This window comes from Temnothorax americanus, unplaced genomic scaffold, assembly GCF_048541705.1.
Source record: "Temnothorax americanus isolate GAGA-0224 unplaced genomic scaffold, ASM4854170v1 Scaffold54, whole genome shotgun sequence".
In the NCBI taxonomy this organism is placed as follows: Eukaryota; Metazoa; Arthropoda; class Insecta; order Hymenoptera; family Formicidae; genus Temnothorax; species Temnothorax americanus.
Window position 1 is genome coordinate 563923 of NW_027509696.1, and position 535958 is coordinate 1099880.

The window sequence follows — 535958 nt, forward strand, 5'->3', positions numbered from 1 at the left end:
CTCGCATGGAGCATATGACGTGTTTAAATCAGAGAAACTTGGAGAATCAGCTGATTTCATTCTTGAATCACGTATGTGAGATGCAGACATACGTCTTCTCTCATGTAAAAAATATATTAAATATATGAAATATATTAAAAGTATATATCAAATAATATATTTACTAATTTTTATATTAAATAATTTTTAACATAAAAATTATTTTATATAAAAATTAGTAGATATTATTTAAGTTGTTACACATTTAAGTTGTCATTATTAAAAATATAATAATAAATAATTATATTTATTATTATTATATTAAGTATAATGTACTTTTATTTTATCTTCAATTTTTTCTACATAATTTTTATATCCCCTTGTCCTTGCCTACCCGAATCCCTACCTACCTACCCGTATACCTATATACCTATACCCGTATTCCAATCTATAGTCCTACCTATCCATTTTCCTACCTATAATACCCGTGTTATAATCTATATTATACAGAGTTTTTTAATTAAGACCGCGACACGATTTTATAAGGGGTCTAATTTACTGGTTAATTCAGCGGGATATCTGAACGAGATGTCTCAAAGTGACACAATCACTTAATTGAGATGTGGGAAATGTGGAATTGGGGGGCTTCACGCGCGTGATTGAGATTTATTTGCGGTTTTTCCAATCTCGCACGTATGCGAGAAAATATAAAGAAAAAAGAAAATAGCCCTTTGGAACAAATAAAGAGATATATTAAACTATATTATGTTATCTTATTTTACCATAGTGGTCAGTGTTGACCACTTACCTTTATCGGATCGTATCAAATCTTCTTTCTTCGGGCCAGATTGGACTTACCTCTGTCGCTCCTGGCCATATACAATCTGGTCGCATTTTCGACCAGATTATAGGGAAGGAGAGAAATTTCTTCCATTTTCAGATCATGATCATCGCCGAAAGATAATATTACGTTCGATTCGAATTATGCGCGAGCATCGATTGTATCAAAAAATGTACAAGAAATTAACTTAAAAAAATATGTATATATATTAATTTATAAAAACTAACTACAACATTTTTAACCTTGAAAAATGTTTCTATCACTAATTTTGCGTTATTTATTTAAAAATATTGAATAACCGTTTCTTTTTGTGACCCGTTCTTTCAATTTAAAATCGTAATCAAGTACAAAAAAAATTTTACTTTGCGTTATATGAATATCTCAATTATATCCCGCGAAAAATTAAAATGTTGTAATGTAGACGAAATTAAAAAACTAATATAATTGAAAATTTCTTGATGCAAAAACCGACCGCGAAAACCCACCGCAAAAATATGAAGATGCGTGATTGTGCATGTTGTTCGTGCGGTACGCATCTTGAAAATGTATCGAGGCAAAATAAATGAGGTGAGATCCGAAAAAAAATTTCCACACAATTGATATTATAATTGGATATTATAATTAATCATTAATCGCGTATAGTTATAACTGAGTAATACAATACAATTGCAACGTTTTATAAATTCACATATAAATATAGCTCGTTTTATTTTTTATTTTTTTTTACCAAAATTATTTTTTATATAATATATTATATTATATTATATTATATATCTATATATTACTGTGTAAAATTGAATATATAATTGTACTTAACTATACGACCAACTCTAAAATAATTTTAAAAATTTCAGTGTTTCTCGGCAGAATATTTAGAATCTCACGTCATATATTATTTGACTAGCATAAAGCCAATTTCTCAATCAAAAATAGATGGATAGGTTACAAAAAATTAGGGTAAAATTGATGCTTCGTTAAAATAAATTTTGGCAATTGCATAATAAGATCAAAATATTTTTTACCCTTTTTATTCATGAATAATTTATACATATTGCCTTTCTTTATGCATACTAATATATTCTAAATATATCTATATATTGTTTCCTTGCATCAATTTATATTATATTTAATCTTGGATAAATTTAACATATGGAAAGAAATAAATGGGAATAAACAAAACATCCTAACTAATTAACAATTTTTTCCTATCTACGAGTACTTTTCTTAAACATCTAATATAATATCTCTTTTGCTTAAAAAAATTATTCTTTAAAAAAATCTAAATCAACATTTATTGACTACAATACATTTAAAAAAATCATGACTTTACTTATCAGAGCATTATTTTATTTCTTCTTTTTCTCTTTCTTGGTTTCTACTTTAACTGTAAAATAGAATTGATCTATATACAAGAAAATTTCAAAAATTCAATTTTTTATGTACTTAAAAATTTTATTCAAAAGTTATTTATAAAAAAACGCGGCAGTTCGTCAATATAACTCGATGAACGATTATGAACCCTTTGCGAGCTCCGTGCATGCGAAGTGTGCGAGTATTTCCTCAAGCACAATCGCACAATATATCGATAAATAAAATGATACCAAGATTAAATATATGCCATAATCAATTTTAACCCATCCATTTTAAGGCAACGGATCTACGAGATGTAATAATATTTTCATACTACAAATTATTGTAATTCGACATGTACCGAGATATATATTTTTGCTCTATATTTAATTATTCGTAGATTCGTTACCTCAATAAAAAAATTTTTCATTGACTCACCGATTCGATGCGCAACGGGCGGAGTTATTATGCAGCCACGTAACTACGGCGATACTGTAACATACAAACATAAGATTTAAATTTAAAAAGCGCTCAAAATTATTAACATTTAAAAAGTTAATTCTTACGCGTCTCTAATTCGTCTTTCCAATAAAATATTTCACAATACAATTATCTGTTTTATCGAAAAAGATCTTTACAAGAATAAAATTTTAGATTACTTTCCTTTCTTTAATTACTTTTAACTTATCGAAATTAAAATTAAACAATTCGAATAAATATAAACAAATTATTAATTTTATGTATAGCTATAAGAGATGATACTTACCCCAAGGTTGCTCCGCCGGGGCCCGATGTCTCTCCCAGACCTCCTCCTCCTCTCAGGACGTCAGGCCTCCTCCTTCTTCTCCTGGATCCTTTTCCTCCCACCGCACAGGACACTCGCGAGAAACACTCGCGGATAATAAGCTATACAATCGCGCGCGGACTAATTTCAATAAAAGTCTTTCTCACGCGATACTGTACGGCACTCCCGAAGCAAACGCGACGAACCGGCTACGGTTCGTTCATTCAATTAAATCGGCGGACGAGGGGTACGTTTAGCTTCCCCGTCTTTGAATTTTTATCCAAGCAGAACAAAAGTTTTGCTTGGGTAACATCCTCGGGGTACTGGGCCTTCCCACCTCGCCAAGGCCATCGTATACCCCAGGGGAAGGAAGTAAGTACATTTCTGTGAAATATTAAAAGTTGGTAGTATAAAATCAAGTCAATTTTTTACCATAGATTTTTCGTACAAATTTGAAAGAGTCGCGACGCCGATTGTCTCGATTCGTTCCGCGTTCATCACTCATCGTGCGTTGCGTGTTGCGTTAATGACGACGAAATGTTTGAAGATCTTGAGTCTCGATGACGCGAGATACTACGCGAATCAAAAGTGGACGGTTAGTATAAATAAGACACGCAGTTGATCAAACAAAAACACAATTAAAATTAAATATCGTGATTTCTGACGACTATACGCACAGTACGGTGCATGCGTATCGAGCACGTAAATCTCGCGAATGTAAAACTGGTATATATACTATTATTAATACTTTGCACAACGAGGAGAGTCGGCAACTGTGGGCAGAGATACTGTGGGCCGTTATAACTTACGCTTACGTGGCACGAAATATACGAAAATATACGAAATATAAATGAACGATCGCGTTGTATCACATCGTGCTATTACTTGAATCATTTCGACGATTTTCACGTTGTCACTCGGCCCTCCTCCCGCTCTTCGAAAAGAATCGGAGATAGTCGCACGACAATTCCGGCACAGCGTTCAAAGCACGACACGAGAATCACGAGATATATGCCACGTAAATAAATGCCACATTCGAGAGTCCATGAATCCAGACATATGGCGGGGCGGGACGAGCGATTATCGCCCGCGAATATCACGACGTAACTGCAAATCGTTCACAATTGCCGTACCTTCGCGATCTTCGCATCGACGTCGCTCCGTCTCGAGACTCTCGAGCGAGCGATTCGCGCGACACATTCGTTCACGACACTTGATACACTTGCGAAATTGTTGAGCCTCGTCGTCGATTATTCCCGCGGAACGAGGAGCAGGAGTGCCAATCGCACGAATATCACCAACAGCACGGAGCAAGGCGACGCGTGCGGATTCGAGCACAAACACTTGACACCTGTTCGAAATTTATCGGGAGAATGACTGAGTAATATCCGTAGACGGTACTCCGAGCGTCGACGAAATCAAGCATCAAGGCCGTCTCGCCGATAGAAACAACCGTCCGCGCCCCGACTTTGAACGTACGCTGCTCCGAAATTGACGGAGACGGATTTATTCAACGGTCGCGCGGCTAGTACGATTGGGTCGACTGGTAACGCCGCCGGGCGTCCGCGGCTACTGCGCCGACGGCGGCGCTGCGGCGGCAGCGGCGAGAACGGCCGAACGTGATTGGCCGGATTCGGGGGCTCGACTCGCGAGCCAATCGCGTTCGACGGCTCGCCTGACCGTGCGGCGGCGGCGGCGCGCGCCGCGCGCGCGCCGCAAGTAAAGCCCCTTGCACAATGCCAGGCAACAGGCAATAGTAACAGGAAATAACCAAAAAATCGTTAATTACAACCTAAAAAATTCGAATGCTATGATTGGTTGGCAATAGGCAATAGGCACATAATTTCCAACGTGACGGAAACTCTGTGTCTATTGCATTGTGTCACTGTTTATTCTGCATTTATACATGATTTCTGATTTCTATTCCCTGTTCCTATTCCCTGTTGCCTGGCATTGTGCAAGGGGCTTAATACGTACCCTTTCAACGTCGGTGTGAGACGTTGTCGCCGTTGTCGGTCGTGTAATTCTTTTCTCGTGAACGAAAAGAAATTCGGTTGCGGGGTGTTGCATGCTGAACGTACGCCGAATATATTCCGTTCCTTTTTCGTGTCTACCGAAACGAGTGAAATGCCGTCGCTAGAGACGAAATGAACGTCGAATGCCGTGCTGGACGTCGCGCCGTACACATCATCACCCTGCGGCTGTGATTTATGCCCGATCTACAATAGCTGTAGTAAGCTGTAGTAAGCCTCAAGATGTAAGAAATTGACCAATCACAGTCGATTATTCTCCTCACATTCGCCTGTAATTGGTCAATTTCTTACAGCTTGTGGCTTACTACAGCTATTGTAGATCGGGTTAGAGGGTGCAGTGCGCCGTGATTGAATGGTGAGTAAATTATATGTACGCATGCGAGAAAAAAAAAGTGATTCCTTTTCTCCCCCGAAGCGCGATACATCCGAATCTTAATGGAATCGTTGTCCCGCGTGTTGCAGTGAAACGATAACCTCGGAATTCACGTCTTCTGTCTCTCGTTTCGATTTTTTCGAATGAGTGAATCGCGCGGGAAGACGTTTCAATGAATAGCTTGCACTTCTCGTTAGTGCGGGAATTAATAATTAATTAAATGATTGAAGAGAACGATCGCGCGTTTGACGTTTCGCACTTTGCTCGTCGCGATCGCAAACGATCGCGAACGATTGAGGTCCGAGGAAGCCAAGGACGTCTTATGTCCCGAATTTGGACATTGTGCTGTCTGGGAATTAAGTGTGAAAGTGAAAGAAGAGAAAAAGAGAGAGAGGGAGAGAGAGGGAGAGAGAGAGAGAGAGAGAGGGCTGTTAGAGATATTTAACACATATAATATAAAATATAAATATATAAAATAAGTTAATATTTATCGATACACGTAAACCTTTAGATATATAAATATTAAACTGATCCTCCTCAACCATTTACCAATCAAGAATCCTCGAGAACGAATAAGACCGCCATTGTAAAACTCTCGATGATGATTGGTTGATTACGCTTCTTTGTGCGTGCATCGTCTTTAGCCTGCAATGTATATCGGATGAGAGAAGCTTGAGAGAGGCCATTTTCCGACACTGTCGATAAAACATCGTTTTGGTGCGCGTCCGCGCTACATCTGCAAATGTATTGGTGTTATACAGTTATTATAATATAACACTATTCATTTGCAAATGTAGCACGGACGCGCACCAAAATGATGTTTTATCGGCAATGTCGGAAAATGAACGTGGCTACGTAGTACCAATTTCGAAAATGTACTGGCGGTAGTGTACAGAGGCTTTCGACGCCTTCGATGGTCCCACCGTCTCGCGTCCTACGAAAAAGGCCGGGAACGGAATTGCCTCTCTCAGGCTTCTCTCTCATTCTCTCTGCGCACGTCGTGTCGCGAGTAAGGAATGAACACAAAAAATTAGAATCAGAAACGAGTCCTGCGCGGAACTTATTAGGTACGTTTTGAACTACTTTTCTTTTTTTATTATCGCAGAAAGATGACGAGACTTCGATGAGAGATCGATTTTGTTGCGCGAGTCTCAAGGAATCGCGAATAAATTAATGTTAACCAACAAAATTCGCGAAACTATATCGCGTTATAAAATGCATTATCGAGGAACGAACGATTTATTTATCATACAGTTTCTTAATATAAAACTATTAATGTTTAATTTCTACATATAGTACATAAAACTAAATATTCACGAAGCGGTTTTGTTGTAAGTAGCAAGCATCAAGTAAATTATGAAACAAATTATTTACTATAAGTTGGTTGTAGTTGTAAACACATTTATGTTCTTCCTTTTCTGAGAGAATGCAGGAAAGAGGAACTCTTTATTTTAAACGAATACAAAATAATTTGACATAAATTAGTGAAAGTTACAATGTACAATGTGAGAGAAATAGTAGTTGATGCATGGATTTTATATTATTACAAGGTAAAAATGGGCATAGAAAAATATCATTTATAAATTTTGTATTAACATTTTTATATGTATGATATACGAATATGGAAGTTCTGTTCTTGAAATAATTATACATTCTAGAATTTTTACATATTCGATAATTCTTTAATCCCAAAATTATTGAATTCTTTTATTGAATGATATGACAAAATTAAATGCCTCTGTAATTATTATAAAATGGCATTACTTGAAATTTGCAATAATTAGTACATTTATTTAGCAAAACATTGACTGAAACAACAAACATATATATTAGGCAATTTTTAATATAAGAATCGATATTTTTATTATAGAAATTCTTTAATAATATTAGTTTCGTATTACCTACTATTTTGATCATTTCTTTATATTAAAAGATTGCATCTCGTAAATATATATTTGGCGTTTGCAATGTTTTGCAATTATTATTTTAACAAACATAAGATGAATTGATAAATGATGCACGCATATAAATGGTGCTATGGTTACATCTGATACAAAATATACATATATTGTTTGGACATTAAAAAAAATATATATATATATCTTAATGCGCGGTAGTACAAAGTTACAAATATAATCTCGTAATATCACCTCTGTCATATATTTTTCCATCTTTTCGTTGTCACATATGAAACAAGCGTGAAATTTTTCCACTATACGCTTTTATCTTAATTCGGATAATATGAATAAAAGAGAACGGATGTATTGTCCGTTACAAGGATTTATTTTCAAAATACTTTTGCACTCTTAGCTTTTCAGCCCTTTATTTTGTTATTCGGCAAAGATGTGTCGTCTGTTGTGACGGACGTGTCGCCGTCGTTTTGTGCACGTGACGCAACAGTTTTCTCGCACGACCGATGATACATCGCACATACGTCTGTAGTTTGCACACGATGGAACCATGCTATCCCTGCAATCTGAAAAAGATAAAATTATGTACGAAGATGTACTGATATGCGAATGTGGTCTTTAATTCGCGAATTTACGCAAATATATTCTTATGAATGAACCTTGGGGAAATTTGCATATCTGACTAATTAATTTTTTACAATATTTATGTTTTTCTTTATAATGTAGAAAATATGAAAAAAAAAATTTTTTTCCAAACTTATTTATTTAATTTTGCAACACGACCACAGAATTGATTTATTATACATACGTTTATAAATTGAGAGAAAGATATAGTAGATAAAGTCTGGTTGTGTTGCAAACGAAGTTATAAATAAGTTTGAAAAAAACTTTTCTCATACATTGCAAAAGGAGAAATACCTGTTACTATAAGTGAAAAAATTAATTGATCCGAATTTGATGTACAAATCGTTAAGGCTCATTTAAGCCGCATTGTAAATGCTAATGATACACGTTCTTACGGGTTTTAGAGCACTTTACAAGCGCGCGCGCGCGTATTAGGTGCATCGCATCGTATGCGCATGCAAATCGAGCGACGTCGCGTGTGATCTCATAAAGCAAGTCGTTACGAACCCCGCGGTTTCCTCGTATAAATTCTAGTTTCCCGCCGCCTTTGGACAAGGGCGTATTCCACAAGTTTGGACAAGCCAAACCATCTGTAACGTAACTAGCATAACTTAGCATTACATGCGGCTACGCGTTCTAATTCTCTCCGTTATAACTCTGTTAGATTACCCCGAACTTCCATTCAACATCAGTTATAATGGCGTGACAAATATGAAGAGAGAAGAAGCAAAAGAGCTTAACTTTTAAAATTATATATAAATTTCAAATGTCACGTAGGAGGAACTGAATTATTAACGTGGTACGACAAAGTCTTTTCGCGAAGGTGCCTTTTTTTAAGAGAGAAAGAGATTATCTTTGTTTTTTAGATTTACCTTTTGTCGAGATCTCATCAGAGAAACGTTTCTTTATATATACTCTTTGTATGTACTGCAGCTACTTGAAAACAGCTTGTCGCATTAAAAACGACATTTTATAGAAGACGCGTAGAAGACTGTTCGAGAGTACGTTTTAATTATACGGATGAAATTACCATTTTTCTCGTTGGCGCATTGCCGTCGGTAATAACAACGCTTTACATCAAATGGTCTTCTGTCGAGATTGCACTCATTTGATAGCAAGTCCGTCGCGCGATCGCGACACTGTACTTCTCTATGTTTAACTCCAGACTTCACGAGGCAAGTCGCGTTGCAGCTTCCCCAATTTCCTGGAATTACAATTAATAAATAACTCACATAAGGATTTTTAATATCTAACAAAGATTGGCAGAAAAGATTGTCTGTAATATTCATAAATACTCATATTTTTCGGTCTTATCTTTATAATTACACGTCAGTTGGAAAATTTTGTAAATAATTTTAGTCAGAGAGAAAAGAAAGTTTCTAATTGTATAGGAAACAAAAATATTGTGTTGTAATAAAATCATACAAAGTATCGATTGGTAAATTACGGTAATTACCGGTAATCCATTTTCCGCTGTAACAGTCCTCGATATTGGGCGGCTTGTTATTCGGATTACAATCGCCCGGGACGGAGCAGGTGACCTTTCTACTCCTCTTGCCATTCGAACAATGACTCCACTTCGATACTGTCCACTTTGACTTGGTATTGTACATGGAATTGTCTGGGTTCTCGTCGACGACATTGTCGAATTCGAGGATCTCCGGCTCCTCGGTGGTGAGGCCGTCGACTATCGTAATACCGTCCTGCTCGTTCAGGCTGATGTTGTAGAACGACATGTCCTTGTTGTCGGCGTACACGATCAACGGTACCTCCGAGGTAGGCCCGCACGGCGGTAGATCGGGGCACGGCTCCATTTCTTCGGGCCGCATGTGCTTGTCGCAGTCGCGATCGGGCAAAGCCAAATCTGATCGATCGGTACCCGCGCCAGAGAACACACACATCACCGATCTCTTGCGCAGCGCACCGTCGCCGCATGTAACAGGGCACATTTGCCATGGGCCTACCCACCACCTAAAATGTTAAATAAGTTGAAAAAAGTGCAAACACACTCGCTAAAAATAAGATGTATTTGATATCTTTTCATTGTTTCATATTTCTTTTCGCAGTCTTTAATTATTTGTAACGTGAATGCGAAGCCAATATAGTTTCAATCGTAGAGTAAGAATGCATAAAAGATGGTAATCGAAAATCGAATAGAGTTTAGAATTCCGACCGTTTCGAATGTATTTTCGTTTACGTGGCAATGGTATTTCTCGAAGTTTGTTACAATCGCTTTATCGGATTCGAAGTTGGCTCACCTCGCCGGGCACGGATTCGAATTGCATTCGCGCGACTTCGGCTCCGGCTTTTCTATACCGTCGCAGAAGTGGTCTTCGACGCTGCCGCTTTTTCTTTCCTGACAGACCGCGTGCGAAGTTTGAGTGCCGCCACCACAGGTGACCGTGCAGAGAGTCCAATCGGAGGACACCCACGAGTACTCCGGGGCCGGATCAGGCTCTTTTTTCGGCACGGTATATTCATAACGTAGCCCGAAGTTGGGATATTGACCTCTAGAAATTAACTGAAACGATAAAGATAAATTATTAACAATTATTGAAATAAAAAGTAACTGTTGAAATTCACCGAAATTTACAAAATGCAAATTAGACTATGTACACGATGAAAATACAATCATGCGGAAATTTACAAAATAAACATGAAATTGTTCTAATTTTTTACTGTTAAATAATTATTGCATTTTGAATGCTATTTGTTCAAGAGAATGTACTCACATAAACCGCGATGTCTTCCTTAATAGGTCCTGGGATTCTGATCTTCTCTCTGTCTCGATCACGTTCATACAAAGCTGGTGTCCCGGCGACTTCGTACTCGCCCGCTAAAGTGATCTGCCTGTCCGATCAGAATCTCAGTTTAAGAGTTCAGCTATACTAATATCTCACAGAAGTTTTTCTTATCAAATGTAACAGCTTCAAATTGCGCGATATATAAATTTTTACACTGCTCCATAAACATATACATGCAATTTGAGCGAATAAGTGGCGCGAAACTTTCTAGCATAGATTATGTAGCCATGTTAGTTTTAAAATTAAAAGTTTTGCGATCAGTTAATTCGCGTATTGTTGCATAATTTACAATTTTTGCGATCTGAGATATACGCACCGTTTTCCATTCAGGAAATACTTGTCAGAATTCGGAACGCCGATGCCGATGTAATTCTTGCTATTACCGACCTCCTCGATTTTTATGTTTCGGGAGCCGGATGGTATGATAATAACTTCCTTGTATCCGGGACCGTCGTTTTTGTCGTAAACGCCGCTCGTAGTCTCGCATTGGGTACCGTTACCGTGACAAATACCACAGTTATCTTCCGTAGCATCGGAATCCACCATCCAATCACAACCAACTTTCTAAAAATTGGAGTTATTTAAACTTTAAAACTTTTTTTTTTCCAAATAAAAAATCGAAATTATATTTTAAGCTTCTAAAATTGTTACAGGTATAATGCTTTTGGAGGAGAACACTGACCCTGCATATACCAGCGATGCATATGTCCCTGGTACCGACGTTGCATGGAGTACCATCGAGAGCAGCCTCTCCCCAAGGTACGATTACGCTTTCATCTGTATCGGTGCAATAAAGCTCGCAAGGTTCCGCTAAATAGGACGATGCAAATCAAATCTCGCGTCGTATAATTAGTGTTTAAACCGCTGAATCAATAATAACATATGCAATTTTGGAAAATGGAGTTACGGAAATTACATACGCGATCGCGGCGGAGAGGAATTTCACGTGGCGCACAGGCGCTTAAGATTTTACTTACTTTGATCGAAATACGGCAGCCAGGTATAGTTCTTTCCCTTGTACTCTTTGTCGTCGTAGCTACTGCATTGCACGGCGCGGAAGCTCGGCGTGCCTTCCGGACAAGGTTGCGTGTTACAGATTTTGTAGCGTCGTCTCTCACCTATGCAGAACTTTCCGCCGTGTGCGGGCTCCGGATGGTCGCACTTCCTCTCGACAATCGAGACCCCGGCGCCGCAACTTCTCGAGCACTCGCTCCACGATCCCCACTCACCCCAACCGCCGTCGATTTGCCGCGGTCGGTCGACGATGGGCACGCATTCCTGATTTTGACACCACTACGCAAAGAGCGAACACATTAAACCACTAGAGAATCTAATGTCTTTGCTATTATTCGCTAAGATCACCCTCTTAGATAAATCAATTAATCTAATTAATAGCATTAATCTTATAAAAAGAATTCATTATTTTGAGAGAAGTTTTCGTTGTACCATGTGTTTCCCACAATGTGTTCCTGGAGCTGCCGGATGCAGCATGGTAGTGCAAGAGCCGTCCACGATGCACCACAGTTTCGAGCAGATCTGTAATCATGAGTGCCGCGATCATTTAAGTCAGATTGATCCTGGTTGCATTCAGACCGGCCATTTACTATCTCTACGGTCTTTGTTTACCTCCTGCAAAGGGGAGCAGACAAAGGCTTCTCTTACACCAAACTGCAGCCGGCATTGGTGCTCAGCGTTATACATCGCACCGGGTGGCAAATCCGGATACGCGTAATCGTTACCCGCCGGTTCGTCCTCCAAACAATCGCCTTTTCCTTGGCTGAAATTCGAGGATATGTATATCGTATATACTTGCTATACCTCTTATTTATACTACATAGAAAATAAGGCTGAATTATAGCTGAGATTATTAAACGTTTTTTTTTTATTTACTCTAAAAAATTCGTGATGTCTCTCCTGGAGCATCGAGACCATGCCACTCCAATAGCGTCTACTTCAAAGGTTGGCGTCATCACGTGCAGGGTGTCGCCCTCGCGTTTACTGCAGCCGATTTTTTCCGTGTCGTGGTACATTCCGAAACTGAACAGAATACGCGACAGAACAAAATTGACACATATAGACATATATCTCTTCACAAAATTTTATTATACATGTAAAAAACATCCGTCTTGATATTTCAGTTTTTGAAACGGAATCTTTTTCTTTCTTGGTTATTGATTTTGCTTACTTATGCCCCAATTCGTGCGTGATTGTATGCGCCAACGTGATTCCATTGTCCTCGTTGACGCTGCAGCTGTGATCCGGTTGACACATGCCGGCGACGTGCGCCACTCCCAGCGTGCTGCAAGGAGTATTCGCACGCGAACAAATGTCCTCTCTCGTCACCAGAATCGCCACGTCGTGGTGATTCGGGTGTGAATCGTTGCTGGGATTTAGCTTCTGCTGCCATTTGCAGAAATTGTATAGGGTCTTATCCGCGTTCACCGTGATGTCCAGTCCTTGCTGGGACAGAAACGGTTCAATCTCGAGTAATATCGTTCTATCTGTCGTGCTGCGCGAACGTAACATGCCGTCGCGTGTTTATCGCGTAATTGATCTGAAAGAGATATTCAACCGTAAATACCTCCGCGGCTTCCTCTTCGACGAGAATAATTCTGACCACCACGATGTTGATGAAATTGCCGATCGTCGGGTCGAGGTAGAGCGCGGACACCATGTTCATAATGGTCAGGAGATAGGTCTCCACGTCGCCGTCCTGGTGAAAAGCCATCATCGTCGTGTCAGCGACGACGAGAGCCTCGACATGGCGCGGCGTACTGATCGATCTTTTGGAACGATGCCATCGTTTCGCTTGATGATGTTTCCTTCGCCCACGGCCTTGAACTTGGACGAGGCCTGGTTGAGTTTGCCATTCGAGCCGCGTCTCTGTCAATCGACGCGGTTCTGTCGGATATTTCATGTGCTGTCATGATCAATATAGTAGTAGCTAATATCTCTTTCTTAATGGCTGTGCTTTTACCGTTACTATACTTGTAACCCTAATAATTTTTTGTATTGCTAGAAATGTAAGACTTGTAATAGTTGTAATCCTTGTCAATTAATCGAAGCGAGAAAGTAGCCATTACCATGTACTGCTACTATCGTACTGTGATGCGTTTTAACGTCGCGGTTGATTTACGTAGATTGGCAGATCGTAAGTCTGCAATTAAGATTTTATTTGAGTCCAGCCGATAGCTCGGCCGACTAACCGAAATGGATATTCATTGTAGTTAATTACGGGTTTGCCGGGTTTACGGCGAATATCGGATTATTCCCTCACGGGTAGCGCGCTTCCTTATATAGCGAAACGTATCAAGTATCAACCGTGCGATCTTACTTCTCTATATATCGACGCGCTCGTGCCTGTTTAATCCATCGAAATGTAGGATCATCGGAGAGGGTGTCTAGGTCGTAAAGCTAAAGTGCCAAAGACCACACAAAGCGGTAATTTCGGAATTTATACGGCGATCGAACTAGATTTGGTAAATCGACTCGATTCGCACTCTATCCTTTGAATCATCACGCGAATCGACGATGGATTGTCGAAATTCTCGCGCATGAATGTTTCACCCATGTGGGAAACTTTACGTGTCGAGTTGCGAAGTCATTATCGCGGCCGAAAGACATATTAGAAACGTTTGTTAGAATCGATTCTAATACCGCTGGTGAGTTCCAATATTCTCGCGCGAGACCAAACGCTTTGCACAACCCTTTCTCTCGCCCACCCTGCCTCCCTCCCCGCACACGGATATTATCGTCGGCGAAAAATAAAAGACAGACGAGGCGTCGATGACACGCCCACGTTCCATACCACGGCGCGTCCAATTACATTACACACGGCAGACACATAAATACATGCGATACATATTACAAGAGAGGGCGATGGAGCACGAGTGGTGTGGGACGGCGCGGCGGCGCGGGAGACTCGCGCGGGCGAAAGGCGAAAGAAGAACAAGAAAAAGGTGTCGGGGTTTGTGTTCTCACCGCGGGTGCCACAGTTTCTCTCCTGCTTCCTCTTCTTTTTACGCCGTCGCTTGCTACGGCCGCCGGCGCCGATCTCGAGCTGCCGCTGCCGCTGCTCGGCCGAGCGCCGGAAGACGAGATGAGGCCGGCCGGCCGTCGAGCCCTCGTAGACCGACGACGTGCGGGCACCGGCGCCTAAGTCGCCGCTCGTCGCTTCGTCGGTTGGCGACGTGCCGCGTTTTTCTTCCAGGGACACGGCGACTGGTTCCAGCCAGAACTCGCCGTGATCGCCGTGCAGCATACCTGCCTGAAACACAAAACCGGGTTCTCGTGTTATCCAAACACACAAGAGGCCGGCGAGGCCCCTCTCGTTGATGACGTCTCCCGGCGATGCCGAATACGAATGGACCGTTTAGCTTGAAAGTGGCGCGTAAGTCATCTTGAAAGGCTTGTTAACCCTTTGCGGTGTAAGGGCGAGATCGTTTTCTCGATATTTTTAAGTTTCACGCGTGTTATCTTACGTTCTCCAATTAACTTCGGGTAATAAAGGATTACGTTTAATGTCAAGACTTATTCATATAAATTTTATATGAAGTCTTGACATTAAATGTACTCCTCTATTAATAAAAAAAAACGGTTCAAGTATCATTTATAATATAAATCAATTTTGTGAGCTATAAACGATCGTAGCACTACGATTGGTAAAAAAAACTGTTCTAATATCATTTATATTATAAATAATACTTGATTTAAAAAACTGTTCAAGTATCATTTAATGATATATTTTATAGCTCACAAAATTGATTATACAAGATATACGTACCGTATATGTTTTAGAGAACATTTACTTCATTTGAAATGTCAACAGATCACTACGTCTAATTAAGCGTGGAAGTCACGTTTTACGTTAGAATGAAACAAATCATGATCTTCAACGTGGAAAGAACGGCGGGCGCGAGAAATGGTAGATCTGCGGGGGCGTATCTCTTCGCAATTTTGCGCGAACACCGCCGACGGCGACGATATGCGGGAATATTAATATGATATGTGAGATTATAACGAACTTATGAAAGCGAAGCGCGACTGAATTGGCAGTGGCGCGCATTCAGTATGAGATATTTCTCTCTCCCTTCCTCCTTCTCTCCTTCTCTCTCTCTCTCTCTCTCTCTCATATATATATATATATATATATATATACCTGGGTATTAATATTATATAAGTATGTTTACCTTAAGTACTTGGAAATTGAGTTTCTACCGAGTTAGTTTATATCAGCGTACGCTGCCGAGTATTATGCTCAGTTCCCATGAAATGTAAGCTCTTCAGCGTGGAAAGGACACCGCTCGATATCGCGAAAGCAGAGGCGACGTTAATGCAAAGCTTATTGGAACTTGCCGTTCATTATTTCAACCATCAATCGCTATTCTGACAAGAAACGGCGAGACCTGTCAGTGACCATGGTTGATTAATGCCGAAGCATAGCTATATACGAGCGTGCTAATCTGTAGCATGATCAACATCGGTTCGCATTATTCTGTTTCTTGTTACGAAGGTGTTAGAGTTCGGACCTCCGACGGCGCGTCAGGCGTCACGGAACAAGTATCCCGAAGGTCCATGCGATCGGAATAAAAAGAAGGCGGGCGGACGGTTTCGAAGGTAGAGAAGATGAAGGCTTTAGAAGCCGAGGCGGGATGACGTTTGCATATCCCGATTAGCTCTCGGAATGAAACAATGTAGAACTTTTTACGTGAACCACAGAAAAGAAGGCAAATAAATAAATGTAAACGAGCAAATACATTAGTTGTCTCAATGCTTATCTAAACATTGTAGTCAAATAATTTTTAACAATCAGTTGTTAGGCGATACTGAATAACCATCAGTATTTTAATTTTAATATTTATTAATATTTTAATATTAATTATATTTTACATATATTTGTTACGTTACATTAATATTAATAATACATAATAAAATATTAGCAAGAATGACATCGAGATACTAATAAATTTATAATTTGGTAATGTGGCGAAAACAGCATGATTGTACTTTTTTCGTTATTATTTTGATAGTATATAGTGATATAACGTTCATGTTAATACAAACGAAAATTATTAATAAAACGGTACACAGTATTTGGGGCAAACGTGAATAAACGGTAAAATTTCATAAACAATATATAGAAATTCTGTTTACGCTTGTATCACAAGTAGCATACATATTAAAAAATCTAATAATCTATAGATTATTTTACACTGTACTACCCCACCGAAACATCATATTATCGTCGTTGGTGGCACGAGACAGGTATTCTCGCGCTCTGGCAAAATAAAACGATTGACGATGTAGAGTGAGAGACGAGAAAGAAAGAGAGAGAGAGAGAGAGAGAGGCGGTAAAAGGGCTAAATATAGTCGAGCTGAGGTGGCGCTCACTATTTCGATTAGCCCTCGACGCAGACCGTGAAAAATCACGGCGCCAGACTTACAAAGGCAAGGAGAAGAGAAAGGGAAAGGCGGAGAAGGAGAAGAAAGAGGAGAAGGAGGAAGAAGAAGAAGAAGAAGAAGAAGAAGAAGAAGACGCGGGGCCTCGCCGTTGAAGGATCTCAAAGCGAACGAGATCCGGCCGTGACTTGGCTCGGCATGGGGCCTCGCGGCGTTTTCGCCTCCTCCATCTCTTTTTCCTCTCTCCCGGCCCTTTATCGATCATCTTCGTTTTGTTGTATGTCTCTCTTTCTCTTTCTCTCTTTCTTTCCCTCCCTCGCTTCTCTTTTTTTCTCTTTCTCTATTACATGCCCACTTGATTGGCTATATATAGAGTGATTTGTTACCGCGATCCACTTTGATGACGACGACGGGCAGGACATATCTCGTCATTGACCCTTCGTTAATCCTTCACGGTCCAAAAGAAGTTTGGAAAACGAATAGTCGTTAACTATCTTGTTTTTATTCGGATCGAGTAACATAGTCGCAATTGTTCACTGTTCCGAATATATTTGCAGAGAAATCTATCGTTTCAAGATTTTTAAAGGGTTAATAATCATGATTTCCGTTGATTCTTTTCGGAGGATATATTCACCGATTATACAGAGTACGCTCGACAAAGACAAATATGACAGCCGTAGATCGACCCGTGCGTTCTCAGCCGAAATGAAATAATTGGGAGTTATGGTGCATATATTACTTGCACTCGCGCGATATTTCATCTTTTAGTCGAGGAGATCTCCGATTCGCCGATATTCGCCGATCGGATTTAATTTAATAAATGCGACTCTCCATTCGCTATCGGATTCTGCATTTGGAATGTTTCATCATGTAGGTAAATCAACGTGCTAGTCTTCGGAAAAATTCAAGTTGTCGAAAAAAAAAATGTAATCCGTTATATATAACATAAAAGTACAAATAAAAATTTTACTTTTGCAATAAGATTCGAAAGGTTTTAGTAACATTAAAAAGCTCTCATCGTCGATGGGTGCATGATTAAATTGATCAGTCACGCGGACCGTTATTGAAGACTCCAGATTGCATATGAGGATACACTATCGATTCTGCGATCTATTACAAGTTTATCGTCGTTACTAGCTCGAGAATTTGCTACCCCGGTTGAATGTGGCTAATTGGCAAGTAAATATATCTATATATTTCCACGACAGTTATCAGGAAGCTACTCGAGTATTTCTACCTTTTTTATTGGTCCGTATTGTATTGGCTAACGAAGAATATATATATATATATATATATACGGTACATGCGTGTCGTATATTTGCGGGATTCGATTAATTCCGCATATCGATCGGTAATTTACGGGGGTTTACGTTACAAGCCACGTCCTCCTCGGCGAAGAAGGAATTTCTATCGCAACCGTGTACGTGTGTGCACGGCACAAATTTGTATTTGTTGCACCACCTTTAATTGTCGCGAGCACACCGGTGATGGTCCAACGACTTCGTTTCACATAAAATCGTATAAAACATTTTAGTTCGTACAAAGCACCGGTAAATTTTTAACGCGCCGTTATAATTACGTCGTTATAAACAAGTCCGCGCACGTTCCCCGCGCGCGCGACAGGATCGCGAGCGTTTGAATTATTAATTGGCGTGCAACTCGTTGCGAACGCGATCCGGTCGACATAAATTACCAGGTCGCTAATCGCGCGATGCACACCCGCACCGTCGACGCAACCGATCGTGACGATTGCATAAAAGCCGATCCGCGGGTAGGAGGAGCGCATGGTGGCCGCGCCGCGCTCGCACGAAGAAAAATCTACCGCGCGAAAGTCCCGTCCACGCGCGTTTCCCGAGAGTCGAGTCGTGGACGCGACAAGGCGAATTCGATTAGCATAAAATCGCCGGACAGCGCGTCGATCGCGGCCGCGATCGCGCCGATCCTGGTCGGTCAACGGTGGTATACCACGTCGTACACCTCGCCGCGTTTGCCCGGCTCGGCACGCCGCGGCGATCGTTAAAGGCGACTTTACCCTGCAAACGCGGACAATACGCCGCCGTTGTACGTATAAATTATTATTGAACGACCAACGGGGAATACCGATGGGCGGTCGCAACACCGAGACACGTCGACGCCCATGTTTAGCGGTCGACGAGGCCTACTGCCCAGGCTTTTACGACGCATATTTGCACCGACGTCTAAGCCGCGTATTGGCTCCCCCCGAATGGCGATTGTTGTTGCGCGCACGCGAATATCCGCCGCGCTTGTCGCGCGGCTTGGTCACCGCGGCTGACAACCGTAAAAGACGATTAGGCTTGCCTTGGTCGGTGACGTCGATACGATCTGCCGCCGTTATGGGGTTCGTTGATTATCGCACCACCGCGCACTAGCCGCGGTAATCGCCGAGGGAAATTAATTATCGGTATCCGTGGAAATGCTTGACCTCGGTGTCAAATGCGCGGCGTTAACTAGAATTCGCGGTGTCGCTGTTAATGATTTTATTGCTACGATGCATAATCCTGATTGAATTTTTATATATTTCTCTCTCTCTCTCTCTCTCTCTCTCTCTCTCTCTCTCTCACTCATGCAACGTGGGCTGATAAATATAAAACAGAACTCTCAGTAAATAATCTCTGAAAATAAATTTAGAAAATGTAAAGAAAATAAAGTATAATAAAAATTAAGTACTGTGAAAAAAAACAAAACGCATGCTACAGACTTGTTTTAGTTTTAGACACTAAAGTGACTAAGAGTAAATTATACAATTAAAAGTATCCGCCAATCGCGATCAATTAAATGGCAAATTTTGATTGCTTGCAAATTCTCTTTTCACGTTGCATTATCGTGAATATCGTAGCGATAATTTTGTTTTATTAATTTATGGAAATTAAAGTTTGTCCCGTTGTGTGTATGCGCTAGATATTCGTCCGCTTTATAACACACTTTAATTACAATATTGATAATTGTTATTTATACTGTTATTTGAAAAAGTTTTGTTATTAGCAAAATGCAAAATTTGATTAAATATTTATATTAATACTAACATTTGATTAAAATTTTTTACGCCACCAAATTTGTGAATGTTCCTTTTAAACGCCACGTTGCGTGTCTAATTCATGTAGATTGAATCACGTCCGAATATTATGACAGAAATTCCAATTCAATTATGGCAGTATTCCGTTAATTTATTCGGTTGCGATGCGTCCCGAGTATTCGAGTTTGTTTTGTAAATAGCAATTAATTCGGGGAAGTGCATCGCGCTTCACAGGATCCATGCAGGCTTTCGGTATATCGGTTCCAGAAATTTAAATGATTCCGCATAAACGGCGCGCGGTTGTGCGCGGTGGCTTGCTCAATATGCGCCTTGTTAGTACCGGGATTATATGCTCTTCTGCCGCAGCGGAGAATTTAATAATGCGCCAATAAATTATTGTAAATGTCAATCGCCGTCGCCGCGTTACGACCGTGTAACGAGTTATATGCGCACGATAATCGCGCGAGAGATCGCCAATGACATCAGATTTTGTATCCGGCGAGTTATCTCCGTACAATCGAATGGCGAGAGAGACGCATAAGCCCGTCATGGGTGCTGCAATGGTGTTGCGCTGTCACAGGCGCACCGTAATGGCGCGGGAGAGATGAGCGAGGATAAATCGAGGATACGAAGCCACGGACATTATGTCCGGCCGGAGCGATTCTTCTTTTCAGGTCTCTCAGGCCTTTAGGCGATCGCTATTCTCATGCCGATGAACGCGAATCGCCTCGGTTCCGCCAGAGTATGCGTGGAATCTGTTCCAAGGTGGACATTCGCGAGATTAACGGGATCGGGAAAGCTCATAGATCTTCGTGGAATCGGAGTTTCGTCTTTGTTCCACTTTTTACGTCTTCGTCCGATACTTCCTGTTCTGGTTGCATTTCACGTCGTGAAAATTCCATTGGACGACAACGGTAGTGACAACTACGAGAATATTTCCCGTGAGAATGTTTCAAACAGGATATACGCTTATAACAGTTTACACGCGCTAATAGTCGTACGCGTCAATTTAATGTTTTATGAGGGATGGCGGTGTGAAGATGATGCGTGGATAACGCGCGATCGCTATATGGACGTCGGGATTATTGCGGCACTTAGGCCCAGTTTCACAAGTGTCGGTTAACTTTTAATCTTAGATTAACTCACTCTTCGTCTCCTTCTAACGTCCCCCTTAGAAAGAGACAAAGAGTGAGTTAATCTAAGATTAAAAGTTAACCGACACTTGTGAAACTGGGCCTTAGCGCTCAGCATTGCTCAGCATCGCTCCTAGGATTAATCTTCTCGCGATGTGCTATTCTGATCGGCTTCTGGAATATTATACCGCGTTTTACGTGCGAACTGGGTGGTGCCGAAGTAACATCTCCCGTTATTATACAATCCCGCGTAGATCCGACAGTTCATCGCGGTGAGCGAGATAACGGATTTTCTTCCAGACAACCGAGAGTCGGGACGGAATATCGTGTTCTTCGACACGTTGAGGATGAAACCGGATGTCCGTCCGGGAGATAAGAAAAAGAATTCGGCCGAGAGAGGGAGAAAGACTATGATCCCGATGACGATAAATGCTTCCTGCAGGGGGAAGCGTGATTTATACCGTCATTAGAATAGTCGCCCCGGACTTTCCGTGTAGGTGGTGTATAATGATGACTACCGCGCGCGTGTGTGTTTGTGCGCCGGTTCTGGTCCGTTTTCCATGGCGGACAGGAGATGTCGGGCTACAAAAAAGGCGCCCGCGCCCGATGATTACAACGTCCATAAACACCCAGTTCCTAACGGTTATGGCGCATCTTGGCGAAACTTGGCTGAGTTTAAATGAGCTTACAATATACTCGCCGTATATATATGTCCCGCGTTAATTGGAATAGGAAAATGAAATGGCCGATCGTCGGACCTTAATAATCGTAACGTTGATCGTAGAAGGAAATCGACCTAAATATTTCGCGTGATTTGGCGCATTATAGGTATTTTCTTTATATCCGATTTTATATTTGAAAGATCGCTTGCGATCGACAGGCCGGTGATACTGGAGCGAAGTTGGAGTTCCATTATACCGGAAGTCCGTTCGGCTCTTCACGTGTATTCGGGAAAACAGGCTCTCGCGAAGTGATCGCATCATTTATCATGAGATCGAGCTTCTTACCAGCCCTTTACACGGGAGACGCTTCTCGAGTCTACGGGATGTTATCCGCAGATATTGCGGAGTATATACTTATCCCGCTCGCGTAATAAAACGCCCGCGACCTTAATCGTTTTATCATTTTTTTCCCTTCCCCCCCCCCCCACGTCTAAAAGACACAAAAACGAGTGGCCCATTAAACGCTAATTGTCGAAAGTAATAAGGGACCACCCATCGCCCCGCTTAGATCCGACGAAATAGATACGCATTAATTGGACGGAGGAGCAGAGGCTCGCCGTTGATTACCTATTACCAGTAATTATATGTTAACTGTGTATACGTGCGCTCGTATATACGCGGCGCGCTCATAGAGAGCCTGGAACCTGTTCCCCTACTGGACAGCACATTGATTCGAATCGCCCGCATATATGCTTTGCGCGCGGTGCCGACCATATTCACGCCTCCTAGCCTTTCGCTACCGGGGGAGAGACGTGGTCGTAAATATTTGCCGCGGTTTATACGGTATTGCGCATTATGTCGGACTCTCACGCGGCCATGATTCTTTTACCGGAGCACCAATCGTATTTCAATTTTCCATTCTACAGGACGTATTCTCGCGCGGCGCGCGGGCGCGCGCGAGAAAACGGCCGGCGCGGCGGCCTCTCGGATTGTATTCATTCGACGGCGCGCGGGCCCCGTTTGTATATAATACTATATAGATATAGTGAATAATACCGCGCGAAAACCGATATCTCTCGCAGTCGCCTGTCATTGGCGCCGCAATAACGATCATTCTCATTTTTTTTGCCCACGGTCCCCCACGGTGACAAATCGCTCTTTGTTGCGAAAGCGGAATTAATTGACCTATTGATTTATTATACGGCCCCCTTTTGTGCCGGGTTTCACTTCTACGCACCGCGGACTAGCCGCGGCGATATTTCGCTTTTTCGTAGAACACTTTACGCCTTCAGCTGACGGGGTTGATGATAAATCGACTAGGTGTGCTGATTGCTATCGGCCCAGGCGGCTCGGTACATATATGCATTAATTGCCGGTATTAATAACGATAGAATGACGAACGCGGGGAGAAAACTATTTTGACCTGATGAGGCGATGATTCGATCTCACCGGAGTTTATCCGCTATATACCTATATGTACATATTTTCGGGACGCGCGCGGCGAGCCGTTAAATTAAAGCGCGATGCCGATAATGAGAATGCCGCGTTGATCGTTTACTCACGGTGCACATGTTGCGTCTATAATACGTCGGCTGTAAAGAAGATATATGACGGCGATATATTACCGCCGCACGAATTATTGACACGATAGCTGTTACTGTTCCTGATATAGTAACCGTCTTGCTAAATGCGGTAACGGATGGCAATCGGTTATTGCAAGGGTATATCTCTATGCGAGCGATAAAACATTATTTGTAAGCGAAATCGACTCAAATGTATCTTTTCGTAGCAATAACACGTCGATGGGAATAATCCGCAGCTTTCACGAAAATTGATATAACTTCTTCGTCGGGAGGGGGGGGTGGTACCTGGTACCATTTCAATTATATTTGATGCTGCTCCGTCAGTTGATAAATTCGAACGGAAAGCACCGCGTCGTTGCAGACCGAGTTTGTAATGTTTTCACGATTACCGCTTGTATTTCAATTCCTCGTCCATTGGGACGCTTCTGGGTAACCGCGGAATAATTCATCGGGACAGTCTTCAAGGAGTTGTTTCAAACTCGGTCTCAACGGATCGTGAGTAATGTGCGGTAGGAGCCGATATTTCTTGCCGCCGGCTGTCGCGGTGCGCCTCGCAATAACAATTATTTTCAACGACTCTTTTTTTTTATACAGCTATACGACTTGGGAATTGGCGGGAGTGGAAAGCGCGGAAAAGCGGAATTGATGTATTGCCTGGGAATGCCAGCCGTGCGCGCCGCGATTTATTTTGTGCAACGGGCGGAAGATATTTGATGCTCATTACCCGAAAACGTTTCCGAATAGATAACATTGACATCACCTGATATCACCAATCGATCACGAGATTCATGCAAACATCTCGCGGAATATTGGGATCAAAAGCATATTCCTGAAGAACTTTTAAATATTACTTTATCCTATGAAAATCAACACTGTGCAGCATAATTATTTAAAATTGGAAAAATTCCAGGTTTCTTTTCAAATTTAAACGTAATTGGGGAAATAAAAATTGAATTTTTTCTTATTTAATTGCAAAATGTCAGAGTACGATTGAAGGTAAACTTCAAACTGGTTGTTATAAGAAAATATGAGAATATAATCTGCTAAAGCACATTATAATAAAGTAATAATACGATAACGATCTAAAGCTGGCGATACATTTAATTTTAATATCTGTTTACATAAAGATCAAATGGTGATGGCAATTACGAGTCTCGCGGGCAATCAATCGAGATGTAAAACGCGACGCCATTACGGCGTTCGTTTACGATATGGCGATTTGTGATGAAACTAATTGCGCAAGGAGCGAGACCGCTTCCTTCGCCCAAGTGGAATAATGACTTATACGTAAGTGCCATTCGTTGAAGAAGAGTCACGCGACAAGATGCATGTCTGCGGTGCATTTTGCAGTCGCCGTGACTGGAACCTATCGGTTCTCGCGATCGTTCTTGGAAATTTAATAGACAAGTCCCGACTAAGTATATATATCCTTGATACTCGCGCCCGATGATACCGGCTTGCGTTCCCGCGCCTGTAGAGAGTTCGTGCGCCTGAACTAAAGATAAGCGAACTAAAAGGATCCGCTTCTTGAAGGGTAAAGCCCACCCGGTTTGTCCCGCAGGCCGGAAATCCTCGTCCGTCGTCGGGAAAGAAAGATCGAATGTGCCCGATAAAATTTCCGTGCGGAAAACGATTTGGACGGTTTAGTTCGCGAGCGTATGGCTAGCGAGATTTATCAACAAGACCGCGGTGACATTCGCTCGCGATCATGGTAAAAGACCGGAGCTGGCGGAAGATAAAATTAATTGCGATACGCACGTTTTGCTCCCTCCGGTGGAAACGGTAACATAGTAGGCGAGATATGGCGAGAGAGCGCGATTGCTCTGTAGATAGCGTGGGTGTTAGATGGTGAATTTTAAACTCACACCATGAACTTAAATAAAATTTCAATTCCGCTCGCGTTGGAAAGTCAGATATTAATAATGGCAGTATAAAATAACAAAACTGTATCACCCTGGAAAAGCTAGTTAATTGTCGTATAAAACTTTTTTAAACTATCGAGTGGCATCAAATTTAAAAAAGAAGATTGTAAATTTTTAAATATTTTTAACAATTCTTTAGTTATTATTACAGAGATAGAAATCCATTGTTTATCGAATTATATTACTCAAGACAAATAATATGGTGCGATTTGAAATCATTTGGCCTGACTTTAGCAATCAGTGTTTGGAATGGCGAAAAGGATGATCATAGTTAGATTCAATTCTAATTCCACGTTACGTCGCCACAATGGAGGTTGCACTAGAGGATTGACCCAGGGGGATAAGAGGCCATTACAGCGGGCAAGCCTGGAATTACCGAACATTATGTATCGATGCCAATTACATTTGGCTTCTCGTATACATATGTGCGCGTGCAATCGTAACAATATACCGCGAGAGCCGAAGCAATTGCTTCGTTCGCACTGTGCACAAATTCGTGTGGAGATCCGTGAAGCAGGTGACACGGTATCCCGACCAGATCATCGCCAATTACAGCGACTGCTTGCGGTATTGCAAGGATGAATATTAAATGTTCTGCAATCAGAGCGACGAGAGAAATATCTACGCAACTATATCATTTACAGTATCATTTACCTCATAATAATTCATATCATTTACAGTAATCCGTTAATCGAATAATTCTATGGATGGGCGTGAGCGTGGGATTTACATTTTACATATTGTATCGAGAAATTTATCATAATCTATGTAATTTAAATCTTACTAATGCGTTTCTTAAAATATTATAGGATATACACTTGATGTGTCATATGTATAAAATATTATCCAGTCTTCCCTCGCGATGCAATATGTTAATTCTACATTCTCGCAGGAAAAGACATTCTCTCATAAGCTTGAAGCTGTTTATCTAAAGTTGATGATTCATTCACTATGAAAATTTAAGGGACATTTAATCTCGGATTTAAGTCAACGCGGCTTATATGATCCGCCGCTAAATAGGGTCTTAAGCCCCGCGTAAAAGTCGAACGTGAGTGGCACGAGTAGGCTCGAGTTTTATAGCGGTTACGCGTCGAAAACCTCCTCTCTTACGAGGGGGCATACTGCCTCTGTGCCTCTGTGGATTTTATGGCTCAATAAAAACGGAGTATTACCCGTGAGAGTTGTAGGTTGTAGGTACATACTATATGTAGGGCCACGCGGTAAACAGAGTTGCGCGTGTAAAATATCAAGTAGCTTGTACATGTTAAAAACAACCGTTCCGCCAGTCGAGACGACAATCAGAGCGTTTGTTATTATACGGAGATTTGTTCGTTATTACGCGGAGAGAATTTCTTGTCTCGAGCATTCGTCATATTTAGTGTATTTAGTTACGAGGCAGTGCCTCGGCTGTAGAATGGCGACTGTACTGCCGCGAATCTTTATCTTTTAAATGGAGAAAATCCGAGTTAATTTCCCTCAATGCGCGTACTTCCAGCGCTCTCTCAGCGTAGGAAAGCGGATTTGCCGTGCTACCCCCCCCCCCGCGCTCGGGCTGCAGAAATATCTTGTCTATACCGGCGCGCAGCCTAAGCCCACGCCACCACGGCATTGTTGCGAGAGAGGCGCCACGGTTTCGCGAAATTTCGTGTCTCTATAATATACACGCCCGATGGGGTCGATTACTGCGGCTGTTCGCTGCAGTTTCCCGGAGAAAATTGAGCAATTATACGGTATTGCGTGAGAACCGAGCGTCCATAAGGGCGAGCTCCGCCAATAGGTTCGCCGCTGTTCGGTCGATGGGACAAACCAGGACCGATGTCGGGGCAGCCTTACTTCACAAGTGTGTGCGTGAGGCTTGTCGTGCACGTATAATGCACTTGTGCATCCTGCATGTGCGCGTACGTGCGGACAACGACTAGGTTTGCCGTCATAAATCTGCCATGCCGTGGCAAATTAAATCATTATCTGGAAGCCATGAGCAAATTGCGCTGAATGCATGCCCTCGCAGGCCCTTACACGTCCCCTCGTTCCTTCACGCATTGTGCTGACGCTTCTTTTTCCCCGTCTTCGCATTCCTGCGTTCGCTCTTTATACGCCGTTACCGCGCGATTTTACGCGCGTTCGCGCGCAGGAAACTCCGCGAGTGTTTTCTCTTCTTGCGGCTCGCACGGCGGTTTGCAGCTATAGCGCGTAGACTAATACGCATAAATTTCAGCGGAGGATGATGATAAAGAGGCTGCGGCGGCGGCGGTCCGACGAGAGAGATCGCGCGTTATTCTGCGCCGAGCTTTTGCGTCGGAAAATTTTCAACTTTCCGCGGTGTAATCTTTGTTACATTTGGCGCCCTGCCTTCATTCCATCCCAAGTATTTTAGAAGCGTGCATTGCATATAATGAACGTATAATTATGCCTAGGGTCTCGTCCGGATGGATAGTAACTATGTAGTCGTGCATCCCTGCACGTCGAGCCAACAGAGTTTCAAAAAACCACTAAAAAGGGAAAAAAGGCGCCCTCCAAGGGGCGCTCCAATCGCTGCCGTGGGCCTGCGCATCTTCCTAGGCCCGCGCGCATCCGCCATATTTCTTCATTGTGTTTTCTGTTCGTCGAGCAACACACATCAGCACCTCGGTTTTTCCCGTTTTTTCAGCAGTTCTTCGTTTCTTCTCAGTCATTCGTTGGCCTAATTATGGGTAAATCCTCGCGCAGGAAACGCTCTAGATCTCCTAGAAGCCACAAAAGGCGCAAACGCGCTTCATCACGAGATTCTTCAGGCGAGGAAAGAGGATTTCGCAGACCGGTTAAGTATAGGTCACATTCTCGAGAAGTCTCCCGCTCAGATTCTCTAGATCGTATTCTAGAGCTCATAACCGAGCAGGGAAATCGGATCGCGAGGATCGAGGCGAATGCCCACGTTCCCCGGTCGGCCCCGGATAACACGAGTGCGTGCGCGCCGCCAGGAGGCCTGGACGCGCCCGGGGCTGTTGCCTCGCCTCGTAACGACAGTGGTCGTCCAGCGGATGTCTCAGCAGTGCAGGAGGATCAGGAGAACCAGCATTCCGTCCCGTCGCAACCGCATTCGGACCAGCCGGAGGAGGTTAGGTCGACGCTACCGGCCGACTCGGGGCTGCAAGCGGAAGGTAAGCGCTTAAAAGAGGTCTCGGACGGTTCTTCTTGAACCGGGGCGTCGTACCAGGTGCGTTCCCTTGTCGACCCTTTTTGTTGGCCCAGCCACAATTTGGCATAGAGGGAACGATTCCGATCGGGACCTCGAGAGCGTTTACTCATTTCAGCTTCCGCTTTTTTAGGCTCAGGCGTAGACGCGCGTAACTGCAGCGTATCCTTCGCCCCCCTCTCACCTCCTGACGAAAGTGGGAATAAGGCGAGTAAGAGGGCGTCCGAGCTCTTTGGCCCGTGTACGGATCCCCCCGTCGCCTCGACGTGGGATCAGACGGCACTCGCCTTTGCTCGTGATACTGTCCACAAAGGTCTTCCGGATGCTTTGAGGTCACAACTCCTCACCGAACATGAAGTTAAAGGGGATCTCTCGATTTTAGGACCACCGAAGTTAAATAAATTATTACTTCCGACCTTAAAAGGATCCACCTCCGCTCTCAAACGAGACGAAGCGCAAGCGACACATCAGTCACAGCTGGCAGCGGCTCTTAACGCCATAGGCTCAGGTGTCTCGAAATTCTTGTCAGAGGAAGTGGACCAAATGTTATCCGAAGAGGCAAGAAAGCCTTTGCAGCCTATTGCTGAAGGCATCCAGCTATTGGCTGATCTACAATACCGTCTCTCGTTGCAGAGACGGGCCTTTATTAAACCAGCTCTTAATTTTCTGGGCAAGAATACGGCGGACTCGGCGCCGATCGACGATTGGTTATTCGGTAGCTCTTTCGCCGAAGATATCAAAGAAGCCAAGGCCTGCGAGAAGGTAGCTAGGGAGCTAACCTACAAACCAAAACCGGCTATAAGCAAGGCGGCCGCTCATCAGCCGGCCCGAGCACAGCCGCAGCCTAAGTTACCCTCGACATCGGGAAACTCGAAGGGCCCCACTCGCCGGAACAACCCTCCACATCGAAGGAGTGGGGCATGGTCGAAGGACAGATCCCGGAGGTCATCGTCTCGCTCCCGACATCGTCGCTAAACGAGGTGAGAGTTGCAGGCAGATTAGCAAATTTCGTTTACGCCTGGAAAGGTATCACATCGGATCCTGAGGTTCTCAGCGCAATACGTGGATATAAGATTCCTTTCTCTTCTACACCAATAATGCGTCCGGTCCTCGCCGAACCAACTTTCACCTCTTCAGTCGAGTCTCAGTGCGATGCGGAAATTCAGCGCTTGCTTAACAAAGGGGCCATTACCCAGGTGGAGTCATCGGAAGATCAATTTCTATCCTCCTTCTTTCTGATTGAGAAATCTTCCGGAGGGATGCGTTTTATTTTAAATTTAAAAGATCTAAATTTATACATTTCCCCGCCGCATTTCAAGTTAGAGGATTGGCGTACAGTAGTTCGCCTCATGCTACCAGGATCACAGATGGCTTCACTCGACCTTGAAGATGCATATCTACTAGTGGCAATTCACCCGAAACACAGGAAATTTTTACGCTTCCAGTGGAGAGGGAAAACGTATCAATTTTTGGCCTTGCCCTTTGGGCTCGCTACTGCTCCTTACATCTTTACTAAGTTGCTTCGCCCCGTAGTTGCTTTTCTCCGTTCTCGGGGTTACGAATCAGTTGTGTATCTGGATGATTTTCTTCTGCTAGCTCCTTCCAAAGCCGCTTGCCGGCTTAACGTACAAGCTCACATCGACCTTCTCACCTCTTTAGGGTTTGTCATTAATTTTCGGAAATCGGAACTTGAACCGTCTCATGAGCGCAAGTATTTGGGTTTTGTTTTTAACTCTGTCCAGCAATCGGTTACTATTCCAGAGCAACGTCGACGTAGCCTTTATTCTCTCGTGTCTTCTTTGTCAAGAAGTGCTCATTGCACGATTCAAGTTTTTGCGTCTATGATTGGCTCTCTGGTATCGATTTGCCCAGCGGTCCAATATGGCCTTCTGTATACCAAATCGTTCGAGAGGGCGAAATATCTTGCTTTGCAGAAATACGAGAACAATTTTGCTGCGGTAATGGAACTCCCCTCCTCTATCAACGAGGATTTTCGCTGGTGGATGTCGATCCTATCAAATCGTCATCAAAGAAATTTTATTCGAGCAGGTACCTATACAGCGGAAATATTTTCTGATGCCTCACTTACCGGCTGGGGGGCCGCATGCGGTTCCAATAGTACTCATGGATGGTGGTCGGAGGAAGAGCGTCTTCTACATATCAACGTACTTGAATTAAAGGCGGCTTTTTACGCCCTTAAATCCTTTGCGGCCACATGTCGTGACTGCGACATCCTTTTGAGGCTGGACAACACGACGGCTTTATCATACATTAACCGTTTCGGATCTGTCAGATTTCCGGTTTTGTCTTCAATCGCCAAAGATATCTGGCAGTGGTGCGAGGAGAGAAACATTTTCCTCTTCGCTTCTCACATACCTTCGTCGGAGAACGTTGTCGCGGATAGTGAATCTCGCCGATTGGATACAAATACCGAATGGTCACTGTCCAAATCCGGTTTCAGAACAACTCTGCGACGGTTCGGTCCCTTCGAAATCGATCTTTTTGCTTCCGCTTTAAACGCGAAATGCGACACTTACGTCTCTTGGCTACCAGATCCCGGATCCTTTGCAGTGGATGCTTTTACGCTATCTTGGGAGGGATTTTTCTTCTACGCCTTCCCTCCTTTTATATTAGTTACCAGAGTATTACGCAAGATTATTGACGACAGAGCGGAAGGAGTGGTAGTGGTGCCTTGGTGGCCTTCGCAACCCTGGTTTCCCCTCTTTCAGCGCATGTTAATAGAAGAACCTCTGATTCTTCCTCCATCTAATAATCTTCTTTCCGCTCCTCTTAGGTCTCAACACCCGGCGGCGAACTCCCTTTCCCTGGCAGCAGGGAGATTATCTGGCAAGCTTTTGCAGCGCGACTAGTTCCTGACTCAGCATTGAACGTAATGTTGGCCTCGCTCGCCCCGGCTACAATCCAACAGTATTCGCGGCCTTTGCGATCATGGTGGTTCTTTTGCAAGAGTCGCCAGATCGATCTATTCTGTCCAAAAGCGGAAGACTTTCTCGCCTTTTTGTCAAAAGAGCTAGATAGTGCTGGCTCATACTCCGCTCTGAATACATCAAGATCGGCGATTTCCTTAATTTCTGCCAATAAAATAGGTGATCACCCATTAGTTCGGCGCTTCTGTAAGGGAGCGGGGATTTTGAAACCGCCGCATCCGAAATATGATTTCATTTGGGACCCGGCCCCGGTGATTTCTAAGCTAGGTTCTTGGTTTCCCCACCAAGATCTCTCTTTAGACACTCTTACGAGGAAACTCGTGTTAATGCTAGCATTGTGTTCAGGTCAGCGTTGTCAAACCTTGGCAGCAATTAAAGTCTCACAAATATCTCTAACTAGAAATAAGATCACTATTCGGATAGCGGATCGCTTGAAGACATCGGCGCCGGGTCGCTTTCAGCCATTACTTTCTTTTTCTCGCTTTACAGGCCACGATAACTTATGCATTACAGTGCTTATTTCGGATTATTTAGAGCGTACCGTCAATTTGCGCCCAATCGGTTGTGACTCTTTATTTATAACTTTAAAAAGGCCTTATAGACCTGCGGGAAGTCAGACCATCAGTCGGTGGATACGGAGTACTCTTGTGGCCTGTGGAGTCGATGAATCTTTTTCGGCGCATAGCACGCGTCATGCGTCTACCTCGTTAGCGGCCAAGAAAGGAGTCTCTCTGGACCTCATAAAAAGGGCCGCAGGTTGGTCCGGAGAATCTCGTATGTTTGCGAGATTTTATAATCGTCCGATCGTAGATTCAGACGCGTTTGCGAACTCGATTCTTTCTGCGGGCACCAACTCTATACTTCCTTAAACAACTTCTGTAAGAAAAAATTTTTTCTGGTTTTTGATTAAAAAAAAAAAAAAAAAAAAAACCGATGTGCATTCTCATTTTTGAGGGCCAGGTAATTCGCGTGGTGAACAGCTACATAGTTACTATCCATCCGGACGAGACCCTAGGCATAATTGACTGATTGAACGAACTCACCGAGTGAAGTTCGATCATAATTATGCTGAAGGGTCTCGTCCGGATGGACCTCCCTCCCCAGTAGCTCCTTTTGGATCTTACTTCTCCCACCCATTCACCTTAGATGGCGACTTACTGGCCTATACTTTTCCGAACTATGAAGAAATATGGCGGATGCGCGCGGGCCTAGGAAGATGCGCAGGCCCACGGCAGCGATTGGAGCGCCCCTTGGAGGGCGCCTTTTTTCCCTTTCTAGTGGTTTTTTGAAACTCTGTTGGCTCGACGTGCAGGGATGCACGACTACATAGTTACTATCCATCCGGACGAGACCCTTCAGCATAATTATGATCGAACTTCACTCGGTGAGTTCGTTCAATCAGTCAATTTCGCTTAAAATACGTCATATAGAAGCGGAGGAGCTGCCAAATAAAGTAGAAATTTAATTTGAGCTTTAGATGAATTTTGAATTATCGTTCTACTTATAATATCCTAAATTATACTGATCTCTATCATGCGATACGTTCGTGCATTTCACATTATACACGCACGGATGCCCCGTAATTCATCGATTCTCATCGAAATCGCATGCCATAGTAATGTAAGCACTGGAAACACTTTTTGAAAACAGCACGTTTACCACGAGAGAGAGAGAGAGAGAGAGAGAGAGAGAGAGAGAGAGCTCTTGTCCAATTGAATTCTCATTCCGATAGCTCCGGTTCACTTCGTCGCGACATTGACAAAAGAAGTGCATTTCAGATACGCGATAAATCACCCTTGAAAAATTGGCTGGTACGCCACAGTCAAGTTATACCTACGACCCGATTTCGTTCAAATCGCGCGAGCTGTTGGCCGTGAGTTGTCGACCAGACCAATTAATTAATCGACTGATTTTTAGAAAGCAAAAAGAAATGATAATCTTATCATCAACCGCAGCGAACGCGGTAGTACATTTTGATTTTTTTTTTTTTTTCATATATACTACCTTTGAGCCAACGCATAGCTCTCTGCAGCTCGTTGCAGATTTGCCGTTGTACGAAGAAGAAAAGAAGAGAGAGAGAGAGAGAGAGAGAGAGAGAGAGAGAGAGAGAGAAACAAACGCGGATAATATGATTGATTTAGAATCACCATGAAGAACGTAGTGAAAAGACCTAACGAGCCAAAACACGTTTCGTTGCCGCAGGATCTTAAGAGTGATATGTCGCAAATACTCGCGGTTGCTCGCAAGTGAAATAACGCGAGTTGATCATTTACTAGCTGTCGCTTACTTACGCTTCTGTGAGCGCTTGACGTTCACTTCGTGACTTTTAGAAACAAAAAAATGTTATCGAGTAGACTGAAACTTCGTGTCTGGTCATCGCGACGCGAACATAACGCGAGCAGATATACAATCTTGATTGCGACTCGCATGTCCAATAGTTTGTAATTTAACCGGCAGAAATCTCGCGTTCGATTTTCGTTTCTTACATGTCGAACGATCAAATGCATTGACAGTCGTTGACAGTATAGATTTGATCTCTCATTACGCTCGGATTCGCGACGAATAGTATATTAGCGCGTCGGGAGCAACAGAAAGCTTGATTTCTGTCTACAAATTGCAGCTGACAATTCAATCGTGTATGCCACGTTATGTCACGTTAGACTTTGCTTGCTTCGTTTAGCTTCTAATGCAATTGGACATCTTATATTAACGTGCAAATTAACGTGCAAATGATCCTCACGAGATTTACGACATAATCGACCACTTGCAAATGAGAAGTTTAAAGGAAAAAAAAAGCTAAAAAATTTACGTAATTTATGCTTTATATAATTTGTTGTCATTGTAGTCATTCCTCATCCTTTTTCTGTATTAAATTATAATAAATTATAATAAATTATAATAAATCACAATTGTATCAGAAAAAGAAACAATTACGTCAGAACAATCCGTCGTAAAAATTTCAGATTTTTTTTTAACGATTCCGCCGAATGCGACGCGAATATCGATTTGTGTAAACGCGACCTATCGGAAAATCGAAAGTGTAACTCACCAGACCGTCGCAGGCGGACAGGGCGACACGGGAATTCCGATGGCCCTTAATGAATCCTCGATAATGACATTTGCTGCCATGACTCTTTGCCGGGCTGCGGACGTGCAGGTCCCGCTTCTGTTTTTCCACGACCATCGCGCGGCCGATGAAGTTGTCGACCGCCGTCAGCTCGAGGTGGTACTCGTTACCGGCCACTGCCACTCGATAATGAACGACTGGCCCGTCTTCGTGATGATAATGCGTAACATTCTCCGAGATGAAATTGCCTCGGTGATTCACCTTTCGTGGTATCACGATCTCGTGATCGTGTAAGTGTTCCTGTAGGGTGTATACCCCTGAAAACGTAAAAGAGTCGATTAGAGGCAGAGAGAACCAGTGATCTGTCTTTCTGATTTTTCCTACGATGCTTTTAATGGCTAAATGTTTAATTAGCGAAATGATTTTCTATGCGATGGTGCACAGAAAAGAGTATACCGAATACAGCTACCATAAGATATCTTTTAACGCTATCCTTTACTTGTATCTGTGCGCAAAGCTTTTCACTCGATTTATCAGATAATATACCGTATTTATTGAGTGTTTATCGCTCTAGATTTCGCTGGAGCAATAAAGTGTAATGTTTATTATATTACGCGCAAGTGGGCAGACTCATAAAAGCTCGATCGCACGCAGGCAGGTATATACGAGGTGATGAAATCCGGAGAGGGCTGGAAAATGAAAAGCGGCTGAACCCTCGCGCTGAAACATGCGATAGTTACGCACCATAAACCCGCTGCAATAATTTGCGATTGATTTAGCGTGCGCTGGCACGCTTAGAAAGATGCCGCTTTACTACGTTCGATTAATGCCCTCGTTAAGCGCCGCCATCGCTGACGAGATAGATGAATACGAGTCGGCCGATCAGGTTTCTTCGACGTGCTTAATCTCTCATTGTGACGGTTCCGGGAGATCGTTTCGGAGGACGAATCCTTGAACTGAGGTAAGATCGTGTCTCTCGCTGATGTCTCAGAACGAACGGTCTTAAGCCTCTCGCGTAAATTACGAGACATTCGAGAATGTGTATTGAGGGGGAAGGGGGAATTAACCGCTGTAAAAGTGACAATGGCTATATCACTGTAGATGGAACGTATCCGCTCTCGGCAATTGCATTTCACCATAAAGTTTCCATTTTTTATCTTCCATTCTCGAGAAATTTACTCGCGAGGTCAAGTTGTGCTTTGAACGACGCGACAAATCATGGCACCAGCTTATCGATTCTATTCTTGACTATTGTTACCGATGATCTAACGCTTAATGGAATAATTGTAGTTAACCTCTGTATATAGTGAATGGAAAGAAAAGCGCGCAGTCGAGAACGCAGACGCGGTTCAACTGCGGCAATATGTCTTAATATAAAAGCCGTCTCCGACAGCGTCGTTACGGTCCCGTCTGCATGTCAATGACAGACATTGACTACGGAAAATGCCTGTGGCTGCTCAGTTTTTTATTTACAATATTTTACCTGCTAGACGTCAGTTTATGCTAATTGAACTCAGTTTCCAAAGATTAAAGATGTAAAATCTGGATGAAATAATATAATTTGTTTTTAGGATATTAAATAATCACATACGCGTTTCTCTATATAATATACAAAACAGAAATCGTAAAAGAGATAACTGTAAATTCAACATACAAATTGATTCGATCAAGTGATTGCGTAAGTGGAATAAATTAAAATCCAATAAAGTATACGTTCCTCGACCTTAGAGATATACGATTAACTTATTAAATATAACGAGGGGTAACGACTTCATCGGACGGTCGCAAACATTTCCACGCGTCTTACGTAATTACGCGATATTACGGCTGACGGGCTGAAACGTATAGGTGTACATCATTGGCATGCACTGTTCTCGGCAGTCTGCGCCTAATAGTTTCTGCGGTTAATGGTTTTCTCGTGATCGCTTTAGAGCCCCGGTTCTGTGCTCCGCGAAACGTCCACTGCGCCGCTGATGTTCCACGTGCAATGAATGCAATGCGATCGGAACGCGCGAGCTCCGGCAAAGCGCAGTGGGTGGTTCTCTACTTCGCGATGGCGATAGCTACCGCTGGGATGATTTACACCGTTTATCGGTTAATTTCACATCTCGACATTAATATTAAATAGTAATCGGCCTCGGTTAGCTCACTCCTCCCCGATGCAACCCCATCCGTTTGACACGCAGCCGCGAGAGAGCATCGTTCATCTAATCCGGCTTATTACTGGCATGGTCTGAAATATCTCTGAAATTCCGACGTTCGTTCAAGCAATAGATGCGATATATATTTGCGTCTCGACGATGACACATTGCTTTGCGATATAGAGCCGTCAAGGCGAGCAAAAGCATTAACGTTGCGATGAAACGCGCGTGCGTCGTTTCATTGCATTGCGATGTTGCACGTGAGTGAATGGTGCCTATGTATACATTTCATTTTGGAGAAACAGATAATTACCGGTTATCTCATTAAAATACGTACCCGCTAATTACTGCCTATATAATCGTGAATCTCCTATTTTATCTCGTTATATCGCGAAGTGTATCTCACGTTAACACTGACACACGAGGCTCTGAGTCGCCTTGACGAGATGCTGGGACCGATCCGATCTATCCGCTTTTCCACGGCTCGATGGTAATCGCTAAGAGGCGGATAGATAAGTAGATAAACAGGACGAGAGAGAGACAGGTGCCGTCTAGTACAGGTAGTTGAATGGTGTAATCATCATTATCCCATTATCATTAAAGACGGAAAAATGGCGGGGCGACCAATAGGCGCGCACCTCCAGGGAGTCGGGGTTAACTATGCAGGTGGGGACCGTCGGATGGAGATACTCGGACCTCCCATACAGGCTGTCCTATACTGTAAACGTCTCTACAGGCATGATCGCGGCCGTTCATACGCCGTACGTACGTATACTATGCCGCCACTACCACGGCTCGTCTAATTGCGTATAATTGATGACGCGCGCTGTCCCGGGTTAACGTAATTATACGCGACTTATGCACCGAGTTATTAATCGGCCTCTCTTACCTGCCGACAATTAACCTTCCGGCGGTCGCGTCCGTACAGAATGTACGGAATAATGAGAATGTACTTCTCGCTGGACCGTAGATAGTAATTTTATATCTCACTTAATAACGTAACTGTAACAAATATTTTCAAAATGCACTTAGCATCTCTCAATGCGCGCGCTTTCACCCGGAGAAAGAATATTTATTTGATACGTAAAATACCTACGTTTTTAATGACAGGATACCGCGAGAACTCTGAGATCGTAAAAAAAGTGGATCGTCGGATGATTAATCGACGTGCTATTTTTTACAGGTTTTTTTTTAATTCTCGGAAAAGGAACCGCGCGTTTCGCCGCGCGTATAAGAATTCTCGACAGATTTAGAGGTAGCCGAAAGATCGGCCCTCTCGCAGAATTTATGGATACCCGCGCATATGGAAATCCTGCATTGCAGATCGGCGCGATAATTCAGGAGCCGATCGTAAGGCCGATACCGCAAGGCATTTCGTACGTCTGATATAAACGTAATTTATCGTCGCACCGCTGTCCGCCTACCGTCGTCCGTCGATCGCGCCGCGGTGTTCTATACTTCGTCAGTGTCGTCGGCTTATTTCACGTGCACGCAAGGACTGACGTTGCTACGATCTAATCGATAAAACATTCGTCTTCCGCCGGTCTCCCTGTGGTCGCGATCAATAAGGAAGTATATGATCGACGCACGCGCGTTTGGTCCTCGTAACGCATTCCAAAATTTGGTTTTCCCTCGCCGGGGAAAGTGGAGCACGCGGGACGCAATCAAACATCCTCTTATCTGGATAAAATAATTATATCGCACGCTTGGGGGAAACTGTTTTCAAATTCTATCTACGTGGTACGGTCACACGAGTATTGTATCATTTGCAACGGAGATTTATCGTTGCGCCTCCGCCGCTTTCCCGTATATGCGGCGAGGGCGAGGGAGGACGACCGCAGGTTTCGATTCCGGTCTCACGGTTCCACGAGTTGTCACGGGCGAATCGCGGAGGCGCAGCAGCCAAAGTTATTAGGCGTCGGAATGATTCTTTATCGGCGATACCTGGGGTATTACGGTAGAAACCAGTTCCTTCAGATGACTCACTCCCCGGGCCCATCTCGCGCGCCCAGGCCATCGGCGGTCCCGCAAGAATGGGCCTCCTCCTCCCCTCTGCCGTCCTCTCGTCTGCCACCATTAGCATATTACCTACTTATCGAATTCATTAAAGCCGTAACGATATACCCGCGGAAATATAATCGAACTACGCAGCGAGACGTGGTCGTCCCTAGAAGACGAGTTTCTCGCTAATCATCGCCGACCTGAATCATCAGTCGCCGACTGGCCTCTAGCTTTTGCCGATGTAAACACCGATTTTACGACGCCGAAACTTGATACCGCTATCGATTTACCTTGTGACCTTTATCTAAAATTCGGTGTAAGTGATGGCTGAGTAAATTTACTTGTACGTCGAGAATGGATCGTCTTGCGTGAGAGATGCGGTCCTCGAGCTGATGGTAAATTATGCGATCTGTCGATGCCGTCAGTTAAAGATCTTTTTTGCAAAATACAGAGATAATTTTAGCTATTATTAGTTTTCGGTATAAGTCGAGAAAAAATCGAAAAACGCTCAACCATTTCACGAGTTAGTTAATTTATTGTTATTAAGTAACTTGAGACAGCCTCTTCCAGAATTACCGAAAAATAATTATAGTCTTATACGCTGTCACGTATATCTATAGAAAATATTTGGCGGAGCATGAAATTCCACGATGGGAATTTCAGATTTGGAAAGATACGATTATAAATGTATGAAACCTCTGCCAACTGCTGCGACATCGCTTCGCGGAAATCGAGGCACGCAATTAAGTAGACACGTTCATCAGGCCTGCAAAGTTTAACGTTCAACGTGTCTCACAGCTCAGAGCTCAGAGCTCGCTCGTCGGCGAATTATTCGAGGAGTTTGCGATACAGGCGTCTCACGCACGGCCAATCGAGATCGCTCGCGAACAATGGTGTATTCTCGAAAATCCGTTGGTGTACGTGTGTGTATAGTACACCGCTGTCCGATTTCATACAAACGTTGTACTGTGCGCCTCGAAACTCGCCGCGCGCGCCGTACTATCGAGCCCACAACAGCTGGTCTCGCTTTTACGGCGAACGAGATAACTTTGATTAAACAAGCCGCGCCCAAGGTTTCCCGCGGATGCGGTTAATGCGGCACTTGTGGTTTATCCTCGCGATCAAATGAGATCAATCATTGAGGAATTTACCTGAACCGACTGACAAATCGTCTGGATATTCTCTCTCATTCGATTTTCGTGGAAAACGCGATGAATGGACGGAATCTTTTTAAATTGGGACTGCCGGTGAAAGTTATACGATTATAATAGTCGTGCAGCATTTCGAGTCGACGGCAACGAAAATGTGTACGTGTGTGTGTTGGTGGATATATATTCTAATATCACCGCGATTAATTACTATACAGGAAAAAAATACGTGAGTCGATATTTTACTTATCGAGAAACAATTGTAACGAATAGCCGATAAAACGAAATAACGAGCAATAGGTACGCGTTCGTGCCGCGCGTACCGAGTGTATCTTTGTAATAAATACACGCCCGATACTAATTCGCGTAAAGTGCATAAAAAAAAGCGCGCCCGCCGCGGCCTGTAATACCGATCGTTACCATCGTAACGCGAGGTCGTTAGACGCAATATCCCGCAAAGCATATTTGCGGCGTAATCATTCGAAAAATGGCCACGTCGTTTGAGCGATGACCGCCCTCATCGCGTTCGTGACGACGTTTAATTTCCCCGATTGCCACGTGATGAAACACTCGCTCGCACGTGTGTACATACACACGAGACATATTACATATCGCGCGCGATGCGTACTCGTCGCCGCGGCCTGGCTCGGGATGGAATGGAGTTAGGTCGACCGGAGACGGAGAGATTAATCACCAACGGGTACAACTTAATTATTGTTCGTGCCCCCCTGCTAATCCGGCCCCGCGATTCCCGGTCGCGCTCGAACAGACACGCCGATGAATCTTCGGCGTGTCCGCTAATCGTATATACCGACTCCTTAATTAATCGAATTTCATTTTTGCCAATCGGTAGACGCCAGCAAATACCGGACGGGGCGAGCAGCCTGTATTGGTGCGTGCGTGTATCGTCGATCGGATTATTTCTCAATGTTGCCGTCACCACTGGACCGATTCTCCGCACGTGGGTGGATACAGATTAAGCGCGGCGCGATTACTCTCGATGTGCAGCCTTTCGTTAATTAGCTATGTATGACACGCTTGCCAGATGATGTTTGAATCGGGTAGAGACCGAGCTTTAACGAATGAATCTCATTCACACACGTACTTAAGTAATGTTAATAATTATCAAACCGGATTTGACTGAAGGCAATAATTGAAATCTTATTTGATGCAATTCGAAATGAAAATGTAACAAATATATCTTCAAACGATTTTTAAACGATAAATCGATAATGTTACAAATCTAAATGATATAATATAATAATAATAATAATAATAATAATAATGATCTCTAACTGATACGTGCGATGATTCTAAAGTAATTGGCTGGCAATCGCATTTGCGTTTTAATGTGCATTTTAATAGTTCAAGGCTTCGCTAAAAGAAGGCTGGCTTCCGGATGCCGGAGCTAGCATCTTGACGGTATTCCACCCCGGTTTCTCGAACGATATATATTTCCTCGTGATTTACTGCGAAGCCGCGAACACAGAAGACGACCTCCTCCCGCAGCCGCCGCTATTATTTCGCCACTTAACAGGAGTGGCGTTGTACGTTGTACGAGAAGAGTGACTGATTCGCACCTGCGGGGGCAGACAGGACGAAGATGCTGTCGAGAGCGTGGGCCGTAGCCGATCAGTAATAACGAATAAAACCCACGCGGCCGCTGCGGAGCATGCTGCGGGAGTGATCCTTTTCGAGAGACACCCGAGCTCCTCACCCACGGGTTATTTCGCACGTATATCCGCACGGGGTATTCCTTCGTAACGACGAAACTAAGCCGCTATTTTGATTCCCGTCTCGCGGCCAGCCGATCATTCGCATTCACGCGAATAAATGCGACGACTTGTCCGCAATTTATATATTCCCCCCGCGCGATATGATATATATTATACAAAATGTATCGAGGCGCACGGCGCGTACGCTTTCGTCTTCGAGGAGCTCTCGTGCGGAGGGCTTTATCGTTTCCATGGCACCGTGAGAGATATCGTAACTCGGTGGCCCCAGGGAAATCGGTGAAGTCCGTTATTGCACTGTCCCGGCTGGAAGACACAGTGGCAGGTATAATAGTTTACACGTTCGATAAGTGACGGCGACGTCGAGTGTCGGAACGGCGCGGCGTGGGGAAATTTCTCACGTGCCGATGGCGCGCTCGAGTTTGCTCGTCGACGACGATGTGTCCTCTTCCGCACACCTCGGGGAATAGACTGTACGGCGCGCGATTCCAGCTCGGCACCACTACAAACTGCCGACGTCGTATTTCGCCCTCGCGCAAGATATGCAAGGAGATGAATTAACAGTCACGCCCGCAATTTTATACGCATGGCGGATTTAATTTAAGACTTTAGACAGTGCGCGTACGTGACGCGAATGAATTTTCACCGGAAGCAAAGTGTTGATTGAGCTTAGCGTTCCTCGTCTTACTCTCTCTGTCTCTTCTTCTTCTTCTCTCTCTCTTTCTCTCTCTCTCTCTCTGAAGCGTGTTCGTTTCTATTTATGAGATCATCAAGTAGCGCGAGTGGATACTGCGCCCGGCGCGGAGTAAATCGTAAATCGATGCTTCCCGGCGGCCTTTAATCGGCCGTATAAAATTTTATTCCTTCGTAAACTAGATCTTTGTTATCGCGGAGCTGTCGCTCGCGGCTCGTGGATTTAGATAAAGGGCAACAAATACGGCAGATTACGGAAAATATCCGGATTCTTATACGATGCGCCATGCACTGTATATCAACGAAGCCGGTGTGGCGGTTCTTGAGAGAAATATATATCTCCTCGGAGTTCTTGTTCCGCAGAAATGGTTACTGAGATAAGGCGGCACGTCCGTGTAACATGCGGCCAACGGTGAATAAGCGTACTCAGGTAAATGGCTGGTCATGTTTACAATTTATTATCTCGCGGAGAGATAGATGCACCTAACGCATCTGGGCACAATATCGCGTTAAGTCGCAAGCGGAGTCGTCGCTGTACCTGTCACAATGGCCGGTTGGGAGGCAATGTTTGCGTTACGTATTGCCCATTGAATCGTTCTCTTGTTGGTATACATACACGATCCTTATATGATTTATAACGCAAACGTTTAACGGAGCTAAAAGGGGGGCACACGTGGGGTATTACGGCAAGGGATTCGACACGGCTGACCTTTTTCATATATTTACAACGGAGATATCGTAGATAAGAAACTGGTAAGAAAAAAAAGAACTGGTCGCGAAATTTATATCTAAAAAAAAAACCAATCGTTGTGCTGACCTTTAAATTCGATGTTAATGAAGCGCAATGTTTTTGGACTATTTTTATACTTTTATATCAATTCGAAAAAAGATTTTTAGTTTTACAAGTTTCAAGTTTATATCTGCTGCGAGCTAAAAACATCATTATCATAAACGTGCATGATAAAAGAAACAATATTTTCGTACTTCCACGTCTCTATTTGCGTGTTCTCTCTCGTTTCTCGTATTTGTTTTTATTTAGAATTTATTTCATTGCACGTATTATTATATGCTTCTTCTTCGACGCAAATTATGCAAATCTACGAATCGGCTATTAAAGATATTCGGGACGTCCGAATAGCCAGATCGACAACAACGCTGCAACATTCGAAACATCGAAGATAAATCGAAGGCGATATCGGGGATCGCCGTCATCGACGTGCCTACGCGACGCGGCGCGGCGTGGACTTACTTTGTAACGTTTTTTGGATTTTGCACATTTCTCGACGTGCCTACGCGGCTCGCCTTTCATTTCTCACGGTTGCAGCACTTTGGCGCGGCGTCCGGTCCAGACCTCAAAACCCGTCGAAGAGAAGAGAGGACGAGGGAAAAAGAAATCTCGCGCGCGGGAAAGGTGCCGGGGTCCATTGACAGCGTTTGCCCACGCGATCGCCCGCGCCCGTATGCGTGTCTCTCTGTGCGTGTATCTTTATGCAGGTGCGTGCGGATGCGATGCCGCTGTGCACTCTCCGCGTAGTGCTCTTGCGCGCGTATACCTACTATAATATGCCGCGCTACGGATATACGCGCGGAACGCCTACGCTGTTCGGCCGGGCCGTCGCGTATTTATGCGGGGAACGAACGGATGATTTTTCAGCGTGTTCGAGCCATGAATGGGCGACTCGTCGTGTTGGTTTTACGGACGCAACAAGCGCGTCTCCGGCTCCGCCACGCTCAGACGCTCCTCTCCGTCCCGTCATTGATTTTGCGGATGCTTGGCGCCATCGCAGATCCGTAATTGCCGCCGGAAGATAAAAAGGGTACAACGTTCTTGATTGCCACGCAAAATGTTTCGGGAACACGATATTTTCGCTTCGCTCACCGAGCGAATTTTGCTTTACGTACTGAAAATAGAAGATTTTTCCAATTGCCGCACGTTTATTTGTTTTCATTTTACTTACCAATTATCTATTTGACCAGGATATTATGTACCCGCATCCCGTTGGGTTATATTGCAATTTTTGATCTGGCAGAAATTCCTGTAGGTATCGCTCACCCAGTATCAAAAATGTTGGGCTGGGATTTGTAACGCGCGTAGCTGACATTTAAATTCGGTTATTCCGAACAATTATACATATTCCAATCGGTTTTGTCTAAACGATTTTGTGATGCCATTCAATCCCGAGGAAACCAATTTGAAACGGTAGCCCGTACTGCTCTAAATTGGTGGATATAGGGACGAGACCGATGTTTTCAATCGAAAAATTGATTGGCGATTGCATCCAGCGGCCACGACCTGACGTACACAGACAAAGACAGAAGCGGCAAGAAAACATACGTCATTTTCGCGAGTGATCTTTATATTAGGGTTGGCAAACACACTCGGGATACTTTGGGGGAACGCTCTCAAGTTGATTACGGGCGGCTCTACGACTCGCCGTGAAACACGGCTTTCCCGCTTTATTGCGGCAACGTTATGTCCGGCGCTTTACCTCGATTCGATAAATTTATCTCTCGCCGATTCCGGGACTCCTCGCTTCGTCGGAAACGATTACGGGCGAGATAATAATTTCTCTTGCGCCGCGGCCGTTAATTTCTCAAATTGAGAGAGAAAGAGAATCGGAAGAAAGGCAATCGGCGCGACAGGGCGCAAATCGCACCAATGTCTCGTCATTACGTTACCTCGGGCGAGTTAATAATTCCGCAATCACCAAAGAGAGACGCCGGTGGTTATCGCGAGCCGGATAAATTACCTGTGTCAGTTACCCAGGGCTCGGGGGTTTCGGGCCACGGCGCGGCGTTCGGTAAACAGGTCCCCCCGCGAGAGCGCGCGGTATGTAATTTTCCCCGATCATAATAACTATATACCCCCTAACGAGAGGGTAATTTCGAAACGGCTCGTCCGTCACGTCTCTCCCTTTCTCTCAGTCGCCGACAATTTGACGTCTCGCGCATTGTTTTCCTCTCGCCCACGGAACAAATAAATATTTACCAGCGGCCAGGCTCATTAAGAGCGCTACCGACGACGCGACGGCGATCTACATTGAAAAGGACGTCCCATGCGCGTCCTCCGCCTGTGAATGCGACGCCAACCCGCTCGTCGTGACGTCGAGTCCCCGAGACCGTTTCTCTTTACATTGTCTTCCGAAGCTCGCAGACGCTTTTTATATTTCGTTACTTCTTCGTCCATGAAATTTATCCTCTTTTATTTCACCGCTCGTCGTTTGTGAAATTCGTCTTCGTGCGTCGCTACAACGTGAGCGCCCGATGTTAACGAAGTGACTCGCGATGAAAGGGTTTTCTCCGTCGGTCGAATGTACATTCGAGACGAAGAACCGAAACCGAAGAAGAAGGATGCATCCATCACTCCGACTTGTCGTCCCTGGATGACACACAGTTGACAAACGATTTGAAATAAGTACAATAGCGTAAATGGCGCTTAAGATATTCCAGACGAAGGCCATCGATTGCTATCTGCGTGATTTGAAGTTAAAATACGTTTGATCCTCAACGCCGCGCCGTGGACACGAGAAGAGAAATTCATTTTGCGCCAATCATTGCGTTACCACTGTTGCGAATAAATGTGTATTCATTCGCGTGTATTTACAATAAAATCCAAGTCTGAGGACTCATCGATAATAATACTAATTTCTTTATACGCTCAGCAGTATGTGTGTAGTTTCGAATTGCCCGAAGGGCGCTGACAAACTCCGCGAGCATCACCGCGAGCATCCGACCGTGCAGTCTCGCGGGATCAGCATTTCTCGCCGCGGTACTGTACAGCACGTCAAAAGCAGCGCTAAAAGTTATGTCGATTGGCCGTACGCCAGCCGACGGATTCGCGCCGGCCGATATCCCCCGATAAGATCAGCGAAATCACTGCGGCGCGGCAACGTCGAAACCGGGTACAATATTCATGCCGTACCGCAGGCATGGCAGTTAGCGGATGACAGTCAATTACGATTCCAAGTAACTTGTCCGAGTCACTACTCTACCGCGCGCAACACACTCGAAATATTTATCGACATAATTAAAAATCAGCATGAGAGCCTCTTTAACAGCCACTAAGGTGTCCCGATGTATAAATAAGTCGCGAATTAGCATTTTACGACACATCCTGCGACGGTCTCACCCGGAGGAATTGCGCGTCCGCGCGCGATTCTTTCTGTGGATTCCTTTTGCCTCCTTCGCCGCTTGCAAAATCCGACGCCGCCGCGCCGCGCCTGCATTGTATGTACGCGACTCGTTCTTCTATTCGTGCTCTTAACAGGAGCGCGTCCCGCAATGGTAAGGCTTTTGCTCGAGAACCCGCCGCGGCCAGTTTTCATGCGAGTCGAAGAAACTCGAGAAAGTGGACGCGAGGTTACGCGCGAATGAAGTATACCCGATTTCGCGGTTTTAGAGGTCGCAAATTTCTTATCCGGACTAAAAACTCGCGGAAGGGATCTTCTCTCGATGGTGAGGAGAGGAGAATCTATATCGAGCTCAGCATCGTTTTTCTATTTCTATTTTTTTGTTTGCAATTAAATCAAAATAATCATATAATGTCATCCGTAAATTATATAATTAGTATGAGAAGTATTATATACGTTAGTACGAGAAATAGTATCAAATAACGTATTTGTATGAAACTTACCTCTGACGTTAGGCAGCCGTTGCCGAGCCTGGAGGTTGTGCTGCACCACGGCGATTAGAATCTGGAGCATGAATAGACACCGCATGATTGGCACTGAATCGAACGTGCTTCTCGCTAACGAAACGCGATCTCCTTGATGTCTGCCGATGTTTCCCCTTTATTCTAGAACACACACGTCGCGCAACCGCAACATGAGTTTCTCGTTAAATCCTCTCATCGCGCAGCAATTGGGTCACTTCCGCGATTTAAGATTACGAATTAAGGCTTTGTTGAGCCCGAAGTATGTTTCGCCGACGGCGCGAAGCGTAGAACGATAATTTACGAAAAGTACTTAAGCTCTCTCTTTTGACGGGTACGGGGGAAAAATTCTAAGGGTCGAAACGAGACTTTTCTCTCTTTGTCTCTCTCTCTCTCTCTCTCTCTCTCTCTCTCTCTCTCTCTCTCTCTCTCTCTCTCTTTCTTTCTGAAAGAATGAAAGGGGTGAAATATTTTCACCTGCGTCCGTTCCTCGGGATAAAAAGTTCCGTCAACGAGAGAATGGGATAGAAAATCAGTTTCGTCCTATATTTTTTACATGCCAAGCTTATGTTCGGATATAACGTGTCTCATACAATTTTCTCGTGCGCGTCGAGCTGTTTCAGGGCCGTTCCGTGGCGACGCGGCGACGGTCCGTAGTTACGATAATTGGAATTCGTTCAACCATATACCGTGCCGATGATCGAGCTCGACAAGCTACTGGATTCTTCTATCCAAGCTAAAGGCAGCGCTCGTCTCGGGAGATGACTCTTTCGCTGACAATAGAATCATAGCTCGCGGCGTCTCGCGGTAAGACAAACTGAACGATAACGCTGTCGATGAGCGTTTATCGAAAATTTTAAAATTATGCTAAATCGCGATTGTAATCTCGACCACGTGCGGAGAACGTCATTTGCATCGTGCGTCGTAGATTTATCCCTTTTTAAGAACTATAAACGTCGACGCATTCTAATTTTCAATCGATATCTTTCACGCGAACATGACGCGTTCGGGAAGATTATTTCGCGGCAATATAAAATAGTTTTTTCAATAACTGGTTAATTAATATCAACTACTCCGGGCTTCGTAATATATTCTCGGCGAGGTACACGAATGTTGTGATATCGCATAAGCTGCACGCGTCGGTTTAATCCGCACGAGTAGCTTGTGTTCTTCTCAAGTACTTCCACATAGAAACCAGACCCGATGCTCTATGAAAGCTCAGGAGAGGTTCGTAGCCGGGATGATAAGTCGGGTGGGAGAAAGTCAAAAACGAGTTCATTAATGCGACGCGGAATTGGTAATTAGTTCCGCGCGTATCTGTCGTAGAACGCAAATAAGCTTTGCGTGTATAAGCGAGCGTGGAAGTTGACGGAAATGTCGATAAATATTTGTCGATATCGTTTTTAATCCATCGATATTGGGTGGAATAAGGAAATCAAAATACATTTTAACAATTGAGTCGTTGAATGGAGCAGCGATGAAAGTTACGTCAAATTTATTTTGAGAAGCGAGAGAATATTCGTGAATGTGTTTAAATCCACATCTTCTATAATGATATTCTATCACATTATGAAAAATAAAAAAAATATATCGAGTTTTATAGTGTTATCTTAAAATTAGTATGCGCAACGAAATTGTACCATCGCCGGTCCGTAAAAATACAAGAGAATTATGATGACAAACAGATATGACGCTGTATAAATAACATTACAACTCGTGTCTCGGAGTTATATACGAGCGCAAGGCATTTAAAGTGTTAATTGACGCCGTTTCGAATTCGCCCCTATTTTCGAAGTAAGCGCACACGTTTGCGATGTGCAAATTACAAGCATCCGCGTTACAGCCGTATATATTGCTCGACTCGATTGTATGCCGTGTCAGTAACAGATGTAACCACTTACGGTACCACCGCGGAATATTAATAAGCAGGGCGTAGGTTTTAAAGCGTCTCGCGTCATCTCGATTGAGTTGTCGCACCTGTAATACGCCGGGATGAGAACATCGGTGTAGATTAACGGCACGAGTGTCATTAGAGGACGATGTGAATCTATGACGAGAGTAAACACGCATTCCGCGCGCGGCCCTTACATATATGTCTCTAATTGATGCTCAGGCAGAAGTGGGCGGCTTCATTGCATCTTGGATAAACATTTTATTTCCTCGTAGGAAAGGGGAAAGGGGAAAAAACTCAACTATACGAAAATAAACGAAGTGAGAGGCATCTCGGTAGCTGTTGGAACACATATAGGTAATCGCACGTGAAGATATCGAAGCTCGCGAAAAGGCAACGAGAAAGCGAATAAATAAATTCTGAAGTTGCTCGAGTGGGATTAATTCCTACAGGCGTATATATCGACGTTTACTGCCGTCGAAATTTTAAACCTCGACATAATTAAATATGACAACCCACGCTTAGTGAGCGACTTCGAATTACGTGAAGCCGAATAATCTCACGATTGTTATATGAGTTCGTGTAAATACTTTTTTTTTTAGACATGAACAGTTTTCCAGTTTGTGCTGCAAAAAATGCCGCCGACTATGAGACTCATTAATCTTACGCTTTTCAAGTGCTTTGCGCTTGTCGATTCTCGAATTACATGCGTTTACATTAACCGCTCTCTCGTTTATAACAATAAACGAAGAAAGCTTAATTAATATATCGATTAGCTGGAAGAAAGTTCTGTTGCACAAAATCTTCTCGCCGTTACCACATGGATAATATTAAAATCATCATAATGTTATCACGATCCATTTTCGTAATCCAATTATTTAAGAAAAATCTTTCTTGCTTATAGATACTATCATAATTATGTTTACGTATTCCGAGTTATCTAGTTATTAAATCCGCAATACATTTTTTTTGTAAGCCTCAAGCTCGGGTAATAAATTAAGCGGCCACATAATAAATTTCTATCCGTGCGACAGCTATCGCGTACGCTTCGCATTGCAATATTTTTTTACTCGTATTTTACAGAATAAGAATGCGCGCGGAGATATTTATGGTAATACCACAATCCAACGGTTTCGCGTGAATGTGCGATTTATGTCATTAAAGTTTTCTAACAATATATCGATCAACATAAATGGATTGTCAATGAAGGTATCGCCGGTATGTAAAATATTTATACATGACTTACTCGGCTTAAGTACTCGGAAAACAAAGCTGCGCTCGTAAAAAGATACGTTTCTTGTTTGCCGAGTAATGGATCGGAATACTGTAAGAGAATTTTGTATTTATTCCTCTAAATTAATCCTGTACATTCATTGGATTTCACATTACGCGGGCTTTCATAATATTACTATATTTTTTATAGGAAAAGTAGATCGTATTCACAAAACTGAAAGAATTAAGAAATTTGGATCATTGAAGTATTACAGGTGCTTTTCAATGTATGATAATAATAACTGTCCATAATACGCTTTGCAATAATGGGACAATCTGAGAGTACTGTATTATACATTTAATTTCCAAAGCACGGCAATTTATGAAAGAAAAATTGTTAAGTTAAATAAAGGAAGTTAATTTTGAAGTTTTTCACACAGAACGTAATCTTGTACTATTTACACAATGAAATTATGAAAAGATTTCTATGTTAGTTTATTTATAAAATAAAATCGGTCTATGTAAACTGCAAATATGCTCGAATAATACACGACATAGGTAAAATTAATGCGCGCGTGACTCTTAATTAAGAGCGCAAATGCGACGATCGAGATAAAAATGTAGGAAATACGAAAAATTCATGGTACTGTAACTTTACATTAGCTTATTTAAACGAGATGCTTTTACAGTAAGTACAGGAAGTTTTTACAGTAATGTCTTTTGCGTAAGTTAAGTAAAAGTAATTATAAATAAAATGACATAATCACATATTATCGCGCTGCATTTTTCAACGTTATGAGGTACATGATTTATTTATACAAAGGATGTGATTTAACTTTTTTATCCGTTATATTTTTATTCATACTTTCATTCATACGACAGCGATAAAAATATTTTCTGAATCTGTATTATCGCTTTGAAGCTCAAATAGCATGTAAAAGCATGTAAAGAGTTTTTTGTTAGATACTCATATAAAATTGAATAACATTATTTTGTAATCTCTCTCACAGAATATTTAAATTAATAACTTATATATATTTATAGAAATATTTTATCCGAAGAATGCCGTAAACAATTATCCAAATGTATAAATGTAAATGTAAGAATTATCTGTCAACTGAATTTTTTGAAAAATCTCGTCTGCAAGTAATTTCTAAATAATTTTTTATGATTAAAAACTACGAAGTTTTAATAAAAAGCATTGCGAAACACGAGCTCGACGCCCTCGGCGCTAACGATATAACTTAAAGCATCAGCGAATCATCCTCGTGCGATCGTGAGAAGCGATGTACCTGTCCGTGTATATAGTATACAGCCCTCCTTAACGATTTAATAATTACATGGTTCTCTTCGGAGAGTCGAAACAAGTCTCTCATTAACTGCAGCGTAATTTGTTGACTTTCGATTTGATATGCAACTCTCCTCGAATGCGCTGACGTACCGCATCGGGTTATCATTATCGTGATACGTGTAACAACATAATGACGTAAGAGTGAGTCAATTTTTCTGCATCCGGCACTTTGTAAGAAAGGTATACGATGCGTAAATAGCGGGCTTTCATTCGGCAAATAATGCTGACCCATTTCGATTAATTAATACGCGTTCTCCGCGCCGTTTTGGGAGATTGAGAATTACGTATGCGCGCGGTTTTAATTGGATCATGAGTAGCTACGAGGTTTTTAATTCGCGGGATCAGTTTATTTAAGAACAAACCGGACGATTTTCAGAACGGTCGTTACGTGATAAAAATGCTCGTTGATTTATACGGTGATCACCGATTCGGTCTCGAAACTTATATTGATTATGTGTCATTTGCAGCGCTGCTATATATATACGATTTGTAGCTACGATCGATTGAGAACGCGTGATTATCCGACGCGCGGGCGTGTCGATGCGTGCGTGTTAATGTAAAATCGCAGATGAGATCCATAAACGCGCGACACGTTTCCTCCGGCGACGCTTTCTGTCGCATATGAAAAACAAGTCGGGCAACTTTGCGAATAACCGCGTCAACGATATACACGTCGTTGTTGTCATTCGCAGAAAATTATTAATTTGTCCGATGACAAATGGAAGTTGACAGACATGAGGCGTGCAAGTCGAATCGGATCGCAATGTATGGAAATTAAACGCCCGGCAGCCTTTCCGACGATAACGTATTGCGCCTCGCGTATCTAATTATTAGCGATTTTTCTAATAACATTTGTGCGTTTTATTTTCTATGAAACACGGTCACGGAAAAAACTTGAAACGTTATCGTGAAAAAGCGTTACCAGCTGCAAAAATTAATCGGATGAATCGCAGACACATATATACGTCGGTATATATTTTATGCTTCGTATAAAAAGCTGAAAATGTTCACACGTATCGTAAGTGAATCGGCATTCGAGCTTGAAACGTCGTTCGATGGAGGTCCTATATCGCCCGCGGATTCCCCCGTCGGCGTCGGAAAATTCACAGCCGCTCATTACGGAGCCGGCGCGGCCGGGCCGCGGTTTTAAGACTGACGTCGTTTTACGTATAATCCCGCGCCGAGATTTATGGACAGCATTATTTTTTCGCGCGGTACTTCGGCGCGCCGCGGCACGGAGAGGACCATCCGCCCGACTACCGGCGCCGCGCAATTTTTATCCTCTCGTCTGACGCGAGATAAACGAGGCCGTTGACGGCGCCGCGCCGGAGATTTTTCCGCGCGGCGAATCAGCCTGGCCTGGGAACCTGTTAAGTTTCCGAGCGAATCCGCTCGATCATCCGCGTCCGCGGTTAACCGTTACCGAACCTTTTAGTCGCGTTTATCTTTAGACGCGAAGCGAGGGAGACAGGGAGAATCGATTTTTCGCCACGAATTTTTCGCGATACCGTCACTGGCGCCGCGCGTGACGACGCTAAATGTTAATTTCTCATTTAAAATCATCGCAAACGATATCATATCCCATATGGTTCACGATATATCATCAATTCGCGTTTTTCACGAGAGGAGGAATATCAGAATGAAACAAATATATTTCGAGAGCAAAAAACACTCTTCTCTCTTTGATAAATTTTCCAGTAAAATTCGGAGAACATACAAAAAACGTGTAGCGTAAAAAAACAGCGAGATGCGATTTAACTAGAATCGAAGGCGTCAGTCTGACACCTCTATCGGCGGCTCATGTTTCCGCGCTGACGATCCGCGACAACGCGTTCTGGATGTGACACGAGTCGCGGCGATAAACTTAGGGATTCCGCACGCAAGGCGGATGCAGCGCGAGCACGTGGCTGCTGTAACTCGACGCGTCACGGCGGCGGCGGCGGCGGCGGCGGCGGCGCGGGCGGCGTCGGTCTCCGAAGTCGTAAGGTCTAGATAATGCGTCGTTTCGCGGGCGAGATTTCGCATCGTAGGACGCGTTTAACCGCGAACAAGTCTGCCGGTCTCGTAAAGAGGCGAGCAATCTCGCTATATATACTGCGATGCAAATCGCATACGTACCTAGGCCGTTAACGATGACGTCGTCGCGACAGCACGTGGCGCGCATTTCCGGAACACCTGTACTCGCACGCGCGTATATAGTTACCGGATCTGATCGCGCACACACTTTATCGACGACATCCTTCGGTAAATGTCAAAATGGTAAACTGGCTCGCCTCCGAGGCGACAACTCGTCACTTTAGGAATCCCCTTTTCGCCCGGAAGTAAGGACGCTTATCGCACCGAAGGTAGGGAAGAGAAAGGAAGCGAGGCAAGAAACTTCTCAGGAAAAGAAGCGAGAGAGGCTCGGAGGCTCGGAGGAGGATAGGAGGGTAGGATAGTCCCTCCCCGACGAGGAAGAAAACACCACAAAGGCTCCCGAGAAGAGACGGAGGGAATCCGACACGAGATGCCAAAGACCAGGGCGGGGGGAGGGGCGCGACGGAAAGGAAGAAATGGAAGAATAGACGAGACGGATAGAACGCGGATGCCGGCCCGCCGGAGAAGTCGTGGGCACGATCGCCGTCACAACACTAGTAGCCTGGTACACTCTTCTGGTGGTACATACACACGATCCGTCTCCCTGTCTCCCTCGCCTTCCTCCTTTCTCTCTCCGTCACTCCGTCTTTGTCTCTCTCTGCCCGAGGCTCTCTCGATTCCTTCTGCCGCACGTACGTGCGTTTCCTCCCGGTGCAAACACGCACCGTGCAACGTTCGCGTGAACGCATACGCACGCACACCCGCGGCCGCCACGCGCGCGCGTTTCTCGCGTACGTGTGCGTGCTCTCTCGCCTCTCTTTTTTATATCCGCCTCCTCTCTCGCGTCGCGTAGAAGGGAAACCTCCAACGTTCTCTCCTCCTACTCTTGTTCGCGTCTCTCAACCGCCCGCGAAAGCACACACCGCGACAGGGCGATCTACTAGGTGAGACTAGTTCCTCCACCCAGCCGTGGACCCGTTTTCTGTACGCCTCTCTCCTTCAGTCGCCTTCCGTCTCCCTCGTCGTCGTCCGCGTCCGCGTCCGCGTCCGCCTCGCCGTCTCCCTCTACTTCTCTCTCAATCGTTCTGGCGGCTAGTGCGGCTACTTCGCCGTTTCGCGATTCTTCTCGCGTGCCTCCGAGAGGATTCTTCCCGATTTTACGAGCGCCTACGGAGCGATACGTTTTTGCTCCCCGCTCTCTCTCGCTCCGTGCTAGTCATGGAATAGACCGCGCGCGATGGAAATTAAGCTAATCTCTTCGGCAAGCGAGAAAAGGGAATTGCAACATTATTATTGAACTAACGCCTTACGTTCCGCAGCGTTCACGAACGCGTCTTTTTTCATCGTTATGACTCAAATACAGAATTTGCATGAGCTTTAGTTCCTCGAGATTAATTAATCTCAAAGTAATGGTCTAACACACACACACACACAGCGCGATTTCCATCTCGTATCTCTTTTATTATTGCTTCGTCGTTGCGTGAGGGGACACGCGAAAGGATGCTTCCTGGGTTTATGAGCTCTTATGACACGCTCTGCCGACCCTTTCGGATTAATTGCGCGATATACCGTTTTATCCTCTCGACGGAACCATTAAGCCGATACAGCCGGTAATACCTTTCCCAGACGTCGACGATAAAAAAAAAAAGCGCAGCAACGGGAGCACGCATCTGTGGAAGATAAAGATCTCAGCGAAATTAATTTCACCATCGGCTCACAAATCCAACTTTACTGCAGTCTTCGTAAGAAAAATGTACGGATTAATTCTTTTTCCCCCCCAATGAAAACCGATCTAACAAAGGAATTAATGGACCAGAAAGATAGGGAATATGTAATATGGATAATCGATATATCAATAAGAAAATGTTCAACGTCTGCAAGAAAGAGAGATTTTCCGTTTTCATCTCTTTTTTGATAATACCGTTTGTCTAAATCCTTCTCAAATATCGGGAGTTTCTTTCCCATATCCTAATTTCATATTCTTACACATTCTACGTATATATTTAATCTCTCGAGATCGAAGCAAAGCGCTAAGAAAAGGCACGAATGATATCGCAAAATCGCGTCTATCTTATTTGACACGCCGCGCCGTTTCCACTGCCGAGATCCGATACTCCAATATGTATGCAGCGTCGGCTACTCCTTTCTTCCTCAGACAGTGATAAATTTATCGTTACGTTCATTCTTAATCCTTTCGATCCACCATTCCCTCTTCGTACTCCCGTCTCGTTTTCGCGGAGAGATTCACTCCGATTTCGCAAGCGGTCCCGAGATACTCCGGGCGGCGCTCACTCTCGCGGCGGATTGTATCTCTCTCTCTCTCTTTCTCCTCTCTCTCATTGAGTTCGCTCGACCGAAATCGAGCCCATCGGCATCCCACGCGCAAAGGAGCTCCGGCGTGTAAATGCCGAAATGGGAAGCGAGGTGGGATCCGCGCGTGTACGGCATCGAAGAGAGGTCGGAGATGTCGGGATTATATACGAAAGCGATGCCAAAGAGCAATCGCCCGCTAAGGAAGCCAAAACGCCCAACAAATCGTATATATACCTGCCTTCAAAAAGATAGTTCCTTTACATGTTACGTTAAAGACACAATTGTTGCAACTGCAACTGTCGAAAAATAAAGTTTTTTCAGTTCGACAAAGCACATTTTATACATTTCAATGGATTGAAAAATATACAACATGAATTATTTAAACGTAGATATTTTATATCACTATTTGAACATGTAATGCCGAGGATATCTTAAATAACCGACGTAGCAGAACACGCGTACCTCTTATAAAAGAAGAAGAAGAAGAAGAAGAAGAAGAGGCGGCGCATAGGATATTGCGAAAATCGCTCTCGAGAAGCCTTATCTTTTCCTTTGAAGTCGTCTAATGTAGCCACGACGCGGCGGTGGATGGAAAGTACTTTTACCACTTTTAACAGCGGTTTTATGCGCGCTTGGCACGATTATCAATTTACGCGCACAGATACCGCATTATCGTGCCCAACAGTCGGCGGCGCGGCGCGGCGCGGCGCGGCGGCTGCGGTCGAAGGTCGTATCGATTCTAAAATCGACTTATGACCGGCCCACGCGAGCGCGAGGTTCGTAGGACGTGCGAATAGCTACCAGGCTACCTGTTTATTATCAAGAAAGTCGTTGCCGAAGTCGTATATCTTCCGTGGACAATTAATTCTCCGCCTGGTCTCGAAAACGAGGACGGGATATACTCCGCGGGCTTGTGCTGGCTCGTTGTCGCCGTCGTCGCGTAATCGTGTCACGGATTTTCAGCGATACACCAACGGGTGGATTCGATGAAATTGCGGCGACCTTACGCTGTCGCGTCGAGACAGGCGATAAATCGTACGATCAAAACGGGATTGATCGATGGTGAAATATTTAGGCTAGTATAAAGAAAGAAGGAAAGAGAGAGAAAAAAGAACGACGTCTACGCGGCGCACTGCGTGCTATCTGTGAAGCGCAACCTCGACGATAACGCCGGTCTAATAATGAATATGCGATCGCCGCGTCGAAATCGATCGACAATCCGCAAGCAAAGCGGTAATTCAACTCCGCGGATGAGCGATAAATTCGGCCGCCGCCGCCGCCGCCGCCGCCGCGCCGTTGCGCCCGATTAGTTAGCACCGTCGCTGTGTTTGCGACTTCTACGGCGCTTATACCCGGTGGCCCAATGGTATCGCGGCTTCATCGTATTATTCATGAGTTTATAGTCTCGAGAGAGGCAGGAGAGGGCTTGACAGGGTATAGGGCGGTGCTCCGCCGCGGTACTGATTTTATTACTCGTCGCAGGTGCTATCTCTGGCAAAGCGGCGGTGTCTCGATATCGCTCGCGAGCACCGAGAGAGCCGTCGAGACGCGGGACCACCCACTCTACTCGCAGCGGACGTCCGACGTCGTTTTTGCGCCGCTCCGGGTAAAACTCAACCCCGCGCGCGCGCGCGCGCGCGCACTCCGAGGACGAGGACTCTGTCCTTCGTGTATGACAAACGATCGGCCGTAGCGTTGAATTAACTCTTGTCCGGCCGGTGTACGTTTGATTAAGTCTACCGGAGCGTATCCGCGCCAATATGCATTGAGTCTCGTCCATTCATGTGCATGACAGGCCGGGATACTCGCAACGGTATTCAGCAACGTGTATAAAGCGGCTGCATGGGCGGTCGATAATACTAATTTGAATTTGACGCGGCTTTCGAGGAAGGTCGAAGACGTGAACGGCCATCGACAGTTTTCACGAGTTAAGTCAACCGTCGCCATAGCACTGACGGAAACTCAATCGAGACCACGATTGAATAAGTAAACAGTAAGACACTTTTCGCACCGGTGTTTTCTCCGCCGTGACCATCATTTGTAATCCGACAAGATTGCAAAAACAACGAACGCCAACGCCGATTTCCTTTTTCGCGCGAAATGTCATTTAAATCGCCCACAAAGAAGGGCTAGATCGATTCACCGACCTCCGACTCCCTGCTTTCCGTGTCGCGCTCGCCGCGGCCGCGCCCCGGTGTCATATAAACAGGAATTAGGCGGGATCTTGATGAAGGAAGCCCGCGTCGAGACACCCTAATCTCTCTTTCTCGCTCAACGAGCCGCTTATGCAAAATCCGCGAGTTACAACCGTAAATATAACGGTGAGACAGCTTCGCCTTCCTTCCAGCGCGCGCTCGTCCGTTTGTCGTCGACCGTTTAACGCCGCTAATACGCTGTTTACGGCTCGCGAAAACGAATAACCGGTCATAGGCTCTCGACACATGCTGATGCGCGTTTTCCGTCCTGCCACCATCGACGACGACGTCGCGTCGCGTCGACGAGGCCCGTTTTGCACCGCCTCGGGGTGCCTTCGCTGTACGCGCAGCGTCATCCCTATAGACCCCGGACCCCGGCAATTTAGCACGTTCTTTTTCCCTCGGCGGCGCGCTCGCAGGTAGGTAGATCCTTAATTATCCAACCGGCCAACGACCGGTTGTCACCGACAGCCGGAGTGACGAGCGCGAAAAAGACCACCCGTAGCCTTCCCATCCACGCCTTTCGTCCGCGGATGGATATATCCGCAGGGTTGACACAGCGAAACGATGCGGACGAGGCGGATGGAAGAAGGAGAGGGACACTATATATATTTACATATCGGGACTTGGTGCATGGCTCTTAGAGCGTACGCGACGATAAGATACCCGTGCATTAACAGATAATAACGAAAAATAGAGAAAGAGTAAAGAGATATGGCCATAACGATTAGAAATGAACACACAAAAACCTGATATTATGATACTTCAATATAGCCGTGTATACAATGTAAGCCTCAGATACATCGCGTCGAGAATCCCTAATGCAAAGAATAAATTATGGATCTAGATCCTAATGAGAGCTCATCGTGTGCTGTACTTTGGAACGAAAAGAAGCAATAAGCTGGCTTTAGCGTGAGTAACGTGTTTATTTTGCAAGCGGCCGTTGTATATACGGACCGGTTGGTCCAACGAATTTTTAGCGCCCTCGTTAATGGATCCTGCCGATTGTAGGATATCATCCCGTAATTTATTCATTGTCCTCAATGGAAAGCCGTTGCGATCGTTGATCGATGGCGCCGCTGATTCGTGCGCTGGTCGGCCGGCGTTGTTTAATTTATTCATCGAACTCTCTCTCTCTCTCTCTCTCTCTCTCTCTCTTTGGCCTGGAAATTTATAACGTTATTATTATGTTTTATATGCAAAGTCATCGATTACCTATGCACCATTCTTGCCGGCGTTCTCGCGCAGGTAAAAGAAGCAGCCGTCCGTGGAAGCGATTCTGATTTATACTGCAGGCTTCGGGTTTTAACGGATAACAAAGCATCGATTGTGTTCTTGCTCGCTTGACGCGGCTAAAAAATAAACTAAGATTAAACTATCAGACCCGTTCCGGAGGCCGATTCGGCCCATATTTGGCCTGATTCGGACATAGTCGTACGCAGTTTGCACACACGCATTCGTTATACGAGCTGAGAAATAACATATATAGTTTTTATAGTATAAGTGTGCTGGTCCGTATTTTTGAAGCTATTGAAACCGCGCAAATCGTTTTTTTGTCGAAAAATTGTAATATTTATTTGTAATAATATTTTAATTTCGAAATAACAATTTTTCAATTTTAAAATTACTCTATGTAGAACTAATATATACTAAGATAATATTAAATAATGTAATGTAATATTAAAAAATATAACGCGCGTGCATCTTTTCTCGAGTATTTACATTAAATCGATATTTTTTATTTTTACTTTTGTAGAGCAAGAACGACCGCAGGTTTCGATCATTATCTTTACTTTTTGTTTTATATGATCCTTTGAAAGGACCATAAAGCCATTTCTCTTGACAACGGCATTTTTTTCTTTCTACCATTGGCATTAAACCAGGTGCAACAAGTGTATGCAAAATGCCGTTACTGCAAGCTAAGCGTAAAATTGGATGAAATTTTATCGCGTCGTAGTCGATAATGCGAATGATAATATTCACGTGCTACCGCACTATACGTAGTTCCTAACTCTTAAACGCGGTTCATCCTTCCGTGAAATCTAAATGTCGTATCGAGTCGTTCGCACGACGGCACGAATTTTTAGTTTTCAATTCGTCTGTTGCTTTCCGTCGTTCCCCGTTTTCCGATAACGCGGTCATGTACGAGGGAGGTTCGCTGAATAAGAGCCTGGATGGGCGACGTAACGAGCATGCAATATCGAATATCGTAATACCGTAAAATTGAGGATCGCTTTCACGATGCCCGATCGGAAAATAATTTCGTAACGAGCGAAATTTGCACGCTGGTAAAAATTTAATTTTTGTATTAGTCTTTTTCTATCTTTATCAATTCCGTGTCTGCGCAAAATGGGCAATATAAATACCAATATGATCGTGATATTCGTAAATTAAAAGATTCTATTAATAAAGATAAAATATGTTACTCATAATAACAACAATGAGTTAATTGTTACATGAAGATATTCTCAACAGGTAATAACCAGCGTACGTTATTTTTATATAGACATCTTATACAGAAATTACAATGGTTGGTTACAATGGTTGGAAATTATATAATGGATAGAAAATAAATTGGCATAGGTACATACAATCATTTTTTATCTTGACAAAAGTCAATATAAATTCCAATAAAAGCATCTTAATAATTTCTGCAATTTAAAACAAGAATTTTGAATCCTTTATTTTGATGGGGTTGTTCTAGTGTTAACGATACTTTTTATTATTCTATATTTCTGATTCGTACAAATTTGTAATGTAAATTAAAATATGATATATATATATATATATATATATATATATATATTTGGTTTATTTTGATAAATATCTCTCAAATGACTATCTACTTTATTTTAATTAATAATTTGTTTAGTGTCTCTTTCTCTTTTTTTCTCTCTCACGAGCGCAGATCGCCTCATTGCAATAACAGCTATATACACGACAATATTCCGTCAAAATACGAAATACTTATGGATATACATCGGTATACATATATTATATATCCACAGTTGTTGCATTTTAATTGGATTATCGATGTCATTAGTCAGATCGATGGATAAATAAAGCGCTCGTATTTCCGGTCATTGTATACGCGATATAACCGGATATGCTCGCGCGAAACAACTTCGTTCCTTCGGCTGTTCACCGACATCCGGCAACTTCAGGCACGTATTCGGGCTGATTTAGCGCGAGCCAGTCATAATGATCGTATTCCTGGCACTTCTAACGCTTTTCGCCGCGACTGTTGATGGCGGTCTACTCGAAAAATACGCCAACGCGCCCGGAAACGTATATCACGGTAGGTGAGTGCATTCGCATTTCGCAATCGCCGTTAATTTCTCGCCGTGACGGAATCTGTAACCGATGCTCGTCGGATCTCATATAAAATGACAATTATGACGAAGGGCGTGCAACACAAGTTACGACTAAAAGATGTTTAACTGCAATCTTTTAAGTTTGACGGGATACTTATGCAGTCATAGAGAATTAAAAAATTTATAAAGTGCCGTTGTGTGTGTATTCGCGACATCGTTGTCGACGTCATCGGTGATGTAATTGTGTCCCTTTCAAACGAATTGACCCAGGTATACCCGAGACATCCACGAGCCGGAGCTCTTGGTACCGAAGCGTGTGCTCGCGGACGGTAGCTTCAGCACGTATTCCCTGCCGAATTTCTATAACCGCCGAGAGATCAGCGAGCGCGGCAAGCGATCCCTCGGGTCGGCCAATAAACTGCACCTGGTGTTACCCTTCAACGGGATCGATCATCACGTGGAGCTCAGCCCGTATCATGAATTTATCTCGCCCGACATGGTGGTGGAGACACGAGGCGCCGGGATCAGCACTAATCTCAACGAGGGCCTGAGCTTCAGGAAGGCATCCGATCGACAGTGTCACTATCGCGGTACCGTTCGGGGACACGCCAATTCCAGGGCGGCTCTGTCTTTGTGCGATGGCGTGGTTAGTACAATATAATACACGTTGCACATTCTATATATAGCTCACCCCAAGAATCTCGGTGTTAACGAACCGAAAAAAGAATCTCAGGCGCGACAAAGTACGCCTTTCACCCTAGACGGATATTCTTCGATAGAGGAATTAATCGTTAATTGATCTTTATGGATATTTGCCTACTTACTTATATAATATATTAATTATCTCGTTAAAGATAACATTATAATTGATCGTTCGTGCATTTAAAGGTAAATTAATTAATATGATTGCGTGACTCGACGATCTTATTTGCTTCTTCGTGAGGAAAGTTAATTAATTCAGCCAGATTGAGATAAACATCGATTGATGTAACACTCGGTAGCGTTCGCGAGCCGGATTTTAATCTTCGCTCGTATGGTTCGTATGGTTTGTTATTAATTTTGATGAGAGTTGCGAGCTGGAGAGATAGAACAGAATTTCGAAGTGGCTACGAGCGTGGTTGGTGCACATAATGCGTTCCACGGATTCCTTCGGGAGATTAACGTTAACGAAGCAAGAGGAGAATTGCAAGCGCAGTCGGACGGATATTGCAGAAAGGTTGTGCTGGAACATTCCCTAAATCCCGTCGAAATTCGATGCGAATGTTGTGACATGTTTCGCGATACGATATATTCTCTTGCATTTTTATTACATTTTATCCGTCACCGAGCTCGACGCAATAATATTGGACAGAACGCGGTGCGAGATGTTCAAGAGCTTGTGATGTAATTGCAATTTATAACAAAGCACCCCGGTAGACGATGTGCTGAAAGTTATTTCAGTAGCACACCACATTTTCAGGCGTCTATATGCAGACTCTAGACGTCTATACAGAGATAAACATCGATGCTATTTTGGCTGGTCTAGATTTGTATCATTATAATAAGATTTGTTATCGCTTGCTAATTTCATCTGTTTACACCATTTTCTCCGTCATGCGATTTTTGCGTCTGTGATCATCACGAAAATAGAAACGGATCGACAAACACTGTACAATACAATCGATGACATTGCGGGACAATACGCATCGATCCACATGCAAATGCACCGTATTAACATGCACGTTTCTAAGTGCGTAATAAAAGCGTCGATCCTGGGTAAACTGGGAGCGCGCTGCGAAACACGTGTGTCACGCAGCGGCATTTAATCGTGGCGTTATAGCGACGCAATATTCATTGTTGCAAGCTGCACTTGCATATCGTCGGTTTGATTACGCGACAGCTTTTTCCGAAAAATAGAACGAACGATAGTAAGAATCGGGTCACAACACACCTATACGAGCGCGCTGTCGATACTTTTACAAAGTATACTTTTTTTATTCGACAATAGCTTGACTGCGACATTAGAGAAAATTGAGTTTTTTTTCGATTGCGTTGCGTACGAACTCGATATTTGCGTTTCGAATATACGAAGCGATAGTTGTATTACAGTGTGATACCCTCAACAGCCTCGAAAGTAGTTTTCCGCCGCGCGGCTCGTTATTTTCAGAGTACAAGGCGAACGATTACGCGTGCAGATAAACCTGCAAACTGCGCGAAACGCGGGTGGAATATGCCTAGTTGATTCTATTAAACGTAAAGTCGCGACGCATGTCGAGAGCGCGATTACCATCTACGATTTTCCGCCGCGGTCACGCAAATTTGCGGCGAAACGAATCAACGAACGACATTCGCGTCCGTAACAGGTGACCCGTTAAATGCAGGGTTTGTAAACGTTTCTAAATGACGGAGCGGCGCGAATCGACCGAAATGTCACGTGGAATGGTCGACGCGTTTGGCCTTTTCCACTCTGTGACGTCTAATCGATGAATATCATCGGGCTCTATCAGTTTCTACACGGCTTTTTCGACGTATAATAATATATTTATATCACACTAATTTTAAAGATATCTCAGGCATGAACGCGCAGTCTGCCATGACTTATCTGATATCTATCGAAATGCCGAAACTAATAACCATCAGATAGAATCCTGGCAGAATTAATTCGACTGTTCATAAATCTTAATATATATGTTATACGGCGAGAAAGAAATAGCGTTTACGATATTTAATATACGTAATTTCACACCCTAATTGTAACGCTGATCTTTAACGCGATCAAAATCTTGCAACACAGCGACTTTACGTCAGCTAACCAATGTGCCACGTCGTAAATATGAAAATGTCAATATTTTATTTCATATTATTATCGGCAACGTGACACACCTCTCGCGCGCAGGCTGGTTACGTGCAAACTAATCACGGACGGTACTTCATCGAGCCAGTGTATCAGGCGGAACCCGAGCCCGACGGGCAACACATTCACGTGGCTTACAAACGAGATGCGCCGCACGAGAAGAAAGGGCAAACCGATACCGTATCGAAAAGACACTGCGGGACCGACGGTTAGTTACCACCTCAGATATTTTAGCCTGTGTGTATATTCCTATCCTTTTGTTTCCCTCCTTCTCAAAAGTAATTTTGAACGGGGCGTTGAACGGGGCCATATTCCACCATTTATTACTTTAACATTTCACTTTAGCTCGAGACGATATAGTTCCCCGGTCCGTGTCGCGAATATTTATTATGTACCGTAACGCGAGAGGATTCCGCATAGTTACGAGCAAGTGACAAATAATGGCGCGTAAGTTTGTGGAAGCTCATTCCCGCTTTAACAGACAACTGGGAGTCGGCGTGGGCGGAGCAGCTGACCAAAAGGCAAATGCAACTAATGGAAAATAATTCTCCCGGCGCGAGGCGCGATACCGCGGTATCTACGGGAACGCACAGTATACATCGTTACATTGAAATTGGACTGATCGCCGATCGGAGATTTCTCGACTTCCACAACAAGACGGATTACGAGCAGTACCTCTTGACGGTCATGAACATGGTGTCCGATTTTTATCACGACAATTCCGTGGGGAATCAGATAGACGTCGTCTTGGTGCGCGTGATATATTTGGAGAAAGAGAAAGAGGAGGTAACGTGCGATCATAATATAAAAAACATAGGACACGTTCAACAAGAAAAAGAAAAAGGCCGCAATAAACGTTGTTGATACCTCATTTACCTGAAATAAATAAAAATTGGTTTAATTAATAAATGTTATATAGATATCAAATGTAGTATTACCTCCAATTCTTTGGAAAAAAAAATAGTTTTTACTAATTATATTAGAAAAGCAATATTTGCGTGTGACATTAATGTCCGATTTATTGGATCTTGATGTGCTCGTAGATAGATTTGCTCATCAGTCCGGCAGCCGAGAATACGTTGGAGAGTTTCGCGAAGTGGGCAGAGAAAATGAATCCGAAGGATGACATGCATCCAAATCATTATGATATCGCGGTATTGGTTACCAGGTAATTTTCCCGGGCATCCGAGACCTAATCGTCGTGTACATCGCATTGCTATTGGCATATGTATCCTCAGGTATGACATTTGCTCGGAGGGAACCAATTGCGACCTAATGGGTCTGGCTCATGTCGCTGCGGCCTGCGACTCGGCGAAGGCTGCATGCATTAATGAAGACAACGGACTTCTGCTCGGCATCGTGATTGCTCACGAAGTTGGTCACGTGTACTGTCCATGTATCTCAATCGTAAACAAATTTGTTCGAAATGTCTTTAAAAAGCGATACAAGTTTTGAATTCTTAGAAAGCAGAAATAACTTTTAGTGTAAAATTAACTATTTTTTTAAACGTTTATTAAATCATCAATTTCTTATAACCACTTTACGCACATATTGCAATAATACAATTAATCAAAGATGCAAAATTCCAATGCTCTTTTCAATGTTGTGTTTTAACACAAGAAAGAAAAAACTTTTAAACAAAGGCCATTCTGCTTTCTTACAAAAATGCTATCTTATAGAATGGGTTGTTCTCATGACGAGCCCGAAGTCAGTGGATGTCCATCGAAGGACACGGACGATAGCTACTTTATTATGTCCCCTATCGTCTTCTTATATACCATCCGATGGTCGAGTTGCAGCAGGAAATTTATAACAGCGTTTCTCGAGTAAAACCGAGTTGCATAAGTAATGACGGTGCATAAATAATGGCCGTTTTTAATTGCGCAATGATGCACGACTTTATGCGAATATATAACACACTCAACACACATAGTTCTATGAAAATATTATTCCAGTAAAGATATTTAGGATTATGTCTGATCGATCAATATTGTTCCTTTTACTATTATAGATATTTGTACAATACATTTGTCACATAAATTTCATCTATTAATTATTTTGTAATATTGTGTCAAACTCTAGCAGAATTAATTGACGTTATAATCTGTTTGATAAATCTATATAATGATATATTTTATTTTTAAAGCGAGAATTCCATGTCGTGCTGTTTACTGAAAATATCTATCAAAAACGGTCATTCTTTAATATTTATTATATTGAAATATTTAATTGTTCAATTATAATTAATTATATGATAACTTATCTGTGAATAAGGAGCGGATTGGGCGATTGTTTGAACGACAATCCAAGAAGTCCCCCGGAAAAACTGAGATATCCTAACATGTTGCCGGGTGCGATGTATGACGCTGCCTTCCAATGTGACATGCAGTTTCCTGGCTCGAAAGTGTGCCCGCAGCCTCAAGTAAAGTTTCGATCGACTTTGCATGCGATTTTAATTGCATTTTAGTGTCTTTGGTCCGATTATCACGAATCGCAAATTACTACTTAGCGAAATTCAATGTTCTTCTCATCAATCGTCGATAAATTCTTCTATTATATACCAACTACCTGCATTTCGTTTACATTTTATCTATCATTTGCTCGTCGGAAATGAAATGGCTTTTTATTCATCACTTGTTATATTTTCTCGGACAAGGTATATTCGATTATCCTGATCGCGCTGACGGAATATTCACTCTCTGAATAAATTACTCAAAGTTATATTTGCCGCGTAACGTCCGCTTTTTTCTGTGTCAGTATCGGATTTCAAGATAGTGTTCACGAGGTGACAATTCGGTATCGTACAAGATCGCGTTTGACAAGTCGTGCTTTCTCTCTCTCTCTTTCTATTCCTTTAAAACTAATCTGATTAACCCGGGCTCTTTGCGACCGTGTGTATATTTCAGGCGAGCGGCTGCGAAAACCTGTGGTGCTTGACCAACACGAGCTGTTATTCCCTGGGGACGCCGAAGGCTGACGGTACCAAGTGCGGTGAGAATAAGGTGCGCGCAGCTTAGGTAGAGAACCTGTTTCCACCGGCAAAATATATTCCCGGCGCGGATTATTTAGCAGCCGCTTAGCGTCGTTGTTTATGCATCCGCAGATATTACCGGCGACGTAAATAATATGAGGTGACATCAATTATCAAACTAACGCGAGCGCAAATGGCTTTCGACGCGAATCGAAAGCCATTTACGAGGCGCGACCCCGCGTGTCCCGGAACGCCGCCGGAAACGTAGCGGAATAAAAGGGCGTTCCTCCCTCTTCTCTCTCTTTCTCCGGAGAGAGATTTATTAAACGACGCGCCTTCTCTCCCCGTGCGTCGGTCGGCTTCTCGCGCGGATGTAGATTTCGTCGCCTTCGGCGCGCTCGCGAGCGGCGGACGTAGATTTAATCGCGCCGGGGAAATAAATTGAAGTGTCAGGAAACTTCGCGCGCGACTCTCCGCGCGCTGGAAATTGGTATTCGCGCGAAGCACGGAGGCGCGGGGAGTAGCCCGCGAGACATATTGCATTCTTCTAACTCGCGGGACACACAAAGATAATATAAAAAAAAAAAGCGTTGCGCGCGAATTTTCTAGTGGTGCATCCACAAGAAGTGCGTGGACATGGGCACCCGACCGGCCGCGGTGCACGGCGGATGGGGCGATTGGGGTCCCATGGGTCCTTGCAGCAGGTCCTGCGGCGGTGGCCTTAAGTACTCCGAGAGAGAATGCGACCGGCCGGTGCCGGCGAATCGCGGCAGATACTGCCTTGGCGAGAGAAGAAGGCTCTTCACTTGCAACACTACGGTAAATCGCACATCTTCCGTCGCTTCTCGCGTACCAGCGAGTCTCAGTAATCGACTTTGGCCTTAATTTCTATACCACCCTATCGCGTTAATTTCTCCTGACGATTTTCACGGTTTTCAAACTGCTAGCCAAATTACACATTCCAAGGTATATACCGGCGATGGGCCGTGTCTCTGTCTTATTTTTATTACTACGGCGAAGAGGTAGTTGACAATATTGGTTCGTCACGCTTACGAGATTTTTACAGCGAGTATTTCAACAGCGAGATACCGCGCGTTACCATTTCATATTGCTACATAGCGACGACGCGAGCGGTACAACACGCTGTAACAAATTCAGTTAGAGAGGGAAGAGACGGGAAGAGAGAGAGAGAGAGAGAGAGAGAGAGAGAGAGAGAGAGAGAGAGAGAGAGAGAGAGAGAGAGAGAGAGAGAGAGAGATCGCTCTCAGCTAGTCGCAGCTATACTAGCCTCTCTCGACTCGCTTACCGATCGCTCTCTCTCTCTATTCTCTCGATCTCTCGTCAGCTCTTCTCGCGCTCCTACGCTCTATCTCTCTCTCCTCGCTCGCCCTCTCCTCTCTCCTTTCCGCCGCGAGCATCGCCGTGACGGAGCTCGGCAAAACGTTTTAATTCTTTTTAGTCGTATACGACGATTCTCTACGCTGTCGCAATTCTCCCGTATACCATCTCGCATGGAATTCCGTTACACATTCGCTGTAACGTTCCGCGTTAAATTGCACAGCCCTGCGACCCGACGAAACCGCCGTACCGTGCGGTACAGTGCTCGGAACACGACAACGAGGAGATCCTGACGGACGGGCTTCATCAATGGAAGCCATACATGGACCCGAAATTAGAGTCTTGCGCGCTCTACTGCATCAACGAGAAGCAAACCTACGTGAAGATCTCGCCGACGGCGAACGATTCGACACCCTGCAAGGCCGGGACCAACTACATGTGCATCTCCGGAACGTGCAGGGTGTGAAATTGTAACTTTTTGGAATAGAATCACGTCTTGTCGAGAAATCTCTACTATCCACGCTAGGATTGCCATATTGATCCAGTGAAATTCATTAGTTAAAACATCGAACTCTTTCCCAATATTTCTCATATCTACGTGAGAGATAAAACAACAAACTGAATATACAAACATATAAAAGATATAAAAATTTTAAAAAATATCTATATTGACATATGTATAATTTGTAAGTGTTAATTTAAAAATTCTCAAATTTATGATTGTTTTTCTGGATTTTCTACATCTTCGAATTTTATCGATTTTTTTTAAAGATGATTCAAAGGTTCAAAATTCTCTAACGGAAATTGTGCTCCGATATGTTCGAGGCACTTATTATATGTTTGTGATAAAGCATAAATGCATGCACATAATTAAATTAATATACATTCGAAATGATTAAAAGCGTTAAATACCAGTGCGTCTATGACACTTTTTGTGTTACTCTAGCGAGATAACAAAATTAAATTTAGTAGCAAAGTTTTGATATACGGGTTTGTAATTACTTTGTTCGTAGCTGGCTTTAACTATCTACCATTAATTAACGGAAAATTTACTGGAATTACACATAGTATTACTCAAATTATCAAAGACTTGACATAAAAGAAACAACAAATGGCAATAAAATTTACAGTTGCACTAACATATTTTATTACAAAAAAATGCTCTTTCGTTTTTCTTACAAATAAAATATCTTTTAAATTATTTTATTTTGTGATAATATTTTATTTTTGTGGCATTTATGATTTTTATCATGTTAAATATAGTGACACATGTTTCTCGCACTGTAGAAAGTTGGATGCGATTGGGTGATAGACTCGGACGCAATCGAAGATAAATGCGGCATATGTAAGGGCGATGGGACCAAATGCAGCCCGGTGGAGGGCAAGTTTACTGAAACAGTGTCGCAAAGCGGTAAAAATTCAGTAGATTGTGCTCACGACTTGTCAAATGAAATCGCACAGTTCCTTTATCCGCGTGATACATCGTTCCTCTCTCTCTTCGCAGCGTATGTGAAGATCGTGACAATTCCGAGGGGAGCTCGAAATGTGCTGGTTTCCGAGAGAAAACCCAGCGAGAACATGCTGGCCGTGAAACTCGAAAAAGATAAAACATACTGCATCAATGGAGACAAGTGAGCTTCTGCAAACTCTTGCGCGACTCTCGCTCTCCTCTTTTCTGTTCTCTTTTCTGTCTTTAATTTATAAATTGATACGCGCAGATGCTTTTCGTAACGATGATAAAGCGTGCAACGTATTTTTTTACGGTATATACTTTTATGACGTTGTCGTTCGCACAGCCGCGAGTTTAAGAGCGGAGATTACGAGTGTGCTGGAACGATGATTATCTACACGCATCCGGAGCCGGACAAGGAAGTAGTGGAAATGAAAGGTCCGATATCCGAAGATATCGAGATACAAGTAAACTATGTTCATTTTCCAACGATTATCTCGATGATATCGTACGACGTAATTATCGGTGCGATAATATAAACTCTATCTATTTTTGTGCGATATATATATATATATATATATAAACTTTATCGTATAAAAATCTAATATCGCGAATGTATCTTTTATTCGCAGTAAATTTTTGTATGATAACAAATGTATTTATAGCAAATTATCTTTTCGCAAAATCGTTACAAATATTTTATTCTTTCAATTGCTGTGAATTGATGATAAAATATGTCTATATAATTTTCAAATTATAGATTAAAAATGTTAATCTGTTTTTGGATAATTTAATTAAAGTTTTGTAATTTTTAGTGTATATACTGCATTATTATATCTATAAAATGCTAGAAAATGTTAAAAGTTTATCATATATGATTTTCGTTTACCCTTTTAGTACGTGTTCTTCAATCCCCAAGACAACCCTGGAATAGATTATAAATACTACGTGAGATCGACGAATGCATCGTACACGCCCAAGTATATGTGGGACTTCGTCGAGTGGTCAGAATGCAACGCTAAGTGCGACGGTGGCACGATGGTAATTTATGTGACAACGTTACACGCGCACGCGGGTGCCTAATGCAACCGCGAATGCGACCGCTTTTATGCGAAGGACGTGTCATCGATTTGCGCAGGTATCCGAGCCGTCCTGCATCGAGGAACAGGGTGGACGAGTGACGCCCAACTTCTGCAACGGTATACCGCGTCCGGAAGCGAAGAGCCGCATTTGCAGTCAGGCCCCTTGTCCTGCAAAGTAAGCCGCGTAGCTACAGACAGTCCGTAAGTTTCGCGTTGATGTAGACAATGCGTCGTAATTTCACGTGGTAAGATAATTCATTGGGCGGTGCAAAGTAGCATTTTTATACAGAAATTTAATAAAGTAGTAAAACCTGTTTTATAGAGAAATAATATAAATACGCAATTCTTATAACGTAATATAAAATTCGACATTTTTTTGCATCGATGCTTTTTTATTTCCAACAGCTAGATCGCGTTGCAATACGTAGTAACAAAAAAATTTTTCCTAGTAGAAAAAAATATATAACATCACTGTGTGTGTGTGTGTGTGTGGTGTGTGTTCCCGTCCAACAACAACAGTTCAAATAATACTTACGACGTTGAGATAAAAATCTCTGAGCGCTACTGGCTTCCGCTCCATCGATCTTAGTTCCTTCTTTAACGATGACGTAGTACTACGCACCTATGCCCGCATACGTTCGCCGATAAATAAGATGTTAACTCAGCATCGCATAAACATCGATCTAGCGTTTTGCGCGCACATTAGCGTCCGCTCGACGAATCCGATGTAAAGTAAATAAATCCATGTCCGTCGCCGGTCGCTCGTGTAGATGGAGAGTGAGTCAGTGGAGTAAATGCAGTGCCTGCGACGGGAAGAAGGGTATGAGACACCGCAAGGTTCAATGCGTGAGGCCAGGTGCCAGACCTGGGGAGGACGATGTGCAGGCAAATCTGGACGCGTGTAAAGGTCGCGTGCCGAGGCAGAAAGAAGAGTGTATAGGTACAATCGTGGCCTTGCGCGTTTGTAGTATTTTTCAAGTAAAAATTCAAGATTTGCGATAAATTCTGTCGAGAAAACGCTCATATTGCATTCGTTTCAGGTACAAGACCCTGCAGAACGATGTGTCCTAAGAAAACTCGACGATCCGACGAGCAGGAGCGCATGAATGTGAGAGAAAGAGCGGACTTATCGCCAGACGATCGACGGAGAATGATCGACAGATTCGTCGACCTCGGTCTGGTCCGTTACTTGGAAAGGACCCGCGACAAGTTGCGCGACGGCGACGAGCTCGAAGGGACGAGCGCCGCTCGAGACTTCCGGCAGGTCCTTCGCGACTGGGCGACGACAAACGAGGACAAGCGTAAGCGCACCTGCGACGCGGAGGAGAGATTTACTACGCTGAAACCGGGCTCCATCATCAAAGATTCGATACCCATCGGGAATGTTGTGCTGATGCAGGCACCGTACATGGACGAGTCCCTTCAGTCGAATCTGTCGGACAAGGCGTTTCAGGAAGCCGGCGATCGCGTTGGCGTTGGCATCGATACGAGCCAGGCGAAGGTGTACAGGGGCGCTCAGGCGGTCAAACTTATCGAACAGTTGGCCCATCATAATCTGACAGCGGGTCCGCGCGCTGTTTCCATTACCGAGAACGAGGCTCTCGATCCGTCTCAATCCATCGATACCGCGGAAAAAAGACGTTGAGCAAAAGAAAAAAAATTAAATGTTACGATAAATGTACGTTAGCTCCGTATATAATTATCGTCCGTGTATAAGTTTCAGAAATATATGAATACTCACAGTTATGGATCGAAAAGCTAGCTATTACATACTCCGTTTCAAGATCTGCTCTTTGCTGATTCATGTCGCACGTGATTGATTAGCTTGACGGGATGAAGGCCGTCAAGTCAAATAAAACGTACAGGTAATACGAAAAGTGCCGCGTGCGGCGGAACAGAAAATAACGTCCATCGATATGACGCTTGTCCGCGATGCTCGCTAGACAGACAAACAGACGTTCGTGTTACGGAACCTTGTTACGTAGAACGAATACGAACTCAAGATTAATGACTCGCGCGCGTTTTTTTTTTTAGCATTTAATCTTTATTGGTACAAGAAAATGTCGCGCGCTAGGCATTTTCCTGTGATGCCCCCTCAGGACACGGGTCATTAAGGGGGAGGCGAACGTCTGCAATCTCGGATCATTACAAAGTATCGCTCCCGCCATAAATAACATAGCGAACGACGAATCTGAAAGATCAATGTTCAACGGCGGGACTCGTTAGTGGGTCGCGGGAAATCATTCTCCTTGCGTCGTTCAAGCGTAATTTATGTCGCCCGTTGCCACATATATACCGCCGCATATTGAGAGATTATCTTCGGGCTCCGGCAGATCTATTGCCGTTTTATCGTCAATTATGGCCGTGTTAGCCGGACTTAAACAACGTCGCTGATTTAATCGGGCCGATTCATCTTGCGACTCACGGACTCCCGACAATCCGAGCCGAGTTTTCTGCTCTGTTCGATCGTTAAAATTCGATACGACCGTATAAAAATGCGCGCCGTACGTATAATTCGGTCGTATAACGTAACGATTGTTTTTGTCGCTTCGAAGCATCGGCGATCTGCACGCGCCGCGCGCGTTACACGCTCCGAGAGCAGCGCAGCATCGTGCAGCGTCGTACTATTCAACGACTCGTAAAAGTCTCTTTGATAGATCGCATAATTTGTCTCTTCGAATCGACGCAGATTCGTCTTTCAGACGCGCGTCGTCTCCACTCGTTTGCGCCGCGGATTCGCCGTTCCGAAAGAGCATACACTTCGCGCGAGAGTAATCGATGCGTTCACGTATGATAATAAATTCTTTTCTCTTTCACCGCGCCGAGGAGCGCTCGAATTCCTCCTCGCGCCATCATTTGCGCAATCGCATCGGTCTATTTCATCGCGTATTGCATGCACGTCGTTCGCGAAAAATCGAGATCTCGGAAGAGGCGCGCGCTTCTTCCTGAATTCTCTGTATGTATCTGAGAGCATCCATACCGACCAAGGTAAATTCCGTGCTATTCCCCGACGGTCGCGGCTCGAAATCCTTTGGGAAATTCGTTACGACGTTCTTTTCATCGCGCTCCAGAATAATCGTGAGCGTTAGGTTCTGAATGTCCTCTTTATCGATCACTATCTCGCTTTTCTTAATTTTATTCGCATCTATCTTCTCCGTATCGTTCGGTGCATTCCTCGATTTTTTATCTATCTGAGAACGATCTCGACGAGTCTTGGTCGAATTTCGAATCGCGTCCGCTGAAATTAAGCTCATTGTCTCGCTTGGAAGCGCCTTAACGTACCCGGTGCCGATCGAACAAGAACGATTGGACGCTCGTGTAGAGAAATCACCTGGATGTCGGTCCTCCGCGACGGCGCCGCTTAAAGCCGCTCTAATGAAGTCGTTTTGTCGCGTTAGCGCGCTCGAGCGAACGGAGGAGAGCTCGCGTTTGTCGTCGGCGGCACCTCTGTCCTCTCGTCTTCGCCGGCTGGCTTCGCAAGGCGCCGACTCCCTTGGCTTCGGTCCTTGGCAGTAGCTGTCCTCGACCACATCGAGATCCTGCTCGCCACGGCCGACGGGTCGTACACATTTGACAGCGCGCCTTCGCTTGCAGCCTGGCGTGCATGGTGTGCAGCCTTGCCATTCGCCAATGATCCACCTGGAATCGCGCGCGAAGATAAGAGCGAGGCTTTTAATTAGTTAGCGACGGTGGGGCGACGGCGATTATCGCGCGGTGTCATGTCCATTCGTTTCCTCAAGATAAAAGTGACAATTCCGTCCGACGCGTGGACGGTGATATGGACGCAATACAATGACGATATGAGGGCAATGTATATGTGCAAACGTTATTATTGCCTATAGAAATAATGAGGGCGGCGTAAATCCTTTGACACGTAATTGATTTCGTATCCACCATATTAAGCCTCGTTAAAGATCATTATAATTATTTTGCTTCCTCATAGAGGAAGCTTTGTTTTCGTAAAAAAAAATTTTTTTTAGTTGTTTTTGCCAATGTGTTCAGAATGTTCTAAAACGTCGAAAAATCGTTATTTTAAAAAATGTCGGTATGTGTGTATGTATGTATGTGTGTATGTGTGTATGTATGTGCCAAATTTATCGAAATTTCTATAACTCCAGAACTAATTAACCAAATCTTAACGAATTGTATATGAAATAGGGGTATAATTTTCCGGAGAGTACTATAGAGTGTATAGTTTTTCGTTATCTATTTTCTGGAAACCAATTTTTTTAATTCTTTTACTCAAGAATTAGAAAAATAAAAAAAACGGTTTCCAGAAAATCGGTAACAAAAAACTATACACTCTATAGTACTCCCCGGAAAATTCTACCCCTATTTCATATATAATTGGTTAAGATTTGGTTAATTAGTTCTGGAGTTATAGAAATTTCGGTAAATTTGGCACATACACACATCAGAGTTGAGAGACCTGTATTATGTAAGACCGTGATCTTAAGACATCACTTCCTCTATGAGGAAGCCAAGTGCAAATTTCTATATAATTTGCACTATTTTTTTACTTGTTTCTTATATGTTCTGATAACTTTAAAATATTTCAAGTGTGAAAAATTGTAAATATAGCAGTAAACTTGCCGCGGTATGCAGGGAGCTTGATTGCATGGTCTGACTTTTGCGTCTGGTTTACTGATGTTCCTGCAAAATTTATCGTCCACCAATCCACCGATTTTCTCGATGCAACGGGGTTTCGATATCTGCTCTCCCGGACCGCAACCTGCCGAGCATTTCTCCCAGTCAATGAAGTCCCAGGAGAACTCAGGTTTGCGGGGAGTACGCTGCTTCAATCCTAATGAGTATTTCAATGTGACGTTCTCCTTTGCTAAAACCTGCCAGATTAATTAGCTGTCAAAGAGAATACTGCGATAGGATAAAATTAAATTTCTCTTTAAAGCAGTTTCTACTCGAGTTTCTAAAATAACACGGTAATTACTTCGATATAAAAGCGGGAAAATGTGCACTGTATTTAAGATACGTCTTCAGAAATAAAAATTTAATTTTTAGCCGTTTTGTAAAACGTTGCAAATTTTATTCGCGTCGCGTCGGCAAGAGTTGGAAATTATATCTGAAAAAAAGAACTCGATTCGAAACCGCTTTCTTTAAAGATTATAGCAACTGATTATTATAGCAGTATACTATACGATTTTAATTGAACACGAAATGTTCTGAAAAACGTTTCTTCTTGCGCGTTCTTGCCGATAGCACATGTCCAAGTTCGAACACCTTGTTTGAGATACGTTATCCGATTTGCCGAGAGTAGCGACTAATTAGCGGAGTGCGCGTTCATTATGCTTACCAATATAATCAAGTCCTCAGTGACGGGTCCCAGTATGTTCAAAGCTTCCTGCCTCGGCCTTATCATTCCCAGCCACGCCTTAGAACCCGGCACATCGAACATTCCTAGACGGTTACTGAAATAATCACACCGCGTTGTTAATTATGGAGTAAGATTGGTATCGTTATTTGCGTGATATGTCATAAACGTGACAAGATTGATGAAGTGCAGGTTGAAGAAGAGCACCGAATTAGAGACGTTGACTCGCAATTCATTCGATCAGTTTTCTCGAGATTATTACGTGCATGCGCGTTACAGAAATAAAGGAGAAAATTTCACTTTACCCATCGATCAACACGGTTTTCGTACTTCTGGTGCGCACCACGATCCTGGATTTGGTCGGTTCTGCCTCCTCGACGCGAATATTTCTGGCACCGGCCGGCACATCTGTTATCTTCTTGAGTCCTTAACGCGAAAATTCGCGCGGAGGATTATTACAAAAAGCTACCACGCGCGATATTCGTCGAAATTTCAATTTCAGCCCAGCATCGCGTTGTGTTGCGTAGTGCGGATTTATTTGGCTGTCACAAGTCTCTCTCTCTCTCTCTCTCTCTCTCTCTCTCTCTCTCTCTTTCTTACACTTATACACACATAAATATTCTCAATGTGGCGCTCGGAATTCCTTTTAAAGAGCAAGACTGAACGCGCGCCTTATACTTCTGCTCCGGCGGAATTTTAATTCACGGAAGTTCTCGCGTTCGCGCACTTCCCATTCACCGTGCTGTAGCGACATTGAAGTTCTTCGGCATTTTTGTCAAATCGCGAAATTCGCTCGACGTGGAATAGTAAGCGAAAACGCCAAAAAAATTATTACGAGGAATTCAAAGTTGGGGTTGACAGAAAGAAAGGGAGAGAGAGAGACTGAATGTCTGTCGAAGGCGCTAATACAATATATATATATATATTCAGCCATCATTTTTTAAATATTGTAGAAGTATTTTTAATAATGTAGAAATTCACTTTAATGCTTGGCAAAGACTTTCACTTTGGAAATCTTGGCAAAAGTGGAATGGTATTATGTTTTCGAAAAACTAGGCAAAATAAAATCTTTATATTTGCATTTATATGTATTTTTTTTTTATTATAATATCAATACTACGTTCTTTCTTACGGGCTTGGGCCATAATCGACACTGTTCCTTGCTTCAAAGTACACGAGGTGCTGTCGCCTCGACAGACACCGCAAACGTCTTCGACGGCGGCGGATTCCATATCTAGGTCGCAAGGTATCTCCCTGCACACACCCCCGACGCAAATGTCTCGGATGCCTCTATAACACGTGGTACCGTCTACCACTTTCGGTCTCAACGAGGTCACCAGATTAGTTTCGCTCATGCAGTAAAGCGCGCAGGGGTTTTCGGACGCCTTCAAGTCTAGGGAAGATAAGTCACGAATTCGACGCGGGGCCGAAGATCGCTTATCGCTTATTACCTTCGGGGAGATTAAACGCCGTCCAACGATGAACCTTTCCGTCTTCCGGAAACACCCAGTCGTTGAATTCGGCGCATTGCACGTCGCGAAACGGCGGTGCGCCGATTTCACAGGGCTGTAAAGAACTCGAGCATTAATACCGTGCACGATAATTTTCCGCCTGCAACAGCTTTTACAACAACACAGCGCGTTCAAAGACTTTTCATTTTCATTTACCTGAACTTTATTGACATCGTAAACCTTGTTATTTTATTTCTTTAATTTAACGCTCAAAGTGTTGTACACTTTCGTGTGCGTCGCGTAAAATTCTCGTTATAAAAAAGCGTTTTCAATGTCTATCTCGCAGAAAATGCGATCGTCGCATAAATCGGATGTTTACTCAAGTAAGTTCGCGCTGCGCTTACTGGAAAGCTGTTTACGAGCACTCGCGAAACTAACGTCCGTGGCGCAGATTTTATGGCGCTTCCTGTCACCCACGCAATAAGAGCCGCCTTTGGACGGGGACGGCCGGTTGCATTTTCTCACGGAGTACGCCACGCCGGAGCCGCATGTCCGCGAACACCTGCTCCAGGACGACCAGGCACCCCAACCGCCGTTAGTGATTCCAGGTCGTTCTCCCACCATCAGGCACTTCATTTGGTAGCACCACTGTAACATTCGTTACACTCCGACGTCGCGGCACCTGGACTGACTTATGTCACGGGGAACGAGAGAAGGCACGGGGGATGTCCCGGGGAGGTGCATTATGAACGAGGCTAAATGATGCACTACGTCCTTTAGAAGCGCGACGTGGAAATTTATTATGTCCTGCAAGAAGATATTCTTGCGCTTCGAGAGACCTTCGTCTTGTTCCATTAGAATCGCTGATGCTATTTCAACGACGGGAATAATTATTGAGTCCCTTTATGACTTCTACCAGTTTTAAGCGTACTTAAAGTCGCTTAAATGTCTGCCAGGTGGAATAATATTTCCGCCTTTCACTTCGTCATCGCGCAACTATTTCAAAAATTAATTATTTATAACGATACGTGCTACTTTGCAAAGTTGCAAAAATAATATATTAATCCGTAGATGCATCTCTCATTCGAGGAAATATACTGACATTTATATGGCACTTTATGCCTCCAATTTCGCTCGTCATTTTATAAAAATTTTCGGGACTATCTCACCATTTTGCTGGAACGGCTACTTGAATTTAGCTATCTCGCGTTTCCATTTAAAACGTCCGCATTAAAGTATACGCTCGATTCCGCGATAACACGCAAACGCATCGGATCTGCCCTCGGCCAGCGACGAGATAATTGCTCTCCGTTTCACTGCAATTGCGCATCTATTTGTCTATTTCATTCCACCGATGATTGCATCGGGCTGTTGTGAATTTTTACGCACGTAGGCAGATCAATCTATTTTCGTAGTCGATATGTTATCGTTTCTGTTTCCAATTTTTTAAACTTCGCAATCCCCTGCACATCGTCCAATTTTACTCACTAAATTTCATCGCTCGGGAATTTGTTTTTCTTTTTACGTCGAGTTATTTAAATGAAATATCAAACGTTTCTCCTTTCCTATATAAATATCTGAATGGATCATGATTGGAATAACGCGCTTTAAAAAAAGACATGGATTTCGACTGGTATTATTTACATCTCTCAAAGATATTTTACTGTTTATAGCTGATATCCAATGAAAATTTTAATTTTTGTGAAAAAATATGTTCATAAGATCTGTAATTAAAAGTAAGAGTTATCGTCTGTTTCTGATGCCGGCCCGTTTATCACGCGCCAGTATCGACTTCGTTCAAGTTTGCTCGAGCAATTAGAGATTACTCGCCGGCCAGATTCACGAGCTTCAACGGTAATGTCCGACACCCCGAAGCGGGGTAGTCAGCCGCAACGCTAATGACTCTCGTCTACGCGCTTCAACGCGCTTCGGCACGCCCAGTTATTAACATTTTCACCCAAATCTGATATTTCGCTGATGTGTGATATTTGGACACCGCTCGTCTCCCGGCCATTACGGGTCTCGCGTGCGCCTACATTCTATCACGTTTTATCGAATCCCTTTTTGCAACGATCACGTAGCCGCGCATGCTTGACCGACCGCAAAAAACATTTCAGCCGACTTTTGCCTCGTTTCGATTTCCGAAATATCCGTGACTCGACTTGAAACAAGTTTTATCTGACAAGATACGTGAATTTTTATGCGGGATATATATACGTTTGCCTGATTCTCCGTATACAACTTCTTTTATATATCGAATTCGTTCAGCAAATTTGTAGCCGACCTTTAACGTTTCCTGGAACTACGAGCTTCTTGGATGTATTCAAGATAAATTCTTTTATTCTCGAAACGGATTTTGTATTAACTGTCCGTAAACTGCTTTGTAAGTTTTTTAACTTGTTATTCAGTTTCAGATAAATAATCTTTTAACTTTCAAAGTATAAATCAGCTTTCTAGGCTAATATAAATAAAATATAAAAGCTAAAAAGCTCCGCTTATTAAATCGGAGGAAAGTAAGAAACGCGATATAAAAATTGCATTTTTTTTACAAACTCGCAAACGTATTATTATGAAAGAATTTACAATGTGTCTAGGCGCAATGTTAGCATGACATACTTTGTAAGAATGCATCTGCGAATACCTGCTCCGCAATCTTTAACCATGCCGCGTGCTTTGTTGCCTTAAGGGCCAATGAAACTCAACTGAAGTCTGAAACTGGTTTTAATTCTGAAAGGGCGCGTGACTCACGTCACGGTCGATGGCGGATCCAGATAGCTTTTTTAGCTTTCTGCTATATACTCTCGTCGTATCTCTTTCATGAGATACTTATACTGTTCCGACATAATGGCTTCTCGGTGAAAGGTCTTCGAGGACCTTGATTAATTGATCAATATGTAATTTTTCTTCAAATCTGCGCTCTGTTACGCTTGTAAGGCTCTCTCGAAGGCGAATACTTATTTCGTGATAGTTATACTATCACGAACGAACATTTTGGTGAACAATGTATCGACCAAGACTTGCATAATTAATTATTATAAATTCTTAATGGATCGATAAAATGTTAATTAACTTTGAAATGAAGGAAGAATTGAACTTGAGGATCTTGTTTTAAAAATTGTTATAAAATTGTCAAAGCTCGAGAAAAAATTTTAAATTTGAAATTACAGTGTAGGGAAAACTAAATTGATGGACACTTCAATTAAATAATTATTTAAGAAGAGAAGAAAGTTAAAAAATTTTGCGGAACAGTTTCTGTCGTGAGAAATAGGCCCAAAATCAAAGAATCGTTACTTTTAGAAATTGTTCTATCACAATTCTCGTAATCTACGGGTCTTAGATCACCCTTCGTGCCTTATTTTACGCTCTTTATTCGTAAGCGGTAATTTACTCTCTTTTCGCCACACGGGGTACCCTCCGCGGGTGGTTTCCTGTCAGTCACGCAACCTCTGCCCGGAATGGCACATCTAAGGGTCTCGCAGGTCTGAAAATGGGAGCAAAATCGTCTCGTTATTTTTTTTCAACTTAAGGGATGTGAATATAGAATGAGCTCTTTAGCTTTCATTATTCTGCTTGATCTATATTAAACAGATATATAAGTCTTGTTTTTATTCTTCTTATTATTTTTAAATCGCATCTCGTTTCCACTTTTCCTTAAACGTTTATCGCCCATAAGTGTGTCTATATGGCTGTATGCGAGTGCCCGTAGTGCATTTAACTTGGATTCGCCAAGCCTAAATGACTATGAGGATCAGTCATCTCTGCGGGAGCCTCGTTTTACTTAGTCAAGTGCATGCCGATCGCGATATCGCGACTTCCCCGGCCTCTTATCTGACGCCGTGCACGGCTGGAGAACGTATTTTCCTAAACAGATAAGGTAGGCCGCAAAGGCATCGGTTTGTAGATGCGAACGGCAGATGGTGCCTGTTTACGGAGCGATGTGGATTCGAGCAAGCTACCGATGTGTTAACGAGCTATCAGAATCGCGTTAACAAACTGGCCGATATTGCGCTTTACACTTTCACCGGCAGAAAGTGATCGCCGCGACGTTTCTACTATGCCGCAATGTCGCGTCTCTGATCTACGCCCAACTTACGATTCCCATGTCACATTGCCGAGCATCTGGTCGATACCGTAAACGGCATTGATCGTCACCGTTGTACATCACGCCCGGCAGCATTTCCGCAGCTAGAAAATGATGATCTTGCGGCTCGTCTTCTAAGCAGAACCCGAGACCATGTCTGAAATCAATGACTATATTCTAGATTTCATATTTCTGAAATTCGAATAAATATCGCACATTATATGTTGCAATATATAAAGCAAGCTATCACTCATCTACTCAAACAATATAGTATTTCTAAGAAATTAATTTTTGTGTGGTTATCTTTTCTTTTTTCAGTCTTGTTTTGGAATTTTAGTATAATATATGTATAATGCTCTAATTCTTCTTCAAAATTTTTGACATCTTTTAAAAAAAATTTTGCTGATAAAATATGAGAAGAAAAGCACATAGATTTGAATATTAACAGTAACCTATGGCGATTGTTCAGTGTTTCATATCGCGAATCACCGTCGAGTTCTCCACGAGACAACGACCGGAAGCGCGGTTCTTAATTTAATTTGAAATTTACGGCCGTAGATCAGGCACTCCTCTATCTCTTCGCGTTTCTAGAAAACGCGCGAGAGTAAATGAGGAAAGCAGCTTTGTTGCCGGCAGACTTTAATAAAGCCGCCAGCAAAAGAGCAACAAGCATTAAGCTTACTCGATGTACGAGCGTAGGTAGCGCCGGGAGCACTCGGACCATTTTTTCGTGATGTACATGTCGCCGGGGTGCATAACGGTGGTTACCACGTATCCGTTCCCGTGATAAACTATACCGGGACAACCGTTCTCCCGCTGCACGTCGTGGGACATACCCAGGCTGGCCGTAATGAGAAAAAGAAAATCGGTTTTTCGGAGTGGAATATTTATTGGGGCACGCGCGCGCGTCGCGTCGCCCGGACTCGCTCTTAAAAGGTATCTCGGGGTACACGACAACAAGGAGCCAGCTTCATACATTAAACAAACGCTCTCGGCCGTGACTTATTTACGACGACGCCACGGTATACCATTATTTCCACTCTCGGGCAAAGAAACGGTCTTTAGGAATTTATTTCGAGGTTTTTTTTCCCCGCCGGCGGCACGAAGGGGTCAGTCGATTTGCGCGAGCAACCGTGGAGGAGCGGCTCTATCGGGATGAGAGAAATATTCGTTCTAGAAATATTTCTCCAGTTTCTTCGAAATAAGAGTATGCAAAATATATCGTGCATACAGAGTGTTACGTTAATATTATGAAGTTAATTTTGTTGCTCGGCCCGATCACTTGGTACAAGATCGATGAGATTGATGTTACACGTCCTGGAATATAGCCTGCGTTTATTCCATTTTTGCAGCGCGTAATTACACGACATTTTTCCCGCGTCTAATTAGGTCGGAGCGGGATAAAATTAATTACGGGCTTACGTGTGGCCTATCTGATGAGCTATATGATAACCGGTTGGCAAACCAGCATCTCTCACAATGGCTGCGCCTCTCAAAGGATCGCACGTACCGGCAATCGTGGATGTACCGGTGAAGCCACAGAGGTTCGTCGAGACACAGATATCTAATCTGATAAGTTATCGTCAAAAGGGCGAGCACCTGCAATCTCGGGATTAAATTGAATTTCCGACAGAATTGCCTGCGTCGCGTACTTGCTAATGAGAATCGCGCAATCGTGGTGATTTGGGTGGGAATCACCGCCGGGATTCATGGTGTACTGCCACTTTTGAAAGCGCCTTAACGTCGCATCCGCGTCTCGATTTATCGACAGATTCATCTGCATTGTATTCGAAAAAAAATATCAGGTTGGCACGAATTAAAAACGCTTGAAAAAAGATATCGTCTGAATTATAAATTATAAATCCGAATATTTTCCATTCGCAAAGAAGAGATATGATATTAATACAGAAGTGGAAGAGATCTATCGCGTACCTTCGATAAAATAACATTTTATTTTGAGAGACGGTTTCTGCCCCGTATACTTTACCTCATCTTCCTCCACCTCCAATCTTATAATTCTCACTATGGTCAGTTGCATGTGTACACCTAGACTGACGTCGTGAAACAATCCGGCAGCCTGAGAAAGAGAGGATATCTGAAGAATTCAGAAGCAAATATGCAAAATTTTGGAGGAGACTTTTAACTCGCCATATTGAAGAGTGTTAGTATGTAATTTTCGACATCGAGCTCTCTGCGATAGTCCAGCAGGGACTTGTCCAACACGACCAGCAGTTCTAGCGTGTACGACCTACTATCGATTGATCTTGCGGGCACTCTCTTCTGCGGATTCAAAGCACGCTTGGCAATGATCCTGGACGTTTCACCGATGACGTTGCAGAGATCCCGCACGGCAGCGGTTTGATACTCATCTGGACTCCTTTTATACACGATATGCGGTTGCTCCATTTCTTTGGTAAAGTCATGTCCAGCAACTGGTTCGATCATGTACCACGCGTGCTTCGTTTTAATGTATCCAACCTGAAGATTAAAATAATGAAATCTTGGATTTGGAGTCCTTAAAATTTGCGATCGATGTACTTTGATCGGAAAGAAACTAACGAGTTCTATCGAATTTTGTTTAAATTTTATCACTTTCATCCCGCATCTAAATATACCAAAAGTTGTAATGCTAGAAATGCTGGAATGGATTTAACCAATTAAATCAGCGTACACGATTACGTAACAGTAATTGTACGCGATCAATCGAATGAACAAACATTCAACTAACAAGTCCGTAACAGTTAGATAGAGCGCTGTCTTCCGATTGGTTGCGCACACGGGCTCGATAGTGGCATTGCATGTCTCGCAATCGTTTCAATTGCATGTTGTTCAAAAAATCCTGCGATCCCCGACGTTTCTCGATTATTGCACCTGGTCCAAGGAGTCGATGGTTCGGATAGAGCTCGACGTGGTGCTCCTCGTGATCAATACGCAGGCGATAGTGAACGGCATCGTCGCCTGTCGTCCGATTTCGATCGAAGGAGCGCTCGAAGTGATGAGGTATTCGATGAGATATAAAACTCCCGTCCGATCTGACCTTTCGCGGTATTACTACTTCGTGTCCGTCCGGTAGATCAACAGCGCGCGTATAACGGCCTTAAGAAAAAAAGCGAAATGCAATTTTTTTTCAATATAGACGATACTGATATTTTTATACACAATTTTTGTAATTACATACATAATTGTATAATTTGAAATAAATTTTTAGCAATATCATAATTAATAATTGAAATTTTTGTTTATGGTAAATCGATTCTAAAAACTAGAATGCAATAATAAATATATGTATAATTACTATTGTCTGAGTATTGTTAAACTAATTAAAAGTAAACTTAACGTTATTTGTTTCACCGCTACCACAATATTTAATATTTGCTTTTAGTACAATTTTATTAAGTTGTTTCACATATACAATATATCTCTCTACCTGTTATTGGCAAATTTATCGCAACAATGCATTATTTGAATATTATGCTCGAAATTCCGAGTGTACGTTTCACTCATCAATGCATTATATGCGTTTTAGTTTATTATGATGTTACACACATTTCCATTTCCACGAGAAATTTGCGTGGAAATTTAATAAACCAGAGGAACCTTTCTAAATAATAATTATGTATGCTCGAATGTACATCACCGATGATATCTCGTCATTGACCACACCCCATTATTTAACCTTCAACATTGCATAATGGCATTAATGTCGCTGCATCACGGAACATCTATTCAAATTTTAGCCTCCTATACGCGCTGCAGTTAATGCATCAACACTATAGTAGCGACTGATAGATCTACATTAATAGATCTGTGAATTAAATTCGCAAATTGCGACGAAAGCACAAAAAGTCGATTTTATTTTTCGAATTTGAACAAAATTTTACAAAAAAAAAGGTCGATCTATGAAGTTACACGGGCGAAACCGACATGGGAGAAGCCGAATGAAATCGGATGGACGCCGATATTATTGAGAGACGCGAATATTTTCACCAAGGGAATATTTCCGTTTCCGCCTTTCCGGACATCGCTCTGTTGCGAAAATACAAGCAGCTTTCTCGTGTAGGTGAAAATATTACAGAAGGTAAGGTCTCTCGATATCAGGTATCAATTTTGTCATTGTACGCCACGGGAGATCACGGTAAGAGACAGAAAAGATAGAGGGAGAAAGATAAAGAGAGAGGCAGAGGGAGAAAGAAAGGAATGAAGCCACGGCAAGCACGTACAATGGATCATCATTTCGTGGTATAAGCGCAGCAGTTTTCCCGCTTGGCAGTGCTATATCATAGAAAAATGTCACTCGCACACACAGAATTTTCTCTTAAAAAAAAATTACTCGCCCCATTTCAGACTATTGAACATTTAATTAATAATTGTTTCATTAAATTGTGATAAAACGCGTTTGAAAGTGAGAATTTTTTTTAAATTTTTAAAGCTATACAAGAATATTTAATATTTTACGATAAAAATATTTTTTTTAACATTTTCTTTTGTTTTACAAATATTTTTCCAAGATTCCGCGAGAGAAGCGTTATTACTTGGACAAGTGAAATGAGCGATAAGTTAAAGGATGCCAATGTCATCATGCCACGGCAACTGGAAGGATCCTCTTAAATCGAGCTCGTACAACGAAAAGAAAGCTTGCTTTCGTTTTCGGCATCCGCGGCTACGACTGCAATGCAGACAAGGAGGGGGGTGGCATAGAGATGTGATGTACAATGGGTCATCTTCTCGTACCGCGACCTACCACTACTTTTCTCTCTGCTGCTCGCGAAACCGCGAAAAATAGCTCTCGCGTGCGCGCTAGCTGTGCTCGACAAGAGGAAAGCTCTGCTCTGATAGATGGCAATGACTTTCTCGAAATAGGACAACCTGATAGGGTGCGGAAAAGCTCCGAAAGGGATCGACGTGGAAAATTTTTTTTTCCATAAGAAATTATGGAAACTGCCAACTATATATTTCTCAGCTTATAGAACATTATACAAACAGGTCCCTCATGGTTTATGTTATATTCGTGTGCGTTATATCATTTTATATTTTTCGCATTTTTGATATTCATATCTCGATAGATGTACATATTTTTCTCTATAAATTATTTCTACAGTTTCTTTCTACGTAGAAATTCCCGCGTGTAAATATTGCTGTTTTTAAAAAGAGAAAAAGGGAATAAAAATTTATTTGAACGAAACAATTGAGAGAGAGAGAGAGAGAGAGAGAGAATGCAGCGTTTTTTTTTTAAATCTCGATACTAAACTCTGGAACTTTAATTTTGATGTTGAGTATTAATGACGAAGCTGAATTGATTTCAGTCAAGATTTTTGTAAATTAAAAATAATGATAATTCAACAAGTGCAGAAAAACGTGATCGAGATTACATAGAAAATGTATGTATAATACATATGTACCTTGATAACCAGTATAAGCATGCTGACTATGAAGCGTTACGAGCACGAATAACCAAATAGACAGATAATGCGACAAGCGTTTCATCTTAAAATATCATACGATCCTATCGCGACGTGCATCAGGCTCTAACACAGACATTGGATCGGGAATGTCAATTCAGTTGATAAAATTAAGGAGGCTAACTTGTTTGACGTAGGGCGTGTTATACACACACGCTGCGAAGCGACATATCGATCTCGAAACAAAAGGGTCGACGACCACGTATTGCTTGTCAAACCAATCTATTTTCTCGTATATTTTTCCATGCAGTCTGAATGTTGTCGTATTTACGCTTCTTCTTGTAAAATTCCTCGATATCTCATGCAACGGGTTATGACGTCAATACCACCATTTGGAAATTCTAGTTTTTATAGTTTTAGTTTGAAGTAGGACTTTGAAGTAGGACGTACTCCTATTTGTTAAGTAAATCAATTTTATTTTTTTGCACAAAATTACGTAAACTTAAGATGCTCAGGAGAACGCGATATGATCATAAATATAAATTTAACACTAAACGAGCTGCTCAACGATATTTACTACGGTATTTACTACAAAATTTTAATTATATGTTTACCTTAATCGTCTGCAGTAAAGGCCATTCTCGGCCGTAGCGGTGACATATAACGGGTCGTTCGATGCAATCTCCTTATCGTAAAGTTCGGATTAAAACGAACAAAAAACACGGCCACGTTTGACCTGAAAACTTGGCCTTGCCGCGTAATTTTCAGGACGCGAAGTTTTTCCACGTGGGTTGTGAGTGATCTTGGAAAGGGACAGGATTACTCGGAGAAAAGTGTGCGATTAATTGAGCGAGCGAAAGCTCTCGATGGGAAGATTGCAGGTTGCTCGCTGTTTTGCGTCTTTGTAAAAAGAGCGTTCGTTTAAAGTACCGCACGCACGATTGACCTCGACTGTATGTTCACTTGATGTAAGACATAAATAAACTTATTACTGTAAACAATTGCATATGCAATGTCCATATGCATTCGTATGAGCGTGTTCGATTATAATGTACGTACATACCATTGTACCAGACTGTCCGCTTTGTTTCATCATATGAAGCTATTTTTTTACGTGAGACGTGAGCATTGCTGTTCACAAAAACTTTTTTGTCTTTTTTCAAACGTTATTTTTTCAACTATTGGATCGTTTTCCTATTCAATTTTTCGAAGATGTAGCGAATTAAAAAATCCTTTTAAGTATTTTTATATCAGTTTCTTATGTTTAATATTATACAAACGCATGTTGGACAAACGGTAAATTGGAATAAAAAAATAATAATTTTCAAGATGTATTTCTTATATTCTCAGAATAATTTAAGGCAATCGTCTGTTTTCTTAAGATATAAACAGATATACTTAACTTAAAATAAACTTGGTAGTGACTGTAGTGTGATCCCAGATCGCTCGCAACAATTTCAAATAATATTTTCAAAACAACATTTCTAAAAATATGAATGATATCGTGTGCGACTATTTTGAAACCCGCTCGCTGCTGGTTTTATTATTTTTACCTGCGGTACGGAAATACGAGCTCGCGCGCGAACGCTGAGCATGCGGGACGTGTGATCTTTTACGATTTTTTTTGAAATCCAGCCAGAGGAAGTGATGACGAGCGGGCGAAGGTGAAAGAAGAGACTGCGCGAGACGGGTATTTTGTGCGGAGACTCTTCTCGTTTCGCACAGACGTATAATGATCTTTTCGTGGGAAACAACCGCGAGTCGTTACGGACGGCACGGCGTAACCGTGTGGCGCCTTGTTACCTGCGATCGCATCGGGTATATACAATTGGTTGTTATCTTACAACGCGTTCGCTTTCGGTGTTCCCTTGATGTTCCCGTATTCTTCGATGAAGAAGGCACGGTTTCAAGGCGTGCGGCTGAAAGGACGTCTAACGTCGATTTTCCGGATCTACTGGCAAGAAAATGAAGCCGGCGAAACGCGATGCACGTCTCTGCCGTTTTGTCCCGAACTTTTTAGCCGACCGGTGCTGACGATGCTTTAACGACCCCGTTTCTTCAAGAACGATTCTTCACGAACGAGGTGTATCCTCGATTAGGATACGGTCACTTTCTTCCGAACACGGTGGTACTCGTAACACCGAGATGTCGGCCGGCGTACTACAGGTATATATTAAGCTATTTAAGCCAAATTATCAGAACACAAAAAACTTTATATGGAATTAATTTGCTAATTATTTGCTATATTTTTGCTTTTAAAAGTAATTTTTTTACTCACACTATCAAAAATTTACAAAGGACTGGGTAGTTTAAGATTAAGCTGCCACGCTATTGTAAAAAACAGCATATACATAAGTCAAAGTATTTAACTAAGACTTGGAAAATATAAATTTTTTAAGCTTATTTCGTGAAAAAAGAAATTCGGGACCTGGATATCTTGAGTACAAATAATTCACGGAACATTCTGATGCTATAATAGTGTGAGCAACTTCTATAATGCGCTTATTTACTCTTGAGCGCTGCATTTTGTTCTTCCGGTTCTTCGTGTCTTCTTAAAAGCTGGAGCAAAAAAATTACTTTTGCAAGTAAAAAATAGCAAAAAGTAGCAAATAGTTTTGGTATTATTAATTTATTGCTTTGACTTATATGTATATGTTTTTCTTATAATGGCTGGATAGCTTAAGATTAAGCTATCCAGCCCTTCGTAACTTTTTAATAGCTGAAGCAAAAAAATTACTTTTAAAAGCAAAAAATAGCAAATAATTATTAAGTTAATTCCATATAAAATTTTTTGTGTTAATAATTTGGGTTAGATAGCTTAAAATACCTGCGTACTGCGATGTCCGAGCTTTACTGCCCGGTCTATACAATGGATGTTGTAGGTCGTAAGTCGTAAGAATTGGCCAATCAAGGTTAATTATTTTTCGACCGCAAGAAGAATAATAGACTGTGATTGGTCAATTCTTACGACTCACGACTTACAACACCCATTGTATTAGACCAGACCTACGTGATCAGAGTTTTCGTAACATTTTTCAAAATAAGTTACCGCTGTGAGAAACAGAAGTACATCGCTCGCACTACATCAGATTTATGAGATTGTACGGTGTCTATTATAGTTTATTTTGTTCGCGGAGAACTGCAGTTTCTATAACAATGGTTCTTCAGTTTCTTCAGCTTCCGCTATAAAAGTATTTTCTAGGTACTCCGCAAGATAACCGCGCGTAACTGTTACAATCGTTTCTCTGATATTATATTTGCTTTGTACGATAGATATGTCGTGTGTTAAATAAAATTTTATAAAATTTATTTCATCTGCAATAACATAAATAATATCTACATTATTATTTTATATAATTATAGCGTGTTAAAATAAATCTGCATCATTATTTTGTATAATTATAAAACTGTTTATAACAAGTTAGAGCTGCAATTTTGTTCATTATTTAATTTCAAAGCTTGTAAAAAATCGTAAAAAGTTTGTCTTCGTAAGAAATTGTTTTTGTTTATAAAACTTCTATGGTAATACGTTTGTTTAAAATGCTGTTTTTTTTCTTCTTTTTAAAATATTTAGCGCGCATAAACTTTCGGACATAGCGCGAAGAAAAAGATTTGATTGCGCGCTCGAGTCATTCATGCAGCACCTTCTTTACTACTTTATCGTGGAAAGGTACGTCCTTCCTCGTGGTGATATCGAGAAAAAAGGAGCGCTATAACCCGCTCGAGATATTGCCAGCAATTCGTACCAAGTGCGCGAAGGCGCTCTTCTGCTTCGCATACAACTGCCCACGTCTCGTAAAAACTTTTCATCAGCTAAAATTTGAGCGCTTTTAACCGTTGAGACCGGACGACTCTGATTCCCTCGACTGTTACAAATTTTCATACGTTGATTCTTTGAAAGGAGTTTTGATAAACTGAGACATAAAAAGCAATGATTTTTCTGTGATCAGTTGTTATTTTAAAATTAAATCATATATAATGAAAAAATATCTACATTTATTGCAGTATTATATATTGATAAAATGGATGTAACAAATGTAATCCATGGTTAATAAATTATATACATTGTATACATTAATTTCGGTTATTTAATTTTAATTACACCGGGAAATAAAAATAGAATTAATTTTTCTTTACAGCTTTTGAGTAATGACCTCATTTTTATGTACAGATATTAAATTTCCCAGGTGTATACTCGTGCGTATTGTAATAAAAGAATATATATAATAAGATAACGGAGATGTGACTTAATCAGAAGAATTTTCATAAAGTAATAATTACGGCAGTTTAAAAGAGGCAAGGCATTTAAGAAAGATACATTTGTCACGGAAGATAGAGGTACCATCCCCGAGTCACTCCCCTTTTATACTTTCGACGCGAGTAATTCCGGACCGCCGCCGCCGCCGTTGCGGAATCGCGCAAAAGTCGCACTGACGTTCGTTCGTTGTCCGCCGTCACTCGAGTCGACGCGACTCCCGGAAATACGCCGTCGACTTTGTAACGTCGCATCGGAATTAGAGGCATATTTCGCCCGCGGGCGCTGGGCCGGCTGACGGCGTTTTAATTAAGAAGGGGAGCCCGGGCGAGCTGCGCGCGAGAGAGAATATTTCTTCACGAGCCATTGCAGTCGCTCTTCTCCGCCCTCGAGACTCGTAGAGGAGAGTACACGCGCGAGGGACTCCCTCGGCGAGATAAAATTGTCAAGCGCGGCGGCGGCGCGACTCCGGGCGAGGGAGAAAGAGCGAAAGGCACTTTAAACGCCCGTGGCGGTGTGCGGCAACGCGACTCGCCGTTGTATTTAGCGCACGTACAAACTCTTTGTTTCCTCGAGAGTTGGGTCATTCGTTTGTTCGTAACGCGCCTTGTAGCGCTCCGCCGCGCCGTGCACCGGTACGCGGTGCACCGACGGAAGCAGGCGAAATACCGCAGCGAAACGATCCTTTAATTCCGCACGTTCGGGCGATACGTATGCCGCGCTCTCTTCTTTTTCGTGCTATAAGCGCGCGCGCACGAACAAGAACTTGAGATGACCAGCGTGACGTGTGACCACTGCGGCTATTTAAATTCCGTTATGACGTCAGACGTCATAAAGTGTGTCAGTTTTATCGTCTTCCCACGTAACAGTGTCCGATATACTGCTTTACGTTAGAGCAAATTTTTTTTCAGCAAAAATATCACGAGAGACTATAATATCCGGAAATATTTTATGCTTAACATATGGATCTTATATTTTTAGAATCTCTCGCCCGTTTTCCTTTTCTCTATATAATTTAAAACTATAATATTTCTGCGAAGTCAATTCTTGTCCTTATTTTCTCTTTTTGTAAAATTTTATTTAAAAAATTTGCGACGCATTTTGCACATGTGTGACGCAACAGAGAACTTATAACTTAAGCTCGCAAAAATCCATTTTAAATGCTGAAGAATTTTCTTCGATAGCTGCGCCTTTCAAATGGCATAAAAAAGTAAAAGACGCGGAATGACGTTTGGATCGTATGCAAATATACCGGCCAGAATCAGCGGCCGTATCAACAGCCGACTTATTATATTCCGAATGATAATAAGGTTACGTTTCGTCCGCTTGACAACCGTCGCGCAAGTGCCTTTAGCAATTCAAACTATCGTTTAGATTTCGTTTAGTTTTCCCGGGGTTGCGAGCGGACTGGGAGAAGCGTCGCGGCGCGACGGGCTGGAATTTCGGTGGCGATCCGCATTGCCGCGAGCTCTCCGGTGACGTTTCATATTTAAAACATATTCGGGGCAAACTCCGCGACTGCCGGATGAACGCAAGTAGAAGGAGGCGCATCCGGAGGTATGGAGAATCGCGAGGGACACGGACGCGGAAAACATTTCTACAGCAGGAGTGAATTTAGGTTCCTCGCCGCTCTGGGGCATGCTGATTTTGCTGTTTTTCTCAATTTCACCGTGCATACCGGCGATACTAGCATAAAATACATAGGCTATCACATATTCAACATTTTTGTATTTTTGCGAAATTCGACTTCGAGACCTCAATGTTGCAAACTACCTTTTTTTTTTTTAATATCGAGTGGTGATCAATATTCAATTTATTTTACTTCATCGATATTTAACGTTTCTATTTATTTACTTTGTTTCTGTAAATGTGTGTGTGTGTGTGTGATTGTCAATAAATTAATTTCTATTTAAGTTTTATTCTCATTATTGCTCCGTTCTCCGAAAATTTGTTCACTAGACGGTAGCCGATAAGTAAATACGCCTCAGGCTTCTGTGGACGGAATATCTCGTTTTCTTCTTTTATTTCTTATTTCCCGCATTGCCGTTTCTCTGATTGAGTCGTAGACGTTGGCACTTGCGTCGTTATACTTTTAAAAAAGCGCGCGTTCCGTAAGATGCTGGATCTACCTGCTCTCTATATATGTAAGTCGTAGTACGTATAGTACGTATATTTATGATTTATACATTTCGTAACGTCGAAATTAATTTCTGTTTTAACATTTATGTATATAGGAAATATGATCAACGTAAGAAATTATCTTAGTTTTCACGAGTAAAGCTGCACCGTATTGCACAGTCGCGAAGGACCGACGGATATCTTGATTTAAATTCGGGAGACTCTAGAGATAGCACATTTTCCCATTCGTAACGACGCGAAGACAGAGAAGAAATTTCGCTATGTCAGATACCCGTCCGCCAAGAAAAGAATCGCGAGACCGCTGTTATTATCATAAACCGCGATTTCAGGTTGGATTCAGATTTTATGAAAATTGATATAAATCTCTCCCTCTTTAGAAAAAATGCGACAGGCGATAAGTTTCTTCTCTTTCGGAAGAAGAAATTACGGAGGATCTCCAGTTCTGCGACTTTTTCCGTTCGACATTCGCGAGAGAATTTATTGAAAATTGCATCGCCGGAAAGCGGCGTTATCGACGATCCAATGAATTTTCGGCGTTCCTCGAGTCGCATTACGTCCGGTCGTTACGCGGAATTAAACAAAACTAAACGAAACCGACGCTTGATAATTTCGCCGCGAACTTGCACAAGTTCTGCCGTTGTTCCGCATTTAATTTTATTTATTGTTGTCCTTTAATTTTATTTGTTCTGACGCGTGCAGAACCGCGAGGACAACGTTGTGGAAAATTTTAAGCCGTGACACGCAAAAGTCGGGAACTACCCACGATGGGATATCAAAGTCACAACGTCACATGTTAGAACTTATGAGCGTTGAGCTTGATTAATGACAGCGATATTTCACAGATCTTTCGAACAGATTATTAAGGTACGTGCTCAATTGAGGATTTTCCGTAATATACCTACCGTTCCTTTGCATATTTATATATCATGAAATTGTACACGCGTGCATGATTTTTGTTATTGCAAAATGTTATTTAAAATTCCCTTATTTTTACACAATTACAAAAGCGACACATTTTATTAACATTTTTCTTGTAAAATTACTTGATACTGCTCTATCTTTATTATTAAAAGATTTTAACTGTGGTTTGTGCTGACGGATCAAAATCTATATCAACCTTACAAAAAGGATTCTTCTTGAAATTATAATCAAATACTTTAAGAAGATTTATATGCATACGCACACGAACAGTACATTTGGCGCGGACGAAACAAAAGTGGCGTATAAAGAAGAAATAATTGCAGCAGCATTTGTCGCGAGATCAATTGGACTGAATCCAGTCGCTGGATCATCGTCTCGCTCATGGATCATCGACGGGCAAGTGCACGCGCTCGTCCAAATGCCATATGCAACGGGAGTCCGTCAAAATGCGGGGACAATCGCGGCCGATTGTTTGCAATAGCAGAGCTGCAGCTATATCGTAACGAACGGTACTCGCAAAAATTTATTATGAGAGCAAACATCTCGCATGGGGACGCGACAAATGTAAATCTGTGCCGTCAGCTGCAGACGCAATCCACCCGGCTGCGCATCCAGCCATCCCGGCCAATCATCGCGCCGTGTCTATGTGTCGGCTATAGAAGAGCGTATATCAAATGGCGAAGTTCACCAACTGCGATGCGCAACAACGGGTACGATTTAATATTGCATGCCGCCGTGAGCCCGTTCTCGATCGAGCGCGCACGTTTCATCTTGAATGCTTCTTTCATGCGGGGTCCGAATGCCGGCTTATGTTTCGTTATCCTCTCCGTAAGGCGATATTCGATATTAGAACAGTATATGAAGCTTTAAAAGCATATTTTAAAGCTTTAGAAGCATCTACGATAATGGTGGAAGTACTTGCAAGCAAACATCCATTTAACGCAATACCAAACGTACTGTAATTTTATATAAAAAAAAATACATACATTTTTATGCATAACGTACTAATGTTTTTGTTTTCTGGACAGTATAAACATTGAGAAAAATTTACATCTATATTTTGAATGATTACTTTAGACATACGGAGAAAAAAAATGTATATCAATTCTACCCTAAAGCGTTTGTTTTGAATAGCTTCCAATTAAATGATCCGAACACCGCGAGCTGTGTGTTATTGAAGTAAATATTCAGACTATTAAGGGCTCATTTGAAATCGTCGAGTTCGTCGGTATACACGCGCCAATGATATTATAACATGCATGACGATGAACCCCGGGTCGATCCCATCGAGTCGCTTTACGCGCATTTGCATTATGCGGTGCTTGGTGCGAAGTAAAGCCGCGCGAATAATTCGGTCGGATGCGAAAGCTCGTGCATGTTCCTGGGCGAATTAATTCGAGAACGATCGCGAACCACTTGCTGCAAAACGTCAATGATGTAATGCGCCGGGCTATTACTCATATCGCGCTTATTCATTATTAATGACAGCATCGATAACAGTCCAATTATGCAAGCTAGATAATCAGGTGACACGCTGCCACGCTGTTTATCGCGCGGTATATTGATAAAATAAATCCCCCTCGTTTTCGAGTATACGAAAAGTGTATATATTTAATCATGAGTCCATCTGAATATGTAGCTCACACTCAATTAATTCATAAATAAATATTTTTTTTTTATTAAAAAAGCTTAATGAAAACTGACCAAATTATATTTAATGTAACAATACATATCATTATATTGAATCAATGCTTAAATTGATTATCAAAGAAAGATGAGTATTGAATTAATATATAACATATATTAATTAATTTTATGTCATATTGCGGCGAAGCTTAATAACTTGTTTGTCTATAATAATTTATTATTATTTATTATATAAATATAGAATATATAATTAAACTGAACTCTCTAAAATCAGTTTTAATCTGTATTGCGAATTATTATAATATCAAAAATAGTCTTACAGCTGATTTAGTTCATTAGCTGACGCATTTTTTTTCAGCACGGAAAAACTGTGACCGCCACCGATGGTGTATACTCGCGTGCATTTTTGACGGTTTATTTGGACGCAACTATGCGGAAGGCATCCGATCGACTCCGCACAGCTCGCAAATTTTTAAACTTTGCCTTTGTACGATTGTTCCACGATCGAAAACTCGTCGTTGCACAGCACAGTTTCATTGTCCATCAAAGCGGACAATTAATTCCGTCATTCACTGCCAGTTGAAAGCAGTTATTCTAGTGGAAAAAAACATAAATGCAAAAAGAAGAGCACCATTGTGTCCGCTGTCATCATCGTGTGATTGTTTCTAATACAGTCATCACTTCGGAGATGTGGCCGCGATTTATATTCCGCTAGGGTAAAACAGTTTTAATTAATTATAATTTTAAGATGGAGTAGACTGTCAGCTCGCGCAGGGAGATTGCGATCTTCCTACATAATTAGGGCAATTAGTCGCCGAGTTTAAAAAAATATGTTGCTATTTGCTCTTTTTGCTCGGAAGTTTCGAGCTAGAAGTTAGCCGTGGGTAATCCCGAACGAATTTCTAATAAACTGCGGCGACTCCGCTAATTATCGCGTGCCTCATTCGACTTCGTTACCAGAGCGGAATGCGCGTATGTTACATCTGCAAAATTAGCAACGCGAAATGCGCGCCACGACCACAGCCTGCGTTTTTATTATTACGTTTTTTTTTCGTGCTCAACGCGCGCTTCATCAATTAGTCATTTTTCGCTAATTTCGCCCAAAACGAGTTTTTGGACGTCGAAACGGTTGTTCGCGACCGAATATTTTTTTCTGTACTTATCTTTTACGAATGGCAAATTATTCTTCCGTTGGAAATGTAATGTATTTCTGTTTCGATTACAGAATTAATTACAGCAAAAACGTTGGGTTAATCAGTATAATTATAGTACATGGAATATATTTTTTCCTTAAAATCGTTGCAATATTACAGTCTCCAATTTAAAATATATTTAGCGCAAAGTGCTGTGTATACTGCCTGTTGACCTACATTGGTATATTATGCATGAAAATTATAGTACGTATTACGAGCTGAGAAATAATAAATAGAGCAAAATTCCACGGCGTCGAATGACCCGAATTAGAAATAACGAAAAATTACTAAGCGTAAAAAAAAGAAAAAAAGAAAAAAAGAGACATTTCGCGAACGTTCCGCGATATCGAGTTGAGATATCGGATTAATCGAAGCGGTGGAAATTTAATTAGGTAAGAATTCCGGCGTTTCATCGTATTACATGGAATTTCGAGAGCGGGACTGTTCAAGGGATCGGAGCGATTCGAGTGTCTCCGCCGTAATGGAGAGACTCTCTTCCATTAGGCAAACCGGACGTTGATTCAAGTTGTTCTTTTTCTACACGGAACACGGGGGTTCTATCGTGGGTCGCCAAGCGATGAGAGGGACGGTCGAAGAGAGTCGCTCTCGGTCGGTGACGCGTACATGAGGGTGGACGAGGGTGGGCGACACAATTTCGCAGGAAATAGCTCCATTTCACTGAGATTTGTACCGCCATTAAAGTTTGTCCAACTCTCCGTAAGAAGTTCGAGTAGTGTTTCCGCGTCTACTTTTCGGCTAACCGAGAGTCAAGTTTTGTTCGCCACCGAGATCTAAACGGCATTCGATATGTCATGGGATAAATTTCATTGTTGTTATTATATGATAACACGAATAGCTTGCCTACCTAGTAAATACGTTTTGAATTCATCGATCTGATGTTTTAACGCCTCTATTATGTGTCTCTGTAAAAAATTTTACAACTCTCATTAAAGCGAAAACATTATTACACTTTTATGGAAAAAAAATATATGCTTATGGATCTATATGGATGATCACGAATATATATATCTCCGTTCGTAAAGAATTAATGTTCCTCTATTCTCTACATCTTCGAATTATGGTGCACCCTATACGTACTTATTATACATTTCTATGTGTATTTATATAAACTAATCTTCCGGAAATGTTATAGGCGCTATCGAATTTACCGCAATCGGCAATGCATGCAACACAGTTTTGGAAATAGCTCATTCACAATTGGGGGGGGGGGGGAGATATCGATTTCCTCAGTCAACCGAAACGAGCGCTCGGTAGGGATTACAAATACCGGTGGCGCATTAAATTCGTGTCGCAATGGTGCCGCAGTAAACTTGATTAGATTGTAATCCTGACGTTTCAACGCGCGATGCCCGCGCACGAGGCATTATTATACAATTTGCTACGTTATACATGTATACGGCACGCGGCATTAAAGCCATCATAAAAGAACGTAACGATCATCGATTAAACTCATTATCGCCCTCCGATATGTGCATCGCGTTATGAAATCGGTCGTAATCGGAAAATGAGGATTCTCAAGTTCCCTGTAAACACATCGTTTCGATCGCAAAACTTTTATCGGACGTAACGGAGTTACGGCCGTGTATTAATATTGTCATTCGTTCGCCAGGTACTCGCGCGATCGTACGAGCGAAATTATATTTATGGCATTGGGACGTAATAATACCGTTGCTGAATATCCTCATCTATCGAGCTTGATGAACTACAGCGGCGAATGGTCGAGATATTTTTTTGTTTAACCAGCAGCTTTTTGAGCCGCATCGCTTTTCATGTTTTTTGCATTGAAATATCTTTTTCCTGATTGGACCTGTGCATCCATCCGCAACCAGGTGGTCGATTCTGTATCTTGGGACGAGGTGAAAATTACAAAAGTGAGGAAATTCACTAGAGAATCTACAATTTCATTTGTCGAAATCTAGTAAATCTGTTCACTTTTGTAATTTTCACCTCGTCTCAAAATACAGAATCGACCCCCAGAGACGTACGCGTTCCAACACGTAAATGCGACATGCGCGAAATGACGCTTATAAATAAAAGAATCGCGTATCACATCTCACTCGCCGTTTCTCCTCAAATTCAATTCGCCTTGTCGTCCTACGTCGCCACATCGGAACGCGAGCGAGGAAAGCTCTCGTGTCTACTTCGCGGGATTCCTTTATCCTACATTCTGCGGAATACCAGACGCATTCGGTAAATCATATGACACCTGTAGACGTTCTTCATGTCTGTGCGGAGGCGTCGCAACTTTTTTGCGTGTGCAATATCTTATCTTATTTCTTATAAGAGATACAATTAGTTAAATTTTTTGCGAAATTATTATGAGATTTTTAGTTGTCGTATTTCTAGCGATCAATTTCTCATTTTATCTTGAATTAACTAAATTCGTGCCGGGGGCTAACTAATAATCCGAACGTATAGAAGAAACGTAATTAATCACGAGTAATCGCGCGACTCTCAGTGTTATTATCGGAAAATCTCTTATCGCAAACGGGAGCATTATTTTCAAGTGGCCAGCGCGACGTGAGATTCATCGGTGATGCAAACGATGATCTTGAAGCAGGGGTTTGCGTTTTTTCCACGTTGCAGAAAAACTCACCCTCTGAATGACACGCGGGACAGGTGCGTGCGGTGCATGCGGCGTGCGTCGCGCGTTCCGATTGTTGCGTCGTCCACTATTTCTTTTCATCGTGCGGGAGCTATTTGCGTGGCGGGCGACCGTAGAGTTCCGTATCGCAGTGGTAAATGATTAATGTTGAAGGCGTTTCGCACGGACTAGAAAGAAAGAGAAAGGGGGGGGTAAGAGAGCGAGACCACGAAGCATTGGTAATTATCTGGTCGGTAAACGCTGTGTAAACACTGGCCACCCCGTTTTCCCTCGCCTGTTTCGCGCTCTCCTCTTGCCCTCCTCTTCGCTCCCCAGTCTCCCTTTATCCATCTATCCATCTCCTTCACTGTCTCTATACGGCATGTGTGCACGTTCCTTGTGTACCCCCTCGGAAACTCGACGAATTTCACCGCCTGCATTTCGTTTACCTTGTCTGTTTGTTGCATTATGTCTCGAGATGCACGACGGAGAATGAAAGGCAATGGTTTCCTTCGACAAGAAGTGTAACTTGCAAGGTGGATAACCATATTTACTCCTGCACTCTTTAACTTACGTTGTTTTTAAGAATGTGCCTTATACAACGGACGATTTTTCTCATTTTAAGATTCTTTAAGATTCCTATTTCAAATACTTATTACATATTGCAAAAATGCTATATAATAATTATGTGAACGATTTTTCTTATTTTGAGGTCCTACATTCCTATCTCTCAAGTATTTTCTATATTGCTACAATAAAAGCTACATTAATTTTTTTTTGCATTAGCATATCAATTAATCTTCGCGCATCTTTAATTTTACTGGCTGTCGAATAATGTTTTATCTATACTATTCGTATGGCTGTATGAATAATGAATACGTTATAAAGCTCACGTGCTAACGATTGTTGTTGCGTTATTCGAGGTGCGAAATGACTCCGATAAAATCGAGTCGTGATGTTTTGTCGAGCTTTATACATCCCGCCAATCGCTTCTTTCACAAGTTCGACGCGTGTCACGCGTTGGATGGTCGCGGGCATACCAGCGTACCGTTGACGAGATACCCTGTTTCAAATAACTGACTTCAAAGTGATTCTCTTTGAGCATGCACCGAATTGCCGCCTCGCCCGCCGGTATTTCACAACGCCCTCCGTAACGCAAGTATCAATCGACGGGCGCATAATTGCGCCCCGAATGTCACTCGCCGGCTAACACGCAGCGTTCATTATAATGCCATAATGTCATCGATCGTATGCGCGACGACCAACGTGGAGTGTAGACTAGCTGAGCCGGGGACAGTCTCCGTATTTTAACCGGTCCCTTGTCGACACGTAACAACCGGGGCGCTTCGTAGGGCGGCTTTAAAGGGATTCGGTGGGCTTGCAGCGGGCGGTTAATCCTCGTACGGTGGTTGCGCGAATGCGAATTCAAATGCGTCCGTTAGTTATTACATATTAGCGATCGCTAGATTAACGGTCCGAATGACCAGCGGTGATCCATTCAATTAGCGCGTCCGTCGGCTCGTATATGATTAATAGCGTCGCGAATGTGTTTATAAGCGATCGCATCGGATATGCCGAAAGCATGAAACGACGTCGTTGAACCCGAGAAATATTGCGGCGCATGAGCGATGCGAGGGTGACACGATCGATCTACCGTTTTTTTTTTCCTAATACCGATCCCTGAAAAAGGCAATGAACTGCTCGCTGTACTTAGCTAATTTGTGCGGCATCAATTAAGTGAAAAATGTCGGATATGTCGCCGTAATAACCAAGATCAAATATCACATAATAAGTACCATGCAATTCACGAACATTGATTTTATCGTGTTCAAATGTGTATAATCAATAAATATCTTTTAATTATAATAATGGTAAAAAAGCTTAATGTCTTAGTGTAAACTTATTAATAATTATGATTATCTATATATTTTTAACGTTACGAAAGAATGTGAAAAGAAACGGAATGCAATAATTATCGAAAGATCCACGTCTTTACATTATTATCAATATTAGAAAAATAGCACAATTGCCAACGACATTTCGGGGGTGTAAATATAGAATAATTTTCACCTATGTAACCTATCACATCATGTTAACGTGAGTGATATTTTGTTTCCCCCCCCCCCCAAGATAAATTTGACACGTACCATCCTGCGAACAAACTTGCACGAGCACACGCGTATCCACACGTAAATATTGTGGCCACGCAGCACGAAGCGGCAATTAGTAAAACACATTTGTAAATCAGCTAAGTAAATCGCGACGCGGGCTGAATCGCAAACGCGAGCGGTGTATAATAATGCCAACCGGCATTTATTGCGGTCCCACGAAGCGGTATATACGCGACAACGCAAGAAGTTACGCACGAACAGGATTTTTAATTTGGTACCGGAAAGCGCTGAAAAAAAGAAAAAGATTAAAAAGTGTTACAGCGAGACGCGGGTCGGGCTATACGATATTATTCCATTTGCCGCGATGAGAGCAAGAATACTTGAGAGGTTTAATTATGTTCTCCCCCGGAGTTTTAAATCGAAATGAGCGTCGACAGGTGCGCCTGGCGTCACGCGTAACAAGATCTCGGCCCATTAATAATCCGCGGAACGAGTTCTCGGTCGCGGAATTGACGCGAGAGGATGATATAGGCGATTCTTTATCCGACGCAAACATACATCGATACTTATGATTCCTTTTATGATCCCTCGCATAATCGAATCGCCGTGCCGCGCTGTTGAACATCGAAAACAATAAATACTGAAAAAGCGTAAAACTACCTGGATTCCGCCGCTTTTCTTGTTCCACCCCGTATCGCGTAACGTCTCGTTTACCCGTGTGCGGGTTCACCGCGGTTTTCTTACCCTTTTATATATCCCACCCTCCCTTTTATTTTCTCTATCGATCCCGCCGACCTCGTAAAACTCCCGGTATATTACGGCGTCCATTTTGGTCTTCCTCAAAACACACTGTCCGTGAAATCGAGCGGGATATCCGGTCGCGTTTTACTTTACGTATATAATAGCCCATTTGGCGCATTTGCCAGAATTTGGCGCATTTGCAGCGCTTTGCCAGAAAACAAGCCATCTCCGTCGTCGACATTAAATATTTTAATTAAAACTTCAAAAAGTTTAATAACAATATTTTATCACATACAAGGCACTTATTATAATATGTTTTAACTGAGGAAACGGGCACATCTAATTTTCAACCATTTTCAACTAATTCCAAAGTTTACAATGACCAGGTACGGCATTGCAAACTAATTATTAATCTAGAGCAGGCAATATCGAATAAAATGGAAGATAACGTCACTATTCTATGTCTATGTTACGATATGCAACGGCAATACCCAGGCTCGATTGAAACGTAACGGAATATAACGGTAAAGAATAAAGATCAAATCGAATGTTTATTACGCCTGCGGTTACACACCGGCGTTGCAGATATATCTGAGGGATTGCTTTGCGTCGTTACTCGTCGTTATCATACGGATTCGGTCACAGCACACTGCTCTGAGCAGATTGCTCTGAGCGTCGATCTAAATTGAAGAGTCATTTTATCCGAGTTTTTTCTGGCGAGCGATTTTTTTTGCGCGAGCGTGTCTCTCGCGTTTTATTTTCGTTTCCGCAACTCCGCCGGCGATGAGGTTCGATCTTTCGTTCGCGTGAGCGCTCTTACGGCACGGAGGAATAATTAAATCCCCTTTGCATTTTCGGAGTGGCGCGTGTCCGGGCATACAGTAGGTATACTTGTGCCAGGCACGATGTATCTACCGCATAACGATAGCGCTCGAATATATCATACGGCGCGACGGGAGTTTGCCCGAATTTACACGAAGATGCCGAATTTACATAAAGCGCCAAGTTGGGCCCTTCCGCCCTTCGCAGTTTCTAGCCGTTTCCGCAATTGCACACCTAAATCACGATGCATTGTAACGACGAGTTGAAAGTAACGGCGCGGCGACTGCGTTAGCATTTTTATGCAGCTGTCCAAACATCTCTACGCATTATTATTCCTCCCATATAATCCCGAAAGGATCGTCACACCCTCCTGTGTAGACGGGAGAAGAAAAAGGCACACACCGTCGTCGTTTGCATGTAAATGCACCTGCGCGGCGCGACGCGGCGGCACGTTACCTTCGTTCACGCTGCGTGACTTGACGTTCCGGCAGCGACGCTCGTTTACATCGTTCAAGCTCGATTCGAGCAAGCCGTTTCTGTCAACACACGCCGCATATCGCGCATCATCGGGCGCGTAACGATATTCACCTCGGTCGCGTGTCGACCGATCGAATTTTTGAGTCGCTATACCGATCGTCGCGGAGCGGTCGTTTTCATTTGCGTGTGTGCCACCGCCGCCCCGCCGTCCGCGCCGCACCCGGAAAGGGAATAATTGAATCTCATGCACGCTATACGCCCGAAGCGTCGAATATTTGTCAAATTCGCGTAAAATGAATTACTTTGGCTGGACGATAGTGCAGTGTGTTTACATATAATGCATTTTCACGGTCCATCCCACAGCACTATAATTATGACAATGACATCGATTCGGTACTCGACAGCTATAATTATCACGTTACAAACCCTATCACAATTCTCTGTTTTGTCACGTGCATTGTGATATAAACTCTAATGTAAAATCTTTCATTGCGTGATCGAATTTTTTCCAGTGGAGAAGAATTGGAGCAGAGTAAGATTTTTTGATAAACTGATGTCATCGATGTAATTGGATGGTTGTATCAGATTCAAATCGTTGGCTAAAAGACCGCAATTACACTAGAATTACCGACAATTAATTTCTATTTAAGTATATCATATATGTATTTTTGAAAAAATTGAATAAAAGAGGAAAGTGTAAATTGATCAATTTAATCATTTGTATATTGCAACAAAAATCATGGGGAGTGAAAATCTCAGGAAATGCACCATTTTAAATTTGAGTAATTTTTTTTTTTTAATTGCGAACTAGTTATTTTGATTGTTTCGATAGTTTTAGTGCCGCGAAGCCGCTGCAATTTCCTATGGATTTTAAAATGCAGATACAAATATTTTCGTTACTCGAAATTGCTATTCGTCTACTGGGAGCACCATATACCGTCTACCGGCAGATCTCCTCGTGCGTTGTCAACAACGGATGCATCGAAGCAGCCTTCCAACTGTGGACGCTGAGTTTCGCGTTACATTACTCGCTCGGGACAGGGAGGGTGGATTCAGACGCTCCTTTGTACATCGGCTGGAAATACGGTCGTTGTATCAAAGCGGGTTTGCATTGCGAGAGCGAGCGGCTACGTGAGCAGGATGAAATCGCTGCGATGCACACCGCGCCAGTCGATGGCCGTCACGGATTCAGATTCAACGGTCCAAATCCGACGCCGACGAGGTGTGTGAACTGTAACAGCGCTGCGCGTTTCCGTTGTCATCGAATGGAAGACGATAGACGGTTGATGGTCGTTGATCGATGAGCATCGTGATCGACGCAAGACATCCGTAGTGTGTGTTCGATCGGGTATAAATTCTTGATAGCTGATTATACCTTTGGTCATTGACACGGTTATAACTCGCTAATCGTAATATTGGATCGTAAAAAGGGTAGCTTCAACACGGTACGTGGGACGATACCGTTTTACGTTCAGAAAACTCGCAATAAAACTCGTATCGCGCATAAAAGCTTGATTCCAGGTGTTACTAATGTAAGCTCGAGTCATAGATATCTCATTAAAATTCTTCAAGTTGGAAGTATTGTATTGTGTATTTTTTATTGTATCTATATTAATAAAAGACGTTTTTTATTTCAAATTGTACCTTTTTATCCGATTTCTTTTCAACTTAAGACAAATTGATTAATCATAAAACGCTAAATCGTAAAAGTTTACTGCAAGAATAATATCATTGTTGAATATTTCGTCCTAGCATTCAAACGATATCGTTGACGTTTAATATCCGGCGGCGATCATATGACACTTTCGCGAGATAGTTCGAACGACAGCTGATAGCCTTGGTCGCAATCTTTGATATCTTCATAGGAAATAGAACAAATCGTAAAAAAAGAACTTTTATGATAGAGAGTGCACATTTAAAACTCAAGTGCCACATGTGTGCAAAGATGTTTGCGATATGACATAGTACAGGATATCCTTTTCAAGCTGGCGTAATGATACGGTCCTCGTTTCAATATGGAAGAAAAATGATCTTTCATTTTGTTTAACCCCCATTACGTGGCTTCTGGGTGACCAGCTGATCTCCCTCTTTCGCGTCATCGTTCCCCTCGAACAATAAATTTCACGTAGCTTCATGCGTGACAAAATTTATTTCGAGACAAGCGGAGGGTGAGGCCTCACGCTGATAGCCAACTGATTTAAGTCTAGATAGTATAGGTGGTACCGCGCGGCAACAAGTGCCGAGACAAAAATACGGGACGGCCGTATTTTTATGTCCTTCTCTTCCGGAACCGTCATCCCCCGGTGGCGATTACAAAAGAGACATTTCCAAAGTTGCAGCGAAAAAAAAGAAGTCCACCAGAGTCTCGGCGCACTTTATTCCGCGTGGTTGACGAACGTGGCATGAAATATTCAGAATACAAACGGCACTCCTGAACAGTCTGAACCCGATCACGAATGCTCCGGTTAATAAGAAAGTTCCTAAACTCTAATGCATTTAAATTGACTCCGTCCCGCGACTTAAGCATTCAATTACGTACATCCCGCGCATCGACGATTGCGACGTTTTCCTTGCTCGCACTGCGAGGCGGCGAATCGCCGCGCCGCGTCGCAACTGCCACGAGTCATTACTATAAGAATTTCGTTCCGTTCAGATAAATTTAGACCGAAGAGAAATTGATCTCTTAAAGATTGGACATTTATTAAGACGGTTCATTTATTTTAATCTTAATTTAAAATTACGAACATGGATTTAACTTTAAATAACATTCGCTTATATATTAAAATAAATTCTTCCTACGAGAGAGAGAGAGAGAGAGAGAGAGAGAGAGAGAGAGAGAGAGAGATAGTGAAGAAAAATATAGCAAATTGGCAGCGAGCAGCTATGCGATGCTAGAGGCATTAGATTTGACTCGGACCTCGGCGGCGTAAGACATCTGAATAACGGATAAAGAACGGCACGGTAACCCGACATGCACGAATAATCGTGAAAATAGTTTCCCGACGTGAACGATTCCCTGGAACGGTGCTCATCGCTCGTCGCTCATCCCAACTCGTTCCCAAGAGCTCCCCTCGGGGGTCTCGAAGAATCGCTCGGGATTTTAACGAGCGTCGACCTACCGTGTTCGTAACGACGCGGCGACGGGGTTGAATAGATCGTATTTTCAAAGGGGCACGGGACAAACGGATCGCCCGTAACATTTTGCATCCGCGCCAGTGCCGATCGCACCGCGAATGAGTTCCGTCGGGTGGATGCAATTCGTTTCGCGAGTCTGGTCACGCGTCCGCGTTACGTGACGACTCCTCCTCTCTCGGTGCTCGATCGCCTCGGTGCCGCCGCCGCGCCGCCGCCTCTTCTATTCTCTCACGGTTTTCAGCCGGCGCGCGGGTAATGAAGACATGCGACCGGAAAAAGAACCGACCCTGATCCGCGACTGATTGCCACTCGATGCTCGGCGAATAACACTAAGTAGCTCCGTTACCCGGCACTCTCCCACACGTCGATTGTTAATTCATCCCCACGCTCGCGCCTCGTTTTTATAGATGTGCCAAGCCCGAGCGCCAACCTGATTTTTCTTCACCTCGTGCTCCAGTTTCCGCATTGTTCACGCGTCCTACAAAAAAAAAACCGCGAGCGATGTGTCGAGAAATTGATACGTCCTTTAAACGAACACGTTATTAGGAATACTTTGAAAGTCCTGCATTTTGCTACCTTAGATTGTTATCTCCTTAAACTAAATAATTAAATAAATAAAAGATAAATATATTGTAAATTTTACTAATAATATACACGTATAAACTAGTTAAAAATATCTGTGGTTAATTACACATATATGGTTTGCTGAATAATGTTGACACTCCCCAGTTTCGTGAACGGCATGAATGGTATTTTCGTCCACACCCTATGAAATTAGAACTATGCATTCATCTAACCCACAAGAGCATGCATGAGATTATCATGGCATAAACATATACATGTATACGGGTCGGCTCTTATGTACCAGGACGAGCGTATATACGAAATGTGATAAGGATCCTTCGCTCAGACCATGCAGGTGATATACACGCGGTTAACGAACGATACGGCCAAGGTAAAGGTACCGACGCTGCATCGCGCTTGCATCCCGATCGTTCTCCTGATGATGACGGATCGCCTTTGATCACTCGGCGCGATCTATCTCATCGCCTTCCGCCCGCATACGTCGCGCGAGCATATACAGCTAGGGTATCGAGACGGGCGCATCGCACCGACACGCGGGTAATTGCCTTTTGGGCAAGTTAGTGATCGGCTTTAACTAGAATAACGCTTATCGCGGCCTATCGTGGGTGTCCAACGCCGAGATTTTCGCCCTCTTTGATCGCCGCTGCATCTCGCGATGCACCCTCGTGTCCATCAGCTTTGTACTCTCTTGAAGCGCCTCTCGCGCGGTTTTCCTCATTTGTTTTTTATTTTCTAGCACTCCATTGCCTTTGCGTCCTTTCCCGGTTTTTCTTACACGCAATAACTTCGGCGTGCCGTTCTTGCGCACCTTTCCATGACGCCGACATTTAACACTTCAGTCCGACCGAGTTTTTTACGGCCTGCTAAATGGCTTCGTCTCCGTGCAAGAAATCGTCGTCGTTTCGACAGGATTTACATTTATTTCTAAGTTTCATGTGCCACCAATCGCGGCGCAAATTTAGCGGCGATTATTTAGCGCTGCCTATTTACATACGTGGACATTATCGCGGTAAATTAAAATTCTGTCACTGCGTTTTGATACGACGGTGGTCATTTAAATATGGGGTTTAATAACGCACGCGAGGTGTTTCCGTCGCAAACTGATTTTCGTATCGATGACAGAATGAAATGTAAAAGTTCCGGTATCTTGATGACATCGATTTCGTCTCGATCCCGCGTCTGTAAACCTGAGACTCGAGTTAAGTCCACGTCAGATATAGATTAATTCGTGAAGTCAGCGGCCGTCTGGACGCGGTCGAATTGCGAGGATTTAAAAAACAACGAGGGTATATTTAAATGCTCCTCGTGCGCCGATAAGATCCGCCTGTCGTTGACTTTGATTGCACTATTATTCTCTCGGCATAAACGGCCACCCCCGGCGCGAGGGAAAATGGTAATGAGCGACCTTATAATCGTTCTTATCTGCAGCGTATGCACGCGCGCGAGTATGCCCACACTCGGTAGGCAGATAGAACGACGGGCAGGAGGGATCGCAGGAAGAAGGGAATTATATCAGGAACGCGGACGGATCGAGCATGAGAATTTTAAATGCGCCGTGTTACCAGATCCTGGGGCATGAATGATTCATCGATTGGGAATCGACGTTCTACGTGTTCTCGTCTCGGCAAGTTTCCCTTGCGTAACACGTGGCGACCGATGACGCGTGTAATTGCATATTTAATGTAATACTTCGATACACTCGCGAACAAGAGCAGCAAACCTCGATATTATCCTTGTAACATGAAAATAAGCGAAACGGAGTAATGCGATGTTTTAATTGTTACAAATTTTATAAAGTTTTTTTGTCGGAAAAGTTACTATACGGATTATTTTGTTACGACGAAAGTGTGCATAAGCTGGGACAGACATCGCTCTAAAAAGCACTCCGCTACGTGCCCGTCTTCGAGGAAACTACTTCCGAGGTTCGTCTTTTAAGATGATCTCACTGTCGCGACGTGAAGCCCCGAGAGGTCAACGATATACTCGCTGAGCTATCTGGGCTTTTGATTGATCAAGAACGTCGGAGGAGCAGCGCGCGTCTACTTCCAGAAATGAAATATGGTTGAGCTATCTCTCGACTAATCTACCGAGTGCAAAACGATTTAATAATTATCACATTTATTTCAGAACAGTAATTTAGAGCTTAAGAATAGTGATATTGAAATTTAACAATTTTTCGAATTTTGAGCGCTATTTCAAAGTCGATTTGTCGATCGACGTTGGAATTTAAAAAAATCTATTGATTAAGAAGGTTTAGATTGCTTTAAATTCAATAATATTTGAGACACTCTGTCATATATTATATATATAAATACTTTTTAACAGAATATACGTGACGTATATGTTTTACAAATAGCAAATGCACTTTAATCTGATATATTATTAGAAAATACGTATACAAAAGTATTTCAGGAAAAGTTAATTTTGAAATGCTCGAAAATGTATAACAAACGTGTCGGCTGAAAAGAAAATTACGTCAGTCAACAATTGTACTCCTGATTCCGTTACGTCGCGCGATAGACGATCTCGTCTGATCAGCGACATTCTTATACTACTGCATAAAGCAAGAGCACAACACTGTCGGCATTCGATCTCGTTCGTTTTTATTTCTCCCATGTGAAATACGTTTATGGAATACATATATACGGATAGCGTTCTGCCTAGAGTGCGAGGCTCATCCATCGTCGTAAGTAACCGTAAACGAGTTTTCAGAAATACATGGACGTGCGCCATGGAGAAGTCGGCTCGATAGTTGGCACGTAATGGAATATCGAACAAGTTCGCAATAACAGCATCTAACACTTCGTCGATGCGTCGAGACAGTCGCCGGCGGGTTGCCCCGGAAAACATTATCCTTACGTAACCGTTAACGAGCTCACGATGTAATAGCAAAATTGCAAATTAAATTTATTACGCGAGAATAACACGAAGTAGACGGGCGAGTCGCGCGGCAACAAATCGCTCGCTTCTGATTATTACTTTTATCACGGGCAGTAATGAAATTACCGCATAGAGTATAATTTTTTAACGGTGTTTTAAAGTAACTAACTTTCGTCTCGTCTGTTATTCATAAGCAAGTCTCAATACATGATCAAAAAATGAGATAATAAAAATTTCAAAAACGAACTCCGAACAGAGATGTTAAGTGGAATTTCATTAAAAACATTAATCACGTTAATTTTCTAATTCGAGGAACACGCAAAATGATATGAGAATGCAGGACGATAAGAACATGAAGTGCCGACGAACCGCAATTTCAGTGTGGTTGTAATGATCTTTGGTGCACTAAAGCGTCATGAAGAATTCAGTGGAAACCAACGGATCCTGATGCAGCTGCTTAAATCCACACGAAAACGGCAACCGCTCGAGACAGTCTCATTCGAATCCGGGTACATCGTATGTTATTTAAATTTCAGGTCCTTCATGAAAATCCCTAACAACGCGAACGCTTTTACGATTTACGTCGCGTTTTTATTGCAGTAGTGTAACGCGCGAGTTTTACATCTTTCTTTTGCGATCGTTATACTATTTATCAGTAATTAATTAATCAGGCAGCTCAAAACCGCAGACTCGTTACATTGGCTTGAATGCGTTATCGGCATTCGAGGTGTTTATTAATGGGAAATGCTGATTACGAACTAGATCGCATTACTTTAAATTACAGCTGGACGCGTGTAGGTCAACATGATTGCAGCGGCCAGGCCAATTATGCGAATCTCCAGATAATTATGACCTATTGGTCGCTAGCTCGATTCGAATTGGTTTGCCGATCAATCATTGCAATGGTCTCGGCTCGTAACAATGTCTCTGAATTTTTATCACACACAATAATTTGTATCGTGGCACAGACATTTACAAAATACTAATTACAAGTTTTATTCAAAATAATTTCAAATTCCTAAATTTTTATTTTTATTTTATATGTGATACGTGACACCTCAGAAATGCGCACGATGAGAAATTGCAGATAGTTCTTTTTTAGTAAGTCTTACGGGCGTTTTATTTTTACTTATGAATATTGTTCCTCTTTCGCGAAAAATATACGCTTTAGCTCGAACAACACAAAATGATCTGTATTTGAAAGTGTACGATTGATTTAATAGTCGCGACCATCAAATAACGCGCCATTTATCAAATTGCTTCTTGCGAGTGATGTTCGCATTTCAAAATGATAAAAAGAAACTGAATCGAAAAATGCTATGTGTATCAAATAAAAATATTGATTCGGTCAAAGAACCTGAATCGCGCGCGTATTGAATCGAAGAAAAGCTATTGTATTCATTCAGTAGAAAGAAGTTTTAGTGTAGTATGGTATATTATACGTATGAAAGTATACTTATTGTTAGTATCGTACTCGAAATGTATTTCTTATTATTATTTGATATTTAATATCTTTGATTTTTGCGTTTAAATACCTTCACCGATAGTTTAATATTAAGCATCATTTTTATATATCCTGTAATATAATTATATAATTGAATGCATTAGTCGAACAATTACTGTGAACATTAATTGCCATTAGAACAACGAATGGCGATAAGTACAAAGTACAAGTTGCAAACTACTCGACGCGATCTTACGAACGTATTCCTCTTTATATAAAGTTCATTATAGCCATAATCAAGTTGCCAGAAATGACCAATTAAACGTAGTCTTTCAGTTTATCGACGCGTCACGTCGTTAAGGCTGTTATGAAAGAAAACGTAGCCGCGGCACTGCGTAAATGACTCTTAACGACGACTTTAATTAGTGCCGTGGCAAATACCTAGCGGGTGCAGAGCTCGCCACGTGTAACTTAAAACCTAAAACGGTGGATGTTAAACGTCTCCGCAGAGTTTTATGGTTGACTTCAACCTAATGCACCACACTTCGCTACGGCGTATGCCGCGCGTTAATGGAACCGCGGATTAAGAGGGTCGTAAATGTTGCCAGAGCAAGCTGCTGGTGCTGATAAATAGCTGGGAGAATGCTTCTTCTCCGCGGAACAACCACAGTTCAAACAGCATCGAGGAGTGCAAACACTCGTATCGATAATTCGCAAATAATTTATGAGGCATTGCGGGCGGAATAAACAAATAACAAAATAAAATTAATTTGAGCTCGATCAGTTAAAACATCTAATAATTATTATATTACGCGGATAATAACAGAAAAATGATAGCGACTTTATTAGGCTTCTATATAATGATACATATATGTATATCTTCAGTTCTTTTTTATTTACTGTATTAATATACTTATGTATAATAATGCTCTATATATATATAATTTATTAATTTATATTACTTGATAATAAATTAAAGATTTATCATGGTATATGAAAAAGATACTATTATATAAATCGATTTTATCCGTTTGATCTGTCATTATGCAGCGTCTTAGCTATGCCGAGATCTTTATTATGCCAAAATTTTTGTTATATGTACAATGTCGATTTGATATTCACAAGATATATACATAATACAATACATAACATTACTAAATGTCGTGAAAAGCGTACGGTGATATAGTGCGAATGTCGGGGACAGACAGCTATATGTCTCCGAGTTTTCTAGGATTCCTGTGGACAGGACGAGAGTGGGGTTCACCCGCAAATGCGATTAGCCGCGTCGGAAAGGAGCTTTAATGAAAGTTACCCGCGCTTGTTCTCTCTCGTATATAGCGGCCCCGATACTTGCGTGAATTTAATCTACGCCGGAACGTCTGATGAGTTCCCACCGGAAGTAACTCGACGAGGTGAGGAAAAAGAGAGCGCGAGAATGAGATATCGAGTAGCAAATAAGTAATTCACGGGACGCTTGAAAAAGTGCCTTGATGCTCGAATGGGTAAAGTCGAAGTGGCGCTGCGGAGAGTAAAATCCGGATCGAGGGTGAAGCGGATACATGTTCGGGATAAATGGACGGGTAAGAGTGAGGCACATTGCTGGAATGAAGATAACTCGGATATGCGCTGTACTTTCGAAGGACCGATGTCACCGAGTACAGCTATATATGTTGCTTTATGGGTTTCTTCCTTAACGGAGCGTCTTCCGATTCTTTCCTTGTGTAGGAAAGATATCGTGACTTTTTTAAGAGTTATTTTTTGAAGGAAATATATATTTTGTATACATATAAAAGAATAATGAAGCAGGTAGATAAAGATGAAAAGTCCATTTTTTTCAGTCTCTTCGATATTTTATCGTCTTTGGATAAAGTTAGATTTGGGAAAAAAAAGTATCGCGAGAACATAAATTTTAACAGAAAAATGTATCCGGTATTAATAAGTAATGCCCGCAGTGATTACTAGAGAAATATGTATTTATAGAAGCAATCGTAAAGAAAATTAATGAACGACGAACATACCTGTGTAATAAATGATGATTTATTATCATCCACGTACAAAATATATTACGTTGCAATAAATTGTTACATTTTAATAACTCGGCCATGTGCGCGCATGTTTAATAATTTATTTGGAAGGATTCTAAAAACGAATGCACGCTGATATTAATGAATATTCGAGTTCAATTTTTCTTTTAATTTGTTCGTCGCAACATCGTTTCGCACGCGATGGCGGAAACTGAAAGCTCGCCCAGAGATTTCATTGTTAATCCGTGGCCGTGCGCAAGCGTGTAATGCGATTGCGTGTAATGGATTTAATGTTATACGCTATCTGCTCAAACCACCTCTCTATCTCCGCTACATTTTTTACTAAATTTTTCATTCTCCGCACACCGCGGCTGAGAACGCGTTCACAGGCGTTAAATTACACGTACGTGCGCTACGATTATTTCTCACGGATATGTCTGTACCGAAGAGACTAACAATAGGCAATAGCGATAGCGATAGCGACAGCAACAAGGTTGCCGACAAAGCTATATCTTTGTCGGCAACTTTGTCGCTGTCGCTATCGCTATCGCTATCGCCTATTGTGCAAGGGGCTTAAAGGTATATATTAAACCTTGCACAATACTTTACTGTTGTGTGAAAAATAAGATGCAACGGAAGTAAGATCAGCTGCAATAGCCATCAACGAACGGCGGAACAAGTAGGTCGTGAGCGCTACGAAGAAAAACTAACGAAGAAATGTATAACGCATCGTCCTTCTCCACGGGAGAACGACTGCAATACGACGATTCAGAGTTAAGTGGATTAAGAAGAAGACATCAAGCTTTGACGATTATTTCTATCTAACTTTTTCGAGAATAAACGACTTTACTTAAATGACGGTCGGAACGGGTGCAACTCGATAAAACATTCTACACGAACAGTGATGTTTATTAGCTTCAACCGATGAAGATTAGTCGTTCATTTTTCATTCTTTTTTACCACTGACTGATAACGCCTGGGAGGGCTGGGAGAAAAATTCGTTCCGTTGTTACTGCCGCGCGAACGCGTAATGACGCCTACCGAAAGAACACAACGGGAGATCATTCCCTCGAGAGTCATTCAGCAAGCACATCCCGCAAATTTATTTCGGTGCGTTAGAAGCATGCCCCTCCGCTTCGATCGAATTGCCGATTAGTACAATCCTTTTTCTCCGACAACCGCTGACGGCGCAGTAATTAAACCTCGTTCAGATTATACGGTGACATCGTCGTCGAGGACTTGACGTCGGGATATCAGTTAATCTATAGCTTTTATAATGGGTATTTAATGTATCTTCTTGGAGGTCGTAGCTAATGGAAGCGATAAGCACTGTGCGCTGTGCGCTGTGTGCTGTTAATATTAATTTGATGTCGTTCTATTTCTTATAAAGATGCATCAGATATTACCGTTCATCATTTACGAATTATAACTGTTTCAACTATTTTGCTAACGTTTTTATGACGAAATTACGAACACGATGTGTCATGATTACGGTAATTATATAAAAGCGTATTTTTAATAAAAATGTGTCGTATTATTAATGTATCTGCATAAAAAAAAATGGAATTTTTTACACGATTGACGAAGGTATCTTTGTGATCGTGATCGCATAAGAAGCAAAAGTTTCTACTTCTGTACGTATCGCTCGTTAATTTAAAGTTTAACTGCAAAAAAGAATCGCTCGAGCTTTGGTATCCGCTCTTTTCGCAGTTAAGCGTTAAAGTAAAAAAAGAAAAAAATGTTTGGGAATGATAGGATTGAGAACTATTCGATCGTAATTAAACATTAATCGGAGCTTGCTTATTCGGGACCGTATTTGAGTTTTTGTCGCTTGATCGCAGCAACAGTGTGTGTCTGGTGAGAAAATAAATAATGTAGAGAACCGCGGGCGCGCGACTCCTCGGCACTCCTCGCAGGAGCCATATAAAATTAAACGTCTTAACGAACGGCGGTGTAGTTTCCTCTCCTTTCTCCCTCTCTTCCTCCCTCTACCGCCCACCTCTTGTTTCTCGGCAGTATATTTTCACTTGGAATCTTACGAGGCTCTTGATAAATGCGAATCGTAAAACGGCAAGAGCAGATCTGGAGACGTAATTAAGAAACGAGGAACAGTTTCGGCGTAAGAAGAGCGCGGCGTGGCACATAAATCTGCTTTTCAAATTAAATTTAGTTTTACAAATCCGCCGTGTCCGACGGTAAAAGTTACTCCGTGAAACGACGGATGTAAGATAAGCCCTTTTTCTATGCTAATCATGGCTGTATGAGAGTGGTTTTCGTGTCGTCGGCGAGAATATGAAATATGTAATTTCAGTCGGGATTTTCATAATTTATTTCGCATAAATCCATATTATTAGATCTAGTTTCGACACGCGGAGTTTAAACCTCCGCGAATATGTATCTAAAACGGAATATAAAAAATAGAAAAAACACTAAAGTTTCCTTGAAAATATTAGGATGTCCCGTAACCACCATATTATACTTTAATGCGGTATATATATTCATAAGAATTAATTGGATTAAAAAATCCTATTTAAATATTGTATATTCTTTTATTAAGAATATTAAGAAATAATTGAATAAATTGATTATATTATTATCTCTTTTGTTCAATAAAAAATAAATTATCTAAAAAATATATATATCAAAAATTATATTGTAAAAAAACTAGCGATATATGACATAATATAAATAATTTGCATATATTTTGTATCTTCCATTATTTTGGAGAAATAATTATTATTACGCTTTGTTTTTGTTAACAAAAATAATGCCTAAAATAATTTCCGTTTAGTTGGAAATTTTCATATTTTGAGAAAAATAGAATTTAACAATTTGCATATTGCACTTAAAATTCATTGTTAATAATTAACTTGTTAATGTCAACCGATTATTATACATATATTCCGCACGAGCGAAAGATATATTCTAGTAATGCTTCCATCATCGTGTTAGAGAAAACCATGCTAGCTATAATGGTCTCTTGATTTTTAGTCGACGTTCTAAGCGACTCTAATGTTTCATCAACGCTGATTACATCGTCCGAGTGCGGCGTCAAAGGACCGTCCGTTTTGACAAACTGCTATAGGCGAGTGCTTTTCGCCCGAAAAGTAATTAAACCGCGGTGCCTTATTTCGCAGTTAAATGAAATTTCGCTAAAGTGCTTTGTCCGTGAAGCTTGTGGCGAGATGAAACACTGTAACTCAGAATGCACCGGTGAATGAGGAAGATTGTTAATACTGATTTCAATGTCGGCATATACTCCAGCGTAGTAAAAGCATTATACTCTTGTAAGTCATATGATTCGCTGATAATTACCAAAAGCATTTCTCATTGGTCCAGATTGATCGCATCATAAAGCATAATACGCGTTGAACTGAGTGAGTGACGGGACGGAGATTGAATCATTTAACATATAAGTACTTACCAAAGTCTGCTCGTTACCTTCGTTGTAGGTGGCAAATTGAATTTGACGTTGCATTTAAGTATGTCAGACGATTAAACATAATTTGCATGCGCAGTTTGCATACTAAATTTTTATACAGCTTGGCAGTTTTATCGTATTAATACGAAAATATTGTTAACTCTGTTATCGTAATAATAATAATGTTAATAAATTTCACGTATTTTATTTTCCACGTTTATTCCCATGTTAACTTAATTATCAATTTTTGTCCAATTCAACAATTACATTCATAATATAACGATTACTAACATAATGTGATATTTTGTGACGGAAAGCCCAAGCTTTTATTCCTTTTTTCACGACCAACAAATGTTGAAACACACCACGAGAAGAACAAACATATTCCCTATTCAATTATTTCAGTATACCATGTTGATCTTTCTACCGTGTTTACGAGGGTAATTACTTTTGCTACGGTAGCCAAGCTAAAATTCGAAATGAATATGTAAGATGACAAGAGAGCGCTAATTGTTTGCTAGCCGCGTCTTGCGAATTATTTACATTTATATCGATTTTCCTTCTGGCGTTTGTCACGGTTTTCGTGGCTCGGATTAGGCGCCGCCACTAACTCCGGGACAAACATTTGCTTATCGTTATCCGCGGATGAGTTTCTCGAAATAACACGAAGTGAAACAACCACTGAGAGAGAAAGAGAGACTTTCGAAATATACTGTTCTCTTTACCCTCCTTCCCACTCCTCGCCGAAAGCTCCGCTGCTACGCATAGAATTCGAATGTCGGGTGAGCGAGGCCGTGAGTTATCTGCCGCTTTAGATATTAATTGGAGCAGTACAATTTCAACGCTCCTCTTCATTCCGGCTGATGCATTAGAGTCTGCTCGCTCGTACGGATACTTATGACAATGCGATATACGTGATTACTTCGACAATGCAACACACGTGCGTAGTTATGACCTGCCAACGTCAGTTACGCGTATACATATATAGATATAGGAATTTCGATATGTTTCGACTGGATTCAATATGTGTATGTGTATACGATTGAGCTATTGTATTAATCAAGTACTGACGGAATTACCGTGCTGTTTGTACGAGATATTCCAGATTAATATACGTTCCAAGCGCCGATAGCGGCACCGCCAATCGAACCTATGTTACCTCATCAAAACTATGGCGGGTGGCAGTGAAAGAGTTAAAATTGTACCGAATTTCTAAATCGATTTATTTTTAGCGATATAATTTTTAAATTTTGCTTTCAGTTTTTACGTCATTGTTAAGTCTCTCTATCGCGGTTTCCGCGCTTACATAGTTTCTATTTCATCGTAATTTCAGTTACGGTATTAATCCGGATTGTGACAAAATATTATACAAAATACGTTAAAAATATGATCTCCGCTAAAGTAAAAAATTTTAATCTGGCGTGACCTTATTTTACGGATAAATTGTTACGTTTATTAATCCATTGATTGAATGGCGATATCGATATCATGCATACACGCACACACCACATTCAGATTTAATACTCATTTTGATATATTTTTGATACTTTGATATTCGATCCACTGAACCGCCACTGCGTTACGTTGCACCACTGAACGTTTCTATTGTCGCTGAAATTTATGCTCAGTCATAAAAAATACGCATCGTGACTCAGAAATAAAATATGAAAAAACACCCGCATTGTATCTGGAGCTTGTGAAACGGAATGTACGATCGCGTGTCACGTAACAGAGTCTATCGACTTTCCAATTGGATGCGTGCCTCGTTGATGTAGCTACTATACTAATGCGTTGCTACTGGCTGCACCGCGATATGACGCACGCTGTGCGGAACTGTCATTAAATTTATTAATTCCCATATAATGAACGGCACCATATATGTATAATGGCCGACAGCGTTAATAATTACATTTGCGATGGAAATTATTGCCTGGTAACGGAAAGTTTCTTCCTAGCTCCGCTTTGTGTTATACGAAAAGATAATAATTATGGAAATAATTACACAGAATTGAACTTTATATATTATCGAATACACTGCGAATGTATACTATATGCGTAATAAGAATACCAACTTTAGATACTTTAAAGATACTTACACTTTTGCAGATTGTTGATTCTCCGATGTGCTGTGGAAGTTATTTTATTTTAAATTGTTTTCTCTGTGATTTTTATTTTAAATATTAATTCTTAATAATTATAATGTTTATTGAACAGTTAATTAATTTTTTTATTCAATCGTAGTCCTGCTTTAAAATAAACACAACAATATTATTAAATTATTAAATCATAAAGAGAGAGAGAGAACGTTAGACCATTACATTTCTGATTTCGTGGACAGAAACGCGAGAGGTAAACTCTTGGGGTTTGGAAAGTAAAAGAGATGCGGACGGGACAGGTGAAATTTAAGTAAGAGGTAACCGGCTCGTGTAACAAAGAAGCGAACAAAAAGGCGTGAAAGAGCCCTTTCTGCTAAAAGAGGGTATAATTAACGTCCATTAACTCAAGTATTAATTAAAATTGTTTCTTTAAAATGTGACAAAGTATTAAGAAAAATCGTGATTAACGAGTTATTGGGACAATATCCCAGATTCATACATCCGGTGTAAAAATGCATTTAACAAAAAAAAAATATGATTAATGCAGGTCGTTCATGCACGATCCGTCACTCGCTTCTGAGTGCTTCTTTTGTTCTTTTATTAATGCGTACAATATGGCAAATAAAATTTTTCGACACAATTCGCAACACTAATTCGGCGAAAATGTACAGACTTATGAAAAAGATATCTATAGAGAATGATAAATAACACTTAATCTAGTCCCTTTCAATCATTTTCTTTGTCTACTTAGCCGCGTACATATATATATATTAACATCTATAAAAACGTATCCCGTGTATGCATTATACGTGACATCCTCGAAGTATAATGAATTTCGGCGTCGTTACAAGCTAATTGAAAGACTGGCACCGAAATATTCTCTTAGAATCACGTTTTTATATAATATGTACAGCAACCGTAGGACCGTTTTCTTAAACGTGCACGCCGGGAATGAATTGCTAATGCGAATTATTCGCGATTGGACCGCAACGCGCGATTATATGGTCCCATTGATAGAAGAAACATTCGGTCTTGGGCGCTAATAGCGACAAGGATATCACCGAGGTTATCGAAGCCATACGTTTTCGTTGAATGGTCCTGAAAAAGCGAGGTACATGTCTGACGCACTGCAGAGGCACAATGCCAGTCCTCTTTTACGGCGGAGAACGAAACAATCTTGGGATCGTCCCGGCGCAACGTGTTCGAATCCCCGAGAGCTAATGCACTTTCGAACAATACGTTTTTACTGGTAACCGTATAACGAGGATAAAATCCGCTTCGAAGTCGGGCCATTATAAGTTCGGCGAATAAACCTGCTTTCTTCCTGTAGATACGTCGCGGCGTCGCCCCAGCCGCGAAGCCCGGAAGAGCTCCGTTATATTTACGTATCTGCATGAAAGTCATTGCTTTCTCGCGCGCAAAGTTTCCAAGTTTCAGATTCTATGCGTTTCGCAGGCCGTCAGCGCGTCTATCCTTACTTTCGAAGTTGAACGAGTTTTATCGCTCGATATGTAGAGAGACGCATGCTCATTCAAACACATTTACCATATAATTCGATACACGTGTCCTTAAAACATTCTTTCTCATATTAATTCTATTATCCGAGATTCATTTTTTCCTGATTTCTGAAGTATAACACGCTTTAATATAGCACAATTTTTTTTGTTTTAACGTTGTTGTGTTTTAATGTTTAAGATTATAAAATTATAGTTTTCGATAATTTATATTAGAAATTTTTTAGAAATAGAATACTAGCTAGATCTTGTTAGAGAAGATCAAAGCAAATAAAGGCAATTAATTCAATTTTCCAATAAATATTCTCGACATCTGTTATTTACGTTAAAGTCAATTTATATTATTTATTAATTTATTCGTTCTTATATATTGACGCGTTGCAGTTTTCACATCTAATTTCATAAAATTTCGCTATATCATAACGCCTGTCATCGTGACTTCTTTTTTTACGTATTTACAATTATTGAAATTCTGTTTTTTGAGAGCTTTCAATTTGTTTCCTGCGCGACAATCAATAATTCGACAACAAGATTACGTCGGAATATATACCCGAAATTCGTCACAGCCAAGACATTGTTGATAGTTGCAACGGGAATAGAGCGAACATTCGGGTCTATCGAACGCAATCAATAATTGAATGACTGCAATAATGAATACTGTGTTCATGTTCAAGCTTTTCTGCTGCAAACGATAGATGTCAGTTAATTTTACTAAAAATAAGGCCCTAATGTATCGAGAGTACATGTTTCTTCTATTTGATGTTTTGACAAATTTTGCATCTTATCTATACATAATTTTACGCAGCGTTGCGCTCGTCTAACTCTGCGAATCAATCTACTTTTTCGATTTTCGAAATTGTTCGAACATTATGCGAGGAGATGTTTTCTTTAAATTTACTTAATACCGGCCAATATTCACAAAGCGATTTTTTCGATTCTTACAATATATTCTTTATATATTGCTGTATCTTCTTTCATAAATACCTGAATAAATATAGAAATGTGTTTGTTGGATCGTTTTTAAGTCACGCGTTTTATTAGTATGGCATTTGCGAAAATCTTCTTTTTTCGCAGACGATTCTTATTTCGGAAAGTGAGGAAAGATTCCAGACGACGAAAACGGACTCGCGAGTTCTTTACCGGAACAGAAAAAGACTTCGTACTTGTTTCCGCAGTGGGGCAAGAACCTAGACGTTGTTCTTTTTCGCAAAATGACATCGACCTTGAAAGTGCCGTGAAAGTTCAGCGAGTTCACTCGACTAATCGTGTTAAAAATTATTATAGACAAGTTCTCTCGCACTTGTCTACATATTACTGCAGCAAAAATCGGTGATTAAATATCTTTGGATAATTTAACATTTCCTAATAAAAAATATTTTTTATTTGTATCAAATCTTTTGGCCATTAAGCTAAATTTTTGCTCTCTCTCTTTTTTTTGACAATATATTCACACAGAACTAAATATATATATATATTCAATAGTTGTTATCCGCAACTCATCTCTGTGGATACATCTAGCCTAATAAATATTTATTTTAACTCACGTTCTCCAGGCGGTGGCGACGGGACAATTGGATTTTCCGTAACGCGGATGCGTTCCAATCAGTCTAATGCTCTAACGACGTAATAGGAGACACGCGATGTCGCGGAGCAAACCCTTACGATGAGATTCCGTTACTTTCCGCGAGGCAAATGCGTCGAATGCGCGTCGCGTCGCAGCGAGTTGAATCTCCGAAGACAAAACCGCGAAACAGAATCTCCGCCCGATGGTTTCGTGGGAGTTAAGGCGACCGTGCTTAAGTTCGCGCGCATTCAACCTGGAGTGCATAACGTCGGCTAGAATATCATCCGAAGAAGTAGGACGACCGGAAGCAGCGTCGCGGCCATTCTGTCGCCTCTACCGTGATGCATTGCCGCTGGGTGTTCTTCTGAAACAAATGCCACGCTATAATGTCGTTTCGCTCGGTCGGCTCTCAGCAGGTGGTATATTTAGAGCGACATTTCCGCTGAGCTGAGAACGCGAGCTCTCGCTTTGAGCGAAGAGGCCCCCCCCCACTTGACGTTTACAAGCTAAGCAGTTTTGGCGAGACACCTTTCCCTATAGCTCAAGAAAGTATTTGGTACTCTAAAGACCGCTTTCGTTGAATAAGTTTATTATTTTCAAAAAGAGGAACTCCGATTGATTTCCTTAGACGCCCATAATTATTAATTAACTGAATGATATAATTTACGTGATCAAAATTTTACGTTTTTTTTTTGCGTAAAACGATGTATTTTTATATTACCTTGCAATAAAATGAAAATTATTACGAATTGTTATTAGATTTTCGAAATATCTATTTGTTCAACGCGCATCGCCGATTTTTTAGCGAGTCCGTTTTTTAAAAACACAACGTCTCACTCAAATTCAAACGAGTAACGTGCAGATGCTTGCACGTAAAACCCATTTTAAGCGAAATTGACACATTTTTCTTTTACCATTGACTATGTGGACCCGTACGCTGTTAGGATGAGTGTTATTTGGCGAGCACGTGTAAAGACCGGAGTCTCTCTCGATCGCCTTCTGAATGAGTAAACGGCTCGAAGTCACGGGTCCCTTTTCCGTTACCAGACTGATGCCACCCCTCGGCGAGTCGAAGTTAATCGCCTGCGGAAAAAGGATATAAAAAACACGTCGGGTTACTCGCCTAGCTCTGACGTGACCAAGTATACGGATGGGGCCACTCTGCGGGAAAGGAAGAACCAGGAAGTGTCGACAGAATGTGTTCCCTGCCATGACAGAAATCCGTTTTCCTAGGATTTTTTCTAGGCGCTACTTTCATTTCCGGACCTCGCTGTTCCGACGTAAAATGCGTATTTTTATCACGCGATCGTAATTATGAAAATATCAAAAACACTAATTAAGATTTATACAGTATACTTTAAATTGCGTATCTTTCTGAACATGTAAACGTTTAACAAACTTAAACATTTGTAACAATTATTCAAACAATAAGAAAGCAATTCATGCTGATTACAATGAATAGATCTCGTTTAAGCCTAAGAGACTGAGAGAGAAAACATATAACTTTTCAGGAATAAATCGCTGCTTTTTATATTTTCTATGTTCTCCAAAGAACAATGCATTATTGCAACAATTCTATTTTCAAATTTCATTTGTAATTTCATTATAACCACAAATGCTAAATTTTGCAATAATTGATAATTAATGATCCAAACGACTACGCAATATATTGTATATGTTTGTTTTATAAGTTTCATTAGGACAGAATTTATTGCACCTTTAAATTAATCATATTTGATCATATTTAATCGACACCGGCAGAAAATGCAGTCACGATTGTTCGATTTATGAATTCGTCCGCATATGTTGGTAAAAGAAAAATTAATAATAATTTTAACTAAAAAAAACTACAATATAAAGTTTTGAAATAAATATTAATAACGAATATTATATAACGAAAATTCAATTAAGAGAGACAAATTCAAATAAATGGAGGATTTCAATTAATCCTACGATATCACACTCATTTATCACAGGTATTTTATATAAATATCTATTTAATTGATAAGATAATTGCCGTGGATAATAGCGATATAAGCATGAGTAATTAACCGATCCAGAAGTAAATTGCTTTCACGCGGAAGACAGAAACAGATGTCATATATCGTCTGTCTGTGACGTGACTAGACGGGACTCAAGGCACTTTGTGGGAAGTGGAAGAGGTAAAAGTGTCGATTGTAGGTGTCTTCTTTGAATGGCTGAAAGCATTTCCTGACAAGTTTCCCGAAACTACAAGTTAAAGCGACGTCTGTACAACCATCTTGGTTACTCCTGTTGTATGCGCGTTCATAGAAATAAATGTGCAATCGTGAAATTCTTAAACTCAAATAAAACTGACGTAACGTAACGAGATTATTTGTCTGCTTATTATTAATAACGCGGCCGTCTGCCTATATGTTACACTCCCCGAGAAACTTTCACAATGTTCTTAAACAACTGAATCGTCTCGCGCCGGTATTGAGAAAGAAACTTTGATATATTTAATGGAGATGACAATTTGTATCATCACTGTAAATCTAAGTGTAAATCTACTTAGCTGAAGCTCTTCTTACACATTTCTTGCCATTTTAAATCACGTCATTTAACACGATTGAACGTATGAACTTTTAATTTAATACGATTAAACGTTAAATAATGTAACTTAACACATGAAGAAACATGTAAACAGAGTTTCAGTCAAAGGTGCCATTTTAAGACGTTTATGTGTATAAAAATAGCATACTCGGATTTGCAGTGTTCGTAGTACAATGAGAATATAGTTGCGTTATACTGCGGATAAAAAAAGCCGTGAACATGAGAATCTTTTAATTGTGGATTCTGCGGTGCTCGAACGGAAATACATCATTTTGTCGAGAAAACAAGTCGCTGTTGGCGTCTTCCATAAATATCGCACGCTCGAAGGAATGAAAGCAAGCTACCAGCGATAATCGATATACGCGCTACGCTGATAGAAACACGTACACAGCTGCAGGGTTTTTTTAACAGCCACGAGAAACATGAAAAATGTTTCCGTTTGTATCGGTATTTGCGGTGACGGTCCGTCCACAAAACCAGCGTCGGTTATAAAATTCAAATGGGTCTCGCGGGTTGAAAGCACCTTTCATAACTTGATGACAGCTGATTTTCAGCTGATGGTGGTAAGAAACCTCATTCGCGGATTGTAAGGCCGGCTTACCTGGTGGTTGTGACTCCAAATTATCGTCGACGGCGGTTCTGGCGCGTGTCTCACGTAGCATGTTAAATTTATCGTGCTGTCCTTGTTGATGAACAGATCGGGACCGCCGGCTATTTCCGTCACGGGCTCTGCAATGAGAAAGAGAATCGCATGCACAATATTTTCAATTTACGTCAATTTTTTTTACTTTTAAAAAACCCTTCATTTATGCTGCTTTATCTACGTCGCGAACGTAATTGTTTTAGTCGCAAACAAAATCTGCAATGGAGATTTAATACTGTTTTTTTTCTCTCGCAATTATAATAAGAAAGCCACAATAATTCCTCTATAATTTTCGTCGTTGTCTTCAATACGATTGTTCCCCATTCTTCGCCTCGTATTTTTCCGAACGATCGTTCAAAGGAGAGCAAAAAATCGGCAGCCGAAATGAAATGCAATAACCGCGCGCACAAGAAGGGTCGCTCGGCATTATACTCACATTATTTCGCGGAAAACAGGTTCGCCCGAAGGAAGTACCGACGGAATCAATTCCGGATGACTGGGAGTTTCCGTTCGAAAGATTCGCTTTGTATGCGATTGAGGATAAATCATTGAACCACAAGATATACGGAATTCTTTTGAAGTACCCCAACGCTAGAGAATCGAGAACCGCACACATATCGATATCTCCGCCCATATCGCGAGACGTTAAAAACCCGCTTAATTTTGTGAGGGCATTACCGCGCGACATGACGTGCCCGGAATTGTTGTCTCGCGCTCCGTGCTCGTAGGAATCAATGACCACGTAGAAAACGTATAGAACACGGGGCGGGAGGATGTTTCTTCACTCTCCTCCTTCTCGCCTTTCCATTAAATCTTGTTGCTGGAAATACCACCTCGGCAAATCTCCGAGTCCGCCGGTACACAGGATCGTTACAGTCCGTCGGCCGGGATTCTCCAAGTTTCTCGGATTCCCATTGGTGGATCTCAATTATCTGACAAACCAGTTTCGAGACTTCCACCGTCGTTTGCTGACCGACTTGCGAGCGGGAGGTCTACGGCAACACGGAGAAGATCTTCATTTCCACGCCAGGAATACCAAAAGCGAGCACGGCTATCGCAGAGCGGCAACAGCTTATTACTGTTTCATGAGGCTCGAGACCCTTTTGTGTGTTGTTCATTGCCAATTAACGTTTATTCCCATTCCCGCGGCGCGACCGAGTCTCCAACTTCGCGATAGAGTAAAATATGAACGGATTTAACGGTCGTATCGTGAAAAGACTCGGAATCTTCTTTTACCGTTATCGTTACGCGTTATTCCGCATAATAACGTTTTACAGCACGCATGCAATTTGATGGCTTACCGCGTTGCGCGCAATTTGTAAGCTTACGATCCAGGACGTCGTTAAATAAAATCGCTCGTACGACACCTATTTCGAAACCTTACGCGTTCGACAGACTACTTTCGTCCTTTCCGTTCATCCGTGTTACTTCTGAGGAAAATCTTAAATTCGTTATAGTTTAGAGCAAACTACCGCGTATATTTTTCGGTGTTTCCGAGATAGGATTTCAGTGGAGAGACTAGTTTTCTCATAAAACAAGATCATTTTTTGCGTCCCTTGATTTAAACAAATGTACTAAGTTTACTAACGATGATTTCGGGGCGAAATTCTCTTCAGCACATTGCTTGTGCAGGCCTTGGAAAAATATCACTGAACAAAATTGCGGGTCATAGAGAGCGCGTACTCTCCCCGGTTTCACCGCTTGAAAGTCAGAGAGAGCGCGAACATCGTTAAGATACGATGTTAATGAGAACACGAAGAGTTTGTCGTTAACTGCAAGTGAGGACGTTTTTGCAACGTTAACGATGTCACGCCGAAATTAAGATCCGACGATGTTCCGGAGTCCCCATCGACGCGTTGCTCAACTGTGCTGCAATTGAGACTTCCGTCAGTGGGCACTGCCCACTCTGGTCAACCTTCTAAAGCGAAGGAGCTTCATTTCCTACTCGGAGATCCCTGAACGACTGGACGAATACCCGCTCGCAAGCATCCCGCGAAGAGAGACGTATAAGACATCGTTCGTTTTACGACGTGCTGCAGGTATCTCAAAAATTCAATGACGTTCTTCGCGAACGGTAGTACCTATTAAGAGCAACGATCAATTATTTCGACAATTCGCGATCGTCTAATTGAATAGGCGCGGCGAGCCCACCGGGAATTCGTTCATCTTCATTTTTTGTCGCGTATCATCGAAATATTTCTGCGCGATGAAAAACTATGCAAATTATTTTTATTGGTATTTATTTATTTAATTGTCAATTTTTTAAATCTGTGACCGCAAATAACCGAGATGTTTTAATTGCGATAAAAATACTGTGAATGTGTAACGCAAATATATTTTGTAATATTTAATTAATATATAATATCAAATTTTTTAATATGTTATGATAATTACATTAATTCACAGCACAATTATCGGATGTTATTTTTCATCAACTTCGGTTTCTAGCCAGATGCAAGCAGTGTGCAGTTCAGCGCCGCGTCGGTTTATCGACGCAAATATATTCATAAACGCAGTTATGTAATAGAGATACCTACAGGTATCTTGTACTTGATGCTGAAAGTGCTCTCAATTAAGATCTTTGAAGTGTATTCGACACTCTTTATTCTTTTTGACCATGAGGCAAAGTATTCCTAAATTTCAGAGGGTGAGAATCGAACCGAGTGGTACGCCTTTAACCGAGCCATCGATCCCCTATCTTTGATCGATCACCGTGTTGCCGCTCCCCTGGGTGAAGGGCCGGTGAAATAAATCGAAGGAAGGTGGATCGCGTACGTAGCCCGACCGCGACTTCGTTCGCAATTGAATCACCACTTCGCTGTGTTGCCCACAAAAAAGTCTAACAAGTACGGAGGATAGTAAATCGACGCTACCTCTGCGAAATACGTTCGGGTGGAAGACGCGAACTTTCCCTCCCGAAAGAAAATTGCGTCGTTCGATAAAAAAGGATCGTACGATACTATACCGTCGCTTTTGTATCGTTACCAGACTTGTTACTCTTTGACATCCGTTCGAAGAAGAAGCTCCTCCAAAGACTTGAAAATCAACATGCGACTCTGCAAACCTTTCGATTCGATGTATGATATCTTAATTCAATTACCTATTCACTTTGACTGCATATTAAACATACGATCGCTTCAAGTAAATATCATTTAGTACACACGGACAGTGTAATCATACTCACGTCCATTTCCCTCAATATTAATCTTCTTAGTCAACGTAAAACAGGACCGCTCGATAAATCACGTCGTTACATCGAGGCAATTGCATTTCAGGAACGCAGTCACGGCTCATTTTTCGTAACGCCATTCGAAACCGGTGTCCATACGTTCGTAGTGATCAGGGACGTTAACTTGACAGACATACGCAGCTGACGGTATCGGGGATAAGTTAGCGGCGGGACAAGTCCAGTACGGTTGTGTGCAACCACTAAATGTATTACGCTCGGGGGCGTGACGGAGGGGAGGGGGAGGAGAGAGAGAGAGAGAGAGAGAGAGAGAGAGAGAGAATAGTAAGCGAGAGAAAGCCTGGTAGCGGACAATCGTAGTAACACGAACTATGGGCCCCATACGTTACGCGCCATATCGTCAGAAGCGAGAGTTACCATTGGGCCAGCCCGTGCACGGGAATTCCTGCGCCGATAATGATCTTCCATTCGCGCCATTGCCGATAGAAATTGATTGCGCCCGAATGCGTCGATCGATGGGGTCGTCTGCACGGACACCGAATTACTGTGTTAGGTACGCGCGTCACGCGTCTAGGATATACAGTATACTCTGGTGCGTGTTTAGACGGCATGCGTGCATATCCGACGTCGTGTCATACTGATTGTGCATCACTCGCCAGTACGCCAGCGACGTAATGTCGCATAGAGCATCACGGCTGATAGACGCGTTATTCACGGAAAGGTGAAACGACGATAAGAGAATAATATATCGCGGTTCGAACGCGGTGAAGTGAATAATCGCTCGGGAGATTATGCTACAGTAACGTTTTGTACAACTCCGTTGCATTTCCTTTATGCGTATATGTATTACCTTTATCATATCAATATTTTTAGTAGAACGGAATGTAATTCTTTATTTTTTTCTTTTCTTTCCCCTCTGTTTTTATTTCGAATCAGCTATGAAAAAAAATAGAATGTCGAGTATGTTAGCTTTATGCAGATTCCATGACATACATATGTTATCGAGCCATTCGATACGTACATATCGTTACACGGGTATGCATCCTTATTCAATATTCGTAACGGTCGACGTCTCGGCCGTTATCCTAAACACGCACATATTTTACGGATTAATGTCTTATCGGCGATGAGATAGCTCGGCACTTCCGCCTTAGCCGTTGGATACTAACGCGATCAGAACGCGTTCTCGAGCATGAACCAGGATGCCCACCTGGATTACGATACTCCTCGTGGCAAGCGATTCCGCCACGCCCATAAGGGAACTACGGCTGAACTACCGAACAAGAGCCATTTACACAAAAGGCGACGGTAATGGCGAGATTCTTAGCTAGAGTACCTACCCTAAGTTTCGGCCCCCGGAGAAAAGCTGCTCGAGTATCTATACTCTAATAATGCGTTGTTACTGGCACTTACTTAAGCGTACTTGCGACAATTAGGAATTCTAATTACTTTCGTAGCTGCCAATTCGACTCGAGAACGATCGTGTTATCTCGTGGCGAGAATGGAGCAATTCTAGTGGATCATTGCACTCTTTGAGAAAAAAAATATATCGTTTCAAAAAATAAGGTCTTAGTAATGATTTTCCTTCAATGAACTATTTTACTCGCTTTAAAATTGCTAAAAAAAAATTTACAATTTAATTCCGTTTTATCCTTCAGTTCCATTAGTTTACTTGCCGATACTAATACAGTTTGTTAAGACAGAATTTAAAATCACGATCCTGATGTTTATTTTTAGTGCAACATAACTCAATTTTATGAAGAAAAACTTCTATTGGACACATATTCGCTGAATAAAGAGACACGCGGCTGCAGAAATCGCATTTGTGCGGCGTAGTGTCCATAAACGGGTCTTTTTACGGATGTCTTTATCGACAATTTGCTCGAGCAAAACCAAACGAGCAGTGGAACTGAATCGAGCGATATGTTTCGCGGTACTTCGTCCCCTTCAACCGCGAAAACAATCCCGACGGAAATGTTCGATAAAAGCTCGCGCGGTTATTTTGAAACCGCGATCAGCTAACAAACTCGGGAAGCGTTATACCCCACCGCGAACGTACCGGTTTTATCGTCCGCGATAATCCTGCAAAATAGCATTTTCCAGGCCGCGGGCAGAAAGAGAAAGAGAGAGAGAGAGAGAGAGAGAGAGAGAGAGAGAGAGAGAGAGAGAGAGAGAGAGAGAGAGAGAGAGAGAGAGAGAGAGACTCCGGCAATCCGCGCGCGGCTTACAATGGTGTCCGGCATAGCCGGCCGGGCATTACTTTCTTCAAATTCTCAATATGACATCCTTTATTTCAGCTAAACCGACCGGAAGGAGCTTGGCCACCGGCCAGGATCGGAAATCATTCGGCGCCATATTGAGCTAACGAAACTTTATTCCGGCCGTACGGCACCATCTCCGTCCGCAACTGTTAATCCTGCTCGATTTTCTAGGAAACGTCTACCCGTCGACGGTATACGAGCGACGATGAGAGGATTATCGAAACTGGATTAAGCAATGCTTTCCTAGGAATCGCCTCGTTATACGCGTAAAGATAACCGACACGACCTGTTAAAAGCTCGTTATTGGGGATTGTGTCGAATTTATTTTATCGGTCCTCAAGAAACTGTAATCAGAATTGATTTAACCGCTAGATGAATTAAACAATCTTCTAACTCTTAAACGTTTAATTGACTAGATATTTCTATTTTAAAAGATACTTAAATCTTTCTAAATATATATAAATAATGATAATTGTTTTTTAAATGTATATAATCATAGTTAACTGAATTGTCTTATTAAATTCATCTCCAGTATTAAATAAGATTTTTCTCCTTCGATAAAGAAATGATCCAGTTTTTCCAGCGAAATCAAGTAACGGATACCGGAGTAAAAAATAACCATTGTCAGAGTATAGAGATTACGTTGCCGTTAGAATAGAAGTGTTATGGGCACTATCATAGCGCGGTCGCACATCGCTGCGAAATAGTTCTCGGGCTATATGATATATTTCCCTCCTCGGGATATTCGAAATAGTTCAACGCCGTTATTACGTGGAGATGAATTTTTCCCCCCGCACGGATGCGATTTACGATTTATAGATTCAACCGCGCTTATTTTATCATAATATATAAAGGTTCTTGAAAAATTGATATCGAATTGTATCGTTTCGCTTGCAGCTATACAGCGAGTATATTTAAAGTTTTAATACAGAAAAAATTAACATATTTTTAGAATATTATTTTTTTAAAGACTTTTTTTAAGACGTAAAACGTATGCATTAACGTAACGAATATATGGAAGAATTATCGAAGATCAGATTAAACTGTTCCAGAAAACTGTGCTCCGGTTTTATACCGATATAAAGGTAACATATATCTTCGATTCTTCTCGCTCATCGTAAGCTTGTATTGTTCCAGTGGTACGACATCTCGAGAGTTAAAAATCCGATATTTCATAAAAATGTCGAATAGAACATTTCGCGATAAAGACATTACGATAATTTTTAAACAACTTCACACTTAAAATATTAAAATCTATAAATTAGGTCATAGTCATATATATACAGTTTTACGTTTTAAAAAAAGACAAAAGCTCTGCAAAGTACGACAAAGCGTATTGTAGCAAATAAAAACTGGGCATAAGAAAAATCGAAAATAATATTCTAAGAATATATTTTTTTCTGTATTAAGACTTAATATAAAAAGTGCAACCATTTCTATGAACTAACCAGTTACTTTCGTTACCTGCAGTTTCAGAAATAAATTTTGCTTTTTCGTAAGTGTATCACTCATTCGTGTCTATATTGTCTTATAGATAGTTAACTATTTTTATTTCGAATATTCACATCCGTTTTCCCGCGGCCGCGCGTATAACATTCTCTTGCTGTATCCGTATCTGAATGTACGGTTTGAGACACAGAAATGCCGGAAACAAGATTAAACAATGTTTCCTGGAAATTGGTCTCTATCTATAAATGTATACATACGTAACGACTAGAGAATTTCCCTATATCACCCCACTGTGTTGTTAAAAGCTGTCATTATCGGCAATTCTGACTGTGGCCTCTAAAGAGTCTGGAAGTGAACATCGTGCGAGAACTTACGAGAACTAACTCGGTGAATGAATCTAACTGTCCGATAAAGGCGAAATTTGAGTTAACGAAATTGACTCGGGAAAACAAGCTGGGCTATGATTACGTTGCGTAATGATGAGGAAAAAAAATGCAGGATTAGTCACGAAAGTATAAGTGCGTAAATCGGCGCGAAAAATTACTACGGTCGACGGAATCACTAGCAGTCAACTTTTAATTAGTTTCGAACTTGCGGATCGAAAAAAAAAAAGAGTGATATTCAGGCGGTCGGCGACGCGAATGCCGATACCGCGATGCACGAGCAATTAAATCGCGGCTAATTCTTCCCCGACCCCGTGCCCACCTTTATTTCGCAATCACACACGTCGTCGCCGTTGTCGATTCGACTTCGCGAAAGCGCGACGTGTGGCCCCGCGCCGGGCGATTTATTAGTAAATATGCAGCACGAAACCGTCATCGTGACGAATTAACGAGGCGCCGCTGAAAATGCGAAACCTTTAATTTCAATGACTATAGGCCGGCCGCACTCTCGGCCGGCGAGAGCTCGTGCCGAGGGGCGTGTAATTACAAAGTACACGCCGACCCCGGATCATCGTGATAACAATACTTGGGCCTCGGCTCTTACCAGCATGGCGTTGTAATTACGGCCCGCTGTTTAAGTGCACTGATGTGCTATTTTTACGGGAGCGAAATACGACCGACATCGTGTTCGATGTGTGCGCGATACGGCCCGGCGCGGCGCGCGGCGCGCGGCGGTTCATAACGATTCTTTTAACCCCGTGAAACCACGGTGAATATTTTATAACGTTATACAGCGTAGGAAGGAGCGTATTTTTCATTGCGCATTAATTACCGCTTAAACATGCATTAACGCGACAAGCTGCCGCTCATTTGAAATTCTAACCGGAACAAAATATTTATTGACGTTAATCACGCTCTAACGCGGGTTTAATCGATAATAAAACGTAACTATGACGTTTTGCATTATAACGTCCTTTTCTGAAACGTATATTTAACTACGCCGGTATTCCATCGCAAAATTTGTGCCTGGCAACCTGTCAAGCCCCTTATTAATATTTATGAGAAAGTATAGCGATATCGCGGCTCCCTGCAGCAAAACGCTAAAGCGCTTTCAATCGCGCGGCATGGAGTGTCCGCGTGCGAAGCGCTGCAGCATCCCCAGGATTAAAGCGTTAAAGTTTGACATCGATGCGGAAGTAACGTAAACCGCAAACATTCAATAAACATGACTTTACTGTCGTGACAAAAATTACGTTACGCGCGCCAATCGATGCGCTCGCGTTTCCCAACGGCGAAATTGAGATAAATCGTACGCGCATCTCGCGGTAAGCCGTGTACGAAGACAATTCCGAACAAAATTGATATATCTTTTATCGGGGATAAACCGCGAAAACGCTGGCAAACAAGCAAAGTAGTACAAATGAGCACAAAGCTGACGACTATATTATCTCGTTGAAAGGAAAACGGAGCGACTATTCTTACAGAATGTTTCGAAAAATATGAATTTTGTCTCACCTCAAATAAGGTACATAATAACGCATTGTACATAACTAATTAAGATGCAACAACATCGATCCAGAAATTCAACATAAATAAGTATTGTATTCCCGCGCTGCACTAGCGTTCGTGTATTACTCAATGCTGTCTATTAAATTTTGGAAACGTCTGCTGTCCGCAATTTCAAGGCATGTCTTTCAGAACACATAGACAATTGATACACTCGCGATCGCCATCCATTCTCCGCGCAATGTCCGAATATAGATCTCCGTAGGATTATCTTGATCCAGTTTTCCCTAGGAACCATCCACTCATGTATTTCACTTCCTAATCCCGTCGTATGATTTGCACAAGGTTCTACCTTAGGGCCTGTGTGCACGAAGGATTTCTAGCAGTAGTTTGACCCACGAGCGGCGCTACGCGAACACTGCCAGAACGTCCCCAAAACTCTGACAAATTGAATACACTACGTCACGGGCAAGGTACCGGCCATATTTGCATTGCCGAGCGGCGTGGATGGCATTAATTCGCTAGTAGGTAGCGGAACGAAGTTTCTGAGACGCACTAAACTAAACCGAGTGCTCGCTTATCAAATTGAATACTTGACAAGATGTTATGTACATACGAGCTTTTGTTTAACCGCGGGTAAACTGCTCACGTTTATTACTAGCGTGAGTGATACCAATAATGAATCTTACTCTTGTCCAACGCGGTTGGCCGTTTGATCGTCTTTTTCGTTAACGAGTTTTCTTCGTCCGAGGCGCGTACCGTTCGTCAGAAATATGAACGCGCTACGGCACGGTGCGAGGGTGTACCTAACTGCATTTATTTCTGTACCAAGTTTCACGCGACAGCGCTTCATGATAATCTTGATAATCGCGTCTCTTAATGGACGTGGCGGATAAATTTGCGTTTAATGGATTCGCGGGTGCCTCTTTAATTTTCAAAGGGCCCACGCGCAATTTCTAGCACTTACCTCGCGCGATAAATGCACGAACGAGCGACGACGGTCTCTCGCCGTCCGAGAATCCGGTGGTTATACGGGCGGGAACTTAGTAGAGAAATATACTCGATTATTATTACGCGTTACAGTTATTAATACCACTTGCTGGAATTATGACGATAATGAGTTTAATACGCTTAATTTTTCATCCCACCAACGTGAGCGTACTCAGGCAAATGTTCCAAATTCCGCGTAACAAAGTATCGCTATCCTTGATTAATTTAAGCGCTGCACATTTGTTATCTTAAATATATTCAATATTTTTTATCATTAATTTATGATGCGATAGATACCATATTATATTTTTATCGGTTGGCTTATACTATATACATATACACAGTAAAAAATTTAATGTTAATGAAAGTCCACTCTAAATTTTGTGTTAAAATAACTCATTCATCGTGTTATTTTAACACAAAATTTAGAGTGGACTTTCATTGACGTAAAATTTTTTACAGTGTATGCATCTATTTAACGATATATAATATTTTCTTTCTATTTTTGCGATGTTATCGCGTCGCGATAGTGCGCGGCTTCGGCCGAAGGGACATTAGTTTGGGCATCCGTGCGAAAACTAATTAGTGAACGCTAATTAGCTGCCTAATGTCCCGGCTAGCCGGGCCACTCGGTAATGGTTAAGGAACTTCCGCACGCTGGAGGTAACGTAAATTCGTTATGCTGCATGTGCACAGTTTAACTTTCCACACACGTTTGCGACAAACGAAACTACGAACTGCCCATCCGTCTCGCGATGCCTCTCCCTTCACTTCCGCCGACTCTCCTCTTTCAAGATTTCTTTTTCTCTTACTACCGCTAACGTCAATGAGAAACGACTTGACCGAGTACGTGACGGCCGCGAAATTGATTCACGGGTGAAAAAGCTATATATTGCTTTACCGGTGCCGAGAGAGAAAGGACACAACATCGAAACTTGGATAACAGTCGAAATCGGGGACGGCGCTCAATATATCCGTTCGCGAAAAATTGTTTCGTGAAATTTTCGACATTTTGCTATTGCGGAAATTTTGAAGGAGTATCGTATCTCTCAATGTTATTTCAATTCCGCTCTCGACAACAATTGATTCCGCTTCGCGTTTCTTCTCACGTCTATGTATCTTCGTCTATTCATTTGAGTTATTTTCCTTTCTAGAGTAACGAGAGCTCAAAAATGTGCGGCAGTGGGTTGAGCTCAATGCAAAAAAACAGTGTCTTTAATTAAATTCAGACTCCGCAACGGGAGAAAGAATTACTTAAATGCAGACTTTACGATGTGGTGTGTGACTTTTGTGAGAATGGCTGTGGCTGCGGCTGGGAAAATGCTTCTGTAGAATAAATTAAATTATAAAAGAAGAAACGTAGTACATATTTCGTTTTTATAAATAATCGATTAAGGTAGTTCGATGCCGAAGTCAAAACAATGTTTATAATTTTTTTATTTTTATGATTATAAAAAAATAGAATAACGCATCGCAAAGCTTCGTAACGACGTAAAAAAACCATTAGTAAATAATTTTTACGTTGTAGAATAATATTTTGCCCGTTGCCTGAAATAGATTAAATAAAGTGTGTGTTAACGCGTCGCTTGACTAGTTTTCAACTTCAATTATTAATTTAAAAAAACTACGGTGGATCGTGTTCACCTTCAACTATAGGCTTCCTCACAGTGTCCTCTTTCCATCGATATATATTGTTCAAACATTTTTGGCAAAAGATATTTTTCGCAAACTTGTGTTATTCATAGGAAAATAATCTTTTTTCCTATTAGACCAATGTTAAAATCATTAAAATCACCTAATTTTAAAATTAAATATCTTGATAACGGGACGGTAAATTATCTTTTTTCTGGGCTTAATCGATTCAGGAGAGTTCCTTTTTTCGATATAAAAAAAACCTATCACTTTTGGCAAAAGTTGTTCATCATCGCGCGAACTACCTTAATACGTTTGATGATTCGCTCGTTGTACAAACTCAAATTATCGTACGATACGGTTTTCCCAATCGAGTAAGACCGATTGAGAACACTTGCCAATGCGAAAGAGAATGGAAACGATCGCGTTCCGGGCCAAAATGTGTCGACGGTAGACAAACGTCGTGGTGGTTTTCGATGCAAATGATTCATTCGAGGTAATGAAAACAAATTGCGAACAGGGCGATACCCGTTTCTCTTCTTTCGTGAAATGAACATCGCGATCCGTTTGAGCCGATACTCGACAACGGCTTAATAAAAACTAGACCGGATCCAGTTGTATAAATAACTCATTTATGGATCCAACGAATTATTTAAGCTGTTTTAACGAGAGCCTCCGGTACTTTGTGTCGGGCGTCTGTGTTTGGTTATCAAACGCCGGCGAATCTAGAAGAAAAAGTGGAGAGAAAAAGGAGAAAGAAGAAAATGAGAAGATAAAACTTTCATGTGCTTTATTGCTCTCCTAGATGGTAATGAAATGAAGTGGAAGATGGAGAAGAAGATAAAGAGGAGTGGCGAACGAACTCGAGATAAAAGGAATATTACCGCGAAAAAAAGTGGCTGCGGTAACAAAGACAACTTTTTGGTCATAACATCAGCAAATGGCACGATCCGCGCATTTGTTACGAATCATTTTCTGCTGCTATACAGATAGATGACAGAGCTTTTCCGCAGCGTACCGATCGTTACGCGAGCGATAACAAAAATGACGAAAGCGAATGCGCGTTGGATTAAAGAGATCATTAAAGTGAATAAGTGCCGTTTGCTCCTCGTACAATTAAGAAGAATTCCAATTAAAAACTGTTTCAATTTTTAAATGTCGATTTTTCAATATATTTTTAAAAACAATTTTAAAGAATAAAATACAAACAGAATAACAAAATATCTTTTATTTTTTTTAATATTAGAGCAAAGAATGATTTTTGTTATAACGAAAGAATAATATGCAAATTGATGAAAGAAATTCGCGAAACCATGATTCTATTGTTTTACGAGAAAATAACAGACACGATTTCGACCGCGTAATATCGATGTAAGCACTGCTCTGGAATTTCCTTGAATTTTCCGTAAGGTATATTCGCCAGATTTCGACGATCTTTACACATCGCTTCTCACAGTAAACGACGAATCGTTAAAAAATCGAGTCTTCAAGTCAGATGTAAGCGACGGCATCAATCGCGACAGCGAGAAGTATACAGGTCCGGAAGCGAAGAGGGAAAAGAAAGACGAAGAAGCGCTTAAAAGAAGTCTACAAAAATTGAGGCGAGATCGTTCCCTTTTCAGGCAGCCGATGCGGATCGCGATGGAAGGTGAAACGACGAAAGGGCGCAACATTGAGGAAGAATCTTTCGTTCCTGAGAAGGCTCAATTTGTCGTCACAATTTCACGGGCATCGCGCGCCAAGAATGCCGCTGAAAGGTCGACTATTGTTTTTCGATCCGCTTCGCGTCGCCTCCGTTCAGCGTCTTTATTAAATGGACGAAGATGGAGAGGGAGTTCTATCATCACGTCGATCAATTGCTCGGGCGCAATTTATTATTTATGTTATAGATCGTATGTATATAGTATATAGTATTATACCTATAGATCGCATTTTAACCGTAGGATATAAACACTTCGGTATTTCTAATTCTTTTTTTAAATAAAGATTTTGTTCAAGAAATTATTTCGCGTAACTACATTTCTGATTTGCGTACCTTAATAGAAAAATGTTTCTCTCAAAATTTATGTGTATCTTTAAACGTACATCCATTATTCTGTTGTAAATTGCGGAAGTTTCGCTTTTCCCGTATGTCACACAGAGTATTTCTCGACCTTATTATAGACTTGAGGACAATGTTCACATTCGCTTGCTACAACGCGTATAATTTTTTCTCGAACTTTCTCGCATTGATTCATAACTCTTTCGATTGTCTAGCGATTCCCACGAGACCTACTAGATTATAACTTTCGCAAAAGGTCTTTTACCCCTACTCAATACTTAAAATAACCAAACAAAGTTTTAAGGGAAAAGTTACGAGAATATTCTGCATCTCCCCCATCTCCCAACTTACACGCATTTTGAATTATTCAAGGGTAGTTGAGAATCTCGTTGAAAACTCGTAGCGATCCTGACGATGTGTTAGATGAATCGCGATAAATTTTAAGACTATATGCGCAAAATTAAACGTGGATTTCCGATTAAATTGTGACATTTAGATGACTATTTGTGGTTAAATAAATATCTTTATCGAGATAATATATATAAGTTAAATAATTTAATTTCTTTAACTCTTCCAGATCTTTATAAGGACATTTCTAATCGTATATATAATCTTCTGAATCATTTTATTTAAGAAAATTTTGGCCGTTCAACAAAAACAAGAATATCAATCTCCCAAATTATTTAAAGCAAATTAAATTGAATTTTATCCGCGAATAAAGGAGAAATATCAGAGATAAGTCAATAATCTTTCTTTATCCATAGAACTTTTTACTGTTGCAATGTCTGATATGGTCAATATTTAATCAACGTTCATCACGAGAAATATTTAATATGACTAGCAATTTCATGTAAACGAAACATCATTTAAAATTTACTCTGGCAATAAATGAATCGCTGTATTCACCGTGATAGAACGAATAACCGCTGAATTACGATGCAAATTCTCATGCATCTCTATTAAAGCTAAAATTATATCGCTCGTCCTCACGTTTTCTATGCAACAATTACGACTTACCAACTATAGTGAGACGAACAGGATGACCGATGGGTGGAGTCGTGGATATTTGGCACTCGTAGATACCAGAATCCTTTCGCTGCGGATAACGTATTCTCAGAATCCATTCTTCTGTATTATATTTGTGCATCGCCTCGAAACGTTGATCGCTCGTGTAAGTGTAACTGCCGACTGTCAGCAAGTGAATGTCACGATGCCTCACCCATGAAACCTAAGAGAGAAACAAACAACCAAATATCGACTTATTTACGTGTATAATTAACAACAAAAATAATTTATTTTTAAAATCAAATATTGTATCTCATATTCTTTTATAGCACTAATTGCAAACTAAATAAAAGACGAATTACAGTAGTTATGAGTGTTTTCACGTATAAATCCGTGGTTAACAACAGGCTGACAAAAATATGTCGGTTTCTGCAATCTGAATGCAGAAATCTTGAGTTACCGCGAGCTGCGCGTATTGCTAACTATCACTGCTCTCCTCGCGCCCTGTTGCTCGTAAGATTGGACGATAAAACTTTATACTCTCCCTTTTCCTAGCCCCGAGAAATTTACGAGTGCAGTAGATTCGCCGCAGCTGGAATACTTCATGTCTTTGTTTAATGCTGTATAACTCCGTGATGTATGACTACAATCTCGGTGCAACGACGACTCCCGTAATACTCTGCAATTATTTATAGGTCGAATAGACGCGGCAAATTTGTTCGTTTAACTTCTATTAGAAATTATGAAAACGAAAATGTAAACGAACAGGCCCGCATGACGCGAAATATATTAATCAAATAATTTTAATATAATTTTTAATAAAATATTGTTTAATTGTGTTAAACTACCTTAGTAAATTGTGTTAAAATATCTGAGTGTTGTGAACAAAGTATATTAAAATTATGTCGTTACATCAATATAATAGCATAATTTAATTTTGTATAAAGTGACATTCACTAAGTTTGAATGATGCAGAAAAGTTCTTGAAGCTATTAATTAGATCAGAATCCAACCGATAATTCGGAACTATTATAACATTCGTAACCTGTGCAATTTCCCCACGTGTCGGAAATTACGTCGTAACGACGAACCTAGCGCTTTAACAACTTCAATGATTTTTGCTACTTTATTAGATTACTTTAACAGATTACATTAAAGTCTGCAAACTGTGCGAAAAACGTGTTCGTTGATGATTCATATGCATCAATTTCGCAAGAATTGTATTCATTAAATCGTACCTTACTGTAACATATCTAATACAATGGCTAAACTAAAAACAATATCACTAACTGATTCTCATTTCATCGAATACCCAAGCATTTCTTTATGTAAAAATAACAATGGAAGAAGATAATTTCAGTTAATTACCTTCATGTCTGTAAACTCAGATATTGTATACCGATTCAACAGTGATTCATTTAATAATCCGCGTCTACCTTTATTTTAATGCCTGCATTGAAAGCGAAAATCTTGTATTTCATAGGATTGTTCTCATAAAAGTTAATTAATGTAAGCTGTGCGGTGCAAGTGAATAATCTCTTTGTTCCCTTTCTAAATGTAGAATAGAAATGGGGAATTTAGCTTTGTTATTTTATGAAAACGGTGGCACAATATTATTTTCCGCATTGCGCTGTAATATGTTGCGCATGTGTGCATATAATACATTGCACAAATCATCGCGGTGTTGATCGACTGCGGGGCAAAATTCACGATGCGCACTTGTACGCTTGAGTATTATCGGAAATATAAACTGCGAGAGAAAGAGAGAGAGAGAGAGAGAGAGAGCAGCTCCCCATTGTCGATCTAATGCGATTGCCGCTCGAATATGCCGGCGTCGCCGGTTAATATACTTTTCGCAAAAAGAAGGCATCGCCTATACCCCGGTATACTCCGGGGGAAACTTTTTCCGCGTAATAAAATTCACGATATGCGCGCGCGAGAGAAAAAGAACACGGTCGTGCACAGCTTCAGCAGAAATATGCGAGATAAAACCCAAGAACGCACTGTGACTGCCATAACGGCGATTGCTGCACTTCCTTTCTCGAATCTTTTTGCATGCGCGGGACCGACTTTCAGGGTTAATATCATCTCGAGAGTGACGCTTATTCTTATCCGCCGGGAGGCACAACTTTTTCACGTAACTTCATCGTTTTCGGCTTCTTCATATCCCAGCGTTCGCTCGCGAGTCAGAGACTGTGCGTAATTTCGTCCAACCGAGCAATTCCATTGACATTCTCTCGCAACACTAATGCGTACTCGTGTATATACTGGTATATACCCCCATATATAGTGACGAGATATTATGATATCGCATTGTCATTAGTGTCCGTTTTAATAGAGTGTTAATTACCGTGGCTTAAGCTTATATTATACTTTTCTATCGCACGTACTATAGGTAAATGCACGATGTCAACGGCAACATATTAGACGGTACATACGTAGCTGCGGCTGACATAAATGCGAAAACCAAGCTTTGCATAGAGATGAGACTCTGGGATTAAAACTGTGACCTCCCGACCGGAGTCTGCATGAAGACATAGTCTGACAAAGATCGTCCTTTTCTACTTAACCGCTACGATAATCCCCGAGTAGTGCCGTGAACCGTTAATACTAGAGATCGAGGACGCCCGAAGGTCCTAGAGTGGAAGATAAATTCCCCGAGGGCCGTGTCCGCCTTCGAGTTAATTTACCGACCTACTCGAAACAATGATTTAACTACGGAAGCGAAAAAATTCGTCTTACGGCCCGGTACGAGCGGAATCGATTTAACTTAATCAATGATGGAAGAAGTCTCTGAGTCGAGATTGAGATCTCGGGGTGGTCGCGGTATTGCAACAGTGGCGACGATATTTACATAATTGGAATAATAGTATGATATTTTCGTTCCTAGCTAATCTACGAGAGATATTCCGCTATTCCCTCTTCATGCTTTTCACCCCGACAAATTACGACGTAAACATTGCCGTGTGCGACATTCGTTTTACATTTTCATTCTATATAATTCACCAATCCCCGCAAACAAGAGAGTTACAGTTTCACGCAACATTTCGAAAATGTTGTCGACGCCGCGTGTCTCGGCTCCGTCGTTCCTGAATCTCGTGCATTATTCGGGCAAGCCTATCTCGCATGTTTGCGGCTTGTCGGTGGTTGTGTTCTCCTGTCAATACCCCGTGTGAAAATTTGAATTGCTACTTGTAAGGCTTAAGATTTGCTCGATAATTCTGCGATAAGCGAACCAGTAATTCTAACGTGACATACAATTTATCGAATCAACTTTGCGATTATTGGCGAGCGATAACATTTAATTTTATTTTTTCATATTATTTGCGTTTATAAAATATATATAAGTGCAAAAATTTTAACGCCCGTAAAATATAACTATTTTAAACTCACCGTTCTGTTTCCGAGATTCTTCACCCTGCACGCCAATTGAACAGTATCTCCTGCCAAACCAATGATATTGGATGGCACTGTGGTGTCGAAGTGTGGATCAATTTCCGGTGTTGTGCGTTCTTGAAAGGTATCCGCCGTGAGAACACGCGATTCATACGCGGTGCTCTCTGAAAAAACTATTTCAATTTTCTCTGTTAATAAAGACATTCTCACAAACATAAAAAAATTTTCATATTTTATATAAAAGAGATGAACACAGGAATAATTATCACGCGATTATATTCCTCAATTAGCTAAAACAATTAGTTAATAGTAGCATGTCGTATTTATGGCGTACTCGAATGTTATAAATAAGACTGTTAAAAATATTTCATCTAAATTTTTTCCACAACATCGATCGTTATTTCGCGAAATACATGACCTGATGCCAAACGATAAAGAAGAAAACTGATCATTATTGAGCACTGCAAGGAGTGCGTGCACACTCGACCGTTTATCTCGGTAATTTTAAATGGAGAAACACGACGAGACGTAGCCATCGGCACATCAGATCTATGCGAACGGCCTCGTGCAGGCTTCGAAAGTACGTATCGTCGAATAGGTCGTACGTATCCTGCCCCGCACTGCGGCAAATGCAATTTCGTCCGGGTGGCTATATCTCCCGTGTTCGCGGATCGTGTAAGAGCGCGATGTGCCGCGGAGACTCATACGTGCGTGGCGGAAAAGCGAAGTCATGTCTATTTGCATGGAAGACTTTAGTGACTTGCTGCGTCGGGTGATTACCATTCAAACTACAATCTTCCCCGATGGAAATAGTTCGATAGTATTGCGAACTGCTGCTCGTACCGATAGAAAACGCCTGGATTTGTGCCTTAAAGTGGATTCTAGCTGACTTCAACTCGATAAGAATCATACATGGCATATTCTTTCGACCTGCCCGGCTTCAAACTTCACACCCGAGATTTCGCGCTCCGATAATCCATATATATGATATGCAAATTATCGAGAAACTACCGACGTTGTATTGTCTGATGTTAGTTTTTATCATTGACATTTCAAAATCTCGGGTACTCGCAACTCGTGCGTTCGCATAAAAGAGTCACGGTGTGGTCTCGCTTCGCGCGTACTTGGCGCGAGACACTACAATTTTCTTTCTTTGATTGTATCACAATTTATATTGTACTAAAATATAAACCGATCTAATTGAGGATATATTAAGCCGATCAATATTATATTCTACATTAGTTATATGTAGAAACTTACAATTGTGCAATTGAACATAAGTAAGATGTCAAATTAAGAAACTATGTGAAGATAGTCCTTGTCCAACAAATTTATTGGAAGAAGAGAGAACAACGCTATAGAATTATTTCCACAAGAGTTTATTTCCAAACCATTTTTCGTCGTGTCCCTATACATCCCATTACCGCGATACGCTTTAAATATATGCCGTAGAAACAAGCATTTTTCGTTCGCGTGCGACGGAACGATCTTTTTTCGTCGGCACAGCAACAGTTTAATCGGCGCGGTGTCTCGTACTTTAATGCAATATACGTTGCGCGAAGCTGTTAAACCGTTAATAAACGATACGGTCGGTCGAAAGCACGGTCTTTCTCCTGTCGGTGCGAGCACCGCGCTCGACTTTGATAAAGTTGATAACGATTCCAACGGTCTGTATCCTTCAGATCGTAGACTAAAAGGGAGGGAGAGAATGAGATGAGTTTTGCGAGATGAAAGGCCCAACTGAACAAGAGAGGCCGAACGGGGCACCCTCACCTAAGCTATTTACTGATGTAATAAGCTTGGCGAACCCTCAAGAGAGAGAGGGTCCTATGAAACTCGCAAATTAACCTCTTCCATCCATAAGTTGCCTGGCAAAAGCCGAGGTTTAGCAACCAGTTAAATTATTAGTACTCCTCTTGCCATTTCGGGATGCTATAGAGGTATTTTCACTTGTATATCACTCTTTCGAAGTAAAATGGCTTTTCTGTACAAATGGCCCCTGTCAGCTAGCAAAAGTCTTTTAAACAGAAATTTTTTACTCAGAATAAGTTAAAATAAGTTAAAATTTTTTTAATAAAAAAATAATTTTATATATATGTATATATATAATATATATTCTTCGCCTATATTTATATAATGATCACACTTTATATTTTTAAAAATAGATAATTACAGTTATCAAAATTTAAATGTTAAAAGAAACATTAAAGTTTCAGCAAGAGAAGCACCCTGATGACGTTATTTAAAGCGAACTATACATTCTTGTAAATCGCTATATATTGATCTGCATTCTGTGCATTTCCATGAAACGTGACTCTTCGCGTTGCCAAGTCTTCCGCGCTATTGCGACAGAAGAAAATTTTGATCATATAGTTCATTGGAAAAAGCTGAAGAGTACTGTCGAATGAAAACGTCGGCACTCGAGAGAGCACCTCGCCCTGAAAAGTTTGGAAACGTCGTTCGTCGTTATACACGCTGTATATATCTATATCTGCAGAAGAAATATCGCCGGTAGGTGAACTGCGGTGAAAATCGCAGAGAGACTTTTCTAGCCGGAAAAGTCGCGCGTAATCGGCGGAATAATATTCGCGCCGTTGTTCAAACAACCGGGACTCCGGAACGGTTGAGGCGCGGTAGAAAGGAAATGAAAGAGAAAAATCGTCATGTGAGAAAATAAAGCGAAGTCGGGAAAGCCGAACGGTGTTCCGCGTGTACCTCAAAGGAGGAAGGGAAAGGGAGAAAGGGGGAAATCGTCGGAAGACATATGTCGCGAGAATTCCTGCGCGAGCCGGTATGCGGTTGAAAATTCCGCGGAAATGGATGTATCGGTGCCGGGCTGCCGGTCGCGACGTTGACGATCGGGGTCGACAGATGCGCGCGCGGCGCTCTCGTTTCTCTCGGATTTTCGATGCATGCGGAATGCACCGGAGGCGAAACATTATTTACATCTTATGCGAGCGTTGGCAACTCCACGGATTGGAACCCCCTCGATGCGCTTTGGCTGCAACGCTTCGTGAGAAACGCCTGCCGCCAGAAAGAGAGATCTAACACACGATCTCGCCGCCGAATATGGAGAACGTCTTCTATATGATGGCTCTTCCGTCGTGAAACGTATTCGCGCGGCCTCGTTATTCGAGCGAGGCAAGTCATTGTCCGCCCGAAACCGAATCGACCGACACAAGTCGAGAAATTTTTAATTTGAATTATACATGCGTAAGTATAACGCTTATAAATATAAACAATATGTCGCAATCAATGCATTTCGATCACAATAATCGAGTCGAGATGAAAGGATGACGTTTAACATTGCATAATTTCCATATTGTAAAGCAAAATTAGTAAAATTTTGTTGCAGCGAACTACTTCCGCTTTCTATGCATTATCTCAAATGTGATGAAGTAATATGTTTCGCAAAAAGGGAAATAGCTTCCTTAGCAATATTCTCATAATAATGGCTAACACAGCGCTGAAATAATATTCGCTTCGTCTTTAAAGCATGCTTGGCACGTTCGACTGGAAAATGTAATAAGGTAAAAAATTGAGCGATACAGCAAAGAAAGGCAAGAGAAATGTAAGTGTAAATAGGATGAAATATTTACTAATTACATATTTTTTACTCATAGCTGTTGCTTGAATCTGTTTTAGATGCGTTATTTGTATAAGCAAATGTATATGCTCTTTAAAGCTTATTTTTTCCAATATATTATAAACAGGTGCTGCTTTAATCATTAACGTTTATGTTATAACAGCAACTTACTTTAAACATAAAATATGCACGTCGTTTATAAATATAAATACGTGAAAATTTAACGTTCAAATTTAAAAATTTTTATACGAATATAAACCGGGCTAACTAAGAACCAGGGTGGTAAAAATATGATGCGCGAAAGTTTTTTAATTTATATATTTTTATTTTACATATTTTCCAAATTTTTAATTTCATTTTTAAAAAAGTTTTTAATACGTCATTTAAATTCTCGGTGAATATAATTTACAGTATTAAATATCGCAGAAAAGATTTCGCAAAAAGTATATATCTCGTACGCGCTTCGTTCTTGAAAAAGAGACTACCCTCGGAGGAAGTCGTAAGACGACTGGAAAGATCCCGTGGGAATAATATCCACCTCTCGCTGTTCAAACAACTGGGACGAGAGGTTGAGGCGAGAATAGAGGTGGTTGGAAAAAAGAGCAAGAAACGGAAGGCAAAATGGAGAAGTCAGAGACGTGCAGCTTCGGGTACAATAGAACGTCATCTACGAAGATGTTAGCAAAACATACATCGAATGTTCTGCGATGAAGTATGACATTCTGGGAAAAAAGAGAAATTCTTTCAAGACGTTTACGAAAAGATTATTAAGCTTATGGTAATTATAGGAGGGATGGTATAATAACATCTTACGTCATGGATTTACTATTTTCAATAACAATTAACATAAATGAAATTAATAAAGTTATTGCAGCATATATCACACACACACACACACACACATGTGTTGTTATATCAGCTTTATTGTAAGACCTTTTAACGTAATATGCCAAAGACTAAGCCTAGAATATTCAAAGAATTGGTTAAAAAATAATATGACGAAGATTTCGTTATTATAACGTATATGCGGTATTTAAGATACACATTTTAGAAACCGTTCTAAAGCACCAGTATTACTTTAGTATTGTTTGAAACTTAAACGGATTGCATTACAGTCGGCTAGCGAGGATCTGTGAACTACTTGGTGGGCTATATCATGAAAGATTATCGAGAAAGAAGAAACTGTCGTTGAAAGAAGTCGTTGAACGACTTGGCGGGCCGCTCGGGAATAACGTTCTCTCTTCTCCTGCGTCGGCAGGGAAAAGCGCGGCTATAGACAGAAAAGTCGTGGAAGGTCTCGAGGTACGGATACGAGGGAATGTCCGGGACGTATGTACGTACATACGTCGAAAACCTCGAAAAGTACAGCAGAAATTCTGTGAAAACAGACGTCGACGATCGAGGTTGATGGATGCACCGCTCCGCCCGCCCCGTGCATTTTAGGGCTCGCCGCGAGCCCGAAAGTCTGACTGCGCGAGAAGAATGCATCGCAAGCGAATGCCACTTGCGAGTCTCGCGCGTTTCTGCCTCAGTGACATGGTGAATATCGGCTCTTTTCCTCCGTAAAATACGCCCGAGTTACTCTCGCGATGGCGCAGTGCCGCATACGTGACAAACATAATAGAATTTTTGATTTCCGAAACGAGAGGAGGGATTTTTGTTAAAGTGCTCTGTCATAAATTTCCAAGTATTTTTTTTTTTTAAGTTAACGTTATGCATAGAATTCGCGAAGAATGGCTCGACCGGGTTCGACGTAAAATAATATGCAATGTTGTACAGGTTATTATACTCGCATTTCAAGCGATATAATTATCTTGCTCTATACGTGCGAACTTGCAATAGCTCCCGACGCGTTCTTTTATTCATTTAATTCGTAAGTAATGTTTGTATCGGTAACACGAATATCTTCGAGTGATGGATGAGGGGTGACATTATTGCGAAGAGACCGGTCTGTTGTCAATTAATGTGCGAAATTGCACTATGCCATTCCGCCATGCGGAATTTCATTAGACTTCCAGCAAGCTGAAGCTATGCGTAATATTGGCGCGAAAGACATATCGAAGAAATCATTTAGATATCTTCTGATTCTAAAGCGCTAAGACGCTCCACGCTTCTTCAAATAGAAATTACTTTTCGTTTAAATTAATTGATTAATTTATAAACATCCGTTGTGTTTGACGAAAATCACGTAAAAATATACGAAACTCTATTTTCTCAAAGTTGTTTTTTATCGACATACTGGTGGATACCTTGTTTCAATAGCAAGAAAAAAAACCCCTAAGATAAAGTATAGCGAAGCTATTTCAACCATTCTTCCCACGATTTCTCAAAATACAGTAGAGTTTCGATAAAGTTCCTCCAGAGCACCATCGAGAATCGATATGTTCTTTTCAGTGTCGAGCGCCAGTGGCGATCTAATTTCGTCCTCGTGCTACGACCGTTTTCGAATTCGAGCCTCGCGGATATTATCGTAATCCTTGCATCGGGATATCGTCCGATGTTTGGTCGCAGAGCATTGGAACACATCTAGACGTTTCTATTCGCATGTCCTTTTGCATGGTTGCTACAGTATCTACAAATATAAGCACTGCGATATTGAGATCGACCAAGCACCGGTAATGCACCGTCATCGTCGCCCGCCCTCCTTCTCGTCGTTGTCGTCTTCGTCTTCGTCCTCGCTCGCAACAACGTCCGAAGCAACCAACATCGTCCGCAACTTCTCGCTATTTCCTGCAGTCCGCTACCGCAGTACTAACAGTAAAATGCAAATAGTCTCGTGTAAATGTGCCGGAATAGGTTGCACATCAGCGCGTCGGCTGTTTACGAAACCGCGCACTTACCGTTCGGTTCTCCATGGCTAAAAATAACACCGACGGCAGGCTGATGGCCCGCGTTTTACACCGCGCGAACTTTTCTACATGGCCCGGCGAATTTTATCCAGCTGTTAAGGACACCCGAAATCGCGAGAGACGTGACGTGAGTGGCGCTTGGCAAAATTTCAAGCAGCAGTTCCGTTGCTCTCCCGCGACTTCTCGAACGCGATCAAGAAGGAACGTCGCAAAGTAAATAATTTCCGGCTATCAGACTATGTATAGATTAATATCATATAGCGTCGTATTCCTGCTATCTCGCAGTTTTCTCAAACGTGTCGCAAAACTTTATGCGCGAACGATCACCTAATATATCGATACAATAACTTATGCACTTCGTTATGCACAAAATAACGATAGCGTTATCCACAATATTGCAATGTTTTCTCGTTCGTTTACAATGAACGAGATAACCGTCCGAAATATTATCCTCCGCGCGTTTTTTTGCGGAGGAGGAAATAATACGCCGTGCAGAACAGATAAAAAGCAATGACCTGATAGAGCATGCAGATGCGCCGATTGCGTTGCGTTTTTACTCGGCCTCTTTGTTTTTTTATTCCAGCCAAACGCGGCATGGCCGTTTGGATTTAACCTAGTTCCTACGAGGAAAAGGGCAGTGCCCAGAGTCACTATATAGGGAATACTCGACGAGATAGGATATAGTTATGATAAAAGACACCCGGAAGAACGGGGTGGTTATAAAATAATTTCATTTCTCTCGCGTAACTTCAAACATTTACAGTAAGAATGTGCACATAAGATGCCCTATAGTTAAATGCGATTCTTCGATCAATTTGAGATATATGACTTTTCTCGAATAAAAAAATTTTTGAACATTAGCTATTCTTATTTCTCACAACTTTTTTCCATCATTAAAAACAATATCATATGCAAACATTATATCATTAAATACCTTATAATAATATTAGTTTGAAATTAATTTACTACCTAGACAAAATTTAGTTAAAATTAATTAAAGAAAAATTGATTATATATTCATGTGTCATTAATATGTCGTATTAAAGTGACGATAATAAGAAGACACTATCCTCTTGTTATTATATCCGCGCAGTAAATGCGCTTCTATCTGGTTATTAAACATGACATAATTAATCTGAGGTACCTTGTATATTTCTATCGAGTAAAATGAGAAACTTTATGAGAACAGCGAAAGAAAATTTGACGCATTTCCAGAGACACAAGGCGATACAGTTTTAACGACAGAACTTTATAACTTCATCATGGCAGTAACATACGTAGATACAGGAAATTGTGTAACGTAGAAATCGCAAAAGTTTTATCCCGCACATTTTTTTGAGCTCACGACAAACATAAAAAAAAAGTAACCTAATATCTTGCAGAGCGCAATGCGCCGCTGGGTAGATTGTCTCGAAAGAGTTAACGCGGTTTTGAAAGTTTCGCTCACGTCGCGGTCGGGCGTAATGCGGAACGAGCACGGACAAAAGGAAAAAGAAGGCGTCGATATCGATGGAAAAGCGATGAAGTACGCGAAGACATAAGAAAGAGAATATACGGTGTCGCGGGCGTGTGGAAAATCGTCGGGTGTTCTTGCGCGCTGATCGATATTTGCTTCACGTTTCGCCCCTTGGTACATGGTCTTTATCGGTGCCATTATCCATTGCATATATACGTATATGTACATTCTGCTCTCAGAATGATATATTGCTACATTGAGAACATTTGTCACGAATTTATGATATTAAGTATAATCAATAAAAGTCGATTAAGATATAATTTCAAATTACAGTTTCCATTTAACTTTTATAATATGAATGCGAAATAACTGAGAAATTTTTTTTCTCGAATAGGCTTTTTTATTGTTACTGAAATTTTCACTAGCGATGACAAATTTATTCGCGCACGCACGTTATTATTATTCCGCTAGAGTTAAATTCTATAAAATATTTTTTGAGTTATTTCAAATTTTGTTTTTTTATACATTTATATAATCGCGTGATCCGCATGAAGCGCTTTAAAATGGTTGAAAAATTATTTTTCAAAAAAAATGTCAGCGACATGCTAATGTTGTTTGTGTTGATTATGTCGTTGTTAACACACCGCGTTTCCGCACATAATTCACGTAGCCGTATTGGCGTTACGCTATTTTTGCAGGACAAAAAGGCGCGTGATGGATGAAGAGTGCGCGAAACGTCCTTACGCTGCAAAATTCATTTTATCCCCGCGTCTCGACTCGGCACGTGGGTGAGCCGCAATGGTGTAAAACATTATTCTACATTACACTTCACGAGGTGGAGAGCGCTTGGTGAATTATTCCGGTGACTTCTTCTTGCCGAGTCGGAGGCGGCGCGGCGCGGCGGTAGCGAAAGGGCGCTCCAACATACGCGTGCTGGAATTGCAGTCGGTGGTATTGCCGCGCGAGTGCATTATCCGCTTGAATTATCACGTGTTTAATGACCGGAGTTTTGGATAAAACAAGATTTCAGACAATTTCTCACGGCGCAAACAGCTTGTCGTGTTTCCGAACTAACATTGCAATCTCTGTCGCGCGGTTGACTTTTACTGTCAACGCAGCGAGATGAATTTTTAAGCGGCACGATTTGTCAAACGACAGCGCAAACGAAATTGCATATCTAAGAAAACTCTTTTATATCTTGTCTACATTTTAATAATATCGCACTGAAGCATGAAATTCATTATTGCGCTTAGCTTACACAGAGCTTTGCGTAAAATTTTTAGCTCGTCGCACCGAACAATATTATACTGATATTTACTCCATTTTTCAAGTCTACCGTCACACGTGTTATTCAACGTAAAGCTCTGTAACGCGATGTTAGATCGAAAACTCTTTGAGCCAGGTAAACACGTTAAAGGTAGACAAGACTTTACGAAAAATATGAACGACGTTTCTGAAATGCCGAAACGTCGTGTTGAGGTAGCCTAAAGCCGAGGGTTTCAACGAGGTAGAAGGAGGTGTAGCTTTCTATGAGAGAGCGAAAGAGAGAGCTTGTTGGTCAAAGATTATTGACCCAGAGCTCGTTCAGCGTGTCTGAAACGAGGGAGGTATGGCTTTTTGTACGGCCTAAAGCGGTAATCTAGAAAAGGGCCGCACCTGATTGAATCAAACCGACAGTGAAAGTGACATTGCTCGCCGAGACAGCCTCTGAAGACGAGAAGGGTTTGATATTAATATGAAATTGTTCCCGGTCCCTCCTTTACGTCTTGGGGATACCTTACGCTCAAAATTACCTAGAGTCAGGGTGGCAATAAGATATTTTCTCAACCGCTGATTCAATTAGGTCAGAAAAAAATTTATGGGATGTAACGACGCGATTAAATTCACTTCATAGAATTTGAATGAACATGTCTGCTGTCTAGTATAAGCGTGTTTCTTACAAATTTTATCACGCGTTTGCTTTATTGTCAATTAAGCGTGTATATCATTTCGTATAAAAATGATTGCGCGTGTACACGTTATTTTTATTTAAATAAAATATTTAGATATTCAGATATATATTCTCCATCCATTATTTAAACATAAACTTTTCATAATAATTAATGCTCATGGCACAAAAAATGATGGAAAAAAAACGTTTGATTTTTATAAGCAATTTATGTTTTACGTGTGAATTAAGATCATGAATTATTTTTACAAAAATGGATCTTTTAAATAAACGTACGATGCTCAATAATTAGGCTCGCTTTTTATTACGATTATTATATTATTGTTCGATTTTTGCATTTGTAAACGCGTCAAAGAGCCGCGATCAAGTTCCGGAGTTTTTAAAGACATCAAATGGAACTATTTCTGAGAAATAAAATGGGCACCCCCTCATTAAAAACTTTTCCTGCTTTTTCCATTCTTGAACAAAGAGACGCCTGGCGATCTTTACAATATACCTCTTTGATACTTATAGATCTATTGACCAGACTTGGCATATTCTCTTTCTTTCTACAGAATTTTTAAATATCTTTTGCGTCACAGCGACGTCTCTTGTTCATTTGCCCACAGTCATATTCAAATCTCATCTACTCTCGCCGCGTACTTTTTTTCTTTAAAATCTTTACCTTCAATGATACACGAGACATGAATATAATTACAATTTTAGACGCAATTAATATAAATAATTATTATTAAGATATTAGTCGCTTAAAAATGCAGTAAACGAATTTTATCTCTTCTACATTACAAATTAATTAAAAGTTATTCTATATATCATATGTATATATTCAATATTAATTTGTTTCTTTTTTTATACACACACACACACACACACACGCACGCACGCACGCACGCACGCACGCACGCACGCACGCACGCACGCACGCACGCACGCACGCACGCACGCACGCACGCACGCACGCACGCACGCACGCACGCACGCACGCACGCACGCACGCACGCACGCACGCACGCACGCACGCACGCACGCACGCACGCACGCACGCACGCACGCACGCACGCACGCACGCACGCACGCACGCACGCACGCACGCACGCACGCACGCACTGTATCTATTCATATTAAATAAATTATCGTATCATCAGACTTTCTTAACGAACATTATTTCAGCATCGTTGATTTATTGCATATATCGCATGCGTTAAGTGAAAATTAACAATTCTGCCGTTGTTGTTTTATTTTATTTTATGTATACGATGATTTACGATTTACGCTAAAAAACTGGGAACCGCCTCTGAGAGTCAAACGTAAAGCATGCATTTTCAGACGTTTGCGAAATGTAGCCGTTCTATTTTCCGCGGAAGGATGATTTTCTATATCGTTACATCGTTCACCGCTTCCGCCGTTACGAATGACGATGGTTAATTCGACAGAAAGGTCGAGGATGAGGGGTGAAGTGAAACTGCATCAATCGTTATTTCGCGAGGATATACGTTTCTACTCTCGTAAAGGGGGAATATGAGATGGAGTAGCGTCCTCGTGATCTCTTTATCGCGCCACGGTGACGTTACCACAATATTCTCGGAGAATAGCTGCAACAGACACGACTCCCATACTACTTCTTTCATCTCACGGAAGGAAATTTAATTTTGTTCGCTGATATTATCGCAAGCGGTTTTTACGTGATCAAAACAACGGATTATTCATCCTTAACAAAAATATATCACGAAAAATACTACCTCACTGTATCGCATGCATATTAAAAATTGTAATGTGTGCAGACTCGATCCGTGCGTGAATATCGTTTATTGAAACATAATGTATATATGCATATATATAATATTTGTATATTTGTATGTATAAAGAAAGATAAGGTAGTTTAATGTAAAAAATGTTATCCTTCTTTTTCAAGACCCGTATTTTATAAAAGTTTTAGTAAAGCGTTCCCACAGGAGTTGCATATTCATAGAAAAGATTGGATCGCAGTTCTGAGATTTTGTCTGCACTCGTTGGCACAGCTCCAATATTAATCTTACAAAAGCCGAGGGAACATGATGGAAAATTAATGTCTTTTCCGAAATATGTATTATATGAGGATGCGGGTTCTTCTTAAAACTGAACTTTTCTAAAAAATAAAACACGCGTCAAGTGAATTTCATTTTTCATTTTTATGATTCACATTCACACCAATATTATCAAAATATATTTTGAAGGATATTGTTTATGCGTATGCTGCGATATTCGCTGTTAGAAAGTCTCCATAAATTGCATATTACACAGACAATTATGCGTAACATATTTGAAAATCATATGCATATTGTACGTACGTCGCATATTGCTGTTTTCCCAACTATCGAGTTAATGATCGTAATTAACAGCGGTATACTACAAAAGCGAGAGAATATTCTGTATCGATCAGAATAAAACAGCGACATATGAAGATGACAACGAAAAAAACCCTAGAGAAAGAGGATTTTTTCGTTGTATACTGAGAGCGCGATGTGCAGTATTAGTAGCATTTTTGTCATCCCGATGACAGGCGTCGATCTATACATGGCATGGTAGCCGTTATAACGAGCTCGGTCCCAAGCGAGGCTCTCGTGCACTTGTCCAATGAATTCGTTTAATGGAAGCATTAGAGCATACCTTTCAGAACACGTTTTCCGGAGGAACGCCACGCCGCGCCGGTTACCACCGCGCCAGTTTTATGCCGGCGCCGCAACAATGCACCTGCACGGAGAGGAACTCATCTATGCTAACGACATTTTATGTACATGGAAACGGAATTGCCTTAACGTAAAAACCCCGTCGAGTTTCCGAAACCGATGTTGCCATGCTTTTAATCACGATCTTCCCTTTGTACATTCGAAGTAAGAGTTTTTTCTTTCCCTCAAGAGAGTTTTTTCTTTCTCTATATTGTTTAGTTTAGTATCCTGAGAAATTTTTTAGAAGATAGCATTATCATGGATGTTCCGCATTCACGCGAACAGATCATTGAAACTTCGCCTCTAATAAAAAGTATTAGTCTTGTGTTATGTACGATATATAAATAATTCGTATAACAGCGCACTCTCGTTATATATAGATTCGATTTAAACTTTGGTCCTATATATGGAATATACACATTTCTCAGTAAAAATATAATTTCGTAGGGCAGAACACAAGATTATTAAACGCTACAGTTAAAAACCTCGATATTTTTCGTATTATAAATCTCATGTATGCATCACATATCGATAATTTGGAGTGCATTCAAAAGAAGAATTGTTAATAAATGCAAGGCGTTATAATTATTACTCATATTCCCTTTAACTCCATTGTTCTTCTTTTTGTACCCGACAAGATGTACAATTGCAGTAGATGCTGTATAGATGTAGTCGATTTTTATTTTTTTTCTATTTCGAGAAAATCAACAAGAATAAGTGCGAAATTGAGAGTAAGAATGATTACCGATCTTCGTATCTATGAAACAGTGCACGCCCTTTTTCTGTTAAGTTAAAAAATAATTCTACTTCCACTGAAAGAGTGTTTCTCGCGATAGTAGCGTTCGACGAAAATTACCCTCTCTAACGGAATCCTCCCGTTTTTTTTTTTCGAGATATCCGCCATGTACTTTGAAATACCCAACTCATCATTGTCAGCGCGCGGTGCATGTTAGTCGGCGAACTCATCGATAAAACGAAGCATATTCGTCTTGCTCATCGATCTATTTTCATTTCGAACACCACCCCTTCGAATCAATGGAAGCTTACCCTGTGCCAAAAAAAGAAGGCGCAATCCATTTTCATTTTCCCCGCAACTTCCAACTCTCGCGTCACAACGACGATACAGCCGGAAGAGATTAAAAAAAAGTAATAATTGTGACGCTGCTTTTTCGCACACGCGTATACACGAATGAGATATGTCTTATGTGTCGTGTCGATTAATAAAGTTTTCAAAAATTGCGTTTCGTTACGGGTTACCATTGCGTCGCTGTTCCTTTTTAAGACTACGCGCATATTGAAATTTCAACTTTCTATTGATTCATGAATACTATGAAAAGAAACATCTCTTTTTCTAAATCTTACTTAATTGTATATAAAATATTTAAATAAATGGACGTTTAATATCGCACACATAAGCAAATACATAATATATAAATAATATTGCTCACCCTATGGCTGCTCCGCTGTCGTTTGATATATCTCAGGCCTCTTCCTCTCATTAGATTTCTTGGTTGCAGTCACACAATATAACACTCGCGAAAATACGATCAATTATAATCGCACGATACATTGGACGGCACTTCCGATGTTAACCATACGCGCAATCCCGCGATATTTTGATAACACTCTCAACATTAATCGTACGCGATGCCCACAAAACACGCACAATTTAATAAACAAATATTATTAATAAGCCATATCGATATATACTATATAACTTGATATTATTTGATCGAGCGATATGTGTGTTGCTCTAACAAACGATTCGGAAATAATAGTAGACTAATTATACATAAATTGGAAAATTCTGAGCGCGATATTTTATTCAAATCGTAACAATAATAAAAAAGTAATTAATGTAATTATCGGAGTATCGACGAATCACGGCTACATGCACGGAGCGACACGTGACACATCCAGATCGAGCCTCGGCATGCGAATGGTAACACAGCGATCTTTCTTGTATAAACAATAGCACGCTGTACGCAATAACAAATATTAAAGCCGCGTAAATATCCCACCGAATTCTTATTTCTTGAAAAAATACCTAGTGCGTGCTTTAGAATAAATTTGTGTTCACGAATCGTCACTTATATATACGATCTATATATCACAGCATTTCATTTTACTTGAATTATACAATCCAATGAATTCTATATTCTATATTATTCCGCGCTCTCTCTCTTAAATATGAAAAGATTAGGCAAATTACAATGGAAAATCTGAAGCGCGATATGAGAAATAGTACAATAGAAAGCATCGCTAAAGATATAATCGTAGCGGAACTATAATTTATAATTTCCGGCTTCTTTCTCTACAATTATTATTTTAAACGGATAAATCATGCAAAGTACTTGGATAAACGCGTGATAATTATTCACAGGATTCATGTTTTATATAAGATAATAATGCTACGATATATGAAATAGCTCTCTCCACATAGACTAGTAGCCGAGATATAGCATATATGTATATAGGGACTTTGTACAAATAATAGCGCGCTGTGCATCGAAATAACAGATTCCAAGACCACGCATCAACCGAATTGTTGTTTAAACCTTGAAATATTGACCGCACTGCAAAGTAAGTGACAATTTCTATTTCATGACCTTTAAATTAATTATTAAAACAACCGATATAATATATAATATATATCACAGCTTTCCGTTACTCTTAAATTGATCCAAAAATATTATCCATAATATCTCGTTTAATATAGAGCGCGATGTACTGAAATCATAATCGACGTAAATATCGACCGATCCGCGCATGTATATTGAAAGTAATGAGATAATTGTTGAAAGAAGAAAGGACATAAGTGTTTTCGAGCAAAGTCATCGTCCACAATAAAAACGATCGACAAGTCGCAAGTGAGCAACGATTATTCATTAGATAATAAAATGACAATAAAATAAAATGGCAATATTTTTTTTTTTTTATAAAATGACAATATAGTTACGACGGCTAGTATTCATTCAATCACAACAAGAGTAATAATAATTATCACGAATCAGAGTATATAAGTGAATTTTCCTCATCTTTTATATCTATATCTTTATATGAAAATATAATAATATAAAACGCAAAAAGATAGTAATATAAAACGTAAAAAAATATAAGATCATAAAAATCGTAATTCTTATAGTCTTTAAATTGTCAATTATATTCAAATATTATGCACTTTATTTTTTCTCATCTTCGACGATAATAAAAAAAACCAGATTTTTAATCGACGGAGTCTGATTATGGCCTACTGTTTTTATATAGGCTGCAAATTATATATATAATTATGTCATTTCAAAATATGTCATTATAATGGTATTCGTTTTTAAAATAGTGAGGGCTGTAATCTGGGTTCGTACAGCGAACCCGGCGTCGTCAAAGAACTAGGACACTAAATAACAGAAGCAAATGGTTCGAGGTAAAACTGGAAACGTTGTGCTTAAGACTCTCAAAGGAGCCCCGATTTAATTAAACGGAATAGCATGCAGGGACAGAGGCCGGGAGGCATGGTGAGAGGAAAGGGTCGGGAGGGAGCTAGAAGAGGAAGGGAGGAAGTTCCTTCGCGATCCTTTCCTCATCAGAAAGGTAAATGAATGGAGTGGTTCTTCGTCGGACGCAACAAAATGTGCACCTACATTTCCCTTTTAGCGTCTCTAATAGATATTGTCGGCACATTTCTGCACCATAACACAGTACTACAAAGTACTAATTAAGAACGTCAGTACTCATCTACCGTACGCTGCATAGGGGATCCTGGATAATTATTTGATTAGCTTTTTTATTCGAGATTTGATTTTCATTTATATTCTCAACCCCTAATATTATAGCAAAAAACTTTACAAGCCGATTAACAACATATTTGAACTGTTACGGTCAAATTCGTGTTTCTAAAGAAAAAATCCACACTCGAACGGAATTAATTGTAATCTTAGACGACGCTGACGAGTCGATAAAACGAGGTGCGATAGCTCATTCGACAAAGTCAATTATAACCTCGTGTTACGATTTTCAATTTTAATTAATTTGGTAGATTACGCTAATCGCGGGATATGGAAATATCCATTGTGGTCGCAGGGAAACTCGAATAACAGTATCGTATATTATTTTATCGTGTGCATGTGTGCGAAAATACATATGGCATACGTCACACGTAACGCATTTATTCCATAACACATACTTTTTACATACCATAGAGCGGACGGCATTTCGTTTTTTCTGCCGTGTACAGCGTTCCGTTTTACGGCGATCCCCTCGTTATTATTCGCGCGGCGAGACTCCGAGCAGACCAGTTTATTTCACAGCACATAAAATATTTTGAAGAAGCAAGAACTCGTCCACCGCGCGCGTCTCGATGTTTCTCGTCGCATCTCGTCGTTTCTTGCACGGTCAACACAGGCGCGTTGTAGCGCGAGGTCACAATATTTCGTCATTCGCACGTCGCACGTAGACGGGCCTCGATTCTTGATTTCATTCGCAAGAGAAACGTATGAAAAAATTTTGCTTTTACAGAAACGTTGCAAGTTGATCGGTTAAAAGCTATATGCGACAGCCAATCGACTCTTGCAACTTTTCTGTAGAAACAACATTTGCGCGTATACGCTGCTCTTGCGAATGATTTCAAGATTCAAGAATCAAGCCCGACGCGAGCCGCTCCGTATATCGTCTCTTGCGTGCGCGTCATTACCTCTCGAAACGCCACTGTGTCTTCTTCTTCTTCTTCTTCTTCTTCTGTGATTGGCCTTCAAGCAGTACTGCTCCGAAAACGGCCAGGACGAACCACTTGTCGAATTTGAGCCGTGAGGCGTGTCTTTTTTCAATTGCACTGACGCGAGTATGAGCCGTGAGGCGTGTCTTTTTTCAATTGCACTGACGCGAGTATGCGTAGTTGTGTGTGTATGTCCGCGGTGTCGGGAACTCGGGTTAATGCCGTGGGTTTGTTTAGGCCCAAGGAACTGCGCGGATCGCGGATCACTTCCCCCTGCGGCCAGAAACGCCACTGTGACATGACAAGCTACGCACGACGTCCAACGACCAGCGCCAGCGTGCGGGCAACGCGGGGGGTCGCGGGGATTAAGTAGGTAATAATAGGTATCGCAAGTCGCAAGATGTCTCCTGCCGCGCGTTGATTGGCTGAGAACGGAACGGCCGATTTCAATATGTTCGTTTCGCTTCGGTTGGCAGTAATGCCTCACACCCCTCCCCTCCCGATAATCGCTCCGACTTTTTGTCGCGTTTCGGCACTCTCGGCGTCTACGTCTATCGTCTATCGCGTAATGGCGATCACTGGCGATCAGGCGATGTGTTTCAAAGCTGTTATCAGGTATTTGCGCTTTGGGATCGATCGTTGATTGACACTTTGCCTTTTCGCGAGCACTTGTCGTTAGTGGCACCGGTATATCCGTCGCGTCGCGTCGCGTCAATCTGATTAAGACGGCGGTATTCGGAGTATAATCGTTCTTGAAAGAGGAGCTCGTCGCGAATCGTGAAATTGCGAGTTACCGTGGCCGATGCGAAACGTCATAAAGAATTTTTTCCTCGAACGGATGAGAACGTATTGCGAGCCGATTCGGACTCTGCATCTCATTTTCACGTTCCACAATCAAGTAATTACACATTGAATTTCGTAGGAAGAATTCTTTTAAGGAATCCTCCGCCACCGAGATTCACAATTCTACATTTAATTGGATATCTCGTGATTCTTACGATATTATTAGCCTACGCGATCGATCATCCTCGCGTGTTTATTAATTCGCAAATGTTAGATCGAAGCGATAACTACACATCTACAGGTATCTTGCGCGCGATGTAGTTAAAATAAGAACCGTTAGGTAACAATAGATAAAGAAAACAAGAATTGCGAATTATAATTTCGCTACGATATTCTCATCGAACAGTAATTATCTCTTTAGCGGCGCTTCTATTGTACTATTTCTCATATCGCGCTTCAAATTCCCCACTGTAATTTGCCTAATCCGTTCATATTACGAGCGCGATATAATATAGAATTTATCGCATTGAATAATTCAATATAGAATGCTGTGATGTGTATATACATATAGATCGTTTAAAAGTAACGGTTAAAAATAACGATTCGTGAAAATGATTCATACAAAATCTTAAGGGCCATTTACAATGAGTCGCGGTCGCAAGAGTCGTAAGAAATTGACCAATCACCAGTTCATTATTCTTCGACCGCAAGGAGAATAATGGACTGTGATTGGTCAATTTCTTACGACTCTTGCGACCGCGACTCATTGTAGATGGCCCTTTAAAGCGCGCGCTAGATACTTTCGGGAAGAGTAAACATTGGATTTTCGCGGCTCTGATATTTGTTACTGCGTACGGCACCCTTAGTGTTTATACAAGATCGCTGTGTCACGATTCGCATGTCGATGGGAAATGAATTCAAATGAATAAATAGAGCCGCCGGCCGCCGCCGCCGCGCGGCTTCTCGGCGCGACTCGCGCAGGTGGGGACAGAGTAGGAGTGGGGGTAGGATGATTAGGACGCGCTGTGCCTCGTCACTCGTCACCCCTATCCCCACTCGTGACGTGTTTCGGAAACGTTGCGTCGGTGTGCTCGCGTTTTGGAGTCGAATTGATCGTCGATCGTTGATAAAGGCACTTTGCCTTTTCGCGGACACTTGTTGTCACTGAGACGCGATGTCCGTCGATTTGGTCGAGACGGCGATGTTCGGAGTAATCGTTCTTCGACGAGAAGTTCGTCGCGAGTCGTGAAATCGCGAGTACGATGAAACGCCATATAAAGAATTTTGCCTCCCGGAACGAACGGGAGAACGTCGCGCGAGCCGATCAGACTCTGTGTATCTCGCGTTTTGTCGATCTACAATTTAAATATCACACACTGAATTTCGCGAGAAGAATTCTTTTAAGGAATCCTCCGCCACCGCGACTTTCCTGACATTCGAGTCAATCTTTTGTTAAAGTGGATCTTACGATATATTATTTGTTCGCGCGATCGATCATCTCGTTAATTCGCAAACGTATCTCGCAGCGATATTACCTACTCGTCTGCACAGGTTAGTCTTGCGCGATTTATTTAAAATAAGAATCGTTAGGTAAATAGAGAAAGAAAACGGGAGTTACAAACGATATAAAGTTTCGCTATACGAAAGTTATTCCCCGAGTAATAGTTTATCTCTCTTTTGTCGCTTCTATTTTACTTTTCGTATCGCGCTTCGAATTTTCCATTGCGTTGTAATATTTGTCAAAAATGTTTTCATATTAAGAGCGCGAAATAATATAGAATCTTTATCGGATTGTATAACTCGAGCGATGGAATGCTGTGACGTATAGATCGTTTAAAAGTAAACGATTCGTGAAAGTTTCCACGAATTTATTTTAAAGCACGCGCGCTAGATATTTTCAGGAAGTAAAAGAATTCGGTTGGATACTCGCGCGGCGGCTCTATTTGTTATTGCGTGCGCGGCGCGCTATTGTTTTGTGTAAGCTCGACGTGTTCCCATTCGCATGTTGACGCTCGATCGAACACGTACATACCACGACCCGCTCCCGCGTATTCGATGCTCCGACAACCAATTTCCTTATCCTCGTTAGGAATCGGATGTATATCGCGCTCGGAAATGTCCAATTTAAGTATAATTTGTCTATTAGCATTCCCGAATCGACAAGTGTCGAGTGATACCCGTGTGTGTGTGTATCGCCGGATCAAATAAATAGAATAAGCCACGATTTTATCGAGGCGGTTTATTTAACGGTGTAGTTTATTTAATTTCGCGTATAGTTGGGGTAGGATTGCGCGCCGCGTAATACGATTAACGTCGGGAGTGCCGTTCGAAGTATCACGCGATTGTAATCGGTCATACTCTTGCTTGAAAAGCAACGTTCAAAATTGACGATTCGTAAAAATTTGCGCATATTTATTTTAAAGCACGCGCTATATGTATTTCGAGGAATTGAGAATTCGGTTGGAGGCTTGCGCGGCTTTGATATTTGTTTTGCGTACAGCGCGCCATTGTTTATACAAGATCGCTGCGTAACCATTCACATATATATATGCCGACGCTCGACCAGACAATATGTGCCGCGTGTCGCTCCATTATTTCCTTATCATTGCTACGATTTGAATAAAATATCGCGCTCGGAATTTTCCAGTTTAGGTATTAAGTGGTCCACTACTATTTCCGCGAGATTCGATGGTTCAGAGTAACGCACATATCGCCTGAATCAAATAATAGAAAGTCATGATACATCGATATGGTTTATTAATTAATAATATCGTTTATTAAATTGTGCGTGCATCGCCGGATTGCGCATCGCGTACGGTTAATGTCGGAAGTGCCGTTAAAATATCGCGGGATTGTCCGTCGCATAAACAGTTAATGTCGGAAGTGCCGTCCAAAGTATCGTGCGATTGTAATTGATCGTATTTTCGCTGTGTTGTGTTGTGTAACTGCAACTGTGGGACTTAATCTGAGAGGAGGAGGAGGTCTGGGAGACATCGGGCGACGGCGGAGCAACCATGGGGTGAGTAATTTTATTTACATAATAATATTTTATTGCGTTACTTATGTTTGCGAGATTAGACTTATTTGCGTATACTTAAATGGTTTATTTACATAATTTATAGATAGGAATTGGAGAAAAAAGCATTTATTTTTATAAAATTTTATGAAAGGTTTATACTTATGAAAATTTTGGAACTCTTAACTTTTTTAAATGATATATAATCTTTTTGAAGGAAATATTTTTTAAAGAATGAATAAAAAGTTTAGTTTGCGTAGTAATAATTATTTGTTCAAATATTAATGCTTTGAATATATATTTCTGTTGCAGTTCAACGTAGTTTACAACTCCGCTGTTGCGTACTGCGAGTCGGTGAGTCAAATAATTTTTTACATTATTAAGGTAATGAATCTGTGAAAATTTCATCAGATATACATATATGTATGACAATATAAAGATAACAGCATAAAGATATTGCAGATAAATATGATAAATCACAGATTTGTTATTATGAAATGGGTGAGCTATAGAACAGATTAAGACCAATGTTTAATTCTGAAATACTTTGTACACAGAATTTTCAGGAAATGCATTTGAGAAATAATGATCTGACGTGTTAAGAATTTTAAAAAAATTATAATATCAAGTTTATTATAATTAGTTAAACTTTTGAGTAAAAAGTTTAAACAAATAGCGAGAAATGAGAAAAAAAGGAACGAAGTAAAATGAAAGTATAACAATTATGACAATTATAAAATATATTGATATTATTATGATATATATAAGGCTTAATTTTCGTTAATAGTATTGTCACGTTTCACGAAATATGAAGATCAGAACAAAATTTTTTTATATGCATTTCAATATAAGAAATAAAAATATAGATACTTATTTTTTTATTATTCTTCCAAAATAAAATATTATATAAGCTTATGTAAAAAATTTGAAGATACATTTGATATAAGGACAAAAGATATTTTACTGTTACGTTATACATTACAATTAATTTATACATATATTATATACTATACACTAACGGGGGGGGGATTATTGTATCTCTTCTATTACTGATTTGGTTTTAATTTATCATAGCTTGTCCATTCATATTTATTAACTTGAAACATTGTTTATTTTATTATTGATTAATTTCGTATCAGCACGTCAAGTGCTCGATTTTGAAATAATATTGAAAAATGTTTGAAATAATTTTGGTATGTTTTTTGAAAAACCGTGCGTATTCTCAACGCGAATTTCCACTGGAATGTTCGTGTTTTTTTAACCGAGAGATAGGGGCTTATTTTACCGACAATTCGATTGTCTGTTATATTTGCCATTTACCAAATTGCAAATATATCGAGGTGACTCGAACGAAATTTCGCGAGACGCGTTCGTGTCGATGACTTATCGTAGAATTTTCGTATAATAATAGCTATCTCGTACCATGCGATGCGGCACGAATAAATTATTCCTTCGACTTAGAAAGTTGAAAAAAGTTTTTATTATGGCGCGAAGCGGTTACGTACTCTGGATAGTAAGTGCCGAAGAAAATTGCTGACAACCGTGGACGTGTCGTCGTGATAGGGTGACGACAATCTTAACTTATAAGTCTCTTAAAAGCTTTGCCGTTTAATTAAATGGGCTAAGCGCACAGATATATAAGAAGATTCTTTTCCATTATTTTTTACATTCAACGTATTGCGGGGACGAACTTCGAGAAGTCGCCGTTGAAATGTAATTTGGCTCACCCACGGCTTTTCGCTTCTCTAACTCGGGAGCTCTTATTTTCGAGAATGGTTCATAAAGGGATCGCGTATAGTTATAGCGCTAAATGCGGTTTTATATCGGCCCCACTTCTCAGCAGAATTTCTAAGGAGTCGGGCTCGTTTCTGAATAACCATCCGTATATATATGTATATGCTCGTCGTCGATTTTCGTCGAACGACGGCGCGATCGACGGCACATAACGTTTTCCCCGGAAAATATTGCACCGGGCGGGCGTTCGTATTCCCAATGTAAACTCTTTGGGATGCAAATTTTCTTTTCCTACGTCTGCTCGTATCAGCTCCACGGCGTAATAAAGAAACGCATATCGAGATGAACTATCTTCTTCTCCTTCTACCCATCGATCGATTCGTTTTACTTTCCACATCGCCTGTTTCTCCGCCATCAAAAAATCCCTACGGAATAAGGCATATGGCAAAATGAAGCCTATTCGCATAGTTAATATTAGTAAATACATCGGCAAATTTACTTTATGCAAAATAGTGAACATTAGAGAAAGAGAACTTTCCAGACATTTGTGCTAATATTCCATTAAATTGTTCCTTTCCTCTCTTATGCGTCTGTTGAGTTTTTTTTATCGATCATATATTATTTCATGATTACTTTCGCTGTCAGTTCTTCAGGGTTTGTGCGAAGCATACTTATGCAAATAATTTTTATTCATTAATGCCTCGCTATTAGTTTTTTAAAAAGATAAAAAATATTTTTCAACTTATTTTATTTTATATCTTTATGTATAAAAAAAAAGATAAGGCATAGATAGCGCACGTATTAAATTACGTTCCGCTCAGGAAACGCCGTCTACGTGTAAATTATAAGAATATCGCGTTTCAGAGGAATAAAAGAGAGCTTTTTTTATAAGCCGGATGACTCTACGATGTTCTGAGGCAACGGAAAATATTGATAGCGAGAGGAAGGGAAGGGAACGATCGAGTCGAGAGAATCGACTTTCTTTCCTTTTCCTTCTAGAAGCGCGGTCTCATTATAGAGACTAATGGTACAGTAGTTCGCATACCGCATGAACGATGGGATCCCTTCCTTCCCTCGATATTTTTCATTCGTTACTTTGAAGCTAGTCAATTACCCGAAGTGCGAAACACACTTTTGCTAAAATACACGTCAAGTCAAAGTGACATTTTTTTTTCAACTGCTAATATCTCATGTCTCCACTTATCCGCTTGTATGAAATATTCGTACTGCGAGATTAACTTGTTAAATCATGTCTGTACATTCGTCTGTACATTCGCATTTATAATGCAATGCCCCACCTGCAACACATTTTCTCAGGCTTGTGAGTCAGTTACAATTATGGAAGCAATTTTTTCAAAAGTACGTAGAAATGCTTTATCACTTCACGGCACGGCGTTCTTTCACTTGTTGAGCGCGAAAAGCTCCGTACGATTTTAGACGTGAATTATTCACTTTTCTCTTAGCGAGAGCGTACATACACATACGCATCATACATTCTTGTTCGCCGGCGATCTTACCGCTTTTATATGCCCTCGATGAAGGATGTTACGATCAGAGACCGTCATCGGTTTGCACGGTTGATCCTGTTATAAATTTCGGATTCGTTGGCGGAGCGCAACCATATTTCCCAGTCCCCCGGCCGGAGAAGAGAGGAGAAAAGGCTCGTTTGTGATATTGGCGATGTAGCAGCGCCGTAATAAATTGCGCTTTGATATATCATGACGCGATCGGTGGATATTGCGCGTGCACAACCGTTATTCTCGGTCTGATCTATGTGAGCGCTCTCGCCCGCGCCGCCCGCGCCGGCGAGACTTTTTGAAAAACGCCTGACAAGGTGGAAACAAAAATATTTGCTCGGCGGATTGGCTAGTGATATCGCGTAACGGATATCGATCCGCGTTAACCGCGGCTATTGCGAATTGATGAATTTTCACTCTGACGCGGAAAATCTATTAGCCGTTCCATAAATCAAAGAACGTTTACTCGCTCGCGGGGTCTAGGAATTCCCTTTACCTTTCGGTTAACCGCTGTAAGCGGACGTATTACGTTGTAGTTATCCCTAGCTGCCGAGAGTTACTCACTGCAAACGTAAACCGTGCAAACGTGCCAAGTGCTCTCATCACGCTCCACAGTTTGCGAAATGATTAATGTAGGGCAAACGCGGTCGGTTTTCTGCGTGTCGAAGAAATTTAATTAATTCAGGCGTGAACGTGGGAGTCCAACTTTGTCTCAATAACGAACAATATAAGATGTGAGGCGCGAATTCTATATATATTCAATCGCAAGATCCATTTGAACATTCAGTATCGATAATTAAATATCTGCTCTATTTGAATATGGCGATTTAATTATTTGCAACTGGCAACTTTGATTCCCGTGAGATGATTAATTAGCGCATCGCCTTCGAGGTGATGTCCATGGGTCGGGTCATTTGCGGAAGGCGCGTGGCGGAACCAAGTTGGTACATTTAATTAACGAGCGGCACCAATTAATTAGGCACCTGAAAGCATAATCCGTCTTCTTAGCAGTCTCGTCCCTTTCCCTTTGCGCAATGCCGCAAAAATCTTATTAACGCGAAAATTTATAATTCTTTTATTCGCATCGTGGCCTTTCCGATTTCATAAACAATAGAATTTATTGTTAAAGCAATATAAATAATATTCTATATAAATAAATATTCTTTATTTAGGAAAATCTCGTAAACTCTTCTTTATTTATATAGGAAATTTATACGTACACGTGCTTGTGCTTGAATTAAAAGTCGAACAGCGAATTTTTAATGGACAACATTGCGGTTTGTCGATGAAAGTGGATCGGCGAGATCGTACACGAGCTAAATTACGGCATCGCATTTAAGGTGGCGTTTCTAATTAATTAAGTATCTCGGGAGAAAATTCGTCTTCCAACGCTTTGTAATGGGGTGCTTTGCGGGAACACTTAGAAAACTTAATAGCATAGGAAAAAGCGCTCTTTGTCCGCCCGACTCGTTTAGCATACAATGCAGCAAGTTTTCCTCGAGTTTATTCGCCATTAATCGCCAAGTTATATAGATTCCTACTGTTTGTATCGGTTGTAAAATCGCATACCGAATACTCGCGGATTTTACGAATATCTCGCAGATAAAAGTTTGCATTTCTGCAGAATACCAATACCGTCAGCGAAGGTTTTCTTCTTTCCTTCTTTTTCCGCTGCTTCTTTCTTACCGGAGCACCTACTTGTAAGAATCTTATCGAAGGCATTACTTCGAAATGAACTACCGATCGGATCGAGATTTCGGGAGAGGCAAAAAAAAGTACATCGAGCGGTTGTGGCGTCGGCCAACGAATCCCGGGGATTTCGTTCTTTTGCGATATGGGCGACGATGTCCGATAATCTCTTAGAGTAATGACTTTTTTTAGGATCAAATGATAACGATGGCTGATCGATGAGTGATAATCTCTTTGCGAGCTGTGGACAATAGGATTATTAATATTAGATTATTAATAATGATAATTCTAGACAGACTTATATATATACGGACATTTATTTATATACTTCTTTATAAATTTATTAAACTTTATTTGTTAGATTATTACTAGAAATGTTAGTCACGCCAGTTGTTAAAATGTCAATACTGTGCACTCGAAGTCAATTTGCTAGTTGGAAACTCGAGATTAACTTTATGATATATACAGATATATATAGTTAATCCAATATTAACTTAGAAATTACTAGACAATGTAAAGTTATAGCCGCTTCTTGTAAGAGGCACGATTCAATTGGCAGTTAATGTTGATTTATCTTCAATAGGATACTCGAGCACAGGTGTTTCAAGTAGAAGTTTCTTCCTTGATGGATACTTATTTAGAGATTGTAACGATTATTTTTTATTGCTCTATTATTTCTTTGTGATAGAAAATATCGCGTCGTTGTAGAAGTTTTGATGTATTTACCAGGCTGAAATTCAAGCCATGAGTCAATCTACTTTTCTCTATTTTCTTTCATGCTGTTGACGCTCCTAAACATAGCACGTGATGCTTATCAACCCTCCAATTTCGATGCCATTACGGATAACATTGATTCGCGAATGCATGTATGCAATTCCAAATCGGTTAGACGCGTTTGAACGTAACCGCCGTGTCTCGTGGAGTAAGCTCAAGCCCGTGTATCTGTGTGTATCGCGTCGCGTATAGCGTTTCTAAACTCGTATCAAAGAGAAATCGGAACGTTGCAAACTTGTTCGAGCGAGCATTTTATACACAGTGACGGAAATGCCGCGTCGTTAGCTAAACTTAATCCTGCGACGCAAATATTGAAGCCGAATACAAAATTACGGGCCACGACGAAGCGAGGCGGCTGTCGATCTTAAGCGACATCGTTTGAATAAAATATCAATCTCCGAGTAAAACGTGAGGGGTCGCGAGGTATCGAATTTTACAATTTATGTCCCGCATACTTAAACGCGGTCTCATGTATAAATTATGGGTTAATCGTATTAAGCGGAAGCCGAGTCAGCTCCTCGGAAGGAGCATCTCCGATCGTAATTAACGCCCGTAACGATGCGATGACGCGATAGACGCAAATCTCCTATAAGCCAAGTCGGAACGTGAATCATCTCACAATCAGTCTTGAAAGAGACTTTATCATTCTAGATGCGTCGGAAATCGATTTATGGAATCGGAAATAACAGAGGGAGATACCGACGCTTTCGAAATCGACGCAATAGTCAGAAAATTGCCATTTGATGTAGAAAATATTCTTCAATACAATATATATGAACTATTTTCATGGTGTATAGCATTGTACACGCGACTCACGCGCATGCGTGCGTGTGTACGTTCGCGTGCACGTCAATTTGCTCCGTCGCGTCGCGTCGGTCCTTTTTCTCATTTCGAGACGCGTGCCATCGGACTATATGATGTGGAACGTCTACGTTTTTCAATTTCCTAATGGATACGTGCGGTATAGTAGCTGTACGTTACTCAGCCGCGATCATTCAGCCGGGCTGATTGAAAATTGCGGGTGCAAGGCGTATCAAGGAATCGATAGGACCGATACGTTGACTGAGCCACTCAGTAACACATATATATATCCCCTTTCGTAGGCATTACTTCTTATATCGTATAGCTTATGACAATATTACAATACGGTACGTATATGATCACATCTCGAGAATTTATGAATTGGATTTGATGTTGCTGTTACGTGATAAGAGCCAATTTTTTTTACAATGATTAAATTTTTGAAATGTTATATAGAGAAAACTAGATCTGCAAAATGGAAGAGAAATACTAAAGACGTGTATGTTCATTTTATAAAAACGATACAAGCTAAAAGAGTCAATTTATCTGTAGGAATATTTAGATTCGTTTTTGACTGCCTATAAAACGTCACTTTATTTGCATAAAATAAGGATATGATGTTAGAGGAACGTCATATTATTGCACCCTCGTGTCATATCTGCGGAGCGAATATACGTGTCAGGCTACGCAAAGTATAATGTTATAGTAGATGATGCATGATAAAGCGTATAAACGCGAACAACACACAAAAGAATGTTGCGGGAGATGTGAATAGTGGCAATCGGAGTGATGGATGTAATACGCCGGTGTATTATTTAATGAGAAACGTTACAATCTGTTTTACAGAGGAGGCTTACAACTTCGAAATACACAAATACATTACGTATTATAATACCTGTGCGAGAAGATTGCAATTATTATATAACTATTTCCGCAACATTATTCCTTGCACGTTATTAAATTAATATTTATTAGCGAAGAAAAAAATATGTTAAAATCAGAATAACAATAATTCTCCAGCTGTATATTAATATGAGTATAGTGAAATTGTTTCTGAGACTCTATCTTAGTTTCTAAATGCTTCTCTGCATTTATGATGCAGTTGATGATAGCCTACTAAAAAGCAAATAATGCACCACGATAATTCTCTGCGCTGTACGCGATAATGAAATCGAATGCAATCGAAACGAGCTTAAGGTGGTCCTTTCGTATGAGAACAAGTATTAGATAAGTACCTAAATTTGATATATATTAAATATACAGTAATAAGGGACATGTGTACGAAAAATCAAGTGAGGTTACCGACACTTTACAAGAAATAAGTCATTCTAAATGTGCGTTCGCGGAGCGTGCTATTGTCATTCTATCCTTGTTTACATCTAATGAACGAGAAAGATAGAACGATGCAAATCGCCACGGCCGAGGTTTTCAACGAATAATACATGTGTACTTAGCGATCAGATGAATACATTATTCATGTCTTAAAATATTCCCTGAAGTTTCCGAATTTGGTACGTACCTTGAAAATAAGGGCTTGCCGAACGTTTTGCTCTGATATATGAGGTTAAATAAGTATAGTGGATCCACGCGCATATTGCTTTACTCGTACTGTCATGCCTGACCTAACCTAAATCGAGTCCAACCGCACTACTATTGTGATATTTTTTAAATTAGTAAATAATTAAATACGATTAAATCGTGCGTGTAAAATCACGTTATATTATTATAATTATTGGAATGCTGTGTAATGTTTGGTTTCAATTACCTCACGACGGACTGTTACTTGACTAGCTGGGTCCGCAAAAGGACCACCTTAACTGCACTCTTAATTGTGATTTAAACGACTTTCCAGATTTGTTTTAATAAAAGTAGCTTGGCTGCAAATGACGCGCCTTATAGTAAGTAAAATCAGTTGCGCGAGACTTTATGGGACTCGGGGAGAAACCATGCTGTGATGCGAGTTAGTTGCGGTCTGATGACAGTCAGACCGGAGAGCGCGGGTTGTAAAGGCGTCCTTTCGAACAGGTTGTCTCCGGCATGATATTACGTCGACGACACCGCTGCATCCGTGTTTATGACTTACGATTAAATAACACAGCTTGCACCTTAAAGCTGGGTTTGAAGATCTTGCGCTCGCGGCGCAAGATCTTCACTCTTTTTCGCGAGATATGACGATGCAGTATTTTTCTCAATTCATGAAGTCGCGCTCGTAAAATTCACGGTTTCATACACATTGTGTCGTAATCTTCGAAGCATTTATGAAATATTGGATGTAATTAGTACATGTAATAGCAATGAATTGATATATCAATAATAATGGAACACATAAGTAGTTTGCAAATTTGTATGAAAAACTGATTATTGAGAATATTGCATATAATTAATAATTAACTATTATTAACCTATCCAATTAGATTAGTCGAATTTATATAAATCAAATAATTGAATATCTTATAAACTTGTCCGTTATCGGACATTCGGTTTGTTATTACAAATCATCATGTTTTGTATAAATACAAAACGTCGAGCGGAAAATTTATGATAGGTATACTGGGTAGAACGTACATATGCATCGATCCGATCTCGCGCATCACCTTAACGTACAAAAATTTCTCCCAGTGTTATCGCAGCACCGCAACAACGTTCGCTGTGTTTGCCCAGCGGTGTTTATCGAATGGAAAAATATGCTCATGGCAATTCCGGTAATGGTCGCGGGCGGAATCGCGCGCGGCGCCGCATCGTAAAAGCTACTCCACGCGAACGAGCGCATGCCTGTCGAATGTACACTTTTTAAAGCGCTGTGCACATTTCACCCGACGTTGTTGTATCCCGCCGCAACAACATTCGCCAGGTCATTCTTTGCGTACATACTCCGCAGATTCGTATGTACGACCGTCGTTTGTCGATGGATGAATACATATATGCATACGTTACCTTTCAACTCTTACCTCGCACTTCGATTTTTTTACGATCCGTATTTTTTTTAACACGCGCACATACCTATTTACTCTTTGACAGACAGAATTTTTATTGAAATTATATATAATGGTGCATCTGCGTGATATATGTTACACGTCAGACATATTATTTATTCAGAATAGATTTTTCTGTTGCGGCAAAATATCATAATTAGATGTAGTAAAAGTTTAGTATTAATATATAATTTTATTTTATTTTATCGATGCTTATCTGATTTTTCTCAAGGAAATAATTTAATTAATAATATAAATAATTTTTCTGAGTATTCGATAATATCCTTACCGTGCAGCAGCATGAAGAGGGTGAAAATGTAGATCATTTTGAAAGGTTTGCATTGACCGGTCCCATTACCGCTATGTTGTAAATCCATTTCTAGTGCTTTCACAGTCCATTGTTTCTGATACATTTCACGTCGACCGCTTCTTCAAAGCTGCCAGCAATCGGCCGAGGGCGACGTGTTTTCCTGGTTGGCAATAAAAAGGAATTCACTTCGCTCACTGACTGTTGCAACACTCGGCCGCGTTACTTCCATCAGTCATTGATAATATCTTGCACTTTTGTATATTTAGCAAACCAAGAAGAAGATATTATGCTTAAGTCGAATAAAGTGTCTGCTCTTTTCTCGAGTTTTCGCAGAAATATCGATAACGATAAATTAACTGTATCGTGAAATTGAGGATAAAAGAAAAATTGTATATATTTTACATTTTCTCAGTAGAGTAATTAAACCCATGTGTATGTGTAAAAGAGATCTTTTTAAATATTATATGACTAGCACGAGCGTAGAAATTAATACGAGAAAACCATCATCGCTGTAATCAAGTTAATCTCATATCATATACAATGGTGCACTTAATATTTTCCCGAATTATGCAACGGACCATTATGAACGAGCGCGCGCCTGCGCGTGTGTGTGTACGTAATTATTCAGGAAAGTAATTACTTCTGCCGCGATTATACGATTTCAAGCACTGACGGAGCAAAAAGAGGGGCAAGAGTGTTTAATCGCGTTGCGCGTGATGTCGTTTCTATTCGCTGTTAAAAAAGTGTACGTGTTATTTGCTCTCGTGTGAACCACGCGAGCAGCGAGATCAACAATATGTGGACCAAATGCGCGACATATGTTACCGGTCCTTGGGTAAGTTTACATTAAGTGACGCGCTGCGGAATGGTCGATTGAAAACGAACGTGTGATACGGTTTCAATTGCATTCACGCATCTATTACCGGATCGGGTGTTACTGGCCGGCAAATCATAATCGACAGAACTAATTCGGTATGCACACAACACGGCTAGGGATATTAATTTCACTTGTCATTGGATTTCAGTGAATGCGTCCGTATATCCGCGCGTGCGAGGTAGATATTCTGCTATAAACTGATCTTGCTACAATGAGGATGGATATATAGTTTAATCGAAAATTTTGAGCCATATTGCCGGGCATTGAAGAATTGATCGTTTTAATCACAATATGACAATACGATTATGCATTGATCAGAAGCTGAATATTGGATTTTAATATGAACGTATTTCATGGTAAAGAATAAAGATATTTATTCAAACTGTGTAACTTGCTTTCAAACTTGTAATTGCTTATATATTGCATAAAATGTATGATATTAATAAATTTCAAAAACTCACACATATATGCGAAGGATTCTCTCTAAGGACGATCAATTATTTGAGAGCAAAAATACGCTTCACGGAAAATGTTGAATGGGACTTTTAAAATAGCGATTTATATGTACGCGCAGCATATATCCCACAAAATATTCATGAGACATTGACTACGTCGAAGCGGTCACGTGTTCGCTTTTTTGACGATTCATGCATGTTTTCGTTCTTCCGGCGCGTGGAAAATTCATGCGTGCGTCCAATAAAACACAGAAAACACTCATGATTAATATATCGCAATTTAACGACCGGTCTCACGTTAATTTAATTTATATACGACCACGTTTTCGCGTCTAATTTTCAAAATCGCTCGACATACTCGTTCGTCATTGTACCATCGAATGCACTGTCCGTTACCGAGAGGAAACGTTTCACAAATCTGTCTTCACGTGCAGCGGGCACACACCTTTTCGCCCTTATCACTTGTCATGAATGAACGACCGAGCGACAAGACCCGCGCAATCACGGAGAGAGAACCGGGGCGTCACTAAATCCTTCCAGCGCAGCTGGTGCGTACTTCCACGTGGGCGACTGCAGCTCTCGCGCGAGGTGCATCTTCGCGGGGATCCTGTGTCGCCGGTGGGTGACGTACGATCGTTGCGAAAGAGCTAGGTGGGACCGCGCGCCACTTCCGTCCTTCTAAAATGCCGTTCATTCATCATGCCGCACTAACACTAACGCGGCTCGTTACACCGCGCCACACCGCGCCGCGAATAACACCTTCACTCACAGACAGCGGAGGGACGCAGAGGGTGTTATGCACCCGGTGTCGAATATGCACCCCGTTCGCGAAAGGGGGCGATAGGTGGGAGGAGGAGGGGTACAACGAGAGGTCATGCGAAGAGGTCGCGGGGTAGACAGGGGACGATAAGGGGGTAGGGAGCGAGAGGGAGAGATAGGTGCGTAAAGAGATCGGTGGGCGAAATGCTGCCGTGGTGGAGACCGCGACCCAACTGCGCCAGCGCTTAGCTAGATATCAGCCCCCGACCACCGACGTCAACTCTTACCACCACCCCCCGCTGCGATACCCAACCATGCCGGCTTTCACCCACCCGCGTGCCACCCGTTGTGCGCGCCGTCGTAAGTCCCACCGTCGCGTTGTCGGCTGGTTCAGCCTGGTTGATTGTGAGTATTTGTGAGGACGGTTGGCGTTCGCGCGATGGCATTTCCATTACTGCCGCGGACATTGTCATCGATGACTTTTGTGTCGCGCTGGCCGTCGCCACGCGCCCGCTATTCTTGTGCCGCAAGGTTATTAAGGTTGTTAGCTGGGTAAAAGCGCGTATGTAGAGCTACAAACTGCTGTTATTGCCTGTCTCGAGCTTGCCAATGGCTGTCCGCGATATTTAACGCCGGCGCTAGAAAACGGTATGGTATTGACGGTGAAATAAAATTTATTGGCTTGGCTCGGAAATACTTCGGGCATCGCAATTTTTGGTGAACGTAACGCTTTTTTAGTGGTTTGTCATTTTGACCGGTCTGGCAGTTGCACTTAATCTACACCAATCGGTCATTTATATGTATTAAGTAATTTTTACTTTCAAAATCTTCAGATTGAGACATTTGATTTTTATTCTTATATATTTCAATAATAATCCCATTGTTGCGGTTGCGTATATAAAATATGACAAGTTTTTACAAAGCGTCATAAATTTCGATCTAGTGATATTACACCTAAAAAAATATAAGATTACACATACGATAAATTTTTTAAATTAATATCTGTATATTTATTACATTTTTTATTTATGAATATTTATTATTGTAAAAGGTATCGTCCAAACTTTTATTATTCAAATATTGTTGGCAATTTCCTCTATTATCGGAAATTGTTTAAACTCTGTATTACACAATGTTTAAGGTTTAAGCTTAAATTCTATTCTGAATATTAATACAGTATTACTATCAATTAGTGAAGTTACATCAAAATTATGATTAGAATTAAATCTCATTTACATGAAAAAGTGATAATACTTAGGCAATTCTGTAAATTTATGGCAGATCAACCGTTAATTTTTCCGGAAAATGTAATTTTATTATTGATATAATTACTAGTAAATTATAGGGAATCTTGCTTGTTATTATTTTTTAGCTTGCTTATATATAACAGCGGATAAAGTATCATTATAGTGGAGTTCTTTTTGGTGCTACAATTGCGATGAATACACATATTTTACCTTTCGAATAATGAAGCGGATTGTCTTTTTTTCTTATATACCGTATTCGCAATTTATATTGCTGGAAAATCGCAAACTCTTGCAAAGTCAGCGACTTAAAAGTTTTTCTCCGTAATTTTCTGAATACCAAATTCTTTCTCATCGATTATCCGCGTTTTATTCAACTTTATTTCCTTGTTGTTTTCACTGGATTTTTCTACAGTTGGACATTTGAAGATGTTCTTCGTGTAAAATGCGGAACGTTTTTCACTTGAATACTTCGAGGAAAGTAGCGTGTTAAAAAAGTATGTCTATCTCTTAGTATCGTATCGATCATCGACGACTTAGGAGGGTCTCGAGATCCAGCCGTCCTCGATTCGCGTTCACGGCGCAGTGCACAAGCCGTAAAAACTCGTAAATACCGAGATGTGGGTGAAAGCGTTCGAGCGGGGGCACGGAGCAATTTTCGCCGTATCTTGCAATTTTCATGCAGTTGCAAATGGTTGTGTACGGCCCGCCGAGAAGGTGAAGCACGCTTCGCAGGTGTTTGCAACTTGGGCGTGCCGCACGATGATGACCTCGTTAAAACGCTTTTTAATCCCGTATCAAAACCTTCAGCTAATAGCTCTCGCGTAAAACAGTTTTAAGACATATATTTTCCCTCTCTGTAATAAACGCAATGAAGTAGAACGCGGATTTTTGGATTTTTCAACAAACAAAACCAAGAGATTTCTGCATGAAAAATTCAATCATTTATAGTGTTCCATTAAGTGAATTTTTAATTATTTAGTTTCCTGTAGGATTTGCGTGTTTTTCAACAAGATTTTTTTTTAATTATACTGAAAATACATGACTTCCTATTTTAAAACAAACCACCACGGTTTCGATACACAAACATGATACTCCACTGACTTTTCCAAGAAATCTGATACTCGTCCTATCTACATGCAGTAACAATTAAGCGCATTAGTGTGGTCGGTGCAAATGTTATGGCGAAACTTCGCGGAAGGTATGTTGCCGTCGGAGTGGCCGTCGTCGCGGCGTTAGTTGGTAGTCTTTGTGGCAGTAACTATTTCTGTAGTTTACGCTGACATTCCACTTACGGCTTCAATCTGTGAGCGAGGATCAGAAGGCGGACTGCGCGTTAATGTTTGCGGCTGAAAAGGATACGGATCGCAGATTGCACTCTCTATGACTCGGCACTACACTATCGGCAAGCATTGGACGGTGCGATATCGTGCGATGCAAATTTGCCATCGCATCCCGTAACGCTATCGTTCCTACGGCTGCGAGCTTCGACATAATTTGTCTGTAATTTGCGAGAGTGCGATTATTTCGAGCCACGCTTATTCTTATTTGCATTCTTGACGATTGTTTAATGTAGATTTTGACCGCGTAATTTTGAGTAAATTATAATCCGAGCAGGGATAATTACAGTTGACATTTGTTTATTATTGTAATATAAGTTGGAATTTAAATTGGAATTTTTTTTTCTCCGTCTTTTGGGGTTACCTTGTGAAAATGTTGAATATTAGAAGAAACATCTATAATTTTTTCTATGTATACATATAAAGCACATGCAAATACACCATCATCAGTTTAACAATAAGTAATTAATTAATATTCTCACCGATACTGCGTGCTGTGCAGCAAATTGAAACTAATCACTGAGTCACGTACTCGCGGATTGATTAAGATCCCAGAGAATTATGTAGGTAGTGAATGGCTTGTAATCTCCCAAGATTATGCCGATATCCCTATCGAGAAACTACGATAGCGGCGCGGCGGCTCGCGTAAAGCGCAGACTTGTTTAAGATTCGATTTTGACAAACCGATGATTTGCTCCGAACATAATAAGCTTAACATTGTTATGCAAATGTTACACTGCACGAGCTCGCAAACAATTAAGTATTTTCGCGCGGTGCGTGAGACGCCTGTGTACCTGCCAATTACGATGCGATGTAATAAGTTTTACATAGTTCCCGCGTGTCGCCGACGTTTCTGACAAACAAGAACGGCGGTAGCGCGAGACTCGGATCAATATTAAATAATATACACGAAGACATTGTGCGTATTGTGTCCTGAAAGAAATTAGAGCAAGCTGTACAAAATGTTCTCACACAACAAAATTCCAATCGGTTTTCACGCTTTATTTCTAAAATACTATTGATAATTCATTCATTTTATGGCGCAACAGTCCGAGTCGGACCTAGATCTCTCCCCCAAAGTCATGTGCTTGTGGTGCGCACGCAGGTTGTACACAAGCACATGGGACCTAGAGTTTAACGCCGAATCCGAACGGCAAGGCTATTGATAATATCGATGCAAAGTTAATTTCAAATTTTATCGTCAAACTTTCTGTATATTTCTGTAATTCATATTAATTGTCGTATTCATAAACGTTATGATTAATATAGATTACGGAAAGATGATCTGTCGCAACAGTAAATTACGACCTTATATAAACAAAGAGTGGGCTTTGTTTAAGCTTCATATTTCATGATTGTCATTGCTTGAACCATATGAATTGTCATACTTTAGAGAGAAAAATGATTTTTGGTCAGAGTGAATTATCTTATGTCGCTTAATATTTGCTCGGAAAACGCCTTTTATATGATAGCGAAGAATATAATGCATTGCAGTTGCTATTCCGTCTCATCGGTTTACCCAAAAACGATGTAAAAATATCGCTCACGCGAGCAGGCTCATTAGCATTTAGAGTGGAGAGAGATTTATTCTCTGACTGTGACTGCTGGATCACGACACGGCATGCATAGGATTATCTTCGAGGACCTGGACAATAGTGACCTAATCTATTTACAAAGGAAACGAGGTACTTTCAAGGGGGCGCGATTCTGAATAGTAGTGTCGTTTCTCTCGCGTCGCGCCGCTTCGGGATTTTACGTTTCAGCGATCGTTTCCGTGCCTTCGGAGTCACGTAAGGGCAATGAGATAACGACAATCTTTTATCTCCGCGATCGGAACCCGATATAATTCCCGTGCGTTTTATTTTCCGCATGGACACGTGGTGGAATCACGGTTCGCAATTGAATCGCGCGTTGTTAAAAACTGATAACTGGAAACGCGTACAAATTACTGTCGTTAAGCTTCACGATACATTAAGCAATTCGCGGTAACTGAGCCGATTTATTGTCGAATAAAATTGCAGGGTCCTCTTTGACATTTCAGTTTTGAACATTATTATCGCGCATATTCGCAGTTTAGAACTGCCAAATGCAACGCGATTTGAGCTAATTATTATACTTTCAATATGCGAAAATGATTGTGTGATGCGTAAATAACCACGAGCGAACATTTATTACGTTTATTGCGGATACCAAAGTCAATATTATAGCAATAAAAGCATTTAATTTAGCCAGCATGATGATTGGCAATATCGTGTAATTTTACAACACATATCTAAATCATAAACTATCATATAATTTATATTTTGATTTATATTTTATCTTGAAAGGACGAAATATATTCAACTGTAGTCTAAAAAATAAAAACGTAACGTGTCTCATCAGAAAAATAAAAACAAATTATGAGATATTTCGGAACATTTAAAAGCATGAAAAGCATATCTAAAACCATCGATAAAACTCGAGCGCCTTATATAAGAATTGACAATTGCTTGTTAATTTTTACTTCGGAGCTCTCCGCGGCGTGGCAAACGCACGACTCACAATAAACGATGTCGCGATAAACGGACGCGCGCGCATTACGACGTCGAAGTTATTCACACCAATGTAACTGCTTTGTATTTGCAACGCGTAGTCGAGCGGGGGCGATTATATCACACCAGGTCGTGGAAATCCAGGCATTCTTGGTGAACGCCATATGTCGCCCAGACTAGCAATCTCGGAGGGCGTGCTTTGCGCACGGTACGCGAGAAGTTACAGCTTGCCGTTCAAAGCAGATTGTCGTTAGTAGTCGGTGTACATATGCGCTACTTGGCACCAGGTACTGGACCTGCAAAGCCATTTCCTTTCCTCCTCTGTGGCCACATCGCTAACTCTCTGTCGAAGATTCGCCAACCACGAATCCGTGTTCGTGAAAGAAGAGTAATGTATTTGAGCGACGTTTCTCTTTTGTGATGGAAATTTAATTATCATCTTGTTAATGTGTAACCATTTTCCCTTCTCTCTAAAGTCTGGCTGAATGCCAATGATTTCTTTGTTACGTATTCTGGTACAAGCATATAATAAAAGTTGCTTTATATACGGACGTACGTGTGCATATTTATTGAAATTATATATTTTGTACGCTATTATGCATTTATGAAATTATAAAAATTGATATATATGATGTTGACAGCATAATTGGAAGTACTTCTTTAATCTAAATAAAATACAGAATTATTTTTAATTTTGATTAGCTTTAAGTGATCTTTCATGAAATAAAGTATAAATACAGAAACAGAATATTTAATGCTTAAAATTAGAAGTTTAAAAAAAGGATGAAAAGATTGCTTCTGAAGAAAAATTAGCTTCAAATTTCTTTGCTTATTTTTTCTCTCTCGAGTAACTCTATTCGTATAAACACACTGTATACAGACACATACACATTTTATGAAATGCAATTAACATAAAATTATTCTCTTGTTACTTACTATCTCATTATTTTATACCGATACAATTTTTTTGAAATTTATGTGAAAATGTTTCCTTTTTTACTTTGATCGATACGATTTAATAAAAAGCGAACAAATGGCGACCGAACACATTTCTCGTTACTCTTGATAATGACATCGCCACAATCCGCGTGCAAAAGTCGCTCACATTCGAATGCTGGGGAAAAAATCCATCGATCCGAGATATAGACAAGTCGAACGGTGCGACGTTATACACGGTCACGTTTTCTGTGGGAAACTCTCTTATAGTGATTGTATTCGACAGAACGGCTCGTTAATCGTCGTTCACCGGGTTGAGCTTTCGGTTTTTTTTTTCACGGGTCTTTGAAACGCGGTGCCATTCACGTTCCCGATATCGACATACGCCCGCTGGCTAAAAAAAAAAGGAAAATGTGGAACGTACATCCTGTACGGTCGACAGTCGGAGAAAGAAAAAAAAAGAGAACGGCAGGAGAATCAAATGGGAGATTTTTGCGTGGAGTGCGAAGAGCGTTTGATTTCGAGGGAAGAAATCAATCGTTCCTAAAAGCGCGATAGATTTTCGGCGTGAAATCCAAGCCTTACCTATGCCGCGGTTGCTGACGATAATTTTTTTTTAACATCGGTGTATCTTTATATTTATCCGAGGCGAGTTTGATTGGTTGCATTGCAGCGTTCATACAGAAGGGGCCAGAAGTTTATATGTCATATAGAAGTAACGCTACAGTTACAGAAATTGTTACTTTTCTATATTTCTCTCGATTTGAATAACACGTTTCAGTTTACATATGCAGGAATTGCAGTTTCAAATTCATAAAGTCGGTGTGTTACGAGATTTATTATCCTTACCCGTCTCGCGATTAATTTTCTATCTTTTATTGGCACAGACTCTCCTGATGTTTATAAATTTTATGAACTAGCTGGATGTTTTCGTCGTTAAAATAATTGATGACTTAGAAAATTGTTTCCGCGCGTTAAACGCGTGGCAAAGCGTGCTCGATAAGCCGGCATATAGTTTCATAACTGTTTCCTGATGACGTTCCGAATGTATCACGAGTCAGGAAATTGGTGGACACTGGAGGATTTGGCGACTGTCCCGAAACGCGGTCGGGAATCGAGAGAATCGAAAATATCGCCACGTTCTTAACGAGCTGTACGTGCTTCGTGCTATCGCGTTCGTCCGCACTGAAAATAAATTTGCGAAATCGAATCAAACGCCGAAAGAGACGCGTAATGGAATCTATTAGAGCGAATTTTGCCGTTCGATTCTGTCCGCGCTCGCGGATGCTCTATAAGCGTAACACGCATCGTCGTAAAACTTTAACGGTCCGACCATGAGATTTAGTGGAACGAATGACATAAATCCCTTCGTCGTCATGACAAATATAATTACTTATTCGATAAAGAACGAGAATTTGTACATATTAAATTATAATTATTACATTTAGTATTTGAATATAAATTCTTTTCTAGACACTCTCTGTTATTTATGATTTACACATACAGTGACGTGATTTATTCAATAACAATGATTTTGTTGCTCATCGAAATGCGATTGAAAGCTTTGATTTTATTCTTAAATTTTTATCTTCGCGCACATATAATCTTTGCTTGTTACAGTCAAATGCAATATCAAAAATCCCTAATTTTACTTTGCTCGTGCATTCGTCAATTTTTAACCGTAAGCCGTACTTGAAATTGTTAAGAAACGAAGAAATTGGGCAACTCTGAGAACAACTGAGTATGTTTTTTGGAAAAACGGTGGAAGTGACTCGCGGAACAGGACGTAAGAGATGGAGGAAAGAGCGGAGAAAGATGAAGAGGTGTTACGAGATACAAGGACATGTTCGTCCGACGTCTTACTTTACTTTTCGGCCGCGCGTATTTGTAAAAGCGAGAAAAGGTGAAGCCATTGCGTAGCTTTGATGCAATTCGGAAGACTCGTAACTGACATTCAAAAGGGCAGCTAACGTCCGTATGATACCCACTTGGCTATCGTCCAACGTTCTCATCCGGTTAAACGAAGCGCGTCTTCTATCATGTCTATTTCTCTTCTTTTCATGTTATATGGTCGTCGTCCCATCGTCCGCCGCTTCCTATAGCACGGATACCAACTCGTTTTACTATCGTCATTCCTCGTCCTCGAACCGAAACATCGCGGACGTGATCCACGTATACACACGTGCGCCCTGGTAGCTCTATTTCTCCCTATATACACGTGCGCCGGGGCTGATTCGAAAGCAAATACTTTGAAAGTACGCGAGACGGTCGCCGTTTCTCGACATCGTCGATCTCTCGCAGCCCTGTTCTCTACCCTGTTTAGGAGGGTAGCCCTGGAGTAATTCTGTGTCGTCCATCCGTTTGTACCGGAAGCCCGGGGAATCTCCGACCGCCGAGGTCGGGCCACCGATAGAACAACCTTCTTCCACGTTCTATCGGCGTTTCCGTCCGGCGCTATATAGATAAAAGCGGCCGCTGGTAAATTGTTGTTTCGATTGGACCGCGAGCGCCTTCTGTTCCATTATTTTCGACGCTCTTCCACCGTCGGACCCGACGGATTTTAAGGCATTTTATCTCGAATTTTTCTATTCTGCCCGCTCGTCGACTTTTCGGTGGGCATTTTTCTTCTCGCGCGTCGTCGTTATTCGTTCTCACGGACGGTATCGGGAACGTGGAGAGCGTGATAAATTGCGCGGGGAATTGAGATAAATATTGCACGAATTAATTTGTTGCGCACGTCGGATTTCGCGCATCGAGAAATCGTTAGTGTTATTTCGAATCACCGCGTGATCCGATATTTTCGCACTTTGGATTAACTTTTCTCCTCTGGACGCTTACGTCTTCTTTAAAAATTCATTAGTGCCATTCTCTTATAATTTGTTGAGATAATTTAGAATTACTGTCATTCGCAAGTTGCGCTGCCGAAGTCATTTTCTTGGCGGAGAAGATATCAATGCGATCGATAAATCATCGGCGTCGCATTGTCGACGTTGCAAGCTGGCGCGAAATCGATGCTCGATCATTAACGAGATTTATACAGAAATCGACGCGTTTCTTTGCGCCCAGTCGAGCCCCACTCGGCCACTGTATTCAGCGCAATCCGCGGTCCTCCCTCGTGAAAAATTAAAGATCCCGGCGCGTCGCTCTTTTTTCCCCGAGCATTTATCAAGCCCACGGAGCCGTAGAAACTGCACGAGCTGCAGAACGTAATCTTGAACAATTCAAAGAATACCGGACGATTTCCTCGCCCCATTTCTGCCGCTTCAACGTTTTCGCCCGCTCGTCGCTCGCCGCTCCGAGGCCCCAGCCGTCATTATTATCTTTTTAAAACCTCCCGGTCCAATCTAATTTCCAATCCTTAATGTTATCGCTTGAAATTTTTGTCTCTGTCGCGTGCAACGCGACAAAAAATAAATAAAATATATTTTCACCACTGGAAAAACAGCAAAAACAAAGTATCTTATCGGTACTAATGGCTTTTTCAAGGTAGATATTTTGTTCTTGTTTTAAAAGTTTTGTTTTTCAATTATACTATATTTTATCTTAAAATGATGTGTGAAAAGACATAAAATATACAAATCTACTGTGCGAGAAAACTTTCACAGTCAGAGTTAATAAAATATAAACTAAGATAAAGTAATCCCAGACTACAGGTGTTCCGTTAAAATAATAAAATTGATCATAATGCGCCGCTTAATTATACAAGCATGTTTAAAATTCTAGTTAGATAACAAATTACTGTCGCTATACTGAATTTACGGAATAGAAGAATAAAGTAACTTTAACAAAACAATTTTACATAGTCGACACGCAAGTAAGCAAGTTGTACTTTACCGGAGAAAATACGCAAAGAGATGAAGAGTCAAAAGTACGCAACTTTAACGTGGTTACACCTGTAACAACACATAACGCACACCGTTTTATCCTCATTTGGACTTTAATAAACACTATATAGTTTTAATTACCTGGATTTCGTGTGCTTAACAGCGCCATTAAGACCGTACGCGGTGATTTTTCATCCGGCTTTGTTATTTTGTTTGCTTTTACGTGAATGTCATGATAATTAATCACATTTAATACCGTTGATGTTTAAAGAGGATTAGGGAAATCCTGGTAGCGCGGCTTGTTACGACAGAAATAATGGAGCGTCGTGCGCCTCGATCGAGTGTCGGCTGTGTGATAAGCAACTTTCCTTCACCTGGGAATATAGTTCGCAGGAAGTTGCGATAACCTTGGTTCCACTGGGATATCGAGCTAATTTGCTTAGGCAAGGTGTTTAAATATCTTCGGATATCAGAGTGATTTTCAATCAGAAGCAGGATCGTCACGGGAGATGATAATTTCACATTACGTCTCGTTATGTCAAGAGTGTTAACTAAACGCGGTAATTGCTCTATACTGAAACTGAAACAGTATACGTTAAATTACCCGCATATTACATTAATCCATTCTCAAAAGTGATGTAAACCGATATACGTTTTTGTTATTGTGCGACAGCATCGATTAGCAGCTGACATTCGCAACACGTTTTCGTAAATATTTAATCGTATAGTACATATATGTTTTAACAGTTTTAATACTTGGCCATCTAGAATAAAGCGGATTATCGTAATATGCTTTTATGCATTGCACGCTTATTAGGACATATATTTTTTGAGAAATTCTCGCTCTGTCGTCTGAATCGGAAGTTGTTAAGATAAAAGCCGTTATTATACCAGTAATTACAGAATTGTACGAAAAATTATGGGGAGCGCTCGGCAGAAACTTGGCACACGGTTGACAGGTTTACGATGACTATCGGGAAACAATGAAAACGATAAATTATATACGGCCAGGCATTGCGGCGTGCCACGTATTTTCCGCCGCGAGCGAACTCAATAATCCGCTTGTATCGGACGCGATATGACTCCGTCGAGCGATCATTTGCGACGATTGTTGTAACTGTTTGACTGCACGTGTAATTTTCAATGGATGGACCTTCTTCGCAAAATTGCGTCTGCACTTTCAATTAAGTTTTAAAAAAAACAAGGGAAAAGAAAACAATATACCTTTTTAATTTTTTCAATCAAAACATTAAAACGTTCAATTTTGCAGAAAATGTTTGGTTTTTAATATCGGACTTTTCTTGTGCTTTAGCTTCTAGGATAATTTAGATTTAATGGACGTTATATCAAGTGGCTTGTTACTCCGCTCAATTAATTTTCCACGTTTGCCTTGTCAAACGATTTCTGCACATTTGATTTTTGAATAATAGTTTGTAAAGTATGTTCTTTTCGCTCGCTATTTCGTAGCATGTTGTATTAAAGGGTCTTAGTACAGTAGGTACACGAGAGAGACGAAGCAACCGCGAATCGCAGTCTTGAGTTATACCGACGCAACGTCAACACTCCAAAGTTCGTGCATGCCGACTGTCACAATTACTCGCGCACGGAACAAACACGAGACAGACATTGAGTTGTGTGGCTCACCATTGATTGCATAGCTCTACCGATTGTGTGTATATATTCTAATACGGAGGAACGTACACGCATCTGTCTGTCGTAGCTACAGCAGTCCGGTGAAACCGTCGGTTTGTTTCATGTTCCGAATTGACATATATATCTAGCTTCTCTCTCTTCCGATACCAGCAGCAGCAGCAGCAGCAGCAGCGCAGCAGCAGCAGCAGCAGCGGTAGCGGTAGCAGCAGCTGCAGTTCAACCGCGAGTCCGAGTCGAGCACCTACTTACTTGAAACTATCAGTTCAACTGTCAAACTGGAGTTGATAATGTAGTCGACCACAATAGTAGCCCGCCTCGAGCAACTCTCGCGCGCGGCACGGAACAGAGAAGAGATCAGTAACTACCCGTAACTTCGCGAGAAGCTTAAGAATCGAAGAACTCGCGCGGGAGGAGCTTACACCCCCACAAGCTTATAAGAGCGTCCCGAAGTATGTACACCATATGAATTATGGACCAGGCGACGAGGGAGACGTATCTTCGAGTTATGCAAAACCTGGTTCTCGATGCACCCCACCTTCGATGACATGCTCGTGCATATACTGTCTCGGCGCATCCATAAAGTCAACACCAATATTTTTAGACTTATGCCGCCGTAGGATAAAATTACGCCTACTTCTTTATCCAGCTCGTAGACGCTTACGCAATTTTAGGAATGGCAAATTTAGAAAATTACACTAAAAAGACAATAAATAAATTTTGTTATATAAATTTTATATTATATAAATTTTATTATATAATTTGTTATAATAACTATTTAATAACAAAATTATATTTATTATCTTATTTATAGCATAATTTTCTAAATTTGCCATATATCTATAAATATAATGTGAGATATATATTTTTACTATCATATGACAGCTTTTAATTCTGCATATTTATACTTTGTTGACAAAATTTATATGTGATAAATCCATGACGTGATAAATTTACGACGTGAGGCAGCGAGACAAGCAAAAATTCAAATTCCATAGGAATTTGCATAATTGCGCTCTTAAGATGGCATAAGTTTGTCGCACATGCTAAATCTACTAAAGCATCGAGCTCGTACAGCATCGATAAGAAATTTAGGTCGTGCCCGGAACGAAATCAGTCTGTGGGTATCAAACTAGAGTCGATAATATAGTCAGTCGATGGAGCGCGATGGCATAACTTTCGTTCGAGGAGAGATCAGTAACAACTCGCAACTCCCCGGGAAAGCTTAAGAATTCGAGAAAGCCTCGGGCTTATAAGAGCCGCCTCTGCTTCGAAGTATGTACTTCGATGCATATGAATTATGCACCAGAAGACGTACGAGAGACATATCTTTGGGTTATGCAAAATTTGCTGTAGTCGGCTCAGTCTTTCTCGTTTTCTCTCTCTCTCTCTTTCTCTCTTTCTCTTTTTCTCCGCGTTTCCGCTTATTCTAGATGATATACATTCTTCGCATTTTGATAAAGATGCGCGTTTTTATTCGGCGCGCTATTCGATATTGACGACTAAAATTGGAATCCTCTCATCAAAAGATTATGCTATAGGAACCAACATTATAATATTTTCTTTTGATCATTCTTTTGAGCTCAGGATAAAAACCTTAAAAAGATAGTTTTGACCCTTATGATGTAAAACGCAAAAAGATATAGGTATTCCATATTTATATTTTGTGAAACGTGTAGAAACAATGCAGAAATTTCTTTATCGGATATCTTCGATTCGTAATAAAAAACTTGAATAAAGATTAGATCTGTGCACTCGATTTAGTAATAAAAGAAAATCTTTATACACATTTTTTGTGATACTTATAAAATATTATAAAATATACACATGAAAATAAATAATATAATATATAGTGTAACCCAAAATTATTAAATTTTAACATTTTGTTGACATTTAAATATAATACATGTAATTGTATATATGTATATATGAATGTAAAATTAAAAGTATTTTTGTAATTAATTTCATAATTCTTTATTAATTTAATTAATAAAAAAATTGCTTTATAGTTTTTCAATTAATTTACTATTTCGTAGAGAAAATATATTTGATAATGTGATATCGCATGTATTATAACAGCTATATTATACGTGTTATTGTATAAAATAATGAATCACACTTCAATCATTCATTAAAACACAATAATGAACATTGATTAAATTATTGCAGAAATATTTAGAAATTATATAATATTTATATTATGCAAAAATTTGAAAAAAGTAAACATTGTTAATTCTCTGCCAAAATTGTTAAGAGCTGTCCCTTCTGCGATAGGCGATAGGAACAAATTACGTTCGCTGGATCGCTTAATTTTTTTTTGCGAATTGATTCCGTGCAACTGGATATAGAAGCAAGGTTTGTAAGACTGTTCTCCCCTTTGAGGATCGTTCTTTCCAGTATCGGTTACTAATTAGCGTACTACCCAGTGAAGGAACTTTGATCTGTCAAAGTCAAATCGTTGGTTCTATTATCCTCCATAAAACGTCGTAATAATGTATAGTCTCGCGATTTTTAAACATTTGAAAAATGTATCTTTAATTTAACATAAATAAATTTTATATATACTTATAAATTTTTTATTACTTTTTATTTACTTAATTAAAAGTAAAATTTATTGTTGATTTGCTAATGTTGTATTAATTTTATTCTATTCAGAACGTAAAAATTTTATAAAAAGTGATGGCGTAACCTTTCATGTACAGAATAGTTCTAGCTAGACTTTGATCGATACACGTCGTTGATATTATAGACGCTGCAAACGTCACGGATACCAGAGACGTCATAGACGTCGGGTCACGTATCTAATGAGCAATCGTGGCGGCTAAGCGTTGCGATATCGATACCACCATTATCTAACTTGGGGCCAGGTTGTAACTTGCAGTATGGTCGTAAATCCAGTCGCGTAGTCGCGAGCAGAATTGACCGGTCTTCCCTCGGGTGAGAGAGAAGTACCTATTCTATTTCGTAATTGTCTCGAGTCAAACAAGACCTATACTTACGTCTTCAGCCGCGGACATGATTGAATCCCTAATGAACCAATAATTTCGCTAATGATGCACGATCAGGAACTGTTTGTTCACCACATGCGTCTATTTAGTATACCACTGTTTGGAAAATCAGTATAATTAATTGGCAATAGATCATAATTGTTATTGAAATATTTAAAAAATGCATGATATCTGAAATATATTATGATGGATATTAAAGAATAATTGTGTCATCTATTAATATTGAGTAATGAAATAATTAATTTAGAATTTCCATTCACGTTTTATTTCTCATATTGAAAAAATAAACTGCACGAAATGTCTGCTTTGGTGAATACCCTATTTTTATATAGTTGTGAATCATTAGTCAAGAGTTATCTAATTACAAGGACTTATAATTTTTATTACTACTTTTCAAATATCTGATATTATTTACAAACTATTATCTTTTGGATAACTATTTTTAATGATGAGAAAAACAACTTCGTTTTTTATATTACAAATGTATTTTTAATATATTTATTATAATGGTTTCTTTTTTTAGATCTTGTAATTTAGTATTTTTTTTCTTAACTCTTACACGTAATATACGTAAATGTCATGATAACAATTTACATATGTATCAAGATAGGCACGCGAAACGCAGAAGATTAGTTTTAGTCGCATGTCGATACGTCGATTTTTCGTCGAGTTATAATATTTTAAAAATCCGGCGCGCGTGTATCATTTATGAATGAATGTAACGCAGAAATGTGTGCATATACATGTGACAAGTATCTCTATTTTTAGACATTATCTAAAGTATTTGTATCGAGATTGCAGATTGATATAATTTTTGAAAAATTGTAGCGGTGTGATCTTAGTTTTGTTCGAAAGACTTTATCGCTTCCAATTAGCATGAGATCATTCATCTCAGATTAATTTACGAAATATAATTGGTTAATTAAAAAAATAAAATTGCTTTGCTCTGAAATTTTACTTAAAATTAAAAGTCACATTCATGTATTTGAATTAATTTATTATTATCATTCTCTATATCAGTTTTTCCCAAAGGGATTAAAATTATGAGTTTTTAATCAATTATTAAAATAGAATTATCAATGAATCATGTGCATATTAATCTCTTAATACGATGATTGCCCGGCTCATTTATTGTTTTCAATATTAATCGTACGTTAAACGCGTAATCCCACAAAAAATAAATAAAATCTTATTAATAAGTTATTAATAAGATTTTATTTATATTATAATATATCCTACTTGGCGTTTCAATATTTTAATCACTTGATTCGATTATTTGTTTAATTTTTTACATTTTCTATCCAGAAATATAGTAATGTATAAATGCATTTAAATCGACGAAAAGTTTAAAGTGCAATGCGAAATATATATTTAAATTTAAATATTGTTAATAAATACGCGTGTGATAATAGATTATATCCATTTAAATTAATTAAATTACTGTTTCAGAGACTTAAATTACTGCAGGTTCAAAGACCAAGATAACTCTGAAAATTCATTAGATTCTTCATTCTTAGAACTACGTTTTAAATGAATTTATTGTTAGAACAGAAAAAAAACCATTAATAACTGTTAAAGAAATTACTTAAAATGTACATCTTAGATTTGACACCACATTCCTTTTTTTATCGCGAAGTAGAATCGATCGAAAATTTTTGACGATGCTGCCTAACCGATATCACGGGAAATGGGCGCATCCCTCCACTGTTCTGAAATCTATCCACGCAAAGGGGTATGCGGGGTATGCCCTGTGTGGTGTACGGTTACTGCGCCCATTCTTGCTCCACTCGATGCAGAGACGAGTTTCTGCAAAGTTGAACAGGAGCGGCTAGTTGTGCACGTACGGGCACGCGATCGAGCGGGAGATTTTTGCACGCGATCGCGCGCCTCGCTGGCTGAATTCCCGAACGACGACGGCCCTCCCAAGCCCGAGGGAGCTGGTACGTGCGTTAACGCGACCGTAACCATCGGCCGTCGCGAATAAAAGTGTATTAAACGTAATGAAATCGTATTTGCGAGAATCATAGGAATATCGCGGCAACTGATAGCTGACATCGTTAACGTTGAACCGTAACGAGATGAGGCTTGTTTCGGGGAAAAAAATGATGAGAAAAAACTGGCTGGAAAATTCAGAATTCCTGACAAAATCGATTTGTAGCGAATATTAATTTGTCAGCATTTAAAGCTAATAATTTTTCAATGATCTATAATTATACTTTGTATTCAAAATCATTTATAATGAGCTCTTTTAAAAGTAAAATGCCTAAAGCTAAAATTTTTTATTAATTTCCGTATTGATCTGGTCTTGAATTCTACTTTTCTAAATTTTACATAGAATGTTGCTAAAAGTCGTCGATTGGAAATATCTTGTTTGACCGCGAGGCTTAATTATCTGGCTATTTACTGTAGAAAATTGAACGGCTATAAGCAATTAGAGCGGACGTGATACACGCGGATAAACGCAACGTCACAGAGCCGATACCTTGTAAGTGTATACTGAAGAGAGATGTGTTTGTTATATGCTTTATTCACCATGTTTTAGGCCTAATCGCCTTGCATTAGGCCTAATTGCATTTTCCTCGTTCATTTTCCACGCTAAACCGGGTTTTAATTAGATCACAAATTGAATTTTCGCTGCGAGAAGTCATTTGCAAATTATACGCGAGATAAAGTCATCGCATCGTATCGGCACTTTTCCAAAGTATAGTTCCTATATATGTCATATAAATCAAGTATTTACATGTTAACGTTAAAGCCAGATAATTTCAAATAACGATAAAATATAGAATGAGTAATTGGAAGGTAAATTATTACGTCTGCCTTTCGAAAGGCGCGGAGTTTTTTTTTCTCCTGACCGGACAAGTCGATCGTTGAAAGTGGTCGCTGACCAGATATGCGCGGTTATATACGAGCGAGTGATCGATAAGAGGGTGCTTCAACGATGATAAGAACGAACCAGTTCTGTGCTACCAATTGCTCCTTCGCCTTTAAATTGCAACCAACGAAAGGGATCAAAGGCTCTGCTCCCGTTCGCCCAGCCGAGCAACTTTACTGGCCGGTTTTTGCCCCAGATATTTCGCATGGTCCATTCTTTTTCTTTCTCTCTTTCTCTCTCTAATTTTAAAGGACGTTTATAAGATTTGAACGGAAGTCATAAATATATAAGAATATAGAATTTACCTGCATTTTAACAAATACATATTTAATATGCCTGAGCGTGCAATAACCAATTTGTTAGATATAATACTTCGCTTCGTGTTACTTATTCATTCGCAGTGAGCCGTGCGTTTAATCGCGTGTCGTATCGGTAGCGCAGAACGAAATACCGCATTAATTAAAGTGTGCCGTAGTAATTAGCCGGTAGTAATTACCTGTCGGTGTGTCTCGCAACCCGAAACTGCCGATCCTTTCTCGAGTTTTCGTACGAAATAGGAACACGCGTGCAACGAAGGGGTGTCGAGCAAACAGGCGAACGACACTGTCGTAATTAACTACATTTTCACGTTCGTATCAATGCGAGTCTCTGCAGTGAAAATCTACGAATACCTAGAAAGAAAATTCAGATGACACGATGATATCAGAGTTAGCGAGTACATTTATAAATTCCTGGATGATTAGATGGTATGTGCGTGTAATTATTTTTGCAGCCTGATAATAATAGCCAATGAATTTTAATTGTGAAATAAAAAACGGTATATTCCTCGAATATCATTAAAATAATATTGTATTCGTTCAAAAGACAGATCAAACGGGTGAGTCTTTATTCTAGAAAGATAATAGGTCTCAATGACGTTTATGTCTCTCATATAATAGTTGCGTCTATAACATTTTTTCATTGTTTCCCTATCTTGTCGTAGGACCAACTTCCTCTCGAACGCGCGACAAATCGCGAGTCGGTGATTTATCGGTATTGCCGGACCACTCAAACGTTCAAAATCGCACCGGCGATAAATTAAGCGTTTCCACAGGGCTGCAGCCCGTAAATGCGGGTGACACTCGATTTGCTCGCGTGGCTTTTAGAACACAGCCGGAGGTACGATCGAAGATATGACCCAAGATTCGGTTGAGAGTGTGTGCCGTTGTATCTATCGAAGGAGCGTGGTACTTTACGTGAGAGAATAAATGGTGTAATGATGGGGTCTCTTTAGGCTAGCTCGAATAGATTATTGATCAGAAAATCGATAATATCGTAAACCATTTCCTTGTAACACCTATATAGAAACATTTATCTTGAAGAAACAGACGTTAAATACCCATGCAATACATATATTTTCAAAAATTTTGTAAAGAGATAACATAAAATCACAAAATTGATTTGCAAATATAAATTTATTTTAATTATTTTAAATTATATAAATATACACTAATTAATTATGTCTTGCGATATGCAAACGGTAGCAAAACATCAATTTTCAGTTAGTTTTAAATGGACTTTATCACAATCTTACAATTGTGAAGATTTAATTAGAAAAGTTAACATTGAAATTTATAATTAACTACAAATGATAATACCCAGCTACGTTTTTGTTTGCGGAAGTATCTATCGCGAAATTCATTAGAGAATATGATCTTAAGTTTTGAAGGCATAAACCTCACGGGACATGCTGCACCGTGACTTTATATCGTTCAACTTATCTTTTATTATGAAACAAGGATAAATAACTTCTTTCAAGGCAGTTTTCTACGATATTTCTTCTACCGCTGTGCAATTTATCCTGCAGGCAGACGGCTATAGAGAATCGCTTGTACAAATCTGAGAGTGGTTTACCGCATGAGTTTACTCGGTGGGCTCTAGTCGTTGTTGCAAGAATACGTAACGAGTGTGACGCCCTAGCATTAAACCGACCACGCGCATAACATTAATCCGCATTACGCTGTTTTACGCGATCCCCGACGCTTGCTGGGAATAATGCGGGATTACGTTGTAAATAATTCCGCACGCTGTTACGCGAATTACGGGCGCGCGAGTAAAAGATCGCTTTCAACGCGTTTTTATCGATATAGTCTAAATCACCGCAAATATTTTAAATTCATTACATTTCTTTGGTCCATTTAAATGAGGTAATATGCTTACAAAGTACGCTGCGTAGTGCAAAAACTTTTTCGGTTAAAAACTGCAATATGTTATATAGAAGAGAGAAATGTAAAACTTCATACATCAAACATTTGCATAATATCTTGAACACACTTTTATATTTCATATATTGAAATCTTATTAAAATACTTTTCTATATTTTTTTTCTGTAAATCGTATTTTAATTAAATTAATTGATTTCAATGAACAAGCGACTATTGTCTGTTTTGTATATAAACTCAATGCCAAATAATTTTCTATAAGTTTTCTTCTTTCTGACTCTCTCTTTCAAAGCCTTTCAAACTCACTGAGAGCAATGATGATAATTGTTATTATTTCCCTTGGATTGCAATAAACATAACGTGAGACCTAATTATGTGTACAAGTCTTAATACCTGAATGAATCTTTCCACATGGCGCGGGCGGTACGATCGTTAACCATTTGAACGGATTCCCACGTTGGCTTTAGAAACGAGACAAGGTATAGCGAATGGCGCAGGAAGACGGTGTAACCTGGGGGGTGGAAATGGTTAGAGTTTCCCTAGTTTCGATATCTGCCTTCGCGAATGCTGTAGCGGGCCGCGCGTAGCGCTCAAATATTTATCGGACACGCCTTACATACCCAAACTAAAACTCCGGATTCCGGCAATTACGACGTTATTAATGGCCCACTACGAAATGCTCGTAAATTTCCCGGGAATTTAACGCCAATTCTCCTTTACACGATGCCGGAGGTCGATCCTTGCTGGAGTCGGCAGCAAATTGTTTACACCATACCGATTGTCCCACTTTCCCTAGGTCTATAATTGGTCATTCTCTGATGTGTATTGAAAAATAGATATATCAAACCCATTTTGTCTAATTCCAAATTAGGGATCTAAGTATAAGAGCAGTACAGGCCGGTATTTTTCTACGAGCGCGCGCATAATTAATAAATCATGCGCTGCTCGTAATACCTGCTAGTATCCTGCGCTTTCGCCGTGTCCTTCATCGATCCTACTACGTCGAGAACGATATACGAGCCTCTTATAAAGGGTCGAAGACACTGGTCCTATCTGCGTATAATGTAACGTACAAGATTTACGAAGCAGCTTGCTATATAGGCTTGCTTCGTGAAACTTTTAACGTTCCTGTAATGTGTAATAAAAAATTCATGGAGCAAGCAAATCCTATAAGTTTTCAAATTTGTATCGCGAAAAAGTACATATAATTTATAATAATTACACGTGATTTATATAAGATACACAATTAATTTATATGATATAATAATCACAATATATAATCTTCCGTTTATTATTTTATCTCGTTTATACTAAACTTCATACTTTGTTTCAAATGTAGTTTTATTTTTCTCATACATGCATATGAAAAGATAAGAAAGCGTTCGATCGTAGCACAACCAACGGAGAATAATCGACTTTTTTCTACATTTAATACGGGTATCTTTGCTTAGCGAGCGATAATACGCACGTTTTCATTATATATGTACGTTGAAGGATATTAAACGTGGTACAAAAGTCTCGCAGTCAGGATTTTTTTGTATCAAGCGCACTTTTCGTAACGGTATATTTCACGACGCGCTTTAAACCGAAGTATCTTAAAGGTCCTGGATAGTATATGGTCCGCTGCAAACGTACGGGGCTTTACGCTTCGCCTGCATATTCTGGAGTGTTTCCGAATATACGCCGATGTAAAAGCATCGAAGACGAGACGACGCAGGTTAAGCTCGTCTTTTCCTCTTGCAAATGAAAAGTCGCTCTTCCGAAAGACGAACGAGGTTGTAACCGCGAATCTACGGGTCCTCTCCCGGCGGTTTGCAGTGACGAATCGAAAGGGGAATCCTTGAAAGCCTTGGCTTGCCCTTTGAGAGAACGGTTAATTTGCGAATGTTTTACTGGTATATCTTTCGTATTTATTCCAAGGAGTATGAAGAACGTTTGATACAAAAAGAGCGAGTATATAGTGTTAATCCGAGCGAAACTAATCCTTTCGCATTTATTTCCTATATGCTTTCCTATTTGATTTTTTATTCCCATTGTATAATATTATCGAGACTACGATAAATTGAGTTATTAATCTTGATTAAAATCTTAATGGAAATTTTTCCGATGCACAAACGCTTTGCGCCCGCGAATGATTCTTGCGAACCGTATATATACACATGTATTATAAGAATAGCGAAGACGCTCGAAACTCTTTCTCGAGAGGAAACACTCGAGAGCTGAACCATTGACGTTTACCGCCGTTTTTCCCGTCTCTACTTCTCCTCTCCTGACGCTCTACCAAAAAATCCATTAATAAAATGGAGCAAGTGAGGCAGTATACGTCCGTATGCATTCGTATTCTCGTGTTTTCGTGTTCTCGTGTTTGCGCACGCGAGACTAGAGGTAGAGGGTAGGAAACTAGGAGGACAGAGGGAATATGGAAGAGAAGAGGATGTGTAGGTAGACGCGGCGAGCCGCGTAGCACGAAATGGAGTACATAGTGGATTGTGTAGCTGCTCCCCACGTAGAGGATATGAGCGCATGGCACGACGTATATACGCACGTTACGTGCGTATGTACGTACATTATACGCGCGGTGTAGGGTGCGATTCGCGCTATCGTGTTCTCGGCTCGGCGCGCGCGTCTCGCTTCTCCCCGTACTCCAATATCGAAAACAATACGATTTTACTGCTGCGAGCGCACAACCGAAATGCACACCGCGCGCGGCTCTCCTCCGCGCGAGTACACTCCGGAAAGCTACTAAAAAGCGTGCCTGAAACGCGGCCTCCATATTATCGTTACACGCGTATTCGCAAAGCACGGTCGAAGGAATTTTTGGCGGGGAATAATAGCGCGCGATACGCCGTGAGTGCCATGCGTCGTTAAGCTTAAGCGTTTCGCCCAGCAGTTTGCGTGCTCTTGCAGTCAAAAACGCGGCATCGCTTGCATCGCGATATTAGATACCGTAGGTGCTTGCCTGTGTGTATTGCCTGTGCGTTAAATTTCTGCCGAAATTAGATGTAATTAGGCGGGCGAGAGCGGTTTAAAAGGATGCCGTCCCTTTAATATTTTATCCGCTTTAATATTCGATGTATATATATGTCTGCGTATAATGGTTCCCGAGCTTATTATCCGAACGCATTACCCGAAATGGGGGAAGAAAATAATTATGGAAAAAAATGTGAGAAGATAAAAATTATATATATCTATTTTTGCGAGATATTTTCAATCGATAGACCTGCCGACCTCTTTTTGATTTCCACTCGTTGTATATCAACCTGAATTACAAATCATAAGGTTGCATGATTGCTGATTCGTTGGATATCGCCGAGAGCGATGCAGAAATGGCATTACATGCAGAAACGCGCATACACACGGAGCAATCTTGTCTGATTTTACGGAATTATATCTGATTATATCTGATCTGATTGCATGGAACAATATCGTTGATCGAAGATGATTGATATATTATTATTCTTAACGTGACGTGCATCTACAAACTGTCGCCGAGCACACAGTTACTCCATATATCAGTTTCATGGAAAAAGACTGAACCCGCTAAAATTACATTGGTTAAATCTTGTAGCAGATTCTATAAACGATCTGTCCGCAGTGTGTCTATAGTCGCGGTATCTGCCACGGCACACGGCGATCGACCCCATAAATTTTTCAAAGTATTCAACGATGCTTGAAATCTCGGTAAACGACGTCCGCTCGCTTGGGCCAAGCAACACGGTCTTTGTCTGCCCGATTTGGTTTAACCTCGATCGAGTGGATAAGATTGAAATACATGACATCGATAATACTGATATCGCGTTATATGCTTCGGCGCTACGGTTGGGTATATCGAATAATTCCGAAACCAGCGATGGATGCGAGCCATTAGATTAAAGACGTACTACCTCCGCGAAATTAGAGAGGCATGAACAGATCATTTTACGATTCGCGATTCGAATTTGATGAGAATTAATGCTAAGAGATGTATGTTTCACAATATAGATAATTTTCTGTACATGCGATTATACGTATGGAGCATTAATGAGATGAAAATTCTAATAGCTTAAAGAAAGACTTTGAAACGTCTTTTATATCAATTAAAAGAATTCAGGCAACTTACTCACTAATTTAGTCTTTTGCGTTCGTTTCGTACCTTTAGTTGTTTGCTCTATCGCGGAAACTTAACACGCGTACTTGAAACAAAGAGCGCGCCGTCGCGCGCGTCGCCGTTCTTCTGGCGGGTACAAAAAGGCACACTGCAAGTTTTTTCGACCCGACGCTCGCTATGCGAAACAAAAGCATCCGTTACACGGACTGCACTGATGACCGCGCGTGGTAATTTTTCTTCCACCGATCGCGGCGGACGCTTAATGATTAAAAGACCATTTCGTGGCACGAGGAGTTTTCCTAATGGAAAGTGCATGAGGTGACTCGTAATATCGGTTACTGCTGCCGTCCGTCGTTGCGATCTCCTATATACCGAGAATGTATAATTATTTCATCGACGTTAATAATATCGAGCAAGGAATAATGAAAGCATAATCGATTTGCTCGCGTTTATATAATACTCGCTCACGGTAATTATCATGTCAGAGGGAGTAGTATCGCGTATTATTAAAAGCGATGCGATAGAGGTGTAAAAATCTATCGCGGATTGTTCGGGTTCGTGTTAAATAAGTATCATGGTGAATTGCAGTGTATGAATTTACAGTGAGAACGCTAAACGCCCTGAATTTATGTGAAATCAAGCTCTCAATGTACGGATGAAATTGTCAGATTTGTTATTAAATTTTATCTGCTATCGGATTACGAGAAATCGGTAATCTGACCGGGTATTATAGAGGTTAATAACGGCATACATGGTACATACATATATGTATATATTGATTTAGGTAAATCTCGGTTGCAATAGCTGTAGTTTGTTTAGTTTGCACTTATCTACCTTACGCGTCATTAAACCCAAACTTTTATGTCTGCTGACACCAGTTGAAAATAAGCACTATCCAGTACAGGGAGAAGAAATGAATCTAGGAAACTTAATATCTTGAAATCTTTATTTTATACATTTTGTGCGCTATATATTTTTTACTCGAGACTCTCTTATATACCTATCGTACATTTTATGACTTAAAAAGTCCTAAAGTAACAAAATACGTTTCAACTTGTATTTCTATCAAGTTTTATCATTTTTCTTCTTCTTTAGTTTCTCATGTTTCTGTAGTTTCGAGACGAGACGATTCGCGACGATAATGTGCATCCAGCATGCGCGGTATTTAGGTGCAAGGAAATCCGGCTCGTCAATAACCACCGCGTAATCGTGATAACGCAGTAGCAAATGGTGATGACACTCCTCGTGGCCGTTAATTCGTCGTTCTCGTTAAAATGCGCTCAATCTGCGTTCTCTCGTCGGACCGACGGTGGACCGGCGGTGACGGCGCCGGCACGTACCGAGATGGGCGAAACTAATTTCCGCTCGGAGATGAAACAGCCACCGTCGTTTAATTCGTGCCTTAGTGTCAATGGGGCCATTAACGCTTCATGCATCGGGGTGTGGATATTTTGCGCGTCGTTCATCCGAGGAAAGTACCGCGCGGCTCTGAGGAGAGAGATTCGTTTTTAACGGATTCATTTCGTTTCATAACGCGCGGTAGCAGCGGTCGCATCGCGAGCTTTGCATTTTGATACCGTGATGCGCGTCGATTGCGCCTCGTTATTCCGCCGGTTAATGATTCACGGCGTAAAACACGACTTCGAAATTCGAACACGTCCGCAGCGTCGGCTTTGTGCAGTCTCTGCCAGCCTGGCAGTTAAATTACTCGATGCGTAATCACGAAATCACCTAATTTAAATTAATTTTTTTGCGAAATTTTTGACTGAATTTGCTGACTACTAAATCTACCGACTATTCACAATTTGTGCAACGGCCAACGTATTGATTGTTAACTGATTGTCAACTGATTAGCCTAATTTTTTATTTGCTATTATTATATATTGTCTATCCGCGTGATTTACATAATTTTGGAGTTGATGCGAAACGAGAATTGCTACAGAATATGTTTTTATTTTTAAATATATGTATGTCACGTAAAAAATTTGAATTGAGTATTATGATATTAACAATTATTAGTACAATATATATATATATATATCTATATATATATATATATTTATTTATTTATTTATTTATATATCGATTTATTTCGATAAGAAGTCTCCCTCATATTTTGAGATACGTCGAAGATATCATGTTCTAGTTAAAGCAAACAAAAGCATCACTCGTGCCATGCGAGAAAGTGCACGACAACGCTTTCGTCGACCGAAAGCGCAGCTTTTCTCGGCTGGCGCACCGCATAAATGATACATAAACACTGGCATCGCGTAAGAGTGTACATAAGCGGCGCGAAGCGTGAAGGCATGGCAGTCTTCGCCATCTACGTATAAACGAAGAAGCGATCCCCTCCGGTGCTGCGCAAACAAATGCAGAAATTGGAGTCTGATACTTATTGCCGTCGTCGCCATCGCCGCCGACGCTATCCCCCCGAGTGTTGCACAAGCCCCACGGTCAATAAACACCAACGCCTTTTCCCTTTCTTTCCTCGTATCATTCTCCTCTTCCGGAAGTTGCCGCTGCGAATGATGAATCGCCCTGAAATACGCGCGCGCGCGCGCGCTTTGCGTTCTCGTTGTGAATTCGCTGTAAGCGGATTTAACTCGGTAATTACGTTCGTTGCGTATATTTATTCCCGAGAGATGTTCCGCTACGGTGCGTCTTGCAATGCACTTTATTTATCGGGTTATTTGCAGCATTATTTTCTGAGACAGAGATGCAAATGCGTTTTACGTATTATACACTATCTGCACAACACACAGAGAACTATCGTCACAACTTTGTTTTATAATCTCCTGGATTTCGGTCTAAGCTGCAGCGGTATTTTGTTTGTCCATTAAAGTCATTGCTTTTGTTATACAACGCGCTTTCATATTCGTTACATTCGTATAAGATATCGCATAACTTTTCGAGAGAATTGCAATCGGTGCTTTTAATTTATGATGCCAATACTCATTTATCTTAACATGTCACTATATTTAAATATCGTCGAGTGCTAATTAAAAGAACTAATTAAAAATGTTTTTCTGCCGCGTTATCACGATGTTATCCGAGTTTCTCTAAATGAAAACTTTCTCAACGAACCAATATTTTTCACATTTTTTTTTATTTGTTCCCGTTGAATCTCGACGATGCGTTGATATCATTGAAGATAGAATCGATGAGATAGCGATATGCGCATAAATATAAAAAAGGATACGCACTTTTTATTTTTATGCACACATGAAATGAAGATATGAATGCTATCTCTGCCGACGTTTTTATATTTTTTGCCACAGGGAAAAGCGATACTGTGATGACTTTAATATTTGAATTCGTATTGGCTTTTCCGTAGTTGTTGCGATCGCAAAAAGGAGAGCGTTTTCTTATTAAAATAGTATAATAAAATATACATATATAGGTCTCATTAAAACATTTTGTAATTTATTTGTTTTAAATGCTTTCTCTGACGCTACAAATAGGTTAATGTAAAGGTTCGTAAAATTTACCGCGAGCTTGTGTCGGATGATAGCAAAGTTTTTGATTTGCAGTGTTCGAATTCCCCTTGAGCATCGACGACAGTTTCTACGACATTGCTCAAATGAGTTTCCAACTGTCTTTCGCGGTTACCGCGCGCGCGCGCGTATGACAGCGAGATCGTTTCTAAAATAAAGCGGATATTGGGAAATGTCACAGATAGATCGAATCATACTTCGCTCCGTCGATAGTTCTTCGGAATGTTCCGTTGTACTACTTTGCAACAGCACCCGGGTACTACTTCCTCACAAAGAAATCACTAACATCTGCCGCGTTCTTGCGGTCCTTTTTATCAAAACATTTCGCAATGTTCCGCTATTATACTTTTGTAATTACTTGTTCAGTATAAAGCTTTTGCTATTATATTTGTAACAATAATAAGAAGTATTCTCTTAGAGGTTTTGTAAGAGAGACATCTCAAAGAAGTTTAGCGAGTGAATTTGAATAATTAATGTATTATTGGATAACAATTAGCAGCTAGAATATTTTGAATATTTGGATTATTCAAGTAAAAATTAGCACAGCGGATTTGTTTTTCTATTTTAAATCGTGAAATAAGCTCGTTTGTTTCGATTTCAAGTTTCAGGATTTAGCTGTTGCGATTGTCCGCGCATCGCGTTCATTAAGATTCCTAGCGCATCAACGGTGCGTTTCTCTCGTGACTTTCTTAAGAACTACTCGTGGCGTTCGTCGCTCCTGCGGTTTCTACGTCTCCCGGCAAGGATAACACTGGATACAATAATGGCAATTATACGGCTCGGAGTGCTGTTAATTGCCAGACGTAACTCACGACTGCCGCGACTTTCGCCGCACGCACGAAGTTCGTGAGTGGGTTGCGGAAATTGCCTCATAATGCGCTTACATAAGATCGTCCCGAGTCACGGGGGGAGGATGAGATAGAAATAAATTAATTCTTGTCAAATGAGGAACGGGGGCGCGAATTACGCGAAACGGTGGAGCGCATCGCGGAAACGGCCGAAACAATGTTGAAAGGGGCCGCCGCGCCGTACTGCATAGTACAGCTTATAGCCATAGTAGTCGACTGTTAACCGAACGATAATACGGTAATGTATGATCTGTTTGTTTGACTTTTTTCGCAAACATTTGCGCGCAGACGTAATGGAAAGCAAAGAAACTTCAACTGATGCCTTGCATCATTATTGCACCACTCTTATTGCACCACCATTAAGGTCCACATAATTCTCGACGAGTTTTTTTGCAAAACCTCGTTTCTGAATCGCGGAGCACACTAATTGTAAGAGATATATGGTCGTAGTACATTGTTTGTAGTAATGCTCAGTCATTTTTAGCATATTAAGCATGCATTATTGCAATTTGCTTGCGACTAAATAATGCAATCTTAGCATCTTAACAATCGCGATAGAATGGACAAGCAAATCTATTGCATTATTTTCTGCAATTTTATGATTTCTTGGACAAGAACCGCATTTTACGTAGTAGGTCTCCAAGGCGTATCGGAGGAAGGTTTTCACTTCCTTGATAATTTCATCGCCGTTTGTGGAACTTTCGTTCTTGGATAGTATATACTTTTCATCGAGAATGTTTTTGCAAATGTTGGCGAATATTCTAGGTTATTTCTTTTGCAGTCATTATCGCAGGAAGGTCTCTGTGTTTACAAGTTCATTGTAATATTAATAAAGATTTATCACGTTGATGATGTACGGTGGTGCTCACTATGACTTTATTTTGTTGAATTTTATACGCTTTAAAAAACACTCACATTTTTTAATAATATAATAATTGGACCGACAAAAGACGCAAATCTATTTGATTAACACGTATCTCATATACATTGTTCAAATTTTATTTTTTATTTTATATACTAAGTGGTAGATTCCGGTTCATTTCTAGCTGATAATTTTGTGCTTTAAATTGTTGGAAATTGTTCTGGTCCAGCTAGATGTCGGCGAATCTCAGATTATTCGACGTATGTACACAGTATATCAACTGCTACTTAGAAAGTTCCGTCGAGGAGCTTGCGTCCCGCGTTTACTCTGCTAAGATCGCATATCCATCTACCGACACGGATATCCACCTGTTTTCGCCGTGCGAAGAAGTCACGCGAGTCGGGCGAATCTTAGAAGTTCTCATCAGTGATCGCAGTGTGTGTGTATTTACTTAGGAAAACGTCGATAGATCAGTTTTCACTTCGTTTGAGAAAAACTAAGGAAAGTACTTTCGATTCATCAAATTTTGTCAAAGATCCATCATAGAGGATCTGTTAGAATAAAATTACATCTCGCAGGAGAAAGCTCGGGGTCCGCCCATCGGGTGAAAAAGAATTTTTAATTAACACTCGGTAGGTTCCCAGGTTACTCGAGCGCCTGTCGAGAAACTGTCAGATGTTGCGTAACGAAAGAGGAAAAGAACGCTGAAAAGCTTAGCTTAACGTAGATGAAGCGCAACTACTTTATCGCAACACACTCATTCGTGAAAAGCTTCTCCCGTTAAAGAGTTATTCGCGAAATTTACGTTGGTTCGATGAAATGTAACACTGCTTGAATTCGGACAATCTACTTTGCACTGTGATTTTATTAGATTAAATTGAAATTTATACGATTGATATTACAATAGCATCTGCGTTGCAATAACAGACATTAAGACTTTTGATTTAACAAACGTTTCCAACAATATAAAAATCTGTAATATTATTAATAAAATTATTATGGATTTTCACATATTTTTGTCATAATTGCAATTTATTCTTTAATAATAATCATCTGTAATGTCTTAATTGCTCTACACTAAAACCGATTATTACGGTTTTTACAATAAGCAATCCGCAATTATACCAAGTTCAAGCGAGAGAAATAACTTCATATAAGAAAACACTCTTACCGTTTATAATTTTCATTTTTTTTATCGCGCTTGCGCTAACTCGTTTACGCATAGATATGGATGGTGGTTGCTGCTTGTATGTATAATACGTAAATCATTTCTCCGTCCTTCTTTTTCGCTGTTGTTACGAGAGAAAAACCATTTTTTTCCGTGTTCTTTTTACTGAATTCTCCGTATACTCGGCTATACCTCCATATTTTTCTCTCCATCGCGTACGCGTTTCTTTGTTCGAGACGTGCGTTTTCTTCGATATTCTTCCTCGTCGGTTGTGCTAACAGTTAGTTCTATGTATGATTCATGCCTAACACTTTTTCCGCGAGTTGTGGCTTGATTAAACGAAATCACGAGGAATTTACGGTCTTCCATAAAAATTTTGGGCTTGTTGAAATTTGCGTGAGAGACACTATTTAAGGAGCAGGAAGTCGTAGTCTGAAAACGGCAATGAAATTACCGCGCTTTGGATTATATCTATGTTCTTTAATCTGCTAGATTGGAAGATACTGAGAATGGTTGGGAGTGTACACTCATAAAGGAAAAGCTGTGCCACAACAACGGAGTTGTATCGCAACCTGTTCGTATCCTTATTCCAATTAACCGTCACATAAATTCTACAACCTCTTAACAATGTTGCGCTGCTGCGAACAAAGAAGATAACCAGATCGCTTTCCAGCAATAGCAAATGTTACTTGAACTGTTCAGTGTAATCTTCTAACTCCTTTTATGTTATTTTTTGAAGTCACAAAATAATTGTTACAATTTTCTACCGAATTACTTCAATCCTAAACTTAATTATTAGCTTATTAATTTGTTTTCTTATATTTGATATAAATCAAGAGTTTGTACTCTGACTCTTATTTCTTACCACAAGAATTCAGCTGTTCAGTATGTTAATATAGGAATTTCAAAACAGTGTTAGTAACCTAAGGACCTAATATTCACACTGGAGAGAAGATATCTTCTTCCATTACGTATCAAAGCGAACGAAGATTTCAAGAAAATTTTTCTTGATTCTTATATTCTTCGTGCTGCGAAAGTGGTCAGATTGTCATGGAACGGTTGCATTAGTTGCGAGTTTCGCAACTGCAACTATACACAAAACGTACGCGACTTTCGTTTCAACCGCGTATTATACACTTCCGCAATAAAACTCCTTGAAGAGCTACCGGATAGTCGTCATTATTGTCAAGGTTTTAAGAAGACAATGGTTGAGGGATAGTTTCGTGGTGAGGAAGACGTGCCAAGGACTAAAGTGACCAACGCAAGGAACGTAAGGTTAAGGAACATCAACTCTCGATGGCACATGGTTTCTGTCGTGGCCGCGACCACGCGACAAGTCTTTTCCATCCCCGCGAGAGTCTTATTTTGTCGCGGACGGTTAAGTCACGTCCGTGCATGCGAGTGCTATAAATACTATCAATTGAGGCCATTAATTGAACGTAAAGGAGAAAATAATGCGCCGTGACGGGAACCACTGAAACTACGTTTTCCTTATATTTCACTTGATTCTGGAACCATACACGACCATTGTATCTATCCGGCTGCTGTGGTCGAGCTTGCGAGTCCCGACGTTACCAAGGAAATAGAATGGCTGCAATTAATCTCGCCCGGTACAATCGAACCAAGAAGGTGCGCCCTACGTTTATTACTGCAATATCTCTCGCGCTGATGACGTTCGCCGCTCGAGTGCACGTTCGTCACGTAACGTATCCGCCGTATAACGTCATTACACACTCGTTGTACAGCTTGTTAGTAATATATTGCCGACGATTTCTTGGTCTAATTTTGATTAGCCGACAGCAACGTGAATCTAATAGAGATGATTACAAACGTCAATGTATATTTATATCGTAAATACGTTTTTATAAAATAATAGAGAAAGAACTTATAAATTTTACGAGTATTTCTTAATCTTTTTATGTTTGCAAATAACTATATTTATTGCCAGAAATATTACATAAGTTAGTATATATAACATGTAAAGAGAGAGAGAGAGAAGATGAGGAATATATTAAGTATATATGTATATTAACAATATTATATTAGATATATATTGTTAAAATTATTACTGCGTATATATATTAGCACGGCTCTTGTATCATTGAAGAAAAATAGTCGTTGAATCCGGAACTTCCGTTTATTTCAATCTCGCTTCATTACACGTGTACGCGTAAGAAATACGGCTTTTCAGTTTTCGGTGAAATTTCCGACGGAATTCGAGCGTGCGGACGGTGCACAGAAACACATCGGGTAACTGCCGCTTGAGAGTTTCAAGTACTTCTGCAAGCAAGAAAGATATCTGTTCTAGCTCGCGTAGCAGGTGAAGGCGAAATAAGATCGAGGAAGGGGGTGGGGTGCGCCCAGCAACAGCTGTTAGAAAACTTTACAGACCTTTGGGGTAAATAATCTCGAAATGGCGAGGCACTCGCTGGAAAGAGAGAGAGAGAGAGAGAGAGAGACTCTCGTTTCTCAGGACTGTCGAGTTATGATAATTCTTGCAGTTCGCTCGGTCGCGCGAATACAAGGAGACACGATGACAGAACCATTAGGAAATTTAGAAGTAGGTACTAGCAAAATTCACACTTTAATAAAGGGTGATATTTATAAAACCATCAAGAACGCTCCAATTTCCTTATAAAGTATTGATAGAAATTGTCTATTGAAATATGAGATAATACCTACACATATGTAATTGCTATTAATTCCTATAATTAATAATTATTTTGATATGCAAGGATAAGTAACAGACTTTTGTTGCTATATAGATGAAGGAATGTTATCAATTTATTACAACATTTCTCGCGTACACTTATCAACGTTGTCGCGAAAAAACTATTTTCATCTACACTTAATAGTTGCAGAGATTTTTGCAAAACGGTTCTACAGAAATAAGAAACGTTGGAGGAATTTACAAAGGGATCTTTGATGTTCTCTCCCTTGAATGTGCTATTCTATTGTTCCAGGCACGCCGGCATAACTCACTTTTGCAGAGAAGCAATCACATACATATTTACTCGGATATATACATCTTATTCATACCTGTTAGAGTTAAATTGAATATGTACACCCACCACGTTCTTCTTTTCGCTTTACGATTTCTCATTCTTTCCTGTGCTATATTTTTTCCCGTTATTTCATTCTTTTCATCCACTATCCTACTACCTGCGACTTCTTTTTTAACTTCTCAACCTTTCAGCGCCGGGCCTCTCACCGACAGCGAGAAACTTCGTCTCACGGAATAGACGTTGCCTATATTATTATTATGAAAGCACAATTCCACCTTTCACATCCAATTATATCTCGTGAAACTAATCCGCAACTTTCTTTGCTAAATTTCACGTAATAAAATTTTGAAAGCATAATTCGACTCAAACTCCCACGCTGCTGGTCACGCGAACGAAATTTTGCTGACAAGGAGGAGCGGAAAAAATGGGATGACGTACGTTACGTAGTGATGAGAATATCTCACCGTGAGATAGACGTTACTATTCTGATTGTATTACTACGGAAATGATAAAAGAATTTAATTTGCACGAGTTTAAAAATAACTGAAAGCTCTCAAGTAAATTATACACGGCAGCTTTTAATGTATAGTAGATAATATAAATTTTATAACATTATGTCTGGTTTAATACATGGTTTAATACGGATGAAATACAATGGAAGAAGCGAAAATAAGTTATGACAGGAAAAAAACTCTTTTATTATTTACAAAATACAATTTTATTTTTGTGTATATGTCTAACAGTAATAATTTATTACATATAAAATATATATCTTTTTCGCTGAAAGTGCTAACAACTATTCACAATTTAAAAATAATTGTGCATAAGTAGCAAAAAATAGATTTTTATACGCATTTTATTGTTGTTATAAACTATCGTTACTTAAAGTATTATCGCATCTTATCTTCGCATTCGGCCTTGAAGCAAGGCGATTCCCATATACCGCGTTATTGCATATACCGAGCAGCTTTCGCGAGAATTTTGCGCATTCCTATTCTCAAGAGGAAACATACAAAATCTGCAAATAATATTCCCTGTTTTTCCTGTATCCCTTTCGATAGGTGGAATGAGTGCAAGTCAGCACGGCGATATTGCGTATAGAGAGAACGTGCTGGAAATGTATCTTCGTTGATACTGCCGTGCCTAGAAACTTTCACCCAAACGGCATTTTCTCATGTAGGCGTCTCGTGCAACTCTCAGCGCACGAATATTTGCAAAGCGTTACGTATACGGTTCCAGCCGAGTATACCTTCAGAATCGACCTCGTGAATAGTCGAGGTATTTCCCTTACACCATCAGAAAAGAATTCGCGCTAGAATGACTTATAATAGAGTAAATATTGTGTTATTAATATTACTAACGTATATGTATATACTACCAATATAAAATCTAATATACTTTAATCTTATGTACTTATTCGATTGAATAAAGCTACACCTGACAAAAATGTAAGAAATAAAATTAAAATTTGGAGTATAAATTTAATTTAATGTAATTCTATATAATATAATTACGTAAACGTGTAATTATTAATTATAAAAGTATCTGCTCAGAGTATAGATATTTCAAAGATACAATATGTTGTTTCTTTTATATAAATTTTTGCAAAAAAGCCTTTTTGTGTACAAAAAAACATCATAATTGTTATTTAACTTTATACGCGTGACAACAATGTACGTGACGCAATATACGCGACGACAAGTATCACGGGCACGGATAAGAAGAACAGATAAATCATTCTTATGCTTTTAATATTGTCTTCGTTCACGCAGTACTTCCGGGTGGCAGCTGCGGCGCAGAGGACATAACTTTCAATGTCGATCTCCGGAACGATCGGAAATACATCCTGCTCCTCCTTTGTGAGACGTTCCTGCAGCAGGTACACGCGATTCCTTTCCGCTGGCCACGGCCTCGTTGAAATTGACTTCAAAGGTTGAAGTGCATTACGAACTCTGTCGTACTCCGCGAGAATCCTGGGGAGTAGTAAAGGTTTTGCCTTCAGAACCGATCATTTCTTTTTACCTCCTTCCTGCCATTAATGCCGTCTTGCCCAATCTTTTTGGCACTCGAACTCTTAACGATTTCGACTATTCCCATCTTTTTTTTTATTCTTTCTGTAGTATAGAGATCTTTTTCCAAATATTTAGACGAAATCGTAGTTTTCCTCGAATATGTATGGACGCGTATATGCGATAGAATGAAACGTTCTTGAGATTGATTTTTAAATAGCCATTTCAATCATAGTTGAGAAAAAAGATCGTAAAGTACCATTAAGTGTGCGAGCAGGGTAATAAAAAAACTTTCTCCGTCCGTCGCAAACTATATAATTTCCAATCCAACTTATTACGAAGGAATCGCGGAAAACTTGACGGGGGGAGTTTTCTTTCAAGAAGGAAGAAAGCCCGAGCTAAGTTAGTGCGCAAGATTTACTCTGCACGCGTCTGAGAGCAAACGAAAAAATCTGAAAAGTATTTGACAGGACGAATGCCGAAAGCGAATTAAAATATTTTCGTTCACAACTTGATCGGTGAAACGAATCGGTTTCTATAATCTTAAATTATTTTTCTTGTCCTTCCCTTTCCTTCTTATCGCGCATGGAAATGTATAAATAATATTAATTATTTATTTAATATTCTAATACTTTGCGCTAAAAAAATTTTTTTTGAGAAGGTTTGTTAAAAAGTTAATAGTCATTTGAATGAGAAATTTGTCGAATCACTGGTTTCTTGTTGTAATAAGTCGATACACCCTCTAAGAACATAAAAACGAATTACGATAGCCCGTTAAGATTTCCCGAAAGTTTTTTTTATTGTGATCACGGCAGACCTCACTTATTCTCAAAGCAATCAGATATCGGTGGCGCAATTTCTGCAACCGCGGAAACGAGTTTTTCCGTTCGAGGACGCAATTTTCCTTCTCGCAATATTCACGCACGCAATCGAAAGTCTGTTTACATCACTCTTGCGCCTAAATCGCAGTTCCAGATAACTTTTACTTTTACGATTTGCGGCGCGCGTTAACCGAGTGCGCCGCTGCAGGCCTTTCACGACGTCGGAAAGTTGAAGATGCCGAGTGTAAGCGTTCGCGCGATCAGGCGATCACGATCAAACTTTCGCGTGAAGTCTCGTCGAAACTTGCTCGCGAGATTTAGTTATCGGTAAAATTCGAAGCTTCATATATGAACGGTTTTAATCTTTTCTTAATGCTCGCGTATTTAACGAAGGATTATCTTTGAGGTGCATCGAAGTTTAATACTAAACGATTACATCCCGCGATCCTTAGAATTTATAATCGTCGTGTCATATTATTTAAGCGATAAAACGTACAGAAATTACAGACACTGTGTACATGAGTTTTGCTATTGTTGAATTTTAAGTTGTTAAATAATAACCTCGTGTCTCGTGTAATATTTTACGCAAACGGAAATAAATGCGTTAAAGAAAATTGACGGTTTCATCATAATTTAGTTAAAAAGTTACGTAGAATTTCTATCTTAATTTTTAAGCTGCATATTTTAACGCAACGTATAAACTATTTATAACTTATAAATTGAACCGTAATATCAACTAGTAAAAGCGTTACGCTCTTAGAAAATGACTTAGTACCTTTAATAGTGTTGCGTTCTCTGAACAAGTTAATATCGCGAGCAAATTTAATATTGCCAGCTGTTGCAGAAGAGCGTTGCGAAACCAACTTTAAACTTAGACAATACTCCGGTACAAGCAGAGCTTATCCGTGACCTCTCGATCAAGTATCTAATATAAAGAGTACGTAATACAAGAGTAAAGTGTAACATCTATATTTAAGCGATAGCTCCGCTAGCAATTTAAATGTGTCCTATTTACATAAAATATCAATAAATTATAAAATGGTGATTAAAAGTTAACGGAAAGGAACAACCTCGACACTTTCCAAAGGTATTAAATCATTTTTAAAGCAAAGTTAGTGACGGCGAAAAATGGCTGCGCTGAATTTTCCGTGAGACTAGGAAAGGGCCACGCCAACGAAGACGTTGACGAAGCTCTGACGATAAATTCGTGACTCGTGAAATTTCACGATAAATTTCGCGTCCGTATCGTACCTCTGTTTTCTGCCGATTAGACCGAAGACGATGTCGCAGAGTAAGGATGGCAGCCATTCGAGGAGCAGCACCAAAATCCAGTACAGCGGTTCAAAGGACGTCATTCCGCGGATACCGAAGGTTGGATAGGGAAATGTGCAGCCAGCCCGTTGACTTTTTTTAATCAGATTGTCCCACGTGCAGCCCAGCAGTGCCGCATTATAGACCACCGGTTTCGTAGCGTTGGTTCTGCGCGAAAAAACGAGAAAATGCATGAGAGAAAAAGAGAACACATCCATTCACCGCACATTTGATGATTATTTATTAAGCATCATGCGATAATTAATTAACTGTTCCATGACATATTTTGAGTACTTCGTTTCATTTAAAATCATATGTTTTATTTAATAATTTGTGCGAATACACGTATACGTATATACATCTGTATTAACACTTGTAAATTTTACAAGTTTTGAGTGTTATTATAATTTTTTTTTTATTATAATTTTTTTTATTATAATCAGATGACGAAAGATTGTATTACATTACAAAATTTGCTTAAATGTTAATTTTTTTGCACATGTAAAGGAAAGATAACTCAAACATTGTTAGACAGTTTATCCAAGTAATAGCTTAAGGTTATAACGTACACCTAATCTTTTTGTTAAAACTTACGTAAAGTTACTTTTAACAATTATCAATAATTAATCGTATTTCTAATTAGTAATTCCTCTCAAATATGAGAATAATCGGTAAAAGCAAAAGGAGAAGGCACAAGAAACAGATATAGCGTGCTTTGCTTCTTGCAAGGCGAATGCAATCAACTTAATCGCAGTTCAGTCGTTCGGAAATACTTCAGAGCGAATAAGAGATGCTTCTGGTTGAAACTAGAATCAAACGTAAGCTCTCCGGGTTTTCTAGGAAAAGCCCGGAAAAGCCTAGCTATAAGTTTCATTCGATTGGCCCGTTGTTGGCTGACTTAAGCTTGCGATTTAAAAAGTCCGACTTGATTCTCGTTGTGCGTATCGTCTAATTAAAACCTTAAAGCGGATAGAGACGGAAGTTTCGTAAAGGGTATCATTAACTGAGGATTTAAATTAGTTTTCTTATGATCTGATACGCGCGTCGATGTTCTCATTACAATATTATTTTAGATCTCAGATTTTTTTTACGCTCTGCGTGACATGCACTTTCGTCAATGCCTCTTACACGTGAAAATCAGAATGCACCACCTGTATTTTCGACTATTTTGTTTGATAAACTGATTTAATACAACTTAACTAACTGTTCCTGTTAAGAGCATGGGATACAATTTAATTTAACAATTTAACTATCGATTTCAATTATCGTCTCGTACACAATATCCGATAATCGCTTTCTTTGCTGGACACAAATCGCACAGCCGTTATACTCCCTATAAGAATCGAAATTGTACTTACATCGAAAAGATATCTTTTTTTTTTAATTAACGAGAAATGCAAAAGTTCTTAGCCGATACTGCCTAAAACTCAACAAGTTTGTCGCGGTCCTTGATTTAAATTAATACTTAAATTATTACTTCTTTAGGAGTATATATTGTGCATGATTTTAATACAATGCCACGCCACAATCATGTACGTCTGAAATTTTAAAAGTATTAGCAACAGCAAGAATTAATGAAAAGTTAGTCAGTTGGAAATTGAAATTAGTAATTGTACATATTTAGATAACGTTACAAGTCTTTAACGTTACAAGTCATGAACTGATGTTAAAACGATGAATAATAAAAATTTGATAGATATCTCCAATAAGAATATTTTATATTTTTAATATAGACAATATATATATTGTTGAATGCAAGAATTAGTCTTTCAAATTTTGGTTATTCAAGAGGACTAGCAGTTTTGTTCTGTCGATACAGTGAATGCCAATTTACAATACTGACAGTCTGTACTGATTGACAGTCATGTTACACATAGGTAACTGCGTTAGAGAAGTTGTCGAAATATTTGTTAGCTTTTTCAACACAAAGAATTTATGATTTCGTCAAGACGGGAGTAATCATGCTTTCAGCGGATTGAGAGGTGAATCTCGAACAAAAATCGAAAAGAACGAAATTCCGCTTTAGACAATTGGAGCGAAAGCGTAGAATGCGAGCAAACAGTAACAACCACGGAAATCGCGCGCACATGTAAAACGTGTTTGTCCGTATCCAATATTTCGCATTGGAAAACTAGATAAGCCGCGTCTGCAACGAATTCCGATTGCGATATGTTAAAACCTGCAACAGATAGAGAGAGAAAGATTTTATCCTTTTTTTTAAATTAATGATTTAATTTTTTTTAATCAAACAAATTTTGTTTTTCACAGATCCGTTAATCGATAAGTAATTAAATTTACGTACGTGGAATTTTCCACGGATTTTCACGTTTTTCCTTCCTCGAATGGATTGCCACCTTCGAGTGGTAGAGGGGTTTGCGGTCGCACTTCAGTTACACTCGCTCAAGAGTGTAACTGAATGTAATCTATCAAGAGGAACCTTTCCGCAAGCCAAGGTGTAAGCCACCGTGTCGACGGCTGCGTGGCGCAGAGGGAGCTACGTCGCCTCCCGGATATCGGTTTGCTTTCCGGGAGTACGGACCAAGCCCCGGGCATTCGCGGTTCTGCATTCGGTTGACATCGCGCGATCGTGGTACTCGTGGAACCAAAAATGTAACCAGATAATAATAATATAAATAATGTAGACAAAGTCCTCCAGGGCGTCTAGCAGAGAGATCCCTGATGGGAAGCGAACAATCGGAGAAGTTCTCAATTGCGGAGTCGGGTCCGACTAAGACTCGAGCTCATTATAACAGCGCTGCGAGACACCGTTATAAAATGCAGCTGCAGAGAGAGGGAAAAAGTTCACAGTCCTATCTCTGTGACTGCTTCGAATTCAAAGAATAAGGGAGGAGGAGAGGAGAGAGAGGTGTGATGTGGTCGGCATGCAAAAGCATGTCAGAGACCGGATTATAGTACTCTCAGTCTGTCGATCAGTTGCCTGAATAAGAGGCCCAAAATTACTAATTAAGGGTCACGCCCAAATGACTAGAGGTATAATCAGGCCTTTGTTCCTGAGAGCTACTCTGATAAGAAGCTACGTGTTATAATAGTGAGCAGGTATAGGAAACTGATCAGTGTGCGTATCATTGAACTTCCCGAGGATATGTTCCATTTTCATGGGCAGGTGGGGGAGGGATAACACAGTTATGTTTATAACTGCTCCAATGAACAATCGGCGGATTGGCTAATTAAAAAGCCAATTTGCCAAGATCAAAATCGGGGATACTCCTCTCTATGCGCTGCGGGCTCAGAGTTACTCAAACGTCATCGAGACGTAGTACACGTGGAAGAACCAGATTTGTCGAGAAGACTACTAAGTTTCTCGACAGACAGGTCTGGCGGCTAGAGTGAGTCATTGTAAGGGAAAATCAAAGCAGAGATGCCAAATGTACTCAATTTGCCCTGATCGGCGGCCCTTCGTAGAAAGCTTTGAAGAATTGTGGTTTCAAGTCCTGCGGACTGGGTCAGGCAATTGTAAAGTTGCTTAAGAAGAACGTGGAAGATATATGAAGGAGAACATTTGGGATAACAGACACCCCACGCTCTTTAATTTCTCGAAATTTTGCACTTTATGCTTTTGAAAAGCAGACAGGCAAGATTATCATGCTGACATTAATTATAGTAATATTATTTGTCGGAGAGAGTATAATAGTTTTTTTATTTACGCTTGAAATCACTTTAATATTTACTTGTAAAAAGATATTGAGCAATTCTCTCTCAGCACTTCTCGAGAGCTTTATTGAAACACAATAACGATAATTATTTTTCTGAACTGAATAAAAACTGTTACATGCTTTGAGAAAAAACAACGAGTTGCGCAATATGTATTTCTGAGAAGAGATAGCTATCACATCACTTTGTGATTCATATCTCGTAATTATAGATTACTGTTCCGTAACGTTGCATAACACCGTTGCATACACGTGAACGCCTTTAGCACCGGGTTTGACTTTCTCTCACTCTAATTAAACATTAAACGAACGTAATATTTAAGAGCAACTTGATATTCCTTACGTAAATATATTGTAAAGGTATATTGATAAATGGCTTTCTGTGTAGAAATTTAATTATTACAATGAGATGAGTTACGGCGTGTTAAGTTTGATTAATGCGAACACAGCCATAAAATTTCACAGCAACAAGAATTAAAAGCGCTTTAAATTTGAGCTGCTGGATTAATTTTTCCCTGGACAATCAAATATCCTTGTTATTCTTATTAATGAATGAAAACTTTTATAAATATAATGCAAAGTAAATAATATAAATTTTGCGTTTTATACGTACATGCCAATTTCCCACGCGGCCGCGATCATCGTGTTTACCGCTGTGTCTAGCGGGGTGACTTCGGCCGGCAATTCCGAATTGCCGAGCGCGAAGCCCGCGCCGATCATGAGGGCGGTGGGTGCTTTGAGGGTCTCAACGAAACCGGGCATAGGTTCCTTGTAAGCCGGGCCGATGCAAGGAAAACGCACCAGAGCGATAGGTAACTCGGGAATCTTTTCATTCTGTAGACACTCTTCTATCTTGCCGCGATGCTTGAAAATGGTGGACGCCACAGCGACGCTCTTGAGCTTCGGCAAATCCTGACAATATTCCAGGAAGAAGTCGTGCGGCCCGGCGGCATGGAAGGCCACGGTGATCTCTCTCAACGCGGTTTTGTCTTCGGTGCTTAGGGCAAGATCCTCGTAAAGCAGATTCCCCTCGAACGTTTTCACGCGCGAGATCGCGCCCGGCATCTCCTGCCTCAGTCGTTCGTACCTGCCGGGTGATAATAACGTTGGTGACGTAAATCGGCTTTGGAATTTACTCTCAGGAGGTTTCATCAAAATGGAGATGCGCCGCGGCAGGAAAAGATTGCGCGAAACGGACGTCGTTAAAAAAAATGTCAAAGAATTGCCGAATAATGCACCAGATTTAAATTACGCGACGCAAAGTCCCATCCCTGAGCTCATAGCCAGAATGCAGAATGACTATCGGAGACACCCAGAAATTAAGATGCACAGTGCAAAACTAACGAAAATATTTAATATTAATCACTGCGAAAAGAGAGTAACACGAATTTTATTCTATTAAAGGAGATGTATACGTATATAACAATTATTAAAATCCTTTCCGATTCTATGCACTTGCTGGGCTTTAGAAAAATTAAAATAAGAGCACAGCCCGCATATTTTGTCATTTCGAGTCTTGCCTAGAGATTTAGACAATTAACACCATGACTATTCTAAGCAGAACAAATTTAGGGGAGGGGTCGCAAATAGAGCGAAGAAAATTGGACAAGTCGCCACAGTCGAGAGCGATTTCGCCGAACGTAATAGCGTTGAAGCGGTTGCACCTTGAACGCTTGAGCTGCTCATCCATTTGCATTTTCTCATTTACGCGCGGGGCGATCCTCTTTTTCAAGCGGAAAAACGCAGCGATCCGGCGGTAACTACGATTTCCCGGGGGAAGACAATCTTTTCGCGGATTTTAATTTCGCGAAATTCAAAACACGCGGACGAATTTTCCGCGCGGTCGCGGATTTTGCAAGGACGAGGAAGAAAGAGAGAGAGAGAGAGAGAGAGAGAGAGAGAGAGAGAGAGAGAGAGAGAGAGAGAGAGGAAGAAAAAGCACCCCGGGCCGCGTATACTTCATAATCTTTCTAAAGGGGGCACGGAGGCGTGTGCTAATGAAAATAAATCTCTGTCTGCGAGCTTTAGCCGTACTCTCTCCGAAAAGGAAAAGGACCATCGCGCGACGCAACGGCGCTGAGTTTCATCTCGCGAGCATCTTTGCTATTCGGGCGATCGTTGAGACGAGCACGGGGTTTAACCCTTATGTCAATACCCGGAATGGTCGGAATGTGCGACGTTGTTCAATACCCGGGTACCCAGGTACCCACCTGTATACATATGGGTAAAATTTTTAATGTTTGCATGAAAATTTTGAACTTTTTACTATCGAAATATGCAATGAACTTTTTGTTTCAATACCCGGAAGTAAAAAAATTATTGTTTTGAAGTTTACCTACTTGATTCTAATACCCAGGGTACCCGGGTATCCACTTTTAAGAATATGAGTTTTATTATAGTTATTGATTAAATTAATTTATAAATAATTGTTTCGTATTAATTTACCATTAATACTATAACCATATTAATTATTTATAAATTAATTTAGTCTATAATTATAATAAAACTCATATTTTTAAAAGTGGGTACCCGCGGGTACCCTGGGTATTGATATAAGGGTTAACGAGGCAATCGGGTTTGCGCGACTAAATACGTGCCTAAACACGTGCGTTCGATCGTATCTAGCTTTCTCACTCTGAATTCCCTCTTTATTACCGTGCGATTTCGGACGGGCGATCGCCGAGCGTATCGAGTGCTGCTATCATTTTAATGGACATCGTTCGCGGTAAGTTTCCAATTGTCGAAATTGCAAAACTGTATAAATTTTTAGGAAAGATTCGACAAATTGTAAAAGAGATCGAATCAAAAGGTTCTAAATTACTTTATTTTTATTTTCGGATATTAACTTACATGTCAAATGTTGGATGGAGAAGTAAGATGTTACAAACAATAATTAACATAATATTGATGTAGAATTAAATTCTTATTGAGTAATACATGGAATCAATAAATCAAGAGAAAAATTCCTCTGTGTTGTGCAATATCACATTTTTTTATGAAAGAGTAATAAAAGTGATAACAACTTTATTTCGAAAAAATTTTTGGAATGTGTCGTTCTTCCCGTCACTGCGCGTGACTGCTCGCGAAACGAAAATCTAATTTTGCAATCGATTCTCAACGTAAGGTGGGGATCCTTCCACGTTCTCGGAATTCCCGCGGAAAACCACTAGGCGTGAAAAGAGAAAGAGAAAGAGGGAAAGAGAGAGAGAGAGAGAGAGAGAGAGAGAGAGAGGTGTCTTTTTCAGTTCGACGTCCTCTGGAATAAATTCGGCGCACGCGAGCACCCCGACCGGATTCGCGATCACAATTTAACGCTCACAAAGACGATATCGAGCGACCGGCGCGATATACAGGCACAAGATGAACGCGAGGAAGATACCGCTCGTACCCAGGCGACGCGAATATCTTCTTTAGCCGTTCCTCGGCGTTGAGACCATTTTGGGATCTGAGAACGACGTACACCCTGACGCCCGGTAAGCACCGTAGGATCTTCTCCAACAGAACGCGTCCCAATTCGCTGTTGACTCCCGTGAGGAGCACCACGCGGTTCGCGTACCACTCGCGCAGAGACATTCTCGATGACTGGGGCCTGCTTGAAAAGTGAACCGCAGTGAACGGCGCGAGGTGTCCGTTTCCACTTGGTGTGATAGTATACCTGGTGGAATATTACTTACGAGAAAGGAAAAGAGACATTTGCATTCTGGCTTAATGCAACGATCAACGTGCAAAATTTCGAGATTATGACAAACATTATTAGCCTTACGCATAATTTGCAATAAAATGCAATATCATATATACATACATATATTTAATAATAGCGTACCAAACAATATAAAAGAAAGATGTCTAATAAATGTAAAAGAAATATATGTAAATAAAAATTTAGAATGTTTTTTTAAAACACGTTTAATATGCTTTTCAAATATTTGCGAAATTATTCAGTTTTCTCACGCAATAATACATGTGCTAAAATGAAGTTTGTGTACACTGTATACACACACATGTGGGCTACTTTCTAAATGCATTTTTGTTACCGTAAGCATTTTTTTTAGCATTATAAGTGGTTTCGATTAAACGTTCCTGGCTAACGTGTGCATATTTGTGCATTTTTGGATGTTTCAAAAGACCAATATTAAAGATTGTACGTTTTGTTAAATTATTATTTTATATAATTTAGATTATTTTCTGTAGACTCATACAAATATTGGTTCTTTTGAAATTATTTGCAAATTACAGTAATATACAAACATCAAGCTTTAATTAAATAAATATTTAAAATTATGCATTAGGAAATAAATTTGGAAATAGTATATGACAATTAGACTGGACCACATAATCGATCCGTTTTGATGAGACCTTGTTGTCTCCATTGTTGCAAGTGTCGAATGATCAACCGGGACATAGGAATTGAATTGGCAAGGAATTGGTAGTGCAAGGAGCCCCATCGATGTCACTGGTATTTCGATGTAAATGAAAGCGACGTTTATGGTAGCTACGTTTACCAAGATTGCCAGTTACGTGGGCTTTACATTACCATAAAATCCGTAGCTTCGACTACGGTACTTCATTGCGTTTAGATCAAGCATCACGTGTACCTCTGATTTACGAGCAAATAAATTAATGAATAAAAACGCCCGTATAATTTTTTATCACATTGTTGATTTATAATTTACGCTTGTAGCGAAAACTGGTATTATATTTGTCTGATATGCAAAGGAAGTTAATATATCTCCATTAGTGATTTAATGAGATCTGTTATTTTTTATAAATGGGTATTTTTAGAACGCATGCATCACATTTAAATATTTGTATATTATGACTTTTTGTTATGACTAATTTAAAACGAAAATTACAACTGTGCTCTAAAGAATATAGACAGATTTATATTTAGATTCTAGATATTGATATGTTCGTTCTGTACATGCCTGTCTAAACAAAGGTGTTCTCACGACGTCGATAGCGAAATGACGCGCTACCCCACAGATGCAATTCCACAGGCCCGAAATTGATGTTAGGACGGTCAATTGGCACAAATAGATATGGCGCGGGAAATATTCGGATTTTGGATGTGGCCGGCTATTCGACGCGCAATTTCCCTGTAACACCGCGCCGCGCCCGGCCTCGTTTTTTCCCGCCGCGGTATTTCCATGTATGAATATGTGCATTTTTTTTGTTCCGGTGCATGTTTCGTTTCATACATGCCCGTCCACGCGCGCCTGTTGTTTTCAATGCCCAGGCCCGACAAATCGCGCCCGATGGCTCGCTGTTTACGAATAAAAAATCAAGCCAATTTGAAGCAAACCGTGGTTTCACACACGGATGAAAATCCGCGAGCTTTCCAGCGATGGCCGAGCGTCATAAAGGCCGGTCAATAACGATAATATGTGTAATGATACCATGCATGCAAAGCGCACCAGCGCGGCCTCACACTTTAATTACTTTTTCTGATGAGCTTTGCTGGTCATCCGATGTATTATTTGTATCAGAATTTTTTTCGGTATCATACATCTCGTTAGTATACGTAATAATAATAATAATATATGCTAATAACTAATGAAATATATACATCGATATATAATATTTTGACATGATGTTAATTGATTTAATGATAAAGAAATTGATAACATATCTTCATCCGTATTATTTTTCTCTCATCTATTTTTAATGTGGAGGTTTACATTGATTTTTTTAAATTTTAAGATAAGATACATATAAGCCGACAGATTTTAATAATGCATACACACAACGCGAGAACAATGCTGAGAGCATTTTCGGCAATCTTTCGAAAGTCTAATTTAGATTTATGTAATTACGTTTAAATTAGAAACTGCATAAGTGCTGTGTGTGTGCATAGTTGTAAAGTGTGGCTGAAAGTATACGACCATAATATCAGTCGCGTGAGTGCATGAAGATAGAACCGGTTTGGCGTGGCGTTGCATAACAAGGATTGAGATCGCACGAAAGTACGATATCGCGATTCTTAGAATCAGTGGCCGAGTTACGTAGCCTCGACGATTGTTTGTTTGTTTTTATTTCGTGTCGGCGTATTTTGCCTCGCGAGATAAGCAACAGAAAGAAAAGGAAAACCACAATTGATAGCACCGTTAACTGCTTCCCTTCCACCTATTTCTCTGCTACATTTCAATTTCTTATTTATTTAGTCTGCATCAGGGATGAGAGACTAAATCGCAAAGTCATTTGGGCTTAGCGAACTCACGGACTCGAGCTCATTACACTGTGGACATACATTTACACATTATATATATTCATCACACGCGTTTTTATGAGTGATACAATAAACATTTGAGGAAAAGTAAAAACAATTTAATGTTAAATAAGAAATATAAAAATTAGATTGAGAAATAAGAAAACGTATTTAATATCGAATAGAATAGCAAAAGTTTATTTTTTTATTTACATATTTTAATTAAGTAAAAATAAATAATAATGCAATCCATATATAAAAGTTCAAGATGCGCGGTCATCAATCTTCCCCGTCCAATAAATCGAGATAAACGATTACCAGGCGATCATACCTTGACGAATGATATTATACGTCAGAAATAAGGAAAACTGCCGTACTCTTTATGCATTTATGTATTACGTAGAGCACGGGGAGTTCTTTTGGCGGAAAGACGCCGCGGTTCTGCCATTCGAACGCGTCGATGAATAAAACAGCATCGCCGACCTCGCCAGACTCTTCGTTCGATCCACCTATATATTTTTTATTGTCCGACTCGGACGCGTTTCACGCATATATTCTGCATATGTGCAGATTTCTCTCCGCGTCGACGGTATTTTTTCATGTGAAATTTTACAATATAGCGGAAACAATGAAGGAGCGCATAACGCATGTCACTTGTCAGTTCATTCTGGATGCGTGTATCGCAAAAATTATATTGTTCACGTCGCAAACACAATAAAGCACGCCTAAGGTGATCCTAAAGCCGTGATCCTAACCGGTTTTTTATTTTCAGTTTTTTTCTTAGCACTAATCTTTTAATTGGCTTTAACTGTTAAATTAATCCGATATAAATTCACGAGGTGTATTTAATAAATCAATAGTTTCATTTTCATCGAGATTGACGATGACATAATTTCTACGTACGATAAAATTCGAGAAAATAAAGCAATATTAATATACATATGTATGTGCCACGTACAGTATGCATTCGTTTTTATTACTTGGCTCTTAAAAATTTGAAACATTTATATATCGTGTTCGTGCATGGATGTTTGGTATAATTCCTCCAAATATAGTGGTAATCTTGTTAAGTTCTTTAATTCTTCGTAGAAAACCGTAATACAATTTTAGAAAAGATTTTATCAGTAACATTAGCAAAGGTGACGCATCATTGGTCGTGTTAATGTAAAAGATAATTGGCTGTTTTGCGAGTTTTAATGTCTTTAAGAGTTCACGCCGGATGTTTCTTCCGAGCACTCAGCTCCGCGTCTGGACTTATTTTACCGTTATGCTAAATATAGGATATGGCATATACTCGAGAGCATTGTTTTTCCCTTAGCCAGACAAATAACAGTTAAGAGAGGAGTCGTTGTGTGATAGTGTACGAAACACACGGAATCGCGCTATTATGCGGGAAAGATTAAAATTTGAATTGTTACGGGTACAAATTTCTACGTTTGCGACGCATCCTAAGTGGCCGGATATTTCTAAACGGTAATAACGCAGTTTATATTGCTGATACAGATTATGGTGCATGTGTACTGTTATTAAACGATTCGTATTCGTATATAGCGTCCGTGTTAATCCGGTAATAGAAACTACGGTAATGTTGTCGACGAGCTTTTCGCAATTTATGCACTAATTTCATTAAATAAGACAACGATCGTAATATTGTTGCAAATTGTTTCTACCGACGAAAATGCATTATCGTGTAAATTATCACAGTATTGTAGCGTTATATTAATTCGCTACGAACTTCTTAATTGATATACAAAAATAATATTTTGCATAAAACCACACAAGAGATTCAATTAGATGAAACTTTCATCCAGTATATATTTGGCAATCATTCATTAATTACATATTAATGTGTTGACAAAAGAGATTTTTATTACAACCGATATGTATCTGTATTGATTATTATATTTTATCTATACATCCACATATCACACATATTATATTTTATATAACACAATTAAAAGATTATCTTGTCAACAAAGCATGTAAGAAACGTACTATTCATCTCTATAATAATAATCGTAAATTATCTCTAATTTACATATTTTTATGATATACCGTTCTTTGGACATAGGCCATTTATGAATGCATATGTATATAAGAAAAGTTGTTTTCTATGTATCGTGAGGAATTATATAATGATTATCTAGATATTACTCGCGTTTTTATATATTTAACAATATTTTATAACTACAATTGCCATAATTATTGCCTTGCGTTTACAAAAAATTCTAGATTATTAATTCAACAAATAAAACGATAAGTTTATATGACTCTGTAGATCGATGTAATTAAAATTAATGGAAAATTGACCCCGTGACTACGTACGTAGTCACTTGCGGCAGATCTAGTAATGGTTCGGACGATCTTAGCAAACAGACCTTTCGTTTTCGCGGCCTTCGATTTTTTCACGTAACCCTTTAATATCCTATCAATGTCCGGGCTGTGAATGCACTGTCTCGTTTCCGGATTGTAGATGTAACCAAGTCGGCAGATGCAGGCATAATGACCGGGCAGATTTAGGCAACTCTCGCTGTTCCGCGTGCAATTGTGCGTACCTCGGACGCACTCGTTCACGTCGACGCACAGCCCGAATCTGGAAGACCACTCGTAGCCGCGCTGATGACATTCGCAGCTCACGTTAATCTGATTCGTTCTGAGCGCCTGGAAGTCGCGATTCTCGTCCCGGTTCAGGGTGCATTTTCGATGCGCTACGAACACGACCAACGGTAGTTAGCTCGCTTGAGGGTAGAAAGACTTCAAGGGTGGTTAATTGCGCGCGCGGAGCACATGGAATGCAAACGAGCATGCAAAGCTCGACCGTAGTAAAGTGCCGGACTCGTTGTGTTTGTCGTAAGACAAAACGAGAATCCCATCTGTGGAATTACACGTTTTTGAAACTTGCGATAATACGGCTCTGATTTATTTACACAAATTTCAATTGTGTATGATGATTAGCAAGTCATGAAATTAAAATATTACTATTTCTTACAAGAAATTATTTTTGCACTAATTATATATTTTTTACAAGAATCGGCTGTATAAAAATAATAATAAAAAAAAAAAAAACGGGGAGAGAGAGGCTACATTTCCTATAGTATCATCAATTAAGAATGACATATCCATTACACTGTATAGCAGCGTTTTTCATCGATATGATTATACGCGCTTTACGTAGAGTTAGTTCAATCATTATGTTGGAAAATATAAATAAACCTTTCGCGCGATGTAGATATTTGTAACGGGTGTCTAATAGTCACCTGGTCGATTCTCAGCGTAGCAAGGGTTGCTTTGCGACTGGTAACAGTCTTTCATGTATCGGATGTGTTTCATAGGACAACAATGGTCCGGGCAGAAACTGTATAGGGCACAGGCGTACGGTTTGGTGTCGTCCGCTCGTGGATCCTTGTTATAAACACCGTATTCATCAAGACAATTGGCGTGATTGTCACAGGGCTCGCCGAAGGTAGCTAAGTCTGGGACGCCCAGCATCGTGTACCAGCACATATAATAGCTGACAGTGGTACGCCATTGGAAGCGTTCTGAAAATAGTATTCAACGATCTACGTCTGCGACTGAAATATTATAATATCTGATATTATCTCTGTTGCCTTTGTTAACTCATCGATTTACGTCACAGAATTAAACGATTTGGTTTTTATGTATTATTGTAGCCTGAAGACTTCGCGTGAAGGAATTATTCATAATTGTTGAACCGTGCTCGTTTCTATCGTTACTATTTCAAACGATGACTAATACAGTTAGCCAATTTATCTTTTTCTGACCTATTTTTTAAGAATTAATAATTTTATGTGAACCTAATGAATTATTTATGCATCACAATCATATTTGTAGCAGTAATCTTTAAGCAGAATCACTTTATAATTAAATCATTTTTTAACTGTTTGTGAGAACTTATGTATACTGGATTATTGTGAAAACCTTCGAGATTTATGTTTTTCCAGTTTATATAGCTCGCAGCGTTAAAAGTTTGATTATATTAGCACTTGGTTCTAATTTTGAGAGAGTAAATGATACACAATCAAGTCTATAACATATCAGTATGTGAATCTAATTTTGAGAAAGTAAACGATACAATGAAGTCTATCGCTTAGTTCGGTTAGAAACATTTTCAATCAGACAACGATTTAGCCGTTAGCATGTGCAAATCGAGCTTAATGTTCCGGCGTGATTAGATTGCTCGCGACGAATCGATGCACTTGCCGATTGGACCCTGAAACGGAACTGCGGCAAGATTGTCCCGCCTTTGGGCTATTTGGCAGTCCCTTTGAGCGGCCAAAATCTGTTCAGTATTGTTCACTGGATCCCACTTCTGTTCTCTCATGACCATGACGGTGTCGTCCTCGCGCCTGAGGGCCGTAAGCCTAATGATCCTCTCGAGATACTTGAGGCACTCGACAAAACTCGCCTCGCAGTGCTTACGCACCTCCCAGTGCAGGGATCTCAGACCGGGTTTCGGGAACTCTTCATACAGTCTGCCCGTAGCCTCCTCCGCACTCTTGTAGTACCGATGATCGTAGTCGTGGAATTTGTGGGCGCGAATAAAATACGCCGCGTCACGGATCACCCGGTTCCTGTCCAAGCTAGATTCTGGCACGTTCGTCGCCTCCGGGTCCACGTCGGGCACGTCGCTCACCCGTATGTTGTGGTCCATAACCTGCTCGGTCAGCGGCACCTTTGGCATTTCCACCTTGTCCTCGTCCTCTCGCGTACTCAAGTCGGTAACAGTGGACTCGACAGTAGATTCGATCATTGGCGGTAATGGCGTTGTGACGGCCGTTATTAGCGGCACGCGAAATATAATAAGAAAAATGTAAATAAGACGTAATGTACATTTGGTGAACTTCATCTTGAATGTGCAGCTTTTTGTGAAAAAAAATTTTTTTTTTTTTTTAAGACAATATATAAAATGTTTATTGATGACAATTTAATTTATGTTTTAATATGATATGTGTGTGCAATATTTTTTTTTTTTTTAGATACAATTATTCTTCCTGAAGTTTCTATTTCGAGAATTTTAAGAATAGAAACGTCACATATGTGTGCCGGATTTGAAATAAACATATTTTTTCCTTTTTGCGAATGAATGTGTCTCGGGTGAATTGACAAAATTTCTTTTCTGGTCGCGTTGCTCGGATGAGTATCGGGGGTGATCTCGGGAAGCGCGATGCATTCTATTATCTGGCACGCAGATGCACGTTCAAATTACTTGAATTGCGAGAGAGACCCCGCCGTTGTTCATCCGTCTCCTTGCTCGCGATGCTGAAAAGACGAGATGAGAAGCAGCGAAAGCGCGAGGAAAAAAAAGGGGGTACACGGGAAAAAGTTATATTAAGCCGTATTCCACTGCGTGCTCGAGAGTTATTCACCTCCCGCAACATCCGCCGGCTTACGATTTTACCATCACTGGCGAGTGTCTCACCAGCGAGGATAAGTACCCTTGTTATATCTCATTCAGTCGCGGCTTTATTCGCGCGGCCGGGTGACTTCGCGTTAAAGGCGACTTTGCCCTTGTCTGTGTCTTAGCGCGGGTTTACACACAGAAACTTCGTATAGCAACGCGTAATAAGACGCACCTTCGCGAAACGAGGTGAATCAACTTCGCCGGTTCTCTCGAGAGTGACTACATTAACCCTTTAAGAGTACTATCGACTTTACTTAAAGTGTATTCATAGCACTCATCTAAATGAAGTTAATCAGAAAATCATGTTGCCTCATATATAAATTACATAGGGTATAAAAAGAAGAACTTAATCTTTTCTTTTCTGTTTTCACTTATGAATATATAAAAACCAAAGTTATTTTAATATAGCTCGACTGGCATTCAGCTTAAAGTATATTTGAAAATTTAATTATAATTAAGTATATATTTACTCACAATTTCAATATTCAAGTAAATTTGTACGCTTTGTATATAAAGATAGATGTTAGTCATGCCGCGCTGTTGAGCTTTATATCAACGAAGCTTGCCGTTTGTATAAATAAAAGACCCCGCGCGAACAGCCGCGAGCGGATATCTCATCGAATTTCGGACCTGGTCCAGCGATCCCGAGAATTTCTGCCCGGCGTGGAAGAAAGAAGGGCCGCAGCTCTCCGAACTTTTCGCTCATCGCGTATTCCAGTCAGCACTTTCGAAAGACAGAGTAACGTCCAATCCGACGGTGAAACTGGGTCAACATTTGCTCGGTGATCTGAGAAAACGGCGAAATACACGCGCGCGGCCCCGTCAGGCGAGCAAGAAGCATCCGCCTCCGCAGAATTTCATCCGACGCAAGAGCGATTCGAAAGTTTTCCCTCTCCCATACCTATTCGCCGAGTGCCCCATCGCGTCGAGAGGCAATCGTTTGTCTTGGATAATGGCGAGCAAAAAGGTTCGGAGGCTTCGCAATGGTGCTTATTAATTCCTTGGCCAAGCTGACTGCAGAACTAGTTGGCGAATCACGAGCTGGCTTCTCGATTGTGATCCGTTTGAGTTCCGATTATTAGCGAGGCGTGTAAATTAGAGGAAAAACTTTGGAGAATCGCGAAAACATCTTCTCCGTTATATCAGAAAGATAAATGCGAATTTTATAAACGGTCTCGTAGTTCATTTTATGAAAATCAGAATCGATTTGCAAACATAATTTTGCTAATTTGTTAGTAGAATGTAAATCGTGATGGTAGCTGCCGTATATATGTCTGGCATAACTTCGATTAACGTATGTCACTGTTTCGTGAGGGGTATATGTTTCTGTAAATTAAACGTACTTGCAAAATTCACTAGAAGTACATGTATTTCAAACGGAACATGCAACGGCGCGAGTAGAGGGCATTGGGAAAAATCAAGTGGATCATATCTGTATTCAGTATTCGGGGAAATGGTAAAATTCGACGTGTACAATTTAGTACAACAATGGCTAGTGCCATTGATCGATATAGCACACGCGACCAATATCGTACCGTAAACTGCAATTCCGTCAGTATACTGAAATGATAAACCATAATGGAGCGATGCGATTTCATCTGCCCGTAACGAAAGCTGCTGTGTGCACGCTAAAATTGAAAACACGATCTGAAAAGATGAATTTAATTGAAATCTTATAAGGGCTTAAAGAAACGTCGATTGTAATGTATTTCTTTCAAAAATCCTTCTTTTATCGATCATAAATGAGGAGCTTTACAGCGAAAACTATATAAAACGCAGTATTTTTAGAATAGAATATCTTACTGATCAACAATGGATATATCCTATGGTCAGAATATAGAAAATATCGGAATATCTGTGGATCGATAAATCGACTATTTTACACATGCATTCTCGAATGTGCGCAGAAATCAATTAATAATAAAAATGACAGAATAAAATACATATCGTAAACCATGGGTAGTTTTGTAGTTTACCAACGATCGCGTGTAAACTTCTCTTTTCGTTTAAACAATATTAAAACTTTGCTCGATTGAGACTATGCGCAAGGAGATGCGGAAGAAACGTAACTCAAAACAAGCGCGCGAGTCAACATTTGCTCTGCGGTGCTGTAAAAGTAGAAAAATACATGTCCGCGATTCCAACTCGTCGCGGTATTGATCAATCGGGAAATTGTGCTGTATACCGCGTTTCGATCTGTGAAACGATAAACCATAATGGAGAAGCTCGTTTGTCGCGCACATGCTTGAGATTATGTATCTACGCTTTACTGCGGAATATTCCGAAGGCTTTCGTACATCTCTACGGATAATAGAAACTGGTTTTTTTTATACCAGCTTTAGTAGCTCTTGACTCCGCTGTGTGCGAATCCTTCCTCTCATCCAGCATCCCTCCGTCGAAATAAATTCGTGAAAAGCTAAAATGACTGTGTGCCACAAAATTATACTTGGAAAAAATAAAAGCAAATATATAATTAAATATTAAGTTGCGAGACTTAACATTATTTTTTAATTTTTGCTTTTGTATAGCAGTTATTTTAACTTAGAAAATATTAAGTATGATATGTATTGTAGAAAACAAAAATTAATTACTAGTGCTTTGAAAATTTAATTAAACAATTTTTTGGTTTTATATAAAAATTTAATTACATTCTACTTTTTTATAATTATAATTATTACAAAAGATTCTCAAAATGTATGATTATTTTAAAAAAATTTTTACGTTATTCGACTGTTGGAAACTTTTTCAGACTGCTTTTATATAGGCATGTTGAGAAATTTTAATACAGTTTTCATGCGAATCTTATAGAAACTTTAGAAACACAAGTTAGAAGGAATTTTTATTAAGGGAATGAGATATTCATTTTTATATACCACGTTATATAATGACACAATAAGGTTCAGTAATAACACATGGAATTTGTTAAAAAATTTGTTTTGAAATTACCATTTTATGCTTAAATTTAATTCATTTTGGGGAATAGCCAGCATTCTCTTCGTCGTCTTTTAAAACAGCGAGGAAGAACACGAGTAAACACATTTACTTTAACGTTCAAGCATTTACGTCGAAAGTTTTAAACATGCAAATAATTGGACCGTAAGGAACATACTATGGAATATTACAGTATGAACAAACAAAGTGCAGTAGAGAGATCCCGGCGTACGTCAATATGTGCGCGCACATGTGTATCTCTCGTACATATATTATCTCAATTTAAAACTTGGTTGCGTTACATTTAAAATCAACTATTATATAATCCCTTTATTTTGATAGAAAATTTATTTGCACATGATTTCTTTTTCGTTTATGTTACGAAAATTATCAACGCCGTGCCGTTGAAACAACAGATTTTTCTTAAATTAATCTCCGATTACGAGAAAGTGTACGAGTTCCGGGATACTATATGTACACAATTATCCAGAAGATGCCTGTTCCGCACGGCTACAGAGAGTCGCGCATAACGTGTTCTCGGCATAGCCTCATTTCTCCATATCGGATGGCGTTCACCCATTTTCTTTCTCCCTCTCGCTCTTTCTCTCTCTCTGGCGCGCGCGCGCTGCGGTTACGTGACAGTGCGTTGCAGTTTCCTGATAAGATCGCGACTAGCTACGCCGGATTAACAGTACAATCACCAGCAATGAAGACGATACTTGTCTCGCTTACTGCCACTTGTAATTTCTTTCCGGAGCTATCCGCGTGGAAGTTTGTAGACTTTACTTTATGTTAGACGTTGGAGAAGGAAACCGCGAGCTTCCTAAACTTTGCTAGATAATACAACGTTAATTAACTTCTCGTTTACCTACCCGACCGCTTAATGAAGCTGAACGTTCCTTATTGTTATCGTATATCTTCGATGTTTGTTGTTTGCTCGCTGTCACATATTAAGTTAGGTATTTTATTTAGAATTTTTTATACCTATAAATCTCACGCAAATAACACTTCCCGTAATATAAATAGATAACAAAGCGCTTGAGAAATTTTCGATATTAATATTAATAACTACCGCGATGTAATAGTAGTGACGATGGTGAAAGTATCGAAATGCCTGAAGAGATTAATAGGGTATAATGGTATTGAATTTCAACTTTATATATAAGAGGGATCCGATACTTGACAAATTCATAAGAGCTATTTAGGCTGGCATTAACATTAGCGTATGCATACGGACATTATTTTCTGGCTCAAAAAATTCTTTCGTGAGAGAGAATGAAGTGATTACGCGAAATCTGGCTTATCGGCTACGCTCCTTTACTTTCGTGCGAAAGTGGCTAAAATTAAGTACCTAAGGGGACCGTGGCTTAAACGAGATCTCCTCTCAAAGGATGGCTGACATTCTCGCGGAAAGAGAGAAGAACTTAAGGCATAACTAAAGAATGGACGGCGAAGGATAAGGGCGAACGGTTAAGTAAAAAAGTGGAATCCGCAGAAAGTTTAATTGCTTTTGAATATCGATGAGTGTTGTGAGGCGTCGTCTAATTTGGAAGTCAATTGATAGACGCGTTCCCATTGCGCGCCTCTCGTCCTGTCTCGTCTCACGCGCGATCTTATTTACTTCTCTTTCCTAAGCGAGAGGGAAACTCGCGGTAGTCGGGCATTAGCGTGATCGAATATCCGCAGACTGTCACCCAAGCGCATCGCCGCGATTGAACGGTAGGTAGAAGTAGAACGACGACGACGACGACGACGACGACGACGACGACGACGACGATCGAAGTCATTATCGGGAAAAGTTATCGCTCGTCGAACAATCCTTGGGCCATGCATTCGCGTCGCACTTATCGTTTTACGAACAGGACCTCGGCGTTATGTACCAGCATTACGCTCAGCACGTTCTTTCAAGATTGCTTAACGATATCACTGAGCTGACGATGCTTCCGGAATAATCAGCGTAATCGTCACTATTTTGATAAATATTTTTAACTGTTTCACACAGTAGAAACGTGTCGAATTAAACTTTTCTGACTTTAATCACAGGAGGAAACAATCTTTAGCCTGCAAAATCGATAGTATAAAAAAAAAAAAAAAACAGATTGCAGTTTATATAGGACGACATGTAACGAAAAGCATAGGGATAGGAATAGATTCGTTGTGGAATGCTAATGTGAAATGTAAGATTATAAGTAATAAAAAGTTTACATAAACGACTTCGTAAGAATCTCAATTATTAGATATATTTTTTATTTTAAATTGCATTCCGATATTCATTGCCAGTACTGAAGATCTATATTTTATGTTGCGTACAGATTTTCAGTACTGACAATGAATATCGGAACGCCTTAGTTTAAATTTAAGAAATCTTATATATATATTATTGATTATAAAAAAAACTATATAAAAAGGAATTAAAAGACGAATGAATCGATTTTTGCGAACGATATTACAGCCACAGGATATAAATACGCACTTCTCAATAAAATTAGAAAACTATTTTGAATCGGAATTATAAAAACAATTAAATATACAAATTCATTATCTCGCGGAAAATTATAGAGAGCTATTTTCAAAAAAGCATTAAGATGTAAAGTCTCAGCTTTCAAATCTCGTTGAGTTTTCCATCAACGATGCTTGTGGTTCTCAAATAGCGTCATTTTCAAGTTAAATTGATAAAAACATGAATTTCGAAATTACGCACATCAGAGTTGAAAAAAGATTGTTTCCAACTTTAGATTTTCTGAAAACTTAGTCTTCTCTTCAAAATACTTTTCTAGATATTCAGCTATGATGTTTTTTCGCCGAGTTATCACGATTTGAAAATATACTGATCGAATAATCAACTTGGAAATGACACTATTTTGAACAGAAGCATTATCAAAGAAAAAGCTTGATGAAATTAGAAAGCTTGATTTTTTAAGATTTTAAACCGGTTACTGAAAATCAGTTTGCAGTTGTTTTTTTTCGCAAATTTTTGTCACTGATTTGAAGAGACTTCGATTTTTATAAAGAATGTGAAATTCTTTATAAAGTTTATCAAGAACTGCAGAACTATGGAAAGTGCTATACTAGGACTCTTAGTATTTTTTGAAATTTGTATTATAGAATGTCGTGCCAACTTCATAGACGATTCTTTAATTTTGTCGTTGAATAGCATATTAAATTCATGCGAGTTGCGGGATTATACCTACCAGCAAAATGCTTAATGCATGCAACAAAGGCGAGCTGAATCTTCCGATGGAAATCACGTCGCAAACATCCGGCATATCGCGCGTTCGCACGTGGTACGCGCGCGAACTCGCGAGCGTCGGTGCGCGGCGCGGCGCGGCGTACGTGCGCGGCCGCGCGTGGAATTCTTTATCCTCGCTTCGTACGGACGTTCATGACTTCTATGGGATGTCGCGTCGCCGTGCTATTTTGTCGGATATTAATGGAAGTCGCGTTGATAAATGGGAGAACACGCGAAAAGACAGGGAAGACACTCTCCGGACTCTCTCTTCGTTCGGCGAATGACGCCTCCGGGCTTTAAAGAGAAAAGCCAGATTCAGACTACCGCGTGTATGGGATGATCAACGGCGTCTACCTAACGATAGATGGATGATATTTTCAGCGCGCGTCTGACATTGAATACGGCGTTTGAATACGCCATAGAAGTTACTTGAAATTCTATATATGAGAATTATTAGCGATTTTATTTAACGACTTTTATATATATTTATTCATTACTTTGTTATTAAAAATTACGATACATATTTGTTGAACGTACTGTCCCATGTATTCGCATATGTATTCATTTTTTATAAAAGTTCTGATACAATGAGAGACACGTACGTGTGTGTAACTCGACGTTCTCCATTTTTGAAAATTTCTCGAACATGATTGGATTTTTTAAAAGCGCGGTGCGTCCCGCAGTATCGGGCAGTGGCAATGCGACGTTCACTTAAAAAAAGGTCACAAGGTTTACGCGTTTGACATTGCGATTACGTAACGAAGTTGTCGCATACGTGGTACGACGAGCTCTTAATGCCAGGCACGTTGTGAGCTGTGCGCGCAAAAAGGATTAAGCTCGACTACCGCAAGGCTTTATTAGCCTCGCGCATGTGAAACGTTCATCTGTAAGTGCAATAGACGCATAATATACGATGGGTCAGGGTTTGCAATACCGAGACCACGTGTGTTCTCATTGGTCTCAGCCGCAATTACAACCTGCCAATCAGCCGGACAAATGTATTCGCCGGCCTAACCGCGTTTAGAGACCATGCCGCTATCATGAGTATTGCTGTGCCTTATAGCCTGTCACACACGCTTAACTAACGACGTATAGTTCTCTATCTCCCGAATAGCGTATGGTTAAAGTATTTATGAGGAAGACATTGAATGGTTGTGACAGTCGTGATGGAAATTTCATCTTAATATCTGTCCACATAATAATTTGTTTGCAGCGCAGTTTCTTATATAATTTTGACTTGAGTAAAATTATCGTACCAGCTTAATTTCGATTTAGATAGACGCGAAATATTCGGTTAAAGACATCTTTGAGTGAATTATTAGAAACTGAATGAATCGTTAATAATGCGGCCAGCAAATAGAATCGGCGACTTTAATTATCGCGCGGAAATTACTTCGCCATTGCTAACGTTATAGCATTAATACAGTCCGCAGCGTATCGTAATTGCAATACGCTTATACATACAAAAGCTCGATGTAAACTGCCTCGAATTCACGGGTAAAGCACAGCCGTCAGATTTTGTGCAATTTGCACAAAATCAGTATGTCCAATTATTATATAAATTTTTCAATAGTTGCAGCACGTAATCCAATTATGTAAACATTGCAACATCCATAAATTTACACGAATTTCAATTGCATCGGTCATATTTTATAGTCTCGTTAAATCACACAGTTATACGAGCATCGTTTTCAACATCGCGTTATTAAAAAAAAAATGGATGAAATAATTCAATATTCCGTTATTATCCACTCTCGTTGTTATCCGGCTGTCGTATTAATCAAAGGATACGTATGCATTCGATTGCTCATGGTAATGTCGAATTGCTCGCTATTTCTAACAGATTATTGGCATTAATTATTAGTTCATGACATTTCAAACAATCTACTGGAGAAACTATTAATCACGTTGTCGATTTTTAATGAATGGATTAAAATAAACCGCTAAACCAATAAAACGTGAATTTTTTTAAATTCTATTGGCAATCAGAGGATTAATGTGATGAATAAAGACTGTGCTCGTTTTCCTCGGATGTTTGTCAGTAAACGTCTAATGAGCATCGTGCGGAATACGACAAAAGGTGCAAAATAATGAACACTGATACGATATCATTGTTGTCCAAACAACGGATACGCCTGTCGTATCGGGGGATCGAGAATGTTAGGCATACAGTATTCCGTGGATATTAATTGGGGAGTTGGAATTAATTTCTCCCCTATTACGAACCGTCGGAAAACTTGATTAGTATTCCCCAACGAACGGCGCCGACACGCTGACGGCGGGTTTCGGCGAATAGTTGGGAATCGAAGTAGATATAGGGTCGCCATTCGCCATGCTATCCGTACCAAGTCGTTCATCGGCCCACGTGAATTCCTTTTCAACTTCCGTTTGTTACGGGTCGCGAGTAAATGACATGCACGAATAATTTCGCAAAACTGCTTCTATACATTCAGACAAGTAGGAAATTATATCTAAAATGGCGCATTTAATAGCTAAGCTTATTTTTTGCTTTAATTAAACACGATAAGGTATAGAATCTCAATCATTTTCGGTTTTTGAGCATCGTCATCGTTTTGCGAGGAAAGTTCAAATTTGCTGATCGAGACATATATAATTGTAACGTTGTTTACATTATAAAGAGATGTATAAAGGTTTATTAAAATATACGTTGAACGTGTCGTACGTCAATTAATATTTTTATTTAAAAACAAAAATGCAAAATAAAGTACACATACACACATATCAGATTATTTAAACTTTACACACTCGAGATGCGATAGGATTATATTCTCTTCTTAACTCTATCGGCGAGTTCGCGAAATTCTTGATTAACGGCGAGCAGTGAACCGGTCGAGTTCGAGCATCGGTCGAACGAAGGAAGCTCTTTCCCCTTGATCGAGGATCGCGACGTGAATCTACCGCCAATAATTCCAACACGCCATACGTTTTTCCTTTTCTAGACGAAAGCATCAATCGCAACGAAATAAATCGCGAAAAGTTGTGGGCTGTCTTGGCTACGTGGGGCACGAACGGTCCGGCGCTGGTCCGAGTTGAAGTTATCCGCGGCTATCAGTCCGAAAGAATTTTCACAGTCGCGTCGTGTCTTGCGCCCCAGGGACTGCCTTCTTCGAATCAAACTTCGACACCCGAGACGCCATTAGTACCCAACGAGTCTGCAAGTTTTCTCGCTCTGTCGACGTAGTCGAGGTTAAAGGAACGAGGAGAAGGGCTGCTGTGTGGCCTTTTCTCCCATTCTTTCCGAGGCTTTTCGGGAGTTAAAGAGGTGATCCCGCGCTACGCGCCCTCCCATTTCTTGCTGCCGGGCTTTCGAAGACCGTGCTACATACATTTGAGCAGTATTTCACGTGTTAACACAGAACCGAGAATTTTCTCCAATAATCCAGGATAATTGGACCTCTTAAAAAGAAAAGTCGACGTTGAATTTAATTTAAAAAAATTCACGCAATACTGTTAGGTACATTGCTTGGAGTCAGAAAATATTTCATTCGATTTAATTTTGAATTACGTCATATAGTTGAATAGGCGCGACACGCGCGATTTAAAAATCTAACGAGCTATTCTTTCAATTAAATGCATTTTTTCAAATGCGTTAAATATAGTTGGAAGCTCTATAAGATACAATGTTACTTCTCGGTACAAGCATCTTTCAACGTATCAGCAGTCGATTGACAGACCACTCTCGAACGTTTCTCGACGCGAACATCGCTGCGGTATCCACCAGCGCGCTATCAATCAATCGACGGACATCCTCATACCAGTCCCGAATTTGCGGGCCGGCGTTCAAGGATCATCGGGGCGTCTGTGATCCCTTAGAGTGCGCGCCGTCCTCTCGTCAAATCCTGTCAGCGTACAGGATTCTGTACACGTTCACCTCAGTCTCTTCCACTCGAGCATCACGAATGGGTGTAACTGCGGAGCCGATCGTCCTGAATAGGCTTTCTCGCCAATCGAATCCATACCTCTACTGGCGACCGCCGGGTTCTTGACGCCAATGAAGGAAGGAAGGAAGGATGGAAGAGAAGTAGCTTGTGAGCCGGCTGATGAAATTGAACACGGAAAGCACCGAAGACGTTTCCCTCGGAACGGCTGATGCCGAGCGAACCGGGGAGAATGTACGAGGATGAGGTAGGCGAGGTGTCATCCGAGGAACAGATCGAAATACGCAGAGAGAAGCTGGGGCGACGCAGACGGAGGAGATGTAAATGGCACGCTTCATTAACGTGAGTTACCGTCGCATCCATTATTCGCGGTAACCAGACTGACAAGCGCGATTCCGCCCTGTCCAGAGTATATTACCGTGCGGAAGGAGAGGACGGGATTCTCTCGTGCGCGTTACTTCTCGGACAGGAAGAGGACCGACGCCGACGGCGGTCAAATTGGAGTGAATTCCGTCATCGTTACCGAAACCGCCGTCGCCGTCGCCGTCGCCGTCGCCGTACGCTGCGGGCGTCGTCTTGGAAAAACGTTTCGCGTGGAAGCGGCGCGTAATCGCGCGATATCAGTAGAATAATGATCGCTCAGATCAGAATTCGAAAGGATTCTGCATGGCAAAGTGAGAGAGGACGATAGATCACGCGATCGAGGGCGAGGGTGCGCGCGACCGTTTCGCATACCCGGTCGGAGATTCCACGTTTCGGTGATTAAGATTTTCTTATTACCCGACGAGTGCGTCGTATGGCGCCGGCAGTTATAAGGTAGTGTCGCATTTTATTCCGCGTATCTGCTGCTGAATGGGGATATGATCGAGAGGCAGTCACGATACGCAAGCGGAATGATCGATCGACTGCAATGAAATCAGGAGTGATGGGGGTTCAGTAAAAGTTTTTTCGCGGTGATAAAAAACCGTACAAAATTACCTTTTTAAAAAAAAGGTAAAAAAAGGCGCCAAGTACACGTATAGTAGTGTATATGTTGTTACCTAAAAAAAAAAAAGAAAGTGGTAGTATTATACCTCGAAAAAACCTAAGTAACAAGTGGTAGATCTTTATATCTCGAAAAATCTCGAAAAAATCTAAGCAGTAGTATTTTTATTTCCGAAAAATTATAACCCAAGTGATACACGTCACAAAATTATGTTACCTTATCAAAAAGAAGAGTCGCGCTTCAAGTGATCTATTACAATTACAAAAAAGAAATGATATCTCTTTAAGTTAGAGCGCCAATTACAGAGAGAACATGTATATTGCCTCAAAAAATAATTGTTGCACTACATTGAAAAATCTTTACATTGTGTCAATTAGAAAAGAATGTATAATAACAATTTTAAAAGATTAAAAAATTTTATTTAAATTTAACAAGGGAATACAAGATATTTAAATACAAAGTTATTTACATGTGTATTTTTTAATGGCCACAAAGAATTACAGAAGTAACAGTACAAAATAAAAATATTTTATTAAAATACATAAATTTTTCTTGTAAAAAAACTTGGCGCTGCTAGACCTCGAAATTTTAAATAAATAAATAAACTTATTCTATACTTAATTATAAGCCGCATTATCCGCCGTCCGCGTAGTCACGCACACCCATATCACTCACTCCCACATCCACGCTGATAATCATTTAATATTACTCCCATTGTATTCTTCTCTGAATTATTTTTATTTATTGTTGTTTTTATTTATTTAAAAGGTCTAGCAGCGCCAAGTTTTTTTACAAGAAAAATTTATGTATTTTAATAAAATATTTTTATTTTGTACTGTTACTTCTGTAATTCTTTGTGGCCATTAAAAAATACACATGTAAATAACTTTGTATTTAAATATCTTGTATTCCCTTGTTAAATTTAAATAAAATTTTTTAATCTTTTAAAATTGTTATTATACATTCTTTTCTAATTGACACAATGTAAAGATTTTTCAATGTAGTGCAACAATTATTTTTTGAGGCAATCGTTCTCTCTGTAATTGGCGCTCTAACTTAAAGAGATATCATTTCTTTTTTGTAATTGTAATAGATCACTTGAAGCGCGACTCTTCTTTTTGATAAGGTAACATAATTTTGTGACGTGTATCACTTGGGTTATAATTTTTCGGAAATAAAAATACTACTGCTTAGATTTTTTCGAGATTTTTCGAGATATAAAGATCTACCACTTGTTACTTAGGTTTTTTCGAGGTATAATACTACCACTTTCTTTTTTTTTTTAGGTAACAACATATACACTACTATACGTGTACTTGGCGCCTTTTTTTACCTTTTTTTTAAAAAGGTAATTTTGTACGGATATCACGCCTTTTTGTAGTGTTACGCAACTTAATCTTATAAACAATATATCTTAAAATTTCATAAACCGTATATAATACAAGGTATGAAGCTAAAAGTGTTACGGACTATTATTTCTAAAGAAAACAACAATTTAATATTTTGCTCAGTTTTTTAAAAATAATAATCTGTAACCCTTTTAATTGTACACCTTGTATATATTTTTCAATTTCAACATAAAACATAATCGCAATAAAGCATGATTAATGTTAATAAGTCGTTAACTGTAAAATTCTTTATTTATTTTTATTTGCGTGTCTTACTGAATGTTGTTCGCAACTGTATATGTACCGATATCTTCAGGTATCGATATTTTTGATAATTATTTTTACGTCAGACATAATTTTAATTCATCCAATTTTTATTATGTCTAAACATAATTTTTGTCCAATTTTTATTATGTCTAGACATAATTTTAATTCAGCGATTTTTATTATGTCATGACATAATTTTAATTCTGCCGCTAGGGAAATTTTAAGTCGATTTTTATGAATCAAGCTTGAATTCAATGTTTAGGTGTCCCAGGTTGCTGATGACGAGGTCCACATAGCGCGCTCTATAGTTTTCGGTGTCCAGGTGTATTAATACCTTGAACTTGATGGCCACGTGTTCCAAGTTGCCGATGACGAGGTCCACATAGTGCGCTTCGTAGTTTTCGGTGTCTACATGTATTAATACCTCGAATTCGATATCTACGTGTCCTACATTGGGTGTGTTCAGCCGATACTTTGCTAGCCTAGCAATCGTGAGCAGTCGCTCGTTTTCGCTCGTTTCCTCTTTTTTGACTTACTGGATACCACTCCACAGAGTACATATAGCAACACACTTTTCCAAACAGACTACCTTTATTCAATAGAGCCATCATTTTCTTCACCTTAAGATGAAATACCCTTGCTATAATGTCGTGTCGATCGTGAGTTTTTTGCCCAGGCAATAATGCATCTGTTATATCCTTCCACTTTGGATTACAGGTAAAAGTGATAAACAAATCAGGACGGCCGTGGTAGCGAACGTATGTCATTGCGTCTTGTGTCCGCTCATGCATGTAGCGAGGTCCTCCAGTGAAAGATGACGGAAGCACCACCATTTTACCCAGCTGAGAAACGTCAGCATCCTGCCTTCCCACGGCATCCCTCAGGTGAATGTAGCTTTCTGCCCTAAGCTGCGCCTGGTTGTTCCTAATATAGTTCAACCTTTCTGTCTCTATTTTGGCGTACATGTCAACCAGAAACTGACTAAAAAGAGAACGGAAGTACACTAAGTGGTTAACTTCCCCTTCTCTAATCATAATTCGATATGAGTAAAAGCTCGCTGCGGAAACTAAATTCTTATGTTGCAACTTGGTCTGATGGTCTCGCTGAGGAATGGCAATCGAGTATCCATCCTCGCCACGGCAAAACATGAGCGGGTACTGCAAGGCGTCGTACGACCGGTGGACCTCGCTGATGCGCCGCAGTTTGTTATCGTGGCTCTGCAGCACGATGTCTCGCTTGTTGAATTCCTGACCCACAATCACCAGAGCTACCTCATTTGCTATTGGTGCGTTAAAGCAACCTCTATGAGCGTCATCTGGTTTTCTGTCTGCATGGATAACAACTTCAAACTTTTTGCAATTTGGAGATACCTTATCCAAAGTGGTTTTCAGGTCCTTTATATAGGTGTTGACGTCATGTAGCATTCTCTGTAGTTCTTTGACTAATCCCTGTTTGACATCTGAAAAATTGCTACATCTTAAACGCACTTCCCTGTCATCCTCTCCCACAAAATAAATTTGAAGAAATTGAGCTTCCTGTTCAGGTAATGGCAGCAGACTTCCTACCAAGTGATATACCTGCCCCTGAACTTTAAAGGTCGGTATAAAGCCATCTTGTAGAACCTGCTTACCGCCGAATGATGTCATACTAAAGCAACCATTGTACTTTCTAATATTGTTCATAAAGTGAACGTGCTCTGGATGTCTGCCCATTACCAAACTATATAGAGGCTCGGGCAGAGGTTCTAAGGGTGCAAGTTGCACCTTTCCAGCGCTGCAACACATGCCAGGGGATTCTTCCTGCCATTTAAGAGCATTGCAATATTTGCACTTGTGACTCATGGTTCCCAAAGCTATAGTGCTCTCTGTCTCATAAGCCACGTCTGGATCATATGCCATACCTGAATGAGCTTTAACCGTCCACGGAAGTATTCGCCTTTCTACTCTTCTTCCAGGATTACTTTGTTCATATCGAGACTCTGCCTCTCTGTGCACCTCAGGATTATTTTTTTGGTACCTAGTCACTGCTGTTCTGTGCATTTCTGGATTTTTTTGTTGGTACCTAGTCACTGCTATTCTGTGCATTTCTGGATTTTTTTGTTGGTACCTAGTCACTGCTGTTCTGTGCATTTCTGGATTTTTTTGTTGATACCTAGTCACTGCTGTTCTGTGCATTTCTGGATTTTTTTGTTGGTACCTAGTCACTGCTGTTCTGTGCATTTCTGGATTTTTTTGTTGATACCTAGTCACTGCTGTTCTGTGCATTTCTGGATTTTTTTGTTGGTACCTAGTCACTGCTGTTCTGTGCATTTCTGGATTTTTTTGTTGGTACCTAGTCACTGCTGTTCTGTGCATTTCTGGATTTTTTTGTTGATACCTAGTCACTGCTGTTCTGTGCATTTCTGGATTTTTTTGTTGGTACCTAGTCACTGCTGTTCTGTGCATTTCTGGATTTTTTTGTTGGTACCTAGTCACTGCTGTTCTGTGCATTTCTGGATTTTTTTGTTGATACCTAGTCACTGCTGTTCTGTGCATTTCTGGATTTTTTTGTTGATACCTAGTCACCGCTGTTCTGTGCATTTCTGGATTTTTTTGTTGGTACCTAGTCACTGCTGTTCTGTGCACCTCAGGGTTATTCTGTGCATATTTTTTGGACGCATTTATAAGTTGCTTCCTCCTTTTGACATTAGTGTATCTCTTTCGTCGTTTTACATGAGCCTCATTAGGAATAGGAATAAGTATATGCTTTGAGAGGTGTGAGTTTGAGTCAGGCTGAGAGAAGGACGGTTTGTTGTTCTCTTCATCAGGTTTACGTTGTTCGTACGCATCAAAATGTCCCTTAGAAATATCTTGTGTGAAACGTATTCTCCTAACAGGGTTACCTTCCTCACCGAAACTCTCATAGAGCTTACCATTACGGTAAACCTCAAAAACAAACCCGAAAAGTTGCCCAGCCGCCACCAACTCGCATAAACCACCATAAGTAAAGGGTTTCGACATTTCATCGAGATACTCGCTAGAACTATTGTAATTGTTCCCCAAGCTGTCGTGGGACATAATTGAAAATTCCTCCCAATTATCCACCACATGACTCACGATTATCTCACGCACATCCCTCGCCATTAACTGTGTGTTATACATGAGATAGGAGAGGGCCCGGAAAAGGCAAGCTCCATCCCCTATAATGGGGACAATAGTGTAAGGTACCATCTCCCCATTAACATTTAAAAAATCGATTGCCATCCCGATTTAATTAAAAGTGACAAAGCGCTCTCAAAAATTAAATAATTAAAAGTGACAAAAGCGCTCTCAAAAATTAAATTATTTTTCCTTAAATCTATATCTATAAAGAAAAGATATTTAACGGCAGGAAAAGGGTCAATAAATCTAAATCGATACTATTGCCTTTCCTTCTTTATTAGAAACTAACTAATTACCTGATTAACTGCAAACACGAAATTAACGTAAAAGATACTTTACAGTTTTCTCCTTCTCTCTCTTTCTCTTTCTCTTTCTCCCTCTCTCTCTCTCTCTCTCTCTCTCTCTCTCTCTCTCTCTGTCTTTCTCTCTTTCTTTTTCTGTCTGTCTAAATTAAACAGATAACGATTATTAAAACATAATAATTTCAGGAATGTAAATATTATGTTAAGCTATGACAACAATTCTAATAATTAAATATAGTATGTTGAATCATAATATTTACATAAATAAAAATTCACAAACGAAATACCCTCTAGGTGCACCAACCAGCAATGGCTAGGTATCAACAAAATAACCTTCTTATTAAAACGTAATAATTTCATGATTTTCAATATTATGTTGTTATGATAGTAAGTTACTGAATTAAATATAGTATGTTGAAACATAATAATTAAAGGAATAGAAATTCACAAATTAATCTATCTATATCTATATCCAGTTTCATTGCTTAAAATAATACAGATAATAATTTATGATTTCTTTAAAGTAAATTTTAAAATATATGTTATATTTATTTTATCGGTTTAGATTTATTGGCCCTTTTCCTGCCGTTAAATATCTTTGCTTTATAGATATAGATTTTTAAAAAAGTAATTTAAAAAAAAAAGTAATAACTCTTTCTCTCTCTCTCTCTCTGTTTATTTTTCTCTCTCTTTCTTTCTTTCATTAATTTTATTAATTATGCAAATCTATCTCAAATAAATATATTTTACTCTTTATTAAATGTATGCTTTTTTAATGGTTAACATTAATAAAAATGTCCCAAATTATTTAAGTTTTCATCTTTTAAATTTACCACGTATATAACTTTACCTGTTTAAAAAATTTTTCTCTTCGTCTTTCTCTTCTTCAAAAAATACAGTTCCTCTAATAGTTTTACTTTAAAAAATTATCTTTCAATCTCACTTTCGAATAATTTATTTCTTCTTCCTTCCTTCCAATTCGACTCTCAATATCTTTAAAGAATAAAGAAAACTATATAAAGGCTATAATAAACGTTCATACATACACACAAACACACACACACACTCTCTCTCTCTCTCTTTTTCTCTCTCTAACATTAATTACGTTTTTTTTATAAATTTCCTGTCTTTCAAAACATATTACCACTTACTCTGTTCTCTCCCTTCCTTTCGTCTTCTTCTTCTCCTTACAAAGACACTATCTCCCTCTCTTTCTCTCTCTCTCTCTCTCTCTCTCTCTCTCTCTCTCTCTCTCTCTCTCTCGAACTTTCTTCAGCAATGATTACGTTAAGTTTTTTAAATTTGTAGTGTTCGAGGCAAACCTCGCAAGATGATAAATATATTTGAAGCATGCCACATATAAAACAGAAGAATGAGTTATCAATTATTTCCATTTATATAAGTGAATACATTGCTTAATTAAATTCGAGATATTCAATTAAAAAGATTTTAAAGAAATGATATATTTTTATAAAATAAAATTTAATTTATTTAACTTTTGATATTAAATTTTTTTTCCTCAGAACTCTGGTGTAAATATTAAATTTTTTGAAATATTTTCTCCTGGAATTAATGTTGGACATATTGATCATTTTCTAAAATCAAAAAATATTTTCATAAAAAATAAAGTTTTTTCTGGACGTTGATGAGTCAGTCAGTCAGGACAGTCGTGAAAACACATTTTACCCCTTTTCACCCCCTTATTTCTTCAGTCAGTCAGGACAGTCATACTTTTGGTAAAAATTATTTGAAAAAATTTCGATACCGGCTTCCAAAAAATCGGTAACGAAAAATTATACATTTCACAGTACTCCTCGGAAAATAATTGAAAAAATTTTGATACCGGCTTCCAAAAGATCGGTAACGAAAAATTATACATTTCATAGTAGAAAAATTATACATTTCATAGTACTCCTCGGAAAATTCTATCCCTGTTTGATCTATAATTTGTTGAGATTTGATCAATTATTTTTCGAAAAATAGGAAAAATTAAAAAAATCGGTTTCCAGAAAATCGATAACAAAAAACTATACACATAGTGGCACTCCCCGGAAAATTCTACCCCTATTTCATATACTTTTGGTAAAAATTCGGTTCAGGGGTTTGGGCTGGGCGTTGATGAGTCAGTCAGTCAGTCAGTCAAAACAATCGTGAAAAAAACACATTTTACCTCTTTTCACCCCCTTAGGGGTGGAATTTCTAAAAATCCTTTCTTAGTGGATGCTTACGTCATGAGAGGAATACACCCTCCAAATTTCAAGTCTCTAGGTTCAGGGGTTTGGCCTGGGCGTTGATGAGTCAGTCAGTCAGTCAGTCAATCAGTCAGTCAGTCAGTCAGTCAGTCAGTCAGTCAGTCAGGACATCTTCCTTTATAGATATAGATTACCTAATTTACTTAAATAAAAATCTTCTTCCTGACCGATAAGTCAATCGACCTAATTTCGAAATACGCGCGCGATATCGAAACTGGCGATACCTGCGCCGCCAGCGGCGAAAAAGTGAAAGTGACGTTCTCTGTTTGTTACATGTATGTTATAATGAATGCGAGCGGTTGACGTAGAAGAAAGTATCTTAAAAATAAATTTTCACATTTGGACTTTGCGTCGCAATATCTCCGCTCGTAAGGCACGTAGCGGAATATTATGAGAGAAACCCCCCCCTAATTGGACCCCAAGCTATCGATCAAGCCTACTTAGAACTTGATCCGTTCACTCGTTATCGAGATCTCAACATCTCGGGTACTCGCAACCCGTCGCGTCGCGTAAAAGAGTCACGGTCGGTCTCGCTCCGCGTGTACTTGGCGCGAGACACTACCGTGTCTCTTGATATAATGGAAGAGCTCGTGAACAATTGAATTAGCTCATACAATCATTACGAAAACACGTAAAAACCGTTTATTATTATGTATTTTATTTTATTTGGTGTATATTTCCCTTGTTTGCGATTATTTTATCTATTACAATATTTCTCAATATTTCGTTGTATCTTAATATATGGGAAGAATGAAGCTCACAGAAATAACGATGCATAAAATATTTCGTTTATTCTATTATCTTCGCATCTATTATATATTATATACATTCTGCAAGGCTTGCGATTTGTATCAATGCGGAAAACGCAACGACATAGCACGGCATGAGTATTAACCAGCCCGGTTGAATTTACAGCTCCAGCTCGGCAATACAACACACACACGTTACGCGGCTATATTTAATAAAGACTTGCGCGCGCGTGAGCGCGCCGTTGTATTCCCAACTCCAAAGTTCCTATGATTAAGATTTTCATTAATCTTGTTATTCATCGGCGTGACACGTATCGTACTTCGCGTGCATTATAATAGCTTGATACAATGCCTGTGACATCAAACACAGACGCGATCTTTCATACCGTGCATAGCTCTCGCGAGCCGTAATGTCATATTACTTCGTCATAACGTCAACTTAGGCCAGGCATGCCGGCGTAATATCTATTTAAAATAAAAAGTATTAATTAGGCGAATACCAACGTGGAAAATAATATACTGTAGACGACGAAATGTGTGTTCCCGCGTCAAAAGCTTCGTATAAGTGCACTTATTTAACGGAGAATATACCGCTGTCGAGAGACATCCTGATCTCGATATTTGAAATATCTTCCGTCATTTCGTGGCATCCGAATGACAAAGTTCTGCCTAACATGCGTATGCGAATTTGTCCGATATTTCAAAAGTCTTACAGAAATATTAGATAGGACATTGTTATTCCGGCGCCGCGATTTGTCACCACCGTCGCTATACCGCCGTACTTTCGATAAGAATAAACGATATGTACTGTAGCTCGTAAATAAGTGAACCGCGGCTGACGCGTGAGAACTCGTGAGAAAAAGCCGCATGAAGACATAAATCGAGGAGTTATTACCTGATTTTCCGTACGACGAAATTCCTTACGGATTACTATTAGAACATTGATCACCATAAGATTTTTCTCCGATTCTATCGCGCTTTAGAGTGTTATACAGGTCCGGACTTTTTCTTGCCCGAAAATATCTACCGAGATAAGAGGCTGGGGACAAAGTTCGAGATCGTAAATCAGAAAACGGGTTGGTCAGTCGTGGTGCAGAGCTTCATTTCGTGTATGAGCGTGATTTATGCGGTCACCATATATACATACACACATTCATACATCAAATATACATACATATATATGTGTGTGTGTGTGTGTGTATATGTGTGTGTATATATATATATATATATTATATAGATATAGATATATGACAGGTGTTTGTGTGCGTATAGGCTGCACCACGGTCTTGAGCCGCCTTAGAAGCGATTTCTACCTGCCATTACATTAGGTATATATACTTATTTCGCGAATCAGACTACCGAAATTAACAACAATTTTTCACTACACAAGGATAAAAATTTCTATCGCAAGAAAATTAAAGAAAAAAATCAATGTTGCGACAATCGCGCGACGAGATTAAACGTTTACTAAGCTGCAAAGTAGCTCTGGTATCGATTTATCCTGCTCTCTTTAGATTTAATTAAAAATTTAGAACGGCAACTACGTTCAACGTGGGATAGCTTCGGAGTTAAATTTCCGCGAGCGTTTGCGCGAAATGTGGAAAGTGTCACGAACGCAACAATCACGCCGAAATGTCGACTCTCGGGCAAACTGGGTTCAAGCATTGAAGTGAATTTTTGTATTTTTTTTTTTTTTTTTTACGACGAATCCATTAAACAACCACGGACAGCCATTTCTGGATGGACTCGACAGCGCCGGGAGGGAAAGGCACGAAATGAAATTCTGATGCAATCGGGAGTGTGGAAAATCATAATGGAATTACATTACGGAACTATTAAACCGAAAGAGCGCCATCACTATCGGACGAAACGAAAAATGGACGTTCTTTATCAAATATTCCATATTTTAATCTCGACCGATTTACTTATTTCCATTATTAGCGCGATGGGTGGCCAGGATCGTAGTCACATTTTTTCGTAATTTTTTACACCCGAAGGTTTATATCTAATTATTCAACAATTTAATTACGATCGTAGAAGTGTTTTGGCGACATACTAGTTCGTTGACGCCAATATTTTGTTAGGTGTACGCATTTTATGTAAATATTTATGCAAATATTTATGCAAATATATGCCGTATTGTGTATTTTCTATATTATTCTGACGCTCGCTAGAGAGATTAAATTATGCACGTTCGAATGAGTTTCGTGACAGAGAGATTATTGTTGCAAGCATGGATTTTATTAAATAACGTCCACATAACATTTTGAAATGCTGATAACTCATGAATCGACCATGCGCATCATTATCGTTGTCCTACGTTTCTTCGTTCGTGAGAACGTTACTTTTGAATTCACATTTTATCGCGCAATGTGCACTTAATAAACTCGTAAACCGAATTACCATATTGTTCAAAGACGACCTTGTTATTTCGAGGATTAATAACAGCCGCCTCTCGCGCGAGAATTAACGCGCGCCATCATCGTTGTAATTAAACGAAACTGCGTCGCGCATCAACTGTGTCGGCTATGAATGCGTGAAATAAGAGCTACGCTTGGCTGCAGTATACTCGCCTTTCTCGGTGGTATCGAGCCAGCCCTTTTCTCATGGCGCGCACCCCGGTCTAATAGAATTCATTGGATTATGCATCGGAGGGCACTTAAATATAAGTGGTTAAACGAATTACTGCGCGGTACCCTTGGCCCACTCGAGCCCTTCTTCTCTTCTGTCCTTCACAATTCTGCACGAATATTATTATGCTAATCTATAAAGTTAAAACTTTTATGGCAGCCATGGTCGCGTAAACACTGCCAGCCGTTATTGCCCTCTGCGGCGTCAAGGGTGCTGAAACTTTAATTAGATTACGAATTAGCATGCACGCTTTATTCGACTTTTCGCAAGTACACTCCCCTCGTCTTGAAGTAGTATATATATCGTTGAGATATTTCGTCAGACAGTTGCTAACAATAAGATACATCATCAACGAGTAGCCAACGTATATCATAAACTGATTAAACCAATTTAATTGTATATTTTAATTTTATAAAAAATAATTAATTATTCTTTGTCCATTGAAAATGAATTTCTGTTCAACATTTAAAGCTGTTGTAAAATTTCAAAACGTGTTTTGCTCGCGGACGTGTAATTATTCGGGCACGGTTAAGAGGACGGGATGAAAAGGTCGGTGATTAGAAGCACGACACCGAGAAATGCATTCTTTTTACAACGAACTTTTTTATCTTTGTCATCTCGCTTTTCTACTGAGGATGAATTTTGTAGTACGTTTAATAATTCTGGCATCATGCTATAAATTCGTTGTCTCGTATAACGTTTCTGCGACATATATATCCATTAATTATCTCGGCATTCCGCTGCGAGTCATCAGTCGATAAATGACTGGGGTTTGCATTTTTAAATATGCATTTTTGCCACAGGGATGACTGATCCGCATAATCATCTGGGTTTAGCGTTCGAACTCACGGACCTAAGTTCAAACGAACCTTCACATACATTTATAGATGTACATACATACGTATATACATACGTTTTTGTGAGCGATAGGGCAATAAACATTTGTCGAATAAAGCAAGATACAATCTAGTTTAAAAATCATAAGAAGAATCAAAATAAGAATAAACTCCATATATGTATTTATATAGCCGAAGCTATTTTATATTTTTGTTTCTTAATTTAAAAAAGAGGATTTAATCAAATTGCAAGTAAACTTTTCCAAAATAAGTTTTATCTTACTCACAAACGAATTATATTAATTATGCAAAGAACGTTAATTTATATTGACAGTGATGAAATAACTATATTAATATATTTATATTTATATTATTATTTTTAATACAGTAATATATTATAGCATCACATTTTAGTGTCTTTACCATTTTAATGTTTTTTTTATATATGTGATGAGAAACTTTATATTGGTTTCACTTATTCGAGGTAATAAATAGTAATAATTTGCGCGAGTTACTAATCTGCAACTATAACTATATAATTATCATTTCCAACGTTCGTATACAATTTCGTACGTGGTGCGTTTCAATAATAAATTCCGAGATTTGCGAGTCCATTTTAAGCGGAATTATACATCATCCGCACGTTGTTTGACACGTTCGAAACGATGAGAAAAATGCCCGTTTGCAAATTCACTCATGGTTTGGCCCGATACCTTCATTAAACGGAAAAGCGAGAGCGCCGTAGAAGAAAAAAATTCACGGTAATGTTCGCAATTGCATTCACCCGATTAATCCAGGATATGCATATCGCTTAAATTTATTGAACGCGCGACAAATTTTGGCGAACAGATTTACGGATACTTCGCGAGTAAAAGGATCGGAGAAAGAGAAACGGAAAGAAGAGAAAATAGGGTCGCTAGACGAGCGAGACGCGACGCGACGCGATGAAGAAGAAGCGTTAAAATAAAAGAAAATAAAGAATGCGCATGACGGCGGGATAGTGGGACACGGTGTGACGAAGTCCGTCGCAATATCCTGCAACGAAAGCCAATAAATAAAGGACGGCTTGGCCGCGGAATTAAAACACATACATCACGATACTGGGGCTATGCGTCTCCGCGCGTGCCCGCACTTTCTAGTCTCGGCTGGCGCCTCGCCCATCTTTATCTCCCTTTCCTTTTTTTTATTCGATACTTGCACCTCGACGGGCCGATCTACGTGAGAGTTGAAATTAATCCCGGGCTCCACGGATTCTGATCGCGAAATAATTTTGCGATTGAGCCGCGGCCACGCGGCGATTTCCGGTCGTTACGATCGCTGAAAGGCGCGAACATGTTAGTGGAAACTTGGTTTTATTCTGGCTTTAAAAAGCTGCCCGATAACTCGCGGGTGTGTTTGAATGTCTCGACGCTCGCTCATCGCTTAGACGTAAAACGAAAGGTGACGGCTTGATCCGCGACACGGACGATCCGTCATTCGATGCGCATTATACATATTGAGATTTAAGCGCTTCGATGAGATGCAACCGAGCAGAGATATGGAAATTAGTTGGTGCGCGATTGCGAATGCAAAAACGTTAAACGCCCGCCGGCTCGGTGATAAATTTATCGAGCGGAATTTAATTGGCGCCGTTTCGTTAAACACTGCACTATCCACGAATATATTTTTCTTGCGGACTACTATTTACGTAGCATTTATTTCGTGTCTTCGCAAAACATCGTGAAGATTTTCTTTATTTATGTATATCGTACTCATATTTAATATTTATATATTAGAATGATAAAGATGGCTTTTTTTAATTTGATTGCGAGGTATTACGCGCGCGAGGAAAACTCATCGGAAGTTCTTTCAAGGCGGGAGGAAGAAGGTTGTTACATAAATAGAAAATTGCATCTCTAGAGTCGAGATGAAGCAACTCGTTACGCCGCCGATGGAATTACGAGGAATGGAAAGAAATAACCGCGAAAGAGTAAATGCACTATAGAACACTATAGTAGGTAGACTAAAATAAAAAGCCAGGAACTACGCAAGTTCAAAATTCCCATGCGTCTTACGAGTAGCTTGCTGCTTCCGGCTTCAACTTGTAGCATCGCGTTTTGAAATGCTCTTTTGGAAAAGGAATCCCGCGCAGAGATATTCGACAGAGCTCGCATGTGCTCGCGTGTGTTGCGTCGTAAGAGACTGAAAAATCTTCTCTCGTATATTATGTTTAGTAATTTCCGCGTATGTATCGTTAGAATGTTGATTACGTCATTTTCCTTTGCGAGTGCAAAAGAATCAATTTCCGTATGAATTTTCTTTGACGCGAAACGACGTGATTCGATCGGACGACGAGATTGACGCGAGATTGAAAGCGATGCAAGAGTTTGCTTGACAATTACGCGATATAGCTGAGCTGAGATACTGATGCGCCACCGAATACATAATAAAACGCGAAAGTTCCGGTTTCTTGAAGGAAAACGGCAAAGTTCAACACATCAGCGCGACTCCGTTGCATTCGTCTCTGGACTCCGATTCGAAGCGTAACGCTCGAAAGTGTTTCAGGCCGGGCTAAGGCAATAAAACTTTCGAAATCTCTTGAGGGTTTCGAGGACGATGCAGCGTTCCGCGCAGCGCCGCGCTGTGTAGAGAGCTCATGAATATTTAATTCCCGGTAGTGGCGATTCGAATGTTAACAGTGTGCGAAAATCGACGGCAGAGACTAGGAATAGAGAAATGCAGGGGAATACAGGAAGGGACGAGGATCATTGCTTGCACAGCGTTCTATAGTCGATACGTAAATAGTCGCTACGCGACTGTCGCGATCGACAGTTAAATGGCGCTGATCTCACCCTGACGACCCGTATAACGAAATTCGCGATATCGCTGTCTCGACAAAGCGCAAATTATTTCTATATCTCTTTTTCCCCGCCTCGAATCGCCAGGAAAGAAATTACAGAGAGAAATTCTCAACTCGATTTTCTACTCGGAGTTTGTATTAAGCAACACACAAATGTGAAAGAAAAGTTTAAAGAATTGAATTTTTACTCGATGTTTCACGTTTTTATAGAAGATAAAAAATCAGGAATTTAAAGTAGTTTAAAGAAAAAATTATTGCTTCCTCATAGAGGAAGCTTTGTTTTCGTAAAAAAAAATTTTTTTTAGTTGCTTTTGCCAATGTGTTCAAAATGTTCTAAAACGTCGAAAAATCGCTATTTCAAAAAATGTCGGTATGTGTGTATGTCTGTGTCAAATTTACCGAAATTTCTATAACTCCAGAACTGATCAACCAAATCTTAACGAATTGTATATGAAATAGGGGTAGAAAAGACTGAAGAATATAATAGAATTAATAAAAATTGCTAATAATCAAGGGGTTCTTTTTTAATAAAATTTTGAATTTTTGCAGAAATGTTTGTTTATGCTTTAATTTCCGCAAATTTGGAGATATCGATCTATTTCTAATTTTATTATATTTTTCAGTCTTTTTTTTCTACCTCTATTTCATATATAATTCTTTAAGATTTGGTTGATTAGACTCAGCTTTATACGTGATCAAAGGTCCTTAATTTTTAGAAAAATGTTTGTAATAGCTTTAACTTCTGTAAATTTTAAAAGATATCTGTTTATTTTTAATTTTGTTATATTCTTCAGTCTTTTCTATTTCTATTTTATATAGTTCTTTAATGCCGGTATTCATAGTCGGGTCTTACATTCAAGTTAAAAACGAGATGCAAGTACTAGTTGCTCTAACTTCCGCAAATATTGAGATATCGGGCTGTTCTCTCTCTCTCTCTCTCTCTCTCTCTCTCTTTCTCTCTTTTTTTTTCTTTTTTTATCAATAGAGTATCATTCAAGGAAGGTCGGTATTGAATTTGGCGATGATCGGTAAAGGGGTTTTTTGCAAGTAGAAACCTTCGCTCACAAAGCTTTCTCTATGAGGAAGCCAAAACAAATAGAGGAAGCTTTGTGAGCAAGGGTTTTTACTTGCACACTTAAAAACTATGAGGAAGCAATGTGCAGGTTTTTACTTGTTTTTATTGTTTAGTTCTTTGTATTATTGTTGCATTTTATGCGTTAATCTCAGTAATGTAATGAACTCTTTAGGAATTTGCGTGCATGTGAAAATCTACACTGATCTGATTAATGAAAATTTGACTCGATATATAGTCCAGAATCATGTTAGATCACGTGCAATTGGCAATAGTCTGATTAAGACGCTGCTCCTGCTTACATCGCATACATTCCATCACCAATCGCAAATCCGTGTTGTAATCACTAGTTGGTGGTCAACAAAATTAATCAGTGGTACCAAACATTTGTTCTGATAACGTAATCATATCCATGCTGTATTTGCAAGCGGCTTCGTCATTATAGTGAACATACAGTTAAGCCCACTGGAGGCTATCTATTTTTGTCTTAAAACTTAATTCGCATAAACTTTTATAATTTGGATTATTTATAATTCACACACTAATTCACATACACTTTTGATTAGCTTTAAATAATGTGTTTAATAAATCGTTAAGACTTAATATGACAACAGATATGACTTAATATGTCTTAATTAAGACTTTAATATGACAGCAGATGCAATATGTAAGAAGATTTGTATAATATGGCTGCGCGATAAAACCTGTCACCGAGTGAAATTTGGTTTCGACCTTGTAATGTTGATGCCTCCCTTTGACCTGATCTCTGTATCTCTGTCGAGATTGACCCGAATTGCACCAACAAACTTTTGCAGAGAACTTGCGACACGTTAGAGAAAGCAGCAGTAGATGATATAACCGACTACGATGACACACACACACACACACACACACACACACACACACACACACACACACACACACACACACACACACACACACACACACACACACACACACACACACACACACACACAGGTCTTAACTTTTGGCATGCTATGCTCTTAGATTATTAGATTGCAATGAAAGTCCACAATCGCCTCAATGAGAACTTTTTTGAATTTGAAAAATGGCCAATTGCGCTTAAATCTCTGGTGCTAACTTAAATTATCTTTCTTTGCTACATTAATGTAATTTATTCTTCTTTTTATTTTATAAAATATTCTAAAGTAACGTAAAAGTTTAATGAACACCTGTTACACGGTGGGCCGTAATTTAGAAAGGGATAGCAAATTGTTAAACCAAATTTACTTAACTCATAATCATATTCTTTACCCGGAGCTTATGTCACGCGCATACGCAAGTACACTAATTAGATCTCTCTATATTATTGTATTACATAGTCAGCCAAGGCGAAGGCTGTCACACGTACGTCGCTTTGCTTCTGTCTGTAATGTGGATTTGCAGACACTTAATGCCATTACGTATGTACGGAAGGAAGGAGACGAACGCGAAACGGTAAATTAATGTTTCGGTTTGCCGACGAGGTGACGGAATCGCGGCACAGCAGGCTTCCGAATGCAACGCATAGTTCCTCTAAGAACTAATTAACGAACAATTAAAATTAATTTCACGCCCGGGTGAACTGGAGTTATTCGCGCGATTGGCGGTTGCCTTGGCGTAGCGTTTCCTACAAGCCAGAGGAAACCGAACGGTTACGAAGGGATAGTTCCGAGCATAAATCAGACGGAAATGTGAAAGTTCCAGATACGTGGTTACTCTGCGAATGACCCAGCAGAGAGCTTCGCGTCACGTGTAGTACGTTTCAAAATTCGTTTTGCAAGATGTTATATTTTTATTACTTTCGCGTACTCCTAAAATATGGCTCTTTTTTAAATATTCTATTATCTGTGCGTTTAATATTTAAATAGAAATGAAATATTTTTATTGAAGAAAAATTTTCTTATTTAAAATAAAAGTTGTATAAGATATAATCCGAGAGAAGATGTGTGATTGCAGTATTCGTAGAGTTTTAAAAAAATTTTTGTCATTTAGTATCACTGGTTTTTCTTTAAAAAATAAAATAATGCGTACAAAAAGATTTCAATTGCCCTCGGAAGAAGAATTGCGCATAAAAATATCATTCATTTGTGTTAGCAAGATTCTATGTCTGGTAGATTAATATTTCGCATGACGATCGATGGCAGAGCGTTTTTTTGCATGCGACTGCTTGACGTTGGAAAGAAGAGGACGAGCTGGAAATTGGTATATTTTGAGAAATTGTCGGGATTACGAATGCGACGTCAGCTTCTTCGGCAATGTCTTAGGAACGAGGTGGAAAAAATGGTCGCCCAGTGTTCGACCATTTCTGGAGTGCTCCGAGCGGCAATGTCCCCGGGTTATGTTCCGTGGTACACGGAAAGAAGCTTATCCCGAAGATGCATATCCTGAGATGCAGCACGTCCCGGACACTTAACATATAAAATGGTATCTGTTTTTCAACTTTTTCGCGATAAACTCTGAATTATGGGCGCGAATACGAAACAGCTGGTCGATTTTAATGTGTCTTCTTTTCAAAGACCCCAAGAACGTTGCCGCGTTTTTTTCTTCATCATCCTCATTATTTTCTCTCATCTTTTTGCGGAGCAATGTTTGCCAAAAAGCTAGAACAAACAAATCGCGTATATTTACGTAAAAAAATCTATATTATCAGAAAATTTTTAGTCGACGCGGAGAGCCCGTATAATAAATTCCTAGAATTCGTCGAGTGGAGGAAACGACTTTGATGCCAAGGATTATCGAGCGGCGCATGCGAGATGATCTACCTCGTTTCCTGAAAGTATATACGCGGCACCGTATCGGCAGCTGCCTTAATCCGTAGTCCTAAATCTAGTAATGGCTATCCGCGTTGTAACTCTGCCACATGATCGTGTTGCTCTGCTATTAGCTTGAAGCCATCATTAATTATCTCTCGTGAAATAGCACGATCTGGTAACCGGGCTGACCCTTACTAAAGCTACATCGTCGGGTAATACATCCAGGTATTTGGCCATTTCGAATAATTTAGTGAGTTTCTATGCCGGCCACATTATACTGCTGATGGGGTTATCTAATTATGCGACTCATTTGTATATAGCGAAATACTAATAAGTGACAGGTCGCGAATGTCATTCGCAGATCGTTAGGAGCGTCTAGTATACAGCGGTTCCTCGTTACGGAATTAATCTTCCCGGGCATCAACTATCAAACAACATCCGAGTATATTTCAACGAACCTAGAAGCGAATAATTATACCTCGTCATTAACATTATTATTAATCCTTTATGACGCCATGCGGCTTAGAAGTTATATATATATATTTTTTTAATTTCAATAATTTAATTTCCTTTTACTGTGAGATTGTGTAATTTATTTTTCATAAACAAAAAGAGTCCGTTTATAGAGGTTTAAGAATAATAATCTCTGAAATTTTGTTGCGAATTTTTATTAATAATTCATGTAGGTACTAAAAATTAATTGAAAACCACTAGAATTTTGATAATTAAATATAAAATTATACTGTAGAAACAGAGGGATACCGTTAGTAAAACAATTATCGTTATAACAAGGTAATATTTCTTTTAGCGTTATAATAATACACATTAAATAATACACATTAAATTTTGCAAAAATATATTAATTGAAAGGAAATTTATTGTTTTTACCGTTACTCTTAAGCAGCTAGACAATCATTCATATTGCGATAAAACAAGTAAACAATGAAATAACATACACAATAAGCAGTTTTTATTACCTTGCTTTATATTTCTAAATACATGAAATGCAAACACTCGATAGAATTTATGTGTCAATATTAACACGAGCAGCCATGAAAATAGCGATGTTCTCTCGAGATGAAAAACGAATAAATGCCAATTTGCAAAAAAAAGCTGTCTGATAATTTTATTGTACGATTCAATAACTAATACCAATTTTGCATTCCAATCATTCGGGGAAAAAAATTCACACCATCAGCAAAATCTCATTGGATGCGAAACTATAGTGTGACTACTATACCGCGCGATCAAAATTCCACTCGCCTGAATTTTATTTACCAGTCGCAGTAGATGTTGATTCGATTACATAATAATAACTGTTACGAGGAAACTGTGGATTGAATTTCGTATACAGCCCGACACTTGCCCGAATGCTGATGTTTAACAACCATTTCGATTTTATGCAATAACAAAACGCGATTACGAAAATATATGTTGTGATAATTAAATTTGTCGTACTTTATACGTCACGATGGCTTCGTAGTGTGCACGCTAATACCGGATTAATTTATTGGCCGACTATAAATTATTATCGATATCAGGGAGTCAGAAGATGTTAATAGCATCCATCGGAATTTACTCACGTCGCAGAAATACGTGACGACGGTATTGCAAATAATTTTTGCACACAGCAATTATGCCAAAAATGCCGTTAAACGTTAAAACGTTATTGGTTTAAAATAACATTACACGAAACAATGACTCCCAGCGAGATGTACTGCAACGCAGTTCATAACGGAATTCCATTAGTTGTTGAATGTTTTTGCCTATTTGACCTACTGTCATCCGAGCTTTCAAATAATTACAAATTGTAATTACATTGTACAAATCTGCGCAAAATACGTGAATTTGATTGCTGCATAATAATCCCCTCATATCGCTATCAATTAACTCTTTAAATATGTATATAGATATGTATATGTATATGTATATGTATATGTATATGTATATGTATATGTATATGTATATGTATATGTATATGTATATGTATATGTATATGTATATGTATATGTATATGTATATGTATATGTATATGTATATGTATATGTATATGTATATGTATATGTATATGTATATGTATATGTATATGTATATGTATATGTATATGTATATTTACACAGCAAGTTATTAACATCCATTCGGCGTGGTACTTTTTAACATCTGTTTAAAGCCAGTGCTTTACATTTACATAAAAAGAAATTTGTTTGTGCGAGTACAAATATTTGCATTATTTCGCTAATAGATTATTTCTATCATAAGTCGTATATAACAAATAGTTTTTACGAATTCGAGTAGCTGCATTTTTTATATTTAATAGATTGGATGCATTTTTTTTTTATTTTTGGATATTTTATATGCCATTGAGATGTAACTGTCAGTACCTATCGTAGATGGAATCGATCGAGAAAACACTATATCGAAACCGACAGATAGACTAGCGCTGTAGAAGGGTACTTTTGCTATAGCCAGAAACTTTCGCCATAAGTTAGCCCTTAAAACTGCTTCTCTGCCGGGAAACTCAACACAAGAAATCGCGGGCCACCGTCGTTCTATCGATTACCCCAGCGGAAGTGAACACGCATGAATATTCAATATATCATGTTCGTTCTTGAACATGAGACGATATGATGTCAAATTATTACTAATTGGTATTATTATTGTTGTTTAAAGATTCTATCTGCAGGATACTTTTGTGTGTGGCAGGATCAAGTTTATTGCCATCTTGGGCAATTTGAGTCAGAGATACTCCAATTCTCATTGTATTTTCTATTTTCTCTCTTGCACGTGATCCCTTTAGGACTTCGGTGATAGTTATTTCCTTGATACCTATACACCTCGCGTATTTTTGAGATAGCACACGGGATACTCGTAAGTGAATCTAGAAAAGCCTTTATATACCGAATGTCATTGTCATCCGAAATCCCTATTTGACATTCGAGATACATGAGTCTTCTTCGGGTAACTTCCGATAAACAGGGATTGACCGAGAAACGATGGTGGAAGATTTCATGGAGAACACCGATCCGCCTACCTCAGCATGTGCGAGCATGGCGTATTTTCTTCCACATTTAAGTCACGCCACGCGGCTATATCGGTCTCGTAGGAATCGGAACTCGTCGGAACGGAGGATTTCCAATCCTTGACAGACGCTGAACTGGCTTGCGCCTGATGCTATCGACGCGCATAGTCGGGAATTAAAGAGGAAAAAGGAAAGAACGCGAAGAGTATATATAGGTCGCGAATCATAAAATGAAAATTCAATCCGCACCTCGACAGATTAAATTCAACGGTCAAAATATCGTTAAGATGACAAGACTTTAATTGAATATCGATAAGTTGTTTGTTAAAAATAACTTGACCACGTTAACCTTTATAATTTCTACGTATCTACATCATGTTATTATAAAATTTAAAATTGTTCAATAGAATCTATAATCTCGTCAATATATTACGAATTTATTAAGTCTATAATTTTCCGTAACAATCTCATCAAATATTGATCAAATCAGATCTTCATCTTCAGCCAGTATCGAGAGACATTCATTTAGTTCTTTCATTATTTCAGTTTTATTCTCTAATTTTTAAATTTATGTTTTTCGCGTCAAGCACATTTATTTGCCGCAATTGTTAGTTTTGATATCTGGCTCACTGTAGCAGCGGCTTTAATATTTTACCGATACATCGACGTGGATATAGCCTCTCTTTTGCTTTTACGAACTGAACTAATGCGTAATCACGGATACACGTCGGATATCTCCGCACGCCTTCCGACTCGACGATACGAAAAGCATCTCGAAATACGTCAGTAGCCAACGAGATTTCCCGTTCGTTCCTTCTTGTAATGTTAAGATTCCATATTGCGCGATATCGACGATATCATGAAAACTGTCAGAATACAGAAAAATCGACATTTTATCGATACATCGACGTACTTGGATTTTTCCTTAGATAAATTTACGCGATCACTGCATGATCAACTGATGTAATACTTAATATAAATATTTATGGAAATTTGAAGGCTGGTGTATATTGTGGAACATGTAAACATGTTGCATATCGAAGATTACAAGATAGTTTCTATCAATAACGTTTCTGTATTTATATCCGTCAATATCGTGATCGGCACCATTCGCTGGACTATATACCAAGATTTTTCCGCGCGAAATGCAGCAACGCGCATAACGCAGTAATAAATCCGTCGAAAACATAGTCGAAAGTTCTCTTTTGGCGTAAGATGTAAGGTAACGTGAATCATCGTTTAGACTTCGTTAACGGGTAGGTAGATACGTAATTCTTTCACGGGTCGAGAGGAAATAAAGCCCGGCGCGGCGTTCGCAGTCGTTGATAAATTGAAGCGGTGCGAAGCATCCGGTAGACTGGGTCTTGCCGGCAACTTCTATTTATGCAACCTTCAGCATCCGAGATATATTATTTCGCGACAACGTTAACCATCGGCCCCCCCCTCTCTCTCTCTCTCTCTCTCTCTCTGTTTCTTTTTTTCTTTTCTCGTTCCGCTTACCGTCTTCCTCGCCGCGCGATTTATTTCACCGTCAGCGTTAAGAAGCTTGCGACGCGCGCGACATTGCTGGCGGATTCTTCGCGGCGCGAGAATTCCGCTTTATTGTAAAACGCCCGAAGATTTCGGCGGAAACGAGAAACCAGCAGACATACACGTCGCAGTTCCCGACAGTTCCCTAGCTGACGGAAAAATCTATATAGGTATCGGGAAATTATCCAGGTTTTTCTCAGGATATTGTAACAACATCGCGCGTTTATCACCTCGAATTTTTTCACTCGGGAATTTCGCACACTCGCTGCTTCCATTTCAGATTATATAATTTCCTGTTGCGGATGGTTTTCAAATCGGAATTTGATAAAAAATTTTCAGACGAATTTTGTTTATCCTGATGAGGAAAATATTACACATATTGCACCAAATGATTCAGTTATATATAAATGTCGTACAACAGTGTTTATAAAATTGAGAGATGAATATTTGAGTTTCTGCATGATATGATTCATATATGACAAAAGGTACATTGTATAATTGTGTAATTATTGTAGAATATATATTCTGAAAAAGGTCAACATTCAATTGTCGAAGTGTTTAAGGTTTGTTGTTCTCTCTTCCTCCTTTTGTAAGTCGTGAAAGATTTCTCCAAGTCAAATATCGTCATTGTAATTATCGAAAATGTCAGAGTGCAGTTTTAGATTGCGAATGACTGCAATGTCTCGCCGTTAAAAATTTCAGGTTGGCCTTAAATTTAGATTTCGATCCATCGTTGTTTTTGATCCTATACACCAAGTTACGCGTTAGACCCCACTTAAACTTTAAGCAAGGAAACTTTGGTCCTGTCTCAGACGTGTGATAAATTTTTTATAACATTTACTCAGGAGATTGAGGAGATGAATGAAGACAAGAAAATCTTAATGTTGCCTGTTACGATTTATTTGCTGTTAACAAGATAATAAATAAAAATACAGAATGTTATTCAAAACTTAGAATTTTTGCGTTCAATATTTGTGTTATTTTTCATGGTTTTAAATAAACAACCGAGAACAATTGTTTGTTGCGGTAGGAATCTCCTGTCGGAATTCATCACTCCAGAATAATTGTTCTCTTTGTCGGGTTGTAAAAATAAATAACCACAACAAAATTGGGAGATTGGATCTGTGAAATTCTAAGAGTTAAGCACATATGGAAACGTTTTCATCGTATTTAAAACCTTATAAGGTTTTTCCAATAAAAAAAAATACATTTAAAAATCGATTTTTGAAATAGCAGAAATGCCCCATTCTCAATTCTCTATAATGTTAATCAAAAACAGAGAGAGAGACGAAACCCTTGCGGCAGCAAGAGGCGAACCCGACGAGTCGACGTTCATCCTGACGCGTATTGACAGCTTCCCGCTCGGGATTGTGATCCTCTTCGATTCCGCGTCTGGAGTTATTCAGCCTTTAAATTGGAATCAGTAAACGCGCGACCGCGCGAAATCAGCGAAGCGCCGCCTGATTCGAACAGGAACAAAAGAACACGACAAATATATATTCTAAAGAAACAAAGAGGAATTAATGCTTTCTCTCTCGTTATTGCCAGTGCGAGAGAATTATCCGCGCGCGGATCGACGATAAATCTCAGCAATGCGATATCCCGCGCTCGTTTGACGCGCCGCGCCGTGCTGAGCCGAAAGAACGTTTCTTTTCCGCCCATTGTGGGTACCCTTATTCTTCCCGCTCGAGCGATCATGCTCTGAGTAAGCAAGCCATTAATAAACGCATCGCATTAATTTACGAAGCGGACCGTACCGCGCAGCGTGGAGCGCCGGTATTTTTCTCGGCAATTAATTCGCTCGTTACCCTCCATCCTCGCCTCGCCCGCATTACGTTTCTCGAAACAATCGATCGCGTCTTCGGACGATTAATCCTCGATGTGGATTCGTGCGAAAATGAATAGCTTTTTTCGCGCGTCATTATGCAAACGAAAATATAGCTTGCGAGGTGGCGCGGCGGACGTTATTCGGCACGGACCCAGTCCGATGAACAGTTTGCTCTTATTTTTATATCGATCGTAGGTAGTACCTATCGCGGTTGTGGTGTAAACCAACGACTCATCCCTATTATGTGGTGCGGCAATAAAGGTGTGTTTCGATAAAGCGTAATCATTTTAGGAGCACACATTTTTCTTAATAATAAATTTGCGCCTTATGAATTTATGCATTCGTTTAAGAAAGAAAATTGCGATGAAAAGAAGAGGCCGAAATCACAGGATTGTTAATAATTGCGTCTGACGAGCGGCCGCCGGAGTTAAAGAGCGTGCAATGTCAATTTCCAAGAACTCCTTCAATTAAACACCCCGTTGAGAAAGCATCAATCTATTCTCTGGTGAAAAATTCGAGGTCAGGGGCGCCGTAATAAATGTAAAAAAAAAAAATAAAGGAAGGACGGCGAACGGACACGGTCAATTACACGGCCGTCGCCGAGCGGGGTAATGACAAATCCGTGTCGTAAAGGAACATTAATTTTGCGGCTAGGCTCGACGACGTCGACGAATGAAAAATAACGTTTGCGATTACGGGACCGCGAGTATAATGAATTTTCCGTTACGCGGCGACAGAAGTGGGGACAGTATGAAATCGTGATTTCAGACGTTGATTTTCATCGTTACGCGGCGGTTAAATCGCGGCTGCGTACAAGCGTTTTCCATTAATAAATCAGTCGCTAATGACGTGACCCACTGGACATCCTCATTTAACGGCACGATCGATCGCACGCGGTGACCGTCTATAGCGGTTATAATCAAGCAGCGCTATACGCAACGCTGCGGCTAACGTAATGCAATCATTAGGATTTGACGCTGATTTCTTACTACTCAGGCAAACGGTGTGCAAATAATACGAGTATTTATCCCAACGCCAACGTGCCGTAAACGTCAACGTAGACGTTCAATTTAATTTAACAAAAATAATCGCGAGAATAATTATAACAATACTCGTAATAACCAGGCGACCGTAATTACTGCGAAGTAGAACACCGTATGGCGGAAGCGCTTTCGATGACGCGCCACCAGAGTGCGAGAACCGCAAATTTGCGAATGCACGTTTAGCGCACTTGAGCTTGCACAAGGACTTGCGTCAACACCGCCGTTCGCGAATGCAGAAACAGCGGATTGGCCAGTGAGTGACTATTGGAAAAACGAAAAAAAAAAAAGCTCAAACCGCGCTCACCGCCCGCGCCGTAGTGTATACCGCGACGATAACGCACTAATCGTTCCGAAATTACGCAGCGCTGCGAAATTTCTGCAAAGTGTGGTGCACTGTGTCATTGCACTTTAGCGCGATTAAACAGTCTTCTCGCTCAAAAACTGCACACTCACCGTCCCCGACAAATCGAAACGAACGCGCTGGTCTGATGAGCCGATGAGCCGAGTTCAAATCCGACCAAAAATCGTCGGTTTTTATTTGATCGTCACCTCTCGGAAGGGTTAATGGCAACCCACCGAGAGTGTATCTCTAAGAAACCCGAAGGGAGGCCTCGGATTTTCACACCTTCGACCTACGCGTTTTCACATAAAAGTGGAAAGAAAAATTATATTTTACTCAAAAAAGTTTTATGAAGTCATCTACCGATATATAAAATTAAATGAAAATATATTATATTATGTAATCAATATATATGGACATTTTTTGAAATCCATTCTTTTTATCAAATAATATTCTCTTGGGATTTATTCTTGATCTCTGTCACTGAAATATTTATTTAGGAATAAGCAAAACAAAGTCTTCTAATTTTTAGTAGACTCCTAAGAGAAATCATGCCAAACGTTCGTGCAGTCGGCTAAGAAAAATACTGTCTCCGCGCCCGTGGGAATAAAGCGAGTCGTGATGTTTATCCTTCGCTTTTAGGAAAAGCTCGAATTGCGTCCGCTGTGCTTTTCATGGTGCCGTGTGGAAGCAAGATAAGAACGTTATTTCGTAAAATGCACTTTTAAGCTGCGTCTTATACTTCAGTATGTAAATGTCTGCGAGCAGCAGACGTGTGTCATATCAAACATACCGCTCGATAAATCTTTTAGAGGATCTACTACCTGTTAAGAAAATATTTTGATCTTGCTTCGAAATTCAAAAACTCTTTCAATGAAGCGACAAAAAGAAAATGTAAAATATTCCGTTGGCGGATCGCCATCAGATTGACTACTGATATATGTTTCTTGAATTTACGTAACTTTTTTGAAGAGTCAAGCTATTTCGCGCAATACATATACCAATTCTGTCAGACAAATATAAATAAATATTTTACCGTGCCAAAATGCACGTTGCCAAATGCAAAAAAATTTTTAACATTGTGTCTTGTTTGTTTTGCCTTTGCTTATATGAATATATATTTATATAAAATAACCAACGTTATTGAGGATCTGTTTTACAATATTTTTTAATTTGAAAAAATGTATTTATACAGCATATTAAGCAAAAAATTATATATGTGCTGTCAATATATTCAGGCGATTCAGAGGTTGTTTACGAATGAAAAATGAAACGTATTACTTTTATGTGTTTTCAATGTACAAATTATTCTACTTTCTAGACAGCTCTTTCTTTGAACGTTTACCCGTTATTTATGAAAACCATTAATTAATGCAGGTGCACAAACAATTTATCTAATTCTTCCGTTATTGAGCAAATGTGATGCACATTTAAATTTTAATAAAAATATATTACTAAAGAAAATTATAGGAGTTATATATATTTACTATAATTTTATATATAGTATATAATATATAATAATATAGATAGTATATAATTATATAGTATAAAATTATACTAAAGAAAAAAGACACATATATGCACGATGAAAATTTTAATGAACATTAATCAATCACTATTATTATTTATTAATATTATTAATTGCATACTTATATAATGATAAGTATAATATAAACAGTATATGATTACTGTACTGACCAAGTGTATTTAAATAAGCTCTTTTCGCTGAAATACATTGCAAATAACGATAAACTAGGGGTTGTATCTAATATCAGTGCGAACTTTTGAATACCCCCGAGAGAAGTGAAATCTGCGCAGTGTTCGTTCTAGTTTGCCGAAATGTATGCGGCGAATGTACCGACGGCACATCACGAATCACGGCGTACACATAAGTTAGCTAAGCTATTGTCCGGAGAGAGTCGATAGACAATATCCACAGGCGGTATGTATTCAACGAAGTTATAAAGTTGAATAAACCCGAATTAAATGTCCAATAAGTCTTCATCACTCTTTGCTCACACAATTTCTCCACCTCGGTGTATCAAAGATAAGGTATTTATAGGAAAGTCCTCGTCAATGTTACATACAATTTTGCGTTATTAAACGCGCACGTTATCGTAATATGAATTCAAGCGAATGTGGCAATTTTTGGGGGATTTTTTGAGGATAGTACGTTGTCGAGCGAATAATTCGCAACAATCGGAATAGGACACTATGCGATGTCTGATAACATAACCCGAGGCTATTGCACGCGTGGGGAACGGATTAGCTCTGTTCCGCTAAATAATATATACCGCATGCATGAAAAATATCGGAGATATGGAAAATGTTGTTTTGCATTTTCCATATGCGTGAGCAATACCTGTTTACCATGCAGCATCCACCGAGAGACAAAAGTAGAGATGCGTTATAGCAGTTATACATGCATACTTTTGATATGAAGCTATTGATAAAAAAAAATGTTTCATTAATAGGATTATATCTGAATGTTTACGCTGTTTAAAAAGTTACTCGTTAATCTTTCAATATTTTAAAAAAAGCCGATAATTTTTCGAGATATGAGAAATACCTTATTTCAGATATCCAACAACTTTTTTAGATCAAAATTTCCTGATCTATATTGCACAAAGTTATATATCGAACATTCGAAAAGTCGATTCACATAGATTACTTTATTTTAATGAAAAACTCGGTTTTTTGAAAATTTGAAAAATTTCTATATTATATAATATAATATGTCGATTCGCATTACTTAAATTTACATGTAAAACTCGTTCACGTGCTTGTTCGCGCGTGTTATAATTTTCGTCGACGATTGTCCTATTTCCGGCACGCGCGCCTACCAACTTAATTATTATTATCGTCCGGGGCTGATTCGATATATAGAAACAGTTTTGATAATGGCAGTTCGTTACCAGGAATGCTCTGAAATTTCGCGCCGCAAGAAATTCCATAGCTCCGGGCGATCGGCGTGCTCGTCAACCTGATCACGTGCCGCTCCACGAGACGGCCGCTTTGTTGTCTGAAAATCCGACTAATGAAGTCTCGTTAAATCGGCAGGATCGATATCACGGTTCGCGCGGACACCGACGCGCCCGCGAATTCAGTCGACGCGCCCCACCGAACAATAATGGTAATATTAATAATAGTTATGTTAGTGAAATATTGGCGCGCAACAGCCGTGTTCCCATTAGCGGCGATATTGTTAACGAAATTCACTGCAAGGCTTCGCGCTGCAAGTAAAGTGCCAATAATTAATGACATTTGCACGGCTACGCAATGGGAACTTGTCATCACTGTCAGCTCTCGCGGTCGTTAAATCAATTATGAGAACATAATAATCAGAGATTATTTGTGGAACAACCCGGAATAACTGGTTAAAAAATAGTTCGGTTATTGGGTACATTTGGTATACGTTGTGTGCGACTGATATTTTCGAGAGGTAACTACCGTTGAGGGCGACATAGATTCGAGTGACGATTTTAATCTTCTTAACTGGCGGCGATATTGCAATCATTAACATTGAATATACGTGTATGTTTCTATTCATTAAAACCTTTATATTGAAATTCTATGGAGCAAATGTAACGCAGAGTAAATAGACGATAGATTAACATATAATCGCTGATGGGCGATACATGTGTAATAGCCAACAAGCTGACACGTTATCATTCACGTAACAGCTCCACAAAGAATAAGCATCTGAATAGCATCCTTTAGATATCTATGCGCTACATTTTCCAGTTGCTTTGACGACATCTCTCTCTCTTTCTCCCTTTCTGTCTCTTTTTTTTCTCTCTCTCTTTTTTAATTATGTCTTCTTTTGAATGCAAATAGCTCAGTGCATATTAATTACCGTGTATTCAATTTTCCAATCGCAGTCCGATATTATCGTACGGCGACGAATCCGGCATCGCCCCGGCCAATTTGCTACTTTCGAAATAAAAAGCTCGTACCTCGAAGCATACCAAATTGAAAGATACGAGATTACGCTCGCTCTACTATCAATTATGCCATATTCCCGCGCGCTGCGCCCAGATTTAATCTGGAATGTCAGCCAGTGGGCATCGCCGTTATACGTGACCGGGCAAAATTAGCCCGTGTTGGAAATTATAAATATCACGAGCGCGCGCTACGGGACCCCCTGCGACTCCCCAATATCGCAGAAGGCAACGGCAGAAGGCGATGGGCCGCAGATGTCGTTTGTAGAATCAGGCATTGTCTCCAACCGTGCACACTTTCATTTAATCGTCTCTACGTAGATAGCCAAGAAAAGCTGCGCCCGCGGAAATGCACGATATAATTTTGAAAGAGGAAGAGTCAGAATTGACCGTTCAAAATTGCGATCGCGTCACATTCTGAAATATAATGCCACATTCGTGCATGATCGTCCGATACGTGCTATATATACGATTATTGAATCAGCGATATCTATTTCGCACCGCGATGAACCGCGTCCGAAATGAACATGTCGTCAGCGGTTAATTTTATAATCGTTTCCATTCAAACGGTGAACTTGTGACATTCTTTCGAGTACAGTCTTTCTTGGCTACTCTTATAATATAGCCATTGTTGAGAGAAAATGTGACGTTCGAAGAGATTATTGTGCGCGAGAAACGTAAAGTAAAACCAGAGATAAAACCAGAGGTAATGCTGGACTAGATCAAATATGCTGCCATACATTTTAAGCGCGTTAATTCTTAACGATACACCGCAGTACCTTCCGCGAGAATAATCGTAATCAGTTACGTAATGTTATTTTATCTTTCATACCGTACATCGTGGCCTTTTCGTCCCCGATTTTTCAAAAGCTACATCATTCGGTGACACCGCCAAGACAATACGGAAGTATCATTTGTCACGTATGAGCGCGTGTACCGGGATAACGCGACTCCAATCGGTCCTCGCGGCACAGCTGGCACGTTTCCTTAGAGATGCGTGTTACATCGTTTCGGTCGTTATGTCGTATCATCGTGGTTACGGGGACTCATAGCGTTTTTCATTGGCAGAGCTGGTGCGCACTCAGTGCACATTAAAGCCGTCGTACACGAACCAACGTAAAGTATATGTTTAAATATAAACGGATTAAATCATGAAATCCTCAATATTTTTTATTGCATTATTTGGTAAAATATATGTACTGGGTATTTTATCAGTCGAAATATTTGCATTTTACTTTAAATATTAGAGATTAAATCAGTGTACAACGGCTTTAATGTTCACTGAGTGCGCACCAGCTCTGCCAGTGAAAAACGCTATCAGTTATCTCGCGTAAAGTACACTCGCACGTGTTACTATTACGCAATTATCTCGTTTTTGGTATTTCGGTGAAAACAACAGCTGAATTATGAGTAATTAAATTATGATAATGAAATGAGTAATTAAATCGCGTTAAATTCGTAATCGTGAAGTCGTCCAGTTCTTTCTTCCCTTTTCTCTCTTTCTTTTTTACGCAAATTAGGTTTAAGAAATCTGTATTCACATCTGTGTTTTTGAGTCGCCATGTAACACCTAAGTAATGACTAGCACGTTCGACGGCGTTAATTAGTCGTGGATTACGAATTTATCGCTGTGAGAATTTAATTGCGCGACAACTGCATAATGCAGCTCACCTCTCTGGTCGACGAAATCTCGGTAACGATCCCGTAATATCTCGGTTATGTTGAATTGTAGATCACGGACGGTAGATTTACGAAGAAAAAGAGGGTAAATCGCATCGTAATATAGCTCGCGTACAATAACATTCGGTTGACGCAAGACATTCAACGACAGCTAGAGAAGTTCCCGAGCTTTCTTTTCTGTCTCTTTTCTTTTTCTTACTGCAAAAATTGTGATTTATGAACCGCGATTACGCCAATTAATTTCCTGAAAAATTACTGCACCGGGCGCGAACAGCCCAAAGCACTTTAGCAACGAGCAACGGGTCATGTCGTGGGTAATTTTATGTTGAAATTTGCTTCCCTTACGGGTACAAAACAAAGTCTAACCTGTGCGAGCGTGGCTTGCGCGGTTCTTTCTCAAAAAGCATCGCGGATAAATGAGCGTTCTTTTAAATTGCACGTTTGCACGGGAGAAAGATGGCCATCCTGACACAAAACCGCGCGACAGCTCGCTTGGTTCTATCTTTTGAAGTTAATCGCTGCTTACATTTAATAAGAATGATAAAAAATTGCTACGACGCAATACTCTCTACAAAATTCTACCGTTTACTCGTGTATAATACATTTATAATGACTCCAAACTAAAATTAAATCAACATTTTTCCGCATAAAAAATATAGTACGCTTCTTATATCGTCACTCTTTATTCCCGAAAAATAAATTACTTTTATCACATCGTATTAAAATTTTTAACTTTTTATTGCTTTATCGTTTCTTAAATCCTAAGTGCTTGTGAAAAATTAAAAATAAACCTAAGCGCGCGAAGAAGCAAGATATTACTTGCGAGAAAGCGATTGCGATCGCCGCGCAGGATGTGCTTCCGCGGCACCTCAATTAAAGATAGCATCGAGCATATATATGTCGCAACTAGACGCGCATTGGAATTGTCGGGTTGGATTTACGCGGTTTTCAGGACGTGGTGCACGTAGGGCACGAAAGATGCAATTATACGCGGATATCCGCCGGTGGTGGAACTCCGACGGTGAGCGACCATCTCCGCGCCCGCACCGACGCGGCGTGTTCGTGTGTGCAAACGATGCGCACTCGCGTGAGCACGGCGCGCACGCCGCGCCGGCTGCATGTAAACCTCGGAAACCCTGCGCCGTGCATGCACCAGAGAAATATATGCAAATATACATATACGTGTACTTCAAGTACATAGGTCCAGTTCACGTATGCCATGTATGTATACAGTGTTGGCATACGCGCGTACACACACACACACACACACACACACACACACACACACACACACACACACACACACACACACACACACACACACACACACACACACACACACACACACACACACACACACACACACACACACACACACACACACACACGCACACGCACACGCACACGCACACGCACACGCACACACACACACACACACACACACACACACACACACACACATCCCATGTACGAATATTGAATATACAGCAAACCCTGCAAATACGCGTATACAGCCAGGCACGTAAATGTGTATGTAGTATACGCGGTTATTGTCATGCGTGCACGCACTTTATATAACTGCATTTCCGCGCACATACATGTGCATTCACGATTTGCTCTCACAGAGACCAATTATGCGACTACTTGAACCATTTCGCGTATATAGTAACCGCTTTCTCAAATCGGCAATCGTCCCATAATTTCAATCATAGATATACTCTTGCGCTCATTTTTGCATGCTAATTGATCTTGATATAAAAGATATATTTATCGCACCTGAAAGAAGATTTTTATACTGTCACGTTTTATCATGTTTATAGCGTTATATTTTACGTAGTGATATATATTACTTGGTAACGCAGAAAGTTAATTAGACAGAGAAAAATGGATCAATGCGTTTGAAATTCATGTGACTCACTATCGTTTGGCGCTGCGACAATAAATATAATTCAATAGTGACGCATGCACTTGGTTGAACTGTAAATAATCGCCAAAACTCACCGCGATTTACGATCCGTATCGGGTATATTTTTCTCGCATGATACGAATATATTTGCGTCTGTGATAGCATCGTAAAACGACGTATGATAAAGCGCGATTAAAAACAAATTTACAAACGGATTTTTTAGATTTTACGCGATAAATATGGAGCAGTAAGAATTAAGTATGCGTCAGGTTATTTATTTAAATTATATATAATATATATATATATATATAAAATGTGCATTATAAAAGCCGTTAAAAAAGTCTTTTGCAGAATTCGCAATTGACCCTTTTTTTTCGCCAATATTTAATTGACACGCTATCACCACTTATCCGACTCTCTTAATTATATCCCATTTGAATATCAACACGTCAGCTCGCGTCGTTCAAAATTTCGAATTGCATCGGGATTCCGCCGAGCCGATATACGACGCGACACTATTCGTATGTCAAGAGACTTCGCTGGCTGGAAACGCAGACGGAGCGGAGCACGCGAAACTTCCATCTTGTGCGTTGTATATTTCGCATTGGATTCTCACGTGAATTACCCATACACAGTGAACGCGCGCGACGTTACCCTCTCCCCTTTCCGTCCGACTGGAATTATACCGATATTATCTTTCGCGGAGGAAGAGAGAAGCACGCCGGCCTCGCGAGAGTGCGGAAGGACGCGCCGCTTCATATTCATGGTAATTGCCAGGGCTGGGCCGCGAGATGCGTCGGGCATAGTTTATAATTAATTCATTGGATTAAATTTTACGTCGTGTACCTAGTATGCATTACTCGCATCGCCTCGGTCACCGGTTGCACTGCCGACGGTGCAACGGCGAGCTTCCCTCTCTTGCACGTGACCTCTACCTCTTATCCCTGGCTACCGCACATCCCTAAACCGCCGACGCAACGGTATAGTATTACCACGATACCTTCGATGTGTTACTTTTTTCTCACTTTTTTTTATGCATGTTTAGTCCTTTTTCGCCTAATACGGAATTCCTTGCAGCATTATTTCGTCGCTCTCTACAGCGAAAGAATTAATAAGTCTTATTTCGCGGTGAAACGTGAACATAAAAACGAGAGCGTTATAAACGGAGGTGATGGGAAAATATATATATAAACAGCAAACAAGAGAAAATGATTTTCAGACAGAAAATGTAGTATAAAATAAATGATAATAAAATTGATACAAAGCGTGTTTTGTTTTAAAGTAATTATTAATATTTTAAGGTATTTTATTATATAAATATTTACGTATGTGTGTATAAATTATTACTGCTTATTAATAACTGCTTATTAATAAATTAAAAATATACTTATTAATAATACTTTAAAATAAAAAACAGATTGCACAAAAAAAGAGTTTTCTTTTTGATACGCGTATATTTACATTCTATAATCGTATCTTCGTCTCGAAAGCTTCAGGCGTCGGTATGCTTAAATTAAATCATGGATACCGACAGCATCGCACTCGTAGCTTCCCGTCTCTTTCTGACAAGCCGCACCCACTCTCATTCTCGACACGGTGCGTTCTCAAGAGGAATACGGCAAGAGAGCGAATTACAGAAGTTCGCCGCACGAGGTTGAAGTTTCACTTCGGAACGACGCGACGGTCGCTCGTTTGTGTGGAGAGACACGATGCGGGGAACCTAAGATAGAGAGAGGCTTAGGCGAGAGCGTGCGAGAGAGCTTAGACGCGGATGGTTCCGAGAATTGACGCGCGCAGCGGAGCGAGGAGAACAGCAGGGTTGCGAATGTGAGCACTTCGGCTTTCGGTGCATGCGTTTAAAATGATTGCGGCGCTCGTAAAAATCTCTATCTCTATTGATGACGCTGCCAGACGTAAAAGAGCCAGCTCGATCGCCGAGCGAGACGTTCGGAAAGTGCGATTCAAATCGATCGCGGTTGTCAGAGACGGGCTACGAAATCTTTGATATTGTGAGGATTGCATTTGCCGAATGTCGGATGCATTGCACCTCCGAGCCACCGTCACGATGTACCAGCATTGAACGCAATTTTATTCTTCGAATTACGGAAATTTTCTGTCCTTTCCTCCTTTCTCTCTCTCTTTCTCTTTCTCTTTAATATTATAAACGTGTGTGTCACTTTTTGACACGTTGATTATTTTCTCTCTAATCTCGAGGCGAGCTATTTGCACAATATAGTGCCTCTATATAACAAATTATGTCTTATAAATATTAAAATATCTAATAAAAGAACATTTGCAAGAGTATAACATGTACAGTAGAAGTTAGTATAGAGAGAAATTCCCACGTCAATGATAAATAATCCGAATATACAATCGAGAAACTATATCAGTGTACGACGCAACTTTGTTGCAACACTGCAATCTGCTTAAATTACTGTCAGAACGAAGGAAATGTCCGACACAATAAGGATTGCGTTTTGGACATTCTTACGAGGGAAATGTCACCGGCGTTCTGTTCGCTTTAATAAAGTCGGAACAGCCGCGAAAAAGGTCGGAAGTTCGGACGACTCGTAAACTTAGGCGCTATAAAATTCAACCTGTTTGCTCGCAAGAGAGACATAAATAAATCATGCGTTCATGCAAATCAGTCGGAACAGTTGCGAACTCGAGAAGTTAGATACATATGATTCTAAACTTCGAAGTGTCAATTCATATATGCTGCATGATCTCCTTTCGTTCGTAAAAAATTCAGTATCGCAACAACAGTGATGTACCGCTGAAATCAGTCTTCAGTGAAGAAATTGTTTTAACAGGAAGTTTGAAAGAATTATTCCCAAACAAAAGTTTTATTAAAAAATGTTTATTTATAAGCTTTATTAGCTTAAAAAGGATATTGAGTTTTTAAGTAAAACAGTAAGATATAAATTATTTTTTTCATTTTTGGAGATATGTATAAAAAAAGTTTATAAAAGCAGATACGCGTAATAAAAAAGTTTAATTATTTTATCTCGTTGCTTGTTTGATTCTATACAGAAAAAAATCTAGAATTTTGTTTTATGCCAAAAAATGTTCGTGCATAAATACGGTACACATGTGCAGTACATTTATTGTATTGCGGTATCACGACTAAAGCACGTTACACTGGACAAAATCATTTTGACGGTGCGAATGATTTATCACACATGTAAAGGGTGAAGAAAACAACACGACATGCGGTATCGGATACGGCGTATCTGAAGCGTTCGTCCTTTTTGTTGCAGATGCTATTTTGGGGAATGATTTATGTGACATTAAGGTACACATCACTGCGGAAATTGAGAACCCGAAAAACCGTTCGCCGTTATCACTATGTAAACCGCGTGAGGCTGTGGATCGCGTTCCTTATTCATCGTTCTCTTGTACAACGTCAGCTAACGATATCAGACTACCGCTAGGAGAATTAAAAAGTAGATAAACCAACACGGTGTACATTTTTAATATAAAATCGCTTATTAAAAAATTACTATGCTCGCGAACTCGATATTTCGAGAAAATACAACTGCGTGTTTTATTTCGATACGGACTCTACTTACTGTTTTCGTAAAGAAATTCAAGATCATAAAAAATGAAATATCAATTACTGTCAGTGGAAAATAATTGTTCTAATTTTACTCTAGTCTTACACGTAATTATAAAATTAGATTCTAATAATTATGAACATTTTATAGTTACTAATTCAAGATCGTACATGTGTGATGAGTTATATAATAGCGAAATGAAGAGAAAACGTCGTACGTGTCAAATCTTTACATTTATTGCCGGACAAAGAATAAACGATAGTAAATGTCGTTTCACTTCAACCATATGCAAATACCGTTGAAACAGGTTCCTGGTAGAAACGGAGAAAAGCTAGTAGAAGCCTCCTCGACAAAGCGCTGCACTCGTCTCGGAGCGCGTTATGGAAGTTACTTGGCAAGCTGGTTTCGCGACATCCCTTTTCAACTTCATTCAGTCTTCCTCGGAGCATTTTCTCCAAAGATCCTCTGTAAGTTTGTAATGCAAATAGATTCCCAGCGATCCGATTCGTCCTGCTAGTCGGGAAAAACTTATCCGGCGTATTCTTTTATTATTATATACCTTCGGCTTATCCGGGCTTACTTTATGTTTCGCAACGACACAAATTGTTGCACTGTAAAATCTGAATCATATAAAATCGGATTAGACGTCGTTGTGGAATTAGTCCTATTAGTCGTAGTGGAATTTGCGATTCTTCACTACAGTGTGTTTAGAAATGAGAATTTTAAAACCGATTATTTTGATGGGACACTGTTACGTATACGTATTTATATACGAAGTCTATACTTTGAGTTCGAAACTCTTTGAACAATAACGTCTTCTCGAGGTAAAGAAAAAATAATCTTTAGTTACAAGGTTATTCTCCAAGTTTATCATCGAGACTTGGTAGAGAACAAGATTAGCAATGTCAGTCTCTCTGTCGTCTTCTCTGAATTTGAACACGATGGTCGACACATAGCACAATGGAAAAATTTTCTAAAATATGGCTTGAAGTTATCTTTCCTTATTCCATCTCACATACGCAACTATCACAAATTTCTTTTTGTTTGCATTACATAAACATGCACCGAGAAACTTAATTTTGAAATAATGATATTTTACTTCCGCACAAAGAGAAACACGCGACGTTATGCGATCCACGTACAAAAACGCATATTCTTGTGCATAATTGTTCCAGTAGAAAGACGAGGCAAAGCCGACAGTAAAATATCCCTGCATTAAATTAATAATTTAATTTTATTTAAATGAATAAATTAATTTTATTTAATGTGAAAGTTTCTCTCTCTCTCTCTCTCTCAATATTATTTACAATTAACCAGGTACTCTGTAGTTAAAAATTTAGTGTACTCACGTACTTATGTACGAAGAAACATCTTCCACGTTTTCATTTCGGAATTAAACGGTTTCGCGCGTTTTACTTTATCTCCTGCGTCTTTCCTCACGAACGAGATAAAAATGAAATATGATATTACTCCCCCGCAAGCGAGTAATATCAACTTTCTAAAGCACTCTCAACTACTGCTTCGGTTCTCGATGTCATTCACCTTTGTCAAGTTTTCAGAGCTGGTAACTTGTAGATGCTTGTACGGTTTTACTACCAGAACGCATGTAAATGTCGACATGGTGGAGGAGAAGCATGAAGAGGAGGAGGAGGAGCAGGAGGAAAAGGAGAAATACGAGGCAGACGAGCGCGTTTAACCACAAAGGCAAACGCCGAAATCCAATATCGCGGAGATCGCGAATTTATCGTGAAGGTAAAATCGCGAGTGGAGAAATCGAATTCTCGTAAACCGAGCGCGATTGCATCGTAAGCAGCGTATAACGATCGCGGCAAAAAAATGCATCGAGCGATTTCCGAAGACCGGAAGCGGGACCGTCCGGTAAGAGGTTCACCGATAGAAGCTTGTCCCCGTACGTTATGGAAGGTAAAGTGACTTGTCGTGCTAGTTCGATGCTTTCGAACTTATTTCGAATCATGAAGAGGGAAGTTACGGCGTATTCGATTCGGGACGTTAAAGAAAAAACACAGCGGACAGTTTCATCGAGCATCGTTTATCAAACTCGGTACGTAAAACTTTAACGAGCCGGTCGAGCAAAGAGCTTTTGATACAGCTGAAAGAGATTCATTTTGAGCGCTTTGAGAGGAGACGGAGAGAGAGAGAGGGAGGGAGAGAGAGAGAGAGAGAGAGAGAGAGAGAGAGAGAGAGAGAGAGAGAGAGAGAGAGAGAGAGAGAGAGAGAGGGAATATTTGATGATAATATTCGTAAAATATGGTAATACTCGTTTTCTTATTTAGTAATAGCATGAATCATTTTATTATGCAATTCATCGGAATGTAAGATTTACAATGTTTGCCTATAATTATGATATAAATTTTTTTGATAAAAATAGAAATTTTATTAAAGATTTTTAATATACTTCCGATTATTACAATACATGTTCACAATACAAATGATAATTGTACAGATTCATATAATGAATAAATAAATAAAAATAGAGTACACGCGATAAATCGATTGCGGCAATTCATGTTATAATATACCAGTCGTTAAAATACTTTACCGCTCCTAAGAGAAATGACTATAATCCGATGTTTTTTAATGCAAACACAGCGGTACAGTTTTGCGAGATGAAAGTTAAACTAATGCAATCGGAACGATCGTTAGTCATAATCACGTTCGAAGTTATCATTTTTTTGCATATGCGAGCTGATTAAGCGCGATCGCTAAAGCGATCGAGATTCTCACGATGATTATACGGTATAGAGAGATCGTGTAATTCGAACGGCATATTGAGCGATCCAAACAAAGGCAGTAATAGCGGATTGTCGAGTAGATAGTAGTCATAAGTGTTCATCGAATGATAATGGAATATAATCGGAATACGGTGCCTATCATACCAGTGATAGGAGGATAACGAACATTTCTCCGAACCGACGATTGTGTCATTTTGTTAATTTCTCTTACGCGAGTTAGTATAGCCTCTCAAATTCTTTAAGACACGATTATATTATTATATTATTATTATATTATTCGACCCAAAAGATTATATTCGCGACAACGATGATAATTCTTCTCCGCTCCGCGAAATATACTCGAAAATGATACATAAGTTTCTTCCATACACTTTATTTCTCTATTTTTCTTTTGATTTTTAACCACTATGCGCGACGGTTGAATATTGTACGATATTATATCATAGATACAGCTTTAACAGAAAATTTGGAGCAAACTGCAATTTTACATCTGCCAAGTGCACTGTGTTTATCCGCTTTTTGGCAAGCCGCAAACCTTTCAGATGGAAGCTGAACGATGGCCAAACGATTATCGTGACGCAACGCGTAATGAAGTGTCCGGCATGCTTTGAACAGTTTGAACGAAAAAGAGGAGAGACGATTGCATCGCTGAAAAGTGGTGCAGACAACAACGCCCGATTGTCGCCCATCAAGCGCGGCTCGATTGTCTGTTTGTTTCTCGATCGTCCAATTCGACGTCGCTTTTTCCTCACGAAAGACTCGTTCCACAGGCAAAAGCGGAATTTACCGCAGTTTATTCTATCAGCCAATTTCTCTGTGCGATTGTGAAATCGACGATAAATCGGTTCTAGCCGCGTATACCGGACACTATATCGTAATAATATTAACTCAGATATCATGCGGCAGCAATGGATTCTACGTCGAAATATAAAATTTAATCTGAGAATTATTCTTTCCAATATTCAGCGTTCTTCGCTTGATATTCCGTATTAATCGATACTTTAGTGTTATCGCCGAGAATCGCATTTTGACTGTTGTTTCATTGATTCTATAACGATATGAAGAAATACCAATGAATCCAAAAGATATCGGTATTAATAGCTCAATTACGTTATCAGTTTGGTTATAAAAATATGCGAGCAAAGCGAAGAATTAAATTTAGGGAGATACGCGTATTAATTTTTCCTGACTATTATAGTTTCTCGATTCTTGCGTATGAGCTCTGTAAAGCTACCGCGCTTATGCGGAAACGACAGCCGCGAAACGATTGTTTTACCTCGATTAAATTTTCGATTTAGCGGGGAAAGAATTTACCGGGAAAAGGCGATTGAAAAACTTTCATCTACAGCCCGCGAATCTATTCACAGCGTATATATGAACGATGAAGTGCCGTCGTGTATATATAGATATGTATATAGATCGTCCCGAGCGCGCGAGTTGCACTGAGAGAATTTATTTGATATCATTCTTGCGTTTTTCAGCTGCACTCGCAACGTAATTCTCTCGTGCTGCAAAGTGCAGACCAGCAGTTACACGGTACGGATTCTTCCGCATGGTGTGCCATCGCGCCGCCGCGCCGCCCGCCGCGCGCTGCTTTCCTTTCTTAGGGGGAAATCTCCCTGTAAGAATCAAATCACTTTTATATCGCAATGAATTCTAAAAGCAAATAAAGCTTTTACTGCCGACATAAACCGTCTCTTGACGCACCATACGGCGAAAATTGCTATAAATTGCTGCATTGCTGGTATCAAGTTAAGTTTTAGATATTAAATTATAATTCGCGTATCAATCACAGTAAACGTAGGTAAATTGTATGCGCGACAGTAAACTGCGTCGCAGTTTTACGACACATGATTCTCCGACACTGTTTTACGCGCGGAGAGAAATAAATATAAAGTCTAACAAGGAAAAGTGCAGGCTTTGAGAATCAAATGCGGTTAGTTGTGCGTGAATTAACGATATGTAATATTTAATTAATAATTTAATGCAAATTATAAATCATTTCGGCTCTACTTCGAGCCATCTTCAGCCATGTACGGTGATAGATAAATAATATCAACGACGAGCATACAGTATTTAAAAGTTGAATGTTTAAAGAAATGTAATTTTTTTAATCATATTTTTTATCATGTAATTGTATATCAGAAAAATTCTGCAAATATTCATAGTCTACAAAGTGTTCAGACTGAGCATAAAAATTGGGAGTAATCGAGAGTCTTTTAATTAATTAATTATTTACGTATTTTAATATAACATTATCAATAATTATATGGAAGTTTTATACGTGTCTTTGTTTCGGTTCCAACTAAGGAACGATAGTCGTTTTTAGAAAAATGCTATTGTATATAAATATGAGGTAAAGAAAGAGTCAATACGTAATTCAGTTATATTTAATGCACAGTTACCGCATTTTTTCGCTATATATTTTTTTAAGTCTGAAATATTTCGCCAAATCGCCGGAAGATATCTAGCAGGAGAAACGACCGGGCACAGAAATATCTCATTCCCCAAATCTTAAGATTCGCGCTGTGACGGTCTTAATTCCATGGCAGATTTCGAAACTTTCTCTTAAGCCTCTATCGCCTGGAAATCGTGGAAAATAAATTGGTAAGTCCTGAAAGGATATCATAAAACTTAAAGCGTAGAAGAATATTAAGCTTTGCTATTACTTTCCCGCAAATTACGATTCGTTACTCCGAATGTTCAGCACTGCGGACAATCATTCGAATAATAATAGAATTCGATAATAATCTGTTAAATTAAGTACTGAACGGGGTAATTAAAATGAAGTTCTTGCAATAACATTATGAAACAATGTCCAATGTCCAATGTTGAGCTTCTGGGACAGAAGCTTTATTCATTAATTATATAAATCGGTTAATATACATATCTTACAATAAACACATTGTACCTTGTAGCGTATTATATTTGCGTGCGTGATTTGATCGATAATAATCATCATTATTCCATCATCGACATCACTTTTCCGCTGAACAATATTTTATAATGTAATAGAGAAGATGCCATCTTCGGTCGCGGATTGGATCCTAGCTTAATAATAATATTTCTGTGTGAATTTTGTATACTTTTTTCAGCTTAGCAAACTGCGCGCCAATATACTTGTTAATATTTTGCTCTTTATTTACTTTATTTATATTTGAAAATGCATGTGTGTGTGTGTGTGTGTGTGTGTGAGAAGTTCCCATTAATGAAACATCCATTACCAACATAACGGTCTGTCATTTACATCATATATATTTTATATAATTTATACTACATTACGTTCTTGTGCGTTACATTAAAAAAAAAAAAAAGATAGATTTATTTTTTCATTTGAATAAAATCGTGCTCTATGCAGATGTCGCACAATCACTGTATAATATTTTAACATTGTATTCTGGAGATTAATTAGAATTGAAAATTCTAATTTCAATAAGTCACAATAATTTTCAAGCAATAAGTAAACAAAATTTGATGTTGCATAGAATTTACGCGTTCAGATATGCACGTGTGTCGATCGTTATTCGCGCAAGCCTGAGTTAACTCGGGCAGCACTTTATTTTATATTACAATGAGGCACGTGCTCGTGTTCTCAGGCACACGTATCTGAAGAGTATAAACCAGACAAGCGGCTCGTTAGGGATGTTTAGTTTTGTTTACTCTGTTATGAACAATGTAACTAAAAAGTACAATATTTGATGAGTGCATTATTATAAAGTTAAGTTTTAAAATATTGTCCTTGACCTAATATTTGTGCTTTTTGTCCCTAAAAGTGAAATTATATTATGCGTAATTATATTAAATTATTAATTTCAAAGCATTAAAAAATGATTTTTTGTTATTTTGTTGTAAAAAAAACTGTGTTCTAAGGGGTTAACTTTCATAGCTTATAATCAGATAATATTGAATTGTACTATTCAGATAACTTTGATATTTGGTTTTTTTTGTTATTTACGCATCAAAGACCTGAAATAAATGTAAAAGAGAAATCTGATAAGGGCGAATAGAATTTTAAATTACTCTTTACGTAAATAAAATTCAACTCAAAAAATGGAGAGCCATTATGCTGAATGGAAATTTGCATTTGCATATAATAATGGAAATTTTGCTGTGTTTAATCGTTCGCATTTTTAATTAACCGAAGAGAGGAAAGAACGAGGATTAAATCCATCGTGAATCGAAGACGGGCATAATCCGATTTGAACACAAACGCAATAAAATCTACCTCGGTTGAAACTCAAGTGCTACGGATTTTCTACGTTTTCTGGGAACTAGGTTAGACTAGGTTCAGTCCGAGGGTATCACCGGGCTTCCAGGGGGAGTTGGGGATTCGGAGAATCGGGCAGCGGTGGCCAGAGATGGATTTTTCCCGGGATCGCACAAAGAGTTTTTTTAACCCGTTCTCTTAAGTTTCGATGAATTTGAGTCTTCTCTTGCCTTTCGACATTACGCCGTATTTCGACAACAGTAGATTTTTTTCCCCACAGCATTATAATCGTCCGGCGAGATTACAGAAACCGGTGGTAACGGCAAATTGGTGGAATGCACGAGGAGCGAGCTAATGAATGTAACGTGTACCCCGTTACGATCCGGATAGCTCGTACAGCACGCTGCTCAATGGGAAATTGATCAATAATTGATCTACTCAAGAAGTGCTCTTCGTAATTCCACTTGTCGATGAAGCCTCTATTCTCGGTATGTTCTCATTGAAGCTTGAGGTCACTCGAGGAATGTCCAGAAATAGCCATAATACCATCGAACTGTAACTCAAATAAACTGCCTACCAGATCATCGAAATCTGCGTGGCAGGGAAATTTGAAATATATTATATATTTTAATTATATATTAATTTATATTGTTCTTTTTTTAAATCCAATTTTTTAATCAAATGGATTTAATACCTAAAATAAATTTATTATTATCGAATCCTCCGTTTTGCAATGGTACGTTAATTAATACAATCTGAATTAATCAATAGTCATAATCTCTCTTTTGTGAGAAGGGAATATAAATACTTATTGTTATTATTATATTAATCTATATTTTTTATTTACCTACATGCAAAAAGAAAGAAAAATTAATGCAGATCACTTGATCGGGAAATATTTCGTCGAAGCACTCATCCAGAAATTTTTCGATGGAAAATTTCTAATGCCTCAAGTCGTTAATTCTTCTGACTTAGGAAAAACAATCGATATTGAGCAGGCTAGTAGAATGAGTCGCGTCTAATCACAAAAAGAAAGCGCTCTACCGCGAAATCACATTACGCGCAATATCGGAAAGTCTTGGGATGATCGTGACATTTGCATGAATGCCGTCTATATATCAGACAAACAACCATTTTATGGCGGCAATCGTCGCAATCGTGCGACTAACGACGACGCTCGTTTCCAGACGCGATTAATTCGTACGGATGCCTTAATCGATTCCGTGAACAAAATGCCATAGAGCATTAGCGGCAGATCAAAGGTGAATTTAGTAATATTGGTAATAACAACAATTAGTATAATAATACCGATTTGTAGACGAAAATACAGACATGATATATAGTATTCGTCTGGCGTCTAATATCTTTTTATAGACGAATTTATAGACGATGAGTATACGATAATTAGATTACGTGCGATATCATTGAAAGTATAAAATAAAGTATAAAGATTAATTTAAAATATATTCATATAAATATAGGTTTCTCTTATTTTAAAATTTTTACGTTTCCAAATGGGTGAATTTATTGTTTACGAAAATTGTCGATTTGTGTGTGTGTGTGTGTGTGTGTGTGTGTGTGTGTGTGTGTGTGTGTGTACCACGAAAATAATTTTAATATATTTAATTTTTTCATCAGCATTTTTTGGCAATTGGCTCCGATTTACACACTGCAATGATTTGTCGATTAAGCATCAATGGATATATAATTATATAATTGTCATCTTTACTTTCGAATCAGTTATATCGATTATTTCATATTTTGCGATGCAATATTAATTTTATTATCGCGATTGTGCAGTCAGTTCATATCAAGGACTTTATTGGGAAACGCGTCTTGCATCCGGTTTGTATGAGATAAAAAACAGTCAAACACAGAGGGGGGAGAGAGAGAGAGAGAGAGAGAGAGAGAGAGAGAGAGAGAGAGAGAGGGAGATCATCGGTGGTTCATATATAGCCTACATGCGTACCCAGAGATCTCACATTCCGACGGCATAATAATGCAACCGCATAATCGCGTGTTTAACGTCTCGTCATGAGGTCCGTCCCGTAGGAACGGCGCGACTGCGGTACCGCACCACATCACGACCCACTATTTCAGAATGATAAATTGACAGCGGACGCGTACACGCACCAATGGATGGGAGCGATTGCGCGCGTAAAATGAAATGCCTCTATTCCCAATTCGCATCGGTATCTCGCTATTTGTCGGACGTGAGAAAAAAGCAATATCTGCATTATAATGTCACAATTTTGATGGACGAGAGAATTTTTTATTTTTTCCTAATTGCTTACGCGTCAATTGCAAAGAAAGGTCAATTATTGTGAATAAATGCTCCTGTTAACATTAATTCGAGTATAATTATTTTGTACACGCTTACAAATAAATCTCTTAACCAATCAAGAAAAAAAAATCTAATAATGTCACAAAATTAAGCCATTCCGCCTCGGATCGGGGAAATATTAACTTTGCATGTGGAACGCTACTCTTGACATATTTAAATTGTTGCGCTCCAAAGTTGATGCGCAAAGCTCGATCGATGGATGGATGAATAGCAATGCGATTTAGTTTCGCTCGCGCGTATGTACGTGCGTCACAAGAGTGTAAATACACGAATATTCCGCATGCGTTTACACGACGCGATAAATTCACGAGCAAGCAAGCGCAACGGACGCAAAAAAAAAGGTTGAACGCGAAAGCGACACGACAAATTAGTTCAATAGACAAAAAACGCGGGATTTCGCGCTGGAATCAATTAGTTACGCACGAATGACAGCGCGTTTTCTCCCTCGCTCGCAGCTCGGCGCACAACCGACGCGCTACGCCTCGTTCATTTCTGGCGTGCACGCGTATGTACATACACGCGTGCAGTTTCTGCACGTAGATGTTTGTCTTTGGCAAACGCACGGCGGATGGAAAACAGTGGCGGGTGGACGAGGTCAAGTACGTCGGAGAGGGCCGCCGGCCGAAGAGTATGGACTAACATCGGCACGTTACAGTTCGCGTCATTTTGTCGCAAATTGTAACGCACGACGACGCACCGGCCGGCTACCCTCGTAGCTCCCTTCGAAGCGATTTGTTTATGAATGCTCCTTGACCACGCTCATACATATTTATCCCGCGGCGTTATCGACGCGCTCGCGTGCCCGGACGCTCGTCCGTCTGTAATTAATTTGACGAATCGACGATATCGCGCCGCTAGCGAGGTTTTAATGCTTAACAGCCTTTCGGCGCGGGAAAATGCGCTCGCGTCTGCCTCGCGCGGGCAGCAATCGATCGATCGATCGGCTTTTTTCCGTGAAAAATTGATGAAATAGCGAGCGCAATTCGAAGCGATTAAGTCTGCCGAGACTTAATTGCCGTCGCTCTTCGATCGCATGGCACGCACCCTCGCACGACTAGATATAGTATATACTTTGTGTGCTGCGGGGTTCGGTTAGTTGCCTCAACACCCTCGGTGTAGAAAAATCCGTGATGAATGACTTCCGTCGTGACAATATTTGGAGCTTTAAATAACCCCGTCGAAATGTACGCGCGTCGTTAGAGCATATTATTTGCTTAAATTTTGTTAAGAATTTATATTCATATTATTTGCACACTTTATTTTAATAATAAAAAATAGTATATAATTTATATATTATTTATAAAAAGATTAAATAATCGGGAAAGTACATATTGTTTAATATTAATATATATATTAAAAAATACTTTATACAGTTTATATATATATATATATATATATATATATATATATATATACATATATATATATATATATATAGCAGGAGTTGTAGCTACTGAAAAATCAAAAAATCTCACAAGAGTATAATTGATTTAAAAATTCGTATTTTTAGAAGTTGCTTTTGAGATTAAATTTATTAAATTTGTATCGGTTTTTACTTAACCCGGAAACGGGCGCCTGAGGTGATTTTTACACCACAGTATCGAAAAAATTAAGCTACAATAATTTTAATGTGTGCTTCTTTCATTCTTTAAATATTTTTTTGGTCACTTTTTACTTTTTTCAGAAAATGTTGAGTAAATGTATATACATATTGTTTTCAAATACTAATAAATTACAAAACAATAAAAAATATGCAATATTTAATTAATAACTTTTAATTGGGATGTAAAAAATGTAAAAATTATTCCAGATGATTATTTATGCAAGAGAAATAATTGTTCATTCTCGAGTTAAGCAAGAAATACGAAAATTAATTATTGCCATGCCTATCCCTACAAATGCATCGCAGTATACGGCATCCACTAATTTACCACATATTCGACTGACAATTGTCTTTGCGACACCGGTCTACTAAAATTAGCTTTGATTACGCACCTTTATCGCAGAAACTGCGATTGCGAGGATACCTTTGCCGTTAATACAGACAAGTGCTGGTTGGCGTAACAGCTCGTGTCTCCTCTTTGAGAAGTGCACCCCTTGATCTCCGATGCGGTCAAGTCGACTAAGTTGCAGCCGCGTTCTCATTTAAATATCTGCTGCGAGCTCAAACTGTCTGCAATCTCCCAGCACGGGATTTCACGATCGAGTAATCGGAGTCGGGAAACTTCAGCGTGAGAACCGCGACCGCTATAGAATTCGCGTGCGATCGAATCTCGAATCTCCGTGTGTCTGTGAGTTGCCGGAACTGAGAACCGATATCAGCCGTGTGAGTAGAAGTGAACCGTAAGAGTATCGGAGCTCTTTCAGACATCGCGCGCATGTAATTACAAATAGCGAAATAGCAAAGTTTGAAACTAACAATAAGACCAAGAAACTTAAATTAATTTGAAACCGTAGAATGATTTAAATTAATTTTAAGTTGATCGCCGAGAAACTTAACATCGAAAAATCACCCAGAAACGTGATATACGATTTCACTTTTGCTGAGGCAAGATCGGCTTGGGTTTTTATGAAACTCCTATTTTTTATAATTAATAGCAATTTGATACGGTATCTTACACCTTATAGGGTATGCGTATTAGACTAATAAAATTTTAAGATATATGTTTCAGCATAGCTCGGCATGTTGCTATTCAATCATATTGATAATATGTATACAAATGGTATGCGTTTTTTCTTCTCGTTCTTGTATAAAAGCTAATATATAAAACGCTCTTAGAAATGGAATGACGTTCGAACTTGTAAGGTCCGCGCGGAAAGAGACAAGCACATTAATTATCGTATGCGCGTACAAAAGTACGCGTGTATCCACGGCGGATTTGGTGTAATCTCTTGTAATCGCGCGTATATACGTGCGAGATAACGCGCCAGCCAACGCCAGTTTCTAGGCCGACATTAGAGTTTACTTGGCGTCCATAGCGGCCGCGTGTTACCTGTCGGGAGTTAATTAACTTAATTAATGGATCGGGCACCCCGTCAGAGTTTGCTTGGTGCACTGCCCGCTCTGAGTATGCGACCGAGGCCCGGCAACAAACATCAAAGATAAATCGTCTAAGTTTCGACGGGGATTATTGAGAAGCACACACCTATAGTGTGTAATGTGCGTGTATGAATTCAGAAGAGTGTCATCAGCCCAAAGTTTCGACCTGTTTCTAAACTGACAGATTTCGTCACGGGTTTTTTCTCGATTTGCCGCAGGGATCTCGCAGAGCTTCAATACCGCGAGCTACTTTACACTCTACGAGACAATATTTATTTAATTATTTTGAACCTTCGCGCAAGAGAGAGCCTCAAGGCGTTACTGTAATTTCACGAGCAAATAGGAAAAAGTTGAGCATGCGGATCGGGAGTCATCCGTGATCTTATTTTTACCGTAATTGCCGGCACAAAAAGCTAAAACTACCTCGGCTTCGCAACCTTATTCTTCTTACGGAAATTGCATTCCCTGCACTCATCCCCCGCAGGATACATCTCGCGCGGATGGGAGAGGGAACGAGAAGGAGAAAACGCGCGGTTAGTGGATTCGGAGAATTTTGTCCTAAGCGTGTCATAAATCGAAAGTTTTCTGCTTCCCACAATCGTACGCCAAATCGGATTATGAAATTGAATAGTTCCCGACCCTGAAGGGATAGATGGGAGCGGCGGAAGAGAGAGAGAGAGAGAGAGAGAGAGAGAGGGGTGGTCTACCACCCGATTTCTTCGCTTAAAATTTGCGTCTTTCGTAAGTTTATTCGGTCTTTTAAGCCGAACGTGGCGCGCATAGGTCGTGATAAGGAAATTAAATCGGCCGAAAAATAATCGACGTTGGCGTCACGTTTCTCCGCGAAATTATTACGTCGTTTTACGTAACGGAAAAAAAATTACGGCCCCGCAACAACAAACACGACTCGTTGATTCTGAACTTTGTTTATCCACTATGAAATTCGCGTTTCGTTAAACTGACATGAGGACCGAGCGCTCGCATTTAACATCGTAATCCATGAAAGCGACGTAACTTCGCATCATCTTTGCACAAAATGAATAGTTACATTCGCCAGATGTATTTATCATGAAACATGCGTGTGACATGCAAATTAATTCAGCCGCGTAGAAAACGGACAGGGGACGTCAAAGAAACTGACTTGATGTCCGCGCGCGGGTACGTCGCGGATAACAATGTTACTTAATTACGGAAACGTAGAAATATTTGGAGAGGCAAGATCGAGTGAGGAAAATGCGGCGCGACGCGGCGCGGCGTCCGCGCCACGTCGCACGTCTCTTGGGCGTAATTTCCGGAATCGATAGCGATAGTCGGTCTCCAACGGGTCTCCACACATCGCGAATATTATGTTCGCGACGCTATTACTCTTGCTTGACAGCCGACGCGGAAGTATTTACCGCGCTCGTGAATTATTTCGTTGTAATATCGCGGTTGCGTAACTGCTAAAGGAACACAATTAAACTTCAGAAATAAACGGCGAGAGAGATAGGACCGCGGGCGTACGCTCAGCGATTATGCAAATATTAGTTTAGTGCCGAAATTTCCGTCATAGAGTCGGCACGAAGAGCGGCGCGGCGCGAGCGCGACGCTCGCGCTCGAATACGCAACGAGCAACTTATCGGTGGAAAAACGCGGCAGCCCCACGATAATCGCTGGTTAAAACTTCGCGATAAAAGTGCCAGAAGAGAGGGAGAATTGTAATCATCTCTGTTATGTTTATCGCAACAGACTATATACTTACAAACTGCGCAATCTCATTACGTATAAATATCCTACGGTGCATTATTTCCTTGGTCTCGCGAGAATGCAATTGATGGCGCGGATGCGAGAGGCAAAGATATCCGATTCTTTCAAGAAGCGAGAAGTGAGAAGCGAGAAGCGAGTTTGTTATTTCGTGATATTACTCCGCGATGGTAGATTAGTAAATTGCATAACTTTTAATGTGACGTTTAATTAGTTAATGATGCGCTGCGGGAAAAAGTAATTTTGATTATAATCTGATCGTTGGAAATGATTACTTTCTCTCTTCTCTTCTTCTCTACAATAAGTAGAATGTACTGTCCAACCACGAGAAAGCACACTTGTATTATTCATTTCTTTAGTAAAATGAGAGAGATAACGAGTTTGTCGCAATATACCTTGGGTAATTTTAGATTCTTTTCCGTTACGCTTGAGAAGGTAAATTGCTCCAGGTTCTTGCACTCGGACCTTCAATTATATTCTACGATCCGTTCAGGAGGATCTCCCATTTCGCGAGGTCTATATTACGACGCCAAAGTAAAGTGATGAATGTTCACGCCGGAAGGAGGTCCGGAATAGGTCGAAACGTGACCTCGTTTCAATATTGATTTCTATTTGGAATCGGATGCAGAGCAGCGGTGCTTATCGGATACTGCTGTCTCCAGTATCTTGGCACGACTCGGTTATATGGGGGCATATTTACATAGATTGCATCGAATCGAAATAAGATGAACAACCGGCGCGAGGATGTTAAATATTTCCCCTCGGAAATCAGCTACCCGTAATTATGTCGAATAAGTGATGTACTCGATATGAAGAATCGGCATATGGAAGTAAATATAACATTGTTTAGTTATCTAAACGTAATTTCTTTTTTAAATTTTATAACAATATTGAATAATAATAGTATCATTGACACTTTTCATTTATTTCTAAATCTTTCTTATTATAGGTAGTTTATTTAAAAAAAAGTAATATAAGCAATTTATTTAATTAATACATTACGATCATCTCTCTAAATATATTTTGTACTATATAAGTATACAAGTATATATATAATTGCAAACTATTATTTTTTAATAAAAGAATAAAAAATAGTACCTATTTCATCTTGATATCATTATAAAATCGAGTATTTTTCAATGCAATTTGATTTAAACCCTTACGATCTCTACCGAGATATTATAATTTAAACATATCGTGATCTCTGCTTTAAGGCCGATAATCGAAAATTAATTTTATTTTTGTAATTAATCAACGATATTTCGCAACTTAATTATCGAGACAGAAACTTTGCACTCATTCGAAGAGATAGAATTTTAGCTTTCGAACGAAACTTAAATCATCGTCTTTCAATTTTTTATACAAAGATATTGACTGTTATATTAACTCGCTATCTGAATAGAAAGAATAAAGAGATTTTTAGGAGAAACCAATTTTATTTTTATAATTAATCAATGATATATTGGAAACTCATAGACCGAAACGACGTGATCTTATTCTTGTTAGAAGCGTGAAGACCGGAACATAATACAAAGGTACAGGCAATAGGAACAGGGAATAGCAACACAATGTAGATTTTCAACCTATCGGAAGCCGTGTATCAATGCATTCTGTTCCTATTCCCTGTTCCTATTGCCTGTACCTTTGTATCGTGTTCCGGCCCTTAGGGCCGGTATCACAGTCTCCGATTAACGTGATCCTCCGATTAAACTCACTCTTCGTCTCTTTCTAGGGGGACAGTTATAGAAAGAGATGCAGAGTGAGTTTAATCGGAGGATCACGTTAATTGGAGACTGTGATACCGGCTCATAGAGTCTTGACTTTCTAATAACAGAACATGATTATTTCGCTGCGATTTTTCGGTACGAGGATATATTGGTGATCTTATCGACTCGTGATCTCGATCTAGACCTGATGGAGTGTCAATGCGCACGCGTGTTTGTCGACGGCGTATCGTATTTCAAAGCATTTGTATTACACATGTTTTTGCACCTATTTTTTTAACGTATTAGCACATCTGTCAAAACATGTGCAAAAAAAATATACGTGGCGTTTTTTCATGTGCGTGCGCTCGCCAGATTTTTGGAGCGCTATCACTCCATGAAAAATCGACGTAGGAACATGCGACAAAAACTGATTTCCGTTTTGCGTTTCTGCAGATGTTTATGCACGATCGTGAAACGCAGAATGTGTATAATGAGGTAGATAATAAAACGTCGATAAAATTTATATGAAGAAGAATTATTAACATTAAAAATTGTTTAATAGAGATACATAAAAAATTCTCGTCATTAGAAATAATGTCGTTACTTATGAGATACTAATTGTTTATAAATTCTATTTTATAAAAACATTTTAGAATGTATTAAGAAATAATTCTTGATTTATTAAAATCACAATTTTATTTCTCGCAGGATACAAAAGTTTGTCATTAAGTAATAGTAATAACAATAATAAATTTGAATATATGCAGACGTTTTCGTATTTTAAGCAACGGAGTTTGATTTTCGGAGCGAAAGCAGTTTTACTTTCATAATCAGTTATTAGGATTCATGAACAGTTAACGCTAATCACCCAAGCGAAATACCTCTCAGCAAAACGGCATCCATTGTTTTCTAATTGCCTATGTTTGAATCTTGAGCGGAATTGTGGAACATAAAGCGACAAAGGGGATAGCGAAGCGTCTTCCAGAAGTCTCTAAGTACTATTTCTCCGAGCGATCCTTACGCAAATATTACTACGTGCCCGGCATTCCGCACGTCTACGATCGCTTAATTGGTCGTTAACTCAACAGTCCCGTGATGATGAATGGGCTGGATTGTTAGGGAGAGCGAGGAAAGTTTTGTGGCAAGGTTGAAAGCTCCGCAGGATATTTTGATGGAAGAAGCGAAATTCATCCGAGTACACCAAAAGAAACGCCTCGCCCGACAATTTCGCCTGCGAACGAAGTTCGAAGCCGCTTATCGTTCTCTCGCGAACGATCTAAATGCGTCGAGCAATTCGAGGAACGAAGAACGCGCAACGCTCACGGCATTCTTTTGCGTCGCATTTTAATGCGAGCGCATCTACGACCGTTTTATGACGGTCTCGCACCGCGCGATAAGGCCTCACTAAGACCGCACTAGCGGAATGTGAGCAGTATGGAACGTGCATGGGGAAAAGCTCTAGCTGATGATTAAATAAATAGCGTTGGATAACGCGCCAGCGAAGTTGACCGTACGAGGAGGACGCGAAACTCGGTAATGCCCGAATTTCCATCCCACACACACACACACACTCGACACACGGAGTAATGCGTCTGGTTGTGTAACCGAAAGGTACTGGTTTCAACTTAAACACGCGTTTGTAGCTCCAGATCAATGGCCGTAAAGCCGAGAGCGTGTTGGAGATTGAGGCAATTTTCGACCCCTCGTCAGACTAGCACGACGAAAATTGCGGTACCGGCTACTCCTATAACCGAGCCCGTAACAGAGAAATCAGATACAGTCAGAGATAATTGTAATTGTGTTATCTATAAAATATATATATATAAATAGCGTACATATAAACGTCACAACGGTAATGGCATTAAGAAAATTAAGAAGTTATAAAGAAGTCAAATTATATAGGCTTTTAGTTTTTCTTAAAATTTAAATTTCTAATTATGGTACACGGAGAATTCCCGTTATCGCTTCAATGTAAACTAGAGAGAACTCCGGAGATTATGATATTATTATAGTTTCGCCAATCGTGTACGACACTCTGTACGTTCCTGTTTTCTACGAGAAAGGTAGGTCGCGTTGTTAGGAGTTTCTCCGCGACTTGCTCTTGCGACGCAAGGAACACAATTCGTGTTTGCATACCACTTTCGCGGGCTACGTCAAAACGAGAAACGATCCGCCTGTCTCAAACAAGAGGCGGGGATCGTCGCGGATGGAAAACCGGCATCGCCAACGCCGGGATACGAAGGGCCAGAAAACGAGGTGTAACGCCGCGGAGAAATTCTCTGATTGTTATTTATGGTGAACGGATTCGCGTCTAGTCATGGCGATATTTTAAGCAAAGTGGCGTCCGGGCGGTTCACGGCATGCGCGTGAAAAGTGGCGGCATTCGCGTCCTCTCTCCTCTCACCTCCGTTCCTCCGTCGTTTCTATCGAATCCTTACGTTCTCTGCCTTTCCCGGCCTTTCCTCTCCTTCTGGCGAAAGGTGGCTGCGCCTAACGCCTTCCACCTCCCCCGTGGGGCCGATTACATCGATCGGTTTATGATAGCAGCCTTGTTACAGGGGGTCTCGAGGGAATAACTCGGGGGCCCGTATAAAACAGCTCCCCTCATTCGCTTCCTCGACCGCCGCGGCCGCGCCGGATGTAGGTATATCCCCGTCGAGGAGTATCTCGCGAGTGCCTCTCTCGGGGCCGATATACAGGGTGCCCCGTAAATGGCGAGAACAACGCCGAGGGCGTATTTTTCTCTGGCCGCGGCCCGGCATCGGCCAGATTTTCGCGCCTATATAGTAATAAATCGTTCCCGTTCAGCTCTCGATTCCGCGCAGAGCCAGTTTACATCTATATAACTGCCGGCTCATCGATCACAGTTTGAGTGATACAGTGGTAATCCGTCAATCGGATACAGCTCTAAATAAGTGAATACATATTTCAATCGAATATTTTTAATATCGGGGCAGATTTGATATAGTATATCGAACAATTTGTTTCGAGAACGTTTTGAACATCAATTTTTCCCAAACACTCGTACTCTGCTTGATGCGCAATAAGCGGTACAAGCCACGTCCAACGCGATTTGCTCGATACGCCGTAAACGCGGGCTCTGCAGGATCGAGACCGATATCAAGGGGCATTAAGCAAGTTTCGAAATTGGTTATGTAGTTACTGATCACCGAGTAGCGGTTATTCGAGCATCTCCGAGTCTCTCTATGGTTATATGAAATATTGTTAGCGCGTCGTTTCATCGATCGCGCGCGAGGCGCTTTATTCGGTTGGGCGAGCGCGCTCGCTCCAGAATTTTCGCCGCGGATGTTTTCCTCGCGCGCGCGAGAACGAAAAGAGCCGACGTAACGCAAGAATGATTAAGCAGTTTCATTCTACTTGTTCAAGCCCCCATAGAGACCGTGCTTTCTCGTGTCGATGTAGCATTCACCATGAGTTTTCTTACTTCATGGATTACAACTAATATCTCCCAGCGGTCTTGTTCCAGCTTGGAGCACATAAACCTCGACGTTTCGCTCGATGCGGCCGATTGTTGCCCGCAAATGCGGAGTTATAGGCTGTCGATATAATTTAAGCTTCTCTCGAACGCATTGTCTGAATAATTTTAACGCATTATTGTCGACGTTTTAAAAGATCGCGAAAAATGAAATATTGACATAAATCCATTAAAATTTATTGGACAGATCGCACGAATAAAGATAGATATATATACTGTCTATTTCTTTCGCATTTCTTTTCGTCACGTCTAATTATTGTAATATTGATATCTATTACAGTGGTTGCCTAGCGGGACGCATTACATCCATCATTTTGCGGAACTTAGCTTGTTATGCGGTCCCCGAAGAGCCCTTAATGCACATCACGATACACGTTTCGTTGTGCGTCGAATGCATGCGCCATATACATCGCAGTTAATTAGTTACCCTTTGACCTCTTTCGCGCAAACATATAGGCAGACACCTTAACGATCATTTACATATCCATTTACATATATATTCTACTGTTACAGCAATTTCGCGCATCCCGCTGCCTGAATAATTCCACTTCGGACGGATCTATAATACAATTCCGCGCGTCCTTGCATAATTACTGTCTTAGGAAGATATCGAAGGCTGAGCACGGATCCTTCTCCGCATAATCACACACCGTTTAGTGCAATTACGCTCTTGCGTATGCAAAATTAATTCTCGCTAACCAGCCGGTCGATAAAGCGACGCTTGGCATTCCAGAGTTTACTCACACGCTTGGAATTCCGATTTTGTGTTAAGAAATTTTTTTGCCAAAGTTATTTCTATTCATTGTAGTTTGATCTCATAAACGCACCTAGGTGTTCCATCGAGTACACGTGTTTCATGGGATCGCAAATCGCACTTTCTTCTGAGAAATTTTTATTTTATTCAGTATATACTCGTAGCTTTTTTTTGTCTCCGTACCGACCAAGTTTATTACTTCACATATTCGGGACAACAAATAAAATTCAAGCTCAACAAATTCTTATAGACGAATATTCCTCTTCACATGCACGTCGACCTAAAGCCTCTATATCGCGAATGCTTTACAGTTTACACGCTCCAGATTTATGGACGCCGACCTGTCGAATAGAAAAAAAATTTCTACAATGCACGCGTATTCCTTTTTTTTTTACCGAAATAAAAATACGCGATGCTTTCGAACTTTCGGTATTACAAGCAATGTATCGACAAGTCGTAAATTTATAAATCTTATTAACCGTGAAACAATCTCTTAGTATTAAATTTTTTCTTTATTTCCTACTTCTGGTCTTTTCAAGCGTGATGCGATAAAGACGAACCTCTACAGCAATATTATTATATATAGTTATTAATTTTTAACGCGTATATATTCTGACCAGTTGCTCGATGGTTCTCGTCCGAATCTTGTTCGCTGCGAACAGAAAACGTAAGCTTCTTTCGCAATTTCTTTCCTTCCTACATTAGATGTTGAAAAACCTGCCGCGAGCAGGCACCGAGGTATTATTATTCTGAATCGATTAAGGGCGACGCATTAATCATACCAGCGAAGCGGTTCGTAAAGTGCGTGCCTCACGAATGATATATAACTACTTTTCGTCCGCGTCGCAAACGCACGCGCGCATGGCACCAATAAGAACGCAGAATTACCCTTCCAACTGATACCGAAAAAATTTTCCTTGATTTAAATACTCGAAGATGTAGCTGAATACGTTTCCTCGCGCATTTTCACCTGGCTCGTTATTCTTTTCCTACGGGGGAAAAGTGCGTGAAGTCGCGCGTTTTTTACACCGTGAGTAATGTATTACGCTATTAAACAGATATACAACAGGTACACTGAAAGGTAAATCTGCTGGTTTTTTGGTGCGAAAAAAGCCAAGCGAGCGCTGACTCGTTCTTTTCTACGTAGTTAAAAATTATTAATCTCCTCAATTTAATCCTTTCACGTCACGTAAGGTTTGTAACTCTTTACAAAACGCGCGAGAAATGACACGCGAATTTTTAAACGCGACGATGAAATCGCGTTTATACGCTCGATAATCGTGATGTTTTTAACAGACGCGAAATAAAAATAACAATTTCCGGCGGGGCAAAATAATAATAATAAACATCGACGCGCGCAACGCTATGATATGATATGTTGCGTCGCGCAGCAACGTCACGTCGCGAAACGAAGACAAGCGACGCGGCGGGATTTTCAGGATCATTGCATGAGTACGCGGGATTATATTGCCGGCTTTCTGATATCCGAGTAACGCCAAGTAACACCTGAGAAGAAATCGCTGCGCTCCGACGACGACGACGAACGTGAATTGGTCGGGTAAAGTGGGAATGAAGAGGCCGTTATAGATCATGTTTAAACAGGACTTAGTATTCAAGGTATCAACATTTTTTCCCGTCATCCCTCAGGATAATGTTTTTCTTAGGAAGCTCTGGGATATAATACCTCCTTCCTAGGAATTCCCAAGACAGCGGCCATTCATCTTACTCGTCGAGGTCGCCGCTTCTTTCTCGTCGATTCTTACTTTTAGACAGGCAATCGGAAAATAATCCTTTCGAGAGATACAAAAGACGAGACGCGCGCAATAAATTTGTCCGGCAGATTCAGTTTTAAAATTAATACAGCAATATTAAACGCGCGTAGAACATCGTTTAAAGGTCCTTCTATAATACTTATCTTATTTAATAATATCAGTTGCATCACGAGTTGCATTCATACGTTCATCCAAAAAACGCTTGGCGATTAAATCGTCTATAATAGTCCACTCGTAGTTTCAACATATCGGTGAAACGATAGTTGGGTCAAATTTCACTCGTGATCCAGCAGACGCAAAAATGTACTATTCAGTCGATCTATATGAGGCGCGTTTTTGTGCGACTGAAAAACAACACTAAATATTTGCCGGCCGCGCAAAATCGGCGCTGTAACTTTTAATCGTTTACCTCAAGCGACACTGATTGGCTCGACAGCGTTGTTCGCGTGTCAATCGTAACGCGTGTAACACGGGAGATTTTTAGATTGTAGCCCCCGTTTGAACGCAAATCGGTTGGAGTTGACGATTTTTGAAGCGCGCTCTTTGGCGGGGTAAATTGCCATTCCGATAAATTTGCGAGACAAATATCGAATTTGTATATATATTTTGCAAGCTGCCGCGCTGAAAAGGCGGTCATCATCGCTGTTAATTCATCCAAAAACTGATTACGATCAATGCGATTACAGTTAATCTACATTAAATTATCGCTATTCATGCAACTGCACGCACAGCGGCATTTATTTGCTTATTACATCAATACATTAATTTCCATTTTAATTTATTATTTATCTAACTTCGATATATCGGTGTATTAATCTCGAATATTAACGAGGAATATACTACCCCATGGGCGTTGGCCGCGCATCTTCGACGTGTGCGCCCTATCAAGCCGATAACGTCCACCCTTTCCGCGTGGAAATTACAGGATGCATACCCCATCAGGAAATCGAATGACCTCGCGCTCTGCAGCTCAGCTTTGAGTGAACATCGAGGCGAAGCGAGGAAATTACGGGCGCGTTCACGGGTCACGGTGCGAACTTAAGGGTGATACCGCCACATACTGCTCGCCCTCGTATCGTCGTTTTTTACTAGACACGATGCAGGAGCATAAAAAGAAACTTGGTCTCGTCGATGATCGAGAGCGCGGAAAATGTCAATGCCTCGTAACAATATTTTAATTCAGGAAAGCGGGACAGCGGGTTAATTTAAATTTGATTGCGCTGGCGATTATGAAATAACAAATCCTACAAGGGGATTAGCGATATTTGATAGCTCTCTCTCTCTCTCTCTCTCTCTCTCTCTCTCTCTCTCTCTCTCTCTCTCTCTCTCTCTCTCTTTCTCTGAATATGCGATACAAATGCGACTATGAAACATTAGTATAAAGAATTTCAAGTTAACTTGAATTAGTATCAATCCATCCACGTCAGCGCAATCGTGCCCTCTCGCTTACTTCCTATACCTGAGTTTCAACAGTTGTACGGAAAAAATCTGGCGAATAAAATTAAAACTCCGCGAATGTCAGAAGTTCTTTTGTTCTTCCGCGAAACAGCAGTTCCGATAAAGTTAGCTGTGCGAAGAAAATCGCGCGCAATCTAGTGTATAGTGCCCATATGTCGTGCAATATGTTCGCCAGAATGTCTCGATGTGTGCGAGGAAACTAAGAAACACAATATATCTCTGACCGGTAAGGAAACGCGAGAAATGTTGATTTAGAAAGGCAGACACGCAGAGAGAGCGAGAGCAAGAGCGAGAGAAAGAGGGGGGGCAATAGTTTACTTACCACCTAATTCAATTTGCGAAAAGACTCCGTCGCCCCGTTTTCGAGTTTGCGACCCGTTCGCGTGCGATAGTCACCTCATCGCAAATTCCGAAAATGTGTCGGTGCTGCTGTCGCCGTGGGCAAGTCGCAAATCTCACAGCTCATACGTGAAACAACCATCGGGAGTTCCACGGCGGGAGTAGAGCCCGAGTGCGAAATTTCGCTCGTCGCGGTGCGGCGCGGCCCGACTTGCTCAAGTAAGTAGGGTTATGACTGGCGTCGATACGGCCTCGCGGTGGCACATAACGTAGTCATTTCCTTGTTTGCTTTACACCGTAGAATATGCAAGATTTACACGCATACGTTTGTGCTGGGTTCACGCGCTTTATCTACAGCGAGCGAATAATATGTGCCTAACTTGAGCGTCTAATTAACGGGTCTTGATGATATCTACGTTAAATGCGATTAAATGAAACGTCGGTAGAGTTTATAATGAAAATCCTTAGCAACTATAATATCAGAACTAAAGTAAATTTATTCTCGACGTTCCTACCTTATACAATGTCCTAATTTTATTTAATTAAAAATTATTTCCATCTATGATGAAATATTTACATAAAGATGAAGCTGAAAGTTAGATGAATATTTCAATGAATATTTTATATGATGTAATCACCGTTATAAGAAAATTCTTGATTTTTTACTTTTTCCCGAAGCGAAGAAAGGCCATTTCTTTTTTCGAGAAAGTCATACGATAAAAGAAGTTATTCTTTAACAAAACTAACAAAGATATTTAAAAAACTTGTCTAGAAAATTTAATTATTTTAATACATTTAAAAAAAGAGAAAGTTGAGCCAATTATTTTGTAATTCGATTAATTATCTGCTTTAAGAGTCAAGTCAAATATAACAATGATAGCTTGCATCTCAATATGCTATTACAAATATTGCCAAATCGTATAAGTGCATCTCTTTCGACTCTTTTGTTTTTATTAATTAATATTCATAATCATTACTGGAGTTAACAGAGTGTTCAAGTGTTCAAAATTCCATTTATTTAACCAAAGTGCGTTTGCAGAAACGCACAGCGCGCCAGACATGATCGTTGGGAAAATCCTATAAGAACGGAGTCCTGGCCGAGATCGCTTACGCGAACCTCAACATCAGTAAATCTCACTGCTCTCGCACGGCACGAAACAACAGTTTCCAGAATCCTAGCTGACGACGGGCTGAGCCCGGGAGTGCGAAATTTCGGTCACCGCGACGTGACGCGCATAAAAAGGATCGCCGCGAAACCATCAGCATCATCCTAGCACCCGGGGACGTTCGAGGGAGTGAGCGCGATGGAGCAACAACCGAGGCTCGCCGGGGTCTGGTTGCACGACGAGTATTTGTTTCGCTGCGGCTGAAACGCGAACGACGTGGGAAAACACCGCGTAAATTACAAAGTCAACGGGCGCGAGATCTGTCTTTCTCGCCTCTTTCCTTCGAGGAATGGCGTTGCTGAAAGCCGTCACCGTAACCGTAGGGTGCGCGGTGAAAACTTTAACATACTGCTAATGTGACTATTAATTTAATTTTATTATCATTCGCGTGAATATTATCAGTGAATTGATCAGTTCGAACATAACGTATATAGACATAAAAATATAAAAAAAAAGAGATCTTTAAAACGATATTTCGTTCTCCGGTAATAAGCGAAAAGTTCACGTATGTAATATATTATGCACATACATAGTGCATAATTTATGGAAAATTAAAAGAATTAAGATAAGAAATTAATGAGATATGTTTGAAGACCCAACGGACAGATTCGGTATCTTGTCTTTTTCTCTCTGGCTCAATTTTTACAACGAAAACTTCGATAAAGTTTCAGATTTCATACCACATTATTATTCCGATGTTTTCAAATGAAATGGAACTGGCTGTAATAATGATAATGAATGATAAGACATTTACGAAAACCTATAAACTCAAATGAGCGTATCGAGCGCGCGTGTATTATCGATCACGCGTTCGCGTTGAATTCCAGCTCTACGGGGACGTGTGCGTAGGATATATTGAACAAACCGAGCTTCGCGAATAATTCGAGCAAATTTTAGTAATTTCATCTTCTCGAAACATTTCAATGAGTTTAATTAAGTTGAATTTAACGTCGTTTATGCCTTACCTCTATCTAGAAACTTCGCTTGTTCTAAATCATTCTACCGTTGACATTTCTCCGTGCGATAAGTCACTTCATTCCGCGCGCGTTCGATTCGCGCGCGAATGTCAATTTTAAAGCAAACATTTAATCAACAAGTTATTAAAAAGCCAACGAGCTCCACCAAGTCGCGATAAAAACATATCCGTCTGCACGCAAATATTTGAGTTTTGCGCAATAAATATCTGTTATTGTATATACATTTATTGTCGTACATCGTATTTAACGCGATCGCTTTCACATTTGAACTATCATGTAGCAGGCATACATATATCGCCTTTATTTTACCGTCCACCTCTGCGTTATAAAACGTCGATATTTGAAATAAAACCGTGTCGGCCTATTTATCGGTTGGCAGTCGATAAACCGATGCGATTCGAAACGGAAAAACCGTATGGGATGCCTTTTTAACTCGGCGCGCGATGCGAGAGAAGGCACACGACCGGAAGACGAGAGGGCTGGGTTCATCATGCGACATCATATCCAAAAATATGACACACCGAATCGAAATTCCAGCTAGCACATGTTCGCTCTCGCGAAATATTTCCGGGCTCTCGCCTGGGAACGAGCTGAACTTTTTGATTTAACATCGTATCGCCTCGCGCGCAGTTACTGATGAGCTGGCGAGGATCCGCAGTCGCTCGAATGCTTTCTGGAGCATCTTGTCGCTATTGTACTAGCCTGGAAGAGCAATCTCAATAGTTTTATATCATTTTTCTCGGTAACTCTCGCAGCGCTCTCGAAAGATCGTCGGAATTCTGTCGAGATTAGTCGCGCGTTACTGGACGAACGTGCTATTGTTTTAACTAAAGACCTTAATCCTCTTTGGAGGAAACAATGTTAGTTTTGTATAGCGGAAAGAAAAGCGCGTGGAGAAGTATGTCAAATGTCCCCGATGAAAACAAAATTAGCACGTGGCTTTGTATTTGTCGTTCTTATACGAGAGAATCAAACACGCGCTCGATTTAACGCACACGGGAAATAGTATCTTGTATCGATTTCAGATTATATCTCGATGGAAGGTTCTTTAATTGGAGGATTATTTACTAACACTCGGCAGTTTATCCTGAACCCTGGGATTTCTGGAGTATCATGGAAAAATAAGTTCTGATGTGAAAGAAGAAAAACATATTTTATGTTCTTCTTTACGAAGAGATGTGTCATAGAAGTATTAATCATTAGTATTAATTTATATTATATTAAAATATTAACTATAATGATGCAATTAACTCATTATGTAAGTAATGAAAAATTATAAAACACTTAAAAATATAAGAAATAATATTTCATCTCGAGTGTCGCTAAACTTGTAACATAAAATTGATTAGAAATTAGTTAAGGAATATATATGTATAGTGAAGTATTTTATAACTTATTGTATCTAAGTAATCCAATAAAACACAGCGCATTAAAACAATCCATCGGAAATATTCATTGTCGGAGCTCGTTCTACGCTGCAGCCTGAGGCTGTCGAAAAGTTTCAAGCTCGAAATCCCTTCGCGCAAGAAGCGTAATGTAACGGTTTTTTGCCGTCTCGCCACATTTACGTTTAAAAGAGGTCCGAGCGTTTCCAATTTCCATGCGGGCGCTTTTTGCCCGTCTGACCCGCCCGTCTATAACGCCATCGGCCGGTGTATCCCAGGCGATCCGACTTCAAGCGATCCGCATCCGAGGCGATCGGTCTCTGGTATACGTACGCGGATTCCGATTGTAGGACGACGAATGATAAACGACGCCGTAATGTCCCGGGCAGGCCAGGTCGCAGCCACTGTTCTCTCGACGTTTCGCTACGTTCTTTAATTTAATCCGACGTCGACGCTATTATTACGCTTACAATATATTGTGTCTTATTATCAAGAGCCCCCTGCCCCACACACATACGCTGTGCTGGCGGTCAGACGAATTTCCGTGGTAGTTTCTGACACAAAACCGAATATATGGGATCATGCCCGTGTAAACTCCACGTCACTCCTTCTTGATAAAGTGCCGAAAAGTACTTTCTCTTCCTATAATTGTCAAAGGAGTGTCCTAATTATTTCTGAATTCTATAATTATTGATCTTTTGGCTTCTTGAGAAACGTTTTTACGTTTCTAAATGTTAATATTACTTACTTGGGGGATTCTCTTATACATAATTAATACGAAAGTAGCTTCAAGGAAGTCAATATTGGAATAATAGGCAATTATTTAGTGTACCTGTGATACCGATTATAAAAATTACCGATAATAGGTACTAATAATAATTATAAGAGATATAGACAAAATTAGTACGCATTTGTAATCAAAGAATATGTGTTTAAAATTAAAAAGCGAACTAGGACAAGATTCTTCACTGCAATCAGAATAGACCTTACATAGCAAAAACTTAATGTCGGGAAGAATATCTTTTACATATGAATATCTTTTACATGAATATGCAAAAATTTGCTAGCACAGCGAGCTTACATTCTCACTAGTTCTTGCAGTTTCGCGTAATTATAAGATAGTGTTCATCGATGTCAATTATTTCTGAATGCCAGTTCGCCAAGTGATATCCCGGGTCGGTTGTAACTTCGGTGAGTTTCAGGAACGTAAAATGTATACGATGCCCTAAAAGTACAGCGTATTGTCGTAACACGCGAAGCTCATTGTCCAAATGGCCAATAAACGTCAACGTCGCAAGGGCGCGTCACGCGCTCGGCGCTCTGTTGTCAATTGATAAAACAATTAGGGGGACGCGTAGCCGAATTAGTCCTCATATTTTTAACGGGCCACTAAATACCGAACTCATTCTCGACATGTCTAATTAACGTACGGAACTTCGTCGTTGTTTATGGAGGCTCTCCTCGGTTCTCTTGCCGGAGGAAACTAAGCAACGCTTCTTTATTTCGCCGCCGCCGTTTCCTCCGCGGAAGATAAGAACGCCGCGAAATAACGGCCCTTTATTATATACGGTAATAGACGAAGTTCAAGCTCGGAACTTAACCGCGGCGAACATTTTCCCGGGGATAAGATGTTTCCTTTTGCTCTCAACCCTCGCCGAAGAATGGATAGTGACCTTCCGGGGCTCAATTTCAGAGAGTCCTTAGCGGCGATATAATCGAGGAATTGTATCGAGGAATTATAGTTCAAAAATGAAGAAAAGATAATCGTATTCTGCAAATATATTAAACCAAATCAGAGGCTTTTACTTCGCTAGTAAATAATTAACAATAAATATTTTTTTATTTGACACCTAACGGGCCAACTTTATTAATTATAATCATCGCGACGTTTTAATCGTGGGTTTTGGTCCTTCCCTATCGATGTAACTTTTGATGAATTGTAGGGAGGTCCAGGTTTGAGAGAAAAATATCACCCTGGTTAAAGTGATATTTTTCACGATAAATTCTTTACAGTGATTAAAAAAAAAGATGTTTACTAGCATCAAAAGTTACATTGATAGAGACGAACCAAAACCCACGGTCGAAACGTCGCAGCCTAACGATCATAATTGAAAATTAATGGTCGAAACGTCGCGACGATTATAATTAATAAAGATGGCCAGTTAGGGGTCGAATAAAAAATCTTTATTATAAATATATTACTTTAAAAAATGTCAAAAATGCAAAATTATTTTAACGACTAAGGGCTTAAAATTTAAATTTTATTAATATCTATACTGATCCATTCCTGATGCGCAATATCGTCGTCATTTCAATTCCCTGCCACCGAAATATTTCTGTGACGCGTATGTTACTTGAATTCGACGAACGCGTTTACGAAAAACACTGCTAGCTGAACACGGACTCGATCCAGATACAAGTCCGGTCTGGTTTAAGGTTTAAAGGTAGGATTTACGTAGATTACTGTTTCTCGTCTCCCACGCCGAATGGGCGGGATCAAATAAAAAAAAGGTCCGGAAGGATAGCCTTGATCCATTCAGAGAAGTAAGTGCCTCAGCATGCTGATGATAGAATAACTAAAGGGCGGGAACGTCAACCGGGATAGCGAACGCGAATGGATATTGTTGCGTATCCCATACGAATAGGATTCCATAATGGTAGGCAGATACGGCCTCTTTGTTCCCTTATATATCGGTGTCAGTAACCTGGGAAATGCTATTGGATTTCTAGCTATACCTTGCGTAACAAAATAAACCGCATCTAATTTTTTGTTGAAATATCTATAATGAATCAAAAAAATCTTTTAAACGCAATGTATTTTGTCAGTGTAGTGCTAATACCTGTAAAAATTGGACACACTCAATGAAATACATAAGGAGAAAGAAATCGCAATTGTCATTTAATATCTTAATATAAGTTTTTTTATTGTGATAGGTGAGATATTAAGGGTCTTAACATGTTCTTTATTGTATTATATATCACTTGTGAGATACAGTTGGCGCAGCGACACTTATATTGAAATACATTTTAGTAGTAACAATTCTTAGAGAAACGTAATACACGCAAAATGGTTACAAATTCTTTTTACCACCGTCACAAGTTATTTTCTCATTCTTATTCGCGCGGTGTCGCGAGAGGACTGATGTATCCTAGAACACGTAGCAAACCCTATTTCACTCTGGTGTCTTCTGTGTCCTGCGACTGTCTCTCGGTTCTCGTTCTCGTCCAGTGTCGCGCAGCTTCGTCGCGAGCGTGTGTCTTATTGCCCGTAGATTTTGCATGGTAAACGCGGAATAAAATTTTGAGGAAAACTGCCTCGAAAAGCGGCGTTGACGTGTCTCGCCGCGCGACACATTCTTTAAATAGAATCAACATGGATAGACGACACCGCGGCTCTCACCACGAGCACGAACCTCGGCCAGCTTTGCGGTTTCTACGCGGCACGAGCTCTTACGTCTCCTAAACGATGGATCGATCGATCGATCGTAAGCCTATTATAAACTGCCGACGTACCACTTGTACAGCGATGTAACTAGGTAGCCGCTTATTCGAGATATAATGACCGTGTAGTATGTAGATTTATGTATTACGTGCCGTTGACTCGTACATGGTTAGCCGGAGATTTAATAGTTCTTTATATCAGGGCGTTCTCCGTCAATCATCCGAGAGTTGAATAGACGATGACATAGTTCTTATCGAAGCGACGACGTAGAATGTCCAATAGAAATCATTACTATGAACGGGCATCTTGAGCTGATAAAGCTATAACATGGCGCTTAATTATTATTAATGAATGCCTTAGATTGAAGAGTGAATAAGATTGCGCTAGTAAAGATGATAAGCAATATAACGCCATACAAAGTTTTGTGGCAAGACGTGTGTGCGATCGCGAGCGATATAAGTTTAAAAGTATTATAATATTACGTAAAGCTTGATCGCGGATACTCAATCGGTCAATAAGCGGTCGCTATAAAAACTAACACTTGATCCGTGTGTAATTGTAGCGATCGGAAAAATAGGTCGCCAATAGCAAATCCTGCATGCATCGGAAAATTAAGTGATACGCCGTTTCTCGGCGTGTTTAATCCTTCACTGATACGATAATACCATTTTGCATATGTGGGACATGCAAAAAACGGATAGTTTTTAATTTTTTTACCTGTTCTTACCAATGTACATAAGAATTTATCAATTAGTATTTTATATTAATGAATGATTATATGTGTTTTTCGTAATTCTCTCATTTTAGAGTCAGATTTGCATTTTATGACGATAAAGTCGAAACTCTCACGTTTTTCTCACCTTTCCACAAATTTTATATCAATGAAGATTATGTTTTCGATAGTTTTCTTATTTCAGAGTCAGATTCGCATTTGGTGACGATGAAGTCGAAACTCTCACGCTTATCTTCACCTTTCTACAAATAGAAAAGATTGACGAAGGCACAGGCTTCTTATAATATGCGCGTTTCACATCGCAATTATGCAGCGTTAATTAGCCGGCAAAGACCGCAGTTTAACTTACAGTTACCCCGGACGATTTCCGCGCCGAATTTCAGCCGGTTCTGCCGACGGCCGGCCGCGGCGTGCGAACCGTGAGCCTAATTATCCGACGAGAGACGCTTTTACCCCCCCCCTGCCCCCAGACCTCTCTAGGTCTCCGGAGTCTTCGCGCCCCGTTGGAAAGCGTGGCCCCGGCAAGTTTGTTAGCTATACGCCGTTACGGCGAACTATCTCGCACGAACTTCTTCAAAGGACCTTACGGCGTTACCGCGACCGCCGCAAAATTACCGCGCGCGGATCTCTAGCGCGCGCCCGTTGCGCCGGTGTCGCCCAGGACGATACGTGTCGGTGTCTTGAATTTAAATTGAACGCGTCACGTACACGCTGCTGCTCCTGCATATATCTACGCGTGTGCGGACTCTCGGATATATGCGGCACCCTTGTCCTCGTCGTCATCTCCGGAGCAAAGGGTGCTACCCGCGTTTGCCGGCGTATTCCATCTTTTTTCTCGTTTTTTTTTTCAAAATTTTTTTTTTTTTACGTGGTTCACTGTGCCATTTCGTTCGTTGCAGAGCACGATCGATGATGGCTTTCGCCCGCGGCTTTTCCCCGTACCTCGGCGTTTTGGTCCACGCGTCTCGTCACAATGGATGGAGGCTGCGGATTACGTTTGCGCGACGTTCGGCGGAAGCGGGTGTATCAGCTTGTGCGCGACGCTGATAAGAAAAACGAATGATCTAGTATCGGGGTCGCGGGCAACGTACCGCAACTTTCGTGAAACGATTCGCGTGAGATTTCGTTTCACTCCTCACGGTCTGAACCGGATCGGGTCACCTACGAACTTTTGGCAATGTAAATATATAATACTCAATGGTGCGAACGGTATGATGGATGCACCTATTACATAAGGGAAGTGGCACAGCTTTTGTTTCCACGCGATGAGACAGTGGAATGTAACGATGTTATACAGCGCGCGTAAAATACGTACGTTGAAAAATTATCGAGGAAAGATGCTATTGCGGGAAGCATAAAACTGGCGTATTAAAAACTGCGCGAAAGAGAATACGAATATTTTTTCATCGATTTTCCTTAGTTCGCCGTTCTTTATTTGCAGTCGACTTCTAGTCTTGACAGCCAAATACCAAAGATACGCAGCGAAACATATTTTCCACCTCTGTCTGCATGTAATTTTTCTTTCTTCGCAAAAACGCTGAATGTCGTCTTGTAAAACTTGTTCTCGCCTAACTCGAAAGCACCTTTGGAACTGCCATCGTATATTTACTTTACTTAAACTCCATTTTTCCTTTAGACGAATCGTCTCCAATTCACTTTTGTTGCGCATCACTTTATACACGTGAGACACGCTTTAGAAATATCGCGTCTCGCAGTAGACATATATTTATCAGTAATTAGTACAGAACGATTTTAAATTAATCATGAATGAAACGAAACATTACTTGATTATTTTGTAAAATAAATTAGGTACTTACATAAATGTTATTTTATAAACGTATTCAAATTCCTTGAGAGAGAAACTTGCGGTCGAGTATGCCATGCGGTTTTCGTATACGCTCTATATCTAGTCTTGGTTTACCTTATACCGGCACGTGCAGAGACATACCAACGAGATGTTTCGTGCTAGACAAAAATTTTCGGATCTCCGTTCAATGTACATGTCGCTCCGTTTTGTGCGCATTATTTCGGAAAGAATAGAAAGAATCTCAAGTGTAGTCTCTCAAGGTAGAAAGACACGGAACATTTCGTACATCCCTAGAGCGCGCAAAATCTGTCCAAGATTAACCGAGGGCACATTGCGCTGCACGATATGTAGACATCTCTCTGAGATATTCCATTAACATTCCCCAGAGCGACCAAGATCATCCTTAAATGTCCCAGATGGCCCGATGTGATAGCTGCGAATACAACTGACACACGACGGTGCGAGAGATTCGCACTACGTTCACGTGCAGGATCCATTATCGTATTTTATAGCAGTTAAGGACCTGAAAGGAGAAATGATTATTACTTTAATTTTAATGTGGCTCGATTTATAAAATAAGAATTCTATTAATTTTTATTAAATAATGTAGCCACATAAAATAAATGCATTTTACGCCTTGCCAAACCAAATGAAAAAATATTTAAGGTAACATGGTAGAATTAATTAATAATTAGTAACGATAAAACCTAATGATGTATCTTCACCGACCAATTGTGCCCAGATCACAAGTGCGCGTCGATCGAGGAACAATTTGAAAATCTTGAAATCCTGCAATGCGCACTAATAGCCTCGACCACGGTCGTATGTAAGACCGTGGCCTCAACAACGAAGAGGCAGCGGAAGCATTAGAGTTCGCATTAGGGGTCGCATTAGAATCGACGATAATAGTTTGAAATCGGCGGCAAGAGGCTTCGCCTGCGTCTCGTAGCCGGCAGACGCTGTTATTCCCTTGACGGAGAAGGGCCCACTTCACTCGGCGCTGTAACCATAAGGTGAAGGCTCGAGAGATGGGGGGAAGCGCAGGGGCGCAGGCTGTTCAGAACATTCGTGGAATCTGGAACGTACAGACGCGCTGCCTATTGATCTCTCTTCATAGCCCGCGTCGTGACTCGCCAGCCGATCACCAGGTTCTTGACCACACAAGTCTGAAGTATGAAAGTCTAGGGAAGGGACGTTCGTACATCGCGTCGCTGAACAGTCCGGTTCTTGGAATTATATCCTTGGAATTCGGAAATGTGAGGCAAATGCCTATTGAACCGGACGGATAGCACGACTCCCGACGTGAATTCCAACCTGATTGGCATCCTGTATCGGTGGTCCTTTGGCAAGGGACGCGAAAATTGCATCTCAAAGTCACGTACGGTGCATTGCCCCTTCTCGTGAGGAGGGGAGGGGAGGGGTGGCCGACAAAGGTTTGTTTGCGAATTGAAATTTACACTGCGGTCTCGAATTTTCATTTTTGCTGGGAATATCGGTTTTTACGTAATAACGCGCATGAATGATGTAATGACATGCGTCCGTAGATTTAAATATCGCAAATATTCGCGGGCTTCGACGAGTTGGTTTGGTTACCACGTGTCAGATGATAAATCGTGACGGACGTTTTCGAAATTCACGTGCGTGGAAATATAACCATCGATCTGTCTGTATGGGTCGTGCCTTTGTCAACGATAAGCTCGCCATTGACAACAATCGAGCCGTGTGAGCTGTAAAAGCCGTACACAAAATCCACGAGGGAATCTCTCTCTCATGGAGCTATCAGCGATATTTTTTTGTTTAAGGTTGCCTATACATTTCTATGATCACAAAATTTATAACTATTATAACGATACATTTTTATGCAAACGATGCGCACAGAAATGCGCTGCAATTTAAAAACGCATAAATTTATTAAATTGCGATACGCAATTTAATATCAGATTTGCAATATCAGAATCTATTATTGAAAATAAAGTGATATATTGTTACGTCATAACAGGAAGCGAATGTTTCAAAACACAATTTTTTAAAATTATCTATCTGCAAAAATAAGAGAGTATCCAATATCTGAAACTAAATTAGATCGCTTAACTTTAACATAAATTAATAATTTTGATATACGCTTAATTTTATTTATCTTTTTAATATAGACGTGAAATATATGATTTAATCGATCAATCTAAGAGTAATTAAAGCAATGACTCGACGCGGAACAAAGCGGTGAAATTATTCGCGAGACGCGAGAGGAAGTAGTTGAAGTAGAAAGGTACATCCACTTGAAGTCGACGACAATATTCACAACACGTCGCGGGAAGCGCTGTAATGTGCTCTTACCTCTGACAAAGCGAATGCTAATCAAGTAGTACTACTCCGCGGAGTTCCGCGCGCATTAAAATTCATGGCAGATCGATATAACAATTAATCTTAGCACGCGCGGTGCATCGAATCGTCGTACGTCGGTAATCGATACCCGATAGAGAACGATTAAGATACAAAGACCCGGCGCAAGATGAGGATACGTGCGTTTCTGATGCTCTGCGACAAAGATTGCTGCGGCGAATCGCGTTCATAAAATCCCATACCTGACGGCGTCCCGCCAGATCTCGTTTCATTCCTTATAGATTCTTACGAGGATCCATAATCCACAAGAGAGTGTTCGCCTTCTCGCGCGCCGTTAGGCGAGAGCCCTTGACGGAATGCAAAATTCATCCTGAGACGGAGGAATCCTGAGGACCGATCGCTTCCGGTAATCGCTAGTCAATATCATAAAGAGACCGGAAGATCACGGGTCAGTCGGTTAATTTTCCTCAGGCGGTACGGGAATATTCTCGGAATTCTTGGCGTATTCTCGGAATGCCGAAGACTCGTGGGATATGCCTATTGATCTTTCCGCGGTGGCTTTCCGATGTGGTCGGTATAGTTGGGTGACACGTGACTGCGGCACAACCGAACTGAGCGGATCCTGTCGAGTCCTTAGCACGTAGTCCTGAAACATAATAATTCCGTCCCGCCTTCTGCACGTGTTTCACCATTCTGAGGAGGAACGTGACAAACTGTTTATTTCTTTATCTAGAATAATTAAAATCGCTCAGCGAATGCGTAGGAAAAATCAGGGAAACCAAGAAAAATTATAAAAAAAAATGAAAACAAAAGTGAGACGAAATGTAAGTATAAAATTAAGTACTTAACATTTATCCGCCGTTATCTACGCGAGTTAGCGGCTTTTTCGTCATGCAAGTGTTCACGATGACAGAGTGTCTTCGGGATCGCATCAGCGAGAAGAGTCAGGAAGTTGGGCGATGAGAGAGACTTGCCGACCTGACCCGAGAAATGGGTGATCCTCAGCGACCGCCAGTCAGCGCGGATAGACGACGATCAGCTCTCACTGGTGCACGGAGGTCGCGCAAGAAGATGACAGGGGTGGCACTCCATTATCGTTCTGTAACTCCTTTTAATTATCTCGGCCATAAGTTATAACCGGATTCGCGCTTTTTCGCGTCCTTATCGGACCGGGGCCGCGATTTTCCCCGGCACCGACGGGGAAGAAGAGGAAAAAAGGAGAACGAAGAAAGAGAGCGGAGATGAGGGAAAGAGGTCGACGGGGGAACAAGGAGAGGAGGAAACAAGAAGAAGAATAAAGCAAACAAGAAGAAGTGGAAGAAGATGAGGGAGAAGAAGAAGAAGAACGAGGCGGTGAGGAGGAAAGGGGGGGGATGCGCGCGAGATAGGCAACGGGGGTAAAAGGGTGGCGGCTCGCTCGCGGGGGTGGGGAACCGGTTTGATATACAACCGAGCTATGGGGAGGAAGTCGCGCGCGCGCGCACACATGCAGGGCACGCACATACGCAGGTACAGGCACCCACACGGGTGGGTGCAGGTGCACACAGGCGCAGTTCCGCGGGCTGAACGGGGCGGCTGCGTGCTCGACGTCCGAGTGGCGCTCGCGCAATGTAGTCCCTCGGCTATCGTCGACGCGGGAGCATCGCCGTTTCGAAAGAGCCGCGACCTTCTCCCCGTCGCGTCGCGCGCGTCGCGTTCCCCGGTGGTGTCAGGGGGCCGAAGTACGCGCGAGAGGGGCCCGTACGCGCTCCCGAGGACCTCCGTCGCGCGGACCCTTTCGTGGAATTGCCAGTAGCAATGACATGAAAACGCCGCCCCGCCGACTCCGTCCCCGTGCGATTCTCTGGAATTGACGGAGACGTACGTGCGCATTATCACCTCGCCTCCGGTTCTCGCCCACGTCCGCTCCCGTATTAGACGATTTTCCGGCCGTTTTCGCGTGCACATCCCGAAACGGCGTAACGCGAGACAGTGACGCGGCGCGTAAATACTCCTGAATCCTTGTGCGGTCCACGATTCCACGATGACGAAGTGACGGTGATGGTACAGTGAAGCAGTGTCTGAAAACAGTATTGGCGCCGCGCCGAATGGATGATCGTGCCGGAAGATTTCGATTATTCGATTGTGATTGTGATTGCTGTGAAGTCAAAGTGGAGAACGGAGAAGTACATCGGAGCGTCGCTGGACATTCTGGAACTCTGAAAAATTTTGATAACCGTGCAAATATTTCGTTGTCGCGGGAGTGGCTAAGTTAACCGTTCAGCCGCGCTAAGTCTTTCACTGCCCGCTCGAAAAATTGTAATAAATTTGAGAAGAAAGAAAAAGAAACGTTGTCAATCTAAATAAGAAAATCATTGATCACAGATACGTATGCGAATTCCGTCCTGCACTGCTTTGCCGAACCCAAATTTTGAAATCGTGAAACAGATTCCAGCTTCGTGATAGAAGCGTTACCCCTGAAGGACGTCATCGACGGTTTCTCGAGGGTCTGCGTTTAATTGCCTGTGGCGTTAGACGGAAGGGTCGAAACAGACGGCGAGAGAAAAGCGCGGTGGAAAAAAAAGTCCCATCTACGGGGATCGGGCGGCTGATGGGGAGATGTTAAAGTTAAAAGCTGCTCGTGAAGCGCGTCGTCTCGTGGGTGCCACAACACTGCCATTGTTCGAGCGAGGCTTGTTTACCTAGGCCGCAACACCGACATCGATACACAATTGGAAGGTTGGAAAAAAAATCTGCAACCTGTCTCTCGCCAACGCGCTCAATCGAACGAGGAACATTTTGCGCGGCGGACAGAGAGCGTGAAAGCGAGCGGATTTGTATAGACCAATCGTCGAACGCGACAGCTAGAAAGGAATAAAGGGAAGAGAGGAAGCGAGGAAGCGCCTTTCTCGTTTGTGTCCGCCGCTATCGGAGCACGTTCGAAGCCGATCCCTTGAGGAAGAGAAATTGCGAGCCCGGAAAAATGAGGCGAAGCCGCGCCGCGCGGGGCAAATAACCGCGGTGGAATATGATCGATGGAACGTCCAGCGCATCGTGTGGATTGCATTAATAACGACGACCACCAGGCCTAATGCATCCTCAGCGATCTTATGGTCGTCGACGTAACGAGAGATACGAAGACGCCGCTTAGTGTCGGATGGAAATGGCATTGATCAATATGGATCGCAGGGGAATAATCGCCGTCGGAAGAGCCGAGTGATAACGGCGATGCGGAGATCGGCCTAAAGTAGAGGGGCCGACAACGCGCGGCCAATAAACCAGGTCGAAGTTTATCGCTATCGCGACTGACGTCGACGCGCCGCAATGTAATGAAACAAGTTTGTTGTTCGCACAATGTAAAAAAAAAGAAAAACAAGTTTGTTGTTTGCAGATTGCCAGTGATTCGACAACATTTCTCGATCGGTGTGGACGTGAATAATAAATTACAGATATTGGATTAATTATTGAAGCATCGGTTTTTCGGCGTAGCAGATGCGGCGGTTATTCGCACGAGATACGCGACTCGCGAAACCACGATACGGTTTCCGCGCTACGCAATTAACGACGTCGCTCCGTAATTGGGAGAATGTGGTATCGTCGTAGAATTGTTTCGTGATAGTGAGCGAATTATTAGGCGGTGGGCTCCGTCGTTCCGTTTAGCGCGATTTTATCGACGAGGGAAAACTAATTGAGACCCCCCCCCCGCGTTCTCTAATTTGTGCGGCGTTAAAGCGAGAGATTACGACATCCCCATTTCGCGGACGAGTGGTTGTGCATGGATGTACGGTGGTACGAAAGTGATTCTGTCTCCGAAACGAGAGTACGTGGAATGTCGCGATCGTCGATGCGCGGTGTGTGTTAGTGCATCCACCCCCGTCGCCATTTAGCGCCTCCTGAAAACGACTGCGATGCGTCTGAGATAGTATATCAATATGTGAATGAGCCACGCCGGGGAAAAGCGATGTCTACTTCTCTTCCCACACTTGTCTGTTTTATAATTTGTTTTGGTGAGTACCTTGTGCATAACTATGTCGACTACGATAGACGCATATATCGAAGTATTTTTCTGTATCGCGAAAAAGATCTTACATAATTACGCTATACGAAAACACGCGTTTTAATAATATAATTATATTCAGGCAAATGCTTCGATTTGGACGTGATTTATCTTAGGGTCCTTGTTCGCGTATTCTAAATATTAGCATAACGTTCCCAATATAATATGTACATACGTATATTGCGATTATGCTAATCTAATAGCTTAATGTTTCAAATATTGGGAAAATCCAAGTTCGTAACGGCCGGTAAATCAAACAGATCACGATTCTCGAGCTATCGATGCGTTAATATTCCAAGTATTCACGTTAATTGCACGCGCAATTATTGAGGAGCCTAATAACGACGGTATATTACGTGGCTTTAACTACCGTATGCTGTTACGTTACGTTTAAGTCCCAAGCACGTACGTCCCCCCCGATTAATATTTCGTGACTCGAAGCAGTCAAGTCACCTGCGCAAAAATAAGAGCTCGTCGACGTGTCTACGTACAACAATCTGCGTATATGTGCGCGATGATCGTAGAGGCTGCCGCCGCGCCGACGAGAAATTTTATGGAAAATTATGTCGGAAGAATATATGTATAACATACATGTTATCAAAATATATTTTGCACCTTTTTAAAAATATATTTTGCACTGCCATTACGTAACGAACCCCGCTGAATATTTACAAAATTAGAGGATAGGACAACATAATAAAACCGTCATGCAATATGCAACATTCCAATGAGTTTTATGTATAGTCGGTTTCAGCAGCCTAGTGCTTTATGTAGAAATTATAACAGATTTTGTACTTAGGATAAAGGGCAAAAGCCGATAATCAATTTGCATAATTGCGTATACCATAAAATTATCGAAACCGGCATTATTCCGTCTACTTTTCTGAACATGAGGATTATATTGATGTTTTAATGAATTGCAAACACATTTATTAATTGCTGTGAGTCACACACACACATAAGCGTCTTCACTATTTAGTACTTTATATAATTTTTTATTTTCTATACCGCGTTTCTTATTTTTATTATCTCTTCAAACGTTTAATGAGTTTTGAATGATATTTATCACATTTTTCTTGTTTTAGAAAATTCGTATAGTATGTATTTATTAACGCATCTTGAGCACACGTGTCCCTATTAGAAACAGACAGATAAAGGTCGAGAATTTTCTCGAAAATACGCCAATATTTGACACTCGGCGCAAGCGACAAATTTCTCAAACTTTCTCGTGAAAATGTACAAGGCATATGGCTTCGGAAAGTTCGCTGATCAGTATACCGGCTATAAAAAAGTAGTTTAAAAAACGGAGTCTGCGAACTAGGCGCTATTCATTCGTGAACTTTAAATCAAATATCGTCGAGATGAGCGAACAAAAACGTTCGGATAGGCACGTTCGATCAGCATTCGCGTTTGTATTAATTCCCAGCTAAAATAGCTGAATGAACAGCTGCAAATAAAAGTTTCAATAAAATGTATATTAATCACCGGCACGACGTACAATCGCTTTGAGCAGTTAAACTGCAGTTTTCGATTTTATGAAATTCGCGCTCTTCGTTGAAATTTCATCTAGTGAAATTTCCCATTTTACTCGTTTTGCGCGTATAAAATAGCATTTCGCGGGGGTTGTGCGTTTTTTGCAAACAAAAAAAAGGAGCATCGACTCTGCAATGACAGCGCGTGCATATTTTAACCGACCTAATTGTAGCATGTAGCTTCAATTATAGTGTACGGCGCTTCGCGGCCGTACATGTATACATGTATACGTATGCGATAAGTTACTCTTTTGCCAACACTTAAATAATAATTGAAGTAAGATGGTACTTTGATTAAACTTAAATTATTGCTGCAACGTTCTGTCTAACGTTTTAACGCTTTGCATCAACGCTGTTAAAGATAAAAAATGTATCTATAAACGTAGTGACAATTACGAATTAATTTCAAAGGAATGTATCATCAGAGGTAAAGGTGCGTTGAGTGCGATTTATTGGATTGCATATAAGGATAATCGTCGGTAAAGTTTCGGGAAGACGGAATTACACGCGGATTAGCGTAGGTAGTAATTTTCGTCTTTATCCGCGCGCGTCGCAGAATTCGCTCTGGAAGTTTCTTCGATAAAATCAACGTCGCTGCGAAAACTCTCGCGCGATTTTCCCACGTGGCGCGGGCGTGTAATGCGTTTCGCCGAATATGAAATGTGTCACGACAACTCTGTTACACAGCTCGACTAAAACGTTCGGAGAAGAGAAGAAAGAGACGGGAGGGTATAACTGTGTTTAATGCAATCGCATTCCATATACTTCGCATCGCGAAGCAATGTCATTTTTTTTTTCATCCTCGGCCGTGCACTCGTTCACTCGTTCGTTTTCACACGTAACGGCATAATTAAAAACAACGACGGCGATAAACCATGCATCGTAGTTCGTCGTTAAAATTCAAATTTCAGTTAATTACTGTCGCGCATCGGCCGCGAAAGACGTAACTTTTATTCAACCACGTTGGAATGTGAAATTGACGATATTTTCACGAGAAACATGCGCTTCTAATTTTATCGAAAAATATAATGACAGAGACCAAAATATCTCGATTGCGATGACGCATCAACAACTCGCGAGTAACGTAAATTAATTGAATAATTCTTTCCCAATTACATTCGTTCACACACACACACACACACACACTCATATATATATAACGTGCGCGCGACTAATCAAAAATAATTGATTGCGTTTATATTTGTGCTATAATTGATTCACCGCTCCGACGATTCCTGTCGTCGCGAGAAAGTCGTAACCACGCGTCCGCCGTTCATCACGCCTCAGACGTTTATTATCTAACGACTCATTAACAACCTCTCGCAGCGCTCTCGGCCCGTCATGATTCGCACCGTCGCGCGCGAAGTGTCATTATTAACACTATCAGGGACAGAGAATTATGCGACACAGACGTATCGACTGTGTTAAAATTTAACGAGCCGTGCTACCGGGACGTCGCGGATTATCGCAACGGCGAAGTCGAGACTCGTAGATATGTGTCGAAATGTGTTGATCCTCGCTTCACCATCCGCGAGAAGACGACGCTACGTGTCAACGTATGTCTTTACGCAAGTCACCAACCTCGCGCAATTTACAGCGGACTTTTATGGAGTCGGGGAATTATGCGCTTTTCCTACATCCGCCGATATGTGTCTCTTCATTAGCGGCGATACGATATTGGCAGCGAGATTCATTAACGATCGAGGAGAGCAAGTACGTTCGACAAAAATAGGAACCATGTGTGACGCATCGCTTATTCGCGTTGCTTATTCGCAAGGTAAATAGCGCGACGGGAGATTAATGGAAGAATTAAGAGCTTCCTCGCCTGTTTTCGTATGACTGATCGGAAATTAGCGACACTGACAGCCGCCGGATGGCAGAGAGCTTCGCGCGAGGTCACATATAGGATAGCCGTGCCGAACGCTATTTCCATCTTGCGAAGCATATTGTAGCCGGGAGTAAAAGCAGCATGAAAAGTTTTTGCGATAGTTACTTACTTACGCCCCATCTTCTCCCTATCGAGAGAGTCCCGGGTGTGCGGCGTATGCCCGATGGAAAACGGAAAGTCTACTAACTTCGAGACGCGCAAGTAGTACATTAGGTATAGATGGGTAAACAGGTAGATAGGTATACATGGACCGGGACGTTAGCTAATATGGGTAGATAAATGAATGGATATACGAATCGTTCGTTATGGCTCGGAGATTCCCTCCCGTAAGATCGATATCCGAAATCTAGGTGCGCATTGAAGCACAATGGATCTTTATAACGAAGTCAGAAGTATACAAATAAGAATGGAGGTCCCAGGACGGGGGACTCATCAAAAATGTAATGAATTCAAACACGAAATTATACTCGACTATTTATGAAACTTCTCTTGCAGCTACGAACTGTTTAGCGAATATTTTCTAATTGTTCCGCAAAAGTTTGTTGAAATATGGTCGCGCTTCGAGCTCTGCAAAATTAAATAGAGTTAACAATTATTGTTAACTTTATGATACTACGTTTTACTGTAGAACATTTGTGTGTGAAAGGGTTTCTAACTTATTAAATTGTTTTTTTTATATGTAAATTTCCAATACTTTTGTATAATTGCAACGTTGCACAATAAAACACAATAAATAACAAAATAAAAACATTGATATTTAGCATGTGTATTTTCAGATTTATGAAATTGGATTATTAACAGAAATATTCTTAATTATATTTTTTAATTGTTTTCAAATCATATCTGCAATTTAAAATATGATTCCGACGTGTCCATTATTATTCCTATTATAACATTTAATAATTTACTTCTTTACACTAACATTAATTGTTATGAAATGACTATAAACACTAGCGCATGCGTGCTTATATAGATAGCTAACAGTGACTTGATTAATCTACTCAGATCTTTAAATAAATGAGCTCGCTGCAGCGAATCGATAATCAAATTAATACTAATCTTTTGGATCTTCCAAACATTTCCGACGGTCTCGACCGATATACCAATGACACAGACACACTCGAAATCAAGCTTTTTATAATTGCAGTTTGCCTCTTTCGCTCTCTTCTTCCTGCTCTTCTTTCAACCGTCGAAACGTAACCGCTGCCCGCAGAAGCTCGCGCTAGCTGTCCATCGAAAGAAAAAGAAATAAAAAGGGAAATACGAGGTACTCGAGTGCTAGGAAACAAAGTTGGTTTATCCGACTGCGGGGAGGAAACCGGATTGCAATGGAGGGACAAGGAACAACGGGAAATAGGATTTTGCGGCCGGCTGGCCAAGCCAACCGTTGTCCCTCAATGTCCGAAAGAATCCACCTCTGTGAGTTGACGGATGAGTCGCGATAGCGTTGCCCGGGACTTTCTCACGGGACGTTAGAGTATATGAAATAATTATAACGGTCGTGTGTAAAACCGACCGACATACTTTACACTATCCTGTTTGGATTGAAGCGACTTTCTACAATTTACGAACAGGCTTCAGCCGACATCGATCTGATGTACCGCAGTGAAGAAAAGATGGAAGGTTACTAATAGATTTATCGGTTACACTGGTACCCACATTCCTATCCAGATAGGGATATCTATCTCTATATTAGTTCACGACTTGAAGTGGTTCCAATTTCGATCAGTTTACAGTGATATCCTTTTTTCTCGGTAGTACCGAAACGATTTTGTTGAAATTCCATCAAGGAAGATCGGAAAGACAACGATGATGCGCGCGATGGGCGGATGATCGAACTCGCGCAAAAATCGTTCCTGTGGATTCGAGCGCGAAATTAATTTCCGGCGAAGGATTATGGATAATCCATCGCCTATGATAAACTTGCTTCGCAAACGCGTCTTTATCTTTGGCTATCTCCTACGTTCAGTATATCTCGAGGGCCGATCAGAGAGAAAAAGAGAGAAAAAGAGTGTGTGTATGTGTGTGTCTAAGTTTACACACAGTATATTTGCGACAGACAGACAGACACAAGCGATTTTGAAGAAATAAAGTTGATTATAGATGAAAAATAATATTTGACAGACTGATCACGAAACTTGAAAAAAATATGCAAAGATTTGAAGATTAACAAAAGATCGCAAAGATTATTGGATTAAACAAAAATTCGAGTAATTTATTAATAGAGAAGTTTGAATTAAAAAAAAAAGAAATACTAATAAAGCATTCTCTCAGCGAAAACAGGAGCCAGTAAATTGCTACGTAAAATTAAACTGTTCTTTCGAATTTTAATAAAGAAAAGCTATCAAGTGACATCCGAAACTGTCGTCGATACGTAACGAAGGGAAAGTCCATGTTCGCGCAGCTCCCAGAACAAAATTAATTTCTGGCATAACAGAACGGCTCTCGGTCAATCCGATAATCAGCAGGAGTGAACTTGTTTCAACTCCTTTCCGTTTAAAAGGACCATAAAACCCAATCCACCGACACGGTCGTTCAAATCAGTAGCAAGCCCATTGCGTCAACAACGTAACTCCCTACTAAGGAGATTTTAATCGGATCGCTTTTCACGTGTCGGCGGAAAGTGCACTTAAATCATCTGCATACCTGTGTTCGCTCGCATTAACAATCATAACAATTATCGACAAGATATATGCGGAAACACAGGTGTTTTGTCACACGAAAAATTGTTATTACATTGGAATGAAATATAAAACGTGAAATGTCGTGACTACTTATTATCAGCTATTTCCGCATCCGTATAATTTAATTTGCATATGGAACGAAAAATGATTAATAACATGATATTTCCCTTTCGCGTCCGGCTAATACACGCATTAAATATGCGTATATACATATTTAAACATTCTATTTTGAACGCAAAGCGTAATAGCAATCGCGTAAGATTAATTCATATCAACAGTCATTTGTATAGTAGGTAGTATAAAGATGGTTTATTTCTCTCATCAAAATAAATTAGTTTTTTGGAACGGACTGAATGTAGGTAAATAATTTGAAAACAGAAAGATTTAATTAAGTATATGTAGAATAGACAGTTGCTAGAAATCGTGTATGGTATTCAAAAATATAGACGAGCATAAAAAGAAGATACTACAGTAAAGTAGTTTACGTCTCAATTGAATCAGTCCTAATTGAATACGTCGGCACGGAAATAAATGTCGTCGCTCGAATTGGCGGGCATTCCTCGCTCGGAAATTTCGATGAGAGGCTTTAGCACAGGCTAAACTTTTCTCGCGTGGAACGCGGCGAAAGTTCCTGCGGAAGAATTCGGGTAGGAAAATTAATTTCGCGAGCGGAAAACGAACGACGTGAGGCTCGCGCGCGAATGTAGGTTGCTTGCATCGAGCCAGGGGAGCCTGTTCGAAGGAACCGAACGCCTTCAACGGCGAGAGGCCTCGGACTCAATGAGTGGTGGTCTCACGAATCCTATGGTCTAGAACCCGGCTCTCCCGTCACGGAAGTGCTTCTACTAGCGAAAAGTTTTGAAAGGCAATTACGAGGGTTATTTTATGAGAATACGCGCGCGCGCGACGTTACGCTACGCGGAAAATCCATTCGTTTCGAAGTTTCGTATTATCCGCAGCGGCACGTCGCGGCACGTCGGCCAGTATTTCGAAAAGTTCGACGAAATTGGAGGTACGAAGAGAAATAGAGTGTGCCGGGGGCGATTACGCTTAATTCCGTCATCGATGAAGTTTGATATTACGCGCACGTCTACGTCGCCTTTAAACTTCATGGCGCTTACGGGCCCGAAAGCTATTCTCTCGTTAAAGTCTCGGAGATTAACCGTTGTTTTGCGGCGATGTTAAAAACGTGAAGAATGCGTCAGTTTTATTGCGCGAATGTAATTTTAAAAGAAGAGTGGAAAAAATAATTCGCATTGATTGTGACAAAAAATCAAGCAAATATAATTATAAGTTCTGTTCTATTTTTTAAATGTATTTATCTATTCTCTCTCTATACAAATATGTTCAGGATTTCAGTGTATTTAAATATTTCTCAATTGTTACAAGTTCATAAAAGATTAAAATTAATCTCGGTACGCATTTTTTACTCTATAGAGCTTGAATAATACATTTCTGCAACTTGAATCGCGCCTAAAACCAGCCTAATTAAATTATGATAATTCCAAGGATCTCTTCTGTGGTTAAATATTCGCTGACAATATGTGGTGAGGAAGTAGAGCAAGTATCTCCATCCCGGTTGAAATCAACTCTGAGCAACGAGCGAGAGTACATATGCAATTCCGCACTAATCGCGAACTCGCCCTAAACATCGCGCTGTCGGAAATTCGCGGCATACGGCTGTCTGGCTTTGTGAAGCACTTGACGAAATATAATTCGCAACTGAGAAAGTGCTTGCCCGTACACAGCTGATCCGGAAGTGCAATTCCGGAGTTGGCGATAGTTCGTGCGTACGCTCCAGGTATTTGCGCCGCCAGTTGCCTCGCGTATTTCCTTCGTCTTAATCAAGAATCGCGAATTCGAGTGTAAGAATGCGGATTACGTGCGAAACGGATGAATTATTGTCAACGCCGGAGAGAACAGTTGCATTAGTTATCTCGAAATGGCGCGCAACAGCACCGGTACTTGCAATTTAAGTTGTGCCAAAGATTTATGTCCATTCCTTTTTTCATATTTTTCTCCAGAAAAATATACTTTTGCATGTAACGTAACGCATAAATTAATATGTAAATGTTTGTTTATTTAAAAAACATGCGGCACAAGTATTTCACTGGGACGCATTTGGGGTACATTTATCAAAGAGGTAGAAAAATGTTTAATTAAATTGTATTTAATCACAATTGCACGTTTCATACAAAAGGTATAACACTGCATTGTTTTAAAATTATAGAATATGAAGCTAATAAAAACTTAATAAGAGAAATTATATGAATATTTGGCTCGAAATACTGGCTGTAATTTAATGATAATATATAATATGAAGAGTGATCTTTTCAACTAAATATTTACATTGCGCTGGCAAAATTGCGCTATATATATTATTAATGATAATATTCGTTTGTAACCGAAAATTACAGCGAAACAGTCACATGGACCAGATGTGTGCCATTTCCGCGTTCATTATTTTGCAAATAATGTTTGTCGATTTTTGTGTCACAACAAAGCCAGCTGTGTGTTGAAAAGTGAATTCAATCAAAGACTGCCGTTACTAGTTAACGAAATCCAACGTGAAGACGGATAACTGTGGAAACTAGGACTACTTTTGAAATATGTTACGAGTTTTTTATTTTTTTTCCAACAAAAATTTTGCAATCCGTATTTTGTTCAAGATTTATTTTTTCGAAACAAAAGTTTTCAATGCAGAAAAATAAAGCTCAGTTAGAAAAGAGACACATTGAATTAATATGGAAAAAAAAAAAATTGGATACGTCCGCAATGACGGTTTAAAAAAAAAGACGGTTTAAAAAAGTTTTAGCGTATACGATCGATATTGCAGTTAATATCTTAATCTGATGCTTAAAAGCGCGTGCTTCGCGTACAACTATTAATAAATCCGCCACTGTGTTTCCCACCTCGCGCGCGCGGCGGTCTCCTCCGTAGAATTAATTTATTTCAATAGGATAATTTTTCCGTACATTCTGTGTAACGTTCACGAGATACGCGAGGAAAAATATCTCTCGAATAGCACGCGCGATAAGCTTAGCAGCTGGTAAATGCACAGTATGCGTGTGTGCACGGTAACGCGCAGATTTCAGGGGAAATCCGGCCGTAACGTCGCGCTGCCGTCACGAAAAGGTACGTTACCGTCACGTCAAGATATAATGTGATGTATTTAAATAGGTCCGTTCGCGAACGTACTGCCACGCGAACTTTCACGTGCGCGAACTGACGTGACGCGACAATCCGTGACGTTGATGCTATACGTACGATCTTCGATGTGACGCGAACGGGTTAACGGGCTGATGCCCCGGAGTTTCTCGGCCTATAACGCCGTTTCGAAAGATTCAAGTGGCCTCGCGAAAATGCAATACATCGTAAATCCGCCGGGCGCCAAGAGTTGGCGGACGCTCAAAACATTCCATATAGACGCCGACTTCGAGCGTACGGAACATTTCGAGCGGGCGGACGTGCCGTAAAAAATTATGGGACATTTATTCCGTTGCTATAGTTTGGCAATCTGGGGGTGACCGCGTTAAAAATGAAATAGAAAATTTGTGGCAGCGCGTTATTTTTGTCATTCAACCATTAATCAAGAACGAGAAGTAACGCTGTGCAAGATTGATCTCATAATCTCGTCATCAGGGAATCTTATTTTTAACTGCAAATCACATCAGATGAATCTGTTCTCCGCGCAATCTTAAATTAATCGTACGGGCACGTTTGCTTTCAGGTGGTATAGCTTCGTGTCTACGAAACTTTCGGACCGATTTCCTGGAGGAATGGCCGACGCCGGGCACCGGGCCTCACTTCGACATCTCTATGCAATCAAACTTCACCGGTCTGGTGGGGAAAACGGTGCATCTCGTGTGCAAGGTGAAGAACTTGGGGAATCGAACGGTGAGCCATCGGAAAATCCATCGTCTGGTTCGTGACCAGAGGCGCTATATCTTAAGCGGACAGCGCGCTGGTCAGCGCTACGCCACGTCGCTGTTAAATAATTTAAGGGTAGGGCCGCACGAACGACCTTGCGACCGTTCCTCGCGATCGTAGCGGATACTTTAACGGCGCGTCACGTCGCCATCAGATTCGCCCGCTCGCTCGCCACCAAAGAGACCCGTTAAACGACTTTCTAATCGATCGATGGCCCACGAATGGAAAGTTGGAAGTGTCATCCGAGTCGTACGAAAAGTGTCAGTAAAAAAGTAACAAGCGCGAATTACTGAGGTAAAATACAAGGAGTTAATTATTCTTCTTCAAAGGTACTTTGGCGAGAGAATCACGATATACCTCGTGCCATTGCGTTTTATTAAGATTTTAGAGCATTTAACCGCTCGAAATTGATCGTGAATATTAATTTAATCCACGTGTAAAATATATATTATCAAGTTTTTTCTTTCACAATTTTTATTCTTTATTGTTATAATTACATATTGGTATAATTACAACGATGGCGATCATGCGCGCAACGCGAACAAGTGCAGCTCTATGGGGACACGCTTCGCTTGTGAAATATAAAATCGCTGTTCTTACACGGTGAAGTCCGTGGCGCGGTTCGTCCAACGTAAATGGGGCTATTAAATAAACATTACTGTTCCTTCATCGTGCACGGAGCCGGCGTCTCATGAAAAAGGCAGGCGATGTTAGCGTTTATGTACCTGCATTATTAACCGCTCTTCTTATACAGTGAGTGGAAGCATTCTTTTTGTGTATCGAGCGTCGATGAATTATGTCGCTTTGAAAATTCCTCTCCTGCAATTATAGAACCACCGGTTCTATAGACTGTTCTATAACTGAAAATATGTTAACATTTGATCGTATCGTCACGTCACTTTTAATTGCGACATTACTTCTTTAGCACATTGTTTCTCCACATTTGCATTTAAACTTGCCGAATAAATGTATTGAGAATGAAGAATGAAAAATTAGCGATTGATCGCATAAGTACGAGATAGCATGACTACACACGATGATCGTTCCTTCTTTAAGAACGCCGCTCTGCCACGAAACTGGTTTCGCATATATCGATAGTCTTTGCGCTTCTGTAACTACATATTTATTACGTTTAAATTTTAGGTTTGCGTGTATACTCGTGATAAAACTTGGGTAATTTCCAAAGAACTACTCCGTTGCATTTTCTTCTTTCTACTGAAAATCAAATGTTCCGCTGATAGCTTCCGTTTTAGAGCTGATCGTTTGGTATCGCGATTGTAACAGATATGACGCTTAATTTCATTGAACCGAATCAAACACTTCTCTGTTTTCATTACTCGCCGCGGTGTATCGAAGCCGAAGTGTTTATTCTCATTTCAAACGAAACAGAATACAAGTGCGTCGGAACATTCGTCATTCGAGTTTGCAAGAGCCCCGTTGCAACGCCCTTTTAATCCGTTCTTTTGAGCTTACTTCGTTGACATGATATCATCGGATCCGCCGATGATATATGACGCTGCTATCATTATAAGCGCGCTGGAAGATCAATCGACGCAGCTTGCTAACGCGAAGATGCATCATTACCGGCTGTTTGCTCGGACCAACTAAGAAGCTACTGCAAATACATGTTAGATAATGGTTGTCTTCATTAGCAGACATCGTAATCCGTTCAGGTTAGCTTGAAATCGGCTTTCTTTCGCGAAAGATAGATCATGCAGTCCATCTTGACTACGATCTCCGCTGTTTCGATGGAATATAATCCGGAATTTAAAACTTTAATAGTAAGGACTTAATAGTTTAAAATGAAGTAATAAGGATTTATTTTGTATTAATAATATAATAATAATATAATAATTTATATTAAAGATTAATTTTATATTAATCTGGAGTAGGGGAGACCGGGGCTAAGCCGACACTATTTTTTCAAAGGCAATTTTTAATATTTAATTAAAATTTTTAGGCAAATTTTTAATGGTATATATTTAAAGAGTGTTTCTTCAGGTACAAAATTGATTCAGGAAGTTTTGCTGTACGTCGCTTTGTTTTGCCGCCAGGAAAGGAAAAGCGACGCGAAGACAAATTTTCAAATTAAAAAATGCCGGGGTAAACTCGACACATTGCCTGATCGACACAATTTCATCTGGAACTTATTTTTTATTGTCTGAAACTAAATATACATTTGTTTATCGTGTATTTAGAAAGTACAAAAATTTGGAATTAAGTAAAACAATTATTGGAAATAATGAGAAGAAAAATTGTTGAACATTCAATTATTTTCATCTGAACTCATGTCTGAAAAACAATTTATGCAAGTAAATTCGCGATTACACGTGCGCACACATTTGTCATGGGCCATATGCTGCATTACAAGCATCGTTTATTATTGGGAACCAATAAAACAGCGTGTCGACTTAGCCCCTGTCGACTTAGCCCCGAACGTCGTTTTTTACTTTTGTTACTCCAAAAATATAAAAATTTTGAAAATATGCAAAAATTGTTATCGGATTCGTATAAAGCATCGAATTTTCCATCAAAATCACTTACCGGTAGATTCGCAAGAGTAAAACTCGATGAAAGAGTAGACATTTTCGAGAGGTCAGAAAAATTACTTTTTATTATCAAAAACGCTTATGTCGCGTTAAAAATTACACTATAACTCAGAATGTCGCCAAATTCCGTGTTGATAATACTGGCACATAAAGACGCATTTACAGTAGGAAAGGCAAGTTTCTACGATAGATTTAAATTGGCAAAAAACCTAGTGTCAAGTTTGCCCCGTTGTCGGCTTAGCCCCGGTCTCCCCTACTATTGTGCTCTTCTTTTTTCACTCTAATATTTAAATTTAAATCGCCTTTAATAATACATTTCGACAGTGATTTTGACATAAAAATATTTATTTGATATCTCAATATTTTTGCATTAGGTATTCAGTGTTCTATCGCGATATTTTATTTTACATGAATAAAAATGGAATATTAAATATCCTGACGAATTCTCATTCAATTATTATTATTGCTGCGTATCGTATGCTACAATTTATGGTTCGTACATTGTATAGATAAACTCGTTGCCTCCTGAACCGATATCCCAGCGACATCATAACAGCATAGCGAATCATTGACCGCGTGATTATCTTTTGCATTTCCATGCAGATATCCATTTTGCGGCCTTCCGATAATAATTGGTGATCGCGCAGTTTATTCATTGCGCAAACATGAGAACAGTTCGTAAACGCGCTCACGCATCGAAAACGCATCGGTTTAAATGTCCACAATGGATCGTTGATTAACGGCAGATTCGACGAATGATATAAAAACTTGATAAACGAAGTGTAATCGTAAACACGGACTGCGGGCTTCGCGTTTATGCATGCCGTTCGATGGTTCCACCGATATTTCCGTAATATATTATGAATATTAATGATTTATGAATGAAGTCTTTCCTCTGATTCCCTCGTCACGGATTTTTGAATCGTGCACAATTACTTACGTGCTGTCAACGCGTGACTCTGATTGCGAAATTAAATCGAATGAACGAAATGTGTTTTGGATGCCCGCAATTTGTTCCAATGGCAATGGGTGTCGACGACATCGATATGCTATAGGTATACAATCTTGGATAAATATTTGGAAATACTACTCCAACAAGAACCGCGGTTGTACTAATTAACAAAGAAAGCTATAAAAAGATATATACATATGTTTTTAAGGGAAAGTTTAAAGTTTTTGTAGGAAAAAACTAGAAAATATTTGCTTTACATCGACCGGTAAAATGTACGCTTTAAACGAATGATAAAAACGCTTTGTTTGCTGTTTACTTATTTGACTGTTGGTGATGGAAGTGAGTGATAACTGCGCTCTAATTTTAATTTTAATTTAAAAAAGGTATGAGTTAAGTTAGTTTTTTCGAGATTGGGTTGCAGGGAGAGGAGCGGAACCCCTCTCTCGTCCAAGCGTTCACTTTAATATACAAAGATCTTTCTCATCGTCCGATTAATAAAAAAGAACTATGTAAAAATTAATATGTCAAAGAAAAGTTTCACAATTTATTCGTCAGTTGATACGGGATTAACTAACGGATACAAAAAAGCCATGTTATTCTAGGCCATATAATCTTCTCTCTCTCTATTATATTTATAAATTTATTTTTTTTCTACTTTTTCTCTACAAAAACCTTAAGCCCCCTCCCCCTCAAAAACTTGTGCATGTTTCTTCTCATAGCTTGTTTTGTTAATTACTACAAAAACTGCGGTTCTTGGTGGAATTGTATTTCCAAACATTTACCGAATCGTGAAATATAGACGCAACTTTTCGGGGCGTTAAGTTAATAATTAGAATTATTATGAATAGAAACATACTCTGGCACAATAACAAGCAAAGAGCTTTTAAAAAGACACAGGTGCCCTTTATACTTATTTAACGCAATATAAGCCGCTTTGAAAAATTAACATTATTTCTGAACAAGATTATTCCGCACGATCCCTTGACAGTTAAGTCCCCTGAGCTTTATGCGTTGCCGTATGGATCCCAACCCTGGAATTTTATCGCTCAAGATGCGCGTCGTTGCGCGCTTTTACTTCGTTTCAGTCGCGCTAAGCTAAATTACTGCTGTCAGTACGTTCTGGATGAAGTTTTTGCTTGTTTCCTGAAATAAAAGCTACGCTGCGCTACAAAGCACTCAAGATTATTAGAAAGCGCGCCTTGTTGCTCTTCTCGTTGCTCTGTGCGAAGATCGACGTATACCTTATATCGTAAACGTTCCGGTCAATCATAGTCTTCTCTTTTATTTCAAAAAAAAAAAAAAAAACCCGTGATTGGTCAGAGGTATCCGATTAAACAAAGAGAGCACATTTGCACAGTATTTTGTGTGATTATCGGCTTTAAAGTTTACTGCACGTTATGTAAATACGTAAACCATTTATTCTGGGCCAATTTCAAGCGTTATCACATTATTAAATTATTGTTGTCATATATTAAAATATTAAATTAATGTAACGCGTATACGCTACAACGGATAATAACCATTTATTAGTAACGAGACAGTTGATATATATGTATGAATGATTGGAAAACTGGTGTATCCGATATATTCGGTGAAAGCACACGAAGACATTTCCCCAAATACGCAAAGGCGGGATCTTTCAAAATACACATAATTCTTATACTGCAATATTGAGCATTCGAGCCGCATAATGCACGGTCGTATTTTCGCTCTCCGTTATCGTAAAGTCCTATAAGCATGCAGCGCGGTGAATAGTATCGTGCCACCATTGCCAACCGGAGGCTTCGGTTGAATTTCGCCAAACAATGCAGCGATTAATGCCAATGACACATACGCGTCATCTGGAGTACGCGGGGGGCTCGCGCAAGTGTCGGGGATTCGGTGCTGAGATAGGACAATGCGAAATCTCCATCGTGACATCATATCTGCATCCCGATGCAATCCTGTATAGACGAATCCAGAAACGTGATTCAACCACGTTCTCGTGGCTTTTAAATCCTTTATCACTTCGATTCGAAACTTATATGTGAGTTATAAATGTGATAATAATATGTATACACATAAATGTGATATGTATACACAGACGAGATATTCTCGACGAGATAAATTATATGTACTATCTACTGAAAATTATATTTGTACTTTTATGCTGCAGTATACTACACACAGTTCTAATTTTTAATTCCAATTAAATATTTTATTTTATATAATTTTTGTTAGTTGGAAAAAAGCTTTTGTTTTGCCGTAAAATATTCATAGCTTTCAATTTTGTATAAAGCGTTTGACTCTGTTGCGTCGCTCGAGTTAGAAAATGTGATCCTTCAATTTTGCAAAAGCCAGGCACGCTTTAAAGCTGCAGACGGAGAATTCAGCTGAATCCATGCATGCAGGTACAGCGAAACGATCGCGAAAACCGAAAACTCTCGCAGCGCCCGAATCTGTAGGATCGATTTCAATAGCCGGCTACCAAAAGCCGATTTGGCATTCGCACGGCGTGTTAGAGGTGCGCGCGGCGCACGACAGTTGCGACGCCTCTGTTTTCCACCCGTTCTTCAGCGCCAGCAACCCCATCGCTTCGTCAGGATAGATAGATTTTGTTTGGCTTTCAGCCGGCAACGCTAATGCCAATAACACGGCCGTGTCATCTCGAGAGCTCCAGCTGGCGCAGGTGCCGGATGTAGGACGAACCAGGACAAAACGAATCTCTCCATGGCAACGTCACTCCCGTCGAGAGGACGTCAACCCGCGCGCGTTCGGTTAATACATCGAAGTTCCCGGAAAACGTTCCGAAAAGCGCGGTGTACGCTCAGCCTGTTCGATCACGACAAATACTTTCTCTTCTACCGCAATAGAAAAAAAATTCACTTTTCCAAACTTTATCATTTAATAGTACTATAAAACTAGAGAAAAGTTTTCAATTACGTGTACATTTTTTTATTTATTTTACCCCAGCAATGCATCGGAAATATGTCGTTTTTTGATAGCTTGATGAAATTTTCATCTGTTTCGATGAATTATTCGTACGGATCTTAAAATGCCCAAGTGACGAAAAATTTTCGCGCAAGCAAAATTTAATATCGCACCAATATATATGTATAAGCATTATCTCAATCGTAAAAGATAAAATAAGAAAAAGAAAACGAAAAAAGATGAGATTTCGTCGTTGGCTTTCATCGCTTTTTGCTTGATCAATTTCACCGGTATGGAGGAAAATCCGGAATTAAAAGGACCGAAGTTAATTATTTTGCTAGTGTTTATTTGATATATATTTTATGAGCCACGGTAGAGCGACAAATTTCAATCAATTTTAAATAATTTATTAATCTTTTCACCGATACGCGCGCGCGCGTAACATTATTACGCCTATGCATTTTCGAAAACTTCGTCAAATTAAAAATTAATGAGCGATAATAAAAGATATCCAAGCACTCGTTTGTTCAATAATTACTTTATGTATACAATGAGCAGAATTATTTATGTTTTTAATTTCATAAAACTGCGATACCTCTCGTTGAATCAATTCGTGTTTGAGTCGGTGAAAACTTTCTGACTTTTTAAACCGTTGCGTTGGATCGAATATCAATAACGAATAAAACAAATTAATTCGCGAGTATCGGTCATTACGCGGTTTTCATCAATTTCCAGAGTTAATTAGGGTCAATCGAATGTAAATGTTACTCCGGAGAATGCAATCGATGAAACTGCATCAACGATCTAATAGGTTCGACTGCGTTTTTTTGCGTGCCGACGCGATAAAATTGGTAAATGTTATTGAGTACGCTGAAACTTCGGTGAGACTTATGTGCCATTTAACTTGAAATATCTGCAGGTTCGGTCGAATCGTTTAAATGAGTAAAAATTTAACAGCAGTTGAGCGACGGTATTAAACAAACAAATAAGCTTTTGATTTATTTATTAAACGATATATTATGCAAACCGCAGGCAACGCTATAGGCTAGATAAATATATCGTAGGGCAGTAACGCGCCTGATATTGACAGTCCAGCTATGCATGTAGGTATATAATATTATTTCCTCACATGGCCGTGGCCTATATACATACACGTGCTTTGATCGCTGATAACGTGAAATCCGTGCATCTTGAAGCGCTTTTATATTTAGAGAAATCAGTTTTATTTATCTAATTTTATATTATATTTTTGTGAATGTACACGTATCTTAAATATCTTAATTGAACTGTTTATAAGGCAATGCATTTTATATAGCTGCTTTATAATTAATAACAAGTGTCACGGGAATTAATTATCATTAATTTATTATAATTAATTTAAGTATGGTATAATATGTCAATCGCACATGGAAAATGATGTATTTTAGTATTAGATTTATTAGTTAAATTTAAAATATCCTTGTTAATTGAATAGCATGAAACACAAATACGTCATGCTCTTGTTTTAATAAAATGTTATTTGTTTCACTAATACTCTTGTTTTGAATTAACAAAATTATTCTCAATTAGACTTAATCCGTTAATGTGACATCATGCAATAACTTTTTCCGTGCACAGAAAAAGCAGAGTAAGTGGTATACTGAGAATGACGGATAATATCTTTTCTTTTAGGTTTCCTGGGTGAGGCACCGAGACATACATCTGTTAACGGTTGGTCGTTACACTTATACCAGCGATCAACGTTTCGAGGCACTACACTCTCCTCATACGGAGGACTGGACCTTGAGGATACGATATCCTCAGCGTAAGGATTCCGGGATTTACGAGTGCCAAATATCTACGACCCCGCCCATCGGCCACCCCGTGTATTTAACGATAGTCGGTGAGTAAATATTTAATTCCGCATGTAACATTAATTTTTTACTTCCCCGAAAGTGGAGAAAGAAGTGGAAATCTGGAAGAGTGACTTGTACGTCCAATATCCAATGGATATCGCATATGAATATTACACTAGCTAATCTATCTTATTTGCAAAACTCTCGAATTTCTAATTTCCTTCAAGTTTTCACTTTAGCGACAAAACTTCAAAGTTGTACTTCATTGAGAGACGTATTTATTTGGAGCGATATAAATTTCCTAGTAACATCACGAGTTTGACTCAAACGTTCCGCTGGATGCAATATAACTTCAAAAGTTTTCTGCTAGTTTGAAGAAAGTGCAGAACTGTCAACTGAACCTCCTGTAGTTGGTTTGCGTATAATATAAACATCGTTTAATTAACTGCTACAGAGAAGAGCAATCTCTATTCATAATTAGTCCTGGAGTTTAGAAAGCATATATGTATATGTATATTTCTAATCTGTCTTTTATATCCTTTTCATAGAGGCTAAATAAATGGAATCGAAATCCTTGCTCTCCAATTTTTCCTACGTGAAATTTTAATCGGAAAGCAATGCGCTTTATGTCTTACATCTTAAAATTTGCTGATTAATTTCTGAATCTTAAATTGACATTTAAAACATTTATTTTGTTAAATTGCGATATAATAGCGTGATAAGAAATATCTACTAGATATATACGTAAAAGAACGGTGATGCGCTTCACACATTTGTATTCAAGTAAAGAACGTGTGTGAGATCGTATATCTTTGAAGATATCTCGTTAATGACCGCCTTGGTACTTTAAGCAGGCCGTCCAGGCAAAGAGAGGATCTTATCGACGCGACTTGACCCAAAAGCTCGCTCTACGATGGGCTCGATTCAGGATTGAGTGCCGAGCGATAAAAATAAAAATATACGACGAAAATTATGTCACCGTATTATTTAATCGATCTACTCAATCACGACCGTCAGGTAATTACAACAGACTCAAATTGATTGGTTCTTTGTTTTAGAGCCGGTAACCATTATAATCGGAGCGCCAGACCTCTTCGTCAATAAGGGCAGCACCATCAATCTGACGTGTGTCGTTAAATACGCCCCCGAACCACCCCCGGCGATGACCTGGAGTCACAATTCGGAGGTGAGTGTTGCTTCCGCAAATAAATCACTGAGAGATAACAGATTTATTCTACGCGTAAAAGCGAGAAATCTTTGAACTTTTTAACGATTCTGAGTTTTAAGTTTGGTCGTAGCAAAACTTTTAATAGGATTTAATTAAAATTTTGATTTAAAAAATTGAGACTCTAATGTTACAATTCGATTCTAATTATTTTTTTGCACATCTCGTTTACACAAAATAGATAAATTATAGCAAGTTCTATAGAATCTGTTTCTATAGAATCTGTAATTGTGTCATTAGTTTTATAATTTTCGCACAGTGATCTTCCAGACCGGAATTCCCGACAGTGTGGCTCGGTGTTCCATTTCCGATTTTCCGAGACTGCAATTTATCTACGAGACGAGTCGCATAACGACGCTCTTTGCCGCGTCAGGCAACAACAGGCACGCATGATTAATACGGTCTGTCGACGCGTATTTTCTTTGCGATGGGAAAATGCATTTTGTGCTTTTAATGCCATTTTGCGCAACAAAAGTTATTGTAAACGCGCATTTCACGGGGCACAAAGAGCGCACTACACCGCGGAACCCATTAATATTGACGAACTCGTTAGAATAATTTTGCGACGTAACGTTTGCGCGGCGTCGCGCCGCGTTTTATTCACGATGACGAGATAATTTTAAATTCCTCTCTGCGGGCCGATATTTGTAATTCCGCGTTTGGTATCGGCCGAGCGGAAATTATTCCGCGCGCGTTAATGAGACGCCCGTACATGTACACGCGGTTTGTAGTAAAAACTGTAGCGAGCGATCGATAGAAAAAAAAATAGGAGAGACATTAATTTCTCGGCTGATTGCCGATACATCGGCATGCCATCGGTCGCCCGAGATACGCGCCACACTCGCCCCGACTACGTGCTTTTTACTAGAATAAAACAGCAGGTAACGCAATTTTCGCAAGATACTATCACGCACATTGATCAAAGTAAAATACGAAATGAAAGACTGACCGCTCGCGTGGCAGCCAAGGAACGAAATTATTTTCCGATTAATTCTTCGCGGCGCTTTCAATTCGCGGACAATTATTTATCCCCGCAACGCGAGATACACACGCGGCGAAACGAATTCTACTATAGTATGGGACGAGTTAAGTCTTTTTTTTTTATTGGAAAAGAGAGAAATGGAAAGCACTGGAAGAAAAGCGAAAAAGGAAAGACGCGAAGGATATTTTTCCATTCTATCGGGAGTGCCGTACGGGGCGTGCCGTTACGCGTGTCTATCCTCAAAGAGAATACGAAAGAAATGTATATATCTTTCTTGCTATTCTTTACCTCGTACCGCGCAGGGAGTTCTGCCTTTTATCTTTCGCCAAAGGGGCGTCATTGCGTTGTCGGGAAAAGCGGGGATTCCGGGGAAAAGTAAGGAAACAGGCGGGCGCGGGCATCTTTGAAAGGGGACGATTGCGGGTGAGACGCATACGGCGCGGGCGCCTACATGTTCGATATTAGGCGACGCGAATCAAAAGAGGAGTTAGCTTTTATTTTCGGTATTACCAGACTTCCCCGAAGCTATCATCTCGCGGAGCTTATTGTCAGTTCCTGAGAAACTTACAATAGTGTATAGTTGAGACAGGTACCATCTCATTCTCAGCACCTAATCATGACACAGAGAAAGCTTCAGCTATCAATTAAATTTTTTAGACAGTTCTTTATCAGTAATTTTTGAAGTAAACTTTTATTTTTAGGAAGAATTTAGTTTTGAGAAAAATAGAGAGATAGAGAGGTGAAATATATGTAAATAAACTGTAACTCTTAATAGTCCTAATTAATAGATTCTTTATTAATAATTTAATCACATAATTATTTTGTATTGAATAATGATATTATTGCCGGGCATTTTTGATTATATTACATATGTAAATTTAATGTCCTTCCGTGTTATTAGCGTTCGTAGATACGTATATCTGCGTCCTGTTTTCAAATTAATCGTGAATACATCATGCATGTAATTTCATCGTTTGAAAAAAATATACGGGTTGTAATTCTGTCCAGGTTATCAATTTCGATTCGCCACGTGGCGGTATCAGTCTGGTCACTGAAAAGGGGCCCGAGACAACGAGTCGTTTGATGATCCAGAAAGCTGTACCGAGCGACTCCGGGATCTATCGGTGCGAGCCGAGCAACGCGAATCCCAGCAGCATAAAGGTGCACGTTGTTAACGGTAAGCTGAAATTGTCTACGTGTGTACACCCTGTAACACATTCACTGTAAAACAATTATTTCGATGAATCTTTATTTTCACTCTGCGACCCTTTTTTTCCAATTTTTTCATGATCCGCCGACGCGAAACTTATTTTTCTTTTTTAATATAGTCTAGGATCCGGCCGCGTGATTGATACAATTATCTGTTATTTTATCGAAATGCGATTTTAATGGAAGAAAAAAAAAGTCGTTCATCATCGAACTACCTTAATACAACACGGATCTGTAGCATTTTGCCCCACATCGAATTTATAAAAATTGCGCGTGTCGATGAATGAAAGTTCTGAAAACGCGAATAATAATTCTGATGATTTGGAGTATAATGTTGCGAGTTCAGACGAGTCGGAAGACGAATGAGCGGCGGAATTTATTTATAAAAGGAACTTTTGAAAACTTGTTTAGGAATTATTTTAATATTAAAGAAATTCAAGGAAATTGATGTGATTATTCCATTGTAACACATATTGTAAGATTGAAGAGTTCGCGCAGGTGAGAGCGGGTCATTCAAATGCTGGCAACCACCATTTGCGGCAGCTTTTACGCAGGCAACCATATTCCATCGTGTAGAGGAAAAATTTAGCTTCAATTTGTGTAAAAATTGTCTCGATACACGATGAACGTTGATAATTAACGAAAAAGGACCTTTTTGCACCTGGCTGCCAGGAGGTTGCGGCAGACTGAGAGGTGGCAACCTATTTCTTTCAAGTTCTTTAGATCACTCTCTTTCAGATGACGCTTCATTTACTTCGCAAACAAATGGACGAAGTTGTCTAAAAAAATTTAATTAAAACAGCTCTAATTGGGGGTACTTGCGGCAAGATTTTGCTAGGCACACCGGTCGCGATATATGGCCTGATATGTAATCTTCCATTAAAATCGCATTTCGATAAAATAACAGATAAACGTATAAATCACGCGGCCGGATCCCGTACTATAAGCTTTCTGATTAACATTTTGCGGTTTACCGATAAATTTGAAAAAAAATTCGAGCTCCAATCGGCTTTACCGCAATTACAATGAAATGAGAGAAATGACATTCGCGCTACATCTCACGACGAAAGAACTCGTGAAGAGAACTGCGCGAAAGTAACGTTGATTGACTTTTCTGTAAATATTGCAAGCTCCGAATTTATCCGGCAAGTCGCGCGTTAAACCTAAAATCGATGGTTACCGCCAGTTGATTGCTCGGACGCAAAACATCGCAAATAGATCTTCACGTGCAGTCGCGAATTTCGAAATCTTGTTTTTTTTCTCGTTTCTCTCTCTCTCTCTCTCTCTCTCTCTCTCTTTCTTTCTCTCTCTTTCTCTCTCTCGTCGAACGCGACGCACTCGATGCGTCGCCATCGCATTCGCGATGACAAAGCAATGACAGAATCTGATATTCGCGCGGAATCTCACGCAATTTCCGAATGCGTCCGGTTACGAGCGAAATAAAATCAAACGAAAGCGAATTGTTTCGTCCGTTCTGAAAGAAGATGCTTTTTTTCGTTTTATTCGTAACTCGATATATTTTTGAAGCCGGCGGAATTTACGAGTTTTGCCTCTCACGCTGCAAAGCAATCAAGTCGCGCGATGCGACTTTACGTAAAGCTTACAAGTTGATTGCGCGAATTGTTTCATCTCTGAATATTACACCTTTATCTTCGCGATTCTTATGCATCAGTTTGTTTAAGAAAATTTAAAATACAAAAAATGCTTAACAAAAATTTACGATGAACTGAAGGGGTGTTAAGCATTATTTTAGACTTTGAAAAACAGTGATAATTACAGACAAATAATGAAATTTTGCAGTATTTACCAATTATGAAGATTCGTCCGTAATTGTCTCTCCTAATCCATAATGCATGATGAATGGATTAATGCACACGTAATCAAAAAAATAGCCGATATATATTAATTATAAATTTGAAGCGTGTTGGTTAGAACAACAGCTGACAGTTTGGTCAGAATGAAACGGTCCATCCATGTGCACCGATACATAAACAAAGGATATGTTATCGTCATCATGTGTGTGTCAGCATCATTTATCTGCGATATTGCTCTTGCATCCGCCACGCATACTCTTTTTTTTCCCAAATTTCAGCACAACGCATATTCCTACCTGAATATTTCTGCTTGTAACAATATTTGCTTGTTCCTGGGCAAAAAGCAGAACAAACCGTGCTGTACACGATGTACATACATATGTAAAGTTTCGCGTTAATGTTCATTTGTTACCACCTTGTCCTCCCTTTCCGTCCGCGTAATTCACCAGAAAAGCGTTTAAACTCGTTTTGCATCGGCAACTTCAATTTAGCCTGTCGTCTAAACTGATTAAACGTTCGGTGCGTTATTAGTTTCCGACTTGCGAGGAATCTGTATCGGTTTTCGATTGAGTTGGTATTTGCTAATTTCTGGGATACACGCGGAGGCACAGGGAGGGATAATTACTTAAAGTTTTATATAACAATGACACAAGATTAGCGGTACGTGCGGAGTCCGCGTTCACAAAACTCCGAGATGACATGCAAATAAAATTCTGGGGCAAAAAATAAAAACTCTAGTGTACGAGACGTATGCTCTTTTTATTTTTTTTTTTACAATTTATAATTATTTCCCATCCGCTTAATTTATCTCAATTTAAAAACTGCAGATCGCCGAGAGACATGAATAATATAATAGGTCTTGAATACCTTTTAGCACGCATGATAAAATCATACATAATCGTATAATCCGTCCGTAATCCATTCGTAGGTAGCCGTGTCGAATCGATGAACATTTCTGTTGCAGAAGAACATCCAGCCGCGATGCATCATGGGGACGGTAGCTCGTCGTACACCGAGACACGGCCGATTTGTTTTATAATTTTAGTAATAGCTAATATAATGTTTATATAAGGCGAGAAGTACGGAAAATACACTTTACCCCGAACACACACGATGAAACGAGAAGCGCGATCGCCGAGAATCGCGGGCTGCCTATTTAACGTCGTTAAACGTTTCTTGGATAAAATATTTGTGCAGGGTAAAACCGAACATTACCATTTACATTTTAAAATAAAAGAAAAAAAAACGAAACTTCCGTGACCAAAAGAATTTTCAGATATCAGCACGGCACAATGATCGGTAAGAGCGTAGTATTTTGTTAACATATATCATCAAGAACAAATAACTTACGACGTCAAAATTTATTGTATTATTTGTAAATAAATTTATTGTATGTACATATCAATAAAACGATTGTCTTTATCTGGATCGTCTGGTTATTGCAGGCGTTATTGAGACTTGCGTCGAGCCGTCTGCATCGTAAAGCTTCTGCTAAGGTGAGATCTGATTCAGAATCGACATGCTGAAACAAGTAATGACTTTACATTAATTTAGAGATTTCCGATAATAATTTTTAAATTTTCTACTTTCTTGGATTACAATATACGTAGCTGGGTAAGTATAGATCTTTCCTGGTGTTCTCTTGGAAAACATAGATGAAAACTGTCGCCGACAAGATTATGCATCGCGTCGCAAAATTCTCGCAAGAGTATTCCGTCAATCACGCGACCGGAGGAAGTTTGCCTCGTTATATTTCGAGGTAACTTTACATCGCTATATTCAATAGCGCCCAGCTAGCGCATCTTCAAGCCACGCGATTTTCCTCAGGGACGCGGAAAGAAGTGGGATGCCGACGCGCACGGACACCGCCTCGCTAATGACAACATTAATTACACCGCGCTATCTCACGCTCGTTAATTACGGCGCGGCGCTAAATTTACCGTGAAAAAATACGGGTGCGTAAATTTCGCGTTCAATCGCGCGGCGGTGCCCTCGATTAATCTGAAAACGAAGGTCTCCTGCAGCTTCTTCGCGTACGCCACCTTGAACGTCTTATTTTCATCATTATCGTCACGGTTGCTTTAAATTTTAACGTGTATCCTTGCATCTAAAGCTTAACATGTCGAACAAAAATTCCGTGCATCACAATTATCTATATTAAATGCTGTTCTAAAACTATCGCAACTACTGAATACGCATCTTCGTAAGATGAAGAAGTCGCTTGGCACTCACCGATCGCTTTCATGTTTTTTTACCCTATATATATAGCGTCAACTAAAAGGTCGTTTCACGTCAATTGGCCGCAGTGCATCGACCGGCGTTCAAATGGTCAATAAGATCCGCCACGTTCGGTTCTCTCGAGCGTAGGATCATGGGCGGGACGGTCTTTGCACGTTGCTGCTTGCTCCAGGGACCGCAAATGTTTGCCCTCCTTTCTTTCCTCGGCGTCGTCGGTTCCGGCGACTGCTCGTGCAGTGTCATTGACTTGCCAGCTACGAAAAGGTAGGGACCGAGGTAAGGCTGGAAGTCGGGTATGTCCTGCTTGTAGACCAGACTGAAGCCACCCGTGTCGGCGCAAGCGTTCACCGGCACGTCCATTATCACTGTAAGCAACGGCAAAACGATCGAAGGATTTTCATTGTGCACCATACCACCAAAATTAACTACTCTTAACTTATACGGTGATGGAGTTTGCAGAAAACAGATTAGGAGATTAGGAGAAACCGTGTGCACTGCCGCATACTCGGCATAGTTTTCTTAGACTCTCTCATGTCACTTTGCATAAGAGAGTCTTTTACGTAATGCTTATCATTATGTAAAAGAGATCAATAACTCTTGTTTACATTTTATTAGCGTTATTTAAGTTTAATTGGAAATATATAATATTTTATATCTGTCTTTATATCCTCAATTCTCATTTTAACTGCATTGTACTAAATCATTGTCATATACTGATAAATTCTCGGCATTTAAATCTCAGTGTGAGAGCAAAAAAGATTTCTGATTTATTCCGAATATTGAAATTGAACGAAAACTAAATAGCCGATATTTTTAAATATATGATCCTTCTATTTATCTTTAATTATTAAAGAATTTATTTAAAATTAGCAATTTTTGCGATACACGCTGTTATTACAGAAATTAATATAGCGATCTATTTATAAATGTTGAATATTTTTATTTAATATATTTGCGTTCGACAGATTCAAAAAATTAAATATTCAAAAATGAATTAAAAGGAAGGTCAGAAAGCGATTTTATAAATTAATACAAACGGCATATATCAGTTCTTTTTCAGAAGAGATAGGATATTGAATTTAATAATAAAAAGCCATGCATACGAGGGACAAAGAATGAGGAGAATGGAATTCTTTTTAACTTGAATGTTGGAGAATTTGAAAAGACTGATTATGTGTGCGTGTGTGGAACCATAACTCATAAAGCTCTATTGTTTAAATTTATTGGTAGTCATAATAAAAGAATTTCATTATTGCAAATTTAATATTTTTATTGGATCTTTTCTTTCTGTGTGTGTATGTGTGTGTGTGTGTGTGTTAACCTAATATCTATATATTATTATATAAAATCAGGTTATATATCTCAGGTTGTATATTACAAAAAACCTGATACGCGCGTTCCGAAAATAAATGTTTTAATATTTATTATATACACACACACACACACAGGATTTTCATAATTTTACAACTGTATAAACCTTTTGTTATAGAATATTGTAATATAAGCAATACAATAAATATCGAAACGGTTAACAAATTTAAACTTAATTGAAAGAACATTTTACAAATATATTTAATGAAAAGTAATCGATATTTATTTTAAAAGGTGGTAAAATTATTTCTATCAATTCAACTATATATATTTGAATGCATAACTAATGCAAGGAGATTTTAAATTTATAAAATGTTCTTTCTCCATCAGAGAGAGATCGTACGATCATGAAGATGTATTAAAGATATAACCGATGCAATCAGGTGTTTGGCCATTTCGGGCTCGATAATTGCGCCCGGGAAATCTCGCTAACGCGGTTAATTTCTCGCGTAAATCCATCACGTAGGGCACGTGGCGCTTATCGGCGTTACGTCGCCGCGAATTATGGTCACCGTTATCATCCTGGGAGAGCCAAACCGAGAGGGATCCGTCTCGGACGACGCGTAACTCGTCTAATCGCTCGGCTGCGGTTAGCGATACTCGCGATTTCTAAAACTCGTACGAAACGAGGTGTTAATAGCACGCGGTTCGTCCATCCCCTCGTCGCCACCTCGGAAAAACTTTCTTTCGGACACGATACTTGATAACTTTTTCATACCCGTTTCCCCGCTCACCTTTCACCAGGCTCTCCAGCACGTTAGAGTAAAGACGTCTTGTCACTCTAGAGCTAGGCGGATGCATACGGGGATTAGTATTGATCTCGATCAGCCAGACCGACATATCCTCGGCCAGCACGAAATCGGCGCCGTACAATTCGAAGCTGCAGCGACGTCTCTCCATGTGATTCTGCGCCGCCAGCATCATCAAAACGATGGCCTCCGTCATTTTTGGGTAAATCAGATCGTAATACGGTTCTCCTTCGTGGCCTATGGATCTAAGAAAGTAAGCGCGATTAACGATTTATTTATTTATTTTTTATTTGAATTTTATATATATATATATATATATATATATATATACTATATATACAATATATATCACATAAGTCCCTGACTTAAAAATAAAAGTATAAATATTGAATATATATGAATGAGAGTCTGTTTCCTCTAATTTGATTACTGTTGTTTCAGTTTAAAAATTTACTCTTTATTTATTTCTACATCGAATTTATTAATAAAGTAACGTTACATGTTTCAAGACCTCTGATTAATTTTTTATAAAAGGTGACAACGAAAAAATAAATAAGTTATAAACCAATAAAGCTGTCATAAATTATGACAGCAAGGTCCACATTGCAATATGAAATCAGGGAACGTTCTGTTTTATCTTTAAAAGTAAATTCAGTCACTCAGTGTCATAGTGGAAACGGAATACCACAATTTAGAACTTGTATAACTAAAAGCATGAGATGCGTTGTATGTATAGACACAAATGATTTAAGCGCATTTTTAATTCAGATGAAACCAGTTAAATAAAATATATTTTTGTACGTAACGGACAAATTTTAGCAAAAAAACTTTGCGGCAAATTGAAACATTTGTAGCGATGGAGAAGTCCACTCAGAGTCAATAATCAAAATAAAAGCTCGTATTTCATTGAAAAATGCAATTATTATAAATAAACTATGGCTTCGCAAACAATCATATCTTTTTCCACAGGTATTGGTTCCCCAAAATAAATAATAAATTAAAAAATGTTGTAAGTTTTTATATTTTACATTGTGTCGGGAATATCTTTCTTTATCGGCGATCTAAAATTGTTTGTAGAGTCAATATTTGTTTTAAAAACCAGTCTCTCTCTTCTTCAAACGATCAGAATATGTATAGAAATATGATGACATAATATTGTTGTAAGAATTACAATTCCTAATAAAATCGGGTAGTATAAAATTAACAATTTAACAAGTTAAACAAATTAAGTTTTTCAAGGATTAAAAATTGCAAAGTACGCAAAATTAACACATAATGATAGATTAATGCAAACTATTAAATTTCGAATTGCATATTCGCAGAAATGATAAAATATTTTTTATCTTTTATTAGTCTTTCTCTCCCCTTAGATTCAATTTTCGATATCCGATTGTCATTAAGACGCCATCTGCTTCAGCCGCCGTGACAAAGATAACCGATGGCAAACGCGTTAAAATGGAACAGCAGCGAAATCTTTGACGGAAAGCATTCCCCGGGTGCATGTCTCGAGAACAATATCTCTTTCGCGTGACAGTGGCACGCACGAATACGTCGACACCGGGCCCATTCACGAGCGTAACGGCGGATAATATTTATATCCGTTTTATTCACAATTACTTGGGCGTCGAATATAGGTACATTGTGTCATCGAGAAATCTTATTCGATTTGTCATTTGAGAAAGGAACGCGGCGGCGGGGAAGGCGCGGCGAGGCCATTATCATCGGCGAAACGGGTTCCTTGCCCGAACGTTCTCGGACGAAAACGCGCTCCTCGAAGAAAGCGTATTTGCACACGGGCCCTATCAATTTCCTGCTCGGAATGCCTCCGGGGACCGGACGGCCGCCGACCGGCGTGACGAATGGATAATCGAAACGTCTTCGCCTACGGACGAGAGATTACTTCAAATATTCGTTCAGCTTCTCGCAGTCCCATCCTTGATCGCGCACCGATCTGCTGCTGGCGGGTTCCTCGGGGTCCCCCTGCCTGCGTCGCTGCCTGCGTCTCTTCTCGTCGTCGTACTTCTCCTGGATGGCGGTATTGCAAATGTGGATCGCCTCGTGATAGGTCGAGAAAGCGTACGGCTTGGAGCTGAATCGAAGAAACGCTTCTCTGGGGAGAGCAGGAGCGTAGATTGTAACACACACAAAGAGGTGTTGAAGTACGTATTCAAACAAATCTTTCTTTTTTTAATCAAGCGAAATTAACATAAAGTTTAGAACATGAAAAACGTGACATGTTAAGAACAATAACCAATAATATTACAATGTTTATTATATTTTCTTATTATGTTATATTAAGCTCGAACTCTCTCTTAAACAACGTTTGTTTTTCGCACCGGAAAAAATTTATTATTCCTAAGGATAAAATAGAAAGGAATATTTTTCATATTATGCAGAATGATTTAATTGCGATGCGATTTACTTGAAAAGCCATATTGTGAGAGGGAAGGTACTCGTTACCAAGTACCACAGTCGTATGTCGAACTTGGTCTCCTTGATCAGCAGGGGACGTTCTGAAATATAAATGACGCGACTTACGAGTTGAATGCGATCCTTGAAGCGCGTTTGTACAAAAACGTCCGTACCGATGTACTTCTGCACGATATAATAATCTTTGGGCTTCTGCTCGGCTCTGCGCAAGATGTCCTTGAGATCGTGGGATATAACGATGCCATTGCCGCAGCACAAATGGCTGGGCTTCAAGATCCAAATGCCTCTCATGTCGCTCATCTCGTACTGCGGATCGACGGTCTTTAATTTCTCCAAAATCGCGACGGCGGCCAGGAAGCATCTCTACGAAACGAACGATATTGATATCGATTTATGCGGGGAGGGTCTCAGCTTTCGTTGCGGGGCACGTGGATCTCTCGACTTTAATTCCGGAAAGTTCGAATAAATTCATCCGCGGCGAATTGGATCCCCCTCCGTCAGCGGAGGCCACATTTCGACGGTCGGCGATTCGAAGCGAAATTAATTTAATGAAATCGCGGAATGTCTCAATCCGGGGGAATCGTGAGAGATTGTCAGGTGACGTCGAATTTCAAAGAAGTCACCCTCCTCGTATCTCTCCTCTCCAATCGAAGGAGGGTATGGCTCGCGTGAGAAATTCGTCCGCTACGTGAACAAAATATCGTCCACCGCAAATACGTGTCAATTACGCACTTCCTTTGACGGAAGTACTTTCGACGACAACCTAAATAGAAACTAGTGTTAAGCACATATTTGACTCCTCCTTCTAATTTACGCGCGCGCACGACACGGAACTTCTTGAGACTTTATCGCTGTAACACATCTGTGTGATAAATCAAGCATCTCTCTCCTCGTGTCGCTTTTTTTACGAGGTCACTTAATTGAACCGAGGTCTGACAACCCGTAATAAAATTTTATTATGAGAAATGGAATGGTGGATAAGGAATTCCCCGGCACACAAGAATAAAATGGGCTTTTGCGGAATCAATAAATAAACATCAGAGTTAAGAATCTCGTACGTCTTTCCCTCACTCGTACGGCTTAGCGTTTCGTTATCACAAGCCCTTTAATTTTGTTTCATCAGTTAAGAGTTAATGGTATCACGTGGCAGCATCTCGGAACATGTTTAATGCAAGGATGTTTTCGTGCGCCTTGAATAATTAACACAGTTTGGTTTTGTTGCCTACGCTACCTCGTAACCGCGTCTATTATTACCGCGAATCAGGGGGAGCGCGAAATAAACACGCCATTCTAACGCAATCGATCGTTCAACACGTGATACGATTCTGCCGAAAGTGCAGCGTCTTCTTCTTCTTCTTCTTCTTCTTCTTCTTCTTCAGAAGCCTGGATTTCATATATAAGACACGAGCGATGTTTGAGGCAAATAAAAATACATAAAAACTGAAATCAATTCGAGAGGGTCTGCAGGCTGCTAATTTAATTGAAATTTATGTGTAAAGCGAAATTACCTCATCGTTATTTCATCGCTTTAATAAAATATTGAAGAACTGATGGTAACAGGTTCTTACAAGGCACAAATTCAACTCGCCGATATTAATATATGGATTCATGTTTCTCCCTTTATTATATTCTGTACGCATTAATTAATTTAATACCGGATGGTATTACGAGGAACCGCCGAGTGGAGTGAGGCATGCTAGTGAATATTATTATGTGAATCGTTCAGTCGCGATTTCTCGCGATAATCCGACATTAAATTAATTAACGTGCAGAGTGTGCTAAGGGGAAAAACCTGAGCTGGTTAATTTCAGTTGAATTTTCTATACGTTACGGATATAGGAGAATCAAGAATGATTTTCGCCAACCTATTAGCCAACTGCGGTTTACCGCGGAATAAATTTGATACCTGAAGGAGCTCGCGACTTTCTTCCGACGAGCCATCAACACCAGCTCCTTGGTGAAGCGCCGCCGCGTAATCGTCCAAGAAACGATCCCATTCCTCGTCGGACGGCTGCTCGCTTTTTTCCACATCGATATCCTCGTGCGTCGCGGTAGCGACGAACTCCTCGCAACGTTTCATCGCGAACTCCAATTCGGCAATCGGAATCGCTCGTCGTCCTTCCGAATTGACCACGAGAATGTCCTCGGCCGCGGTCATACCGCGAACGAACCATTTGAGGAGACCCGCGGCAGCGGTCAGTCGGAAGTCCTCCACGAAGGCTCGTCGATCCGTGCTGGGACTGTAGGTACGCGGGAACAGGGCGCCGGACACGTTCTCCTCGTACAACCAATATGCGTCTTCCAGTAAGCGCGCCATTCCGAGCTACACACGTGCGGCAATTCGGGAACGTTTTACTTATCGCGCGCGTTACGCGACGACGATGACGATACCACTTTTATCGCGGGAACGGTGGCAATTCCGACCGAGAATGCGAAAGGAGCCGCGACTCGGCTCAAGCAATTTTCATAAAACGTTATTCATAAAACAGCTAAATAACAGGTGTTTGGGAATAACACTAGGCGGTATAACGTTTAGAGCGGAATATGTTAGCGATATCTAGGCTCCAAGGAAATATTCCTGGAACATTCGCGTTTCCCATTCAGCGAAGTCGGTTAGTTAGCCCTTACAGAAATTTAATACCGTAAGTGATTATTTGGCTAGTGATTAATTACTCATTTTGAGTATTAAAAGCATTAAAAACAATGCCTTTAATACTCAAAATAAGTAATTAATCACTAACCAAGTATAATAATCACTTACGGTATTAAATTTCTGTAAGGGAGGATAGTACCTTCGAAGTATAAACGAAGGATCTCTGATATCTGTTGAGCAGAACGTTGCAGCTGAGTCCGCGATGCCACTCGACGAAGTCGTTCCTGCAGTCCCATATGAAGTCAGGCGGCTTGTGCCGCAGGAGGGCAAAAATCACAGCCCTCTCGTTCAGCGTTCCATCCGCTTGCGTGACATCGCCGAGGGAGTGAGCTTCTAAGTTAGCCGCGCTACCTAAATCGTCGAAGAACACAGAAAATGGTAGACATTAGAGACGATATTTCATCCTCCGGTGCGGTGTGGCGTTCGGCACCGTATTCCGCCGGCGGCGGTGCACATTAACTTTATCGTCCGCAATCTACAATCTAACCGTATGGCAGCATTCTCGTTCTAGTTGACTCGTACTTCTGCACCCACCCTCGGGCCTCCAGCGCTTCCTTCAGCTTTGGCAGCTCGCCTCGCAGGAGAAATATTTTGTGCATCTGCGAATGTTTTGACGTTAATGATGAAAATGCGTTGAATTGTGCGTGAATAACTTTAACGCAGTTTTTCTATCAATCGATTAAATTCCACATTTAAAGTCACGTCGAGAAAGGGAGAAGGAAAAATGGACAATTTAATTTCCCAAGAGCACAGTGGAATAATGTAGCTTGAATAGTCTTGCTAGTTCTTGTGTATTTTATGTAAATAGTCTTGCTATTCGTATAACTAAGTCCAGGAAAATTACCTTGACAGCGTTTTCCACTTTCGCCTTGATTTTCTCGTAAGCCTCTCTCCTCGACCGTTCTTTTTTACAGCGAGGTTGGGCGACGGTCATCTCCCCGGAAAAAGTACAGCACGAACAAGCGTCCACGTAGGATTTTTCGTACGCGCCGCACTCGAATTCCGGTAAGCCGCTAATTCCAGCCTCGCTCTGGTCGTCCGCGTCCGGAAGCGTCCACCTCGGGCGCGTCATTCTCGCGCGGACGGATCGATGGTATGGATTCACGGGGCTGTCCCTCCTATCCAGATCGATCGAGGAAGGAGACAATTTCCAACTGGATTGAAACTTCTTATCCCGGCACGTGGACTCCATTGTGATTACGCCCGGGGAAACGCCTGGCTCCCTCTTAATATCCCCGAACGAGCAAATGTTAAATTGCCGCGATTTGTCGTAATTTGTCAATGTAACTCGTCATTTATAGTTATCAGACGGCTGACGTGGCCCGGCGTGAATTAACGCGAAGGGGGGGGGTCCGTTTCCCACGACGCGGGCAGTAATGCGACTTCGACTTCGGGATTAAACCGGAGGACTCGGAGCGATATCTCAGTCACTCGATTAACGGCTAATTGCGTTCATTTAGTGCAACGGTCGCGCGAATAGCGGCGCGACCGCGCGTCCTATACCATCGTCTATTCCGACGAAATGCCTCGTCGAATAATTAATCCGAGAGGTCCACCCCCGTCCTGCACGCGAGGTAATACGTTTAATGAACTATGCAAACAATTTTAGGATCCGTTATGTGGATCCGAGGATCGACGCGCGTGGTATTGTTATTAGAGGGATCTGATGTATGTGCCAGGTGAGTTTACAGTTATGTGGAAAGCGCGTGGTTTAGACGCGGCACCGGACAAATGTTGACCGGTGTTCTTAAAGCTGCGGGCTTAGTTGGAAAATCGATTATCGCGTCAGCTTAATTCTTTATACGTCTACGGAGATTCTTCTATATTTCCGAATACATTTTGTATACCAATCTTTATTAACTTCAGCTTGTACCAAGAAGAGCGGACTTGGTCTACAAAATAATTTAACTCACTTATACCTTCCATTCAACTTTAGTATTTAATCTTATCTACTCTTCTTCAGTCTCTTTTTCTTTCCATAATTATTTCAACACTTATATTTATCTATTATTTCTTCTTTATTTCTTTCTAATTATATAATAAACCAATCTTTGGTAAACTCCAGTGTCTAATAGAATACATTTTATATAAAAAAGTTGAATCTCTTGTAACTTGACGTGCCGTAAATGTTTTCGCGTTGTGTGTATGTGATTGGAATTTCTCCCAAAATTCTGACAACGACACGAGGACGGGCCGCGACCGATCACGCGACGGAGGGCAAGTTTGTCCAGATGACATTGTCACCAGCAAAATCCGAATGTCCGTAACGCATGTGCGACAGGATGGGAACGGCCTCGCGTGCGTAACTGCGCGATAAATCCCTCAGAGCGAGCGGCAAATCGTTGGGTTAAATCACCGTCTATCGCGCGTTAATACAATTAAACATTGAAATAAATGTTACGAGCATTCTGCCACGAGTACGTGATCGCTTTATGAGCGTTAATAGCGCAGTGTCCCCGATGTTACTTTCTGAGCGCGTATTTTTGCCTCTCTCGCCTATCGAAAAACAGCTCAAGGTCCGCGCGAAATTTTCATAATCATTTTGCGGATATCTCTAGCAAAATAAATACCTGATTTTCTCGTTCCAAATCCGTCACGATGATCCACCCCGACTTGAGGTTAAGGCATCGACATCTGAAAACGACGACGAATCGTACCGAAGATTTTTACGACGGCTCTGACAGCTTTAACGGACCGCGGGATTTAGCTCATGACTCTTGTGTGCCGGGAAGCGTGTGCTGGTCGCGGCCCAGTTGGGTTCCCTATTCGCCGATCACGGGCATGTTCCTTTTTATTTTCCCGTGCACGTATCCGCCGCCGATAAGCGGCTAGATTCAAGTGATCCCTGATGCTTTGCTGAATATTTTATTAATTCCTTTCGAGTGTGCAAACCGGTGGTGCACTTTCCAGGGACTTTTTCAAAGCGAAAGTCGTTAGCGTACAGCAACGGGGAAAAAACCATGCGTTTCCGCGAAGGGAAACGAGCTCCGTGCAGCCCAAAAATTCCATAATACTTTTTTACATATTTTCTTTTGTATATATTTAAGTAGGCTGTGTTTAATAAAATAGAGAAAATGTGTAACATATACAAGAGTATGTAACTAAACAGTTATATTCGTATTCTAAACACAATGCCATGTAAATATCAAATTAAATTATATATTTTTTTAATGTCCATTCCTGCCAATGTAGATTAACTTTAATCTCGATTTAACTTATTACTTTTTATCTTTTTCTATAAGGTCTATAAGAATTAGAATAGGATAAAAAGTAAGTTAAACCAAGATTAAAGTTAATATACATGCATTGATAGAAATGGACTTAAGCTTGACACACACATATGAAAATTTAATACACGAGACACAAGTGTAAAGTAACAAAAAGGATTTGTATGTAGAATTTTATAGTAAAATTTCAAATCGGAAACCAACCATTAGAAAGTTATCGCTAAAGTGGGTCGTGCGCTCTGCATTATTTCCAAAGCGAGCCAGAATTCGCGTCGGTACGGAACGGAACGTCAGAATGAAAATCAGGGTTTCGGAGCCATCGTTGCGTTCAAATTGGATTTCATAATCAAATTCCAGACATCTTCGACGATTCGAGCGCGGTGCCGCGCGCGCTCTAAATACGGGGGCGCGAAAATTCGCGGAAATAAACGTTCCAAAGTGTTGTTTTACCGCGCGTGGATTTATGACACCGTTCCGCGTGCCGCATTTATTTTCACCCCTCCAAGCCCATATATACACATATCCACTGTGCCGCACATAAATTCCATATCTTGCTTCAATATTTTATCGCTGTCGGATTAAAACAGCGCGAGATCCAATATGAAACGTTTTCGCGCGCCGCACGCGCGTTACACCGATTCGACGAAACGCGAAATAATAAAACAAATCCATTAAGCGCACCCGCCCCGTACCTTTTAACGACGCTCGTCGCCGAAAATCGTTCTTTCGTCCCCAATCGCGAACCGTATTACGAGGGGATGAATCTATTAAAGAGCGTGGCGGCTCACGAGTTTTCGAACTTTTTCGCCGCGAAGCAATTATTATCGATAAGTCGGGATTATAACGGCGAAAGCACCCCCGCCGGGGTTTTCAGAGGGTGAAAGGGGTAAAAGGGGATGTGCTTAACCTTATTTTAAATAATATATTTCACGAGGTTCTCTTCCGCCGCTCCGTTCTCTTTCGCGATATAATCAGAATAATGGAAGGTCTAATAGAGGCCTCCATATGAATAAGGATGTAACTGCGGAAGGAGACTGCAATGGGAGGTTTAAAAGCACTCTCGCTGCCTTTGGTGATTAGAGAGTGCACCGAGCGTGGTTACTTAGCCGGTTAACTCGTTCGCGTACTTACTCTTGTATATTCCCGCATCTTGTTTCCCGACGCAGTGCGTCGCGACGCGGGGGTTACGCGTTTCGAAGCGCAATGCGGCGCGATGAAATTAGCGAGACAGCGTTGCACGCGGCTGTTGCACGTCGGGTCATTACCGTAATGCATCGTTTCAGGACAAAAACGAGACACGGTTGAGCCTGGTGGTGGCTAGACGAGAACTTTAATTGGACGGTGGGTTTTACTCCATCTCGTCGACGAATTCGGGTTCGCGAGGCGGAGCGTGGGCCTAATACGATTTACGGATCGATCATAATTTTTAGCTAATTACCAAATCCAGCAGCGAAGAGCATCGAGGAGCGTCAAACTCGACTAACTAATTTTTTACCGCTCCATCAGCCGCGATAAACATCAGCGGGGATAATGCGCTTAAACTTCGACCCGATATGCATTATATATACTTTTTCAATTACTCGTTTTACCTTATCACCCGCTTTTGGAAAACGCCGGGTAATAATCACTGCTATCGCACGCCAGCGGCGGTGTCGATAATTAGTAAACGAATTACGTAGTTAACTTACAATTTCGTTGTGCATGCACGACACCCGCGCGCTGTGCGAGCGCCGCGGCGACGTGCCGTGCAAGCAAAGTAGCTGGTAAATTACCGAAACACAACTTCGCGGTCTATGGACACTGCCACGTTTATTAAGCTAATGCGAGTTTTCGGCCGAAAAACTTAATCCAACGCAGGCGCTGCGACGGCCCCTTTTCCGCTTAACGCTTAACGAACGTAGTAACTGGCATAAGTCGCGCCGTTTCACCTAATTATGCGATGCAATTTCGCGCAGGTAACGGATGTTCAGATCTTCTCCGTCAGGATATTATAAATAGTGATAATGCTCGAAAGAGTATATGGAAGATGAGGATATGAATAATTCAGGGGGACGTGAATATTGCAGAGGAACAAAGAAATCCGCGGATGAAACGAGGCACGGGTAATCCGGGAAACGTGTATCCCTGTTCCTTATATGCATACATCATCTCGTTGACCCTTTCCTCGCGCAATCCGCGCATAACGAACGTAATATCCCTGATTCGCAAAGAGTAAGGCGAATAATCGGTCTTCCACACATGAGAATTGCATCTTTCTCGGCACGGCGCGGGCGCGGCGGAGAAGCAATTCCTTCCATGTAAGAGCGTGTTACACGAACGGTCGACGCCGGCCACGTCGGATGCCGGAATGGCAAAGCTGTAACGGCCCGCCCTTAGCCGCGATATGTCATTCGCGATGAAATAGCGGTGTAATGACGTTCGTTCTCGCGTTACGTGCCGCTGCCACAACGTGGGCTTACTACAACGAAACGTAATTCCGCGTGGCTGCGAGAACGCGATCGATATAAGCGTCGCGGGTAAACACCGCAGTCCACCCAGAGCGGTAACGTGAGACCGACACGGATTTAAATCGATTTTGATAAAAATCGGAATTTTTATAAAAATTCAATTCAATTTCTCAAAACTACGCAAACACGGAAAGTTTTTCTTTCTCGTTTTCTTCTCGTTTTATTAATTTATTACTTATTTTTATATACAGTTATTCTTTACAATTGCGAAAAAGCACGAGACTATTAAATTGTCTGCAAATTATATAGATTAGTTTGATCTTTGAGATAAAAAATTCTTTTTTTTTTATGATTTAAGGTGTGATCGATTGGATCACATATAATATATCTCTCTCCGGCTTTTTCGTCGAATTTCTGCTAGCTAACAAGGAAGAAATTGTGACGCTCGCGACAAAGCGAAAGCAGGATCGCCGGGAACGAATTACCGAGTTGGCCGGATTGAATTCGTTCGGAGAAACCGAAGCTTGATCTCGAACTAGCGCAGCACGCGAATACAGATGTCCCGGATATACTCTCCGACACTCACAGATCGAGTTCGCTATCGAAGATATGTCTTTGACGAAGCGAACGAGGAATAAACAGGAAAAGTATACCGGGGCGAAGAATCAGTTCCCGATGTCGGTTTCGATGAAATCATCATTTTATCGGAGACGATACTCTCGGAAAAATATCATGTGCAATGGTGCCGACTTAATCGTAAATTAGGTCGGGAGGCTTCAGCCAAGTCCACCAGGAGTTAGTTTTGGTCATAAATCACGATTGTTCACTCGTGACCCGTAAATTTATCGTCGATCGACTACTACTCGTTCTGATATTTTTCACATTGGTCATTTCGAATTGATCACTCGCATTGAAGTAACATTGCAAAGCGATTGCGTGCTTCAAACAAGTATAAAATACCTACAAGTATGTTTATATTAACGAAACAATATTATAAGATGCTATTACATTAATTCCATATATCATTATTTATAAAAACATTTTCTCTTGTTTCGATGCACTACATGTCGGCTCATTTGTGATATGTAACATTTATCCACTTTTAAAAAAGGCGTGTTACCTGAGTGAATTTCGTTTTTATCGTAAAATTGAAGCCTCTTTTCCGCGATGCCGATTGGCTATCTCGATTGATTGCCGCGCCGCGAGCTTGCTTCATCCCGTGAGGGACTGTCATCGCGGAGTGTGGCGAGTTTCGTGCGTGTAGTGCGTCGTGTGTGTCATGATGTGACAGCTCGCGTCGTGTCGCGAGGTTAATCGACCCGCGTCGTATCGCGAGGTTAATATTATTATTAATGTGATCTCTCATCATTATTATAAATATAAAATTGTTTAATTCTGAATTTCGGTCGCGTCACGCAAGGATCGACGTGCCACGCGAAATATCAGCGGATCGGAGATAGGTAATTATAGTGACTCCTCTTCTAAAAAGGGCATGTCGTAGGTATTGTTGTCACTTTTCCGCGATCCCGATTGGTTTTCTTGCTGCGCTTACTTTATTTGCAACTGTCATTGTATATTTTGACAGTTGTGTGTATCAAGGCGGGTTAATAGTGCAATAGTAATAGCATAACGTTAAAGCTAAATAGCGCGCGCGAAGCGCGCGCGTCTGTAGTGTCTAGTTGTAAAAAAAAGACGAATACGGTAGAAAAAATTTTTCATATTGCAACAAGCTATCAGGATTTTGATTCATAAAAATATTTTGCCAAAAATTAAAAAAACGCAAACAATAATACAAATGTTTATTAAACTCAAAGAATTCAAAATACGAAAAAAAAATGACAGACAAATCCAATTTAAGAGAACGTTTAGAATATATCTGCGCCATTACAAACACTACATGCCGTATCCTCGCATTTATTCTATTACGTTATTATTAACATACTAATCGATTCGCCATAGCTCTTAGCTCTTAGCTAATTATAACGTGAAATAATGAAGAACGAGGCGCGGGTAACGATAGGGGGATACTAACGTGGCTAATCTTCGTGATGCTCGACGCGGTGCAGCGCAGCGCAGCGACGCGGGCGGTGCGGTTCACGGCGCGACGGCCACGGCCGCCGAGGTTGCCGCAGATGACGGTGGCGGTCGCGTGGCGGTTTAAGGCGAAACTTTATGGCATTACAATGCGGGTTAATGGAATTATCAGATTATCCTATCCGTCTAGCTCTCTCTCGGTTCCGCGCTACGATAACAGAAGTCGACTAATCGCGACCGGATATCGTCGGGCTGGCGAACGGGCGCATCGCCGTTCGTCGACGGCGCTCGTTTAACGGAGAAACTGGATAAGAGCAATTTGCAAGTCGGTTAATAGTTACGCGGTCTAAACCCGGGCCAGATGCGGGATTTCTAATCCTATATCGAGGGGCCAAAGATACCGTAATCGTTTCAGTAATGTGCCCCGTATGCTTCACATTCACAACGAGATCAACCGATGCATTTCCAATGTGGACAAGTGGACATCACTTCGGCATCCTTCGTTCAGCGAATAATGTAATTAATCCAAAATTTTAATCAGTAAACCGTAAAATCTTACTTTGCTTTTTCCGAGGGGTTGATACTAAACAAAATATTAATTAAGACACAACGTTCTCGCGTGGATATTGATTTTTAAAATGACAATTACTTTTACATTTCTGTTAAATTTCCATTTACATCTCAACTAAGTAAGGTAACATTAATTCTTGCAAAATCGTATAAAGCGTCAGCTACTTGGTTGAATATATACTTTCAATTTAAAACAATGCGTCGCGTAGGTAATGAATTTCTCTAGTTCTTGATTTGCTTCTTGGAATTACGAAATACTGCTGAAAGTAATACGGAAATAACCCAAATAAAGTTAAGAACTCGGGTAGCGTCTGGTGGATGGCCTACATTTTATCTCCGAGAAGTTTTGCGAAACATTCTGTTTCCATAAATCACATATCTTATAAATCTCACGTTTTTTTCCTTAAAACAAATTTAAAAAATAATTACGATCCCCGTTAGTGCTTGGCCGATATTTACGTTAACTTCTCTTTCTCCGAACATCTGCGATCCTTATCATCGCGGCAATATATATTTTGTCCGCGTAACGCACGTTACGCCGTAACGCCGCAAAGGAAGATCAGAGCGTACATATATTATATCTCCTACCCAAGAAATCATTTTGTACCACTATAGCAATAACTCGCGCGTCGTAGAGGGACTTAGCAGCTGATCCTAGTAACTCCCGGAGTGCCCGCCCCCTCGATGGATAATATCACGTCAGCTTTAGGGAGACGCGAAAATCCAATTCTCGCCTTTCCCTCCGTCTCTTCCCCCCTCTTATTCTTACCCTCCTCGGTTCCTCTCTTTCTCACCGTTCTTCCGCTTTCATACGACACGGCCTTACCCCAGCCACGAAAGATATTGAATCACCGTCCGGAAAGAATACGGAGTTCCTCTGTCTCCGGAGTTTCATAACTCCGGAATGCTTTCGTTGGAAATCAGAGACAAAGCGCGGCGTGACCGGTGAAGTCGGAGGTAGTCGATGCCCGCGGGTTTCGACTTGAAATACCCGCTTTAACTCTGCGACACACTGCGCTCTGCGGCAACCCTGGTCACGCGCCGATCTCTTACGTGGACCCGACCCTTTCTTACTTGCTACGGCTGCCACAATCCGGAAAAAGAAACGCACGAGAGCGCACTCCCAGCATGATTGCGTCGTGAGAGACGATGAGGTTTCTAATTACGAGCTTTAACGGCAATCCCCGGCGTTGACATTCCATCGAAGTGGAGTCAGAGATGAATGTCGCGTTAAAAAGAAGAACGCTGAAATTGTATACTACATCGTGAAATAGTTATCTTTTACCGATAAGCTGATAAATAATCGCAATTCAAGCGCTCGCTGTGTAATTTTATTTTTTTAATATTTAAAACGCAACGCGCGTAAAAAATAATAATAGGAATAATAATCAATAATGACAATTAATATAAATCGAGCTTCAAGATACATAAGATTCTTATGAATTCAATGAATAATGTTGAACGTGAACGTGTCGGTTGAATTAATGATGTTGACGTTATAAAGCAATATCGTTTAAGGGCTTTCGCAGTGTCTTCTCCCATATAAATGGAAAGAAAATCCAAGTCGATGAGGCTTTTGTATGTATTTGTCAATACCGCATCGCTAAAGGCACTTTTGTGCGATCCGTGACAAAGTTGTACGTTACACACGCAATTCTCTTTGAGACTCTTCTCCCGTACGAAATGCTCCACTTTGACTTTCGTCGCGCTCCGCTCGCTCCTACTCACGTATATAAACTCGAAACTGGTCGCTAAACTTGCCAACTGCGCGCGCCGCGCGCCCTGCTGTTTGGTGAATAGTCATGAATTAAATATTACTCCCGCATGTCTATCCAAGAGACCGCAATGCTAACTCAGAAATTATTTTAAAGTCAAATTCGAGGTATAGTAGTTTACGTTGGAACCAAATAATGGTCCGATATCATTATTTTCCCCTGTCTCATGAATTTTACACGTTTTGTTGTGTGATATATCGGTATACGGTATAGCGTATCAGTCAAACGTAATCAAATTTATAAATACAATTTAATGTTAACGACACAATTATGTAAATAAATCGCTTCAAACTGCTCCTCTTTTAAGAGCCTTTATCTTGATTTCCACACTTTACGTTAATCGACAATTAAATTTATATATATTATCTTTTTTCCCTCGGTCCGATCTCTACTAATCTTCCTGAAGCACGCAAGAAAGAAATAATTTCACAACAGTTGGTAGTCATAATTCATTCGCATTTATATTTCCTGTCTCCTCGTTCCGCCGTATATTACTCCTTAAAAATGTGCTCGGAGAAAATCGTCCGGCGACTCGGATTCCTCGGGGTCGGTATGCGTGGCTGTTTTGTCGAATTAAATTCCACTTGAGCGCTCCTCCAACGCTTCTCGTACGTCCTCTCGTAGAAAGAGAGAAAAAAAAGGGAGGAAGCGCCGTCTCTCGTTTCGCGGGACGATAGCGCGCGCGTCCCGTTTCTTTTATTGCCAGCCTTTAAACGCCGACGCGAGAATCGCGTAAGACCAGGGGCACTTTCGTTCGCAATAGAAAAACGGTAAGGTTAATTATTTTCTCTGCCTATCTCGGAGGAATCGTCCCGTTCGCATCTCTCCGACGCGACGCCGCGACGCGCGTTTATCCGTAGAGTTCCTCTCACGGCTAATTACGTGAGAAAAACATAGTCCCGCTTTCCGCCATCCCCGCATTCCTCTCCTTCCTTCCCACCCTGGTCCCGCGCCCCGAAATAAGCGTTATTTGTAATCCTATTTTAAGGATCCAAGAGAAGACAAACAATAAAACCGTGCTGTTATTCTTGTAATTGTACATTCTGCATTTCGACCCGAATCGGTGTAACGCGCGGCGTCGCGTGCGCGTTGTCTCGGAGAGACAAACGTTTTCTCAAGGAACAACTCGTCACGAGATTTCTTCGTGGCGCACGGCGGAGACAAGAAGCCGGCAAACACCCGAGCGCCCGGTAAAAGCGCCCGGTGTAATCGTTCGCCTCATTAGCAGCCGCAGTCGGCCAAGGATGAAGAGCGTTTCTCTCGCGCGCACGCGCGCGCGAAGAAGTATTCACCGTCGACGGGCAATTAGCTACTTACGCATTTTTCAGAGCCGTCACATTAATCTCTCCGCGGTAACAAATGCCTGACAGGCTCCGGTTTAACCACAAAGCAAATAACAGCTGTCCGCTCCGATCTAACGATCCGCACCGGTCCGTATTGTGCTCCGAAAAGTGTAAAGAGAGTATTCGTCAAGGATTAAGGTAGTCGTCTCGTCAGGGCATGTATTAGATAAAGTTTTCGATTTCGGATTTTATATAAAAATTATATGATCAGCTTTGCAGTCGATTTTTTTCTGTGGCTCCTTACCGACTATTTACTCTAGAAAATCGATCTCGAAAATCACAACGTTTGCATTACTTCATACAGACGGCCAGAAAAAGAAGGCTCTATCACGGTTTCAATCACATATTTTCGCATTTTTCGATTAGATGAAGTGAGAAAAAAAAACATTGCTTTTTGTACATTAAATTTCGAAGAATCCGACGCAACCATAAAATATATAGTTCACTGGAGATTTCGCTGCTAATTTTTTAGTTTATTTTAGTGAAAAGGCGGTAATCGAGCAGACATTTTTTGGTCGACGTGAGGTTGGGAAGAATTGGCAACGCCGCTTGCTAATCACTGTAGTTGCAGGTTATGGGGCTCGTCTTTCTTAGCCGACGTGGATAGTGATTGACACCCCTGTCATGCGTTTTGAAACCCTTTCTCGGTACGTGTCAAAATTCAATCGAAAAGTATTTTTCTCACTTGTAACCTTTCTCGACGACTCGCATGATCAGCTGATCAAAACGGAGTCAAATGAAAAAAATCACATAATTTGGAAAAAGTAACATACTTTGTCACGTATGAAATTTTACACCATACGTCATAAAATTATTTTTTCCTTAGCAAAAATTGCCTGAAATATATTTCTGAACGTAAAAACCTACAAACAGTCACATGACTAGCACGTAGCGAGACGCCTACCTTAAATTGACAAATTTTATTATACGTTGTTAATAAATATTGGAGTTTCGGAGAGTCGATTTAAAATTCGATAGAGATAATCAACTTATCATTTTTCCGGGATGTTCTCTTCGCCGAGTATATCCGGGATGGTTTTCACCCCGCGATAATTCCACGTCAGGTCGCTTTAATCCCCCGCCCCGAGGAGGTACCACGAAACCGTGTAGGAAGTTCGGGAGACGCGGTAGTTTCGCCGATCATAAAGATTTATATCAAAGATAGAGACGACAACCGTGTGTGTGCACCTATATTTTAGCTCATAATAATGCCGTTAACTCCGCTGTCTCAAAGATTATCGTGACGTGATTTCGCGGAGCTTCAAGCCCGGGGCAGTATAAATATACTTATTTCACGAAAAAGCAGACGCGTCGCAAAGAAATATGGGGCACTTTGCCTCGAATAGGTTTGATGAGATACTAAGCGAGTGAGATCGATCCGTTTTGGAGCGCGTGAAGACAAAGGAGGACGAGCCAGGCAATTGGGAAGTATCGTCTACGCTTATCATCACCGTTCATTTTACTGACGTTACAAGAAAATTATTACCAATTTCCTTTATTACTGGGCATACGCCCACTCCCTACCGTCGGCGTAATAAAACCTAATCACCGTGCAACTACCGTCGTAACTACCGCCTTACATGTTGCACTCGTAAAGTTGCATCTTCAGTTGTTTCGCGCGACGTTGAAGACCAAATGGTTGATTACCGTGCACGCGATCTTCATAAAAATCTTCTAAATAAATTCAATTATAGATATTACAAAAGTAATCGTTATGGCATTTATAACGTATCGAATTTAAAGATAAAATCGCGAATTAATACTCAGGAAAAATCTCAGAAAAAAATAAAAATTTTTATTTTATTTAAAATTAAAATACAACGACAAAAATGTGAGAACAGTCTCGGGAGAGTTTTATTTAAATACCAGATTATAATTTTTAACATTTATAAATATAAATTGACTTGAATATTTTGAAGCATGGAATGCCAATGTTTATAGTACACTCTTTAAAGATAAAAAGACTTTTTACGCACTGTCATTCCGCGCATATTCGGAGGTATTTGATAGAAATTTGACGGAGTATAAACATGTATATGAATAAGCCGACGCGAACTTGGACATCAATGTCAGTTCCGTCGGTGCATCGAGAGAAAAGTTTATGGAGATCGATACGGATTGTTGGCATTTACGGCTGGCGTAACCGAAATATTACTCCATCTCCATGCATTTATGCGGCGTGACGACTAGCGCATGTCACGTATGGCGAAGTAGGTTATTTATGCTATATAAAAGTGCGCTTGGAAAAGCATTAACGGGTTAACGACCGTGCGCTCATTTTTTAAGATATCAACGGGTGGCTGTCGCGATGCGACTACGGATAATCGCCAACGAATAATGAGTACCGCGGATACTCGAATGACTTGTAAGATTGTTATCCAAAAGTTTCCTCGAATCGTGCTTTTTTTAAATTCACGCTATTAAATTAGCATTACCATATTTCTATATAACTTTGTATATGCGTAAATTTATATTCTATAAAGACGGTACTATTGTCGCAACCATCACGCGCGCAAAAATTGCAGATAAGATTACAAACGATGCCGTTGATAAAGACTCCGCAGGATTCTGATCTCCATGCGGCATTCAACGAAGATATGAAACTAACATCCCGCTGTGAGCGAAATGTCGCGCCAAGCGGCGATATGTCGAGTCGCGGGCGTTAAAAATCGCGGCGCATTAGTTACAATGTAACGCCTCCGCGCAGACGGGAGTTGCGCTGCGCAACGCCGCGATGTATTACCGCGGAAAAAATAGCTGGGCATCAATTACCGTATGTAATACCACGCACTGCTGCTCTATATCGCGCGGTGGTAAGCTCGAGGGATGGCATATCAGAGGTACATATAGAGCGGACGTCCACCGCGCCGCGCCGCGCCGCTTTCATTTGCCCGTCATTCATCCGCGCTTCAGTATATATGGAAATCTATCCTGGGAGCTATGATAACTTTTTTTCCCCCCGGCCCCGGTGACGTGGAAGTTCAACCGCGACGATCTCTTAACTTCGCGCGATATGAGAAACGCCGGCGCCGTGCCCGGCAGGACATGTTACAAATTAACGCTTGAAGCGAAAGAGCTACGGGAAAAAAAAATTTTTTTCTGTTACTTTTCAGAAAAAATGTAACTACGCGAACTTTATGAAACGCGATTAAATTTTTTCAGACGGAAATTTTTTCACGAGGAACGCCATTTCTCACCGTCGAGATTTCAATGCCGCCCATATTCGGGTCCGTTCTGTAACGGTGAACACGGGAGAGACTTCGAACAATTAATTACTTTATATACTTGCGATATCCTTTTACCAATGGCCAAGACTTGTTTTGTACGCGGTTTCCTTCCGCAAACACAAACGCACCCTTTACATGCCCTCTGGCAATGGCGTCTGGCATGATAAATGTATCACCGCGTGAAAAACCCACTGCAGTTTGCCGCATAATAACTGGCGAACGAAGGAGGGGAGGAAGGAACATTTAGTGCACTTAGACCGGTGATCTATCGGCCGCGAGGCGGCCGGAGGCATCGACGCTGGATGTACTTTTTCGACGCTCTAACCCATTTCCCCCTGATCTATTGGCTTCCTGCGAATAGACTATCTGTGTAATGGCTTCCGCGGCATCGAACGCGCCCCGGCTTTTTTCCGTCGCGCGCCTCCGGATAAATGCCGAATTCGCGGCACGCCAGGTAATCCACAGGCGTGATTCGTGATGCGCGCCTCGCGAAGAAAATCGATATACATAGAATAACGAGTGAAATGTACAGAGTATGCTTGCATAGTTGTTCGTACCCGCATACGTTTAGAACTGATCCTTCCAATTCTCGACGGACAGTTGCAGCTAACAACTTCCCGTTGTCAACAAAGTTGACACATAAATATGCGAGTAAATATGTGACTTGAAAATATGTATATTTCAGCAAAATTCCGCAGGAGTAAACAGTTTCCGTCAAAAGCGGATAATAAAAGAGAATAATAAAACCAGTGAGAGTAAGCATTCACCACCATCAACCCAAGTAGTATAAAAATGCTCCACGTGTTTACTAACTCAAGGAAGAATGGCAAATTACGCTAATAAATAAATTTTATTGTCAATAAAATACCGGATATCTAAGAGAATTTTAAAGACTTAAAAAAACTTTAAGTTTCTTGGAAGTTAGCCATTAGAGAGAAATCTATAATCAATCGTGGAAACATACTGACCAGCAAAGTCTTGGTCTTGGTCTCTCCCCCTCCCTCTCTCTCTTCTCTCTCATATTTTCGTGATGGTACACGCAGAATATAGATGTTGCTAAAGCAACATAAATAGATATTTAACATTTCTTTTCAAACGCTATAGTATCATCTATTATAATTTGAATAACGGGAATACATATATATAACTCCCTCTTAAAGAGATATATTTATTAGATAATAAAACCAGTCAAACACGAATATTCTTAAGCGCATGTATAATAATAGACGCGATTGTTATCGGTGCCATAATTATTTTTATCTGATTAATAAATACACTTTGGGGTAGGGTTACTATTGTATAATAATTGCAATGTTAAAATGCCAAATATTAACATGTCTTAACGGCGCGAAATCGATCATTTGGCCCGCTGGACGTGCTCCTTATCTCGCGATCTACATTGCGTGTGCTCGCAAAATACTATTATGTACACGCACATTCTCAGACATTGCGGGAAACGCAGCAAGATTGTTCCTAGAAATAACGACGGTGCATTCGCGATCAGCCGGGCACGCTCTTGTTTCGCTGCTTGCCACATCTACATTCATCATTCTTCAAATGATGCTGATTAATTCTTCCACTACCAAACATATATGTCATATTATAATTTAGTAGCAAGAATACTTTGATATCAGTGTAATTTTATTTTACCTTCTTATACAGACTAGAATTTTAGAATATTATATGTATTTAATCCCATAAGTATATAATATAATACTTTAATAGAGAAAAAAAAAGTTCAGAAATAACTGAAATAAGTTAAAATTAAAAATTCTAATATAAAATATGACTGTATTTGATGAATGTATTAATTCATATTAATTTGTTAGGTATTACTAACGCAAATAATTGTTCAGCTAGTTTTGTCTTTTAGTTTAGAGTGTGTTTATAGATATTATATATATTATCAGATGATACTAACGAGTTTATATTTAATATTAAATTTTAATTACTATAAACATTTTAATAATATTATTTAATTATTTGTTATCATAAAAATTTTTATATTTAATTATATTTTTACATTTAATCATTCCACATAAAAATAATTAAGAAATTTAATGTTAAATTTAAAATTAAAAAATAAAGTTTTTTTATAATCAGATAATAGAAATTATATAATTTACTATTATTATTTTTTGCTTCTAAATTATTATGTTTAAATTAATTAACGCTTTAAATTAATAAAAGCAATGTAATTATAATAAATTAATAAAATATGAGACGTCATATTTTTCATGGCAATTAGATTATATTCTTGATTTATTAAAATTATAAAAAAGAATTTAATTTATTAAAACTACGTAATTTTAATTCTCTCGAGACGCAAAATTGTGACACAAAGTAACAATACTAAATTTTACTTATACACAAATAAGTTAATAAGCAAATGTTAAATTGAACGTGTGGTGGCAGATAATTCATTGAGACTAACTTAAAGTACAGGTAAAGAATATTATTCAAAATAAACATTTATCTTATGGCACATATCTTGTAGCGGTGACGTATTTGTTTACGCTCGGCGCTCGGCCTTCGCGGTGGTCAGCTCTTAATTTTTAACACGATATATAGCACACTGTGCACTGCGGTGCGTAGTCGTTGTGTCATTCGGGCAGTGAGATGTGAGTAGTGCGAATCGCTCCCCGTATGATCATGTTGGTATTTTTGTCGAAATGCGATCGTTCCAAATAAAAGATTAACGTATCTCAATTCTCAACCCGTGATTGATTAACTCTCGAGGAGGGATTCGTGTGTGCGACTGAAGCGACGACCATTTAAGCAGATATTTTGCACGTGACATTTATTTAGCTACAGTTATCGAAGCATCGAAGAACGGAAGTTGTAAATTACTGTTTTCATTGAAGTGTATATTTACGGGTAATAATAATTTTATTTTATTTTGAGATTGAGAGCATATATACAGTGATATAGAAATCTTTAGATCGAGAGACTCATAACGGAATATCATAATTATACATAGATTTATTAATAATAGATGTGCATATTTTGCGGGATTTGCATTCAAAATGTAGGTATGTATTACACGTAATACTGCATTCCGATGATATATTTTCAAATGGTCTATCGAGTCTTAATTAACTATCAACTCGGTGTAATTAATTGCACCATACCGCATGATACTAGAGTGAAGTATTCGAATGGTTAATACCGCGCGCGATCGTAATTAACCGTGTTTTTGCGAATGAGTGATGTGCAAATGCAACGAAGGAACAAAAAAGAAATGCAAGCTTATGAGGCATTGGGCTATAACGAGATCCAATTACGAGGTAAAAGCAATCATTGTTTACTATTTTAATTGTTATTTGTATATTCAATTTGTTTGAGAATGATTTAAATAAGAGTTAAATATAAGATAAAAAAAGAAGGAAAAATTTTACAAATTTAATAGGAAACGGAAAAGAAATACAATTATTTTGCTAAATGTTTATTTGAAAACTGAATAACTATATAAGCATATCATAAAATTAAAAATTTTAATATTTTGGTTTTTAATAAATATTTTTAATAAAAGAAGATAGAATAGTAGTTGGTTTTAATATTGTTGCAAACACGATATAGTGTGCTTTTTTCAATGCATTTTGTTTTAAGCTGTTACAACTATTCTGAGCCGAGATAATACAATTCAAAACTAATATAATTAAAATTTTCTACTGTAAGGTCAGAGATCGATTTTCGGGAAATCATCAATTTCCTACTTTCGCGAAATAATCGACAATATCTCAGGAATCAGTCATTTGAGACAAGTGATCTTGTATTCATTGAAAGCGTTATAGTCTTAGCTTTTCAACGAGACCAAGATTATTTCGTTACGATTTTTCTGTACGAAGATATTGACGACTTTATCGACCAGTGATCTCGATATAAAGGCAAAATCGGACAGCGCGTTTGACATATCGTATTTTAAAACACTTGTACTACATGTGTTTTCACATACTGTTTTTCAGCAGCGTATTAGCGCATCTGTCAAAATATACGCAAAAAATTGACGCGACGTTCTTTTATGAATGCCGTGCGCGTGCCGCATTTTCAAAACGTCATAACTAGACAAACTAGACGGAAAAATTGACGTAGCGACATGTAACAAAAACTAATATTCTGGTATCTCGCGTCCCGCAGATGTTTACTTGAATACATAATGCTCCTGTCATGATATCTATAGACATATATTATAATAGGCTGAAGATACAACAACGAATTATAAGACAAGAAGAACCGCTAATACAAATATTAAACATTGTTTTAAAAAAATGTATATTATATGGATGTAAAAATAGCGTATAGTCACTTATCTTTCGCTTTCTCTTATTGAAAGTGATATTCAAAATGTGGCTATAAAAAATAATTTGAAACAAATCGATGAGAACTATTAAAGATTTCGGCACAATTAAATTTAAGAAAAGCAATTTTTTTATATCTATAATAAAAATGTTCCATATTGTTTTGAACTGAGAAAAATGTTGTGAGTATAGATATTATATGCAAATAGTTATAAAGAATTAATTATAAGTTATCGAAGTTGTGCTATGTTGTAACAAACTCACTTTCTCGAGGAGTGGATTATTTGCTGGCCATTAATCACCCCCGCGAAGATTTTTTTCACGAAAACTCGCCCGAGAATGTCTCGAAGTGTACATGATTGATACGCTGGACCGAAGCTCGGAGGGAAAAAGAACGTGCATTCCGAAAAAGCGCTCGAAAAAGAGTGAAAACTATCGAATTTCTTGTCGAAAGCGGCCAAACACATTTGCAATTGTATTATAACGTATCCATAATATACTTTTTAATGTTTCGAGTAATCGGAAAAAAAAATGATTGCTGTTACATCTCTACTGCTGTTGTATTGGTATTATTAATTGGCATTTTTAGATAACTAAAGAAATATTGATGGCAGGAAATACTGCTATTTTGGTACATTTCTGTGGATTTCAGATTTTGCCTGTCTTGAGATAGAGACGGGAATGTCTGACTAACATCGCCAAACATCTTCCAGTTTCGATGTTTTGGAACGCCGATTACCCGCTTCTAAAGTAGCGAACGTTGAAGTAGATAAACGAGGTCGTCGCTAAACGATCGTAAGTCTGTTTCCGCATGCATATCTCGAAAAATTGAGATGCGCGATATCTTATTTAGCTGCAGAAAACGAAATGGATGTTATAGACCGGTATTCATAGTCAGATTTTACTTCAAGACCGTCTTACAATTAACAATGTCTTAAGATGCTATATATAATACAGCTCTGTGATTGGTTCATAATATCTTAAGATCGTACTTAAGATGGTCTTGCTCCAACATGAATAGTCTTTATATTTCGCATTATCATGCGCTTGCTTATAGTAATACATGAAACTACTTATAGACTCAATATGATTTGTTGCTAGATAAATTAACTTGTGATTAGTTTTTAATCGTTAGGAATATTCGCATAAAACATAACTGTATCGTATTACAGAATAATTTCGGTCATCCTGTGGAAAATTAAAACTTTTATATACACTCGACTCTCTTTTTACGCAGTTTTTTTGCGCGTTTTTTTTACACGGTTTTTCGAAACATTTTTGTAATCTCTCGTGTATGCGTACAGACTTTAATTTTAACTTCTAATAATAAATTAATGAAAATTTTCAACTGGACGTATGTTTCCCCATATTATCAAAATTATAAAAATACGAGTAATTCTTTAGACAGATTATATTTTGCAATCATTTTTGTAGCTCCAACCATATTTTAGCAGCTTGGTTGTCATTGTCAATCATAATTCGATTATCATTTATACGTTGTTCGTTCACCCTTATTCTCTTCAAACTCAGTCATGTAAACAGCTTTCAATACAAAATAGCGTCAACTGAAGATGAGTGTGCGTGTTAAGCTATAGAAGCTTAAAATTCAGCGCAATTATTTCAGTTCAATCTCCCTGTTCTTCTTACAATTAGTTGCTCACTATATACAGTGACCAGCAAAAGTGGAAGTAAAAATGTTAACTAGAAAATGTGGAATTGTTTTTTTTTTATATTAACAGTTAGAATAACAATGTTACTGCTTTCATAATTTCTATGCAGTGAATAAAGCTATTGTTTGTCTCACAAGTTCGATGGAAAATCATCTACAAATAAAAAAAAGTTATATTTTGAACACTTTTATAATTAAGCAAATAATTTAAAAAAAAAATTATTTTTTCTTACTCATCAAAATTACGGTTTTTTAAATTACGTGGAAAATTAGTCTTTTGTTTTATCTAGATAACAATTCTTTTGCTTATTAAGTTAGCATGCAATTTACAATCAAAAAATATATATATTTGGCATTTTTATGATAGGTAAATAATTGTTTTATTTTTATACTGTATACGCATAGATACACTGTGAAAAATAAGAGATAAAATTTCTGTTTTTCGATTTTCGTCAAATTCGTTAGGCAGGAGCGGGAATTCGCACAACACGCTCGCCATGCGAGAACGATCTTCGTTACATTGCGTGTTGTTTGCGCAAAAAGAACAGTTTGCACAGCGCAACGATCCACTTGTGCAGGCGCGCGAGAGATGGATCCGATTAAACTTCTCTCGCTCTCGCTCTCCTCCTCTTTTCTCCATCCTCCTTCGCGTTTTGTTAACGTTGAGAGCGAAAAAACATTTCAGCATAGCAGCGACGAGATGCGAGAGAGCGCAGAGCGGGCGTTGATGTGACGCGGTGAACCTGGAAGCCTAAGAGGATTGAGAGAGAGAATCAGCCTTTCACAACTTAATACCCCGTCGCGGTTACCAATCGGCGATCGATCGCCGTAACGAAACGCGTCGACGTTGTCGATTAAGAGCGCCGTTCCCGTCGTGATCGTCGCGGCGCGGCGTCGACAACGACGACAACGATCTTCAGGGTTTCATGCGCGCGATGAATGCGCGGCCCCCTCGCGCAAAAGAGATTGGATTTAAGCGAGGTAACTTTCTTTCAATAAGCTCCCTTTAGCGACCATTAAAAGGCTCTTAAGGCATGCGAAAGCACCGGCGGGCGAACTTTTCCGCGGCCTGTTTTAGCAAGATGCTGCCCCGTGAAAGGAGAGCTGCGATCGACGCAACTTGACGTGGAGTCCCGTCGCGTCTCGTTTCGACTCGTCTCGTCTCGTCTCGTTCATGGGGGGTTGAAGGAAACGTAATTATGCCCGGAGTAAAAGGAACTCGATTAATGCCGCGAGAGAGAGAGAGAGAGAGAAAGAGAGAGAGAGAAATGAGCACGGTTGCTTTATTAAAGCTCAATCGACGTGAGCGATGACGCATTTTTTTCTCTTTTCTGTCGTGTTCATCGAATACGCACATTCGCGCATTAATCTTTGAACATTTCTCTTTTTTAAAGAGAAATTACGTTCTCAGAACTGATACTGGCAAAATCGCTGATTAGAGTAAGAATTAAAGTAATCTAATTATTTATAGTCAATAAAAAAAGAAACATAATGATAACTAGTGAACAGAGAAATTGTATATAAAGGAAAGGTAAAGCTTGTCGGTCTGAAAGATCAATATTGCTCTGAATGCATGATTTTTTTGCGTCAAGGATTAAGGACTAAACGAACATGGAGTTACTTCGCGAAGAAGGAGGAGCGCTGAAAGTAAACATGAATGACGTCGCTCGATTCGATCGCTCGCAAGGCTTTTATATCGGCACCGAGACCGCGGGCAAGGCATATACCTATAGGTTTAAAATGGCTTTTAGCGAGTGGCATAACGCGCGAGCCGTACCAACCGCGAGATCGCGAATCCCTCGGAAATCTCCCACGAGCGCGCGAGAGCGGGCTGCAATTTTCATAAAGTACTTCGGTGCGGTGTACATACGTGGCAACTGGAAAAATTCCAGGAATCGGACTGGCTACAAAAATACTGAAAATTCAACGGCGCGGCGACAATGGCAACTTCGTTGAGTGTATAAAGCCGCGGCCGAAACGACCGAGGGGAACTCTGCGAGTTACAGGCATTTGCATATTATCACCAATTCCGCTAGTCGAGCAGTGTCAGTCGTCGAAAACGGCAGTTCGCCAAATTCGAGGGGAAACGTGCAAGAAACGCGGGGCACGGTGTGTAATTGAGCTTGATATCAAGCCTAACTAGGAATAATTGTAACGCTCGCGATAATATTCCTTTAAATCTTTTTGTAATAACGCGAAGTAAATTTTTCCTAGAAAAGGAAACGAAAATCACAATAGTTTGCCACCCGGGTGCTTAAAAATTTCACCATTGACTTTGGACGTGAAATGAATCCCAGCCACTTACGAACTATAAATCGATGCGATCCTTCGGGCGAGACTCCGCCACGGTTCGCGAAACTTTCAAAACAGTTTTTTTTTTTTTGCGAAGCTTCAAGATGGTACAGACGCGGTTAATAAGACGACCAGACACGAAGGTATATGGAAGGTGACGAAGGAGAGGGTCGATATGTCGGAGGGTGAGTGCTTTGAATAGGAGGGTACCAACGGCATAACAACGTCCCGGGGCTTATGTGCCTCTCGTTCGATATATTACACATGTGTACGTGTATATAAATGTATATACATATATGCATGTGCACGTCGTCGCTCCCTTGTCGCTGCAGTTCGACATAACGATCCCGAGGAACAGGGAGTAACTGGCGGGCGGGGCGGTCCTCGGCTTTATCTACAGGCTACGATCGAGATTAACGAAACAAAGGCCAGGGACTCGCGACGGAATGCGTTGCCTCTTGTCGAGAGGTCGGTCCCAGAACGGCCGTATCAGGCTTTACGTGCGCGCCCATCATGATACGGAAGCCGTGCCGACAACGTCGTCGCTCGCTAAGCGTGTCGCGTCGTTTAGGGTTCCTCGGCGTGGTTAAACGCCGGTCCGTATAGCCGGTGAGGCGTATATCGTCTTGCCCTCATCGCGTTGTTTCCCGCACGTTCCTGAATTGAAAAGGAAATGTCGCGAGAGGGACTGCGACACGGACGCTGCGACGTGGACGGAAGTTGGAGGAAATTGGAGATTCACAAGGTTGATAAAGATGTGCGTTAGACTTCCGGGAGAAACGGCTATAATTATAAACAATCAGACACATTTAGCAAGTCATTAAAAAGAAATTTATTTTCAAGACTTGCGTACAGATGATTTAAAGCAATATATATCTTATGGCAAAGAAACATATTGAAATTTAGATACCGATAAAAAAAGCGCATGTATTTAAACACTTTCTAATCAGTGCGCGTAACGCATCGAATTAAAAGCCGATTTATTCGCCGTGTAAATCTTAGATCCTCAGCCGCTGTAATATTTCTCGGCAAACTTGCCGCCCAATCCAATTTCACCGGTGGTGATTTATAGCCCGCGGCATCAGCCAACTGTTCGCCGAGCGGTTTCTCGCTCCATAAGATGATTCGACTCTTAACCGGACACTACGGGGCGGTCCGCGAGGGCGGTTCGCAGTTGCATCCGATTACACCGTATAAGTCCCTGCAGGCACCGGCACCGGCTTGTAATTTTCGAACAGATGCGCGCTATTATGACCGCGGCGGTCTACCGACTTGCAATGCGATGCGAAACAGAATATATACAGCGAGCGCGAAATGCACGGGATGGCGGGAGGGTAGATACCGCCCCTATTCTCCCATTCACCCTCGTCCATTGTCTTCTCTTTGACGTCGTAGAGAAGACGATGCCGGGAACTTCATTAAGGGTACTTTGTAGATTTTCAAACGACTTAAAGTACCGGGTTCTGGCGAATCGTGCCGAGCGTCTCACGGAACTGCGTACTAATTACGAACGCTTCGGACCGAGTAATCATTTTTCAAAGAGGCAGCTCTCGAGAGAAGCTCTAGCTTCGCCGAGGAATCGTGATACACTTTTACGCGCGTGCTTAATTGAACGCGTTATATCTCGCTTCGTTCCTTAAAAGCGGAAAGAATAAGCACTCTTGACGTAATAGCGAGGGAAAAAAGCAACCGTGAAATTTATTCTGTATAAGAAAATTTTTCTAAGAGCGCGATATTGGCACGATATTGAGATCGATCTTGTACTACGCACAGAATGATTTAAAAAGAAGTCAAGATAAAAAGATTGAATACTTTATATCATTAAATTCCTCGACTTTTTTTTAGTTAATATGTATATAACAAATTGATTCAACTTACCAATTAAAATTAAACTAAACTTTACCCGCCCATTTTATAAAGCAAAGCTATATAAAAAATAAAATCGACCAAAAACGAACAACAGAGTAGAATGTAAAGATTAAAATTACTATGAATAATATTTCGCCATGAATAAACGATTTTTAATTTTTTATCCTAAAAATTAAATTACCATAAATATTTTACCACGAATAAATGGGATTTTTAATCTTTACGTCCTATTGTTACTCGTTTTTGGTCGATATCCTTTTTCATAGTTCAAATTATATTATTTTTTTAATTAAAATCGATAATTAGTACTGATTAGTTTTCTTTCCTTTGTCGTGCTTCTTGAGATTACAACCGCAAAGTTGGAAAATATAGGGTAAGATCATCGCGTTTATCTGTTATGTTTGAAATTAGCATGCAATCAGTTTTGGCACAATCGCCATTGTACGTTCGTGGCTTCGTGGTTCTATGTCTTGATCAATTTCCCGCGTTCGCATTCGCAGAATATATCTCGGCTTTCGTAGCTGAATTTTAGTCTGACGCATCGCGTATCGATGACAAAGACTACTGAGCAACGAGCTCGTACAAGGCTTTCCGCTGGTACAGCAACGTAGAAATCCTCAATTTCACGGTTCACTTGCCGGGAACCGGTAGGAGTTCTCCTAGCCGTGCATTTTGCGGCGCATCCATTCTAGAAAGAAGTGGTTCTTCCTCTTGTTTCCCTTCGAGAGCGTACGTCTATACGCGAGTTCATCGCCGCGCGTCATCCTCGTCAAGACGAGTCGCGTAGTTCAAACTCGACAACGTGCGCAGCGCCTTTCATGAGCCAATTTGTGCAATTGCAATTCAAAGCGTAAGTAGAATCGAGGAAAATGAGGGGGATGGCGCAACTGCAAACGTCTCGCATCCGCAATCTGCGCGAGATTATAGAAACGTCTCGATTATCTCAACCGGTGCGATGGATAATCGAGAGATCTCACAATAGGAATACCAAGATTCAGTTGTAGTACGAACTCCAGATTGGAAAAATCTGCATAAATAAGATCCATCGAGTGTAAATATTAGCAGAAATAAATGTAAATAATTCTGATTCTACACGTTACACCTGTTTCACACAATTATACAGCCGTTATTAATAGAAAAGATCCGAAAATCTTTCCTTTGCACTTACGTAAAATCTCCTCGTCATCGTTGAAATGTTCTCTTTAAATAAAATACATCCCGGTCGTGCAGTCGTTCGGCTGTTTTCTCCACTGCGAAGTTATTAACTTTCCGAACTGTTGCCGCGCGTGTTTAAAGCTTTCTTTCGTCGGGCAAACGAGCCCTCACTCCACATAAATAATCGAGCCGCTGCCACCGGGAGCCACGTAGTTACGAAGTTTACAACTACCGGCGCCGTTTGGTGCCTCGCGTACGCTTTTATATCGCGTCGGATAAACAAGCTCCGACGTTCTCGCTGCTCGCAGGCTCATTCGAGTTCATGATGCCTTTCAGGTATACCACAAGCCGCTCGCATGCATACATATCCGCGGGATATATATGCAAGACAATATGTGCCGCGCGCGCATTTTCTTACCACCGAGACGACGACGACGTCTCGAGGAATCGGGGAAAATTGGTCGGCAACGACGCGAAACTCCGCGCGCCGAGGAGAGACGAAAAAACCTCGGTTCCCACCACCCTCAAACCGCCAACGACAATTCGCCGAGCTAACGAAGCGAGCGCGGGTCAAAGCACCGGTTAATTAAACGTTCCTCCGACGTCGCATTCAATCTTCGACGATCTCGTGGAAACGAGACGCGAGGCTTCTCGAATTTCTCGCAGAGGAAGTCGCGCAGTCGCGACTCTTCGATCCTCAGAGGATCCGTCAATTTTCGGATGGCGAGTCTTCGGAGCTAAACATTTTTCGAGCCCTTTCGAGGCTGAACGCGGTTTTTCTTCTATTTTACACGTGCGATAAGCGATATACATATGTGGCTCTAAGAAAAAATATCTCTGAATAGAATTGATAGATGAAACTTGACTTTCGTTAGTTAGATCCGCTTTTGCCCCGTATATTTTCATCGCTCACGCTCGTCACGGTCCTTGCGGAGGACCATTGTGCGAGAGCAGACCCTCTCGGAATAACGCTAATAACGCAAAACGGAGACTGCTACGTCACGATGTAGCTTTTTTGTGAATGGAAAAGGTCTCGCCATTGTTCGACAAGTGAGGGACGCATTCTATCTACGACTCCTCGTTCGTTTCCCGGTGACGATCGCACTTCCTGACAACTCATCATTTCCTGAAATATAGGGATAGTTTTATTTCTCCTTTTCGTTTTATATGATATATTAATATTTATATATTAATCGCTTAAGTAGAATTTTCCGTACATCTTAATTTATTATACGCTTCTTCCTCTTCTTTGTGCAAGTTTCGTAATTCTGAGAGCATCATTTATCACTGAGCGACGATCAAACAAAATTACGCGAGACGGTGAAGAAATCGCTTTGGCAAGTGTCGCCTCGTTAACGGGACGGAACGGGCGTAAAGACACGCTGGCGTGGCCGTCAGCCACAAGGGCGCCCGGGAAATCAGTGTCCGGTTGCAATTAATGTCCTAATTGCCATTGGGAAGATCAAAGGAGTAATTAACGCAATACGTGTAATCCTAACGGTTATAAAAATACGAGCCGCGCAAGCGTAGATTTCATTGAGAAGCAACTCAACACTCCAACGCTGTTTTCCAACTCTGATGACTCCTCTCTCTCTCTCTCTCTCTCTCTCTCTCTCTCTCTCTCTCTCTCTCTCTCTCTCTCTCTCTCTCTCTCTCTCTCTCTCTCTTCCTCTCGTAAAGCTGCGTGTTAAATTATGCAATCGACCTAGTTTGCAGCATCTAAAGTTATTTTAACATCTGTTTTTCCCATTATCAGTATTTTTACGAAATTACATTTACTTTTCCAGCTATCGTTATTTGCCGTACGTGTTTCTCACATTTTTACGATCGCAGATAATTTCACGTCCAGCTTGCTGTTCCTGTGCTCATGGATATTTACGTTCGTTGCAGTATATAGGAATTTACGTAGGTATACTCGTCTGATTGTCTCGCAAACGTGATACGCAAACGTCGCTGAATAATGAGTATAATTTTGCACAAGGGCCGGGAAATCGATTTTACTCACTCGTCGCGGGAATGAGCGCGACTCGTAAATTCACCGATACATCGATACGCGAAATGAAATTTATAATACAGATACGCGTCTTCGACGTAAAACGAAAGCGCGCAGTATATGTTGATTCCTTGGAAATAAGGCTTGGAAAAGGCTGCATTGCACGCGTATGCAGAACGAACGAAATAAAATTTTATAGCTCACAGTCCATAGACACTGAGCCCGTATCGAGAATACAGTTACCGGAACTAACACCTTCCAAACCGGATATCGCATTCTCGCGATCGCTTCAGAACGCCGGCTGTAAAAACAATGCGTTGCTTGAAAATTATTCGAGCGATATTATATATATATGTATACCCACCTGACTCAAAATATCTCTATCCTCTGTTCCAGAAATATATTTCCCGTTACTTTTTATATCTTGTCCGTAGATACGCTTCTCTATACATCTCGCACAGAGCAATTTCGAAATATTTCAAATCAAGGAGATCATCCCTCATTCACATAATACATATAACGAGATATATAAAAATCCGTTTTCGCTTTAGTTTTCGAAACTCTCCCGTTTATTTATCACGCGCGAATGTTTATACGATCGAAAAATTCGCGTATATAATATGGAGAAATTTTGCTTTTCCGCGCTCGTGCGAAACGCGGCGAATTATTCGCGTAACGTGCGCCATATCATTCTAAAGTTGGGACTCGTTTACCGGGGCGTGAACAGTGAGGCTTGTTATTTTACGCAAACGGCGGCACGGCGGTATAACAATAGCGAGAATGTTACGCCGCCCCCGAACAAACACACCGCGCCGTGCGAGCGGCGTGACGGTGGGGCTGTGGCCGAAATCGCAGTGCGGAGACGTAATCTTGAGATCCCCATACGGTCTTGTGTCGAGGGTGTAATTGCCGCTCGGGGGCAATCACGAGATTATCACGACAGCGGCGTTCCCGTGTCCGTCGACTCTTAGGGTCGCCCTAGTGAGCCATTGCCTTGCGGTAGAAACAAAGGTATCAGCGCGGCGGCTTTATTAAGCTTGGCCGGGACCTGCCGACAAAGCACCGATAGTTTCGGCTAAATGAAATATGGGTCGGCTATAAATACCGACCTATCGATAGAGGGTAGGGGAAAGGGGTGCTTGACATCGCCCATGGCGCTACGACTTCGGACAAAGGATAACTGTATTCGCTTCAGTTGACTTGGGAAGCAATCAAAGCTGCATCGCGTCGCCATATCGCGGCTCATTCGTGCGGCAGGAACCCGCGAGACAGATCGAAACTGGATAATTTCAGTATCTTTCCGTGGACATTATTAGCGTGGTTCATTCCAGACACCTCTATGCCGAGACGGTCTTTATAATGTTTTTAATGAATTTTTAGGAGCGGCTATTTAAAACGTGAAATATGTTATTCTATTTTATACATTAATATCGCTTATAAACGGTATTAAAAGTAAATGTACTGATGGATACTTAAGACCTATGTCTGGGCACCTTTATCATTTTAGTTTTTAAATAAGTGTAACGCGAATTAAAATCAAAGATAAAAATGTAATACAAAAAAATATGTTTATCTTTGATTCTTTGATTTTAATTCGCGTTATAACTTATTTAAGGACTAAAATGATAAAAATGTCCAGATATATATAGGTACGTGTCCAGGCATTGATACATTTACCTTATTATCAAATCGTTAAGATTAATTCTTTTTGGAGCGGAACAAAAAACGCGAACAAAATTAAGGGCGAGGATCTCTCTTGAATCCGATGTAATGCCGAACAATGTTAAACGGCTTGGTACAGCCTTCTTATTCGCAAATGCGATTTGTCGTACCTCATAATAAAGCGACATCGACAGAGAGAGAGAGAGAGAGAGAGAGAGAGAGAGAGAGAGAGAGAGAGAGAGAGAGAGAGAGAAAGAGAGAGAGGTAGATAACAAAAGTGACTGGCGCTACTGAAGGGTGTTCGCAACAGAGTTTCAAAGAGCCTCAGCGTTTCTTCCATTACAGAGCATATCTTTGGACATAGTCGCGAAATAACGGCCGCGTAATTTTGCTTTGATATAATTTCAAAGTGCATGACGCTTTCAAGGTTTAAAGAAGCGGCGTCGTATGCATCAGTATTTGTAGTTCGAGTATATCGGCATACGCGAATGAGAGACACGCTTTCGGCAAGATCTAAATTCGGTATTGTGCCCGCTTTAAATTTTAATCCCCGTGTGATGCGGTACTGAAATTATCTCGGTTAAAATACACGTATTTCTAATTATTCATATCGTCTGTTTTCAACCTTGTAGATTCGCAATCTGCACGTTTGCGGAAACTTCGCTGCAATGTATTATTTCGGTTGCGATTCAATTTTTAATTAAGCTCCCTCCCTACCATCTGCATCGTACAAGCGGCACTCAGCCACGTTAAATTGTAACCTGTTTGTCGTATTCGGCGTATCAGACTTCCGGTCAAACTGGTAAATGACCGGGGTAGAACTTTCAGTTTGCCGTACGCGCAGCCTCAAGGCAATGAAGATCTCAATAACGTGAGTGTTGTCCGAACACCTGTATTGAATCCGTCTTTATTTGAAAAACAAACGTTTTGCAATCCAGCTGGACAACGGACGTGTACCTTGAACAATTACAGAGAGGTGAACAAAGTAACGAAAGTATCGTAAAATGTATCAATTATTTTCCCAACCGCCTTCGCGCGTATATCTGGTGCGTTAATCAAAGCGAATTTCCGTTGCGCCGGACCCTCGCGCGATTCACTTTGCCAATACTCGCCTCAGTCGCCGCGCCGCGTCGACAGTCGACACACACTACTGACGCTTTCCCGTTGAAAGCCCCGAGAGCAAACGCGCGTCAGAAAGCTCCCGGTGTAGTCGCTCGCCAACATCTAATAGCGTTCTCTTGATAATCGCTAAAGCGTAAAGCTCAGAGAGGCGACGACGAGAGAGAGAGAGAGAGAGAGTGCTTCCGCTCGAGATTCTCCGGACAAGACTCCGCGCGCGACTGTCATTTTCTTAAAGCGACTCCGTGTATAACTCCGCTCTTGTACTTAATACATGAACGAGGGAACGACGACGGGATCGGGGGGGAGAGAGATGGGAGAGAGCTTCCCTTTCTCGGTATTCCAGGTCGGGGGTGCTCTCGAAACGGCGAAAGCCAAACAGCGACAGTCCTAGGTTCCTCGTTTCTGGGGAAAAGCTCGTGGCTTTCGATCGAGACGCGACTCTCAAAGCGTCGTGCTTTTCGCTCGAAGGGAAAAAAGGAGAAGGAAGGGAAAACGGTCGTCTCTCCTCGGCGACGTTCTCGAGAAAACGGCGGCGAATAGCTCGGGATCCATTTAACTTGAATAGCGTTCGTCGACTCACAGCTCGCAGCTCGCAAAAGTCGCAGAGAAGCAGTCGAATAAGAAGAAATATATATCGCGTTCCATTTACCATGATCGCGTTCTCCGTCTACTGCTGTAGACGGTAATGCCTGATACTTCTCTCGTGACGCGACAACGCGCGTTAACATTATCAGAGTTTAGCGTGTATTAGCACGTAAACGCAAATATTTTCTATTTCTATTTCTTTTTCTTCAACGTGCTGTGGCGAAAACTTTATGACCTTACATTCTATTCTAGTAATTAAAGATACAATTGAAAAGCCAAAATTAAGATATATATATATATATATATATATATATATATATACACACACATATATATATATATATATATATATAGGAATTTTTAATTATAAAATTTTCTGGACGTTATAGAGATGAAACGAAACGTTGAGATGTTTGGTCGTCAGTGTACTCTCGAAACACGGCACGCGGAAACGTCGTCAGACACAAGCAAGCGCGCGTGCTGATAGTCACTGCGAGGAAACCGAATCATTTCCGGGGTATTTGCAGCGTCAAAGGCAGCCTCGTCGCGCCGGTGGTGGTTTCCTCCGTCCCGTGTCGCGGAAAGAGAAAATCGACTCTTAGCATTATGACAAGGTAATACGATGCGACGTACCAAAGGGCGCTCTTGAGGACGATAGATCTCGCCGATCTGCCGAGGCAGTCGATCGAGAGCGCCATTGCCAGAATCGCTCGGCTCGAGGAAGGAGATGGAAGGGACGCGTTGAAAAGAGCAGAAATTGCGATTTTCAGGTCGGCTGTTTCCAACCCCAACCTATCGCCATCTTTTTCTTTACATCCTCTCTTCCTCCTCTCTCTCTCTCTCTCTCTCTCCCTCTCTCTCGGTCTCTCTCCCGGAAATCCCGAGAGGGATTTGACGCTCCAGCTGTATTTTACGTTTGGCAAACCGCGGAAGGAGCGGGAGGTAAAAGGAATCGGCACAATCGTCGATGATCGCGCGAACGTGCTTACCGAATTCTCGGCTTCTTACTCGAGCGCAATTTGATTACCGGACGTCGTGTCGTCGGTATTTCACGCTATTTCCAACCGCGCGCGCGCGCACGCACGATTTCCCCCGCATTTGACTCGGAATGAATTGCCCGTTAGTCGTATTGTAAAGATAGTACGCGCGCACCCGCACCGGATACTCGCGCGATCCACTTTTCATCCCGTTTCTAATTCATCGCATCTCATCCGTATCTCTTCTCGGGGCATATAGGCAACCCGGTAAAGGATCTCTTCCCTTCTACTACCCCGTTGTTTTATCGAGTATGCATCCCGTCTCACATTTAGTTGAAAGTATGCGAAAGAAACGGCACTCCGCGTTTCTACAAAACGCCAGAGAGAAATGGCGTGGATCTCTTGAAAAATAAAAGCAATATTGTTCCTCGGAGAGAAACGCTTCTTGCGAAACAATTTTATTGTTTTATTTAACTTCTTGCACTCGCGCACGCGCGCGCTTTTCTAGTGCTTTCATTAAACGCGTGCTTCGGATATTTTATTCAGCAATTTTCGACGAAATTCTTTTATAAGTGAAATTGATTGTTATCCACTGAAAAATCACGACTTATGTATAGCAACGAGCATGCAGGTCTTCGCTGTTTTTTTCATCAGGTCTTTCCTTTTTCTTATCTCGGTGCAATTTGGACCATCATTTTTGGAAACGCCTAAGCGTTTGACTTCCGCTCTTCAAGACTGCTTTCTTATCTCGCTCGCAATTTGGACTATCATTTCTGGCCTAGGCGTTTGACTTTCGCTCAGTTAAGACCATTCCTTCGCACTGCAGCACGACGCGATCGATGCGACGCGAAGAAATCAACCGTATAACGAAAAATGCATGGCCAGCATAGTGAATTGCTACCGATCAGAGGAAAAAAGAGGACAACATTTGTTTTTACGAGGATGAAGAAGTCAGGGAGAGACACGAAAGCGGCCTTCCATTGCAGCGGTTTGTGGTGCTCCAAAGTCGGCAACCATCAACGTCGCGGACGCGATGCGATGCGACGTCGACGTTTCGACATGATATCGATTCGAAGGATTACCGCCGAAGTCTGATCTGTTTGGACAGAAGAGTAACCGCGGCATAGGGCGTGAAATGGCGGAATGACACTATATCGTCCTTAACGCAAATGGTTCGTAAATGCATATATCTGCCATCGCAAGCACTGTGCCGACTAATTGCGATAATAAATATAATTATTACTGCTACAGTTCATTGCATTTTGTTCAATTTGCTTTCGCGTTACGAGATGACATCGCTCGGTTAATAATAATCCTATTAATTGCTTTTATGTGACAAATTCCGTTTGCGTCCTTCTCGATATAGCTGCAGTAGTGAAATAAAAAAGCAGAGCGGGCATAAAAGAATGCAATTATTGCGGATAGCGCTATTCTTTTCGGCTTATCATCCGTCATTCAGCTGGTTTTACAAACTGCATATATCCGCGTTTTGAATATCTAATGCTCTGTTTCGACATTCAAACGTCGAATCGACCGTATATCGACATATGCGGGGGGGGGTTCAGTCATACGCTTCCCAAACCGCCTTAACCGTCTTTCACTCTCCCCCAAGCGCCGCGAGGGGTGCGGATGAACGCACGGAGGGGGTCGGCGCATCCGCGTAACCAGGTCATGCTGCGCGATGTTGGCGGGTCAGGATCAGGTCCTGACAAATATCGAAACACATCGTCCTAACTCGTGTCAACCGCCGACTATAAAAGGGTAGTTCACTGCTAACCTGTATATATAGGGTGATACGGAATTACTAATCGTTCTCTTTAACATTTAAACATTTACAAATGAACGAGAATCTATTTCTTTTACGAAGTTTAGTCGTATTGCCGTTAATTTTGCTTTGTGCCATTTCTTTTAATTATACCGGCAAAACAAGAATATTTGCTTAATTCTGAAAAGGGAAAGATTTACGTATTTAAAATGCAATTAATCTATAATCTCGTACTTCTTTTTACGATTCTATAAATAATTTTATTTTATATCTCGTCGAAAATAATTGCACGTGAAAACTCGTATATGCAAAAATGTTACTTTTATTCGATTTTACTCGTACTACCTCAACCTCCCACGCATCATTTATCTTCTATATTGCGTGCAGAAGTTATATGAATAAATGGCGACTCTGAATCATCCGATGTACGCCTGTGCGTGTAAGTAACTACGTGGCCGATCGTACATACGTGTACGCGCCGGCATACGTATGTTTATCAACCCGCGTCGTGTGTACGCTCCGCTCGCTCAAAGTCCCGGCCGTGGTTACCCAACCGGGCGTGTTTAACGAGACACGAGCACGGCTCACGTCAGATCGACGGCACCGACGGCCACCGACGGCCACCGACACACGAACGAATGCATCACGGCCGAGTAACTAGCGTGCTTTTTAAATGAAAAATCTCGCCGGCCGCGTTCGACGCTTTTCCCAGCACGTCCGCGGCTCGTTTGTTTTCTCGCCCGTTTAAATACCCGTTGACAATCCGAGCGTTGCGATTCGATTCATTCGCGCCCGGAGCGCGTTTGACATATCCGTCAAGTCCCGTTTAAATCACTCTTTAGTAATAAATTCTAATAATCATTCTGTAAGTAACACGGCAATATATGTTTGGTATACATTTTGTTGTCCCATGCACGTATAATCTCTCGCGAGCCAGTCTCTCCCCTTTAATAAATGACAAATCGTCAAAGCAATGTACCCAACGAACTGGCATCGTAATTCTGTGACGAAACGAGGATTCACTCCTCCACGTCACATTTCGTACGATGTTATTGTGACTGGCGACATTCGCAAAGTGAAGTAGGGGGTGAATATTATTTATTCACGTCAAAATGCGATACCGTCGTCACGCTCGTCATCTCGAGTGGGATTCAACGAGCGACGAAAGGGAAGGCGAGTCGTTAACTTAGCCGGCTCGTCGACGACGGCTGAGGTACGTAACGAAGAGTGCATGAATACAAGAGAAACACGCAATCTCCGTAATATAGGGAAAGACACGCGCAAAAATGGAACGGTTGGGGTAAGTTCATGGAGGGTAACGTTTCTCGAGCGCGACGAACAATGTTCTTCGGCGAACACACCGGTGGCCGAGCGACTGTGTAATTAAAAAGTGGAAGCGCAGACGGAAATTGTTGACGCTGCGAAGGCTCAGAAATCCCCGTCACCTCCGGGGCGTTCGCGAGCGACGCTACGTGCCGTTCGGCAACATTCTCGGAATCTATCCAGATGGAACTGAGGCAAAAGAGATTTATTTTGCTTTCTCTATTTGCCGTGTGGAAAATGAATTCCGGACGATTAAAAACGTCGTAAAACGTAAAAAACCCTATCACTTTGGAGAACGTTTTTTCCAAGCGCCAACTATGGTCTCTCTTTTTCTCTCCCTCTCCCTCTGTCTCTCTCTCTCTCTCTCTTTTTCTGAGTGCAAGTACGTTTGGTTGCGTGACGTGATCCCCACAAAGTGACCCAGACGCGATCAACGAAATGAAGACTGTTTAAATCTCGGAAAGCTAGCTTCACACTTTGAGGACAAAATGTAGAGAGTCAAAATGCAACAGTTTTATGAATTAAAATGTAAAACATCGTAACGCGTTTTAGTCGCACTCAAAGGTGGTGCACAGATTGTATCTTCAGAAACGTGACTTTTGAGAAATTATGACCCGAGAGATTCGACATTTCTACACGAACATCGCGATAAATTCGAACATCCGGAACGATTGCAAAAGGGCATGAAAATGCGCGCCGCATAAGAAACGAGTAGTTCCCGATAGCGTTTGAAAAGGATCGCGCGATGCGATGGTCTGCCGCGCCGCGCGTTCGTTTAAATTTCCCACGATTATCGTGGCCGGTGTTTTATAAACGAACGAATAAACTTACGGGCTCGAATGTGGGCGCTCCTTTAACGACGACGACGTTTCTTACGTCGGCGTCGTCGGTGCTTTTATCGAAAAGTTAGTGCGCTATGCAACGATGACGGCCCGCTTTCCGTCCTCACGGATGAGAACGGGGAAAAAGCTTCGGACTCTCGAGCAATTCCACTCGTGATAATATATTAAGTTCGCGATAAGGTCCGCGGACGGAGAAAGAGGGAGACAAAGAGAGAACGTCGCATAATAAATAGCCGTCCGGAGTTCGCGTATGAGGCGGACGAGTCGCTAACGATGACATTCGTTTATCGCACGTGCAGCTGCGGCTTTAACCCTTTATGTGCCTAGCAGCCTGCGCAAATTCCTCGCTTTTTCCATAGCCCCAGATAATATAAAGCAGAGAGAAAGAGAGAGAGCAATAATTTCGCTCGTAATTTGATATTTCCGATGCTACACGGGAGGCTATTACACAGCCCCGGACGACATTTTTTCTTTTCCTTTTTTTGAGAATTAGAACAATTAAGCACTGAAAAAGATATGAAATTAATGAAACTCTCCGTAGAAAAATAGTATATAGAAGAATAGTACACAATAATTATGAACCATTTATATCAAAATTACATCAAAAGAATGTTGAAAATCGTATATGCCATTTATGCGAAAAAAATGATACAGCGGTAAAGCGTAATGTCGGATATAATTGAATTAAATTTCACGGAACTGTAAAGCGCTAATTATCGGAAGGCGAGCGAGGCGAGCGTAGCAAAGTGCGGAGCTTTCAATACATTTACAACGCCCGCAACACTGCTGACAACACGAAGATTTCCCATTTCGACGCCAAAGTTGCATCGTCGCTAAAGTTGCGATAGATTGGGCTCTTGTTAGCACTCAATTTCACAACATAATGCGCGTGCAGCTGCAGCTCGCTCTTGTTAATCGGCAATTGTGGTAAGGGAAAGAGGCGGAGGAGTGAAATTCTGCAGCATAGGATTTTTGACATCGACACGAAATCTCAAATAGCTTCCTTCAAACTTCAAGCCGTATAATTTTATCGAAAAGCGAGATCCATTGATATTGCTATTATATGAGTGAGCTGCACAAGAGCCACTTAACTAATATGCTAATTAGAGACTTTTATCTCTCTTCAGATCGTAATCCCAGTAATTCTAGATAAAAGAAAAATAGTTCATATTAAATTAATGTCGAGAAATTACAATAATTAACGTTGCCCATGTCAATAGCTAAGCAAAAAATGTAGTCTCATCATCTTTTGTTTAAAAAATTTTTTTAAATTACAAAGAATTTTTTTCACAGTCATGTTTTATGTGCCACACATTTTATCATAATGTACGATGTAATGTTACTTTATAGTGGCGTAAAAAGCTGTTGCAGTCTAAACTGCGACTAATCACGGTTTAATGTACATAATCGGCCATAAGCCCGATGCAACAAGGTATAAGAAAATGACGACGGCCGGCTGCGCGGCGGCCGGTCTGACTGCTCGCGTCTTTTCTACACTGCAACGGCCGTAACGAGGAGTCGTTTATCACCGGCGATAGTAAAGCCGGAGACCGGACGCTGTTCGATTCATTTAGTTATGTTAACGAAGTATTAACGCGCGCGATAAGCTGCCATCTTCGTGCAAACACGATGAGTTAAGCGCCGATGAAAAGAGAAAAAGGGAGATGTAAGTTTCGCGCGGCGTTTTACACAGCGGCGGACCGGAAGCCGTGTAATTTTTCTTCCGAGTGGCACGTTCAAGAAGCAAACGAACCGTCGGGCGAGTTAATTTATTCCGCAAGCATCGTGTGACGGGCGATCCCCTATTAACTCGTTCTCCGCAACTCCGCTTGGCGCGGTTTAAAGAATTATCGTATGCTAATGCTCGCGATATGCCAGCGATTAAGCCCGGGGAAACGAGATTAAACGACTGATAGTTCTTCATTATTAGTCCGTAATCGGACGAGAAAAATGGCGGTGCTTAAGGGCTAGCTAAATCCGCATTACGCTTTTTTCATAACGTTCGCACTCCATATTTCCATGGTCCAAGGGTAATTTCGGACGACTGCTCCCCGGGTTTTTAGTAAATTACCGCGACAGATGTTACGATCGGAAGAATTTCCACCAGCTGCCTAGGGACGCCGTTTGCGGTGGTGGACGGTCGTTCGTCGTTTTAATTGTGGTCGATCAGCGCGGAATAGTTTGGGAAGCGAGAGCGGGAGCACGATTCCGGACAACGTCGCGGATAATACACCTCGATTTAACGACCGTAAAAAAAAAATGTATAATGTCGAAGCAGACCTCGAGGCAACGCCCGACTCGTCAATCGGGTGCTCTGCCCGGAAAGGAACCCGTCCGCAATTTCCGCGCGCTGCATTTACGAGCCTTTTTTGTCGCTCTTAACCCGCCGAACTTTATACGACATAAACGCGTGCATGAAAGCTATATAGGAAAGGAAAAACGTCAACCACCGCAAAGCGCGTTAAGATCGAGATCAGTGTAAAAGCGTTGGCCGCGGTAATGGCTGACGTCGAGGCGTCGTCGTTCACTTAATTTTACTCCGCACATATATTTGCGCATAAACATCATGCAGTTTATGCGACCATTCGATGCAATGCGTTAACGTTGGCTCGCAATGCTGATGTCTAAACGAAAAGAAAGACCATAAAAGGTGTACATAAAACGTGTGCATATTTTTTTATGTCATATTGTTATTTGGTCATTCGCATATTCTTTAAAAAAAGTATTAAGAAGCCAAATTATTTTTTCAAAGTTAAGTATATTACGGAAAGATAGTGAGGAGAAAGAACAGGCAGATATATCAAAACGCGTATTGTCTCGTCCTTTTGTCTGACGTCACTCGAGAATTATCTTAATTGGCAAACGTATGCATTAGACAGCAGTCGTTGCGTCGCTCTTCATCAACATGGGGTTTTAATTAAGCGCCACGCATGAGAGTAGAAACTCTTCAGCCACAACGAAACGTGCTCAACGGGGATTACCGTGCATACGAGTTTTCGTAAAATTAGGCTTTTTATTTTCATCCCGGATGGATATATGTTACGTAGTAGACATAAAGATTTACGATTTTATAAAACTGCGCTAATTAAATCCGCGAAATTCCGCGAGGACTATTGTAAAAATCGTAAAATTGAATTTCGAAACCGCGCGACGATGCCTTAAAAGAAAAAGAAATCGCGGTAGTTATATACTTTACTTGCTGAAATGTACTGAAAATAAGCCTGATTTGCGACGTTGTAATTCCATCGAAGTTAGCAGAAGTTAAACACGCGTGCATTGCAGCGAGCTAAACGTCCGCATTCGCGTCCAAGTTTACCTACAAAACAGAAACTTCGTGACGTATTTGAAGAGCACTTCGGATCTTAACGCGCGCGCGCGCCGTTTCGAATCTTAAGATACATCGGTCTGATTTATTGTGTTTTTCGCGCGATCTAAGAACGTGGACGCTCCGCGTTATCTGTTGTCGCTCGGCTGAACTCCTGACGCGGCGGCCATTCGTGAGAAATTTTTCCAGACGCCGGTATTTCCTGGCTTTATCTGAAAACGACCCCGACCGAGCTAACCTCATTGTACTTCGGTCTTAGCCGCTTAATTTGAGTTGTCATTGCTCGCATTACGACAACTGTTCCTCCTCGTGCTTGACATTTAACCCTATAGCCCGGCCACATAGTGGATCGCTGAACGTTTTTTTGGTTTCCTAGTTTTTACATAATAACATAATTTTTTAGTTTCTTTATGATAAATTCAGTTTAACTCAAATAATTTTCTTGGCTTGATATTATCATAAACATAATCTTATTCAGATTCTGTATTTCCAATTCCTGCATTACAAGCTTAAAAATATTAATTAGAGTGAAAATGACAATGCGACAAAGTCGAGCGGTCTCACGGACCAAAGTGTGGCGAATTAAGGACTCGAAACTAATTGTAAGTGTGGCTAGCTAAGATTAACTCTGACTTGATCATACGTACGTAATTTTTGCTTGCAAAATATATGCTAGGACTGAAAAACGCCCGTCTTTATTTGCAAGCGTGCGTAATTATGCAAGCAAGCCCAACACCGCTCGCGATATGAACGCGCAATTATTCTTCTCAGAAAGAGAAAGAGCAGCAGCCACAGCCCATTAGCCTGATCGACCAGGCTGTGCGGCATCAAATGCGACAACAGGCACTCCTTGCTTATTCCGCGCGTACATCACGTGTCGGGCATCAAAGTGGCAGACATCGTGCAAATATCGTGATGGTAAATCGGGCTGCGTAGCGTGCCTATATAGAAGCCCGGGGTCCTTAAACCGTGACACGACGAACGATGAGCTCCGGGTAGGATAACGCCTCGTCCCTCGTCCTCGTCGGATTATCCCTTCGCTGATATTTCTCGAATGAACGTTGGGATAATTCGGAATACGATCCTCGGCGCTCTCATCTATCCAGAGCGGCTAAATGGATTTTTTTGGTTAATCTACGTGTCCGCTCAGCGTCGTCATAACTGTCGGCGACGAAACGATGTGGAATGCAACCTCGCAGATAAGCTTGAGCGCGCTCTCTTTCTCTCTCTTTCTCTTTCTCACACACTCCTTTCTCCTATCCTCTCCTCTCCTTTCGTCGACACCGAAGCTTTCGTACTCGATTATTTGCTTGCCTATAATCCTCCGACCGTGACGTCTTACACACGCCGACGATTTCGAGGATTCCGCGCCCACAGCTTCGCCACTAATCGCCGAATTAATCTTTTATGCTAGACGCAAGTCTTCTCTCCCGCTGTCTAACGTTGATAATCCGCGCGAAGCTGGTGCATTGCGCGTTTAGCGTTAAACGTAATCAGGTCCGCTTGGATTTTATTCGTCTGTCACAAAAAACATCTGTAAAATAGGAAAAGATTAGCATTTGTAAAGTAGAAAATATGAAAAGTAAACGTATATGCGGTTTTCATAACTTTTCATATAACGATTTGCATTTTTTTTTTTTCGTTAAAATTGGTTAAAACATTTTATACCGGAAAAGTATTTGCGCATGCAGAAAAAATATTAAGCCAAGATATTAATGCGCGCCTGCGGTTTCGTCGAGAATTTACGAATTGCATCGGTGAAACGTCAGACCCGGAGATGTACTGGGTACGCATAGTAATTACCGCGGTGAAACCAGGTCAACTCCCTTACGCCCTCGAAAGTTCTTCTTTTTTTTTCAGTTCGCTTCTCCGGCGTAACGGCCGAACTTCCGGTTCCGCGGTACCCATCCCGGATACGTAATGAAAATGGGTGGCTTGCCAAGCTACCGCCGTCACTTAAAGTGCGAATATCAAAGTCTGTTCTATCTGTGTGCCGCGCGTAGCCTATTTACTTATTCGTCGCGTGGCTACAGAATTTCGTTCGCCTGCTCCATCATCAAGGAAAGTTTTTTCATTAGACCTGATGACGAGATGGAGACGCGCATAATTGCTACGTGGTACGTTCCACCGAGCCATAAGCATTGCGTCCCTGAGAAAAAAGTCGTCTGATGGATGGACACGGTTAGAAATGTTGGTATATCGCCCATCCGAGCCCTACGTACACAGATTAGCGCAGACGCTGAAAGAGACTGGGTCAGAGAACATCTGGGATCTCGTAACCCTGAACCTTTTGCAGCCGCAATCAAAATTCGCTGGACCGATATATACAGGGGTTTTCCCCACGTGTTCTTGTACTTGAAGATTCTTTGATCGATTAGGAACTGATTTTTCACAAATTAAATTTATTCACTTTTATCTATTCTTTATACTTAACACCTGGGGCATCGATATTTCTTTTCTCGCGCGTTGAGAGAAACGCTATAAAAAAAGTTTGGACGTACTTTCTCAGAGCGTTAGAATTCTCGTTTTTACGGGGAACTTCTCCTGGAGATTCGATCGCGTGACTATAGTTTCGCAAGACGGTCGCGATGCTCGAAAGTTTTCAGGCAAGTACGACTTGTAGAAAACGCACATACATATTGTTACGTTTTGTCGATATCGATTCGCGGTCCAGAGAGAAACTCTTTCAATCGAGATCGCGAATTGCTTTCGAGAGGCAACGAAAATAAATATCCGGAGTCCTATATATTTGTTAACCGGACGCTCGCCGGCAGCCGGGCATAAAGATTTCCTTCCGAGTGAGATAAGAGGTTCTGAGAGCTAATTAAAGTTTTCGGGAGAATGTAGACCACCTAGTGAAGAGAGTTTCCGACGGAGTGAAAACTTGGTCGCTATCGGGGTTTGCTTCGACTTTGAGGTATGACAGGCTAGATATCCATCAGTTGTACGTCACGAACTCCCAATCGACATTACCCTCTATCGACGATACGTTTTATAACGATGATATTAACGAGTAAAATTTTCACGAAATATTTTGTGATGTAAAAAAATCGTTGTCGATTAAATTAAATCACAATTAAATTATGCCATTGAGGTAAATATACTAACTGTGTACTGAAATATCGATGATGTATCTAAAAATTCTCAGAAATATATATTATATTCCGGAAGAAAAAATGATTAGATATTTTTTTATAATAAATTTTATTAACAAATCTTCTTCGATATCTCTGTATCATTATATTATTCGTTGGATCGTATATCGTAGCCATCGATACACGACAACGTTACGTTATCGAGAAACGTGATGCGGTATAAGAGACGATATATATATACGCTCTTCGATAATTTTCATCATACATATCGTGCACTTCTTTCATGAGCGCGGAGCGCGCGCGTTAAATCCCGCATCCTCATCACGGAAGGAGGATAGGTTGTAATAACTATAAATATCAGTAGGTGTGGTCAATTTAATTTTGATTACACGGCACTACGGCGAGTCGACGTAATGAATAGGTGTTCAAGCTGATAACGTTGAATCCCGGCATTCTACCTGCCGGAAAGCCCCGCGCTAGCTTATTGTTCGGCTCGCATAAATCTTCGGCTCCCTGTGGACAACTAAAGGTACTCCTTGCGAACTGAGAACCAGGTAACTTTTGTCGAAAACTTTCGAACGAAATTGCAAGCATCGTTCCGTACGAGGAGAACGGGGATGACTCTCTCTCCCCTCCTATATAACTAAGCCCAACTCAACGCTTCGACAATAAAAGAGAAAAATAAACGCAAAGTTTCGCACGTGCGAGAGAAAACAAACGGGAGTTTGATGTTCGGCGGTGATGTAACATGTTCGGAAAGCATCTCAATTGATATTATCATTTATCACCGAGTTGAAAAAGATGAATCTTTTAAATTATTGAAAATAGTTTCTCTAAATCACACTATCGATTAATGTCGACAATATTTCATCTTTATTTATTTAGATATTCATTCAATGGGGTGACGTAAAATTTAAAAAAAAAACATCTCAATTGGTATTATTATCATTTATGCTAAAAAGATGAATCTTTTAAAGTATTAAAAATAATTTCCGTAAATATATATTACTATCGATTAATGTTGACAATATTTTATATTTTTATTTCTTTAAATCTATCCTCATTACACGTACGATTAATGATGCGGATGAAAGATGTTACGTCATTGTCACAATTTAACTGTCAACTGAATCGCGCGCATAGAGCCGTCGCGGCATCCCGTTGGACGCGCGCGACGCGCGCCAACGTGCGAACCTCCGATAACGGCATTCCGCTTTTCGCTTAGACACGTTGTTACGGACAGCAAAATCGAGACACTCGTCTGCTACGGAAATAGAGATCTCTTTTTTGCGATCGCGGCGCTACGCGCTACGCGCTACGCGCCATTGCGCCGGACGTTAAGTATGGTAATGAGTTTCAACGCATACGCTGGCCAATAGTCATCAATTATTCTGAATAATGGCATGCAAATAGGGCACAGCGTAGGCAATTAATGTCACTATTTGCGAAGGCTTATCCCTGGTGTATAGGACGCAGCAAAGCCGCAGCCGACGGTCCTATATTTGTCGATCGTACGCGGGTATAACGCGCGACGCTCATTGGGAACTCGACAAACACGCGATACTGATCATTCCGTTGTGCGCAGCGTACCCCACAGCTCGTAGATCGGTATAATAACCTCGTCCCTCAAAACGCTTGTATACACGTATACGCGGCTTAATTGAGCCACGGTATCCGGCGCGACGCGAGTCTCGCGCGAAATGACGCGATGGTGTGCACATCCGCTGCGAATGCGCTTAGCTCTTCGCTTATATTGGTTTCGTCTGTACATACATAAAATTTGCAAAAAGCGTCCCAAACTGCGAACAACCTTAATTTTCAGATCTACATCAGAATTATGCAGCGATATCCTGATTAAATTAGATTGATCTACAAACTGGTCGAAGAACCACCAAGGTAATAAGTCATTCCGTGGATAAAAATAAATGTCTATTTGCAAATTGGAAATTTCTTAAATAAAATAAAATTAAATTTTATTATTCATCTAATTGTAAGTTCAAATAAACATAAAACAGTTTAGACAAGATCATCGCAAATTGATGTAAGTAAATTAATTGTAAGTGTAAATTATGCACACACAAAATCCGTATAAAAGAGAGAGAAAGAAGAAAGAGAGAGAGACGTCTGCAAGTTTTAAAATATATTTAAGAAGAAGAAAGAAAGATTCGTATCATATGTATGTTCTATTCCAGCATCGGTCTGCTCGCTCCATTTGACATGATGCATTTACCGCAAGCGGCATCATTAACACATTGCGCCCCGCGGTGCGAATCGCCGACGACGGCCGCGCCCGAGGTATACACGCGTTCTGCCAACTAACGGGCCGGAAACGGTCGCATAAGCGTCTCATTCGCTCGAAATAATTAGCTGCAACGTCCTATCCTATAAATATCGGCCCCGGCGATATCGCGTCGCGTCGGCGTCGCACGGAAAAGGTGATTACAAAGCGATGAAGTGCGCGCGGTCGGCCGGTGAATAACCGATGTCGGAAACGGTTTAATCTCCGCCAGTCATTTCGCGCTCGCTCGTCGCTGCCCGCGAAATTTTATCAGCCCTCATTACGGCGTTGCTTTAACGAACGATCCATATACATTTAGCGGTCCCCGTCCGGCCCTCCCGCACACCCTCCGTCCCTCCCTCGCTCTCCTCTCTCACTTCCGCGCGAAATGATCAACGGGTCGGAATGTATATTAATTATGAGTACGATGTGTAACTTTAGCGGAATAATATCCGTTGAGTACCGTCATCGCGGGACCGGGTCACAGTCGCCCCGATGATCGATGGCTTTTCGCTCATAAATTGATACCGGAGACGCGTTTATCTCGCACGCATGACCCGGTGGCCCGAACAACGGGGCAAAACACCCTCAGTGCACCCTCAGTACGTCGAATTATGATAAACGCGCGTAGTGCATTATCGTTAACAATTATCAGTAATAATAAGCTGTACGAAAATTCACTTCTATTTATTACGATTTTTCGGAAAGACCGAAAGATCGAAGCTCTGTCTGCCTTGACAAGGAACATGATGGATACAATTTTAGAATTTTAAAATGTCGAAAGTGTCTCTGTAGATGACACCGTAATCAACAGATTTTGTAAGCAATTGTGTCCCCCGCAGAGATTACCGATCCGCACAGTATTACATTCGCATACACATTTTTTTATGACGTCAGCGCATTAAACTCATAATTTGATAAAAAATGGGGAATAAAATCTAATTAAGGAATATGAAAAAGTAAAAACAAGATCCATATACATGTTTGATGTATAGCTTGAACTGGAATAGGGAAAATTTATTGAATTTATTCTTTATTTATAAGCTATTTTTTTTATTTATGTGCCATTTATATTTATATACACTTATTTTTTATTCATACATGTAATGATTATTTTTTTACGCTTGACGCAATGCACGAACGAGTCGCGAATGATTTGCGGATCTCGCGAACGATTTCTTGACATTAATTCCACATTGCTTTTCATCGCCCGGCGTCTCCTTATCCTTCCTTCGGGCCACTGTCTTCCTTTCTCTCGTTTACTTAAATCTCGCTCGTGAGACTAAAAAGTGTGCATTAGCGTAATTTACGGCCCGATAAATCAACCAGCTCGCCATCGCGGGAACAATTTCGCGGCAGGAAAAAAGGAACGAGGTTTGGCCCGGGCGTGCGAAAATAGAGGTACGGCAGAGGCTCGGGGCACGGAAGAGGAAGTCTTCTTTTCCCCGGACCGTAATTTTGTACACGCTCGCGCGTTCGTTTCTCGCGTCCCACGCCCGCATTCCGAGAGCACGATGTATGATAATCGAATATAGTGGCTGCTTTTATTGTTATCGCGCAAACGTCACTTCGCGCCCGACGTATACGCGCGTGTATAAAACAATCGCCGTCCGCCTCTCTCTCTCTCTCTCTTTTTTTTCTGCTGTCGAAAAATCCGCGCTTATTTTTCCGGCTCATCAACCACCGTGACATATTCGTACACGCTGACAGGAGGGTGGCCTATTTAACGACTTAACAGCAACCGCGACGCATTAAATTCGATGCGCGTTTTTTTTTTTCATCACCGCTCTACTTGATGCTAGAGGCGATTTCACGTTAGGGTGCGAATCTCTTCTTCGCAAGTATTAACCCTATTCACTCCAACGTTTTTTCCTCCCCTTTTATTCCTCCAACCATGCACTTTCGAGTCTTACGTGTTTTTCAAAATGTTAATAGCTTTGAAAAATTCTCCAAAAATTATTATAATATCTTTGTACCTTCGACTAAAAATCAATGTAAAGAAAATTTGGAAATCATTTATTTAAATATTTTTTTGCAACAATTATATGTTGACAAACACGCGTTACGACTCGTTTTACTTAAAAAATCATAACTCACGAACAAATTGACGAAGCTTAATGAACCAAAACGCAAATTAAAGCTAAAAGTAGTGCAAATGAGAAAAAAAAGTAAAATAATTATTAATTAAATAGGAATACTTAATTTCGTCGCCGCAAATTTGGTAATTTTTAAATGGTACAGAAGGACTTTAAGGACTTAAAGAATGCTAGAAAAAGAATTTCTGAATAAGAAAAAGCGAAAGTGTGACCGATATTTTTTATGTAAAAAAATTAATTTTTTTTTATAATCGTAGATTCTCCCCACCTCTTCCACCTGCTTCTGAGCCATAATAGACCTCTGTAAAATGTTAAAATTTTTTTAACGACAAAAATATTCGAATTACGCTTAAATTATACACAAAAATACATTTTTATCGAAAAAAATGCTCATTTACCTTTCACACAACACTGACGTAACCCTCCAACTATGCACTTTCGTGTCCCTCCGAGATTTTGATTGTTCGCCGTTTCGAGAGTAAATGAGCTAGGACTTTGAAATTTTTACCTGAGGTTCCCAGCCATAATAACTTTTTTCCGGCGTGGAGGGGATTCTCCCACGATCATTTGTTTTCCGGAACAAACGACTATTAGAAATTCGTAGGACACGAAAGGCATGGTTGGAGCGAATAGAGTTAAAATTAATTTATCGGTTTGCGATATTTTACGACCATAAATAATTTTTTTTACATTATCTTAAAATATACAACATATACTATCTTTCTCTAAAGAAAGTAAAAAGAAAAGAATTATTTGATTTTGAATGAGAGATACACTGGTGTAGGTACTATTTCCAATTATAGAAGCGAGTTAGATGCCGTCGGTATTTAAACGCCTAGCAACACTGCTGTGGCCGCACACCGAGCGGGCAATTAGCGCAACAGCGGTGACAGAGCTGAACGGCAATTTTTTGTTCGATCGACGATCAAGCCAGGCCAGGTCCAGCTGAATCCCTGAATTGGAGGGATATTTGAAAGGGTTGAATGATTGCGCGCGGGATACACCGGCGGATGCGACGGGTGCGGCGGCGAGACGGGGCTCGCGGTGCGACCCAATTTTCGTGAGATTGTGATCAGGCGACCGGAAAACCCCTGTAGCTATAGGAGGGAACGGGCAAAGAGAACCTTGCCTGGGATTCGAGCGGCTGTCCAAGCGGCCGCGGGAATCGTATTTACGATATTTGCCGGCCCGTTCCCGCAACTGCTTTACCGTACGACGCCGCGTCCGCCAGGAAATAACGGCGACTGGTAGCTCCGACGTCATCGGGAGCGAGAGCGAAACTTGATTTGTGTTGTCGGTATATATATCGATTTGAACGGGGAACTCCCGCGGACGATGCGATGGCACGTGCGCAATATCGGCTCATCGCGATTCTGCCGCAAACCCATGATCCCCCGATCGCGAGTTGTATACGACGTAAATATCCGCGACAAGAAATATCGCGGACGCGCATCCGCGCTTCGCGCGCGAACGTAAATGAAATTCGAAGATATCGTTAATCCGCGATCATCGAAATGTCGCAGTTTTGTTCTCGTTGCGCGATGGAATATTAATATTATTTACGTTCAATGCGACATTATATAAACCACGAATTAATAGCGAAAATGTTTTATTGAAATGTGTCCGAAAGCAGAAAAAGCAGATTTTAAATAATGTTCTTATGAATGTGAACCAGAATAATTACATTTCTATAAAAAATACTCTGGTTTAACCCAACTATTTTCACGAAACACGAACCGTTATCCTATTGCTCTTTATTAATCCGGCAATTTAAGTATATAGATCAGACTGCATAGAGCGAGTCTCTATATATTGACGAGTTCAATTTAAGCGGAGAAATAAGAAGACTCGTGCGATTCCCTTTAACAATACGCTATAACACCGGCTGATTCGTGTTCAAGCAGCTGGATATCGACTGGATATTGAGTTCAATGGAGAGAGCCGTAGTGCAAAATGCCGCGTTAACATCAAATTCAAACGTGATAGATTATTCAACGCGCTATAAAATGTAATATCTATATCCGGCGGTGTAATCGAATTTTATTAAATATTGCCGGTATTTTATTCTCGGCACGTTCATATGCCCAAAACGATTTTCACGAGTTTTCAGGCTGATTTACTCACCGTGTTATTTTAACGATACGAACCATTTTTCGAGAGGGCGATTGAAAAATTAATTATATATTCAAAAACAGATGACGCGCGCCGTGATTTGTTTTCGTGTGGAAGGCATTTGGGGTGAAGAAAATATTTAAAAAAAAGATGTGTGTCTCGTTTCTGATAAAATGAAAATTATACCTCATATTTTTATGCGATAAAAGGGACTGTAAATAATATCGATTAATGGACATTAATTCAATATCTAATATTGAAATAAAATTACGATATTTAAATATAATAATATATTTGACCGTTTATGGAAATTATGGGTCACAAAGGGTTAAGGGACATTGTCCGAAGTATTCAGGAAACATGCACAATGAATTTACGTTAACTGTCCGGTAACATGAGCACGCGTGTTCTCGGCAAGTCCACAACTAGCGCTATCGATTGCGTCCAACTTCCGTGCGGAAATTGCGGACAGTATTTAATCGGCCGCGGAGCAGAGTTTAACGAAACTCGGATGATAGATTGTCGGTTGGTGCGTCCAAAGAACGTGGCTGAAATGGAGATCCGATAATAATGTATTGTCATCAGTTAAGAATTTTAACAATTACTCTAATGCTTTATTATTTCATTACACATATCAGAAAGTAAAAAATTAAATAGTCATACGTTAGCTTTTATATAGGTATTTTATACCTTTATTATGTTCTTTCGTGTATACTTTAATAATGATTAAAAATAATTTCCTATACGTTCTGTAAAGTTGAAATTCTCATTTTTATTGCGCATTGTAGGGCAAAACTGCGAAAACAGGAGAATTTGTAACAGTCAACGCTCCGCTCGAAAAACAAAAACGTTAATGTCGAATTTCAAACGTGTGTCGCGAAGAAACGTTCAACCGCAGAAGTGCGGTTGCGCGCAGACGAATGTAATACGGAGCGGGAAATTAGACCGAGTTTCACCGACCGCAACTTATTGAAATCTTAATGCATTCGTTTTTCACGAAAGAGGTGTCAGGGAGCTTCGCGGTTTCTCGCCACGCCAAGAAGTTTACGGACGCGCGCAAGTGCATTTCCCACAGGCATCCTCGCCAAGCACTCCCACAGAGGAGAGACCGAGTTATTACCGCTATCAAAAGTGGCGGATAAGCTTGGTGGGTGTCCCTTCCGGATTTCGCGCGAGCCATTACTAGGTAGATCCTTCTCCCTTGAAGGTGCTCCCTGTAGAACGTTTAACACGATTTTTATCTCTGTAAGAGCAAGCAAAAATGCACATTATACTAACGGACATGAGAAAGAGAAAGAGAAAGAAAGAAATTTCTCTTTTTATTTTTATTCATATTAAATACTGTTACATTTATAATTATATATCTTCATTATAACGTATGTTGAAAACAATATTGAAACAGTTAAAAAGTACGAAAACTTACGTAAACCGCTATGCTTACTGTATTCCTAGCACTCCGTATATTTTCGTGTAATCTTTCGCGAACAATAATGCGCGGAAATCACACGGAAAGAATAAATGGCTTTCCAATATCGCGAGGTTTAACCGGGCGAGCCGTTTTAAAAAATACCGAAAAGCAGTTTGCTTTTGCGCGAATTATGTGTGATGGCCGCGTGTGCCTCTATCAAAATGGCACCACACTAATTAGCCGCGCGCAGACAAACGTGCTTTCTCGCGAGCGTTTAGCCGCGTGACTAAAAATATATAAACTAATTCGGCAACAAGACTTATTGCCCTAGCTTATCGGCTGATCGCTCTCATCAGTCGATTTGGGCACATCGTGAAGTCACTTCCGACTCACCATCAGAGAATCGCGTATGGTGGCAGATGGTATTTGAGAAACCCATCCACACCATTCCTCTCCATTTCACACCATAGAAAAGAGAGCGTGAATAAATAAAAAGGAATATGGAAGCATAGAGAGATTAACAAGTGAAAAGCATATTTTAAGTTATTTGTGGTCTTGGTCATGAAAATGTGGGATATTGTGATGTAGCGGATTGATTATAATAAGTATATCGCAAAGAGTTCTAGCAGGCCGAACAAGAAACGCGCAATACGGTACGACAGTAATACGTTCATTGCAGGTTGTAAGAACAAAGGTAAGAACAAAAGTAAGAACGAATTAGTTCTTTCTTTCTTTATTTGGAACTAATCTCTTAATATGATTCTTATTTTCTCCGTAAACTCCTTTTACTCTTGTGATCTTGATGAGTAATCGGCGAGTAGGGACGGCGGGGGCCGAGGGTGCAGGCGACGACACGGACGCGTTATTGGACGGATGTTCTTCCGGTTCCGGCACATTTATATGGGTGGCCTCGACTTGACCCTGACTCTTACTAAGCGGGCATTCGAGCATCGAATTCACTACTCGCGTATAAGAGGTGTCTCTACCTCTTAATATGGTGTGCGCGCAACCGGAGCGGCGACCACGGCGTCGACCCATTGATTGCGTCTGGCAATATACGCAAGAAAAAGTAAAGAGAGATCATTTTTCTGATTTGAAATTTCTTTAGAATAAATTCACTTACCTGTGTTAAAATCTCAGTCTCACTAGATAGAGTCGACGGCAATTTTAACGACTGTTATCGCGTTCGCGACCTTCTGCAACGCACCCGTAAACGCGATTTTAATTTTAATCCTATGTTTCTCTTTTGTTGTTAGATTATTATTAGTTCTGTCAATTAACGGCGCATGGATCAAGGTAAGGAAGCTCTTTTCTTTTGTGGGCGTAGATGATGTAATAAGAATCGCAGCGACGGGGATTTACAATCAGGTACTTTATGACTATTAGATAGCTATCGCCCTGAGGGAGTTGCGTAACTAACGTTTTCGGTTTTTATTCTAGGCAAGGAGGCGAAGTTTGCCCTGACGGAGGCGCGCAATTAGCGATTCGCGACGCTCGCAAAGGGAGAGAAAATTCGGCTAATTAACTTTGTCAATTCATAAACTGATATAATTCGGCTAAATCCTCGCACTGATTGACTGGTAATGATTATCTTCCCGTGCGAACCACGCGAACCGTGCAAACTCTAGCGAAATGCTTGTGTGTAAAATAAAATATCACTGTATAAGATAAAATATCATTACATTGGTAGCATTTTTTAATGTTTTTTTTTTACATTTTTCTCTGCAGCGGCATAAGGTTACGTATTCAGATATTCAAAAATTGATAACTCTTTATCTAAACTGTGAATCGATTTGAAATTTAGCCCCAAACTTTGAAAGAAAATACAGAATATATTCAATTTTTATCAACTTCGTAGAATTTTGACAAATGATCTAGAACATCCTTAATTAAAAGTATTTTTTCTTGAATTTTTCCATTATGAACCTGGCCAATTTTTTTGCGGATATTTTCATCATTGATAGTCAAGGGGTTATTATCAAATGAGAGATCTGTCTTCTGTAAGAAAAAAAGAATAACATTTAATGTACAAATAACATTATATTCTTTAATTAAAAATATTATAAATATGTTAATTTAACATAAACTGTGTTTTCAGATAGCGACCATGTGTTACAATTTTGTGTTAATTTTTTGCATATTATTTGTGATATTTATTTGCATATTTGCCTTTTATTAAATTAACATAAAAATTAGAAGGGATAACTTGAAACGTGTAAAATGTGTTAAATTTAAAACTGTTTACTTTGTACGAAAGCGTACAGCTTACCTTTTTTTTACTTCTTCTTTGTTGTTGATTTATTGTTATATTAGTAATTGTCATCGTAAATGTTTTGTATAACTGCTGCTGTTGCTGCTCTCATCTTTAGACCTAGGAAAGAACGGTTGTTGAGGTCCTTTAGGAAAGAGCACATAAGGCTTAAACTCTAAAACCGACAAAATAAGTTATAATATAATAAATGCTTTTATTATACAAAATTGCGTAAGAAGAAAGAAAGAGAAAAAGAGAGGGACGCGTTTCTTTTTATTCTAGAGTAGGGAAAACCAGGGACACACACAAAAATAACGCGGGACGAACGTAACAAACGCAATTATTTAAATGATTTAAATTATTTAAATTTTAATGATAAACTTATCATTCTTGTACAAATCTATCCGCTGCTGTACATCATCTTTTGAATGCCGATTCCATCTCAGTTGCGTTCGAAACTCGGTGTTGAAAGATTAATTATTGTATTTATTGCGTCGTCGACGCCATAAAAACACGGGCAAAATAAGTTTTTTTAGTTTCTCAATATTTTATTGGAAATTTGGTTTATCCCCTTATTTATTGTTTATTATAAATCAATAATTGTTCCTTTAAGTAAGTAGTTTGGTACATACATGAAAACAATAGAAAGTTAGTTTCTTTCTGTTACTTTTGTTTCAAAAGTAATCATTGTTATTGATGCTGATTTTTATTCATTTATATGTATATAGTATATGTTTTTTTGATAAAAATACTCTTATTATTAATTCAGAGACCGAATATACGAAAGAGGAAAACTGAGGTTTAGCAACACTCGAAATGTATGAATTGCGACAGAAGAAGTTCTGCTTGATGAGGCTTGCATTAATAACAAATCTTACTATGTTTGCCATAATTATCTCTCTGAGTAGTGTTCTTTCTTAATTTTGTAGCAGATACCAAAGTATTCCATATTTTTCTTTTATTCATTTTTTATTTTTTTAGTTTATATTAATATCGATGTCAAGACTAAAGGTAAGAACAATTATAACAAATCTCGATCTTTATTTTACACTATAAACTTGAATTATAACATAAATTAGAAAATATACTTGTAAAAAAAAGTTATACGAAATACACACTGGGGTTCGAGAGACCCCTGACATATTTTAAGTGTTAATTATTACCAAACCAACAAATAATTTATTGATTCGGCAGCTGCTACCTATCGAAAACTCCAAACTTTTTTACAAGGCGGTCGTATCCCTCTTTTTTATTTATTCTACCAATGATATAGTTTCAAATTTTATCTGGAGTTTGGAAGACTCCAGTGTATATACTTATTAACATATTTGTTAATATATTTATAAATATATTAACATTATATTCATAATGATGTTATTCTGAGTACTTTATATACTATTTATTTAATCTTGAAAAATTTAAAAATGTTAATCAGAAGTGAATACAATTTTTTATATCAGCAGCAAATAAATTCCTGTCTCTGTGTTAAATGTTTTGAGTTTAGGCGATAAATTTGGTTCACCAATCAATCAATTTAACAAAAAAGATCGCATATGTTCTGTTTTAGAAACAATTAAAAATAGGTTTGCTTGTGTTGCTTTCTGCACTTATGTTCTGGTGAGTTTTCTAGTAAGTCTAGAGAATGTAGTGATCCCCCCTGAGTTATTTAAAATAACTCAAACGATGTGTAGAATTGTCGAATGGCAGATCCAGGTGAAAAATTAGAATTACTTGATATTTCAGATGATGTGAAGATAAATTACACCTTTACTAATTCCTTTTGTTTTGTCATATATTCACATGAAAAACAACATGATAAATGTCAAAATTATTTACTTTTACTGTAAAACAGGACATATCTGATATAGAAATTATTGAAGAATTAATTTATATGTATAATTACAATTAATGAAATACTACATTGATTGAACTTGTGATAAATAATATGGAACGTATAAGTCACATAAAAATTAATAATTATATAGAAGACATTGTCACAGAGGCTTTATTCATAAAGATTTTATTATGCATTTTTGCTTATCACGTACAATAACGTTTAAACTTATTGCATGTTGAGAGAGAGAGAGAGAGAGAGAGAGAGAGAGAGAGAGAGAGAGATCGGACATTTTTACATCTTTGCAAGATATTTTGTTATAAATCTTAGAATTATGTAGATTTTCTTTTATATACTAATAATATTTGTTTCATTAAAAATTACACAACATGCAGGATATGAATCAATAACAAGTGAAAAGTATTTTAAGCTATTTGTGGTTTCTTGGTCATAAAAATCCGGGATATTGTGATGTAGCGGATTGGTTTAGTGTTACAATAAGCATGACGTTGCACATGTATCTTTTTCACAAGTTTTTATTACAAGCATTTCTCATTGATAGTACAGATATTTTGGATTTTTTGCTTGTTATATTGAATTTGCCATTTTTAATTCTTAAGGATGTTCTGGAGGTATCGATCCAATAAAAAATCATGGAAAAATTAAAACACCGACATTAATTCTCTAGAGATCCAAAGACAAAAAATGTATATCAATAGTTACGGCAAATTTAATAAAATGTAAAGGACATAAATTTAGTGAGTATAAATAGCCGTTATTACTATTTTTTTCATGAAAAAGATCTCGGCAAAAAAATTTTTCACAACACCTCCACGGAAAGTTCGACTTTCCATGCCTGTAGAGAGGGGCGAAAGTGGTCAATTTCACGCCAGGGCGGCCATAGCGGGCGGAAAGTAAGTCCTCCCTAGGGAGGAAAGTGGTTACTTTCCGCCCGCTACGCCACCCTGGCGTAAAATTGACCACTCTCGTCCCTCTCTAGGCATGAAGGTCGAACTTTCCGTAAAAATGTTGAAAAATATCGTGTGCACCTCGGGTTGAAAAACGCTACTTTCGCCCCTTGGTGCACAATATACTATTTAAGAGTCCTAAATTCAGCTTAATAAAGTGAAATCTGTGAAAAATTATAAAATACCGTAATTGCTCTAAACTTACTCTAAACCACTGGTTTTTTTGCAATTTCTTTAAAACCATATTTGTAAATTGTTTCAAATTTTGTTGCTATATCTTTGTTTGTTAAAGATCTACTTACTTGTGTGTAAAATATCATTATATTGGTAGCATTTTTTAATGTTTTTTTTTCTCTGCAATGCCATAAGGTTACGTGTTAAAACTCGGATATTCAAAAATTGATAACTTTTTATTTAATCTCTTATCTAAAGAATCGATCTGAAATTTGGCGCCAAACTTTGAAAGAAAATACAGAATATATTAAATTTTTATTAACTTTGTAGCATTTTGACGAACTGTTTAGAACATTCTTAATTAAAAGTATCTTTTCTTGAATTTTTCCATTGTCGTGAGCAGTCCAGAGTCCAGGCAGTTTTCTTTTTTGCGGATATTTTTATTGGTAATCAAGAACTTTGTTACTATCAAATGAGAGATATCTGTAAGATATCTTCTGTAAGACAAAAAGAATAATATTTAATGTAAGAATAATTTTATTTTTTAATCATATTTAATATTATAAATATGTTAATGTAACATAAACTGTGCTTTCAGATAGCGTCCATGTGTTACAATTTGGTGTTAATTTTTCACATATTACTTGTGTTATTTATTTGCATATTTTTCTTCTATTATGTAAATCAACATAAAAATTAGAGTGTATAAATTGGGACATGTAAAATGTGTTAAATTTATAATTGTTTGCTTTGTACGAAAGCGTATACAGCTTACCTTCCTTTTATTTCTTTATGGTTTCTCATTTTGTTATCTAGTATTGTTATTTATTTCCATTTGAGGATCTAGATGAAGAAAAAACTAGATGAATGGGTGCCTTCAAGAAAGAGCACATAAGGCTTAAATTGCTCTGATTTGTTCTTTAAATTTGACAAATTTTTAAGTAATAATATAAATGCTTTTATTATATAAAGTTGCATAAGAAGAAAAAAAGAAAGAAAAAGAGAGAAAAAGAGGGACGTCCTTATTTTTATTTTAGAGTAGGGGAGACCAGGGACAAAAGTAACGCGAGATGAACGTAACAAACGCGGTTATTTAAAAACATTAAAAATATTATTCTTGTACGAATCTATTTGTTGTATATCATCTTTTGAATGCTCCTTCCACCTCAGTAGCGTTGGAAACTCAGTGTTGAAAGATTATGCGTTTATTACGTCGACGCCATAAAAACATGGCCAAAGTATTTAGTGTTTTTTTAACTTCTCAATACTCATTTGGAAATTTGTTTTGCCTTCTTATTTATTGTTTATAAATCAATAATTATTCCTTTAAGTACTTTGGTACATGAAAACAATAAACTTACTTTTTAAAATAAAAATCAATGTTTGACCAATTCTAGCAGTCGGGATGAAAGTAACAATCTGTTACTTTTGTCCCGAAAGTAATCATTGTTATTGGTGTTGATTGCTATTGCAATTCGTCGCGTCGCGTATTTCTATTCATTTATATTATATATGTTTCTTTGATAAAAAATACTCTTATTATTATCTGAGGACGAGCGTGGCCTAGTATAGACAGCGCACTGGTCTGTTGAGCCAAAGGTCCCGGGTTCGATTCCCGGTAGAGCTATAAGAAAAATTATATTCGCTCGTTCTGCTCTCGGAAGGCAATGGCAAACCACCGAGAGTATGTCTTGTCATGAGAACTTCTCTAAAAAACATAGCCGTTTCGGAATCGGCGTTAAACTGTAGATCCCATATACAATGTGTATAATCCACGTGCGCAACATATGTATAGTGAAGAGAAAGTCACCACGCTCGGACACGAGTAATAGAACTGAGGATGACTCTTATTATTAATTTAGAATGCCGAATATACGAAAGAGGAAGACGAACAGAGATCTAGCAACGCTCGAACTATATGAATTGCGACAGAAGAAGTCTCCATGAGGCTTAAACTAATAATAAATTTTATTATGTTTGCCATAATTATTTCTCTGAGTAGTGACTTTTTTCTTAATTTTTTAACTATTTACGGATATAGGTAATTACCTAATCTTAACTTAAAAATAGTTTATATATAAAGAAGAAATTCCTTGTCACGTTAAAAACTTTCTTTAATTTTGTTTGTATAATTTTATGTTTGAAATAATTAAAAATTCACAGAAGAGTATTATAAATATTTGAGAGAATGGTATCTTTGTTTTGAACCAATTATCAAGACTGAAATGAAACGTTTTGCTACATTGATTATGTTTGTTTTTATTTTATTTTACCCTGTTACAATCAACTCTGAGCCTTGTTATAACTGGCCCTTAAAAGGTAGAATCGATCTTCGTAAAATTTTATTTCTCTATACTTAATTATAAAATGTGATTATATTTTATCCATCCTATAATGTAGGCAAAGAATATGTTTACCATAAAGGAAGAAAAAGTTTATGTACGAGGAAAGGAGGATTTAGTAAAGGAGAAAAAGTTTATATACAAACAAGTAAATGAAAAATATCGATGCAAATAAGCAAAATGTTACTCACCTTTCGTCTTGGCTGGATCCGTTGGTGGCTTGGGTGGTTTCGTTGGCTTGGGATTCGGATTCATTTTTGAAGTGTACTGTAAACATGGATATCTTATTAGTTAATGTATGCAATAAATATCTGTACAATTCAACGACTAGTAATAAACAAAAAAAATGGACAAGTATACGCGAACAATAAATATTTAACAATGCATTTAACATTTAATGTCTGCCATAGAAATTGCGTTTCGCATATACCTCTACTAGTATTTTTAACCGAGTGGAAAATCAGAGTCGCGACCAAAACCATTCGCGCGATCATGGAGAAAATTTAAAAGAGCACAATGTCCGCCCGTCGTTGAGCGTCGCAATTGAAATTTCGTTTTGTTACTACGAAAAATAAAACCGCACGCACGGACGATGCAGTATGCATGGATACATTAGAGCGCGAATGTGTATACACAATAGATTGATATTTAACATCAGATTCAAGAACAGAAATGTTTAGCATTGTATTTTGTAATTTTACAAGTTTCTGAGTCGTATAAAAAAAATTTGTCGTACAATGTTTATAAAAGAATTATATTATTTTTAAAGTAACAATTTTATTAATATATCTCGCCCGCGAATTAATTCATGTGTATCGTCAAAGAGACACGAGACTCCTCGCTGAATTCACGCGTGGGTTCTCTTCTCGCGAGAAATGATACGCCTCGACGAGCCACCGCTTTGAATCGCCCTGCGCGCACACACACGGAAGGAGGGTATATTCCCGTGGCGAAGAATACGCCAGCACAACCATCATCGCCGTCCCCTATCCAGTATAGAACGCGTTAACGAGCATTACACGTGAAGTGACACCGACCATTCCGGAACGCCGCGTTTTGCATTCGTTTGCGAGAGGAGCGTTCCCGGGGCGAGAATATGTTTCAAGTATTCATAAAGGCGGCTCGTTAATTACGCCCCGACGTCTTAAAGCAATTAACTCCAATGGGCCCCCGGATCTGCCCGGGTCGCGACGGGTTCCCATGGTCGGTTAATGTAATTCCAGTTCGTCCTCTGATTTCTCCTCCCCTCCTGCCCCTTGCGCAATTACGAGAGAGCGCTCCTCCTAGCGATTTTCTACCTCTCATGGATTCAACGCGATATTCCTGTTAGCCGAACCCGAACGAGCGGATTGGTTCGAATATAATAGGGATAAGTAAGAGTAATTTCGCCACTGTGGCACATTTGAACAAATGTTGGACTTTTTGATGATAAATTGAGACAAAATTGCGAAGGACAGGAAGCATTTAATAAAGAAATTTATATTCTTGGTAGATTTAAACAGGACGTTAGATTTAAAATCTAAAATACAAAATTCTTTTTAACATTAAAATATATTCATAAATTGCTTTTCACGAGTCTCGATATTAAATAAGGAAACTGTTCTACATGTCTCCGCATTTCTTCGGGTTTAAACCTGAATTTAGCCGGCCTAAATTTAGAATTACAGTATATTGTTAATTGCATTCGTGGCATTTTATGTAAATCGACGCGGGATGCTTAAACATTCCAACACTCGCTCAAACGAGCAAAGATTTGTCACGGAGTTGCGCGCGTAGTGATTTTGACCGAGTTAGGGGGTGAAGTGCGCGGAATATCCCGGGATGAAAGAAGGACTCGGTCGCGACCCGTTTTTCCACTCGTAACTCTCCGGTGTTACAGGTTACAGCGTTCTCTCCCCGGTGTAGCAACGTCCATTCGCGGCAACGCGCGATGTCGAATACACGGCGAGTGGCACTTTTTTGCCTCGGTCTCTCCGCCGGGTCGCGTTCTGCAGAGGAGCGCGCGACGGTAGGTGAGAGCGCAGAAAAGATTTATGCCTCCGCGGAGCAACGCGCATACCCGGTGAAATATTCATGCGGATAAGCGCGAAGGTTCAACACTTGACCGCCGACAGGGGGGGGGAAAGAACAAACGCGAATTCCGGATTGCGTGTCTCTGTGTGCTGTACAATGAACAAAAATATACTCGGTGTCCCACGGCGGCCAGCGCGTCCTTCAAAAGGATGAAACCGCGGAGAGATATGCGGTGCGCTAGCTGGAAATTCCAACGTGATAAGAAACGGACCGCGTGATGGAGAATGATAAAATGTTTGCGGAATGTTCTGTAGTTCCGTGATATCGCGAAATTGAAAATGTATTCAGTGAATGGAGATTTTATTGACCCCGAGATGGATTTAAGGAAATAATATGACGACAATCGAACAATTCTTAAATTAAAATTGTTTCAAATTCAACAGATGATTATTTCTCGTCTTACAAATTTAAATTTAAATTTAAATTTATTTCCACTTTATTAAATTATTTGTTATTAATGTTATTCGTGAAATTTACGTTACGCAAAAGTTACTTCGTTATTAAATAATTTTTTATCGTTCGCGTAAAACTTCCAGCCGTGAGAAATTTGCGCAAAATGCAGTGGCACACATATTTTCGCAAACATACACGGTATTAAATCTCCTGTCTTGAAAGATTCGCCACGTTTGCGCTATTTAGCACATCCTTCGGCCCTTAAAGCGTTCACGTGCATCCGCGTTCTCACAGACGGTACGAGAGCCGAGGTAAGACAACTGTGAATTTCAGCAGTAAATAAGAGAACATTCTTCACTCGAACATTTCACGGAGGAAGGATTCCGCTTCGAGAAGGGCTAACGAGTGGAGTGCGACACTTAGGAGAATGTAAATTTCGACTAACTTAATGAAACAATCTTTTGATATGAAAACGAACCTATCACAATTAAACGCTGAGAGCGTAAAGATATTTGTAAAAAATGTTTTGAATAAATACGCGGAATATGTGCATTTTAATTAAAATTGGAGCAAAACAAAACATTCTTTCTAAATGCCACTTCTACATGCTGCATTGATGAAGTCGCTACCTGAATTGAATGGAAATGAATTATTATCGGATTCGTAATAGTCGCTATGACTTATCTTTTCAGCCTTAATGATCAGCAATTTTTACGCAGTTATATTCGAACTAAATGAAGCAAATATTAACGAATTATATATATACGGCAGAGTCAGTTTCATCCCAAAATTTTCCGTGAAAGGAGAAGTGGACGCTAGCAAAAGACGAATGTCTCGGTTCGCCGCGCGACAAAAGTGTGGTTGAGTATCCCAAAGAAAGAGAGCCGTGGTCCACCTAGCAGATTGGCACGATTCTTCTTTCCGTCGTCCTATACGGCCGCCCGCGACGATTTCAATCGGAAGATCACGACCCGTTTTCGCGACGATTGCTCCTGACCGGTGATGCCGGCGACGGCGCGAATGGATACCGTGGCATTCAGTTAACTCCCGAGCTTCATCGGAGAACGGAGTTGGAGCGTGATGAGAATTGTTAATGGTGATGAACTTGGCGACGAATACGCAATTACGGGGGACAGTCAGAAAATAAAGGAGATCCCAGTAAAAGGGGCGTCTAATAGAAACGTCGAGATGACAAAGTTCTCTTGCACAATTTAACAAAAAAAAACTGGGTTGTTAAAATTTTAATTATGAATATCAGTCGTCATCAAAAATACAAAATGCTAAGATTTCTATTGAAGTTTCACGTGACATTTCGCTGTTCCGTTATGCTCGTCGTTTCGCAGTTCCAATGACGAACGAATGCGCGGATGCGCGAGGATGCGCGAACACGATCAAAGCGAAATCAGAGAGCCCACCAAGTCAAGCTTCGCGCCGTAATTTTCCGGCAAAGAGAAACGAGCGACGGGGTCGTGCGAAGACTGATGCGGCAAACTACGAAAGCAGCCGCGAGTATACCCTTGGGAAAGAACATATCGCGTAGGATTCGACAGGACCGATTCGCGGCGGCCGATCTCGTCCGGATCTCGATTCTTCGGTCGTCCGCGCGTTCTTCTGTCTCGGTTCGTCGCCGGTAACGATTTCAATCCCGGGATCGTGACTCGGTTCCATGTTAACTCGACCTGCGACCGCGACCGCGGAGACGTGGACCCGAACTGGCAGCGTAATCAATGGCTGCAATGCATTTCGTCTTTCCCCATTGCACGACAGCCGGAATACCGATAACGGCGGTCATTCACGGTGCCATACCGCGCCGGCATGCGCATCTCGAAGCTGCTGTTGATTTAAATTTACGCGGAGCTACGAACTTTCGGCTTTCACGAAAATTTAATACAAAGATCATCCAAATATCCTTAATATTTTATAAGTATAACATTATTTTATTACAAAAGAAAGTGTAGAATTGAAGATTTTTGAATACTTTAAATAATATTCTTCAAATTATTGCACTCTTTTAAGATAAACATTTTTGCGAAAATTGAAAACCAACAGAACCGCTTTCCATATGGTCGGCGCGGCAAATCAATTAGTTGAGTTTAAGCGACAACATCGTTAAAAGGACTAAAATCAACATTATATGAATTACATTTTTGCAATGCCTGTATAATTACATTTATGTCTGAAGAATATCGAACACTCGTACGGTTCCTAGTTTGTCCAAACACATGCTCGTTTAAAATTAGTTTTTGCTACACACACCCCGACGCGAAGCAATAATTTAACTCGGGGAAATATTTATATTGCGCGGCAGCGCGCACGAATATTGGAATTATGCGACGAGCAAAATAAAGCGTTAAAATTCGGCGGTATATTCGTGACTTGCAGTACAGAATATTATCCAGACTTTTATCATGCTTGCTCTATGAACTAGCGAGATTCTATATATCGACCGTGATATAAGCACGAACTCGTCGCGCAAGAACGTTTCGGTTGATAGCATAGCAGATAAGTATCGCACTGTGTGCCATTCCGCTACGAAGTGCTTGTCGTGTACATGTATGTGTGTATATGCGCGTATGTGTGTGTGTGTGTGTGTGTGTGTGTGTGTGTGTGTGTGTGTGTGTGTGTGTGTGTGTGTGTGTGTGTGTGTGTGTGTGTGTCGACTCGCACATGGACGTACCTAAGTAGATTAATATTTCAACTGCCACCTGGAAAATCCTATCAGCAAAGGTTCAACGACGCACCTGAGCTGCCGAGATCGTCATATCTGTTAGAACGCGCGCGTAACTTTATTACACTGTCGAAATTCCGATATTTGTGAAATTTGCGACGTATTACTTATTAAGTATTATGAAAGCTTTTCGCAAGCCCTCCAAATTTAGCCGGTTCAACAGCACCTCTTCTACAAATTTGGAATCGAAACTAGTTCACTTAGCAGAGGTATTTTAAGCGCTCCGCAAAAATAAATGTTTCTCTATGAAATGTTATACTTCGCGAAGCGAGATATTTTATTTAGAACTCGAAAAGGCACACAATTAAATTAAATAATATCTCTGTAACGTTTAAAATTATATAAATAATATGTAAATTTTGTTACGTCGCGACGGAAATTTGTTTTATTTTTAGCAAAAATTTCGTAAATATTCAAGCGATGCGAAATGCTTCTTCGCAATGCGTGCATTTTTCACGTTTGTATAATATAGCATGTGAACCGCGACTTTGTTGGGATTAACGTCGACCAGCATTTTTGTTGAGCGTACAATTTACCTCATCATTTCGGCTCTTATAGTTCCGGCTCGCGTTTCGTTGTTGCGCGAAAATCTCGGATCGTAGACGTAAAATCGACGGCAGACAAAATCACTGGATAAAGCTCGGTCGTGTTCGTTAAAAATTCGCCCGATGTTCGCGAAGGGGACGGTAACGTAAAGACTCTCGACCTTGCGACGAACACCGAAAAAAAAAGTTGCGCGAACAAAAACGAACGAACGTAACATCGAGCCGGTCGACGATAATAACGAGAGATGATCCTCGAAGCCGCGTAATTACAAAATTAAATTCGCGGCAGGAGTGAAAAAATGCGGGATAAGGCGTCCAGCGCGCGGGAGAATAATGAAACTTTCGTTATGAAACGGCGAGTTTCGCAAAGGGCAAAGGAGCATTAAGTGAGCGCGCGCGCGGTGAACGTATTCCAACTTAAATTGAACGAGTAAGTGAAAAGAAACTTCTTATCGAGCTGAAACGACAAGAGAAAACGTCGTCGGCGGTATTTTCAGCTTTCTGTCTTACACGAAGATGGACACTCGCGGATGCCGCCAGGGATGCAGGTCAATATATGTACGACCCTATGGATTCTTGCGAGAAAGAAGACGGCACAGAACGCTATTAAAAGCATTAATTAGTTAATTAGTTATTTAGTAAAGTCGATGAATTTATGATATAATGCTTATTATTAATATTCAAATAATATCATTAATGATTTTTTATAATAAATGTTTTATAATGCGTTTTTATATACATTTATATACATTGCGCTGTAATAATACTATTCTGCAAGCAAATTTTTTTGCAAAGAAGTTTTTTATAGAAAAAATATAAATAAATTAGACTAAAGTGATTCTAGATTCCAGTAATAAATGTTACAAACGACATATGTAACAGTTTTATAATGAATAATACAAATTTCTATTTAATTATATCTACAAGTTGCAAATTAAGACAAAATCTGAGAAGACATTTACATAACTCATGTATGAAGACAGGTAATTTGTTATTGTAATATAATTTAGTTGTTTGTCACAAAATGTACGTTGGGTAATATAATTAACGATAAAATAAGGGAATAGCTTAAAATAACAAAGCTTATTTTAACCTGCTTATTACTTCACTCGTGACTTTGCTAACGCGTATTCTCGTAGCCACGCGCGATAACCGACAACGCTAAACAACCTGAATTGCTTCTGTGCGTAGGATTAATATCGAGCACAAAGCGTGTCGCATTATCCGCCTCACGTCTTTCTGTGACGCGCGGCAGCATCCGCTTCAAGTACCGTCCGATTTGCGAACTCGGGATACCTATAGGCGCGTGTATTCGCACGTTTTCCCATCACCATTCAATTCAGCTAATACAAAGCTTTATTATATTTTCACCCACGTGTTGAGACCTCCAACAACTGGCTCCCCAACACACTTTTGACGTACTCATTGTTTGCCAACTGCAAGCGGGATTGTCCGCTCGCCATGTCCCCAAGGGCGATAGTTCGAAAATGACCTGAATTTACGTGAACTTTCGTTCGTAACTACTCGATCGACATGGAAATATATTATCGGCAAAATGAAAATATGGATATATTAGACGTTATTGGACGGCCTTCTATTTAGGAGATGTAATTAAAAGTATGATATTATGCGGTAATATACGACGCTAATAAATTAAATCTCGATGTATATTGCACTCTCAGAACTTTTATATACGTTTTCATAATTAAATTGTAAAATACGTGCTCGCGAATAATTATTAGTCAAACAATTTTACAATTGTTTTTTTTTTTTTTTTTTAATATATTAGAAGAAGAATAATCCTGAAAAAAAGCTAGATTGGAAATTCTATTTTAATATATGAATAATTATTTATTAACATTTTTATGTTTTAACTTGTTTGCTTTAAATTTAAACGGGCATAAGCCACTAATTTTAATTATACGCTGGGGAAAATAATTTTAAGGTAATAAAGCCACCACGTGATGCGCGTTAATTTATTTGTCAACTCGGATCAGTGGATTTATTGTGAAATATCGCCCGCATAATTAATATTACCCCATCAATACCATAATCTTCCTATCAATAAAGCAACTTATCGAGCACAACGTCTATCAATATTTTTAACTGAGAGCTGCTTTAACTGAGAGCTGCTTTAACGGGATAATATTATACTTTGTATAATATAGTATGCTTATAATGTAGTAGGAAGTTAAAAAAAATAGGAAAATAAATGCGATGTTGCAGACTGTAATACAGACACGAAACAACGCGCAACGCGACTATTTACATTTCAGTATTAATCTATTCAGTATTAATCCAATTTTATATATACCCCAGGAAAGAAAAAGATCGAATTATTTTTTTTTACTAAATAAAAGCTCGAAGTAAAAGGTCCAACGTCAACAACTTGGTTACACGCGAGCCGACAAAAAATTGCAAGAACCTCCAACGAACCGCGAGAAGTGGCAGGTTGGACGGATTAATGAGTCCGTATATCCTAACATACTTTTCGAGCGGTTTTAGCGAGTGCGCCGGGTAACGCCGGGTAACGCCATAAATTATATCAACGCGGGATGGATTACTCTTTTTTTTTTTGTATGCCTCTGGCGAAATCTGTGGTGATATCCGGTAACGAATCGCGCCGGAATTACGTACACGCGCGTAATTACTACTTCCACCGTCGCTGTTTTTCTTTTCCGTTATAACGAATATACGCTCATTATGCTGAACATATATGCATTCACGAAAATGCGTCAAGGAAAGTCTTACATACGTACCCCATGTATACATTGCGATTAAGAGAGGCGGCGAGGGAAGGGAGGAAAAAGTGATACATTTTCGATGCAAGCGTAATTCTTATAATCCGAAAATTTACGTTAATTTGTAAATGCGCGCAGGCACATTGCACTTCTGATAGCTAAAAGTCGCAATTGAATAATAAGCAAATAATAAGTTTATAAAATATATGTACAAAAGCAAATGTATAAGAATTGAATAAATTAAATAAATATTTTAGTAAATATGCATAAAAAGTCAGATCTCACAGATTTTATCGCCACTTAAATACGTTGTAGAAGAGGTCTTTCTGAATAATTCTACGCAAGAAAGAAGTAATCGGGGACGGCATTGGTTTAGAAGATATAGCAAATTTAAGTTTTACAATTTTAATACTTTTTTTGCCGAAGGCTTCACGCTTAATGTTGATTCTAAATCCTTGGGTCTGTACGGCTGGTTTAATTTCGCACGTATTATCGAGCGCTGTCGAGTTTTCGAACACGCATGCATAAAAAGATCGATAGTATCATAAAAAGCGATAGAGATTTATTAGTGTTATCTTATTTTATGAAAGCAAATAGAATACGTTAATAATGTACTTATTTTGATCTAATTTTGATAGTTATAATAAATAATTAAACTATAATGTGGCTACGTTTTTTTTGCCACATTTTTTATAAATTTTCTAAATAAACAGAAATATTATTAAATCGTTTAGTTTGTTTCATATAATCTCGTTCGTATATAAAAAACATTTCTAATGTAACACTGTAATCTCCGAAAAAAAAGAGAGAAGAGAGTGTACAATATAATACGCCTGTGATTATAAAAAGTCACGAAACGTATTTGCAAATATAGGGTATAATGACGTCGCTTTTTTCTGTCGCCAGGCTCTTTTCCAAACGGCCTTTACGCTACGCGCGCGTGTGGATTTTGCAAATTGAACTCGCGGAAACCGAAATATCGCACAAAGAACAGATTGCGTACGCGACATGCATTCGTGTACGTATATCGCACTTGAATACTGTCGTGTTGCGACACAGCGGCCACCGTGGAATCGAAAAGCGAGCATTAAAAAAATGCTCGCGGGTTTTAATTGAACAAGTCCGAAACGCGCTTAAAATACTTTCACCGATTCGCTCTCGCGTGCCCGCCGCGCAATTATTTCCGCGAACCTTTTAATCGTGTTCCCATTAGCAGCATTGCCCGTAGGAATTGTCTCGGTCGTATTAGAGTGTCACAATTGTTATAGTAGATTAATATTATATATTACTACACGATTTATATCTAGCCAGACATAATTAATGTTACACGCATGTAAGATATGCAATAAGTCATGAAAATGTACGTGTCCAAACAACGTTAAAAAAGTACAAAATTGAGATTATCTATGGTGGATCTAGCAGACGTCTAAATATATAAGATAGATATAAGATATAAAGAAAGAGAAAACAGATGTAAGATACAATTGTAAATAGGACAGGGTTGTGAAATTTTGTAATTAAAAAAATGTAAGTAATAATTAATTACTTTTTGGAATTGTAATGAGAAAAATTCAAATTTAATTACAATTTCAAAAAGTATTTGTAATTATCAATTACAATTCCATAAAATGTCTGTATTTTATCTCGATTTCAATCACAATTCCAAAAAATATTTGTAAAAGTATTACTCTCGGCATTAATTACAATTCCATAAAATGTTTATATTTAAACTCGACATTAATTATAATGCTATGAAGTAATTGTATTTAAACTAAATTTCAATTACAATTCCGAGAAATATCTATATTTCAATTCAACTTCAATTACAATTTTGAAAAGTATGTATATTTTAACTCAATTTTAATTGGAATTCCGAAAAGTATTTGTATTTAAACTCAACTTTAAATAAAATTGTAAACGGTAATTAGCAATTAGATAAGAATTTAATTACAAAAATATTTAATTATTTACACAACCCTGATATATATAGGATAAATATGAAATAGATATAAGATAGATATAAGACAGATATAAGAAAAATATAAGATAGATATTAAGACAATTTGTTAACGCTATAGAAAATCAGAAATGACATACCAATTATCCCTTTTTTCCGTGAAAAATCAGAATTCACACACCGCTGTGAAATAAGAGAGAGTCGGGGACCTCTTCTGTTTTCTGGAACATAGAAAACCAACATAAAACAATTATACTTACAATTAGATTAATTACTATTATAAATAACGAACATACGAATTATTTTATACGAGTCTACGTTCAAAGAGTGTTTATATAGCGGCGAGAGTAAAGAACCGTGCCGCTCATTGTAAAAAATAAAATAATTAATGATGTGTTTTTAATTTATTTTGTACTCTATAATATTATTTCTATATATACAACTTGGTCCTATAAATAAACGTTATACACATCCAAACAACATTTAAGTGCAACATTAAAAAACAATGCGGGATTTTTTAAATTTAATTATATACATATATTATATATGACTTTAAATTTCCTAAAAATTCTCTAGTGTTATCAATGTATTTATTACAAGCAATCTGTGCAGTTTTTTTTTTTTTTACTATCAATCGTTAGTATAATACAATTACAATATATCGCTTATAGTATAATTATAAATTAGCCGCTAAGCGCAATCAAATAAATAGAACAAAGAGCGAAATCCAAAAAGTGTCATTGTTTTAGTTACGATAGTATCCTGATTAAGCGTCATTCAAATGCCTCTCTCGCATATCGATAAGACACAACAAAATGTATTTCAATAGAATATTACCAGAAGCAGTTTTGTGGCCCTTATGAAAAGTGCATAATTCCCGTTGTGCATTCCAGACCGCGATATAGCAAACTCAAATACGCGTTATAGTATTTGCAGAAACACATATTATACGCATTATTCTGCGCGAATAACGTTTGGAGCAATAAGCTCGTTGACGAGCACTTTTCAATGGCACTCTCCGACGTTAATCCCGAGAAATATAATTAAAAGGCGATTTTATTTGCGGTGGAAAAGGGGGAGTAGAAATGCTCCAATGTAACTCGTACAAACCAGCGTAATATTTGCAGCACGCAGCAATAAATGAGAATTCCATTGATTGCAAAGCCAATAGAATTCGTAAATAAGACAAACGCTCTCACAATAACTATTCGTTGAAAATAAGGTTTAAATAGTATAAGAGCGGAACGCTGTTGTTATATGTATATAATATATAAAAAATTTTAATACATATAAGTTACATATGTTTCGGTTTATCTTTCAGACCCTCTTTAGTGCAAATATTTAATACAACGGATATTGGTCTATAAAACCATTATGAATAACCATTGTGAGAGATTTTCTCTTTTTTTTATTGCAGTACTTGTGTAATTTAAATAAAACTTGGGGAAAGTACCTATGTCACTTCCATTGTTTTTTTCGCCATAAATACATAAACGGTAGTAGAGTCAGACTTTCCATTCTTCTCTGGACACAAACACACAATAGAATTTTTTCGAACAAAAATTAACTACGACACCGAGACCGAAAGACAACGCTATAATACAAACGAAGAACCCCAATAAAGAAGGTTCGTTTTTGAAAAATAAATTATCTCATCGACTGCATTCCGATATCTGTCTCCGACATACGGCTGATTCGGCCGTAGAGCGCAGCGTCGCGTCCTCGAAAAGGCGCAGTGCATAAAATATTCAATAATCCCTTTTATTGAAACCGAATAAAAACAATTTTAGATTCCGCGATTTTAATTATAAATAGAATCAGTGATGACCATCATTAAGATTTTCTACGTCCATTCTATGACACGTATCTTCCAAATATATACGTTTGCTTCAAAAATATGAAACTTTATACGTTTAAATATTAATGCAACCCGCACTAATTACTATTATTAACAAAGCTCGAATCCGACGCAGTAGAGTAGAAAATGACACTGGAAAATAATGACAATTAGAATGGCCGTTTTCTACTCTGCTGACCGTAACGAGAACCTTTATCAATAGAATTTTCGTTTGTTTGCTGCGTGCTGCAAATATTACGCCGGTTTCGTTTTGTATATGAGTTGCATTGAAGCATTCCCTCGCCTTTCCATCACACAAATAAAATCGCCTTTTAATTATATTCCTCGAGTTTAATACCGGAGAGTGCTAAATGATAATAACGCGAATAGTTTGTAATATCGTCAATAGTTTAAACTGTCCACGTAACAATTTTGTCGTAGCAAACTCGATCCCGGAAAATTTCTTTCCCTTCTGCTCTTGTTCACGATCCTCGTGCAAACAACGAACATCCGCGTATCCGCGCGAAATTGTAATGATCCGACAAACAGCTCCACTTTAATATACATACCTTTGTATTGCGAATCAAACAAGTCTTCTAAACGAAATGTCTTTTACTAGACGGAGTATCTTCTACTAGATGAAGTCGAAGAACTTAATAAAATATTAGTCGTCTTAAGTCTCCTTATATAGGCTTCGTGGCGTAAAGAATAGTAGACCTGAATAAATCAGCCGACAAAACCCTACCCGCCAAGTAGTTGGCAGCCAATCACTGTACTTTTCACATTTTTGCCCTTTACCGCTACTCCCTCTTTACCCCTTAGATCTTTAGAATAACCAAAATGGGGTGTGGCCATTGAATAACGAGAATTTAATGCAGTACCGAGCAACACGCTACTATCTGATGGAGATACTCTGCAGTTTTTGCATATGCCTCCGAAGTTTCAACGCGTGAAGTTAAGTTTTCGATCGTCAGTGAAATTTCGAAAAATAAAAAATATTTATTTATTACTCGACTAAATCTGGCAACAATATAAATAGTAATCACTACGTTTCGACTCTAGGTTTGAGTCCTTATCAAAAAATCCTTAATGACACCATCCTTGTTGACACCATTATATATACGTCGCCAGTTAGTCGAGTAATAAAAGAATATTTTTGGTTTTTAATCACTGGCGGAGAAAGTTATTTTTTCTATTTAGAAAATTGTTTTAAAACTTGTTACGTCGTGAAAATGCGCGATAAAAAAATTGAACACAGGACGGTTAAATTAAATTTTTAGTAAAATCGGGCAAAAAACCGGCGGTAATTCTCATAAAGTTAAAGAATGTTAACGGGAACGAATGTTTATCACGCGTCTATGTATCAGCGTTTTGATGACATTAGAACATCCAAAGGTACACGACACATCAGGTTTTAAAAGCGTTTACTTCAGATTTTCACGGCTGTTTTTGGGAAATGGGAGAAGCGCTGGCGCAAGGATTTATTTAAAAAAATTTTGTTATTTTTTTGCCGCACCTCGTTTCTGATACTGAACAATATGCTGAATCTTTATATCCGAAAGAAGTGTGATTTGTAGAAATACTGACATAAAAGCATTAAAGAATTCTATTGTTAACACTTTCACGGTCACGTGTATCATTTACGACACATGCAAAACCTAAGTACGCTGGCTAGGTGTATCATAAATAATCAAAAAACACTGAGTAATCAGATTTAAACAAAACAAAAAGAAAAGAAAAAACATAAATACTTACTGTAAAAATCGACAATAAAATATAGCAACTGATCAAAAATAGCCTTAGCCTGAGAGCGAATTTTTTTTTTATTCCATTTGGTGAAAGTGTTAACTATTTGCGTACCGTCTAACAATATTGTCTCAATATTATATCAAAAAATTTTTAATACACTGTAGGAAAATTTGTGTTAAATATAATATAAATTACATATCCCAAACGATCTACTCAAATTTTTGTGTTAATTTTAACAGAAAGGAAATGTAATTCTGATCGTAATTTAAGGTTAATTATGTGTACAATTAACAGAACTTTTATGTTGAAGTTAAGATTGTAAGATAAAATCAACATTCTTCTTCTGTGTGTGTGTGTGTGTGTAAATTTTAACATATTTAATAAATATGTTCAAATTGTGTTACTTTAACATATTTTTTAAATTATTTTAATAATTTTGCATTTTAAATTTGTTAAGTTTAATTAACATAGCAGGCATATGTTAAATCTACACATGTATGTGTTAATTAGGTAATTATGAAAGAGAGAGGCTTCCTCACCGATTTGAGTGAAATTCATAATATAATATAAGTTAAAATTGTCGCTTTTAATCAGGAAAAAAGTTAGTACTAATGTCGACAGTTGCGTCGTTAGGATGTCTGTCATTTATTATACTTTGTATATTTATAGACTTTTTTCAAAATATACCAATTATTTTCTGCTTTAACTTTAATTTTAACTTATCGACTCATGTTTTACGCACCAAAATACACAATAAAATTGTAAAATCAGCTAAATTAGTGAGGATCCGAAGTCCTCTTCTTTATAATTATCTTTGATTATTTTACACAAAAATTTCAACAAGGACCTTTTTTAACAAAACTACAAAAATTTTTCAACAGTGTAGCAACGTTATTCTACGTATTCGAATTAAATAATTCAAGGGAAAGGGGACTGCTCTAATATAAAATATCTGTAATTTCTTTGTGAAGCCACAGAGTGACGTCGGATATTATAACGTCAAGATAAGAGAATTTCCTGAATTAAAGCAAAATTGTTATTTTATAATGTAGGGTAAACTTGGATAAGATGGCTATACAGAAAAGATGGTCAACTTATATTTATTCAATGTTTCATGGCGAGCTAGATTGAAAGAACATATAGGTTCAAAGTTAATTGGTCATCTTTCCTCTATAGTCATCTTGTCATCCAAGTTTACCCTACCCCTACCCAGATAGCAGGACGACGTTCCATTAACGTTAGAGACGTCATTAAGATTTAAGACGTTATTAATATGTCATTTGACGTCACTTTGCTACCTGGGTATTAATGGAGGACGGCAAAACGTGTGGAGTAAAACCGCTTTGGAGTAAAATCGCCTCTGTCGGCGATTCGCAGTCATTATATCTCTACGGTGGCCTCACAACCCCGAGCAGCTGCCCTTCCTCTCTTTTTCGTTACTCTTTCACTATTTCACCCGCTGAGAAAAGCGGCCGCGCGGTGTATGCGGGCCTCCTCGGCGCCGCCGCGCCGATACCGCTCGGCGCCGGACCGGTACTCTTGCATCGACGAAGTTCGTGACTCTTGAATCGGCGCCTTTCGAGGTCTTCAACCTTAACGCCATTCATGGCTCATACGGCGAGTGGTTCGCCCTGGCCTTTATTTTAAGCAGCCCTGCTTGACGCACATTTTTTATAAGAAGAAGCAGGCGCCGCGCCGGTGCCGGGGCCGGTGGCACGTTTGCCGCCCGCCCCCGCGGTGCAATAAATAAAGCTGACCGATAGCGATAATATAACGGGAGACATTTCGGGGCGCCCCCTTATCGCGCCCCCGGTATACACGCCGGCTCGTATCTTTCCGTTCCAAGACAAATTGGCGAACGAGTACACGCGCCTTAAGTGTTACTAAATCTCTCCCGTGGATTTATTCGGGGGAGGGACGTCGGCGGGCCCTTCTCTCTCTTTCTTTCTCTCTCTCTCTCTCACTCCACGCTTGCGAGGATGTTATGGCTTTCACGAGCGAATAAGGGATGCGAGGTAAAGCAAGCAAATTCTCTTTTGTGTTATTACTTCGTATCACATATATATTCACGATATATTCACGATATATTCACATATACATATATTCACTTTTGAAAAATTTTTCACGGAGCAATGTTTCACACTTTTCTTTGTCTTCGTCGTGACTTTGCATTTTTTACCTTTTACTTTAATACTGGATAGGAATATTGGCACTATGCAAATCGTGCTTTGTGGAATATGTCGCGATTGGTTGCGGTTTGGAGGGTGAAATAATTGGAGCGTAAAGGAACCACGTCAAATGCCAGGAGTAATTTTCGGCGGAAGCCATTAGCGCGCAAAAGGCGCACCTCCGAGGGAACACCCTTTGCGGCTTGCCGCGCTATGTGTTTTCTCTCTAGCCTCCTTCCGTTTTTTTTCTCTTCTCGCCTTTTCTTATTTTCTTTTTTACTTACGACTCATAACTAGTCGCGATGAGATACGTTTGAGAAAATCTTGCGAAATATAAAGACGCGATCCTTGATCTATCATCTCTGTCTACAACGCTGGGCGGTCAAAGTAATTTCCAGACTGCAGAGAGAAAACTTTCTCTTTTCTCTCTCCCAAAGTAAACGAAAAAACGCGCCGTGGCGTAACGCAATTTTGTCTACGACACTATGCGAATCGTGCTATAGGCGGAAAAAAGTTAAACTTTAAAATCAAATAATATAGCACACGTCTGTAAAGTTACATTCTATCTATAAAATTATATTACAATTATTCACAAGTTATCTGATATTGTTAAATTCGAACGTTATATGCAGTGAAAAAAGAAACAGAATTTTTTTTTTATACGTTTCAATACTTGGTTTTGCTCCTGTCTTCAAAAAATCGCTGCATGGCTTTCAACCACGAAGAGTTACCATCTAGCGCCGATCGCGTTGTTCGTTTACTCGCTTCCGCGACGCTCCCGTGACGTTTGTACAACGAAATAGGCGAAGCCGAGAGCGCAAACAGATTTGCCCGGATAACGAAAGCGACATGGGAATAGCTGAAACTGATATTACTCGGAAATTCCGCCAACTGATCCCGCGAGAGATAGAGACATTCACGAATATCTTGTAAATAGTCCTGGACAGAATTAAGTTAAGATATAGTGAAGCGACTTAACTTAAAGATGTTTTATTTCTTAAATTACAAAATGACTCGATAACAGTTTACATATCGCATATTTGTGGACGATCAAGGTAACGAGCTCCAGATAATAATGGAGCATGATGATAAAAAATCAGTTCGAAAAAATGCAACAAATCTTTTTCTAGACAAAATGAAATATTATTCTTCATTTTTTTACGATATTAAAGAATAGCACGCGCGGTTGATCAATTTAACATTATATTTACACTGTATATAATAATATTATATTAACACTGCGCGGACACCGTGTTTTTGAAGCACTCACCCAGACACCTTAGACTTTTAAGTCCAAAGGGTTTTTGAAAGCGTTTCTGCGTTACAAAAAATCTACAAAAATCCATGTATTATATCTTTAAGGTTTCAAAAGTAATTTCTATACTTACAATAGGCCGGAACTGTAGGAAAGAGGGCCGAGCGCTGAAGCCATTCCCGGTGGAATTATAAATGAAAAATCGACTGTGCCTTAAAAAACGTCCGCGCAGTGTTAAAACACTAACTGTGGCATGGTGATCATCCATGACCGCGACCTGATTTTTTAGTAGTTATTGGAATTTTTGAAACGCGCTTGTATAAGAAATAAATTGATAACATAATATAAAAAAATACGCAATTTAACACATTAGCCATAAGAATATAGTCTCATTTAATCATATTACACATTATATTTTATCATGTGCTTATAATAATAGAAATTCTGCTGTGGCATACGTGATAAGACACATGCATGCCATGCGCATAAAACGTGCTGGACATACAATGAATTAAGTATACATTGAAAAAGAAAGATATTGACTAAAACAATCGTATTTGTTGATAAAAGATCGATTGTCGAATATACAATTTCACAAAGAAGTTTAAAGCAAGAATGTAAAAAATAGACTCGCAAGTCGTTACAAGAAAGATTGTTAAGATGTTTAAATTAAATTTATTTATAATAATATTTATAATATAATGTACATTTTTCATATTTTTAAAACATGAAGATAACCAGATGTTTTCTTTCTATCTTTGCCGTTCTATAACAAAGACATTTATTGAGGCAAGACCAAGGGTAAGACATTTGTTGCATGTAAAAGATTAGAGAAAAGAAAGTGAATAGAAATACAAATATTATAGCCATAAATCAACAAGAGAAAAATGATAAACAAAGGATGAAGCATTTAGAATTGTAGGTTCAAATTTGAAGGTAGAAATAAAAGAAAGAAAAACTTTCTCTTCTGTCAGCACTAATGATACGAATCAAATTTCTTGTAGTAAATTGAAACAATATGGCTATTGAATCTATATACAATAGCCCTAACGGTCGCTGTCTACGGAAACAATAGTACAGAATAGGATCGATAGAGTTTATCCACCGATACTAGAGTGAAAAATCGGTGCTCCTGCACCGGCAAGTTACGAAATTCAAAAGGAATTCGTTTGGCGAACACGCCGCGGTCAATCAAGCACCATTCAACAGCCGTAACGAAATAATACGCGATCGACAAGGGGGCGGGAGCGATTTCGAGCGACTCGCCGACGTGTTATACGCTTGCACGATTTAGTAATTGATTGTCAACGGTGAACGAAATGACATAAAAATGTTATTATATTTTAGACCCCCCACCTACAGGACTAGCAACACTTGCACGTACTTTACAATATTATATAGTACGATAAAAATTTTCAGCCTGCTATGACGTTTTTTAACCTCGATTTTTTTACAGTTAAGGGCGTACGCCCCCGCTAAACGCACCAACAGCCAGATTTGCGCCTTCTTAATTTGCAACACTGCCAGAATCGTTTGAGATCTGAAATTTCCTTACTGAAATGACGTTGATTTTTTCGTAGCTAGCTCTCGGTCAACTCTAATGTAACGGTTCTGTACTTCAGCGGCACGCTAAGTCACTTGTAGGGCCGAGCGGAAAAACAATGGAAAAAAAGCTATCGAAAATCGCCTCGAATATGCAACAATTCCAACCATTGTTAATAATATAGATGACCAAATCACACCCGTCTATACTTTACTGTCACGCAACAAAAGCCGCAACAAAAGACACCGGCCGGTGTCTATCCCGGAGATCTTAGAGATTACTGTCAATTCCCTTAAAACACAGTCTTCCAGGACGACATCTCAGACGACCTGGGATGATCTCTCAACATTCCAGGAAAGAAACCCATTATAGTTCTTTTTACTGAAGAATGCTAATTTTTCTCAAGAATGCTAACTTTTCTTTTATTTGAAGGTTCAAACGTTCAAAGATAATGCATAATAGAAAGAGTTTATTATCTGCGCATGAATTTCATCCAAATATCCAAACGTTTCGAACTTAGTCCGCCTTCATCGGGCTAACAATAAGTTTTGGAGAGCTACGCCTACTTCTTTTCCCTTGCCACACTCGGATCAACGGCGTGATGGCCATATCATTATGGATCGCTAGCTCCTGAGGACATGTAACGATGTAACAGTTCCGTGCTTGAGCGGCGCGCTCGTCCACTTGTAGGCATAATTACCAAATGTCCGGTATTAGAATGTCCTCTCCGAGTAAAAAGTAAAAAAAGACCCGGACTATGAAGCATCCGGTATTTGTAAAATCGTAATATATTAACCCTTAGCCCCCCTACGTTTTTTTGGCACCTTTACGCCACCAAATTGGGTCGTTTTCGTCCTGACGTTTTTTTTTAAGTGTTACAAAAAATCTGAAAAAATTCATGGAGGTAATTCAAACCTTCAGTTTGAAGTATCAATCATAAAATTATAGACAATTTAATTTTTTCACATAATTTGTATTTAAAAAATGGAGCAACTATATACAATTACAACTGGTAAAATCATTTTTTACTCAAAAAATCATAACTTTAAGACAAATAAAGATATCGAAATAAATAAAAAAGAAAATTAAAGGGGAAAAGCGTACCTCTTTCATAAAAAAAATATTGCATGCAATTATTTTGAAATAAAGTGCTTAAATGTTCGCCGCAAACCTCGTCCTTTCAAGAATTACGTGTCTCCTGTGACGGCCGGAGGGGGACTGACGACTGACGCCTTAAAACTCGGTAGGCGGGTTCTCGGGGAGCATAACTTTTTTTACGGATGCGCAGTGGCGCCCTCTCTACCCGTTTTCAAAAATTACAACTACATTTAATTTTCGCCTGGACGAAAACGACCCAGGTAGGGGGGCTAAGGGTTTATGTATTCACGTTCGCAGAGAGAGAAAGAAGAATCGCACTTATCGTGTTTCTGCGGCGCGGTGTGCTCCCCCATCCCGGCCGCCGCTTTCTCTCCACGCTTTCCAGATCGAGACGCTCGATCATCATTCACTTGTAGAAATCCTAGAGTGTCCGGGTGAGTGCTCCAAAAACACGGTGTCCGCGTAATATTAAAAAGCAAACACCGACTTTTCAGCACGGGGATTCTCTAACTCCTTAACGACAGTTTCGGTATCGTGTTGCGCAGCTTTTTTATATTATATATAATAATTCATTCATTGCTTGGGGGGTATTGAACCAAACATGACATCACCATTTACAGCTTGCACTCATTAAAGCATAATGACGTATTTCGCAGAAAGGTTGGTAAACCGATGCGAAGTCCATTATTAATGACTCGTCGCGCCGGGGACGAATATGTAACTTTATACCGTGAAAGGCGGTAGGGGGGAAAAGGCAAAGAGGGGCAGGGGTGGTAATGAGAATTTAATTAACGACGCACGTGCAACGATAAAGCGAACTCGCACAACACAAACGGACGTCACACGCGCTCGGCTCCGCAATAAAGCTCGCAATATCATGAAGACCCAACGTTTATGGCGTGCGTAATTTTTATGTAAATCCGTGTAATTTGCCGGCGGTCATATGCGCGCTGTAAACTGTGCTGCTTGATGTTTACGGTAATCTTTCAATACGCGCGGTCACGTTTTATCAAACTTCTCCTCGAGTTCATCAAGTCTTCTTGATTCCGCGCATAAAATCTACGATTAATTAAATTAATTGCAGTTGTTACTATAATATTATGAACATGCTGAAGCTTGTCGTCTCAAGTAATTGTTATGAAATCATCTTGTGAATTTTCTCTTAAATTCTTAAACTATTCAAGTTAAATATGCTTCTGCATCTATTTTTATTAGTCTTATTATTCATGAAATATTTGCCATCTGTTAACTATAATTAGAGAATAAAAGATCCGGAATAAGCACTCGATTTGATTTCGTAAAACAGATCCAAGAGACTCCGGTTGAAATTCGCTGCGATAAATAATAGACGTTCCCGAGAGTTTTCTTTCTCACTTAGCATATCATTCATACATAAATATATCTTTAAAAACGTATACTTGGATATATTAATACAGTTTTCCGACCGATCGTATTCACAAGTATCGTTATATCCAAATATAAATATAATATATCGCCTCACGATCTGTAAAATTCAACGCTGCGAAACTTTTTAAATCAGGGTAATAGATATTTACTGTGAATATTTTCTTGAACGCACTTAAGCGATCATTGATACTGATAATATTACGCTTTCATTATAATTTGATAGTTAAAAATTGCTTTCGCAACCAACACTTTTTAATTTTAAATTCTTAATCATATCTGTTTTGAAGTTTATCTCTCTCTCTCTCTCTCTCTCTCTCTCTCTCTCAGTAAGTAAAGAAATAAATAAATTAGTTTTCAATAAATAAATAATTTACTCAGTCTTCGTCTTTTTCTAACTGTCCCCCTTTAGAAAGAGACGAAGAGTGAGTTAAGCTAAGATTAAAGCTAAACAATATTTGTAGAATCGGGCCTTAGAGAAATCTTCAGAAATCGTACTTAAAGCCACTCACTTACACGAACGGTCCGCTTTAAGCAACAGCCAAAATATTTGAAGTCGAAAATTAAAAAGTTGTGAATAACGACCTGTTATGTTAAACTTCTATAAAAAAGCATAGCATTTTTTGGTAGCATAAATCCTCTCTATTCTTATTTTTAGGCGAGAACAAAAGTCGGAAAATCTATTGAAAATCTATGAAAAGTAATAAAAGTATTATTTGGTGCAATTAACCTGTGAAAAGGGTTAGCAATGTCGAGAAAGAATACCGCACGCGCAAACATTTTTGTATTCAAATATTTTCTATAAAGAATTATTCCTATATTTCCCAAAAAGTTACATTTTAAATAGCACCTTTCTCAGACAGCACGCATATCCAAAAGAACATAAGATGTCTTAAAGACATTGAAAAAATGTCTTATGTCCTGATTTTGGTATTGTCTGGGTCGAGAGACCCAAAATTTCAGTTTGCATGGGGCCTTAAAGTATTTTTATTTTTCGATCCTTAATTGTTCCGGTTTGTCTTATCACGTCAGAAACTCCCGACTATCTGAACGGCGAATACATAATTAAATCTCTCCCGCTCGATGAAGTTGGACGCGTGCGACGATGGGGCGCGATAAAGAGCGTAATTAATTCGGTCTACAATTTAATATTTCAGTTGTGTCGGACGAAAATCATTTTTCACGCGCTTCGCGCGCGGAATAATGGCGCTTGACTTTATTTATTGCGCAACCGAGCATGCATCGCTGCGCGATCTAAACTCGAGCGTCCGTCTCTGCGCGTCTGGTTATAAATCATAGCCGTCTCGCTTTTTCGTCCGCTTTCTTGCCGCCTGATTAATAGCGCGGATAGAGGGTACCGCGAAGTCGCGGCCGTGCGAACTCTAAGATCCGGAGACACCGGACGGGCCGTATTTCGATGGTAACACAATGCAACGCATATAAATATTTGTAATTAATAATAACGTTCCTCTCTCGCGTATTGCCTGGTGCAAGTCTGCGCAAGTTCGACGATAGATAATTAACGATCAGCTTTTTTCTGATGAATTTTTGTTGTTGCAAGCATGTTATATATGTTTCACGTTTGGACATGAAAGATATGAGAATAAATGAGAAAATAAAGTGAACATGTAATAAGTTTCGAAATTATTAATGTCAGTAGTACGACTTATTCTTATAATATTTGAGGATTCCATGATATTTATTAACAAATATTTCAAGACTTTTGATGGCGACAAAATAAATAAGAATTAAAGTAATTTAAATCGACCTGACTGGCAATATATGTAACGTTTTTCTGATATGAACATTGAAAAACTGAGAGCCAACTTATTGGTTTGTCGGATTCACACAGCACTTTTTCAGATCAATATCGAGACATAATTAATTTCGACGATGGGTTTTGGTCAGTTGATATAATTTCTAAATTAAATAGTTTTTAAATAGTTTTAAAATAAATAAAATTCGAGCTTAATTTAAATTTCCAAAATAACATAATATAATTTTATATTAATGATATTCAAGAACCCTTCTGTAAGTCACAACATCTCGTTGGCGTGGCTACGGGTTATTTTCGCCACTTAATAGCTTTATCGAACAAGTTTGCCGAGGTAATTAGAAGGAGCCCCAGCACTATTTTAATTTCCCATTGAAGACGAATTGCTCGGACAAGCCGCACGTTTAATCGAGAGAAGTGTCAAATCGCTCCTCACCTTTCCAGTTCCAAATTCCAAATAATTTCCGTCGAATGCGCGGATTTTCTAGCCAATCCACTTATCCACTGCAATTTGCCGAACTATAGGTGACGCTTCATGTGCTTGCGGTACGTACACGCACACAAAAAGACGTACGGAGACCACATGAGCTTTCATCGGCATCGGTAATAAGGAACATTTATACAAAGGACCTTGTGCTCGAAAACAGAATAGTCGTAATGATTAAAGTTAGTCACAAAAACCGGTCTCTCCCATAATTGCTGACCGTGTCGAAAGAGTAAAGCGGGAGGATCGGAAGTACAGGTATAGAAAGCGAACAAAGGAATCGGCAACCATAACTAAACAAAAGGAACCAACAAATATATTTTATATCCAACGATCTAATGGGAGAGAGAATTGTCCAATAAATTGTTCAAATTCCCATGTGTAATATAGGAATGTAGAGTAGAGAAGAGAATGAATCGGTATTCCGAAAAATATAAAGATCTTTTCGCTTTACAAAACGATCTAACATAGAACTGCCTCTCAGAAAGCTGAATATATTGTATATCGTCCAATGAATTGTTCTAATTCCCATGTGCAATATAGGAATGTAGAGTAGTCGAAGCCGGTACACTGGAAGGAATAAATCGGTGTTTAGGAAAAGAAGGATTTATTTTAACGCACTTAAGAAAACTCATTTCAGCTCGAGTCAACAAATCGAAAACGCTAACGCACTCGATCAATTGATCGCTTATTGTCTTTCTTATTGTTAGATCTTATTTTAATGCTATCATAGATTATAATTATTAGATCGAATCCCACAGTAATATTTATATAAGAGTTTGTTTATAATTTTTTAAATATAATACATAACAATTCGGTGTTAGTTCTTTAGCTTGCAGAATACGGGTCGATAAGAGTTTGTATTTTTAGACCAATTTTTCATCTGTCCGGTTCATCCGTTCTGCCACAATGGTTCGCGGTTTTTCCAGTGCTCTGTGAAATCGGTCGGCGCGAAGGACAGAGCGTGAAAAGTTACCGGGAACAACTTGCGGGAAATAAATTCAGGACGACGCGCATCCCCGCAACGTTCGCGGAATGGAAACGGTTATCGCGCGGAGTCGAAACTGCTAATGCAAGCGAAACGTAATAAAGCATAACTTCCGGTCGAGTTAGATTTCTCCCTTTCGCACGCTCGCGCACAACAAGTTCCAGAAGTGCGTCATTAAGGAAATTCCGACTTCTCGCGACCGCAGTTGCGACGCCGTATATTTCGCTGCGAAACTTCATCGCGGGACGACTCCTCTCGCGAAAGTCGTATCGAGCACGTGAAAATTCCGAATTGAAAAGCTCGGCAAAGTTCGATGTGTAACTGCGGCTGAGAGTACGGCGTTGCTTGAGAAATACAAAGCAAAGTAAGATGTGAAACGAATCTTTTCTTCTCGTAAATATTGACTCCAATGCTCTCTGAGGAAATAATTGACATTATTATTTGTATAACAATAATTTACAATTGTTAAATGTTGAAATATGTTGAAATGTTAAAATGTTAAAATAAACTATTAATATATTATATTTACTATAAAACTGTGTAAAAAAATTATTAAAAAATTATATTTTTTAAAAAAGTAAAAGAAAGGCGCCCCAACTCTGCGCGCATAAAAACTATTGAGTATAAAACGTTTTTATCTTAATACGTCAGCAAGTTTAAAAATAGCTAAATAACTTAAAAATGTATTGTAGGTGTATTTTGCAATATACAAAAGCATATTTAAAAATATTAAAAAGCGGAACGCGGAAAAGCCAACGCAATTATTCCCTACAAAATAATTAGCTTAACTAATAACATATACGATGAATTAACTCCCGCAATTGATGATTGTAAATTTTGTGACTATCCTAATGAAACAAATATTTTGCGCAATTTATTCATCCCGTTAAGAATCACAACAGTACGGAACGGGAATTGTAAAATATTGCTTCATTATAATATTTATACGTGCGCGCCGGTATTTTCGCTTATTGAAATGTAAATTGTCACTTTCAGATCGACAGCGAAATATAATTAACACACAAATCGCCAGATTATTAAATTCTTTAAAATACATTAGGCGTGCAAAATTGAATTTTAATTAAATGCATATTATCGGATGTTCGCGTTTTCATTAATTCAATTTTCTTAATCGTACTGTGTCACGCTGTACGGTATTGAAATTTTTAATGTTTTCAACGTTTTTTCGTAAAGTAGTAAAGCGTGCGTCGCGTGCAATGAATATCGGGAGTGCCGTGCAAAGTGCGGTCAATTATTTTATTACAATGCGTGCGATCCACGTTTTCACGAGTATTGCATAATATGAGTGCAACAAACAGATCTGGAAAAAAAGATGAGAATAACGGGATGAAAGAAAAAATAATGGAGAAGGAGGAGAAGAGGAGGAACTTTCAATAACGACAAAGTAACTATAGAATGGATCAATTATTTTTCATTTCATTTGCATAAAATAAGATCCAATAACTATTTCATCGTATATGTAATATTGCTTCTTCCACAACAGTCGTACAATGTTTTACTCAAGTTTCATAGGAGTAATCATTTGCTTCTCACAGCTGAATATATCCTCGCAGTTTCCATAAATTACATTGATACTACCGCAAATCCAAGTGTGTGTGATTTACAACGGCAAAAAATGTGTAAAAAGAGCTTCAATTAAAATAACATACTGGATTTGCGTGTACTGAACTATCTGTGTCTCATTGAAAAAAACTATGCCCAGTTTGAAATTAGACGCGTTGTGCAAATTGGACACACGGCCGGAATTGTAATAAGGCGTCAAAGGAGAATTAAGTACACGGAAATGGCATTATTTTGTACGCTGATCAGTTTTCTAAGGCTGGTACATGCCTGCTGTGCTAGGCTGTCCATAATTCTCTATGACCATTGTGCACGCAGTCTGCATTCTTTTCAATGCCTAAAACATCGTGGGATGCCCCACGATGAATAACAAATCGTGCGAGACATTGAAAAATATCTTGGTTGAAATATATTCGGTTAGGTTAGGTTTGGTATAGTTCGTTAACCTCGGTACAGTTCGTTAACCTCCTTGGACACGATGCGCCGTTAAATCAGAACTCTTTCAAAAATGTGTGTATGGGTTGCTGCAACGCATATGATGACAGTCATATGGTATCTGATCATATGGGATATTCCATATGGAGGCACACTGGTCATATGATGACAGTCATATGGTAACTGTTCATATGGGATATCCCATATGGCTGTCATCATATGACCAGTATACCTCCATCAAAGCCCAAAGGTGACAAAAACGTCCACCATGCCAGCAAGAACAACAACAAGTGAACAAGCGATATTTTAGTATCATTAAAGAATTCCTATAAGAAAGACGAACCTGAAGAGAGAAAATGTCCATACGCTCGCCAGACTTCAATTTAGGCAATTAAAATTTTTTGTTTTGTACTTCGGGAACACACCTCTCCCTATATCGATTAGTATATGACTCATAACTATTCACATGACTATTTACCACAAACTGGAAATAATCCTTTATTTTGAATATTTTACTTAATATTTTTTTTTTATTTATGTAACAATAATAAATGCGGAACTAGTATAATGCATAAAATACGTGTACGATGGTCTCTTAAAAAACTTAGCAACATGCCGAGAAAGATATGTCGTAGTTGTAATTTAGACGTGAGACACGTATGGAAAACTTTATGTCTAACGAGAGAATAATGCATTATGAGGAAAGCAGCGCGCCGTACATAGCGCCGCAATAAAAATATGCAATTAAAAGGGTTCGCGATAAAAAAGAGAGGCCAAAAGCCTTCACAGCCATGTCGAAAAAGCGCGCTGACTTTGCGACGGTGAAATTTTGCAGTCGGACGGTGCTCGCGAATTATTTTCCGCGCGTCTTCTCTCGAGCGCACCCGAAATCGTAGCGTATTTTCCCCGCGATGCTTTCAGCAGTACGGGCAAAATTATCCTTCTCTCGGGAACAATATTGACTTTATTCATGAAACCTGCATTTAACAGTGAAAGATAATAGTGTTTTACCACATTTCTCTAGCTCTCTCTTGTATTTTCGAAGATGAACCGTAACCGTGAAAATTGACGTTAATTAATAGCGAAGGCAATTAATACGGATATAAAATAAATTTAAAAAATTATACTCTTTACAGTATATATGTTATCATAATAAACTTATAATTGTAACGCTTGTGAAATATCCACTCGTATATTAAAAATTTTGTTCAGAGAGAGAACATGGAATAAATTTTAACAACGATAATTGAGTCAGTAAATGTGTTAGTATAACGCAGATGTCCGTACGTTATAAATATTCATAGTTTCTCGTTAAGACTAAGATTCGACATTCATAATGGAGAGATTTATAGTATTAGTTTCGATCTTTACTCGGACTCTTTCTAACTAAATGTACATATATGAATGTTGCATCTAGATAAATGATTACTATGAATATTGTATTGACAACTTACTGTACTTACCAATTTATGTTGGTCTGAATATTTTTGTTTAAATTTGCTTACAAATAGCCGCACGCATTCCTTGTATCATTTAATTTTCAAGTAAATATATTGAAATAGGTATATTTTACTCCGCACGCGATCTCTCTTCTCTCTCTCAACTCTGTCTCTTTCTGTCTCGACTCTCTCTTTTCCTCTCTTTTTCCCTTTCCATTTTTCTTCTCGTAAGAATTAAGCGTGACGACATGCATCTACGACTCCGCCGCGCGCGCCGTCGTAAAACTGCTTGCAAATATTTCGCGCAAAAAAAAAACCGAGCGCCTTTGCATATGAAAAACGCGCGATTATGTTAAGTTGCACTATAAAGAACGACCGAGAGTTTTCATGCTCCTGTTGATAAGACGGCAACAAAGCGATATATCATGAGGGCTGGCCTATAATCACGGGACATTATTCTTATTATCTTCCGTCGCCGACACCGCCGACGAACACGAATTAAGCCGTAGATCGTTGTGAAGTATAGTTTGGCGACATTGTACTAGAAGCGTACGCGGGCGTACCCTGTGGGATTGTTATTGATCTAATTAATTATTCACGCTGCCGCTCGCCACCGCCGCCGCCGCCGCCGCCGCCGGAGAAACAATGCCGTTCTTTGAAACTCGCGAGGATGAGCGTCTTCTGTTACGACAATCCGCCACGCTCTCGCGAGACGAAAATTAATCAGCCTCCGCAACGACCGTGAAGAATAGAATACGTCGCGAAATGCAAACGCAACGCTTTCAATGCATATTTTGCTGATCACCCGTTCAGCCAAGATGTAGGAGTTTTAAAGAATAGATCGCACAGTTACAAGCCTCAATTAATCTCGCATAGACTTTGCTGAATTTTGACGTAATGCATAATTTTAAAGTTCTTCCTAAATTAATTATAAAATTCTAAATTCTTAGCTTTTTACTTGAACTCATTCTTTAAAATTTACATTAAAACAGAAAGAAACAAAAAATATAGAAAAAGTCAACTAGTAATGAAAATAAATTATAAGTGTTGTAAATTGTGAATTCAGATAATGGATTTAGCAAATATATGTCAAAGAACCACAGTTGCAAAAATAATCATCTCGCATAGGTATCTGATTTTTATCAAGTCACGCTGTTATTACGAACCATTTGCATCGCACAAAAGCCTACAAATTCGCTGATTTATATTCTGCGACCTGTCGTGTAGTAAGATAGCTGCTGTCGACGCGTTTGACGGGCGGTAACTAGCATTCCCTGAAAAATGCAAGCCATCATAAAATCTTACAGCGTTTAATTCATCCTGCAACGCGCGAATGTGCTGCAGCTTTTTTTGACAACACGCAGAGCGGTTTTGATAACTGCGAGGAGCAACGGGACCGTGTACATCGGGGGAGCTTTCAAAACGCTCCTCGTGTCATTTTTTACCAAGAGCCGTACGTGCTGTCAGATCCATCGCGAGAGCACGCATATCCAGCTTTAAATTATACAATCGACGTTTGCGCGCGACGCTTTTCGCATGCATTTTGCCAATTGCATTCGACAATTCGCGAGAAATTGCGCGACAGGTAAAAGTACCTTCGTACTACGCTTTAAAATAATTCGCAAGGCGATCCTCAATTATGTTAAGTAGGACATTTTACTACCTATAAACGCGTTCCAAAAAAGCGGAGGCATATAAATGTGAACATTAATTACTCGAAAATTACGTTAGTGAAAATTTTATTAGCGATTTAATAATTATTTTTTATATTTTTCGTTAAAGATGTAGGCTAAATGCATATAAAGAAGATGCATTACTGGACTAACGATGCTGGGCAGTTTCTTTTTATCTCTCGTATATATAGGGCTGACGAACATATATATCCTTTGTACGATAGTCCGATGGTTTCACAGGGAATACACCCGTCCATTCATTACACTCCGTCCCGAATTAATACAGATTAATCTCTCGCTAAATATCGCTGGTAAAAGAATTTAATAGCTATATAAAATTATTAGAAAATACTGTGAGTAAATATAAAAAGAGATATAAATTGCTGCCGATAATACCATATATTTGCCATTAATCTTCTTTCGCGTAAAACAAAATAATCCCATAATGCTTTATTCTTGTTTATTGAAAAATGACGGCTATCAGTTACGCGATCGGGAATTATTGTGTCGTTGCATTAGTAGCGGTGTTAAAGATTAATCTGATCGATCTAGCTAGTTGGCCGACGCGCATACAGTGACGCCGCGGGAATCCCTGTAGCAAACAGAAACAATATTGCGAATGGAAAAAGACGGAATCCTGGGCAATAAACGAGTAACGAGGAGAATCTAAAAAGGACATCTTCCCGACGTTGTACAAATGACGGTGGAATATATACAAGGTGTCTAATAATTCATTGTGCAACTGGCGAGAAAAGTGACTTTTCACGAAAAAAAAAAATAAATGGAAAATATATAAAATAATTTTTTTCGCAACGTTTTTAAAACGCAATTTTAATTACGGAGGTACGTCTATCTGACTATTGAATTTTTATATCGATTAGAGTACCTACAGTTTTTTTACGACAATTAATGACACCTATTATATTTTGCAAATGGGATATTAGTCTCTTACAGAAGTAAACTATATGCATCCAATAATAAACATTATTTTCGTATATTTTCTCTTGCTTTTTTTCCACGAGGTAGGTATCTCCTTGTTACTGGTTGTGCTACAATTTACTGGATACCCTGTATGTACATCGCGCGCAGTACAGATGCAATCTTACCAGGGAGAAAAATCCCACCTTCACCGGTCTAAATTGCTCAACCGCACGGCGCGAGCAAGATGCATGACCTTAGTAATTCGGAGTACTTCTTAGCGTACAAACAGAGACTTTCTGGCATCATGAATACGAATGACGAACGTGTTCTCAGCAGTTTCTTCCGCGCGATAATTGCATAGTATAAAGCATTGAGCGAATCTTGATTTTCAGTTTATATATGCACAAATACAAATATTTGTTGCAAAAAGTATACATACAAGTATACATACAAGTACAAAAATAAAAAAGAGATAGTTATGTGTATAGATAGTGGACACTCTATACATACTCTATATGTATAGTGTAGTAGATATACTCTACATCGTGTAATCTTCCGACGTGGTTTTTTTTGTTGTTGCCATGTCTTAGAACATATGTGGGACATATCGCTATATGTATCACAACCACCTCGCATTTCTCCCAGTAAATCCATGGCTCTATCGATATATAACTTCACCGCGTAGGCACCTCTTACAATCATCGAACAGAAAGAAACGGCGAGAGCTCTGCCAAAGTGAGTTTGTGTGTAAACTCGGCGCTGAAAGAAGCACTCAAACTGTCCGAAGCCTTCTAATGCACCGTGACAGTAAGAAATAAGGTGGAGCGCGCACATTAGTCACATGCTGACGATCGGTTTTGTCACGGCGAATTAAAAAGGGTTACATTTTTTAATTTTTGTTATTAATTATAGAAAATATCAGCGTGAGACGCAAAGCTTTGAGATGCAAAACTCTTTTAATGACTACCGTATATTTTTATAGAGTGTGAAAACTTTCAATATTATAACCATATTGTTATAACGCGAAATTGTATTATTTAACCAAATTCTTTGGAATACAGTGTGTTATTATTCACTTCTATAATATTTTATATCTTTTCACGATTCTATTTATATATTTGAATTAATATTAAGATCAAGTTAAGAAAACAGTAAACAAAATTAAAATTTAATGTAATAAAGGTCCCCGCGCACACAAACTTTTGGCCGCATTTTGGCCCTCGGTGAAATTAACTGAAAATGTCGTATAGTTTCATAGTAGAGTATAGGCCTGTAGTAAAGGCCTGAGTATAGGTCTGACAACTGTAGTATAAACCTAAGCCTGATCTGGCCTGAACTGCAAGTTTCGGAGCCACGACACTTCTCTTTTTTCCATCCACGGAATGGGGGAAACAGGTTTTTAACTTCATCCAGCAGAGAAACCCCTTTCCTCCATTCTTCGTGGAAAGGGAGTAGTGTCGTGGCTCCAAAGTTTGAAGTTTGCTCAGGCCTGATCTAGGCTTAACTAAAAGAGACCGATTTAGAACGTCACTCAAATAAATGCTAAAATTCAACATTTCAAATGGCTGTAGCAAGGTTTGTGCGGGATTCTTTACAATTATCCCTATAGTTTCCAACACCGGAGTGCCTGCAACCCCAGGTAAAATTCTTTAGTTTTGCTTCGAAAATTTACCTTTTCTTTACAAACGACTATTTTCCAAACTACTGTCTTTTTCATATTTTTTTATTGATAGGCATATTCCTTGATGTCTGGCGTATCGATGGAAAAAAAGAGAATCAAAATCAGTTGAATTCTTCATATAGTTTTAGCTAAATATACGACGTGGGGTAGTCTGTACCCCAGTGTGGAAAGCCCGTAAAAATTTGGAAGTGTGGGAAGCTTAGGGTTATTATTCACCTTTTTACATATTTTTATTTCTTTGTGTATTTAGAATTTGGCAGGAAGAGCAATGGCGATATTTGATCAAATTATATTCAGAAATTGATCGGAGTTCCAAAAGTTCCCCACGATCCCTCTGCGGCAACCCTCTTTAATACATCAATGTGATATATGTCCCAGGACACGCAACACATGCGTGGAACATTATGCGCAGTTTATGTCCTTGTGGTCGCGTGAACGTGCACTCGGGCGCTTTCTCCGCGTGACATGTCCGCGGAATAAGGATAACGATATTTCATTTCTGATGAATAAGAGCGGCATTACGCCGACGTGCGGACGCATATCCGAGGCGAAGCGATAATTTTAACGAGTGCGGCGAGAGAAACGGAGACGGAGGGTATACCGGGACAGGCGGCAAGAAGAAATGCGTTATTACGTGCCTACAGTATCTAGTCCCCGGTAAATATGAATGGCTTTAATATTCCGTAAGCACGAAGGCGCCACTTTTAAAGTTCATGCATATATCCCGAACGTGACCGGGAAACATTACAATATAAACCAAGAAGGGCCAGGGGCTTGCGTCTCGAGCGGCGTGAGACGAGGATGCACGTGCTGAAATGAACCCCGCGGTTACACGTTACACCTAGTATTTCTTGCGACCATTGTATTTTTGCGCTCGTAAGGTTTACCGTTCTTTGCGCGCGGCCGCGGCAGTTCCGATGAATTATTACTATTTTTACGAAATGTTCCGCGTAATCGACTCTTCTACGTCAATAGTAAAAAATTGTTAAACTACGAAATCTTTATTTTTCTAAACAAGACTGACGGAAATACTATTGTACCTTGATATATCTGACTTTTAAGAAAATCTCACGCTCCGTAAAGTTTAGATGGAATGGTAAGACAATGAAATTAACGTAAAATTTATTTATTGTAAATGTTTTTTAATTTTATTTTTCGGATGATGTTTTAAATAAGATACTGACTTATACATATATATATGTATTTAGAAAGACAAGAACCTTTTGAAGAAGAACGTTCTACCTGCTAATCTAATATATCAATAATTAATGCACATGATGAATGAGATGTTTTCAATAATTATAGAGAAGGGAGCCATAAATTCCATAATCTTACGGTTAATACGGAAAGTGTCGATGAAATTCAATATAAAAAAAAAGAGCAATAGACAGTCATTGACTATTTCCTATTCGATGTAGATGGGATCAATGCTCAAATAGTGCATCAAATTAACAACAAATGTATAATAATACGTTTGTTTTTGAAGCTGTTCGAGACGTGAAAAAGCTGATGAAAAAGCATTTAGAAAATTGACTAGAAATATGCACTTTATACAGGACATTGAGACAATGAGACTCCGTCGATGCCCGGCTGGGCATCGTTTGATTAACATTTTCATCGCAACGGCCCGAAAACTTCGTGCCAGCTTTCGCGGAATATCCAAGATTACACATTTTCATTAAAAACTTTCACGAGCAATTCCCGTATAAGTCTGTGCTGTCGTCCGTGGTCCGTGGGATGTGTAATATATGTATATATATACGTATATGTTTTCTCAGGTCTGCGCCCACCGCGGCGTATTCGTACTCGCGGTTAATTTAGGTATACGGTATCGTCGACCACAAGCTGCGCACGTTAGCGGACTGTTTAAAATTCTTGCAATGTATATACAGTGAGTAGAACAATGCGTGCGAGGAAAAATAATAGTATCTACTATTTAAAAAATTAAAAATATAAACGTCCGCATATCGATTTGCATGGCTAAAATGTTGCAAATTCGAAGACAGATATGCCTATTCTTTTTTTCCGACGATAATGTTGTTTCTTAAAAATTTCTTGTAACCGGTAACAGATATACGATAAACGAGATCATGAATTTGCGTTAGAAATCTATTTCGCGCGTATTAACGTCCGCGTCTAGCGAAAGCACCGTTGATACCCTCCAATCATGATTTATTGACCACAAACAGAATTTCGGAGGCCAATGATACGGCACGTTACCTTATCGCGGCGCGATATACTACGGGAGCTGGGTACCCTACGAGCAGCGAAATTGGGCGTGGATTATTGTCTTACGATACAATAAACGGGTTGATACGCGTTTACACGAGGAGGCACTCGCAGATGCGGGAATCCGAAACGAGGTCGTGTCGAATAGATAATTACCGTGAATTCAGTGCGTCCCGGCGGGACTAACTAATCGCAACACTCGCGGCGACCGCAAACTTTCCGCACGCCGCTAATGTATCACCGGCATACCTATATACGCAAATCTCGAGAGCGCGTGAGAGTGTACGTTGAATATATGTATACGTAATATATACACGGCAACACGACAAGATCGCTTTTAATCTATCCACGAGGAATATTTAATAACTCATTAACCAGCAGCGAGAGAAATGCCGGCTCCTTTGTGCACTCGCAAACCGGATTTAATCTCTAGTCCGGGCTTGTCCAAGCTTTTACTCACTTTCTTCTCCCTATCGTCTCGTTGAACGAGATAAAGAAAAATTAATAGAGACTGGACGACCCGCTCAATCCTCACACATAGATCATGCATCAAACTGACGCAAGATGTATCGATGTATGTATATTAACATCAATGTAATTGCGATTTATCAGCACTGTTCTAATTGCAGGTAGAGCTTTCCTTAAATATGAATTTGATCATTATTAAATAATATTTTGTTAATCCTAAATCCACCATATGTTTCAGCTAACTGAATAAATTTATATAATTGTATTTCATTATTATTTATATTTACTTACAGATTTACTAATTATATTATAGTAATAATATATATATATATATATATATATACTATTAAATTATTTAATTAATTTTTTGGTTAAAACTGCATAGAAACTAAATTGATTTAAACGTTTTTGAAAGGCGTATCATGATTAACTTCAAAATAATGAACAGTACACTTTAAGTATGTTATTTTAACTGAAGCTCTTCTTACAAAACAAGCTTCAGTCAAATGTGTTATTTTTAGATGTTTATGCGTGTAGAAATAACACAATTGGATTTACAGTATCTCCAACTCTTATTTGAAAAACCTTATACTGATGCTGGTAAGAGGAACCCTCTAGGGCTGGGCGGGTCTGCTATTGTCATTGAGACCGTATTTATTCCCCAAACGTCAAAACCAGAGAACCCAAATTTAATAAAATTGAAAAATGATGAAAGTCGATTTTAAACTAACAATAAGTATTTGTCAAGAATATAAATGTAAAGATAAATGTTCCTTAATGAATAATGAGTTTTCTATTAAATCCGAATCGTTGTTTTTTCATCTTCAGATACATAGTACATATCACGAGTCAGATTCATTATGCAGTTTTAATAAGTTAATAATGACCGGTATACAGAGTTTTAGATCGTATCTCAGTAATTGCAGCCAATTATTGAGAGATAAAAAATTTATCGAATGATTTCTCAAATTAAGCGTTACAATAGAATAAGCAATTACTTGAACTAAATATCATTAATGACTGAAATAGCTTTTATTAGCTAATAACTAATATTCGATTATTTTTCAGTTGACGAGAGCAACTCAGGCATGCAGGTAATTTAATTTATGAAAATTTTAAAACATTCTATTGCAGAAACAAAAAATGTTTTTTAAGTAATGCGATAAAAATCATGATTTTTTACAAAAAATTTCTCTATTTCCCTCAAAAAAGTTAACAATAAATATATATTTTTACTTTTATTGTCATTTAAGTGTTTAACTTGACCAGTAATTGTACCGTAAAGGTGCCCGGTCGATTTGCGTTCCAAGAATATCCCGTTACAAAGAGACGTTTGTAGTTTAGTACATGACTTCGTACTAAGACGTGTTTGGAACGTCTTTTATTAGGCATGTGTATTGTGTAGCTTTTCACCGCTAATTGAATCATTTTGTGGCCTATAATTATGTCATTGCGTCATTGCCGACTGCATCACGCGAACGGACAGACTGACAATGACATGTGCATTATTTCGTTATCTTTGATGAATTTCTTCGTATTTTTTTTCTTTCAAGAGTGACACAAAGAGATAATGCATATTAGTCATGAAATTAAAAAGGAAGCAATTCGTTCAAATGTCTCTTGTTAAATGACTTTTAAAAACTTCCGGGCCCTTGAAATAAGCAATAATAAATGCTTCTATTCATTCTGGGATTTTCTTGGTCCCTGGAGATAATGTTATCGTCACTTTACATTCTTCTCCGCGGATCAATGTTCCCCTCTTTTCAGCAAAATTGGCATTTTTACGGATCATATCATTTTCGCATATACCAACTCCAATCTTATACATGTTTGCACCCTCAATGAGAAGATATTTATATCAAATTCTCTTTCGTCAAATAAAAATTATCGCTTCTCTCCATTCCTCACTCCTTTATATTAAATAAAACGTTTTTCAGCCAAACTGAAGGCAACAGTCTCTTATACAAATTTAAAGGCAATTAAGATAAAGTTTTCGACGTTCCGGAAATTTATCTCGATATAAACATAGCGCCCAACTTTACAAAACATAAAAATTTATAATGTAATTCACTAGTGCTTAATTTGTATAATATTCACGTTTGTGCCCATGTATACATCTACATCATAAATTTTTATTTTTTACAAAATCGTGAGCCACGTTTACATCGGTTCGATCCGTTACTGTTGTATTTCAACGTGACCGCCGAATCTCGCCGTGATTTGTATAAAGCAAGGCGAGCCGCGGGGATTCCTCATTCGTATCGTAGCTACTTATCGCGCTGTCCGCCTGCCGGAACGACCGTGTTCGGTACGCCGTTACAAAAGACGGGACGTATATAGTATCCAGCCGGGAAGCAATTTCAAGAGGATTCAGTATTCGCGCACGCCGCGCCGCCGCGCTGACGAGAAAACGAATCACCTGCGGCGGCATTACGCGATCGCGGTCTCTTCGACTTATCTGGAAGAACGGCTTCTCGAGCTGTATCATCTGGATACGAAGGAAATTTTTTTTCTCCGAGATATCAGGTACGATGTTTTCTCCGTCACACAAGCCGAGAGGTGTCATCGTATTTACATACAGATAGATTTATTAATCATAAATTGAATTACTTCGTGAAAATTTAATAAGGACACTATAGATTCAAGTGTCATTGCTACACGCATAAACGTCTAAAAATGACACGTTTGACTGAAGTTCGTTTTACATGTTTCGTTGCGTGTTAAATTAACACGTTTAATCGTATTAATTTAAAATTTAATACGCTCAACCGTGTTAAATGACGCGTGATTTAAAAACGGCAAGAAATGTGTGAGAAGAGCTTCAGTTAAAATAACACACTTGGATTTGCAGTGAATGCTCCGAAGAGAAAGCAACAAAGTGTTGTAGATTAACAAGAATTTAAAAAATGCTTAACATCGCTCAATGACATTATAGTATTGAAACTATCAGTGTGTTTGATATTTGATTATTGAAATGAAAATTTCTCCCAAGAGTGTCAATTTTCGAGCTCTACTTAATTCGCGGAGCAACAGCGCGAATAAAGTGGCATTTAATGAACAAAACAGTTCTGGTTTTATGTATGCAGAATTTAATAACAGCAAATGAATAATAATTTACCAGTTGAAATTGTAAATGAAACGTTGTCTCTCTCGTAGATCCAATTATGCAAAATTACGTTAAACAACGAGCCTGAAAATCGAGTTAATTTTTATAGAAGCGTCGCGAGTACGTCTATCTATATACCCGTATAAAATCGCGAGCATCGATCGAGTCCTTTGCAATGCACCGATTTTAGAGTAGTGTAGAACTGTTACGGTATCCATGGATATTCCGAGCGTTAAGGGAGCACGTTACGAAGAAGTCGCTTTTTCCGAGAGAACGAATAATCGGGGAATATAGCGCGAGAGAGCAATTTTAAGCTTGATTTATCGTCGATCTCCAAAGGAAATCGCGGTCTGCCTGACGCCCGTAGGATTCTGCACGACATAAAAAGAACCCTTAATCCTATGAGGAAAAAAGGTGCGACGACGAGACTCGAATTTTATTTTCGGCGAGGAAGAGATAACGATTCATCTCGCGGGGAGCTGGACGCGCGGAATATCAGCTTTCGATTTGCTGCCAGTAATTTCAAGAGGGGTTCTTTCGAGCAGCGTTAAATCTTGCACTCGAATTGCTGTGGCAACGCATCGCGCGATTGTGTCAGTAATCCGAGAGGTTTATACCTCACAATCGTATATAAAAGTAACGTATAAATAAAAAATGCAAACGCTACGTAGATTGTCGTCCAAATAAATTCTACACTATTTAAGTAAATTTTGTGACACGTATGCAAATTGTCATATTGTATTCGGAAGTCAGTTTAGAAAGTCTATAAATTGTGACGCTGCTCGATAACGTTGTTTAAAATGCAAAATGCGCCTTGCGCATTAGTGCAATGCGTTAACAAAGCGTTATTTCCTTTCTTTTCTTCTTCGCAAATACAAGCGCCATTTATTACTTTGAAGTAAGCTTCCGCATTACTGTTAGCATGAACTTTGCAAGTAAAAATCATATTCCACGAGCGAGGGGGGGGGAAGGAATTTTATTTCGACTGCGCGACATTCGGGACAAAATTCAACGTCGAATATCCGCCGGTGGAAGCGCGGCATCGTTCTATGGTTAATCGAAATACGAAATCGGTACAATCTGAAACGACTGTGCAAAACCGTTGTCGATAGGCAGTATATAGAGCGCGATTATTATATGACGCCCGTCTGTTCTCTCGTTTATACCTTTGTGTTTTATATAGCCAATAATGCGGATTTGTAGTTGACATTTGTCGAAACGAGTCGCCGGATGAATGGCCGGATTTAAGCGTGCATGACATATTGTTTTAATGAAGAAACACGCGTGTAAAATGTAACTTTCGAACACTACTTGAATGGCTACATTCCTTAACCTTCGACAGGTAACGTGGGTAAAAGTTACACGGTCATGTGGGATTTGTCGGACTCCGTAAAATAATTATCGCCAAAAAAATATCACACTCAATTTTATTGGAGAATATAACTTCAAATCTGTTAAATAGCTTATATATTAATAGAACAATGAATAAAATTAATAATATTTCTTATTTCTCCGATTTAAATAATAATTAGAAAAGACCGCGGGGCTGGTTACTGGTTGCCACACTTTTCAAATACTGATTTAAAAAAAATGTGTTAGCAGAGTATTTTATAATATCGTATACTACTTTATAATATAGCTACATCTTTTAGGTATAAGAAAAAAATATTAGAAAAAGTTATTTAATTTTAAGCAAAATCGTGCAATGTGACAACTTACTCCATACCCAGGGTTGAGTGTCACGTAGACATATAGAGGAAACATACGACAAATAGTTCCTGTTTTAATATTTTATTAAAGTTAGTGACAGTTTTTTTGTATAGATTTAACTTAATAATATAGTGCAGCATGAATTACGAAATATTAATCATTTTCACATAAACTTTGTAATATAATTCTCATAAACTTAGAGTAAATAAAAGCATAATATAATTCTCATAAACTTAGAATCCTATCTTATTTGAGACAACTTACCCCGAACAATCATTTTGAACAAAGAAGATTATATTTATAAACTATGTTGCAATGACGAGCAACTAAATACAGGAAAAATGATCTAAAACTATAATATTTTTTATGACTAAAAAGAAATTACGACTGGATATATCCAAAAACCAATGGAACAATAAAAATAGAGGTAAGAAAAATTTACTTACCACGTCCAATTAAAAAAGAAATGCTCGTAAATATCACATGCAATGTTTTTGAAACGTTTTGAAACGGTTTTAAAACGAGCTATTTCGTACACCCGCCTAACATGATAGACGCAACCTACACTATAGGGAAGAATATGTGAATATGTCACTCAATCTGTTAAGCGAGATCTACAAAGCGAGAAGCTTTGTGTGACAATTTACCCGTGTGACTTCTAGGACCCGGCTGCCCCGATCGATCTTCCGTTAATCACTCGGACTTCATAGATATTTCATGCCTTATAGACTCTACGTTATGGAACCGCGATCATTCTCCGCTGCGCCGTAGGGGGGACCGTTACCTCTCAAAAGATTAAGTGCGTTTTATTTTACCTGCATGTTTTGTCTCACTTTCATACAGAATGGGAACGTCCTCTGAATTACACTCTTTGTGCAAAGATTGTTTTCCTATATAGCAGACATTGCCAGACAATATATAAAGGTGGAAGAATACGATTCGCGCGCGAAGGGAGTTTCACCGGAAGTATGCAAGGTCGAATCGTTGTTATCTTATTTTTTAATAATTATTCTTTTAAATATGCATACATATTACATGCATACACATATTGAATATCATGTAATATTACACAAAAGTTGATAGTATAGTTATTAAATTTTTCATCAGTTTGATAAAGTATAAGCTCGTAACTTTCCTATTTTCGTATACTTTCCTCGACGACAGCTAATCGTAGACAGTTTGTAAATATTCAATAGTTATGCGTCATTACCGCGCGGTCATTACGTCAACGATAAACAGTTATCGTTTACTATAATTAGTCTCCGTGCGCATCACCGCCTAAATGAAACCTTTGCGCTCTAAATGAATTTTTGCAAGATTTTCAACTTTTGGCACTCCTTGAACAAATTACTTAAGTGCAACATGTATAAAGTTCTTATATCCGCGTCTGTCTTCATGTGTAAAAATCTCGTCTCGGCTGTCGAATATTATTAATTTGCAACAGACACGCTTTGTGTCTGAATCGAAGCGATTACTGGAAAGATACTCGGTCGATCTGAAATATAAAGGCATTTACGTGTCAATCCTGATTTGGGCATTATAAAACGATGAACTGCCGGATGCAGTCGATAAAGTGAAGTGAACACGACAGATAGGGGCCGATACCGGATTGAAATAAAATGATAAAATGCATCCGCGCACTCCCGAAAAGCGCTTCCCCCCCCCTCTCTCTCTCTCTCTCTCTCTCTCTCTCTTTCTCTCTGGGTGTCTTTTTTTCTTTCATAATGTATCGGCCGCATGTGCAACCAATGACACTCTGCATACAGCTCCCAGCTGCGGTTAACGGTTCAATCTACTGATTTCAATAATAACGTGAAATTTACATCTCCCGGGCGCAGCCCGTAAACGAATCACGCGCAACGCGAACGGGAATTCTCGACGAAGAGGCTGCAACGATATTTCGCGACGCGCCCTCAATTATTTGCGACGCGGCGTCGTTACTACTTCCGTGAATGGCATCCATAAGTTTATCTATATTTTGCAACGAGCGGTAAAACGGTTCGCGCCGAGTTATCCGGTCCACAATTACACAATACGTCCCGTTAAATAACGCGCGAATCGAACGAATTTCGCCGAAAATTTCCGACGATAAGTGGGAGGCAACCGAATTTTCGCATTCGAATCAACGCGTTCTCGCACGATGCATATTCCATTAATGTAATTCGCGCCTTTTCACGCATCGTTATCAATTCTAGCATTCCCCGCAATGAGTGCGAATTTGCATACCGATCGATTTGTGCCCGCTATCAGCAACACAGTTTGCCTCATAATAGAAATCAGTTAATTAAACCGAAAAAAGAAGTATTACGAGTTTACAAATTCTTTTCGCAGATTACTAGATATTATCCAGATTATCACTGAGATCATTGCATCATCTTTAAAGGCCTGTGATACCAATATTTATGGTATATCAAATACCAACAGAGTGCAGATTGGATAAACGTGATGAGATAAGAGAGAACAATGCGTTTGTCGATTTTATTCGTCACGATGTTATCGTTCCTATTTGCACAATCGTATATCGGCATATTGAAAGAGCGACGTTTGCAGGCCTACGTACACGCGCGTACGGATTCGCCGATATCGCGCCGATATCGTGACAACATTCGCATGGGGCTTGTGCCGCATCCGCCTATTTCTAATTGCGGCGAACAGTTTGTCATATATGGCACGGATTTCCGTGTCGATCGTGCCAAACCCCTCCGGCGGTTATATTATAATATATACCGTTTTGCGGATCGAGAATTATACCAATCGTCAATTGCGCTCGCTGTTATATACCACCGATGTATAACAAAATCGTGCAAATATGCGCAATAGTGCGCGACGCCGGTGCCATATATTAAAACCCGGTCGAACGAATGTCTATTGGCATTAGTTTTAATTAAACGTTTGTCACCACATTTGTTTTAAAATAAATTATGAATAATGCTCTATTCAATTTTGATGAACATTGTACATCTATTTTTAATCGAGTCTCAAGTATAATCAATTAAGTTTTCTTTTATAGATTATAATCAATATTTGTCTATTTTTTCCTCCTTTTTTTTGTCGAGCATCGCTTGATTTTTCCTCACATTTATCGGTACTTTTTACAAGTTTAAGCGTTATATCTCGTCGAGATTGAAGTTTAACATAGACTACCATTTTCCAAACGACCTATTTTACGATCCCGCATACTCTGCAGCGAACCGTGAAAACACATCATTTCCAATTTCCCTCTTTATCGCACCGCGAAAAGTTTGTTTAACGAATATAAATTGTTGAACGAATGTAAATCTATCAAATAAGCGTTTCAGAATTTCTCAAATTGTAAAATAAAGCAGTGTGTAAATGTATAATGTGTAAACGATAAGTTTTACACAGCGAAAGCCCCTCTCTCAATTAAAAGATGTAATCATTGAGAAAGAGAGAGAGAGAGAGAGAGAGATGTACACGCTTCACAAATTCACCAAGGATTTAACAGATATGGGCAGAATTGCGGCGCCGCGTTCCGCGAGATTCGTGTTTTAATACACGGCGAAACGCACGCGTGAATCTGCAATCGTGCGTACGTTGTATCAGGTGAAGGAGAAGAGGAGAGAGGCGGGAGGGCGGTGTGCCTTAGTGTTTTCAATTTCCTGCGTTTCGGGGAGAGGGGGGGGGGCGAGACGACAATGATGACGCCGAGCAGAGACGTAGCGGCACGTCCCGTTCATCGCCGTGCGGCTACGTGACGAAAATGACAATATCGCCTCGTAAATTTCGTTACGTGTCGCAAAAAGCCGAAGGATCTCTCTCCCGGCCGCGGATATAAGCGTCTTCGCCGGGCGTCCGCGCGCGCGAACGACCGCGCGACACTCAACGGGAGAGACGTATCGCTTCGCTGCAAAATTGAATATGTCACACTTCTCAAATCCTTATCCTTTATCTCGCCGATGTCCTGACTCCCGCCCTCGTTTCCACCGCCAACGACGACGGCGACGACAGCGACGACGACGACGACGTTCTTCTCTCGTCGACTTGTTCTGATCAAAATTGCGTCTTCCATGCGAAAGTTCAACGAAAATATATGAAGCCAATAAGATTGAATGCATTTTTAAAGCGTTAAATATTAGATTGATCAAAAAATTTAATTTAGATTTTTTGTTTTTCCAATTAATCTCAGAAGATTGTCAGCTCGACTCATCTCCCCGCTCGAGCATCGATGTCGTTTGCGGAGCGAGGGGGGATAGCGTTTTCTAAGTATCGCTCGGTCCGAAAAACCCAATAGGGAGCGAAGATGTGCGGTTGCCGAATTTATGCCTAAATAAGATAATAACGCTGAACAAATGTACTGAGGTATACTAAGATTATGGTGAGAGATTCGAAACCGTATATTGTTGAGACGATATAGAACGAGTCCAAAGAGAGTATTGACGAATGCTTACCAGACCTTTCGTATAGGAATAACGTCAAGACTAACGTCAAGAATATAATATGAGGGCAGAAGGAAAATGGTGTCTTGGTACATAAAGCCAAACCTCGTGTAAAAAGGAGATAATTCACATATATCTCATCGTCAGAGGCCGCGTATGCAAGGTTACTGCCTGCGACCGAGTATATATAATAAACGGCGGTACTTATAATAACGTGGGAATAAGAAAAGGTATCGGCATAGGCGGGCGACCGACAATGCCTTCTCAATGTTTGAGTATGTTTTCCGAGATGAACAAAATAAATATCAAAATAAATTCACGAACACAAAATAAATTCCCTGTCAAATCGAGTTTATTTTCCGTTCAGGCTGCGTAGATCACATGCGCCTCACATTGTCCAAACTAATAGTTATGCTTATAAGATATATCGTATAAATTCACTATTATTAAAAGATGTCACGAGATGTGATAAATGTGTTATAATGTTTTGTAATAACGTTACATATATATAGTAACAAAAATATCAAACGACCTGAACGTAAAGTTCATCGTGGAGCGTGTACGTTTCGTGCAATGTGTGAAAAGACTACAAAAGAGATATAACCATTATTATTAAAACTGTGAAAATAATGGGCCACATCCGGCGCAGAGATCTTGAAACTGTTATTCAGTTTCTTTTTTCCATTACCCTGAACAATGGAACAAACAAACTTTCCTCCTTTATATAATAGTAAGGATGTACAAAGGGATCAGCCCATGGATAGATCTCATTGATCGCATAATAGCATTGCGGGTAACGTGAGTATAACGTCTGACAATACTAGTGTCCACACGTTCTTTACAAACTTTCAAGGTTTTAAGAACACATTTTTTAAAAGATCTCCACTCATCAATTTTATACACCTTTCCGTCACCTTATAGGATAAAGATAAAGGATATATGCTTTACCCCGAGGGGCCTTAAAGGGCGTTTTTAAAGGGACGTACCCAATTCTATCCAATCCAAGTCAAGGGGAAGGGCGTTTTTAAAGGGACGTACCCAACTCATCCATTACCATTACCATTACCATTTCCTTTGGACCAAAGGTTTAACGTCTCTTCCGAAAGACGGAAGACGTCACCTTATAGATGTGTAACCTTCTAATGCAGTTGCAGTGTCATTCTGTGAAGAACAACAGTCTAGTCTACAGAATCTTACATTTACCTTTTGTCTTTTTAGTATCTTTTTCTAAAAGATGTTCTCCGCTCGAAGACACATAGCAATAATGACAAGTCATAGCCAAAATAAGGAAGTGACTTAAGTAATCTGAAAGACGAACTAGCAGGACAAGGCGGATCGGTCACAAGGACAAACAGGCGTGACTAATGGCTGAAGCAATATTATATTTTTTTATTAAAATGAATATATATATGTTATGAAGGGAAAAACTGAAGGTTCTAATCTTTGATTTTGGTGGAGCGGATGCGGACCACGGTCGTCGCGAAGGATTCTGAGAGCGAAGCGTTCCAGAGTCCGAGCGGCGAGAGCGAGCCTTCGGAGAGTGCTTTGGCATAGGCCGAAGGTAACGACCGGCAATTGTTTACCTTATAAACTAGCATCCACCGATCCGCGTTTCCGCAGAAACTTTACTCCCTTCGTCTAATACTCCGTCCTTCCGGTCCGTGATATATCTCCGTCCTTCAGATTTGTCTACTTGTCACCATAGACATCTATAGATCACCATATGTATGAGTATATAATAGACTGAACTGTACGGAAGATCTAAAGTCTAAAAGTCTAAAGGACAGAGATATGCAAAAAACAAACAGAATATATAATAGCTCAAAAGATTAAAAATCAAATCTTAAATAAGGAGCTATGAGAGGCAACGCAAGATTTTCGTGCTTTCTCTTTTCTCTATTTCTTCGCCTTAAAATTTACAAAACATTACAAACGTTTCGATCCTGCCATTGGATCATCTTCAGTGTTAGTCAGCATGTTACGTCATCTTGCATTTCTTTCCCTCTTATTGTCAGTATTGATTTAAAGTGTCGCGATTATTTGAAATGTCACATCGTATAGTCTGAAGTTCATGGGTTGATTAATACGGTATTGTGCCTAGGCATAAAGCATTGTGCCTCTTGCTCGTGCCAATCGGTATCAACCAACCCATGAATTTCAAACCACGATGTAACATCTCAAATAATGGCGGCCTAACTTTAAAGAATATAGAGATAGAATATATATATATATATATATATATATATATATATATATACAAGTCTACCATCTTTTAGGCAATTGTCAAACTCCGTCGCGACAGACAGCTTTGGAATGAAAAATTCATCGATACATTACTGGACTTCTTCCAACGTCGTTATGTCGTTCAAATAATTGGTAGCGAAACGTTTGATATTCTACAGGGAGTTGAGAATATAAAGCTGCATAAAAATCCCAGCTTAACTGTAACTACTCTGAAGAATAATCTGTTTAGTTCCAATTGCCGACCAGGATCCATTCAAAATTTTCTTTTCTTTATTAGGATTACATACAAAATCCACTTTCGTTACTTATAATGATTTGATGTAAAAAAAATTTTTTTCTTTCAATAGCGCTGTTCGACAGATTTATATTCAGTTATTATTTGTCGTCTGCATTTAATGCAAAATCCATGGCATTTACCTTTCTTCTAAATTTGTTCTATTTAAGAATCTAACAGAAATGATTTATCATACACCTGTCCAGAAAAAAGGACCGATTTTCTGTATGTTGTACATACAAATGACGCTATTTGTCTGACTACTATGAAAACCTTATACTATAACCTGTTCTTAAAAACACACCTATTTTTTTTTCAGCCGTTATTATCCGGTTTGAAGTCGATTATTGTGCAGTTGAAATTTGTCACTTTCTTTATCGTGTCAATGGAACAACGAGCATTAATTAAATTTCACGCCAAATTTGGCAAAACGCCTACATTTAAAATTATGAAAAGTATTTATGGTAACTCGGTGTGTTTAGATCATGCAAAAGTGTTTTTAATGATATAAACGATTTCGATGGAGGCCGAGAATCACTCGGAGACGAAGAGAGACCGAGAGAGCGCTCCGCCATAAGTTTCACACAAAGAATTCGTTTGTCCGGGCATCACTGCGACTTCCTGCTTCTATGTAAATGTTATAGAATGCCTCTGTAACACCGAATTCGACGAGTTCGACCAGAACGATAAATTGCCAAAGATTTTTTCTTGCTGCACGTCGCGCCTGCTTATTCGGCTGGAATTGTAACGCAATTATTGACGAAAAAAACAATTCTCTGTGCTTCAACGCCCTATTCACCCGATTATCCTTAATATGTGACTTTTTCTTATTTCCACGATTGAAGATGCACATGAAGGGGCAGCGATACGAAGATATAGAAAACATTTAAGTCAATGTGACACGCGAACTAAAAGCGATTTTGCAAGAAGATTTTTATAGCAGCTTTCAGTGGCTATATACGAACGATCTAAACGTTGTATTGAGATGGGAGGGGATTATGTAGAACATATTTGTCATTAAAATTTCTTGAAATTAATATTTTCTATTTTCTTAGAGCACCAGTCTCCTTTTTTCCGGATAGACGGTATTTATAGCAGCTGCTGTAATTCATTTTCGTATTTTTAAGACCAAAATGTAGGTCGAAGTTTCGGTCACTCAAATCAAAGTCTCTTAATTTAAAAATTTTTTGTACTTTTTATACACGTCGTATGAATTACATTTTCACCAAGAGCGAAATAGATCATCTCGGCTGTTTTCAAATACATATTTCTTTTGAAATGCAAAAGAAATGCACTAATATGCACTTATCGTGATTGCTACTGTTTTTAGAGATTATATGGTAGCAATAAGATAATTATGGAACGATGTAGGTTGGCAGTGTCGTGGGTATTTAATATGATCAGACGTAACACGAGTAAATAGTTAACTCCGTCCGATTAGTACTGACGCTAATTGCCATCTAATTGAACTGAAACCTTAGAGTCCGTGAATCTATGTAGAGCAAATCTTTAGATGATGCAGTTAGTTATTAAGCTAATGTACCAGGAAGATATTAAATTATACTATACAAGTGCAGCATATCCATTAGGAAACTGCACTGCAGAAAGTTACGAGAAGAAAAGACTGAGATTATTCAATATAGTAACTTCGCGAATTACGCGATTACGAATTACGTGTGAATATTACAATTGAATTTTAAATGCTAATTTTTTGCGTATTGTTTACCATAGTAATCAAAATTATATAACATAATAAGAAATAGATAACGAGAAAAAAGAGAGATATTTATTTGTTATGATTAAAACCGAGTATTTTTATCGACTTATCTGATGATTGATGCGTATCTTTTATCTTATCGTATTATTTATGAAATATAATTCTTACATAACTTAGAATATTTATGTACGAAAGACGACTACCTTATCCCCTCTGCTCATTTTTTTTTCCTTTATATTTCCTTCTCTTTCTTCTTTATCTCCATTTGATTTCAATGCATTCTGGTACACAACACACACACACAACACACATACATACACACACACACACACACACACACACACACACACACACACACACACACACACACACACACACACACACACACACACACACACACAACACACAACACACACACACACACTCCTCTGCCTACCACCTCCCCCCTTCCCTCTTTCCCTACATTATTTTAATTCTATTTTCTTCCCACTTCGACAAATCCTTGGTTTTTTTAGCTTTCTAACTTTCTCAGCATGCCCTCAGCCTTGTTAAGTCCACTCCTCATTAGACCTTCTTCTAACTTCTCTTCATATATATCTCCATCTATCATGCTTTTTTCAAGTTTCGTAAATCTTAAATCTTCTTTCTTGAATTCTTTTTTTATATATTATTTTAAAAAAATTTTCTACATACTTTCTATTTTCTCATGAAAGTTTATAAGAAACTTCAGAATATAATAAAAATTTTACTTACGTTTTGTGAGGGATCAAAATGACCCATCTCAATATATCTAAGTAGGTATACTACATATAGAAATCTTAGGGGGGAAAAACGAAAGAGAAAAAACAAATATATATAATTAATTATCTGTATATAAAGAAAATCAGAAATTAAGATGTTTTAAAAAAGAGTAAGAGTCAAATCATTTTGATCTTCTTGACAGTTCTAGTGTAATAACAAATCTATTTTTAAAATCCAAACGAATATGTGTATTTACTTACGATATGCTCAAATTTGTTAAAATTAAATATTATTTTAAGTATATGTTATCTCAAGCGCACAGCTGTTCTCGAAGCAGAGCTGTAAATAAGATCATGATCATAAGCAAGCTTAATTAAATCAATTTGTCTCATTACTTAATTACATATAAACGTATCTAACAACCCTACATTAAAATAAAAGAGAAACGGACTAATTAAGAGCCAGACGCGGTAAATGATACGCAAAAGTTATTTTTATTTTATTTTATTTTATTTTATTTATTTATTTTTTTTTTTAATCACTTTTGCCCATTATTTACCGCGTCTGGCTCTTAATTAACTTGTTTTTTTTATATTCGTGGATTTCCAACGTAAAGCCTATACATCAAATCCTAAATTAAAAATTACCTCTTGAACTTCGAACGCATCGTTGCAAAAATATAACTTTTGTTTCCACTAAAGAGATATATTGTATCTTAAAGTTAACAGAATGCGCATTGATTAAAATGTTATATTACTGATAAATAAGTCATCGTCGACTTATCGGAAAGATCGCGGTGTCTTCCGATAGGAACGCGTGACTGACGGAGCCAACGCTTACGAGTAGTATCGCACTGTTCTTCAGTCATCATCGTACCGTTCCAAAACGAACAACAGTGTAACGTTTCTGTACTACGGATAATAAAATTCTCCACAGTACTCAGGTACGAAAAATAGGCGCACAAAAGAATAAAAAGAGAAGACAACCGTTAACAATTTGTAATGTCGACAATCCCTTTCTTTAGAGTTTTGTTCAATTTATCTTCAAATGTGTTGTTCAACAATAGGCATTATACTTTTAATGATTGTGTAGTAATCGAAGCCTATTCTTAACTCTTCAAAGGTTTTTTTAAGGTTTGAATATAACTTGAGATTTTATAACTCTTTTGTGTATAATGCAATTAATATAAATAATTAAAAAAAAAAGAATTAATCACAGCTACAGGAAAATGCGAGTAAAATGAAAGCAAAAATAAAAAAGGATGTAAAACATACCGTTTATATATCAGTACATTTCTCGATATTTTATATAATAATTGAAATAAATTAATTTACTAATAACGACATTCAATACAATATGAGAATAGTAACACTGGGAATCAATATTATCGAAAAATTGTGTATACATCGGTACTATAGCAGTTTTGAATATTTGACGTCTCCATCAATATCGGTAAAATTAGACATTTTTAACGTGTTTTATAGCGTATATAGTACGTGTACGCAATATCGGTACAAATACGATTACTATGTAAAATTATTTTGTTATTATATTTCTTGAATAAATATAAAAATAATAAAATAGATATAGAAATAGTTAAAAAGCAATACTCTTTTATAAATAACATGAATGGGCATTAGAAACATGTAACAAATTATCAATAATTGAATAAAAACGATATACTAACAATGAATCACAGATAAATTAATTCTAATTATATCTGTTTACGAACTTTACGTATACTGATGATTGTTATTGCAAATGTTAGCTTTATTAATTAAACTACATATATAACATATAGCATATAGCACATAAACACTAATCTGACTATAATATTTTTATATATCACGAGCGTTCCGTTTAATTGATATCTATACATATAAGTGATACACTTTATTACACGTTTGCAGTCTAAAAAGTATTCCTCGCCATAACTCAAGATGCTACGCGCAGTCATTTTAATCGTTGCTTTGGTCACAGTGAAAGGTAAGCGCAATTATTAAAGACGAGCGTTTGATAACGTTTGGAATTCCTTTTAAACACGGAAAGTCTTCAAAATTTCTCGTGACTAGTAAAAAAATTTCCAAGTAACCGAGAGACATTATATTCTTAGTTAAATTATTTATACTTAGTATATGGCGTTCGGGGAGTGCGCTATTAACGCTATTACATCATTCTATCTTTATCGCTCATCAGGTGTAAAATAAAGCTGAAATAATCAAATAGCGCTAATAGCGCGCTCTCCGAGCGCAGCCTATGTATTACAACTCTCATTACTCTTATGTCTTTTTGAAATGTAAATAAATACTATAAATAATTTACTAATTACAATGTAATTAAATTTTGGCTATTTAAAAAGATCTATGTTATTGTTTGTAAAAAAGGAATAGTTATTGTAAAAAATGTTTTCATATTTAAGTTATTTTACGTATTACATATTAATTCTGCATTAATTACGATTATTATCACATTACATAACTATAGTAGGCCTATCTTTATTACTTTGCTGCGCCTCTATTTTGAAAGTAATATAAACCTCGTTTTGCAACGTCATGAATTTCGATGAAAAGTCACCGGCGAATGCAAATCGCGCTGATATCGATTTTAGCAAAATTTTCAGCAAAAGTACACTTAAGTAAAGATAAACGACTTCCTTAAGCCTGCGACTTTTGCATACAATCAGCGCATTTCGGACTTACTAAAACGGGAGAATTTAATTTCACGACACAGTTTAACAAGCAAAGTTTCTGACTCTTCCCTGATGTACATAGAGAACGATAAGGGAAAGAGAGACATTCAATATATCTTCTGTGAAATTCTCTGATATTTTTAAAAAAATTTTTATGTAACAGCGTGTCAATTAAAAAAGTATGCATGACAACTTAAGTGTCGGAACGTCATACAATTGAATGTTTTTTTCCGTTGCAGGAGACAACTGTGTACCACGTTCATTCGGCGAAGGTCGTGTAGTATGCGTCTGTAACTCGACGTATTGCGATACGATAAGCGAGCCGAACTTGCAACAGAACCAGGTTTTATGGTACACATCTACTCGGGATGGCAAAAGAATGCAGCTAAACGTCGATAACTTCATCGGCAAAAATGAGCCCGACAACGACGTGGTTCTCACGGTGGACAGTAGTGAGAAGTATCAAAGGATACAAGGATTTGGCGGAGCAATGACTGACGCCGCCGCTCTCAACATTAGAACTCTCAGCAATAAGACTCAAGGCGTATTACTTGAGTACGTGGTCGGCATTAATTTTTAGGCGAGCGATAAAAGTGACAGAAAAAACAAACGATTGGGAGAACGACATAAATTTTCGTGCGGTATAATAAAATTTTAATAATGTTCAATATTCACCTGCAATGTTGTTTTTTATGAAAACCAAGTGATTACGACACTGTCGCGCGCTATCAGTGCTATTATTTCGTAACGATAACAATAGGTTGAAAATTTATTTCCGCTTTGCGTTATAGATGTCAATAAAAATTCTTCTCCTTAATCTTTTTTCTGTTAATTTTTTTAGAAAGAATTAAATTTCTTATTACATTCTTATTTATTGTCGAGATCTTTTAAAACTTTCTGAGAATAATTCAAGTAATATGAAATCCCGTTAGAATACGTTAGTAAATTCTAAAAGGCGAAGCAAAAGTTTTCCAATTAGCTATTAATCATATATTAATTAACATATTGATTCAATAAGCGGTGGCAGAATAATTTTCCGGGCAAAGCATATTAATCCTGCTGTGGGGATAATAGCAGAATTGCATTACCTCTTTTGCTGGTAAAATGGAAAAACGAATTAGAAGCATAAATTACAATTCTTTAGCGCAAGATAAATATTTCTACGGTATTGAAATCGAGCAAAGAGTGCGTTAACTGCTATTGTAACGTGAAACGCAGCAACTATTCAGGCAAAATTTAACGATCTATCGGGTTTCGTAAAATTGCCGCAAGTTTGTCTAACTGGATTTAATCCGTTTCGCATATTCACGCATAACCGTTCACGTGCATTTATTTTCAGGTCGTATTTTGGTTCCAACGGTAGCAGATACACGTTCACTCGTATACCTATCGCGGGTACCGATTTCTCGACGAGACCGTACACGTACGACGACACACCCGGCGATGTTACGTTAAGTCATTTCTCACTTGTGAAGGAAGACTATTACAAAATCGGATATCTACATTATATCAAGAGTATTATGCCCAATCCGGAAAATTACAGAATATTCACGACTGCGTGGAGCGCACCTCCGTGGATGAAAAACACAAATAGCATAACGTGGGGTATGTCTTGCTCAAACAGAGAAACTTTTGCACGGAAACGAGTATTTATTATATACGATTATATTAAATTTTAAAAATTCACAAAAGCCTTTTTTTTTTAAATTTCGCAAAAATTAATTACCAGCTACCAGAGATAAAACGTAAAATCAGATCGGAGTGTGGGATGAAATGGAGCGGGAAATAAATCATCTGATCAATTTGAAATCAAAACTTTACATTATTTATGAAATATTTTTTAACGCGAAAGCAAATATTGATTTAATCATAAAAATATGATATTGAAACGAGCAATTATTTAAATTAATTTTAAAATACTTTTATATGGTTGGAAAACATCAAAAAGGAATTAAGTTACTTCGTTAATTTGGAGTCAATTATTGTATATTTATCAGCAATAATAATTCATATATTTGTTAAGAATGAAAAGATACCATCACAAATTAAATTAAAAAGTTCTATTTTTTTATCTTTCTTAAATTTGAAAGAAACAAAAGATCTGATCCATTTCATTTCACAGTCCATCTTACTTCGCCCTCCGTAATTATAGTCGGATAACATATCTCTCCAGAAAATCAGGTTTTTAACAAAATTATTAATACTATACAAAAAGTTGATGTTTTTATTTCAAAAATTAAATTTAACTTAATATTTTCGTCTTCTCTCGTCTATAAACTCAAAATGAGTTTGTAGTTGTTATTATATTTTATTTTTACTATCAGGTGCTTCGATAATTAAATATGAAATGCCGTAATGTACGATAATCTCGACAGGTGTCCTAAAACGTGAATATTATGCACTTTATGCCGAGTATGTCAAAAAGTTCTTTGACGCGTACAAAGAGCTTGGTATAAATATATGGGGCATAACGCCGGGCAATGAACCATTAGATGGATTTATCCCATTCTTCCCTTTCAACGCCATGGGTTGGACGCCTACCACGTCGGCGACTTGGGCCACGGATTTTTTAGCTCCGATTTTGTCCAATGCCGGATATAATCCCGTCTACATGGCGATGGACGATCAACGCTTCGAATTACCGTGGTATCCCGAGACGATGTTCAATAATCTGAAAGCTCGGGAGCTGTTCTCCGGTGTTGCGGTCCATTGGTACGCTGATGATTTTTTTTCACCGATGAGGCTGACCCTAACGCATGATAAGTACCCGGACAAGTTTATATTGATGACCGAGGCATGCACCGGTAAGTATAATTAATTACACAGGCCAGCATTACACAGTAAATAATGAAAGATATAAACTCTGTGCGATAGATATGTTTTTCCAAAAGTTTCAGAAAAGAGATTCATGTAATTTTCGCTTCATAGGTAGCAGCCCTTTAGAAATAAGAAAGGTAATATTGGGATCATGGGACCGAGGACAACAATATGCCTTAGATATAATCCAGGTTTGTATGTATGTATACTAATCACCATTTATATTTCAAAACATAAACGCGCGTTTGTACCGTTTTCAATTTTATCTAATCTAATATAAAGAACACTCTCGATTTAGTTGTAAAATAAGAATCTGCTGAATATATTTAATTCTAAATGTATGACGAGAACTTTTGCGGACACACTGGAGTTTAATTAAAAGTATATATTGTTCAGTTGATCCGGTTTTTATATTAGAGAATTTTTTGTTAGAGAATTAGCACAATATAGTTTTATTGTGTAAAGATGAAAGTAAATCATATACATGTAATTATATATTAAAATGCTTTGAATTGTGTATATATATATATATTATAAAATTTATAAATATATTTCTAGAACTTGTCGCATTGGGCAGTCGGATGGATAGATTGGAATATGGCGCTCAATAAGTATGGGGCACCAAATTGGGCTAAAAATTATGTGGATTCCCCGATTATCGTAATGCCGGAGAACGATGAATTCTACAAGCAGCCGATGTTTTACGCGATTTCTCATTTCAGCAGCTTTGTGCCACGGGATTCTTACAGAATCTTATCTACAGGTCTTGAAGGCAATCAAGAGATTGAAGCGATAGCTTTCTTGACGCCCGAACAACAGATTGTTATCGTGGCCGTTAACAAGTTAGTAAAAAATATATTTATACTATATATAATATATTATAGCAATCACACACACACACACACACACACACACACACATTGTGGAAAAATTCTTCAGAAAAATGTATAACAATTTTTTATTCCTAAAAAAATTTGAAATGTATATTCTTTTAAAAAACTATTTTACTTTTTTTTTAACTACTGTACTTTCTTTTAACATTTTGTTAAAATATATTTCTTAAAACACATAATTCGAAATTTTTTGTTGCAGAGGTTCTTCACCTGTTGCTATAACAGTGAAAGATAAGTATACGGACAGCAAAATAAATTTAAATCTACCTGCCAGTTCTTTCAATACATTATTATATCTGGCGCAGCAATAATGCAGAAACTTGTGCTCAAATTGTAAATAAAAAATGTACGTCTAGATAAAATTTTCTTCGCTTTCTTTATAAAAAGACAAGATTATACAAGAATTTTAACATTCTTTGTACGAACTTTTGACGAGGAAACTAAAGTAAATTGTATATTGTACAGGATTATAAATATTATGACAAAAATTAATAATTGTTTTTCACAATCGCTGTATTGTATTTATACATTCGACATATGATAATTATATGTATTTCTAATTATGGGTAGTACATTTTTGCAAATCGTCCCTTATTTCTCATTTTGGGAGATTTGGCACCTCGTAAACATCTTGGTATATAGGGTGGACAATGATCATCTAATCTACGTTTGTACGCTTTAACGCCGAATTGCCAAGGTTCACGTTTCTTATCCAACGGACGAGTTTTAAATCGAATCAAATAGATTTTTTGCCAATCATATATTTCCGGTATCCGTCTGAAAAAAAAAGATTACATATTAATAAATGTTCCTTTTACTATAAATCTGTTTAACACTTACATTAAAAGTACAGTAAAAAGAGTATTGAAATAATTGTAATGTTATCTCACCTGTGCCTCGGCCTGTTGCTCACGAGATGCTTATATTGTTTTTCGAGCCAATTTCTCCTTTCATCGTGTTCTATGTCGGCCACTACTTTCACGGATTTCCCTAAATATGGTTTCAAGTCTACGCCCGTCCTTTCCTCGGGAACGTTCATGTAAAACTTAATTAAAGTTTTCAAAACTTCTTCATTTAAACCGTGAACTTTCTCGTCTTCTATTTTATCGAATAATTTTATCGGCTCTGTAACCCAACAAATGTTGCGCTTCGGATTTTCATCCGCGTGCTCAGAATGCACTAAAGTAGTGTTGAGTTGGTAAACAAAAAACGACCACCATTGTCCGTTTGTTATAACCGTTTGAGTGGTTAATGGATACGTGATATCGTTAAAAGTAGAGAAACCTGAAATTTTAGATATACGTGTAGAAAGTTGAAATTTCAATTAACATCTAAACAATAACTTTAAACTATAAAAGTACCTTGATAACAGGCTTGCGATAATAACCAGCTGTAAGATGATAATATAGCCTGTACTGTAAGTGCTGTAGATGTGTCGTTATATTTTTCTGGCCTTGTCTGCAAGTACGTGCAGTTGTGATATGATAAAAGTCCGAATTCACTTTCATCGCCAGGCCAAAAGCCGGGTATATTTGTCAAGTGTTTCTTTTCAAAATTATAAGTCAATACACCGGGATTCAATTTGAACGTAGGTACGTCTAAAGCTGGATTTTCACAATCGCTTAAGGGAATAATCTCTCTCAGCGGATGTTTATGCCTTAAATGCATGACAGGCTGACCAATATATTGAACAGGCAAATCTATTGGGTCATCAGCATGATCCTTCATAAATTCAATAGACTTTCTTTTCAACCTTCGAGAAGAAGAGGGATATAAACTACCCATAAACCAAGATGCTTCTAATCTCGGTTCAAAATCGACTTCAGCGTGTAATAAGTGCAGATTTTCAGGGGCGAGATGTATGAGCATTGTTTTATTAATTCTGTGAATTAACGCTTTAGATATCACTTCTTCCATATATATTTTTCTGTCATGAGCCTTAACGTTTTCGTCCAATGGAAATTTATCTGGTGGTATCTCATGGTCTCTTCTGCAATAATATATTGTATAAACGACAAGCTTTCAGATTTAAATAATTTAAATATATGTAATTATAGATAATTAATAGTGGATAATCAGATAATAATAAACTATTACTTGCACGTTGTGTCATAACTAAAAAAATATTTGTTTCCAAAAATGTAAGTACCTACCGTCTAACGCAATGTTCGAAAATTATATTATCTTCTATGTCACTCTTGACTGCTTGTACCATCCTATCCAATTGCTCGGTGGAAACTATATTATTGTAAAATGCTGGGAGACCAGATTCCTGGACAACATGTGTTCTCGTATAATATTGCGCATGTGCCAGAGCATTGTATGGTATAACATGTTCCTTTAGGATCAGCGACTTCCAGCCGTAATAACGTGGCATGTTGATCTCAAATTGTTTCTCCTCCACGGTTTCTAAGCCCTTAATCTTGTCATACCAAGCTTGTCTGTTCCTCTTCCTCTGAGCTTTCCAGCTTAGGTCTTCAATAGGCGGATATATTGGCTCCGCCACATCTTTGGCTTCGCTCTTGACTTCACTCTTGACTACGCTGACGGCCGATGTACTGCTGTATCCCTTCTGTTTGCCATACTTGATTACCGTATTAAATAGTAGCCTCTGTCGAATATGAGCGAACATACTTCTAAACAGAAGCAACAATTTCTTTAAAAGCCTCTTGTAGGGTTTTTTGAAACGTGCACAGCGAGAAACAGCGACTCACACCTTACAGACTATGTTGTCTAATCGATTGATTTAAATACCATGAGCTAATTCGTGACCATGGTTTCAATCTAAAAAATATTGCAGAAAAATATAATCAATGTTGATTAATATTAGCTTTTATTATGCTTACACACCGATCAACCGGTTCATGCAGGTTATGTTGCGTCTCGGAATTCGCCTCGACTTGTCGTTTTGAAGGCGTTTTTGACAGAAAAAATAACGATAAAACGTAACCAACATCGAGATTAACAACGACTTCACGAAAATTATTTTATAACTTCAGTCTCGAATATACTACAATCGCCAAAAAATTAGGGTTATAAAACACGAGGAAAGCAAGGAACCGATAGAGACGGAAATAACTTCGAGAGTGACCTCTGTGTATTTGCGTACGAGATTCATCACGTGGATTTCAAACTCGATCGAGCATTAAATTTGTACTCGAATATTTCTTTTTCGAGTTTACATAAATTATCTCTGAGCTTCTTTATTACAATAATTATAAGATACACTATATAAAACATTATTAATATTATATATATGTATAATAAAAGATCGAATTTGTTAATTTTGTAGAAAAACTGAAAAGCAAAATAACTCTCTGCGACAAATTCTTATTGTAATAATTAAAGTTACCTGAGAGATAAATTTTTTTTCTTATATAATTATACTGATCATACATATATAAAAATATGTCTACATATTTTTTTTTCTTTCTCTTAGACAATCTCTGTTATACCTATAATCTAGCTCTGACATAAGAAAAATAATAAGAATAATTGAAAAATAATTATAGAAAATTAACTGCATTATTTTTTTACAAAAGGTAAAATTGCAATTAGATTATACAATATTTTGTATAATTACATATGAGTAATTTTTCTGATTTCCTCAAACTTAACTTTTTTATAAAAAAAAAAAAAACAATCTTTGCAAAATGATCTATAAAAGAATTATCTTTATATAATTGCTTCTTAATTCTTCCTTTTATTATTTTTCTCGCACATAATATACACAGATTATACAAAAGAAAGAAAAACAATAAATAGAACTGTTTGTTTAACATATATGTACTACATATTAATAACAATTAATGCTGTTCGTGTGTTTTACATTTTATTTTCTTCCTTTCTCTCTTCCCCGAGCTTACACGCTCATCTTTTTCGAAGAAAGGAGTCAAATAAAATTATTTATGTTGAAAGTAATGCGTTGTAAATTCCGAGAAAATAGTCGAACAGGCAAAAATATGACTGTAACGCAATCACTGTTGCGTGCTCCGAGGAATAACTTTCAATTTTAAAACGTTGACTTCGATTCTGATAGATTCGATTCTGTTAACGTCAGTATATACAAAACAGTAAACAATAATGAAGACACGGCAGTAATGTCGAGGTTCGTAACGGAACACTACCTACGGTAATTTCCGCGTCGAAGAGAAAACCAGAAAGTAACGATTAATAATAATCCACCTTTTTTCGCAAACGCGGTAGAGCACAAGCAAGGTAATAAAACGCAAGATTATTTTTCTTCTTTTAATCATAATCTGTCAGATTTAATTCGGCTGTAATATTTTGTGACAATTTATATAGTTCTTGAAAAGCTTCCAATTCTGGCTTCAAATTATGAAGAAACAATCAAATAACAATCGTTTTTTTCAGATCAATCACAACAAACAAGAGAATTCACGAATTGATAAAACGTTCCTTTCTTAATAATAATAAAGTTACAATAGAATTGATGCAGCCTCATTTTATTGCGATAACAATAAGTGTATAAATCATCTAACGCTATTCACTTTAAGGACTTTCTAAATGCGGATAGCTCTTTTTTCCACGCTTGAATCAAACGATGTTTACGAAAATAAGAAAACGTTTACGAAAAGTCTTCAGTCGGAACAATAATAACGTTCCATTCTCTCTTACCTTCGATGATCCCACAGTATGGTACCAGCTGACATACGTGAACTTATCAAACTGCAGTGGAATCACCACTTTGCCAAAAGAGTTGGGCGCCTTACCCCACCTTGAAAAGCTCGTTTTGTCGAACAATGGTTTTGGAGCGTCCGACGAATTTAAATGGCACTGGCTGCAACCAACTGCAATTCAGAATAATTTGCGTTTTCTAGACTTGAGCAAGAATTCAGTAAGTGTTGTATTTTATCTTTACACGGGAATAAATGGATCGCGGATTCTGTCGTCGGAGAAATAAATTTGATTGACCATTGTCGTTGGTAATCACAATTTGTCATTGATTACAGCTGACTGAACTACCGGCGTGCATCGGGAAGTTAAGTGCTTTGACAGAGCTGATAGTTTGCCACAACTCGCTGAAATACTTGCCGCAGAGCATCGGAAATCTACGAAACTTGAAAGTTTTGAAATTGTCGGATAACAAATTGTTATATTTGCCGGGAATTATGGTAAATAACGTGCTGAAAACTTTGGACGTTTCGACGAATGCAGATTTTCTTACAATTGACATTATTGTCGTTCACACACAATTATTGACGCTTCGTAGCTTGGCAGCTAAAGTGATCTTGAAGGACAGGTTCGTTGACTTCATATCCTTTCTTCTTTCTGACCACGTTGTAGGCATATGGCACACGCATGTTCATCGCTCGAAGTATAATAATACCAGCCGAAATAACAGCTTTGACGTTTCCGCAGATCAACATATTGCAACAGAGACAGCATATCGCCTGAGTTGCTCGAGTATCTTGAGAAAACGAATTATTGCCTTTATTGCAAGAGTCCCTGCTTCGAATCTTATATAACGAAGTTCGCGCGGCTTAATTCGCTCTATGTTGCCGATATGCCGATATTGGACGGAGACGAAAGAGAAAGACCTATCTTGTCTTTCGAATGTTACTTCTGTTCGTACGATTGCTTGGAAATATGGAGCATTTGTAATGGCTAGTTGGAGAAAATGATAAACATTTGGACTTGAACCAGTTATAGTTATCTAAATTAGTGCTGGTCTACAACCTTGCTTTAAAAGATATTTAAGCTCTAAGCCGTAAGAAATGGACCAATCACAATAAAATTTGAGGAGAATATTCGACTGTGATTGGTCAATTTCTTACGGCTTAGAGTTTAAATACCCTTTAAAGCAATGACCAGCACTTTAATAAAGTCTCCCCTGTGCACAATAGAGCACATGTTAGGAACAAAAATATTATATTTTAAATATTAAATATTAGGAATCAAAATATTAGAAATAATAATTAAACGTAACGCACAATAAAAAAGAATAAAATGTAAGATGTAAAAAGATATACATATAGAAATATTCCTACATTTGCGTATCTTAATATTTAATATTTATTATAGGAATATTCATACATCTACATATCCTAATATTTAATTAATATTTATTCTTATTCCCCTAATACTGTATTGTGAGCAGAACTAAGAAAGTAATATTCAACATTTGATTGACATTATTGATCTGGTCTGATATTATCGAAATTGGTGATAGCATCTAAGCCACAGATACATCCTCTAATTTTATAGTATCACAACGTCCGACGATTTATAAGAGTTCATAATAATTTTTATAATATTAATTTATCATAATCTTTATTTGTGCGCCGTTACATATACCGTTATACAATGTGTATGCTTACATATAATACTTACATAATTTTTAAATGAATAAAAAATGGACTCACGTACCGATGATGATGATGACAATCTCGTTATGCAAGACTAAATATAATCAAAATAATAATTGATTCCACAAATTGATCATAGTGTATATAATTTTTATTTTGAGGTTTATTTTACGCACCCAGTAAGAAAAATGCTAACAGTTTGCCATAAGATTCGAACAATATATTGTGGCAAAATATATTGCACAATATATTATGCTTGATTAAAATATTGTAGCTGCATAATTGGCCGATTGGCAACTGCATCTGCGTTAAGCAGTAAGTTCTCGTATTCTACCACAGCAGATCCTATCTAGATAACCTCAGAATAGATTTCTAGCAGAAACTAAGTAGAATCCGTCACTTATTTGTAACAATTTTAATAAAATATTTTATTTAAATAATTACAAAAATGCAAAACAATTTTGGCTTGCAATTATGTATGTTCCGTTAATATAGATTTTGTTGCACTTATGCCGGCATTTTGCTGATAAAATTTGCAGCAAACATTTCGTTAAATCTGTTTTATTTTCATAGATTTTAGCTATTTACGCTATTTTATTGTATTTACCATTCTTCGTAATATAAATTTTATATAATTTTACATAAGTAAATTTTAAGTATACAAATCGACTATTATATACCAATAAGACATTTTTATAAACTGATAATTGATGTACGATATCTTTTACTTTTGAGAAAAAATATTGTTAACAAAGAGATAACAATATTTTCTCTCACTTTTATTGTAAATTAATATATCTTAATTGTATTGTACTTAATTATATGTAGTACATATGTAGTTTAATAACGAATTATAAAATTTTCATTTTTTTAGATCACTATATATAATAAAACTCTGTTGCAGCAAATCAATTACTGTAGTACATAAATTATTTACATCCACATTTAATTATTAAAAATTAATAGTATTCATCTAAATTTAGAGTTATATATTGCAATTTTATACATTAAAGTATTACAAGTATTAATACAAAAATATTAAGACAAAACATTTTAAAATTTTAAATATTATATGATTAATTTTTATTACAATAATTACAATATCTTCCTTATTTATTCGTTCTTTATCAAGTATTAAGTTAAAATTTATAAATAAATTTTGTTACATATACTGCCGCGTCTACGCTATATACTGATCACTTCTTCTGAGAAATCAAATCATATTACCTATGCGTTGAAAAGCGTACGTATCATTTATTAATCAATATATAGTTTGTATATAGAAAAAGTCTAAATTTCATCAAGGTCTCTATTATAATTATTTCCGGTAAAAACAGAGAACAGCCTACATTAAAATAAGATAAGAATTGCGAATTTCGTCATATTATATGCATTTCGGATGGTTTCGTCCGCAACTTGTCATTAGCTAGGTATCGGAAATGTGTAAGTAATTTGGTTGTATAATGTATTTTTTTATAATTATCTGTACGTTACTTATATTATATTGTTTGACGCGTTAATTGTATGTTACATACAAATTGTACGAGAAAAAAATTTCGAAAAGAAAAGAAAACATAGATACAATACATTTGAAGAAAAGAGGACCGCCGATTTTAATTGGCGGGGGTAAACCCGGTAGACCGCGGGTAGCAGAGAGTCTCTACAGATTGGTTTGTTTTTACTGAATCAAACTTTAATTGATTTCTGAAATTAAAAATATACAGTTTGTATAGGAAAATTTTAAATTTAACCAAGGTTTCTATCGTAATTATATTTGGTAAAAAAAAAAGTATATTTTCAACTTTAAACGTTGACCTCGACATTGCTTTAGATTTGAACGTCAATATACGAAACAAGTAAACAACAATGAAATTACACGTCAGTAAATGTCGAGACTCTAGTAAGAAAACACTACCTTCGGTAACTTCCGCGTCGAAGAGAAAATAATTCACCCTTTTTCGCAAACGCGGTGGAGCAAGCAAGGTAACAAAACGCAGAATAATGCGCAACAGATTCTTTTTCTTCTTTTAATTATAATCTGTCAAGTTTAAGAAACAATATTTGGCTGTAACATTTTGTGATAATTTCTATAGTCCTTGAAAAACTTCCAATTCTGCTTCCAATTATATAAAGAAACAATCAAATAAACATCTTTTTCAGATCAATCACATAAAACGAGAGAATTCACGAATTCACGAAAAGTTTATTTCTTAATAATAACAAAATTACAATAAAATTTATGCGACCACATTGCGATAACAATAAGTGTATAAATCATCTAACGCTATTCACTTTAAGAATTTTCTAAATCCGGATAGCTCTTTTCCACGCTTGAATCAAACGATGTTTGCGAAAATAAGGAAACGTTTACGAAAATTCTTCAGTCGGAACAATAATAACGTTCCATCCTCTCTTACCTTCGATGATCCTACAATATGGTACCAGCTGACATACGTGAACTTATCAAACTGCAGTGGAATCACCACTTTGCCAAAAGAGTTGGGCGCCTTACCCCACCTTGAAAAGCTCGTTTTGTCGAACAATGGTTTTGGAGCGTCCGACGAATTTAAATGGCACTGGCTGCAACCAACTGCAATTCAGAATAATCTGCGTTTTTTAGACTTGAGCAAAAATTCAGTAAGTGTTGTATTTTATCTTTACAAATGGATCGCGGATTCTGTCGTCGGAGAAATGAATTTAATTGACCATTGTCGTTGGTAATCACAATTTGTCATTGATATTACAGTTGACTGAACTACCGGCGTGCATCGGGAAGTTAAGTGCTTTGACAAATCTGATAGTTTGCCATAACTCGCTGAGATTTTTGCCGCGGGATTTGGGCACCTTACCTCACCTTGAGAAGCTCGTTCTATCGAACAATGGTTTTGGAGCGTCCCACGAATTTGAATGGCACTGGCTGCAACAAACGGCCATTCAGAATAATCTACGTTTTCTGGATCTGAGCAAGAATTCAGTAAGTTGTGTTATATTTTTACACGGGAATAAATGGATCGCGGATTTTGTCGTCGGAGAAATGAATTTGATTGACCATTGTCATTGGTGATCACGATTTGTCATTGATTACAGTTGATGATTGTACTACCGGCGTGCATCGGGAAGTTATGTGCTTTGACAGAGCTGATAGTTTGCCACAACTCGCTGAGATATTTGCCGCAAAGCATCGGAAATCTAGGAAACTTGCGTGTTTTGAGATCATCGAATAACAAATTGTTCTATTTACCGGGAAGTATGATGAATATGCAACTGGAAACTTTGGACGTTTCGACGAATGACTTTCTTACACTTGATGGTACTCTTATTTGTAAGGAGTTGACGCTTCGTATGTTGGCAGCTAAAGTGGTCTTGAAGAACAGGTTTGTTGGCTTCACATCCATTCTTCTTTCTGCCCACGTTGTGGGCATGGCACACGCATGTCGCTGCTCGAAATAAGATAGCACGATTCGAGCCGAAATAATAGCTTCGACGTTTCTGTAGATCAACATACCGAAAAGAAAGAGACAACATACCACCTGAGTTGTTTAAGCAGTTCGAGTCTCTTGAGATTGAAACGAATTATTGCCTTTATTGCCACAGGCCTTGCTTAGACTCTTATATAACGGAGTTCACGAGGCTTAACCCGCTCTGTATTGCCAATACGACGATATTGGACGCGGAAGAAAACGAAATCTTGTCTTTTCAATGTCACTTCTGTTCGTCCGATTGCCGTGAAAAATCGAGAATTTGTAATATTTGGTTGGAGTAGAAGATAAATTTTGGAACTTGAACAGTTATATGCAAGTTTAAGAGTAATATTCAACATTTGATTCGTGATAAAATAACTCTGAGGTATACGTCTTCTAATCTCTTAATATCACAATTAACGTCCGGCCATTTATAATAGTTTACAATAATTTTTATAATAATAATTTATAATAATAAGCTTCATTTGTGCGCGGCGCAACGTATTATATGTATGTACTTACATATAATACTTATATAATTTATAAATTAATAAAAGAAAATAGGTTCACCAATGCTGACAATCTCGGCAAGACTAAACATAAACAAAATGATTGCACAAATTTATCATATTTGCATTTTTTTTATTTCGTCATTTACTTTATGTAGCCTGCAGTAAGAAAAGTAGTTTGCCAGCAGATTCGAGCAAAATATTATGCCACTTTGCCACAATGTTTTGCTCGAGCAAAATTGTGGCTGCTTAATTGGCCGATTGACAACTGCATCTGCATTAAGCTCATATTTTACCGCATAGCAGAATTTATCGAGGAATTCTCATAATAGATTTCTAGCAGAAACTGAGTAGAATCCATCATTTTGTAACAATTTAAATGGAATATTTTATTTAAATAATTACGAAATCGCAAAATCTCGTTTTTTGCTGGCAATTATGTATGTTCCGTTAATATAGATTCTGTTGCACTTATTTTGCTGATAAAATTTGTAGCAAGCCTTTCGTTAAATCTGTTTTATTTTTTATTTTTTTAATTTTAGCTGTTTACGCTATTTTATTGTACTTACCATACATATTTCGCGATACAAATTTTATATAAATTTATATAAATTAATTTTAAGTCAAATCTACTATTATACCGATAAGACATTTTTTTTACATAAATTGATAATTAATACAATTGGTACTATCTTTTACTTTTGAGAGAAAATATTGTTATCTCTTTGATAATTTTATTATTGTATATTAACATAAATATATTTATATACAATTATATACAATTTATATAAAAAATTTGTGAATAATTAATATAAATATATTAAGATACAATAATATATTGTATAAATATATTTGTATACAATTTGCATTATTAATATATTTTAATTGTACTTGATTAGACGTAGGGCAAGTACAGATAAAAATAGTCTAAAGTTAGTAATCTAAAATAAATGCTCAATAATAAATTTAAAAATTTCCATTTCTTTAGAGATGACTAAAATAAAACTCTTCTTGCAGTAAATTAATTACTGTAGTAGACCGCAAGACAAATTGTTTACATGCCTGCAATTGACAACTAAAAATTGATAGTATTTATCTGTATTTAGAGTCTGTATTTATCTGTATTACAATTGTACACAATGATGTATTAAAAAAGTATTGATAAAATATTAGGACAAAACATTAAGATATATTCTAAATATTAAGTGTGATAAATTTTTAAATACAATAATTGCAATAAACTCCTTATTTATTCGTTCTTTATCAAATATTAAGTTAAAATTTATAAATAAATCTCGCTACCGTTACATAAATCATAATCTTTTCTGAAAAATCAAATCATATATATTATCTACGGTATCTAATTATTTTATCTGTTCCAAATAGTTGAGAGTGTATCATTTACGAATCAATATTTTGTAAAGAAAAATTCCAAATTTAATCAAGGTCTCATATATATATTATAATTATTTTCGGTAAAAAACGAAACAGCCTACATTAAAAAAAAAAAAGAAATGCGAAATTTTATCTCATTTATACATACATTCATATATTTAATGTTATTGTCCACAATTTTATCGTTATTAGATATCTGAAATGTGTAAGCAATTTAATTGTAATATATTTTATGACTTTTTTATATTTTAAATTGTGTATATTTTTTAACGTAATATTATATTTTTTAAATTGTATGTTATATATAAAAAATATAGACTTGTTATTCAATACTTAATAAGAAATGTTACATAATAGCTACACGTTTTACATTGTAAAAAGTTCGTGTTATTGTACGCATGCCGAATGTTGCATTATGTAATTTCATGTCGAAAAGAAATATTGTTATATAATTTTAGTGTATATATTATATTTTAAATTTTGTAATGTAACTTTTATGATGTACATATTTATAATATAAATTGTAAAAAAACTAAAATAAATAAAAAACATTCTAAAGAAAAAGAGGACCGCCAATCAGAATCGGCCTCTATATAGATTGACCTGTTTCTAGCGGATGTTAATTAAAAAATCTAAGATAAAAACTAATATTTAATTTATATAACTATAAGAAAATGCAAAGTCCAAAATGCATTTAATCGCAAAGACATTCGGTACAAGCAGGACGGCCTTTAAAAATATTGCTTATATATACCTTTTTATTCGATACTATTAGTATACCACGTTAAATAAAATTAAATTATGCATTATCAGATGAAATCGCACAATTTGCAGATGTAGCACGGACGCGCACCAAAATGATGTTTTATCGGCAGTGTCGGAAAATAAATGTAGCTACGTAGTACCAATTTCGAAAATGGACGTACTGGCACTAGTGTACCGAGGCTTTCGACGGCGGGATGGCCTCTCTCGGCTTCTTCTGATTGTATTTCTTTTGAAGTGCAGAAATGCCAGAAATCACAGATATATTCTGCTTCTCCCAGCTTCTCCTTCTCGTCCTCGTGTGCTCCTTCTTTTCATGTCATGTGAACACGTGTCGTCCGATGTTATCCAAGAAAGTGGAGTATCGTACAAGACGTGTCGTGTAAAAATAGAATAATTAAGAGAAGAAGAACCTGGTAGAAGAATAAACTCTCACTGACAATGACGGAAAAAGTGCGGAGATATGAGAAAATCGACTTTCTGGGCGAAGGACAGGTTAGAACACCTTTTTGCCATTTCAGTGATTTAAGTACTGCATCGTATATAATATTTATTTATTTTTAGATAGGTTTTTTTTATGCATTGCACGATGCTTGAGATAGCACATCACACAATACACAACTTTATATATTTAATGCATATTTATACATAGCAATTGCAATACATGATTCAATGATTTAAGTATAAAAATATTATAAATATAATTTGTAAATATATACCGTATTGTGTATATTTCAGTTTGCCACGGTTTACAAGGCGAGAGACATAGAAACGAATAAAATTGTGGCTGTGAAAAAGGTTAGTTCCCACGTCATGCAAAATATATATTTCTACTTTTTGTACAATTTGTGTCATAAACTTTTTTATATTTGTAAATACAGATTAAGGTCGGAAGTCGTGCAGAAGCTAGAGATGGCATAAACCGGACTGCTTTGCGAGAAATTAAACTGCTGCAAGAGTTAAAGCATGATAATATTATTGGCCTGTTAGGTACTTAATTATTAACATGGAAAAGTTTGATCAATACTCAATTGTTAAAACAAAAATTAGGCAAACATGCAAAATTATATAATACAGCTTGTGTAGAAATACATTTTTATGATTATATGCGTATATATTGAAATTTCAGACGTGTTCGGCTATAAATCAAACGTATCGTTAGTATTCGACTTTGTGGACACCGATCTGGAAGTAATAATAAAAGATAGCAATATAGTTTTAACCGCAGCCAATATAAAGGCGTACATGATTCAAACCTTACAAGGCCTGGACTATCTTCATTTCAATTGGATACTTCATAGAGATTTGAAGCCGAATAACTTACTGGTGAACTCAGAAGGCGTTCTAAAAATAGGAGATTTTGGCCTGGCAAAATTTTTCGGATCACCTAACCGGATAAACACTCATCAAGTGGTCACAAGGTGGTACAGAGCGCCTGAATTACTTTACGGCGCTAGACTTTATGGAACTGCAATTGATATGTGGGCGGTGGGTTGTATATTAGCCGAGCTTCTGTTAAGAGTGCCATTTTTGCCTGGCGAATCTGATTTAGATCAACTCACTAGGATATTTCAGGTATTAATACGTCAATATAAAATATATCATTGTGAAATTATCTTATTTCTCTAATTTTGATGTTGTATATCATTTCTCTGTTTAGACACTAGGTACTCCAACGGAAGAAACTTGGCAAGGGATGACCGAATTACCGGACTTTATTCAATTCAAGCCCTTCCCTGGCACGCCTTTGAAGCATATATTCACTGCTGCTGGCGACGATCTCCTGGATTTAATTGCTAGTTTTCTGAACGTGAATCCTCTGGAAAGGTGTACGTGTGATCAAGCGCTGCAAATGCCATACTTTAGCAATAAACCCGCACCTACAGCTGGATCTAAACTGCCTCTACCCATGACTATTAAACGTCAACGTGAAGAAATACCTAGTCTAAAAAGAAAACTGTTAGATTCGATGGAAGGAGCCTCTTTAGCTAAGAGATTGCAATTTTAATTGTGATTGATGTGCTAGAACAAATGGACGAGATAAGAAATTGCTCGCTAGATGCAACCAATGCCAATTTCGGAAGATTAGAGAGATCTCTAATTTTGTGATACTGTATGTCGAAGTATTGTGTCACGTTGTAGCAAATAATTTTATAAAAGTATTACTTTTATAGTCGAATTCTAATATCTTACACATATATAGTACATAAAAAAGCATGTGTGATTATATTTTAATAATCTAGAATTTTGTGGCAAAAAATTCTAATAATAATTTGTACGATAATATCATAAATCACTTTTTCAATAAATCACTAAGGATAAAGGTGATGGGATGTACCCAACCCTAACCTCCAATTCATCCACTACCTTACTGTTTCCAACTGTTTCCTCCTTTGGACCAACGGTTTAACGTCTCTTCCGAAAGACGGAGCCCAGTTTTCTCCGCATCTTGCACGGAGGGGCGCGGTTTTTCGGAAAAAAACTTTTCCATGTTACATGGCTCTAGTGGACTCGAACCTGGTTCCTCAGATTACGAGTCTGGCGCTCTACCACTAGACCACACCGCCGCCCTTCAATAAATCACTATATTTCCGGTAATTGATCGGTGAAAATGACAGAGGAGCGGGAAGAGAGATATATATATATTATATATATATATATATAATATATATATATATATATATATATATATATATATATATATATATATATATATATATATATATATAACAGGCAATAAAATAATACGCGTGTTGAAAAATACAATGTTACGCTGCGATATCTTTATTAACTTAAAGATTAAAAAACGAGATATTCAAACGATTTCGTAAACCACGAAACATCCAATCTAAAAGAATACGGAAAAAGTAACTAGCTAATCATAAGCATTAATTTTCAGGCCGATATTTACGATAAGTACGGACGAGTAACACGATATTCACGTAGCATGTTTCAGTTCGCTAATCTGTGATCGTATTATGGGTGGATTTGTTGGATTTCATGGAGAAACCGAGATAAGTTACAGAAGCTTGTAATTTATCTCGCACCTTACATTTCGCGATCAAAGAACATTTCACTAAATTTACGTCTTATGATTCTGCTAATGCACATTTTGTAGGTAATGCTCATAATTGTACTGCATTGAAATTGCTTCTCTCTTCAATGCACATGTCAAAACGTGCAAACTTTCTTCAATTATGTATGTATGTACATATGTACATGAAGTTATAAATCAATACTGTTATGCAACAAAAATACAATTTAGTACAAGATTATTCTTAATTTATTATATTAATGCATACGTCGAAACGAACCGGCCGCATTCGGAACGGAAGAGATCTGTCCTCTGTCACTCTACTTCCAGTATAAAACGCAAAGAACCTTAAATTTAACGACAAAGGCCGCGCGAAGATTTACCTTACGAAAGTATATTTTATATTACATATCTTCTTACATACGAGCGTAATTTAGGATGATAGACATTTTAATATTGAAGCAATGTATTTGTGATTTACACCTATGCGCGTGCCTTGTTCTTTAAATTGTTAAATTTGGTAAAACGGAACAAAAAATTCTTTGTAAAATAATAATACATAATTGTTTTGATGTAAGATGCGTTTGGAGATTAGGGCCGTCATTAATTTACATGTACAAATATATACATGAGTTCGTACGACTATTTCGATCTCTGCGGCAAAGCACATTTTATTTACACGTCTCTCCCTTGCATCGTCGACTATATTACAGTTATTACAAATATATCTTCGTTTATCTTCTCGTCGATCAATATTACAAACATCTTGAAAGCAAACGGATAAATTAGGAGTAATTTAATTAGAAAAGTAACTTTTTTTACACTTAAAAAGCACCATAAAATGTGCTATATAAATGATAAATTTATGTTAACACATATCGTACTCTGGTCCCTTTCGTTTGAATTGAAATATAAGAAATATCTATGTTTTCTAAATATTATCTCCATATGATTAGTAGCATAGTAACTGCTAAATGTGTATATGTGTTTGTAATAATATTACTGAATATTGAAACTCAGGAAAGTAGCAGAGATGAATCAATAAAAACGAAATGTGATTAATCTATGTAGTAATCTACATTAAATCAAAAATAGAACATCTGACGTGTTTATCTATGTATGCCACTACTCGGAACCATAATTAGTTTTCTATTTTTTTTTGCTTATGAATATTACAACATACGTGTATGTATATATATAAAATTTTGCAATTGTATTAAACTTCGTTAATGCATACATTGTACAAGGAACATTTTAAACTTTAATATTTATTTGCATAAAGTACGCCTTTGCATAGCTCTATCGTGAAATATTAATTTCAATGTTTATTACAACTAACAAATAGTTAAATTTAAAAAGACAAGTTACTATTAAAAATCCCTCTATGGTAAAAATGAAAAATACTGGACATAGTATCAGAAAGAAATAATACTGTTTTAGATATGTGATAACTAATTATATATATAGTAAGTAAAATTAAATTATTGAGTTTATTTCAAAAAAAAAATTATTTATTTTAGACAAGAAAGAAATATTAAAAAATAAATAATTATATTAAATATCAATTATATTCAATTATATTCATATGATTGATTGTTTAGCAACCATATATAATGCAATCTGCCTTATATTTAATTAATTGTTCATATTATTGTCATATATTAACATTTTATTAAAAAACGTACAAATAAGAAAAATGTTTAGAAAAATGAACACAAACTGCTATAAAAAATACAAATTATATAATTGAAGTTTAGATAAATTACTATATTTCTCAGGTTTATACTATATCCCAATAATTAATGTTTGATAAATCAATAGAGCACATGCAGTAGACAAATACAATTTACTTCCAAATTTGATTCGGCATTTGACTTATAACGTATATATAACAATTTATGCAATCAACAATTTATGACTATGTGTTATAATTCTTACCCGTCTTACATTAAATAAGCACATCAATATTAATTATATCGAGAGTTTCAAATAATATCTATATATTTCCTCTTTTTTTACACTTAATAAAACAAGATAACAATTTGGATATTAGCAAAAAAAATTGAGTCTTTTTAGCTTCTTTAAAATAAAAATCATTTAATACTTCGGAAACTTATACAGCACATATAACAAGATATTTCAGAATTTTGATATTTAATTTTGCAAGTAATTCGTAGGTGATGAAATTACATATATATCATGTTAATATAACACAAAATGTTAGCAAAATGAATGCGCATATAAATCAGTTACATTCTACAAAGAATGTAACTTGTGCATGTGCACACCTAAATATGTATTTTTCCCACATGTAAAGAAGAAACGTGTCCAATATTGTTTCAATATTGAATATTATACAATTCCATACAGTGTATCATTTTTAGTTTATATAAATATATCTTCTAAATTATTTTCTTAGAATTTTCATTTATACTGTTATTAATAAGTATTTCATCTTTACCACGCAAAGATTTATTAATATCTTATTACTTGTAATGCTTGTAATTCAAATTCATTTTAGAAGCACACAAAATTTCTTCAGAATAAAAATCTGTTTTGTAACAAGTATACGAGACGTCATATAAAACTCAATTATCATTTAAATTGAGGGCATTACGCTAGCATTTCACGGATTAATGATAATTTACTTTCTTCCAGAATGTAATATTTGCCCAAAATTCGACCTTTCATGATAAGCAAAAGAAAAACTTCAGAAACTTATTTGAGAGAATCAACTTTTGTATTGCAAACTTTGGAGGAGCATATTATGTGATACAAAAAAGACTGCTGTATAAACTACTGAATGCCTGCGTCTGGAACTAGTAAGTTAAAGTAAATACACTTATTTCATAATTGTTTGTTATTGACATAGAAAAAAAACACAAAGTGTACATATAAATCTAAACTAACGAAATATCACGGGAGCTCGAGAAACTCTGTGTAGTTTGACGATTAGGCACAATGTTTGAAAGCAACCAAAATTCTAATGTTTTTCGTTCAAATTATAGTTTGATTGTGGAGTATACTTTCCCCGTACAAACTATTTCTCTCTAAATTTTCATTGTAATATTAAAAGTAGAAATACATACTCTCTATTGTTTCGCTACTGTTTTTTTCGCTTTAATATATTATATATGTATTCAATAGTCAGTCCAAGGCAAACTTTATCCGCGATAGTGTAATATATAATACTAGATTTTGAGCCCGCGCGAAGCGCGGGCGAAAAATCTATTCCCCTCTCCCCAAACTCACTCATTAATTTTTATTTCCATAAAAAAAATTCAGCTTGATAACTCAAAATTTACGGAAATTGGAGCAGAAATCGGAAACCCTTTTATTATTATCAATTTTTCTATAAACTCATCGTAGCCATCCTCAAAAAATTAGAAAATTTTGAAACCGATTTCCAAAAAATCGATTATGAAAAATTATACACGTCTTTGCCATCCCCGAAAAATTAGAAAAATTTGGGCAGTTTTTAAAAAAATAACGAAGAATTATCTCTAAAAAAATTTAGCTAATATCTCAAAATTTGAGGAAATTAGAACAATCACGTACATTTTTTTAAACAAAAATCGGAAACCCCTTTAGAAAAATTGGAAAAATTTTGTAACCGGTTTCAAGAAAATCGATTCATTAATGAAAAATTATCCATTAATAAAAAATTAAACATCCTCCAAAAATTAAAAAAATTTTGACACGACTCCTATTTCATATATAATTTTTTAAGATTTGGTCAATTAATTCCCAAAAAATTGAAAAAAATTTGTAACCAGTTCCCAAAAAAATCGGTAACAAAATTGTACACTTTATAGCAATCCCGGGGAAATTCTACCTTTATTTCATATATGTAATTCTTTAAGATTCAATTATTTCCCGAGAAATTGGAAAAATTTTGTAGCCGGTTTCCAAAAAGATCGGTAAAAAAAAATAATACACTTTATAGCACTCTCCAGAAAATTCTACCCTTGTTTCATATACAATTGTTTAAGATTCGGTCAATTAATTTCCTTAAAAAATTAGAAAATTTTCTGATACCGATTTCCCAAAAAATTGGTAACAAAAAGTATACACTTTATAGCACTCCCCGGAAAATTCTACCCCTGTTTCATATATAATTCTTTGAGATTCGGTCGATTATTTCCCGAAAAATTGGAAAAATTAGAAAAACCGGTTTCCAGAAAATCGGTAGCAAAATACTATACACTTTATGGCACTCCCCGGGAAATTCTACCCCTATTTCATGTACCCTTGGTAAAAATTCGGTCCACTAACGAATGAGTAGTTCGCGGTCAGACAGACATACATACAGACGTCCGGTACTTATATATATATAGATAGCTACTATTTTCATATTATTTTAAATCGATCTATCTATATATTACTTTCTTTTAAAAAATGTGTATACTTAACATTTAATATAATATATATATCTCTTTAAAATATGTACAGTCAATTCTATGATACAATATTTTAAATCATTTGTTATATTCATGTTTTATAAAGGCAATTATCAATGTAACTATTATTCTTATAATATATTGTGTAAACGCGTTTTTTCTGTTTTTACAATAATAATGTTCATATTGGGATAATATATAATACAAGATAAAGATATTACAAGATTTTGACACCTCTATGCAATACTTCTATTATATACAGTGCATGATAATGCAAATTATTTCATCCATCGTTTTACTGCATTGGTTTTTTTTGTATTACGATTTTCAGTAAAATGAACTGAGAATTATCCACAGGATTACAAATACGATTAAATGTTGAAACCATGTGTTTCCAATCCATACTAGAGTTTTTAATGAGAGAAAGGTTTTTTAAGACACGTGAATTATATTAAAAAATCGCCTCAACTTCCTGTAGTAAATTATAAATTTTATACATACCTACAGTATAAATAAACTGTAATAAGATTCGTGTATTTAATTAATAAATTATTGAAAATTAATATAACTTCAGGTAAAATAAAAAAACATCTCTGTATTTTCTATTAATACTTGCTTTCAACGTTGTTTTATATTAATATATGGAATTAAGATAGTTATCATTTTTCATCGAACAAAATATCAAAAATTATTTACATGTTAATAATTTAAGATTGTTTTCACATATATTAATACGAAATTTCATAACAACTAAAAACATATCGTAGTCTATATCGTAGCATAAGCTATTTTTCTATACAAGTATATAATTATCATAAAACATTATTTTTACGTACATAATCATTGTGTCAACAAAACGTTAAATCAAGTATGTATATTCCGTGCACTTACTTGGCAAAGTGCAAAGATATAAATTTAAAAATATTGAACACGTAAATACATAACACTTAAGTCATAATTATAACAAATATATAAATGCTTAACAGTGAAGTATAGACATAAATAGCATATGCTACTTCTATTGTAGTGTAACTCAATGTATCCCACTGGAATTCATTGCGTTAGATACATGCATTAATGAAATTACATACATTTGTATTTTAACATTATTATCGTTGTTTATAGGCATCCGTTATAAATCGTAATAGATTTTTTTAATTGATCAAAATTTTCCTCAAATAAATAAATGTAAATTAAATGTAACGTAATCACAGACATCGATGCTTCACGAGATCCTCTCGAATACTACGTACAATACATCACTTGCATCTCTCAATTAACATAAAAAGAAAAGAAAAAAGGTATTGGGAACACGATTTCAATGGGATACACCAGAATCGATAAATTCGACGCGTTTAATTTTGGCTTAATGTCCGTAACTAAGTATATTAAGAGAACCTCACTAGTCACCTGCACTTTAGTGTCCATTGAGTTGACTAAAACATTCGAACTATTATAAATTAATCGTGTCCAGCGTGTGTGAATTTCTAGATGCGCTGTTGTCCTTTGGTGATGTCGTAGCGGCGTTAACCTGCTTCGTAACATTGTTCGTAAACGGCATAGAAAACTTAAAATCACCACCATTTGGCAATTTGCGCATAATTTTCCCAGATGTAATGAGCCTGCCGAAGCCCTCTTGGTGGGCGAAGGCGTAGCCCGAGCGTAAGGATCGCCGTGTACGTCTCGTTGACGGGGTACGCAGTATGTCCTGGCTTTGACGAGAACGCAGTTGTGCCAGTCTCTGTTTCAGTCTGACTCTGTCGGACAGTGTCGGTCTGACGTCCATGAAGAAGAATCGCCACGACAGTACCGGTATCACGAGAATTATACAGGATATCACTGTAGTGAACCAAAAGGTCGCCTCCGACATGGCCTGCAGACATGAATTAAGTACTAAGTGTTGCATATACTGGCAACTACGGAGAGTACGGACAAGGATTCGCGACGATACGTACCATCGTGAGACTGCCGACGTAACTACCGCCTATGACAAAGTTGTAGAAATAATCTAAAATAAAATACCAGATGAGCGAGCCCCACACCATGATGTGGTTGAAAACTGTCCAGTACGACGTGTCGAGGGCTATTTGAACGGTCACGACTATAACTAATATAGTGGCTACTACACTGCCCAGCAGCATGTGATCAGAAAGTACGTAACCCTTAGGTGATACCCCGTCCTTGTATGTCCCTGTCGAAATACACAAGATATGTACGTTTGCATATAAATTTGCGTTGTTACAATTTAAAAATAAATATAGTATAAACACAATCCCTTTAATTAATTAGATGTAGAATATTTACCGTAAGGTACTAAAAATAATACACAACTAGCGTAAAATCCATGTAAAGCGCTCCAACAAAACTCCTTCTTGTTGAAGAGCAAATTTTGTAATCCTGGTGCGTATAGCTTCGGATACATTAAACTGTTCTTGTCGTTAACATCCTGATCAAAAATGCCAACCGCCAAGACTGGTAACGAAGTATAAAATAGATTGTAGACGGAAATGTACATAGGATCGAATACAGTCTGTAAGAAAATATATGCAAGAGATGAACATACAATTAACTTTAATTGCGCGCAATCTATGTACTATTTTCTACAACATGTCAGAAAAATATCTAAATTCATATTCAAAATCTCGACTTTGGAGCAAGCTCTTACAAAGAAGTATTCATGAATACTCCTTTGGAACAAGCTCTTAGAAAGGAGCATTATGAATAATATTCGCCTTTAAATCATCATTTATTTTTCGTTATCTTTATCATTATCTTTATTATATCATCATTATTACCGTAAGTAGTTACCGTAGTTTTTGAAGATCTTACCTGTGCGCTGAATCCGCAGAAGAAAGCAAACCAAATGTGGCAGAGAGTAAACGCAAAATTCTTGTAAAAAAAATACCTAAGAAATTTACTCATTCTATAGTACGACCATCTGCCATGGACCAGAAGCAGCCTCTCCAAAAACCTAAATTGCCCTATCGAATAGTCGGAGGCTAATACCGCCTGCAATCCTTCCTGACCGCTGATACCAACACCGATGTGAGCTGTTTTTATCATCGAGACGTCGTTGGCACCGTCGCCAATTGCCAGAGTCACCGCGGACTTATTTTTCTTAATCAACTCGACGACCATCGCCTTTTGTAGTGGCGTCACCCGACAACATATTACAGCTTTACCTGCAAGAGATTCGAGCCATCAAAATTGTTTCTATAAACACGCGTGATCCACTTTAACTTACATTGGCTGGACACTTCTAGAAAAAGGTGTTCAAGTTGTGGATGTAACGCGTGAACCAAAGAATGTCCGTTGATAACTACCGCGAATCCTGTTGAATTCTCCATCTCGTGCTCGTCTTGCTCGTCCCTACTAGGATTGTATTCGGTATCACTGCTGTGCAGAGAAAATAGCTTTCAAACAAAAGATGATCTCTTCTCATACAAAAGCTTGATCATCTGGTATTTACGAAATAAAATTCACTCTAAAATTTATTCACTTCACAATTAAAACAGACACAGTTATAACAGAAATTGGACCGGAGATAATAAATCGTGATTATTAACGAAATGAAAAGAAATTTTGAAACTTCTTGCTATTAAAAAATGATGCACGGTAATCGTAAACAATAGACAGTGCATTGTATTAATAAACTATAGATACAAGAACGTGACACAAACAACATACCAGTTGTGTTAATATTATCACTAAGATTAATTATTAAGCATACAGAAAGAGAAGGAGTGAGTATCAAGCATCATGGTAAATCTCAGTTATCTATAACTATATATATTACTAAATTGTAGGATATTCAGATATAACATATGCAGTATCTGGAAAATATCTGAAGTGATTTAAAAAGGCAGACCTAATCTATCATTCTAAATATAGCCATATTGTTATATTATCAAAAAGAAGTAGCAAATGTTGATATCTTTCAGAAGAAGTAGAAGATAATTTTGTAATGCTTTTTAAATACAGAGGATATGAATACTATCAGATATAGGCATGCAGATTGTAATTTCAAAGTCGGGCTTCGCGATGGACAAATAGAGAAGATGGGATATGTATAAACCAATGCACGTATGATGAATTAAGCTAGCAAAATACAATTTGTCGCATCCTCGTATCATCCGGAAAACAAGTACCAAGTTTTTCATTCTTACGAAAATTGTAATTTGAACTGCATTGCGAGATCCGCTAGCTTGGGTATAAAGCATACGAGTTCTCTGCAGTTAAGTACGATAAATTTTTAGGCAAGACTGTATAGACATAGAAAGCATTACATGAAAAACATAGTGCCACATTCAGTGTGAGAGAGATAAGTTTTCTTTTCCTTTCTTAACAAGAATGCGTTAATTAGAATCAGCAATAAAAAAAAATTGATAGGTTGTACTCCGTCTCTTTCATGTGCCTGACCTTTCCTTGTCCCACCTGAATGTGACAATGGAGAGTGTCGGCCGTTTCTGTTGGGTCGAGGCCGTCTTAATGGTATCCAAATATCGCGTTAATTGCGTTTCCACGCCATCGTAAGTGGTGCCGTCTACTACGAAGACATCTGTGAGATCATCCGTCAATAACTGACATGAGTATCCGATGTTGATAGCCGTCTCTGTACGAAAAAAAGTTTGACGTAAAGATGTTATTCTACGAACACAAGCACAAGTCTTTTTGTCCTTATAATACTTGTATGATCTTCAAGCTTACCCTGTTTGTCACCGGTCAATACCCAAAGTTTGATGCCAGCGAGGCTGAGATTGGCGATGGTCTGAGGTACACCATCTTGCAATTTATCCTCGATGGCAGTAGCACCCAATAATGACATATCTTTCTCTATTTCTTCATAAATCGCGTCTAGCTTGTCGTCTCTATTTTCTTGGCTTAACGCAGCTTCTTGATGGCGTTGCTTCCAATTATTAAAAAAACTTTCGTCCAAATCCCTCACGGAAAGGCACAGTGTTCTTAAGCCTTCACTCGCAAATTTATTTAAATGATCCAATGTTTTTGCCATTATCTCGTCGCTGTCCTTTTTCAATCGCTCGTAAATAACGCTGTCCGCTCCTTTGCAGTATAATCGGAGGTGTCCGTCTTTTCTCAAAATCACGGACATTCTCTTTCGCACATTATTAAAATCCAGAATGCAGAGAAGTTCGTATATCTCTTTCTTTCCCATTACTTCGATCGTTATACTGTTAGGCGATCTCTCCTTGAAGACAAAACCGAAGTTCCTAGCCGCGGATACTAAGGCAGCCTCATCGGGCGATTGTGCTTGATACTCGATCTTGCCGTTTTTGTCTTCCGGCATAACGGTATGACAAAGTGCTAACAGTCTGAAAAAACTGTGGACGTCCTGATTTTCCCGTCTCACAGCTTCGAGCAGCGCGGGATCATAGAATTTAAAGTCTGGTTCGTAGTCCTTGTTAAACGAGAAATCCAAGGGTGGCATTGTCTGCAAAATGTGTAATAAAATTTTTTTTTTTAAGAACTTTGCACTTCGTTCGTGTACCACGAGGTTAATGTAAAAGAAAGTTAATCTTATTGGCAGAGATCGGGGAATCCGCTGTTATATTAAAAAAGAAAGGAAAAAAAGCTAGACGGAAAGCTTTAGAAAGCATATTACCCAGAGTAATGTACCTTGTTTCCATAAAAATAGGTTTGTTGGAAGACCTGGATTATATACCGTTAAGTGTATCATTGTATCAAAGTATATACATTACAAGAAAATAGCTACAAAAGAAATTAGCCTTAACCGTGCGTTTGTGTGATACAAGGAATAGGTACGACTTATTTATCTAGTTTATGGCACAGTGTAAAGTTCTAACGTGCACAAACACTACAGATACAGTTATTGAGCGTATAATAAAAACAATAGAAATGCTTCTGTTACTTATATGATATTATATGCGATAAGTTACTAGTGTAACGATAAACAAATAATATTGAATATGATATATACAATTAGGACGACAACGGGGTATACAAATAAAAGCGATAGCGTGTAAAGATTTCGTGTACAGATTTCGTAATCGTTGACAAGAGGTGCTAATTATCAACATGCGTACTGAAGACTTGTGTGGAATCTTTGGGCTGCCGTTGATTCCGGGTTCCGGTGTTGTATTAGACACCCTGTCTGCTTGTTCCAGAAGACGTACATTCGGACCACTTAATGGTGTATAAACTGGACGTACAAATTCCTGCCCGCTCTTCCACCGCATCGTCGACGTTGTAACAGCTCTGTCCGTCTACATGCAGCACACACATGCTAAGTATATGAAATTTCTTGCAAAGATATGACCACGAATTGATATCATATTCGCATGTAACTGAAGACAATTATCATGTATGAGTAAAAAAGGAATCACGATATAGACAATCAGGAATATTCAACAAATCACGTATGCATGTAATATAGTGTGCAAGGACAATTTTTAATGCTAATTGCATTATTAATGTAAATATGTTTTAACGTGTTTTGCAAGAAAAAAAAAGGACGTTCTATAGCTTTTCGCATGATTATTTATAGACTATAATTCACGATAAAATGTAGCACAGATTGTAATAAAAAGAATATAACATATATAACGTAACAATGCAGTATGTAACCCCTCTATAACAATAACAAAGAATTTTCAGCGAAAGCATATGATCAATGACGTTTTTTTTTCACGCAGCATTGAAAGCATAGCTAATATAATGCGGATAATGTACTTGTCTTATTTTAGATAATATGTACAATTTTGTAATAACATGAAAATTTATGTTGCAGCACGTACCCTGTCGTTCAGCATCGAGTCAGGGATCTTCACGTCAATAAAAGAACGACTCACCTCGCTCAAATCGATGACCTCGCCGGTAACTTCGTCAATGATGTCGCCGTAACACTTGCCTGCCACAGAACACTTGTTGAAAGTCATTATGTTCTGCGTCAACGTCCCGGTTTTGTCGGAGAATATGTATTCTATTTGGCCCAGCTCCTCGTTTAACGTGGTAGTCCTTGCTTTAGCGTGCGTTTTCGTGGGCGCGTAGTACATTTCCTCGTCCCAATTTATCAAAAATGATTGAACGAACCGAATAACTTCGACACTCACATACAAACTGATTGGCACCACCGTGTTCAGTACGATAGAGTACGAAAAGAACACGAGTAGGGCAATCACTGTGGCACCGGTAATGGGTTCGCTCGGCACTAACGAGTCCCACGGTAGGTACGCTTGAAAATAACGGCCCACAAGGCTTTCCCAAATACCACAGCCGACCATGCAGAACAGACATAAGGAAAGTAAAAAAAACACTATCCCGATGATGAGAAGATTCAGCAGTCTATCTATAGAGGTCCTTTTAAATTTCGTCTTCCCTGAGTTTTGCATCAGTTTGGTATCCTTGCCCGCAAAGATCACCATGCCATAGCACCACTGCGTGTTCCTAAGCACGCAGCCTCGTAAAATAATCTTGTCGTTATCCAATGCGTATCTGCAATTAATTGTGGAATATTAGTATGATATCGATATCGCTGATAAACAGTAGTTAAGTAAACTTGACGCGAGCGAAGCAAGAATCAGATATCTTTATATATAATTTCTACAAGAAACTGTGGCCTTCTGTGGAATATTCCGTTTTATCTAGCTCTCGCTGTGCTTCATTTATATAGCGTTCATCTTACTTTTTTCCTCTCCACGTTAGCGTTCCGTCGAATTTATTTAATAAATTATTAGGGGTTTCGCAAACGATCTCTCCATCGAACTGGCCGATTAATTCGTGATTTTCCATCATCTCGGCAGTTTCGGGCAGGCACTGACGACATTTCAAATTCGTCTCCCTATACAAAGTTCATAGAGATTATTATTACATCTTCATAGATACACAATTTTACATTTAATTGAACGATTTTCATAAACGGTACCCGTCCAATTCCGCTGTTTCGATGTAACAGAGGCCATTCGGCTCACTCGTCGTTAGCAGCAGAACGTCCGCTGCGACAAACTGATCGTTCTCCATTCTAATTACGTCGCCCACTTGAACCTGCGACCATTTCTCCTCACGAAGATTAGAACCCCGCAGCGTCCGGGATTTCCTATTATTTACTTGAGAGTCGTTGCTATGCCGTTGCTGGAAATTAAATTGTATTAAATTTTCGCGGATCATACTCTACTCTTTGTATAAAGTCTACTTTATTTGAATACTTTTCTAAAAAATGTTTTTATAATTTTATGATCTATTTTGATGATATATTAGTTTTTTTTTTCCACAAAATGTAGCAAAAAGTAGTAAAGACGTTGATTACGGAATACTTACAAAGTCGTCATAGGCATCTTTGACGGCAGTGAGTGTGAGTACCCCTATAAGCGGTATGGCTGTGGTGATAGGGGTTAAAGAGGATATGGCGGGGATCATCTGAAGCACCAACAGGCATAGGAAGTAAAAGTTAGCGAGCCGCTGAAATTGCTCGAACAAATTCAATGGTAGGAACGTCAGAACCGAATACTTGGACGTCTTGATGTAATTATTCTGCAAATCAATAGAAATATTCGTGTTCATATCCGTTACACATTAAATTCCTAAAAATACCTTTCATTTTTTCATTTTTTTTTTTTTTAATTTTTAAGATTTTAATAACAGCTAGTAATGCAAGAAGATATGTTCCGTCTTACCGCATAATTAAACTGTGAGTTGTACTCGCGATTATTGGCGCGAATCCGCCTCTCTGTTTCTGTAAAAATAATACAATACAATAATACAATAAACGAAACATTTATCGCATGTGTCTGTATAACAGTAGCTGATATATATACAGCAATATTTATACATCAATGATTCTCATTAGATCCTACAGTAGATTGTTATATACTTTCGTTGTCTATTTTTACCATATATAGATCGCGTTGAGAAAAAAAAGAATGCGGATGTTGCAATAAACTTACAGATACTAAGGGAAATAAACGTTTCTTTACATAGCGATTAGGCAAACAAAATTATTTTAATCACGTATTATTTTCTAAGTTTCGCACCATACACCGAAACAAAACAAATAATAATTTTACAGCCTTTAAAATAGAAGATATAGTAGCTGCGCCGGATCTTCTTTTTTTTCGCCGCTAATCAGTCTTATAGTCAAGTGCATTGCTTTACATTCGCTTGTAATATATCTACCGCGGCAGTTCCACATAACTGGATAAACTATTAATCGTTGGCTCGTCATGCGAAGTGTGGCAAAGTCCACTACTGCATGGCATTACCACGAAGAACGATCGAATCGATCCTTGCGTAGTAGGCACACCCCGCTGTCACGTGTTCATGAAAACTACGTGGGTGTTACATACTCCGCGTTTTCTTTATTTATTGAATTTAATAAATTATTCGAGTGTCCGAGGCGCGGAGCCTTGAATAGTTTTGTACAAAGTATATGTCGCTGAAACTTGCATTATACCTAAAATCAGTGGCATTGATCGCCGTCCATCCATTGCGTAACTTTGTGCATGCACTATTGTTTGCGATGGATTCTAGTCGAAATAAAAAGTAACATAAACACAATTTAAATGCAGCGTGTCAGTTAAATGAAAACGCGCACGCGGTTGGTGCCAAATAGTGACTGTGTCAAGAAAGCTTGCGGTTTATTCTTCCCAATGATGTAAAAAAAAGATAGAATAGGAACGTACAAAATTAAGTAATAATTTATTATGTCAAGAAGGAACTCTCTTCGTGAAACCTACAAGTTAAACGCGAAAATATATATTTCCATATAAGATATATCATTTTATATCATTTTGCTCTCTATCACGTATCATCAAATCCTATTGCGAGACTACTTCATCAAAGAGAAATTGTCACGCATCGACACGTATGGTAACTGTTTATATCCGCCTTGGCAAGTATCAACTATAAATAAACGTCGTCCGGAACCTTGACTCGAGCCAGCGGTGCGACTCCCAAAGAAAACTAGCCGATGATCTCGTTCGTGGGAACTCACCGCTGGAGAAGAAGGACGTGCTACGACCGATGCACTCGGTGGCGGGTGGCGAACTCGGTGGCGCCAATGAAGAGGACGATGCGGTGGTGGCGGAGCGGTACCTGGTGCCCTTCCAGATCACCAGCTTGCCCAGCACCGTCAGCAGGGACTCTCGCAGGGTGTTGTGCCGGCTGCCGCCGCCCAGGCTGCTGGACGAGTCCCTCTTCGAGCACTCGCCCATCGCCTCCACCTCGTCGGACGACGAGGCGAGGGTGAGTGTCGCGTGCGACCGCTGCTGACCACCGTCGGTTGTCAGCACCTCCAGCTGCGGCTGCTGCAGCTGCAGCTGCTTGCTCCGCTGCCCTTTCCGTCGCTTCTTCCGCTTCCGGCGACTGCTACCACCGCCACCGTCGTCGTCTTCCTCGGCCTCCTGCGTCGAGCATCTGCGTTGCCCGCCTGCCTCGCTGCCGCTCCTGGACACCGCCGTCGTCGTCCTCGCAGCACCGCGACGCGTCGTCGCGTCCGCCGACTCGACCTCGCCGTCGCAGTCCTTCACCTTCATGGTCGGCGCGACATGTGAACGCTCATGTTACTTGACTCACGTTCAAGGACGGGTAGGAACGATCGGTCGAGGACACGCCGTTTGGCACGACAAATGCGCTTTTTCGTTCTAACGTTCACGGTCATGGGCGAGGGTGAAAATTCCCGTTGCTCGCGACGCGCGTATAGAAAAGATCGGACGGGGGAGTAAAGAGACGCAGGGTAGAGATAAAGTCGAGGATTGGCGTCGAAGATATGCAAAGGCTTCATTTCGTTGATATAGAATTGTCCGAAAAGTAGCCAAGAATTTGGTAGTAATAATTGTTCAAAAATTGTTTGTTAACAACAGACGCGGCACCTGATGAAACACTCCGCCTATACAGTCAGACTATTAGCCAGGAGGCTTCTGTGATGACTATTAGATTTAATACTTTCCAAGCTTTAAAATAGGATTAAAATAGGCGCCATATTATTTGCTTCTGCAAATCTTGTTTGTCGACGCTTAAAAAGAAATCGGCCACTTTGGGAAGCCTCGCGAGACTTCAACGTCACCTCGCGATATTATATATTTTTATGAGGATTGCGTAAAAGCGCGAGAGACGTTGTTCATAAAGGAGATCTAAACCGATTCAAACCAATTAATCTTGACTAATCATGGATGATGAAGATGCAGATATACATATATATACATTGTTTCTTCATGACAAACGTATATAAAAATAAGGATGATTTAAGATTGATACAATAATTTCACATGCATACGTTAACTCGAAAAGGAGCCGTTGTTGCGATATATCTCTACTCTTCGTAAATATTGATTACACATTTCTGTAAAGCTAGCATGCCTTTTTCACAGACATAGTCGATAAACTTTTGTTTTCAAAAAAGTTCTAAAAATAAAGTATAAAAAATCTAGGGGATTTACTTAAACTATTTTCGAATCGTATCAGAAGCGTTAGAATTGTAGAAAGAAGAGATCTTTATATCAATTATACAGTGAAATTCTGTGCAAATGGGATATTGATTTCGCGAAGGACGATTGCACAGCGTGTGCTCCACTTCGCCGGCGGCAATTTACCATTCGTGTAGACTGCGTAAAATAAATCCCGAAGATCGCGGGGTGCTCTAGAAAACGCGTGAAAAGCAGCGCGCGCGCGCGCGGCGCATACGAATATAGATCGCGCGGCACGCGTGCGTGAAAACATGTCACGGACAAAGCGAATCGAGACTTTTTCCGGTATTCCGCGATAAAGCTTCAGCACGTCGATGAACGTAAAGTTGAACGTCTATAAGAGCTTTATTGGCCGTTATAAGCTGCGACCGTGCGCTGCCGCGTTTGATTTATTTTTCCCTCCGCGGATGACGTACGCGCGTGAGAAAGGGTATGTCAAAGTCTATACGCTGATAATCGATACTACGATGTACGAGTCGCTCAAAAGCGAAATGCATATAATTATATATATATATATATATATATATATATATAAACAAACGTAAGACCGCGAAGAACATTTTGCGTATTTTTATAATCTTAAAAGATTAAGCTTCTAATGTTAAAAGAGTAAAAGTCCAATCTCATTATTATCTTTTTATTACCTTATATCTTTGATTATACGAAATATTTTCGATTCTATCCTTTTAATATTCGCGTTTTGCATTTTGACCCTGCGAATTTTGAAATCTTCTGTAATGATTGAAAATGTGTACGGAGCTTGCTTGACCAAACTGTCCGAATATTTCGACCGACTGGCTCAAATGCTCCGATTTACTCTCGCAAGCTGGTTCTAAGTCACACGCGATGGTAATTCCAACGTGTAACAAGATTAAACTTGCGTTTGAGAAAATGCAAGGGAATATCGATCAGTGAAATCAAAACACTTTACTATAACGAGATTACATTTTACATATAAACACGTATATGTATATATATATTATTACATATGTAACATATATAATTTCAATTTTATATTGTATTTTTATACTCGCGTGTGAATTCGTGCTGCACTTTACATAATTGAAATAAGTATTCACGAGAGTAGATATATCGCAGTGACAAGGCTATCAATTATCTCCAAGCGCTGATCATTTTCCTTATGTGGGCAGGCAGGTATGAATGTCCGGTATGAATAATATGTTATGGGAATAAAAAATGAATAAGGATGGGAGTGCGTTCGTGTTAATCGAAAAAAACTTGACGGATCTACATGCTCCGCGATGATAGCTCATTCGCGCCGACAAAGTCTCGTCCAAAGCGCATTACTTGTCAAACGGCACGCGGGCTAGCGAACGGAAGTCCATTGCATAATATCAAAAATTGCGTAACTCTACAGTCTCGCCGTTGTACAGTCAGGAAGTCAAATTGCTCTCCCAACGAGTATTGTTCTCGATTCGATACCGAACGAAATTAAAATCTTTCGGACGTTTCGTGCGTTGCTTTAGTGTAAAAAAAGACCAAATTCTATATACACATATTATTATAACGTTATTGTAAAAAGAAAAAATTATGTTCTATAAAAATAATTTTTTAAACGTTTTTGAAAAAAGTTCTAATTTACTGGAGATCGTGGTTTTCTTGCCTTGGTGTTACGCAACAGGCAACATTGTAACTATATGGTTAAAACTCTGTAGTACGTTATTATTGTCAGATACTTAAGTTACATAAGCACGAAAATAGACGTAAAATCCTGCTCGTTTAATATAAGCATAAGCTTGCAAATTATACACAAGACAGTCTTTACAGACTCTTCGTATCGTCTATATATTTAATAAAAACTTAGATAATATAAAAAATAATATTGATTGATGTTATCAATATAAAAATCATATAAAATTCCAAAATAATATATTTAATGATATATTTAAAAAATGCTCTGCTCGTCTCTTCCAAAAGTTTCTTCAACGAAATTTTCCTTTAATCGGAAGCGTCGAAAACAACAGCGAGATGTTAAGCAATTACTTCGTCCGGATTAAACACGCGGATTAAAATCTCGCCGGCGAGACCGCTCGATACAATCGTCGAGCATTCCGCATTTCCTCGAGTAACGATCTCCTCGTTAGCGCGGGCGAACGTGACCGCTTCTTTTTCCACGACGCGGGTGTGTTTCGCGCCGACTTCCGTTCGTCGCATCCTCAAGAGGGGCTGAGGACTCACCTCGAAGACCTCGAGTTCCAGCGTGTCGACCTCGACGCTCATCGTCTATCCTACGCAAACTATAAACCCTCTATAAGGCCAACCTCTTCTGCCACCTTCTGGCACCTGAGCCGCGCCGCCGTCGCCGGCGGCGAGACGATGACCTCGTCCCCCCCGCTTCGCGCTTCGCCTCTTACATAGTTCTTCCACCTGGGGCCCACCACCGCGGTCTTCTCGTCTCCGCCGATCATCGCGGGGCCGCATTAGTCCACCAGCTGGCACCTCGCGATCCAAATTCCGACGTACCTGGTCACCGCACCACCACCGTTCCCACCACTCGATTGCCTCTCGTTCCGGTGACTCGATTGACTCGGTTGTCCAATCGACATCCTCCCGTAGGGTCCGAACACCCGACGCCCCCGTGCCAAATGCTGCGTACCACCTGCTGAGCGTACGCGTCTTTCACCCGTCAGAACGCAATTGTCCGCCGCCGCGAGAAGTGACCGCGAGGGAATCCCGCCCGAGACTTCTCTCGGTCTTCCAAAGTCACCGGAAATTTGGATTCACGAAAATTTTGCCTTTTAGACAAGATAAGAAAGTCGCGTTCTCCTCGCGACAAGGTCTCGAAACGTCAAAGTCTTCCTCCTCGATGCGATCGCCACGTCTTGCCTGTAGTAGTTTCTGCAAGGAAATCGGCGATCCTGTCATCGAGATCGTACACGGCAAAAGATCAAGAAAACAACGATGTGGAAAAGACCAGACTTGGATTATTCGCAATGGGATTTTGTTACGACGCTACATCGCTAATCGTCCATTGTAATCAAGTTTTTGGAAACTTTCCAAATGAAGACTGATCGTTGCGATACAGAGTGAATTAAGCATGAATCTCGCAGTAAAGTTTATATCATTTATTATCCAGAATATAACATTCTGGGAAAATTATCGTTATCGTTTGTATCGAAAAAACACGTTTTGGTATCGCAATCAATGTTAACATACAGATTATACTCTTTTAATTGTTATACAACCTTGGAAATATAAGGGCTAATTCGAGCTGGCAACGAGTTGCCACGTGTAGGGAAAAAAAGGAACGGCGTATTATTATTACCATCGTTGCTCTCCTTACATGCGGTAACGCGGTTTATTCATGGTTAGACGCGTTATCTAACACGCCTTCTCCTGATGAATTCGGTTATCAAGGAAGCAGGAAAACAATGGCGTCTAACCAGTAGATTATTGTAATCACAAAATTGGCTCGTTTTGAATTAATTAATTTAATCCTCGTTCGCATATTAAAAATACTAAAAGCAATTTCTCTTTATCTTCTTCTAAAAGATTTAAAAAGATTTTTAAACGCACTCGTACAAAAATATTATTTGGTTATATTTTTAAGTCAACCATTGTAGTTGTAAGACAAGAAAATTTGCCAAATTGTACAGCAAGTAATCATTTCGCAAGATTGATGAATGAATAAATTAAAAAAGTAGTTACTGCGTGCATAAATCGAATATAGATACAGCGAGAAATATAGGCACTGAAACGTAGCCGCCTGTGTCCGACACGCACACATACTCGCCGGGCTATTCTCCAAATTAAATAGACGTTTCCCATCCACGAAAACATGTCCTAGAAAAAGATCGCAACGCACACTTATCTACCCACGTGTAGGCTAACTATCGCGTTCGTGTGTCAGTAACCGGAGACGGCTGGCTCGCAATGGACGGTGTGCGGTACCTATCCCGTTTTCCAGAGGCGGCCGTGCGTCTCTCGCTAATTCTAGCTCTGGGTACGCCTGTGAAATCAACTATCTTTAGTATTTACGCATAAATACCTATTGACCGCTCGGAAAGCGGCGCATCCGTTCCGCTTCTAGACCAGAATGACCTTATCGGGCAGGTAACAAAACAACTGTGCATCGCGAAACGCGTCTGATGCACTTCCGCCTCGTCCCTAATGAGCTTATCGCGAATGCTGGAAAGGCAAGGGACGAGCAATTTAAGATTGCTCTCTTTCTCTCTTTTTTGAGAGAGAGCGACTTCTAATAATAAGAATGTAAAACGAGCAAAAAATCGACAGCGCCGCGATTGTCCATTAATTAAGGGTGCGCGTGAATTAAAAGCTGATCGTCGTCTCTTTCACAAAACCATTAAAAAAATACGTATATATCGGCGGCGTATATTGAATTAATAAACATAATGTGTGAGATAACGCTCCTCGAAAATTGCTATCGAGAGCAAGAACACCTCTCGCGTACTAAAGTACACGTGCACTCGAGCGAATGCTTCAAGTAGATCCTTCCAGAGTAGCGTTCGGCACGCTCGCTCTTCGCCGTCCTTGATCCCGCATACTAGTGATGTCATCGTTCGCCGAAGCCGCCACCTCTGTTGCCGCGTCTAGCAACGAAAATATCCGGGCTTCCTCCCAAAATAATATAACCGGCAAGCCTTGCGGTGACCGCGCGCGTATCCAAGCCCGAGAAATTTCCAAGGATTTTCGCCGCCGAAACCTATCCGTCGATCGCGCCGAAGACGCGATATAGAGAAGGGAGCTCTTATATAAGATATATAATGGTGCCGAACCACAGGAAATTGTTCCTGCATTCTAGACTGCCGAAATACTATCGATAGAAATAGCGCTGTCTAACTTTTGCTCGCGATACTTACGCACGTATGTTCAACGTTCAGAAACATTTCAGAAAATGGAACAAGTAATAATACATTACTTTTTTTTGCATTTAATAATATTTAAAAAATAAAAAAAAATTGAAAAAAGCTTTAAAAAAAGTATAAAATAATACTTTTAAGGATCCCTTTCAATTTTTGAAGTTGGCGCCAAATTAATTTAGTAATTATTAATTTGACGCCGACTTCAAAAGTTGAAAGAAATTCTTAAATGAATACATTTTGCACCGATTTCAAAAAATTGAAAGAAATTTTGTACTTTTTAAAGCTTTTTCATTTTTTAAATACTTTTTAGAGCTTTTTATGAGATTGGTTCTATTTAAAAAAAAAATTTTTTATTTTATACTTTTTTAGTGCTTCATTAAATTACTATGAATAACTATTATCGCATATTTCCTTACTGCTCCGTACCCTAATGTTCTAGCGTGATATTTTATGTAGTGAAAACCACATTTAAATCCGTCCAGTAGTTTTAGAGAAAATCGTGGACATATTATACATACATACACGCCGAATATAAAACCTCCTTTTTTTGAAGTTGGTTAAAAAAGATAACAATTCGATAACTTTTACTTTTCTTACTGACAATGAGTTATTTGTTTAATTTTTTCCGAATAAAAAAAATAAATGTTTTTTTTTTACTTTCAATCTGAAGATGAAAGGCGGTTAAGATGAAGCTTATATAGATATCTGTTAGTGAAACCAACTGTCGGTTTCCTTTCTCGCTCAGAAAAATCATAAACAAATCGCTCTATACTCGTGGGCGGCTAAGTATAGAACGATGGCTATATGCGAGTACGGATATGGATGGTACGTACGGCATAATTAACCCCGGATCTTCTGGCACGGAGTGACGCGCGGCAGTCTATAACAGGGGCTTTCGTGATCTCGTCTGGATTTCGTCTGGAAAAGCACAGCGCGGAGTTTTCGACAATAATGGATCCGCGCGGTATACTCCACTTCCGTTAGTAAGTGCGTAGCGTGATGACTCTTCGCTGTTACAGCGGATTATTATAATATTAGTAGTCTAAATTGTTATTGTGCGGTGAGACGTAAATTTTTATCCACAATTTGCATGGATAAACATTTGGTATTCGTTTATCGTATGAAACACGCGAGAGAGATCTTGCATATTTTTTCTAAATCGTAAAAATTGTAGAATAAGCGAGGAAAATTTTGCGTATTTTCTCTGAACCGTAGATCCCAGAAACTAAATAAAGAGTAGAGCAATTACGTCAATACGAAGGCAATATATTGCTCGGTGTGTGCAAGTGTGTATGTGAGACGCACTCTCTTGATAAATTGATAAAACATCAAAACTAATCAATTCTCTATCTCTTTCTAAAGACAAAAGTAGAAGACTTTTAGAAGGATTCCTATATTGTGCGCGCACAAAAACAAAAATTCGAACGGACCGAAAACGCGAGTGATGAAAAAAGAAAAGAGAAAGTTCGGAGCACGTGTGCAATCTCGAGGTGTAGGTTTGCGACCGAAATACGCGCCGAACATCCATTTATACTTCTCTTCACGCACGCGTCACGTAAGATAAAAGTATACCAATACACCGGGACAGAGTACATACGAAGAATTTTCTTACTAAAAGTTGAAGAATCATTCAATTTTTGATAAAGACATGGTGGAGTGTAAAAGCAGACTATATTTTGTAAGTGGAAAAGTAAATATTTGTTGGAAAATTGCTTTTGAACATCAAATTTTATTAAAATGTTAACCAGTTGAAATGACCCAATACGTGAACACTTAAAAAATTATAGTATAAGAGGATTATAATATCTTCTGGTTAAGTCTCAACTTTAAAAATTGATACATATCAATAAGTCACGTTTCGATTAATATTTACACTTATAGTTATCTTAAAAAAAATTGTCGTTCTGTTTATGACTTATAATCTGTAACACTAATAAAATGTGATTCTCAGTTATGTTCAAACGTTTATGCCAATACAATTTCTTTTTCATAATATTTTGTATATCTTATATTTTGCGAACCAATTTTTATTTTTGCGTTTATAATTCAAAATTCTTAGTATATCGTAAATATAATACTAACTCTCCACCTATATCGAGACCTGTCTCGATATATTGATACTTTTACCTTGTTTATTTTCCTCCTCAAAGAGAATTTTACCATAGACGCAAAATAAATTATTAATAATTAATTGTAGAATTAATTGTAAAATAACCGGAACAGGCGTCGATATATCTGCATCGGACTTCAATAGGAATCGTGTTACGCTCCATATATATACCTACAAAGGTGCCGACGGTCTTCATAGTAACGATTGTAATTCGTGGTATTGATGACGAAACGGATATACCGTCGATGCGAGAGAACGTGAAATAAATGCAACGTGCGTTCTCTTATCGATCGCATTGGGTGCATCGTCGTCGTACGCGATCGTCTCCAGCATCCGAGATGCGTTGTGCAACTCGCTGATGCTATGACGGACTATCTTTGTAACGCTGGGTTGTAAATGAAATGTCATTCAATGCTTCCACGTCTCGATTTGGAAAAAAAATAGAAAGAAAAAATAATATTGTATTATATATTAAAAAAAATTAACATTCCGTAAGAGTATTCCATAGACATGTTTTTGATGATACCGCGATTTCGTCCATCTTACGTCATTTACGAGCTCCTCGAAAATATGAATTTAAAGGCGAAACTAAAATCGAAATAAATCCGACGTGCCCGCGTGCTCTTATCGTGTCAGCTGCATCATCACTTTTTGCAGCATCATCCGTTATGTAAGTTGTTGTATCGTTTTACGCGGGGCCACGATGAAGCACTTCAAGGAACACGAGCGATATATGGTGCTAACCGCGCCATAGAGCTTTTTTCCACCTTCAGCCGCGGTATCGGCGATGTGTATTCGATAATTGGCACTCGACCAGAACCTCCTGTCATTCGTTTCAATTATCTGGCTTTGTCGGTGACACAATCGGCTCTGCGACACCCAGACGAGCAATATACTGATGAGCCGGGCGCCTTTTTTTCCTCCCTCGCCTTTATTCCAACTCGGATGTATGGTAATGAGAAACGCTGCGATTGTGCGATGTAACGTAAACCCATTTGGATTTAACGATCATTCCGGACTGCGCACGCAAGTTTCGACAGCAAATATTATCTTTGTAAGCGAAAGTATAGATGCTATTTTCGTTTTGTTTCTCTATATGCCTTCCAAACTAAATAATTTCTTTAGATTGATATATTGATACGATTTCACAAACGTGGCTGGGATTCAGTTTAAATAAATGTGTGCAAATTGAAAATCCAGTTATCAAAAGCAATCATATTAAAACAATATTGAAAAATACTACGTATTTTTTTGTTTGACACGAAATGCCAGAATAATTGAGTAAAAGTATATAAATTAAAGGACAAAGAATAAATCATTTTCATAACCGTATTGCATTACAACGGGAACCGTTGCATGCCGAAAGTCGAAGGGTCACAAGTCCGGCCGGCCTCACTCTCGGATTATCGCATAATGAAACAATAATGAAACGACCCACGCGAAGTTACAATTTCCTAGGAAACATACGTAAAAGTGGGACGCCTAACATCGCTGTCGGAGGCAATGTTCGCATGACAACCGACGACATTTTATCACTTTAGGCGCATGAGTCTATCAGAATGTGTGTAATGGCTCCAAGTTTTTGAAAAAGAGCTCAATAATTTAGTTTCTCAAAGTAATTAAACCATGAAAATTTTAAATCTTAAATTTATCTGTTACGTGCTTGCCAGAGAATATACGAAAAGTAAACTTCAACAAAATTTATTTTAATATACACGTAATCTAGAATCAGTAAATAAATCAAGATATCTCTGGGGTATCATCACGTAGGCAGCAATCTCGATATTCCGAAGATAAAGTATCTTTCGTTGATCGAAGAGTGAAAACAATTTTCAAACTATTTCGCATAAAGAGGAACGTAAGGAACGTGTAAAAAGAGTCTGTCTAAAACGTCGTGAAACTTTCTTAATAAATTTTTTCTTCCTTTTTTTCCTCCGCGTAGATTTTATTCCGACCGGCCAATCGATACTATCGCCGACTCTCGAATTAGTTTCATTTGTGCCTAATTCCGTCGACGAGTTGAAAAAACAGATTGACCTAAACGACAGTACGACCATAGCGTGTCGTGCTTTTACGATCCTAAATGTTGACACGTTGCTTATTATCTGACAGAAAGTTTTGTTGTGTTTTGAGAAGAGTGCTAACTTTGAGAAGATTCACGAGATCATCAAAATTAAAAATTGCTTAGAAACTAAATCCTAGTTATATCAATTTCTTCAGAAAACTCCTGCATGCAATTCTAAAAATTCAAAGAATAATATAATATTATAAGTAGCATTTAATTTACTTTTCCTTAGCTCTGGTAAGTATTCTGTCCGTGGTAGAGACTCTAAAAGAAATCTATAAAAGATTAATACGGAATCGACGTATACGAAGTAAGAATTTGTATACCTTATCATCAAACGTAGATATTGGTGACACAACGTAGATATACGATATCTACAATATCGAACATATTCAATCATCGCAATGTGTATACACAAGCCAGCCGCGAGATATTAATAATAACAACTGAATTGCTCATTCCTTCTGAGTGTCGAGCATTATTAGGTTGCTCGTTGCTCCAGTTAAGTTTTCCAGGCCAACAGGCAGTATCGTCTTGCGTAAATCAACGTCCCTATACAGAGTGTCTATTACCTTTGCCGGATGTCCTTTCGATCGCCAATTCTTTGACAGAATTGCAGAAAATTTCTACGCACGGAAAATTTGCGACTCGAAACACTTTTAATTTTCGACTAAAAAAATCTTGGCTCATATTAAATTTCTCTTTAAGTAAACATTTAGGCTGACTGGCGGAACTAATTTAAGCACGACTGACGAAAAACAAGCTTTGATCATTCATTTATATCTTTGAAGCCCGGCCAAAAATCTCTAATCTCTGACGTTAAGTGTCACCGACGTTGATTAGATGTTCTATCAAATTATGCTAAAATCTATTTTAAAGTTATCAACGAATGTCAACAGTCATTATAGCTGATGAAACGAGACACTTCATGTAATAGGGGTCCAGATTTCCATCGGCCGCGATAGAGCGAAGCAATTAAGCAATGGCGGATTAAATGAAATTGCGTCATTACATCTATAAGTATCCGGGCGGTAAACTAGCTAGCAATAACCGATCCTAACCTACCCTCCTTCGATTTTACAGTGTACGTAACCTGCGCACGTAACGATCGAGCAATTGAATCTCTTGCCATAAATTCAGGCTTTTAATTCTTTGCGCAATAATGAGAAACTTTAGTGATAGCGCGCGAGCATGTTTACAAGTTCCATAAATAATTCGCAAAAACGCATCCGCTTGATTCCTCAGGTCAGTGCAGCTGAAGTTTATACACGCTTAGGATAAACGGAAGCTCGTTTTCAGTACAAATTGATTTTATTGTTAGTTGGCCCTGGTACGGCTACAAAATTGACAATCTGTCTCCCCGCTGGTCCGACGACTTTACGACCAGCACTTTCGATCAAGATACGCCGCGAATATAATAGAATTCTCGATGAGCCACCTATTTACCTTTTATACCTTGCAATAATTCAGCCACTAGTTGATTGTCCATCTGCGTGTTTTATTATTGATTCGCGCGTACGTTTGTAAAGCGACCGATAAAGATGATTAACAACACGTGGCATTGGCGACGCTCCCATTTATTCTGACGGCGCGCGACCGTACGAAAAAATTCCCCCGGGGGGGGGGGGTGGAGGGGCCCTCGTCATCAACGTAACGCTAACCGTAATTTCTCCCGGCGAATAACATTTCCAAGGTCGGGTTATGCTCGAACGAGCCGATAAACGTCTCGCCGTGAAATCGTGAAAGACAAGTTAAACGACGCGTTTCGCGACACGCTGGAAAAGACTTCTAATTAATTAAACTTCACCGAGCGTTCAAATGAAAACGTGAACCTCATCCTGTCCCGTCATTCTCTGCGGCTTTATCGATCGACAGGCACGCAAATGCAGCTGCAAAATCAACATCAAAAAAAAAAAAAGGTTGAGCAACCTACTTTTCATCCTGCGGCGAAAAGGAAATGCACTTTGCATTCGATAAACGCTAACGCGATATTGTCCTCCTCGCTTTGCGGCCTCTTTGCCCGTACTAACAAAGCGAATTAATCGAAAAGGAGAACCCGCGGATAAGACACAAAAATCTTTTGCTCGTTTTAAACCGTCCCTTATCCTCTCCAGCAAAGTTATACGTTGACGTCACGTTTTCCCTCAGATACGCTTAAATACAGTCTCGATGCAATTTGAAGATTTCCTCGGCCACAAGGGATGATCTGCCCCATTTCAATACCCCGGCATGGTGCTTTTCCACTCGTCATTACGTCGTTCTCGAGGGAGCGACTTCTTTACTCTCGTCGCGCTCGCAACAAAAGCACCCTCGCCGACGTCGTTTTAACGATCGTCACATCCATATATAGAAAGGAAGAAAAAAAAGAAAGCAAATTCAAAAACCCGAAAGAGAAGAAAGAGAAATAAATAGACTCCGCACATATGAAGATCCGACTGTTCCCCGATTTAAACATAAAGAGAGACTTAATCGGCATTTCTCATTCAACTGTGTGGACTAAATTATAATTTTTCCCGAAACCGACAGAATTCACCAATAATTACATCTCCACCGAAACAACAGAAGGGGAAACAACGGAAGGGAAAATTCAATTGACGTTTTCTTGCGAAAAATAAACTAAATTAATTTTTTTATCTCCGGAAATCAAACGGATTGTTCGTGAATTAATTGATCTCCACTGAAAAACTAAGTAGTAAAAACACGGTAAAAATAAAGAGCTAATCGATGCTCCTTGCTGAACTGAAATAGATTTTTCAGTTCCAGTATCAAAGACCTTCATCCCTTGATTAAACAATAAATTCCACAACAATTTAATCAACATTTCTCGATAAATGAAGCTTTTTCCAAACAATTTTCGCGACTAATGAATGCTCTCTCAATTGATTCGTTCGTATTCTCTTCTCGGTAAAAAAAAAAAACACACACACACACAAAATCTATATGATCTCGATTTCGTGGAAAGAGAAAAAGAGTATGAGTCAGAAAAAAGAGGAGCCTTACCGCGTAAGCGCGTGCAGCGACGACGAGGCGCGTACGAACGCCCGCGTGAGGCTTTTAAACGGCAATCGATCGCCGTCGCGATGAGGTCAACGTTGGTTATCCCGGAGCGTATATACGCGGATCAACGCGGCGGAGATTCGCAGTTAGCAGACGTCGGTCTCAGGATCGTCGTGCATTCGTCATATATCAACGCCCTGACGAATCCCTCGATTGACCAGAAATCCGAACGGAGAGATGGATGTAGGTGCGATGACGTCGGCATGCGTGATAGCGAATCCGTGTCGCGATACCGTCCCGGTACTCGGTATCTCGTCGAGAATGTCCGCGATTACGTTACGTTTTACATGGCACGATCCCTCTGCTACTGAAACGCGGTCGAGACGACGATGACGACAGTAAGACGGACGTCCGAATGGTCACATCGTCGTTATCGTCGACGTCTAGTGGGATGAGATTCACACGCGAGATCCTCTCTTCCCTGGGATATAAGTCGCGAGTCGCGAGTAGATCAGCCGGCGATTGGGCGGACACTGTCTCTCATCTCGCGCTGCACCGGCACTAACATCGTTATCATCATCGTTATTACCATCACCATCACCATCACCGTATCCGTCGTCGTTCACCGTCACCGTTATCGCCTCACGAGCGCACCAAGCGCGAATCGACGACGACGACGACGACGAGCCGGCGCGCGCGAAAGGACACCTGATTGACAACGAACCCGTATTAGACGGCACACGTATACGCACGCACGCACGCACAGCACCGCGGATCGCGAATCAACGGCACGCACCGAGGGTGTCCGCGTTTCTCTCCTTCCGGCGGAGGAGCACGACGGCGCACTTTACCGCGACTTAACGACACACACAAGAACTGGCTGGCTGGCTGGCTGGCTGGCTGGCTGGCTGGTTGGCTGGCTCGGGTGTCGAGACGCGCGACCTCGAGGCGTCGTCCAGCGACGGCGCCACGCGACGCTCGGCGTCGCGACGCCAGGATTAACGGCGCGGCGAAAATTCGAGACGCCGAGACGACGCCGTGCGTCGACGGCCACGGGGGTAAAGAGGGTTGCTGCTGCACTGACGGTGGTGAACACAGGTGCGGCATCGGGGTTTCGAATGTTTCGATCGATCCGCTGCTACGCAGCTGGTACGAACGACCAGAGAACTCGAGTACTCGAGCTATTTAACGGGGAACGGCGACACGAGTCGGTAAAAATTAAGTCTCGCTTTAAAGCGCGGGATAGTTTTAAATATAATATACGTAATTTTGATTGATATAAGTTTTGAATTTTAACAAGAGTCATTGAACAATGTTTTATAAAAAGCTGTACTAACACTGTTGAATTCGTAATGTCAAATTATACTCGATTCGAGTCATTTTTAACCTAATATAAGTCGTCACTACTCCTACTCAATATGTCGTTATTTAAAACAATGTTAATTGATCTAAACCAATAAAGTTAAAATAATACTATTTTCTATTAAAATAATAAATGTCGACGCACACACACACACACACATATGGTAGTTAAAAATATCAAAATGTTATTTATTTCAAAGTATTGGTTTAAATTTCATACTTTAATATTTAAGAGTGTGGTTTTCATTAAAGAAACTAGCTCTTTACCAAAATTATCTACAAAAATTACGGCTATAGAAGAAGTAAAAAAAATAGGATAGAATTATTAAACTTATGAAGTAACTCTAAATAATGTAAGAGAACTTTATATGCGCGATGATCAATTTGCGTTTGTATCATCAGAAGATATCAGAAGATGCCAGGAACAAAAATAAACAAATTCCATAAAACTGAGCCAATTTAGGAATATTAAGAATTATTACAATTTTCATTTAAAAAAATTAGGTCGTTTATCGAAATTAGGAAAACGGGGCTATTATGACTGTTCTCTTTACATAATATCTAACGAGAAAATATAACAGACCGATCACCGAGCAGTTGAACAGCGGGAGATTGCCGGAATAAACGCGCGGGTGGCGAAACTCCGTTTCGCACAACGTTTTCGTTGGAAGTATGGCCTCATCATTCGGGGAAGTTAAAAGCAAAAATGACGTAAGGCGTAAAGGCGTTCCGTTACTCGATTTAAAAAAACTTCGAAAGAAGTAAAATTAGAATTAACAGATCAATGAGCCATCAAAACTGCATGATCGACATGCGTTTATTTCGAGTATTTCATATATTTAACGTTTTTTTTTTTATAGTAAAACTTCTTTCTTATCCATGATGCAACGTTGACGCGTGTATCATATTACGTCTATATCGTACATGTGCTATTTCTAATAAGAATCATTGATGTCTACAAATACTATCATAACGTAGCGCAAAAGGTGTGAGTGTAAGAAATGCAACGTGTATCGCGAGTCAATAAATAGATATTTGAGATCACTCACCTTGCATAGGCCGCGTGGCAGCGCTGCGCGACATTGTTCGCGTGGTTTAGTTTTAGGCTGTACTTTCGAGTTAGGCGCTTGTGGACGGAGTCTGTCGATATATCCGTCGACGCGTAAGATGACGGCCGTTAAACGGAGCGACCTTCCGGCGCGACGACGCTGGTCAGCTGTTGTAAAGTAGGCATCAAACGCGCGTTGACGTGGTGTAAAAACGCGATGCGTAAAAAACTCTCCCTCCGCCTGGCGAGCGATCGACGTCGTCGTCGTCGTGTTCGGGCGCCACGTGGAACTATCCGGGGATAGGATCGTCTCACTGCCAGCAGCGACGGACGATCCTCGAGCGCGACGTCTCGTTTCCAGAATGTTGTAGAGACGACGTGAAATCGATGGCCCTTCCACCGCGGGACGCAGAAGACGAAGAGGATCGAGGCACGTAGGTGACGACGGGGATGACGTTCTTAATGGTTTCCTCGGCACGCGACGATCACCACCACCGAGGACGAGCAATGAAGGTGGCCTCCTGCTGGATGCTATTCGACGGCGTTGACGGCGACGTAAGGCACGGTGCGGTGACACCGCGACGACGCTTAAGTCGGATATTCCGCGGCGAGATAATGACGACAGGATATCCGGTGTGGGGGGTACGGGTGGTCCTTTGGGGGTGGCGTCCATGTGGGGTGGATAGTCACCTCCCGCCTTCCCTCCCGCCTGCGAACCGCCTCTTCCTCCTCCAGGACTTCCTCCTTGTCCTCGAGGTACCCCAGGATTCGGTGGTGCCCGCGGACACCACTCTCGCGCGCCGCCAAGTTTCACCGATCGGCTCCCACGTTCTTAGGTTTCGTGGGTGCAGGCTGCAACAAAAGAGAGGCCGCGATCAAGTGTCGTTAACTCTTTTGCTCTATTGTTAGTTTAATTAACAAGCTAATGTCAATGAATTTTCCTGACGTCTTATAAATTTTAGTCTCGCTTCGAGATCTACTTCTATAAAACAATAAAATAACACATATAATTTATGTACATATATATACAATACATATAATAAAAATTATATATGTAACGATCAATGTCCATCCGGAGTAATTTCGAGAAAAACGCAATTTTAAGTTTTAAGACATCAAATAGTTTACGTTACAACTGTTCTTGATCAGAACAGATAAGAATTATGAAAGTTCTTTGAAATTGCCACAAGATAGTATTATCAGATCAATTTCAACAAAAAAAGTGGACTTTGATCGTTTTTTTCCTATACTCTTCATATATGTAGGTATATATATTTAAAAGTAATCATTAAAAGAGTGTAAATTTTCAAATATATATATATATATATATATATATATATATATATATATATATATATATAAAAGGATATGTAATGCATATATATATATATATATATATATATATGCATTACATATCCTTTTTTTTTATAAAAATAAACAGATATATTTCGATATATTGAGATCTGCTTACAAAAAATTGTTCTGTTCAATAAAAAAGGAGAGCGGTCGAATACTCGACAGTAAAATGAAGGAAAATGCGATGGAAAGCTCTGACGAGATGGAGAGTCCGGCCTATCGATAAGGGTCTGTTCATATAAAGGTATTCAATATTTGATGTATATGTAACATCAAATATGCTGACGTCTCTTCTGAAAGAACGCCATGCGACCAAATGTATAGAAGCTAGATGACATGTTTGACAAATGTGCGAACTTCTGAATAATCAAATATCACAGTACCATGATGAAACAATAGGCACTATTATAAATTATCACGAAACAAAGTTCGCAAATTAGTATAATCAACTTTAAATTAAGAGAGTGATTTTCGTTTGTACAATCTTCGTTACAATAGATATTTTACAAGTCAACAGTAATTTACATATCTAAATATTTCATTTGCGAATGCACACAATTTAAAACACGCAGTGATACAAATAATTCATAATTTCGATTAACCTGTGTGAAAATGTTATATGCGGTTAAAGCTCTTATCTCAGATATCATTTACGTGAATCGGCAAATAATTATCAAGAATAATATTTGTTTTTCTTTTCGGAAATAAAGACTGATAGATCATCATGACGTAAATCGTATACTCGTTAATTTATATATTATATTGATTAAAAATCCAGGTGCTTCTTTTTATCGTCATAAATAAACTGACATATATGATATATTGTGGAAATAATTTGTATACCAGATATTGGTGTTTATACGTATCTGTGATGGAAATATGTACACGTTAATATCTAGCAATCATATCGATTATCATTTACGCATTCATTAGTTATTTATTAAATACTTCTATTTGCGTGTATATATCTATGTATCATTTGCAGTAACAAGATATACACGTAGGCTCCACTCTGTTTCTAAACACTTTCACCGCCGATCAACATTGAACGCAGTATTATAGATTACACTATTACAGTTGACTTTAAAAGTATTCCGTTACGATAATAATAAACAGTTCTGTTACGATAAACAGTTCTACTGTGTTGGACAAGTAATCACTAAACAAATAAACTAATTGATCATATACTGTATGATCCCCGCGGGAAATTTGCAAGCTAAAACTCAAGGAAAGAAGTAGCTATAACACTTCTAAATTTTTATAGCGTCTGATTCGAACATTTATTAATCAGAACATTTATTAATTATTAAAACGTTAGCCCCGTAAAATTAACGATTTAAACAAATTAACACGATATATAAAATTAACAACGCAATCAAATTGTATATCGGACACTTAACGAATACGTATCGTATTTAATGGCGGCCGGTCACGAGAATAGGGCAAGCTGACGAACGTGGAATATGGAACGCGTGAAATCCAGTTCTCAATCGCGTATCTCAAGGACACGCACACACATCGGCATAAGCCGACACACCGCTACACCGCCGGCCGGGCGACCGTACGACGGATCAACGATACACACAGGCCGATGGTCAATCGAAGCTAAGTCGCGCCAGCTTACCACCCTCGTTACGTATTCACGTATCCTTGATTCACAGCAAAGTTTTGTCACGTCTGACGTGTCCACGAAGGAATCGTTTATTCGCAAATTGTAAGTTCCTTTTCGGGGAACATGAGTTAAGGGTTCGCGTTGTGGCCTTGCACAGACGGTTTAGGCCTCGCGTGCGTACCGTGGGTTCTTTCGGGGGGGTCACGTGCGCGTTTGTGATCGGAGATTGCGATGGAGGCTAAGAGATGTATGGCCCGAAGATTGTCACGAGAATTTTTCCGTTTTAACTCTCTCTCTCTCTCTCTCTCTCTCTCTCTATCTCTCTCTCTCTCTCTCTCTCTCTCTCTCTCTCTCTCTCTCTCTCTCTGTCGCTTTACACTAGGTTCTTTTTTTTTATTCCAACATATCAGACATCTGTTGACTCGTGTTTCACTTTTCGCGATATATATATATAAAAAAGAAATGATTTAAATATATTAATTAAAAATTATATAATCCGCTTGTAAGCGACACGTTGTTCCTCGTTGGAAGGTAACTGTGTTTCTAGAGAGTTGACAATTTTAAGAGACCTCATACGCGTAAGAAACATTTCGCGAATAACCGCGTAGCTTCTCGTGCCACGGGGTAGGTAGCCGTGACGTTTGAAGGTTTCAGCTGTCGGCATGAATGAAGCCTTAACGTATGCTTTATCGTCCGTACGATGATAATTGAGTTAACGCCGTGTGCGCGGCGTGTGCGTGGAATGAAATCAAACTCGAGGCGGTATCGGGCATCAACTTACGCGAGCTCGCTTAGCAGCTAAGCGAGCTCGCGTATGGTACTCGGAATTAAATCATCGTAATGAATTAACGGTTGATGTAACTCTCGCACACCAACGCCGAACCTCGCCGGCGCGGCATCGCTGACTTGATAATAAAGATCGAATAACGCGGATAAAGCTATATATCTCTCCGACCGCGCGAGTTTCTGTAGCTCCCATAAATCATGCGGTGGAGTGAATGAATATATACATATATGTATATTATCGATCTTTTCGCCGAGAGTATTTCACAGGTATTATAGTGTATCAATCATTTATAATCATTTATAACTTTTTTTTAGTTTATATGAAACTTGTGAATTTAATATACGTACGTTGCATAAGGACAGATTTATTCACGCGTTTCGCCAAGACTTTCAAAATTAAAATTTTCGCACCTGGCAAGATACGCGTCTATTAATCTTAATTAATTTTAATTTTAACAAATGTATAATTCTTTCTTGGGCAAATTTACTATGGCAGTTAAGCGAATTTATTAATAGCAAAATCCATTTTAAACTCGCAAACTGTAAAGTATAATGGCAGCACGTGTAACTTACAGGTACAGCTCGCCTCGGATCAATACTTGGAATATTTCTTTACTCAAGTGGCCGAATATTTAAAGGCTCTCGTCGATCAATATTGTAATGGGAAAATAATAGTAATGTCATACAGAAAGTTACATAAATAACTTATATTTATCAGCTTATGTGAAAGCAAAAACAGCGGAAAAGTATAAGTAAAAAATAAATATAATCGCAGCAGATTATCTGCTATAATTACTATAACGGGTATTTAAGTTCTGTAGCTAATGCGAACAATAATGTCCTTTTGCTAAGACTGTTGGTTGTGCGTACAAGACGATAAAAAATCTAATAGTCCAGTCAAATTAGACAAAAAAAAGGCTTTTGCTCGGAAGTGAAGCGGTATCAATGAAACCTTTTTAGGGTTGTTGGGGAGATGTAGAAGAGCTTATTTCTGAGTTGTCGGGTTAATCGGACCGATGAGTTTTTAAGGAGGGGGAAGGGGAATGAAAAAATTTCGTTTTTTCGCAATAACTCGGCGAATTTTGACCGTACATGATTTACTGACCTTTCATTTTGTAGCTTTTTTAAAGCTCTACAATTCATTTCGTGAAGACCCTAACTTAAAATCAATATTTGTCGAGTTCTAGCCGATGAAAGTGGGAAAAAATGTATTTTGTCGCGGTTTTTTGCGTTTATCTCGTTTCCATTAATAGATAGAAATGTGCCGCCACTGACAAAGTTGTAGGGCTTAAAGAGACCTACAAAACGAGGGGTCAGTCGTTCAGATTCGTTAAAAATTGAGCCCAGGGAAGCCTCTGGAAGTCGCGCTTTTAACGCGTGGCCGATCGTCGCCGGCGGCGCGGCGGCGTGCCGCCGCGATGACGATCGGCCATGCGACGGCGCGTGTCGAGTCGAGTGCGCTCGGGACTCGCTAGAACTCGACAAATATTGATTTTAAGTTAGGATCTTCAGGAAATAAATTGTAGGGCTTTAAAAGAGCTACAAAATGAGGGGTTAGTAAATCATGTACGGTCAAAATTCGCCGAGTTATTGCAAAAAAACGAAATTTTTCATTTCCCGTCCCCCCCTTAAAAACCCATCGGTCCGATTAGCCCGACAACTCAGAAATAAGCTCTTCTACATCCCCCCAACAACCCTAAAAAGGTTTCATTGATACCGCTTCACTTCTGAGCTCAAATGTCTAATTTGACTGGACTATAATCTTAAAGCTTAATTTTCCAAGATAATATCTACAATATTCCATTTTGAAAATACTAAATAAACAATCAAAATACGCGTAATTCAGCAGCCTTATCCAATTCCAACATTCTCTCTCTCGTCGCGTATATATTTTTTTTATATATTTTCATATTCATATTTTTCAAATAACTCATATTTTTCATATTTTTTCAAATTAATTTAAAGATTATTTAAATTTTTTTTTAAAGTATATTCATACGTAAAATATACATGTTGAGATAAAAAAAAACATGTAGATTCTCTCGTGAGAATCAGACGTCAAATTGCGTTTTTCGACGTGAAAGCGGAACTTGTTGGGACCGTAAACATTTATATCCTCCGAAAGCGTTCGCACATCGATACGTCGAGACGTATAGTAAATGTTGCACGACGATAACGATACGTATCTCCCGACGTCGCGTATATCATAACACAAAGTATAGCACTGGTCGTAAAGCAATCGAGATAACAAAATCAATGTGCTAACGTCCTAATCATCGCTCGTCCTTTCGATGAGTGACTTCAGAGCGTAGGCGAGGAAAAGATACCGGAAAACGAGAGATTTCTATATAAATATGATATAATCATGAATATGAAAAATGAGTATATATATAATTGAGTTTAAATATAAATAAGTTTGATATGATTATGCTGAAATGCGCACAGCATAAATATAATAGCATGGATTATTATCTCCTCCCGTCATATACCATGAGTAACTAAAATATAAAACGCACGCTTATTCATCGTTTTGTTTCACATTAAAGTTCCACATCACGCGACTGAGAAAAAAAGAGAGAATACGCACAAAAATATTTTACACATTTTCAATAATTATATTGCAAAAATATCCTGATAATTTCACCCGAAGATTTTGGCATCAAAAAATACCAGCAATCTTCAATTATTATTATTCAATAATTATATAAACGTGCGTTTCCCCACTTATCGCTAGTCATTTTTCCCGATGCTGCTAGTTTTGTCAACTCAAAAGATGTATAAATATTTTTATTTAAAATTAATATTGTTTACTGATATAAAAAAATGTTGCAATTAAATTATTACGTATTAATTATTAAAAGATCAGACCTAAAAATGTATCCACGAAAAATCACAAAACATATAAATCATCAAAAAGAGAATGGATTAATTCACATTTTCATTTCTCATTAGTTATCTCAAGAAACGATAAATGTATGATAAAGTGACTCGTGTATGAACTGCATATATTGTTACTAAAGACTCGAGAGTCTCATGCAGGAGTGCATGTATATTGCAATGCATGTACCACCTGTTTGCGCGCGCCTATATTGCGACGATGCATGTGCGCACTCCGAATCTTCGACCGTTTTATTACGTTATTTTATCATCGTAATTACGTATTGCAATTTTATGTGAACACTTCGCATACTTTCTTTATATAATATTAAAACATAAATATATATATATATATATATATATATATATATATATATCATTTTAACGCGACAAGTAGTTACACGCACATGGCACACATGGCATTCCTTATATTTCTCAGTTTGGCTGAAGTCCGAGTTCTATCAGGTCCTAATTGACCACATTCTTCTCTACTACTCCTATATCCAGAAACCCTCCAATGTCCATTATCAAATGCAGTTGAATTTTTATATAAAAGTTAATCATTAGTTTATATTAAATAGCGTAATTTAAATATCAAGCGCATTTTTAATATCAATTGTGATAAAGTTTTTATTTCCACTTCTTTTCTATGTTTTTTTTTCTATTCTTTTTCATACAAATTTTAAAAAATTAATAAGAATTTTTTCTTCACGTACAAACTTTTCTCCGTAAGAACATATGTCGCGAGGAAAAAACTTTTAGCGATTATTCGTAAACTTTCGTAAATAATTATAACGATTGCAACGGCCATGAGATACCAGCTTAAGATTAGACGTTCAATTACACAACTATTGACCAAAAATAGTTCACAGTTGTGGGAGTAGGAATATTGGAGAAGGGCATCGGTGTCAAACATCGTAAAGACATGTTTGAGTTGTCATTTCACGGTTCATCGACGTGTGCACTGTTGCACATCGTTACCCTAAAGCAGACGCCCGTTGAAAGACGCAATATCATTACGCAGCCTGCTCTGACCATATATATATTTAAGAAAACTCAACTTCGTCATGTCGAGTGCCGCGACATGCAATCGGCACGTTCGTAAGACGAAAAGTCGAGTGCGTGCAACCTGAAATCTGAGTCGGGTCTTAGAAATTGCCAGTCGCAGAACCGGTAGTAAATCATACTTCCCCGAGCAAACAACGAAGAAACATACTAGACATTCAACATCCACGAAAAAATCGTTTTTTTATGCGTAGAATATAATGAATTTTTTGTACGTAATTTTAATATTATCGTTTGCTAGCATATCATTTAATAGCATCTAGTTTACGTAACTCATAAGACGTAACGCCTATTATACATACAAAAAATTCTTATTGCGTAAAAATTATAATTTAAGATTTAAAGAAGAACCTGAAAATTCGCTTTTGTTAAACTCACTCGAGAGCAAAGTTTCTGAAATCGTCATTTCGGAAATATGCGGAAAGTGCCAAAAATATGAACAAAGTACGTGGAGGAAATTACAATGCTTCTTTTTTCATGAAACGAAAACATCTCGCGCGAATATAACGAAAGCTCGTTGAGAAGATAAGCGATCCGATGCACGCACATTGGTGAAATCACGACTGGCGTTCGGCCAGAATCGCTGTTGACTTTTCCACGGATTGATTGCTATTCCCCAAATATCCAAGCTCCGATCATGACCTTTGCAGAAGAGATCAAACTTTTGCAGGCTGTTCCCGAAGTTGACGGAGTGCGTAATTGCGTCTCAAAATATGGAGCAATTTTCCATTTTGAAAATGTCACGGTCATTCTCTCAATTCTCTACGCGTCCATCAATAAATCAATTTTCATTTATAAGTTGTGTAACGCGTAATCGTATAGCTGGGATCGGTATTACGTATAGCAATATCTATAGCCTCCGAGAAAAAGAGAACGAATAGCATAATATAGAGTAAGAGAATACGAAATTCCGCTTATTATTCAATAATGTAATAATTAAGAGACAATTATTATACGGCCAGACTATTATACAGTAGTGAATCTTTAATGCGACGATCTGCGGTCTCCGCTCGCGATCCTTACGTAAACTCACGCCTCTCGTACGTATATCTAACTGTCCATAGAAGAAACGTGCATGAGCATCCAAGAAAGAGTAATGTATCGCGCAATACAAACGACATTGTAACGTCATCTTCATTGATCGTCCAGTGGCCACGAGCAACATCGTGCAACTCGTCGTCCTCGGAACATGGCGAGAATAAATCGTTTTAATTCACGAGTAAATTCGATTTTTTTTTTATACAAACCCATTTTTACAAAACACGAGCAAATTTAGCTGCTTCGCACAAATTCATCTTCACTTTTAAAAATACAAGTACGAGAAGTTAATCGAGTGTTTCTAAGGCGTGGAATATTCGGTAATAGGCGCGTGTAATTAATAAAGGGAGAGATGTATTTCTTGTTAAAAACTAAACTCATCTTTCCACACAATTTGGAGCAACATAATTGTCTTCAGTTTTCAAACTCATCAAGTTAAATATTATAATAGCTACATTATACAAAAAGTTCCTGTTAAAAGAAAATTAATCTAATTGTACACTAAGAAAATAAATTTATCAATCCCAAAAAATATTTAGTCTAATACGAGCAATTCAACATGTTAGTTGCTCGTATCGGACTAAATATTTTTTGGGATTAACAAATTTTTTTTCTCAGTGTAGAAATATAGTTTTGTCATTTTTTATTATAATATTCCAAAGCTGCCATTTAGCTTGTAAGAAAAAAATCGTTTTTAAATTCCTCGAGTAGATCGAATACATCAAAATACGTTTGTTTACTAATCATTCCTTATATACCGTAAAAATTAAATAGTTAGTAAAAACCCTACACTGGAATCTAAAAAGAAGTAGAAATTGTGAGTGTTATGTATCGCAATAATAAATGCAAATCCATTCTTATAACATTTCTCCTTTTGCAATCAGGTGTACCGCACGAAAGCGATAGGCGAGATCACGAACACGCTCACCTTGCAGACGGCTCCTCGTCGTCATATCTTGGCATAGTAAGACTTTCATTTAGCGCGTTCGCTCTTCGTGACCGTCGGAAGAAAACTTCGCCCTTCGCACACGCGCTCCTCTTCGCTTCACCCACACACGATAGACGGCAAACCGCGGCGCGATCCCCGAGTCTCAATCAATCAATGACTTTGTCCGATCACTGCTCTCGTCTACGTAATCGCCGCGGCATCGCGCCATGGTGGAATTCCCAGCGGAAACTTTACGCTCTCGCGGTTGAACGTCCTCGGCGCGGCCGCCGTCGTTGCCGACTCGTCCTCGCCTCACACCATTCTCTCCTCAATACGCGATATTTATCGATACTCCGCGTGAGGACTTGGCTCGCGACGATCGATTGAACTACCCCCGCGGGGTCAAGGTCGCGGGAAGATCTTCGATCGGGCGATCAACGTCGAGGATGAGCTCGGTCGAAAGCTTGAGAAATCTTTCGCGTCGCGAGAAGAGGAATCATTCGTTGTCGAACCTATTTCTCGCACAGCGCGAGAATTTAAAGGGTACGACGAGAAACGGAGCGAAGAAAACGGCACCCCGATTATCGTTGCAAAACGGTTTGCCGATATCACCAGACACACGCCACTCGAAAAAGTGACCTTGCTCGCGCCGATTAGAAAAGCACCGCAAGCTTTGAGCGGTCAGTCGAGAGAAGACCCGGTCGGTGCTCTTCTCGTTTCTCTCTATATCGTCCCAAGTATATAAAAATCCCCGGCAGAGCGGTACGATAGCGTTCATCGATATTTGCAGCGTAAATCCCAGCGAGGAGGTTATCCAGTCGCTTCGCGAATCCCGCGGCGTTTGTTCGTCGGCGAATCTGCCTGTGAAATCCCAGTCGTTTTCTTTCGGCTAAAATTGCAGACAATGTCGACCGCGGTTCACGGAACGGGAAAAGCACTTGGACTTATCGTTCGTCACTGCTCCTCGCATCCGGTCACGTATAACGTTAGGCGCGGCGGAGTGTCGATCGCGTGTCACGACGGCTCGTGCCGAGAGCGACGGAGTGACTCCGCTCTTCGACGCCGTATATACACGCGATAGGCCATCAGACCGTTCGGAGGCGCGCGCCGTACTCGACTGACGGGGCACTGACGGCCCGACTGACGGGACGGGCGATTGAAGGCGGCCGAGCCAAGGCTGGAATCGCGGCACCGCGCGTCGCGACATCGGCCTCCACGACGGTGGAAACCGCCGCGAGCCTCTTACAACAGGACGGTTATCAGAGAACCAGTTAACGGAACACACACGATGCAATTGACGTATTAAATAATATCGATTGTTTTAACCGCATTGTTGCAAAATAGGAAATAATTAGGAAGTAATTATCTAAACAAAATATAAGAAAAAAATGAGACAAAGCTCTAATTAACATAATTCGATATGACTATAAATAATATTTTAAATACAGTTAAATGGAGAAAAATTATAGGTTTATTTCTTTTTTGCAACAAGACATGCACCTTTCATCTTTTGCCCATAGTCATCGTGCGATAATAGTATCGAGAAATAAACTCCTTTGGCAGAAAATTATCTGATCAACGAAAAGTCAAACCAATTAACGGATACAATGGAACGATACAATTAACATATTAAATAATCGATTATTCTAAACGCATTGTTGAAGATATAGGAAGTATAATTATTTAAATAAAAATATATAAGAGAAAATGAGACAAAGCTTTAATTAGCATGATCCGCATTCGATGTGACGATATTTTAAATGGAGTTAAATAAAGACGAATTGTTAGGTGTATCTCTTGTTTGCAGCAGACATTAAACCTTTTATTTTTTGTCATAGTCGTCATGCGATAATAGTATCGAGAAATACATAAACTCCTTTAGCAGAGAAAAAAATTATCTCAAAATCCAATTAACACATAAAGTCAAGTATATAAAATAATTTTATATAAGATTTGGTAAATCGTGCGAAACTAAAAAAAAGACAATTACAAATTTATCATAATTACAGTTCTCTCATTCAAATTTGGCATATTTTCCATGTAGAAAAATGCTGCGAAAAAATAAATGTAATATTTCAGTAGGTGCGGATGGAAAATTTGAAAAGATTAAGCGATAAACAAGGTTACTGTGATACACAAAAGCATCTCGGACAAAAAAATCGAAGCTAGGTCACTGAGAGTAACAAAGTGCTGAAATACCATTCTAACCATGCTAATGCATGACACGATTGACATTTTAGAAATGCCAATCCGCGACATTTTGCCCGGCATTGTCCCAAATATTATGGCACGTCCAATATTGAAGCAGTATACATATATTTTTTTTATTCTCACGGGTGCTATAACGCATTGGTAACATTGATGACAAAGAATATTGAAATTCGTTATAATTTATAACTATATATAAATAGACGCAAAAATTCAATTGAGTAATACCAAAAATAAAGAAAAAAACCAAAGAAGAAACTTTATCTCCCAACGTTAAAAAAAAAATTAATTTAATCAACTTCGTAATTTATCGTATAATATCACCTTATTGTATATATATATATATATATATATGTAGGTCCAGAGGTATGTTCCGGGACTGTTTACGTTTTTTGAAATGTACAGTCCTGGAATATAACGCTGGAACATATATGTAATCAGATTCAAAAAACTGTCCCAAAAATTACCGTAGGACATAAATTTTTTCCAGGACAGTCCTGGAAACCGCCAAATGTCCCGGAATATACCGATATCAAAAATAAAAATCCCGGAACATACTTCCGGACCTACATATATATATATATGCGTGCTGATGGCACATTAATTTCACTAATTGGGATTAGATACTCCACGTATCGTGACACCTAGTTCGTCCCACTTGTGCGAGTTGATAATTAAGTTCTCCGGAAATGTCCGCGAACACCACAGTTGTATTATTCAGCGAGCTGATATATATAATATTTTCGAGCAATTCTCGGTAGAGATAGAGAAATTGGAAGTAGCGTAATGAAAAAGCCTGGAAATCTCGACGATGTCAGAGGTTTTCTTGGTCACCACGTGTTTCGGGTATTATATCAGGAAAGGCGCGTCGGGCACAACGAAGATGATACATCATCGCCACGACAGTTTCATTTGTCTGACAAAGAACGGAGCCGTTTCAATTAAGCCAAGTGTCGTCGGACTTGAGAATCGCAATCATGTATTCTTTCAAAAAAAAAATGTGATTTATATGATGTAACAGAAACAGGTGAAAATAAGCACGCGATCTACACAAAAAGGCCGCAAGCTTGTTACACATCGTCAATTTTATTAATTTGTAAGTGTGACTCTTTCAGTCGTAAAACCTTTCCAACGTGCAATTAGTTGCGTAAGATACTAATATAAATTAGAGCAAATGTTACGGAAAAGTTATTCAACAAAAGCGCGTATCGGTCTTTACCGTTATTATAAAGTAAAGATAAAATAAAGTAAACAATTAAATGAAACATCGTTAACAACACACGGCGAAAGTTAAATATACGGAAAACCATGTATGTGTTCCTGGCGTATCGATCCGCTTTTTAATCACACGAATGGCTTAAATAACGGGAAGATGATAATCGATAATTTACAGTTCTTTTACTTGACAGAGCATGCGTAAAAAACAAACGTTTTTAGCCTATAATAGTGTCTAAAATATTATATATTATCTCGCAGGATTTTCAGAATCACAGTGATGGATATTCATGTGTCGATAAATACTATACCCTCTCATACGTAATAGCAGGTCAATCGATGCGATATATGTATACAAAAGTATAGCGAGTAGATCAACTATATGCACACGTATTCAATACGACGATAGAGCGTTATTACATAATATAATAATATTTACACCGATCTATCGCACGCGATAATGTCTGCAGTATTAACCCTCCCTCTATAATAATGTCATAATGTGAGATGTGCAAATATCAGAATATATATAGGTACATATTATACATATTATTTAAATGGTATATTGCTGCAGTAACATAAAACATAGTCGATGTTCGGAATATCAAAATAATAATATAATTAATGTGATATAAGTATTGGTTAATGAAATTACACCGACCAATTACACCAATTTAAATAAATTTTTTAATATATAAACTTTTGTATAATACTAAAATTAAATCCATATTATTTACACACACGCATACACACATACAGTTAAATTCATAGTGTCAAATTATATTCAATTTGAATCGTTTTTAACCATTCCTATAGGTCGCCGCACTGCTCCTTCTCAATATGTCGTTAATTTAACTAAATCAATAAAGTTAAAATAATACTGTTTTGTGTTAAAATAATAAATTTTGACATACATAGTAGTTAACAGTAACAAACTGTTATTTAATTCAACGTATTGATTTAAATTTTATTCGTTAATATTTAACAATGTAGCACGTGTTATATAAAAGGCACGCTCGCGAACTAGCAAGAGCGATTTTGCGAGGGGGGGTAATTTGTCCTCAAAATTAGTGGAATCTACGATCGGCGCGAATAAAATGTCGATAACATAATGTCGAACGATTAATGAAACTAATGCACAGTTAAATATCTGTTGTGCAAGCGTATAACAAAGGCGTGCCTCCAACGTCTCTCACGCGTTCATAATACATCGCGACCATCGCGACCTTGCAACGTGTCAGCGCCTCCGCCCTGATATTTTGCGCGAGATAACGTGATAGTCCAGCTGCTTTACGACGAGAGAACGGAGACTTGCCGCACCGAATTGCTTCATTTGCATAGTAAATAGCACCTCGGCGCGTCGGCGAGGAAAAGTGGCAGTCTATCCATCCCTATAATTGCACGATTTATAGACAGCGGGTCGATCATCCGTCGCGACGGCGCGTATAAGTCTATATATCTTGATGTATACGCGAAGCCTACAATACGGTTTGTAAAGTAAGCCGTCGCGTCGATGCGTCACAGGAATAGATCAATCGCGATTTAATAATTGCGAATCGCTCTACGACTACTCTGAAAATCGCGCTTTTGTAGTTACAGTGCGTTTACTTGCTTCCAAAACACATTTTAATTATCACAACTGTATTATTATTAATTTTGATTTACTATTTGATTGATTTATTATAACGCGCAATTAACACTAATTATTATTAATTTATTTTATTCAAATAAATTCATATTAGTTCCAAAATCCATCAATCGACTTACAGCAATCCCTTTTAAATACGAGTAATTACACCGCTATTGTACGTTCGGGTTTTAATTTTAATCTAAAGAGTTAACTTCGATATAGTATATTAATTCGTGTAAGCTTATAGATTTTACACAACAAAAACATTTTATACATAGATGTCCAAATGCTGTGGTATCTATATCGCACGTAATCAGAAAGTCTCAAATTGCCATCCGTGACTGTGGTCAATAAAGATCCTGCGGTAATGCAGGAATATTAGCTCCTAGAAAGCGGCGATTTTCAAAGTAACTGGGACAACTCCCTGATGTGTGATGACCGAAAGGGTAGGGCCGGAGATAGGAAGGGTGCGGCAGCCAATGATAGGTATTGTCCCATTTAGCTTAATTCACGTTTATTCAAGTTAACTGCGACCTAACCTGCGGTTTCTTTATTACACGATAACGAAAGATTAGCATCAGAAAAATAAGGCAACCGCAAAAGATACACCAGCAGATTTATATACTAACAATCTTAACAGAGCAGTCAGATAAAAATGTCTATCAACGGAAAATAACTTTAATCAAAAAACTGTTTAAAATTTAATAATATTTGTCACATGTATATGTATACAAACACTTGGAAGAAAAAAAATAAAAAAATAAAATTCTGTCGAAATCACGTCAACAGTTTTGCGACCACAAGTTGATTCGTCATCGAGTTCAGAAAATTATCAACAACGTCTAAAAATAGCCATAAATTTGGTTGTAAAAAGTCACAATATCCAGCGTTGTTACCATCGATATGTTTAAAGTCCACGCGATACGTCGGATTTAAATCGGGATTTACTACTGCGCGTAAATTAATTTTATACCAGCGACTTTTTAACGTGCAGTTAATGCGAATGGAAAATCATCTGAATGTTTTCTCTTTTTTTTCCTCTCATATAACAACGAGATAATATCGATAATAAAAATAAAGTAGATATAGGTTCTTTGCAGTACAAAGAGACATATGTAAAGCATATCCATTCCACCATTTCGATACATGCTTGTTTAAAGATAGCACGAAGGTTCTTTGCAGGTTATTTAGTTGATATTGTTATCAATCATGTTGATATTGTATTTTGGTCATTTTAAATATATTAGATGCTAATAACAAATATTAAGCATAATGGATTTTAAGTAGACAATATTTTAAAAATAATTCGCTATTGTTTCGAATGTTAAAGGGATTCTCGCAGAGGCAAGTTTCTACAAGTGCTATTAATTTAGTCACGAATGAAGATTGAACATGAGATTTCACTGACATAATAATTTTTAATGTGCTTTTATCGCAATGAAAACTTCTTTCTATCGAAATGCTAATGCTGCAATGCAATTAAGAATTATGTATCTTAATAAAAATCAGCTTGCATAAAATATTATACAATCTAATGTCTAATCAGATAATAAAATGTTTTGTTTTTTTAAATTCAATTTTCTTAATGCAAAATCCATTATATATGTTATATATTAATATTTTAATGAGCTCTGCTCGCACACATTTCTCGAAACAGAGAACATGAAACGAAGAGAAAAAAAAGTACAGACTTTGCTTCATAAAATTTGTTAGCTCAAACAAAAGTGTTTATAGTGAATTGCGCCTGTTTTGTATCTTAAGTACATCACGGGTTAATATTTGCGCGTAGATTTCCGCGTGAATGTCCGCGAAGATCAAATACGTCACTCGGGGAAGATTGAGCGTAATTAGAAACCGTAACAGCAAATAATATCTCTGACTACGCACTTTTTATGCTTACACTCTAAATATGTATTTCATTGAAGCGCGATGATTTAACCTTAAGATTAGATGCATAATACAGTGGCTATCCATTTTGGTGCTCGAAATGACAATGCGCATTTTCTCTCTCAATGTAGATTATTGGTGTGATATTTACGAGGATTCGGTGGAGAGAGAGAGAAAGAGAGAGAGAGAGGTGTGCCACCTAGCCTGATAAGATAAATCGTCGATGGGATGATAAAAGTTCCCTGCAGCATTAACAGAATAGAAAATTATATCTCACGAAATGATCTTACGATTTCTTTTTGTACGGCGATTAGAAATTGCAATTAAAAAAGATCTTTTTGAAAAAATAAATAAATAAATAAGTGGAATAAAAATGGAGTAAAGGAATAACGCGTTCCAGATTATATATACATTTGTTTGATATCGTTTTGAATGTAAAGTCGGTCGCGAAAAGATTTGACAGATGTTTCTATGATTTTAAGAATATTACTCGACAGGTGGTCGATTAACAAACGAGAGCTACGTAACAAAATTACGCTACTATTCGTTAGTAAACACTGGTACACCTGTTTCTCTCCATCGTCAGATTCCAGAAAAATAAGCCGCATATTTCTGTCGAATCAATTATTGAGCGAGACTAGATAATTAAATTGCGATTCGAATATCGAGAAGCCGCATCCTACTTTCAACAGGAAAATCGTAAAATAAGTATTGTACACGTGGGGTTCTATTTGACCGATATCTTATCGCGATTAGACGAGTGATACGATGTCTTTTCCTCCCGAGGCACAAGATATCTTAGAGAAAACGTGAATACTACTTCAGTAGTCATTTTTAAACATAAAAAAAAATACAACTAATTAAAGAAAATGCTATTTTCAGTCGGGTTGGATCTTGGTAACCTAATAATAATATTTATGTGTGAATTTTGTATACTTTTTTCAACTCAATAAACTGCGCGTTGATTATTTGTTGGTCGTCAAACACAGCTTTTTGTTGAAACAGTAACTCCACATACTTAAATCGACAATCGATTTAACTTTTGATGCTAATAAAGTATCTTTATTAAAATCACTGTAAAGAATTTAAAGTAAAAATTTTTGCGAAAATGGCATCTTCTCTAATTAATTGCGTAAGATTCGTATTGGTTCTGTTTCATTTGTTATAGAAAAAAAATCAAATAATTATATTATCTAAACTAAAATCTTTTTTCACATTACCGCTTGCATAAATTCCAATAAAAATTTTGTGAAAGTCCATTAAAGATTGAATAAAAAGATAAAATTTTCTAATTATGCTGTTTTATATAAAAATCTTTTTTTCTTTTCCATGCATTTCTTTCGCGAAAAGAAAATTGCATTGGCTAAAAGATTCTTAAACATACAAGGCACCTAGTATAGTTAATATATTAATATTTTAATAATAAAATTTTCGTTATTTTTGCACACAAATCGCTCCGCTGTACGGTCGTTGAAAAATAACGGATCCAGTCGCTATAACGCATACAGTAGTGGCTAACTGCAAATGTTGCACAATCGGGTATCGGTATTCGTCACTGGTTATCGCGAGAGCCCGGTCGGCCGCTCCGCTAATTGATTCCATGAGACTAATGATGCCAGTCACGTTTATCTACGAACGGAATGCGTCGTCCAAGTGCGCGTGCACCGAAAGCGTACGAGAGCTCGCGATTATAGCGGCTGGTAAGAGATACTTTCACTGCCAAACGCGATTAAATGGAAATATCAATAAATAAGAGACGTATTAAAAAAATTTGTAATAAATAATGAGCTAAATAACTAGATAATGTAATAATATTATTAATCATAACAAAAAGATTAATAAATTAGTTACAAACTACCAAGTATATATTATAGAAATATTTTATTAATTAATTCTTTATGAGTTTAATTATTTACTTTGTGAAAGTGGACGCTGCGCTTATATGGAAAAGAAATTAGTAACAAAATTAATAATTTTAACAACCAGTAAAAAGTTTGTCATTGTTGTGCTATACTCTATCGATGTCTTAATAATATTCACAGTACCGTTGATAGTAGATTCTATCTCGACTTTCATTATCGTACTTAGATGAAATGTTTATCGATGCGTACCACGTACCACGCGAATTTAATGAATCCCGACGTGAGATCGATATCTTCATTGTGCTAGGCGACGTCAAGATTTCTCGCGAAAGAACGAGACGGGTATAAAGCTTTTTTTTTTCCCTTCAGAAAAGGCGATAAAGTTAATTTCCTTCATACGATTATTGCATGTCGACACGTGTAACTTCATTTAATATTTTTAAAACAGGTGCGTGATATACATTCCGGGTATCACATATATATATATATATACCGTTCGATATCCTCACAGTATGTTTGATCTAAAGTTTGATAAGGTTTGATATCTCGCTTGATTATAAAATTTTATAAATTGAGTAAAAATCTAAGTTTCTTCAACGTTCTCGCTTTAAGAAAAAAAAAAGAAAGACAAATTCCAAATTAATTGAACAATTTGTGAAATCTATTCAATCTGAGACGCTCCATAATCGACGGTTACATAAAGAACGAAACACGCAAGATCATCGAGTCGAGTTAAAGGTTCGCGACATTGAAAATTGGTAGAACGAGGCAGCTCGCTGCCATCGACGAGAACTCCGCGAGCTATGATGCCATATGCCCATGGACATTCACTCGGTTGTTACTTGTTACGTTATTCGTTCTATAGATAACGGCAAGCAAGCGTGGTTACATACGCATCCTGTCTCTCTGTGTAACCGCACTTTACGACTACGTAGCTTACAAAATGGCTTACAAAATGGATAATCATAATGCGGCAAAAGCTATAATTATTAAAAGCAAGTAATTCAAAAGACGACCACGAGACGTGAAGTCACGTCTCGTGGTTTCGTATATATTAAAAGTCTGAAAAAAAAATTCGATACCTCAATTTGTTTGAGCATAATGTTTTACGAAAGAGGAGTACGTCTCGTTCCAAACCATTTCCGTTTCGTGACATATCGGTAAAAATTTCTAAGGAACGTCCTTGAAGATAAAGCGGAGTATCTCTACAAAGTTATTTTTACGTTTGACAGAATGCGTCTCGCGCATTCGAGAATATCTCGCGATTTATCTAACGGCTGTAATACGTATGAAGATACTATCGGGCTCTGTGCTGAGCAATAAAATAAGCGGGTTAAAGGTACATAAGAAGGAAAAGCACGTTTTCTTACGTATACAACGACGCGCTCTTTCTTCGTTTCAAACTCAAGACAGGCCGATGAATATATATCAGGTTAACAAGAAGCAATTAAACAATTGTTAAATTACCCACGTTGTTCTCACGTGAAAAATATATTCAAGGAAGTTGCTTGGTAGTTGTGAATGAAAAATACATCGCGAGTTAAGTACTCTAGAAGAGACTTTTGTCTGTTTCGCCGACCTTTTAATGATGGTCAAGGCCGATGGTAGACATGAGAAAGTGATTGAACTACGTCACACAGCCAACGACTGCCTGCTTTCATATCGTTCCTTTTACTCGAGTGTGAAAGTACGTGTACAGCGCAGACGTTAAAACTTTCATATATCGCTAAACAAAAAAAAGCATTGAAACAATGCGGTTGCTATCAACGCAGAAAACCTATATAACCACAAAAATTTTTCCAATTAATATTAAAATACAACGTAACACTTGCGTGTGAAGTTGATCATCAAGATTACTGGATCAAGATATTATGAAATTGAATAGCTTATCACAATTGAGTATACTTTACGATAAAAATTTATCATCTATCTATATTATAGACTTTAAAAAGTTTAAAAAAATCGTACCCTTTTACGTTTGGCAATCTCTCTGAGAGCACGCCGAACATTCTAGAATCTTACAAGATACGAGAGGATGCTCGAAGAATTCGTAAATCAACTTCCGTGACAGATATATAAATCAGATAAATCGCCATTTCGTTCCTCGAAAATGTAAACAGCGTGACGCGTTTTATGCTCGTTACGCTGCAAATCGCAATCGCGGCCTTCATGATTCTGATAACTATGCGAGACGTAACATTCTCGTTTTCCCGCGTATTACAAATCTCCGCAATTATCGGCTGATCTCGACGTATCGATCATTCAAGCACCGTGGTAAAACAGTTTACGAGGCCGGGCCATTCTTGGAGACGTCAAAACTAATAAACAATCCTAATAAACAATCGAGATATCGCCTCATATAACTCTTAGAATCGCAAGTTTAAAAAAATGAATAATTCACTTCCATAACTAGCGCGAAAAATAAGAGTCCAAAGAGAAATAAAGAAAGATCGATGATAACAAAGATAAATACAATTGTCGCTTAAAAGAAAACGACGGTAGGAACAACGACGAATTATCAAACTTCACCACGTGCACGCGCGTTAACGTCCTCGCGTTATAGTAATTAACGTTTAAGTATGTAAGATAATTATAGAGCGATATTACTTGACGAGACAGAGAGAACACTTGTCAGGTAACGTGTGATGGCGCGTCGGCAAAACGTATCGTCACGATTTCGTCGCGAGGAATCTTGTTGCCTGTTGACAGGCCGTGCGAAAACGACAGCGGGATATATAAGTATATACGCTTCGCGAATTACATCCCCTAGAGCGCACGAGTAATGGAAATGCATCCATTATTCAGAAAACGCCAGGGGTGAAGGGAATCGATGTGTGTGACCTAATGCTGTCCGTGCGATCGTTAGGCGCGATAAGGCGGACGATGGCGTGTACTTCTTCAACTACGCGGAGTAACAATCGGAGCAATTGTGGTTATTTAACCCAGGTCTTATTCATTAAAATAAGGCGATAATAAGGCGACGTTATTTATACCGAGCGATACGCGTCGCGACGAACGCTATATCAGGGTAGCGATCATGTAACTTTTTTCCTAGAGCGGAAACGTGAAAAGTGAAAACTTTCATGTAACTATTTCTTTCTATTGGTGTTGAATAGAAAGAGATAAACTTTTCACTTTTCACATTTCCGTCCTAGGGGAAAAGATACATGATCGATCCCCAGCTCGCAAACGATCGCGTTGGAAAAAAAAAATTACGCGTGAAAAGTAATATTCATTTCGTAAATTCAGCTCATTGTGCGTGAAATCATAAATACAGATTCACGAATAGTTATCGTTATATTGTTCCTACGCGGTGAATTGCGTTAACTCTAACACAATGTACCTACTGTAAACCTCGATGCGACATATCGAAAGAATAAAGTGTGCGAATAGAAAAAAGATGTACTTAGAGCGATCTACAGATTCCAAGGCTACGAAGAGATTACGCGTTAAACAGATCGACGACTGTTTGCCCCGCGTGCGCCAGTCGTCGCGATCTTTATTCCCCGAGTCACTTATCGCTATTTGCACCGCGATTATTCACCTGGCAACAACAAAGGGGCGTCTTGTCATTGCCGGCGAAAATCGCGCGCGCGCGCGCGCTGGAGGATTCGCTCGCGACGAAGGCGGCCAGAGATTGCGCGACGACCGACGACGGATCTGCATAAGCACGAGACGTAGCCTCTGTTCAGCGAGAACGCACGTGACGCCGACGAGTCCGGAGGTCGTGCGACGTGCTTTTTGCCTCGCCGGAGAGAAAGGATCTCCATTGCGCGAAACGGACCGAGGACGCTTTCGGAATACCCTAGACACTGGCCGAAAATCATTCCGAGAGCGCCGCGGCCGTCGCCTTTCACACGTCGCAGCATTCTACGGGAAAATATTCCGCCGAAATGTCAAACCGGTACTTATCAGAAGTTTATATTTATACATGGAAATCTATACATTCACGTCTGACGCTTATGTTGCCCCTTTTTGTCTTTTTAATTTATTAATTTAATTTAATTTTAATTAATTTATCAAAGGTCTTGAGCATCAAATTAAAATCTCGAGCAAGACGCGACTGCGCCGCACGAGCAATTTACATAATATTTAGAAGAGGATACATTGACTTGCATATACGCAAAATGTCTCAAATTTATTTCAACGACATATACCTTAAAGATTGAAAAAAATGATGCGTGACGTTAAGTGCTCGTTATTTCGGGAATAAGAGCGGGTGTCACTACCGCGAATCTGCCATGTCCGCGATTTATCAATCTGTTTTCGCTAAAGAGTGTCGGTGTGTCACGCTCGCTTTTGAGGCACCAATCAATGGAGATCTTAGCATTGGCCCGAGCATTAACCAGCTAGCGGACGAGCGCAACGAGGAGGCCGCGACGCGTCAACTTACTTACGTCATTCGCGAGGAAGCGAGAGAGTCGGCTCGCGAAGCGAAGAGGCGCGACGCGGCTTTTCCCCGAAGAAGGTTTAACTCTTTCGCGACCGTGCCGTTCCTCGCGAGGAAGCGTCGCAATTACTCGAGGGAGTAAGTAAAATTGGGAAATGCGGATCTGCAATATTCAATTAGGCTTACGAGGTAGCAATTACAAAGCGTACAATTTTTTACAATTATTCGACGAGCAACGTCGAGTTATAACTATACGCAAAACGTTATCGTCGCTGTGGTAGAGCGCGTAAATATTACGAATACACAATCAGGAGGGAGAACGTAAAGGATAAAGATAGCCGCGAGCACAGTGCCGCGGTAATTATCGCCGAGAGAAGAATTGAAAAGGAAAAGAGAGGAAGATATCGACTCGTTGACTTGAACAAAACTGCACGGTCATGTTTCTTTTCTTTTTATCGCACGCGTGCCGTAAAAGTATCATTTCTCGGAATATCGCCTTCATTTCATTATGCGAAAAGCACAATTCCAATCGCGATCTTGTATGAAATTTACATCTCGCGAATTAGAGGAAGTTAATTAATATGAAAGTTACGGAGGTAACGACGAGGCACGACGACGACGTCTAGAGACCTATTATATGCAATAGTACATTTTTCCTTTATTATATAACATTACCCCTGATTCGCGGGTAACATATATATATTCTTATGCTCGTTTTAATTTACAGAGCGTAGAACGCTACATAGAAAACATTAAATTTTTAAGAATTCTCTCTTTCTCTCTTTCTTTTTCTCTCGCTGAGCTGTTCAATTATAAATCAATTGTTACATAATTCAGCACATCGAGTCACTGCTCCGAGTTTGTAAATTATGAAACGAGGTCAAATGAAACTTGAATCGCGGCATTTTCCGAAGTGACTTCTTTGCGCGCGGCGCTCTTTTCTTCCAATACCGATTCTTACACGTCGAAATTTCGTTTCCCTTCCTTCGCGTCGCGTGAAATCCCTCAACTCTCGCGCAAGAAGCGACCGGGGGAACGTGGCAAGGCAAGAGCGCGCACACGTGCGTGCGGCGCGAATTTTGAGGTCAGCGCGTCTTACGTCACAGCGTGATTTTTCACGCGCGGTACGGAGCACGCGCCGCTCCCCCGAGACGCGATTCCCCTTTCCGCGATCGCGGCGTACCGTACTCTCTCTTTCTCTTTCTCTCTCGCTCCTCCGTAAAACTGTCTACAATTTTGAAATCCCGTGGTTTCAAATTCTCAATTGTTGCGTCCTTATTCCCGAGGCACACGAACGCTTATTTGACGCGAATTAGTTCAACTTCGCCGCGCAACAATGAGATCAGTTGAAAAAGTTATTAAACAAAGTCCTTCATAAATAAATTGTCTACCTCGTTCGAAACGAGATATATAACTTTTTAACAAACCATCGCGTGTTTTATACGTTCTCCAGGATCTGAAAGTCGTCCGGACAACGTTGATAGAACACGTTGAAAATCTCGGCTCTCGATTAACGACGACGACGCATCTCTCTCGCGACGGATGCGGATCTCGCAGCGAAGCAGAGGTCGTCGTCGCCGCCGCCGCCGCCGCGCCGCACGGTTTCTCGGTACAAAAAACCTGTTGCTTCGGCGGCCACGCGAGCTGGCGCGTCTCTCGCGCGCCGTCGTCGTCGCCGGCGTGCAAAAAGCGGAACTCGCGGCCAAGTTCGCGAGGGTCGCGAAACCGCGAGGTGCGGGCGGACGAACGCGCCTGCCCGTCGAAGGTGAATTGATGGTAGGAGCGGCTCTCATTCTCGCGAAAAGCGTCTCGACGTCGCACCTTTTACCCGCACGACTTAACGGGGCACGAGTGCGCGTGCACTCGCGAGCGCACTCGCGCCCCGTTAATACGCGACGCGACGACACCTGTTACCGTCGGCGACGGACGGTCGACGGGAGTTCGAGGGGAAGCGCTCCGGATCGCGTCGAACACGACTCTCCTTTTTTTTTCCTCAGCTCCGGGAACGAATTTCCTCTCGGTCAAAATCGCATCGGCGGTCTCGCAGACGCGAGCACGCGAGCACGCGCGCGCGCGCGCGTGGTCGCGTCGCGCGGACGCCGGCGATTCCGATATGTCTCTTTACATGCCACTCGACAGGTGTATTACTTAATCTCGGGCTTGCACTTACCGTGAACTGTTAACCCCGCTCGCAGCACGGACGTAGGCACTCGGCGAACACGGCGAGGACGACATAACACGCGCGCCACGACGTACCGGCCATATTGTTTACTGAGGAGAGCCGAAGCCGAGACTGCCGAGAGAACCGACACTGCCGCTTGCGCCGCGCTCGCTTCCGGCGAAGAGTGGTCATTGCGGCGCCATCTCGTAGACGGCTAGGAACTATAGTTTCAACTTGAACCGCGCGCCGGAACCGCGCGCCTAAATTATCGTATATCAATAAGATGCCGTCGAGTACCGACTGTCGATTCAATAATAGAATTAGAATCTTTAATTTATAAATTAATATTGAATTATGGCGCGCGGATCCCTCCCCCCCCAACCGCTCCATGAAGTCCAATTCAGCCCGTTAAAAAATTTCGAAAAAAATTTTAATACTAAAACAATTAGCATTATCTTGATGTATGTAGACATATACAGAACTTCGAAATTAGAGCTATTGGTGGAAAATAAATTGGCATATGTTATAATGATTTTTGTTATATATCTCAATCAACAAATCAATATAAAAGCATGGCACCTTATTTAATCATTTCTGAAAATTAACTTGAAATTCGTCATTTTCACAGAGTTGTAGTAATTGATCGGAAGAATGCTTCGTTACCAGCTGTAGGCGAAAGAAAAACGATTTTTTGAGTAGTCACGTGTAGACCACAGTGGCGTCTTTTTGCTTGCTTTTCACCGGTTGAATGTTGAATTGTTGATAGAGGTCGTGTATCGGGAAGTAGATTTTTGTGCATACTTTAATTCTAGACCAGAAAATTGCAATTCTATAAAGCCAATTTAAAGAATTCTTCGAATCTGCAAATGTCGGTAACTACTGCCACTATAGGATATGCCTTTAAGGTGTCTTAAACCTGTTCGTGCTAAATTAAATTGTACATAAACGTAACAGTGATTTTACGATAAAAGATTTATGATTTTTTATCTTAACAAAAATAATAATGGCGAAATTTAAAAAAAATCTACGGGACAAACAAGAGCCTGTTGTAAAAAGTACGAAAACATCCATCGTGAAGGTAATCAATTCTCGTTAAAAATTTCTTAAATAATATGTGATATTTAAAATAAGTCTCTTTTTCATTCCTTTATTTTATCCCCGTCTCATTTGCACGTAACCGCGGATGTATCTCCTCTCCCGCAATTGCTGGACCTCCTCTCCCCTTCGATCTCGCCGGCATCCGTATAGCAAAGTCTGTAGATAAAATCGGATATATTTAGTCCGGATTCGCACTAGGGGCAAAGTCTGTAGGTAAAATCGGGTATATTTAGTCCGGACTCGCACCAGGGGCAAAGTCTGTAAGATAAAATCGGATATATTTAGTCCGAACTCAAACCTAGGGGCAAAGTGTGTCGGTAATCAAAGCACGGAAATGCGGTCTCGACTTTTA

At 39.5% G+C, this 535958-nt stretch overlaps 19 protein-coding genes, 4 long non-coding RNA genes and 1 pseudogene across 55 annotated transcripts; 11 read left to right on the forward strand and 13 right to left on the reverse strand.

Annotated features, from left to right (window-relative positions):
- Positions 1-7284: 7284 nt before the first annotated feature.
- LOC143904593 (A disintegrin and metalloproteinase with thrombospondin motifs 7) lies at positions 7285-74482 on the reverse strand. 4 transcript variants are annotated; one of them, XM_077419396.1, is made up of 17 exons: positions 74343-74482; positions 46968-47129; positions 34601-34935; positions 14680-14965; positions 13280-13599; positions 12884-13158; positions 12589-12735; positions 12325-12475; positions 12145-12234; positions 11676-11991; positions 11381-11508; positions 11015-11262; positions 10627-10744; positions 10153-10415; positions 9351-9865; positions 8925-9098; positions 7285-7836 (listed from the first exon to the last, which is right to left on the reverse strand). In XM_077419396.1, exons 2-17 carry the CDS (start codon positions 47050-47052, stop codon positions 7691-7693), a joined length of 3597 nt encoding a protein of 1198 aa, XP_077275522.1. In that variant the 5' UTR covers positions 47053-47129; positions 74343-74482; the 3' UTR covers positions 7285-7690. The 4 variants fall into 4 exon arrangements, with proteins under 4 accessions (XP_077275522.1, XP_077275523.1, XP_077275521.1 ...); XM_077419397.1 differs by lacking the exon at positions 74343-74482 and adding an exon at positions 53558-54452 and having other exon boundaries at positions 13280-13581; XM_077419395.1 differs by lacking the exon at positions 74343-74482 and adding an exon at positions 53558-54451.
- On the forward strand, positions 28000-32481 carry LOC143904563 (uncharacterized). Its single transcript, XM_077419364.1, has 3 exons — positions 28000-28568; positions 28737-29583; positions 31398-32481. Exons 1-2 carry the CDS (start codon positions 28118-28120, stop codon positions 29576-29578), a joined length of 1293 nt encoding a protein of 430 aa, XP_077275490.1. The 5' UTR covers positions 28000-28117; the 3' UTR covers positions 29579-29583; positions 31398-32481.
- On the forward strand, positions 60869-66000 carry LOC143904598 (A disintegrin and metalloproteinase with thrombospondin motifs 7-like). Its single transcript, XM_077419404.1, has 6 exons — positions 60869-61983; positions 64213-64378; positions 64652-64956; positions 65214-65338; positions 65409-65555; positions 65850-66000. Exons 1-6 carry the CDS (start codon positions 61834-61836, stop codon positions 65998-66000), a joined length of 1044 nt encoding a protein of 347 aa, XP_077275530.1. The 5' UTR covers positions 60869-61833.
- LOC143904597 (A disintegrin and metalloproteinase with thrombospondin motifs 7-like) lies at positions 66470-72658 on the forward strand. Its single transcript, XM_077419402.1, has 7 exons — positions 66470-66592; positions 67077-67172; positions 67751-67960; positions 70827-70970; positions 71068-71186; positions 71782-71951; positions 72052-72658. The coding sequence occupies exons 1-7, from the start codon at positions 66512-66514 to the stop codon at positions 72654-72656; spliced, it is 1425 nt and encodes a 474-aa protein (XP_077275528.1). The 5' UTR covers positions 66470-66511; the 3' UTR covers positions 72657-72658.
- LOC143904556 (A disintegrin and metalloproteinase with thrombospondin motifs 6-like) lies at positions 68802-70305 on the forward strand. The gene is made up of 3 exons (XM_077419349.1): positions 68802-68939; positions 69767-69890; positions 69984-70305. Exons 1-3 carry the CDS (start codon positions 68802-68804, stop codon positions 70112-70114), a joined length of 393 nt encoding a protein of 130 aa, XP_077275475.1. The 3' UTR covers positions 70115-70305.
- LOC143904595 (A disintegrin and metalloproteinase with thrombospondin motifs 7) lies at positions 73891-83987 on the reverse strand. Its single transcript, XM_077419399.1, has 13 exons — positions 83860-83987; positions 83525-83649; positions 83295-83441; positions 82555-82713; positions 81885-82029; positions 81180-81272; positions 78230-78439; positions 77792-77906; positions 77473-77733; positions 76646-76766; positions 76323-76437; positions 75605-75855; positions 73891-74650 (listed from the first exon to the last, which is right to left on the reverse strand). Exons 1-13 carry the CDS (start codon positions 83908-83910, stop codon positions 73891-73893), a joined length of 2553 nt encoding a protein of 850 aa, XP_077275525.1. The 5' UTR covers positions 83911-83987.
- A 24-nt stretch (positions 83988-84011) lies between these two features.
- Positions 84012-121171, reverse strand: LOC143904578 (A disintegrin and metalloproteinase with thrombospondin motifs 12-like). Its single transcript, XM_077419380.1, has 4 exons — positions 120883-121171; positions 119768-119797; positions 84601-84968; positions 84012-84350 (listed from the first exon to the last, which is right to left on the reverse strand). Exons 1-4 carry the CDS (start codon positions 121169-121171, stop codon positions 84012-84014), a joined length of 1026 nt encoding a protein of 341 aa, XP_077275506.1.
- Positions 119771-177082, reverse strand: LOC143904599 (zwei Ig domain protein zig-8-like). 7 transcript variants are annotated; one of them, XR_013258977.1, is made up of 8 exons: positions 176099-177082; positions 174740-175116; positions 143910-144085; positions 140529-140739; positions 126021-126148; positions 123760-123928; positions 122826-123209; positions 119771-119797 (listed from the first exon to the last, which is right to left on the reverse strand). XR_013258977.1 is itself a non-coding variant. In XM_077419407.1 (7 exons), exons 2-7 carry the CDS (start codon positions 174861-174863, stop codon positions 123118-123120), a joined length of 900 nt encoding a protein of 299 aa, XP_077275533.1. In that variant the 5' UTR covers positions 174864-174920; positions 176451-177082; the 3' UTR covers positions 122225-123117. The 7 variants fall into 7 exon arrangements, 6 of the variants coding, with proteins under 6 accessions (XP_077275533.1, XP_077275532.1, XP_077275534.1 ...); XM_077419407.1 differs by lacking the exon at positions 119771-119797 and having other exon boundaries at positions 122225-123209; positions 174740-174920; positions 176451-177082; XM_077419406.1 differs by lacking the exon at positions 119771-119797 and having other exon boundaries at positions 122225-123209; positions 174740-174920.
- Positions 164508-341913, forward strand: LOC143904600 (zwei Ig domain protein zig-8). Of its 3 annotated transcripts, none has more exons than XM_077419413.1 (7): positions 164508-164966; positions 165276-165317; positions 326816-326982; positions 335098-335308; positions 336320-336447; positions 338477-338645; positions 341456-341913. In XM_077419413.1, exons 3-7 carry the CDS (start codon positions 326905-326907, stop codon positions 341560-341562), a joined length of 693 nt encoding a protein of 230 aa, XP_077275539.1. In that variant the 5' UTR covers positions 164508-164966; positions 165276-165317; positions 326816-326904; the 3' UTR covers positions 341563-341913. The 3 variants fall into 3 exon arrangements, with proteins under 3 accessions (XP_077275539.1, XP_077275537.1, XP_077275538.1); XM_077419411.1 differs by lacking the exons at positions 164508-164966; positions 165276-165317 and adding exons at positions 314560-316931; positions 321549-321820; XM_077419412.1 differs by lacking the exons at positions 164508-164966; positions 165276-165317 and adding an exon at positions 314561-316931.
- LOC143904569 (fatty acyl-CoA reductase 1) lies at positions 210592-221334 on the reverse strand. The gene is made up of 4 exons (XM_077419373.1): positions 221125-221334; positions 218350-218823; positions 214006-214233; positions 210592-211897 (listed from the first exon to the last, which is right to left on the reverse strand). The coding sequence occupies exons 1-4, from the start codon at positions 221307-221309 to the stop codon at positions 211579-211581; spliced, it is 1206 nt and encodes a 401-aa protein (XP_077275499.1). The 5' UTR covers positions 221310-221334; the 3' UTR covers positions 210592-211578.
- On the reverse strand, positions 225677-229488 carry LOC143904570 (uncharacterized). The gene is made up of 3 exons (XM_077419374.1): positions 228163-229488; positions 227199-227480; positions 225677-226649 (listed from the first exon to the last, which is right to left on the reverse strand). The coding sequence occupies exons 1-3, from the start codon at positions 228806-228808 to the stop codon at positions 226204-226206; spliced, it is 1374 nt and encodes a 457-aa protein (XP_077275500.1). The 5' UTR covers positions 228809-229488; the 3' UTR covers positions 225677-226203.
- On the reverse strand, positions 239168-243960 carry LOC143904579 (uncharacterized). The gene is made up of 2 exons (XM_077419381.1): positions 242599-243960; positions 239168-239269 (listed from the first exon to the last, which is right to left on the reverse strand). The coding sequence occupies exons 1-2, from the start codon at positions 243958-243960 to the stop codon at positions 239168-239170; spliced, it is 1464 nt and encodes a 487-aa protein (XP_077275507.1).
- Positions 341672-351153, reverse strand: LOC143904596 (tubulin glycylase 3A). Of its 2 annotated transcripts, XM_077419401.1 has the most exons (9): positions 350777-351153; positions 350420-350531; positions 350072-350283; positions 349186-349602; positions 347435-347642; positions 347272-347362; positions 346750-346959; positions 344835-345094; positions 341672-343094 (listed from the first exon to the last, which is right to left on the reverse strand). In XM_077419401.1, exons 1-9 carry the CDS (start codon positions 351122-351124, stop codon positions 342784-342786), a joined length of 2169 nt encoding a protein of 722 aa, XP_077275527.1. In that variant the 5' UTR covers positions 351125-351153; the 3' UTR covers positions 341672-342783. The 2 variants fall into 2 exon arrangements, with proteins under 2 accessions (XP_077275527.1, XP_077275526.1); XM_077419400.1 differs by having other exon boundaries at positions 347272-347642.
- A 4417-nt stretch (positions 351154-355570) lies between these two features.
- LOC143904580 (uncharacterized) lies at positions 355571-356471 on the forward strand (annotated as a pseudogene).
- Positions 356472-367179: 10708 nt separating this feature from the next.
- LOC143904561 (lysosomal acid glucosylceramidase-like) lies at positions 367180-464303 on the forward strand. 4 transcript variants are annotated; one of them, XM_077419361.1, is made up of 8 exons: positions 367180-367842; positions 459254-459329; positions 460272-460587; positions 461372-461637; positions 462408-462836; positions 462961-463040; positions 463408-463691; positions 463942-464303. In XM_077419361.1, the coding sequence occupies exons 2-8, from the start codon at positions 459284-459286 to the stop codon at positions 464051-464053; spliced, it is 1533 nt and encodes a 510-aa protein (XP_077275487.1). In that variant the 5' UTR covers positions 367180-367842; positions 459254-459283; the 3' UTR covers positions 464054-464303. The 4 variants fall into 4 exon arrangements, with proteins under 4 accessions (XP_077275487.1, XP_077275485.1, XP_077275486.1 ...); XM_077419359.1 differs by lacking the exon at positions 367180-367842 and adding an exon at positions 445539-445680; XM_077419360.1 differs by lacking the exon at positions 367180-367842 and adding an exon at positions 453820-453928.
- On the forward strand, positions 400129-401956 carry LOC143904574 (uncharacterized). The gene is made up of 3 exons (XR_013258975.1): positions 400129-401490; positions 401689-401789; positions 401862-401956. It is a non-coding gene; the product is annotated as an uncharacterized LOC143904574 (long non-coding RNA).
- LOC143904573 (uncharacterized) lies at positions 402144-420905 on the reverse strand. Of its 3 annotated transcripts, none has more exons than XR_013258972.1 (5): positions 420834-420905; positions 418568-418648; positions 408182-408257; positions 402691-402847; positions 402144-402419 (listed from the first exon to the last, which is right to left on the reverse strand). It is a non-coding gene; the product is annotated as an uncharacterized LOC143904573 (long non-coding RNA). The 3 variants fall into 3 exon arrangements; XR_013258974.1 differs by having other exon boundaries at positions 402190-402419; positions 402691-402792; XR_013258973.1 differs by lacking the exons at positions 402144-402419; positions 402691-402847 and adding exons at positions 405033-406145; positions 406424-406491.
- Positions 464238-466752, reverse strand: Mrps30 (mitochondrial ribosomal protein S30). 5 transcript variants are annotated; one of them, XM_077419356.1, is made up of 6 exons: positions 466593-466752; positions 466457-466526; positions 465896-466378; positions 465104-465732; positions 464633-465026; positions 464238-464519 (listed from the first exon to the last, which is right to left on the reverse strand). In XM_077419356.1, the coding sequence occupies exons 3-6, from the start codon at positions 466372-466374 to the stop codon at positions 464303-464305; spliced, it is 1719 nt and encodes a 572-aa protein (XP_077275482.1). In that variant the 5' UTR covers positions 466375-466378; positions 466457-466526; positions 466593-466752; the 3' UTR covers positions 464238-464302. The 5 variants fall into 5 exon arrangements, with proteins under 5 accessions (XP_077275482.1, XP_077275483.1, XP_077275480.1 ...); XM_077419357.1 differs by having other exon boundaries at positions 466459-466526; positions 466589-466752; XM_077419354.1 differs by having other exon boundaries at positions 465896-466526.
- Positions 466753-467428: 676 nt separating this feature from the next.
- Positions 467429-470783, forward strand: LOC143904588 (uncharacterized). Its single transcript, XM_077419388.1, has 4 exons — positions 467429-467960; positions 468117-468600; positions 468716-469005; positions 469125-470783. The coding sequence occupies exons 2-4, from the start codon at positions 468307-468309 to the stop codon at positions 469372-469374; spliced, it is 834 nt and encodes a 277-aa protein (XP_077275514.1). The 5' UTR covers positions 467429-467960; positions 468117-468306; the 3' UTR covers positions 469375-470783.
- A 132-nt stretch (positions 470784-470915) lies between these two features.
- On the reverse strand, positions 470916-472989 carry LOC143904568 (uncharacterized). The gene is made up of 3 exons (XR_013258971.1): positions 472926-472989; positions 472489-472661; positions 470916-471775 (listed from the first exon to the last, which is right to left on the reverse strand). It is a non-coding gene; the product is annotated as an uncharacterized LOC143904568 (long non-coding RNA).
- Positions 471799-474779, forward strand: LOC143904565 (uncharacterized). Its single transcript, XM_077419371.1, has 5 exons — positions 471799-472054; positions 472232-472708; positions 472818-473045; positions 473159-473445; positions 473567-474779. Exons 2-5 carry the CDS (start codon positions 472415-472417, stop codon positions 473832-473834), a joined length of 1077 nt encoding a protein of 358 aa, XP_077275497.1. The 5' UTR covers positions 471799-472054; positions 472232-472414; the 3' UTR covers positions 473835-474779.
- A 1707-nt stretch (positions 474780-476486) lies between these two features.
- Cdk7 (Cyclin-dependent kinase 7) lies at positions 476487-478521 on the forward strand. Its single transcript, XM_077419372.1, has 5 exons — positions 476487-476693; positions 476937-476996; positions 477080-477188; positions 477328-477773; positions 477859-478521. Exons 1-5 carry the CDS (start codon positions 476640-476642, stop codon positions 478204-478206), a joined length of 1017 nt encoding a protein of 338 aa, XP_077275498.1. The 5' UTR covers positions 476487-476639; the 3' UTR covers positions 478207-478521.
- On the reverse strand, positions 477010-478826 carry LOC143904567 (uncharacterized). 2 transcript variants are annotated; one of them, XR_013258970.1, is made up of 2 exons: positions 478566-478826; positions 477010-478143 (listed from the first exon to the last, which is right to left on the reverse strand). It is a non-coding gene; the product is annotated as an uncharacterized LOC143904567 (long non-coding RNA). The 2 variants fall into 2 exon arrangements; XR_013258969.1 differs by having other exon boundaries at positions 478548-478826.
- A 133-nt stretch (positions 478827-478959) lies between these two features.
- Positions 478960-534667, reverse strand: Atp8b (ATPase phospholipid transporting 8B). Of its 11 annotated transcripts, none has more exons than XM_077419344.1 (17): positions 534518-534667; positions 509495-510345; positions 497350-497926; positions 493597-494131; positions 492281-492339; positions 491925-492137; positions 491533-491738; positions 491293-491448; positions 490460-491102; positions 489695-489874; positions 488340-489081; positions 488067-488244; positions 486877-487001; positions 486462-486814; positions 485937-486162; positions 485588-485823; positions 478960-485505 (listed from the first exon to the last, which is right to left on the reverse strand). In XM_077419344.1, the coding sequence occupies exons 3-17, from the start codon at positions 497494-497496 to the stop codon at positions 485086-485088; spliced, it is 4419 nt and encodes a 1472-aa protein (XP_077275470.1). In that variant the 5' UTR covers positions 497497-497926; positions 509495-510345; positions 534518-534667; the 3' UTR covers positions 478960-485085. The 11 variants fall into 11 exon arrangements, with proteins under 11 accessions (XP_077275470.1, XP_077275468.1, XP_077275467.1 ...); XM_077419342.1 differs by having other exon boundaries at positions 486877-487025; XM_077419341.1 differs by having other exon boundaries at positions 486877-487028.
- Positions 534668-535958: the final 1291 nt, after the last annotated feature.

Bases quoted from the DNA above. Each gene is read 5' to 3' on its own strand.
- LOC143904569 (XM_077419373.1), bottom strand. From the start codon at position 221,309: ATGTCTCTGCGCGAGTGGTACGCGAACCGCGTGGTGCTCCTCACGGGA. The intron at 218,824-221,124 runs GTACGAGCGGTA...ATCACCCGGCAG, and splicing joins AAGATATTCGCGTCGCCTGG to GTACGAACGACTGAGGCAGG. The intron at 214,234-218,349 runs GTACGTATAAAA...TTTTTCGCGCAG, and splicing joins GCCGCGTGGGAAATTGGCAT to AACCAACGCTACGAAACCGG.
- LOC143904588 (XM_077419388.1), top strand. From the start codon at position 468,307: ATGTTTACGAAAATAAGAAAACGTTTACGAAAAGTCTTCAGTCGGAAC. The intron at 468,601-468,715 runs GTAAGTGTTGTA...CATTGATTACAG, and splicing joins TAGACTTGAGCAAGAATTCA to CTGACTGAACTACCGGCGTG. The intron at 469,006-469,124 runs GTTCGTTGACTT...ACGTTTCCGCAG, and splicing joins AAAGTGATCTTGAAGGACAG to ATCAACATATTGCAACAGAG.
- LOC143904563 (XM_077419364.1), top strand. From the start codon at position 28,118: ATGGGTAAATCCTCGCGCAGGAAACGCTCTAGATCTCCTAGAAGCCAC. The intron at 28,569-28,736 runs GTAAGCGCTTAA...CCGCTTTTTTAG, and splicing joins CTCGGGGCTGCAAGCGGAAG to GCTCAGGCGTAGACGCGCGT.
- LOC143904600 (XM_077419411.1), top strand. From the start codon at position 321,730: ATGGAGGGACAAGGAACAACGGGAAATAGGATTTTGCGGCCGGCTGGC. The intron at 321,821-326,815 runs GTGAGTTGACGG...GTTTGCTTTCAG, and splicing joins GTCCGAAAGAATCCACCTCT to GTGGTATAGCTTCGTGTCTA. The intron at 335,309-336,319 runs GTGAGTAAATAT...TCTTTGTTTTAG, and splicing joins CGTGTATTTAACGATAGTCG to AGCCGGTAACCATTATAATC.
- LOC143904561 (XM_077419361.1), top strand. From the start codon at position 459,284: ATGCTACGCGCAGTCATTTTAATCGTTGCTTTGGTCACAGTGAAAG. The intron at 461,638-462,407 runs GTATGTCTTGCT...TAATCTCGACAG, and splicing joins CACAAATAGCATAACGTGGG to GTGTCCTAAAACGTGAATAT. The intron at 462,837-462,960 runs GTAAGTATAATT...TTCGCTTCATAG, and splicing joins GATGACCGAGGCATGCACCG to GTAGCAGCCCTTTAGAAATA.
- LOC143904598 (XM_077419404.1), top strand. From the start codon at position 61,834: ATGGTGGTGGAGACACGAGGCGCCGGGATCAGCACTAATCTCAACGAG. The intron at 64,379-64,651 runs GTTAGTTACCAC...CCGCTTTAACAG, and splicing joins AAGACACTGCGGGACCGACG to ACAACTGGGAGTCGGCGTGG. The intron at 64,957-65,213 runs GTAACGTGCGAT...ATGTGCTCGTAG, and splicing joins TGGAGAAAGAGAAAGAGGAG to ATAGATTTGCTCATCAGTCC.
- LOC143904556 (XM_077419349.1), top strand. From the start codon at position 68,802: ATGGACCCGAAATTAGAGTCTTGCGCGCTCTACTGCATCAACGAGAAG. The intron at 68,940-69,766 runs GTGTGAAATTGT...CTCGCACTGTAG, and splicing joins GCATCTCCGGAACGTGCAGG to AAAGTTGGATGCGATTGGGT. The intron at 69,891-69,983 runs GTAAAAATTCAG...CTCTCTTCGCAG, and splicing joins TGAAACAGTGTCGCAAAGCG to CGTATGTGAAGATCGTGACA.
- Mrps30 (XM_077419353.1), bottom strand. From the start codon at position 466,698: ATGTTGGTTACGTTTTATCGTTATTTTTTCTGTCAAAAACGCCTTCAA. The intron at 466,379-466,588 runs GTAAGCATAATA...GCTTCTGTTTAG, and splicing joins ATGAACCGGTTGATCGGTGT to AAGTATGTTCGCTCATATTC. The intron at 465,027-465,103 runs GTACTTTTATAG...CTAAAATTTCAG, and splicing joins ATCGCAAGCCTGTTATCAAG to GTTTCTCTACTTTTAACGAT.
- LOC143904599 (XM_077419407.1), bottom strand. From the start codon at position 174,863: ATGTATCAGAAACAATGGACTGTGAAAGCACTAGAAATGGATTTACAA. The intron at 144,086-174,739 runs GTAAGGATATTA...AAATTGAAATAG, and splicing joins CCTCTTCATGCTGCTGCACG to TTTTTTCAGAGAGCACCGCG. The intron at 126,149-140,528 runs GTAAGTCGTAAT...TTCTCATTGCAG, and splicing joins TGTTCGTCTCACTATAGTTG to AGCCCGTGACGGAAATAGCC.
- LOC143904578 (XM_077419380.1), bottom strand. From the start codon at position 121,171: ATGACTTTCATGCAGATACGTAAATATAACGGAGCTCTTCCGGGCTTC. The intron at 119,798-120,882 runs GTACCTCGCTTT...TAACTTCCACAG, and splicing joins CTCTGCAGTGCGTCAGACAT to CACATCGGAGAATCAACAAT. The intron at 84,969-119,767 runs GTAAGTATCTTT...TTTTTTCTTAAG, and splicing joins AATCAACAATCTGCAAAAGT to GCCGTTATACGCGCGCTGTT.
- LOC143904597 (XM_077419402.1), top strand. From the start codon at position 66,512: ATGTTGCCGGGTGCGATGTATGACGCTGCCTTCCAATGTGACATGCAG. The intron at 70,971-71,067 runs GTAATTTATGTG...CGATTTGCGCAG, and splicing joins AGTGCGACGGTGGCACGATG to GTATCCGAGCCGTCCTGCAT. The intron at 71,952-72,051 runs GTACAATCGTGG...CATTCGTTTCAG, and splicing joins GCAGAAAGAAGAGTGTATAG to GTACAAGACCCTGCAGAACG.
- LOC143904579 (XM_077419381.1), bottom strand. From the start codon at position 243,960: ATGGCATATGATCCAGACGTGGCTTATGAGACAGAGAGCACTATAGCT. The intron at 239,270-242,598 runs GTAAGTCAAAAA...ATTGATTGATAG, and splicing joins ACTCTGTGGAGTGGTATCCA to CGCGCTGGTGGATACCGCAG.
- LOC143904565 (XM_077419371.1), top strand. From the start codon at position 472,415: ATGTTTGCGAAAATAAGGAAACGTTTACGAAAATTCTTCAGTCGGAAC. The intron at 472,709-472,817 runs GTAAGTGTTGTA...TTGATATTACAG, and splicing joins TAGACTTGAGCAAAAATTCA to TTGACTGAACTACCGGCGTG. The intron at 473,446-473,566 runs GTTTGTTGGCTT...ACGTTTCTGTAG, and splicing joins AAAGTGGTCTTGAAGAACAG to ATCAACATACCGAAAAGAAA.
- Cdk7 (XM_077419372.1), top strand. From the start codon at position 476,640: ATGACGGAAAAAGTGCGGAGATATGAGAAAATCGACTTTCTGGGCGAA. The intron at 476,997-477,079 runs GTTAGTTCCCAC...TTGTAAATACAG, and splicing joins AAATTGTGGCTGTGAAAAAG to ATTAAGGTCGGAAGTCGTGC. The intron at 477,189-477,327 runs GTACTTAATTAT...TTGAAATTTCAG, and splicing joins TAATATTATTGGCCTGTTAG to ACGTGTTCGGCTATAAATCA.
- LOC143904596 (XM_077419400.1), bottom strand. From the start codon at position 351,124: ATGGAGTCCACGTGCCGGGATAAGAAGTTTCAATCCAGTTGGAAATTG. The intron at 350,532-350,776 runs GTAATTTTCCTG...AAACATTCGCAG, and splicing joins AAGTGGAAAACGCTGTCAAG to ATGCACAAAATATTTCTCCT. The intron at 349,603-350,071 runs GTACTATCCTCC...GCACGTGTGTAG, and splicing joins CCTTCGTTTATACTTCGAAG to CTCGGAATGGCGCGCTTACT.
- LOC143904593 (XM_077419396.1), bottom strand. From the start codon at position 47,052: ATGCGGTGTCTATTCATGCTCCAGATTCTAATCGCCGTGGTGCAGCAC. The intron at 10,745-11,014 runs GTGCGTATATCT...CTGATCGGACAG, and splicing joins TATTTCCTGAATGGAAAACG to GCAGATCACTTTAGCGGGCG. The intron at 7,837-8,924 runs GTAATTTCATCC...TATCTTTTTCAG, and splicing joins ATGCGCCAACGAGAAAAATG to ATTGCAGGGATAGCATGGTT.
- LOC143904595 (XM_077419399.1), bottom strand. From the start codon at position 83,910: ATGCAACTGACCATAGTGAGAATTATAAGATTGGAGGTGGAGGAAGAT. The intron at 81,273-81,884 runs GTAAGTTGGGCG...TCCCATTTTCAG, and splicing joins GGCAATGTGACATGGGAATC to ACCTGCGAGACCCTTAGATG. The intron at 77,907-78,229 runs GTTAGTTTCGCG...AGTTCTTTACAG, and splicing joins ATAAAATCTGCGCCACGGAC to CCCTGTGAAATCGGCGCACC.
- LOC143904570 (XM_077419374.1), bottom strand. From the start codon at position 228,808: ATGAAGTTCACCAAATGTACATTACGTCTTATTTACATTTTTCTTATT. The intron at 227,481-228,162 runs GCAAGTGCATCG...TACTATTTTCAG, and splicing joins TCCGTTTCAGGGTCCAATCG to AACGCTTCCAATGGCGTACC. The intron at 226,650-227,198 runs GTGACTATTAGA...TCGTGTTCGTAG, and splicing joins CTACGCTGAGAATCGACCAG to CGCATCGAAAATGCACCCTG.
- Atp8b (XM_077419337.1), bottom strand. From the start codon at position 497,496: ATGATCGGCGGAGACGAGAAGACCGCGGTGGTGGGCCCCAGGTGGAAG. The intron at 492,340-493,596 runs GTGAGTTCCCAC...TTATTTTTACAG, and splicing joins CACGTCCTTCTTCTCCAGCG to AAACAGAGAGGCGGATTCGC. The intron at 485,506-485,587 runs GTACGTATCGTC...TCATGTCTGCAG, and splicing joins ACGTCGGCAGTCTCACGATG to GCCATGTCGGAGGCGACCTT.